Consider the following 482,966-nt stretch of genomic DNA (forward strand, 5'->3'; position numbering starts at 1 on the left):
GTGTGTAATACTGATTGCCCCACCAAAAAAGTTTCTAATGGATTATACAGAGTAAAAGTCGAGCTTTATTTTTGCAGTTGACAACTTTTTTGTACATGCACTCCCTAGGGAGTTACGTTTCGACAACGTTATTTCTCCCTCAAATCCACCGATTTCAGTGTAAAATAGTGCGATTTTTCAGCTGTCGTCTTAAAATGACAATAACTCTCTTGAGAGTGTCCGTACAAAATAGTTTTCAACTGCAAAAATATAGTTCTACTTTTACTCTGTATGATTCATTAAAAATTGTTCTGGTGGGGCAATCTGTATTACCGTGAAACACTCTCAAAGTTGGTCAGTTTCAACTTGGTAAAAAAAAAATTGTAAAAAACTGATAAATTCATTATTGACCACTGGGAATTTCGCTATTTGATCGATTTTCAGACATGTTTTTATACAGAAATGCGAGTAGACTTCCGAAACGACTTGAAATGTACCAAGAAAAGAACGAATTTGTTTATTTATATCGATACGCAGAGCGCCCTGAAGGAAGTTTTTTTATCGGCCATTTATGATCAATAAAATCGCTTTTCATCATTTTAATACTTGAACGAATGAAATCATTATTTGCAAGTTACAGGGAAGGTATCGAAGAAAATGAAAAACACATATGATCATAGTTCTAAAAATAATTTTGAAATATAAATAGTTCGAGTTCGTTTGAAGCAAGAACAAGGTATATCCTAACTGACTTTGAGTTTTAATCTTGTTCTTAAACAAAAATATGAGTTTGTTTAATTACCTTGAAGGTTATTATAATTATGAAAGTTTATTAACGATAAAATAATGATAAACTCAAAATAAAAAGAAATATAAGAATTCTTGACTTTCCGTTGGTCAATAGTTGCGGACAATGCTCTGAAAATTAATGTTTTATCAGTTGGAGAGATAAGAAGTATTCTCACTTCAACAACATATTCCTTATTGTATTGTCTGTTGACATCTTGGAATCTTGTATCACCTGGAAAATAGTAGAGTGTAATTCGAAAAAGGGCAAAAAGCAAAATACCGGTTGGAAGCTTTTCTACAGTTCTGCTCCAATGTCTTCCTTCATTTGGTCCATCACGAAGAAGTGTGTCAAGTTCTCCCTGAAACAATTCAGGATTCACAAGTTTCTTGTTTTCAAGCCAATAGATCTGAAAAAAGAGTTCTCACCTTCCACGTGTTATTGTGTCTCTCATCCAGAAGTCGTCCACTTTCATCTCTCCATTTCCAATTTTCATCTTTTTTCTTCTCGACAACACCTGAAATTTTCCAATTTCATCTCATTCTCACATGTTTTATTCTCACGTCTACACATAGTCATAACTAATCCATCATCATTTTCTTCAACTCCTTTCATACTTTTTCCAACCCAATCATCTCGTGCATTTCCAATTGTTGCAGTCGCATTACTCACTGGTGGCCATTGTCTTGCAATTGATTCAACACCTCCTTCTGCTTCTGTGTTTCTGATAGGTGTCTTACTGCGACGGGCGGTATGAGACGCATATGGAGATGATCTGGAATTTTAGAATTTTTATACTCAAGTGTTTTTTCTTTTTTTTTTAGTTCGAAAGTTTTGGACTGAAATAGGAGGTACATCAAGCAGACACGCTCATCAGATACTTATTCATCTAAACAATACATTTTCAACTGATTGAATGTTTTAGATTATAAAACTTAAATTAAAGTTAAATTATTTTTAACGTAGATCCATAATTTGCCCAAAATTATTCGTTCTCACCTTTTTCATTTCGAACATAAAATAATTTTTTCGCAACATTACAGACAAAATGATGATGAATTTCTGAGGAGATGTTGCATACAAAATCGGTTTACTGTAACTACGAATTTTCAAGTTTGTTCCACTATGATAAGCTGTAGTTCGATGAAACAAATTGATCACTTTAGGATAGTTAGTCATGATTTCGATCCGTCGTTGGGACACAAAAAAAGACTGAATCTGACTCGAATGTCATATCTTCTGAATTCAACCCACTGCTTTCTGAACTGAACTCACTTGTAAGCGGCACTTCCAAACGGATTCTTCTGAGCTTGGTAGTCGTAGACGTGATCGTCTCTGAAAGAATTAAATTACCTTTAGAACGTATCGAAAACACTTTTCTTCCCTCCGTTTTCTCTATTTTCTTTTCGCCAACTCTTTCATAAAATCTCTTCAATTCATTCGTTTACCTAATCCCATTTCTCTATTCTGTATCCATTATTCTTCATCTATACAATATTTTTCTATTTCTATTCCTCTTGGCATTCTTGATTCGACACCTCATAAAACACAATGATAGGGATCTCCTTCTCTTTTATTTTTCTGTTCTCAGTGTATGGTGTGCTCTCGCACGAATGCTCCTCGCCGAGTCAAATTATAATTAGCTTTTTGCTTCGTCTCCTATTTCTTCATGCCCCTATTTTCGATGAAGCTGTCAATTATTCCGCGTTGGAAAAATTGTACTTTTTTTTGAGAAAAATGGGGTCACTTAAAAAGATAATAGAATTGGAAAAATGGAGTCTGCAACTCGCCAAAATCAATTAGGGAAATTGAGTTGTGCTCTGAGAGTTTTATGTTCTCTTTTCTTGTCATTCTCAATGACACATTTTTTTTATTCTTCGTTTTTAGCTATTTTCAGAATGTAAGTGAAATTATTGTTCTTTTTCTTGTAAGTTCTTGAGGTATACGATTTTCACTCTTTTGTCATCTTCTATCAAATTATCAACTACTAACTTTTGAAGCATGGAAAAAATCGTCACCCTTCGATGAAATCGAGATCAATATTTCTTTTGGAACTAAAGATTTCTGCAAAATGAAAACTAGGTTACAAAAGAGCTGTTGCTGAAACTGTAGCTTGTTTCAAAGCCAATAATCTAGCAATTTCAGTTTTTGGTGACAAAAAGTTTGGACGATCAGTTTCTTTCAATATTTGAAAGCTGAGCCTGTACAAGTGTCACCGCCAGATATGAGCGACCCTATCCTCCCACCACCACCAACTTCTCACTTTTGTGTTGTTTTCTCCCACGGATAAGCCAATTGTACGGACATCTGTGTCTAATCTACAATCGATATAACTCAGTTGTCGCCTATTGTGGTGTAAGCATATGTGTGAGTGAGTGTGCAACGAGCTCCGTCGTCTTCGTCTTTTCACCTATATAATTCGGCTCAACTCGACGACGTTAGAGACGGCTGTGAAGGCGAAGAAGAAGAGAGTGAGAGCTCCAGTGTTGTGAGCAGTTATGTCACTTCCTTCCAATTTTTAATTTCTCTTTTTACTCTCTCTCTTGGTTGGAAAGAGACACAAAACCTCCTCTTTTGTGTTGATGGAAGAAGAAGTCATTCAGTCTCATAACCCGTTTTCCGACTCGAATTCCTTCATCTCAAATAACATTTTTCAGCTTTCTTTTTTCTTATTCTTTTCTAATCTACCGTACTGAAAAACGGGAAAAGGGAGAGGTGTCATACTGCTTCTCAAGCACATATTCAGAAGGCCCTCAAGGCAAAATTGAAGGGCGCCGAGTCCTTTTCTCTTCTCGTTTTCCTCATTGCACCCCCATGCATTTCTTTACTTTTCTAATTCAATTTATTCGCTCTCTTCTTTATATGCATGTGTGGCTGGCTGCTCCATCTCATCAAAAAAAGCACTTATAGTCGATATGGAAAAAGATTCATAAAATAGAATGAAGACAAGAAACAGACCATAAAAAACCTAATTTTCTTCTTCTTTTTTTGTTTTTGTTGTTCAGTTTGAAAGAAAGAAAAAGCTGAGAGTTCGAGAGAAAAGGCGAACGAAAACATCAGAATGTTCCGCCTGAGTTTTCTGTTGAAGTGGTTACTGTAATCTCAAAAAGTTCTTCCCTCTCTTGATTTCTACGAGCATCTGGATTCTCTAGAGTTGTCGCGTGTTCGAACGAAATTTTGTGAAATCTGTGAGTTCCTGTCCGTTGTTTTTCAAAAAAGAATATAGAGAGAGCTTCGTATCCAGAAAGAAGACAAAAAATAAGCTTAACCGGTGTATAACTACAGATTTCGTAGTTATACTCAATAGAATCTAGACGTAAATCAAGGAGAGCCACAAGAATCCTAGCGTTTTCATCTCCTTTAGTATGTAATCAAAGAAGTGAGATCACCCTATCATATCTGAAAGAGACATTCCAAAAAAGTCAATCCAAAAAAAACGAGAGATGGAAAATTGTGACAAATTCACAAATTTTACATTTTTTTGATATAGTCAACTCAAGCGAAAGTCCTCATTTTAATTCTTCAACTGACATCACCAATGTCTCCAATTTGACTCAATTCACTCCTTCCATCCCTTCTTTTCTTTCCTTTTTCCAGTTGTCTTCTTTTTTGAACTCGCTCATCTTCTTCTCTTTTTTCTTTTTACTCGTTATTCAGAAATCTGTTTCTCACACATACACACCCCCAATTTTTCTTCATTTTTGGATCTCAGTGCAAAAAAAGAAATTGAATAATATAGACGCCTCATAGCCTTCCTCTTCTTCTTTTTTCTTTTTTCTTTTCCTCATTGTTTGGAGATTCGAAATGAGGAATCCTCGGGAGCCGGAGGCTTCTTCTCCGTAATTTTGTGCTCCTATCGACACGTCCTTCTCGATGAAATAGAGACAGAGCACAAGGACGCGATAATTGCGTTTTGGGGGGAGGGCTTCATGCTTCTGACCGCGTCAAAAGTTCAACAACTTCTGTGTGAAAATGGAGCAGCATGTACACACACACACACAATTTCCCACAAAACAACTTCTTTAACCATGCTTTTTTGTTTTTCAACCCCATCAAAACTCCCTCGCCCCCTGATTTTCTATATTTTCTCACCAACCTGCTATGAATGTTTCTTGATCGTTGTCCCTCCATCCAGTTACCACTTTGATATTGTGGACTACTGTAGCTCTGTTGTTTGCTGCAATATGAAAAATGAGTAGGGTCATTGGTCTAGGAGGAAGAAGATGAGAATTAAGGAAAAAAGGTGTCTGGAGAGCAAAATGAGCATCAAACGGGGATAGCCGCCCCCGGTTGTCACCAAGAACAGACAGCTGTTGCAGGCTTTTTGTCTTTTTGAACCTAATTTCTCTCTAGATGCAAATGATGAAATAATGAGAGATTCCTCTCAAAAACCTCATCATTTTTATTTTTGGAACGAGCGGAACCACTGGAAAGACTCATTAAAAAAAAGAGGAAAAACGGCGAAAAATAGAAACAAAAGGTTACGAGACAAGGATTTCGTGAATAATGAAGAACACACACCTATTGATGTCTTTCCGCATTTGTTCAGCTTCTTCAACTGGAGAGAAAACACTTCTTCCCATTATGAATCCATTGTCAGATGTTTGTTTATTACGATTCTGATATTCTTCGGATGAGTGGACTATCTTTTGTGGTCTGAAAATTCTAATTTTTGATAAAGATCCCTTGATTATTCTAAAAAGTATTTGTGTTCCTCTCTAAGATTATTTTGATGTCATCGTTCTGATGAAATGACGCTTTACTGCATCCTTCCCTTCTACCTTTATCCCTTTATTTTTACTTTTTGTCGTACCTAAAAACAAAGTTAGCTTCTTTTTGATCATCTCCTTCAACACGACTAACAACTTGCTCCAAACGACGCATCGTTGGACCAGCAGAAGCAGCTCTCCAAGGTGTTGAATTAGCAGATCTATCAACTGTTTCATTCGCTTTCCATTGTGCCATATCCGGATGACAACTCTGTGTCATTTCCCGATTAACGGATGTTCTCTCTTGACGAACTCTTTGATGTTCTTCTAATTCATCCATTATATCAGATTTAAATCCTCCGATTCCTCCTTTCACTTCTTTTCTTTCTCTTGCTGGAGTCATTGAACGAGCACGACTTGGTTCACGGGATACTGGCTTCGGGGGAGGTGGAGGCGGAGGTGGAGGAGGAACAGACTTCTCTCTGAAAACAATTGAGAACTCTGGACACGATTTGAGGAACGATCGACTAGGACATTAGGTTCATATTACGGTTTCAACGAAATTTCAATTTTCGAACGAAACCTAACACCAAACCGAACTATCCGAGTTAATTTACCTCGGTGGTTCCGGAACGTGTTTCTCCTGCTTCGGCTCCTCAAAAACTCGTTCATAATAAAAAGATTCTGAGGTATCTGGTACTTTTCTCACTGGTTCATCCTTCTTCGAAACGTCTTCGTAAATCGTCGGCTCATCGGGTTCCTCCTCTTCAATCTCTTGTTTTGTAACTGCTCTCAATTCAGCTTCGTTCAATTTTTCCGGTGGATACTCGAATGATACCTGAAGTTACATGATTCATTTTGTGATTTCAAAACTTTTGAAGCTTTTAATTTCTAATAACTGCAGGTGAAACAAGAAACGAAAACTTCAGAAAAACACGTAAGATCGGATAAAGAACCTAGATTACATCTGCCAGTTTTTTCAAAACTTGTAATTGAATATGAAAAATCTTTAAACTTCGTAGTCTAAAAAATAATACACGCACCCAATTTTACCTTGTTATAATTCGGAGATGACGGAGTCGCCTTGTATGGTTTCGGAGTAGAAGGAAGTGTTTGAGATGGTACATTATTGGAGACAATGAACGCATAAATCATTCCGAATACACATTTTATCACTTTCCACAAAAACTGGACTCCACATTTGACCCAATTCCAAACACTTCTTCCCGCCTTCTTTCCGAATTCCCATACTTTCACGGATCCTTTCTTCACATTGTTCCAAACTGATCGGAAGAATCCACGTATACCCGAATTTTCAGAATAAAATGATTTTGGTGTCGAATTGTGATTATCTTGAACGTGATTACTGTAGTTATTAGTCGTCGTCGATGGAGCATTCTTTCTGAATCTCACGCCATTTGATTGATGATCAGAGCATGGAGTTCCATCGACACAGCAGTATTGTATAACTGGATTACTGTTCTTTTCACATTTCCATTCTTGTTTCCCTCTGAAAAATATATGTTGAGTATCCAAAAGATTCTGAATCTACGCCTTCTTTCTTTCCCATTCTCCCCTATCATTTAATTAATCTAGACACTACATTCAACATACATTCTCCTCCATTCTCTTTCTCTATTTCCTACCCAAAACAATATTTATAAGCCAACCAACATTGCTCAAATCTCTTTTTTCTTTTTGGAAGAAGGTCGACTAAATGAACAACTGACTCTTTTCTTCTTTCTTCTTCTTCTTCTTATTCCCCACAAAATATATCATTACGTAAAAAAGAAAAAGAAAAAAGAAAACCGACGTAGTAATTTTTGTTGGATCCCTTCGTTTCTTGCAATTCTTATTCATCTTATCAAAGTTTATTTTCTCAAACTTTTAATTTCAAAAAGAATAAATGACACGATTCGAAATACCGAAATAGACAACTATCACCTGTTGATTGACATTTTTCATTTCAGTTTCGATGCCATGTCTCACAAATGAAATTGAGAAAAGCGCGTAGTTTGTTCAATTACTTCCAACTATCACACTTTCATTTCAAACTATTTCTGTTTCGAGTGTCAAAAAGGGAACGTAAAACACGTTCAACTCTATTTTTCTAAAAAGTTCCAGATGGGCCAGCTGTCAGGAATCTCTTAAAATAACTTCACCCTCGTTCTCAAAAATTTTCTATTTTTCAAAAACCTAAACTCACTTGAACAGATAGTAAACGAAATAGACAGTTGTCCAGAATACTGTACTGACTGCGTTGATGGCTTCCGACGCAACGGAAGACATCGCTCGAATAGTGCGAAGTGAGCTCCCGTGGCGGCCGTCGCCGTAGGATTCTTGCCCAAGTATTCTCGTTGTAAAAAGGCGGCAGGAACGGAAATAGGTTGAAAATGAATGGAGAATTAGAGATAGGTTTTGGAGAGTGAGATATCTTTCTCTTTCTCGTTTTCTGAATCCCTTTTATCTCTTTCTTCTTCTCGAAACTCGCAATCTCTTTATCTCATTTCTCAACTCAAAACATGTTGCGGGCAGAAAATAATGATGAGTCGTGACGATAAGGAGAGTATAATTTCAGGTGATGAGAATATGTTCCGAGGAGGAAAAGAATCTCAAATGAGTACGGATAACAACAATAAAACCGAGAAGTGTCTACCACATGTTTTGACGATTTTTGTGGTCGGAAATGATGCAGAAGGTGGGCGAAAGAGGATCATGAATCAACCTAAAAACTAATGTTTTAGAGTTTAATATTGAGAGACGAACACTCTGGCAAGATGTATTACCAGATTTTCAAAATCTTGCATTCCAATCGAATTTCGATCTTGAATTCTGCGATGTTCCTCTGGAAAATGGAGAATTAAGCAACAGCACGGCAGAGCATACATTAAAACTGTGGAAGGAGAATCCTCGGAGTTGGATGGTGGTTAGTTCAGTTAGATACATGCATTCAATTCAAATTAGACAGTGTCATGCATTAGTATACTGTACATTTTATTTGCTACAGCTTTTCGTGAAAGCAACATTTGAAATGGGAATTAGTCTTTAAAAGTGTGGAGCTTTTTATTGTTTAGTTTCCAGGGAAGAACGGCTGAATTAGAAAATGTGGAATGGAGTCACGAGCTTCTCTCGACTCATAAATTTTCTTTGCAGATCCTGCTTGGCAACCGTTATGGAAACGTGTCAGTACCAACATCATTACGAAAAGAAGAGTACGAATCCATTCGGTCGTCGATATTTGAAGAGAATGGAAGTGAGTTCAGGGGAGGAAAGGGTCCCCCGTCGCATGCTAATTCGTCCGTATCGAGAAGTCCTATTCCACTTTTCCATCTTTTCTTCTTCTTCGTCATCCTCTGTTAGAGCTCTTTTTCATCATTCTTCTCAACGACTTCAATTTCTTCAATTCTTCTTTCCTTTTCTTCTCAAAAAACCTTTCAAACTATTTCAAGTACATTTGCTCCTAATTTATACTCATTTTCAGTCAAAAGGTCGCACGTGTTTACGTCTTTTCGATCTCTTTTTCCTATTCCACTTCTCAAATTATAAGTTTTCAACTACCGAATTAGTCACATATTTCAACAACTCTTTCCCTTCATTTTTTGTATTTCTTTTTTCTCAACCGACACAAATATTGTCTGGCTGAAAAAGAAGAAGAACTCGAATCTTGCCTTTCTGTTTCGGTCGAAAAATCTTTTTTGTGACATTCGATTTCCGTTTTTCGGCAGTTTTTCTTCGTCTCCTCCAACTACTTTTTAGTTATCAAGGTTGGCCAAAAAGAGAAGAGAAAAATGTAAAAAAGGGAGAGAGAGAGAAAAAACGAAATCCAGTTAAACGGGTCCGCGCAGGCAAAAGAAGGCACTTCACAATTTTTTGAGATGTTTGGTTGACTCTCTCTCTCTCTTTTTCTCTATTTTTGACCATTAAATGAAAATTTGACAGCACTTATTGGATTTTGCATTTTCACCTGTTCTGCTATAATTGTGATGAAATTTCTTGTTAGTTTCACTGTTTTCACTTGACAACCAGAACTATTATTGAGTCTCCTTTATGCTCGAACCAATGGAAATAGGAAATCCAGATAAAAAGACAATCAAACACACAATAGATCATAAAAATAGAGAAAGATCTAATCTTGAATCTGAATTGAAACCTACATTTTAAATTTAAAAAATAAACTCTTTTTTTCAATTGAATTCTTTTCAGATGTTCGTGTCTTTGAAAAGGCTTACACAATAAATCGAAACACTTCCATCGAGGAATATCGTCTTGTTCCATCAGCCATCAAAGATAAGAAACAACTGGCTGAAATCATAAAGGCGTTGCAGGCAGGAGCCAAAGCTGTGAGTTTTTTCTCTTATTTTCTCTCAGGAACACATGGATTATCCCATTGTGTGAAAAGTTTCGATCATTTTTTTGTTTATCATGTGAAATTTATCGTTCTAGTTTGTTTAGTGATACATCTTGTGATGAGAAATGGAACTCACTACTGAATTCCTTGTTTCCAAACCACTTCCATAGTAAAACGGAACATCGAACTTTCTGAATTTTTCCACAAAAAAACTTTTTCTCGTTCTCGTGACAAAATCTTAATTTCAAAAGTTTAGGCTCACGAAGAAGGAGCAATAAATCAAGTCCACGAACAGCGACAGAATCGTTTTTTCTCTTCACCACTCGAATCATTTGTCCGTTCGGTACTACAAGTTCAACCGTGTCGATGCCTTTTTCTGCTTCGAAAATTCGATCAACTCGTTGCGGATCCCAATTCTCCAAACGCTTTTCTTGAGATTGACGAACAAAAGAGCCGGAAAATAGAGGATCTTAAGGTTTGATATGACAGGTGAATTGAAATCGAATCTAAATTCAGAACGAAATCACTTTGAAAATGAATGATAGAGTGATGACGCACGTATTGAGGCCTGAAAGTATTGATATAAATTACTTTTTCAATTCGAGAGATGGCGACAAATATAGAGAGAAAATAGCGAGACAGGTGATCTTAAACTCAGCATTTCTCATTCAATTATGTATAGAAAGTTTCAGTTCAATGAGAAACTCAAGAACCATCTCACTGATCTTGATCCTAAAATAAAACCGGAACCACCGACATCTCCGATTGAATTGGCTGCAAATGACATGAAACCTCATATTGGTTCGTCCTTTCACTTACGTTCTCACGATATTTTCTCGCTTTAGAATACCTGGAACAACAACTCTCAATCGGAAATTTGAAAAGAGACTACGATAAAAGATTGGATGAACTGGCAGGAGTGAAAGTGAATCGTGGAGTTTTTCTGATTCAAGGAACGGATCTCTGTGGGAAAACACAAGCATTATGCAGACTTTATAATAAGATTTCAAGTAAAGATGCATACAAAATAATATTGTGAGTTGATTCTTGTTTTAATCAATTACACATTCACTTCCAGTTTCACAAACTTGACTTATTCATCTAATTTCGCCCATGAAGCATGGAGAACAATATGTTTGAATATCTGTTCGGTAGCCGATATTAATGCAAAAGAAGTATTGGAACATTTCAAATTGGGCGAGATTCTGAAGTGTCTGGAAACAGTTGTTCAAGCAGCCGACAAGCCAGTTTGTATATTTATTGATGATGTTCATTTACTCAAATTCGGACATCTTTTGAGTCAAATTGGGCGAAGAACTGAAACTGTAAGTTCATGGAAACAAATGAAAGGTGATTTTAACTCAATATTTTCAGGCTCCTGACAATCTTTCGCTGTTCATGACGTCATCGAATGTGTCTCCTGTAAATGCAGTTTTTGCAGTAACTCAAACAGTGAATGTGGATGTGATATCTGAAAATGAAGTGGTCGGAATGGTTCAGAAGATGGCTGAAAAAGTGGATAAGAAGTTGACAAGTGAACAAGTATCTGCAATCCGCCCTCTGTTAGCATCAAAAGAAGGAATTCTGATAGCGAAAAGTGTTGCTCATGAGATACTTTTGAATGGAAATAGTTCAATGAAAGGAGGAATTGAAGGAAGATTAGCAAGAATTGAGAAGGAATTTGGAAAGGAAGCTGTTGGAAATGTAGTCAAGTACATTGCTGTATCATCTCATGGGCTTACTCGTTTGGAGGTTCATGATGCAATTTCAGCAGACAGAGAATCATTAGAAGAAATGAATATGCCAATTGTATTCTCTCTTTTAACACTTGACAACATCATTGAAGCTCTCGGACCACTTCTCCGAAAACTTGTCATTGATGACCGAGTGATTATTGCTCCATCACATGCTATCTTGAGTTTATTTTTCAAGAATCGATATCTGATAAACAGCATTGAAGTTCGATCAACACACCTTCACTTATCAGATCTCTTTGCTGATTTACTCGTAGATAATGAACAATCTCCACGTCATGAAATTGCATATCAGGTCAGTTTCAATTGTCTCCTAATTCACTAAATTCTCTTTTTCTCAGACATTCGCTCAGGGTATAAAACGGGATAACGGAACTCCAAACTTCCGAAGATTACGGCTTCTTTGGTATCATTGTCTTCATTCGGGTAATCTCGATCGACTGAAAGAACTCTCTTTGTGTCATTTTGAATATGTCGATTTCGTGACTCGTTATTATGGAATTTCACATTTATTATCTTTGTATGAAGAGTGTGCAACTCAGATTCTCCATCATGATCTACAAGGTTTGTCTACATTATTCTACTAGAAATGCATTAATTTTCAAACCATTTCAGTATTGTCCGAACAAGTACTGGTCCCTGCTCTCGTCACAATGGCAAGAGATAGTGAACAATTGGCAGCAGAAGTAATAGGACGATTGAGGTTCACAAGAACAGATAACAGTCATTTTCTGAATAGTCTCGTGGATCAGGCAATGTCTTGGGTTGATTTATACAATCGACAGCCCCTTTTGGTCCCTCTGACTTGTTGGATTTCTCCTCCTGCAACGAAAGTCTGTCGTAGTTTTACTCTGAAAGATTGGAAACCGGGGAACACTGTTTTGACACTATTTGCAAATCACCAATACATTCTGATATCTGGAAATCAATCTGATCCAGGAGTCATCTATGCGTATCATATAGCATCAGAGCAACTTGTTGGAACATTCAAAGGCCATACTGCAGCAGTTACATGTCTTTGTTCGAGTAACGATAGCTCATTCTTCATTAGTACGTCAGCTGACAAGACTGTCAAAGTATGGGTGTTCTCGCAGGTAGTTTCTATTAATCTAAGATTTCTTCTATAATTTTTGTTTTCAGTATGTTCCTACAATGTCATTAACTCATCATACTGCCAAAGTGACCTGTGCAATTCTCACAAGTGACGATGAATACATGATAACAGCTTCAGCAGATTCATCAGCCAAAATGATAAAAGTAGAAACAGGAGATGTGATCAGATCATTCAATGATCATACTGGATCTGTAGTTTCTCTTCAACTCACTTCGAATAATCAGTTCTTGATTACGGGATCTGGAGATTTCGTAGTTCAAATGTGGGATGTTACGAACGGAAAATGTATATCAAGAATGGGTGGATTGATGGCTCCAGTCAGTACATTGGCTATTACATCGTGAGTTTTCGGAAGAGTTGCTTCTTCCGGGGGCAAAAATAGTTTAAAACTGAACAAATATTTCAGGAACGACGCTTTCGTCGTAGTCGCATGTGAAGATGAAACATTGAAAGTATTCAGTACTGTTGGAGGACAAGAACTGCATGAACTGATGGGACACGAGGGAAAAGTGAATTCATTGGTTTGTGCACAAGATGATTGTCAACTGTTTGCTGCCACAAAGTCGAAAATATTCTGTTATGACATTCACAATGGACAAATGATTGATGTGTTGGATATAGCTCAACCGTATCCGATATGTAGTTTGAAGGTATCAATCAGTTTCGTGGCATGGCTACATTTCCTTTTTCAGATCTCATCAGATAACAACTTCCTTATCTCTCCATGTGGACCGAAAGTAACTATTTGGAACGTAACAAAACGAAACCACGATGCTCATGATGTTCATGCTGATAAAGAAGGATTCCTTACCGCGGTTGCTCTTTCCAATGACGATAAATATGCTGCGTGTGGAACAAATAACGGAATTGTTGCACTTTGGGATCTGGAAGTATGTCAATGTGTGTACACAACAGTTCAAAACAAAGGAGATCCAATCACTTGTATTCGGTATTCAATTGATAGTAATTATTGTATTTCTGGAAATCAAGCTGGATGTATTCTGATTCTAGATGCACAAAATGGAGGAATTGTCCGAGAACTTTTTGTGAGTTTTTTCATCTATTTTAGACTTTCACAAGGAACTCAACTTTTCAGATGCACAGCAGTGAAGTCCTATCGATCATGTCGTTGGTTCAGAATAAGATGATCTCTTGTGACATTCAAGGGAAAATGGTGATTTGGGAGTTATTCGGTGATGATGATACTCCTGAAATGGTTGCCACTGGTGTCAAACCACCCATTTTTGTGCCACCGACTGGAAGAATTATGATTGGGCACTGCTCGCTGAGCAACAAAGAGTTCGTTTTTTTGATAGTTTCCAGATTAACCCAGCCGATTTTCAGAATGAAAATCTGGGCGTTCCCTGACGAAGGACCTCCGGTAACTCGTGCAAAACTATCACATGGTGATGAAATAACTTGTTTTGCCACATCACCAAAAGGAGGAAATTTCATTGCTACTGGATCTCGTGACCAATCATTAAAAATATGGCAAATTGACAGGGGATTCCTAACTCAAGTTCTAGTTGGACATGACAATGTGGTCACTTGTTGTTGTATATCATATGATGAGAAGGTAGTGGTTTCTGGAGCCAGAGATCAGAAGATAATCGTATGGAATGTTCAAAGTGGAGATATGATATGTACAGTCAATACAACTGCTGCAATTACATCTCTTTCAATGACTGGAGACTCAACTGTTGTATTCTCAAGTACGTTTTCATCTCTCTCATTATAATCAGCAATTAAAACATTTCCAGCAACGGAGGATGGTTGGGTTGAGACATGGTCCACAACGGAAGGAAAGCTTCTTTCAACTTTCAATGCACATCGACCAATCAAGAAACTCATAAACTCGTATGAATCTCATCGAATGTTACTTCTACTCGAAAACTGTGCTCAACTTCCGATTCTTTGTCTTCATAACACTCCAGCCGTAGGAGTTGAAGCAACAAGAAGAAGGAGTGCAAGAGCTCAATCAGTCTCAAGTGCATCGAATGAACCAGTCGCTTCATCTGGATCAGGAGAAATCAAAAAGGATCCAACATCTTCATCGAACAACGGAGGGAGTAGTCACCCTGCTCCGAGGGCAAATGCTCCAAAACCCACTTTTGATATGCTTGAAAGAAGCAAAAGTAGGACGTCTTTAATAGAAAAAGTACGTTGGCAAAGATGAGCAGCAATTGCTCTGTCTGACAGAGCTTATCGAAGAAACAGAATTCCCCTTGACTTTTTAGATTCTGAACCTCTGCAGGTGTCCAAAAAACGAAAAAGTACTATTCCAAGAAAATTAAATTCTCAGAAATGACGAAATATAATATTTCAATTTATGATCATTAGTCATAAATTAATAATATTTTCAGGATCGAACAACAACTTTAACTCAATCAAATGCTCCCCCACCACAAAAATCAAATATGTGTATTTTACTTTGATACTCACATTTCTTTTTCACTTCTTCTTTTGTTGGTTTTTTATGTTCTCAAATCTGAAAATGTGTATTATTTCTCTCTCTGAATTAGTGATTTTTGTCTTGAAAAAAGAATAAATATGAGTCTTATTCTGGGAAACTTATTATGCAACAAAATTTAGTGTTAGTGGCAGGTGGATTCGATCTCGAAACTAAATAGAATATCAGTGGGATTCAAAAGAAAAGGTAGATTTCTGACTTCTGATTCATTTTTAGTTCTCAGACAGGATGATATCAACTAATAATTAACAAGAAAATTGTGAGCTGATTCCTGTCCTTTTTCTTCATTTTCGAGCTATAACATATCCTTTTCTATCACCATTTCACTTTACTTTTTGTCATCTTCCGTCACTCAACTCAACTCGATTTAATCAACTTTTCTCCGTCTCTCTCTCGTGAAATCCCATTTATATCAAAAGAATTCATACATTCAGTTATGTGGGCCGACACATTATACTGGATTATTATTGGTATAATTGATGTTTTGGCTATCATTTTCAATGCTCTTCTCATTTATTTGGCTCTTTATCGTACTCCAAAAATGGTCAGAGTATATACGACACTTATAATCAACCTCGCATTTACTGATTGTTGTTCTGCATTTTTGAACTTTTTTGTTCAGCAAAGAATGATTCCATCTGGGTTTACAATAGGATACATTTCAAATGGATGGTGTAAACTTTTTGGATATCGATTCTGTTTTTTGAGGTAGATAAAGAACGACGTTAGTCAGTTTTGAGGCTGGTTTCCAACCGAAAAGAACAAAGTTCTAGATGCTTTAAAAACGTCTCAAAAATTAATTTTAAAAAGAGAATTTGAATGATTTCAACTATTTACGAATTAAAGTTTCCTCTAATTATAACTAACAAAGCTTAATCTGATAGAGTTACAAGAAAAAGTAATAATGCGTTCTTCGGGTTTTCTTTAGAAGTTCACAATTCTAAATTTAATAAACCCGGATGATACACTGAATGCACAGTACCTGTCGTTTAATAAACATCTTTCCAGTCACAATATAATGGCTCACTTCATTGTTCACTCTAATTACTCACTTGTTTTGTCATTTGCATATCGATATTATATTCTTCGAAAACCGGAGCCACGACGAAAAACTGTTCTTATTGTTCTTTTCATCACATATCTTCCATCACTTTTACAATTGGTAAGACTCCAATCAGTTCAGCAGAAACACAAATCAGAACGACTTGGATAACAAGTTTAGTATAGACGAAATAGATGAAAAAACTACGCAAAAACAAATTGAGTAAAGAAGAAAACTGATCAAACATGAATTGGATTCAAACTTTCTGGCATGACCTACTTCGTATAAACCTTGTTGTTTTCAGATTCTCTACCAGTTTGCAGAATCGGATCCTTCTGAAATCATTCAACTTCTCCAACCATATCATCCACAATACAATTTCACTGGACTAACAGTTAGCGGAGTTTCAGATATCCGAAGTGTTTATGCTCTCTATAAAATCCTTCAAATGACTGTTATGACTGTTCCCATATTTTCCACCATTCTATTTTTAAGAAACAAAATAATTAACCGGCTCTTATACCGTGGAATCAACATTTCACTGAATACGAAAAGTCTTCATTCTCAGCTTCTAATGGTAATAACATCTAGAGTATTCTCAAAATCATGATTGTTCTTACAGGCACTAACATATCAGGCACTTCTACCAACTCTATACTCTATCAACGTCATCATGTATGTACTAGAACAATCCGGAATATATGCATCTCCATTCTTCGAGAATTTCATAATGTCTGGATTAGTTTTGATTCCATTTTTCTCTCCATTCACTTCTTTTTTCTTCTTTACTCCGTATAGACGAATCATATTGGGAATGGTTATCAAGAACCTCAACAAGAGACCAGTCGCTACTTCGGAAACTGGTCATGGATCGTTTCCAATCTAGTTTTTTGTATTTCAATCGCTGCATTTCAATGAACAATTTAAAGTTTTGCAGCTTGGTTTCTATTATTTGCGAGACATCCAAAAAGAAATCTGTTCCTGAAATTTGAATGGAAAGTTGAGCCTCTTGAGAGAAAGATTCGCGTTGTCCTTGTTTGTTTTTATCATGATCAGACAACTGAAAAATCCAGATTCCATCCGCAAAACATCTACAGTTGCAGGAGTTCAAGAAAATGCAAAACTTGATTACGAGGTGTTTGAACAATTCACATGCATGTCTTGATAATACAGGACTTTCAATAATCACTGCGATGAAATCAAGCTGAAGCGTGTGGGATATAGAAAGGAGCTAGAGAGAAAATTGAGAAAAGTTCATGTGTGCATCTAAAAACCAGAAGAAGCATTCAAAGTGTAAGAAATTACAGTTCACGGTTGTAAACTTTTAATTAGAAATATTAAATTCAGCTACCATTTGGTTGGTGAATTTCTGTGAAAATATTGAAAGTCTGGAAACAGTACGCAGACACTTTTAGAAAAACTAAACTTTACTACTTTACCTTTATGCTCAATCAGATGATTTGCCATTTCTGTGAGTTGTTTATTTTGAAAACCGAATACTAACTCCCATTCCAGAATCCTTCGTTTACAATGTTTTGTTGATTGGTTTGTTGTAAAAAAGACGAAATGATGTACGGAGTTTCAGAGATTTAGACAAAATGGTTTCCTTTGATAAAGATTAACTTCTCAGCACAATAACTATATATGTTGTTCCAGGCCTCTATCGTAATATTGCTTGTTGTTTTTCAGTTTTCAAAGAATTCTTGTTGATTGTTGTTCCGTTGCAGTATGAGATTAGATATGGCTGTAAGTTTTTTCTTCTTTTCTTCTTTTCCGTTATCATAATAACAATGGGTCGTGTGTTCCGAGAAGTTAAAGAAACATGGTACCAAAAGAAGAACGATTACACTGGGCCGTGGACACTCAAATTAAAAATGTGTCCGAACATGTCAACAGGGATGTTTCATGTCTATGTCTCTGAATATTCACACTAATTTTAGGGTATCGGGTCACGGAAATATGGACTGCTAAACAATGTTCTTCGTTTCCAGTTAGGTGGGGAGATCATATATTTAAACTTTATTCTAGAAACCTGAACCTGGTTACTCAACTATTTCTTTCGATGACCTCTTCAATTGCTCACCACTATGGCCTGACTCATTTTGAACTTTGTTTTGAAAACGTTCAGATTCAGAACATTAACAAAAATGATCCTTGAGGAAATTACCATATATACAACTTTTTTGTGTTATTTTGTTGTCTCTTGATTCCGTTTCTCTCCTCTTGAACACTCAGAATTGCTCTTTCCTCTCTGTCTCTCGTATTCTTTCTCTCGTAGAATATGTTATAACAAAGGGCGTTGTCCGTATTGGTAGCCTCGATACAAACGTATTACTCATTCTTTTCTTTACCTCAACTGTTACTAACTTTGGCAACTTTACATTCCTTCTAACTGAAAAAAAACTCGAGTTATACAGTATCATTCGAAGATTAACGACTGCATACCTACTTTCCAAAGTCCGCGTTCTGATTCTACTCCTACTGATGGTCAGAAACTAACAGATTTATTTGTTCAAGTGTCCTCGAAAACGGTCCACCTCGTTCACCGTCCGCCGCACAAACATAGACGGAGACACAACTACCCGAGTACGGTGAATAGAGAATAGAGCGAGAGATTAGCGATGTTGCCACGTCATTACTGACCCAGGAACACTGCAAAGACATCATCTCGAATGTCACTTAGCTGTGTCTACTCTATTTGAGAGCAATCCATCAGCCCACGTCGTCATCCCTCTAACGACTTCTCTACGGACCTCTCTTCATTGATTTGCCCTCTATTCCTCTCCCCATTTGAGTTTTATGGTCCTCTGCCTCCGTATTTTCTATTTCTCTTCCTCTCTCTCTCTCTTTTCTCTTTTGTATTACATTCTTCTGTTCTCTTATCACGCTTCAACTGACTCACAGAATATCAAATAAGCACAATTTACCAACTCAAACATTGACCAGTGCTTGGCCTTCTTTTATCAATTTTCAACTGTACACTTTGAATTATTTCTCCATATTTTTCTGGAATTTCTGTCTGAGAATTGGAATCCAGCATCCAAATCAACTGTTTATTCCGATAGATTCAATTGTATGTCAGTTGTTCCAACGTATTGTTTTCTCATTGAGGAAAATTACCACTCCGCATTAATTAATGGTTGATGCACATTTTTCAACGTTTGGATTAGAATCATTCGACTATTTCCAATGTAATTATAAGAAAGTGAGGAGGAGAACCAGGGAGGTCCTTTGTTCCGAATAGATAACTTAGATTGAAGAGACACAGATGAGACAGCCAGCTGTCTCCTTCTTCTTTCCTCTCGGTCACTTCTCCGAATATCTTACGTGCGAAGACTCTTCGTACACATTCGGAAACGTCTAGCTTCTCTAAATCTCTCATCTCTTCTATGTTTGAGGTCACTTTGAGAACGCTGCTGTACTATAAGTATCATCCATTCATCCAGATGAATAAATTTTGATATTAGTCTGAAAGGTTATGTCAGAAATTCAAACTGGATCACATCTTCTTTTCAGGTTCTTCGATTCCTTACAATGTTGTAATACAATCAAACATTTTCTGATATCTTATCAACATTTCCGTTTAGAACTTTCTCATTCTCTTTCAATACTTTTTTTTGCTTTCTTCGTTTCTGTCTGAAACATCGAAGCCTTATTCTTCCTTCTTCTCCCTTGCTCCACGTCTTCTCCTCATCGATTTCCTTTCAACTCAATCCACATCATTATGCCAACGCCTTCTCCTCCTTCCTCTTCTTCCCTTTTTAGCATGAATAACTCATTCAGTAATACTCTGGAGTTGGGGTCCTGAAATTCTATTCATTTTCAGTTTCATACTTCCAAATGAACATCTCAATGAACAGTGTGAATTTTAGACTTTCTTCTTTGACCTCATTAGATTCACTAGTTTTCACTTATTTCACTGTTAGAACATCAAATCAAAAGATATCATATGGAAACATTGACATGTCTCAATGTAATAACATCTCAGTGAACAACTTTAATGTTTCCTCCTTCGTCCACCTTCATCTTTCTTGAAATAGTGTAAAATTAGAGTAGAATCAAAGTACACGGATTGACAATTTCTCGTCTGAATAGTACATTCTAGACCTCTAGCTCCAAATATAGAATTGTTTTCTACGTCCCCAAACTAATTCCATTTAGTCAAATTAATTCATTTTCGGTTTCAATTAGGTTGGAGCCGTCGCTCTTCAAGCACTTTTTGTGTCTTCTCCACTTACAATCTGAATTAAAAACTTGTGAATTTAAGTTAAAACTCTTATTCTAACAAACTGATTACGATCAAACATTTTATGAAATGAAAATTTTGCGGAAAGTGTAACAAGCATACCTTGGAGAGATTTCTCCTTTCTACTTTCTCAATCTCAGCTTACGAGATTCTTGACTATTTTTCATCGAAACCTTCTTTAATTTTGACGCCAGATACTTTCGATTATCCAAATTTTGAATCAGCAACATGATATGGCTGAATACTTCGAAGTAATCATCCACAAAATTTATATAATTGAGGTGTTCAGTTCTCGATGCTAGAAAAAGAGCCATATATCATATGAAATATGAGTGATCTAATTTGTGAGAACCTTGTTATAATGAATCACCTTAAAATCATTCAAACTTCCTTCACAATTTGAGTGCAATTTTGGAAAGGAGAAAGTGGCTGGACTTATGCTTACTTACAGTTTTTTTAAATTTGTTTTTAATTATTTGTTTAGAATTGTCATTTTAAGATCATGCCAAGTACAAGTCCTAACTTTCTTCTGTTTTTTCAGCTGTTTTCTAACTTTGATATTTTCCAGAAGCCCTATTGTTTCTTTTCTTTTAAACTTTTCAGACACTCAATCTCTAGATTTCCTTTTATAAAAGATTTTCAGAAATACATCGAAGCTTCTCATTTCCTCTCTTCTCCCTGCAGCCAATTTCAGCCACACCACATTGCTCGAGCACACTAAATCTTACTTTCGTTGTAGTAGTATAGCACTCAGTGAGTTTGATTCTTCTGCTTTAACTACATTTTCCCACTGACTATACGATTCAAGAAGATTTAAAATATAGAAAAAACACGTGAATCTGTTTTCAGAAACTTTAAACACGTTGATATCAACAAAAATATTGATTTTCAGAAGTTAATCTCTGCTCATCTCCAACATCTCGACTCGTCTGCAATTCAGCTTAAACCGAAAATATCGATTTAGTTTTAGCTGTTTGTAGATTTAGAAAGTAGTGAGTTTTTTTTCAACTGCTTTTAAAACTAATTTTTATTTCAGGATTTAGAGAGAAAATGAAAGGAATTGGGTTGGTGAGTCTCAGAAGAAGAAACAGAGGGAAACGATCATGCGTGCATCTATCATCCAATTCAAGTAAGTTTTCTTACGAGTTTTCAAGTTCAAAGTTTACCATTTTGGTGAACTTTTTGCTGGTAACTTGGAATCGAATGTTTTCATTTTCAGGTCGATCGTTAAAGAAACCAAAGAATTTGAAGCCTAGAACAAAAGAGCAGAAGGAAATTGATGTACTATTGAGTAAAGATGTTAAGAATTTGACTTTGCAAGAGACTTATAAACTTGCAAGTCACCTTCGACACACAAGTCAATTTACGATGAGAGTGAAGAATGTAACGATTGGAGGAGTATTGAAAGTTAGGAGAAGGAATGACGAGAACAGAAGAATGTCGGAAGATAGAGATTCGAATAGTACCATTGAGAGTACGTACTCCCAGAAATGGGATGTTAGTTTGAATATTGAAGACGTGAAAGGAGAAACGAAGAAGAAAATTGGAAAAGGATTCCAGAGAAGACTGACTGAAGATAGTGAAATTGGATGTCTTCCGAAAGCAGACTCACTTCGAAAAAGTGTAAAGAAAGTTTTTTGGAATGAAGTGGAAAAACAGATTTATTATGAGCAACAGCTGAGGAATACAATCGAAAATGATCCAGAGTTGTGTGGATACTACCAGAGAAGATTCAAATGCAGAATTGATAAAACGGTGATGAAAACTAATGCGAAGACTCTCTGGAGGCATTTCAATGAAAAAGATGGGAAGCAGGTTGCCAATGGAGACCAAGAAATACAGTTCACTGAGTGAGTCTTAATATTTTGAGAGTTTTATTCAAACTATTCATATTTCAGAAAGCTGATGAAATTTATCAGAAACGGTGCCTACAATCCTCCACGAAATCGTCTTCAGTTCATCGTTGAAAAGTCGAAAAACTGGGATACCAGTGCACTGATATTCTCGGATATCCCGAAAGAGGAACCTGATAATATCAAAATTCCTCACACCCTTCTTTATAAATATACTAATAGAAATGTGGTGAATGAGAAGAAGTGCCCTGAATTGGCTGCAATAAAAAAGGAAGCAGAGAAGAAAATTGTGAGTTTCGATCGGTTTCTAACTTTTTCGATTTAATGTATCTGTTATAGATCAAATGTGATTGCTGCACCGGTGGAGCCATCAAAAGATGCTGGCAAAACCCAAATTGCCCTTGCTACATCACCAACATGAAACTCAGACAATTCCAGCAAGTCGACGATGTCGTCGTTAATGAAAAAACAAACTTCGTGAGTTCTCTATCCTTCTAGAGGCAACTCAATCATAAGCTATAAATTTCAGTCGACATTCAATCCAGTTCTTCTTCGAGGAGGCAATTCATTCTTTGATACAATTGGATTCGCCTGCTCCGATGAGTGTGAATGTGCTGGAAAGTGCACGAACAATGTCACTTTGCTCATAGAAAAAGACGTTCATCCGTTGGAATTGTACCGAAAAGATGAGCAGATGGGATTTGGATTGAGGGCCAATACCTTCATCCCATGTGGAACACCAGTCGTTGAATTCACAGGAGAATTGAATCATGGAGATGTGAAAAAGTCAGAACATGACTACTCATATGCCATCTTCTCTGAAGACGATTCATTCCCAACCATGATTTCAAAAGTATTAGGAAAAAATACCAAATTTGTTGCTGAGATCAAGAAACAATTTGAGAAAGACGAACGTTGGTTCGTCAATCCGAAACACATCGGGAACATTGCCCGGACGTGCTGCCATAGTTGTGAACCCAACATGTCAATGGTTCGAGTTTTCCAAAAAGGATTCTCGCCTGCGCATTGTCGTCTGCTTCTCGTGACTCACGAAGTTATATTCCCTGGAAATGAAGTAAGTTTTGGGTGCAAAAGAAACTAAATCAATCCGTGATTACAGTTGACATTCGACTACGGTCCGGGATACATTCAAGAAACGTTAGGAAACAAATGTTTATGTAATAAAGCTGGATGTCGGTGCTCAAATATTTATGAGACATTTTCGAAGTGTTCGGAGAAATCGGTTAGTTTTTAATCCAATTACCTAACTTCCTATAAACATTTTCCAGTTGGAAAAGTACCAAGCTCTCCGATATCATATTGGGTATGCTGAATTCAAGAGGAATGTTTTGGATGCAATGGAAAAAAAGCTGAGTCAGAAGGTAGTTGCTCAATAATGAGTTACCGTTTTAAACTAGAAGCACTCATTTATTAGAGCCCCCTCCCCCCCTCTATGCTTGAAATTTGTTTTCTGAAAAATTCGGTATCTGGATATATTTACATCATTTCATCCCTAGTCAGGTTTCTCATAACTAAATTGTCTTCCATTGTTATCATGTCATAATATTCACATGTATAATAATATTGCCATCATAGGTCCCAGTATCTCTCCAATGACAATCAATTTCTAAATTCAACAATTTTAAAAATATTCTCATTCTATCCAAATTCTTCATCAAATATTCACTTTTTCATCTCATAGGAAGATTTATGTTTCAGTATTATAATGTACATTTCTGAGCTTTTTATACGTTTTATTTCCCATTGAATGCTTTCTGACTTGATTTCTATTTCTTTTCTTTATTGTCTTTCTTCATTGATTTTTGTCTTTCATTTTCAGTCAACACGTTTGTAATTAAAATAATAAATGTAATTAAAGCTTGTATTTGATTTCCATTCTTTTCTCTTCAATATCCATGATCTCATCTCTTGAAGGAACCAATGGAATGTATGTCAGCCAGCGATATTTCAGGAAAAATCTGAAAAGAAAAAGAAAATATTGAATTGATTTAAATAGTACACTACCTATTCATGAAAGAAGGTAATGCATATCCATTATTCTCTACTAATGTGTCATCGTCTCCACTCTCATCAAATCTTCTGAATCCTCTCTGTTCTCTTGTTGCGCCTACGGAAATATTATACAGATAGGCAGGAAGAGATTAAATTTATACCTGGAGTGATATTATCCAATGTGAATGCAATAATACCTCCGATTAACATTCGGATAGTTAGAAGTGTTCCGAACACATTATCAACTGTTTGATTACCACTCTTTAATGGATTGTTCTCAAAATGGAGGGCGACTGTCAATCCCATTATTATAGATATGCCCATTATTGTCAAGTTTCGGGAAAGACGAAGATCTACTGTCTGGAAATAAACAGTTTATTGATGATCTCCTTGATAAGAACGAACCAAAAGATTTCTGAGCATAACTCCATTAACCATACATATTCCAATTGCCAAAACACCTCCGACAACTGGCTCTGGGATCATGGCCAAAACCGCAGAAAACTTTGAAAATATTCCAGCGACCAAAAGGAAAACACCAGCAACTTGCATTGTTATCCGACTTGCTACTTTTGTTACAGACATTATAGCAATATTTTCAGCATATGTTGTGATTCCAGTCCCGATTCCAAATGAAGAAGAAAGCATACATCCGATTCCTTCGACAACGAATCCTCGGTTTAGATTAGACTCTGGAATCCTCCCTTGTTTTGACAGTTGAGCACAAAGATCTGAAATGGTGAATTGAAATAAAATGTTCAAGATTCAATTAAACTTACTGTAATCTCCAATACTCTCAATCATTGCAACAAAACTGGAAGCAATGAATCCACAAAGAAGCGACACATTTATAGTTGGTGTTCCGTATTGTCCGGGAATTGGAAAATGAAACCACGGAGTACTTCTCAATGTTTCAATACTTGAATTCTGATCAGTTCGTGCTGAACTATTGATTGGTATTGCGTTGGTAACTGTCAGAATGAAACAAATGAACCATCCGATGCCAATTCCGATTATATACTGCAAATTTGTTGTGGAACTAGGAAATATTGCCTCTGATTGTGAATGACTTACAGGAAATTGACTCAAAACTTTTTTCCTTATGACATGGAATCGTTTTTCACTAAATGAAAAAGCTGGAAGAGGCATTTCCCAGTGTTCCAAAAGTACAATGAATACTACGAGTATCAAAAATTCTCTGCAAAATTGGACGATAAACATTAGAAAGAATATAGTTCAAGCTCACACAGATGACATCCAATGCAATGACATTTTCTGTTCAACATCTGGAACTGCACTTATTGTGAGAAGACTAATTATAGGAACAATTGTAATTGGACCAATGAATTTTGAAAGGAAACCAATGATGCCTGTAAATCCAAAAAGAGGCATGACAAGAACAGCGATGAGACAACTTCCTGATATCTGAATGACTAAAAAGTGTGAACAGTTACGAGAATATCAAAGAGACCATTTGTATTTTCTGTTGCCATAAACTTGTATCTGTATGTTCATTACATGGATACATTGTTTGAAATGTGTTTAGAACTGGAAGATAGGCAAATGATGGACCATGAAGAATGGCCAATCTGAGATTAGTATGAGACAACGGTTGGAAGTAAAAACAGACCTCATTCCAAATGTAGTTTGTAGTAGGGTAGCGATTCCAGATGTCACAAAAGAAGCAGATATCAGTTGGACCCTAAATGAGAATTAACAAAATTTGCAGTTTGGATTATCAAGAATGCCGAGAAATCTTACATACCGTATCTCAGTTTCTTTATCTCCCGGACAAACCATATCTGAAACCAAAAAAGGAACTACGAGTAACATTGAAAGACATATCATCATTTGCTGAAAATTTAAAAAAAATTAAAATTAGAAAAAAACAAGAATAACCTGAAATCCGAGAAGAAGTATAGTTGGAATTGGGGGTACATCGTTCACATGATGCATAAGATCGTCTTTTTCCTCCTTCATTTTTCATTTCAACTGTTTCATTTCTTATCAAAAAACTAATAAAAGTATGACGGAAATTGAGTTCATTATTTCACCAGACCAATTTTAAGTTTTATTGGTTAAATGGAATTTCTTTTGGGAGAATTCTGGAATTCAGAACTGGAAGGTTTTCAAAAAATATATTCACATTTTATTCTAATAAATATTATTATTACAAAGATAATAATAATCATAATTATTATTATTACAGATCACAAGTAGAATCGATTTCCCTGGCTGGCCAGTTACAAAAATCCACGACGTCCTTTCAGATAGTTTTCAGAATTCTCGATGCGAGTGTAACCATGAAATAAATTTTTTAAATTAAATCATGCACATATAAAGTACAGTTCAACTTACTAGTTTTGGATATTTCGCTTCTCGAATCGTTGGAATTCCAGAAACTTTACTATCTAAATAATGTACACTTAGATTTGAAATGATGCGTACAACGTACTGTCTGCAATTGCCTTCATTGTAATTTCCACTTGAGTAAGACATTGCTCATCGGATGAAGCAAGAATTGAGGTTGATTCATCCAAACAAGTAATCAAATTATCCACACAGTTTTCATAAGTTTGAGCATTTCGATCAGGAAGTATTCTCATGTAACAGAGCATATGATTGTAAGCACAATTAGAGAAGGTCACTTCAATTAATTATAGTTTTTTTTTAATGCTTGATTCTATTCACCGTTCATAAATTTACAAGTCTCATATAACTTCATGTAATTATCTTCGACAGTCTTATTCAGAGCTGGAACATAAGTCACAAGATTCGTATCAACGTATCCCTCCTCTGAAATATTAACTTTCAAGTCAATTTTCATTCATGTTCAGAAAACTCACTATATGGTTTATAGAAAATCCCTCCTGAAACTTTAACAGTCAAGCATGCGCCCCCAGTCCACTGTTTCTCGAAGCACATACTACCGTATCCTATCCATTTCAATGTTTCCTGCATTCATAATTTTAGTTAGCGTTTGAGTGTTAATTCAATGCTCCTAACTTACATTTAAACAGCTACAGAATTTCAAATCACAAAAATCTTTTCCCAATTGAAGAGCGTAGCAATCATCATGAACAGAACAACACATGTTCACTTCAGCTGAAGATGTTATGGAATTACTAGTCTTCACGAGTTATCATACCAAGTTTATCCCAACATCCAAAAGTAAGTGCAACAAACCTCTCCAAGCCACCTCCTCCACACCGCCACTGACCAGAGTTCAAATAGTCTTTTGCATTCAATTCACTGGAATAGTATTAGACAAAAATATTTTTGAGAGATTCAAAATATGACAAACTGTTCTTCGTTGCTTATTTTTCTCTGGTATCCAACCAAATTGTTTTGTTCAATCGGAATCGAAACCCTACTCTCTGATGGAGTTGAGATGACGATGCTGGCAGCAGCAAACAGCAAATAGACGAATTCTCGTATCATGATTGATTCAACAATGAGTAGTTTCCAACGACACAAGTTATTCTCATCCTACTAACCCGATCCAGCCTCTCGATACCCTATTCACCCCTGGGTTCAGAAGTTGAATACACACCGCTTTTATGTTTTAAAGATGGCCCGAACAGTTTACTTTGAAGACGTTTTCATTCGTTCTAGTCTGATTTACAGCTGATGTTTCATATCTATATATCCATTCCAGCACCCATTTTGTTCTTCGATGGTAACGACACTCCGTTATCCCGGTAAGAATGCAAGTTTATCTCTTTTACAAGAAAATATCTTATCTCAATTTCCTTCTTTTTTCAACATATTTAAATCCAAAAATAGAAGCTGTTTTGTGATATAAAAAATAAAATGTGTGTGTTTCTTCATAATCAGGTACATTGAACTTAAAATTGTAATATTTAACTCGTATATACTGGTATATATATATATATACTGGTATATATACTGGCACATAACAGCATGTTTTTTTTCTAAAAACTCATTTCATTGCTTTCAATTCTTCTTCCTCAATCGAAACAACAATTTTCTTGGAGTCTTTTCTAAACGCACTCTGTCGCTGACCCATTCTTTGTCTTCTTTGCGTGTATTCTGCTCTCACTTCTCCACTTCTTCATTGCAGAAGAAACGACAATCGCACGCACTTGAAAATCAATATGCCGAAAAAGAGGAATGATGCGCAAACAGTCGAAGAACTCAGAAAAAAAACTGCAGAAGATATACAGAAAAAGGTAAAAAGTTTTAATTATTGAATTTTGAAATTTCTGAACCACATTGCTTACAGTTGCCTGGTGTAAAAGAAAGGCAAGATGCTATCAACGAGAATCTTCAACGTCTTCAAGAATTCCGTGACAATGAGCCAAATCCACTTGGAAAAGGAAAAGTGAGTTAAAATAAACAAAATTCAAAAGTTCGTGGACAAAGTTCTTGAACTTGAAATACAAATTTGTATACAAACAAATTCAATTTTTCAGGCAAAACATCTCGCAGCTGTTACAAGTACGCATCAAGCAGTCGAAACACAACAAGCAGCAATGCGGTTAGTTACTTTTATCCAACTAACAGATAGGATTGCATAATTATTCTTATTTGCAGTAAAATACTGGAAGAAGTGAGACGTGCTGCTGAAATGGACTATAGATCACAAATGGATGGAGATATCAGTCGACGAGACTTGATGGAGTTGATAAAAATTCGTGGAGAGCTCCTTCCATTGTGGATCAGTCATGACAGCCCGTTTCCTGGTGAATATGTTGGAGCAATCGCCCCACAAGATGGTTCGAAACTTAACGAGGGAGATTCGGTGGCAGCATTCAACAAAGACGGAAATTGGATTCTTGCTGATATCATATCGTGTCATTCCAACTCTCGGTATGAATGTCGAGATGTTGATGATGACAAAAAGAAATTGACTGTCTTCTCCCGAAGCCATCTTCTTCCTCTTCCCAAGTGGAAAGCAAATCCAGCATCAGAGAAACATGCTCTCTTCGCGAAAAATGCGATTGTTTTAGCTCTTTATCCACAAACGACTTGCTTCTACAAAGGTAATACTGACTATTAAAGATTTCACACAATCAGCTCTTTTCAGGAATAGTGCATTCACCCCCAGCCGATTTCCGAGATCCATACCAAGTAGCGTTTGAAGACGATAGTTATCCTTCCGGTTTTTGCCCTCCGATGCCTGTTGCCCAAAAATACGTTGTCGCCTTTAGAGAAGTTGCAGGCCTCACCGCATCAACAGCTCCGAAAAAAGGAAATAAGAAAAAGTAATTATTCATTTATTCAATCCATAATATGATCAACAGTATTCATGTATTAATTTCCATGTCTATCCTATGCTAAATCTAACAACCCGATTACTTTGTTTCGAACTTGTTGTAAAAATGAAATGTTATGAAAGTACAGGTTTTCCATCTAAGCGAACTCTAATTTGCAGATTTCCTAGAATTGGATTCGTTTTTTGAAGTTGATCAATCCACCGTAATGCAGTCGAGTTGTCATTTTGAAAGATAGCTCCCATCGCGAAAATTGTCTCGTGATCCTGCTGATGAATAGATCTGAAACATCAAAATACCTTCACAAAACTAAAAAAAAAAAGACCTTTTTGCTTCTGTTCTCTGCCTTTTCCAATCTTCGAACCAATTTGTATAATCATCGTCCATTTCTTCTTTCTTAAATTCATCAAGAGGTTTCAATTTGGCACTCCCAGTCAACGAGATGAACGGCACTTTGTTATCATGCACATATACAAGTCCAGAATCCACAAATACTTCTTCACCTCGTGATAGTTCAGATAAGAGTCTTTGCTGTGAAGGACTTTGCGCAGTTGCCAACCATTTATCTTTAGGATCAGAATCGGAAAATTTTAGAAGCGATATTGAAGTAGCAGGATCTCGATTCATCATTTTCAATGCGATTCCAGCCAACTCCGATGGCGTCAGTGACCTTCCTGTCAAAATCAATATTATCGACAGCGAATCAAAAAATCACAAACCTTCAACACTACGTCTATCCAGATATTTATTGGAATGCTTCAGCTTAGGCATCCAATACAGCATTCGTTTTACTTTTTTCGTCGCGAAATTCCATTCTCCAAATGCGTTCACAACAATATCGTGGATTTCTTTATCCGGTTGTACGCCTGAACTTTACTTATTTTTGTTTCTGTGAGTGTTTCCTGTAGTTATACCATGCCATTCCATCTCATCCAGAACCTTTACAGCGCAATTTTGTTGCTGAGGATAGTGTAGAAACACTTTCTGGAAGACTGTTTGCGGAATCATTTTTCCTTTAGGAAACACGTCTAGAAGGCTTTTGTACGTTTCTAGATCCTTATGAACTCCATAGTCTTTGACGTATTTCAATGCTGTGTTGATGAACTCGACGTGTGTTCGGCCTCGTTTTTCTTTGAAAGTAGCTGGAAGACAATGAAAAAATACTCAAATTCCAGTTCACAATCGAACCTATTGCTGCCATAAACGCATCTTTGTCTCTTTTCTTCGGTTCTATTGCTTCAAATTGTTTCTCAACATGGACCAATCCAACCTCCTGATTAACAGTTGACAAACTTCGTGAAGAAATGATGTTAAAATGTTTCGAAAAACGAGCTAGTACCATATATGCCTGAAACAATTTTTCTCACATGAAAACTACTGTGTGTATCACAAAGAAGTCGACAATATTACTGAAATTTCAGCCAGGACCTGAAAAAGCAAGCAAAAATGCCGGCACACAACTTCGCTCTACTGCACCTCGTAAATCGACGACGAGTGTATTGCGGCTACGGTAAAAGAACACGCAACAAAATTAGCACTGCAGCATACACTTCTGTGCGTTTCTTTTATTTTTGGGTATTTTTCGATCCTAATTTTTTCGTTGGTGTTCATATTTCAAAATTTTGTCACTCAAATTTTTTTGTTGTTTGGTTTTTCTCAATAATCACGATGTAGCTTCGAAGATTATTGATTATACGATACTATGTGTAGCTTTCTTTATCTCGGCGCTCTTCGTGCATTTGTTTTACACTGTTTTTAATTTCTGTTTGAACAGTCGTGATTTCAGGGTTAAAACATGCCAACCAAGGCTCTTGGAGAGACTCTTAATGAGTACGTCGTCGTTGGACGCAAAATCCCAACCGAGAAGGAGCCAGTGACTCCAATCTGGAAGATGCAAATTTTCGCTACCAACCACGTTATCGCCAAGTCTCGTTTCTGGTACTTCGTCTCCATGCTCCGTCGTGTGAAGAAGGCCAACGGAGAGATTCTCTCAATCAAGCAGGTTTGCCAATTTTTACAAAAACGAGAGCTAAATTCTTTTTTCAGGTGTTCGAGAAGAACCCAGGAACCGTCAAGAACTACGGAGTCTGGCTTAAGTACGATTCCCGTACTGGACACCACAACATGTACCGTGAGTACCGTGATACCACTGTCGCTGGAGCTGTTACTCAGTGCTACCGTGACATGGGAGCCCGTCATCGTGCTCAGGCTGATCGCATCCACATCCTCAAGGTCCAAACCATCAAGGCCGAAGACACCAAGCGTGCCGGAATCAAGATGTTCCACGATTCCAAGATCCGCTTCCCACTCCCACATCGTGTCACCAAGAGAAAGAACCTCAACGTTTTCACGACTGCTCGTCAAAACACCCACTTCGCATAAATTGTGGAACCTTGTTATTTGTTACAATAAAATGTTACAAACAAATATGTTTTTCTGTTGCAATCGTATGGTCAGCGGTCCAATTTGATCTCTTATTTCGATGTCTGCTATTTGCGTTTGGTTTTACTTCATTTTAATGGGAAACGTTTTGAAAGCGAGTTGATAATTTTCAAGCTATAGTTATGTATTTTCTTGAATACTATTTAAATAGGACTTCGTTTCTTTCGGTGTGTTCGAAGTAGTGAGCAATATTAAAAGGTAACACGGTTAGATTGCTCAAACCTTACAAGATCTTCAATTAAAAGTTTCTAGATAATTAATGACGACTACAAGTAAATGATGATAGGTTAGAAGTTCAAACAACTGTGAATAGGTCCATAACGATGACGTTAATATTTCCAACTGATTTTAAGTAGACTCCCGAAAGAGGCCGCCCGAATGTTCTCTAGCGTGCATGCGCTTCTCTGCGTCTCGTCACCGCCCGCAAGTCGGCACAACCCCCGTTTCTTTTCTCGCTATTGCATCACGGGCGGTTGTCGGACTCGTATTTTTCTCTTGCTAGACTCTTTTTCGTATTGATACGTATTCATTTCTGTCTTTTCAGGGTTCAACATGGCCGATATCCCAGCTGGAGATTACGAAAAGGGAAAGAAGGTGTACAAGCAGAGATGCTTGCAATGCCACGTTGTGGATTCCACTGCCACTAAAACCGGACCAACCCTTTACGGAGTCATCGGGCGTACATCTGGAACCGTTGCTGGATTCGACTATTCTGCTGCTAACAAGAGCAAGGTAATCAGATTAATTTTTATTTCAATTTGACAGTGAGATTTTCAGGGAGTCGTCTGGACCCGCGAGACCCTCTTCGAGTACCTCCTCAACCCAAAGAAGTACATCCCAGGAACCAAAATGGTGTTCGCTGGACTTAAGAAAGCTGATGAGCGTGCTGATCTCATCAAGTACATCGAGGTCGAATGCTCCAAGCCACTCGCCTAAATATTTCCTTTCAATGTTCTCGCCTAGCTTGTCAGTTAGTACGGCACTTTCTTATAGTTAGGCAATTTTCGATTGTTTTACTCTATATATTGCACTAATTTTGTCAATTCTCATCGTTAGTAGCAAGAATATACCACAATTTGGAAAATAAATGATTTTCCCGATGTTCTCTCTTCCTCTCTCTCACACACGTATACTAGCATGTTCCCATGGAAACCATGAAAGAGAGGGGCCCCTCAGCGCGAGCGCACTCTGCGACATGTTCCTATTCAGCCTGGTATTAATATCATCTCTATGTTCTGCTAATATTCAAGATGTTTGCTATCCGTCAGTCGTTCGTCATAGAATTGATTCAGTGTTTCCAACAACTCGACTTTTTGCGTTGCTAAACGAAGTGGTGAGAAAATTTGGAAATTATGAAAGAAATGTACTCCTGGTTAAGATGAGTGGGACTACAGTGACGTCGAAATAGTGAACGATGCTGATCAGTGGAACGAATTTTCCAAGTCTAGACTGAAGTCTGAGAAACCGTATTCAGATGATAGCGTGAGGTTTCCTAATATTCCAACTAATAAACCTATTTTAATTTTAGTTGGAGGGTCTGTATTTTGGAAATCCCACAGAAATCCGATTGTTCAAACTTCCTGCATCAATTATAGAATCGGGTTTCTGTTCTGGAACTCAAAGTGTAGAATTGAGGAGAAACGTTTCATTCACTTGTAAGCCACTGGTTACGTCGGACATGATATCACAGTGTACCGAAAATTCATTTCTAAATGCACTCTCTTTGTTTGGGAATGGCGAATTTATTGAGAGAACAGACAATAAATCAATTCAAATCCCAAGATTGATCCCAGAACAATTGAGATCTCCTGTTTGGAATGGTTCAGCTTGTAATAGTGTTTTACGATCAGTCATCCTACTTTTTCATACAAATGAAACAAACATCAATGGTGTTGAAGTTTATGTGGAATACAGTAATCTACCTGGAAATGTGGATAATAACTGGTTCGAGCAAGAGTTTTCTGTTCGATGGGTTCCAGTGATACGGAATAACGAAGAAACAAATTCTTCGGCTCCAGGAATTGGATACAAAGCAGGAGAGCAGGTTTTCAGAGTACAGAGTCTGTTATTTCCTTATTTAATTATAATTTATTCAAGTCGCTTTGTTCAGGTTCTCTGCCAGTTCCATTCGCAGTTCCAACTCTCGGCAATTGTTATTCAGCAGAGGTTTCGCCATCTTCAGTTCTATTTCTACGTCCAATCATATCCGTGTGCACGATTCCAACAACTGATTGTGAAGATGCTCGAGCAAAAGCAAGATCTTTTTATGAGCAAGTTTATCCATCAGAGTTCGTTTCGTCACTTTCAGAAGATGCGCCGCCAGCTATCGTAGGAAGAGTCAACGTGACTTGGGAAGAAGTGAGTTCATCTTCAGAATACACGAAAATTAGATGTTTGCAGTTATCACCCTCTTCTTCATCTTGTCGTTTACCCGTTTCATCTCTGTTGCAAGTGTACTACTCAAAACAAGGATCAACTAAAAACTATCGCGAAATCATTGTAGCAGGGAATGTTCAGTTGCTTCTAGATGATATTCCGTATAAACCTGGACAATCAATACGAATGCCAATATCAATATCCTTCACTGACGTGACATCTCCTCCGAAAAACGTCTTTGCTGCTTTGCCATATATTGATATTCGTCTACCTCACGATTTCTTCTATCCATTTATCAGCAGCTCAGTTTCCGTCTCTTCCTCACTCTCATGCCTTACTGTATTCCTAATCTGTCTTATTCTTTTAGGTGTTTAATAAATGCTTTAAACGTTTGTAGGTTTTTGGAGGTGTTTTATGTTAACTAACTAATCCGAATTAGTCATAGTTCAATTTAGAACGTTATCTGTTCTCTCAGGTTTCATCAAATCATTTCTGGTCTCATTAACAATTATCAAAAGACTTCGCTGTAAGACCCGATAAACATTCCAGACCTGTACCTTTGATTTTAAAGGATCATGTATCATTCAAGAGGTCTCACCACGCTGACTTATTTTGAAACATTCTCTGAAATTCAAAAACTAAAATTGCTTGGACTGATATTGATGTCTCTCTGTAATGATGAAAAAAGATTTTATTAGTTCTTTTAAAAGAAATCCCTTATCAAAAATCCACAAATTTTCAAAACTTCATAGTCACAATGATCCTATGCACTTGGCCATGAACTTGTTCGCACTACACATCAGAGCTGTGCCGAAGTAAAATTTTCGAAAACGGAAGTCGGAAGAGGGAAGAAGGAAGTAAGAACCAGAGGGCAATGGGAAGAAGAGATCCACCTGAAGGGAGGAGAAAGTAGCATAAACCAGTGAACAAAACAAAAACAAAGGAAGTATTCAGTGGCGTTGTTTCTTTTTATCGTCGCTGTTTTTCGACACTGCATACGCTTCTCTATCAGTCGGCTCAATGTCTCGTTCTTCGGCCGATTTGGCAAGATCACGACGCATTGCATAAACAACTTTAAAGCGGTTCCTAACAGTCAGGGTCTTGTATTCCAAAAGCCACATCAAAGCGATCACAGCGATCTGAAATTTTAAACTCGGAACGTAAAGTGATGTTCACACATACCAAAATACATCTATCCTGTCTCAAAAATGGGACGGCAGGCACCAAAAAAGGGTAGGAAACCCAGAAAATCTCTAGACCCAAAAAATATCCTGCGCGATTTATCATGAGCAAAGGGTTGGGTCGGAAGCAAATATTCAGGATGACGGAAATAAAAGCCTAAATATTGGAAATGTGATCAGGAATAGTCTTCTAAAACTTACGAAACATGCTGAGATGTATACCATGAACTCAGCGGGGATTTTCGATAACACAAGATATAATGTTACCAGAAGCGAAACAGATCCACCAATAACCTTTAGACAGAGCCTGATAAACGAATAATAAATCTCAGCCTATCTGTAGAAAGTAACTTACGCATCATAAAGTAGAAGAATTAGGTGCCACATCATACTTATTCTTTCTCCTGCACTTGGAAATACTTCGGACTGCAAGAAGTTGCGGCCCCAACAGGATAACGGATGTTGCATGTGGATCGGTGTCTCATTCTCTCCTGACAACACCATTCGTCTATATAATAGGCTAAGCACTTGAAAGAAATTTTCTGATGAAGTTCCATGATTTCTAGGTTCAGTGAACATTTTGTCTTCATAGTTATACATGGATTCGATGAACTCCTGTTTGGGATCGTTCTCATCTTGTTTCAGAGGACCGACAGATATAAATATGGGCTTCAATTTGTCTTCGATTTGACATCTGAAATTAATTTTATCAGATTGAATGTTCAGGTTTAACAAAACCAACAGCTGAATAAAGGTGTTGTAAACCGCCATGTGCTTCAACGATGCATTCGATTCGGGAATTCTCACAAGACCATAAGAATCGGAGAATGCGACAGTTTTGTTATAAGAACCATGCTTTTGATTAGATGAGAACATAACTCTGGCTGGTATCTAAATCATAAAAATATCCAATTGATATTCTGTGCGAGGATACCGATGTAGCGTCATTGACAATTACAGAGTCGACGGGTTCCGTAAACCGGACTGTTCCTAGTTTTGGGTAAACTTTCCCATTTTCCTCTCTTTCAGATATGAATCTCAGGGTTCCGTATCGCCTAAAATAGTCGATTCACATGAGTTATAAATTCTGAACTTACTCCAAGTCGGTTTCTTCCATAACAATAGTCATAAGCTTCAGAAGATTAGTCTCGAATCCAATAACTGCACCATTTTTATTGTCCAAAACAATAACACAATACTCTATATCATTTTTCTGAACCTCGTTTACGCCAAACGAACTCGTTGTCTGCCCCTTTTCAGAAGAAATTGTTGGCATCCTGCCGAAAGAACTGCAAATAAAAACAACTATTGTAATGATTCGTTGCTGCAAAAATGAACGGTAGAGTTAATGGTTTTGAGGACAATTTTCTAATTATAAAAACTCACAATGGTTTCGGTTTCGAGTCACGAACATCTTTTCCCAAAGATGAAGCCTCTGTTGCTGGGTAATCCATTGACGAACTGTCACTTTGAACACACGAATCTTCTCGTATTTTGTCTTGAACCATTTCAAACCGATCTTCTTGAAACGGAACTTTCTCAGGCGACGTTTCACCTGATCCATCGCTCTTCTGTGCAGACAAATCAATTGACTGACAATTTAACAGGGACATGCTGCTGGAACTGCTCAATCCAGTTTCTTCAATTGATGAAGATGTTAAATTTTCATTCGAAGCGTCATTATTAGCATCGATTAGAACATTTTCAGTGATTTCCTGTTTCGGTGGTTCTTCAACGGACGAGGATAGTAGAGTCTCGCGATTATAGCTTGTCAGACTCTCGGATCTGGCACTCGATTCTGTGTTTTCATTCATATGAGCATGCGGTAATTCTATTTCCCGTTGATTGTTATCAACAACTTCATCGTCAGTTTCAGCCGGAGTCCTCTCATCAAACTCGTTTAAATCGTTTAAAAACGACTCGCCATCTTCCGATTCAAGAAGTTCGTGAACTTTTGTTACTTTGAAAATGAATGGGTTTTTCATTGAATTTTGTTTCCAATACGTTTCTGTAAAAGAAGATGAACAATAGTACATTTGTGAAAAACAGCTTGCAAGGATAACTCGACTTTATAGACAATGCTCTATCCATCTTTTAGCTTTAATGATCTAGTGTCCGAACTTCGTTCGGAACGGAAACGTCACTTATGTTAGGTAATTTTTGAAAATAGAACTGTTTTTTGAAAATAGAAAGCTAAAATTGTTTGGACTGTTATGTTTCTCTGGTGATGAAAGGAGTTTTTATCCACAAACAAAATACGTTTTGTGCGATCGACGTACTTTGCTGCCTGGGTCACTGCTGACGCGTTTGTGTAGAAAATTGCGTGATGGCGCGTTTTACGTGCAATTTTCAGGTTTGTTGAGCTCTGTTATCTATTTTTCTTTGTTAAACGTTTGAGACACAATGTTATTATAATTCGTAACTTTACAGGGAATAATCAGAAATGGAAGAGTACACCAGAGAGCCATGGTAATATTTTAACATTATTTGGTTATTGCCAATGAAAAATTTTCAGCCCATATCGTATCGGAGATGACATTGGATCTGCTTTCGCCATGGGTCTGGTTGGAGGATCGATTTTCCAAGCTTTCGGTGGATACAAAAATGCTGCAAAAGGAAAGAAAATGGTAAGATTCATATTATAGTTTGATAAATAGATTAGTTCGTTTTTAGGTCGGAATGATGCGTGAAATCAGAATGAGAAGTACATTGACAGGAGTTCAATTCGCTGCTTGGGGAGGCATGTTCAGTACGATTGATTGCTGTCTTGTGGCTATTCGAAAGAAGGTAGTCAATATTGTTACAATATTTCCACAACGCGAAAATTTCAGGAAGATCCAATCAATTCAATCGTCTCCGGAGGATTGACAGGAGCTCTTCTGGCTATTCGTTCTGGACCAAAAGTGAGGAATAAGATTCAAAGATATTCATAGTAAAAATTTGTTTTAGGTTATGGCAGGAAGTGCTATTCTCGGATCAGTTATCTTAGCCATGATCGAGGGTGTTGGTTTAGTCACGACTCGATGGATGGGTGCAATGATGGATCCAACGCAACCACCGGTTAGATTCCACTATAGTTTTATATGCAATCAGTTTCATTCTTTCAGCCGGAAGCTCTCGATGATCCACGCAGTTTGGGACAGAAAAGTCAAGCAGAGCCTGGACTTGATCAATCGAGACCTTTCGGAATTCCTACTGGACTGCCAAATCTTTCGTAGACTATAATCACTTCTGCTGTTCTTTTTTTCTTTTTTCACCTTACGTTCATCTCCTCTTCCCTCTCGGTAATTATCCGTTTTTTTCTGTAGGAAACTATCGACCTCTATTTTTTTCTTAGTCAGATGGTGTTAGTGTTGCTTGTTTTGTTGATGTTCATTGCGTTACGAATCATTGAGATTCTCTTTCAATAACCAAAAAACATTTTTCTGGCTCCATTACAAAGTCCAGTTCATGTCCGTATGGGTGCGAGGCATCTCCAACATTGTTTCTATTGTCCTCTTTTCTATAATAACCTTCGAATTCTCTTCCATTTCTGTCCTTTTATAGCTTGGATGAAGATTTTGTTCAAAGTTGCTTACTCTTTGGTCCAGAAAATCCCATTAGAAAGTAAAAATTAATCTTTAACTATATGATAATCATCGTTATCCATTTAAGAAGGAAATAATTTCTAGTTGAAATCAAAACAATTTGGCAGCTGATGCGACGAGCAGTATCAAGAATCGTAGAAAATCGGACTCTGTAAGGGTTTGTGAGTGATTTTCCGAAAATTAGAATCAATAATAACGAAACTAACATATTGAGTGGAATCCCAAATAGACGTTTATAAACGCTCATTTTTTTCCATAATTTCGCAACTTTTCCCAACATTACTTTTTCAGACTCACCCGTTTTTTCTCTTCGACTAGCCCTTTGTTCAATAACGAAGACTTGATCGAAAGCATCCGAGAACGGATCGCTAGGAATCGACGCATTCTTCAGAAACACTCTTCATCTCATCTGAAGTATTTCTATTATTTTATTTTTCAATATACTACTTTTAATTTAATTGCAGAGCGCGAGAAGTAAACGCCAGCATTTCTAATCTCCGTCAATCGATGGCTTCTGTTCAGAAAAAACAAAAGGCGGCTCATGAACCTCCAGCCAATTCAATTGTCAACATTCCCAGTCAAGTGTCTATCGAAGTTCTCGGAAATGGAACAGGATTGCTTCGAGCTTGTTTCATTCTTCGGACACCTTTAAAAACGTACATGTTCAACTGTCCAGAGAACGCGTGCAGATTTTTATGGCAACTCCGAATTCGTAGTTCCAGTGTCGTCGATCTTTTTATCACGTCTGCGAATTGGGACAACATTGCTGGTATCTCATCGATCCTACTTTCGAAAGAATCAAACGCAATGTCAACTCGACTTCATGGAGCAATGAATATCAAACACTTTCTAGAGTGTATCCGTCCATTTCAAGATTCCGATTATGGTAATTGTAAATATCCTTCCCAGGTGGAAGAGCGGCCGTACACTATGGAAAGTTACGAAGATGCTGGAATGAAAGTCACTTATATCCCACTGAGTCCACCATTGGGATTGAAAAATAAAGAGAAAAATAGTAAAGTCAACAATGTGGATGTTGCATTTTTAATTGAGATGAAAGAAGCTGCACGACGAATTGACGCTGTTAAGCTGATGGAACTTAAAGTACCGAAAGGTCCTCTAATCGGAAAACTGAAATCTGGAGAAGCTGTTACTCTACCAGACGGAAGAACGATTCAACCGGATCAAGTGTTTTCGTCTCATAAAGTCGAAGGAGAGAAACCGATTCTTCTGGTAGCAGAATGTACAACTGAAGAGCATGTAGAATCACTTTTGAATTCTTCGTCTATGCAACCGTTTTTTAACAATGAGAAACGGTTAGACTACGTAAGTTTACGGTTTTTCGAGTATGAACAAAAATTCATAATATATTCCTCATAGATGGTCCATCTCAGCAAAGAAGAATTAATTAATACTCCTTCCTACAAAACTCTGATGAACAAATTGAGTGATGGGGACACAACTCATCTCCTGATCAATGAAGCCAACCCAGTGATTCCTGCTGTTGAAAGTGTATACAAGTAAGAGTGTTGCTGCCTAATTTACACATCTACCAGCTGATATCTTTTTAGGCACACTCGTCTTCTCCGATCGATTTCACCGTCTCTGTTTCCTGCACTTCATCCAATTGATTGGAGCGGAATTATCTCTCAAAATGAAGAGCTGTCCCAGAAAGAAAATGAATTTATCAGGGTTGCTCCACTACAACGGTATTGGATGAGAAAGGGAAATTCATTGAATGAGGAACCAATTATCAATAACTTGTTGGCTTCAGAACCAGAACTGACAGAGAAAGCAAAACAATTAGTCACAGATTTTCAAAAATTAGAAGCGAGCATTGAAAAAAATTGTGAATTTCCAAAAATCACATTTTTTGGTACATCATCTGCTGTTCCATCGAAGTATCGGAATGTGACCGGTTATTTGGTGGAAGCTTCAAACGAAAGTGCATTGCTCCTTGATGTTGGTGAAGGAACATATGGACAAATGAAAGCTGTTTTCGGAGAAGAAGGTTGCAAGAAACTGTTAGTAAATCTTCATTGCGTTCTTGTCACCCATGCTCATCAGGACCACATGAATGGATTGTACACTATTGTTGCTAGAAGAAAGGAGGCATTTGAGTCGCTGAGAATCCCTTATCGGCCACTCGTGCTTGTCTGCAATAGGAACGTACTGAAACCTCTCAAAACATACTCCATTTGTTTCGAAAACATCGAAAATCTTCTAGAAATCGTGGATATATCCAGACATCCTTTAACTCCTCCAGGAAGTCCCAATGGCCCACCTGGAAAAAGGCCAAGACTCCCAAGTCCTCACCTTCCTCCTAGCAGAGATATTTTGGATGATATGCCAAAAAGTTTTGACAAAAATGTTTGGAAGTTGGAGGAATTAAAAGCTGTTCAAGTACATCACACTAGAATGGCAAATGGATTTGTGATGCGTGTTGCTGGAAAAAGAATTGTGTTTTCTGGAGATACTAAACCTTGTGATTTATTGGTCGCAGAAGGACAAGATGCCGATGTGCTTGTTCACGAGTCTACATTCGAAGATGGACATGAAGTAGCATATATTTAATTCCAGTTTTCTCTTCAAATAATTTATTTTAGGAAGATGCCTTGCGGAAACGTCATTCGACGATGGGCCAGGCGGTTGATGTCGGAAAGCGAATGAATGCGAAAAATATTATTTTAACGCATTTTAGTGCAAGATATCCCAAAGTCCCAGTACTCCCACAATATCTTGATACAGAAAACATTGGAGTTGCTATGGATATGCTCAGAGTCCGTTTCGATCATTTGCCACTTGTTTCTAAATTGCTCCCAATCTACAGGTAAATACAGTAATACAGTAACTAATTTTTTATTGCATTAAATCTTACAGAGAAGTGTTTGTTGCCGAGTTGTTCGAGTTGACAATCAAGAAAGAGCAACGTATCCTGAAAGATAAGGAATCTTCTGAGAAGAAACAGCAGAAAAGATCTGTTAAGCAATCCAGTTGAGAAAAAAAAGCATTTTAGTCTAATTTGTTCATCACTGATTTTTCATAATTTACCCACGTTCTTGTTGTTATCTGTTTTCTACTTGTTCTGTTTTCAAAATCACTTTTCAATGAATAAACTCTGTTTTTCGTCGCTCGATCATCTTTTCACTTTGGCACGCATTTTCGTTGCTAGCGGTTCCGTCAATATCGAATTACAACCTGCTTTCTTGGTTTTTTGAGAGTTTCGTGCAATTTTTGTAAAATTTTGAATTGCTGTCAAGTGATTTTTTCGTTCGTCTTTCGGAGAATAAGAATAATTGAACTAATTCGAACAGGTTTCGGCAACTAATTTATTTTCTTCAGTGAGAAAGGTTCTTGGTCTTTTCTGTGACCATATTCTGTCAAGATCGTGGAAGAGTTTTGAACTATTTTTGACGACATTGTATCTACAGACTCTCAGTTTTCTGTTTTGATGAATACAATAACTTCCCCTTCTATTATAAAAATTACCATCCAAAACCAGACGTCTGGCCAGACTTGCAGAATCCTCCAAAAAAAAACGCGGCAAGTCCAATGGAGCGTTGTTTCTCATCCTTTTTCCATTTAATTTTCCGCTCGTTGTGCATCTTTTTATGTTTGCTTCTCGCCGCTGCGCGGACACACTCTGACAGTTAAAATATGCTCACCTCTCAAACTTGAGCTTTCACCTTTTTATTTATCAATTTCCATTATTTAATACTAATTTCGTAATATTCTGAAACATAGGAAGGATGAGCGACGATGAGACGTTAGCGGACGTTCGAATAGTATTGGTTGGAGATGAAGGATGTGGAAAAACGTCGTTGGTGATGAGTCTTCTGGAGGATGAGTGGGTTGATGCAGTACCACGGCGTTTAGACAGGTTTTTCTGAAATATACCATTATTCAATCTGGAACGAACAATGATTATATTTTAAGAGTTCTGATTCCTGCTGATGTAACTCCAGAAAACGTTACCACAAGCATTGTCGATCTATCAGTTCAAGAAGAAGGTTTAGGAAATGATTATTGGCAAAATATAATTGAAAACTTTGCAGATGATAACTGGCTCGCTGCTGAAATTCGGCAGGCAAATGTAATCTGTGTCGTTTATTCTGTCACTGAGGAGAACACTGTTGATCGAATTCAAAAGAAGTGAGTTTTTACCTTTATGATTTTTTTCTTATGTTCTTGGATTTCAGATGGCTCCCATTGATTAGGCTAGCGTTTGGAGATTATCACGAGACGCCAGTTATTCTAGTGGGAAACAAATCGGATGGAACAGCAAACAATACTGACAAGGTTAATTCTGAATATAAATATTGATTTTATTTTGTCATTTTAGATTCTTCCTATAATGGAAGCTAATACAGAAGTTGAGACATGTGTTGAATGTTCGGCTCGTACAATGAAAAACGTCTCGGAAATTTTTTATTATGCTCAGAAAGCTGTAATATACCCAACAAGACCGCTTTACGATGCTGACACCAAACAATTGACAGATCGAGCAAAAAAGGCCCTAATTCGAGTGTTTAAGGTTAGATTTTTTCAAATTATCAAATTCATTGCAATTTTCAGATTTGTGACCGCGATAACGATGGCTATCTGAGTGACACGGAGCTAAACGACTTCCAGAAGCTTTGTTTCGGGATACCGCTCACATCAACTGCTCTTGAAGACGTTAAGCGAGCTGTGGCGGATGGATGCCCTGATGGTGTAGCTTCTGATGCATTGATGCTTGCTGGTTTTCTCTACCTCCACCTCCTTTTCATTGAAAGAGGAAGACACGAAACAACTTGGGCGGTTTTGAGAAAATTTGGTTATGAAACTAGTTTAAAATTAGCTGAAGATTATCTCTATCCAAGAATAACTATTCCTGTTGGTTGCTCAACTGAATTATCTCCGGAAGGAACACAATTTGTATCTGCACTATTCGAGAAGTATGATGAAGATAAAGACGGATGTTTGTCACCCAGTGAGCTTCAAAATCTTTTTTCAGTATGCCCCGCACCAGTTATCACGAAAGATGTAAGAACTAATTTTTTAAACAACTCAAACAATATATATATTTAAGAATATTTTGGCTCTCGAAACCAATCAAAGAGGATGGCTAACATATAATGGATACATGGCATACTGGAACATGACAACTCTAATCAATCTCACCCAAACTTTCGAGCAGCTAGCTTATCTTGGATTTCCGGTTGGAAGAAGTGGTCCAGGTTCGATTAATCATTAGAGGAGCTCTCTATGTGAATTTTCCAGGTCGTGCGGGGAATACTCTTGACTCTATTCGAGTAACCCGTGAACGGAAAAAAGATTTGGAGAATCATGGTACCGATCGAAAAGTCTTTCAATGCCTCGTTGTTGGAGCCAAGGATGCTGGAAAAACAGTTTTCATGCAATCTCTAGCAGGTCGTGGAATGACTGATGTTGCACAAATTGGACGTCGTCATTCTCCTTTTGTCATTAATCGTGTAAAAGTCAAAGAAGAGAGCAAGTATCTTCTTCTCCGTGAAGTTGACGTACTCTCTCCTCAAGACGCGTTGGGATCTGGGGAGACTTCTGCTGACGTCGTTGCGTTTTTATATGATGTTTCCAATCCTGATTCGTTCGCTTTCTGTGCAACAGTTTACCAGAAATACTTCTATAGGTAAACTTGAAATGACAGTTTTTTTTCAGCACTCATTTTCATATTCAGAACAAAAACGCCATGTGTTATGATTGCTACTAAAGTGGAAAGAGAAGAGGTTGATCAACGGTGGGAAATACCTCCTGAAGAGTTCTGCAAACAATTTGAACTTCCCAAGCCAATCAAATTTTCTTCTAGCAACGTAAGTATGAACACATTATATTTAGTTTATGAAAAAGATGTTCAGATCGGTCAATCCTCGTCACCAATTTTCGAGCAGCTTGCTATGATGGCTGTGTATCCACATCTTCGTCGGGTCTTCTACTTGAGTGATTCGAACCTTCTTTCTAAGATAACTTTTGGCGCAGCGATAGTGGCTCTTGCTGGTTTTTTAGTTCTCAAAAACTTATAGATAATTGTTAATTTCTCGTAAATCGTTTTTCTTGAATTTATTTCTGCCTTGGTGCTCTCTGTTTTTATTTATTCTCTCGGGTCATTCGTAATGTCCTGTTTGGATTATCACTATTCAGAGCTCTATTTCCATCCCCTGTGTACACACGAGATATATTCTTTGTGCCCATTTTTTGTACTCATTCTTTTTTCAATTCCAATGAATTTTTTGTTCCAATGTATCGTATCCTTCAGAAAATGGATCGAAAGACAATAGTTTTTGACCTATTCTCGTCGGATTTTCTCCTGCTTATGAGGTAGAAAAAAAGGCAAAAGTTCGAGGGAACCTAAAAAGCAACAAATCCATCTTCGAACTGCTTTTAAATATTTCGTAATGCAGAGGAGAGCGCGATCACAGTCTCCCACACGCGAAATGCGCAAGCAAACTGTATTTTTCTCTAGCACTCTCCACTCTCTCGCCGCCAAGCCAAATTCAACTGTTCTGTAGGAGATCTTTGAGAGACTGTAACTCGCAAGCAAGCATTTGTACAAAAAAGTTGTCAACTGTGAAAATGAAGCCCTATGTTTGATCTACGGCCCTAGTAAAAATTAGCATTTTGGGACAATTATTTTACTCGTTATGAACTCATAAAAACTACCAAGTTTGACAGAGAATCACGACGGCACTAATTGTCAGAAAGAGCCAATTTTTGAGGGATATGTAGATCAGGTGTACAGCTTCACTTTTTTAGTTGACGACTTTTTTCTACAGACGCTTACTAGCGAGTTACCATCTAAAACAGTCGACTTGGTCACAATCTCGTGGAGAGTTAGGTAGATTTGATGGAGGAGTATAACTTTTCAGAGAAGAGAAATACAAGAAAGTTGTCAACTGCAAAAGTGAAGCACTACGTCTAATCTACATACCCTTTAAAAATTGGCTCTTTCTGACCATCAGGGAAGCCGTGATGCACTGTCAAACTCGGAAGTTTTTAGGAGTTTATAACGAATAAAATACCTGTCGCGAGATGTTAATTTTTACTAGGGCCGTAGATCAAGTATAGGGCTTTATTTTCATAGTTGACAACTTTTTTGTACAAACGCATACTAGCGAGTTGTCAACTAAAAAGTGAAGTTTTATGCTTGATCTACGTTTTTGTCAAAGTTATGGGTTTTAGAACAAAAAAGAGTTGGCCCTCTGGCATCACTTTCTCTACATACAGTAATATCAGTGGTGAAAGTTGGCACACTTAAAAGCATCATCAATCAATCTGTAGTGGACGAAATCACAAGCTGTAAAAAGTAATAGATTCCCATTGAAATTTCAAACTTTTCCTTCGTTTTATTTTTTTGAGAAAATTTTTTATTCGGCTGAAAAATAGAAAAAAGTCCGAAAAAATGACGTTTTTTCAACTTTTTCAACTGAAATTTGATATGATCATGACTCAATGAGTACTGAACGGAATCAATCAAACTAAAATGGTAAATATTTCATTCGGGACCCTCTACAATCGCTTCGTTTTATTTTTTCGATTTTTTTTTGTTTCCAGACCAAAACCATCAAAAAGGTGCTAAATACCGTTATTGCCCATTACATGGATTACTAATTGTTTTACTTTTAGGTAATTTTTGACTTTATGAAGTATTTCAGATATCAGAGAATCTATCTAAAGAAAAAAATTTTCATTCCAAATTAGACATGTCCTTCAAACATACTATTCTTTGAACGCCATTTTCAGTTGTCCATAAGTCGTGTTCTGAATATTTTCCGTTTGAGATTTTTATGAAAATTATAGTTCAGATCATCTTCTATCTTATTCTTTTTTTACCGTTTCGAAATTCGTTGTCTATTCGTTGTACGAGACATTTTTCCAAAATTTTTCATTTCAGATTAATTTTAATGCAAACGCGCTCCCTCTGCATGCGTTAGAGATTTGAGGACGCAGATCGTCGCTTTTCTCGTGAAAACGCTTGCGCATTTCGCGTGTGGGAGACTGTGCGCGCGATTTTTTCAATCATGGCCGAGTTTTTAGTGGCCGCGGCCGAGGTTTCACGCTCACCGTTTAGATTTTCGTCAATTGCAACGTGCCTAAAAACTCGAACGCTGTCGTTATCTGCTGATGTATTGATTATTTTTCAGCTATATTTATCTATAAATCATGTACTTCAGTAAACGGATCGGCGATGTTGCTTTGAAAACGGTACGTGAGCGACGGTGAGCTTAAAAATAGCGACATATAATCGAAATATTTTTTCCAGAGCCAATCCTTTTGTCGATTACATCAGAGACCTGAGCAAGAGAAAACCGTTGCAGCATTCTTATCCGGCTGATTTGCTCAATAAATACGAAGCGGAATTGAAGTGAGAATAGTTCGAAATTCATCACGATGTCCACCTTCAAATTCAGGCAATTACCTCCTTACGTCTACGCTGGTTTCGACCCTACTGCAGAAAGCCTTCATGTTGGAAACCTTTTAATTCTCGTAAATTTGATTCGTTGTCAACAGTTTGGTTTGCGTCCGATTGCCTTAATTGGAGAGTTTACTGCCAGCATTGGTGACCCGAGTGGGAAGAAATCAGGTATTGAGCTTTGAAACTGAACAGTCATAATACCAATCTGACGTTACAGAGCGCGATCTTCTCGGTGAAGACGTTGTTATTCATAATTCGAAAAAAGTCTCTGAGCAAATTCGGAATGTTTTTGCTAACACTTGCAGAAGCAGTGAACCCCCAATCGTTGTCAACAATAATGATTGGCTCGGAAAGGTAAATAGTAATATCGTAAACATTTTGTACCTTTTTTCTCATTTTCAGATTTCTCTTCGAGATTTCTTCAGAGAATGTAAAAGTATGCAATTAGGAAAGATGCTGAGAATGAAAACAATCAAAAGCCGCTTGGAAACTGGCTTATCCTACACCGAATTCAGCTACCAAACCATGCAAGCATATGACTGGTATACTCTATCCGAGAAGTTCGGCTGTCGATTTCAGCTAGGAGGATACGATCAGCTCGGACACCTCGACTTTGGAGCACACTATATCAAAAAAAGAGGGAATCTATCTGATAATAGGTTTGCTGCAGGTGTATGCTTTCCTATCCTCACGGATTCTGCTGGAAATAAACTTGGGAAATCCGAAGGTGGCGGTGCACTCTGGCTGGACCCGGTCAAAACATCACCGTTTCATTTCTATCAGTTCTTCGCCCAACTCCACGATGATAAGGCGGAAGAGCTTTTACTTCTTTTCAGTCTTCGGGGAGTAGAGGATCTCGAAGAGTTATTGCAGAACCATAGGAATAATCTCGGAAAATGGATTGCTCAAAAAGAATTGGCGATGGAAGTGACGAAAATGGTTCATGGAGAAGATGGACTGGATTCAGCATTAAGATGTACAAAAGCAATGTTTGGGAGCAAGAAGGCAGATCTGACAGGATTATCCAGAAGTGAGATTCTCAAACTTTTCCGAACAACTATCGATCTTAAAAAGGAAGATGTAAGAGCTTTTTTGAAGTTTCACGATTTATAAGATTGGTTTTCAGATTTCTTCAATGGGAGATCTAGCGAACGTCACAAGACAAGGAAATGGAAAAGGATACCTGTTAATGCAGAAGGGAGCGTTTTCCGTTAATGGTACGAAGAAGGTAAACCCTGCTGAATCGATTGAGGGAGTATCGTCATCTTTGCCTGCACTCACAGACCTCACTCTCGTCTGTTGGGGCAAACGCGATTATCGATTGGTTAGGTGGATCTAAGCAGGTTACGTGAGTTGTTTTCAGGTTAATGTTAATTGTTCTGACTTTGTATGAATAAATTATTGCTACTTTACTCTCTTCTCTATTCGTCTCTTCGACGTTATTCGACGTTTCAATATTTCGTTAATTATTGTTGCTCTATTGATCTTCTCTCCAATTTTTGGATTTTCTAGTTTCCTTGTATGAGCGGAGGAGTCGTGCACAGCAAACTTCAAAAGCTCGTTCTTTCAACATACCGTGATTTCTTGCGCGCTTCCCGTGGACGTGACCCCAGTATCCGCGCGCACATTCAGCAAGAGTTTCGCGCAGCTGCTACACGTTTTCAACCCAGCGAGGTGTTGCTCATTGAGCATCATTTGAGAAGAAGCCAACGACAGTTGGACTCCATCAGAAAAGGACACGTTGAGAAGATAGCAACTGTTGAAAGCGCTAAATAAAGGTGATTGAGTTGAAGTTTGATGTGCATTCCTCCTGTTGCTCTAAACTTTTATATAATTAAAATGCATGTCTAACATTCCAGATGGCTGATACACGCGAACTTCCCGTTTTCGCCTACATCGACGATGTCAAACAGCTCCAGGAGCTTCGTCAATACTTGAACAAGCACGAAAGTGTCAAACTTGATCCCACCGGTAAGGAAGTAGTGTAACAGCTTCCCTAATGAGTGTTAACTTGCAGGACCGGCAGAGACGGCGAAGAACTTGGTGGAAATCTGCTCAACACTTCACGTTCTCCCGTCATGGTCGCAAGACGTAGACCTCGTTCTCAACTCGATCTCCTCTCTGATTGTTGTTGTACCCGGAGAAAAATGCGAGCCAGTCGTTGAGGAATTCATCAAAAATGTCTCCCCAAAGTTCTACAAAGGAACTGGCTGGGGAAGTCACGCCGGAATCGCGGTTAGAGTTTTATCCAACTTGTACAAAGGATATTCGAACTTCCATACTGTGCAAGAGAAGATTTTAATGGCTCTTGTTGATATGTGCGCCGAAGCCAGGCTCATTGGAGAACTTGAATGCAATCTCGAAACTCTCAATGACAGATTCAACACTTGGGAGACTCCAGTTGAAGGCCAGCGAGAAATCTTGAGAGCTGTTCACCGAGCTCTTCTCGCCGATCAAAGAGCCGATCAAGCAGCGAAGGTATTTTTAATTTGTATGAATTGAGATACGAACCACCAGAAGTGTTTCCAGGTTATGACTGCATTGTTGGGAACATACACTGAAAAGGATGCGGCCACAGCACGAGATGATGCTATGGAATGTGTAAGAACTGCTGTTGTCGATCCAAAATCGTTCTCATTCGATCATTTGGAGAGACTCAGCGCCGTCAAGGCGTTGAAGACATCTGATCCACTGATGTTCAATGCCCTCGAGCTTTTCATCTCCGGAACTCTCAAAGATTACCAAGCATTTGTTGCCAAAAATCCAAAGTTTGTCTCGGAATATTTGAAAGTAGACGAAGCGATTCTCCTCAAGAAAATCCGTCTTCTGACCCTCATGTCTCTAGCGGAAGAGAAAAATGTAAGAGATGCTTTTGCAGATTTTTTCTTATTTTCAATACTCGATATTTAGGAAATCAAATTAGACGAGTTGGCGAAACAACTGGATATTCATGGAGATGAGACACTCGAGGAGTTCGTGATCGACGCAATTCAGGTCAATGCCATATCCGGAAAGATTAATGAGATGGCAAACACTCTTGTTGTCAGTTCTTACCAGCACAGAAGATTCGGAACAGAGCAATGGGTTCTTCTTGAGGTAATTAAACAATTTTCAATGTAAAGAATCACATTATGTTTTTAGAAACGTCTCAAAGTCCTTATCGCCAACTTGAAGCAGACACACAACAATGTCCACGACGTCAATCAGAGAATTGAGGCTCTCTAAATATCCGGTTGTTTTCTCTTCTAATATATTTTTGTTTTCTCTCATTTGTCTTTACCGTATTACAAATCCGCAACTTTTCGTTCTGAAAGTATATTCGCTTTTCTCCATAATTATTTTCTTTCCTGACGAAAACTTTTCTCAATAAACCTTTGTTCCAAAAACCGAGTCTAGTGATTCATCAAGTTGGTTTCCGTTATATTCGGAACCGATTACTTCTGCCATTCCTGACTTTTTGTTTTTTGTTTCGAGGAAGCTCAGCTCATGGGCGTCTCACTTTACACTGCCTCCGGCGACAAGAGATTATCTTCCGCTAGTTGGATCAGATGTTTGTCACTTGACGGAGACCAAACTTTGTAACTCGAAAAATGAACCTAAATCACTTCAGATAGATTCAGATAGATTTTGTGGAAAGAGCATTGAATGTGTGATAGTTTTCTCTTGTGATTGAAATGGATAAGCCAAAAAAAGCTAAATACAACCGCTTGTAGGTTCTTTGTTGCTTCACAGTTCGTCGTAAAAGTAGTTTGTGTATCTGCGCGGCCCTATGTTCAACGCAGCAGTCATTCAGTTTCTTTTTCTCCTCCGAAATGCGTCATATTCTCTGGTTTTTCTCTCTCACTTTGGTCTGCCGGGCGCCCCGGGTGCCTCTCGAAAGCGAGCCGCCCGTGTATGTTATGAAATATTGAGAGACGCTGAGATACTAGACAGTAGACATGATGATGGGCAACCCCGAACCGTGAAACGGATTTCCTATCATAGTTTGTGAACGGTAAATCGCCATTTTTAAATCTGATTTTCGCAATAGAAATTACGGGCGGTGTCCTTCTTCTTTTTCTCTGTCTCTCTATTTCTAAACTTGAAACCCAAAACGCCCTCCAAATTTGCATCTGGTCTCACTTACTCGTAGCTTTATTGTGTACTCCTCGTTTCCTTGTTGAGCTTCCTTCATGCTTCAGACAAATCAGTTGCTTATTTCAGTTTGCGTTTTGTTGTTATATCTGTAGATCGTGGTCAAAGAGGTACGAAAACAAAAAACAGGTTCTAGACGGTGAAGGTCTCACAAAATAGTTCATTCTCTCTCCCAGTTAATTTCAAGATACGTGAAGCCCATCATAGTTCACAATATTTAAAGTTCAAACTATATTTTCAGTTGTGCGTGAACATTTCTCGCAGCTAGTTTCATCCTAGAGGTGTCCTCGCAATAATCGGAAGGTAATTGACTCTTTTTTGCTCCAAGGTCATTCGATTTTTTTTTATCATCAGCGTGTCAGTTTTTAGTGCGGAATTGCGATAAGAGGCAATTTCTGTTAGTGGTCTCTGTTCTAAAGCAAAAAAATCTATTTATCCCTTAAATAATTTCTTTCTGATGTCATTCTTGTCTCGTGATTCATAGAGATTGTTGACCATTTGTTTCTATTCAAAACAGTTATTTTTTTTAGTAACCCGGGAAACTTGGCCCATCATGCATCGGGCGAGTCTGATATGTCGTCTTGCGTCCCCAAGTCGCATTAATGCAATCAGAGCTGCATCATCTGGAAAAACTCCAATCGCAACTTCTCCTCTTATCCAGGTTTGTCAATCCAATCTAAACACATAAAAATGATTTTGTTGCAGCAAAGAAACCAATCGGTCGCTGCCTCTGTCAAGCATGAACCGTTCTTGAACGGATCCTCGTCTGTGTACATCGAGCAGATGTACGAGGCGTGGCTTCAAGATCCATCGTCTGTTCACACCTCATGGGACGCTTACTTCCGTAATGTCGAAGCCGGAGCTGGACCCGGACAAGCTTTCCAGGCTCCACCAACAACTGCTTACGCTGGTTCACTCGGAGTTCCAGCCGCACAAGTGACATCGTGCGTTTTAAAACTTTTTAAATCCAGATATTCCTGAATAGAAAAAAAGTAATTTTACAAGTAGAGTTTACTTTCAGTGCTGTTCCTTCCACTCGCCTCGATACCAATGCATCTGTTCAATCAATCTCTGATCACTTGAAAATTCAGTTGTTGATTCGTAGTTACCAAACACGTGGACACAACATCGCTGATCTCGATCCCCTCGGAATAAACAGTGCTGATTTGGACGATACTATCCCACCAGAGCTCGAGCTCTCTTTTTACGGTCTCGGAGAACGCGATTTGGATCGCGAGTTTCTCCTCCCACCAACCACTTTCATCAGTGAGAAGAAGAGCTTGACTCTGAGAGAAATTTTGCAAAGACTCAAGGTTAGTTGAATCCACCTCAAAAAATAAAAACGCCAATGCTCTTTTTTTTAGGAAATCTATTGTACCAGCACTGGTGTTGAGTATATGCATCTGAATAACTTGGAGCAACAAGATTGGATTCGTCGTCGCTTTGAAGCTCCACGAGTCACTGAGTTATCACATGATCAGAAAAAGGTTCTCTTCAAGCGTCTCATCCGATCGACGAAATTCGAAGAGTTCCTTGCCAAAAAGTGGCCAAGTGAGAAACGTTTCGGACTTGAAGGATGTGAGGTTCTCATCCCAGCAATCAAGCAAGTAATCGACTCTTCCTCCACTCTAGGAGTAGATTCATTCGTCATTGGTATGCCACATCGTGGAAGATTGAACGTGCTCGCTAACGTATGCAGACAACCACTTGCCACCATTCTCTCACAATTCTCTACTCTCGAGCCTGCAGATGAAGGATCTGGAGATGTCAAATACCATTTGGGAGTTTGCATCGAAAGATTGAACAGACAATCCCAGAAGAACGTCAAGATCGCTGTCGTCGCCAACCCATCTCACTTGGAAGCTGTCGACCCTGTTGTCATGGGCAAAGTTCGTGCTGAAGCTTTCTATGCTGGAGACGAGAAGTGCGATCGTACGATGGCAATTCTTCTTCACGGAGACGCCGCGTTTGCCGGTCAAGGAGTTGTACTTGAAACTTTTAATTTAGATGATCTTCCAAGCTACACTACTCATGGAGCTATTCATATCGTTGTCAATAATCAAATCGGATTCACCACAGATCCAAGATCTTCCCGTTCTTCCCCGTATTGTACCGATGTTGGACGCGTCGTCGGTTGCCCAATTTTCCACGTCAATGTCGATGATCCAGAAGCCGTTATGCACGTTTGTAATGTAGCTGCTGATTGGAGAAAAACTTTCAAGAAGGATGTGATTGTTGATCTTGTCTGTTATCGACGACATGGACACAACGAATTGGACGAGCCAATGTTCACTCAACCACTTATGTATCAACGTATCAAAGAAACGAAAACTGCTCTCGAAAAGTATCAAGAGAAGATTTTGAACGAAGGAGTTGCCAACGAACAATACGTGAAGGAAGAACTCACCAAGTATGGAGCGATTTTGGAAGATGCCTATGAGAATGCTCAAAAGGTGACGTACGTTAGAAACAGAGATTGGCTTGATTCTCCCTGGGACGACTTCTTCAAGAAGCGTGACCCACTCAAGTTGCCGTCGACTGGAATCGAGCAAGAGAATATCGAACACATCATTGGCAAGTTCGGATCATACCCAGAAGGTTTCAGTCTTCATCGTGGTTTGGAAAGAACTCTGAAAGGAAGACAACAAATGCTGAAAGATAACACGGTAAGACTTTTGAATCTGAAATAATCATTCGTCTGTTTTCTTCTATTTTCCAGTTGGATTGGGCATGCGGAGAAGCTCTCGCTTTCGGATCACTTCTCAAGGAGGGAATCCACGTCAGGTTGAGTGGACAAGACGTCGAAAGAGGAACTTTCTCTCATCGTCATCACGTTCTTCATGACCAGAAAGTTGACCAGAAGGTATTCACTAACTACGAAAGATTTTCTCCATAAATTTTTTACAGGTCTACAATCCACTTAATGATCTTGCGGAAGGACAAGGCGAATACACAGTTTGCAACTCTTCCCTTTCTGAATATGCAGTTCTCGGATTTGAGCTCGGATATTCGATGGTTGACCCAAATTCTTTGGTTATTTGGGAAGCACAGTTCGGAGATTTCTCAAATACTGCTCAATGCATCATCGATCAGTTCATCTCCTCTGGACAATCCAAATGGATCCGTCAATCTGGATTAGTCATGCTTTTACCACACGGATACGAAGGTATGGGACCAGAACATTCATCAGCCAGACCAGAGAGATTCCTACAAATGTGCAACGAAGACGACGAAATCGATCTTGAAGTAAGTTTTGAATTAGCAGAAACATGAACAAAATTTATTCTAGAAAATCGCCTTCGGAGGTACTTTTGAAGCACAACAACTCCATGATACTAACTGGATTGTTGCTAATTGCACAACACCAGCCAACATCTACCATCTCCTCCGTCGTCAAGTAACAATGCCATTCCGTAAGCCAGCCGTCGTGTTTTCTCCAAAATCCCTTCTCCGTCATCCAATGGCACGTTCACCAGTCGAAGACTTCCAATCTGGATCTAACTTCCAAAGAGTTATCCCAGAGACTGGAGCCCCATCTCAAAATCCACCAAATGTGCAAAGGCTTGTTTTCTGCACTGGAAAAGTTTACTACGACATGGTTGCTGCTCGCAAGCACGTTGGAAAAGAAAACGATGTCGCTTTAGTCAGAGTAGAACAACTCTCACCATTCCCATATGACCTGGTGCAACAAGAATGCAGAAAGTATCAAGGAGCTGAAATTCTCTGGGCTCAAGAGGTATCGTATTCAAATATTTTACATATGAAGAGTTTAAATTTTTTAGGAACACAAAAATATGGGAGCATGGTCATTCGTACAGCCAAGAATCAACTCTCTCCTTTCTATCGACGGAAGAGCTACGAAATATGCTGGACGTCTTCCATCCTCTTCACCAGCTACGGGAAATAAGTACACTCACATGCAAGAACAGAAGGAAATGATGAGCAAAGTGTTCGGAGTTCCAAAGTCAAAACTTGAAGGTTTCAAGGCCTAAATTCATGAATAATTGTTTCTGATTTGTTTTATTTTCTTGCTTGTCCTTGTACCTTGATTCACCCTTTTTTCTCGAATTCTCACAGGCTTTATGACTTGATTAGTATAGGGTAGTGTGAAGTTTTAGGTTCAATCTCATCCACCGCCCGTCCTCCCCCTTGTGCCTCCATCCCCGTTTTTTCTTCGGATATCCCCGTTTATCCAGCCCAGCAATTTTAATATAAATTTTCTCATGCTCATTCAGTGAGCTTCAATTCATATGAACGTATTTTTCCTCTTTATTCAACAGTAATCAACTTGAGTTGAGAAAGTTCCAACAAGATTCTCACTTTCAGCATCTTTGTTTTCTTCCACAGCTAATCTCGTATATCGGATGCATGATTCGAAAGGATTTCCTAATTGGACAACAGCCCCATTTTCCGGAACTCCAAGTGTTGGCAGAAACACGTGTCGCCAAACCTGATCATACTTCTTATACAGCTTGTCTTCTTCGTCTTTTTTGTTATAGCATCCAGTTATTTTAGGCTTCTCAAAAATTGCAGATGTTAGTAACGAGCTGAAAATTAAAACTTTGAGAAAGAAAAATGAGGAAGTTAAACCTATGTAAACGTATTCCCTTCACATCGAATGGTTTCCGATCGAAAACAGTTTCTAGGTTTTTAATCCACGAGTATAATTTTTTATGTTCGGATTTCATTGATTCAATATTAATTGAGCCTCCTCCTCTCACTAAATAACAATGTCCTTCCCGTCTTTTTGTGGGTTGATCTCCTTTGCAAGAAGTGAATTCATCCCATCTCAATTCAATATACAAATCAATATTATTATCAGGAGAATACAAACGAGCTCTGAAATGAAAATGTGGACTAAATTATTTAAGAATCAAGTATTTACCTGCATCTATCCATAGAGCAGTCTTCGGCAAAATTCTTCGGCCATTTCTCAGTGTCAAGATACGAATATTTTTGTTTGCAACCTTCGGAATCAGTTTCATCCAATTGACAAGTGGGAGATGGATTGAAGTCTCCCATCGGAAGAAAATGAAATCTCCAATTGTGAGATGGAAATATCAGTTCAGAGTCTTTTCCTAGATTGTTCCCACAATGATCAGCTACAAAAATAGAAATTTAGAGAACTGATTAGAGAGATGAAACTTACTGTAATCAAGTGGATTTTTTGTTGTAAACCTTACAGGCGGTACCATTGCAATCAGAACAAAAAATATGACAGTTTGTTTTCGAGATATCTCATCGTAACAAAAATAGACGCCTTGTGAACGAACATCTGCCTGGAAACTCTCGGAATTCTATAGAAATCATGACTTCAGATACCCCGAATATTGTCAATTTTCCGTCATTCTGCCAGAATCTTGGCGGTTCTTTTGATCTACTTGTGAAATTTGCTTCCTTTTTGGATGAGAAAAAAGATGGATTCTTATCACTTTCATCGGTAACTAATGTGTGTGGATACCAAATGATATTATCCGAATCAACGTCTTCTTTGTTTTCGGTAAAATTCTGAGTATTTTGAACGTCTTTCCAGATCTCATTTACTCTGACAAACTGAGTTGGATTCAGAAGGAATTCATCAATTTGTTCAGAATATCCCCATCTTTTCATTCTTCCATTCATTAAATATGACATTTGACACATTTTACAGGGTAGATCAACCCGTTCTCCCGGCCAGAAATACACTGGAATTATCTGGAATTAGAAGATAAATAAGGAATTGAATAGGGAATGAGACCTTTAGACTGTTGTCTTCACTACACCCTTTCAGATATGAAGATTTCGCCCATCGATTCTCCCAATACACCTTTATATTCTTCGGAATATTACTGTTTTTCCATTCGTGAGCACTCGGAGGAACCCATCTCAAATTATTGGAAGATGAGAATGAAATCTGAAACAGAGAAAAAGAGAAAATTCTCCAGGAAACGGAAACTAGCTCACCACGGCATTGTAACATATAATTGTTGATAGTAAGAGTAACCAAATTCTCATTGTTTTTGTCAATTGGATAATGATAAAATGAATTTTAAATTAAATAAACTCCACGAACTCCACGTAATCGATTTTGTTTGGAAGTTTTCTCAAACATCATACAAGTGTCTGTTTCTAAAACTTTTTTTCAAGTGTTCATTTAAATAAATAAAGAAAAGAAACGGGAGAAGAAATGACTAGAAATGTGAGAACAGGAAGAATGAGAAAAGAGGGGGAAAAACAATAAATAACTGAAAATTCTAGATAGTTGGAGGCGGAAGAGTGTCATCCATTGACGTGGATACTGTAGTTGTTTCATTTCTGACGTCTTCTAAGTCATCTTTTCTCCAAACTCCACGTGCAATTGAGTACAGTAATCCATCGATGAGACGAATTTCATCTGGATACAAGTGATGCATACTTATCAAATTTTCATGATATATTGCAGGTCCCTGGAATGATTTCATATAGATTTACGAATTAATTGAAATAGTTTAATTACCCATATTTGGATAGGATCCATTTGAAATGATCTAGTAAGATCCGCATAGAAATGTTGTTCAGGTCTCCAGGGAAGGAATCTTTGACGTCCTTTCTCATCTCGACTGTCCAATGGAACAATTCCCATTGAGGCGAGACATCTACAAAATCGAAACATTTTCATTTGTTTTTTTCATTTATCTGATCTTACTGAGCGATTGCGTAGTCTTCCCATTCATGGTAAGGGCATTTCTCCTTGTCATTAAATAGTTTTTCTGTGAAAATCCGCATTGCTTCTCGACTCATCACGTATCCACTTCCACCCGCATTGTATCCCGTTTCCTAAATAATTACACTATAAAAAATCAAAGCTTCCGTCATTTATTTCTCATTGAGGTCGTCAAGATTGAAGGCTCAGATTGCTTGTGTACTATTAAAAAGGGGAAATAAAAAGAAGTACATACCGTCCGTCTACTCAACCGATATCCGATAAAATAGGGCTTATTTGGATCCAATGTCGCCAGATATCTCTGAAGATTTTCGACAATCAAATAAGTGTCATCGTCTCCTTTGAAGTACCTTCAAAAGATTTCAATCTTTATTTGTTTTAAGTAAATCAAATGAACTTACCAATCGAATTCCTTTGACACATATTTATAAATATAAAGAAGAGCTAGACGAGTTTTCCAGAATAATTTATAATAACTCTCTGGTAATCCATCGAATACAGTATGATATGGTGTTGACGCATTCAGAAATCGGTCGGAATTAGTGAACAGATGACCAGCATCGCATCGACGAAGCCATGTTTCCGTAATGGCAGGAACCTAGAAAAGGGAAGATAAAGCATTTTGAGAGATGGCCTTGAGTAGGGATTACCCGTGTCTTATGATATACAGATGTTGTCATTGCCCAGCATAGAAGAGATCCACTTTTCGGCTGATTTTTTGCACTTTCTGATACTTTTACTGATCCGAGAAGGTGTTCATTGTACTTTCTGAAAATCCGATATTTCATGAAAAGAATTCAAAAACAAATACGCTTCTTGAAACTTGAAAAATTCGATAACCTATCAACAAGTTGTCGCGGCAGAGAAGCTGCTTGTTTCAATCTGTATTGTCTCTTTTTAAAAGTTGAATTTTCAAACTTTAAATACATGAGACACTTTCTTACAGAGAAAAGTCAAAGCATTCGCCGCAATCCGAAAATATAACTTTTTTTGTTAACAATTTCTTGGTTTAAGCTCTTTACCAAAGATTAACATTGATAAAGATCATTAAAAATTTCAACTTGGAATAACTTCTATGATTGCATAGAAGACATGGAATTTGAATCAGGTGAAACCGGAGTTACAAGTTTTGTAAGGGGCTCACGCGTAGGTCAATTAAACGATTACAATGAAAAAACTTACTCGAAACCGCTGTCATCAATTGGAAACAATGGGATCAAATCGATTCCAGTTTTATATTGAACTTGATAGAGGAAGTAAGCTCCAAAAAAGAAAATAGCGAATACAATAATAAAACTGAAACGGTATTCATCTGCACACAATCGAACGGATCGGAGATTCCGGATATTTTTCTGGAATATGGGAGTGGTTGAATCAGAGATGAGATTTAGTTGATCTTTTTGAATTATGTCCGCTTCAGATGGTTCAAAAAATGAATGATTTCCTATTTTCATTTCAAAATTTGAACTGGGAATTCGATTCGAATGATGTAGAAATGTGAGAAAATCGTATATATTACCGTTCGAAATTCGATTGAATCGGTTGATTTCAATCGGCCTTTCTCTAGATTTCATTTACTTTTGAAACTTTCGATTTTCGGGAAAAAAGAGAAAGTGAGTTACCTTCAAACGCTCTCTCCATTTCTTCTGAGTATGAACACATATCATTGTTTCTATTTATCATAAACTCATTTCTCGATGACAAATGTCAAATGAAATTGTTGAAAAGAAGAAGATGAAGAGGATTCTGAAGAAGAGAAATCATTGAAACAGTTGACAAGATAAAAACAAAAAGAGTTTAAGAGAGATATAATGTAACATTGGCATTAAAGCATGAAACGAAAGAGGAGAACGATCAGAAGAAAAGGGGGGAATGATGAGAGTCCTCCGACTCCTCCCTGACAATTCGATCGGTTTGGCAGATAGGACAACGGACATGAAGAAGGCGCGGAAGCGACGCGGAGAATTGAAAAAGACGACGATGACGATGGAGAAACGACGCAATATTTGGACAACGTTTTTCTCACTCGCCGCGGTTTTTGAGATTCCAAAGATGGTATCTGGGTGAGAAAAAGCAAGAGATGAGAGGTATCAGGCAGAGGGATTAGCACCTAATATCAAGAATAACTGAGATTAGGAAATAAGGAAATCAAGAATGAGGTGTTGGATAGATCTGAACAGTCTTGAGTTGCTCATCCTCTCAAAGATTGCATTTATTTGATGGTCTTTCGAACTGATTATCACGAATGTCATGCAATTATTCAAGTTGATGTTGTTACAGCTTTTGTTAGAATTAGTTGTTATTAAAGAGGAAAATATAATTTGTTTCTAACTAGATGAAGCAATGATGTCATGTGACTAAGTCTAAAGCTTCGGAAAGGTATAAGAAGCGAATATCTTGTTCCGAGCATTTTCGTCGATATATTAGAAGTTTATTTTTTTCCGTTTGACAGTTTTCTGTTCATTCCCTTCCTAAATAGTTATGGCTTTTGAAAGTATGGGACACCTGAAATTGGAAATCTTTATTAGATATGTTGAGATCCTAGAGCTGTACCTTGCAAATACAAACAGTTCGAGAAAAGAACAGTTTGATCTCGCTGAAACCGGAACGAAGTCTTTTTTAATGCAAAGAAACCATTGGAACAGTCAACAATCCCTTCTAGATATGGGTTACTGTACTAGAACAATCTCTATATGAAATGCATTAATTTAACTGTGTTGTCTAACTAAAGTATATACATTTTTGTCCGAAACCAGTAATTGTGACATCGTCTTACATAAGTGTCGCCATCTCGATAAAGAATCCACTTAATTTGTTTTGGAATGATAGATTGAATGAATGAAATTACAAACTTAGAAATATGAAATATGAGAGTGGACAGAATTGAGATTAACGATGTGGAAAGGAAGTTCACAAGACACTTCAGACGAATTGTAACATTCTCATCACTAGAAAAACTGCCACGAAGATTTTTCTAGATATCTTGCGCAATATGCATCGAGGTGCAACAAAAAGTGTTTTGCAAGTTTTCGTTTATCTTGCTTTTCGCATCTGGCATGCCTAGTGAAGAACCGGCAATTCGGCTTCTTTTTACGTGGCACGACGACAGGAATCGGATTGAAACGAAATACCTTACGCAACGAATACAGGCTATTTATTCTCGGGAAAAATCAACAGTCATATAACAAAAAATTAAATTTGAAGATGATTTTTGGATTAGCGAGGATGCAAAAATAAATGAATTCACGGGGAAAACTGATTATTCTTCTTTTTGTTGCTCCAACGGAGTGACGATTGGCAAGTATGGAAAGTCTTCACGGTAACTGAGATTTATTTGAGTCTGAAATTTTGCTGTAATGAATCTCAACTCTTTACTAAATCTCAACTCACCTTCGCATCAGCAGAAATACATTCGAGTCGTTTAATAATCGTTCGAATATCACCTCTGGCCTCTGGAATATGTGAAGTGCACGTGGAAAGTAACTGTGTTACAGCCTCTCCACAATAAGAAATTGGATCCAGTTGAGCTGATCCATCTCTCATTGCATCGATGAATGTTTGTGTCTGTCGAAGTGATGCAAATGGAGTTCCTCCCAATGAGAATATCTCCCAAAGTGTTACTCCAAGTGGCCAAATCATTGTCTGTTCGTTATGAATCATTTTGTGATCTCTCTTGAAATATTCTGGCGGCATCCAACGAAGTTTTGTTGGTGCCTGAAATATGATCTGATCGTGAAGAAAGTTTCTTCTTGAACTTACACTTTCAGTAGTCATATCAAGAGCATGATGTTCTGCAAGACCGAATCCTCCAATCTTGACGATTCCTCTTTCAGCCAAAAGAACATTTGAAGTTGACAGATGAGTTGGGAATACATTCTTCTTGAGTAAATGTTCAACTCCATTACAACATCCAATCGCAATTGCAGCAAGTCGTTCAGATGAAAGGAAACTAGCCATATTAAATGGTTCTGTTCCGAATCTCGCACAACGACTCTCACGAAGAACTCCTCGAAGAACTGATTGATGAAGTGGTTCCCACATTAACATTACATCTGGAATTCGAAAACGCTTTGAAATTTTTATCAGGGAAATTTGTTTCCTTTTGCAGTTTTCTTCTGAATTTGAAAATTTTGTGAGTCTGAAGATCTGGATAACTTTATAAAATTCACGAAAGCATCTATAGTCTTACAACATTTGTATTTCTCATCAATAATTGCAAAAACTAAAGTAACTACCAGTACAAATCTGTTTATTACCTGATCCAGCTGGAGATATTCCACAAAGAGAAACAACATTCGGATGTGCTCCGGCAGAAATATTTGATTTCAAAAGTGAAGTTAACTTGATCAATTCTTCATCTGACAGACGGGATACATCTGAATTCAATTGTTTTCTTTCTTTGCTTCTCAACACTGATTCTCACTTTTCAATAAATAAACATTCACATCATGAACAGATCCATTATAAGAATTGAACATTGCTCTATGAATCGGACCGAATTTTCCCATTCCTACAGTAATTCCGAGTTCAACTTTATTCGGTTGGATTGGTGTTCCACTTTTAACAACATTTCTGAACGCTTCCAATGCTTCTCCTTCGGCTAAAAGGCGTTGTTCATCTTCTGGAGCAGCTCCAGATGGAACACGAGAGACTGTTTTCTGGAAAGGATCAGAAGTTGTATGCAGTTTAAAGTCAGTTGTATGTGTTCAGTTTTTCCGGTGACACGTGCTTATTGTTGACTGTCCAAAGAGAGAAAATTAATTATTTTATTTATTCATCATCATCAAAATATATTGAAAATAAATGAGATATTTATACAGAAAAAAGAACAGACACACACACGGTCACCGAAAAAGTTGGGGGGAAGGGAAATCTGGAAAAGTGGGAAAAATGGGAAGTGAGAAGGGGGGAAATGAATGGGTCATGTCAATAGGATTGGCACTTTTTGGGGTGATTAGATGCAGGAAAACAAGGAAAGAAATAACCGTATTAGAGCATTAAGAGAGAGAGAGAAGAAAAGAAAAGAGCAGGAGCTAGTTGTGGACACGGAACGAATGAAGGTGCTGGACGACGGCTTCCTATTGCCGAAGATGCTCTTTCTCACGACTCACCAGCTCTGTTGGTGGCGGATTTGCAGATGTGTAACGATATCCGTTTGAAGTTTTTGATTCCTTCGTCTGGAAATATCAATTAAATAGAGATATGCAGTTTTCGAATCTCGGTTTCAACCCTCTTACCTTGCAACATCTCTTCGAATAGACACAGCAGAGAGCAACTGCGCAAATGATGATGAAACCAGTGAGGCAAGCGACGAAAATGTTGCGAACTCTGAAAAAGTTCTCTCCGTTGACAAATCGTTGCCAGAAGTTTTGTTGCGATGGATCAGTCTCTCCCTCAATGAGCTCAACAGTAGTAGTCTCTTCAGAATCTTTACTTGATTCTGCTGAATCTTCTCCAGCAGCGGTTGTTCCTTCTTCATCATCATCATCCTTCTTCTCTTCATCATTTTTATCTTCATCTTCTTCTTTTTTCTCTTCTTCTTCATCCTTCTTTTCATCTTCTCCACTCTTCTCTTCATCCTTCTCTGTAGTTGTTTCAACATCCTCTTCTTTCTCTTCTTTCTCCTCCTCATCACCTTCTTCTTCTGCCTTCTTCTTTGCCTCTTCTTGGGATTTCAGTTTTGTTGGTTCAATATCTTCCAAATTAACCTTCAGAACTCCATCTTCTTCTTCACTTTCCTTCTCTTTCTTTGTCTCTTCTTCCTTCTTCTCCTCCTCCTCAAAGAAGTTTGTTCCTCCAGTTTCATCACTAACATCTCCTTCATCCTTATCCTCCTGAACAACAGTTGCAGATTCTTCTTCAGTTGTAGTTACAACTACTGAGTCATCAGATGGCTCATCCACAACTTCTGATTCTCCATTAACATAAAGTTCTGGTTTAAGATCGAATTTCAAATGTTCTGACTCCATAATAGTCTCTCCATCGTAAATTTGTTCATTTTTTGAGGCAGAAGCCTTGATTTGACGAGAGCGACGAATGGTGGCTGTGTAATATGACTCAAGTTCTTTGGCTCCAGAGAAAACATCCCGATCGAATTGAACCTCTGGTGGCAAATCATCATCATATTGATCATAGTTCTGGAATTATGTATTCTCTTCCTTCAATAATCACTGATTCCACTTACATCACTGTGGTCATAATCATCGTCATCTTTTGCTCCTGGTTGATCTTCTTTACTTTCCGACAAATCAACAAGAACTGAAGCAACACAAGTATGAATTCCAGCTGGAGTTGATTCCACCTCTCCTTCACAATGCTCTGGTGCCTGAAAACTAAATTATTGTTGCTCAAATTAAGATAGAAAAGTGCTACCTTCACTTGGAATTTATAGTGAAGAGTGACATTTTCAATCTTAAGATGCCTCCAGTATGGTTCCAACCAGAATGGTTCAATTGTCACGACAACGGATGAATTCTCGTTGACAGCGAGTGGTTGTGGTGGACGTTGAAGAGCTGAAATAAATCAAGTAGGGTTTCAAACTGTTTCTGAATGCATACCATCAGCATAACAAGCGGTGTATGTCTTCATTGTGAGGTTGGCTGGATGTTGGATCTGAGTCAAATCAGTATGACAGTTAGCAGCAAGAGTATGAGCACATGAACATCCTCCAGCAGTACGAGAAGCTCTTGAATCTTTTGGTCGAAGACAGACACTGTATCCGTTCTCTGTGCATTGACTACATGCTGAGCAAGCATCTGTTTTCAATGTATCCTCGTTTACAAGATTTCTAAGTCCATGATGAGATGCAGTATCTGGACAGAGAAGATCTATACATCCACCTCCAATTGCATTGTGTTCGATTGATAGAGCGCTGAAAATATGTTTTATTCAAGAAAGTGAAATAGAGTTGTAATATACCTAACAGTCAGCAGCCAACTGCTGAGAGCGACAAGTTTGAAACCCATTGGCTGGGCTTTTTGAAATGAGCGAACGAGATCTGAAACGAGAAGATAAATACTGAAGAGATATGTGCAGATGAACAAATAATGATTGAAAAGAAGAAAAAGGAACGAAAAAATGGAAAATCAAACTGCAGAAAAAACGATGGAGAAGAAGAAGAGATTCCACGTCACAGGAATGAAATCGAGAAGTAGAAAAAAGAAGAAGAAGAAGGCGTGGTCACAAGTGGTAGAATAAGAAGAAGGAATGAGCACAGAAATCCGATATTATGAAAATATATCTGCATGAGAGTTGGTGGGGTGTGGTGCCAAAAATGAGGAGAAAAAATGGGATTGAGAAGGTTTCAGAAGGTTTCAGATGACGCCGGAAGTTTGGAAATCAGAGAAAATGCATAACTGAAAACCAGAGAGCAAATAAAGTGAAAATGAGAGAATCGTCAGATTTGGAGATGGTTTTGGAACTGTGTTTTGGTCTTTAATTGGATAATATTGTTCAGAAAAGTTAAGATATGAAAGTCATAATTCTGATGGAAAAGTTACTGATAACAAGGCAAAAAAAAACAAAGCGATGATTGGGTCTTTTGTGAAAAAAGTGTGGATGATGAGTGTTGAGATGCCTTTCGTCCATTGAAAAAAGTTTTCGAAGAAGATTTTTCTCCCGCACGGGAAGACAGAGAAGAGGACACAATTTGTCTTGAGGCGCCACCAGAAAACAAATAGAAAAAGGAAGAATCCCCCGCGGGAGCACCAGGAGCAGAAGTCTGCGGGGGCATAACATGGAATGGACGACGGACGGCACGAAGAAGAAATGGATAGGCATGCAAATTTTGTATTAGAAGAAGGAGGGAGAGAGAGAAAATATGCGCATTTCTCGGTTAAATCTGGATCTGAGATGAACAAGAGCACTTGGCGCAATCTGAGAAAAAGAGGAAGCATCAGGAAGGTCAGCCAAGTGGATTTGGGTTGCCATTCGAAATTTTAGTAGGTATAGATGGGCGGTCTCTTCCTCTGGGCGGGAAATGGTAAGAGAAAGAGAGAGCGTATAATCAGCGTTCGAGCTCAATTTCTATTTGTCAAGTGATGATGAGAAAAGGAAGGAAAGCAGCAAAAAATAGGTGTGCAGGGATCACGTGGAATTAGAGAAGGAAACGATCAGTGATCAATGGGGAATTCAAAAACTGTTCAAATTGACAGATGAGAGCAACAGAAAATGAAAGAGAATGAGGTCAAGCGAACCGGGGGAAACCAGAACACATGGGTTTTAGTTGCAAAACTAAATAGAGCATTCAGAAAAGTGATAGTGGAAATCGAACCTTTTATATTAAACTAATTTTATATTACGATCTGAATCTTCAGAACATTATTTACAATGTTGGAGAATGGACCTGACCTATTCAGTTTCCTATTTCACGAAAAACTCTGAAAATTCTGATTTCTAAAGAGATCAATCAACTTCTCTCACTACAACTATGAGCATGGAGGTCCCATGTCTGCGAGGAAAACCTGCTTTTTTTGCAGGAATCAATTTATTTTACTGGGTATGGTCAAGTTCATAGATCTCCTCGAACCAGCATAACACGTGGATTCTAAAAAAAAATCCACGTCATCATTTAGGTGACCATGCAGGCAGACATCTGCAGCTTTTGGAATGCTCAAATCAATTCTTCAACCCTCAAAAAGCGACTGCTAATCTACTAAATTTGTCTAGGAAATAAACGGTAAATGACAGTGAAAACACAAACTTCCTTCCATTCCATTCCATTTTTTCTCTTTATTTCTCATTTACTGCTCCTCTCATTTCTTTTATTTCGAGTGGTTTGTTAGCCCAACTGTAATGAAAAAAAGCGTCGCGAACCCGGGCGATTATTTACCGAAAAAGTTAGTCATTTTTCTCTCTCTTCTTCTAATGTTTCAGAGATTCCCCCGCCAAAACTTTGCAGTTCTCCTGCCAACAGAGAAAACGACGGTCTAATTTGATGAGATGAGCCAAATATTTGCACAAAACTTTCAATTTCTACTTCAATTGCATTGATATTTTAACAGTATGAGAAACGGTATCAGAGAAGAAAAAAAGAAAGTAGGAGATTTGAGGAAAGGGAGAATACAACCAAATGTTGAGTGCTCATTGTAATCATTCTACAGTACGCTATGTATTAACATTACAGCCAAACCATCAAACTGAAAGGGTAAGATTACAGTACTCTCCAAAGTTTAGGTTGTGCCTCAATCAACCCATGGTTATGATAATATCTAATGTTTTAAAATTAACCCTTTCAAAATACCGGTTTTGTTGGAAAAAACTTTTGTTATCAATCTATGTAACATTATGAAATTAACTGAATGGAGCACCGAAGAGGAACCACTCAAAGACAATGCCTCATTTTTTAATTGAAAACAAAAGCACACATTGGTAACGGACACGTCAATTTTTGTAGTTGTAATTATACAAGTGAGGTGCAAAAGACGGTTCTATAGGCATGAAAACTGTAGCTTATCATGTTTATTGAGCTGTTCAAAAGTAAGGAACTTTTCCAAATGTTCAGATATTTTCAGAACTTCCTGTGCAGTACTGGGCAGTAAGCTGTTCGTTTTTGCAGTTTACTGTAGAACTAAATCTACTTTGAGCTTGCGAACTTGTATCACGGAGAACCATGATTCGTTTGAACCAAAAAAAAATTACAATTCATTTCTGAAATACGTCAAATTGAGAGTCGAACACCTCAAGTAATGACTCATAAGAATATGTGGTCTACTACAAAAGTGAAAGAGGTAAATAGCGCACTTCTTGAAACCAGCACAGCCTTCCAAAACATGGAATCTTCCACAGAAAAATGCAGAAAACGAATTAGCCTTTCCCGAATGTGAAGTTCATGTTCTTTTGATTAGAACTCAAACAAACTTGACTATTCAGAAAAAGGTTGATTGGGGAAAGAAAGTGAGGAGAGACGTATGAATATTCAGAATGAGTCACGAAACTAATAACATCTGAATGAGAAAAAGATATGAATGAGTCGCGGGCACTGTCCTCATTCTCTCTCGTTTTCATTTCATGTGTGTACGTTTTTGAGGCGAAAATGGTATGGATAGGGAGCTGGTGTGGTGGTGTAAGTCCTAATGAGAAGTGGTCTGATATGTACATATTAAAGTACAAATAATAGGTGCGGGGAGAGAGAGCTCACCCGAGAGCTGAGCTTCATGTCGCTGTTGACACAGAAATATGATATGTTCGGGGGTTGGTAGGGGAGCTGCCCCTTTCGGAAAAGGTTGCATCAAAACTGCCGTTTTTGGAAGAAGAAGAAGAAGATGTTGCAAGAAAAACGGTAAGTTGGATTGGGGGCGGTTCAAGGAGTCGAGAGAGAAAGAAAAACGGACGGATGCATATGTGAATTTTAGAAGAAAAAGGCAAACAATAACTGGGCACAGGAAGAGGAAAGCTTGAGTGGAATGTGGTCGGAAGGAGATTAGACGGGAAGTTAAGGTACATGTAGAAGAAGATACAAACATTATGAATGAGCAATTATGAAGTTTTTTTTGTTGGACAACAAAAGAAATGAGAATGGAAGTGAATAGGAAGGTTTGGAGAAGAAGTTGGAGGGAACTGTTCAGAATCTGATCAGAAACAGATAGATCTACTAAGTATCCATACTTCAGTTAATTTCGTCCCACAGTATACATAAGGTTTCATTTTGAGTGTCCTTGTGGCTCATCTGTTTTGTGAAAAATTGAAAAATTGTGTGTATAACTTCGATCGTACCAAAATACTTCTCATCCAGTGTAATGTTTTGAAAAACTGTGAACTTTCCATCCTGACAAAACGTCAACATTTCAATATTACTAAACTGTAATGCACTTCTTTCAACTAGTATTTGATTTATCAGGTAATTGATCAAAGAGATTTGAAGTGTCTTTCGAGAGGAACATCATGGGAAAGTGCACAAAAAGTTCAAGTCTGGAGAAGAAAGAATGTGGGAATGTGACAAATTGAGTGAAATTTCAAAATCCAGATTTCATGAGATCATCTTCCTAAGACAGTGGAGCAAATAAAAGTATTCCCACCAAGAGAAAGACACTTAAGAAACATAAAACTTTTGGTTGATGTGTGATCAGAAATGGGAATCCAAGGGAACATTGACTTCTTCTTCTTTTTCTGGATACTCTCACTATTCTGGAGTCTCCGCCGTCCAGTTCTCTGAAACTTGATGCGCCTAATTGCGTGACCACTTGCACAATGTAAACAGTGACGCGCTGGAAATAATGGGGGTTGCCGAAAGAAAAAAGAGAAAGAACAGAAGAAGGGGGGAAAATGAAAAGGGTGAGCATCACCTAAAACCGCCAACTGGGAGGTACTCTTCAAATAAACAGAAATGCGCTAAAAGCAGCACACACACGTATAGATGAAGCTACCGAGAGACAGTTAATCCGTATTTCACCCTTTCCGATTCGGAGCTTCTCTCTCTATCTAAACATAGTCTCTTTCCGATTACACGGTCTCTCAACTACTGTACACTGATGCTCTCCGCTTGGCTATCAATGCATACACATAGCCAGTTGCTATTCCATTTTGATAAGTTTCCACGTCATTCTCTCTCTTTTTTCTCACATTAGAACATCAAAAACCTCTTGAAAAAAAACCAAACGAAGATGGTGGTGCTGAGTAGATCGGATCAGATTTCAATCTTCTTTTTCATTACAGACTTTTGGTGGTGTCGAAGTTCAAACTACAAAACTCAAAATTAGAAAATTTTATAAGTGTCAAAAGAAGGATTCAAAGCGAAAACAGTAACCCGTTTAATTCAAAAAAGGAAAAACAAAAAAGTGTTCAAGTGACCAGAGAAGACGTGGCAGAATACGGAGGCGGTGGAGTGTTGGCAGAAGTCGATTGACTGGCACGTTGATAGGAAGGAAGTAGTCTGAAAATGTTGTTTCTCTTTTACGAAAAAGTCGTGAATCAAATTGAAAAACTAACGGGATATTTGAAGAAACAACAGAGACACTGCTGTCCGGAGTAGCTGGAGTGCGGCACATTGATCGGAGAAGAAGAAGCATTGAAGATCTGAAATCAGAGATTCAGAGTAAGTGAGAAAGTTTGTTTTTGACACTCATATAAGGATATTTTCCAATTTTTGAGAATATATCAACTTTTTGACAATTGATTTTAGATCAAAATAAACAAACCTGTTTGTTGGATTGCTTGAAAGCCACATCAGAATATCGTATGAAGAATTAGAAGTGTTGTAACGACTTATTGAAACTCTGAAAGTAATGAATTCAAATATTAATAAAATCTTCGAAAAAACCCACTTTGGTTTAGTCATTTTGCTCAAACCAATTGAAAATGCCAACGCGATAATCATCAACATAAAAATTCCAACGAAAAAAGTCAAATGATCTTCTGATTCGTCAACTGGCTCCACTAAATAAATCGGAGGTTTCTGAAATAATTTGAACATAATCTGATAGTTCTGAAATAGGAATCTTACATGACTTGTAGTTGATGGAAACATTGAAGTGGAACAAGGCGGCACCTGAAATATAGAGAAAAGCGTCAAAAAGTCATAAATAATGATGGAAGAGCAAGGGAAAGGAATACATCTAGGGGAACGAATATCCCACGGGGATTTCTCTGACAGAAATCTCGCATGATAAATACTCTCCTTATTTGTTGAAATAGTGTTTTCGTTTTGGAGAAGTTAGAATAAAAGAAGAAGAAAGAAGACTTGAAAAACATGGAAAGAAACTTGAGGTCACCGACTGAAGATAGCCTACGGTCATTTATTTCAGACGAAAACATCATAATTACAGTATTCCGATGGGGATATATAGTAGTTGATTCAATGTTTTTTGTTCGTTCGGAACTCTTTTTTTATCGATGAAGATAGTCTAGAATGTTTGAAATGCCTCAGTGAGTAAAAATATGAAGAAGTCACTGAATTCTTCAATTCTTAATCATCTACATAATGAGTTTGTTTGATAATATTTATAGTTTCGACCCACCCGTTCAGTATCATTTAAAAACAAGACAAGTTGACAGCATGCTCGACGTGTAAGATTCATTGGCTGATCACATAAATGAGGCTTCATTCTGTAATAAGAACAAGTGGTCAGAATTGGAAATAAAAATAAGAGAGCAGTTGAAAAACGGGCGGTTAAGAAAGACAGTAATTGAATTATTTCATTATGTTTTTCGAGACGACGCTTCTGTTTCTCTTTTCTTGAAGACAACAATTTGTCTATTCGACGTCTTCCAACATCTTCAGGAGCCGTCAACGACGACGTAACTGAACAACAAAATTGAAAAAAATGACTTATGCAAAAACGTTCCGTTCTTTTTCTTGCATTTGGAGGAAGAGAATGGAAAAAACGACGTTTGTGGTGGTGGTGAAGAGGAAAAAGGAGAAAAAAGGAAAAGAAGGAAGGACCCGACGGCACAATGAAATCAAACTTTTTTGATGGCACCACACCAGTGACAATTAGCGATTCGGATGGCACGAGGGGGGCGGACGTGACACATTTTATTGTGTTAAGGATTCAGATGATTTACGAAGAATTTACAGAGTTCATATCGGATAATTTTGGGATCAGATTAATGAAAGTACATTTTTCATCTGATTAGAAAAAGGTCTTTTTCTATTTTAGATTTTACAATGTGGAAAAGTGCAATCTCCTATTTGCAAAATTCTTGGTAAAATTCAATTTTGAGAGTACGGTATTTCTAAAACGTTTTCATGAAATTTGGAGTTTCTTGACTTTTCAAGAAGTTGAAAACTTCTGAAATTGAGAGAAACTGTACAGTTTCCCTAATTTAATTTTGCTGAAATATATCAAAACTTGCATGATATTCGTTCTCCGTAATCAGAAAACCTATTGATATCCGGAAACACCATTCTCATAAATAAACAATGTTTCCACATATTCTACTCAACTAATAAAATCGAATATGTGCAGGAAACAACGAAAACAAGAAAATATTGATGAATGGATGGATTTAAAAACTGTGAAAAAGGAGAAGAACGAATGAAAAAACAGATTGAAAAGAATGATTAATAAGGGAAAAATATGAATAAGAAGACGTGGAATCTGTGTGCTCCTCGAAGCCGAAAGTGAGCCTCCGGGTCACAAGCACCCTCCCATCTCCTTCCTTCTTCTGGCAAGAAGTCCCTGGAGACGATTGCCTAAGAAGGCGCCGCCTATCAAACTCCCATTTTCTGCGAAAAGTAGTGTCTCGGGCAGGAGCTCTCCCTGCCTCTTCCAATGCAAAATGCTTCGCTGGCAGATCTCGCAGCAACACTCGCGTTAAAATGATGATGCACCTGATTAGAGAGTGAGTGGAAGAGAACAGACAAGGGGGTGAGAGAATGAAGGAACACACTTTTTATAACTGAGAAAGAAGAAACGAGGAGAAGAAAAATAACAACAATAAAAGGAAGGTGTTTATGAAGTCTTCTGGAAGACAGCGCCCGTTGAAGTGACACCTTGTTTTCCACCAAACGAGAAGCTGTGAGTCGCTGGCACTTCACACAAGATCTTTAGACTCGAACGACCAAATTGTTCACTCATCTCCTCACTGAAAATAACAGAATGATGAATGAAATACTTTCGAATTTCTTATGAAAGTCGACTTACAATGTGAAATTACAAGAGAAAATAATGAATAGACCTCCTTCAGTCATCACTTGTTCAAGAAGTTCAAGATAAGCTTTGAGGCGGTTTTCCCGTTCTTCAGAAAGGCTCATCGCATCCCATGTTCCCTTATCAAGTATTACATCGAATTTCGAAGAAAGGAACTCGTTTCGAGGGGCAGTTATATCTAGTTGCTGGAATGAAAAATTGGTTGAATTATTGTTTAAAGTAATAGTGAAACCTCGAATCTGATGTCAACCAGTTGTTCTTCTTCGTTTTCTTCTTGTTCAGCTCTTGAGGTTGCATTAGAAAGATCAACAGCTTTCTGACAATAATCAACTCCTGTTAACTGTGAGAAACCTTTGGATCTCTGAAGATGATAACTTTATCTCACTATACAAAAATTGATTTAAATACCAATTTTCTCAAGACGGACCCATTTCCACATCCTAAGTCTAAAATTGCGGCGTTCTTATTGGTCTTCGAATCAATCAGATACTTGACTATCCTGTTTTCTGCTGAGATCCCAAACCAAACTTCTCCTTCATCTCCGTGTTCTTCAAAATTAGTGAGCTCCATTTCGTACCGTTTATCCCAACTAAAGAATTTTCCTTTATTGATGAAATAATAGCTGGATCTTACAAATCTTTTGTTCCAAGCGCTGATGGGGCGATTTCGATTTTCTCTTCCGCCATCTAAACTCGGGGAAACTTGAGATTGATCCCCACATTAGATTAATATGAATTGTGATACAACACTTTACACAGTTGATAACATAAGTATGATTATATATGTTTATTATGTTTAGATGCCGTAAGCCTATCCCCCGTTCACAATAGACGGAGATCGATAAATTAGTAGAAAACATACAACCTCGTACAGCGTTAATGTTCAAGTGAACTGAACATAGCAAATTGAATAATGAAAGATTTTGGTATGTGTGTAATTGCACAATTATAATTGAGGTAGATGTTTACATTTTGAGCATCTTTTTAAGACGATCTCTTGATGTTGACTCCTTCTTGGCTGAAAGTAATTGAATAAAAGCAATAACGGGACCAAAACAGGTTACCTGGTCTCTCCTTCTTCTCCTTTGGCTCTTTGGGTTTTTTCGGGAGCTTCACTTTCTTGATCTTCTCTCCGGAATACACTGCTTCGCATCTTTCCAACTCGTTATTACATTCCTCGAAAGTCTTCGTCGACTTATTTGGAGTTTCTTCGCCACGGGTATCAAGGTGAGACCCACAATACTCGGCCACGGACTGGTTGAGCTTGACTTTTCTTCCGGAAGATGAATGCTGGTTGTTGAACATGTGGACTACGTTTTTCTGATCTTCTGTTGGTCCTATGATGATTTTCAGCTTCATAGATCCACTCGGAATGCTTGAAGAAGCATTTATGGCGATTTCATCGACAACATCATCAGTTTTTATCTTCTTCACTTTCGGGATGGCTTCGCCACTTCCTTTCTTCGTCTGTTTCGAATATTTCTTCATTTTTGTTGGTGTGTAATCATCATCGTCATCAGGTCCATCGTGACTTTTGCGCTTATGTTTTTTGGGAATCGAGAGTCCAATCTTTCTGTTATGCATTTTTTCTTGATCGAGTATTAGTTTTTGGACAGTCTTGAAAATTCTTTTTTTCTCTTCAAAAGTAAGATCTGCGTCGGATCGGTCATTCCATGCTTCTGCTTCTGCTTCTACCCATCCAACTTCGTTTTTTCTTGCTTCTCTCGTCGCAATGTCCGCTAAGTCTCTGCGCAGCCACTCTTCCAATGTTTCGTAAATGAACTTCGCACCTTTCCACAAATTAGGATCTTCTTCACTCATGTCCGTCCCTTCTTCTGTCATTTCTGGAATTTTTTTAATAGTAAAAGGTGATATGAAAACAATAGGGAATACCTCTGAGTTTCGGAGTAATCACATTTTTCATGTACATCCAATGGAGATAGTCGAAGTTTGGGAAGTAGAACTTTGAAGGAGTGTTCAATGATTTGCGGACGGCGTTCTCGAGACGATAGACTCGCATTTGCATCTCAACATTTCCAAGGTGCAAAAAATTTCCTCCAAAAACAAGAGAATCTTCTGGAGTGTAAACCGCATGGATCCATCCGGCAGGAATCAGAAGTGTTTCTCCTTCATTGATTTCAACTCTCTTGACTTCGTCTTTGATTTTATGACCAAGCCACTCAGAGTTGGAGCGAGAGGTTTCATGTTTTTGGTATGCAGCGAGATTACTTTTCGATGGTCGAGCAATATAGAAAATTTTTTTACCCTGCAATTTTCTGATATGAGTACACTTTTATTTCGAGAAGCTCATACTTTGAAAATGTGATAATACACACTGCTTCCGCCGAAATCGATATGGAAATCTGTGTAGGAACCAGCCATCCCAGAAAGACAGAATTGTTCCACTTTCGGTCTAGAATCTTCTGGCAAATACAATTCTTTATGGAGAAGGTCTGCATATGCTTCAGATGATGGATCAGGCCAAAGCTTGTTGACCAAAGAGATTTCCTGCACGAATTGAGGAGGTTTCGCCAATTCTTTGAATCTGAAAACACTGAGATTGCAAGAGAACGAAAAGACACACTCACGCTTGGTTGTCGGAAAACTCCAACGAGAGAAAATTGTACAAAAGGTTTCTAGGTGAGGGATCACGGTACTTCTTGAGAAAGGTGGATAACTTCATGGAATAAGTGCTCTGATTGTAGACGTCAATTGTATCCACTTCATGTTCTGGAGACATCAAATCAACGACTTCCTCAATATCAAATCCATGCGGTGGCATTGTCATCTTCAATCCATCTGGGTTTTTGACAAGATAGACTTTGTCCCATTTTTGAGGTCCACCATGCTCGTAGAATTTTTTATGAAATTCGAACCCGTTTTCAACAACACAAGCTTCATCTTCGTTTCTGCAAGAACGTAAATGCATAACAAAAACATTTAATAATCTTACGGAAGAGGAAAATTGTGCTCCCAAGTAGTAAAATCCTGAATCCAAGTTCGAGAACCGACTTCTGTTGGTTTGTCAATTTGATGCTTATCAAACCATCGCAAACGATGCGGTGCAACTGCTTCGAACACTGAACAACGTATTCTTACCCAAAAACTCATATTAGTTACAAAATATCAATAACTCACTCTTGCAGGGGCCGACTGCTGGTAAACATTTATTACAGAAAAACGTTTCGTACAAATGATACTCGAATTGTTCCAAGCCAGAACAGCCAAAGTGATACCATCCATCGCAACTATCGCACCTAATCCATTCAGAATCAGGTCCCGGGGCGAGGTGGGACTTCTTTTTACTCATTGGCTTCTCTTTTTTTCTTTCGAGCTTCAAAGCTTCTTCTTTTTCGTTTCCCGATGCACCACAGCCTTGACATCTATCTTTACTGTCATCCGATAGGTCAGCATCAGAAGATCCCTTTAAAAAACCAAATAATTTTATACCTAGTTTTCTTTGTACCTCGCGTTCTTCTTCTTTTATTTCTTGTTTCTCAGCTAATATTTCAGTCTTCACGACATCAGATGCTTTAAGCTGTTCTGGAGTATTGGATGGCTTTTCATTAATCGAACTCGTATTGATGGGATGATCGAATGGTCGAAACTGAAATGTTTTATAGTAAGGTGATGCACAAATATGTAGATAAATTGAACATTTTCTATGATAAAATCAGGAATTGTGTTTTTTAAACGAAAACCTTTATATCGTCCTCGAACACATGTACTTTTCGCTGAGAATTGTACTCTCTAGTCTGAAAAAGATTAATAAATTGATTGACCGAACGGTGAACAAACTAACTTGTTTGAGCACCGACTCGATAGCGAAGTCGACCGAAGTCTGAGAAACTCAACTTTTTTCAATAATAAAAAACACCAGGAACTAACCTTCTCAATTTCGTTAATATCATTGACGTCATCGCTTGAAGGCTGTGTGCCTGTGAAGTTTTCAGCAACCTATAAAACGCAGCACTTTTCACGAGTTTCTGGTGAAATACGTACATTAGATGTTTGCTGAGAAGACTGAGAACTGTCACATTCAAGACTTGTGGAAGCTCGATCCGTTTGATCTTTCTCCGACACTCCGAAATTGGGTGCTGTTAGGTCATTACCATCCATTGTTGACACCCTGAAAGCAGAAACGATAATTTTGGTGCAACTTGGTACGCCCATGAAAAAAGTGAGAATCGAAGTTTCTGATAAGATTAACATCGGAGAGGTTAATACAGAGCTTATAAAAAATGTTCTTATTCCACGACAGAGCTTTTTGTTAATTTATGAAAGTATTTTTCGTCTTTCACTGCGCTAAGTGTTAACTCTCGAGCCAACGAGCCAATTTACAATAAACTCAAATAGTTTAAAAAACTAAAATTGCAGAAAAATATTTAGTTATAATGTTATTAATTAATACAACGGATTATATAAATAAGTGAAATATTAATGTTAAAGTTTTCTACTAAATAACTCGAACATTGATACCACGCAATTGGCGGTGTAAACAGATCCGATAATATTTCGATATTTATTTGCAAGCAGTACTGCCAACAGCGCTGAAATCTCGGAAGGACGATTAACGCGGAGAAGAAACTAAAACAGAAAGTGATTTGAACAAATGTAATTCTAGTATAGATTATTAAATGTTTGTTACTATTAAAAAAGTTTGGTAAAAACCGATACTTCATGTTTGATATTTGAAACCGGCTTCCATGGCGACCCGAAGGAAAAGCTCGATAAACAAATTCATGCTTCCGTATTCTCACATTTGGCACGTAGCCAAGTGCCGGGTCTCGCAGCGATTTCTCTTTTTCTCCTCAGCCTTCTCTGCGCCTTGAATCTCTGCGTCTCTGCGTCTCATTTCATAAAATGCACTTTATCGTTTTCAGAAAAATTAAGCTAACTTGTTATTTCTGCAACGTGTTAAATTTTTAGTAATTTAAATTGTTATTCTATTTATCATATTGCCACCGTCTCATACTCCCATTTTCGTATTTAACAACGTGTGTAAAATAACAGAATTCAGTGAGATCGTATTTTAATTGCAGAGAGATGAACCGTGCTATTCTTTCCTTGGCTAGAAACCAGCAGTTCATTCGTCGCTCGCTCCACAAGGGAGTCGACTCTACTCCACCACTCCGTTTCACCTCTATCAGCGAGAAGGTATGTAGCTTAGTAAAAATCAATATAATCTTCTAGTTGGATTATATAATTATCTGATAGATGTCACGAAATAAGTTGAGCAAGAGACTAATTCAAAGTTGCTTTATATTGCAGGTCGCTCTTTACGGACTCATCTGCGTTGCTTTCATGGCATACCCAACTTCCGTCCTCTTCAGACTTGACGATCTCCGTCCAAGACCAGACAATGCTCTTGCTCCAGAGGTCCAAGAAGAGATCGATGCTCGTGCCGCTGCCCGCAGAAAGTAGATAATTCAATATGTCACGAACCTTTGTGTAGACTTTTGAGAACAATAAATCGATTCTTGTTTTCTTCAATACTTTTTCAAAGTACATGGTTGATCCATTAAGAATAAATGATCTATCAGAATTATTCCACTGACGAAGCTACTATTGAATGTCACTTTTGAAGATGGTTCGTCAATGGTCTTGGAGAGGCACAATTTCTCAGCCGTTCGCCATCAAATTATTCAAAGGAGTTTGGAACGCACACCCAAGATTTGCCACTCGAACTGTGATGGTGCAAAACAATGATGTTGATGGAGCATTTGGACTCCTAAACAGGTTATTATACCGACTTTCTAGAACTGAAATTTCTACGCTGCTTGTTTCAGATTGATGGATTCAGAAGGAATGCTGAAGATTATTCGTCGAACACAGTTTTATCAAAAACCGTATATGCAAAGAAAGTCACTTTCGATGGAAGCTTCCACGGCAATTTTCAATGAAGACATGAACCGAAAAATGCGATTTCTCGTTAGAAAAAATCGTCCGGATAAGCATCCTGGACAAGTAACGTCCTGATTTTGATCTCCCGTATAGTTGTTTCAGTTTTTGTTTGTTTGTTTCTATGTAATAAAACTTTTAAAAATTCAAAACGAAGAAGAAATAGAAAAACCTTTTCACACAATCAGCAAAATTTTTTAAAGGATTTTCATGAAAGATCAACGCCATAAACGATTGTTAATCAAATTATCGAGAAAAGAGACAGTAAAAACATCATTATTTCAAAAAACAGTTGAACTATTTATCATTTTTTGTTCTTCCTCTTTGTTGATTTTTTCGTTTTTTCGGAGTTTTCAAGACATAGGCTTTCCACATGTTCAAGAGTATCATCTTGATCTGACTTATCCTAAAAGTTTATACGAATAACTGTCTTGTTTCTATAGTCTAACCTGATAAAACCCGGCTGCCATCTTCTTTTTCTTAACATCCTCAACTTCTTTCATCTTTTTCATTTTTTCACTTTTGGTTGGCATCTTTAAAAATGAAACAATTGAAAAAGAAACATTTCAGTTAAAGAATCTTACAACGAAAACAGGATATGACTTCTGGGATGATTCTCCTCCTTTTCTCGACTTCTTCCTTTTGAAAATCTGCAGTTAATCTTCAAAAAATGAAGGATACAGTAACCCACTTTTGAAAAACTTGATTTTTTATTTCTGCTTCCACAAATGAGGAGGATTCCCAATTGAAAAATAAAAACAAGTAACTGGAAATTATGTCTTATCTCATGGAATCACTGGTTAGACCCACCTGGAATAGAATAGGAACGTTCATAGAATGCATTTCGTGGTGAAGAAATAACAAAAGAATATACCATTACTCTAGAACATTTATACAGAGTATTTCTGATGTCAACGGGGCATTTTGTAGTGTTTTAGAGCAAAGAGCAGATTGCGGTTACGGTAAGTGTGCTTACCAATTCTTCTCAAACTTCACAGCTTTTCCGTATGAAATATTCACTGAAATTCAACATTCGCAACATAAAACCATCCAATGTTTTCTTGTTCCTTCCCTAGAACTATACAATTTTCTTTTCATTGCGCAACGATTCATTCCTCCGAAAGCCGCCATCGAACATGCCAAAACTGCTTCCACCTCGTTATCCAAAAGCCGTCCCTCAGTTACCAAACCGGTTGTTCCTTTTCTATTTCTTCGTTCTATAAAGACTTCTCCCCGTCACTTTGTCACTTCTTTTCTTATACGAAAATGGTCGTGGATAGTGCGGTTATTGCAACATGGACAAGTGTACTTGTCAGTGTATCATGTATTGCTTTTTGTGCTTTCTTTGCAACATCTGTCTGTGATGACATCAATCAATTTCTTGATGATTCTATAATTAGTTTCAAAGAAGGACAAGGAAAAACTGATGATGCATGGAATGAAGTTGTTTACTTGAATGATAAAAGATTCAAATCGGATCTCGTCAGTAATTCTGCCACTATCCGTCAAAAACGTTCTGATCTTCCAGCTCATTGCAGTAAGCTTATTATTTTTCGTTTATTTTTAACCCTCATGATTTTGCAGATTGTCTCACACAGAATCAATGCCCGCCTGGACCACCTGGACCACCTGGCCCAGCTGGAATGGATGGAAAACCAGGAGAACCTGGAGTAGCAGGACCACATGGAATGTCTGGATCTGAACTTGTGAAGATTATGAGAAATGATGACACTTGTATCAAATGCCCTGCAGGCGGTAAGAAATCTAATAGTTATTTGTATCCATCTTCATTGTTATTTCCAGCCCCCGGACCACGTGGAGAACCAGGAGCAGTTGGAGAACCTGGACCACAAGGAAGAGATGGAATTCCTGGAAGATCTGGAAATGTGGGACGGCCAGGACCACCGGGACCAGCTGGAGACCAGGGAGCCCCTGGACCAAAAGGATCGCCAGGAACTCACGGTAGACAAGGAATGCCAGGAGTTCGTTATTTACTCGGCGAGCCGGGACCAGCTGGATTCCCAGGACCACGCGGAGCACCTGGAAAACAGGGTCCACCTGGAGTTGCTGAAGAAGGACCAGATGGGTTGCCAGGACCAGCAGGACCACCAGGAAAACCAGGAATGCCTGGACCAATGGGAACACCCGGCCAACCAGGAGAAGCTGGAATTCCAGGAGCAGATGCTGCATACTGCCCTTGCCCAAAGAGAGAAGCACTTGTTGAGTCATCTGTCATTTCACAAGAAGTACCAGAAACCGGATATGGTGATGGAGGAGACAAGTCTAAAAGAGAAAAGGTCGAGGAAACACAGCAAGAACAGACATACGATATCTTCAAATTTGGACAAGTCTGATTTTTATTGCCGAATAAAGTTGTTCATTGAACAAAACACAATATTGAAAGTAAAACTAATAACAGTGTAAATAAGATCGAGTGCATAATAATTAAACCATCAAGTTAGGTGAGTAATGCATCTTTTCCGGGCACCCACTAGTGCGCTCATCATTTCGTCTCTTTCGACCGCCAATCCCACAACGTCCACTATCCTCATCATCTGTATCAGAATCAGATGAGTCTGAGGAAGAAGAGGAAGAACTGGAAGAGTCGCTCGACGATTCATTCAAGTTATATAGTGGTGCGGCCGAAGAAGAATTTATAATTTCTAGAACTTCGGGACGTTCTGCGGCGAGTCTGAAACATGAAGATCTCATCAAAAAATTGGCACGCTAGGGATACCTTTTACGCCAGTGTTTGCTCAATTTCGGTCTGCCTTTCACTGTTTTAGGCCAGACGAGATGCAAATTTTCAACAGAGCAGTAATTGTGAGTAACGGCAACAGTGAATCCTTCATTGATGACAACATGCCACCAGCCAGATGGCACGAACATAGTCTCACCCGGACCTTGACGACATTCGATTGGGGCATATTCTTGTGGCCAACTATGACTACGGACTCTGTTATAGACAGTTCGAAACCACGTTATTCCTTCATTGGGGTGTTTTCCTTTTTCATGCGACATTGGTTTGACGTAGTCACGAGGTGTGTTGGGAGGAATCAACACCCATCTTTTATATCCCACGAGCAACGAGTTCCAGGCACTTGTTCCGAGTGGATCGATATGAATAGAAGTTCCAGAACGATCAGGTCCCATCACGAACCATCGATGCGGCGGTCGCTTCTTACTATCGGCGTAATTGAAGAGGTCGTCTTCAAAGAACTTTGGAACCTTGTAGTCTTCTGATAGTTTCTTCGTTTTCCTTCTCTGAAACAAAACAAAAATAATTGTTAGATGATTAATTTAACCTCAGCAAAGCTGCTATCAAATATGTAGAGAGGAGAATCGTCTCTGTTGTTGAGCATATAATCGTGGTAGTACTTCATTTTCATTCTCACCGAGTTTCCGTGATCATCTTCTCCGCACTTGAAATTTTGGTTACGGTATTTCTTTGATAGGCGCTGTAAATTTATAATTAGTTAACGTCAGAAAATCTAGTATCTAACATCAAGAGTCCATTTTTCGTTCGCAGCCCAATCCTCTGTCAATCCTGTCAAAATGACAGGGACTCGCGGTCTTTCGAAGTCTCGCCGGAATTCTTCTACGGAAATTGTCTTTCCATCAATTCTGAAAATAAGAACACAGTTTGTTTAGATATTGTTGAAAGTACCGTTGAATGGTATCTTTTGGAGGTGGAAGTTTGAACGATTCGGCATATCCTAGAGTGTCCCATCCAAATTTTCTCAACTCAGATCTTGCTTTTTCTTGTGCATAAGAAACCCGTTTGTAAGTACGCGGTAATGAGTATCTATCCTTCCCCAGCGACATTAATTGTCTCTAAAATACAGAGTTTAGAGTGTAAAATTCTTGAAACCTGAAACTGTATTTATAAGGACCTTCATATCGTCTAGAAACTCGGAGGCGAAGGCGAACATTATCGAAGAGAACAGAAGAATATTCCCAGATATTAGCTTCTTCCGTTTCCTTTAGCGTGGCAAATACAAAATAGGGCGGGCAAACCATCGGTCGTTGAAATGAATAACATAACTCTACGTGATAGATTTATTAAGTTCCGATAACATATGTTGTTCCTAACGATAAAAGTATGGATTATTTGTTGCATGCTGCTTCCCACGCCGCGAAGAGTCCGAGTGGATCAGCCTTTCCTTTGTCGACAACTTCCGATTTTCCATCGACAACTACCATCTTTCCGGCTGCGTTGATTACTCGAAGCACTGGAATGGTTTTTATTTCGAACTTCGATTGATAGCGTCTGAAAGTTATGACTGCGATTGCATTTCTTATGATGCAACTCACGTTAGAATGTCATCTCCATACTTAACGCACAACCAGTCTCCATGTTTCTCCGTGAAGTTTTCCTCAAGATCGGCCTTTGACCGATCTCTCGAAAAGAACACGACTTCAATAGGCTTTCCAGCCTTCTTCAAATGGTGATAGAAGCGCTAAAAGATGTCAACTGAATGGAAGAACTACAACCATCTTACTCACAACAAGCTTCGGAGTGAACTGCTTACAAGGCGGGCACCAGCCAGCAGAAAAGTACAGGGCAACAACCTAAACATTAATAAACTAGAGTCTTTCTTTCTCTATATAACAACTTTGCCCTTAAGTGCTTCTTCAGCAGGTACTTCGCTTAAATCTTGTTTAAGGAGCATCACTCCTTTCATGAACTCGGACATTGTAGGAGATTCTGACGTAATTCATGGATTGATTTTGTCACAAAACAAAAATAAATTAGAAAAATGTGAATAAGCCCATTTAGAAGGTGAAATACACGGGGTTGTCAACAATTTAATTGTGCTCTCGGAGTATAGCAATAAGGATTGAGGATAAGAGAAAATGTGAATGGTGGGAAACAGGAAGAAATGAAGATCGAAATGAGTTATGAGGAGTAGTCTAAGGAAAATATGAAAAAAACTACTCGACATGCAAACCAGTTATATTTGATAGTGAATGCTGGCATACGAAAAGTCGAAAAGGTTTGACTTTAAAGTTCTAGTTCTCGTATTTCATCAAGCACGAAATGAAAAACGAGGCGTTGCAAAGCTTTTGGTTAGATTGAAATTAAAGATATCAAGAAAATTGCTTTGGTGCTCAAGTTTCGTGTTGTGTCAACAATCGTTGCCGCTTAAAGAAATTGTTAACTAAATGAGATGAGAGGAGGAAAAAAGGAAAGTTGAATGAATGGAGTGATATCACGACGAGAATCTATTCGAGCATTTGCTTCTGAACGACTTCAGCTGCGTATTTCAATGCTTCCTTCTTGACCCTCTTTTCGTACTCGGCTCTGAAAAAAACAACTCTGGAAACTGTATCATAAAAAAAATTTACCTGTTCTGGCAGTAAATTTGGTATGCTTCAGCTTGAGCTGGATCTTCAATGTTTGGATTATTCAACAAATCTTGGATACCAATGAGGAGCTGCTTGATAGAAATTGATGGCTTCCAGTCCTTGTTTTCATCCAGAAGGGACAAGCAAACCGTACCTAAACAAAAATGAATAATCTGTAGGATACTTTCTCTAACAATAAGCTTACCAGATGGATAGACATTTGGATGGAAAAGTGGTGGCTCGAATTTGCACTTTGGTGGTGTTGATGGAAAATCATCTTTGAAGAGCATTCGAATCTGTAAAATTCACGTTTTGCGAACATTGTGAAGCAAATTTTGATTTCTCACTCTGTAAAGTCCGCCCTCCCAAATAGTGTCTTTTCTTCCTGGAATTGCACATTCCCAATTGAACAGGTTTAACGTTCCGTCGGTGTTTTTCACTGGTTTGGCTATGAATCCAAATGGGTGATCCTGAAATGAAAATATGAAAAATGTTATGAACAGAAACCGTTTCAAATAGTATGATAGAACTTTTTCGATATTTTTCACGAATATTATTCAGCTTTTTTTAATTTCAAATCATAAAACATTCCAAGGTCTTTCAGGAATTAAAATAACATCCCGTAAGCGTACTGACTGGATTTTCGTAGAAATTCAGAAACGTTGGTACATCTTTAGAATATTGACGATTAATATGTTATTTGTTATTTGTCTACAAATCTACTGACAGCAAGAAAATATGGTGTGAAAATAGTCAATTTACTCATTTCCATATACTGAAATCCTCGCGAACACTCAATTAGATGAAATATGAAGAATATAAACAAGTGAAATACTCAATTCATCTTTAGCCGAACTTTGAATTGTTGAAATTCGATACCTACTATGTTCTTTCCGGTAAAAATATAATTCCGGTCGTTTAAAACTAGCATAACAGGAATGGATTTATCTAAATTTCTCACTTTGAACTCATGCAATTACTAAATAATTTATTAATAAAAGCGAATTTCGGCAGGTTTCTCAACGTACCTTCCGCCAGTGCTTTCGTTCTTCAGCAAGTCGTCCTGCAGCGATTCCTGACATTTGTTTGGCTTTACACTGAAAAATAAAAGTTTAGAGTTTCAAACAAAATTAAATCGAAAGTTTACGAGTCGAGAGAAAATTGAATATTTTTAGCGAAATTTGGTCAGTCTTTCGTAACAATTGAGAGATGGGAGGCGACAGAACGCGCCAGCTTACGGAAAAATTTGAAAATAGGAACTCGCGCCCAAAAAATAAAAAACTGGCGTGAGTACCGCCCGTGTTTCAATCGATAACGCAACGTGCGGCGCGCGGTTTTCGCAAAAGCAGCGCATGCGGTTTCCGCTGACCACAACAGAGCTGACCAGTACTCAACGGCTTCCGATGAACACAACTTCAGTTGTTTGTGGAAAGAAAACAGATAGAAAAGAACAGAAAAATGTTTATTTCCTTAAACATAGCTCCAGATCAGCTGTCCTTCTTCAGTTTTTCTCCTTCTTCACGAACTTTGGTTGGTGAACGACTTTCTGGGCTAAAAAAAATTTAGGATTAAACTTCAACTTGTTAAAGTTCCCACTCGTCAGGTGTTCTATCCATATCCGGGTTGAGTGAAGGCCCGGAGCAACCATAACAATAAGGTTTGTACTTGCCTCCGAACAGCCAATCCATATCATAGAAAGGAATGAATTCTCTAAAAACAAAAGTTGTGTAATAGTAAGGCCGAAAACAGTACTTGTTATCTTTTAAAATTCTTGAATAGTTGATAGAAGCTTTCAATCTAGGAGTGAGTAGTCCTCCGTATATCCTATTCCACTCTCTGGAATTATAAACTCAATGTTTCACATTATCATACCCAAACCTCAAAACAAGAATTACAGAAAGAGACAGTAATGAACCGAAGAAGGGAAAGAAACGCGTGAGGAATGCAGAGAGGATCCTAAATTTTAAAAGCTCATTTTGAAACATTTTGGTATCATAATTACATGACAACTGCACCAGAGCATACAGATAGTAACGATGTCACAAACAACTGGTTTGGTAGATCATCCGTAATTGTACTTTTCGTTGTGGAATCGGTTCCATCTAGCAGTTCGGTAGCATAATCTGCCAAGTTTGTATGCACAACTTTGCTAAAATCGAAATGATGAATGACCGTAACAGCGTTGTTGAATCTCACTTGTCTTCCGGAAACTCGAAAACATCACTTTTCGAACTCATTGTTAGGAATGAACAAAATTCGATTTATTGAAAGGCACATCTTGAAACGTGTAAAACGTGTAAATCTAATATCACAATTATTGGATCATTAAGTTTTAGGAACAATAGAAAATGGAAATGTGGAGGTGAACGCTCTGATAAGAACTTGGATACGAATAAGATCTGTTATAACTCAGAACTGAAATCCATTACATTTTATAGTCCGGATTATTGGACAGTTCTCATTCATATTTCTTATCAGAGACAACACCGAAGTGAGGAGCACCGGGCGAAGAAAGGCACGGTTTGTATGGCATTTGTAGGTCAGATAGAATCAATAATTACAGAAAATTATACTGAATCACTTTCTAATTTCTTCTGCAGCATGAGCAGAAAAATTTGACGAAACGTCTGCGATAAGGATTGAGAAGGAAAAGAGTCAAAACAAGGAAAACGTATGGTCGAACAATAAAGAATGTCAGGTGAAGTGGAAACATTTCTGAAGCAAAATGCATTGGAAGATACCAGTCGAAACCAAGAAGATGTCCGACATCCGAAGCAATTGTCAAACCAGACCAGACTGTAAATTATTGAAATAAAGGAATCAATAATAGGTGAAACATACTGAGATATGGAGCAGAGAGAGCGTGAATCAGAATACTGAAAACGACGAAAAGGAACAAACGAAGTTTACTGTTTCTGACGTGCTCATATGGAGATGTCTTCGTCACTTCGTCCTTTCGGCGGCAGAATAAAAAGAGCGACTGAAAAGCATGGGAATCATGAACAATGTTTCGTTTTCAAAGAATCTTACGGCGAAAAATTGAGTGACGATGATGAATGTGAGGACGCAAGCAGTGATTCTGAGGACGAAAAGAATGAAAAGATAGGCCCATTGTGGGATTTCGTAGATTGAAATCAGAGTGTCGACAGCAGTGAAAAGGACAGGAATGATTTGGATTTTGAAGAATGAACTGCTGAAAAATATGAATTCTGATGATCGAAAATGAAGAGTTCATACCAAATTGGATCGTAAGTGATCTGTTCTGGACGGACAATTGCTTTGTGTGCATAATGGAATACGGTAGTTGTCGAGAAGAGAAGACTCCAGAAGATGAAATCTCCAGCCACATAGGACACAATTGAGAAGAGTTGGTCCTTTCTGAAAAAATTGAATTCGTTTTGAAAATAGACAAAGAAATCCTACGTGTACAATTGATAAGTTGTGTACTTTTGAAGAATCTGTCCGTAACTCTCAACGGCGTGTCTGAAAAGAAAAAGAATACATAGATAATTGAATAATTATCTCACTTTTGCCAATCAGTCACAGTCTCGTTTGCTATTGGAGAGAGATTGAAGTATTCCCAGTCGAATTGTCTGAAAGTAAACAAATCAAATCCAACAGAATTTCTCGTTTTAAAGCTTACTGAGTTCCAAAAATGGCAATACTGGCTTGAATCTCAGTGAAAACGTCAAATCCTGTTTCGATGAAGAGTGGAATTATGATGAAGAATACGAAGAATTTGAAGAAATCTCGACGAATGGTGCAGGAGATAGTCAGAAGAAGGATGATAAGGAGACATTTGAATGCAAGAAAACCAATTCGAAATGGATTCGGATGGTAGTCAATCAGAATTGGAGCTGGAAAACATGATTAATGAAAAAAGTATGTTGAATTTTTTGTAGAGAAAAATGCTATTTTAATCTTAGTAGGGTGTGCGGGGTCGCAGTGGGTTTTTGATATGTGATCTATATCATACTGAGACCATGCCATGAACGAAAATGAAGTTAAAAAAATGACCAAGAAAGTATCAGAATCTGGGGACATCCGTATATGGGTTTAGATTTTCACGATGAAAAATAAATTATCTTGAAGGAGAGTCGGAAAATCAGTTTGAAAATAATTATAAGCTTTTAAAGTGCTCAAAAATCCAGACTTGTTAAGAGCCGGGCCGCGCCGAAATCAAAATTATTTTCAGCATTTCCTTACTTAATTCGAATTGTTTTTCACACGCAATAAATTCTAGGCTTTCAAGAATCAAAAACCTACGAATAGTGGTAGTACTCAGAATATCTGAGATCATTGTCGTAGTCGTTTCATTTGAAAGAAGTCCCGGATCCACTTCTGAATTTGTCAGAAGTGTCTGAACTTCTTCTGGAACACTCCCACTGAAATCGAATGTCTCCTCCGACATTCTGAAAGTATTATGAATTGAAAATAATAAAAAGAGGTCATATGATAATTTATGAGAGCTACAAATCGGAAAACGACCCGTGTGAAATATGAAACAAACTATCAAGTTTCAATCATCTGATTGATCGAATGAAATTACGTGAGAGATATAAGTTCCGGAACTAGAAAGAAGAGAAAAGAAAGAAGAAGAAAACAGTTACGAAGATAGAACAACGAGTGGCAAATACCGAGAAGGAGATGAACAAAAGGCAAAAAATTGGCCATTGAAGGGAAAAAATGAGAGATAGAATAGACAAATGATTTGATGAAAGTAATTTGTACCGAAAAGAATTGAAGAAGAGAGAGAAAGAGAACGAGAGGAAATGATGAATAGTTACTGTAATCGAGTGTGATATAACATTCAGAAACTTTTGAAAATAAAAAGAAAAAAGAAGAGAGAGATAGAAAGGTCCAGTCTTTTTGATATATGCAAATGTGGGAAAACGGATAGACTTATTCATCTTTTTGGATGCATTTTTGACATTTGAAAAGATGAGAAAAAAATTGTCGAAAATAAGTAAAAGTTATTATTAATCAACTGGTTACAAAATCTACGTCATAATCTTCTGAAGCCACCCAAAATTGAAAATAATTCGAAGATTTCATATAATCCAGAAACCAAGATTTCTTCTAGCCTTTTGTTTTCTATTCCTTTTTATCAAATAAGCGTTCAGACTTGGTGATTTGCGAAATTATTCGTTTTCGCTTCGCATGACAAATGGAATTTTCCATGTGATAATCAGAGAAAAAAAGAACGAAAAAACCGATATTTTCCACTCTCTGATCTTGGTTAAAAAACAAAAAAAGCGGTGAGAATTACTGGTTGGGAAGCCTGAATCTCTCTCTTTCTTTATGTTGTGTACTGCTAAGTGATTGCAAACCAAAAGCACATGTCGTCCGGTCGGATAGATTACACTCAGGTCTTCTGCCGGACAACTGAGAAAAGAGAAAAGGGACCCCTCGTTTTGATTAACGGTTCCATCCTTTGACATTGGACCCTGATTAACTACTTTTTGGCACCGCGCCAACTGATGTCGGAGGCCAGTTTATGTAGTTTGTGATTCGGGTTCAACGAGGTATTGTGACGTGGAAGGGGATTGAATGTGATATGGAAACAGTTGAAAACATTTGAAACATGTAAAAGAAAAGAAGAAAACAAATAACACTTGTCCGACGAACAGAAAAAAATAAGGAGAGGATGGAGAAGAGATTGATGAATGATGAAGATGCAGAAATTTCAAAAAAAATGGAGAAGGAGGAGTTGGAAATAAAAATAAGAATTGTTCACAGGAAAACGTCACCCATTCAAAAATTGAATGACTTATACACTTACTATTTCCAGAATTAGGTTATTTTGATTTTTGAGACTTTAGCGCTCTGTTCTTGACAGTGACTCAGTGAAAAATTCGAAGAATGACGATTAAGATGAAGAAAGAGACCCTAATTCGATAAAATAAATAAATGATATAGATTAGAAGTAAACTGACCAACCATCTACTTTCCGAACAATCACATTTAGAAACAATTAGTTGTACTCAAAAAGAATCTACAGTAATAATAAAATACATGTTTGGATAAATGAAGACTTGAATGTGTTGAAAATAGATCGGATCTATTCCTTCACCTTCCATCATCACGACAGCCAATAAACCTATCTCAGCGCTCACAAAAAAACAAATCGGAGGTCGGTGCCACCTCGCAGAAATGGTCGTCCGATTGCAATCTGCCAATCGGCTTCTCCTCCTCTTCCTGCGCAATGAAGAAGAAGAAAAAAGAGAAGTTACACATCTGGAGAGGATAGAAGAAGGAGAGTTGCTTCTTGTTCGTCTTCTGGTGTTGCTACATATAAACATTTGGGTTCAACAGCCAAGAGCAATGAGTAATCAATCGATTAATTGGATGTTGAATTGAGAGAGAAAAGAAAAAGATGACACACCTCTCGAAATTAAAAAATGAGTGAGGGTGAAATGAGAAACATAAATTTAAAATTGGGTGATTCATGACTTTTGGTATGGGAAAGGGGCGGGACAACAGTTCAAATTGTTTAGATTTTTCCCTTTAAAAAAAGAGTAAGACAGGATTACGGAAGTAAGTTTCTACTGAATTCACTAGTTTGGAAGTTTCAAAACTTCAAAGTTTTGTAACTCAATGCCCTATTCTCACGGCTATCTATACGTTCGACCTCAATTTTTCTTTGAGATTTTGAAATTTTCAGACATGACTGAAGATCTCAGTTTCTAGAATACTCTTGGATATGTTTGCCAGATTTTCAGTTCAGAAAAGCTTGACTTGTTCGATAATCTACGAACCCGGCATACTTTTGAAGAAGATTAGTTTCATTATAAATCTGAATAACATGCATTCTCTGAAAAAGAAATATGAAGGTATCGAAAGAAAACTCAAGAAAAAGAAGTGGCAGAACGATAATATTTGGCAAATGATTAGAAGAAAAGAGAAAGAATAGATGGCTTATCGAAGAACATGTCGACGGCTTCTGGTTTTGATATGATAACATTCGAAGTCCAAACAATGGAAGACATTTGTATTCGGACGGATTGAATTGAAAAAGAGAAAATGAGGGAATGTTTTCATTTTCAAAAATGACAAGAATGCGACAACACAAATGAGTAACATAACGTTTATGCCTGGTGACTAATACTGTTGAACTGAATAATTTCTGTAAAAAACAGTTTTTGTTTGTTTCGACAATAATAACGATTGGATTGTTTTCAGTGAAGAAACAATCTGTTCATAGTTTAAATTCTAAGGATTGCTTTCGGATCGAGTTTATGAAACGTTGAGAGCTTCAATCTCCTTTTTGACAACATATTTTTTTGCCAGACAATAAATTTTTCATCTTGAAAACACCTCAAAAAATATAAAACTTTTGAAATAAAGAAAAGGAACTGAGAATATTGCAAAAACCGAGTTGTAGGTATACGGGATCTCGAGTTAGAAATGACGAGATTGAAAATACAATTTCCATGTTTCGAATCAGAGTTCGATATGTTATGGAAGACTCCGAGCTTTGACCGGTACGGATCGAATAACCGTAGCCTGATGAAACCAGAATGAACCTTTCGGATAGGATTCGTACCGATTAGGTTTCTACCGCTTTCCTAAAATCAAAATGACGTTCGAGATCAAAGAAGCGTAAATTAAGAAAAGAAGAAACAAGATGCGAGACATTCGATTACTTCCTCTTCTTCTTCTTCTTCTAACTATTCTCATAACTCATGTTCTCTTTTCACTTTTTATTCTTTTTTTTTCAATCTCTTCTTCTGTCGTTCGATTCTTTTGTGTACTGTGTGTCGTTGTGTTCAACCTAAAAGTCAAGGTTATTTTGTTGAACGAAACTTGTACGAAAAACCTAAGATTATCTGGAATTTCTTGTTGATCGGACAAGAAGATAATAGAGAAATAGAGATACTTATTTTTTGTTTTGTTGTTAAGAGATGTTAGTGTGTTTGTTTGTGTTTACTGCTGCATTCGTACTAGTATCTGAAAGAGAAAAGAGAAAATATACTGATGTAAAGACGACCTTTCTCGATTATTCGGAACAAAACATAAATCTGTTCAATTGTAAAATGACAACGATATCATCTTTCGTTCCCTGTTCAAAAGGATTCTGATCTCTAATGTTTATCATCATCAGAAAATAAAAGTGCAAGTTAAGGACAGGTGATGAGTTCTGACATTCCGGAAAATCTCTCGAGAGAAGAACATTTGAAAAAAAAAAGAAACAAGATTCTGAGTTGTGAAACGTCAAACTTGACACTGCAAACTTCGGCGAATGGATTCTGTCATCCTGAAAGAGAAAAAAAAGAACGTGGATTGTAAAAATGTTGTGCTTCAGGGGCTATGTCGAACCATCATATATGCTTTTTCGCTTTGGACGATACTGGAAATCGGAAAAATCTGTAAACTGGGAAGTGATATACAAGCAGGTTAGAATTAGTGAGAGGATTTAATGAGAAAATTATAATGAAAGACAACATCTGAAAGCTTTGTGAAACTTGTTTACATGGAGACTGAGTTTTCTGAAAAAAATAATTTCTCAAATTCTTTGTTCATTTTCGACCCTTCCACCATACTTCTTATTCTCTTACCCGACCCTATTCCATGGTCAATTCGTGTGACAAGCAAATGTGTGAAAAGAGAATAAACTGAGCCATTCATCTCCATATCTACAAATCATGTTCCTCAGGAATTCCTATTATTTTCCAGGTGTAAAGTTGTGCAATGCATTAAATTGTGCAATTCAAATGTGCCCTCTTTCCGATAAAAATCTTGGAAATCTTGAGAATAATGAGTTCTTCACTGTCATCTCTTGCGAGCCAACACACACATCGGTCACCTGCTCTTCCGGTCCCTCCGTTCGTCTTCCGTAAGATGATTCCGTTAGAAATTTCAAATTTCATGGCGGGCACAAAACGAAATGTCATGAAGTGAAAAAAGAGCAAGAACATTGTACGAAAATCAAAAGAAAAAGTGCTCAGAAGCAGCAGAAAAAACACAACAGCCGCGTAAATTTCTTGCATTTTTTGCGGTGCTGTTTCTTTGCCGAGTCGACTCACAGCTGATCTGTTTTACACCACGACAGAACATCAAAAAAGTGAGGGTGGATGAAGAGGAGGTGCTTGGAAGAAGAAGAAGAATCAGAAGAAGAGATTTCAGTAGTGAAGAAAAAAGAAGAGAAGACTCATTTCCATTACATCGTTTTTTGTGCTTTTCGTTGTGCTTTTTTGATGAGAAAAGATAATAACTATTAGCGAAGAATGAGTCTATTTTACGAGAGTCTAGACCTGATTTACCGAAGATGTGATCACTAGATTCTGATATGAGACTCGTGCCTTCAACTATACATCTTTGAACAAGAAACCTGGTGATTTAAGTTTGAAACTGATTCCTTAGATACTGAGATTCAGTTGGTAATTTTCCAATTCGGGTTCTGAATCAGGTCAAAGTTCGATGTAATTTGAGCAATCGTGAGAATCATTTGACATCCCTCTTGGTCCATCTTTTTTCTTTCCTAGCCCACTACAAAAAATGAAATAAAAACATCTTAGTCATTTGCTTTCTTACAAAATTTTGTACCTAGTCAATTTGCTTTAGTCTTTCTTCAAAATAAAAATCAGTTATCCAAATATCATCATCCCCGTTTCAAACCACATTTCGTCGCCTTTCTGTCCATCCATCACCGCGTGCTCTCCCTGAGTTTTACTCCAATTTCTTCGTCCAGTCCCCTCTAAAAATCAAACGAAAAGTCCATCAATCTTTGCAGGCAAAATGGAGTTTAAAGTATCTTCATCAAGCACTTCACGGTGTTCATCGCCTCTTTCGTTCCACCACCTGACCGCCCATCGTCCCATCCCATTGCATCACCGATCGCACTCTGCTTCCACCCCCACTACCATTTCATCCATCACTTTGTCTCCATCATTATCTCAACTTCCGCCCCATCAGCCACATCATAATCATCATCACTTCAACCATCATCATTTTCATAAAACAATGACGAGTGCTCTGGAGAAATGCACAACTTCTCTGTCTGAAATACATCGGTTACTACGAGGTGAGTCTTTTTTGAAGTGTTTCTTGTGGAAATGTCTAGTTGTCATGGTTTTATGTTTGTGATTTTATATATTGTGAAATTTATAGCGGAGAGGAGAAAAAAACATTTTATTCTCTCTATTCATTCTCAGTTTTCTAGAATCCACGTGGAGTCAATCATGTTCTGTTTTCCACCAACAAGTAAGTTTTGATAAAAGACAAGCTGGCTCCGTGATACTTCAGAACTATCAGCTAAGACGTTTCTGATCTGAAAACGTTCTGATGTTTTTAATGTGACGACGAAATGATTAGTTGCAAAGTAATTCGGAGCCAAGAATTGTTGTTCATATGTATTGAAATTCAATTGAAATTGAAAATGAATTCAATAAGGAAAGCGTATCAATAAACCAGCTAGTGATGTCTTCTATTTCGATTTCATATGTCATTTGTCAGAAATATCTCAGAACAGCAGGCTGCCGCCAACCCAACTTCTAAATATTTTCTTGACCTCTTCAAGTTCCTTTTCAAAATGACGGAAGTCATTATTTCAGCCGAACCCCTCATACACAAACATATCATTTTTCATTTACACAGCTTTGTTTGTATCCGTATAGTACATTTCTTTCTGCTCCCAGAGAAACAAAAAACCTGCAGCCAGCGGGTCATCCAGGTCATTTGTCGGTCCCTCTTGTGTCCGTTTTTCTTCCCGTCGGACCCTCTGTTCCCTCTCTTTTCTTTCTCACTACCTGGATACTACTAATAAACAACAATTGATTTTTTCTCTCTTTTCATGTCTGAAACGAAGAACAAGTTCAGATCACAAAGATCCTGACCAATTCGACATGCATGAGAATTTCTATCAGGAATTCGTCCCCTTTTCATACTTTTTCCATCTTAGTTTCTCGTGGTCAAAGTTCTATTTCCTTCATCTTTTTCTAACTTCATTTCGAATTTTTGAGCCCCCTTGTTTATGACTTTTTTCTCGTTTTTGGGCTTAATGGAAACATGACAAGCCGTGTGTGTTTGGGTCACCCGGCGTGGCCCTTCGACAATATTTTGAACTTGAAAATTAGAAATTCAAGAAGGAAATTTTCTAGAAAAGAAGGAGAAGGCGGAAACTCACTGATCTACTTTGAATTGAAGTTTATTGTGGAAAGAAATTTGAAAAATAAATAATTTTTGATGTCCTCAAATCCTTGGATAGATCATTCCAACTTGCTTTGCAAACCGGAGTGTTCAATTATCGTTTTATATGTTGGGGGATTCGGTGAAGATTCCGATAGTACTTTTTCCTCATAGCGAAATGAACAGAGTTACGGTATTCTGAATCTCTCTCCTTAACAATGTTTTTCATCTCATGTTTTGAATACTTTATAGTCAAGTAGTAATATAACGTTATTCGATGCATTATTCCAGTCGAATTTATATTTCCAAAACAATTTTAATCAAATGTACACGTAGTTTCAATTCCTACTTCCCTTTCTTCAATTTGTTCCTCCAGACAAAAATTCGATTATCTTCTTTTTGTGAAACTGAAAAATTCAATTAAACACAAATAACTTCATGCGAACTTCGACTAAAAAAGTGAATACTTCTTTGAACATGCCCAGTCATCCTCTATCAATTTTTAATTTGCTTTTCGTGATACATCCTCTTGCATGTTTCCGACTCCTCCCCCTCCTTCTACTGTACATTTTTAATGATTCTCTCACTTTTTCTCTTTCAGTTGCACTCGAGATTTCTCTTAAATCTCAAAATTCAAACATCTTTCAGTCTCTTTCAATAATTATATTTAATTATCCAACATCCTGTTTTCTCATTTCATTCTTTATTTCAAAAACCGAATTCATTTTGTCACGCCGAAAGAATCGCCACGTTTCCAAGTGAGCACTTCAGTTCCGAATATTTGAACAGCTTCTTCTTCTTCTCCGTATTCTTCATTTTTTCTTTTCCGAAACCAATTGTTTCGAATTCTCTCTCCCTACATGAGTATTTCGTATTTTGTAAGATGATACATTTCTATAATTTCTCTTCTAGAAAAAAGAAAGAAGAGGAATTAGAAAAAAGAGAAAGCGAGGGTGGAGGAGTCCGTTTTCTTATTGGGTTTGGTGACATTGTCTATTTCAAAAAATCCCACGATTCGGACATATTGACTATGCACATACGTGTGCCTGTGTTCATCTTTCTACTTCCTTTCACACGTCTTTTTCTTCTTTTTTTCTTATTCTTTTTCTACTACTTTATCCCCTTTTTCTTTGGCTTTTTTTGTCGTTTCTCATTATCTTTTTGACTTCTTTCGGTCACTGAAAAAAGTGAAGAAAGCGAAAGAAAACTTCAAAACTTCCACTTTTTGTCTATTCGTTTGAGTTTTAAATTAGCTCGTTTTACATTGAAAACATAATGGCTTTTCACTTTTTTCACTTTCCTTTGTTCTTTTTTTTTTTTTCATTTTTTGACATTTTCTAGGTGACAAGGAAGCGATGACTAAAAATACAAATTATTGGTTTTCTTCGAGAAAAAAGCATAAGGAAGAAAATAAGGAAGTGATAGGCAAAATGTAGTTTTGGATGGAGATAAGGAACAAAATCAAGGAGAAATGTGTTCAGACTGAATCTTGCTAAAAATGATTTAAGCCTCAGCCTCATTTTCTGATTAGATTGAGAATCCATCAATCTGTGAAAGACTCTGATTTAAAAAAAAGAAATCAGGTTTCCTCTGTGAATTCTGGAAGTTCAAAACTTTAATCTTCAACCAGTTCAGTCACTAATTTTCCCATTCTCACTGTGAGAAAAACTAGTTTATTAGAGTATTTCTAAAAGTACATTTCAAAAAATTATTATCCCCAAATGATATCATTTCTGATTTTCCATTTGACCGAAACCCATTGATTCGTGTAAAAATGAGTGAGAGCATCTGGCAAAGATATTAAAAACTGAGAGTTTCCGTTGACAAATCTCACTCATTTTTCAGCAACATTCGTTCTCTCTCCGTCCAATTTTTCTTGTTTTTAGGTTCATATGTGTAACCAAATCTTCAATGATATATTCTATTCTTCAGACTGGTTTCTAATTTCATAAAGAATTTGGACACCCGATAATAATAGAAATAACAATAAAGTATGTGAACAGAAAACACTCCAGAAGTCTGTTTCTCGGGTTCTTTTACCCTTTTGAAACCGGGAGAATCAGGAACGGAAACCATTTCCCTCTCCTCTATTTTCTCAAACTAATTCCGGTATGATGTTGTTCGTAAAGCTATCAAAAAAGCTGTTGATCACCACTTGTCCACTAAACGTGTTCGTAATTCGCGCATTTCTTTTTTTGATTTGTTTGCTCACGGTTATCCACTGTTCAACACTGGATTTTCGAGAGAGAATTGAACTAATTTCGTGCCAATATCTTTTCCTTTTCCCTCTCAAACATATTCTCCAGTCCTCTTTCTTTTTTTTTCTAAATGATATCATTTTCTTCTATGAATAGGTAATGATTTACTGAAGAACTACTTCTCACTCTTGTCAGTCTATTTCAAGAACTGTTTATACATCAACAATCTCCTTCTTCTTTTTTAAGAATATGTTCTTCCAGAGACTCCACTCAATTAATATCAGTTTTTGTTTATTCCAGATTAGTAGTATCCGTTCAATATGCTCCTTATCCCCTCATTTTTCTTTCCTGTTTTTGTCTCATCTCCTCTAAAAACTCTCCTTTCCGAAATAATATTTCATAAATTCGTCGTCTTGAAGCACTTTCTGAGTTCATATATTTCGAAGGAAAAGTGTGCTGCCCCTGTTTTTAAGAATCCTCGTTCTTCCCTCCTGTGAGATCTTTTTCTTTGTTTCGAAACAGAACTCTTCCTATTTTTTTCTCGTTCCCTCCAGTCAGTTTACAAGTGTCAACTCATTTCGTCTCAAGTGTCCTCGAGTGTCAGTTTGCTTCATCGAAACCAAACTTTGTGTTGCCAGGAAACAACTCTGTTTTTTGATTTCTCATTTCCTGATTTTCAGAATCTTCCACGTCTTCATACGGTACAATGAGCACGACGTCGTCTATCGAATCGTCACCAATCGAACAAGCCACTTCGAGATCGGCAAGACGAAAATGGCATTCAGCAATGAGATTCATTCAAGGAGTTCAGAGATTCAAGACCCCCGTTATGTCACATAAGGTGAGAAGTCAGGTCACTGTAGATGCGCGGGCTGGGAGAGAATTGGAAGTTGGAGAATTATTTTGATATAAGAATGATAACAATGAATTGTGACTTTTCACAAGAGGGTGTCTAGACATTTTTTATTATGGGGATAATCCGGGACAGACATTCATAAGGACGGAAGTTGGATCCCAAGTATGCAAATGATTGTGCCTACAATGGACAAATACTGGGGAGAATCTTCTAGAATTCTTCATAATGTTTGAACAGATGATTGAAATAATTGGAAGGCTGCTGTAGGCCTTTGAGCTATTCTCCTTCAAGAACACCAGGATTGTGAAATGATCGCTTCACAGATTTCTAGGATATATTTGTAGCTAAACTTATAAGGGAAAATGCAAGCGATCCAATTTTTAACCACTTCAAATAGGGAAATTGCGATTTCAGGACTTTTAAGATTTTGTTACAAAATAATCTGAAGTTAAAGCTCTTTAGAGCAAAAGAAAAATCACGACTTTCTATTAGTTGATAATTTATGTATAACTTAGTTCTCTGAAAAGAACTCTAGAACACTCAGAACATAAATCTTCTGTACTTTTTCTGATCCCCAATTCTTCCAGACCACACATACATTTTCTCGGGAGTTTAAGTCATAAACTCAACAAAACTGCCACAAGTAAAACGTCGTATATAAACTTGGCCACTTTTTGCCTCCATTTTCAAAAGCTTCCGTTCTTTTCTGAAATATCTGTTAAAAACAAGAAAGTCATAGGTTCCCTTTTGTTAATCCAAAAGATATTCCTATTTTTTCTGGAAGATTAATTTCTTTTCATTGTTCACACAAGATGACGAAAGAGTATCTTGGTCTTGTTATTCCATTTTCTCTTCGTCAGAAAATACGAGTTGGAATGGGTGGAAAAGTAAATCAAAACTTCATTATTGACTTGTTGCAACCCGAAAACTTTTGATTGGCAGGTACCATGAGAAGTTGTGTTTACATCGGAGAAGGAAACAAGAAGTGTGAATTGAAAATTTGATTGATGAAGAAATAAAAAAAGATGATAGATTGGCTGGGTTGTGACCCATTTGTGTCCTCTTCATTATAACATAAATTGCCCTTTATCGCTAATGAAATTGAAGCTTTTTGTTGACGAAGAAGCTCATCGAAGACACTGAAAAGGAAGTCGTTGACGAATGAAGAATATGAGATAGATTCATTTTCAAATTATATCGTCAATAGTCACCGTGAGAAAAAAACTGAGAAAAGTCTCACTCATTTCACTGTGTTTCATCAGTCGTCCTCTCTTCTCGAAACAAAAACTCGTACACGCAGTCTTCTTCTTCTTCTTCTTAGCCGGCTGGCGGCCACGAAGCCACACCCATTCAACCGGGCCCCGGGAGCACACGCCTCACTCACGATGTGCTCGCGCCGTGGACGTCGTCTCAGTCTTCCACAAACGCCTATGGCTACACCGGCAAATCCGACGACGCCGAGCGTCATGAATGGTTATCCGTTCGCATCTCGTCCACACTATGAAAGAAGGCAACTTCCGATGCAACATACTCTTCGTCATAATCATTCAATGAGTTCTCTCATGGGTACGAATCGAGAGATTCCTCGTGAAGTCTCACAATCATATCATAACCCACATGCTCGTTTGTCTCAACCGGATATTCATTCTGTTATTTATCGTCCACATAATTACTATTCTCCCCCAGTTTCCTATGGAAGTGCCGGTGGCCACTATTCCTATCAATATCAGTATCAATCATCTGGACAACTTCCAACTTCTCAGCATTCCAGTCCTATTTACATGCGTAGAATGTTGCCAACACCTAAAAACAGTGGGGGAATCGCGCGAAAACTATTGAAGAGATGTACAAATCCAGATTTGATGAGATTACAGAGAACAACCGAGATCCGTGAACAATCAGTTGGAAGGACGAGTTGTGGTGAGTCTTTTTGAGAAATTGTTTGCACTGAACCTTTCGTTTTCAAATTGAGAAATAAGTGTTCCTTCTTTTGAAAGGTATTTGAAAGGAGGAACGTTTTGCAAAAAATAGGTATTTAGAAATGTCTAGTCGGGTACAAAGAGCTGGTAAACGAAACTTGTGAGATTCTATGAAAGAAATTTAAGGGGCTAGTAGTCTGAAGTTTAAACTTAGTTACTGAGTCCTTATAACCAAGAATCACCTCCATTTTTAATTTATAACACTTTCTTTTCACATCCTTTCTGATTTCATTCTGAATTCTCACTTATATTCATAAAATAATAGAACTTGAGTCACATCTGTTCGAGTCAAATTTCAATTTTCATTCCAATATTTCAGCCGGAAAAATTCAAGTTGTTTGTATCTGTCCACAACATATAAATTTAGTTTCTTGAAATGTACTGAATGCAGAAAAAAGTGCATTCCATCTATCCGTTTTTCTTGCTTTCTACTCTTTCTCAGAACTCATTGATCTGGAAAATCGAAGAGTGAAAAGAAAATTGAATGTGCACACTCGTTTCTCGACTCCGGACAACTTGATTTGAATATTACAGACAGCATTGAAAATTGGAACATGCTAATAGAAGGGTGTCCGTTCGGTTTCTTTTTGAGTAAAAACAGGAAATAAATGAAAAAAAGAAGAGAAAAACAACATCTTATTTTTTATTCCATATTTGTTTATGTCTTCTCTTCTACTCAAAAGTCCTTTTCCTATCTGATTATGTTCATTTCCCTCGTCCGATCACTGATCCATTCTTCTTCTTTTTCCGATGCCTTCAGGGGGTCTTCAAGAAAAGAAAACCTTCTTGATAAGGTGGTACGAGGGTCCGTGTAACTCGATCTTTCGTCCTTTTTCTTCCTTCCTTTCGCTCAAAAAACCGAGCCAATGTTTGTGTCGGACGAAGGCAAAAATTGTTTCCTTCATGCTCTCTCTCTCAATCGAATAAGAAGAATAATTAACTGGGTCCTCCAGTTCTCATGCAGTGTGTGCATAATCATTAACTGGCATGCAAGAGGACACGTGCGACTGGAAGATGACTAAACACTTCTGGAAGGAAGTACAGTTCGTTTTAGGTTGGGCAGGAAATTGGATGGAATGAGTAAGACGGAAAAAATACTCCAGTTTTTGGGAAAGAGTAAAGAATACAAAAACAAAGGGGAATGCATGTTAAAATCAAATAGAAGTACGATTTTTGAAAGCTTCTGGAATGAATTATTGACATATCAACTTTGGTTTTAATTGACGAAATCAGGATTTCCTCTTTTTCGTCTTTTTCAAATGTCTGAAATTCCGAAAAATTTGAAAACTTGGTTTCAGGGGTGTCGTAACTATTCCTTTCCTAAGTTCTAGTTTTTCATTGTTTTCCTAGATTTAGGATACCCAAAACCCCGAATCTATAGAAAAGTGAAGGAAATCTTTTCAAATAGAAACAAGTAATCTCTCTAGATTATCACATCGCAAATGTCAGTTTATCTCTCATCGAAAATCCAGTTCTTCGCTTCTGTTGAGCTATAAAATATTTCTTGAACTAATGACATTCATCCTTTAACTCTTCCAAAACTGTTTCTATGAAAAATATTTTTTGAATCACAAAACTGATCGTATTTCATTTCGAAATTCTCCTGGAAGTCTTTTTTGTTTTTCAAAAACTTTGAATATAAGCTTTTGTAGTTTTTGACTGAAACCCGATATATCTGATTTTCAAAAAGCTTAGGGTCTATTTATAAATAATGTTTATTTTCAATTATAAAATCCGAAAATAGTTTTCTGAAAGAAAGAGAACCTTCTTATTCCAATTCTGAGTACAATGATTCATTCCGGTGAAGAAATAAAAAATAGATGAGATTGGCACGCAAATTCTCTTTCTTGTTTACTTGAATAGTTCTATGACTTATTTCGAAAAAGTTCAGATGGGTGAAATGAATTCATTTTTCAGGAATGAGGTTCTGAATTTATTCAAATGCTCATAGTTCGGGTAAATGACGATTCGAAAGGTTATGACATCATGATAGAACAAATGAAATGTCACAGTTTCACCTGCAGGGAAAAAGCAAATTGTATTTCCTTATTCAATGCCACTTTTTCACAAAAACCCTTTTTTTTAAAATGATTTTATTAATTTTTTTGTTGTTTTTCTGAGAAACGGCTGGTTTGGAATTCGATGAGAGGTCACCCAAATTAATGAATGAGGGGAAGAGAAAACGAAAAGTGATGAGAACGAAGAAAAATGGAATATTTCTCTGATGATAGATATTTTTAAGGAAGAAGTGAAAGGGATTGAGAGAGAGAGAAATAGGAAGAGATGGTAGTACAAAGATTAGAGAACTTCCGAACAGACAGACGTTTTTCTATGAGATAACTAACGAATACACTCTAAAAATAGCTATCGACTAAACGGTTATCAACAATTCGTTTTCGAAACTTTCGACTACATGTCATTTTAAACATTTCAGTTTATATTATGATTAATCACGTCACTCGGAAAACTTTTCTGGATCTTATCATGTCCCATATTAACGTTTAGTCGGGGTTTATTGCCCATTTCGAGTCAAAATCTATTAAAACCAAATTGAAAGAAATCGTGTAACCCACGTCTTGAGATAATCGTTTCATTTTGGAAATCATGCCGTTTTCTACTTGTTTCTACGAGATTTTCTAAGAATTCTGATTGTTTTGTACTCGGAATTTCTTTGAAAGTTCTCCATTGTCATTTATCAGAAACTACAATTCAAAGAAAATAAATATACCCGAATGTACCTGAAAAAAGTATAGTTTCTTTGCTCCTCTGAAATTTCTTTTGGTTGTTTTCTCCTTGTTATTTTTTCAATTATCAGAGCGAGTACATCCACTTCTTCTTTCATTTTCTAGATATTATTTTCTTATTTCTTTCCATTTTTATTCACAATAACATTCAAGAAAGAAAGAAGAAGAAGAAGAAGCGTCGTCTAATCTGCCCTTTTCTCATTCTCTGATTATACTTAATTTTCTACACAATATCTATTCAAATCTTTTTCTTTTTGAGATTAGTTTGCAATGAGTCAAATTGTGACAATCAGGAATCAAAAGAAACGATTCACGGAAGAAAAAGTGGTTCCAATGGGGAGACCACCGAGAAGATTCAGTAAGATATTGTGGAAATGGATTCTAGAAAATTGATTATTTGTAATTTATGACAGTTCAAAACTGGGTTTCAGAGTTTCTTTGATTAATAGTTGTGTAGAAATTTGAGAAAGTTCACGAGCAACAGAATCTCACAAGTTTCAAAAAAAAAAGAGTTTCCGAAAACCACTCATCTGAAGCCCTCTCTGAATTCCAGAATCCGCAATTGTAGACCCAGTCTATCTCGCATTGAAACAAGCAACCGGAAGATACTCTCGCCGTGGATCAACCAACTTCGAATCGGCATCTCCGAGTCCTCGAAATCTTTCTCAAGTATCACTCCAGGTAAATATTTATGTCTATAGATAGTACCTGTAGGTGTATTCCAATTATATTTAATATCAAGGGAATCGAGTAAATTGTTTTCAGGACTCTGGCTACGTCGATATGGGATCCTCAAAAGCTAACACACTTCTAGGCTCTACTCCACAACTTGACAACGCCGGTTAGTTCTTCTTTTTCTTCACCTGTCTCTCCACACGTTTTATATAATAAATCGAATTTTTGGCGGAGCGGAAAAGGGTCAATTTGAGGCTGGAAAAACGTTCTATTTTTTCTCTAGATTACCCCGATTCTTTCCGTTTTCTTTCAATACTCTTATCCCCCTTTTCTTCTTCTTCTTCTTCTACTTTAGACCAATAAAAAGTGAACACGGAAAAGGAAGCACTTAGACTTAAGAGGGCGTCCTTTTTTCTTCCAATTCCTTCACTGAGTTGTTCTTTTTTCGGTCCAATTTTGCAGAGGACCTAACACAATGAACCTTCTCCACATGATCTGAGATTCTTGTCTTCTTTCAGTAAAATGTTCGAAAATCGGAATCCCATTTGTATTTCACTAACTACCCCCAACGCCTTCTCACTCGACGACTGCCCACGTTGTGACGTGGCACAACCGACTAACGTTCTCATGAGTGTACAAAAATTGTTCAGTTAGGCACTCTCCACTCCATCTTTTCTCATTTCTGTCAATTGGAGTCGTGCTCCGAAAATGTTCTCCGAAGAAGGCGTTTCTCACGTAGCCTCGTTGCAGATTTTAGATGCCCGAAAGATGCTCAATATTTCATTTTTCATGAATCATACGCCTCTTAGAATACACACCAATTAAATCCTACAAAATTCTTATTTTACGAGAGTTTAAGATTTCATAATAGAGCTACAATAACCTATTATTTCTTCCTTTTCCATTCAGATTTCATAAGATAATTGTACTAGAAAAACACACAAATAAGAGAAGATAAACGACTCTGTGGGTGTTCATTCTCATTTTTAGATCAAATCTGAAAAAGAAAACAAGATTTCTCTTCTTTAAGAGTTGTGCTATCAATTCATCAAATACCTAAACGAGATTAACATAGAAATGGTCTTTTTGGAAAACAAAAACTCGGTTCAAAAAGAGGATTAAAAGATATAATGTTCAACTTCCTGGAATCAAGTTTTCCATTCTTTATAATCCGGGTGACCAATTATTTTTTGGAGCGGTTTTTCTTGCATCCGGATAGGCTTTTTTTAGTAAAATAATGTTATCCGAAAACAAACTTGTATCTGAAAGTGCCAACTAGCCATAACTACATAATCGGGATAAATCGCGGTCAGTAATAAACCAATTCAAAGATGCAAAACTGGGAGATTTTACGTAATAGAAAATTGAAGTGTACTATAAGCTTATCCTTGTTTTTTTGTTCGGACAGGCTAAACTGAGGCACTCTACTTTTTGGAAAGCGTTGTACATGAGATAAAATTTTTGTTTCTAAAACTTTGATTTGCATTTATTTCTTCAAAAATGACAACTAAACCAAATTTAAGTTCTCACCCAACTGGTTCAGATCACAAGTATTCCTGAAAATACCACCTACCTAACCTGATTTTCCCAAGCACCTCGATAATTCACCGTCTGGTCAAATTTCTCTGACTCATTGTCCACAATCCACCCTCTTTTTCATGCTCTGCGCGATCTTTTCTCCTGTCAAAAAAGATCAAGTTCAAACAACAAATTTCGAAATGTTTCCTTCCCTCCTACTCCAACTAGGTCCCATATATGTAGGGTCACTGTTGCCAAGGCACCCAAATAACCACACCTTTCTTTGTTCCCACCCTCACTTGTTCTTTGTGATTCTGTCTCTCCAGAATGTGCATCTCTACATATTTTTTGTACAAAGAACTCCAAGGTAAGTGAATGAATTAAGAAATAAAAGCGAGGGCGTGTAGAATAAAAACGAGATGGGACTTCCTTATGTTGTCCATTAATTGCAAAACTTTTCTGTCCTTTCTGTGCAAAACACATTATCCTTCGGTTGCCAATTGAGGGTGAATAAAATGAAAAAGAAGAAAAAAAGTTGTCTCTGACGTTCATTTCATTGCTTTTTGGTTCTTCTTCTTTTCCTTTTATTCTTCTTCTTTTTTCAATTTTTCCTTAAATCTTTCTCCTTTTTCTCTCTCTCAATTTGTACCTAGAATGAAATGACTTTTGGTCGTATAATCAAATCAAACTTAACATGATATCATATTCATGATAAAACCTCATTTTCACACCTGTGGATTCAATATTCACATACTTATATTGGATTTACTGCTCTCTCTTCTTCTGCAACTGAATATCCGGAAGTTTGAATGTTTCTATGCTCTCCGAAACTTCAAAGGTATTAGTTTCAAATCAATTTCAAATGTCATTTTGTCCTCATCACTAATGAGAATTCATCGGCTATAACCGGATTATGAATTAAGATTTCTCGCCCCTATCAGTAGCACAAATGTTTGATATCTCTCTATCTCTGGGCGTGGCCATCTGTTTTTCGTCTCCTCTATTCCCTCACGTCTTCTTCTTTTTCGTTCTAGCACTCGTAATCCGTCCTTCTTCTTCTTCTCTCGTGGGCTCATCTCCTTTCCGGATATCAGCCACCAAAAGAGAAGGAGATGCATAAAACTGCAATCCAAGTACTCGCAGTCCGAAAATTATTAGCTATGCTTTCTGCCAGAAGATCACTTAGAATGTGTAAGTTATTATAAGTTGGCATTTGATAAAATAGTGCTGCAACAGGTGGAATTGAGTTAATTTTCGATTGAGTTAATGAGAAAAACCGAAGAAAAATATTGAGAGACACACTCTGATTCATTGTTGTTATTCAATTTGAATTCTTGATGTCTTTCCAACTTTTTCACTCATTTAATTTCTGAGTTTGCAGGTCGTTCGGTTGGTAGACGACGAGCTCCCAAACTGACCCAACAAATGAAATCATTGTCTTTGGATTGTCAAGACATGCCCCCACGGATCAACCAGAATACAAGAAGTCCATTGAGTAAGCACATTCGATTGTACTTTGTACCCTAGTGAGAAATAGTTTCAGGATCAAAGCTTGCTCCACGTGATTATAGAAAACCAGGAATCAATGGTTCGTCTGATTTCTCTGATGTTGAGAGATCATGTTCTCCAATAGTGAAGAGCAGACGAAGCAGTTCATCAGCTTGTAAGTTCATCTGTTCATTAAGAATCACTTCATTTTGTTTATTTTCAATTTTTCAGTGCATGCCGGTGGTTATATTGTGATCCACGAATACACTCCATCCAATGGATCACCATTGGTTCTTGGTGAGAAAGTTCATGTTGTAGACAATGGAGATCCGGATTGGCTTCATGGTTTCCGTCTCAATGATAGGTATTTCCGGTGCATCGAATTATTCGAAATTGAAAAATTTGTTATTCAGAACTGAACATATGATCACGTTCCCGGCCACATGTGTGGCTCAAATGATGGCTGGTGAGCAAGCGATGAGAATTCAGCAGAACGTGTTTGTAGCTGAGCAGAAATTGCGGATGTACAGGGATCAGGTGAGAGAGAAAAAGGGACGAAGAGATTGGCGTCATTCAAAAAAAGAGATGTGATATCTGCTGATAATCAAGTGTTTATCCTCTTCGCTCTCTTGTCATTTTCGCCCACATTAATCCTCTATACCTTTGGATTATTGGGATTACAGTGGGTCGTCTTTTTGAGGAAAAGAAGAAAACATTTTTATTTGAATTTATATTGAAAGTGGAAAATAAATGAAAGAATTCTGATGCAGATCAGTTCAAAAACAATCCGTTTTGATCTGGAAAATGTGACTCAAAAAAAAGGATTTATGAAAATTAGAAGTAGTCGACGTCAACTATAAAAGAGAAAAACTCGTGTTGACTCAAGATAATTCAAAGAAAAATATACGAGAGTCCGGGGGAATTCTATAACCACCAGGGCAGTATGAAGTAAAATGAAGAGTCAAATTTATTAAAATGTTGAAAAATTATTTTATTTGTAGTAGACTCCTCTTTATTCTTCCGTATGCCCGGTTTCAACATTTTCCTGAAACAATCATTCGGAAATCAAATTTTTTATTCGGAAGAAGCTTTTGCTCTAGAACAAAAAACAAAACACTAAACTCTATTTCATCTGAAACCAAAACGTGCTTTATACCTAACTTCATTATTTTTGCAGATTGTATTCGTCCAACCGGAAAGTCTTGTGGAAGGAAAAGTGACGGTTCGAACGGAGCACAACGCCCTTGCTCCATGCCCACTCAGCTATCTTGCCTTGATCTGAATCCATCTCGAACTCGTCTTGTTTTCCTACGTGTCACTCATCCATCTACCCATATTTGTCGCTTTTTCAGTTGATTTTAGTCCCAACTGCTTCTCCTATTTCCCTTCATGATTCCCAAAAATCTCTAATCAATTTTTCAGTCACCATATGTTGTCATATCGACTTGTTTCTCACCCCAAAATACCGTTCGAACTTCTCGAAATCATCCAATTTTATTTGGACTTCTCTCATTTTTTCCTTCTTCGCACTCCCTACCGAACCCATTCCAAAACGTTATTTTTGAACGTCTTCATCTATTCGTTTGCAATAAAATCGTTAATTTTTTTCTCAAATAAATCCAGCAAATATTATCGGAGACAACCGAAACACGAAACAATAAAAGAAAAGGGTACGATAGATTGAAATCTGCCGGATTTTCGCACTTTTTTTGAGGTGACCGTGTTCGTATAAAATGTCCGTTCGAAGAGAAAAATGGGACAGGACGAAAATGACTTGCAGTGAAGAATATTCCTCTCATCTCCGGATACATCGATTCATTTCTTTTTCTGTTGCCAGCGTGGCTTTTGTTCTAACGATTGGAGCAATGGTTACACTTCCATTAGCATATCATTATGTGCATCAATTGAGATATTCCCTTGAAAGACAATTTGTGGCAAGTTGATACTTGTTTAAAAGTATATTCTCTCTTTTGTTTTCCAGGAATGTAACGATGTAGTGAGAACAATCTACGAAGGAGTCGACGAGCTCTCTACTCTTATTTCCAGCTCAAATCATACCAGATCGATCAGAGGAACCAAACCAAGAAGACGTTTTGATGAAGGTTTGTTATTCTTCAGCTTCAGATATTATTGAACTAGGATTTATCTTCAAAAATGCTGATTTGATTAGCATGTTTTCAGATGAAACGATAGAGGGAACTTGTGATGGATGTTGTCTCCCAGGATCCCCCGGACCCGCTGGCCCACCTGGGCGCCACGGACGTCATGGTTCCCCAGGAGCGCCAGGAAAACCAGGAAATCCCGGAGAGCCACCAAGAGGCCCATGTGATCCAACACTTCCAAATCCTTGCGATTGTCCAGCAGGAGAACCAGGAGAACAAGGACCACGTGGACCACCTGGAAACAATGGATTACCTGGATTGAAGGGAAGACGTGGATTCGATGGATTAGATGGAAGACCTGGAAGACCTGGAAAGACTGGAATTGATGGAGTTCCAGGACCGAAAGGAGAGGATGGAACTGATGGAGAACCAGGAATAATCGATACTTCGGATGTTGGACCAGCTGGAGACGATGGTGATGAAGGACAATCTGGAGAAGCAGGTCAACCAGGAAATGATGGAAGAGACGGTAAACCAGGTCAAGTTGGACCACCAGGACCACCAGGAAAAGACGGAATCGATGGAGAAAATGGGAATGACGGAGAGCTGGGAGAACCAGGAATTCAAGGAAGACCAGGAGAGGAGGGAATATGTCCGAAGTGAGTTATTGAATAGATGTTATCCATGCAAACTCGTTCATATTTCAGATATTGTGCAATCGATGGAGGTGTCTTCTTTGACAATGGTTCTGGTCGTCGAAGAACTTAAGATTCCTGTTGAATTTTAGTTGTTTCATTCTCTTTTCTCTCTCTCTCTCACTTCAAATGGTGCTGCTTTTAAAAATATAAGTGCAATAAATAGTTAATGGTCTTTATCAAAGTGCGTTTTATCAAACAAACAGGGACAGGAGAAAAAAAGAATGAAATCAGAAAAATGAAATCAAAATATTACTCGGAAATCCAAGCGGCTTCTTGAGCGATGACAGCCTTCTCATTAACGATTTCGTAGAATGGAACTGTAAATAATATCGATTTACTCATTGAAGTATTGGAGAGTTTCAAAAGATGTGCTTCTTATCGTCCAGCAATAAAACAAAAATGAAGAAACTTACGAGTTTGGTACTCAGTTTTTCCAGTTTCGGCATTGACTCTGGTAATTGGGTCAACAGTGGCTGGGGCTGAAAGTTTGAATAACTCATTTTTTGAACTTCTCAGCATCTAAAAGCTCACATGCACAAGTGGTTGTATGCTTGCAGTGTTTGAATTGAGCATTCGACCATTCACGAGCTGATTGACATCCGAACCATCCGGCTTGAGCCTGTAATACAAAACTTGATATCGAGCTGTGTCCCATTTGATTCTTACTGGATTAACGGTACGGCATGGTCCCTTTTGGAAGGTTGTTTGCCAGGCGTTCATCAAATTCTGAGCGTACTTGCAGGCGTTGTTTGGATCTTGAGTTGTGGCAGTGGTGTAAGTTTGAAGAGCGGCAGCAGTCTCTTGTTGGTAGTTGACATATGTGCTCTCAATGCATGTTGTCAAAACTTGACGCTCATACATGGCTGAAAGGAATGATGAGAAATGTGTAAGATGGCATAGAGCTTACTCCAGAATCCAACTCCACACTTGAAATCCCAGTCTGCCATGAATCCCTGATAAGCATAGGCATCAGAGAGCGCAAGTCCTGATCCGACAAGTCCGACTGTTCCGAGACAGTTGCGGATTTGGACCTGTCCGAGGCATCCATAGAAGGAAGAGAATCCGCTGAAATCCAAGGAATTCTCATTGGTTCAGAAGAAGAACTGCAAAAAACTCACTTGCAAACATTAATCCAAGAGTCAATTGTGTATGGAGTGAGGAGAAGAGATTGGGTGATTCTGTCCAAGGTGCCCAAATCTTTCCAGGCAGTTGAGGTGCTAAAAATAATTCAAAATTTAATATTCGAGAAGTTGAAACTGACTGAATTTTACAATTTTGAGAATGAGTTCTGGAAACAGACATTCAACAGATACATAAATTACGCCCTCCCTTTTAGCTTCTAGCTCATTTTGATTGTAGAAATTATAAGTTTATAGTAAAATTAGTACAAATTACTGGTTTCATCCCAAATAGAAACCACTAAAAGTGCACATTAAACATTTGAAACTGATGTTTGAAGTTCAAAAACCTATCCGAAACAGTCCGCGTTTATTCAAATTCAGTTCCAATACAAAATTGCATTATTCCATTTCACAATACTCACTCAACCCTCCAGAAATCGGAAAGCCGACTGTTGCATGCCGCGAACTGAGCACTAACACAGTTATCAGTTCCTGGGTTTTGAGCGAGAGCAACGCTGCAGACCGCTGAAAGAATTCAGAAGATTTTCAGATATTTTCTATAATTGAATTATTACGTACCAGCGAGAAGAATGGCAAACTTCATGCCGAAAAGAGGTGACGAGACAACTGAAAAAGTGGGATTGATAAGAATCGGTCGGCGAATATTTACCTGCTCTCTCGCATTGACACGATCTTTTTATCACTATCCAACTCATTTTATTAGGCACCTCCCTCCTTCTCTCCACTTTCATACAATCTTATTAACGATTCAAAACTGGCAAATTTGGGTGTGTTCTTCAAAGTGAAAAGTGCGGAGAAAAAACGTCATTGTGTGAGTAGATGAGTGTGTGCCATTTCAAAAGTAACGGTTTATTTCGAGCAAAAAAAAGAAAAAAGTTATAATCTAAAACAAGATCTTGGCGACGATGAGTAGCGTTACTGTAAAGATGGAGAAGTTGGTGGAACCTGAAAAAGTTAACATTTTGTATAATACATGATACTTCAGTAATTTTTTAGATTACTGAAATATTTTTTAGTGCTTTCTAGAGCAAACTTGAAATGAGATAAAAGCGATTCTAACCAGAATTTCCTTGTCTGATAGCTTGCGCATCTGAAAGCCATCTGGACAAATGATCATGAATCCTTCTTCTTGCATCTTTCAATGATTGTTTATCAGAATCTCTTGCTGGATACATATCTGCACAGTGAGCTGTTCCATCAATCAACCACGAGTCAACGTTGTTATTCGTATTGTTCGCCTTGTGACCCAAATCTTGCCATGGATCGAATGATCCATTCGGGAAACACACATTCGTTCCTCTGTATGCATCAGCTCCTCCGTATTTCGTACGAACTTGATCAATCAGTTTGAATGTGTTGTCAAGAGTGTATTCAGGGCCAAATAGATCAATGCATTGGTCAGCGAAGAAACTGAAAATGTTACAGGAATAAATTTCGTATTCTAGAATAAAACCAACTCAAGTGGTACGGTTGATCCGAAAATGCCTCCGTTTCCTCCATCTGTTGTCTGATAATAACCAAGCTCAGTACAAGTCTGCCAAATCCAACTACGAGTGCTAACTGAAAGAATGAGAGTTATGTGATAGAATCAAGTTTCGAATTTCCTACTTCTGTCATCATCTGGCATTGTTGTATCAGAGTAATATTTGATGAATGATGTGTAACTGTTGGGTCTGCATCCAGGGGAACCCCATGAATCGTACCAGTCCATCTAAATGTTTTATAAAGTTTTTCGCAAGCTGACTTTGATAATATAAACTAACCACAGCGACAACTCTGGTAATTTCATCTCCAAGAGTAGCATTGTTGAGAATATTACATGCTCCTGGAACTCCCAATCCACTTCTTGTCGCGTTATTCTGAAATTATTTCAGTTTAGGCTTAGTTTCCAGAATAGGTTATACTCTATTGTCTCCAGTGTATTGATTGATTCCTTGGAAATATCCATAAACGTTTTGGAAGAAGAATTGGATTGATTTCGAGAGGTTGTTTTCATCGAAGCTATCACACAGACTGAAAATTACATATGTGTTGAAATATTAACTGTCGAATGTTTTTTACTTGAATGTTTTCTTGAGAAGCTCTCTGCTATCTGGTCCATTATATGCTTTCTTTTGCATTTGTTGAAAGGCAGTCTTGATAACATCTCCACATGAATCACTAACAGTACGGTAAGTCTTTTCAGTGTTGATTGCATATCCATAATAATCAACAAACACGTGGACAGCTGACGAAGAAGAAACAGCTCCGGCTGTCATTTCTGGATATGTTTCCCTGAACCAAGCAGACAAAGATCCAGGGTAAGATCCTCCGAAAGTAATCCAAATTGGTTTGTCAAGTGGGAAATACAATGCATTCATTTGATTGATGAATTCTTTGATATCAGCCAGAGCCTGATCAATTGTCAAAAGTTTCAAACTTTCAGTTGTTTGATCTCCAATTGGAGAGAATCCTTTCGATCCGTAGAATCGATGTTCCACTTGGAATGCACCTGCGCCGAATTCAGCAGCCCAAACCATCATAGTTTCTGCTTCGTGACGAACCCATTTGTCTCCATTTGTTCCGTTTATTGATCCTTCTCCTCCTAGCATTAGGAATACATATCCGACTGTTTTGTTGTAGAACTTCGAATTATACTGGTAACGCTAAATGAATTGAGAATTGAAAAAAAGAATGGATGAAGTCATTCGTGTAATTTCGAGATAACCAAAAACCACTTGTTTTATGATACGTTAGCGATTAATTGAAACCAATGACAATGCGTATTCGTAATTGTATTAATATCAGGTATGGATTTACCCCAAAGACTAATTGTATCGGAATCAACATCGGAAAAAGTAAAATAAAAAGTTGATCGGAGTCAGAATTATTGAGACTATCCAGTGTTCTCTTGAAGTCTAGATTATCTGACAATCCGTGACCCCGTGAATCACAGTTAATAGTTTTCAATGGGAAAGCTCAAACATGAATACTTTTTGTTCCGTTTTCGGAAATTTTAGCTTTTAGCAAATCACAAAACACTACGGTTCAGAATTCAACAAAAGTTCAGTTGATAAGTGAAAAATCTAAGTTTGTTACCTGTCTCCACGTGGCAGATGTAGTGTTTGAAAAGTGATCAACAACTTGATCGATTTCCGAATAAACCATATATTTATCTTCTGATACTGGGCCTTCTGGATCAGAAGCACTGGCTACCAATCCCTCTCTCGGTCTTCCATTAACCATTGGAGGTGACACGTGGCAAAGAACGAGCCCCACGACTACCGCTAAAAGGCATAAAACCCGAGACATTCTGAAATACAATAAAAACTTCGATGGAGAGTTTTTATATACTTATATGGGTAACACTTTAAATCCGCAACAAGAAAAATTAGTTTAAAAACCATAGGAATGGCATTTTTTGATAAGAGGATTGTGCAATGTCGGCTGGTTTTGAGTTGCTGATAAGAGAGAAGAATGAATCAGACACTTCATTTTACTACATTTTTTAACCGGTTGAACAATTTAAAAATTGGAAACTAAGAAACGGAGAGAAGAACAATTCAGATCAGACAAAACCCAGAGCAATGTGGTCTACAAAAAGAGAGATCGACGAGAGAGATTATTAGTTATATTGCACTATGCATTATTAGGAAAATGAGATAATATATGAGATTTTCTTCTTTAAGAAGATACTGTTTGTGATTGGAGAGCAGCAATTGTGGCATCTCGTTCAGCTAGTTCTCGTCGAAGTTGTTCATTTTCTCGACGAAGTCTAGTCAGCTCTTCTTCCCATCCACTCACACCCATCTCCTGAAATTATGAATTGATTCATAGAGAAATCATGATCATCTTATGTAATATCTACTAAACAAACATTTTAACAAATCATCATTTCTGATAAGAAGTTACATTAATCATCACATATTATTCGTTTACTTATGGTCAGAAGTTCGCACTTTCATACCGAAGTGACTAACTGTTTATGATTTCAGATTTTGTGGGTACTGAAGTGTAAATATGAAAATGTTGAAATTTTTCAAACAAGACTTTTCTACTTCTTTCAGCAACTAGTTAGAGTAATGATCAGCTGACTATTCTCTTCTTTCCCATAAAAAAGGAAGTGATTACCCCCACCAAGCAACCAAAACCCATACATTCCAGACCAATTCGTCATTTCTAAATTCATTTATGTATGTCAATTCATTCCCGTTAAGAAGAAGAAGTAATTACCTCTCCCCCTCCCTTATATTGAATTCCTTGCCCTACAGTAACCTTGACTCACATTAACTAATCTGTTCAGTTTCTGCAATTGAGATTTTATATCCTGAACTTCAGAACGTCCTGCATCAATTTGTCGATCGAGATTTGACTCAATATATGTGTTCCTGAACAAATAAATGTTGCAAAGTCATGCGCATTTTTCTGCAAAAAGTGACCTACCTGTTCACATTGTTTTGAGCGTTTTGGTTGCTGCTCCTTCTGTAAAAAGAATAAATAAGAACGAAGGTTTCAGAAGGATTTCAGATGTTATTTGCCTTATAAAAGTAGACAGAAATGGAGATAGCAGGCAATCAATCATGAAGGTGTAGGCGCGAGATAGCAAGTTCGTTTTCAATACATGTATGAGGAAAAGTGTGTATGTTCGGGCGGCCCTTCTTCTTCTCTCGTCTCCCGTTTCCTCTGACCGCAATACACTTCGATCGGGTAACAATAGCTGAGGGTTAGGAGGAATCGAGAGGAATCGAGAAAGAGAAACAACCGATACGTGTTTGCGCAGATGATTTTATTGCAATGTCTGAGTTTCTTGAGAAGAGCAAAAGGTAAGAAATGGAACGAACTTTCCGATTCATAAGATGTTCCGAGCCGATTATCAAATGTTTGATGTTCAACTACACAGGTGGCAAAGGGGACTTCTTCTATGTTACTTTTATCGAGAACTGCTAAAATTATAGATCTTCGGAAATATAATCACGTGTAAGTCAGAGTGACCTGACTATTCTATTTACTATGTTTCCTTCATGTTTCCCAAGTAAGATTTTTTGAAAATATATGAAGAAACAAAGTTAATGCTGTCTCTTTGTATCTACATCAACTTCCACAAAACGAGTAAGATAATTTGCAGACTTTCATCAAGTACCATCCACAACTTCCCTTTTCAAATGATTTAGGCTTGTGAGTAGGCTGAACTGAACTGAACATGCTTGGCTTGCTCTTAGTAGAAGTACAATCTTTAAGAACAGAATTGCCCTAACTGAGCGCGTTTCTTAGTTATCTTTTAAAAACTTACGATTCGTTCTGAGCAATTGAGCGATCGATTGAAATGATACTCTCATTCATTCTCAGATGTGCAGAAATACAGTCGATAGATGATGAATGTGAGAATGTATCACCTACGAGCATTGGCTGATCACTGAAAAATGGGAAAGAGTGAACAAAAGGAATACTGAATAGACTCTTTTGGAGGGGCAGAAGGCGTGCTCTCGTCAAGATTGAAATCGAGATAATGAAGAAATTTGAGACTCTTTTGGTTGAGTGGAAGAAAATGGAGGAGAGGGAATAGATTGATGGAATAAGATGAATGCCTAGAGGCATTCTGAATACTTTTATTTTTAAGGAAAGGGGTGGAAAGTGCATTTTGAAAGCTTAATCGAAATTTTCATTTGAAGTTGAAGCGAGTGAACTGAAATGAAGAGCGCTCAGTTCAACATTTCAGACACTGACATTTTCATAGTTGACTAACTTTCAAAAAAAGTGAGAAACTGAAAGAAGAAGCGTCGCATAAACATAAAACTAACATAATGTCATCGTCGATGAGGCCAGTGTTGTCTTGCACAGCGTGGTGAGAAGTAGGAATAACGCGATGCTCCAATTCTGTAAACTTCTCTTTTCTCCGTCAGCTCATCTAACTTCTCACTACGGAGAGACACCCTTCTTTCTTCTTTTTCTGTTATTGTTGTGAGCAGAAAAGTAATTGAATTTGGATGTCTACTCCGTCTTCTCGTCTCCTCTAATCTCTCTCTTTTCAAGGATGCTCTTTGAATCTCCTCTTCAAAACTACAGCTACTTACGTGGCGACATTGAATTTGCATTCGCGTCGAGACCTTCTTCAATAATTGTTTCATTGAAGTGTTTCACACTCAATCGGGGGCTTTTATTGCTCCATTTCTCGAATGTTATTGGAAGATTTTCGACGAGTGGAGAGTTGGCAACAACTGAAGATTCTCCCTCTGCCAACGGTGCTTTTCTGAAAAAATTCGAGAAAGGAATGGACGATTTTTAAATATTTCAAGTACCTCTCCCTCTCCAGTTTCTCAGAAATATGTTGACGACCAGTTGATGTTGTTTTTGCATACAATGACTTTTTGGGACCCTGAAGTCAGAAATAATTGTTTTTAGCTGAGAAAGTTGGAAGTTCTGAAAATCAAATTGGGAGTTTGGGTTCGAGCATCTGTCATTACAGTATTTCTGCGCAACCAAAATTCCAATCTTGTTTTGTGAAATTAAAGAAAAACTGTTAGGGCACGCGGGCAACAGCCGATTAGTTTCTATCATGGAATTTATAGAGATACAGGTGGAGTTTACTGTTTTTCCCAATACTTATTATACTTTTGCCAAAAACTTAAATAGCAAAATGGTCAGAAACTCTTTCTATGCGTCAAAACAGTTTATCATTTCGTTCAACAGACAATACTTACCTTCTTTTCTTTCCGAAGGAACGATGGAGTGAGCATTTTTCCGGCATTTCGAAGAGACCTGAGAATGCTGAATATACAGAATACGGACATTACTACAAGGGAAAGACAGGCGGAAAACAAGGGAGAGGCATATCACAAATAGAATAATAGCAACATGCATTTACTCACTTCGAGGCAAGAGCCTCTTTCTTTGATTTTGGCTCCGGTTTCAGCTCGACAATATGCATTGGATCGACGACTTGAATAGTCTTTTTAATGGGAAGTTGGTTTGGTTTTACTCTTGAAGAACTTGATGATGAAGTCATTGGATGTGCAGAATCAGATGACGATGTAGACGTGGATTTAGGAACAGTCATCACTGGGAATGGTTTATCTTTTGGAGGACTTGGAGGAGTGAATACTGGAGCAGGTCTCTCCGATTCACTGTTTCTTTTCCTTTCAGATAATGATTTGATTGATAAATCACGAATAGAAGAAGTGATTCCTTCTGGTTCTTCCTCGATTGGTGATGTCATCAATCCTTCAATTCTTCTTGAAATAATCACAGCCTCCATCACGTCTTCTGTTGTAGGAGTCAAGTTTGTATCCATTGGAATTTCTTCTTCTGGAGATGTTAGATCTCCGGACATTGTCGATTTTCTTTCTTCTACGAATTCTGCATTATCCGACTGACTTCTATCAGTATCTAATTTCAAATTGCGTGGTGGTTCATGCATCTTTTCGATTTTCCGCTCATCCTGAGGTGTCGTTGAACGTCTTCCGCCCATTACAAAAAGATGACGTGGCTCCGGAGATATTGATTTCTTCGATGGACTTACAATGGCGTCTTCAAGAGATAATTGTTGAACAGAGGATGTAACGTTTTCTGAAAAAACCATAATAATGCTAAGAATTTTTCTAAGAACAAAGTTACCTTCAACAACGACTTTTCGTTTTGCCAATGGAGTAGTTGCAGTGATTGAATAAAAATCAGATGTTCTGACGGGAGAAGTTGTCTTCTCTTCATCAAAAGACATTTCTTTTTGATAAGCAGAAGCTATCGACTGCAAGTTATTCGTTTCTCCGTCTTTCGGTTTTCCGTCGACAATCGCAAACGTCTGGTACTTCCGCATCATTATCGGAGTTGTTGTTGAAAGGATGTACTTTTGTGTTGATTCTGGTTTCCTCTCGTCAAGAGATTTTTGCCTTTTTTCTTGATTTTCTGTCTTGCGTTCCCTGCTTCTTCCTCTGAACAATTCGAACTGAAGTCTCCGCAAATAGCTGTGTTTCTTTGAGTCTGTTGATTCAGATCTCTGTACTTTTCCCTTTTTTGTCATCATTACAGCATCAGCACTCATAGATTGTGGCATTGATTTCTCTTCTTTGGCTTCCACAACAAATGTTTGATATTTTCGAATTGCCAACGGAGTTGTAGTCGTCAGAATATATTTCTCTTTCGGTGGTTTCTCATATTCTTCCCATTCCTTTTTCTTCTTTTCTTTCTCTTCTTCCTTCTTCCTCCGATCAGCTGGTGGTCCGATTGTTGCAATTGGTTCAGTGATTTCCCCCTCTTCAATATACGGATAATCTGGACTCTTGGGACGATCTCCGATTGTAAATGTATGATGTCTTCGAAGACATTCTGGAGTCTTCATAACAATCACAAATTTCGGTTCAGGAACGACGTCCTCTTTCTCTTCGAATATATCCTTTTCAATCGTTTTTCTCTCTGGTTCCGATGTCTGCTTCATCAATTTCTTACTCACATGAACATCTGATTGAGATTTCACAATTTTCATTTCTTCAGGTGACTTGTCTCGAATCGTGAATGTATGATGTCGTCGAATCGCTTCTGGAGTCTTCACTGTCAAAATGAATTTCTCTTTTGGAATCGGTTCTTCGTAATGAACTTTTTCTTTAATCTCTTTAAATTTGACAGTTTCCAATTTCGTGTACTGAATCTTTTCTTCTTGTTCTTCTTCTGTTTTCACTTCATTCGGATCTTTCTCTCCAATCGTCAATGTTCGATGTTTCCGGAGTGCTTCTGGAGTTTTGACGAGGAGAACATATCTTTCAGGAGACGTGAATCTTTCCTTCTTTGGGCTTGGAACTGCTTCCTGAATAGGAACAGGAGAATGAATATTTGCATGAATTGCAGAGATTTCTGGATGAGAATCGACTTCCGGAACGAGAATTTCTTCTTCTTTTTCGAGAACTTCCATTTTTTCTATGATAGGAACTGGACTAATCTCAGAGAACGTCGTTGTAGTGACAGTTGTTGTGGTCTCTTTGATAACTCTTCTAACAGGTCCAGGCGTCTTTTGGTTTGCATTGTTATCCAGTTCTTCTGAGAACGTTTCTGCCACTTGTTCTGATGGAAGTTGATCTACTTCTGACATTGTTTGGCTCTCTTCAACCGGTGGTGGATCGGGACTTGCAGATCTTTTTTGTCTGAAAATTCAAGTTTATTAAAATAAAAAAAGATGTTGAATATCTCACCCCGGATACCTCTCATCGAACTCTTTTGTCACCACAAGCACGTCTTCTTCCAACTTAACACAGACATGTTCCATTGGTTTCGGAGGTGCCATTTCACTTTTCGAAATAAGGCCCGCTTCAGAAATTTCCTCTATTTTATCGTCAATTAGTGGAGTTGGATCTTGGGGAATACACACCTGGAAACAACGTTTTTTAAAATTTTTGTATGGCCTTATACTACAATTACAGATTTGATTAAACTGATTCAGAAACTGTTTTTCAATTTTTAATGTTTAGAAGAAAAACTAAGTGTAACATTATAGGTTCAGTAATTAAAATCAAACGAAATTGCTCACTTTTGAAGTAGAAGGTACTTCCATAGACGATGATTTGATAACCCGATTTGCGTTTTGATCAATCCGTTTTGGAACTTGTTTAGGTTGACGAATCCTGCAAAAAGAGAGAACAAATTCTTTGAAAAGTTCTGCAAACTGCAAAGAGTGTGATATCTTTGACAAAAAGACAACAAGAGAAAGAGGAAACAAAAAGAAGGAAAACACAAAAATCTGACAAAGAAAAGTAGAAAAAGGGCTTATGGATGACACGACTTGCCATAAGCTTCTTCTCTTTTCCTACTCGAATATATCATTGCGGCGAGCTTAGTAGAAGACACTTCTCTTTTTCTCTTTTTGAATGGTGCCGTACTGAAACCGAAAAACAAAAAAGGGAGAAGAAGACGTCGTTCCAGTTGTTCGTCAAAAAACGAATGTTTTTCGTCGTCAAACTTTCGAGGTAATTGCTCTTTTCCGTGAGTTCTTTAGCAAGTTGGCATCGTTATTATTACTATAGAGCTACAATTTAGTAAAGTGAGACGACTTAACTTGGAAGAAAATGGCTGGTCAGTTAGAGAAGAAATGTAGAAGGAATAGGGAAAGAGAATGGAATAAAATGCATGAAGAATAGGGTGAGAGAATTGGAAATGTTGCAGGAAATGAGATGGATGATGTCATTTTCGTTTTGGAGTTATCTTTCAAAGATCAGAGTAATTTTTTGAATTTTGATAGAATATTTATTTGATTGTAATAAGTAAAGTGGAAAAATTGTCAAAACTCAATAAATTCTTGCGGATCCGGAGGTTATCTTTTTTGCAGTTTCACTAGAAACTCATAAATTTAGTCTCAAAAATGAAGGAAAAAAAGAAATCTGGGACATTCTGGAATCAGAGAGATATCGAGAACAGAAAACCCAGTTTTTTTTTTGAAAATCCCGTCTTCAAAAATTTAGCGTTTCAGGTGTCTGATGACCTCAATCTTCCTCGATTGTCAACTGAGTCGAATTCGAATTTTTAGGAGGGAGAGAGTTGAGAATAGGAAGATGGTTCAGGAAGAGAGAAATGAAAGAAACTGTAAGCTGAAAGTTGAACTAACCCAGAAAAACTTTGACTTGTTTTGATATTTGATGATGAACTACTCTCAGAACTCCTTCCCAAATGTGTGATTTTCGTCAGTTTACTCTTCACACTATTCGCCATATTCATCAAAGGACTTCGCGGCGTCGATGACATTTTCGCCTTTTTGTCTTTTGATTTTCTTGTTGGAGCAGTCGCAGAGATCTGAAATACAAAAAAAATGAGTAAGAGTGCAAGAAGACGTGAAATGAAAGAAGGTCTCTTTGGGTGTAAAGTCGGGGAGAATGAAAGTGAAAGGGGGTGGGACAATCAAGGAATGAAGGGGACAAACATGAAATTGAATGATCCCATGGGTCGATTGGTGGGGACTCTAGCGACACGCCTAAACTTATCTTTCTATGTATGCCTGGACACAATACAAGAAGACAAGACTCCTCACAAAAGAATCGAAAACCGGGAAGAAGTCAAAAAGAAAACGAAGGAAATAGGGAGATGATACAAAAAACTCGGATTCCCTCATGTAATGGAATGCAAATTTATGTTCCTAGAGGTATGAATACATTTCAGAATTTCTTCTTGTGTCAATACGAGAAGAAGAAGAAAACGAAGGCTGAATAGAGGAGCGTGTGAGCCAAAAACGTGCATTCAACGAATTAATCATAGTGGTTTTGGATGGTGTCGAATTGATGGGACAGGGATGAAAAAATGGAAAGAAATGGGAAGAGAAAGGGCTTACGTTTGAGTTGGCATCGAGTCGATGGAGAACATCAATGACGTTACGGTTCTCGATAACAAGATCAGTTGTTGTTTCCGTCGATGTTACTGCTTTTTGATGCTGAAAGTTGAATAAAATTAAGGAAATCTTCCCCTTTTTAAACTGAAACTTGATAACTCCCAATGAAGTGGGAATTCAAAAAAACGAAGATGGTTTCTCTAAGAGAAGAAATCCTTGTGAATTACAAAAACTTCAAAAGTTTCAGACGCGGTAGAAATTCCCTTGCCCTCGGGCTCTGATAACCAAAAAACTTCAAATTCTCGATCAAAATGAAAATCAAAAAAAGTATCAATTGAGATTACGATGAGATTTAAATTCGATGGCAATATTAAAATAACTGTAATATATTTTTATATGTTATCAACATTCGACAAAATCACAAACCTCTGAAACTTTAGAAGCATGACTCATAATTGATTCATTACTTTTACTTTCTGGTATCGGCGGACAAGCTCTATTCAACGGAGGACGTCGTCGAACACCCTGAAATAAGATATCAATTGATGAAAGAGAAAAGAAAAAGTAGTAGTACACCTTGAGGAACTCGAACACCATTCTTCAATACAACAGGTGTCTTTTCTTGAGTGACGGATGTGAGAGTGTGTCTAGTCAATATAAAGAAGTCTCTTTTTGGTTGCTTTGGAGACGGAAAATGAAATAGAAAAAGGGAGAGAAAAAGAGGAAAGAAGAAGAAAATAGAGTTTTCTTTTTCGTGTTCCAATTGGGAAAAGGAAAGCAAAACGAGCTACATCGTAAAAAGAGAACTGCTTTATGACTTTCTCTGTCTTCTTCTCTTTTCGTAAAATCCACTCACCGTAAACATTTTGACGGGTTGAGGCGGTGGAGGTGGTCGATTTGATGGGATTACCATAAGTGTTGTATGTGTTCTTGGATACGGATATGATCCGCTCGATGACGAACGGATGATTGATTTGTTTCTGAAAATGGTCTGTTGATTGAAAGAAGGGAATATCGCTCTGTATCTGCCATTTTCTCGTCGAAGTTTCACCCTCTCAAGGAACGGTATCTTGTTAAGGCTGAATCAATTTTCTAATTTTTATCTTCAGAATTGTTCTCTATCGCCTCCAGTTATATAATCCTTTTCCGTAAAAGCACACTAGGCTGCCTCTGATATACATACCAACAAAGCGGCCGACATTTCCCGGGTTCCGCCGTTCACTATGTTTTGCAGGCGACTTGACTCCGCCCACTCCGCCCACTCTCCCTCAACACTCGATTTCCTCAAAGGGAAAACGGGAAATCATTTTTTGGAGCGGAGGACGATTTTAGAGATTTTACCGATTTTTCTCATTCTTTCGACGGAAACTGATAAAATGAAGAAAATGATTAAGTTCGGCACTAATTTCAGCCCGAAATGCTGAATATGACCAGAGTTATGAGGATTGTAAAAAATTTATGAAAAATCAACTTTAAAGAGAGATTGTGATAATTTTTTCCCGAGTTAGAGCTATTAACCATGTTTTCAATAACTACTTTTCTATTTTACAAAACTAGTCCATCGCTTTTCCGTCGGGAATCCATTGAGAAGAGGCTTCAAATACGACTGACATGGATTACAGTAATCTTGGACTCAAAGTCTAAAACCCGAAGAAAAAGAACACAAAAAAAATCTTCTGATTGACAAGTCTACAAAAATGACACTTCCTTGTCATTTAAGTCTTCAGTCTGCAAAAAACTCGATTCCTCAATTTGAGAAGTTCAACTAAATCACTTTGTCTGTGATGTCTTCTTCAGATTTTTAGAACTGAAAACAAGACAAAAAGGGGAAAGAAAAAGAAAAATGAGTCGAGTAACTCACACCCCGACATGGAAAACGAGAACAAATGGACTAGCAATTTGTCAAAATCTTTCTCGCGTCTGCCATGGAAAAATGAGGTTTCCTAGTTGTGATTTTATCAGCGGACCACAAAAAATGAATTGGTTTAGTCTGGTCTATCTTAGAACAAATCTGAGGTTCAGAAGATTTCAAGAAATTGAAAAAAAATGAAATGAGCTATTGCTATACATAAAAACCGACCGTGAAGATGGCGAAGATGACGACGAAGAGCCCGAAGTGCCCGAAGACTCCATTGGCAACGAATAAAAGAAGACGTTCAGAAAGAAATGAAGAAAACGAAAAAGTGAAGTTTCTTCTTTCTTTTCTTTGCCTCGATTTGGAAAATGTGACGAGGGGTGCGTTGGCTTTAAGAGAAAAGTCTTTGTCGCACCCGTGTGTCTCCGATTATTTCCTTTTTTGATGTGTGCGTGAGCAAAAAGTGAAGAGGAGAAAAGAGAATTGACGAGCCGAAACGAGGAGAAAAGTAGAGTAGCGATATTATTATTATAAAAAATATATTTGGTTAGAGTATAGATGAGTGACAGAATATAAATATGTTTCTGCTGCCCTCAATAACGCCTTCATTATTGATACTTACCGCCTCCATGGGAAAATGAGAGTCGATAAGACTTCCATGTTATATGGTGAATGAATGAATAGGAATGATGATGATGATATGTGTCAATACGGCATGTAACTGAAATCTAAAACAACGGAAGTTGTTGAAAAGAAGAAGGAAAAAGAAGAAGAAGAAGAGAATGGTAATATGATATTCACAGGAAGAGATGATCGGAAAAGGGTTTAGGACGACTTGGAGCAAAGGTTCCGAAGGAAATTGAAATTATGAAACAGAGAAAACGTTTTAGGTTACTGTAGGAGAAGAACCTTCTACAGGTAAAAAATTAGATAAATTCAAATTCTATCACTTTTTTTATAAAATACAAAATGAATAAAACTTTTGAATTTTCCCAACTATATTCAAAAACATTTAAACCCGGCCGGAATGTTGCTAAAGTTCCAGTTATATATGTGCTCAATTTGAACTTGAAAAATATTTCAATAAAGATTCCGAGTGCTAAAGACATTAGGTTTAAAGAAATAGCTGTGTTTTCTCAAAAATCTTTGACTTGAATGCAAACTTTTTGTTACAGAAATCTTTAAACTGTAAAAGTGTTGAATATAGCAGAGCGAAACAACTTTTACTTACTCTAATAGACAGAAAACTTCATATTGAATCAAAACTCGGTCTCTATGATTCTATAAAAATTCTCTGCATTTTTATTCTCAAAACTGTGTTTATTTTGAAGAAAATCATCAATAAAACAGAAAATCTATTCTTTTCCGAGTGTATAAATCAGTTTCCCATTGATAATTTCAGTGTTTTTTAATAAAAAATCTTGTTTACTTTCCCTATTGAATCGTAGTTTTTGTTCTTTTCCAGATTATGTACATCAAATTTGTAGTAAATTTATTGCTCGTTGAACCGTATTTCGCTATGAAGCATTCAATTCACCTGGAATTTTCAGTGGCAAATGGAATGGTTTGTTTCATCCTTTTATTGTTTTTTTTTAAACCAAACTGACGTTCTCGTAAATTCGATTAAAAATTTCCGAGATCATCTAATTTCAATTGTCTAGAGCAAAAAAGAGAAAAGCGAGGAAACTGAGAAGAGAAACTAATCGAATAAGATTTTTGACTCCTGTTTCTATGGAGAGAATTGGGAAAAGGATCTCGTAAAATGAGGCGTTTTATGGAAAGAAAAAAAGCTAGGAAATGAATCAATTGGTGTGAAAGCTAAAACGAGACGAGTCCTTCCACACATTTCTGTCTCCAATTTCATATTCTCACACTTTGCGGAGACCATTTTTTCGGCGGGTCCCCCTATCCTCTTTTTTGTGTTTCTCGCCTTCTCAACGCCTTCTTTTTTCTTCTTTTCATAATTCTTCAATTTGTTGGAGAATGGTCAATCCTTCACGGATGACGAAGATGTGAAAAAAGAAGACGTGTCCCTTTTTCTGAGCATGTGCCACATAAATTAGCACTCACATAGCTTCTACTTCGTCGTCTTCGTCTTCTTCTTCAGAGATATTTCTGAAGACGTTGAAGAAGAAGACGAATAGAAAATGTTGTCCGAGTGTGAATATGTGTTGGCAATTAGTCAACCATTCAATGTACTTCTTTTTGAAATGGAATGAGAGTTGGAAGGATGTTGTGGATTAGAACGAATGAAAAAGAAATAGAAGAAGATGATGCATTATCATTATTAGTCGTAGGATTTACGAGATTTCATGTGAGAGAAACGCAGAGTATTTATATATCAAAGTGGAAGAAGTTTATTCGGATTTCCGAGTAAAAATACTTATTTCAGTCAGTTCGGGAGAGCTCAAGATTACAAAAATAACTATTCATTCACTTAAATGGACCGACAGCCCTTCTTTCATATTTGACAGTGCATAATTATATTTCTAAAGTTTCAGAACTTTTCTGTCATAGTTGACAAAATGATTAAATTAAACTCGGTTGAGGTGAGTGTTAAATTCAAAAAATAGGTTTTTAAACTCAGGGTTTCGACTTGACCTCGAATTACATGTTCATTTTTAGATTTCAAATATCTAATCTATGATTAGTATTTATGAGAAGGGAGATGAAAATCCAGCAAAAACTTTTCGAGTTATGAAATACTAGCTTTTCATTCTAATAAACTCTGACCCGAAGTCTCCAGGTCAGCATGATAGTTGTCTATTTTAACGCTAATACTTTGATGTTTCTCGAAAAAATACCGAAATTCGATATAGATATCACTTCACCCACTATCGCGGCTGCACGACTTTGTAAGAATAGGGCTTTGACCCAGCTTTTGGTCAATTTGAAAGCTCCAAAAATATGAGTGCCCTGATTAAGTTCAAAAGATTGAACCCAATTCATAGGAAAACTAATTTGAGTTTCTACAGATTGAAAACCTTATAGATTTTATACTCAAACTTCATTAATCTACACATGTTTGGTTTGAAACTTGGCCAAATCAATAGGGTTGACTGGCACCAAAACTTCAGAGAAAGCAGGTGAAAAAAAACGGAAAAATTCAGAGTAAGTCGGCTATAAACAGGGTTCCTTTGGGAAGAAAAGGTATGTAAATATAGAGTCTGAGCAAAAGAAAAATGGGTTGGTAGGGGTGTGCTCATGGAGCTCGGCACGACGGGGACGGACGGCTCTCAGTTTTTCGTGAATTATGCACAGACTCTGTGTGTGCTTCTAAATGGGTACACAGTTGGGGGGTTTGGGAGCCGCCCCCGGGATGGAAGGGACGTTGATAATCGAAAGAGAAGTTGATGAAAAATCCAGAAGAATAAGAGAAAGAACACACGAAGACTCGTCGACTCAAGTGCCAATTTTTGAATGTCTCATGGGAGAAATGGGAGGCTCTTTCATCACTCCGACACAAAAAGATACCCTTTTTGATGGATGAAACTTTTTCGAGAAGAAAAAAGATAATAAAAAATAAAGACTCACCGACTCATTTCGACCGTTGATTGCCGATTTCCCATGCAAGGGATTCTGCGCTCCGATGGTGATACTAGGTATGCATTCGGCTGAAATATGGAATCTATGGAACAGGTGGGAGAGGTGGAGAATTAGAATAGAAATCAAGGGAAATTATAGGTTTGTTTTTGATTCATCTGAAAATAATAACATGAAAATTCAAGAGACAAAGTGAAAAAGTGAGAATCTTCTCGAAAATTTAAGATCCAAAAAGTCAATGAAATCTTTAATATTTGGTGGCGTTGGTTGTTTCATATACAAGTTTTTGTTTTAGTTTTCCGAACTTCACTGAGTTGAATTTTAAAAAGAAACGAAAATTCAGGTCGGAATCTTGGAATAAGTACGGTAGAGAACCAATATTTTCAACATCCTTCTTTTCATCAGTTAATGAATCAAAAAGTTCTAGCAGGTGAAATTTCAAAACAATGTTCTTTAGTGGGGCAGGTGAAAATCAACAAAAGAAATTTGAAAAAAAGCACGAATTCGAAATTCAGAAGGTTAGAGAGACGGTAAACCAAGAACTTCTTCCCAGATTGCTCACATCCGCAACTACTTTCAGAAAGAGAGAAAACGAATATAAAAAGAAAACATCAAGTGATAAGAACTGCGATCTCTATTTGTAATCGTCTCAAAGTCTAATCCTTCAGAATCTAAAATTCACAGCTCTCTCTTTCCTCCATTTCTTCTTTTTCCTATTTTTCCTCATTGGCTTCTTGCCCTTTTAGATTAACGATGTCTGATGTTGGTTTTTTGTTCAAAGTTTTTAGGATCAGTCCTAAACTTGGACATCTATCCAAAAAAACAGCAGAATAAACATGGAGAGGAAAACGCAACAAACAACAGTGGAAGCACCCAAATAAATATAGATGTATTGGTCGAATAAAAGGCATTCGGTAATCGGATCTCCCTCGGGGGTGCTTTCAGCCGCGAACTTCTAGATCACTTCCGCGGCAACGGAATAAAGAAAAAGAAGAGGAGGAGCGGTGAGAAAAGAGAAAAAAGAAGAAAAAGGGAAGAAGGAGTAGTAGAAGAAGAAGAAGAAGAAGCAACTCTATTGAATTGCGACGAAGACGGGCGGAGACTACGCGCACATAAATCTTTCTTGAGCAGCATGTGCTAAAATGTCGCGAGCCCATAAACACAGGAGATTGGAAATGAGCAGGAGGAGAAGGAAAAAAGATAGAGAAAACATGAAAGAGACAAGTTAGCACAGGAATCTATATTCATGATGAAGAAGAAGAAGAACACTTCTCTTTGTTGTCTCGTATTGACTCCAAAAAACAACTAAAGCTTTTTTGTTTTTGTTGTCGATCGAGGGCATGATAATGAGGAAAAAATGGAAAAAGATGGAGAATTGATTAGAGAGAAAAAGCACTCTCAATTTCCGGTGTTCTTTTCCGGAAATCGAGTTTTTCTATTGGCTGAGAACTTGCAGAATACTGACTTCGAGAAAGAAGAAAAGGGTCAACTCGAAAGAAATTCAGGGATCGAATTTCAGAATCATGACTTCCGAAAATGAAAGAGAGAATAGAAAAAAGGAAACGGCTAATACTAGTTTTATGAGATGGATATGAAGGAATAGAAGAGGAAGGATTACTGTAAGCACAAAGTTCGTATGGTAGTCTGCGGACTGATTCCAATGGAAAATATCATCAGGAGTAAAGAACCTTACATCAAATTTTTACTAGCAACCTTCGAATCCGATTGTCATAGAAAAGTGAATAACTGGAACCCTGAAGATGTGGCAGTTTTAATATTAAACTCAAGTAATGAAATTTCAATTTTTCAACTTTCGCATATCTCCAAAACGAAAGAAATTTTCCAAACCATTGTTTCGTGCTGAATATTCTCTGCACAAAGAAGTTGTAGTGTAGAAATTTTATTCGAAATGGCATTATGAATGAAATTATCCATGTGTACTTGCTTCAACGTTTTGCTTCCAATTCTCAGAAAATGTGGAATTTATAGCCCGAAATTATGAAAACTAACATCAAACTGTTCTGTTGAAAAAACTGTGTAAAATCATAGTGTATAGTTGAAAGAAATGAGACAGTTGTCCAAAACGATGTTATTTATTTATTTTTATTTTTCAAGAATAAGGGACTACTAAAAAAATTTAAAGTGTTAAGAAAACGATTCAAGTTCAAATCTTTAATAGTAAGTATTGGGAAAAATGATAAGAGGCAGATCCTACTTTTCAGAAATCAGTGCTTATTCTTCTACGTTTTTGACTTTCTGTCAACTTCTTTTTTGAAATGCAAAAAGAAAAAAAAAACTAAAAGAAGCGAAGAAATATGGGAAGAAAGTTGTTCAAAAAGGTAAGGAATGTTTGAAGTGAAGGTGTGTAGCGATGCGAAATGAAACTGGCACACAGAGCATTTGCCTCCACTTTCTTCGTCATGTAATGAGCAAAAGGGGGCTCACCTACCTTGAAGTAATTACCAGTGTGTCGAGGAGCACGACGTTCATTCAGAAAACGCATTTTGAATTCAGTTGCTTTCACTCCCTCTCTCTCTTGTTGCTCTTTTCTCTTTATTATGCACTCGAATCTGCAATTGTAAGTGTTGAACAAGAGGAATGAAAAGGTAGAGTAGTTTTGTGTGTGTGTGAACAATTTGAAGAATACAAAGATAAACTTTCACAGGAAAAATGAAAAAGTAGGAGGACCTTGTTGGGTTTGGAGGAGCTCCGGAAGACGGCCCATCGTGTAATTCAATCTAGACGACGTCGTGATGCTTCAATAGAGTCCACTTATGGGCGACGAAAGTTTGAAGAAAAGGAATCGTAAGGAGAAGAAAAATGGAGAGAAAATACTGAGGAATGCGTTATCTCGATGCTCGTGAACGTAGTTTTCGAGACGAAGAACGAGTTTTTTTGACGGCTCGAGAAGAGGAAATTCTATTTGTTGTTCAGATGAGAATCTACAAGAGATGTAAATAAATCGAGGATAAGTGGAGAGTGTAAATTACGTGTGCTAGTTTCAGAGCTGACTAGTAGAATAGCTGTGAGGAAGTATATTGAGACAATAAGGAGCTATAGTTTTTCTAAACTTATCACTTTATAAACTTGAGAAGGAGTTTTTATACGGAAACAAATCGGATCTCAAGCAGTTACAAAATTTTGCTCAAAAATATTGTTTCCCTGTTTCTGAAAAAAAAATTGGATCTCCACACGACCTTCATTAAAAGTTCGGAAAAACTAATCCAAACTGATGCGAGTTAAAAAAAAGAATCACGGAAGCATTGAATCTATATTCCAACCTCGACATCCTCGAGAAGAAGTCAGTTGAAAGAAGAAGAAGAAGGAGACAATTGAATAGAAGATACTGCGAACACTTGTGTCGCAATTAGAGAGTTATCGGCTCATTGAATAAACCAGATTCAATTGGTTCATTAAATGACATTTTATGGAATTGACAGGCGGCGCAAATTCGAAAATTCACATTTTCGTTGAGATGACTGTAGCTGTTGCAAGTTTGCTTCCTTTGATGTCCTTTCCTTTTAAAAACAAAAAAATAAGCAATCATAAAGTTTATTAAAATGGAATCAAACCAACAACACCGGGAGGAATCATGAATTTTATGCACTCTCAAAAGAAAATAAGTTATCCGTTTTTGCCTATTTCGTAGTATTTGCACTGGGTAAATGTTGAGATCATCTGATATTTCTTCTGCTCATTCTGTACACTTCATACACTTCGAATATTGAAATTTAGTTACTTCTCGAGCAGTTTTGAATCTGATGTTCCGTTGAGACGAGCCTGAAAAAAAGACGGATTCATATTTACTTCCCTCAAAAGTTATGAATATAGAAATAGAAGAAAAGAACTGACTCGATTCAATGCTAATCTCATTTTCCTGATACTATTCCTGGCAAATGACGTATTTCCTCCCTCATTTGATTCATCTGAAGTAGTTGTTGTCTCTGTAAAATACGTCATTAATTACTCGTCAATCAATCATTTTTCGTCTCTTCTCACCTTTGTAAATCGCATTTTCCATCTCGCATTCCTCTGTTACTTTCCCGAATTCTCTTCTCAATCTTTTCACTGTTTTCCGTTCTTTGAAGAATAGAAGAGCGAAAAGAATAGCGAGAAGAATGCAGATAATGTTGAGTGATGTAGTTGTTCCACCAACGACTTTCAGTAGTTTAACTGAAATATCTCAAATTTAATGATAAATGGAATTGTCCTTTTTTCATTTAAAAAAGTGAGTTAGTAGACTAGTTTGGAAGAGTTAGAAAAAAGAAAGAAGAGGTTCGAAACGCTCACTATTAAACTCTCTTAACCGCATACCATCATAGGCGGCCATTAGAACTTTGTCACACGTTTCTCCCATATATCCATCGTCACAACTGAAAAGAAAATTGATGAAGTTGTGTGTTCAGAAAACTGGATAAACGAAACTTACTGGCAAATTTTTCTGGATCCATCCATGAGACATATTCCATGCATTCCACAGTAGCCCTCATCTTCAGCACCGCATGGCGGAAGATTTGAGTTGTTCTGAAATATTGGAGAATGGGAATAATTAAAGTTATGTTTATGACAAAGCAGATTTTTATAGAAATCATGTTATCAGAATCACAGAACTCTGAGATAATGCATACTCCAGAATCAATACATTTGAAGAGTTTTGAGATAATAATTTGTGTTGATTCCACAGAAATTCCCATAGAAGGGAGATTTTTCAGATCCATTTGAATAAATTCAAAACTTCAAAAACCCTTCTTGCACTTACATCTCTTTTCTGTTTAACTCTCATCTGTCTTGAATGATATTTTCCATCAGTTTTCCTCGTTGCTCCACATTCGTACATTCCAATGTGTGTGCGGGAAAATGAATCAATTGTCAAAGTTTTGCTGCAAAAATCAAAGTTTTGATACTGATAAGAAAGTGCATTTGTTCAATTACCTCAGTCCATTTCCTTGCCCAACTTCAATATTATTTGCTCTGAAGACGAGATTCTCGAAATGTTCCTGAGCCATTGTGCATTTGAGCATCAATTGAGAACCTTTTTCAATGTTTTCCAAAGTTTTCGTCATTGCTCTCGTTTCTTCTTTTGAGTCAAGAACAAGTTCATAAGTTGGAAGCATTGATTCTTCAATTGCACGACGGAGACGCTTTGCTCTCATTTTGAATTACGAATTGAGACTGAAAAGAAGGATTCAAGAAAAAGTAATTGTTCCAAGACCAAAACGGAAAGAAATAAGAAAAAAACAATTAAGAAGCGGGAAGAAAAAGGAAATTAAATGAAATATTGTTAAGAAATGAAAAAAGATGAAAGCTAGAAAAACCAAAAAATAGAATGAAGAGAAGATGTTAGAGAGTTGAATGACGTCCACTGAACCCATGAATATTCATAGAAAAGAAATTTAAACTGTTGAATAAAACGGAGGAGTACGTGCTTATTTTCAGCCGGAAATAGGATTTAGGAACACTTTGATAACGTCAAAAAGGGTCAGAGAATAATCGGAAGAGGTGCTGGAATAAAACTAGTGTGGAGTTGAAAGGATCGAATGAATTCTAGACTATCAACTACTAGAATTTTTATTTATAACTGGGAATATTCGAAAAATGTTTATAGGAAGTAGGATAAGAACTCTACTAAAAATAACTGGAATCTAAAAGAAGTTGGAATAACCCTCAGACAATTTACCTTTTGTTCTGATTAGCTTTTCTCAAGAAAAGATTAAGAAAATCTGGCCGAGACACAGCTTTTTTCAGTACGTTCATGTTAACTTAGAGAGGAAAAGAAATATACGATTTCCAATTTTGACAGGTTTGACAGTGATGATAAACAAAAAAAGATGAGAATGGCTCTGTCTTGAGTTCAACTGGGAATTCAGGAACTGGGTTTTCATATTTCGAGTTTTTTGGAGTCTTCAGCCTCATTCAAAATGAATAAGTTCTGAGAAGATATCAATAAATGACGAATGAAGAATCAAGAGAAGAGGAAAACAAGTTATTGGGAGAGAGAAAGACGTTCAAATTTTAATAATCCGAGCGACGTCTATAGCTTTCGGAACACTTTTGGATTACTTTGAGAATATTTACTTTCTGAAGAAATGAGACGGATTTAATGAAACCCTTCAGAAGAGAAAAGGATTAAAATGGGAATGATGGAATAGGAGGATATTGAACTTTTTGGGAATGAAAAGAAATGATTAATTAGTGTGAAACGAAACGAGTTATGGGGTGTGGTTGAAGACATCACTTACTGATCGAATGCGTCATTCTTTTTTCTAACACATGCTTATCAGTAAATCAGCGAAAAAATGGTAAATGGGTCGGAAAGATTGTGGATCATACGAGTAAAGAGCACTGCCAAATATAACAGTGCGGAGGTGGCGCGAGCATGGAAAATCTCAAGTGGAGATCATGTGAAGGTGACACGTCACCTCCTTCAATCAGTGATATGATCCACGAGCACACATCAGAAATCGATGAAAATAGTGACAGGAGAAAAAGCATCGAATGGGTTTGGTGGGTGTGCTCAAATATTTGACAATCGACGCGAAAAGAAAACTGTTTTCTGCACTTATTTTCCGATTTTTGTATGTGTGGTGAGAGAGAAACCGAGATAAGAAACTTCGATTAGTTTTAGAGATAAAAAAGACCTAAGATGGGGGTAAATCATGCGGAAAAATAACTGAAAGGACAATACATTCTTGACATTTTGAACATTACCTATAAACAATTGAAGAAACTAGAAAACGGGGGATGTATGCATAGTGATTCCGAAATTTCATATATGGAAATCGGTGATGACTAAGTGAGTGGAGGAATGAAAAGGAGCTCCGTCAGAGGGAACAATTATGGTCAATAAATGGAACAAGAAGTGGGTCAGGGAGCAATGTGTCAAACATCGGAATTTATGCAGGAAGGGGAGAAAAATACCGGTTTGACGATGTGGAGAATACTTAAGATCCATTAGAAGTGGGAGGAGAAAATAATGGAAAACATTCTGATGAGTTGTTGGGCAAAGAATAAAAGAAGAGATAAAAAAAGAATTAGAGTTCAAGAATAGTGTTGACTAGAAATGGAGAGACTATTTGAAGTGAATGGAAGAATGGGTTTTATAGGAAGTGGCTGAAACTTCAATATGTCAAAATGATGAATAGAGGAACGGGAAGAATGAGAAACGGAAGATTGTCTGCAGGAGCACATTTTGGGAAGGAAAAAATAAACAGTTTAGTAATAATTATCAAGTGAATAAGTCAAGTTTTTCAAAAGAGTCGTAAACAAAATGTTTTTCTGATTTGTCAGCTCACAAGTGTTTATGGATAAGGATACGTCTATCTGATATCAGTAACTATTCAAAATTAACAGATCTGCTTCAAGTTTCTAACTCAAGTCTAAAAAAATGTACCTCGACGAGGAAGGAATCCTTACCTGCTTCATAAAACTTATCTTTTTGGAGTCTAGCTCGAATCAAGTAGTAGAAACATTTACATAGTGACTTTCAAAAGTTAAAAAGAGCAGGCGGAACCAGAATATCGGGAATCAAATCTTATGAATCACGACTCTTTCTGCAAACTCATTTTTTTTTATTCGAAATTGTTCGGTCATGAATTGATCACAAAAACGACTTGAGCAGCATCATGTTGTAAGAACAAAAAGAAAAAAAGTCATAGAAAAATCAAGTTGTAAAACAAATCGGAGCTCCATATAAACTTAAGAGCAAACAGAAGTTTTTCTCTCGAAGAGCAACACTTTTCTTCCGAAAGTTACACTCAACCAACTGGCGATCCTATTACAAAAAGAAAATGTGTTCGCAGTTTTCGGATCTCTTTTCGAAATAATACGAAATGACCTGACCATATCTGTCACTATTTGAATGACTTCTTTTGTACATGAATGAGAATGGAATGCGTGCGGAAATCATGATCTTTTAGGTGTCATTTTTCAAACAATGGGCAATGAAGATCTCGAACGAGAGAACGTCCATTAAGGGGAGGGAATTCGGGTGTGAGATGACGTAATCTAATAAATTCAGCTTCTTCTACTTATTCTGATTCGTTTTTTTCTTCTTCTCTTCGACGAAGAATCTAGTTTTCAAAGAAGAAGAAGATGACGCAGCACTGCTGCAAACAATCAGACGGAGGTCGTTTGTGGGTCGATTTATTTGACTTTCGATTCGGTTTTTCTCCTCAACTCAAGTGTGAGAAACTAAGAAAGAAAGGATTAAGAATTGAACGATTTGATTTATGAGAGCATATCAAAAAAACGTCATTTTCAAAAGTGAATCTAGAAGTTTCGTATTGTAAGAAGTGTCATTGTTTGGATGACCTTTGAAGTACGAACTGTATCGAGGATCCAGTTCGATTCGATTGTGCAATAGTTGCGAAATCGAGAAGTGGATCAAAAATAGAATGAAAAAAAACGAAGAATGACGCAAAAACTGAATGAGGTTAAAGGGTTCCAAGAGACATGTAATGTGAGATCTATGAGATTTGAACTTCAAAATTTCAAGCGTGGGAGGAATCAAATAGCCTGATGTGTTCGTCATTTTCCTTCGTATGCTCACGAATTTGGCTTCAGAATACTGCATGTCGAAGAGAACCTTCTGGTACATCTGGTAATATTCACAGGGAATACATCGGTACGTGTGAAGTCAATGAATTGTTACGTTATCTTCACCTGGACTTTTCGTATTCAACGTGTTCGTGTGATCAGTCTGAAAACTTTAATGCTTCAGACACATTTCAGCTGTCGGTTACAACAGCATCATTGATTGATATTTAGTTTTTATAGACGAGGCTTCGAAGACTTCTACTGGAGAGAAGTAACACATTCTTCCATCATTGGTTTCCCATTCGATTTGTTTCCATTCATATTGACATGTATGAAAAAAGTTCTAAATAAAAATGAATACTATTTTTCAGCAATTCAGACAACAAGAAACGATTTACAGATAATTATATATACTTTGCAAGAAGTCATCGAGTAAGAAGAAAAAAGGATATCGTGACACTTATAAGCGAGAAGTAGCGAATAAAACAGAAATGTTAGAAGATGTAATTAATATTTTGCGACCCGTGTTGAGAAAGTTTCTATGTTGGAAAATGTAGAAAGGCAATGGAAAAATATCACAATTTATTCTGGAGTTGTTGTTCTCTGACGCTTTTTCGTTGCTCCCAACCCCAACTCGGACGGAATTTTGTATGTCGTTTTACGTTTTCCAGAGACCGGAGTGACCATATCGTTCGTGAGGGATGAGATCAGTCGTTTTTCTTCTGCGGACATCTTTTGCCCGTCTGGTTTCACACTTTTCGAGTACACGCTGCTGCAAAATGGGCTAACAAAAATTGGACTGCTTTTAAAAATATGGCATTTTTTTTAAATCAATTGATAATCAATTGACCAACGGACAATGGTTTAGAACATTGAACTTACTTCAAATCATCGTGTTTCGCTCTCATTTCGGTAATTTTGTTCACAATCTCTTCATAACTGCATGTCTCTGGCAGTTGCAGTGCTTGCGCCAAAGCTTTATGTTCCTCGGCAGTTCTCGATTTTTTGAAGATGACATCTTCGTCTAAAATGCTGACTCGAGCACAATGATCCTCGAGTACTTTTAGTCTTCTGAAAATTTCGAGTTCAGCATAAAAGTTTTTTTGGTTTACACTTACTTTTCAAATGACTTTTTCACAAGTGAACGCTTGATTCTACGACGAACTTTATCAACTTTATGGAAGGAGAAGATCACAGGATAGCTCTTTTCATCAACCTAAAAACTCAAAGCTTTCCGATATCCAATATTTATCAGGTGTTACCACTATGTTCAGAGCGATTCCGTCTGTAGCAGGTGCAGCCAACTCTTCGAAATACACTTCAAGATGTTTTATCATTAAAAACGGAGCCAACTTTGAATCAGCGGGACAAATGAGCATGTTGTTCGAATTATTGAATTTCCTGAAAATTCATTTATATTGTTTAATACAATTAAAAAGTAAACGTTACTTTTTCACGAGACTGGATTCAGCTTGTCTTTTGACTGCCTTGTCGAACCATCTTTTGACGTCTGATCCGATCGTTTTGAATTCACTGTACCAGAGTTTGTCTTGTGATTTTCCATGGAATTCTACGAGGTGATCGGTCAATTTACGTGTATCTTCGACCCTTCGGTGACATTTCGGGCACTCGAGAGCTTTCCACTGAAAAATAAACTTGATTAACACATGTAACACAATATCTTCGAAGAAACTATAAGAAAACTAAGCTACATGCTCTACACAGTCCTTCAAAGTGATAATCCGCGGCGGAGCGCGATTGCGCCGATCGTTGGCGCGATTCTCGTTTTTAAGCTTAAAACCCAATTATTCACCGATTTCTCGAAATTTCAGCGTTTTCGCTGGTTCAAAAGTAGTAACAAATGTTCAGCGGGCAAAAATACATCGTTTGAGTGTAATCTTCTCTCATATTGTCAAAAAATAAAAAAGTTGAAAGACTTTAAAGAAAATCAACTGAAAAAACCATGTTTTGCCACTTTCAGAAGAAATACGAAAAATTGGAGCGATTTCATTTCTTCTCGTCTAGTAACATTTATGAAGATGACTGTTGCGAACATTTTAAGCGTAAATACGTGTTATAATATCCAGAACTGGAATTATTGAATCAATTTTTAAATTCAACTTTTTTCCAAAAATTTTGTTTTTTGTTAATTTTTTGGTCTAGAAGTACTTGAAAGGCTTCAAAATAGCATAACAGCAACTGGAAAGACTTAATTAGCAGGAGAAATGCACTTTTTATTGAAAATTTGAAAGTTTTTTGTTTCTTCAAAAAAAAATTAAACAGACTTTTTGGCGTTGAAAAGCTGCATATCGAGGTTTGATGGGCACATATTCACTTCTAGACCTTTCTTTTCGACGAATTCACTCGTTTTATCATAGAACTCGGTAATTTTGCTCGCAAGCTCAATTAATTGAATTTCGGGTTACGGTAGAATTTAAAGGGAGGCGACGCAAAACTTTAAAAAACGGGAAGCGCGCCAGCTATGTCTGTTGTGCGCATTATCACTTTGAAGGACTGTGCGCTCTATTCTATTTCCAAAACGACCTTTTGGAAGTGCTCAATTTTTTCAAATTAGATTTCACAATGCTATTGATAAATTTTGAAAAATATGTGAAATCTTAACAGTTTTGAACAAACTATTCTAAAAAAAATTACGGGAAAATCCGTATTTTCGGTATTATTTTAATGGAAATCTTTTCACTGAAATGTTTTAATGGAATCTTTCGACTGAAATTGTTCAATTGTTTTATTTATAAGTTTAATTGACAGTACACTACCGTGAAGCGTTGTTTAAAGGCGCACAAAGTTTTTTTGACAATGGTCTCGGTAACAATATGAAATTATAAATTCACCTCAATTTTAGTGTCAAACTCTTCAATTTCTTCTACGGCTTCGTTAGGGACCGTTTCTAGTGATTCCTCATGCCATTCAATTCCTAATTTTTGATGACAGTCTGCCAGAGTGAAAACAAAGTCTTTGCGGCTGTAGCTATGGTGGTCTGCAAGTGATGCGCCAAATCGTTTCAGATGCGAAGCGTATCCGATTGGACGATCTGTGTCATCTGTCTTCGATGTAGTCTCCATTCCTGAAAATAAAAAAATTTAAACAGTTTTTTTCTAATCTCCAGTAATGTCGGGCTTTCGAAGTTAAACTTGAAAATATAAAACTGAAAACTTGTTAAAATTGATATTATTTGAAAAATAGCGACATATTTTATCGTAATAATTTTCAGAGCTAAATTTTCAAGAACTATAAACAGTTTCAACAAATGAGAAATGTTCGACATAGTATTGCGTTGGAAAAGGAGAAAAGAGTGGGGAAAATAGCGGTGCTGTTTCGATGGAAAAGAGACGCAGGCAAGTGAATAAGAGGCGCTGACTTGGATACATCGCATGTAAGCCAGTGTCTCGTCAGAAAACTAAAAACTTTTTATTTATTTCAAATCAGCAGTTTCCTCAGAACTGATAGAAGAGATTTTATAGAGAAAATCGTCTACTAATAATAACGGCAAGTATACCTATTCCTAGAGGAAAAAGCTATCATATCTTGAGAATCTAAAATTTTAGGAAACTGATATACTTCCTAACGAACACACGATATTTCGTAGGCTTGGATCTATTGTAACGATTACCAACAGAGCACACTTGCACTCTGACCTAAGGAGTACGGTACACTAGGGGTCACCTAGATACAGTGCAAGCAGTTTTTGAGGACATTCAGAAAAAACCACACGAGAAAGTAATATAAATGACTTTGAAGATTGTTTGGACGAGATATAAAATATAATCTCAAGTTACCACAAATTTGAGGATGAACTTCAATAAATGACCTGGAAAAGATCCTGAATGAAACTAGAAACGAGAGTGTTTTCTTCGAAAAACAAAGAGAATACTGTTCTGAACTACTTCGAGGTAACTATAGTTTTCAAAAGACGCTAAAATTTGAGTTACATCATGTGTAAGTTGAAATGGGAATCAATCTAGCCAACGAAATCCTAAAATGATTCAACATGTGACCTAGATCATACAGAACCATCACTGTCCGTATAAGATTCAATCCATTTCAGATAAGTAGTGCGTTTGGAAAGACACGTGAAAGTTAGCGATCATATAACTCTCAACAAAAATTTTGAAGACAGAAAACTGCAAATCATTGAAAAACTTTCAGAATTTATTGGAATAAAAATCTCATTTAAAAAGGATTACTTTCTTATAATAGAATTATCTTCTCTGAGTGACCCGGTATCTACATGCCATCCACTTTGGTTCATTATGACGTGGCACAAGTCATAGACAGGCAACACAATATAAGTCTCTCAAAAACAGGGCTGATAAGGAAACATCTCAGTCAACATACTCCGTCCAGCTATTATTTTTTCTAAGTATCACTATATTTCATTAAAATGAAAGATTCTGAAACTCTTCCACTAATAACTCGAAAGGCTCCAATCAAGTATTATCATAATCAAAATGTTTCAAGATTCGAGAGAAGACGAAGAGAGAAAAATAAGAAACAGGTGAGTCCAATTTACACTTTAGTTGTGAACTGACATCTTGGTAAATCACTGTTCAAATATGATCTAGATTTGATTGTTTGAAACGAAATCATCTGATTCCGAAAAAAGAATCAGACTACCCAGAGCAGGGTTCGAAAAAGTTTAAGGTTCAAAAAATTTAGCTGGAAACGTATCTAGTTGTGAAAAATCGATTGATTTTTTGGAAGATCACTTAAAGTTATAATTTTTAGATCACTATAATTACGCTAGCTTTAGGTTATTTTAAATGTATCTTGACTAATTCTTATCAAATTCGAAGTAGAAAAAGTTAATTACGTTCGCGTATAAAGCTATTGAAATGAATTAAAATGATTAATTCACACTAATAAGCTAGTTTTTACTTGAAATCATAGCTATGATAGAAAAAAAATAATTTTAAGTTATTGCGAAATACTTTAATCACTGTAAAAATCTGAAAATCAACAATAACTCGGAAGCACTTTTTAGAAAAAAAGAAGCGAAGAGACGGCGCGAGAAATGAAATCGGTGCGAGACCGAATGGGCAAATATCCATTTTTCAACGATAAATTTGGAGCCAGAAACCCAGAAAACCAGAAATTAGTTCGAAAGAAACTTTTAAGTTTTAAAATAACCAGTATGCAATTTCGCGAAAGAAATTTAATTGAATTCGTAATTTTTTGTGATTTTGTTGACTCAATACTGCGATGGAAAAAACAGAAGAAAACACGAATTTAAAACGAAAAAGATGCAAAGTGAACGAGAGAAAACCGAAGAGAAAACATACATTTCTATATCGATTGATAATTTAACTGAAATCAATTTTAAAAAGAACAGAAAAAGAAAAGAAAACGGGAGCGTGTGGGGGAAAGGGACGAATGCGGCATATGAGACGGACGGAGCGCATATATTGAGAGAAATACCGCCCGTTTTCCCTCCCAAACCAAAGATTTTGTTTCTATGAGGAGGAGGAGGTCCAATGTTGAGAAGGCTGGAAGAGAAGACTGAAAAGATGGAATGGAAGGAGAATACATGAAGAAATTATCCACATCTCAGATATCAGTGACAGTTTTGTAAACTTTTGATCATTTTATTATCAGTAAAACGTAATGAATTCGATATTTGGAGTATGTGGTGTTCTTGCTTTGGTTTGCTATCATTTCCACTTCGCAGTTAGTTTTCGAAGACAAAATTAACTTTCAGTCGTTTCTTGAATCCACGAATCAATTTTCATGACTGAATTCCAATTCGCTCTCAATCTGAAATTGTACTTGGAAGAACCTTCCATTAACCTTCTTACATGTATGTTGTGGGTAAACTTGCTGACAATTATAGGCATGCACGTAGCGCCAGATTCAGAAAACACGTAGTGGGGTGTCTGTTATCAGTTTACTGTTATCTACTCGTCTATTTCAGTATTACTCTCGACTCGAAGAGCTGAACAAATTGTACGAGGAAGATGAAAAACTTATGGAGGGGATTACAAAACCTGAAGAGGTTCGTAACAAAAACAAAAACAAGGATTGATAGGAAATATAATACTTGGAATTGCAGAATGAACAATCAACGGATAGGTTATTAGCAAATCTTTCAATTGCACTGAACTTGACACTTCTTTTCACAAATCTACTGGCTTCGATTCTTTCTGGAAGTCTCTCAATAGTCAGTACTTTTGTCGATTCATTGATGGATGTAACAAGTAGTTTAATTATTGGAATATGCTTGAAACTCATCAAAAACACAAATATGTTCAACTATCCAAGAGGAAGGAATAGGTAATAAATGGAAAAGAAACACGAGAAGAAGAGGAAATTTCAGATTAGAATTAGTGGGTGTTATAATTTGTTCAATTCTTATGGGAATTGCCAATACTCTTCTTGTTATGGAGTCGATTCGCTCGATTGTGGGAGGAGATGTGAGTTCATGAAGTGTGTATTTCTGAAACTGATCGAACATTTTCAGATAAATCCTGTAATGGATGTTCCAACTCTTTCGATTATGCTTGGTGGATCTGCTGTTAAAGTAATTCTCTGTCTCATCTGTTATCGTCGTGGTTCCAGTTCCACCACAGTTCTTGCAATGGATATGAGAAACGATATTGCCACGTCAATCGTTGCAATTGTGTGCGCAACAATTGGAGATCGTTATTGGCCTTATGCTGATCCAATAGGAGCTATTCTTGTTTGGTGAGTCTATTCGACGGAAATCGAGAGACTAGATAAACGTTTTCAGTGGCGTCATTGCAACTTCATGGTATGGACATGCACTGGGACATGTACCTCATTTGGTTGGGAAACGAGCAGAGGGAGACAATTTGTCAAGGATTCTGAAGATTGTGATAGAGCACGATCCCCGGATAAAGTAAGTTTTTGGTTAGGATGTTTTCTATAGCCAAAGGGGTTGAGAACTCCATTTTGAACTAACAATTTTCATGTTCAAATCGAAACGGATGTTGTTCTTTCTCAGTTTTTCTTATTCGTAAATAATTGTAACCTACCTTTTCAGATATGTTGATCATGTGATGGTTTACCACACGACTCTTGAAGCGTTGGCTGAAGTTCATATTGTGATGGATGAGAATCTTCCATTGAGAACAACACATGACATTGCACAAGGACTGGAACAGAAGTTGATGCTTTTGAGCTTTGTTGAGAGATGTTTTGTACATTGTGATTATGAATGTGATGGAGATAAGTAGACGATCTTTTCGAAAAATGAACTATTTATTACGATGAACCCGTTATTTCAAATTAAAACCATAAATTGATAAAACTAATGTCCAAATTTATGTCCAGTATACTGATCAGCAGATACTGGAAGTCCAAAATATTTCCATTGACTCCAGAAGCAGAGAATAAGAAGAAGAGAACCGATGAGATCTCCAAGTGCAGTTAGGAATGGAATTGCAGAATTGTCCGGATCAATTCTCATTATCCACATTGCACGAACCAATATTTGACAGATGTACAGTAGAACTGTTACCTGAAATGATTTAGCTGGCATTGTTGTTTTTCTAGATATTAACTCACTTGAATTGCACAAACTAGAACAAATGAGAAAGTGAATGGAGTTGTATTGTGGAAACCAACGCCAAATAGAAAAATGATAAATATGAAAATGATATTAGAAGGTATGGAGATTCCCAGAAGAATCTGTGCAGCTGATGCGTCTTCATCTGAAAACGTTACTGTCTTTTAAACCACACAACTGAAACAAATTGATAACTCACTTTTCCCGAAGAAAGCTCTAACTGGATTGATATAATGATGAAGTGGTTTCACTTCGATTTCTCTATTTTTCCTTGCTCTGTGCAACTGAGTGGATATTCGACTGGCTTGAACTGCAACCAAATTTCCACCGAGTCCATTTATAAGTGGTTGAAATGCAGCCAGGGGTGGATAGGTTTGCATCGATTTCTTGAGAACAAGACCACTGAAAGTGGTTATTACCATTGCACATAATATAGGCCACCATCCATTTTTCAGCACCTATATTCATATTTCAGAACTTTCAGTCAGTTAGTGTCAGTACTCCTACCTCCAATGTGAAGCGATCCTCAGATGCCATAACTGCTCCAACAATGGCAATTGCGTAGAAAAAAAGCAAGATGACAATGAGTAATGTGATATGTAAATCCCGCATGTGACATACTAAAGTGCCCACACTCAACTGAAAATTGATTGGTCACTTCCGAAATGTTCGTTCGGATTGAGAAGACAAACCAGAATATAAAGAGTTGAGACGTCACCAAGAGATGCAGCCACTGGAGTTGAGATGTTATCTGGATTCAATTTATAACGACGAGCAGCAATCACAACAGCAACCATTAGAAGAGAAAGAACTAATGAAGCAAGGGATGCGGTTACAACTGCTGATAACAGTAGACACAGAGAGTCACTAAACGAAATCTGAAAATACAAAAGAGCTCAAATAACAGAAGTCTTGATAACTACCGCTTGCTCTCCGATGAACAAAACCGGAATAACTGCTAGCGAAGAGACGGCAATTGCCTGACATTGAATCAGTGCCATATTGGATAATGCCACGTTTATTTTGTCTTTTCTGCTTTCCATAAATCCGAGATTTGCCTAAAATTGGAATCTGACAGAACCTTCTTTTTATAAAATGCACTCACCAACGTAGAAAGTCTCGATGAAAGAGTCATTTCAAGATTTCCTTTCAATCCGACAAGAGTTGGAACCATAATAACTGCATCCGGAAGAGTTTGAAAGAACTCTGATCCCTCGGCAGATTCAAGCATTACTCCTGCCAAAATGAGACCGAGGCCGGCGAAAAGAAACGGAATTAGAGCCTAAAAACAGTTGAATTTCAAAAATAAAATCCCTTTGTCATAATACCCTACCTCAGCCAAAAATTGTTTCTTGCTCTCCTTCTCTGCCACATTGAATACATGAATCGGTTTCGATACATTCATTTTTTGAATCGTTACTGCTATTGGAGCAAATATCCAATTTTCGACTATTACATTTGATAGAGTGTCACCCGTATTATTGTTGTTATTGCCCTCTACGATTCTGAAATAATAAAAAGTTTGTGGATGACTAAAAATCACTGATAATAAGTGTTGTTCATTGCTATTTTTCTAAATTAGGCATCACAAACAATGTTTTTTAATCACGTGGAAGGGTAGGTACGATTTTCAGAAGTTTTTCTCCGAGAAAAGTTTCATTCTATCATGATTCTCTTCACTGTTCCCAATCATTTCGCCAGCAATCAACTGACGTTCCTTCATCATACGGGTATAGTAGCCGACCAAAGTCGGGAGATGTCGGCTGCTTCAATACCGAATAGTTTATAGTTTCTCGCTTTTTAGGCGGATCTCGTGGTCCGGTCGGCTCCGGTTTCCACTCCACTGTACCTCCCGGTGACTTGCGGTCTTACCTCGGTGAAAACTGATCTAAGTGCCTTTCCGCTCGTCCGAGTAACTAGAATTGTATCATTTATGGAGCTAGTTAACCCCGGTTCATCGGTCCCCATTAATACGTGTTAATGGTACAGTGGAGTGGTGCAAAGGGCTTGCCTTGACCACACTTTTGCCTTTTTTCATTTTGAACCAGTCTATTTATCTATTAATAAGTTTAATATTTTTCGATGAATGATAGTTTTCAGATCACTGATTTATGGAAAAACTCACCATGAAAGTAGAAAAACAGTAGGAGACGCAGATAGTTAAGTAAATGTTGGAAAAAGAGGAAAATGTTGGAGAAACAGTCTTTCTGTCTCTACACACCGAAAAACGACAGAACTAATACATTGCGGTTGCTGTTATCGGGCAGTGCGTTTGTCCTCGATTTCATTTGGATTTTCAAACACGATTTCATATTTTTTGAATCGAAAATTGTATTTTTTGACTGAGTCTTTTGGAAAAAAGGTCATTTTATTTTGTCCTTTGGTCAGACCAAATGGTAGACAAGACAAAAGGATTAGTGCTACTAAGCTACGAGAACTTCTCAGATCTCATTGGATGAAGATCATGAAACTTCCGGGTTTAATGGATCCAAGAAATAGAAAAGTAAACAAAGGCATGTCTTGAAAGTTTATTTTCGGATTTATGCTCTCATTAGTTTGTAGTTTCTGTGTCTTTCTAGATAATAAATTCATAGACTGGAGAAGTTTTAATATTTAGTATTCATAAAATCTGAACTGTGAATACGCTTTTCAGCGTTCACCCGAATCCAAGTTTTTCTGATTTTTTAAATACTTACAGATGGTCGATGGTATTCGACTGTGGAATCTGAACATCCACTTCTCCATCAATCGGTTCGAAATCGTCGTGATCATTTGACATCTGAAATAAATATAAATCTATGAAATTAGCGAATGAGAGAAGAGATTTAATCTGATAGAACAGAGGATTAGTGGTGGAATACTAACTCGACGAGGGCTTCTTCTCACAATTTTTGAAAACAAGTTTTTTGGAGAAGTTCAACACAAAAGTACGCTCCATTGCCCACGTAAAAGTGACTGGGAGAAGATGGACGGATGCACGGAATGTATAATTAGACATCCGGGAGAAGAAGAAGCAAAACGAAAAAAAAGCAAGAAGAAGAAGCAAGTAGAAGCAAGAAAATAATAGAGGCATGTATGTATTCGTTTTTTCTTTTTTCAGATATCCTATGGCTATCCGTAAGAAATAAGGAGCCGAAGGAAAGGAAAGAAGCCAAGAAGCCCCATAAATTAGAAAACAAAAAAGTGGAGTCTCTGCCAGATTGGTTTGAGTCAGAAGAAGAAAAAAAAGAGGAGAAAAAGAAGCAAGGTTATCCACGAAGAGCCCCAACGACTGAATTGGTGATCACTTGATGGAGGAAAAAAGAAAGAAGCAAAAAGGATACATTCATTTCAGGGCGGCCGGATTAGATGGGGGTAAGGATGGCTTCTTTTCTCAGTTCTACTTGCAACCAACTTAAGAAGATACGAAAAGAGACACACGCACTTTTATACCTTTTCCTCTTTTTCTCAGTCTGATGGATACCTGTCACTGCTTAAGTATTATATGATTTCCTTTGTTCCATTCAGTCGTTTAGGTGTATTAGAGTTCAATTTTGATTTGGTCAAAGAGCAACACATTTGGAGCAATTTATGCAGATCAAAAACTAAACATTTTGAGGTAATTAGTTGGGTGAGTAGACTCATTGATTAGATTAGCTTCGATTAGTCTTAGTTTCAATTACAAAATGTCCTTCATATTTTCAAACAAAATTCATGAAAGTTTATGAAAAAATCTCGTCAAAGACTCCTAGTTTTAATTTAAGTTTATATTCAGCTTCAATTAAATTATGGAAAAAATTAGTTTTTTTTTTGGACTTGACCTTTTTATAGTGAAACTCTTTCCCCGATCTTTTGACAATAACGCTTCGGCTTCTGATTTTGGGAAAAATCTTTTTTACCAAGAATGCAAATATTCAACCTAGTTCTAAAAGTGACACATGTCGGAATTTAAAGTCATAATTCACACCTTCTAAATTTATTTTTAACCGAAGAAACTGCTGTCGTTAGTCATCTTTCACTCCACGACGGAAGCAATTTTTAACCAGAATATCCGGACATCAAAATTCCAAAAAATGTTGAGTGTCTCGTGAGAGCGTTTGTGAGAATATTCTAGAGTAATGAATTTTATGAATAGAGAAAAATGTGAATTCAAAAGTAAAAGAAGCCACGGAAAACTCTTTGACTAATTAAAGTAATTGCTGAAAATATATTTATTTTTGCAGAGATCATTTTGATTTTATAAAAAGTTTGAGGGAGGAATGAATGAGAGAGAATGTAGTCTATCCGGGAAAAGAGAGCTTTTTGCTTTCCTTTCATTAGAATATCTTCATAAAACTCAACTTCAGTTGACTATAAAAAGAAAGATTTAAGAAAATTCGGAAGGTTTGTAGGAAATGAGAAAAGAAGAGTGGGAGAAAAAAACCATAAAGAATCTGCCAAATCTGAAGAAATTGGAAAGAAATGACTCTACGAAAAAGAAAAAAACGAAAAATTTGGAAGGACTTCATGAGCAGAGAAGGGTCGACAAGTCGACACTAATGGAGCGTGATTCCGAAGGAGGAAAGATGGGAATGACACTTTGTTTTTGTGGTGACAAACCCAATCGAAACGAGCATGAAAGTTCCATTTTTCAAACAATAAATTTTGAGAAATGGGATGATTTGGAGAGAAGAAAAATAAAGTAAGAACTTAAAATTTTCGGACAATGCAAAAGTGTTTGCTTATTTTATAGTTTGCTAGATCTTTATACCTTTCACAGGGAGAATCCGGCCGAATCGGCCTTCTACCAAATCATTCAAAAATATTGTTTATCTAGAGATGTTTCAGATTCCAAACGACTAACAAAGTTCAAGCATTGAAAACAAAATAAACTTCGCTAAACATTTTCAAACTTTCCGGATGAAAAAAGAGTTAATGATCCACCAATTAGTTTTGCATTTGTTCAAAGTTTCATGACTCAAAAAATGATAATACAACTTGAGCTGAGCTTGCCACGACTTATCCGAAAAGCAGGATCATCCTGTATGTTTGAAAATTCAAAATTCAAGAGAGCAGGTGCAAAAACGAGAACGTGCTTTGTCTTTTTCTGATATTGATTAAAAATACTAAAATCTCATTTTATCTTGTTTTGTCGTCGACTTCTGATTGTCTCATATGATATCTCTCCCTCTTCCTTTTCAAAATATAATCCTTCGAATGATGAAGAAAATCTATATTTTGGAGAACAAGAAACCTACAACTATTTCATAAGAAAATGATCAAGTTATCAAAAATATTCGGGAATCCATATCCTAGAAAAGCAAGAAAAAATAAATGAAGAAAATAGCTGACGAATATCAAAACATTCTCTCTTTGGCATTGTACTCCCCGTGTCGTCTTCATGTTTTCTCTTCCTTTCCACCCCAAACGGCGCCTCCGCGGCCTACAATTTCCTGCTCATTCCTCATTTCCTGAACGAGAGAGACAGCAAAAAAGACGGGAAGAATAAGGGAAAAAAGAGGTGGGTGGAGACGAGAATTCCAGGATATTTGTACTGATGGGTAATTGGGATAATTGGAGGATAAGTTTGAGTTGTTTGCAGAAGTTTCTGGGTGAAGTGATGTTCCAATCAGAACGATTTGGTGCATTTCCACCACTGCCATTTTGAAATTTACATTGGATCTGTAAAGAGTACAAGTTGAATCTAACAAAATTGAGCTATGAAAACTGTAAATTGAGTTCATAGTTTCAAACAGACCCGAGCAGGCGGGAGCCATGAAAATAGGGCCACACGACGTTGCAATTTCGGAAATTTATGAAATTTATGAAAGTTCTCGCAGTGGAGTTCGTTTATCAGACTAAATGATTCAAAATTATTTATCAACAGTAAGACCTGTAATTGTTCCCAGTTGTTTCAAACCCTTCGGTTTACAATATCAGATAGAATGTAAAATGCAGATTTCCCTTTCCATATATGTTTTGACACATCTAAAAGTGTTATGTTTAAGTCAACTTGTTCCACTGTCTCTCCATCTGAGTCAATTTGGCAACTGCAGTAATCTTTACGTGTTCTTCATTAATCCAACTAGAACAAGTATATTCCTTACCCGAACTTCTCTCTTCTCCTTCTCTCTCTTTTTCCTCTTTTTCTTCATTGTCGGCATCATTAAGCTTGTCCTACTTTCTTACTACTGTTCAAAGAAGTTTGTTGTCGAATTTCCTTTTTTGTCCTCTCTTTTTAACACATGTTGGTTGAAAAACGTTTTGAAAGTGTTCATAAAAAGAAGTCAGGTTCAATTGTGAGTCTCTTTTCTTCTCTCTTTTCTTGCACCCTTTCAATTGAATTCCTCAGGAATTATTTCAATTGAATACCACTTTGCTGTTCTGGGTTGGATTCGTTCCTCCGTTGTTCGCCGCCGTTTTCGCTATTCTCACTGCGATTACACTTCATCAAGATAAAATTACAAATTATGCGTGGATTTGTGGAGTGAGTGAGAGAATTTACTAGTTGCAAACAAGGTTGAATTTTCAGCGAGCCTTCCTACCATCTCTATCAAGAATCATCAATTTGACACTAGAAGGTCTCGTCTGGCAACTTTGCATATTTTTCCATATTCCATTTCGACTTCTTGAATTGTCCGTTGGCTGTGAGTTACGCTAAACTCTTCTCTGACATCATCATAATCATGAATCCATTCAAGGGGTCCGTTATGGTCGTCTGGAAAGTAAAAATAACAAGCGACGTTTCTGGTATAAAATGCATAGACATCTCTATTTGATCTTCGGTGTCACTGAACTCATTCTTCTCAGTGGATTGTCTGCAATCGGAGAAAAAGAACATGGAAGTGAGAGTTTAAAACTAAAACCCATTTTTTATTTCTTCGAATGGTTCAGTTTGGCACGTCTGTTTCTTCTACAGTTTCGGAGTGGTCGCTCTCCTTTTCTTTATTTCCAATACGGTTTGTCATTCCCAATCACTGTATTTCTTGAATCCATATGTAAGTTTTTGTCTGGAAACCATTCTCACTTCTCTATTCAGGGTCGAATATCATATCACGTGAAAATTGGAATCAGTATCTGTTATTTTCTGTCAGCTCCAGCTATTGCCACGTTCTATGCTCTTTATTGGAAAGCTTGTTTCACATGGGGTATATATGGTTTTCACTGTTTTTTTTTCTATCTCTGAATGTTATTCAGCCTATGAACTATTTGCACTCGTTGAATATCTCGACGTCTTCATGGTTATATTTTATCACGGATGCTGCGTTTATTGGGATATTCAGCATAAGGTTTGTTACAGGATAGCTTTAAATGAGTTTTTGAAATCTTCTTTTATATTTTTCAGGTTGTGTTTACTGTCCGATTGAACAAGCCAGCAGAGAAGAATATTGATGAAGATGTGACTGGGAAAGAGCTGACTACTGAACTGTGATTTCATACCGCCGCTCAAATTGTGATCTACTTAATTTATGAAAACTTCACACCGAAAAATGCAATTATTTAAGCCTTAAATTATATTATCCAAAATAGTTAAATACAGTCAGAATAAAAGAGAAAATAAATCGTTCATGCCGCCCTGTCTTATATCTCTCAATTGATTTGTGAACTTCAGTAAATCTAATCAAACATCAACGAAAATCGATTGGATGTCGAAGAACATTATCATCAATATCATAATTGCATAATACTGTTTTCTGTCTCGTCCTCTCTGACCTTCTCTTATCAATTTTCTTGACCACTCTCATTCTATTCTGCCATGTTCTATAAACTTTCTACTCAGCAATTGAAAGAAGTTCTCCCCTTTTTCAAGTCAAAACCAAAATTTGCATTATTCGCCAACGCTGCCACATTTGAGATAGAAAAAAGGCTACCAAACCATCCATGCGATTTCTACTGCCTGGAAATCAACGATTCGAAGTATTTTTATGTTTTCCGACATGACTTCATTCCAGACACCAGCAGGTAAGAATTATGTGATGATCCTCCCAAAAAAGAAACATTTTATAGACCGATCCTAATGATCGGAAGCGATCAAAGTGTCAATGAGAATGATGTCATTCATGGTCTGGAACAAATTAAGTCAGTGGAACCGGATCTAGGAAATATCGAACTTCTTGTTGCAACTTCTGCGCTCTCAGCGCCGGTAATCATTTTCTGTCAATTTGTTTTTTCGAAATTTATTTTTAAAGGGCAGAAAATTTTTGATTGAACATTTTAAACGCAGTGAGGATTATAATGTTGCATGTAATAACTTCTGTCTGCCTTTGTCTGCTCAAGCAGAAATCCAGAAAAAGATTGGTGGAATGACCCTTCCATCTGATTTTTCGATTGGATCTACCCGGCTTTCTGATTCGGAAATTGTCAATTCCACCTGGAAGTTTGCTACTCCGGAAACAGTTCTACAAATAAAGTGAGAGTAAGAATCCAATCAGATGTCGCAATGTTTACTTTCAGAGAAATCATTCAACGTCTTCCAACAGCTTGTATTCATCATAAGGATAAACCAGTGGCATTTGAAATGATAGGATTGCATGGACAGTTAAATCATCAGTTTACTTTCCCTGAATATAGAAATCGAGGATATGGAGGAATGATTGAAAACACAATTGTTTCGAAATGTTTCAAGTGAGATTTCGATAGAACGATAGCTAAAATCTTTTCCTATTTTCAGAGAAGGAATCCAAGTAGTCAAATCAGTGGAACTCAGCAATAAAGAAGTTCTTAAAAGAAGTATGGATCACAAATTGTGGGAAGTTGTGAGAGAAGATGATGGAGAAATTATAGTTTTCGATTATACTCAATACCATTTGAACTGATTATTTCATTTTTTGGATTATGAACTCATTATTTGTTTAGGCTGTTTAATTTTAACATTTATTTTTGTAATATTTTTCATAAATATTACAATATCTGTTTTAAAATAATCAACGTGTGAAGAAACGTTTCCAAAAGATTCAATGGAAGAGAAACTCGAACAGAATCAATAGAATGACAATTCGAAATATCATCATTATCACTTATCAACCTTTCTCGTCTCTTTCTCTCAAACATTTCCATTTGATTTCAGTGATTTCTTTTTCACTTTCCCATGTTTTCCAAGCTATCATCGGAACAGATTTCTGATTTTCTTCCCTTCTTCAAATCCAAACCGAAATTTGCATTATTTGCCAATGCTGCCAAATTCCAAGTTGAGGAGAGAATACCAAATCATCCATGCGACTTCTACTATCTAGAAACAAGCAATTCAAAGTATTTTTATGTCTTCCGTCACGATAATATTCCGGATATTTGTGGGTAAGATTTATGGTATGATCCTCCCTAAAAAGAAACATTTTATAGACCGATCCTAATGATTGGAAGCGATCAAAGTGTCAATGAGAATGATGTCATTCATGGTATGGAACAAATTAAGTCAGTTGAACCAGATCTAGGAAATATTGATATGCTTATTGCTCCAACGGCTGTTTCCCTTCCTGTAATCTATTTTCTTCATTGAAAAGTATAAAAAGTGTCAATGATATAGGCAAGAAAGTTCTTCGTGCATCACTACAATCGAGAAGACTACAACAATCCATGTTACAACTTCCATATTACATCAACTGCTCGCCAGGAAATTCAAGAAAATGTGGATAAAATCACTCTTCCATCTGATTTTTCGATCGGATCCACTCGTCTTTCTGATTCGGAAGTGGTCAATTCCACCTGGAAGTTTGCTACTCCGGAAACAGTTCTACAAATGAAGTGAGAGTAAGAATCCAATCAGATGTCGCAATGTTTACTTTCAGAGAAATCATTCAACGTCTTCCAACATCTTGTATTCATCATAAGGATAAACCAGTGGCATTTGAAATGATAGGATTGCATGGACAGTTAAATCATCAGTTTACTTTCCCTGAATATAGAAATCGAGGATTTGGAGGAATGATTGAAAACACAATTGTTTCGAAATGTTTCAAGTGAGATAACTGTGAAAGGAAATAATCAGATAACCGAGATTTTCAGAGAAGGAATTCAAGTAGTCAAGTCAATTGAACTAGCAAATGCCGAAGTTCTGAAGAGAAGCCGGAGTCATTCACTGTGGGAAATTATTACGGATGACAATGGAGATGAACTAGTTTTTGATTACACTCATTATCATTAAAAATACATTTGTAGAGTTACATTGGCTGCAAGAAATGAACTTTCCTTCGCTTGTTTCTTGATTTCTTGATAAAATTGCTGTGATTGGAACCGTCGTTCTGGTCATTTGTTGGCTAATAGATGATTCTACTTTACACAAAAAATCCCCTCGATTTTCAGTTTTCTTCCCCCAAAGTCTGTCGTTTGATCTCTTTTTCTCAGTCATTGATATACTTCACTATCCTGTAATAACTGGATCCTCTGCCAACCATCGTAACTTTTGTTCATTTCCATAAATTCCCGAAAAAGAACGGTCCGTTTACTCTTTACAATAGACTGTTCGTTTCTCTAAAAGCGCATATGAATCAAGTTCGAAATGAAGTTTCATATCCGTTTTTGCAACATCTTGATCGTCAATTTCGTCTCGAATCAATCATTCTGTCGACTGGGAATCCCTGGAAGGGCGGTCGACGACGGCGTTAAAAATTGCGTAAGACCGCCAGGAGAAATGAAAAGAGAGAAAGATTGCGTCTGTTCTGTTCCAATTAAAACTTGTTACGGTACGAGACTTTTTGAGTTTGCCATTGGTGGCGTACGACATCCTTCAAAAACTACATATGTACGAGACGCATACGATTATACGATTCGGGTTACGTAATCGTGGATGCAAATGGCAATTGTAGGTAGAGGAGGAGAAAAAAGGAAAAGAAGGAAGAGAAAAGAAGAGAGTTGATATGATAATTCTGACGAATGGCCGAATCGGTGTGCGTGGATGTGAAGGGTGAGGCTGGGATAATGAGGGATAAACATCTGAATAAAGAAAAGTGAATTGTGGTAAAAGGGCATCTGATAAGGATTTGCTTGAATTGTCGGCAGTAGATTGTTTTCGAAAACTTTCTGAAAGATATGGATAGAAATTCATCTGAGTTCTCTGGCAATTAAAAGAATGTCATCTGATAGGTATATTTTTGAAAGTTGAGAAAAGGTATAGTTGGTTTCAGATATTTCATTGACAATATCAATCATTACCATTCATAAGTACATATTCCTTAGAATTTGCAGAAATCATCTTCTGAGTTTTTGAAATACAAACTTGGGAAGCAATAATATCTATCAAACAAAGTTTACATCGATTTGATAAAAGTCTGAAAATTGAGGTATGAATTACACGTTATTTGATGAATTCTGGTGTTATTTAAACTCAATCTGATTCAAAATTCAGTTCAACTGAAAATTTCAGAGAACCTGCAAAGGTCATAACTCAAAGACAGATTCAGAATCATCAACTTTCTAGCTATTGTGAGTTCGTAGTTGCTTCTGAAAACTCAAAATTTTGTGAAGATCATCCTCTTTACAAGGGTTTCCAAATTCTCTATGTCTTGCTCAACGCAAACAAAGCAACTTAATAGAATTTCAAGTTCTCAATTATAAAACTCACTTTATCACCATATATTCATTGAAGTTCTGAAGCAGCCAAAAAATACGAAAGTGAAATGTTTCCTTTTCTCCGCAGATTTTCACAATCTGCTTAATTTTCTTTCTAATTTTTGCGTAAACAGTGTAACCAGGAAGATACGCAAGGAACAAGCCGTTTCTGATTGATATATATCTGTACGGGCACAACACAAAACACCTTTTGGCGGGTTTATGATCATTATGATATAAACAATTCCCCTCATTTCCTCTCACTTCTATCCTTCTCCCATATCAATAGTTGTTGCATTATCATCAATGAAATATCAATGAATCCAATTGGAGACGCAGACTTTTTACCGGCCCATTGAACCCGAAGCCGAACGCGGTTTTTTAGGAAAGGAAAAGCATTGGAGACGTAGAAGGATAAGAGAAGAGAGAGGGTGTCCAGCGCGCGGGCGACAACGAATGGGATTTCGAACCTGAAGGAGGTGTGGCTACGGTACGTGGACATCAGCCCAGAAGCTCCTTACATAAAAGGCTGACTGTGCCGATCGCTGCTGACTTTCTTGTCACCCGTTGCTGCCATGAAACATATATCCAGTCTGCTTTTGGTGAGTTCTTTTTTTGAAACCAAACGGAATACGGAGATCTTCCATTATGATTGTATACTAGGTCATATTAAGAAAAACATCTTAATTACTCATATCTTCGTCTGATATCAAGTACGGATTCTAAGATTCTCGCCTACGTAAAATGACGCTTTTGAATCAAAATATTTTCTTTGTTTTTTGTTGTTTTTTGTTGAGATTCTTCATTGTTTTCGGACTATTTCTTGGAAAGAAACATTTTTCGAGAATTTCTCAAATTCAGTTTCCCTTAGATTCTGAACCCCAAACTTGCATTCTTTGCCGCTTTCAGATTTCAAAAAAAACCATTTCCAAAGACTGAGATCATAGACAAGATCTAGAACATTCAAACCCAACTATCCAGAAACTTTTTCTCTCCAAAGAAATCTATAATGTCTAGACGTTAATCTCCTAAAAACCAATAACAGTTTCCTTATATCCTTCATCGTCATCATCCTCTCACTTGTCTTCTTAATTACAGTTATCCTCTTTATTCGGCACCGCCGTTGGATGTCTCCCAGGTCTCGGACTTGGTGGTGGCGGAGGTGGAGGATGCTGCAGTCCTGCCCAACCTGCATGTGGAAATCCATGTGGAGGGGGAGGTGCTGCACCTGGTCCAGTTTATGCTGCTGCTCCATTGGCTCCAGCTCCATTTGCTGCTTATCCTCAAGCCCCACCTGCACCATATCAACCTCAATTCCAACAACAACAACAATATGGAGGAGCTAACAACTTCCAACAACAACAACCACAACAATTCCAACAAATCCAAGGAGGATACGCTGGAGCTCAACAAGGAGGAAACTACGGATCCATTCAAACAGGAGCAGTATCAGCTGGAGGTGCCTATCAGGCTGAACCAGTTCACCAAGTACAACCATTGCCATTGCTAGGACAACCAGTGGCTTACGAGGTATTGTTCCGCATCGTTAATTTCTTCAAATGGGTGATAACCGGTAATGCCATTACAGAAAACAGTAGTTGTTGCGCCTTCTCAACAACAGGAACAAGTACTCAACACTGCCCAGGTTTTGACCAAGGTTATGCCAGCAAGTGCTGTTTTGGATGAGCATGTCGTGGAGCCAGCTGTCGCTTCTCCAAATAATGTGAGTGGAAATTGGAAATTAAGATGGAAATATTATAGAATTTGGGAGATGAAAAATAAGTTTTTTTTTCAGATTGTCTCCTCATTCAACTCCCAAACTTCGTACGGAGATGAGCATCAAACATCAGTCCAAACTCATCAAACTCAACCACAACAACAAGTTCTCCACCGTCCAGCTGCTTCATCCTCTTCGTCTTCATCATCTTCTGCTTCCTCTTCTGCTGAACACCATGCAACTCATCAAGTTCGTGTTCCATCTGCATCTTCTTCGATTGAATCCAACGAACATCGCGTCGTTCCTGAATCTATCATTGTCAAGGAGATCGTTCAATCGTTCGAAACCACAACTCCATATCCAAAACAAGTTGCTCTTCAAACGATTGCTCCATTCGTTCCACAACCAGTTCAGCCAATTCAGCCATCTCAGCCAGAACACATTGAGACAGTTCAACCACAAATCTCTCAACCACGAGTCTCTCAACCACATCCAATTGAACACGTCAATTATCTTGCTCCACAAGTTCCATCTGCCTCTCAAACCCAAACCGTTGTTGAGACTGTTCAACCAGTCCACACTGTTCAACCAATCCACCCAGCTCCAGTCCAACAACTTCCACTTCAACCAGCTCATGTCGTCCAAGTTTCTGCTCCAGAAGCCACACAAGCACCTACTCATTTCGCCTCAGAAACTGTTAGTTTATCAGAAAATTGATCGATTTCAATGAGATGTTTTTCTTCAGAAAGTTGTCGCCGAGGAGGATAGAATCGAAGCAACTGGAGGATCAGACTACGATCAACCATCTAATATTCCAAGCAGCGAGCAAGCTACTGTCAACGAACTTCTTGCTTCTGTAAGTTTTTTCGTGATGTCGAAAAATCAATTCAACTTAATTTCAGCTTGATAACGAATCTACTACACCACAAAACAACTTGGACTTCAACCAAGTGACAGTCGAACCAACCAACAACAGCGACAACAATCAAAAGACAGAAATCGTCCAAACTGAAGGAGATGATTATGATGCTCCATTGAATGAAGATCGTAAAGATGTTCCAACTGCTGAACCATCTCATAACGTTGCTCCATCTAACCCACAACCAGTTGCAGTTGTTCCAGAAGAAACTGCTCCAATCATTCCTCAACCAATTCAACCAATTCAAGAAGTTCAAACTTATCAACCACCAGCACAGAGCACTGTTGCTCCAGTTGTTGAGACGACAGTTGGATACGTCGAACCACCAAAACCAAAACCAGAAATTCATCTTCAACCAGTTGCACCAGCTGTTCGTGTTGAAGTGACAACTCCTGAACCAACTCCAACAGTTCGTTTCGAATTACCAATTGAAGTTCATGAAGTTGTTACTCCACAAGTTCCACTTCAACCAGAACCAGCAGTTATTCAAACAATTACTGAGGAACCAATTGCTGAAGTGACTGTTCAAGTACTCGAGTCATCTGCTGCTCCAGTTTCTCAATTCTTTGAGAATATCACATCTCGTGAAGAAACAAAAGAAGAACCAGCACCAACACAGGTAATTTCAAGAGTTTCATTTATTTAGTTCGCATGGTTAAGTTACACATTTCACAGCCTGAGCAACCATCGGTGACATCACCAGCAGTCAATGGAAACGATTATGATGAAGAGAAGTCTGTGGAGAACAAGGTAACACTCAACTTTGGTTCATCACTGATCACAAGAATATGATTTCAGGTTTCCACGGAAACCGACGTTGTGCCAAACCTTGGAGAATACGGTAGCAAGTTTGCAAAGGTAAGTATTTCACCGTTCACGGAAACACGTCACCGTCGGACACGTTTGTGACGTAACCACTGTGGTTACACACATTGTAAAACAGCATTCTTGGCATTTCCCTCCTTCCGGGTTGGTCTGAAACTTGACACTTCTCGGTTATGCATGATTATTTTGCAGCCTTTACTTTTCATCAGTGTAATGTATACAGAGAGAATTTATTAGATATACAAGGACAGAACTGTAGAGTTTTTTGAATTGAGGTTTCATGATTGGAGAAGATGAAATCTGAAAGAGTAGAGTTGGTATTTTCAGGTGCAAGGAGCTGAAACGAAACAAGTGAGTGAGCCAATCCAAATAGAGACCATCGAGAATGCCAATCCATACGGAAGAAAGTATTGGATTTTCTAAATACTTCTCTTTTCTTTCTTCTTTTTTTCTCCGCTCGACGTTTCCCTCATCTCATCTCAATGTGCAAATAGGCGCCAATTCATAATGTTTTTTTTATTCCAAAGTGTTAATAATCGAATAAGAATGCGAAGCATTTCAATCAAATTCTCAAACTGAACCGATCCTTTTTCCTCATCCTTTTCTGTATATTTTGTTTCTGTTTTTTCTTCATTTCTCCCTTTTCTTCTTCTTAATAAATAACTTATTTTCCATCCTTCCATCCCTCTTTTTTCCACATGAAATCTCCGAAAGCTTAAGCTGTGAAAAGATAAAAATCATGGAGAAGAAGCTTGATTCTGTCAAGGTCAACCAAGGTATGATAGGCGTCGCCGAACAACAAAAACTCGTCGCAAAATTGCGTAATGAAGGGGGATTTTGGACGGTGAAGCGAAGAAAAAAGAGAGAAAAGAAGGAGAAGAAGCCGTCTGCTGCTACCGATCGGATCCCACTGAGCGATAAAATGAATTTCATTGCGAGGAAAACGAAAAACAGGAGAAGGAAGACGTCGCAAGGAGACCAGGAGGGTTGTGTAATTGGCAGAATTTTTGGGTTGAATGCTACATGCTTAACAACAAATTCTCTGTTTATAGAGTCACTTCGAAGAGACTTCTGGAGATAGAACCGGAAGAGTGGCAGCGATCATGGAGGCACCTGGTGTTTGGTTTGAAATGTATGACGTGGCAGATGCATATTTATTGAGAGACTAGACATTATAGATTGATATGATCAGTCTATTTTCATTGATATAACTGGATTTTTTATGAGAAAGATGTCTATCACAGAACAAACTGTATCTGTTCGTTAATTGATAGCCTACAAACCAAAAATTTCTAAATCATCATCTCATTAAGTTATTTTTTTCTTCGTTGACTTGGAGGTCTCAAAATGTTGAGTAATGCGGAACGGAAGACATTAAAGCCATGAATCATGCATGCCTTCAATTCAACTGATTGTTCTTTTTGGAATTTGAGGAATACTTGGTTACCTGGGTTCTTTATGCTATGATATGAGTAACGAAAAAGTGATGAAAATGTAAGAACAATTCTAGAGAAGTATTGTTTCTGAAATATGACTAGACAAACTTGTTACACATTTCGTGAGATACATTCTAGTTGTCATATCATCAAAATTTCACTTTCTTATTTTTTGTCGGTTTGATTAGATTCAATGTTACAGGTTCCATTGGCAGATAACTTCATTTTGACAAGGATTCCAAGGTAGGTCTGAATGACCACTGATAGAGATAAAAAGGAATCAGCTAGTTTCCAAAGTACATGAATTAGAAGAGCAAATCAGGTTATCATATTTAGTCGGAAGAAAGAGAAAGTGAATTTTGATTGATTAGGTTTTGCAAAAAAGAACAGTTTCCGGTTTTTCTAAAAACTTATCAGCTCATATATCCTTTCCAAAACCCCAATCTATCAGACTGTCATTGAAACCCTTTATACCTTATTCTGTCTCCTCCTTCGACAGTGTCACCTCTCCTCTCCACTCGCTTCGTTACACTCAGATATATTAGAAACGAAAGGGAAAAAGCTTAGGTCCTGATCGGGACGCCTGGCAATTAATCAAGTGAATCGCTTATCAATCGAAATGTTTTCTCCGCGCAACAATCGGTTACGCAATAGATAGATAGAGACATTTGAGAAGCTAATGAAACAAATGGAAACGATTGAATAAAGACGAAATGTGCCGACGAAGACGGCAGAATGGACATTGGATCCGATAAATGAGTCAGAGGAATTGAGGAAATGGGTAATGGGAAAAATTATGGGAGATTGCATAATTGAGAAATGGATTGGAGATGGGCAAGAAAAGACGTTGTTTTGAATAGAGGAAAATGGGAAGGTTTTGGAGCACAGATTTATTCAAAACACTCATGGAAACTGTACAGATGGTGAAAACTGATTCATCAACTGCAAAAACTCACTTCTACCGCAATACCGGGTTATATAGTGGTGCAGAACAATAAAATTTCGGGTTAATACTAGAGAGAACTCGCACCCAAACGTTGTCAGCTTCAAAAATGAAGATCTAGGTTTGGTCTACAATTTCTACTGAAATATGAGAACCTGATACATATTCGAACCACGAGAACTGATAATATTTTACTTCACACTGCAAAAGGGTTGGTACCTTGAAAATGTTTCTATAGATGGACATCTCGAAAAATAAGAATATGTTATTCTATTCTAGTACCTTTCGGTGTATTTAAACGAAAATTCTTTCTTGAGATATGAACAAAAAATTGGATAGAATCAAGTTCTAGAGGGTTGAATGATTGTAATGTACACACTTTTCTTTTCACATTTTGTTTCTCAGTTCACACCTGCTCTTTTTACGCAGACACTTTTTACGGACTATCTGAATTTGAAATCTTTTCAATCTGCCATTCCATATCGTTTTTCTATCCGTCTTCTCAAACTTCGCTCTTCAAAAATATACCGGTCCTTGTCAAGGTGGCACTGGTCACCCGTGCGACAGTGGCCGGGTGTTAGCTTGCTTACCCCCAATAGTACACCACATTCCGAGGCGATGGATTGTGACATCGATGGAGAGACATCTAGGTTCGATTTCAGAAAACTGTTTTACGCAAGCGACTTGCCCCCTCTGCGCATGTTGCGCCAGCGCCTTTCTCTTTCACGCAGCCGGAGGAGGTGAGGGGAGGAGTGACAAGGGCACTACTTAAGCTGACCGAATCTTTCATTTAACGCTACTACACACACTCTAACACACTAAATTGTGTCGTCGTCATGGCTAGTGTGAGTTCATTTTCTTCCTTTTTATTTGATTACCTTTCTCACTTTCTCTTCTTTCAGTTCTTTTTGATTGCTCTTCTCGCTACCCCAGCACTCGGATGCATCGGAGGTCTTGGAGGTGGAGGTGGTGGCTGTTGCCAACCATCTCAACCAGCCTGCTCTAACCCATGTGGAGGAGCTTCTGCTGCCGGGTGAGTCTCATCTTTTCATATTTACTATTTCTATTCTTACTCTTAATTAGATATGCTGCCCCAGCCGCTGGATACCCAAGAGCTCCAGTCGGTTATGCTGCCCCACCACCCCCACCACCACCACCAGCTTTCGGAGGAATCGGAGGAGCTGCTTACCCAGGAGCCGGAGCCGGAGGACAGTATGATACCGGAGTTCACGGAGGAGCTCAAGGAGGATATGCTGGAGCCCAAGGAGCTCAAGGAGGATACGCCGGAGTTCAAGGAGCCCAAGGAGGATACGCTGGAGCTCAAGCCCAAGGAGCTCAAGGAGGATACGCCGGAGCCCAAGGAGCCCAAGGAGGATATGCTGGAGCTCAAGCCGTTCAAGGAGGACAAATCGCTTCCCAAGGATACGCCGGAGCCGGATCCCAAGTCTCTGCCGGAGGAGCTTACAACCAAGGACCATCTGCTGTGAACGGAGGATACACTTCTCAACAACAAGGAGGAGCTGTTGCCCCAGCTGCCGGATACGGACAAGGACCAGCCGCTGTTCATGTTGATACCACTGCTATCACTTCCGAGGGAACCGTCTCTCAACAAGGAGGATCCTCTGCCGCTGGAGGATACGGAGAAGAGACTGGAGCCGCTGCTTCCGTCGGAGAACAAACCAACACCGTTGTCCAAACCGGAGAGACCACCGAGGAAGGATACGGAGCTCAAGGAGGATCTGCCCCAGCTGGAGGATCTGAAGCCGAGGAGACCGAGATCGTCGCTGTTGCTACCTCTGCCCCAGCTCCAGCCCCAACCTACGAGAACGTTCAACCAGCTCCAGTTGCCCCAACCACCACCGTCGAGGAGACTCACGCCGAGACTCACGTCGAAGAGCCACAACCACAAGTTGAGGAGACCCACGTCGAAGTCGAGGAGCCAGCACCAGCCCCAGTTCCAGTCGCCACATCTGCCCCAATTGTTGAGCCAGTCACCGAGGTGAATACTGAAGAATATGAAGAGGAAATCGTTGAACCAGCTGAGCCACAAGTTGTTGAGCCAGTTCCAGAGCCACAAGTTGTTGAGCCAGCCCCACAACCACACGTTGAACCAGTTCAGCCAGCCCCACAAGTCACTGAGCCACAAGTTGTTGAGCCACAAGTTGTTGTTGAGCCAGCACCACAACCACACGTTGAGCCAGCAGCCGCACCAGCACCAGAAACTTTCGAAACCTCTGCCCCAGTTGCACCACAAGTCACTGAGTACCCAATTCAACAGACTGAGGCTCCAGTTGAAGAGGTATACGAAGAGGAAACCGAAGCACCAGTTGCACCAGTTCAACCAACGGAATCTTCTTCTTCTTTTGAAGAGGTTACCGCTGAAGAGACTGCACCATCACAACCAGCACCTTATGTTCCACCAGCACCAACCTTCACTGTATGTTTAGGATTGTCCTCATTTTGTTTCACAAAGATACAACAATTTCCGAAAATTTCTACTACCTATCTTCTAGGAAACTATTCCTGTATAACAACATTATTAATTACAGGAGCAAAAGCCAGGATACGAGCAAACTGCCCCAGCTGTTGAGACCAAGGAAGAATCTTACGATGATGAGCAGCCAGCTGAGGAGACCCATGTTGAGCCAGAACAACCAGCTGCTGGAGGTGGATACTCAGCAACTGAAGCTCCAGCTAAGCCAGATGGTGGATACCGCACCCACTAAGCGATAGATCGAAATAGGTGCTCATTCACTCTGATCTCGTTTTGATTGCTCGTCGACATTCTGCTCAAAACAATCCCCAAACTTTCTCGTCTTTTTTGCCTCAATTTGTCTGTATATACTGTTGAACCCCCCTTTATTTTATTTCTCTTTATCTAATTTTTTGTCTTTCTTTTTGATTAGTAGAACTTGTTTCACTGACTGAAATTAACTAATTTCAAATAAAATGGTGATTTTTAATTTTATTCTCCGAGCATCATAAAGAACACATTTCGAATGGCAGAGGTATTCGTTTGAAATGTTTATCTTTTGATTCGGTTTTTGGGTTAAATAAGATGAATCAATGGAAAACAGAGTCTCAAACTGGATTTTTTTGTTAGGGAAAAATATAAAGATTCTCAACAATTAGTATTTCCCTGGTTTTTATCAACAAAAAATGTTTTCTAATCTTTATTTCCAGTTTGGAGTAGGTTGGGAAAACTGTCAAATAATATTGTAAGTTGATCAAATTGTTTTTGATATGTGACCCCTAAATCTATTTTTGAGAAAAAAATGAGAGAATTTCCCCGTCCTTTCACAGTAATCATTAAATAACTAAAACTGAAACTCAAGCTGCTTTAGACCTGCCTTTAAAGGAAAATTAATTTTTTGAGCCGGCGGTCTCAACACGATCATCAGTTTCATACGATAGCTTTCAAACTTTTTAGTCAATCCGCTACAAAGTTTTACACTTTTTATGTCTTTGTAAATACGTTTTCCAATATTTTTAATGCCCGCGTATATGAGTCGAGGACAATTTTCTAATTGAACTCAAAATTCTTGATGTTTTTGTTGTCTTGTTTTTCCTTGTTTCATCACAGGTGTTTTTGTTTTCAGATTAAGCTTTGATCAACAGATTTTGTCTTCTGAAGATTCTTAGCTCTTCGAAAATAAATATCTACATTTTTGATTGTCGGATCTTGTGACAATGAAACCGTTTTTAACAATGACATTTCAAAATTCCTTCTTCTTCTCTCCAACATCATGTTTCGTTCTTCTTGTACTTTTCCTTCTTCTCTTTTTGCTTCTTCTTCTTTTCGCTCTCGCAAATCGTGCCTAGTGTCCTACTGGCGTACTTTCACCACTTTGACGTCTTTTCCGTGCCATCTGTCACTTTGGACACGTCAGCGCACTCCAGATTTTCATTTTATAGAGCACTGTTCCTACTGAACCGCTACATTTTACATCTATAATTTTTTGATTATTTTTCTGCGTATCTTCTCTTTCAATGGTACACGTGGAAGCGCGTGTCTTTGTCTTTGTGGCGGTAACACAAGATACGCCGCTTGTCGCCGCCTCGTTCTCTCTTCTTGTCGTTTTCACTCAATGTTCTCACTTTATCTGTTTCAGTTGATTTTCTCGATAGTCGTGTGGCTTTAGTTTAAAACCTTTTCTTTGTATATATTTTACTTCATTTCATTACAGGTTCAATATGTCGTTTTTATGGGACTGGTTTAATGGAGTGCTCAACATGCTGGGTTTGTTTTGAAAACTTTATCATTTCTTTATTTCATCGTTTACAGGATTGGCCAACAAGAAGGGAAAATTGGTATTCTTGGGACTCGATAACGCCGGAAAGACAACACTGCTGCACATGCTCAAGGATGACCGAATTGCTCAGCACGTACCCACGCTTCACCCTAGTAAGTTTTTTTTCGAAATCCTATTAACCTACAAAAATATAAATGACTTTGTATCATATAAATACCAATTTATAAGATAAATACATAGAAGTCACAAATATCTTAGCCATTTTCCGCCAGCTGATTGACCGGTTTTGCTTATCAACTTCTTGGATGATGACGCGACTGGCGAAACCAGTTTCTTATGAAACGTAATTTATTTCAGCTTCCGAGCAAATGTCTTTGGGAGGAATCTCATTCACCACATACGATCTCGGTGGTCACGCTCAAGGTTAGATCGGAGTTCTCATTTTCAGTTCGAATGTTCTCAATTTCAGCACGACGAGTCTGGAAAGACTATTTCCCAGCTGTGGACGCTGTCGTTTTCCTTATCGATGTGGCAGATGCAGAGAGAATGCAAGAAAGTCGTGTTGAACTCGAATCCTTGCTCCAGGATGAACAAATCGCTTCGGTTCCAGTTCTTATTCTCGGAAACAAGATTGACAAGCCAGGAGCATTGAGTGAGGATCAACTCAAGTGGCAGCTCAATATTCAGCATATGTGTACTGGAAAGGGCAAGTTATCCTAATCAGGATTCAAAAATCATCAGTAATCTTACAGGAGACGTTTCACGAAATGAAATGGCTTCCCGGCCGATGGAAGTGTTCATGTGTTCTGTCCTCCAACGTCAAGGTTATGGAGAAGGAATTCGTTGGCTCGGACAATACTTGTAAACAGATCAGTTCAAGACACTTCTACTGCTCACAGATTTCTATTCCATTCTCGAAAAACACCTGCACCATTCTCTTACATATTACGCCGTCAACATTTTTTTTGACTTGTTGTACGTACTTGTCATTTTTCTTTATTTACGAGAGCCAAGCTTCATCGGAGAAAATGATAATTTCCTTCTTTCGAGCTTCTCTCTTCATTTTTACACTTCTCATGCCTTCGTCGTTTGTGCAACAAAAGTCGTCTCTAACTATTTATGAACTTTCGACTTATTCGAACTTGTAAAAATCTTCTCCACGGCGTCCTAATTCTTTTCCAAATAATACGACTTTTTTCACATATACTCTTTATTTATAGCAATTGTTGTTTTCCCCCAACATAAACCCCATCATTCAGATTTCCCTTTTCATTTTTTACTTCGGTTAGTTCTATGTGAATGAAACAGCTTCAAATTTATAAGCTTCACTAAGTTTCTTGAAAAGTGCCTGAGTTTACCTTCCAAGTTGTTCGATCGACACAATTCCTGTATCACACTATCACAAAGTACGTCTCTTCAAACGTCACGCCATACTTCACGTATGATCGTTCGTTGCGACTTGAAAATGGGATGCAATCATCTTTCTATCCGATTGAGGGCATCCAAGGGTAAAAGTATTATAGGAGTTCTATCGAAATTTTCCAACTGGCTAAGGAATGTGATGACGCATATCTGTAGTTTTGGGTACATGAGATCACAGGGCTACACTTATCACTTTGTAGTCAAGCGACGTGATCAAACAAATGACCTTCTAATTTGTGTTCCACAGTTTAGCACAAAACTTACTTTCCGTCAGTCGCAAAAAATTTGAATATACAGAGAAAATGTGAAATTAAATATCAAATATCAAATATAGCTATCAAACTAGAAGCTTCGATGGAGAGCTGTTCGAGAATGGATCAACCTTTTCAGTTCGAGAAATTATATATTGCTCTTAATTTTTAATATCAGAAAAAAACTGGTTGAGAGGTTTCACGATAGCTGTTTTCTTATCGCATTTAAACGAGAAAAATGTCTGAACAAAATGCTAAATTATGAATGAATAATGTTCAGTGCACCAAGAAGTTGGGCCCATATAAATTGAATGCATTTGAGTACACAGCTCGAAACCAATTATACCCTCTTTCTCTATTCCTCTTCTGTATGCACTGCTGAAGCGTTCGTCCGAGTGGAGGGGACACTCTCTCTTACGAATATCCAATAACTTGGGAACATTATTTTTCTTTTCAGTTTTATGTTGAATAAACTGATTTGAAGATTTGTGAATTGCTAACTTTTGTTGAGATTATTTCAAACGATCCAGTTCAAAACTGTTAAAAACATATTCTATTTGAAAGAATTTTCCCAACTCGTTATCTTAACCTAGATAGTCGCTATTTTTAGATTCTGAAGCCATGACGTCATTATTTGCATCTCTTGCTCATAATTTACGAGGACAGGTAATTCAAGAGTCTATAAAGACTTTTCAGAATCTTAAGTTTCAGTTAATCGCACGAATCATATCTTTTGGAATCAACATGTATCTTTTGCGACGGATTGACAATGATGTTCTGGGGCTCGTAAATGTTCGGTGAGTTTTGCTTTTTAAAGTTCAGGACTTGAAACAAAATTCTAATATTCATGAGTAATTGATCTATTTTTTCAGATTAACTCTTCTCTACTCGACCATTCTATTCCTGACGCGAGAACCATTAAGGAAAGCTGAAATCATACGTGGATCTCTGCCTAAATTTATCAACCTTCTCTGGCTGAGCCCGCTTATCTCTACAGTATTAAGTGTGATTTGTGTTTATCTGTGGTACACTTTCTCATCAACAACTGTGGATGTTTCCTGGACTGTTGTACTCTCGTTTCCCATCTCTGCAATCATTGAATCGATTGCAGAACCGTTTTCAGTCATTTCACTACGGTAAGTGTCTCTGACAAATATTTTTAACGTAATGCATTTTAGATTGGAATCAACTTCGGGTTCTCTCGGTCAACACTTTGCAATTGGACAAGGAATGTTGATATGTGTCAAAAGAATATTCGTTCTAGCTGGTCTCTTCATCTTCCCTGAAATGTATCATCTCGATCTGTTCGCATACTCTCAATATTTCGGAGCCATCGCATATCTTTTGTTCAATTTCATCGCTTTCTACGTCTATATCAGAAACAAATCTATTCCGGAACTCGAAAGCTTCTCAACTTTCTCTGATTTACTTCCGAAATTCAATGAAGGAATCGATAGGAAATCAGTAAATGCAATGAGCACCATGTTCGCTCATTCAATTTTGAAACAGTTACTGACTGATGGAAGTGCATATGTTATGACATTCACCGAGTTGCTCAGTTTGAAACAGCAAGGTTATTTATTTATTTGAAGTAGTCGAAAATCATATGAATTTTCAGGTGTATACGATGCTGTTGAAAGAGTTGGAAGCATCATTGTACGAACGATTTTGTCGCCGATTGACGAGAACTGCAATGCATATTTTTCGAATACAATTCGCAAAGAAAGCAGTGTATTCAATAAAAATACGGATAATCATGATGATTTAGTCAAGAATTTATCAACAATTCTTCATGTCGTTGGAGTTCTTGGATTCGTTGCATGTATCTTCGGAATACCATATTCTTCAACAGCAATCTCTCTTTATGGAGGAAAACTACTCTCTGATAATGGAGGCGCTCTGTTACTTTCATTATACTCTGCATACATTTTGGTAACTGCAATCAATGGAATAACTGAAGGATTCGCGATGGCAAGTATGGATAATTATCAAATTTATTCACATGGAAAGTTCCTTTTCGTCACTTCTACACTTCATCTGTTCATCAATTATGTTCTCTGCGTGTATTTGAATTCAGCAGGATTCATTGTTGCGAATATTATCAATATGACTATCAGGATTGTATATAAGTGAGTCGTTTTTCAACGAAATTCATTTTTGATTTTACCAAAAATTAGAAAACTATTCATTGTGTAAAACTTACTTTACAGCTGGCGAACAATTCGAGAATATCTTGGAGAAAGCTCACCATCATTCACAACCGTCTTCCCGTCCTTCTCAACATCAATGTTTCTTGGAGCTTCGTTATTTGCTTCCTCCTTCTCCTATTTGGTGAATAACTTCATTACTGTCCGTATTCAAGTAATTTCTTGTTCCAGATTTTTGCCACGACACCAGGACTCTCCCACAATCTCTCCCACATTGCCATTGGAGCCGTCTGCTTGATTCTCATAGCACAACATACCATACAACATGACCCTGTTTTTGCTAGTATCATTGATTCTTTTGCAAAAAAGCATCGACACTGACAGATTTAATAATAATAATAATAATAATAATAATATTTTACAGTTTAAAGAAACTCGCACAAACTGTTCAGTTGTTTCGCATTCTTCGGAGCTCCTCAGCTCTCTTCTTCTCCTCTTCTTCTTTATCAAACTCGAGACCACAGGAAATCAATTCAATTGACATGACAATCAACGCGATCTTCGACAGATTGTCACGATGGATTGCAAGGATCGTTGCAACACATCCACCACACACCATCATCGCAAGATTAATCGTCCCATTGTTGTTTCCGACGAGTTCTTTAATATGGCGTTGGTGGCAATCTAGAAAACGATAAAGTTCAAAGTTCCTAATATTTTACATACACGCTGCAACTCCGAGAAGAAAACCGACGTGAGGCGAAGAAGCATACCCCAGTACGAAAACAAGTGCGGTAGGAGCGATAACGTTCGGGAGACGGAACTAAAGAATATAATGAAGATTGGGCTGTTTTGAAATAATATCACAAACGTGGAATTTGGCGAAAATCTCGTCAAGAACTTCTAGAATAAGCGACGAGAACGTTGGAAATCCATATCCTCTGTAATGTATAAATGTAATCAATTGTCATGACATCAAGTTTCTCACGAGATAATTCCCATGAAGCTAAGATCTCCTCCCCCGAATGTCGAGACGAAGCAGCCCACGAAGAGCAGAAGAAGAGCAACGAAATTGATTCCGTTAATTGTGAAACTTAGGAATTTTAAGTAGCTTCCCATTCTGAATTTATTTAAGAAGGCTTCTTGGAAAAACTTGTAGCATGCTGGTTCTTTCCGATATCTGTTACAATTATATCATGACCCCGTAAATATCTTGCTTTGGAAAGGAGCATATATATGACCAACACAGGAAGAAACATGAAAGTGAGCACTTTGAAGAGTACTCCATTCTGAAAAAAAAGATTTGATCAGATTCAATTTATGTAATTGAACTGTGTCTTTTCTCGATCGAATTATGATCGTTACGATTTCACATCTAAAATGAAATTAGTGTTGAAATTCCTTCGTAAGAAACCGTAACCAGTCGAAATTATGACCAGGAAGTAACTGAAGTGGATGAAACATTATTATGAGACAAACAACCGGATACATTCGATAGATTTCCATTCATATTACGTAAGTGTACATCAAAAACGGAGAGCAGTGTCGATTCTTAGTATCGTTCCATCAACAACTTCTTTTTAGAAGTTTTGATTATCACCCTTATCTCTATGTCTCTGAAATAGAAAAGAAACAAAGTTTATTTCCAAAACATCGATTGAACAAAATTAGGACGAATATGTTTATTGATTCTAATTTTTCACTAGGATTTCAGGAATATTGATATGAAGGTAAAGGAATTGAAAGGTATATAATTAAATAGTGGACTTCCAACTCCAGCGTTGTGAGATGCCACCAGCGTTGTCTTCTGGCTGTAGAAAATTCCTTTGCTTTTTCAAAAGAACAAAACACTTGCGAGATCATAACTTAATCTAACAGAATAGATAGAACTAGCATGCTTTCAGAGGAGACAACACGAAAATACCTCCAAAAGAAGGAAAAAAGAACTGTCGACAAAGATGCGATAACTGGAAAACACTTAAACGTTTTTAAAGACGAAATACAGTAATCAACAAATTCAGACTCTTTTATTTAAAAAAGCGTAGATAAATTTGACCTACCCTACTACATCAAAAGCTTTTTTGGTCTATTGTTTGTGTCTATTGTATCTATTGTTTTTTGTGAAGCTTTCAACTGAATTGATATATGAAACAATTCGAAACGAAGTCCAATCTTTACTATTATTGAACGCAAACTTCTATGTGTGTGTGTCAGCACCACTGCACCGATTCAGTCTAATTTTTAAGACAGAAAAATTCTAGATCTGGTCACTATGATTAAGAAACGTGACTTTCCAGCCATTTAATGGTTTCCATTTCCAAAGCAAAAGAGTTTCACTTGGATATACACTGCTTCCGTTTTATTCAAGTTATTGAACTGATTTCTAAATAATCTTTGTTTAAATTCTATCTCTAGTGTGGCCAGCGGTTTCGTACACCTTCTGATGAAATATCATCCAACATCATGAGTTTCCAGTATGCCCAGTGTAGGCGAGTCCATATTTAGCTTCTCTTTTCTATATATAAAATTTCGCCGATATATATTTTTAAATAATTGATTAATTTTGGTTTCATTGCTATGTACTTGATCTGGTTTATACCGTAGATGTGTTTAATTCATCTGAGGTTTTTCGCCTTCCGGCTCACTTATCTGGTGCTCTACGTATGTCCTTCTTACATCAAAAAACCAACGTTACCATGACTCCAACTTCATCGTACAGAATCGAAGAACTCTCTAACTCCAATGTTCAATTTTTGAGAAACTTTGTTATCTTTCTTTATATTTATTCCTATTCCAAGAATTGAAATCGTATGGGTTCCCCATTTCAATGACCTCCTCAACATATTAGGCGGTTAAGGATAATTCATCCTATTGCTATATTCCTATATTCAAAAAACCTTTCAGAATCTCTGACTGGAGGCACATATGAGCCAAACTGATCCGTTTCGGCTGATTATTAATAATACCCTGGGAATTCTAAGAATTTTATACCATACCCTTTGGCTCCGCCCCTTTGACCTACCGAAACGATCGTTTGAAGTTTCTTTCAACAGATGGTCAAAATCTTTTCAGAAATGAATAGCCAGCCTCATTTTGTACTTTTTCAAAGATAACAATTCTAACTCCCCTGCATCATATTGAAAAAAAAAACAGTTTTTTGAAAAATATCTGTTTTTCATGTTTTTTAGATTTTTCGGTTAGTCGAAGTAGTGCGGTTCGAAGCAAATTTATGATGATAAGATTCATATTTGTGTTGGATAATTGAAAATATAGTTATTAAAAACATTTTTGATTCGAGTTATTCCGAGTTAGAATAGAGTTAGAACAGAGAATAGGTACGCACACATCTTTGCTGACAATTCTAGTCATGTTTCAGTGAGTTACAGACACCTCCTCCATTTTTGAGTCAAAAAGTTTGAGCTCTCGTAACTTTCCAGTTTATGATTTAAACTCTTAGAAACATTGAGAAACTAGTGGAATATACTTCAAAAACACAAATACATTGCGGAAGGTTAGGTTCTATCGTTTTGTTCAACTTTCGTTTCATTTCATCACTGATAGGCTCGATCCAGTTAGAGTTTGTCTCTTTATATTTAGCGATGGAAAATATACAGTAATGGAGTGTGTCTTCTCGAGCGATTTCGGCAAGTTCAATTTTAGGTTTTCACAGTACGTGATGTAAAATTTTATAACTTGTATCGAAAAGGTAAACAGTTATTCCGATATTTTTTTAAAATAATTCCTTTTCATCCCTACCAAAATCACAACTGAAGCCCAGACTTGCACGGGTCGGGCCGGGTCGATTTCAGATTTTTCATCGGCCCGGCCCGGTCGACCTGGGTTTCCGTACAAAAATTTGACTACTTGAATTTTTTGAATTATTTTTTTTTGCAAAATGTCAATTTTCGACAATGTTTCCTTTAATTGTGCACATTTTTTGAATCCGGGCGGCAAATCTGTAATGGACCGGGCCGAGGTTTTGCAAGTCTGCTGTAGCCCGATCTGCTTTGATAAGGGATGTACGTCTTACATAAAAGAAAACAGTCTCCGTGTAGTAATAAATGGCATTTGTCGCTTCTCTGTGTCTCTCGTCGTTCATTCACGAGGAGTAAACGATATATCGACTATAGTCTACCTTGTCCGACTCAGAAAGATATGATCGCGAAGGCAATTTCATCAAGATTTAACTGGTTTCGGTGTGCTCAAAATGCCTGTATTGTCTGTATTATTTCTGTGTTTTCCTCTCTAAATATAATTGACCCAGTTTTATTCAAAGAACATCAAGATCATCATGTTGGATGCTGGATACTCATATGTTTTGGTTTCTTCGTTGGTTTCGCTATCAGAGCATCACTGCTGAAACTGAAATCACTTAAACCAATATGTTTGAAATCTTCAAGAGTTGGTCTGGCCGGAATGAGAATATGCTGTATTATTCAGATTCTTGTATTCTTGTATATGAAATGGGATCCAAAAGTGAGTGAGAAAAGATCGATAAACACTTTCTACTCTTGTTCAGACCGCTTCAACATCTACTCTCGTATTGCTTGTTTTTTATTTGTATTTCTATTCCTATTACATTTTTTGCGATGAAAAAGAAATACCATTTGTGAGATTCGATGAGGAAGATTGGAATTATTTGAGCAACATCTGTCCATTTTTCGTGATTGCTGTCTCTTGGACTTATATGTTCACTGTTCGACAGGTAAGCGTTTTTTTCGAATTCTTACTGTAGTTTCAGAATTTTCTTTTAGTTATTTATTTTCAGCCAGAGTTCGTGCTTCACTGTGCTTACCACGTCATCATATGCATCTTCTCAATGAATTTATACAAAATAAAAAGCGATGATCGAGTATCACTCAATCAAATCGCCATGGCTCAATCCGTCCCACCAGGAGACATCCAAACCCAACCCAACGCCAAGATAGTCTTCAATGCCCCGTACGACGACAAGCACACCTACCACATCAAGGTGATCAACTCGTCTGCTCGCCGCATCGGATATGGTATCAAGCCCACCAACATGAAGCGTCTCGGAGTTGATCCATCATGTGGAGTCCTCGACCCAAAGGAGGCTGTCCTTCTTGCCGTTTCTTGCGATGCTTTCGCTTTCGGACAAGAGGACACAAACAACGACCGTATCACTGTTGAGTGGACCAACACTCCAGATGGAGCTGCCAAGCAATTCCGTCGTGAATGGTTCCAAGGAGACGGTATGGTTCGTCGTAAGAATCTCCCAATTGAGTACAACCCATAAGATTGCTCGATGAATCGCCGTCCCACCCGCGTATTTTCTCTTTGCAATGAAATTGAATTTTTAAAAATGACGATGAGGAAAAGTGAAAACGATTTTTAATCAGGAATATTATTTTTTTTTTGATTTTTCAATATATCATATATTTGGATTATCTACATTGGAGATCCATTTAATGTATTCCTAGCAGATGACATTCAACTTTCTGATTTCATAATGAACAAAAACTTGTACATTTCAAGGCATCATTTCTTCGGAACTTTTACAATCAATGTTTCATAGAATGAAGTAATTCTTTAAATCATGACGTCTCTCCAATCATCAAAGCTTTAACATATCCCTCAATCATTCATTGTCCCTGCCGAAACCACTTGGAAACGTTATGCAATAACTCTAATCAATCCAATGTGGACATGAAAATTGCGAGCTCCCCAAAATGAAAAAAGCAAACAAATCTCAATCTACAACAATGTTGTTTCTCATAAATTGTTAGGCTTTTAAATTGGTTACACTTATAACAAGGTTCTGGAAGATAAATATATTGATCTAACTTTTTCCAGTGGGTTTACCAAAAAACTCTTCATTTTTCAAAAAATAAGAAGATTGGATTTTATTTGAAATAAAAAATAAATCAAAAAGTCGACTCGCCACTCCACAATTTCGATGTGATTGTTTATTCTAAATTGAGCTTCTTCACACAGCTGGCGTCGGTTTCGACACCCACAAAATAACGGAAAGATTGGCAGAATCTTCACTTCTGGATCAACACAAAATGCACCTGTTTCAATATTTCGGCAGGAGAGTCTAAGATGTTTCTTTTTCCTTTTCTTTTTCTTTTCGTTTTCTCTCTTTTTTCTCTTTTTTTGCAGTCTCGTCTTGCCTGCTCCTTCCGCTCAGACTCCGCCCACTTTTTGATAGTATGGAGAGCCCTCGGGCGACGGAGCAAAGGAGCAGCTGACGGAGGACCCGTCGTTTTCTCTCCCAGCAGCCTCCCACCACTTTTAAGATTCCCGTGTTCCGAATCTCCATTTCTTGGTTTTTAGACAGAAACAAAAAGTGATATCGATGAGTTGGATCAACGGAGCATGATAATTCATTGGCTCATTTCACTGCTTTTCGCCGTCGGAGCAGTTGAAAATTATGATGGCGACGAGGAATTGAGTTGCAAAGTCAGTTTATAATAACTATTATTTTTTGTCTTGAAATTAAAAGCAGGGAAGTAAATAATCCTTCTTTTGTTTTAGTTTTGTTGTTGTTGTTCAGTTATTTTTGAATGAAACTGTATCACTTTGAATGCTGGATCTTTTCATTTAGGATCAAGAAAAAGAAAACTGGTCAGACTGAGTTTTTTCATATGTCTAGAAATCTTGGTTGAATTTTTCTTTCAGCCCGATTGAGGTGTGTTTTGTTAGAATGATTCTTCCAGTCCTTCCGCTCTAGATTAGTTTCAATCGACCAAAAACTCAGAAGATCTTTTTCGTTCACTTCAATAGAACATGCATTTCCAATGCATTCATTCCTAAATAAGAATTTGTGTCATTTTCAGCGTCGACACGGTGGCATTCCACTTCCACTCGGAGTGTTCACTGTTCAGAAAGAAGGATTTCCAGATGCTCTGCCAGCAATTCGAACTGCTCTATCTCATGTACATACTCGATCATGTATTCTTCAAGGATATCGTCTCGAAATGATAGTCAAAGACACTCATGTAAGTCGTTTTTCTCCTCATCATCTTCTCCATTTTCTTTTTTTTCTCTCTTCCATTCGATATCGAACAAATTCAATTTGCGACCGGGGCGGACCGCGCATCTTCTCAATTGACTCAATTTTGGCGCTCTCGAGCCATCACACGTTTTTAGTGCTCTCAGAAAAAGAAGAGTTGTTCTTTCCTCTTCACGGTTACCTCATCTTTTGTGTCAGAATTCATGCACAACCGACAGACGACGTCGAAGTAGAAGGAGGACAAAGATAGACTAAAATAATGGAGCAGTGCACCATGTTAAACGCTTGAATGCGTTAACTAAATGGGTTAGGCGAAACGGGACGAAAGAAGGGAGCGAGTTATTGCAACATTCTGAAAATATTGATGGAAGAGGAGAAGAAAAAGAGATATTAGATGGAAAATAAGGATGATTGATTGAATAATTTCAGTGTAAAACATCACAAGGAATGAAGGCATTGTTCGATTTGATTGCTTCGAGACCTCGACCTGTTGCTATTCTTGGAGGACAATGCACTGAAGTGAGTCTAATGAACTTTTATGAAAAAAGACGAAGAGAAAAGTTCATTATTCTTTGAGTCTTTTCAGTAATTATTAGCTTTTATTCAATTATAAATTGCACCTGCAACATTTAAAAGGAAGTGTTCTTGAAAATGAGTTGTGAGGTCTAGAAATGGAAATTCATTCTTGTGAATCCGAGGGTTCTGATTATAAATACGATACAACATTTATATTATATTATATTATCAACAATGATATGTTTTTCTGATGAACATGATACCCTAAGCTATTCTAGATTACCATTTGTTAGTTAGTCAAAATGAAACAGATATACTCGAAAAATCAATGATTAGGTAATTACTTTTAAAGTTATTGGTCCTTTTTTATGCTAACAAGTAATGATTGTCTGAAAAATCAGAATCACGAAATCCTGTCGAAAATCTGTAGAAATGTGTTTGAATTTCAGGTGAATGAACCAATTGCAATGGCCCTCAAATATTGGCAAATCGTTCAACTATCATATGCAGAGACTCATGCCAAATTCGCTTCCTCTGATTCCCATGAAGTTAGTTTTAGAATTGAGGAGAGCCCAATTTAGAAGCAAAATAAATTCATGAAAGTCTTCCGGTGTGGGAAAGAAAAATTGGCCTCGGGCGACATTTCGAGCCCTCCGCTCTTCAGAAGCTCTATTCTTTTCTATTGGGGGGACCGCTCATTTTGAAATGAAAAGACGCTTGAAACGAGTGAAACAATAAATGAAACAATTGCAGTTGTTTCCTACATTCTTTCGTGTTGTACCTGGAAATCGAAATACGAATATGGCAAAATGCAAGTTTGTGAATCATTTCGGATGGAAAAGAGTTGGAACTGTGAAGCAAAACGATCAACCGAGATACGCGTTGGTAAGGAAACAAAATCAGAATTATTCATTTGAAATCTACGGAAAAATGGAAAGAGAAATAGGGGGGATTTGACACGCAAACGGACAGCGGCTCGGGTTTTTGATGGAAATGAGAGTGACATATTGCTCACGGATTCATTCAGAAAAAATACGGAGAGGGAACAAGAAGGATTAATGTGAATGACACCTTCATGTTCCATTCCGAAGAAACAGAAAATGAGATAAATGAGATCTTGTTCTGAGGGAGAAAGGCAATAGAATAATTGAGGATGCGTTTTTAAATAGTTTCTTAACTTTTAATATGCATCGTAGATTGGTGTATTTCGAGTTTTAGTTTCAGGAAAAATAGATCACGGCAAGCTACTGTAGCTACAGTGTTGATATTCTTGACAGGATGTTCCTGAAAATGTTAAGAGATTTCCTATAAGCGTAAATTGACGAAAAACAGTTCTGATATCTATTTCTGAACCTCAACCATTGTTCACACATGTTCATGTTCAGCCTCACGAAGCATTGACGACTCGTCTCGAACATGGTTTCGGTGTGAAGATTGTGCACACAGCCGGTGTCAATTGGGAACAAATCGAGACTGTCGGTGCAGAACTTGACGAGCTAAAGGTTTGTGATCGTTTTTCTTCTTCTCGTTCATCCATCTTTTTTTTGTCGTCCAATTCTTGTTGTGTCGGGAGACGAAGAAGAAGATAAATAATGAGCGAGAAGGCGTGTCGCCCCCGAGAGTCACACAATGTCCTCTCGATTGGCTTTCCAGATAACCAGACAAAATCCCGAGGGATGGCCCGTTCCTCGATGCTTACATGTACAACATCTTATTATTCGAGAGAAATGACTCGGAATTTTTAAAACTAAATTGAGGGAGAGAGAGAGAGGGAAAAATGTGATTTTTAAGGAGAGAGATGTTCGGATTATTCTTGTTGACGTGGATGAAGAGATGGCAGCTACAGTAATCTGCGCAGGATATCATCGAGGGATGTACGGAGATAATTATGTTTGGATTCTTCCTGGATATCACTCTGATAAGTGAGAATGACAGTTTTATGAATGAGTGAAATATGGAGAAATATTTCCAGATGGTTGAACAAGACACATGACAATTGCACGGCTGAAGAAATGAAAGAAGCTGCAAGAAATCATTTTTCAGTGGAATTTGCATTGACGAGAAGAGATGTGGATACGAAAATTGTTGGGAATACGGTAAGAAAGCTTTGGGAATAGTTGGGAACTTTGTAAAATGAATTTCTGCAAAAAGATAAGCCTGAAAGATTAATTTGAACGAGACAAGAAGAAAAGCCTTACTGGCTGTGAATTTCGACTATCCTCATCGACCAGAAAATCTCAAAATTAATAAACTTCAGAGGGCCGGTGACGTTTGGGAGGAAATAAGTAAACTGGATCCAAACAACACATGGAGAGGATATCTCTACGATGGACTGTGGACTCTAGCTATCGCTTTGAGCCATTCGATGGGTGATAATGCAGAATTTTCACATCATAAAATGATCGAGGCTATCGATAATTCATCATTCCAGGGATTAACGGTGAGTATTCTATTTTTCTGATTCCCTTAACTAGTAATTTTGAAAGTTTAGGGTAAAGTGAAATTTGTGAATAATGAGAGACTTGGACTAGTGGATATCAAACAATGGTCAGAAGGACAGTATATTCCATTTGCAATGTACGATGGAGCAGAAGATGAATTCAAAATAATTGAAAGTACATCGAAAGGATGGTCTCCTCCGTTGGATTCAACTATTACCGAACGTCGTCGTGAACACATTTCGTCTCTTTTATTCTTGGCAATGTCACTTTTAGCTCTTATTGGAATTTTCCTGGCTCTCATATTCTTGTTAATCAATTTCAGATACCGTAATCATAGGTAGGTTTCGTTTATTTATGTCTCAAAACAATATATTCGAGATTTTCAGATTTATCAAAATGTCATCACCAAACCTCAACAACATAATTATCGCTGGTTCCATTTGTACCTTTGCATCTGTAATAATGTTGGGTTTAGACACTCGAATAGTGTCTCCAGATGGTTTCGTGTGGTTGTGCTACATGAAAACGTGGACACTTTGCCTTGGATTCACACTTTCATTTGGTGCGATGTTCTCAAAAACATGGAGAGTTCATTCGATATTTACGAATATTCGAATGGATCGGAAAGCCATCAAAGATTCGAAATTGTTCTTGATTCTTGGAGTTCTACTTTTTATCGATTTATGTGTTCTCGTCACTTGGGCTTTCATTTCTCCGTTCTCTTATACGGTTACGGAACTTCCACACATTGTGAGTTTTCTTTAAAATCAAACGCTCGATCATTGAATGTTTTCTGGGAGCTCGGGATCCAAAAATTCTATAAACTATATGAGAAAGTTTTCTTTTGAAAATATAAACTATCTTTTTAAATGATTTCCCTTTTTGTACGACCCCTCTCAACCAAGGCATGAGTTGGAAATTATTTCATCATCAAGTGGACACCAGCTTATCGCTTGTTGTTAGGAAAGATCCGTACAGAAGTCACCCCAATCACCAAATGAATATCTAAGTTTTTACTACAGTTTCTATCAAAATTGACACCATCAGAGAGTAGTTGAGGTACATCTGAAATTTCGGATTTATGCTTGAAAACTTCATTAAAAAACACTTTTATGATTTATCAGTTGCACTTACCCTTTCTTAAAATAACATTTGATCACAGAATGAAATGGTGCCTTTCCATCGAATCATTTTCACTCTTACTAACCCATTCAACTAATTTCAGCCAGAAGACAACATCGTGATAATCCCAGAAGTCGAAAAGTGTTATTCGTCTCATTCTGGTGTCTTCCAAGCCGTTCTCTATGCAGTTAAAGGAGTCCTCATGGTATATTTCCCTTCATTCATTTCCCTACTTCAATCCTTCAATAATTTCAGATTCTCGGATGTTTCCTCGCTTGGGAGACTCGTCATGTGAATGTTCCAGCTCTCAATGACAGTAAATACATTGGAACAAGTGTATATTGTTGTGTTGTCATGAGTGTATTGGGACTATCAACTAGTGTTATTCTACAAGAACGGGTCAATGAAATGTTCAGTCTTGCCTCATTTTTTGTTATTTTCTCGACAACTCTCACACTTTGTCTCGTTTTTGTTCCAAAGGTGAGTCGGTCTCATGCACTTTTTGGGGAGAGAGTAGGGTGTTGAATGAAGAAAATTTAGAAAAGAGAATAACACAAAACGTTTCAAAAAGACCAAACAACTAACTCATGAATTATTATGGTTGAACGGTTTCTGAAAAATGGAAATATTCTGGAGTGAGATCAAGAATCAAAACATTTGTTCAACAGGTTTTGCAAACTGTTTTCCAACAAACGTTCAATCTTTAGTGGATATTAATCGTCTCTGGATCTGAAACCTTTTGGAATTTCGAAAAATTTGTTTTTAGAAGTTGATTTTAATAGTTTCTAAATGTCAGAAAACGTTGAAGTTTTTCAATGAAACATTAAAAAAGTAGGCGATCAAATTGAAGTCTTACTACCCTTGTTTGAAATCAATTAAACGCTGAAAAGGGAATAAAAAGATAATAAAAAAGCCCCCTCTCTTTAGGAAAGAATAAAAACAATATAGTAGATTATCCCTCTTTTTTGCAATAAAACTAGTGATTAGCGATCTTGAAACAAATCTTGCGTTAATCGCTTCGATATTTCCCCCAAAAAAGTACATGATAAGCTATTTTTAGAATCAGATTTTCCAGATTCCAGACAAATCTCTATTTGATTTTCAGGTAATTGAATTGGCTCGGAATCCAGTTGGCAACGAGCCAAGAGCATATCGACGTGGATTAATGAAGAGTGTTGTAGCAAAGACATCTCAACCAATGTCACCTCAGCCTAGATCGTAATATTTAGAAGAAAATTCTGAAGTCCCCCAATGATTTGATTTCAGAGATAGTTCGGGTGATTTGATGAATAAAGCAGAAAGCGAAAATAAACTGCGGAGGCGTTATTTACACCAGGTACGCAATTCCTCAGAAAAAAAAATGAATAATTATTGGGTTGAGTTTCAGAAATCAACTCAATTATGGGATTTAGTAGAGAAGTTGAGAGCACGAGGAGACACTCAATTCCTTCAACAAGGTATGATTTAAAAGAGAGAGGAAGCAAGTTTATTCGCCCGTTTCAAAAATGTCAGGATGAGGAAAAATAAGAAGAAAAAGAATAGAGATAGATATAGATGAGATGAGGAATTAAAAAACGCAGACGAAATACATGATTATGGAAATGAAGAGAAGTGTAAGTGAGACGATGTTCGATCGACTACTTGACGCATCTGTGAACACGTTGTCCGCAAACGTTATTTGAAGTCCGTATTTGTCATAGACCTGAAAAAAATGATGGGTTTTAAAATGAACGAATTTCACTACACTTGTTGAGATTCTTAGATTTTAAAAATCAGAAGTTTTATACTGACTAAACCACAAACTTTCAGAATAGGGAATATTTGTTTTTGTTCCAATTCAGAACCCTTTAAAACAGCCATGAACCGGATAAGTTGAAATTGTGGTCGACATTCTCAGAGTGAAGTTTTTATAGTTCGAAAGCTGAAGTCGTTTAAAACAGAATATTTTGTCGAAGTTTGAATAGCATTAAAGCTAACCGATCCACACAGTTCACAATGAAAATAGGTAGATCACTAAACTTGACGTCGTATATCCATACTGATAAGGAAAAGGTTTAGACTCTCGTTCAGAATTCCTCCGACGTCAGGTTTTCAGTCCTATAGGTCACCTTATAAGTCACTTTGATTTCATTTCTAAGATCATCCCTTAGTCACATTTCTGTTTCAGAAACTACGCAACCATATCTGTTTTTAAGGAGATCAACCAGAACACAAAAATTCGAAAACACTTCTTTCTCTCATTAAACGTCTCTTCCTTTTCCTCCGAAAAAGTTTAATCGAGTGGATGTGACGTAGTCTGTTTGAGCTTTGCCCAAATATCCGATTTCCCCCGGAAATCCGAAATCAAGGTCAGCGATCTATGAAGATTTCTTACCCTTTTGTGGTTGACATCGTTACAAAGATTTGTTGAACAACAACAGAATTCTGAGAATCGAATTGAATTCACTTGACTTTTTGCATGATGTTTTGTGAAGAGACTCTGAAAAAAGAGGAAGGATGAAGTCAACACAGAGAAGCCTAATCGACTTGTTTTCTACCTGCATTTTGTGATCAAGTTGTGCCAGTGTGGGGCAAGATTCATCGATTCCTCGATACAAACAATGGGATTCATGAACACAGAAACGATCATAATACTGTCGAATTGTCCCACTTCGATTGACTGCATAGTACTCAGAGTAGCACATCTGAAATTCATTTTCTGTTTTGTTGTGTATCTTTGATATCAATCAAACGGGATTAGTCGAGTCGCGTAGGGCTTATAATCCTGAAAAGAGGAAACTAACTTTCCAATTCTTTTTTACTTTTTTATTTTCTCTTTTTGATTACGGTGCCTTCCGTTTTCATCCCATTTTCGGATATTAAGTTTCAACAAATGTGCGAATTCAAAACCCGATACTTGACTGAAACTGAAAACTTTTGTCTCGAAAGAAGAGCCATTTATTATATTGGTTGCTATGCTTTGAGTGGGGATGACCCTTCACAGAAGTCCACTTGATTCTTCCCAGTGATCATGTGTATTATTAGGAAAAAGAAAGTTGAATAGATGGAAGAAAAAAGGAAAAAGGAAAGTTTTTGACATGACTACTGACATGTTATGCATTTCTGAGCTTTTGTGTATGGCCTAGTGTGAGTCGGAAAATATTGAAAAAGAAGAAGAACAGAAAATAGAAAAGAAGAAGAAGGGAAAAAGAAGAATTATAAATTTAAATCTCATTCAATTATTGCTTATTTTCCAGTCTCATCTCTGAAAAAAGAAGATAAACTTTTCTATTTTTTCAAATGAAAAACCTAACATAATTTCCGAATGTATCCCCCATCTGAGAACATATCTATCTCTTCCGTTCTCTTTTTTCATTTCCTCTAATTATTCGAAAGAAGTTGAAAATGTCAGAATAAGGTGTGTACACACGAGGAGACTGGCGAGCCGTGTCTAATTTTCGAGTCGGTTGGCCAAACCTAAAATCTCTGACACGAAAAAGTTGTCGAGGCGAATTAGTCCTGATGAGAAGCAAGAAATAGGAGAGAATAAAATGAGGAGACGCAGAGAAATATCTGTTTCCAGTTTTACACTTTTTGTAAGGTTTCTTCCAATGATCTTTAACCATATTTTGTATTATTAGTGAGTCACGACACGGATATTTATTCCTAATTACGTCAAAATCAAGACGAAATTTGTTTACCGACTTCGTCGTGTAGGTCTGTTATTTTCTCAATTTATCTCAATTGACTCCAATTTAAGAAATTATCGATAAATATGTGGTTCAAATAGTCAAACGACAAGGGATTCCGGATTTACTTACAAGGAAAAATAGACCGGAAATTCGATTTAGTCTTCTTGGTTCCGAGACATATCAGTTGATTTCTAAAGACCTGGAACACCGTACTGATGTATTTTGAGCTGGTTTTAATTTTTTCGTATGACGTTTTCGAAATTCCCATATTAATTCTGCTGTAGTTAAATTCAAAAATGAAAAACTCACCATATTGGGTCCACACTCGGTTCTTCGATGTGGTACTGGATATGAAGAATCATAACATTCCAGAGAATTAACTGATAACAATCCAATCCAAATTATCATTAATTGTAGAATGGTGTCTTTCTTCGGCTTCTCCATCGTCGCAAGAACGAGAGACTTCACTTCTTCTGCGTCAGCCGTCGAGTAGCAATAACAGGTAGGACTTGTCGAGTCGTTGTCTGCCGTTGCCTCTTCTTCTTCTTCTTCGGCTTCTGCCTGAAACTCCGCCCCCTTTTGGCGACTTGCCGTTGAAGGGTGGAGGGGAGCAACAGCAGCAGAAGCCGTAATGTGCGGTGCGGCGAGACGCACGAGTTTCCGGTTTTGATGTTGCCAATTTTCAGAGAAGAGACGAGTTTGACTGCTGCTGGTCCAAATGGTAAGTTCAAAGGGCGGATGGAAAATGGGAATAGTTGGAGAGAAGGATTGAAAGAATTGGGTGTGTCGACAGTTTTTTATGGATTGGAAAGAATGAAACTGGTTTTCTTGAAGAACTTCTTTTTCGTAAATGTTCAGAGAGATCAAAAAGAAAATGATGCATTTGAATGGAGTTGGAAACGAATCAATGAACTAAAAAGTTCACAAAATGATTCATTTTCTCTTCTTTTCACTGCCCACTGCATCTTCTTCTTCTTCTTCTCTAATTATCTAGTTTGTCTTTTTTCTTCTTTCTAGTAGTATGTCAACCTGCTAGAGTCAAGAATCTCTCCTTTTTCTCTCCATAAAACACGTGTTTCTTTTTCAGGAGAACGATCCTGTGACTGGCCATGGGTAGATCCGGATGAGCCGAGCACAAAGCTATAAGTCATCCAGATTCAGCGGATTCCGAATTTTGATTTATTATATAATGTAATATTCAAATTGAGTACATAGACAGAATAAATTATGCAAATATTCAAATTAATGAAACAGAAATTTTTGAAAGACAAGAAGAGATTTGATCTTTTAAGCACGGACTTGGACCATTTGTTGACGCCATTTGTTGAAAAGTTCAGTCATTTGGCGCTTCTCGCGATACTTCTGAAAATTAAAAAGAGTTGAAATCTCAAAAATCTGAAGATTATGCTCAGATCTTAGATTCAGATTAGATACATCTATTTCCGAACATTTAAAATCAACATATCTGTTGAAGAAGCCCTCCTACCTCGACATTGTGACGTGCATTTGCATCCAAACAGTTACCGAATTCATCGACAACTCTGCACGATGGCAATGCCTTTACATCATACTTCTCCAAACATTTCTCGATGATTGGATCTCTCAACGGAACAACACCCCATGAACATCCTTGTTTCTCATAATATTCATCCAATTGGAATCTCATGTAGTCTCTCGATAGAAGAATCACCTCGATTGGCTGATTGGTAGCCGAAATTTGCTGATAGAGCTCCTGCAATAATCATAACGGTCAAACTTTGCGGCAAATGGAGATAGTGTTATCTGTGTTCCGTTTTGCAACTAAATAAAACCAAAGATTTCGTGGAGAGTTGGCAACTGATTAGATGGTCAGCTCGGAGAGTCTTACCTTCATTATCGGAGTAAACTGACGACACGGACCGCACCAGCTTGCAGAGAAGTAAAGAACAACAATCTGAAAGAATTAGAGTTACCGGGAAAGGACCGAAAGATCAGAGAATGGATTTTACTCTATCATAAGTATTACTGTACGGATTATGGCATAATCTGTATATTTTTGTTTTTGAATGAACTGAAAGTGAAATTTTGAAGAGCGGTTTATCATGATATTACATAGTTATAAACGTTTCCGGTCAGGGTTTTAGTGATAACCTGAGTGCACATCCGACACAAATTTGATAGATTGAATGTAAATCCTTGTTGGAATCAACTTGAACTTACGAGAAGTATAAGACCGAGATTCAGACTCTAAGTACTTTCAAGATCTTCTCAATATCTCTGAAATCTACTTACCTTTCCCTTCAAATGTTCTCCAGCATCCACCATCGAACCATCATTGAGTCTCAAGCTAGTACCAGAGAAGAAGTTTTGAGCCATTTCGAACGAAACTTGTTCTGAAATTTCAAAGTTGGAAATACAAGAAATGATCGGAGCAAAATGGGCGGTTTCGTCAGACCGCGCCCCGCTTTTAAACGTACGATTTTTTGACTGATAAACTACGACACAATGGGCTAGAGTGAAAAAAGAGTTAACGAGTCGAAAAGTCTTATCTCCGAGAGAAAAGAACAAAGAAGTTTTACGAATGTATTGTTTACGGGGAAAGTAACAAAAACTAGTATACTATTAGGAAGTTTCAATTAGTTGTTGGTCGGCACAGTGATATTTGAATTTGGCATTTCGAGTTATAATTACAGTTAGGAATGTAAATGACATTATATAATCAGACGGAAGTTTTGACTTTTATTGCTTTTCATTAGTTTGATTGATGGGTTCAGAGGCATTTACAAAACTGAAAAGACCAATTGATATCATGCAAAATAAGTCATTTCTAGGAACGGAAGTGGGTCAAGAAGGTTCAGTTTGATACCATATTAGCACACGACATTGATTTAACTAAACTTTGGAAAAAGAAGAAGAAGAGAGTAGAATTAACAAAAAATCTGTCTCATCCTAGTTCATATTTCACTCCGATTTTTCTCTATTTTGTGTCCAGTTGGAACGGATCTTTCAAACTTCCATTCGATCACGTTTTCTTGCAAAATCTAGTCGTGATCTATTGGAATAATCTTATGGTTCCGGAATAGAAAACTGCACCTAAAACCTCCTTTATCAATCAACTACACTAACGACTTAAAACCTAAAGATAGAAAATAGAGAAAAGTGAAAGAAGAAAATGCTCTTGAGTCGATGAGTTGTTCTTTAATAAGGCTCTTTATATATTCATTCAAAAAGTCAACCAGTTTTAATTTTATTACTCATAGACACTGAATGTGGGTGTGAATTAATAACCACCGGAACAAATAGACTTATCATGACAAATGAAAACTAACAGGTGGGAGAGAAAATGCTGTAAATGGAAAAAGTTCGAAATAAAGTTATTTAAAAAAGATTAGAAAAACAAAAACATATGTAAAAGTATTGTTTGTTTTTTGGAAGGAATCTGAAATTGTTTATTTTATAAGGAACGTATAAATATTTTGTTCATCAAAAATATACAAAACACATCTGGAGAAAATAACAAAAATACGGAAGTTCAATGAGCAAGAACAGGAGAAAAATAGTAAGGCTCAGTGATTTTGGGATGACAAACAATTTGGGATGAATCAGGTGGAAAAAGGCTGAAGATTGTTCCATTTCGATGATTTTCAATATGAACTGGATGATTTCTCTTGGACGAGGAGCCAGTTCAGAGCACGTTTAACAACTGGACTGAATAGGAACATCTAGAAGATAATCAGCATTGAGTTCAAAAGTGAAAACGATTACAGAGACAAGTAAAGCGTTGAGCGATCTTCTGACAATATAAAACCTTTTTTTAGACGTCTCGGACGTCCTCGGAGGAACTGAGATTGGTGGAACTCCGTAGTCTTTTGATTCTATTAGTCCGACTAGATTCTGTTTGAAATTTGTCATTTTCAATGTTCTCAAAGTTTTTTCGAAAGTTCAACTCTCGACAGTTACATGTTTCCAATTACAGCTGACGCCCAAAAAATTCTAGGAAGGTAACCACCTTCCTGTTTCATAACTCATTCCATTGGTAATTTCGATGAAAAAAATTCCAGTTTGCCACCAAAAAACCACTTCCGTTTTCAATAGTTCATTTTAAATTTTAATCAGCTGAAGCTTTTAGAAACTGTGACGTTGATAAACACGTTTAATTGTGTTGAGTGATATCACTAAAACTTGGGTCAGCAGGTTGAATTCACATGATTGTTTCAGTTTTGCTTGAATTAGAAACTTGGAAATCAAGTAAACAAATCGAGTTCAAATTTTGATAAACTCATGAAATTAGCGACTATGGGTGGGTCATCTTATCTATTTTTTCGGAATGATCTGAAACGAAATTTAATGAAAATTTTGGTTAAACAACGGAGGTTGAAAGGAATACAGATGATATACTAATTGCTCCACAATAGACATTCCCAAGTTATGTTCGCAAACCAAACGAATAGATGTCTTTTCACCGAATTTCGACAGCTACAATGATATCTCTCACTTACTAACACGATTTTTCATTTACAATTTTTTTCAAATGCACCTCGTTTTCGAACTTTCGTTATCATTGTGTTCAGTGGTTATAACATAAGTTGTTCATCATCGGGTTTGAATTTCTGCGCTTACATTTCCTGTTCTTACGATTAGGTTACTGTAGATACAGTAATCCAAAGTTAAAATGACGGATAATTCCCACGGCGAATCAATACGGGTTTTAGTGAGAACTTGGCGAGCACCCCTATAAGAAGATCGCCATGAGAATTTCATCTCTGATTGGGTCTGTTGCAACCAGACTATTTGGGGTCAGTATGAGATTTGGGTCGATTTTTCTGACCGGTTCTAATTGGCGGCACTAGGAGAAACATTCTTGAGAAGTGCCTTTCTGGAAAGAATAAAATACAATAGACACCGTTCAAAACAGAGGTAACACTTCTATTTATGGGTTTTTTTGTATAATCATGACCAAAATTGATATGTCTTTGTGAAATAGAGACTTTATGACAATGCAATAAGGTTCTTATCAAGAATACACCATCTAATATTTGTTTTTATCCCTCGCACCACTCTGAGTTCAGCCCAGTCCAAATATATATCTTATCTATTGTTCTTCGATCCTTCTCTTTATTTTTCATTCGATTCTTTTCTCTTTTATTTCTCTTTCTCTCAATGAATGTCTTCTGTCAGTTGTACACACAGCAAAGTGTTGAATAAAAAATGGGAAGTCGCCCTAGAAATGAATAAATAACGAAATGAAAAATGAACGTTGGCTCATCACAAATTCATTTCATTCATATATAATTCTTCGGACGGAGCCCCTTCTTCTTCTTCAAACTACACTCCTTTTCTCTCTTTTTCTTCTCAAAAACCAATTTAGTTTATCCTTTTATAGAGTGAAATCTAACAAAAAAAGAGCATATATTTTCAGTTGGTTATCGAAACGGACAGAATCAACCATCCACTATCATTCGATTTTTTATCAGTTTTATGTGTATATTTCTGTTATCAATAAAGAAATGAGCTCACTCTCTTGACTAACTTTTACTTCTTATTTATTATACTCTAATCGATTGATTCTCTAAATTATAAGAATTATGTCTGAAACTGTTTCGTTGAAAAGGCCAAGATCCACTTCTAATAATGTAAGTTGTTACTGAAATATGCATTAAAAATATCTATTTTCCAGGCTGAAGAACCGGATGAAAAGTATGTTGCTCACGCGGCATCTCAACAAATGATGATGAATCCGAACATGGCTAATAGTAAGTTCAACTGAATCTGTTCTTCCTATTTTTGTAATTTCAGTGGCTCGTGGAGTACAACCAGTTGGTTTCCCATTAATGCAATACTGTCATATGATACAACAAATGCAAAATCAGCAAATGGAATATCCAATGGGAATGATAAGGAAAGAGAAAGAAGACGGTAAGGAAGAGGAATTATGAAATATGTAAAGTCATTTATACTCATTATTTCAGCTCAATCAGCATCAACAACTCCAGCTTCATCTCGAAGACAAACAATGAGTAAGCCATCAATGGGTCCGCGTCCGATTCGTGTTCCACATCAATCACTATTTAATCCACTTCAATTCGGACTCATGCCACATGCACAACAATTGGCTCCACCGGTTGAAGAATCAGTCAAAAGTCCATCTCCAGCCGCAGCAGCACCACCAACCACTCGTCCACAATCCCCACATCATATTTATAATATTCCAAGTTTTCAGAGAGCCGATGAAGAGATCTATAGTGTATGTCAATCTGAAAAATGGATGAATATAAACTTTGGTTTTTTTTTTCAGAAATTCGTTGAGTCAGTTCGTGTACTGGCAGCGAAACTGGCAGGAGAAAAGAGCTGATTACAAGTGTGTTTGTGATTTGTTGTGAAATAAACTTTCAATGGAAATGAGTAAATTACTCAATTATTTTCATATTTTTTCTATAGATCTCCTTCTCTCAAATAAATGTTTTCAAAATTATTTCCATCGTGTAACAATACATTTCTAGTTTTAAGAAGTTCAGCCGAAATGGTAGTCAGTTTACAAAAAGTAATCAAAATTCATACTCGTTTTCGCTTATAAAAAAATGATAGGAAAGTCGGAGAAAACGAATCAATGGATACTCGGTTACATATTGTTCAATTTGGTTGCCTTCTCATACATCTACTTGTCAGTTTCAACTTCTAAACTTCAAATCATTGCATATTCCAGGTGCTTCAATGACGGATGGATCAGCACATTCATTTCGGTCGTTGTTCCGCTCTTCGTCTGGGAAATCTTGATATTTGGAGTTTTGGCACCCGATGAAGTTTTCATGGATTTAATGGGGGAATATGCCATTCCGATTTCCAATGCACGGGTACTACATTTCATTTTTTTTTAAAGATTCCTATTTATCTGGTTTGTAGAGCTACCAATCGCCAGTGCAATCTGTTCGTGATGTTATTGTATCATCTGGAGATCACTAAATTTTTGAATGTCACTCATTGGTTTATCATAATTCACAAAATAATTGGCAATACTTGTAACAATAAGAAATATAGAGCAGATTTCGGGGTTGGGGAGACACATTGTTTTAAAAAAACCGAGATCGAAAAACCTGGGAAGTTGTGCCGGAAATTAAAATTATAATAAGTGATGTGAAGGAAAAAATGATTAACATATAATGGTACAGTCAGAATAGTAGTTCCTGCAGTGTTTAATCGAGCCGCTCGAGATACTCAATGACACGTTCGATAGCTCGGAATCCTGAGTTCGATTCGACACGTTTTGACTGAAATCAATGAAATTGGAAAAAACTTGAATTTTGAAAACGATTACCATTGTGGTTTTGGTGAAATCGTACAATCGTTTCAATTGCGATATCATATTTTCGAAAGTATTCCCTGGCAAATGCTTGCGGACATCGTCCAGGTGTTCTTCGTTTTGTTGAAGAACGAAACCGACAAGCAGTGCATGATAAGACGCAATGACACTTCCTTCCATGTGTGCCGACGCTTTATTCATGACTTGCTGTAGAGCATGAACAACATCAACTTGATCCATTTTGTCCATCTTGTTTCGATCAAGTCTACCGTCTTTACGAACACCATCCTCATCTCCGCTTTCAGTTTCTTCATCTTCCTCATCTTCTACACAACCACCTTCCTGGAAAATCAGTTTTGTTTAACTAATAATTAGTTTTTATGGACTAACATCGAATGCTAACTCTTTGTCCAAATCGGCGTCCACAATTTGAGCCTGCGCTTCGTGATGAACAAAAAGTCGAGTTATGGCTTCCAGTGCAGGAACTTCTTCTTCCTCTTTTCCGGGAATAACCATCTGAAATCGAAGTTTATTAAAAAGAAAAAAATGATTTCCCAACCTTAACAGTTTGAGCAATCAGAACCTTCCGATTCGAATTGCATCGTTCCACTAAGTTAGTAAGAAGCGACGTCATCTGAAAGAAACTTTTTGATAATTCACATATAATTTTATTTTGTAAATCTACTCACCATCACATTAATGTCGTACCCGTCTTCTTTCCCGTATTTAGGAGCTAGATAAGTGAAAGTTGTTAAAGCGTTTGGCAAGAAGTTTTCAATTTCTCCAAGTTTCGAACAGCACAATTCATTATCATGAGAAATATTGATTAGAAGTCGGCACATCAATGCCAAACAGGAAATATACTTTTTGACCAAATCTTCCGGCATTGTATGAACTTTGTTGAGAATTATCTGAAGAAATCTGAAAACAAAATCTATTAAAAAGCACATTCAATATACTCACTTGGCTAAGCTTTTGATGAGGGTATTTGACCGATGAGAAATCAAAAAAGCTTGATTCTTTTTGTGGAAAACAGAACTCTGGAATAAAAGCGAAACTGATTTCTGAAGCGATATTGAGACCATACCGATTCAAGAATTCTGAAGCATCGGTTTAAAATCAAAATATTGAAAGGGTCTTCGCTACCATCGGCAATAAGATTTACATCGGCTTCAACTGAAAACAAGATAACTTTAACTGACGCCCCTCTCCTAGATTCATACTTTTCGCAACGACGAATTGAAGGATCCCAAGGTTGAGGAGTTCATTTTTGAAGATTTCGTCATTGACAGCACGACTGCAGATGAATACAAGAGCTTCAATGATTAGAGAAGACGGTGACAAGCATTCTCTTCGCATGTCAAATGAAACTTTCTGACCGCCGACCTCTTGTTTTTCTAGGTAAGCACTGAACACTTCCCAAACCATATTCAACACTTTTTCTCTGTCTTCAGGACGCATTTCTAGTTTTTCGATACGCAGAAGTCGAGAAACTAGGCGGAGAGATGGATAATCAATCTTGATCGAATTAAAATCCCTAGTAAGCAGGTACAAAACTGTTGACGCTGCCAACGCGAACAACTGAAAATTAGTATTTTCATGTTTTTACACAATCTGAATCATACATCATCTTCAGGAGAATCCATTAGTGCTTTAACAATATTTTTTGTTGTGTTTTCACTCTTGATGAACTGACGGAAATCGGGCGAAACGCATTTTTTGGCTAATGAGATCGCACTGGAAAAAGTGAATTTATGATGATAACTCGAGGAATTCAAACCTCAAGCATTTAACCTTCATGGATGAATCGGGTGACTGAAGGCTGCTCAAAATATATACCAAGTCTTGCTTGAAGTCGTCGTATTCGCCTGATTCGCGTAATTCATTTGCTTCTTTAATATGGCGTACTCTTGATCTTTGCATAGATGAAGATGATGAAGAATAAGAACTACTTGTTGAGTAAACTGGTTTGCGCTGAAAATTTAGTAGTAATGAAAACTCAGTTTTTGAATGAAGTTTACCGGTACTGCTGAAACAGCTGGTTGGTTTACTTTACGCGGAGCTCTATATGACGATGACGTTGAAGCTTCTTCTTCTTCTTCATCAAGTTCAGTTGTCCACTTATGAGTGTATACATGTTTTTTTTCTTGCTTTGGAAAGAACATTGCGCCGCCCACTAAAACGAATCATATGATTTTGGTAGATTATAGGATGCAATTACTTACTGTCTATTTCTTCTTTCTTTTTCTTATGAACTGGGGCAGTTGTTGTAGAGGTGGCATCATAATCAAAACCACGACTTGATGATTTTTTAGTTAGACGTGGAGCTTGTTCTATTGCAGATTCTTCCATTTTTCTGCTTAGTGAACCTGTCGACGACTGGCTCATCATTTCCGGCTCACTCTCATCACTGAGATTCTGAATAGAACACTTGAATGTTTCAAGAAAAAAGTTCAGTTCTTACAGTTTCTGGATTGCCTTCTGAAACTGTTTCTGGAAGGCTCAGTGGTGGAGATGAAAGGTGGTTGCCAGGACCGTCGGCAGCTTCATGCGACTCCGGAGTTTCTGCATTAGTCACTGTAACGAAAATATACAAAATATTCGTTGATTTTCTTGTCATGCATACCAGACGGTAGGATATCATCTTCGGTGTTAAATTCTTGTTGAGCCAGTGTAGCTTGGAATCGTTTCCTGACTATTCTGAAAAAAATAATGTACCAACAAGTTGCTATTAAGCTACTTACGGCTTAGAAAATGGATCATCTGGATCCGACTGAGTAGACATCTTAACTTTTTCAAAAATTTTAATTGCAGTAGTTTATTGTCCCACTCTTCTAATTCTCAATGGCAATTTAATAATTCGCGCGCTTAGTATTTTAATCAGCAAGCATCCCCGTAAATATACACCACGCACCGTACCCTCTTCGCTGTGAGACCTCTGCAGATCTAACTAGCTGGCAAGGTGCCAAGTGGGCGGAGACACTATTTGCGCGCGCTTTTGAGAGTGGGTTTCTGCATTCGAACGTTGTATTATTCGTCATTTGCAAGAACAATGCTCGTCTTGATCTCATTTTGCTTTTCATTTTTTCATCATGTTGTAGAGCAATATTACTTTTCGCACACCTATATGTATCTGTGCCTCGCTAATGTTTAGAGAAGAAGTATTGGCTCATTCTTTATGTAATTCATAACGACATCCCATTTTACGTTTCTTGTCTTCGTCATGATCTTCGTCATAATCCAGTTTTTTTTTAGAAACTAGAAGTTAACAATGGCCGGAGGAAAAGGAAAGGCTGGAAAGGACTCCGGAAAGTCCAAGTCTAAGGTCGTCTCGAGGAGCGCTCGAGCTGGACTCCAATTCCCAGTCGGACGTATTCATCGTTTCTTGAAGCAGAGAACCACTTCCAGTGGACGTGTTGGAGCCACAGCCGCAGTTTACAGGTAGTCCACTAACTGTATTTACGAAATCTTCAAGGTCTTCTTTTAGTGCCGCAATCCTCGAGTACCTTACTGCTGAAGTTCTCGAACTCGCAGGAAACGCCTCCAAGGATCTTAAGGTGAAGCGTATCACCCCGAGACATCTCCATCTCGCCATCCGAGGAGACGAAGAGCTCGACACTCTCATCAAGGCAACCATCGCCGGAGGAGGTATGTTCAATTCTAACGATGTGCAATGAATAACTAAATTGAAATTTACAGGAGTCATCCCACACATCCATCGTTACTTGATGAACAAGAAGGGAGCTCCAGTTCCAGGACAAAAGCCAGGAGCACCAGGACAACCACAACAATGAGTGCCTAGTCCACCTCAAACAATCTACAATAATACTTTCTCAATTTCACCAAAAAAATAATATTCATTCGTATAGGCGACGAATTAATTTCATCACTGCCTCATTTTAATTAAATTCACTTCAAACCCAAACCAGATACTCGCCTGCGACTCGTCGCACAAGATTTCTGTTGTATTTTACATGTTGACTCAAAGTTAATTGTGTTTTCCGTCTGTATATCCAGCATTTTAAATGTCCCAATTTTAAACATAAAGATCTCGAATGAAAATCCTTTCCGTTATTATATGAGTCAGGTTCAAAAGGCCGATGAAACGTTTGAAAGCGTTGTATCGATTCGGCAAATGCGAAAGACGCAGAGATGAAGAGACACTAGGCCCTGCATGACGCATAAAGTCAGTTGTTTGCGAACAAACTGCTTTCATTTGTCATTTCAAAACCTTTTTCATTTTAAAATTTTTCATAGAATATTTTTGATGATTTCGAAAGTAATGAATTGGTTCAGAATGCCCCCGAGAGATGCTGTTCCGACGTCAACGCAGCTAAGTGGAAGTGCTTCAGACGGGGTGCAAAATGATACAAAGGTGCTCAAAAATCGACCGAAAGGTAGCATTTAATACATAGTTCACTGACATATACTAATGATAAGTTTTTTTTTAAATTATAAAAATGATTAATTTGCAGCCAGTGCTCTCCGACAACAAAAACTCCCCGCGTGGCAACCAATCTTAACCGCAACAACAGTTATTCCAACTGTTTTCGTCATCGGAGCCATCTTCCTACCCATTGGAGTTTTTCTATTCATTGCTTCCGATTCGGTTTCTGAATATCCCATAGAATATACTAGCTGCTCACCATCGCCATGTCAACTACAAATAAATCTACCAAACTCGTTTGACGGAGATGTCTACTTGTACTATAATCTCGAAAACTACTATCAAAATCATCGTCGTTATGTTAAAAGTAGGAACGATCAACAATATTTGGGAGATTTAACGGTTTCAAATATACGTTTCATCAGCTTTTCGAAACATTCGTATTTTCCAGAATGTGAAAGACTGTGCTCCATTTGATTACGATCCTGAAACGAGGAAACCAATTGCTCCATGCGGGGCCATTGCTAATTCTATTTTCAATGGTAAGTATTATTATATTCTCATAGGTCGTGCATTCTAATCCATAATAACCTTTCAATCTGAGAAACTCCCTAGGCCGCTGCATGTGTGGCGACAAACAGTGTGTGCTCTGTAGCAGATGGCTCTTGCCAGAGTGCGATCGATGAACGTATACGCGTATAATTGTTTCTTATTCAGATACTTTCCAACTCTCTTACCAACCCGTCGGTGGATTCCCTATTCCAGTGCCAGTCACAACACAAGGCGTCATTTGGAATGTGGACAAAGACCGCAAATTCAAGAATCCCGCCTTCCCACAAGGAAGCAATTTGTGTGAAGCATTCAAGGTACGGAATGGGTTACCCGAGCACTGTCTGTTGTGACGTCATCGGGGTCACGGTGCGCAATAGGCAACAGCTGCTGGGACGTATGTCATTGTGTGGTATCCACAGATACAAAAGAAGGCACGCGAATGAGGATAGAAAAAGAGGGATTAGGCAGAAACAAACGAGATGAATATTAGGAAAAATGACCGTTTTACAGGAAACTGCGAAGCCGCCAAACTGGAAGAAAAGTCCGTGTGAAATGGGAGGATTCGAGAACGTCGACTTCATTGTCTGGATGCGTACAGCTGCGCTTCCATACTTTAAAAAGCTTTGGAGAATTGTGGAAAGAAGTTCGAATGCAGCATTTTCAAATGGATTACCAAAAGGAACATATGTCTTGACTGTTGAAAATAGTGAGTGAGCTAGAAAAGTGAAAAAAGCTCTCAAAATCTTCAACTTTGAAAATAAATTTTCCGGATAATACAAATAAGAACGATTTATGAATAGTTGTGCATTTTTTTCCTGAACTGAAGTGATAAGATTAGCTGAATATTCGAAACATCTTATTAAGTTTCAATTTTTCAGACTACCCCGTGCAATCTTTCGGTGGCAAAAAATACTTTGTGATTTCAACAACAAGTTGGGCAGGAGGAAAGAATTCATTCCTTGGAATTGCTTATCTTGTTGTAGGATGTCTCGCAATCGTACTTGGAGTTGTTTTCGTTTTCATTCATCTAAAATTCGGACATTCGTAAGTATCCTATGTTTGAAACGTAATAATCAAGTTTTCAGAATGAACGAATTGAGTAACGTCTCGGAAATACACCACTAAACAATTCGATATATAAATTCAGACAGTGTACAATATGGATATAGTCCTCTTCCTTTGCCATTCACTTTTATCTTTGATTTTACCAACTCTTTTCGACTACCGATTGAAGATATACGTCGGGTACTGACCGTTGTTTCTTTTTTCACTGTGAGAATGATTGCTTTGTGATAGAAATGAACATAATGATGAACTTTGAATAAACCGTATTGCATGTTTATTTCAATTTCCAAAGATCGTACGGCGATGACGTCACGCTGGCTCCCCGAAGAAGGGGGCGAACAATATTAAACTGAAGGAGTCTTGTTTAATTCTCTTTTCTCTAGAAAATTAAACGATAACGGGTCGATTTATCAGGCACAACGTCCTACGACCCGCGGGTTATTAGACTGATAACAACCGCATACCAAATATTTTTTCCCATCGTTTTCGTCGTTTGAAACGAGACTCGTTTTACTTCTGAAATGACATCGCATACTGAAAATGATGTTGTCCCAGAAATGGTTGATCATCGACATCTTCAAATGTGGAGGTTCGTTACTTTTTGGTATCGTTTCCTGGTTAGATTCTCATTGTTTGGAGAAAAGTATTTAAAATGACAACATTATGAATCAGATGGGCGGAATGGAATGTATATGTGAATGATAAGAGTAGGAGACACAGAGAAACACGTGCTAAATTACATCAGAATTCTGAAAATTACCCGGATTTCAGAGATTTCCCAATTATTGAGAAAATAATAAAAAATCTAGTTTTTAATGGGATGACTATCATAAAGAAAAGTATCAAAAACCCTTCAAAACCATTACTTGAGGAAAGAGTAATTTTTGTGAATTCTGATATACTAACAATCAGTTCGGAAACGTTTTATCTGGGGGAAAACAACAAAACGAGTGATATGGTTTAGAACCTAGAATACTGTAACTTTCAATTTCCTTTTCGCCATTGCCGCCCTCCAAAAACTATCAAGTGTTCCTCAAATTCGAAATTTCCATTTTTTATAATAAGATTAAGTTTGTAACATCAATGAAGATAGCAACAGTTGGCACTCTGCCATCATTTTTAGTGCTCACTCATCACTCAATCTAGCATGTTTTGCAACATAAATAAAATGGGAAAAATGATTAAAATGAGAGAGATAGAGATTGGGAGATAGAAACTATTTTTAAATATGGAACATTCAAAAGACTCGAATACATTTTCAGATGGCTTCACAGTCGAAGCGGGGCACGTGGAAACACTTCGGAGACGTCGTTCGAATCGTCAGTTTCCGTTTCAACGAACAGTTTTGACTTCAGGTACGTCCTATTCTTCTTCTTTTTCTTTCTTCCCTCCATCCATTAACCTCTTCGACCAGTCTTTCTCTAATTTCTCTCCGATTTGAATTCTATTTCTCAAAATGGCCTAGATCGTCAAGGAATTGAAAACGATTTGTTCTCTTCTCAGACAGTTTTCCCTTTCTGTTCTTCTCTGAAATATTCCTTTTTTTCAAATGAATCCACTCGCATTTCTTCTAATGTGCCAATACTCTGGTAATCTATTCGTTCAATTAATCTACTATATTTTGGCTGAATACGTGTTGGAACATTTCGATAAACCGCTTCCGGAGCAGGAGTTATTTCTCAATTGACACATTCTTTTAGTTCGCGGACACCTGGTTGTGGACGAAAATAAACGATGTTTGATTTCTTCTTGATGGGAAAATTACACTGATAGACCAGGGGACGCGATAACGGATTTTTTCGAGAGGAAAAATGTTTTATCACTTTGAAAATGTCAGCTAAACAATATGAAATTCTTGTGATTCGCAATCAATTGAAATATGTTTTCCGTTGAAAAAACAGATGAAAAAACATGAAAATAAATAGCGATGATGTGATTATAAAAACATCTGAAATACTTGAAATGTTTCGAGACAACTGATTCAGATGATCTACGCATGAATTCGAGTAAATTTGAAGAATTCAGGAATTCGTGTTCAAGATTTGCGTCAATGGATTGCATTCTGTAGTGGAAACAGGTGTATTTTCAGAAAGGTTGAATGTTTAAATTCAGGTTCTGAAATACCGGAAACGCCTACATTTGGATGATTCTTGAAATTAGATTTTTGTTCAGAGTAAGTTGCTGAACATCTTTTCTAAGTCGTCGCCATCTTTATGAAGACTGTCTGAACTCTCAAATATCCTCTTGAAATCCTGTTGTTGAACTTGTTCTGTTCTCCTCCTGATATTCGTTGTATCTCAATGTAGGCTTTGACCTGGATTTCTGAGCTCTAAAATTCATGTTTTGGAAAATTGAAATGAAATACATTTAAAATCTGTAGCGTGAGATCATCACACAAAGCCGAGAAGTTAGGTTCTCTTGGTCACTCGAATCTAGAATTCGGTTATTCATGGCGGAATATTTTATGTCTCGATCTGAATTGAAAGTCCATCCTTCATCAAGTTTCCTTCACCAGAATACTGCAAGAGTGAGTGCAATCAAATCCAGTTTCAATCGCTTCCTTTCTTGATTAGATCTGAAATTACATGGGATTCCTTCCTCGCACTGCTATACTCATAGTTTGTATTTCCTAACTATAGTTTTGAACAAATTTGTCTCTTTTCTAAACTTTTTTTCCATTATTTTCCAATCTTTAATGTCCATTTGAGTATGCTGTGAAAGTCTGTTTGAATGGTGTCTCATTCTTTTCTTTACCAGAAAACTTTGTATTGTACAAAGCGAGAAAAAGAGGAGTTCCCAATGGAAAACCAACAAAACTAACTGCTTCCGTACTATTTGATTGTGCTCACTACCAAGATTTGTGCTCTCATTTCTCTTCTTTTCGGTTCCAAACCACCCGATCCATTTCTCTCGCTGTCTTTGTCTCACTCTCAAAACGTGCAAATAACATAGCGATCGCGGAGAGCGTCAAGAATGCAAAGAATTTGAAAATCGCCCTCCTCCACTATCCCGGGGTCCGCTTGTCCCCTCCCTCGCTTTTTTTGCCCATCTGATCAGTCATTCACTCAAAAAATGTTCCTGTGCAACGCGACAACTGTGGCTCCATTGGATATATCGTGGAAGAATCCATGTTGGGAGGCGGAAACACCGATGATAAAATGGTACGTGTCCCAAGAAGAACTTTCTTCTTCTTTCTCTCTCTTCTGTTTGTCCATGTTTTGTCTTCCTGCGTCTTGTTTCTCGTTCCCGCGCGGGGCGCAACATATAGAAGAAACAGACAGTCTGTATGGATGGAAAAGGCAGACATATATGAGAAGAAGACTATCATTTTTCGAATTTTCCGAATTTCTGTTTCTCCGCGCCTTCTTCTTCTTTCCCTTTTCCTTCTTTCTTTCTTCTTCATATTCATATTCTTTCTTTTTCTTCTTCGTTTCTAGTTTCAGATCGATTTATTTATCTTTTTCCCCGCCTTTTCCGAGCGGATGCGACTAATTGGTCAACTTGCCTTCGGCCTTCGATGACGACGTCAACGACTTCTTCTTCTGTAGTCGTCGTTCGTATTTTCTCTTTTTTCAACGAGACCTTTTGTTTTGATGTCCCTTCGTTATCAATGGCAGAAAACTGTTTATCGTCACTCATTCCATCTAACTTTTTGAATGAATCGCCTCAAAAAAAGAGATTCGAACCTGATTCTTCTCCTTCTTCGGACTATAAATTCCTTCTTTTCCATCATCACGTGTTCTTTTTCTTATCACTTCTCTTCTTCTTTCTTTTTCGTAGATTCGTATTCTCCTTCATCTTTTATCCAATCATTCTCTATGTTTCACTTTTTGGATGAATTTTTTGGACAACCAAATCTAGATATACATAAACATCTCCTCTACATATACTTTGTCCTTTCTTTTTTCCAGAATCATTCTCCGTTTTCTCTTGGAAATATCTTGGATGATAACCAAGGAATTCCATTCCATTCAATTCTCTATCAGCTCGTTTTTTTCTTTTTTTCTTCAAAGACCGGTTGATTGCGTTGAATTTTTCGAATGATTCCAAACAAATTCTCCAAGAGAAAAAGAATCATCTTCGTCTTCTCCTTTTTCTTCTTTTCTTCATCCCCAACCCATTCGAATAGGTTTTTTTTGTCCCTAAAGATGAAAAGTCGTTAGAGTGATTGATTTATGATAAGTATTCTAGTCCGACATAGAAACCATCATATTCTCTAAATTGATAAGGATTACTGTACATGATCAACACCCAAAAATCGTCAAGGGAAACGGATATGAAGAAGAAAAAAGAAGAGTTGCATTCCAAAATTGGGCAATATAAAAGATGATAGTGATACGTGGGAGACATTCAGTTTCAATCTTGAGTTCTGACGTACCTAGATACCATTCTACCTGTTCGCCAAATCTATTCACTTTTTGAAATTCCTTTTATGATCTTTCTTCTTATTCTGGGAATATGAGGTTTCATCTTCTACCTGAAATATTTATTTTTTCGATTTCACTCTGAGTGCCCATATTCTGGATTCTATAAACTTTATGCTCGTGTGTCTACGAATCTAAGTTTAGCCAGCTTTGATAATATACCGTTCGTTCATGATCTCATTTCTACTGTAGTTTTAGCGTGTCTACCTATAGCTTCCCATTTCTAGATGAATCCTCTCTCTTTTCTCTTTTCTTCACGAATTCTGAATCCACACAAATTTCATGAAACCAGATAACCCATAAAAATTCGAATTATAAACCGAAAAGTGTCACGCACTGAAGTAAAAAAAGGGCTCTATAAAATCGGCGCTTCGTTATTTCGTTGCTCCCATAGAGAGCTCTTGTTCTTTTGTCTAACCCTATAATTTGGATGGCGTGACGACTACTTCTAACCCCCATCTCCGCTTGTTTTCTTTCCTCATTTTACTCCATTTTCAGTGCCGACATGTCACGGTCGATAGACTCGTCAAGTTCCCGAATGCTTCCATCTCCGATTACCAATTTTGTGACGCCGTCTTCTTCCTTCTCCAGTCATCAGATGCATGATATCTATTCTCTGGCAGCGACTTATCTTCAAGCCCCGCCACCTGCATATACTCCAACTACAACATTCCATCCACATAGTGCAGCACAACTTCTCTCACTTCATAATATGACAGCAGCTGTTCAGGTAACACTTGTTCCTTAAAGAATTTTCACCAATAAACAATTTTTATTTCAGACTCCAGAAGACCCAGATATTGACGTCGTTGGTCTCACGGACACTACCAATTTGGTTTCATTAAATGACGAAGAAGAGGAAGAGAAGCTGGATCAAACAACAACATCCGAAGAATCAGATCGTATTAGCATAGCAACAACAGAAGAAAGTGTAAGTATCCATTGATCACTCAGTTGAGATATTCTCTCTTTTTCAGCCTCTTGATCTGACATTCAAACCAGCATCACTGGATTCTCCAACCTCTTCATCATTTGTTCCATTCAGACCATCTGTGATTATTGATCATCACATTCCGAAGTCTCATACATCAGTTCGTCGTTCGATGTCATCTGTCTCTTCATCCGCTTCGTCGACCCAAGAAGAAGTTGCTGCTCATTTCAGAAGATCTTTATCTGGGAAATGGCCGAAAAAGTGTAAAGTGAACTCGGATGAATCTCGAAACTCTCCCCTGCGACGTCGTCCATCATTCAATACTCACACTTCTGTGTCCTCACTTTCCGTTCATTCGGTTTCTCCAACTCCTCCGAACCCACCAGTTCCTCAAACAATAATTGTCAATAATCGTTGTTCTGGTTAGTTTTCGAAAAAAGAGAATGATGAGAAAAGAGAGAATTGATATCTGTCAAAAGATCAGTGAAACAATCGAAAGGGTGCCCTTGACAACCAGTTTATGAAAAAGAGAAACGGTTATCATATGAAAAAAAAAGAATCTGATCAAATGAACATTGATCTCAGTTCTTCTCTTTTTGCAGATACATCCCTCTCCGTGGCTGATCATTTTCGACGTGCTCTCTTCGGAAAAGGAATTTTCGATTTCCAGCGAAAATCGGATAAGTGAAATCTCAATTCATCCTAATTGATCTGTATATTTTGCACACATATTTTTCTACTTTTCGCTCTATTATTTGTACCCCATGACTATTATTTTCTTCATTTATTCCCTTTCTCATTTTTCATGTGATTCATTTGATATAAGCAGTCCCGTCAACATTCCCAACCCGGTTAGTTTCAATATTCTATGTCATTTTTTCTTTGGTTTTTTTTTCAATTTTGTATTTTGTATTTTTTATTTGAAAATGTAGAAATTAATACAATAAGTTATAAAGAGATCTATATTTTGAAAAAGGAATTTCTTGTCGCTGAGTTATCCCAAGAATCGATCTCTTCGATTCATTGAATTCTTCATCAGTTTTCGTGTAGAGACCACTGAAGCCATGAGAGGAGAATCAGAAAAATAGAATTGAGGAATCTTGCAGAATCCACAACTTTTTGCACAGTACAGACGGAGAGCGGATTTACTGAAAATTGGATAATTAATCTATGGAAAAAGATAATTTTTCATTTTTTCAGTCTTCATAATCATCTGCGGCTATGGCGCAGCTTGAGACAATTTCAGAAGCCATTTTTAGCATTTTTATTTTATGAATTACCTGAAATCATGTTGGCAAGCTCCACTTTCAGCCAACTGTTCACACGTATCCAACTCATCTTTACAATCAGACATAGTCTGTGCCAAATCACTCGGAGGATTACAGTATTCACAAGTTCTTGGACAATATTCACTGGCGACTGACAGCTTGCATGCTCCTTGAGCCTTCACTTCTGCACAATCTATCTTAATTGAATCGATACATTGATAACCTGAGAACAAAATAATTGCAATAAATACTGAGATAATCGCTTACCGCTGCAATTTTTGCACGTAACCGGACACAGTTTCAGATAATAACCAGGTCGAGAGAGACATGTATCAGCTGTCACGTGCTTACAAATCATATCATCTTTGTCTTTACAACCAAGAAGATTAATTAAAGAAGACATAGACTTTGGACTGAGATCTGGTTGTCCTGGTGCTAGGAACGGCTCAACTAGTTGCATCGGGTTCTCGAAAGGTGTTGCAGGAGGACTCGATGGAGCAATCGAATTCATTTTCTCATCAGGATATTGAGGGTATTGGGAGTATGATGAGTAGTAGTTCTGAGGGGCTCGACGAGAAGTATCGAGAGAAGAAGTGAGACCGAGAGACTGAGACCACGGTGAACTGGAATTGATATTTTCATATCTGTAAGAGGTAAAGTACTCACTATTGATTTGGAGAGTGTTGCTGTAATGGAACAAATGCGTACGGACTGTAAACATTAATAGGTTGAATCCTAACAGGTTCGGGTTCTGGCCAGATTCTCTGTGGCTCGGGAATCAACTCCTCCATATGAGCAATCGGATAGTCTATGACTGTTGGATGTTCGGGAATTGTGAATGTTGTGTCATCAAGTTTTTCATATTTTGGTAATGGTGGATTGATGAATGTTCCATTTGGCAACATTCTAGGTTGTTTTAATCGGATCTGAAATCTCAGACTGTTTTTTGGAGATATTGTTGAAGCTTTTACCGAAGGACTTCGTGTTGTTGTAGTCGTTGTGCTAGTGGCTGGGTTTTTAAAGAATTGAGTGACTGGAATGGTTTCTGGAAGTTAAAACAGGGCTACTCTGATTACAGCCAGCTCACTAACTTATTCTTTTTGCATCTGGTTTTGATTTGGAATAACATTTTCCACAAAGTTTCGGACAGTAATCTGAGAGCATCTCATCACAATCTTTTTTCCTTTCAGAGCTGCATGTTATGAATTTTGAGTCTTCGCAGAAGTCTGAAAATAGTTTAAATCCAACCAAAATGTCTTTGTTTATTTCAAAAAAAAAACTAACTCACCAACGCAATTCCCACAAGTTTTTCTACAGTACACCATTGCGTATCCAGGCCGAACTTTACAATCATTTGGATTACAATATGGAGATTTATCTTGACAAGATCCAGATGAAACAGATGCTAATATCGACTTTGGAATACATAGAAACATCAGAAAAAGCAGAAGCATTTTGTACATTTTGTAGGAGGTCAATTCGGGGTTAATGAAGAGTGAAAACTGAAGGTGCGTGATCAAATACAAAATTGGATGTTTACTGGTGAAGCAATTAACGAAAGAAAGATGAACAAGAAACTCGATATTGTGTCGAGTAGTACGGTTTTCTGTTTCGGTGACTGCGAAGAGACTCTTTCGGAAAGAAGTCTCTGCTCACTGAGCTTTCGCATATCTTCTTGATCATCGGCTCTTTTCCGTGTAAAACGTGTAAAATTCATCAGGGATGTCCTCCTTCTGGGAAGATTGCTTAATGGTAGTTGAGTGTCCGGAAACAAGAGAAAAGTGATTGTTTGCTAACTGAAGAGAGAATGATGATTTCGGTTGAACAAATAAGAGAACGTCATTTTGGATCTTACTGGGAACTTTATGAGAAAGAAATTAATAGAGAGTAGAATCGAATTAATCGTTAGGAAGTATGGTAGAATATTATTTCAAGTGTAAACTTTTTTTGCTTTCGAAAAATAATACAATTCAAAAGAACATTGTTGCAACACAATAATAATAATAAAATTCAAAACTTCAGATAAAATCTTGAAATTGGTTTCTTTGTGCTTAAATCTCCAAACTAATCTCAAAATGTTACTGTAGAGAGCATTTGGACAGTGATCAGAAAACATAAAAACAACAGGAATGGAATTAGTAAAAGGATGACAGACAAAAAGAAAAAGAACAAAACGTATCATTGAATACAAAAAAGTTTAAGAATGAGCGTTTTCAAACAGCATTTTTCTTTGAAAATCGTTCAAAAAACTTCGAGAGCTCAACTTTTAAAAATAAGCGAATAAGTCCCTCTCCTGATAGTTTCAAGATTTTTCCAGATTTTTCAGCAGAGTAGAAGAGGGATTTGTTCCCGAAATGTGCTCTGACCATTCGCAGATACAAATCACAAATTATGGCCGAGGTTTGTCCATATTGAGCAAGTACCGTGCGGAGCAACGAAACAATTCGGAAACATACTATAGTTTCAATTATATTTCGCTTGAAAATTCCAGAGTTATGCTTCAGTCAAAACATAATTATACATCCTGTCTGGATCTACTCAAATCTGAACTTTCTTCGAAATATCGTTCTCCTGAAATCTTTAGAAACTTACACATATATCGTACTCACTTTTGCAGACACTTACCGCCCCGTCTGATGCTATAACTTCTTAAAAATTCAGACATGTTCATTTCTATCAAAGTGGAAGAACTAGGTTTATTTGTATTGATACAGTTCTGCTCCCTAATCAGTTCCGAACTTCTCACTTCGCATGTTTCCCAAGAAATCCGTTGCAACTTACAAATATTCTCAGAACATGATCTGTAACACTCTTTTTGTTTCTTGAATTAAAAATATTTGCAGTGTGAGAATATATCTTCCAGCAAATCAATTCTCTTTGATCCATGAAAATTTTCTCCCTGTCAATTCAAGTTTTTTTCTTATTTAAATCTGCATGATCAACACGTTTTTATGTCGAGTTTGCCCCACCTGATCGTCCTCTCTCTCTCTTCCGTTTTCATTATGCTTCTTCGAATTTGTTTCGCGGAAGCGCCATGCCTGCTCTTTGTGTGTTTATGTATGTGCTCCTGTTCAGTATCATCACGTTTCGGTTCGGTTTTCCGTGTTTCTGAACGACTCCGCCTCTTCACGTAAACCATTCGAAAAAATAGTGTAGAAAATGAAGAGAATCCAGTGAAAAGAAGACTCAGGAGGACTGAAACCGGTGGAGATGGGTATAAATTGAGTTGGAAATTTACGGAAACGGTATAGTCGGCTCGTTTTCCTTCGAACGGACTCTCTTGATCATTTGGATCACTGTAGATCCCACAGCATACTGTAGTGACCTGACAAAATTATGTCAGATAAGTAATCTCTTCCTTAAAAGAAGTGGCCTTTTCCGAAAAACAAATATTTCCTTTTCCGATCTCTCTCTCTCTGTTGGTCTTATCCGAGGAGCCATGTACGGAAGAGAGCATGTATAGTTTACGGAAAAGAAAAAAGATATAGTTACTGGTAGAAAAAGATTAAAGGAGAAACTAGTTTAGGTTTTGTTTGTTTAAGATTTCATTTATTTGTGTTTGAACTTTAGAAAACTGAGAGAAGAGCATGTTCCAGTTGGTTCTATTTCTGAATTTTTGGTCCATGAAGATTCCCATTTTGAAATTGGGAACTGTGCTGCGTAGGTGTTTCAACTCATGAAAACAAGATTCTGGTTCTGTACTTTTTCCTCGAATTCAATGTTCATTGACAAACTTTTCCGTTGTTTTTATTTGTATATTCTTATCAATACTTCTCGTCTTATATTAGTTAGTGTCAGGTGTTATTTGTACAAGTTTTACACTTGTTGATCATATATTTCTATGAGAAAAAGTATTTTAGAGATCCTTTTGGAGTTTTGACTGATGTTTTATTTAATTGTTAGGGTTTATTAAGGTTTCAGTTCAGTTCCGTTCTACTAAATCTAAGAGTCATTCCATGAGAAAAAGCCAACAAGATCGTTATACCCAATACTGTTAGAAACATTGTTATTCAAAAAATGCTGGGCTTTTCAAGAGTTTCACATGTTATCACGAATTCTCACCAAATCAGGATATTTATTTATCTATATCTCTCTGCACTGATGTTTCAGTTCTAATGATTAGCCATACGAAATCTAGTAGTATGTTCTATATAGTTTTGCTTAGGAATAGTTCTGTTTACCCTTCACTCTTTCAGTCTCTCCAATCATTCCTCCTTGCTCCTGATTGGCAACGGATCTCTCACAAAAAGTATCAGATCATTGCTTTTCTCCGTTTCACGTGATGGTCAATCCGTCTAATCGCCACTAGACCCTTCAACAAAAAACTTGCCGAATAAGGCAAGATGAAGCACTCTCTCCCACCACCACCTGTATTGTCCATTTCCCATATTTGCGTTGGCGCGATGCCCATATTCCGAGTTTTTTCTGTTCTTGACAACAAATCATCAGCTGACTAATTTTCTTCTTTTGCGGGAATAGTTGTTCCTGTGCAAGAAGGGAGAGGTTTCTGAGCATCACATCACTCCGCATCATCATCGAGTTTGCTGTCTCCGAGACTGTGCTCTTCTCCGGAAAAGCGTGGAGCCCCTCTCTCCACAACTTGCGTGCTCTTTCGATCCGTCTCACTTAGTTCAGGTTCAACCGTTCTCTCCTCCTTCTTCATCACAAATCCAGATTCGGCTTCTTCTTCTTCTTCTGCATCTTCACTTGTTTTTTTGTTCACTTTCGTATCAACTGCTCATAGATTGATTTCAGAAAGAAAAATTATGAGACGTCTCCTTATTGTGCTCACCACGTGTGCATTTGCTGATGCCATAGGAACAATGTTGGTTCAAGGACGGGCAGATACTATACGAACTCTCAGAGATATTGTCAGGCACTCCTCAATACCGTAAGCTTTTTTTATTTGAGAGGCGAATGTTGATATTGATAAGCTGCGATAGGAACACTACCGTTGGGTATCTGAAACCTCAATCATTGAACTCATTGAAAAATACGAATTGTGACTCAGGGATCCACTTATAGATTTTAATAATCTGCATCTCTCATTACAAACATTGAAAACATCTCTCCTCAGACATGAATAAAACACGACAAAATGAATCATTAGACACACCGAAAACCATCTAGAGACCATGTTTACAAACCATTCTCATCTGTTTTCCTTTCAGATCCCATCCTTCTTCACACCGAGAAATTAAACATCGAAATCCAGAAATTCCAAAAAATCCAGAAGTTATTATCGAAGAACCAAAGACTTCTTTTCATTCCAAAAAACGAAATGTTCGATTTCTTGGAAAAGCACGAGCACGTCGACATATTGGAAATGTTGTAGTTGAATCAGGTAACTCGTTTTCTATTCTTTCAGTCATCACAGTCTTTTTTGTTTTCAGGTCAATGCGATCATGTAGATTTGATGGATTGTTCTGATTTCGAAACAGATGAAATGACGTGTATGTTAACTGCAACTGGAATGACTTGTTGTGTATGTACAGGACTTCTTCGAGCAGCAAAAAGGAGTCTATTTTGAAATTGAAATAAGAAAATATTAGAACTAGGTGAGTTGTTTCTTTTGTTCCTGAAAGAAGAGCTTCGTACCAACTAGAGAATTTTCTATTAAAATGAAATGGTACTTTGTTATAGAAAACCCCTCACATTTCTTGACTAATCCATTATTGAAAGAAACGTGCGATAAATCAGAAAAATAAGGTTTTCGATCATCTCAAATTAAAAAAGAATTCTGTTTTCATTCGTCGAACAGTCTTTAGTCAGGTCACTTTGGAATTGATCACGTAGCTATCATATTTGGTTTAGGTAGTTCAAAAATACAGTAATTTCTGAAAAAATAAATAGTTACAAAATAAACTATTCCTATAACTATCCGTTCCTCAAACAAAAACCATCAAACTTGAACTTTCGATTGAATTACTGAATATGAAACAGAAGCTACAGTCGCATTACACTGAATTCAAATTCTACTCACTCTTCGCTTCGCGAGTTCTTTTTCTTTTTTTCTTCCCAATTTCGAAAGCCTGAAATTCACAATTCCTAATTCAATCCAAAACAAGCTTCGTAATCTTTGATCAATTTTCCAGAATTGTCTGCTTTCATTCAGAAAAAAAAACGAATGAAAACAAGAAAAAACGAGGTCGAAAACTTTTTGTTTGGTTGTTTTCTTCTTCTTCCTTATCATGATTCTTTCTATTTCCGGTCAGAAAAAACAACAAACAAATTATTGTGTTAATAGAAATTTTCTGCTTCAGAATTCCTCCTTTTCCCATATCATTTTAATATCTTTTTCTTGAAAAACAAGAGTTCCGATTTCCTTTTTAATCAGTGTTTTCTGTTCACTTCTTGTTTTTCGTTTCGTCCGTTTTTCCCGTAGGCGTCGTCTATTTCCAACAACAAATAATTTGTCAAAAATAGGAATTTCTTAAAAATAGATGGCGTATTGTGTTTTGATTATCAAATAATCTGTTTCTATTTTCAGATTTAATGATGTAAATATTGTATACGAGTACGATCTCATCCTTCAACCAGCCGCGACTTCTTGATGAATTCATCCTTCCCGAGCTTTCAATCCTGCCTTTTTGCTTCAAATCGATCGATTTTAATTGCTGATCTCCAAAAATAAAGTGAATTCCCGTTTGTAATTTTATTTTATTTACATGCCATATCATTATACTATAGAACAACAGGAGAGGAAAAGTGGTAGACAGAGGAAGCATGGGTAGCGTTCGTACTACACGGGTTGAAATCGGGATTTGTTTTTAGACGGGAGCAAAAAAAAGAAAACTGTTTTTGAGTGTGGGCAATTATATGTACAATCCATGGTTTTGGGTTAACCAGTATGGGAAAAGCGTGAGCTACTCTAGTTGACAACGATTGCAGATCCAAGAGAACTGCACGACTTGGGCCAAGTAGGCATATTTACAGAGAGAACGAAAAGTTCTAGAGAGGTAACAAAACAAAAAATCAAAGAAAAACTGATAATCAGAGATTCTACAACCGATGAGGATGCAGAAAAAAAATGGTATAGAGGAAAAGAATATGATCAAAATTTAGAATGGAACGAGAAAATCAACATAAATTATTACATCCTGAATTGGACGCTCTCATTTGTTTTGAGGTAACGGCCTGAAGATCGATTGAAGAGAAGATTTAATCCTTCATGTAGTTGCTTCTCTTGAAGCCGGCAGCCGAAATTCCATCGTCACCAATGATCTTGCTCTGATGCTTCATGAAGTCTTTGAAGCGTGGATCCTGTAACAACAATATTTATGATCTTTGTCATTCTATTTTCTCTTATCAGTAATGATCTTCACACTATTATTACAAATATATGGCTGTTATTGCCTCACTAACTATTTTCCATACAGTAACCCTTACATCAGTGATTGACATCTTTCTCTCGCCAATGTCAGCGCCTCCAGCAGTGGTAGTAGTAGTAGTGTTGGTGGCTCCGCTGTTGGACGAGTCCATTCCCCACGAGAAGCTCTTTGGCGACGAACCGAACAACATCTCCGAAATGGACATGCGGCGAGCACGTGGTTGGGCCTCGATTGGTGATGTTGGAGCCGGACTGAAAGAATTATTATCGTGTTAAAAATGGGAGACAAAAAAGCAAATACCCCAACCTCGAGCCTTCCTGTGTAGAGAATTTGCGACCTCCAAGAGCTCCAATTTCTGAGTCAGTTGAATCCATTGAAATGGTTCTCTCTTTCTGGACACGTCCCGAGCGAGTTGGTGGCTTCCAGAGACAGTCAGTGTCGAAATCTGGGCGAATCTGAAAATGGACGATTTAGTGATCAACTGGAATTTTATTCTGCTCTAGTCAGATCGTTCAAACTACTTACAGAGTCATCAGCTCCAGCAATGGGAATGCTGGAACTGGTGGAGTGAGCTGAACCACCAGTCACCGCTTTGAAGGTGACATTTGGTTGAACGACAAGATCACTTACTTGTGGAGCCTTTGACATCCTGAAATATAGATTCGTGTGCTGGTAGTAGTCGGCAGTAAGGAATACTTTGAATTGGGACCCACCCACAGACCTATTTATACCCGGCCCGTTCTCCGTCATCTCTGCGTCTCAGCGCGAAATAGTGCACACTCTGCCTATCGTAACCGACTTGTTTTTAAGGCGAGAGAAAAGAAGCTGAGAGACATAAACATGTGACCACGTGAATTTGCACATGCATCTCCGGCGTCGCGCGCCCCGAGACCCTCCTAGGCGTAAACATGCCAGTGCCCATACTGGCGGTCTTCGGTCCGTTGTGGGAGCGGTGATGAGTTGTCAGGCAGCAGGGGGCAAAGAGATACAGAAAACTAGGGAGAAAGGTCAGGTGTTTCACATGTTTACAGTTACATGGCTCCCAATAAAAGTGGAGAATTTCAAACTGTTTTCGATCATTTTGATCTCTGGTATTTTGCTCAAAGAAAATGATCCGTCAACATAAACAATCAATCCTCCTACTCTCAGCTTCTATACAATCATTCGTATTTGTTTCGCAATTATCAATTTCTGTTAATAAGATCAATTCATTCTAATAGAATAACGTTCAACTATGAAAACGATAATATTAGCTCCACCTTCCAAAAAATTTCAGTTAAAAAGTATCAATGGAGCTCACACTCTAAATCCCCATCTTCATGATACTCACACAAAAAACATGGTTACTTTTTGTAATGCTAGTGAAATTTTTTCTCGCGTTCTAGAAGACTCTCCTGAATATTTTTTCCACCCGTTTCTCTGCACTTTCGGTTCTTTTTCTTTGCAGGAGCTGGTCCTCACTCGGCGTCATGTGTTTCACGCTGTTTACAACTCATGCGCTATTCTCGATCTCTCTCGAGAGGAAAGCTAGTCAATAACCAACATGCCGCTATTTTCAGCATCTTGAGCTAATCTTGTGTTCGTCAATCACTGAACTATAATCGTCGAGATTCAAGAATAACGTTCAAGGGTTATGGTGATGTTTTCGTAGCGTTATCGGGACTTACCACAACGAGTCCATTGGGTCGAGCGGCATTTTTGTGTTTTCCTGGTTGTTGTTATTACTTTCCTTTTCAAATGGTATGACGGACGTCGATACTGGGCTACCAAATAGTCCTGAAAATGAAATTATTTGATATTGTGTTGGATGTTGAAAGGCAAATACAGGTTTTCGAGAAAAATCAGTTTTTTTGCCGTGAAAAAAGACACTTTGATGGTACTTTTGGAAACAACAGAATGCACTTTTGACGATGCATTTAACGAAAAAATCAAACTGTGAATACGACGAACAGTGAGAATGAAAATGGGGAAAAAATGGGAATGAAAAAAACGAGTAGCTGCCAGCGCCAGAAGAAAGAGTGTGTAAGAATGAGAGAGTTGAGGGAAAAGCTTGGCCGTCGGGCGCCGTTGCGGGCTCTCAAGACGGCGCCAATTTTAATTTGAACAGTGTTCATATCTGTATGAATCAGGTTTTGTTGTGTATTGTTGTCATTCGTAAATCAAATTTGCAATCAAATAAAAAGAAAATTGCAGACTGGTTGGTTTTTGTTGTGTTTTGAAAAATGGAAACAAATCGCAAGAAGAAAATGTTCATGTGAAGAGGAGAGCGTAAACAAGTTTCTATCTTCGGAAACTTGGGAGGGGCACAAGAGCCGATGGCTATTTTCAGAGAGGAGAAGACGACGCGGAGAGAGAAATAGGAAAAAGTGGAAAACAAAAGTGCGTAATATGCATATTCAAGGAATATTCAAAAGTGGTGACAAGTCAGAAAAGAAAAACGAAGCAAGAAAAAGAGGGCTATTTAAACCGTCTGACTGTGGACGATAGGAGGTTACCAGCCAGACCAGCAGTGAGAAGGGCAGAATGGGCACGTGCTCGGCCCGCCGACCGATCGGCGTGGCGCCGATGAAAAAGACTGGAGAGGTTAGAGATGCAGAAGGATAAGGGTGGATGAGTGAGAGACGCAGACATTTGAGCACTGTTTGAACCCAAATTGGATGCGAGCGAGAGGCCCCAAATTCGGGAAGAAGATTCTGAAGCGATCTCTGATTTTGCAAAAGGATATATTTACCAGATAAAATCTTTATGATTTATCTTTACGAGGAAAAAGAAATGATAAGAAACTGATATTCAATGACTCTATAAACTGCTGAATAAGAAGATTTCTAGAAATTTCTTTTCAGATTTCAATAAAAAGCATCGTCTATAATGCTGCGTCCAAAGTAACTTTTTCGCGGAAAATCCGCGCGGAAAAAGTGTCCAAAGTAGCCATTTCTTTTCCGCGTTTTCCTCTGCGCCTTTAAGGTAATCGCGGTGAGACCAGCTCACTTTTTTGGAGGGAATTCAAAAAGAATATATAATTTCGAAAATTTAACTTTCCCTCCTAAAAAATGCGCTGGTCTCGCCGCGATTAGCTTAAAGGCGCAGAGGAAAACGCGGAAAAGAAATGGCTACTTTGGACACTTTTTCCGCGCGGATTTTCCGCGAAAAAGTTACTTTGGACGCAGCATAAATATTTTGGTTTTTTATATTCTCAAACTTCCTTATATACTGTAATCTATGCAGAAAAGCCAACTGGCTTGCGACATATGCGAATTATTGTTGCATCAGTTTTCCTACTTATGATTTTTCAGTTTGTCTTTAAAAAAGTTTCAGCCAGCAATTTCGAACTGAATCACATGCTTTTTTGATATTCTTTCGTTGTTTTTAATCGTGACATCACAAAAAAGTCTAGACAATCAAGCTATTTTAGAAGAAGACGAAGGAAAAGAAGAAATGATTTGAGGAAATGTCTTTTCGATTCTTATAAACAAAAAGAGACGAAACAGTGAGGGCCATGAGAGTATTGAACTTTATGTTTTTTTTCTGCAAAGTATTTCGACTCGTTTCGAATCACGAGAGCGCACTTTTTTCTGCTGGATGGGGTCGAATGGCATCAACAACTCGTTTTGCTTATTTTTCAATTGAATAAAATTTCGGGTTACTGTAGGTGAGTGTGTTTGCCTGATTATAAACATGAATTGCAATAAAAGATTACTGTAATTTGATGGATATTGTTCACATGAGAATCACGATGAAATGTGTACCTAGATTATGTTATTTGCGGGGGTCGCAAAGAAGAGTAGGTGGTGGTCTTGAAATGTTATTCTTTTTATCTTTTTGATTCTTTTCGGCACGTGTTTCATCCATCGAAACGCGGACGAACATCAAAGATTAGTACGGTAGAAGAGAAAAAAAGAGAAGGTCGTCTTTCGAATTCAAAAACAAAGTATTTGTGTCCGAATGGTTTTGACGGAGAAAAAATGATCCGATATGGAGAGAAAAAGAGAGAAAAAAGGTAGGGGAAGATCTTTTCGGAAAGATTGCCTCGGTACGATTTGTTCGTTTTTTTGGTATTTCGGAAATAAGGGAAGGCACGTGTTTGGTAAAAAAAAGAACGAGGACATTTCTTTTCAAGGACTCAAATATTGGATAGGAAAATGAGAAAATGAGAAAATGAAGGAGTGAAGAAGGTTGGGATTCAGAATATAAAATGAGGGTACTGACTGGAAAGAAGTTTTGGAAAAACTGAGATAGTGACCTGCTTGAATAGAAGAAGCTTCAGATTACTCAAAAATTTAAATTTCTTCTGAAAAAAAAGGAAAAGCGCCTGATTAATGTAGTTTTATATTTTCTCTTTCTTTTCCAAAAGATAAACAAGATTCCAGAAGCTCCTCGAGATCTTTCTTAAAGACACTCAAAACTCATTGAAAATCTACTGGCACAATTGAAAACTAACTAAATCATAGACCAATTGAAAGCAGCAAAAGATGTGTTTGTGAAGAGGAAAAACGAGTGAATAACAGGGTCAAAGTTTCATTTGATCAAGTTGATCGGGTACCCAGAACGACAACTGTGCACCTCCGGAAGGTTTTTTTCTACGTCATTACGATTTCTTTGCTTTGGGTGTACTCATCGTGACGTCACTTCTTTTTGGGTGAAGGGGGTTGACCCTTTCGTTTTGCCCCCTTCCCGCCACCCAGGTTGATTTCTAAACCTCTCTTCATACCGAATACTATTTCGTTATCGGTGGGAAAAACGGAGAAGAAGTCGACGGGAGAATACGATGTGTCGTTGACAAAATGTCCGATAGCGACGTCGAAAAAGCTCTTCTTGATTCAGAGGATTAATATCTTCTCCTTCTTCTTTTTATTTTATTCTGGTAAATGTGGAAAACACGTGGTGATTATTAGAATACCGTAACATTTTGATAGTCTTATTATCAAAGTTATCATCTTTTTAATCGCCTTTCCGACGACTTTTGACCGATTTTATTTTGTTTGGCAAGGACTTAGAAGAACTGTTTATGCAGCCATCAAATTTTGGTCGTACAGGTCATGAAACTCACTAAGTACTGCAATTTAATCTGCATTTTTGACTTAATGATAAGAATATGATTATTGAAGAGAAAACGAACTATTTTGGTGACATGAGGGACGGAGAAAATGAGAAGAAGGGAATGGTGAGATGAAGCTTTTCGTGGAAAAATATTTTGATTGATACGATGATTTATGGTGAAAGAAGAAGGCTATTTTGAGAAGTTTTCAGTATCATTCGTAAAATGGAACGTCTTATTCGAATTAGTATGTTTTCAGGAAGCATCCATACGATTACTGTAGCTTTAGGATGGATCAGGATAACAAGATTACACTATTCGAAGAGTCAATCGTTGGTTTCTGAGACTTTTTGCAGCACATGATAATTGATGAGACACGTGAAAGTGAACTGGATTCGAGGAGTGAAAAGTGGGATGTTCAATGACTGAGATTCGAAATAAAGAAACTCAGAAAGCTTCGTGGATTTCATTTGTAAATTAATTCAAATGAGCAACTTATCGAGAATTTCCAGATAAAACCTATATTGCCGGAAAGTTGGTATTGTAGGATTCCAAACGATTTTTGATTTCATTTTTAAAGAATAACGGACTGAGTTATTCAAAATAATCAAATTCCTTCAAATGAAAATAAATCTTTTATCAGTGTGAACTTCACAAGGAATTTTCAGGCAAAATACGATATTGCACGGTTTACTTTGAATGTCAGAAAAGTTTTGAAAACAGATCTTTATAATATTACTTGCCATTTTTCCATTTTTCAGAAAAAAGATTACTGTATTCTAGTTAATACTACTGTAAATATCATTTGCTATAGTAAGGTATCTATCTCATTCAAAAACTCAATTTCGGGAAAACTTTTCGACCTTAAAAGGCAACAAAAGTTGAAAGTTCACTTACTGGCAACAAACATCCTTGGTGTCTCCTCAACTGAAGTTTTTGAATCGTCAAAGAATGTGTGTAAAAGCATTTTGATACTTGAGTATGAAACCTGCAACCACAAAAAGTTGGTAGTGGAGAACGAGACTGTGTGAAGCGACAGAATCAAACAGAACGACGACAGGACAGTGCCATTTATATACGGTCAAAAACGCATCGAGTACGACGGAACGTGACATGTAGTCTGGGTGAAAAAGAGAGTACTGAGGACAAGAAGAAGAGAGAAAGAAGAAGAAGAAAGTCGGTCGTTCTTTGACTGGACACAAGAAGAATCACGTGGTTGCCTCCTGTGCAACACTTGAGAGCAATGAATGAGAGGAGAAGCTCTTTGAGTTTTTGATGTGTGGACAATGGATGAGAAAAGTTTATATAGGAAAGAGAGAGAGAGTGGACGGGATAAACGGTTTGATCGTTCTTCGTCTGAATACACAATCGGATTCCCGGAGGACAATGATCGCAGATTCCAAAAAAACTCTATACATGAAGTGGTTTTATCAACAAAACTCCAACAAAGAGGAAGTGGAAACCACAAAAAAGGAATTCTGGATGAAATGAATATCAAGTGTGGGAAAAATAAAAGGAATTTTGATCTTTTCGCACTTTCTGTAACAGTGAACAAATATTTTCTCAAGAGCCACAGATTGTAATTCTACTAAGAACTCCTGTTGAGTTCACTTATGCACTCTGGTCGGTATCAGTTTTCAGGATTGCACGCGAACAACTGATAACAACTGTTTAGTTCAAGTTTTTAAGAGGAGTTATCAGTTGAAATATGAATGAATGGTTGAAGTTAGAGACGAAATTTTGGGGATGAAAGAGGAAAGTACATAATCAAAGTTACTTGGCTTGATTGTGAGTTACAAAAATAAACACATTATTTGGAGAGAAAAGAGAAGCTCAGATTTTGGGGTACTGTGTAATGGGAGAAAGGAAAGGAAGCTACCGGAAACCAAAAAATTGTAGAAAATAATATTTTTGAATCCAAAGTTTCAAAACAATTCAAAAAACTATAAAATTATTTTCTCTCTTTGAATTTTTTGACCCTCGCGAAGGCGGTCGAAAACTGAATCTCTTCATACAAAACATAACTGTACTTTTCTGAATTATCTCGACGTGTTATGAGTATAACTTTTTGTCTGAAAATCTCATCGAAAATTGTTTTTTGTACTTGAGAAGGCTCTGAAACTGTTATAAGTTTTAGAAAAAGAAACACTGGCTGAAATTGCTGAAAATCTCATCGAAAATCGTTTTTCCTATATCAAAAAAGTAAATTTTCTGGCCAAAATTCAAGTTTTCTGTCTCTTCAGACAGATCATCTCATTTTCTACATTTATGATGGATGGGACCTTTTTTCATCCATTGCGACGTCCAAACACCTGAAAATACTAGATTTCAATTGAAAAAAGAATGAATTAAAACGTGAAAAAACCTGGTTCGCGTCTCTTGCAGTTCTTTTTTTACTGTGTTGGAGGCAATGACGTTTCAAACATTTCCAACACGTAGAATATTCATCAAAAACCACAAAACATGCTTCAGTGACTCCCCAACCCCCTCCCCCTTATCTTCTCCATAATGACCGTCAACTACTCTCTGGACGCCGCCACTGCCAGTGGTAAGCAGGACCTTCGATAGTTCCCCTCATATTTTAATATTTCCAGCCTGGGCAGTACTCGTAGTAATATTTCTGTGGAGAGGAAGTTTATGGAAACTGATTTGGAGAGAAATGCTTGGATGGACAATTCTAATGGCTCTGTTGTCTTGCATTTATGTTTATGGATTGAAGGTGAGTACAGTAACCCAGGAGGATAGAATTTGCCAGAAAATGTCACGATCAATTCAATTTTTTCAAGCTTTTTCTCTGAAAATCGTCTACAAATATTCATTACCCGTGATTTTCTGGTTCAGGGCACCGAATCCGAGCGATATTTCCAAGTGTTGTTCAATTTGACGGAGGGAGTACCAACCGATGGAACACTGATGTTTCTAATGTCTTATATGACTCATAATAGTTTGACAAGGTAAGAAAATGTCAAGTTTAAAATTCTTGAAATTCCAGTGCAATATTTGGATTCGGTGTCTCAAGATGGTTCGAATAAGGACAAGAATGACTAGTTTCCGAGTGAATCGGGTCTGAGCACGTAAACTACAGTAAGCCAGACTACCGTAGCTTTCGTAGACCCAATTCGCTTCAAACCTTATCATGCACGTACTCATTCGAACCGTGCTGATAGGCTCAATTAAAGAATAGTAATTTCAAAATGATCATTCTGAGTCTGACCGAGATGGCACAATTTTTTCCGATTTCCATAATTTTTAGATGGTCTGAAACATACAAATGCTTAGGATGGCCCGAGAATGTGGCGCTTCTCTACAAGCAGTATTTCAATAAGAATGCGGTAGGATTATTTTCTTGGAGCAGAGTTATGTGTTACAACTAAATGCAATTTCAGATGTCAAAACACGAGGGACGCCTGATGAATCAAACTATGGCTCGTTATTTGACAGTTTTCTATATTTTATTGTTTCGAGATGTGTGTTCAGATGTCAGAGAGATGTTCCCCGCACTTGACGATATGATTCATCCGGGCATTTTGACGGCGTAAGTGATGGATTTTCGAGAAAAGATTGCAATATCAGCCTGTTGGAATGGTTCTAGAAAGTAAAAGTAAAATGGGGCGATTTCAAATTTAATGTCTTACAACGAAAAATCCAAATACTGTGAAACTTATATCTTCTAAATTAGTGGGAAAATGCGCTTAATACCCCAACTCCCTCCATGATTATATTTTTCTGAACCGTCTCAACACAATGATATCAAATACTCTACTCCCATCTTTTAAAGCCACCATGCTTTAAACTTCAACTAAAAAACAACTTCTATTTCAGAGAAGAAGTGAACATCCTCCAGAGTAGTCGACTCGACAGAGGTTCTCCTCACTATTGGGTTCCAATTGATTGGATTGTGAACTTGGTGAAAAGAAAATATCGATCACCATACATTTATGACAAAAATGGGCGAAGACGGAAGAATCCGAAGGAGAGTATTATGAGTGAAGTGGAGTACGCGAAGTTTATATGTGAAGTAAGTTGATATCATAATCGAACTTCTCAAAGAAAACTTAGTTCTTTTTCAAAACAACTGTTTTCTAGCTCAACAAATTGCGTGGAAAACTCGGTGACGTTTTATCCTACGATTGGGTGCCTCTTCCCATGGCTCTATTACAAAGTCTGACGATATTTGTGTACAGTACCCTGACAGTCAATTGCTTTCAAATGCAGGCAAGAATTATGTGAGTTTGAGGGAAAACAGAAATTAATACTTGATTTTTGAATTTAACCTGGTGAGAGAGTTATTCCCGATTAGTTTTGTTGTGTTAGTTGGGTCTCACTGCAAAAACAAACTTTTTCGGTTACTGTAGTTTTTGCGCCGAGCATACGTGTTTCATTTTTCACAAACCTTCGAGGCCTGACACCCCAAAGCCTTCTTTTTTTCAGCACCAGCGGCAAATCAGGACTATGGGAAATGTTTGTGGAGTGCCTGAGTACACTTCCTTTCAGTATGCTGCATTTGTCATTTCTACGTATTAGTCAAGTGATTATCAACCCGTTTGGAAGAGATGATGATGATTTTGAGGTTTTTTTCATTTGTAGAATTTTCGAAATTAGAGGAAATATTTTCAGACCCAATACCTAATCGACAGACATATCAAAGTTCTCAATGAGATTTTGGTTCCGGAGGAGTCGAGGAAGCAGAAGTAGATTTAATTTATTAATTTCAAAACATTTCATTTATTTATAATCAAAACTAAAATCATATATTTTCTAATGAAGATTTTTCTTGCTTTTTGACGCAGCTTGAGATAAGCTGTCAATGGGAATAGGAACCACTGGCGGAAGTTTGACAGAAAGTTTTTGGGAAAGAGGGTATCTAATCAAAGTTTCTTGATATAAGAAACGGCATTTATTTGGAATAAAAATACAAGAACCTGTTAAAAATTCTACATCTAAGTATGATAGATCATCTGAAAATCAACTATTCATATCTAAATTTGCAATCCAGAAGTTCTCTTTTATATCTCGAAGACAACCATTCTGGAATCTCTTCGCATCGAATCCCTCTTTGATCATATACATATTTCACTTTTCTTCTCACTGCCATTATCAATTTCTTCTCGAATGATGAAGATAATCGAGTTATTCGTAACTTTCCATCATAATTTTCCATCCAATTTCCATTTAATGCTGTCGTGTCAATATTTCGGTAATGTCTGAAAAAATATTTTCGATAGAAAGTGGACTCTTTAATTCTAATGAATTCAACCAACCTGACATGACCAATTCTCTTTGGTGCCGACATCACTTTGACTCCTTCGAATTGGAAAAATGACCAGTGATAAAACAAAAGAGCAACCATTTCGGGACGGATGATTCCTTTCAGATTATACCAACTGATTTCAGTCGTTTTGTTGTATTTCAGGAACATTAAATCAGATAAAAGTTGAGATTCTGATACGTACTTCGAAGGATTCTCTTCTGTTTTCAACACTCGATTCGTTGTAAAACTGACTTCTCCGATATTCGATGGCATTGATCTGAAAATGAGATAACAGGACAATATATTGAAAAACGTTGCCAGGCTTACCGGAGATAATGTCTTAAATTGAATGGTCCCGTGTATATCAATCGTTCATCAATATCCATATTGACAACCCATTTTGAATGAAATTTACTCCGATAATGACATTCCTGAAACGAAAAAATCAAATGTTTTATTCAGAATAAAAAACTCACATGAGTCTGAATGAGATGAGACATCCATCCAAGTCTCAAATATTCTGTCACGTATTTTGTAGATTCAGCTATTCCTAATCTCTCATAGTCATCAATTATTTTCCGATCGTATTCGTTCATATTGAATAAAGTGAAATAGAAAAATGAAGTTCCCTAAAACTTCAAGTTTCGATTGGTTCGCCTGGAGGTTCCCAACCCACCAAAAGACGATAATGTTCCACGTATTCAATGATTTCCAACCATTTACTCTCATTCCCATATAGTGGCCCAACACAAACTGATAGCTCATGAATTGGTTCTGAAAGTATTCAATTTCTGTTTCAACCTCAAAAACTTGATAAATCTCACTTTCATATACCCTGTTTATCAGTGGAATCGGTTCTCTGAACTCCTCAATTTCCTCTTCATTTCCAAAACTAACACTAACAAATTCTGCTCCGAATCTCCGTGGACAACTGATTACAGCCAATGGCCAGACACGAGATTCGAATCTTGCGGAGTGAATTTCAATTCGATTACAGTCATAATATCGACATGTTGCTTGTTTTCTGAGAAATTAACCGTTTTTACTAAAGGAAAATAATGAAAACTTTTACCCGAAAGTGTGCATTGCAGTTGTGATAATTGATATATCTTCTGGATAAACGAACGCGGAGAGGAGACGAGATTCTCCGTCCATTAGATTGTTCTACAAGTTTTAAAAGCATTTCAAAATAAACTATAAATCAGAACCAACATTTCCTCCGAATCCAGTAGCTGCCCACTTCCTGAATTCATCTGAATGAGTGACGTCATCTGTTGTTACCTGATTCCAATAAGGCACAAAACATGAATTGTACAGTTGTGAACTGAAAATGAACTTGATATACTCTTGAAATGAAAAAGAAAAGAAACCTGCCAGTTGGTCCCTCGAGAATAAAAGTTCTTTCTATTATTTTCACTCTTTCTGATTGGAAAAATAACAGTAAAACTAGTAGAAATGAAATAAAAAGAACGATAGTTTTTCGTCGATGCATTTTTTGATGCTTCATTCTTCCAATTGTCTGTTGAAAAATCCATTCAGATCTCATCCAAAGATTTCCTTTTTTCGATTCAACGCAACAAAAAGAAGAGTCGATCGAATACATTTTGTTCTGCCATCGGTTTTTCGGAGATTTGAAACAAAAAAGTGGAGGGAGAAATAAAGAAATCCAAAGCTTTTTAAACAAGGTTTGATTGACATGGGAAGACACGAAAGTTTGAAAAGTGACTCATTAATGAAAACTGTTTGAGAGCTATTTACTGTGAGAGTTCATATCTTTACAAATCTAACAGTTAAGGTTCTTCTCTTCATTTTTAGATTCTACGGTATCTTCAGATAATGCATTCGTCAGTTAAACAATCTGAAAATTCTTATTTTCAGAGCTAAAACAATCAGAATTGAAAAAAAAATCATTTTTGTATGAGTCCACTTTTTGCCTTTCTTCTCGGTTATCTCAATTCAATCTCCGTCGGATGAATTGGGCAACAATAAGGAACTTTTAGAAAACGATTCAATTTCTCTAAAAGTAAACCTCTCCGAAATAAGAAATCTGAAAATTAAAACTTGAACAACTCATAAAATGTTGATGAATACTTCCATTTTTTCTATTAAAAAGGGAAAAACAGATGAAGTATTGAAAGGTGTAATCCACGAAAGTAGCACAACCAAAATCCAATTTTTCGGTGTTTGGAACCTTCAAAGAACCTGAGACCTGGAATTCCAACCAACAAAACGCCTTTATTCTATTACTTTTGTGTTTTTGAATATTTCCGAAAACTTCTTCAAACTTTTTAAAATTTCAGACATCATGGAGATGTGCGTTCACTTCCTGAATCAATCGTATCATTATTCACCCACGTAAACCTTAAATGTCACGGACAGAACCTCATCTATACACACCGTTTTCAATTCATTCGGGATCCGTTTTCCTTTCAAAACTTCCTGTTTTCAGAGAAAACACATACCGTATTCCTTTTAAGACCACCCAAACAGTCTCCCATGAGACTCTTTTTCTTCTGAAAAACATTAATGTCTGGGCACATTCTGAGAACCGTCATCTCTTTTTTCCGCCCATTTTCTCGTTTCTCCGCCTCCTATTGAGAGGTATAAAAGTAGTTTGAATGATAAAAAGAGTATCAACTGAGCCTTCATTTCAATCATGCAGCTCAGTGAATTTTGGAACATCTTCTTGAAGACAGTACAATATCTCTCTGCTTTTATGTCAGTGTCTCTGAACTGTGTTCTCATATTTTTGATCTTGGCTCACTCTCCAAAGAAGCTGGGACTCTATAAATATCTTATGATCTACATCTCAAGTTTCGAAGCTCTTTACTCTATTTGGGATGTCACAACTGAGCCGGTAAGTCTCTTTCAGATATATTATAGACATTCGAGATGATATTCCAGATGGTTCATTCATACAAAGCAGCATTCGTTGTCTTCCGAAACTTTAAGCATTCCGATTTCGATCGGGAACAAAGTTTCATTCTAATCGTCATTTACTGTGGCTGTTTCGGTTTTTCTCTGGCAATTTTCGGTGTTCATTTCGTCTATCGATACGGTGCAGTTGTCAAAGAATTCCGAGATAAATGGTTAGGAGGAAACAAGATTTATATCCTTTTCTTTATGCCAATATTCTATGGAACATGGTGGTCTATTCTCTGTTATTTATACTTTCATTTTGATTCTTCAACTGATGATTATATGAGGTTTGCACTCCAGTTTATTCGGTTACTCTAGGGAAATCTTGAAGTTATCAGTCTTTTCATAGAATGAACTTTTAATTCACAAACAGACCCACAAAGGGACAATTTCCTTTCAGAATCTTGCAAATTTGAATTTCAGAAGAACAATATTCGATGGATATGACATTGCAATTGAAGACACTTCATACATAATTGTCTTGTTTCATCCAATTGATAAGTATGGAAATACATATCCGGACATTGCAGTCTTCGCTTCGATCGCCTGCATGTGGTTCATGATTGTTCGTTTTTTTCTCTAAAAAATCCTCCGGAAGACTTTATTTTCAATTTGCAGCTAAGCTCAGTTTTCTGTGTCTTCTTCTTCGGATTAAAATGTTACATCCGGATCTCTGATGCTCTTTCGAAAACATGTAACGTGTCGAGTGTCACGAAGAGTCTCCAACAACAGTTATTCCAAGCTCTTGTTGTTCAGGTCACATTCATATCGAAAATAAAAAGAGAACCCTATTTTTCAGACTGTAATCCCTCTCATTCTCATGTATATTCCCATTGCAATTCTCTTCACTTTTCCAATGATTGCCGTGGATATCGGGTTCGCAAGCAGCTTCATTGCAATGACTATTGCAGTTTATCCAGCAATTGATCCATTACCCAACATGTTTATCATCAAAAACTATCGGAAAGCAGTCTTTGGTATTTCAGATTTATGAAGTATTATATGAAAACTTATAACCGAATTTCAGCTTTCTTCGCTCTCATATTCCGTAATCCGTGTTCTTCTCTTCGTCGTGCCCAGTGTACTCAAGTCGAATTAGTGTCAAGAAGTGGAACTGAACAGAATATCGGAATTATTTGAATTCATTTCGTTCTCTGATTTCTTAATAAACCTTTGCTCTGAATAGAATATTTTCTTTCGCAGTCTAGAAGACAGTAAAGGAGACATGTGCCAACTGGCTATATTATTTACTTCTCCAGAGATTCCAATTTCCGGTTATTCTCTGTTACGTAATATGTTTATTATATTATTTTTCTGGCCTTCAGTTTTCTCAATTCGGTAGAAAAGTGTTGTTCGTCTTGCTCCAAGGGGAGCCTGTGGAAAAAGAGAAATGAACACAAGTTAGACGCAATTAACATTTATTCCAATTAAAGAGATTATGGTAATGGTGGACAGCAAAAAATGATAAAAAACTACAGAACTATGCCACAAAAGTCAGTCCCCGGCTCAATGGCAACAACCGCGACAAAAAGAAAGAGCAAAAATTATGATTGAAAATAGCTAGACAAAAAGGCATAGTCCATTTAAAGGACTCTACTAAAGAGAAAAAAAAGATTACACATGTAGGGGGGAAAAGGAGCAGGAAATGTAATATGAAAAACAAAACGAATCCGTGAGTTGTATTTTTTATCACCGGCCTTTGACAAGTGTGGGGTTGGTGGGTTTTATTTGATTTTTTCGCTATCCAAAAAGTGGGTATTGTTGTATGGTATGATGGGGGTGTAGGTGTGAGGGGTTGGGGGCAAAAAAACTGCAAGGAATAATCACATCAAAAAACGAGGATTTACCATGGCATCAGAATACAATCACAAAAAGACTATCACGAGCACAACGAAGAAAACTACATAATTACTTGTAACTGCACAAAAACTTGTAAGAAACACGAAATGAACGAGATAAATTGGGAAACAGTGGGGAAAACATATTATAAGAAGAAAAATTACAACGAAGTGGATGGAAGCAAGAAAATTTAAGGAGACGACAAAAACGACGCTCTCTTTGGACTAAATATTTGAAACCACAGATTTTTTTGTTTGAACCAGCAATTGAGAACGGAAAGAAGAGAGGTGGAAATGGAGAGATTGTGAAATGAATTGGTTTGATCGTTACACGGGGGAAGGCGATGTGGAGCAGAGACGAAAAGGCGGGGAAAGCATTTTTAACCGTCATGTTTCAAAGGGTAAAGATGGAAAACAACGAGTATAACACGAGTGGTACCTTTCATATGGATAAACTGCAGGGGGTGAGGGGAATGAACAATGACACTAAAGGAATCTTCTTCAAGCAGTGGTTGATTGCCTTCGGATAGATTCCCAGCTACCGATACGAGTTTTCAGAACATTAAGTTTTGAGCGGAGATCTGTATGACGTTGACGAGCCTGAAACATGAAAATTGGTTAATTTAATTTCAAAAATGACTCACTCTCATAAACTCGGGATCTTTTTCATAGAATGCATATCGATTCTGTATTAATCGTTCAACATTCTTTACTTCTTGATTATGTTGTTCGGTTGGAGAATTCTTTCGTTGATTTACAGCGGTCACAAGCTTCATTTCCAGTTTACGAAACTCGGAAGAAACCTGAAATGCGAATAAACGTTTGAAATAGTTCCTATAAAAATCTTACCTCAGTCAATTTTTTGTGACACTCCATGTACATAGGATATTCTTTATGGAACATATGGAAGTATGACTCAGCTTCAGTGAGCGACTTGATGTCACCGAACGTTTTTTCCCAGTTACATGAAGGCTGACTTGGCGATGACAACGAAGACGCGGGCGACGAGATCCTGCTCGAAGCCGTCGATCCTCCACCGTTAGCAGCAACCGATGCAACTGTGTGATAGTCACGTGGTTGTTCAAACTTTGGCACTGGTTGCATAGCAATCGTGGAAGCCAGTTTAACTGGGTTCAACTGGAGAAGATCATGATTGATGATGTTTTTTTTTTCAAATTTAATAATTTACCTTTGGCTGTTCTGGAGCTTTCTGTGGTGGATCCTCTGGAGGACTTGCCGATTCGTTCCGTTTCGTTCGTTTCAAAGGTATCGGCCCTTCAGTCTGAGAAGACATCGTTTGTGGTGGAATTGATGCTGGAGCCAAGTTATGAGCCCGCCGTTTGTTAGCTGGTTCGGGTGCTGGATAATAATCATCTTCCTCTGGTTCAACACGCTTCAATTCTTTCGGTGGGCTGGGAATCTTTTCTTCGACTTTCTCTTTCACTTTATCCTTTTCAGAAGATGTCTTTGAACTAGCGGTCATTCGTTCCATCCCTTTCTTACGCATTGGAGCAAAGTTATTCTCAGTTTGAACAACACGAGAACTTGATTGACAAAGTCGTCTCACATGAGCTTTCTCATCTTGATTGAAAAACATCCAACGTTGATCAACTTCCGACAGAAAAGATGAACGAAGTGACAATATGGTCATTTCCGGTCGTGTCTCCGAAACTTCTTCTACACAACTTCGAATTTTTTCAATTTCATCTTTTTCTGGAGCTAATCCATCAGCTTTCAATTTTTTGTATACTTCTTCCCAGTTGGAATATTTTTGAGTCACTACAAGATGGATAATACGTTTTTTAATCGACTTTTTCATCAGTTCTGGTTTCATATCAATCTTCTTGCAATCAGATCCGTTCGGTGTTCCTTTCGAGCTCGGAAGATGACTGGTTGAAGCTTTCGATGAAATAAATGAAGGGCTAACACGTGATGAGTTGGAACCGGCATTCAAAGAAGAACCCATATTTCGTGGTGTTGAAGATGAGGAATTGAAATGACGAGAATTGGAAGTCATTCCTCCTTTTCTGTAGAATTTATTTTATTAAAAATTGAATCAAATTTACAAATCAACTTACTTCATCTCTTTCGTTCCTCTGCTTTTTTCCACCTCAGCACGTGCTTCAGCTCGTTTTTTCGTTTCTTCGAAAGATTTGTCTGTCGCTTGAACCTGAGAGTTCAAAATAGATATACGTTGTAAGTCTAGGATTGCTTACTTGATATTTTGTCCTATATGTTCCTACATTTCGAACACCTCCACCCGATTGTATAAGAGTATCCGTTTGGTCCTTAAAATTGAATTTTTGAAAAAAAAAAAGAAGGAAAAATTAGAACTCACCGGCAATGTTTGTTTATGAAAAAGAAAAGTATTGTTGGTTTTCGAAGAAGCGGTTCCATCACCAATTTCGACGCGGCCCTCCCTTTCATCAACGTGTATCCGCAGCTTCTTACCGCTCCGTTGTCCCTCCTCGAGAGCTGCGAACATCTCATCCGTTAGTTTGACCATGACCACCGTCGTTCCTTCGGTACAATCGATTCTATAAAGAATTGGTTTTAACTTTTCTAATCATTACACGAAATCTTACCTTTGCACATCCAGATTGACAGGTGTTGGAGGGGACGTTGTAGCGGCGCCAGCGCCGTTTGAAACAGTCGCTCCAGTGAGCAAATCACGAGGAGAATGACCGTAGCTATTTGAGGAGAAGTGCATGCTGGTTGACGATTTAAGCATTTTTCAGCAAATCGTTTGAGTGTTCGTCCAGCGACAACACCAACAATACTATAGGACCCGTATTAAAAGAAGAAATGTGGAGAAGCACGAAACGAGGCGTGTGGCGTGGCCGTTGTCTCTCGAAACTCGATTTCAGCAATCGATTCGATAGACGTTGTCACACTCTTTCAGTCTGCAAAACGTCCGAAATTGGAATCGGTTATAATTGAAATAACGGTAGACAAAATTGCACGATGAACGTTTGAGAACGACGTAATTGCCAGCGTGGAAAAACTCGTGCGAGTGCTCCACGTTACAAAAATTGTATTAAAAAGATTTAAATCACGATTTTGGAAAAAGAAGAAGAAAAATAAGTGAAACACGACATTGCTTTTAATATTACTACATCATGGCCGGGAATTTTCGGAAAAGAGCAAAAAAACGACTGATAGAATACGAGACGCAGAAGATTATACATTCTGGAAAAAAGAGCAAAACTAAATATTTCAGCCCGGCAGTGAGAGAAAGGCGATTCAAGAATTGGACGAGCTCAGGGAAAAAGGAAGAAGAAAAACAACTTTTCAAACGAAAAGAGTGTGTGGATGTAGTCTGGGAATAACAAAAACATCAATTGCTTGAGTGTGTTCATCTGAGATGGATAGAGTTTCTTTCATTAGGAACGCGTAATGGCTATTGGCATAATTAGAAATTATTTGGGGAACCGTAATTCATCGTTTTTGGTGTCATCTTTAGTTGTTATTTGGACAATCCCATCGTCATCCATTCATAATATTACAATGGTAAAAATCATGGAAAAATGAATCGGCCGCAACAGCAGCTGGATCAACACCCAGCTACCGCGAATCGACGGTACCAAATATGTGCACACACACACAAATCGACAACCAGGCACTATTCACATTCTTCTTTTTCTTCTAAACATTTTTCACCGGCGGCGGCTGCGATGATGGTGGTGCGTTGCGAGAGCGGAGTGCACCACCAGCAAAAAATCCAAAGTCGGAGGGTAAAGAGCACTCAAATCGGAGAGTCGCAGGATAAAAGAGTCAAAAGAGAGCCGGTTGGAAGGAAGAAGAGGAAGGAAAAAGAGAAGGTGCTCGGCGCAGTATGTTTGCCAAACTGTTTACCGTATTGCTTTTTTTCGTCATTCTTTTCTTATCATACACGAGAGACAATCATTTGGTTAGTACGGAGCTGTGCGAGAAAACTGGTAGAATTTCAATGATAACAGCCAGTGAAATTAAAAGTTATTTTGTATGGAACATTCAAGTTATCAACTCAAACTGATAGCCATGAAAATGATAATAACTCTCTATAATGTTCTGTATCATTCGAATCATTCGGAAGGTTCAATATTGTAATTTTCAAAGCTTCAGAAAAAAAAAAACAAACATTCTACCTAGAACTCGGGTGAAAGTGATGTGAACAGATTTTACGACAAGATATGATTTTGAAAGAGACTGTATCTTTTTTCTATTGCATATTTCGTTATTGAAATCAGATGGTGATGTGTCATCTTCCAAACGATTGAAGCAGGTGTAGCTATGAAAACGGGAGAGTAGAACCAGTTTGACACTGCTTTTGATAAAGCTGTCATAAAATTATAAAGCTCTGCTTGTCAACTCTTTTTGATGTGACATTCGTAGTCTCTCCTTCGGATGAGTATTCTTTTTTTGAATTAGAGTTCTAGGAAGCGTAATAACCTGTGATCCAATAGGCAGATAACATCCCAACCGGAAGTCGCCCGGAAAGGAAACGAAGCTCATGGCGCCCTCCAATTATTACGTCATTTGGTCAAATGTTAGTAGGAATGAGAGGGCAGGAGAGGAAAGTGTCCGAGAGGCAAGAAACGTCTCCAAACAGGAACCCATCGCTCTGTCCGACGAATCGTTTCTGATAACATCGACATCGAGGTTGGCTGGTTCGGTTTTACCCGCATGATACGTGCGGAGGGCAGATGACTGACTGACTTACTTCTCCGCAGAGAGACTGTCGAAGATCAAGAAACGCAGAGGCACAAAGTGTCATTAAACAGGCGCCAAACGGCACTAGGTCGCCGAGACGCAGAGGTTTTAAACAACAAAAAGAAGCAATCACAAAAGAAATCGGTAATTTTCAAACAACTGATCGGGAAACCAGAATTTGAATTCAGCGCCGGTAGAAGCCGTGCGATAGAGCGCGTCTGCACACATATGTCCTTATTTGGAAATGGACATGAAAAAGGCGGAGGAGAGACGTTGTGGTGGTGGACGAAGAACGAGAGAAAAAAGAGGAAAGAGAAGAAACAACGTCATCTAACTGGTTATGTCTCTTCTAGACGTTTTTGTCTTCTGTGCAGACATTGCGAGAGGTGTAATGTTACTGCACTTAGAAAAATCCTCTTTTTGCTTTTGAAGCACATAATTAACTAGGCGAGTGAGTGTGACGTCAGAAAAATTGAAAAATCGCTCGACATCATCACAGCATGCTCAGGCCATGCAACTCATCTCGAGTAGATTTGAAAAGTGGCCATGAATATGCAAATACAATTGTTGGAGGGTATAACAATGTCTAGTCGTGTTGTTAGGTTACGAAATTCAACACAAGAAAGAAAAAAGAAGAAGGCAATGTCAGTTAGACGAAAAAGGAAACATGAAAGTGATTACGAAAAAACGAGGAAATTCTAAAAAGAGCGGTAAAGTGATTATCGAAATAAAGAGGTCCTCAACTACGCAGTGAGATGATGTCATATACGTTTGAAATACTAATGGGAAGTGCTTTCCTAGGAGCAAAAATAGAAAGACTGGCGGGAATTCAATGGGAAAGTAGAAATCAATAGAGTGACTGACACGAAAATGTGTTATCTGACATTATATTTACAGCTGACAATCACGTCAGTTCGATAGGTCGACTAATAGTAAAAAAGAAGAAAAAATGGGACAGAAATAACCGAAATAGTTAAAAAAAATATTATGGGTTACTGTATCTAGGATTATTCATACGAGAGATGGATCCTGATTGTTTGAAAGTTATTTTAATGCAACAGTCCCAGGAGAAAAAACAATTTCAGTGAACCTCTAGAGACTTGGAGATATATGGAATGACCTCTCGAAACGGCCATTATCCGTCGCTTGATGATCAAATATAAAATGAATGCGGAAAAAAGAAGGAGAAGATACATGACTTGGTCAGTGCGACAAGCGGCAACCCGTTTCGACTCAACTATCGTCGTCGTCTTCTTCTTCGTCTGCAGAGGAAGGCTTCGTATGGACGGAGAGTGGTGGATGTTCAAACAAACCGCTCCATTCCATTCCACACTCGCCTCCGGCGCTCTGAATCTTCGCTATTTTCTGTTGATCGATATTCAGAAGAATATTGAAAATAGAAGACGGTGTACAGTTTGACGAACAAAAGAAAAAGAAGAAAACAACTGACCAAGCGTAGGAGTTCTATTCATAGGAAAATCAATAGAATTCTAGTGAAACAATACATTTTTCGCATCTGGACAGTGGAAAAATCGAGATGCCTACCGCATTGAATTGATAAATTCTCGAAGCCTGAGCAGCGATAGCGATGCCATAGCTTTTCTTCTCATTTTTAAAACAAGATGAAACAGCAATTGGCGTCTCTTGGATTCTTTTTAAATGTGACATAGTTCTCTTTTAGAGATCCGTCAAAACAAAAAAAAGCATGCTGAGCCATTCAGATTTGTTTTCTGCAGAAGTGATCAGAAGAGATAAGATTTCGAGTTAGAGCATTGCAAAGTGTGATGTTGAATGCTTGTGAAGATTGCCCATCTTTATTAACGAGAAGCCATACACTTCTAAATGAACGTTCCAAACCCGAGACTAATCTGAGTGTGAAGGCCAATCGAAAATAAGTAGCAGACTGGTGAGATGCAGGATTGCGAAAAACACAAAATTCGTATACTTACATTGAGAGAGAACTAGATGAAATTAGTGAGGAACACATTTCTTTGAGGTTTTACATTAGTTAGTCATAGGGGTGAAGTATGCAATCGAAAATACCGCCAATAAATTTTCAGATCTAAAATGGAATTTTTTAATATTAAACTTTAAAAGTATAGTTCGCTTTGAAGATTCCGACACTGAAATCAATTCAGAATCCGGAAGATAACTTAAAATGAAAATTGAGACAGAAATAAGTCGAGTATGAACGGACGTGAAATAAAGAGAGAACATATATGTCTGAATGACTCAATGTTGCAAAATGGGAATGAGCGTAAGTGCAGTCGAGTGCTTAAACTTGTTAATTTGGGGTCCGGCACAACACAACCCAAAATTAGATTTCAATGAGAGAGAAAGAAAAGAAGACTCGCTTCACCCTCACTATCAAGTGGCGTGCGCCAAGTGAGAAACGAAAAAGACAGTTGAAATTAGAGAGAAACAAAGATGAAGACTGCGAACGACAGGACGAATGAAGAAAAAGAGGACCTCGCTAGATAAAAAAAACCATCCCGAAAAATGACCAAAGTGCGTTCACATTCCCAATAGGACACTATTCGGGTTTGCTGGCCGCCAGATGATCACGAGTAAAAAAACGAGGAGGCGAGACAATTGCGAGAATTTCGTCTAACTGTGTGACCTACCGTTGATCAACACTCATACTAGTACAAAAACGCGCAGCACCACACTCTCTCTTTTCTCGTCAACTGAAATTTCGTTTCTCTCTCTCTTTTTCTTTTGTTCTGTTACTTTTCTATCTCTCTCGACTAGTACCAATTAGTCACATCGCGACTGAAATAGGTGACAAGAGAGAGGGAGACGGGGCCTCTATTCAAAAACGATTTTAATAGAATAGAAGATAGATATGTTCACTGCCGCAATATTGTGTATATGTGTGTGTTGTGTTATTTGCTTGAAAAGTCTGCGGAGGCATCGAGATAGAGCGCGAATTTGTTTGGCACACCTATTTTTGATATCAAAATTCCAAGAGTTCGAGACGAAAGCAACACACGAGCTACTAATACGGATCCGAGCAACAATTGTTTACACAACCTTCTAGTCTATCTTCTTTTAGTTCTCATTCGTTTGACATATTACAACGAAAACTAAATTGATTTATACTGTCTTCTGCCTGTGACAGTGTACGACATTTGTTTTCATCACATGATGTCGATAGAAATGATCAGCCAAAAAAGAAGACGACACGGAACGTGCGAAAATAAAAACTCGACGGTGGCGACAGTGGCACGGTTAATAACGCCTACCAAACTTGACAAGTAGTATAGAATATTGTGAAAATCATGAAATATTAATAAGATTATGTTGTTTTTGTTTTCAAATGATAACAAATTCCACGCGAGAGATAAAGAACAGAAAACCGAACATTGTTGAAACGGCCTAGTTGAAAATAGAAAAAGGATTACTGTAGCTTCGAGGGCAATATGATGAAAAAAGGAAACTAGAAAAAGGAATAGGTAAACAAAAGTTTCTAATGAAGAAGGTAACCGGTTTTTCAAAGTTATTTTTACTTTTTTATTTAAAGAAAAATATCTTCATAATGACTAGTTTTATGGCGCTCTAAACTTTAATTCTGATCCCCAATGATTCGTGATGTCACATAACGGCTGAAATATGTCGGAAAATATTAAAAATAGACACAAATTTACTCTCAGATTTCGATAAATTTGAAAAAAGAAGATGAAGAAGAAGAAGAGTGAGAAGATATTTCTACGCATACACACATTTAGAAACCGATCTATCTTTTGAGACGCAAGAAAGTTTTCTCGCCGATATGGAACCAGTTTTTATCTCACTCACTTATTGGTTGATGCAACGAAGACGGCCTAATCAATAGCAACATACCGTGTTTCTTCACGTGGTAACGAAATTAGGCGAACAGTGAAACAAAAAAGGTTACGTGACAATCAGAAATGATGAGAATGGTTCAATGAAAGTGAGAAATCAATAATGGATCTAGACATGTGAATAGATTGTAGGTGACAGATATTGCACAACATTTGCTAGCTGGGAGGAAAACGAAACGCAACATGCGTATATTTTTCAATGTTTTTTTTTTCAAAAAAGAACGAGTTTTAAACAAAATATATTCTTTTTTTAAACTAAAAAGTGCGACTACAGTTTCATCTCTAATTTTCGTGACATTCACAACTTTCTTTTTCGGTCGAGGCAAATGAAAGAAACGATTCGATCGTGCACAGGGGTGACAACAAGCAAAACAATTCCTACTCAATCTATCCAAATTTAGAAAAGGAGAAGTTGGATTTAGAGATATTGATCTTTCTTGTTCAACATTATCCGGGAAGTGAATACACTAATAATTATGAGGTCGTCTTGATGAAAATTTTGATATATTTAGAAAGAAAAAGGCGAAAGAGAAAAGGAAATTTACCTCACTTTCAGATATTTTGGGGGTAAGTGTTGCAGCAGCATCTAACAGTTTCCGACTGTCAGTTGAGAAAAAAAGAGAAAGAAACATGAAGGCCACAGAATTCGGTTTGCGAACTGAACGACGGAAAGTGAAAGAAGGAAGAAAGAGACACGAATAAAGGCGACTTTCAGAAGCGCCGATTGAGAAAAAAAACTGTAGCAATAAAATGGAAAGTAGTTTCTTCACTTTGTTCACTCTATTTGTCGGTAAGAATTTTTCAAATGGAATGGGGAAAAATGAGGAAATTGAGACGACATCCGGACAGACGGTTTGATTCCTTTGCATTGACGCCATATCGAAAATCTTCATTGAGCTGCGTGCCGCGGGCACATTGCGTGAACATTTCCTTGTGCCTGTGTGCGCACTTCTTGACACACAGACACCGCACATAACACAGTACCAAGTTGATTTGCCCCCGTAGTCTCTTTCTGCGCTCATTTCCGAGAGAGAGCCATACAATAAGTCTCACACTCTTTCAAAATTTGTCTATTCTAGCTGCACATTGCAGACTGCGCAAAAAGCGAGCAAGGAGACGCGGGAATTGTACACCCATTGCGTCGTCGTTGTCGAGGAATGCGGTAGAATCCTAGAGACGCAGGTGCCAACATCGGTAGTAGCAACCATGAAGAAGACGACGGAAGGATAGAAAACCAGTCCGCAAAGAAGAGCGCGCCCTGTACGTAAGCGACATGCGCCGCCTTCGCGCACCTTTCTGATTGCGAGAGAGAAGGCAAGAGAGAGTACGTGATTTGAAGATATTTAGATATTCAGAGACAATAAATGCGATCAAGAAGTGGCATCAAGGAGGAAGCAATAAACGATGCTTATCCCTAACTGATCGAAATTCAGCTTCAATCGTTTTTGTATGAATGTCTATGTCTCATCGCTCCCAAATCTATTTGTTGAACTATCACAGTCATTATTTCTAGGAGCAGGAAAATGAATTAAAACTTCCAAATTTTCTTCTTCTGGTTTCTTGCATTACTAACCTTATTACTTCAATCAGTAATTTGTAGTAAGATTGTGTTTTCTTCTTTCATAAGGCTTCTCGCAATTTCAACAATGCATACGCATAAAATACAGTAAGAACTAGGTGAAACATGAACAAAGTGACACCACCCTTCAAATTTTAACAAAATTGATCGGTCAATACTTTGATTGACTCATTGTTCCTGTATACCAAGGGAACGAAAGTAAACATTCCTACACAGTTCTCTACTCATCGAACAACAAATAAATAACCCGAGTTCAATCTTTTTCTTCCGTCGGTATATCAAAACCACTTCCTCTTATCAATTTTACCAACGTTCGAGGTTCCATTTCGTATGTTATTCCATCTTCTTTGTTCATTTTTATTTTCAAATTCCCATACTTGTATTTATGAAAAAGGAATTTTAAAAAAGACACGACTGATGAAGGCGTCGACGAATTTTCGCTAGATTGGAACCAACGATTCAAAAACGGAATAGAAAAAAACTGAAATAGTAAATGATGTAAACATATCAGATTCGCTCCAATAAACTATATTTCGATTTCATTCATATCTGTGCGTTCTAATGAATTCTGGAAGATTGATAATGTTTATCATAATTAGAATATATGAGGAATTTTACATTCTAAGGGAACTTACTACTAACTTATTCAATAGAAATCAAAGAGAAATAGAGCGATTCAGAGAAAATATATCAATTTTTAAAGCGGATTTCAATGGGGATGTCTCATACTACGGTAATCTCAGTTATGGAACCGAGTGGCCAAAAAAGCGAAGCACTAGAAGATAGAAACAGAGTGCAGGGCAGAAAAAAATAACCATTTTCCCACGCATGCAGTTTTTTTCTTAAAAATAATTTCCGAAATTGAACCCTTATATTTTGAGAAGAATACCATTTTTCAGAGAGAAAAAAATTTTCGGTAGGTCATGGAGATTCGAATGCTAATTAATTGAATTTTGAAAAAAAGGCTGAAGACTAGAGAATACCAGCTAAGAACTGAAGTGAAGCGTCATTTTTTCGATTGTTTAAGGTGTCAGGTTACGTGACGGCCACCTCTCAATTGGAATCAATGCTCTTCTGCCGCTCTTATCGGCGCATACACAAAACCCAATTTTTTGAGGGCAGTGCGTCACCGAAACAATTGAAAGTGGCTACGGAAAAGAGAAAAAGCAGAAGAAGTAGTAGTGGAAGAAGGAAAAAGAAGAGTAAGAAGTCGTGTCAGTTGTGATAATCATGATATACATTTCGTTCGTTTGCCCACAAAGCACACATACAACACATACACAGCATTCAATGCTGAAGAAGAAGAAGAAGAAGAGGCTGGGCGCAATCAACACAAAACGATGATGACAACGATTTGTCAAAGACGAAGAAAATAAGGGGAAAGAAGACAGTCCCGTATCGACCGTGTTGCTGCTAATGCCGAGGCGCAGTGTGGTGGCATACATCCACACTAGTGAAACTGGTTTTTTATCGTCGTCACTGATGATGATCGTCGCTTCTTCTTCTTCCCACTCCGACGTCTTCTTTTTCTTTTCGACTGTCTCCAGACCCGTATCAAAACATATACAAAACGTGTGCTTCCACTCTATATCAAAAAAAATAGTCAAACGATTAGTGAGGTAGTTGTGTTATGCCGCATCTTCAACCCACAACTACATCCTGAATTTCATGAGACATCATCAAGAACTTTCTCAATCATTTTTAGTGGAAGACTTAACAATCGGGGAGGAACTGAACAATTGGGTTTATTATAAATATTCAGTCGATGATTTCGTCGATGAAAGTTCCTGAGGGTGAAACGAAATCCATGCTAAATGACTTCAACCACTTTGTTAATAGAAACCTACGAAAATTGAAAAGTTGAATGTGTTTGCTAATTTTAAAATCTGGTGAAATAATTCAACTCTGAACTGAAATAGAGAAAAACCAATGATTCATAGTAACTGAAAAACAATGAGGGTTCGTGGCACAATTCCTCGTACATCGAGAACAACATTGCAATTGTCTGGAGAAAAAATAACATAAAAACCTACTCTAGGAAACGCAGTTTTTGGTCTGATTAAGAAGAAGAAGCAGCAGTCCATTTTGAGTCAACACAATATAAAGATGAGCCGTTTGAGAGAAAGCATGAACAGAGAAAAGAGGGATTAAAAGACAAAACGGGAGAGAAGAAAACGAGGGTCAAAGACGAGATTGAGTGCGAAATCAAGACATCGTCAGTTCGACTCTAACATCACGCATTCATTGGTACTTATTTATGAGAATTTAAGATTTGAATCCAACGGAATGGTGTTTTAGAAGCGGATTGGAAAAGAGCACCGAACATTTTCGAGTTTTCTTTTTGGGAAAAAAACGAGAAAGAATTGAGTGCAACGCTTTTATTTTTGCATAAATACGGAAAACTAAATGGAACTTTCGTGATTTGATACGTATGTCTATAACAGAAACGTAATGAATATTACTGGCACTTAATGGAAAAAAAAACTGATAACTACTAACCTGTCCACCAAAGGCCGCCGGTTATTTGACCGTTTCGTCTCCACGTGGTAGTTCTTGCCCAAGTTCTTCTGAAAAGGTAACAAAATTATTGATAGAAATCGGAGCGTTTCATATTAAAAAATATATGAATTCTATTGAAAAGTGTGAAACGAATAACGATGGAAATAACGAGCGAGGTTTCGGGGTGTGTGGATGGAAGAGACTGGTTGAAAGAAGAAAGAAATATATATGAAGAGAGAACAAGAGACGAAGACGATTGATCGAACTGACATGCAATTGATCATGGCTCTCGACGGAGCTTTTTCCTCTATACCAATTGATTGACATCAATTTAAAAGATTAAAAACTTGAAAAGGAATTTTAAGGTTTGCACCGTGAACTGGATGAACAGAAGAATCAATGAAAAAGAGAGAACTATTGCTGATACGTGTACCGTGTCGAAAAAGAAAATAGGATGATAAAAATACTGATTTGAATAAGCATATGAATCGTGGGAGTATACTTCGTCATATTGGAATACATTTTATGGGTCTCTTATTCTTCCAAATATTTTATTTTACAACTTGGGTTACTGTAGCTTTTGATGTCTATTAAATATGATATGTGAATTGTGTAGCAGTTTTAATAATTTTTGAAGAATTTTCATGTGAATAGGCATTTACTTTTCTGGAACAATAAGAAAACAACAAGTAATAAACGTTAAACGTCAGTCTTAAATCTAATTGGAACTTCTGTAACAAAGTGAAGAGAGATGATAATAAGGAATTCCACTTTTCAATCCTAATTAGGTAAATAATGTTGAAGCAAAACAATGTATTATAGAAAAATGGGGAACAATGGTGTAAAGTTTATTATTTAGCACAGTTTATAATACAAATTTCATCATTAATACAAGTATAAGCATTGAAATTTAAAATTGGGTTAGTTTTCCATTTCTCTTTTTAAAGGTTCGACCACGTTTTTCAAATACTGTCTCCTTTTTTCGTCGTGGATTTCCTTGACACAAACAGCCAGCTGCAAAAGCAATAAATCAAACATTGTTCAACCAAACTTGCCAAATTTCGTCCCGGTCGGCCCAGCTTCAAGAAAAGATACCTATGTTTTGAATTGTTTCAAAAGATTGCATTTAAAAATCCAATTTTCCGATGCAAAACGGGATGCAGTAAAAATGAGTCTGACTCCATTTCCCCTTAATATTTTTTCTGGGCTGGACTGAAATTTTCAAATCGGCCCGGTCCGGCTCGCAATGGCCTCTTAAGACTCACTCACTAGTCACTAGTCACTAGTCAGAGTATCATGGTAATTTTTAATTTTCTGATGCTCGTATCAGAAAATAAGTCTCTGAATATGCATATTTACTTTAGAATACATACACTAAAGCTGTTCAACGTCTCAAAAGGTTCTCCTTTTGGATTGTTTATGCATGCAAACGTGCCGCATTTACAAAAACTGTGCAGTTTATCGGCGAACGCGTATCCATAATCGATTGTTAACTGAAAGCACGTAGATTGGGAGAGAACGAATATCAATAACTTACTGTCGTTCCAGGAAAAATGTCCTCGAGTGTAAACATCATAAGATTGGCATGAGCTGGAGTTAAACTTTTTTGATAAATTTTCATCATATCCATGTTTGAAACACATGAGTGCCCCGCTGTTCTGCCAATATTTCCGTGATGCTTTGGATTGATGTAGTAGTTAAGTGAGCAAAGATGAACGAGTATTTGCACGTACTCTTCGGAAAACTGATTTCTCATACTGAGAACAAATGCGCGCCATTTAGCGTCATTGTCGTAAGTGATTTGATAAGAATAGTCTACATCCTTTTCATTCAAATATTCACGTGAAATGAGTTCGCCTGTGAATAAGGCCACTGGAGTTCCGGCAGGAATGAACACTGGAGAGAATGGTTGGAATCCAACTAGGCTATCAACTCTGTGAATTTGAAGAGGGAAAATTCTCTTGCTTATGAGAAAAAGAGGGTTGTTTGAGCATTTTCCAGAACACTTGCACAATTCGGAACAGGCGAATGAGACATGATTGTAGAATGCGTTTTTTATGTTATTGAAGTTGATAGGCTCGAACGTCTTCTATAAATAAAAAATACTAAACGATTTCGGTTTGAAATTCAAACTTTGAAACTTAAACGAATTTAAAAATGTTGGAATTCTTTGTTGTTCTCCTAACAAGTTGATCAATTTACAAATATTAACAACAATAAAGTTAACTCTTACGCTTAGAAACCATTTTGAGTTATCATGAAAGTCAATTCATCTTACTTCGAAACTTTTAATGAAATATTAATTGGAAAAATGAAAAATAAATTACGAAAACCTATTTTTTTGTCAATGGGTAAAATTGGCTCAAAAGCTGAATCACCTATATTTGAGAAGAAACTCTAAGTATTTTTATTTAAATTTAAAGCTGTTTCGACGACTCGCATTCCATGAAAGTATCTGGTAAGCCTTCATTTTTTAGTCAGAGTTTCAGAAAGTCCGCGGAAAAAGCGACACCTGATATTTGCTGACTTTTCTGAAGTTTACCAGATACTTTCATGGAATGAGAGCGGCCGAAACAGCTTCGCTGAATTAGAGCAAACATCGGTTATCGGTCTTTTTCCTAGTTCTGTGAGCGAGCTTTAATATTCAAACTACTAATTCTAATTCGAATTCCCGAGATAGAATATCTTTTTTCAACAATAGATTAAAGAAAAATGAGTGATAAAACGTTTAAAATAGATTTCCAGGGTCCCAAAGCATAAAATTCGTTTTAGTCGTGAATAAAGAAAATGAAAATACTCACAAATTTGACGGGTTCTTCTCCATTGTCAACTTGAAATTTCATCAGTTTTTTGTTCATTATGTAGCATGGACAGGCATCATTTTCATAGCACGGAATTAATGATTCTTGGTCGGAATGACAATCACACTTTATCTGAAAATTCGAGATTGATCTTGAATCAAATAAGCATTCAAAGTCATACATGATTTTGCTCTTCTTCAGAGAGGGCAATCGCTCTTGCTAGTTGTTTCTCTCGAATAATATTTACGAAGTTCACGTCGATGTAATTATAAGTGAGAACATCCGGTATGTCCAAGTTCTCCAACGTTTCGTTTTCAAGGTCAGAATAAACTGGCAGTACGTCTAAATCGTTAAACGTGATGTTATCTGTTATTTTAATACGGATTTGAGGCGGGATAAAAACTTTGGCGTATTCTTCGAGTCCGCTAAAATAAAAAATCTTTTTAATTTGATTGTATAAAACTAACCTAATTTTTTTCAGTCGTCTTTGTTTGTCTGCTTTCACTTTTTTCATTCCTTCAGTACCGTCTTCGTGTCTTCCTTGAACAATTCGTTGCGCTATGAATCGACAACTTCGAGCAAGATCAGTAGCATTACCAACATCATAACGGAAGAAGCGTTTCAAATCTTCATCTTCTGACATCTTTTTCATAAGTTTGCGTAGTTCCTTTTTGAAATATGCATACTGGTCCCAATTCGGTTGTTCAGTGACCACACTAGAACCCGCTTTAAGTATTTTAATTCGATCAGGAATACTAGCTACTAGATACTCGTGATACTTTGCTGGATTAGATTTATTCTCGAATTGAAAACTCTAAAAGACACAAATGCTTTTTGAGCTATCGGAATAAAGAACAACATACCTTCATAACGCTTTTTGAAAAATTCACAAGACCAGCATCCGGATGATCCACGAGTGCACCCATTTGTTTGACACATTTTATTTGTTCCTTCTGATGTTCTTCTTGTAGTTTTGCACCGATTTCTTTTTTAAGTTTCGCACCGATTCTTTTTCTATCATTCACCTTAAGTACGTGATCCTATTACCTTCGTACATTTTCGTACATACCATTGCTTATATTCGATTTCCTACTTTGTAAATCCTGCCTTTGATTGAATGTAACAGACCGGGAACCTGAAAAAATAGAATGATGAGCATTTAGTAAACACCAAATCCGCGATCCGAGCACGAAAAATAAGTAGAAGATTTTTTGGCAACATCCCTTGAAGGAGTGAACGATTTGACTCTAAAAACTTGAAAGCGGTAAAATTGAAAGAAAATCTAAAAATAAAATCAATTAAAATTGATGTGTCGATCCAAAAGATTATTAATACATTGACCTTTTCTGAATTAGAGATTTTTCCCGCTACTGGTCACAATGCAGAAGAAAAGAGTGATTACCCTAAAAACTGTATTATAGGCGCCTCTAATAAAGGGGCGCTTTTATACAGTGTTAAATACAGTATTTATGTAAAATTATCGAATCTCGAGTAAACATTCGTCTCATTATACCGAATATTGTTAAGCTGTTTAGAACGGACTTGCGAAACCTCTGCCGGTCTGGGTTCAAAAATACGTTCTGAATTTTGAGTAAAAGTTGTTGAAAATTCTGTATATTTCGACTTCTAATCGAAATTTGAAAACATAGCGGGAAACTCGTCTTTAAAATTCAAAAATTTAATTTTTGTACTGCAAACCCGGGTCGATTGACCCGTTTTACTGAATATTTAGTCTGGTTTAGACACCTTATTTTAAAACAGCCGCGTAGAAAAAAAAACCAAGTGGCCGCGGCCGTGGAATTAAACGTAGTGCAACTTCGCTCTGTTATACTAATTTCGCTGCTGCGTATTAAACGTTGAATCCTCAGTCAACACTGCCTTGTGGCCTAAAACTTCACTTTAGGTTCACTTTTGGGCCAATAGTCCGTACAAGATGGTGAGTTTTTCTCCAATTAGCATAAATGCTGTTTAGCTTCTTGCTCAACAGCTTTTTGCGCTGGAAGTCGTTGCTTTTTAAACTCTAAGAATTTTCAGCCAAGCAAGAAGGTCATCAAGAAGAAAGTCGCTGCTGTTCCAGCGCACATTCGCGCTCAAACTCAAGTGCAAAAGGAGGTGAAAAATCCACTTTTCGAAAAGAGACCACGCAACTTCAACATTGGTTAGTTTTTTTTGATATTCCAAATGCGGTCAATACTGACACGTGATTAGCGATCCTCTTCGGGGTTGATTGCTTTTCTTAGTGGAACATCGAGGGCTTTTAGTAAAGTTGACCTCGGTCCACCGTGTCGAAAATCAACAGTCTGTGTGGCCCTCTACCGCTACTTGAGATGCCCGGGCTGAATTGCATATTCCTTATCCTTCCGTAGGCCCTATGGGCCATTGACGGTTAGGAAAAACCATGCAAATTACACCTATTAGAAGAAAACTATTATAGTTTAATTTTTAGGTCAGGATATCCAGCCAAAGAGAGATGTGACTCGTTTCGTCAAGTGGCCAAAGTACATCCGTCTCCAACGGCAATCTGCCATTCTCCAAAAGCGTCTGAAGATTCCACCAACCATCAACCAATTCAGAACCGCCCTTGATAGCCAGTCCGGTTGGTATAGCTAAGTTCTTATCAGAGTAATGTAGTATAAGCAAAACCTAGTGTTTCGCACTGACGCATCCACTCTGACAGGTGAAGTAAGATTTTTCTACTCTCCAGTTTTAAAACATTGATAATTTTATCTTTCCAGCTAGACAAGCTTTCAAGCTTCTGGACAAGTACCGCCCGGAGTCTAGCGAAGCCAAGAAAGAACGTCTTCGCGCTCGTGCTGAGGCTCGCGCTGCTGGAAAGAAGGAGGAGGTCACCAAGCGTCCAAACACTGTTCGCCACGGAGTCAACACCATCACTCGCCTTGTTGAGACCCGCAGAGCTCAATTGGTTCTTATTGCCCACGATGTGAACCCAGTCGAGATTGTTCTCCATCTTCCAGCACTCTGCCGCAAGTACAACGTTCCTTATGCCATCATTAAGGGAAAGGCTTCCCTCGGAACCGTAGTCCGCAGAAAGACCACAGCTGCTCTTGCTCTCGTTGATGTCAACCCGTAAGAATCGCGTTTTTTAAATTGTTATCCTATTAATTTTTTTTAGAGAGGACAAGTCTGCCCTGAACAAGCTCGTCGAGACTGTTAACAACAACTTCAGCGAGCGCCATGAGGAGATCCGCAAGCACTGGGGAGGAGGTGTCATGTCTGCTAAGTCTGACGCTCGCAAGCTCAAGCTCGAACGTGCTCGTGCTCGTGATCTTGGAAAGCTCTAAATTGTTTTTGTTATAAATAAAAACTTGTTATCTATATACTGTATAGCACAAGAAGATACTTTCAGAGGACAGACACATGGCGGTGGGAATAGATGGGTCTGCAAGGGAGTTTGACTATTGTTCCCGATTCAAACTCTAGTACTGCCTACGGAGAATTGAAAATCAAGATTTTTGTTATATGCTCCAGGTGGATCAGAGCTTTTTTTAACAGATCTGAAACTCAATGAAGTGTTTTCAATGCCAATAAAAGAAAATACAAAACTCAAAATTGTGGTATTTTGACGATCTCAACACTAATTTTCCGGCCGATACACAAAGACTAATATTTCCACTTGACAAGCCAAAAATTAGGTGAAAACTTCAAAAACCTTTTATTTGTGCTGAAACTCAGCCTGCACACTGTTTTTGAAAAAGTATCGACTCGATTTTAATTCATGTTTTTAGCCACCTAAGTTTTTCGTACTGTTTCTATATATTGAGTTCCGTCCCTGTTTGATGTGTTCTACATAACTTAGTCCTGCTACTTCAACATCTGAAGATGAAGTGGTCATCCAGAAGACAACATTCATTTTTAAAACGAAATGACATTATATTACTCACAACTCTAATGAACGAAATTAAATAGAAAATCACATAATTAACAGGAGCTTGGAAATGTATTATAGAATAAAGGTGTTCAGATCTTAGCTTCGATCAATTTCTCCAGGGTTCTGGCATCCTTAGCGAAGTTACGAATTCCTTCAGCAAGTTTCTCAGTAGCCATTGCATCTTCATTGAGAGCCCATCGGAAAGTCTTTTCATCGATGCTGACCTTTGGCATATCGAGTTGTTTGGCTAAAAAGTTAATTTAAATCAAGAAGATGATAAGGCATTCTTTACCATGAGAAGTGCTGAGAACTACTGGAGCGGCCTCAGTTTCAGTAGCGAGTTGTTTCAACAACGCTGGAGAGATAGTGAGAAGATCACAACCAACCAATCCTTTGATTTCTTCCGTGTTTCTGAATGAAGCCGCCATGACTTGAGTTTTGTAGTCGTACTTTTTGTAGTAGTTGAAAATACGCGTGACACTGACAACACCCGGATCATCTTTACGAGTGTACGCTTTTTGGTCGGTGTTCTTTACGAACCAATCCATGATACGACCAACAAATGGGGAAATCAAAGTGACACCTGATTCAGCGCATGCGACGGCTTGCTCGAAATTGAAAAGAAGGGTCATGTTGCAATGAATTCCATGTTGAGATTCGAGAAACCTAAAAATTGAAAATCAAAAAAGAAATGAAACAAAAAACTATAAATCTCACTTTGCAGCTTGGATTCCTTCCCATGTCGAAGCAAGTTTAATCAGAATGCGATCTCTAGAAATTCCCTCTTTTTCATATTGAGCAATGAGTCCAAGAGCACGATCAATGGAAGCTTGAGAATCGAAAGAGAGACGAGCATCAACTTCGGTCGAGACTCTTCCCGGAATCGTCTTCAAGATTTCTTTTCCGAAAACTACGAATAGACGATCCATGGCAGCTTCAACAATTTCTTGGTGACCTTTAGCGTGTTCTTTGGCATAAGTCACCGCTTCATCGATGAGTGCAGCGTATTGTTCCATTTTGGATGCAGCCAGAATAAGAGATGGGTTGGTGGTAGCATCAGTAGGTTGAAACTCCTTGATAGCTGAAAATGTCAGAATCATTCACGATTCCAGGTTAAAAGTGCTGAAATGTTCTTACCATTGAAGTCACCGGTATCTGCAACAACTACGGAGGCAGCCTTAAGTTGTTCGAGAACGCTCATCTTGTTATAAGTTCTAAAACAAATTCGGTTGAGAAGGACAAAATTCGAAAAAGAAGATAAAAACATAATTCGGGGTGGTACAGCCCGTCTAATCACAAAGACATTCGATTGGAATTGATTTTTATTATATTAATCAATCGATAAAATAAAATTGAAGGAAAACTGAAACAGTTAATAACAAAAAATAACAAAGAGAGTGGAAAAGTCCACGAAAATTCAACAAAAACGATAACAAAAATATAAAATAACCGAGAATGTATAAATCAACAAGAATGTGATTAAAATTGTAGTTTGTAGTTTCGATTTCTACGTATGTTGCGTTGTCATCTCAAACCATTGGCGAATCGATTCAGCAATGACCGACGGTAACTGTTCAACGGATTTGACGAGTGCGTAGAATGGGAACGGGAACAGCGACAAGTATGGCGTGAGTACCTGAATGACATACGATCAGAAAATTGTCAGCAGTTTCAATAGAACCGAAAAAGAGGGTGAGAAAAGCAAACATTGTACTTTGTGTTTATGGAGAAACTCACCACTTTATTGTCTTTGAATGATGCAACCGTGTGGTCTTCAATAGATTTCTTCCCTGAATCGAGAACGATGAACAAAACTGTGACACCTTGAAGAGCGGAATAGAGTGCTCGTACTTTATCGGCTCCTTGTGATAGAGCTCCTCTTCCATCAGAAATGACAATTAACATTTGTTCAGATGTTGGAGTACGCATTTCATCTAATTGTTGCTTAGCTGTTTTCAGGAGCAACAGAAGATCAGTCTTCTTCTGTGAGAACGTCATTTGTTTGAGCATTTCGATACTACTACTGGCAGAAGCTTCCCCGAATGGAATTATCGTATTGACATCGGCACCAAACGAGCAGACAGAGACTCGACCAGCGTCACATCTGAAATTGTATCCGTTTCAATTTTCATAACATTGATAGAAGAAAAAGCCAATTGAAAACTTAATACGTTCTATCAAGAAAAATTCAATGGAGAAAAAAATAAATACCTTCTCAGAGCATCTTCAACAATGCAAACAGATTCACAAGTGTTTTGATGAATTCCATTCTCATTCATTGATTCAGAATCATCCACGGCAATGAGGATCTGAAAATATTTACTATAGGTAGGAGCCGCGAACATCCGTCTATCTCACCTGATACTCTCTTTGAGCTCTTTTCGTTCTTCGCATCCAAATACGATCTTTTCGATATTCACTCGCAATATAGGGAATTAGTCTCCGCATATTCAATCTTTTTCCGCTTCTGTAGTCTCCTTGCATTTTATTCGCTCTTTGCGGTTCAAGAATTAATCTCAGATTCTCTGCAAGTTCAGCAGCCAACAATCCGACCGTTCGAGACATTGCAGCCCACTGCTCATCAGCTTTGTCATTTATTGGCCTTATGCTAGATTTTTCAGGAGTTCGGCCCTCATGTTCCTCTGTTTTATCGATTATTCCTGTCACCAGATCTTTTGTGGTTTCTTCGATCTGAAATTCAAAAAATAAAAAGTACAATGTGATTTCGAGTAGCTCACCACTGTAAACATGTCGTGAGCAGCCATATGAATATGAGCATCCTTTGTTTCTTCAGCTTCATCATCGTCGACTTCTCCACCTTCATCTCCAGCAATTCCTTCTAAAGCATCCTTCAGCTCTCTCTTCTTCTTCTTCTCTTCTTCACGTTTGCCCTCCCTCTTAGTCTGACGAGCTTCTTCGATCGTTCCTTTACCAACCATTTGACGGTTCGACACTTCTGCATTTTCCATTTGCTGACCCGTTTCATTCTCTTCACCATCTCCCATTTCTGCTTCTTCCATCGGAGCATCATCAGTTGCTAATTCTCTCTTCCTCTCAACATTCTCGTCATCTTCTTCATCATCTTTCTTTTCTTTCTCATCTTTCTCAGTTTGCTCCTTCGGTGCTTCTCCTTTGCTACCATCTCCATTTGGATCAGATTTACTTTTTCCTTCTCCTTTCTCATCTTTATCCTCTTGATCTTCCTTTTCTTCCTCTTCAGCTAAACCTCCATCTGTCACGTCTTTATTCTCTTCTTGATCATTCTTCTCTCCTCCTGTTCCCTGTTCCAGAGCTTCATCTTCATTTTCGTCTCTCTTCTCGTTAGCCTGCTCAGAATCATCGACTTCTTCTAGATCTTGCTGCTCACTTTGATCTTCTTCTCCTTCGCCTTCAATGGCTTCCTCGTCTTCTTTGTCAGTCTCATCTCCATCGTCACCGTCTTCGGTCTCATCGATTTCTCCTTTCTCAGGAATTTCATCGTCTTTATTCGGTTCTGACGTATCCATTTGATCTTCTGCTCGTTCATCATTTTCTCTGTCTCTTTCATCCATGTTCTCTTGATCATCATCTTCACATCCTTCATCTTTTTCTTCTTCCTGACCTTCTTTCTCTTGATTCTCTTCTTTTGTCTGTGCTTCGTCTTCCTTCGCAACCATCTCATCCGTCTGATCTTCTGCAGCTTGCTGTTCCTGATCCATATTCTTCTCCTTGTCTTGCTCTTTTTCGTCTTCATCCCACATCTTTGGATCCAACTGTTTCTCCTCCTCTTCCTCAACGTCACCCATTTGATCTTCAACATCCGGCTCTTCATCGGACTCATCTTCTCCTTCATCTTGATCACCTTTTTCGTTCTTATCAATATCTTGAAGATCTTCAGCAAAGTCATCTTCCATATCGATAGGCTTTTCATTATCATTCTTTGCTTCATGCTCTTCGGAATCGGCTGGCTGCTCATCTTCGAGACCTTCGATCTGACCTGTCTCCTCCATTTCTTCAGTGACATCTTTTGCATCTTTAGCAGTTCCACCTTCTCCGATTCCTCCTCCTTCTCCACTATCGTCAGTCTGACCATCACCGGACTCTTGTTTCTCGGCTTTCGGAATCGTATTAACATATCCTTTCTCGTATAGTTGCATGGTCATCGAGAGCATCGAATGGTAGAATACACAGAAATTTCCAAGACAGTTTGTCAAGTGGACAACACTGTTTTCGATAATTCCTGCAGTAATAATACTCAATTCAGCAATTCCTCTCACATATTTTCTGCTCTTTTCTCCATGTGAATGTTCTTGAACAATAATAGAGATGCTTTCAATAACAGACTGAATATCGGATTGTTTCAGAATATCCACGAGTACATTGATTTGATCAAGAGATTTTTCTTCTTCTCCTTTTGTCACACACTCCAATTTCTTATAGATCTTTTGTACGAGCAATAACAAATTAGTGATATCTGTATCAACTTCTTCGACAGAATCGGATGAATCAACTTCTTTCGTCCATATTGGAATTTGTTCCAAACATTTTGAAATTTGGATTTTTTCCGAATCAAAGTAACCATCAAACAGATTAATATCGTTCGAAAGCTCTAGTGAATCACCAGTCAACTGCGATCTCCAAACAATATAATCATCTGATTTGTAGACAGAGGAGTTTGTAGATACCAGCCTATCATTTGTTCGCTTCATGTTTTCAACAAGAGTCGACAACTTCTCAACCCAACTGATTAGCTTCTGAGCGACTTCATCGGTTTGGGAAAGTTTTGAAAGTGGATGTAGATGTGTCTTCGATCGAATATACTCTGAAAACACCAAAATGAACTTTTAAAATAAGTTTATAATAAAAACCAACGAACCATCTGAAGAAGCTGGAATGGAAGCTAGTCTCCGTTTCATGGAGGTAATGAAGACTTGGATAGTTGAAATCAATTTGGTAACATTTGCAGCTCGTTCTTCAACAATTTCGTGATCGACTATCCATCCTACTATCTGATTTTCACTGATAGCTTGAAGCTGTTCAGACTGAGACTGTAATTTGGAAACTTGAGATTTCAGAGTTGAAATATTTGTTTGCAGAGACAACATGTATGCCATTCCGTATTCTGAAAAAAAAAACACTTGCTTTGAATTCGTTAAAAATCTAGAAGCATTACCAATCATTCCACTGAGGTGTTTCCTAGTAGATACTCCAATTTGTTGATCAATTTTGTTAGCCTTTTGGATGACAACATTTCGTCCAGACGCACAAATCCTCATTTCTTTTTCACACTCTTCTTTAGAAATGACGCCGAGAATAGACCGTTTGTTAATATCTTCTTGAAGTAAGAGAACCGCTTTTCTAGCATTCAGACCGATTGCTTGGGACTCTTTGATCATCATTGCAATTTGTCTTTGTCTAGAATTTCTCGCATATCCCTGTTGTTTCTCTTTCTCCTCATCCTCTCCAATATAATTGATCATCGTACGAATGGCTTCATCGGCAGCTTTAGTTTGATCGTATAATTCCTCTATAGCAGTTGTTTCACAGAGCATCGCAACCTTATCAGTGATTTCTGTAGCGAACTTCTTCACTTGCTTGATTCTTTTCTCAATTTCCTCTCCAACAAGAACTTTGTCAATCACGTTTTCTTCGCGCTCAAAGACTTTCTGTTTCCACTCGTCAATTTTCTGGAGAATCCCGAAATCGTCGTGTAATTCGACATTGATGGCGTCCTTGAATCTCCGAACAATCTTGTATAACTGAGCATGAGCTTTGGTCGAGGAAACTCGAATGTTCCACAGATTCAAATCGTTGTACTTGACAACTTTGAGATAATCTTTCAAACTTCGTTCCGCTGGTTCTCGAGCATCTTTCAATCTCTGGTCAACACGTTCAATGAAAATTCCAAAATGTCTTGAAGCCGCTTCCAATTGTTTTGCCAACACATCTTTTCCAGCTATTCTCGCCCATCGGGAAAGTGATTCGACGGTAAGAACTCTAGTGGAGAAGTCAACAAGAGTGGCATTGTGCATCCATTCGATACTCATTGGAATCAAAGCCGCTTCCATTTCCGGAGTTGAAGCATTAAATAGAGATTCAAAAAGTGGGAAAGCGACAAGCTGGGCACGTTGTTTTGCCTCATTTTCACAGTTAACAAGAAGACTTGACCAACATCTAACTTCCATCTTCTTCCAGTCGACCAATAACTTCCGTAACTCTCCAAGTGGATCTCTCAAAGAATTCGCCCGATCAGCCATCATTTCCCATTGCTCACAAACTTCGATCAAGTTTTCGATTTGAGTGGCGACTTTAATATGGGGTGTCGATACAGACACAGTAAAGAACTCGTCGATTGTGGTGATAATGGTTTTGAGAGCAACAACTTCAGGCCATCGCTCCAATACTTCTCGTGTCCTTGATGCCAGTCTTTCCAGAATTAATGCTACTCGACGACATTCTCGAAGTGACGAATTTCTGTATACATCCACAACTTTGGTGTCTTCTACTTCACCGTCGTCAGATAGACCCTCGTGAGATGCAAGAATTTCGAACAGCTTTTGATCACCATCTGAAAAATAAACGTTCGATTGGATAAGTTATTTTTGCAACTATTTTCTTACCAATACACTGATTCCACGTGGCATCTTCAATAGAGATTGCTCCAACTTCACTCATGACATATCGCATCCAAACCATTGCCATTTCATACCTTTCATCTGACTGTTTACGACTCTTCTCATCAACCAAAGTGAACTTCTTTTGTTCGATTGCTTCCAAAAGCATTGAGACATCAGAGTCTGGTAGAACTTGTGAATCTTGTTCTTGGTTGGTAAAGAACTCTTCAATATCCATTTCATCCTTCTCTTCTTCTGTTTTGGTACGATAGACAAAATCTTTCTGCTCGGCTTTGGCAATGTTCTTCTCATACCATTTCTTCCATTGTGCTCTTGTCCATTGAATTTCAATAATTGAAGAACTATTCTTGTTTTCAATTTCTGCCAATTTTCTGCGAACAACTGCAGATTTAAGATGAAGTGGCATTGGTGAACCATCTCTGATAGCCCAATTTGTAACTTCGTTAGACACAAGACCAGAAGATGTTGGTGTCGTTTGAAGGTATCGTGGGAATGCTGAAGAAGTTGTTGCATGATGTCGTTTGGCTTCTTGTTTCCATTTCAAAGCGATTTCATTAAACGCAATCTCGACTATCAGAAGACCAGACACAAATGGCATTGACACATCGACAAACGATACGAACTTGCGCAATATGCTCTGAAAATCAGAATGTATTATTAATGAGGGGACAGAGAATTCTTACAATTCTAAAGTTTTCAGCACTCATTGCGAACGACTTGATTCTTGCCAATCGAATGATCATAGATTGGTCGTTCGGTTCTCCATTATCACTCTTCGCATCGTCAATCGCAGATTTGGCTACTTCGAGGAATGATCGCATTTCGGCGCAAAGCTGATTATACTGTGTTGCAGATTGGCGGAAAACCACAGATTGTTTATCACCATCTTCGTTTTCCAGTTGAGAGAGTTCTTCTTTGAGTTTATTCAAACCTTGAATGACTACTTGAGACGAGGATACATCACATTCTGACGATTGTCGTCCAATAAGTTCTCTCCATTCAGCAAGATATTTCAGTTGTCTTTCCACAATTCTCCGTTTCGCTTTAATGAAAAGAACACGTTCTTCTTCGAAGATAACAGGATCGAGTGTTTCTTTAGGTGGTAACGACTTCTCCATCATCTCGATTCCGCACTCAATCCCATTGGCCTCTCCATTCGTCCAGCCTTCGATTCCGACTCCCAATTTTTCAAGAGAAAGCTTTAAAGATTTTCGGAAAGCATATGAATTCACTGCAAGTCTCCAAAGTTTTGTTCCAAGTTCCTTGATTGGGAACTTTTGAAGATGAGCCATACTGAGATTTGACATAGCTGGATTATAATGAAGAGATGAGAAGAAGAGACGTGTTGCAATGCAGTGTGCTCCTCCGCCGATTGAAAGAAAATCAGAAACTAGAATATTCTGCTCTTCAGTATCTTCATCGCTCAAATTGCATTCAGCTACGGTTGCACAGAATACAGAAGCTGTGCGGATCCAATTCGAAGATTTCTGATCTTTCCAATCAATTCCCGAGAATACGTTCGTCTTTTTGAACACTTCATTTTCCTGATCGACAACTCCGGTAGATAGAAATTCGAACAACGCATCAACACTTTCCACAAGTTTTGAAGACAGTTCAATCGGAGAAACGGCGATAGGTTCTTTTCTAGTTTCATCATCATCCTCCATGTTGTTATCAATCATCTCAACGTCGTTCTCTTCAGTATCTTCACCCAGAACTTGCTCGATATGTTTAACGAATAATTGTGATTGCTCTTCGCTCGAAAACGGCTTGCAAAATGAAAACTTTCTCCATCTATGAATAAACTCGTTCACGAATTCCTCATATGATTCGGAAGTCCATCCTTCGTTGATTTTATCGCAAACTGTTCTCACACTTTTTGTGCTGAAATGATGTTCACGATGATAATAATAAAACCATTGTTTCCTACCTATCCAATCCGGATGTCTTTGCTGCTTCGTTATTGAGATCGTTCCAAGCTAAATAAATAGCAGCACATCCAGTTCTTGTAGTCATTCTACGTCGAGAAGCAGCAATGAGAAGAAGATATGAAATGGAGACACAAACTTCACGATGGCTTTTGTGGGATATTGACGAAGTTGTTTTGAACATCTCAATGATAGATTTAACCAAATTAGAAATCTGCGACAAATTGTTGAAGGTGACATCACACGTGGCTATTTCATCTGAACAAAGATAGAAGTAGAATAAATTAGACTCTGTGATAATCTTACATTTCGTCAGAGTGCTACTCAAATGTTCTGCTGATCCGTGATCAATTGGGATTTTAGTGATCATCTGAAGAATCCACTCGAAAATAATAGCTCTACTGAACTTTGACGTGGAATCTGTTGGTGATCCAGAAGAGAACTCGGCGTCCACGAGATGACGCTTGTTTGTTTTGAGGACATGTGCTGGGATCCGCTTTAGAACAGCATCTGAAACAAAAATTATTTTTATTCCTGCAAAATTTTTTTTTCAAACTCACCAACTACAGTATCTCCGAAGAAAGTCTTTAGATCTTCAGTAAGATTATGAAGAATCCACGGACTGGTTGCAATGAATGTCATAAGAATAGCTTCAAAATTTGAAGTTTTTGTAATGGATGCTGCTCTTCTCCAACTAGATAACAAATATTTTTCGTAATGTCCAGTTAATCCACCGATTTCAACAATTTTCGGAGCTTGATCAGATTCCACGATGGCGTAATTATTCTCGTCTTCATCATCTTCCTCCATTACATCATCTCGATGCCCACCTACTAGTTTCAGAGCTATTTCTGTTGAGAAGTTTTCACCGTTATCTTCAAGAAGTGCAGCTAAATGCAGTTGTTGTTCTACAGTGAGATCGCGAGAAATTGTTCTGCTGAATTCGGTTGATATTTTTGATCCAATCACTGCTCTGACATCATCTGGCCAAGTGTTCCATTTCGAGTCATCATCAATATAGATTTCGACACTTCTGTTTCTCATCGCTCTCGAAATTTCTCCAACTCGTGCATCCATTGATAAGAAAACTCGGAAATCTGGATGAGGTTCCAGTGGTTCGTATGAGTTCTGTCGTTCGGCTACGACCAGTTTTCCACCGCTCTCTAGACAGGAATTGAGTCGATCCAAAACGGCAGCACTACATAAGTTGACATCTTCAATGAGTAGCCAATCTCCATGCAAATAGGCATCCACAAACACAGAGTCTGTCCATTCGAATCGCATCGAACTTTGATTTGCAATGCTGAGAACATCTCTGATTTCTTCAATGTTTCCAATTTCAGAGAGAACCAGTTCGATAGTTGCTTCCAACTTGTTCAGGTCTTCGGTATTTTGAACTTTCTCTATCAGAACACCTTCGACTTGATTTTTTCGGAGAATTTCAACAATTTTTGTCTTCGCATCTGGAAGGCAGTTCTCGTCAACAACTTGTTCATAACTTCCGATGAGTTCTTGAGCGTCAGTATCAGCATTCAATGCAATCGTTCTCAACGGTCTGTTACAGATATTCGCAACGTTTTCGATCACTGCTCTCTTTCCACAATTTCTCGGACCAACCAATAATGTGAGCCAATTCAGTTCGACGCAAGTGGAAATCCGATGCATCAGTATCAATTGTGATGCCAAAAGTCTGTTTTTGTTAACGATAGGAATAGTTGACTTCCGTTTCAAAACACACTTTCCTATTCTCATTTCTTTCTCGTCGACTGTCAACATCACTGATCTAGTTATCAACTTCTCATTCATCGTCTTTTCATAAATTGATCTCATGAGTTCTTTATCCTCATCTCTGCGAGTTCTTGCCATATAAACCAATTCGAAGGCTTCTCCAAGAGTTCGTTCAACAGCTAACAAATCATACCATCTCAGAAGATCTCTCAGATTGAATGAATATGGTCCACCAATGAAACTGCCTCTTTCCGATTCTTTCTCGCATTGTTCACCGATTTCAACCATTGCTTTTCGTGTTTCATCAGTGAGTACGTTTTTCTCGTCGACACCAGTCAAGACAATCTCGATATCGTTTTTCGTCAAATCGTTCGTGTAGATGTTTGTGAATCGGTTGATGAATGATTTTGGAAGAGCTCGTCGGTTTCCTCCTTGAACACGCGGATTCTGACATGCGAAAAACCTGCAGTTTGATGTGGCAGGAATTTCGAATTCGCGATTCAACTCGGCAATGTATAAGACTCTTCGATGGTCAAAGCATGCATTCAGTCCTTCTAGAACAGATTGTGAAGCAAGATTCATTTCATCCAAAAGAATCCATTCTCCTTTTTTGATCGCCTTCAAAACTGGTCCATCTTCCCAACGGAATGTCATTGTTCCATCTTCCAAAAGTACTGGAACATCACTACCGAACAGATCTGATAAATCGGTTTGATCACTAAGATTGAGACGAGTGATTGGATTTCCAGTAAGTTGAGCAAGAGCCATTACAGTAGACGATTTTCCACATCCAGGTGCTCCTTCGAGAAGAATAGGTTTACTAATTAGCAGACCTCTCGCAATTCTATAGAAGTTCTCAGTGCAGGTTGGTGCTTTCAAAGAGAACGCCTTAGGAATTTTCGGAACAATCGGACCGAATGAAATACGGAGGTGGCCAACATTCAAATGATTAGATGCTTGATCAATCACTGCTTCTTTCTTGGCTTCCTGGATGAATTGATGAACATCGGAGAGTTGACTTAGAAGTTCGGTTTTGACAAGTTCATTGTGGAGCTGAAAATGAAGAACTTCAGCACATGAGTAAATTTAAGATACCTACCATAGTGAGTGCATCATCGAACACTTCAATCGGATCGATATGAAGACGTGTAGTTAAACCGGCAAGAGAATCCAAAAATACAGCACAAAGAGCATCTTTAATAGCAATTGGACTTTCAATCTGTGCGTTGATCGCCGAAGCATAGAGCTCTGCACAAGCAACAACATCACGAACGGATGGAGCGTGTCTGAAAATGTTGATTTTAAATTCGATCAAGAATTAAGAAACCCTTTACCTGAATACATGAGCATACTTTCCAAAAAACTGAGAAATCCATGACACGATTGAAGTTGCTGTTCTAGTTGGAGTGACTCTAGCTTCTTCTTTGGTTGCGTCCACTCTAGCAAGTCTCTGATCGAAAATTGTAATGAGTTCGGAAGTTGTATAGTCACTTGATGTCCATACTTCTGTGAATCTGTTTCGCAAAGCCTTCGAGAGCTCTTTCTTTCCATAATCTCCTCCTGGATTCATAGTGGCAATCATTTGGAAACCAGATTTCGATTCAACAACTTCCGTTTCAGTTCCTGCATCGGAGAGTAATAGAGCTCGATCTTCTTCGAACAAAGGATTGAGCCGTTCTAATACGGAGTCTTCAGCTAGCGAAATTTCGTCAACGAGCAATGGAACTCCGTCTCTCATCGCACTTATCACAACTCCATCTGACCATTCAAATCCTCCATCATGTTTCGGACGAAGTCTTCCAAGAAGATCAGCAGTTTCAGTTCTTTCGTGGCAATTAATGCTCCGGAGTTTTCCTCTTCCAACTAATTCAGAAAGTGTTGTCTTTCCACCTCCAGTTTCTCCAACCATCAAAACTGCTTCATTTCGAATCCATGCTTGTTCCGTTAGAACCAACATTCTTCTCATTCCAAGTGTCATCACCACTTTCTCGGTTATCACATCAGTCGGCATATACGGAGAATTGAGAGAGAACAAAGCTTCTTTGTCAATCTTTCTTTTGATTACTTTTTCAAGTGTTTCCACTACTGTAATCTCATCTTTCTCATTTCTGCATCTTCCTGCCAATAAGAAATATCCGTGATTCACTAGAATTTGCAGCCAATCGTCCGTAGTTTCATCTGTGCTCAATCGTTTAGCCCATCGGAAGACATCTCTCAAAGTCATTAGACCATCTCTAGCAGAGAAAAGACCTGACAGGCTTCTTCGATTTCTCAGTTCATTCAAAACTTCAATCATTTTTAAGGAAGCGTTCGGTGAAATGCCACATCTGGCCCGTACCATTTCGGATAACTCATCAATAGGCAAATGGTGGAATCGAAGAACAATGAAACGTGACATGAGGGCTCTAGACAGTCGTTTTCTACCAGCATAGGATCCAGCAGGATTCTGCGTGGCAAAAAGTCGGAATCTGGGATGAGCTTTGATAGTTTCATTTATTTCCGGAACGAAAAGCTCACGATTGTCGTCGAGCAGCTGAAAACATACATGTCATTAATACTTTAATCAGTTCATTTCTTACTCTATTCAGTGCTTCGATAACATCAGTTGGGGCCAAATTCAGTTCATCAAGGATGACCCATGAACCATCACGTACAGCTTGAACAAGTGCTCCTTCACGGAAAACAAGTCTACCTCCAGAATCGGCTACGTAAGAACCCATATACTCTTGCACATCGGTGTGTTCATGGTTGTTAATCCTGACAATTTTGTTTCCTGTAGCTTTTGCCAAGTGACACACAATCGATGTTTTTCCTGCTGAGGTCTCTCCTTCGAGTAAAATTGGAAATCGTCCACTGCAAACGATACGTGCGATTTCAGCTAAATTTCCTTTGACAGTTTTTGTGATCACATATTTCGGATCGCTTTCTGGTAGGAATGTTCCTTTTTCGACATAGTATCCACCAATTTTCACATAATTATGGAGTTCTTTTGGAGCTGGCATCACTCCCACTTTGCATCTGAAAGCTGCTTGAATTTTGGATTTCATCACTCCTTTTTCTTCATTTTCCAAATTCGTGAGAAAAGCCATAGAGACTGCTTCGTAGACAGATTGATCAACACTTCCGAACATATTATCAGCAGTGAAAAGTAGTGCACGGCAGAGTGTTCGGAGTGAATAACTTGAAGGGTAGAGTTGTTTGGCGGAGAGATAAAAATTCACGAGATTTTCAACGAATGGCTGAGAAACAGTTGGAAGATAAGCCGAAACAATGAGAGCAAGTTGGAATGGATCAGCTGTTTCCGAAACGAAGAACTCTGTGAATCTGAAACAAATGATGTTTTTCAAAAGCAAACAAAAGAAAATGTTTACCTGGTTCTCACACCTGGAGGAAGCCGTCTTTTACCGGCATCTGTAGCTGGATTCATACAAGCAAACAAACGGAAATTCGGATGTGTTCCAGATGCGGATAATGCATGAACAATTGCATCAAGACATTCAGGAGGAGCCAAATTGATCTCGTCCACAAGAAGCCAATGACCTTTTTCAGCAGCTTCCAAAACTGCTCCTTTCTGAAGTGCGAACGGAGCCGCTCCTTTCTCGAGACCATCTTTGATTTGTCTAGCACGAACTAACAATTCTGCCCATCTCTCATCTTTATTCGTTCCTTTTCTTTGAAGAGCTTTGTTTGCGGTTGCTTCCACCAAACTCAAATAATCTTTGAATCTTCCAGAAGACAAGCACTTTTCCAGATTATCAATAAACTTTTGATTGCTTTTGGAATCGAAGTTTTTCGTAAAGACATCCATATAAAATTTTGTAAAAGGCTCCATCAATCGGCCTATTGTCGTTGGCTTATATCTATAAAATTTAGAAGGATTATAAGTTGAAACAAAATCTAAACTGAATACCCTTGAATGAGCTCATCGGAATCTGAAGTCGGACTGACGTTTACCACATCGAGTGTTACACCGATAAGATCAGCCACTGCTTGCACGACTGATGTCTTTCCGACTCCAGTTTCTCCCACCAGAAGCAGAGGTTCGTTATGGGAAACACAGACAACAATCCGTTCCATTAATTGAACAACATCTCTCGTGTGACCTAGTCTGTGTTTTCCAGTTTTAATCATTGACATTTTTCTGGGTAGGCTAGCTCTTCCAACAGCGACAACTTGCTCATCATATTTGACTTCGGGTTGGCGAACAGAAAGATGCGTATGAACACGATCTGGATTTACATTCAACGAAGCAGCGATCTGAAGATTATAGACTATATAAAAGAACCCACTTTAAAACTTACAATATTACAAAGTGGAGAAGATCTTTGTTTCGGATCAGCCAGACACCAGACATCGATAAGTTCTGCAAAGCTTTCTACATTAGCAGAAATATCAGGAAGAAGAGCCAAGCGAGCACATCCACGCAAAAAGTCCCTGTAAAATGAGCCGTAAAATAGAATCCACGAATTCTTGAGGCTTACGTCGAGGTCATTTGTCTCGAATTTCCAGTTCCCGGCACACTTTCGATCTTTCGGAATGTAGAAATGAGTGTTCGAGCGAGGTGTGCAATTCTAGGAAATGCCTTCGATGCTAATCTTTTCAGTTCATCATCCGAAAGCTGTTCAACGCGGATTCGCATTGGAACACCGTCCAAAACTGCTGCTTTCTTTCCTTTACCCCTGAAATCTCGAAACGTAAGATATTTTTCTGTTTAGAAGAAAACTAACGACATAGTGGAAATAATTCGAACATCACTGTGAAAATGAGAATTCTTTTCAGAATTTGATGCATCCGTTTGACGGTGAGTGGCAATATCTACAATCTTTGAGATCACATCTGCGTTTGCAGCATCAATGTCTTCTAATAGAATTATTCCAGGATTTTGAAGCCATTTTGCAAACGTTGATTCTTTCCAAACAAACTGTCCGGCCACTTCTGTGCAATGGTATGATCCAAATAACGTCTGAAATAACTGAGAGTGCAATTGAACGAGACATTTTCATACTTTTGAATCAATCTGATCGCCCATTTGCATGATATGTAGTGGTAAATTAAGCTTGCTGGCAGCATATCGTCCCAAAAAGGTTTTTCCACTTCCAAGTGGGCCGTCAATAATTGCAAAATGATGATTCCTAATAGCAGCAACTAACTGGTTTCCTAGTAATTCGCGAGTCGGTAGAATCTCCAATGGTTTCTCTGAAATGTACAGTTCTAATAATTGTATTTTCGAAATCAATTAACCTTTCTCTCCCGACTCAGCATGACCCGTTTTAACAATGTCAGAACAATCATCTAGAAGACGTTTCTTTTGAAGAGACACTTCAATGACTTCCAGATCTTCGTTGGTTTTCGAGTTGGAGAGCTGACGCTTTCTAGCCTTTCGTTTTTCTTTACTTTTGTTCCCCATAGTAATTTGTACCCTGAAAGTGATTTTTTCAATTGTTTTTGAAAGATTTTTTGAAGGAACTAAGGAAAGATGCGCGAATATTTATTTTTAACACAAAAAAAAATTAAAAAATAGAAACACGCAAAGAGGTTACTGACGCTTTTGGTTGGCGCGTTTCTCGTTATTTTTGGCGGGAGTTCAAATTAGAAACTCTTAATTAATTTTTTCAGTCAAATATTAATGCGTTAATTAACAGCAGGTAATTTTCAAAACCCTATTTTTTCGAAATTTTATTAGTTGAACGGCAAAAGCAGTCTATCCACAATCTCAAAAAACCTACAGTAACATTTGGAATTTCTGGAATATAAAATTCGAATTCGAATTTTTAGTCACTAGTCGACACTTAGAATTTACAGTAAACATCTGGAATAGGCCTAGAATTCAGAAAGTATTCAGTCTCAAAAATCAGAAATTCTTTTGAATAAATATGTGTGTTTGAAATACTTTTATTCAGAATCTAATGAGTAGATTTTTCTGATCGTTCTTGTTCATTTGCTTTCTCAGAAATCGTTTGTAAAGTGACTGGAGTTCTCTGAGGGCGTGCCAGATTTCCACGTTTCGATTGAAGACTCTGAAACCAGATGAAAATTGTTCAATCATTGTTCTATATGTGTACCTGATGTACAGATTCTGGAACATCTCTGTTTGAAGCAGTGTACATGGCTGAAATTGTGGAAGAGAGGTGGTTCAAGTTATGCTTTTCTTTAGAAACCTGTCACAATTCGAAGTGTTTTCTCCTCGTGAGTTTTCTCAATCTGTGTAGATTCTGTTTTTATTTCTGGTTCCAATGGAGTTGACACTTTTTCTGGAGTGTTATGCATTGGTGGAAGCTGAAATTCAGCCAACGAAGCATTCGGATACTCAAGTTGAACTCTTCCATCAATACTTTTCCTCCAGTGTTTTATATCAATTCTGCATGCATAGACAAGAAGAACGCCCACGAATACAGTGAACACTCCGATTCCAATCAGACTTATAGTTGACCTGAATTTTCAATCAATTCAGTAAGAAGATTTTCAACTTCTTACTGAAAGAAAGCGCTGGATCCTTGAGCTGCATCAATGAGGACGATTTGAAGAAGGAACAGTAAACCGATTAATTCGAGTCTTTTCATTCGGACAAATTGACAAATAAAACTTCATTTTCGGGAAATTAAATTGAAAATTAGAAAAAATACGTGAATCGAAAGTTCTCTCACGACAAATATTATTGATTATGATTTCGGCTAGTGATAGACATTGCTCTTTATCTTCTGAATATTTATACCTTTCGAGTTACATATAAACCTCACTTATTTCTCTTCCTAATTTTCCTATTAATTTTCTTCTAACGTCTCTGATTGGGGCGTTATTACAAAATGAACAGATTTATTCTTGGAATTCAAAATCCTACTCATAAATATTATTGATTCTATTGATTCTATTGATTCTATTCAAACGAAATGTTAATTTTACGCCCATCATTGTTCGATCGTCAGGTTTATATTTTACTCCAAATTCTGCTGCTTGAAATTCTCTACAGACGAAATTGTCCGGTTTTCGAATTTTTCAGCAGATCCATCACGTTATTCGCAAATATTTCAAATTGTCTGAGCAGTGATATGTCAGCTGTCAGACCAGATCGATACCCATCTTCAGGGCAATTATCTCCTTATTCCTCTCACTGTCACCTCTATTTATTGTTCTGAACGTCTTCTTTTTTTCGGTTTTCCAAATACTCTATTGATTTATACATTTATCGAATTTGAATTTTTCAGAATGTCTCTTCCATTTCTTAAATTTCCCGGTTTGGTGCAAATCGAAGTGATAAAACAACTCGAATTAAGAGATGTATTCTGGTTGAGTTTATGCTCTAAACATATGAAACATGTCATTCGAAGTGCCGAATTGAGGCCGAAGAGAGTTCATTATTTAGTCGCATACAACAGAATTCAGGTTGCTCTCAGATTCTTGGAACATAATGACAATGTACACCCTTTGGTACTCGTGAGGCGTATTTCGTATGGTGATACAAAAGATTTGAAAAAAATGAAAATGGGAGGAGCAACTATAAAAAGCAGGTGAGACTTTCTTTTTAGTGTCGTTTTTCTTTGAAACCCTTACCCGGGTACTGTAGGATTACTGTAACCGAAGCATTTTTTATTGTAGGAAATGTATCTGACCAAACAAAATTCAATGAAAATTAATTTCAGATTTATCAAATCTACTGAATCTAAAAATTTCAATCACTATCTCGAATACCTCCATTCAGAGCAAAATGTGGTTATCAATTCACTCCAGCTTCACATTAATTATATATTTCGAAATGAACCACGAGTTCAGATCAATGTTTATTGCACGGATTCCTTGAGTTTATCAACTCTTATCAAGAATGCAAAAGACTCTTTTGTCATTCAGAGATTATTCAGTACGGCGACACTAGAATACTTTTTGAAGAGACATCCGACTCTAGAGAGTCTTCATATAAAATCAAACTTTACTGATGAAAAATTGCAAGAGGACGCAAAGTTATGGAAACTTGACAGACTAGCGTTTCGGAATTCTGAAGACATGACACCAATGCTTATGAGAAAATTCAATGGTCGTTATATGATTCTCGACAATTCTAACTACAGTAAAGAATTTTGGCAGGAGTTGATCCGAAAATGGATAAGAAGAGAGTCATATCACAACTTGCAAGCAGTAATCACGCGAACTCATCACAATTTGTTTAGAGTTATCAACTGGAGGGAATTTTGGGCGGAATGCAATGCGATGAAATGGGACGGTTTGAGAAGACCAAAGCATTTCAAATTTGATCCGAAGTGAGTTTTTGTCCAGGAGATCCAGTGAAATACATTCAAGATATTCAGAATAATCGACTTCGGTCTGTATGAACCAGAGGAAATCGACTGCTCCGATTATATTGATATTCAGCAAACTGGCGGGGGTAAATGGGCCTCGATCAGGGATACTGGCTATGCAGTACACTTTTTTGTATGGGATTGAATAATGTTGCTTACTGTATTACTTTTTGTTGTAAACTGTTTCTTTCTTCCGAAGCTTGTTTTTGTTTTTCATAAAAGTCGGTAATATATGTGTCTTTTGATTTCCATTGCGTACAGATTAACCGAAATAGGAACTAAAAAAGTGTATTACCAGAAAACTAATCTAAAAACTCGAAACAAAACACGTAGATTGATCTCTATTTACTGAACACATTATGATTAGACAAGAGACTTTGCAGGCTGAAAACGAAGTGGACCTCCACGTTGTTTTATACGTTTTCGAAGTGGTTCTGGAAGCTCGCCAATTCCTTTTTTGTCCTGAAGTATCAAAATTAAATGAGCATTCCATGAATAATAAAAAACTTACATTTTGGAATGTTTCTAGAATTGAAATGAGTGTTCTTGTTGACGCGAGAGCTGTTCCGTTGCATGTGTGAGCATATTTTGTTGTTCCGTCAGCAGATTTGTATTTGATTCCGAGCCGTCTTGCTTGGAAATCAGTACAATTACTGGCTGATGAGACCTCTCCGTACAGCTTTCTTCCAGGCATCCATGCTTCGATATCAAACTTTCGTGCAGCAGATGCACCGAGTTCTTCAGAAGGCATTTCTAGCTGTCTGCAAAAATGTATCTGGTTAGTGAGGAATGAACAACCAAAAATTCGGATACAATTGAAATGGAAACACATAAATTACCTGCAATGAACTCCAAGTGCCTGGAATGTTCCTTTTTGAACTTCAACCAAATAATCCAACTCTGCATCACTTTGTTCTGGTGTACTCACAACGAACATCTCCACTTTACTGAATTCGTGAACACGATAAAGCTTTGCTTCACTAGCTGATTTACTGATCTCTGTTCGAAAACATCTGCTAAGAGAGACCAATCGAATGGGAAGCTGTTCTTCTTGAAATGTTCGTCCTCTCAAAAATGCAGCAATTCCCATTTCAGCAGTTCCAGATAGTTTAGTGTGTGTTTCATCGCCACCAAGGGTATATTGAATTGGATGATCACTTCTCTGCATTACTCCACATGCTTGTGTTACTTCTCCCGATACAATATCAGGTACAGTAATCGGGCGAAATCCAAGAGCACACACTCTTTCATGAGCATAATCTAGTAGAGCCTTTTCCAAACTTGCTAATGCACCGAGAAAAACATAAGATCTTTGTCCAGAAGCATCAGTTGGATGTAACAATGATCTCCATGTCTGTACAAGTTTCTCAGCTGTCAGACAATCATCCTCTCGTTTTTCTCCCCATTCAGCTACTTTCTTTGCATTCTCCTCTCCCCCACGTGGCACTCCGTCTTTCGTCATATTTGGAATCAGAATCGCTTCATCGTAAAGTTCATTCCATAGTTGGGCATACTTCTGCTCATTGATATCACTTGGTTTCTCACCAGAATTCATCATTTTCTGAATAACTGCCCATTTTTCATGAACTCTGTCAATATCTCCGACTCCTTTTCTGTGACTGAAAAAGTGGAAATCAAAATTCGAATTTTATCTCCGAGCTTACAGAATATTCTCTTTGATTGTTTCTAAATTCTTCTCATCGAGAAGAAATTCAAAGTTCAAATCTGGTCGAAGAGATGGCGGTGTTGCGTCCTCTTCAGAAGTCGAAGCTTCTGTTGATGTGTATCTTCTGGCTAGACCAAATTTCAAATTTCTGCTTCGAATAGCCAGTTGAAACAGTCTTCGCATGTTTAGATTCTGCATCAATAGGAATGTAGCATTTTGAAAGAAAATGTGAAATCAAAGATAATAATTGAACAAACAATTTTATGGGAAATTTTAATTCGATAAAGGATAACTTTTATATTTAAAAGTGGGATATATTCACAACATTAACGAGAAAGACTTTTCAAAAGAGTAATAGATCATAGTCAAGTTAATTAGGTTTCTTCATTTCATACGATTCAAACTTCTGAAGAGCGAGATCAATCATTTGGACGCAATGTTCAAGATTTGTCGGATCGATTTCCTTATTTCTACTCAATTGTTCATCCTTGAATTTACTCAAAGTTGTTGCCATGCGAATTAATTTCTCTTCTGTTTCGGTGCTCACAGGAGGAAAACATTTCCAGAAATGTCTGCAGAGCTCTCGTACCGAACTGTGAATATCTCGCATTTTTGTGAGTTCTGAAGCAGTCTGACACCATATTTCCGGTGGAGGTGCACCATCTTGTTCATCTCTCAAAGCTTCTTCAGTTTCGAAAATTTCCATCCCTTGTTGATCCAACAACATCTCGTTACGATGAAGGATACCCTCCACAGACCAATTGCTGAAATAGTCAGCCACGATGCCTTTGTATTGTTGCATTTCTCTTTTGGAATAAACTGATTGTGTTGCTTTAGCCGATGAATTGATACGAACAAGTTGAACTTCTTCTTGACTTTCTTTCTCAGCAAGATCATCAGATTCCAGTCGACCCTCTGTTTCAACCACAAGTCTCTGAAAACGACCGTTTAAAAAGTATTCTCAATAAAAAATAACTAACGTCCAGAACACCAAATCCTTTCTTTTCTTTTCCAGCAGAGGTGCTTGCTTCTCCGGATTTCCATGAACTCGCAAGAATCTTTTCAGATAAATAGTTGCATCTCTTGATGAGAGTATTCCTTGTTGACTTTGGCAACGATTCAGATTTCTGAAAAAAGACGTGGGGATCTTATTCTAAATGTTAACTTACATGAACGAAATCTCTCAAACCATTGTCGTCAATATGATCCAAATCGAATCGTTTTCTTTGAACTTTCTCAGCAGACATCTTCGTCATTTCTTCATCATCGTCACGAACACATTCTGCGAATGGATCTTTTGGATTCGGAAGAACTTCTCTTTCCCGATGGAAATAATGAGATTGAAAGAATTTCTTCCAGAACGTTTCTTCTGACATTTCATGTGGAACCAATTCGAGGTTTTTCTTTTGCACTGAAAGAACAACTGTCAGAAATATTACTAAATTGTTCCCAACCTGTTGGATATGTTGTATAAATCGCTTGAATGATTTCTTGATTCAAATTCAACCTGACGCCATTTGTTCCTTCCTGTTGAACAATATTTGCAAGAAAGGCCCCATTAATTCCAATTTTGTCTTCCGAAACACCTTCTTGCTGATAGTAATCTGACCAGAAGTCTTGCGGAGTTATCGTTTTCGTGTATACCAAATTTTTATAAAGCTTTTCCAGATTACGATCTTCGCATAAAATTTTCTGCTTCGCTTCGAGTTCCGTGTTCATAGATTTACTTTCCACTGATTTAGCCAGCTAAACAAAATTTTCGATTTGTTTTGTGTTTATTCGTGTTCGAATACCGCCGCATGATGGTCATGCAGAATTTCGTCCACCGCTTGTTTCAACTTCGAATTTTTTTTCGGTATTTATATAACGGATTTTGATGAAAATTAATGTTTTATTTTTAATGAGTTTATAAATACCCAATTCCGTCAATTTTTCGATTTTTGCATTTAAAATATACCTAATTTAGTGAAAAGCGGATGAACCGGAGTTGTTCAAAAGTTTCAAAAAATGAGGCAGAATGATGCGGAGTTGAAGAACATCTCGAAGAACAACCGAAAGAAAACGAAATATTTTTTGATTGTGTGCATCAAAAAATTCACGAAATTGGGTATAAATTTATAAACAGTGTTCGTTTTTTCCAACCTAGACTAAAAAAATAAACGAAACAAAAAAAAACGAGGAAGAATGGTAGATATTAAAGAAAATGGTCGGTGTTCGCTTTTAGAACTGTTACGATGTAGAACTGCTGCGTTATGGAACTCTTGTTCAATAGGGCGCGTTTGGGATAAACGCAGATCGATAATAATACAAACGAGCTTTATTGTACAAGAGCTCCTTATGAATAGTAAAATTTCCAAAAGAAAGTACCGAAGGTAATTTCAAAGTTGAAACGAGCGGTGGACGAGTTTCCACATGCCCATCACGAAGTGATTTCCGCGAACGACACCCCAAACGGATCATACCTCATTAACACGTTTACGATGCTGAGTGAGAGCATTCTGTAGTTTCACTTTAAAAACATCTCGTTCTTTCAGTAAATCCTCCTTTGAAGATCCAGGATTGAGAAATACAAAAGTAGCTTGTTCGTCATTTGCTAGATTCAACTGCAGCTGAACTTTCGATTTGTGAGGTGGAGATACTCTTTGACCTAGAAATATTATAGTTTACAAAACAACTTCCTTTTTATTTCTATTTCACCTTTAATGTGAATAAATTTACAAGTGAAAACTTCTGGACTTGCGTTATCTCTCCATTCGACGTAATCACTGAACAGAGCCAAACGGCCAATTGGTGACCTTCCGTCTCCAGCTTTTCTGTACTTTACGTGGTCAACTCTTATCAATGCTTCAGTTTCATCAGTCATCTGAAATTCAGCAAACTATGGGAGTTAGTAAAATTCAACAAACTATTGAAGTAATTTGCAACAAAAATATAGGATGGTTGTCAAACCAGAAACAGTACGTTATTGCAATTCAAATTAATTAAGGTTTATTCTGCAAGATAGTTTATGAAACGAAACCCGAATGATTCTGACCCGAAATGATATGTTCAGTTATATGGTCTTCGTATTGGTGGAGGAGTACCAGAGCCCCCTCGTTCAAGATTCCGAAGCCGTTCTATTCTTTCAACTCTTTCTGTCCGTTCAATTCTATCTGGACGATCTGTTCGTTCTGTTCTCTCTGATCGGTCTCCTGATGTAGAAGGACTCGCAGGCTTTTCTAATTTCTCCATCAGTTGTAAATATAGAGGGGCTTTGTTTCCGTGTGCTTCTCTTCCAACAAATTCTCTTCTGATCTGAGATTCTTTCTTCTCAAGCATATCGCACATTTTCGCAAAAATGTTAATCTCGATATCTGAAACAAATATTTAATTTGCAAACTCAACAATCTATTAGTTCACCTTTAGCCAATTGAATCGGTTTTTCTTTCACTACTTCCACTTTGGATATTTTTCTTTTTTGAGAGGGCAGTCGATGTCTGTCAAGCGAGTTATTCAAAAACGTTGTCAATGTATTCTCGGAATCTTCACTTTCGTCTGATTCCTCCGCTTCTTCTGAATCTGAATTTTCAGAAAAGTCTGAAGAATCAGAAGAGTCGGAATCCTCGCTCTCTTCTCCGTCGAAAAATGGTGATTTTGGGAACATGCTGTAATTCGAACATTATATCCAACAATTTATTACAAAACTGACTTGTCCACTGCTTCATAATCTTCAGCATCTACCTTCAGCAGTTTATCAGCACCCAGAGTAGTCATGAATGTCTTGTAAATCTGACTGTGACGATCGGAGTAAGTGACATATTTCACCAAATGTTTTGCCAGTTCTACAATTGCTACTCTAATTTGTTCCTCTGGATCCGATAAATCTTCGACTGGGCATAATTCGATATCCTCCTCTTCTGGGACAATGAATTCTTTTAAAGCTCTCATTTGATGAATTTTCATAATTTTCGCTTTGCATTGTTCGACATCAGCAGGCGTCAATTTCTTCTTCGTTATCATTGTAATTAGAGGTTCCAGCTTGTTTGTAACATTTGGTTGAAAAATGAAAGTATCGTCCGCATATGCTGGGATATTTTTCGAGATTCGTGAAAAACGTTTCTCAATATTTGAGTTCTTGAGCGCTTTCCACTTCTTTTCTCGTTTTTCCGTCATGTCTTCGTTCATTCTGTTTTTGGCAACCAGTTTCAGCTCCATCTGTTTGTAAGTGTGTTTCAACTGATTGAGATTAATCGGATCTTTAGGGCCGTACGTGGCTTTTGGAAACTTGACTTGTCGAACCACTCGGCTCTTGTCAAACTCTGAATCAAAACAAAATAAGAAAAATTGGATGAGTACTGAGGGTCTATATCAAAAACACACTCACTCTTCTGCATGAAATCGATTTCCTGAATGAAAATTCGACCACGATTCGCTATCAGAATATGAGAAACTAATTTTTCCGGCATGTTCATTCCGAATTCTGAGGTTTTCTGTAATAAATATTTTATTAGGAAATGTATGAAAAAGGGAAACCTCAGAATCTAGCATGACACATCTTCCATCACGGACAAATTGAGTCAAACAAGCAGAAGGGCGAGAATAAGCAACAGCTGTAGTGCAAGGAACTGCAGCACCATGATATGGAAACTTAAAATGAATAAAATTAAACCTTTTTAATCCGGATAAACATCTTACTAAAGACCACCTTGATTTTGGCGCTGTAGTCCAGGTTAGTCTAATTGAGTCGTATGTCGGTCCTTCATCTGCTCTCCCTTTTTTACTCTCTATCTGTATACAAAAGGTTTGTTGGAATTAAAATATTCTCAATGATAAACCTACAGCAATGAGCTCTTTTTCCTTGAGCAAGGTATGCACTTGGCCAGAATGAAACAGTTCAACATCATAATTAGTGGATCCCCGATTGTCTTCTTTCATTGGTATTTTAGTGACTGTTGTCGAACCAAGATCAAAGGAAGCAACGAGAAGAGAATGGATAGCAACACACATATCTGTTACTTTTCTTGAAATTACCCAAAACTTCAGAAGTGGAAGTTCAGGATGCTCTAGAAGTGGGTGAGTTTTCACAGTGCAATCTTCTCCAACAGCATAATAATTTACGATGAACACCCGAAGTGCAGTGATCGGACAGAATCTGAATTAAAAAACAAAATTACAGATAACAAAGGTAGACACGAACGTTTTGTTCGACGGAGCATTTGCAATTGAATTTCGTGATACAACGAGACTGGCAACTTCCTTTTGTAATGCCTCCATTTCGTCTTCTGTTTTTAACCTTGTAAATAAAATAAGGTTGCCTTTATTTTCTACTGTTGAAAACAACGGAGTGTTCTTCAGTTCATTAGTAACTCGAACAACTTCAGAGTTTTGAGACGTCCTCTTGTCTACAAAATGTTCAAATTCACATATTTAGAAACGAAAGAAATTACTAACTGAGATTATATCGAATATCATAATTGTACTCTTTCTGTTCTGGAGTTTCCACTGCAAGTGCTTCAATTGCCATAGTCAATCCACCAACTGGAGTAATATCTGTGTTTGATTCAGATGGCCGACCAATTTCAACCACTATTTTTCCAAGCTCTTCTCGTGACAATAACTTATTCTTCCATTCAGTCTCCAGCATTTTACCCATATAATCCGCAACAGCAAATCGAATCGGAATATTTCCAAGTGGATAGACATCGGCCAGAACTCTTTGCATTTCAAATAATCCTTCCATGCACCAAGTCCAAATGTCTTTTTTGAACTCTACCTTTTTCTGCTTCGGACCCTCTCTGATTGCTATATCGAAAGTTTCATTGGAATCATCTATAAATTTGGCGCTTCGATCCAACATAATTACGGTTTTCATTTTCAGTTGCTCCATCTTAATGAGTTATATGAAAAACGAAGAAATAATATTTTCTGTGAAATATAGGTACATGGTGTGATGTTCACACACAACAATAAACACATTCAATGAAAAATGGCACGAACATAGCCTTTATCAGATAAATAAGTAGAACATTTCAATATACATTACGGAGATTGTCAACGGGAAGAAGGAGACTATTGTTGTGCTTATTTCGCGGCCACTTTAGTCTGACTTTTGATGAGCATGGTTTGAGCAAGAAGGCTTTGATGTTTGTAATAATTAATGCGAACGGGATCGATTGATTGGAGTGTCTTGTAAAGCTGTAATAATGAAATACAAAAAAAGTAGTTTTTTTGGTAGCTCACTTTCTTAGCTCTCTCCGCACTTTCTTCTGCCGCTGTTTGGTTTTCGATGTTTTCCAGCATCATGTCAGCAATGAACGCAAGAAGAAATGGCGATCTTTTGTCTTCTGGAGTCGTTTCGTACAAGTCTTCTACAAAGCTCACGACGTTACTGTCAGAAGTAATACCATTCGTAATCAGAAGACCGGTCAGATAATTCCAAGCGCTTTCGTTGTTTGGAATATTTTGAATGAACTCTTTCGCCAGACTGTAAATGAAATGGTTAATCTGTAATATATGACGAGTCCCACTTTATCTCAATATTGATACGGTCTTTGTCCTCGGTCTTATCGTGCAATGTGAGCATGAAGTATCTATAGTTGTAGGCCGAATTATTGCGACTGTCGATGAGAAGCATTTTCAGGGCGAAAGTGAGTTCATCGTCAAGGGGAACTTTGAAAGTTCGGACAACCCACTGGCGGTGTTGCCAGGCATGATAGTTTTTTTCTTCTTCTCTGATTACTTCGGAACAGAATCTGAGTTCATCACTGACGGCGCTCTCGCCCATTAACTCTACAATGAAACGTCTGTGATGCCAAACTTGATAATTTTTCGATGACTCTTGAATGATATCGTCCAAATATCGCATCTCCTTCTTGAGATCCCAGCCCAACTCTGTGAGGCAGACGCGCCGATATTGCCAAACGGTGTAATTAGCCGGATTCAATCTGATGCAATCTTCGAGAAGAGCCATCACACGAGGAGACTTCTCATTCTTGATCAGAACAGCTCGGAAGTAGGCGAAAGCGTCAATAACTGAAATAAGATACTTGAAAGACCAAATTTACTACTATTACTAACAGTCTTCAGTAACCGCGATTTTGACAGCAACTTCCTCGTTTTTGCTTGGGTAAATCGGAGTTACATCTTTCCAATCAGCATTGTCCTTGTACAATGGAGAAGATGAAAACTCGTCCATTTTCGGTTATCTGGAAATGTTTATTGCTTGTATATATTACAGGCGTCATACGTTTGCAACTGGGTGGAAAATACAATAGGTTTAATTGCAAACTGTTTGATAAAACGAATGGGTTCTCTTTTTATAGAAAACTTCGGTTTTTCGAAGAAAATTCGCAAGAATTTGGTATAAATACGACAGGAATCGAATTTGTTTTCAAAACCGATGGGAATGCATGTTTGCGTAGTTTCGTATACATTGTGTGAACACTTCGGCTCTCGTGTCGTTTTACGGGCAGCCAACACGATTTCTTATCGCGTTTTGGTAAGTTCTATCCGCTCGAAATCATGGATCCTGATTTCAATTTTCAAGGTGGAGATGACATTAGAAGCATGGGGTTGGAAGAGATGCGTAAGTAACGTTGTTCAAAGAAGAATGTTTTTAAAAACTGTTTCCAGGGCGTCAGAAAGTGTTGCTTGCAAGTGAATTGAAAGCGATTGACGCACAGATCAGTGATCTAGCGTTCAACAACTATGGAACATATGCAGACGCTGGAAGAGCTACACATGATTGCTCAAAAACAGTAAGCGCTCTTATCAGTTAATTGATATTCAGTAGTAGTATAATCTCGAATCTTACAGTTTGGAGAAATGCGGGATAAGACTGTGGATCTTTCGGTTCAAGCCGATGAATTAACCACTGCTTTTCAAGAGTTTCGCGTCAAAGCTAAGCAACTTTCTGATGAACAAGAGTTAGTTAAGAAAGCACTTGATAAGTCAAATCCAATTTGGGAACTTCTGACTCTCCCTTCGGTAAGGAAAAACACACTTCATGCTGTAATTACTCGATGAATTTCAGCGCATGGATATCTGCATTCGAGCTGGTTACTATGATTTGGCATACACGCTGACTAATTATGGAATGCAACTCCAACAACAAACTCAACTTTGCAGAAATCCACTTATTAAAGTAAGCAAAACTAATCGTCTCTAAACTCTGAGTTTTCAATTTCAGAAAGTTGCTGACCATCTTGTTGAAGCTCGATCTTATCTCCTTGAAGAGCTTTTCAATAAATTCGCTGGACCATTAGACCTCGCTGAATCAATCAAAGTTGTGAACAATGTTCGAAAAATGCCATATTTGACTGCAAATCAGTTGAGAATCGCCGTTCTCCAACATCGAGATATTTATTTGGAGAAACAGATTTTGGACATTTCGGTATGATCAACATTATATTTATTCAAAACAACCAGAATGAAAAAAGAAAACGAAATGAAACCATGTTAAAAAGATATCAGTTCTGCAAGTAAGCGTCCCCCACGATCACACGAAGATATCGTTTTCCACTTGGAAGTGGGACAACCTTGCACTTGTTTGGATCACCTCCGCAGAGCTCATTGATAACTCTTTCCTGACTGAGAGATGGTTGTGCGATCACATTGTCTCCTGAGATCCAGTTAACAGGAGTAGCAACTGGAGCTTTGGTACCAAGTTGAACTCCGTCCACCATACGAAGAATCTCACTAAAAGTGATTGATTAAACACATGAGTAGCTAATCTCGACTTACACGAAGTTTCTGCCGAATGTAGCAGGATAGAGAATCTTCGACTTCAGCTTTCTATCTGGTCCGAAGAGCATAACAGCTCTGGCTGAGAGACAAATTCCTTGCGAGTTTTGCTCGTCTGGATCGATCATTCCCAATTCAGTGCAAATTTTTCGATCAGTATCAGCAATGATTTCGAACGGAAGATTGTTTCCTCCATTGAAGCAGCCCGTGACTAATGCATTAATATCCTTTGCCCAGTCACGGTGAGTTTCCGATGAGTCGATGCTGATTGCGAGAATCTCCACATGACGCTTATTGAACTCTGGTGCAAGTCTGACAAGTTCGGCCAGCTCGGTAGTACAGACAGGGGTGAAATCGGCAGGATGACTGAATAGCATCAGCCAACTAAAAAATCGTATTTTTTCAGAAATTCAGTTATGATTTTAAAAACTTACTTGTCTCCGATGTAACTGTGCAAGTTTTGATTCTTTCTGAGATTGGTCTCAAATGTGAAATTTGGTACGGTGTCTCCGAGCTTCATCTTTGAGCTGAAAAAGAAAAATAGAAATGGACGTTGTAACAAAACTTTTGAAAAGTGGGCTTGGGGGGAGGTTTGATTGAAGAAAAAATAAACAAAAAACTATTTGCAGGGAAACGTCGACATGATTGTCCAGGCTATCGAAATCTACCGTACCAGCATGTATGACACTCTCGTTCTCTATCTCGCTGTTTTTCCCGAGAATGAAATTGTCAAGAAAAATGTAAGTTGAAATTTGAGAAAACATTGTAATACAAAGTACTATTGTAGCCAAACACCGACCCGCGATGGGAATCATGGCCAGTGTTGCCTCCGAATTCTATTCTTTCTCAATGGGTTATTTCAAATGTCAGAAAGATGTTAGATCTCATCACGAAAGCAGATGTAAAGTAAGGAATGGTAAATTGAGTTACTTCATCAAAATGATATATTCAGATCAGCTGTTGATCTCTCTGCTGTATGGACCAAGTTAATGGCCATGGCATCGTCGTTCGGAAGGATGGGGATCGATTTCCGTCCACTGATCGCTGGAAGACTCACAAAGCTAGTGGAGCAGAGATTCCGTCAGAATGTACAAGACTCAACGAATCGTTTAACAGGGTCTTCCCGAGATATTGTTATGATTGGCATAGATCCTTCTTCCTTGCCTCAATTTGAGTCTTCTCCTGATTCCCCACCAGTAGCAGCTGCTGAACTTAGTCTATGGGATGATATGACGATTTACGCAAATGGTATTGTCGATGCGCTCAACGGATTACGATTCATCTTGACACCCGTGGTTCTATCAACTGTAGTTGTTGCTCTGCGAGATTCAATCCGATCCATTCTGACGTGGCTTGCAACATCTCACTCCAATTCTGCCAATTTTTCACGAGCCGTGCGTATAGTTTGTACAAGCGTTGCTCCATTCTTCGAGAAATGCATCGCTTTCTTCTTCCCGCCAGCCACGGTCAGCAAAATATTCGGTTCTTCAATATCAAAGCAGCAATACGTAAGATTTTCCAACTAATTATTTTCATTCTAAAATGAAATGTTCCAGCTTCAATTTATCGAACTTGACATGAAACAATTGGCTGCATCATGTGATGGAGCGGACAAAATCGAAGATATTGTCAAGCCACTTTTACAGAAGAGAACGTTGGAAGAAATAGGATTGGATACTGTATTGCAACCAAAACTAGAGCAAGAAAGTGGCCCGGCCAAATTTTTCTTGGAGACAACTCCTGAAGAAGACGCACCAGTCCCAAAAGCGGAAGAAAATGAAAAAGAGGATGAGAGAAGTGTGAAGGAAAACAATCCTACTATTATGAGCGAGTCTGTAACAAAAAATCAGGGAAACCCTGAAGATTTGGAGAAGCATGAAGAAGATCATGACGAGAAGCCCATCTTCGTCATCAAAGATGAACAGTCTGCACCAGTCGCAAAGATTGCAGCAGAGCCTCAATTAGAGTCGATTCCGGAGCATGCTGATTGCATGGCATCAGAAAGCCAGCACCCAATTGAAAACGATTTAAAAATTGACCATGATATCCAAACAGCAACAGTCCACATTGATAGAATGGAGAAGGAAGAAGGTAATTTAGAGGAAGGAGAAGACTGGGGATGGGGAGATGAAGATGCGGAAGAAGCACCAATAGATGAAGTTAAAGAAGAAATCGAGAAGCTGAAATCGAAAAAGAAAAGCGGAAAAGATGAATAAATTTTATGTTTTACCTGTATTTAATTTCGGATCATAACGTTTAAATTACTGTGATGCAATTTAAGAAGTATAAATTATTTGGAACGGTTAACGAATCGAGAAAAAACTTATAAACAAATGTTATAATAGAAAAATTTATTATGACAGGGGTGAGAGTGAGACAGGGAAAATGATTACACAAGTATCACAGTAAAAAGCGAAACATGAGTAGATAGATTACAATGGAAAATTAGATGTTAAAATCTAAATATCAACCAGATTATTTTGATTACAGGGATGAGAGATCCAATAAATACACAGTGAATTAAATTCCTCCCAATTCGTCCACTTCAGCGTCGTCTTCTGTTCCAGAACGATCTCGCCGAAGAACAACGATTTCTTCCGTGTCTGACATGGGACTTGTTGCACCAGCACCATTTCTTTGTAAAAGTTCCTGAAATGTAAATGTTTCCTCCAGTTAACAAAAGAATATGCAGTTAGGTGCGGTTACAGACGGACAACAGAACGCGAAGCACCGATCCGAACTGACAATACTCACTGCCTGCTCCGGCTCGTCTGTCTTCTTTTTCTTTGATGGTGCCGACCATCGTTGAGCGATTCCTTGCCATACGCTACCCGGAAGACGTTGATGCTCTTTGATCATTGCACGAATTTCTCGTTTTACAGTTTTACGAACCTGAAATATAAAAATATTGTCTTCTGAACCTTGTAATTGTTCTTACCTCCTCGGGAGTTACAGTATCAAAGTCGAAGTAGATCGGTTTACCAAGATGTGTCACCATTTTTACAGGGAATCCTCCGTATATTGGACAAAGTGGAATCTTCGTTTTTTCGTAAATCCATCGGAAAAAGCTTCTTCCCCATTCAGGAGTTCGGAAAGATTCTCGGCAGTTTTCAGTGAACATTGGAATCACAGGTGTTCTACTTCCGATAATTACTTTGGCAAATCCGAGGCGTTTTCCCCATAAAATATCATATACATTTGGATCAGAGAATAATGCTTCTCGTACACCTCCAGGTGCAATACATAACAAATTGCCTTCTTTTAGTTCTTCTGTGCATTCTTCGACAGTTCCAGACGTTATTGAGAATAATTTACAGAGTGGACGCCATCCAGGGATTTTGAAAATAAATTTGTCTCCAACACAATGCAATGAACGATTTTTATGGATTACTAGTTTTGAAATGAGATAGTAGACGTCGAGTGGAAGGCAACCATGGTAATATATGAAAAGAGCTGGTCCTTCATCTGGAACATTCTCGATTCCTCGTAATTCATACCCTGAAAATATTAAAGTGGGTGGTAACATAAATGTGAAAAATTAAAAACAAATTTATGTTTAATAACTCACCGTGCCACACATTTCCCACACCATCCCAAAATGAAGCGATTGCTACTCGTGCTCCTTCCCAATAACTGGTATGGTACGCTTCTCGAATTTGATGTCGATGACCGTAGATATGAACAAAAATAACGCATCCATAGATGAAGAGAACCAGAAAAATTGGGAAGATGAAGAGAATGAAGAACGGGAGCAGGAGCCAGAGTAAGTACTGAAAGTTATAATTATAAGCGGGTGCTGACATCGTTTAAACTTGTTTAATGTCATTATACCTCTGGAACAAACTCATATATTGTGTGCGCTCCGTTCAGAATAGCCTCATGAAGCCATTGAAACATTTAGCTAATTTTAGAAGTATTATTTCGAGAAAGCTGCTTCTCGTATACGATTCATTCAGTAAAAAAGAAATGGAGCCATTTCGGGTCGAATTAGATAGTCGGAGAGCGAGAGAGCAAAGAAACGAAACACAGTGTAATGATGAGAGGATCTAGACAGAAAGAGACACCCGCAGCTGATGCAGGATGCACGGAGAGACACTGTTTTCGGGAATAGAACAAGAGAGAAAGGCCACGATGTGATAATAAACACTGATTATAAAGGTGGCGTGATTAGACGGTAGAATGAATGTAGTTATGTGTAGGAAATTTTGCACCTGTTGCATTTTTGTACACCTAATAATTGTTTTTTAAATCATAGTAGTTTCACAAATAAGAGCTTCATTTGGTAACTCAATCTATGATAATTCTGATTATGCCCAGTTTTATTCAAATAAAACTGAGATCTCACTTCGAGGTAATCCAAATCGATGTAGTCAACAGCCCAAGTTATCCATAGAAGTAGAACTTCAACATGGGGTTGGAGGAATCCTGGCCAGGCAACATCTGTAAAAACGGGCTTTGACAAGGAATAGTGATGCACGTAAAGTGCAGTAGGGGATTTTATGATTTGATATGATAAAATTTTCTAAATCTCACCTTGTAAGGCCTGAATCCATTCCGAAATTGCCATGACGAGTCCCGTCACCGGGCTTTTGAAAATAGTGTTTTATTTTGAAGTCGCTCGAGCAAGATAAAATGTAATTATGATTTTAACAATTAGAACAACATTCAAAAGCCCCATAAAACTTAAAACTTTTTATTTTAAATGATGGCAACAAAACAAAACAAAATGAATAACCTACAATATCTAAATAATTATATTCATTTCTGACTTATTCTTCGTTTTTTTCATCATTCCACCGGCCCGTATCGAAAATTGTAAAGACTCCGTCATTAAGGTATAGTCGCACTTTTGCAGTCTCAAATTTTTCTTTTTCATTTTCTCGAACTGCTAACACGTCCATGAATCCACAGTCAACAAGCCCGGTTACAGGGATTCGCAACTGAAAATGTATAACATCGTCACTTTGTATTGAATTCAAGAGTAACAAACTAACTCTGCTTGTCGTTTTATCCACATAATTATGAGCACGATCCGATAGCTCCACGCTACCGACAGAAATAGGTGCTCCAATTGCTTCCTGCAAGAAAAGAATCGATACGTTTCTCAGCTAATTAGAGTGTGTCGAACGAGGCGTGTTTATGCGAAGAAAAAGGAGAAGAAAAAGTTGAAGGGAAACTCACAAGAGCTTTCGGGTGTTCGAACACAATTTTGAGACTTTCGTTGTAATGCGGTAACGCTCGAACTTTCCATTGGACTGACTTTTGGGCAAGGTAGAGACCAGTCGATCCCATCACAAAAACACCTGCCGCCACTTTAACTAAAGTAGATGTTTGAACCTATAATGAAAAGAAATGATATTTGTAAAAGGTTATTGAACTCTCACCATTGAAGAGTATTTGCACTGTCTACCTTCTTCTCATCTGTGTGAAATGGATCTGCAATTATTAACCGTTTTTCTTGTTTAACCTTTCTCAAAAGTTAGATTTTTATCAGTCTGATATGTAAGTTCAAGAATCAAGGGAAAAGAAGCCATGAAAGACTGGGAATTTATTGAAAGCGATGAATATTCACAAAATAACTAAGAAAATAATTCAAAGAGCGTTTTCTTTGTAAAGGGTCCAAGCACACGTTTGCCCGATTCCGGCCATAGCAACCACTTTCCAACCCTCCTTTTCTAATTGGTTCAGAACTTTTCTAGGTGACCATTTGGTTATGTACTCCTGAAACAGAGAAAAACATAATGAACATGATACAGTTTCAGTTCAGACCTGAAACTCATTTCCAAGTTGTTTCATGAGTTTCGCCTCGAGTTTCTCCATCAACGTGGCATCACTTTCCCCGTCACCAACCATTGTTGGACCGCATTCCATGCGGATTTGAGTAGAAATCAAAATATACGGCATGCCAAGATAATAGGTTGAAGACGTTAGGTCAAATCGATTTGAAAAATAGAAGGAACAAAAAACAACAGGTTTCTCGGCCAGAAGAAGGACGACGATGGGTTAAAGAAATAGACAAACAACGATAAAAACGAGAATTATGATAAGGAAGAGAGATGAAGAGAAAAAGGGAAGAAGGATGAAGGCTTTTGTTGTGACTCTTACTCATATTTTTCACTATCTGTTCACTCAATTCAAGATTATAAAAAAAATATTTGTTCGGATTGGAACCATAACATAAATCAGAAAGTTCTTCCGACGTGATGAAATTTAGACAACGATTTCATTCGACAGTGAAAAAAGACTGGAATACAAAATAAATAGAATCCAAATTATTTATATGCAGACGCGAATGAGGGTAAGTGTACCCGAATGAGGGATGCAGACGATGAAAAAGAATTTGATAAAATTTTGTGGAAGTATTATTTTACTCGACTGGTGGCATGCTGAGACCTTCGTCGTCGTTGAACAGAACTGATGGACGTTGACGTCCTGCACCCGATTTCATATCCTTGTTTCTCTCTTGAAGCAATTGATTCAGATAATCCACTCTGGAATTCAAAATTGCAGATAAAATCACCGTTTACGACACAAACTCACGTTCTGATTTTAGTCTCAATATTTTCTTTTGTTGGCACTGGAGTGACTTCAGACCAGAATACCATATCGCCGTCGAAATTAACAGCAATTCTGTTTTCTGTAACCAACATATCGATGAGCTCGATAACTTGAGCGCGATTTTTCAAAAACGCAAGTCCTTGGATTTCTGAGAGTTTGATGGAGGTGAACATTTTAGTCAGCGAAATAATTGTTTTCTTTTTCATCTCAAGAACGACAAGCTTCGCAAGTTCGAGATTTCCATCCTACAAAATATATGTTCGAGATTGCTCCTAATCATATTAAACGTACTTTTCTCAATTTGTCTCTCGCGTTTTGAACAAGTTCATCAACTTTCGTATGAGTATTAGAACTTCTGGAAAATCTCACTTCTGCCAGAGTTTTGTATTCGCTTGTTTTTCCTTTCAAGTTGCGAGTTCCGGAAACTTTATCAGTATTCTCAATAACTTTTCCGTTCAAAAGCAGCGAAAGGAGCACGAATCTAAAAAAAAAAGAAGAAATAAATACGAACATCACTGATATCATTTTAGTTACTTTTTGTACCCGTCGATATGTTGCTCTTGAATCGTGAATGCTGGAATAGCAACGAGAGTTTCGAGAAGGAAAAGGGCATCATCGAATCGCTTCAACTCGATGAGAATGCATGCTCCATTGTACAAGTAGTCAAGAACAAACTTCGGATTCAAGAATGGCTGACTTGGAGCATTATTCGCGGGAGACGTTTGATTTTTCTGTAACTTCTCAAGGCTATTTGTTTTCTGACGAAACACTTACCTTGACTCTGCCAATGTTAAACATAGCAGATTGCTCCTCGTTAGTAGACTCGTGAACACCATTTTCGTTGGCGATTTCGTCGATTTGAACATCGATAAATGGTTCTACAGATGCGTAATCCTTTGTTTTCAATGCACATGTGAAGAGCACGCTGTGTGCAGAAGTGAGAACTTTAGGTCCGCTACCATTGCGTGGGTACATCGACTCCAATGCTTTGGTAATAATTTTCTGTCCAATATCTGGTTTGTTTTTCTTTTCCAAGCAGTACGTTCCGATGTTTCGAAGAAGTGGGAATACTGGAACAAACTTTTTTGTACAACTTTCAGTAAGAACTTGAACTTACTTATTTCTGGTACCAACTTCAGATGCTCCCCAACAAAATTGTTCTCATCAACATAGTGATGGAGAAGTTCAACTGCTCTCTCTTGACCTGTTTCATTATTTTTTGCTGCTGATGCATCGAACATTCCTTTGATTGCAGCAACCATTGCAGCGGATCCCACGAGTGGACTGCAATGCAGTAGGAAGGCTTCAACATCTGTGCATTTTTTCTCGAACAAGTCCTTGTTTTGACGTACAATTTCGGCAGCTCGCTCACCGACAGCTTCTGAAAAATCAAAAAACTATAAATACTGAGAAAAGGCAGAACCCTCACCCTCTTTTCCGGAGCTTAAATGATTTATTGCGGTGCATAACGATTCCATACTACCGAGATCGGCATTTGCCGTTGAGGACGATGCTCCCGTGAAGAATTTGTTGAAAAATGCTGTAACTTTGAAATCTATGATGTAGAACGAACTCAGAGAAAAACTTACTTGACATGCCCTGTCTGTTACGTCTTCGAGAGGTACCTGAAAATTTACATTTATGATTGGATAATTTGACAGCGAAAAAAGATTTAAAGTGAGAAAGTACGAATAAAGATAATACACAGGGATAGTAAGCACAAAGTTAGTGACAGAATTTCAAAAAATTATGAAGAAAAGTACTCCTCGTCATTATCATTTCGATTCTGAGAAGCATCGTAAAATGGTACAGTATCAAGTGCAGAGTGCATGTTGACCATATGGGAATTCATCTTCTCAAACAGCTTTTCAATGACTCTCTCTTCATCAGAATCATCAGAATCGGACTGAAAAATGTAAATTATTACAATATCCTTCCCTCATTTCCTTACGAAAGTAGAGTTTTCTTCAGCTCTTTTCTCGTGTTTTCTCCTTTTCCGTTTTGCAGATTCAATTTCATAAACTTTCAAATGAATATTCGACACATCTTCATGAGCTTCTTTCACCTTCCCCATCGCAGATATCTGTGGTTCATCAAGCCAACGTAACTCGCCATTTCGAAATTCCTCCAGCAGTTTCAACATTCCCTTTTCTTCAAATATCGCATTGCTTGGATCGAGAGGAGGTGGCTCGCGAACTAGTGTTTCCGTCATATTATTCGGATCCCACTCGTACACTTCTGCATTTCCTTCGTGGCCCAGAACTTGTTCATCAAGTGTTCTTGATTCAAACCATTTCTCTTCCGACTCTGGACTTATTAGCTTGCCAGGCCTTTCCACAAGCTCTTCCTCCTCTTCTTCCACGATCTTCTTTTCTTCACGGTCTCCTCGAGTGAATCGATGAAAGAAATTGGTAATCGAATTGGTAGTATCCTTCCTTTTTCGAGTTATATCTTCTGCTACTTTACTTGGCTTCAATTTCTTTTTCTCCTGCAACAAAATAATCAATAATTATTGATTAGCTTTCGACTCTACCTTTGTGACAGTTAAGTCATCGACCGACTCAGACATGTCATCGGGAACAACGAATGACGTCGACAACGTAGTAGAAAATCCAAGTTGATTGGCATTTGAGCTCTGCATCGATTAGAATTAAGAAAACAGGTAAAGAATGTGTAGCAACCTGTTCTTCGTCAACAACCTCGACTTTAATCGGCTCGTTTGCTGTTCCGACGAAACCAAATCGTGTATCGGCAGACTTCGGCGAAAGGCTCGCGTCTCTCGACATTTTATATATTTCTGACTAAATTCTTTAAATTGAATTTTCTTCAGCCTCAAGTCTTACTAGTCTTTAGAAATTCGGGAAAAATATGTTATGGAAACACGATTTTTGGGAATTGAACTTTTCGAACGGGTGGAATCAATAGGTCGCAAAACTATATTTAAACTCGAACAATCAACTGAATCAGCTGAACTATTTAAGAAAACACGGAGGCAGTCTGAATATACTAGACAAAATGACTCTGCTCAAACCAATATATTTGTAAACAACATCTGCAGGCAGTTGTCTGAGAGGACTACACGACGTGCAGACTAGGAAATACTCTCACGACCCCGTCATTTCGGAGTGTCGTTGCCAAGCGAGGGCCAGCTAATAGCTCTCGGGGCTCGATAATGCATTGGAAGAAATTATTATCGAAATAAAAATGTCGGAACTTTTTTGTTGCGACAATACTTCGTTTTGATAAACTTTTTGTTATATAAGTTCATCAACGATGTTGTTTATTAAAAAGGAAGATCAAAACATCGGAAAAGGGATAATTTATTATTCAAAATTAAAAGTATTATGACAAATTTTAGTGATTTTTCTTGCCAGCAGCGATTTTCCGAACCCATTCTTTTGGAAGAAATGCACCTTCTGTGATTTCTTTAGCTTCCTCCTTTGAGATCATTGCAACACCTTGTTTTTTGAACGCTATTTCGGATTCTGTGATTCCCTTTTTCGTCAATCCGGCACTGCAGTCTGGTATGACAGCGGCCAGAAAGTTTTGCTTGACAGCATCCTGAAAATGTTGTACTATTTTTTTGTTTTCAAAAACAAGTATTTTACTCACCAGGCAAGTGAATCGTACACAAATATCATAGGCAAGACCTGCAATGACAACAGCATCGATATTTTCTCGACGAAGCACGTCTTCTAGTTCAGTCCTGAAAATGGGAAATTGGGAGCTAAAGAAAGAAGTGACTAACTTCGAGAGTCCATTGTTGTCGTTGAATGCGCTATATGAGTCAAGATATGGATCAACTCCTTTCATTATGTATTCAGCTTTTGGAACAATGAAGACTTCTGGATGAATATCTGATCCCCAACTTTTTTGGATGCAATGGTCGGGGTATAGAACTTGTTCTGTCTTAATAGGTTTCATGAATTGAACCGAATCAAAAAAGTTGAGCGTTCGATTCTCATCTTTCTTATCCATTTCTCTATCCGAATTGTGTGCTTGACTGAGAAATGAGATGTGGTTATGTGGATGCCAGTCCTTGGTGTACACAACAAGATCCCATGAATTGAGTTGAAGAAGTTCGTTGAGTGGTGGGATGGCCTTGTTTGGATCCTGTCCAGCATCTCCGTCTCCAATTTTGAGGGATCCGTCGACAAAATCATTCTGGAAATCGACGACTAGAAGAGCGACTCGGAGGGAACGAAGACGAGAAAGAACTTCTTGATCGAATTGAACCGATGTGGTTAGATCCCATTGTCGTCCCTGAAAGCAGTTATAAGGCTTGTATTTTCTTCAAACTGTTAAGCTTACTCTAAGCCACGAGTTCATAACTTTCTCTGATTCTTCCACGGAGTTACCAGTGAGTTGACTGAGTTGCTCGGAGATTGACTGTGACTGGTTGCTCAAAACTGTATTATTGTTGTTTGAGACCGAAGTTTCCGTTGAGTTGTCTGAGTGCACCATCTAAAAAGATACTGTTTACGCGTGAACTACTTGTCAAATGGCTGATGTTTGTTGAGAGGAAGTGTGACAAACTCAATGAGAATTCTATTTCAAAACGTGGTAAAAAGTGGAGAAACGAAGGACAATGTTCCTTAATTCCAGGCAAAGTAGTGTGAAGTGCGACTCGCTCCCCTGCAATTCTTCTGCGATAAGTTGCAAAAAGACACAAATGGGCAACTTTTTGAAGCGAGACCTAATCCTATTAAGATAGCGTTCGAAAAGTATTGAATTCGTGTTTGAGCGATAGCAATGAACATTTTATGTTGCGAATTTGGAAATGAAACACCACTCAGTTGGTTTTTGTCAGACAGCATTTAATCTAATGAACTTTTGGTCCGAGTTCAAGATTCGTTTTAAGATCAAAATATCGAATCTGAAGGCGCCTTTAAGCTTCTCCGATTACCAAGAAAAAGAAGAAAAAGAGAAATGAACTTCCGTGTAGGTGCCTATTTCAGGGAATTGACTTTTTTAATCAGCAATTTTGCCGCTATCAATCAAAATTTTAGATTATCAAAAAGGTTAACGAGCCACGAGTACGCCCATGGACTCTATATCACCACTAGAATAACATTGCGAATACTGATTGATGGCTGGCGTTATAACGGCAAGCTTTCTTATCAAATGAAACGTTGCTGATTTACGATCAGAGCAGTCAGGGTCAGAAGAAAAGATGAAATGGTGGACACAAATGTAAAAGAGATTTAGGAGATTGCCCTTTGTGTGAGTTGGATGTGAGTGTTGGATCGAATGATCTCATAGCAGACGTTTTCAATAGTTTATACAGCTTTCAACAACTGAAACGTTCGCTCTTTTTTCATTTTGACTCTCAAATCCAAACAATTCATACTCCCACTGGAGCCTATGCGAACATAGATTCAAACCATCAAAACGTGAAAAAATTGATAATGAATCTTGAATAAGTTGAATGATTTCTACGTAGTTAGTATTCTATGTAATACTTCCAGGTGCAGCTGGTGTCCAAACGAAGGAATAACAAAATCAGAAGTTAATCCAAGACCCCGACGAAATTTGTTTTCGCGTTGTTTCCTCAGAAACGAGACGTCAAAATGTCTCGAATTACATGCACCTGATGAGAGTTTAGAGAGTCCTGAGAAAAGAGAAAACGTGTTTATGCGCATTTTTTGGGTGACAAAACAAAAATAGCAGAGAGCAAACGAGGAATGGAGAGCTAGCTGAAGAAGTGGGAAAAATAACAGAGGAGAAAAGAAAAGAGAAAAAGGAAGACGTGATTTCAGATGACCTTCAGAATCAAATTAAAGTGTTTCGTTTCGATGAGGTCTACAGTTAAACTAACATTCAAAAACCATCAGAATTTAATTGGGGATTAACAGAAACTAGAAATCACATTTATTTACAAGAAGGCATTCTAGAAAAGATAGTTATTCGTAGACTTCTTATTTCTCAACTATAGTTTTTGGAAACCACTGTACTAAAAAAGTGCAAGCGCAGGAATGAGTAACTTCAACTTGAATTCAACGTTTGAACAGAAAGAGAACGAAGAATCGAGGGTGAGCCATTTTGTCATTCGAATGGTCAAGTTTCCCACCCATTAGGCTAGAGACAATACGATAGGAAGAGACGGTTTTAACTAAATTTATGACCGTAGTCAGTCACGTGCAACTCACCCAAATGAATCCTATGAAAGCCATTGCACGACCGAGAAGACGTTGGGAGAGAGGCATATTCAAGACAACTCGAATGGCGAAGTCTCTGATTCCCTGTCTGCTCGATCGAGCACAAAATGGGCGGGTGAGCCCTTAAACTCGAAGAGCAGAAGGTTATGTTTGCCAAAACTTTTTTGGGTAACACAATTAGGTGCTGAACAGTGTATGCTAAAGTGATTTAAGGAAAAAGTGAGAAGTTTCACCGGGAGGTGAAGAGACTGAGATACTCAAGATACTAGTGTAACAACGAAGAATCAAAGACTTTTTTGATGATTCCGAGATTTTATTAGCATATTGAGAAAATAACAACTTGATGTTCAAAATGGTTAAGCGGGGCAGTCGGACACCGGAGGGGGAAAATATAATGGACAATTGTGAGACATAGCCTCGTAGGCAACCCGGAAGATTGTGGCACTTTGGGCACACATTAGGATATAATGAAGCAATAATACTGTAAAGGTGCAGATAAATAAATAAAAAGAAAGCTATAAACGACGAAGAAGAAGGAAGACTAGGTATTTTAAAACGGTTAAAATCGGTGTGACCGATAACGATGATTGAAAAGAGTCACGCGGGCGATCGTTGGGATTCTCCGAGCTGAACCAGCCGTTTCTGAATCAGGATTTGTTGGGCGGTGCGTTTGGAAGAAGTCTTTGGCATCGGTGAAAAGTTCTTGCTGAGCGAGTGTCCGACCAGTAGAGATGACAAGCCAACGACCCGAGTACTGCAAATATTTCATTTTATTTTTTCCAAGAGCTTTTCGCAGGTCTTTGTCAACAATTGTATTTAGTACAAAAAGTGTTAATTCAACGAACTAATTGTTTTAGAGACATGTTTCTTTCTGCAGTGAACTTTTATTTTTGTAGGAAAAATATAATGGGGCTATTCAGGTCCGGAGATAACGATTTTCCCTCGATTTATTTACCGGAAAAAACGACGAAAAGCAAAAAAAAAACATTTTTTTCCGGAGGTGAATAACCCCATTACCTGACATGAACGGGAGTCACTAATTAAGCTATTCAAACATTTGAGAAAAATTACCAGTGGAACTTCTTTTTTCGGTGTTTCAAATGGAGTAATTTTCCAATTCTTCATCTCCTTTTCCTTCGTTTTTTGGATAACAGATTCTTTGGAAGATTTTCTTTTTGGTTTCACTGATTGCTCTTTCATGAATGGTTCTTTCATCTTGTCTGGATTTGATGGGGCTTCAGCAACAACCTTATTGAAAGAGTTGATCTGTTTCGTTGGTTCAACATTGAATGTATCCTTATTAGTTTTCAACAAGTTCCGAGAAGCAGTTCTCACGATTGGGGTACTTTTGACATTTCTCATGTGACTCTCTAGAAGTGGGCCAGACGAATACGTATATCTACTCAGAGCGCTTCCACTTTCTATAATTCCAGCATACTGATGATAATCCATCGAATCATCACCAACTTCGAGTGCTGCATTTATTTTTGATGGTGTTGCTGTTGGAAGATCGCCCAAGCCCTCGAAAACAGTTTCCATTGGGACATCGAGTACCTAGAAACAAAGAATTTATTTATCAACTCAAAAATCAAACAATTTCAACTTACGTCAGAATTCGGGGATCCGAGAAAAGTGAACCCATCGGGTTTGGAAGGTAGTAAGCATCTTTTTGAAGCACTACCGGTAACTTTCTTATTGTAGTATGTTCCAGATCGACCAATGTGAATCCCTGAAAAATTCATTGTAAAATTTTGATTTCGATGAAAATGTTTATTTACCTGTAACATTCTCATTGTTTGACAATTTCAGCGGCGTTTTACTGAATGTCACTTTGAACGGAGACGGGCTCGAAATTCGAATAGATTTTCGTAGAGATTCAGGAGTTTTCATTGTATTTGTAGGAGATGAAAACATTTTCCGCACCTTCTTATTCGATGGAGGAGAAAAAACATTGAAATTTGGAGGTAAATCTTCTTGTTTCGTATTTTGTCGAGCAGTCCGTTTCCGATTAGGAGGTGTCCGAACTCTAGCCCATTTCGTTGGTGGAGAACATTCTAATGGTCCCGATTGAAAACTAGTTGAAGCATCAGAAGCAGTCGCAGCAGTTATATCCATCAACTGGGTTTCATTCAAATCCGTGGAATAAAATGAATCATTTGTGAGCCCAAGACCACTGTCTAACGATAGACGCGGTTGAGGATTCGATGATGTTGTTGGATTCATATTATTATTATATAGCGTATTGTATTGCGTGTAATAGTCTGAAAAAAGCGAAATTAATTGTTTTCGAATACTAGAAAACTTACCATCATAAAATGCATTGTTGTTCGCGGGAAACATCCTAAATAATGCCCGATGCGCGGCGCAAATCCTAAAAAGCGTGTGCTAAGGAGCACAGGTTGTTGTGTAGCCCGATGCCGTTTTCTGGAAAATATCAGTGTAAAATATAATTTATGAAGCCAGCGATGAGGTGAGTAAATCAATCACGGAAACGAGAAATGAGACAACTGACTGACAGAGGCAGAGAAATGGACAATAGGAGCTCGAAATGAAAAGGTTGGGATAATTGACACTGTGATGCGTGCTTGATTGCGTAACGCTACGGGGTGGATCAAGCGGTTGAATCGGACAATTTGGAACAGAGGATTGCAGATGTTGTTGCGAAATGAAAAAGATCGACACTCTACCGACAAACCGGTGAATTGGGGTGATTATTACAAGATTTAAAGAAATTATTACGATAATGAAAGAAGCGGAACTGAAATTAGAAAACAGGTTCCCAGGCGGCATACGGTAAGCGGCACGAGACCTATCCAATAATGAGAATGTTCCTTTGGAGTACTGTAGCGAAATAAGCAGATTCTTGGTTTTATCACACAGAAACATTTCGAAGAAGTAAAGAGCGCAAAACAATAAGCCGAAAAACTATGATATGAAAAGGATTCAAAAACAGCGGGAGGTGCCTTGAACACCCTGGTACGGGAAAAGGCGCGGGATAAGGGATAAGAGAAAATGCTTTTTGTGTTAGCCGCAAAGGTCAAAAATAACTTTTGCAGAATTCTAAAATAGTTTCAAGGTTTCTTCTTTGGTAATTGACAGATGGAGGAAAAGTTAATGACTCTGATATGTAGGTGGTACAGACCATGTGTTAAACATGGGAGATTTCGGAAATCTGAAGCAGATGGTAGATTATTATGGCCTAGGTGGCAGCTGATCCCCCCATAGAACAGAAGGAGATGGTAGCCTAATTTGCCGACGACGTGCTTCGTTGGCCACCTGTCTAGTGTTTCGCCGCAAGATACTCGTTATTCCGCTCGACGAGATTCTGCTCCGAAAGACAGAAGCTCGTAAAGAACAACGGGTCGCGGGACATATAAAAAGACTGGAAAGGACCGCCCGAGACGAACAACCAAGAGAGAAGACGGCAGATCGACACCTACGATTTACTGTCGATTCTGATGTGAATCGGAGATAATGATTCAAGATTAGCAATTTCTAACATCTAGCAAAAGAAACTGTCAGCTAGGTACCAAAGATGGTATTGAAACGATTAAAATGTGAAAAGTGGTATTTGCATAACAAAGTAAACGTTTTATTTAATGAATCAAGTTGATTATGATATGCATAATAAATAAGAAAAGAGCCCGTATTCCGTGAGAAACTATGATATAACAATGGAAAGTAGAAGTGGTTGCTGACCGTCGGCTGCGAATCATTAGGTATCGAATTTCAATAAGACCGCCCCGCTTCGAGTATATTAGAAGACAGAAAGGGGTAACGGCAGAACAAAAAAACTGGGATGACCGGGGGCAACCTATAGAAATAGTGCAGAATAGAAAAGAGGGATAGAGGACAACAGACGTTTGGGTTAGACACAGGAAGATGAGGATACAACGGGAAAGAAACTGAGCAGTAAAGAGGAGCGGACTGTGACCGGACAGAACCTCGAGGGATTCTATAGAGGGGGGATACCATCGGCTAATTACTACTGTTACGTGACACACGCACATCGTTGATGGACAACCCCGGTCAGTCAGTCAGTCAGTCTCTACTACTACTACTGCTGCCACCTAATTACAGTTTCATGAACAAATTATACGTTTTATACGTTTTCACGGACGAAGACCTTCAAGTTGATTTTTCCACTAATTACGGAGGTGAAGACGTTTTCTTTGTTTAGGCTTAGGATCTCTCAGTGAACTTTACTGTAAGTATTACGCTAATTAGTAGGTGTTTGTCAATTGCTAATCTATTTGTTTCAAGTGGCTTTCTAATTAGTCTCTGACTTTTTGGATTAGTCTCTTCCGAAAACTTTGTATGTTCATTTACCTTGGGATTACTGTACGAAAGTGGACATGAACGGTTTATGTGAAGTTTCATATTCAGGTTTGAAAATACGGAACATAATCTGGAATTGACGTCATGGTTAATCAAGAAATGGGAAAAGTTCACAGATAGTTTAAAGTTTTTTCAACACTGTAAAATGTATTCTTTCCCTATGTTAACACAAACATTTGGGGCAATAGAAGGTGTTAGATAATGATCGTTTGCACTAGAACAACACAATATTGTATGTATCTTATCGTTTGTGCACATGGCCATGTCCTTCTAGAGCACTAATTCAGGTCCCATAAACAAATAGAAAGGGCCCGCGACCCATAGAGACATAAGATGAATGTGTCGACCAACATTTACCCTAACCCATTGAATACACACATACTAATAACCAAGTCAGAGCAGTCACCCCAAAATCTGATGGATTACCAAAGAAGGCATCTATGGAAGGAGGGGGAGAAGCATGGCTTGTTTGGAATATGGTTATTAATGAGATTCTGGCACGATATGCTCAATAAAACACTCATTTGAGAAGAAGTAGATCGGGAGGATGAAAAGGAAGATATTGACGATGTTATCTGATGCCTCGAATACTGTATAAATATAACTTTTGTTCTCATTCTCTTTTATCTCTCTACGTCTCTCACTCTCTCGAGAGCGGCATGCACTTTGACGTTTGATTGCGTAGAGAATAGTGTTGATGAGCTACAAAAGTGCACTAGATCTACATGTACTTTCATTTCAAAAAGTATGAAAAATGATCGATGAGGATTACGAAAGAGAGAATATTCCTATCTACACCATGGTGCGAAGGGGTTGTAAACGGAGGACACAGCTGCTTGACCTTGCATTCGACCCGACCATCAATGGCGTTATGAGCCTGTATTAGGAAATAGAAAAGAAGGGGTTTTTTTCGGTGTTCAAGGACCTCTTGCCTCCCTTAGTGTGCTCTCTTTTATGCAATCTTTTGTTGGCTCGAATAATGCATGAAAGGTCGTTGATGATGACTGAGTGGTTTGGAGAAAAGGACTACTGTGCAAATGAGAGAAAGTCTTGTAAACTTTAAAAGAAGATAAATAGTTGTTTAGTCAGAATTGCGAATGTGACAGTCAATGCAAATGAGAATGAATGAAGCTCGAGACGAAGAAGAAGCTGATGAGATGAAATCATGCGTTTCCCGCTGGTTTTGAATAAATTGAAATGAGAAGTCTACTGAATTAAACAAGAGGAGATGAATAAGAAACGAGGAAAAGAGGAAAACGTCAGTCGGGAGAAGAGGCAAACAGTTGACTGTAATCCGAGTCACGAAAGATCGTAAAAGTTACGCAACTTGTTAGCCAACATTTGTTTATAGATCAGAGGAAAATCCCGCCAAAGAGATTATTTATGATACGGTCCAATGTTTGGAGAACTTTATGGAAATTGATTGGTTGGCAAGATCTACCGCAGAAATGAAGAAGGTACAAGTTCAGGGTTACGGTAGGAGTACGGTAATCTCAAGTTGAGACTCTCGATCTTGAGAATGGTGAACTCAAAGTAGAGTTTGACACTGAGAAATAATAACTAAAGCTCTTTTTGACAGAATAAACTGGATTTTTGTAATAAAAAGATTCCTTGAAGATTCTGATAATCCTATTGATTATGGGTTCAGATATGTTCCGATCAGGCTAGGAAAAACAGACAAAGGAATGATTATTCCTTGGAATATACAATGAAATTGAAAGCTGATGAGTTGAAGTACTTTCAGAAAGTTTTCTTCTCAAGCCTCAATTTCTTCAAAACATCGGAAAAAACAATGGAAGTCGAGGACTTTCCAATGACCATTCGATACACAAGGACAACATCTCACAGGGGGTTTTCTTCATCGAAACGCGCGAATCTGGCGTCCATCAAACTCTTCTTTCTCTTTTTTTCCCTCGTTTTTTTGCCTCTTTTCGTCTGGCATACGAAGAAAAACCATTAGTTTTTTCGCGCGCCCCGCACGCGTACAACCAGAAGAACCTTCAACAAGAGGAAAGGATCACCGGCTGTTACCGAAATGTTCTTTGTTTGAGAAAAAGAAGAAAAAAGAAGGGAAAAATGAAAGAGAAAATGAATGAAATTGAACAATTTGAGATGGAGTTCAACTCGATTCGGTACCAATTGAAATCATCAAAAAATTCATTATTCTGTAATAGTGTTGAATGAGACAACGAGACGGTCAATCAACTGCCTGGCACTGCGGGAAGGGGCGAGCAAGTAGAAGAAGAGAAATGACTGATAACAGAAAATAATAGACACAAATATTCAGGTGACCTGTTGCAAAGGTCGTTATGGCAGAGACGAGAGTTTCCCAATATCATATGGGCTAGTTATCTATTAAAAACAGGTAAGGAGTGCATAGGAATCACTCTAAAGAGAATGAATATGGGTAAACACATTGGATAAATTTAGAAACTGATTGGACGATATGTCATTTAAAAGTGCATTGAATTCCTATTGTGAACCAACATCCAATATGAGAAAATTCATGGTTTAAGAGGATTAGAACTGTCTTGTTCCTAAATTGGAGATGAAATCAAAATACGAAAAGTTTCCATCTAGATAATTTCAGGAATGTTTGTCACAGGATTATAAACATACAATAAGGAGTACTGTAGTTTTGAAATGTGGGAATTTTGTGAAAGTTTCCCAGAGTCACGGAGCTGATGATTTATTCTTATAGAGCGTGGATATCAAATTTAGGTCTTCAATTTCGTAATTGGTACATTTTTGTGTGAACTCTGTAAAAAGTTATACTTGCTAGTAGAATTAATGAAAAATATGAAAACTACAAGAACAACCACCTATTTCGTCTGGTACTGTAGTCCTAATTGGGTTACTGATCTTCTTCTAAATCTCCTCAAATCATTTTCAGTCAGTTCCTACTAAAATCTTATCAGAAATTTTCTAATCATTCAAAAGAAAACTACGTTCCGAAAGAAGAAAACGAAAGTGAAATGAGAAATGACGAATTGAATGCGGGAGTCTTGTCGGTGGCACTTTTTGGAAGGTGGGAGAAAAAAGAAATGTACTTTTAAAATGACTATTTGGACAAAGAAAAAGATGATATCATTCGGAACGAGCGGATGAATTCAAATATCGGTTTATGAAAAAGAATTGGAAATGACAAAAAAACAGAGTTCATTGAAAAATAACCCGCAAAAAATACAAAAGAAGAATTGAAAATTCCTAATGTTATCGTTTGTATTGTTCTCTGATATATTGATAAAGATTGGAAACAAGTGATAATGTGACAAGTACCAAAAGAATACAAATAACAAGAATATAGAGATGTTTCTCGTTGTCGCATCCTTCAGTTGATGATGATAGTTGATCTGAAAAAGTTAATGTTACCGTACATTATCATCAGATAACAAGATTCACCTTTCCGAATATTTGTATCTCCATCATCTAATTCAACACTGACACTGTCAAATAATCTCATTTCCGTCATTCCTTCTTCTAGAATTTCACGTCTTCTCCGAAGTTTCGAGCAGATATTCGGTGCTTTTATCATTGGAGTGAACTCGATTGTACACGAGAAATAGACATCATCGGGCCCAGGAAATTTGAATGCTTTGATCATCAGATAATAGAACATTATGTTTTCAGAATCCTTGGCACGATGAAGAGGAGAAGCGAACTCACGACGGATTACACATCTGAGAGTTCACAAGTCATCTGTGATCAAGGAAGTAAAGAAACATACCCGTTCTCATCAATCATTTGCACTTTAGTATCTCCTTTCCCATCTGTCGCAAAACAAGAATGAACAAACATATCGTATTGATCAGAATCTGAAAAAGGAGACTAATAGATTTCAGATGCAGTAAGGCTTCTTACCATTCAAATAACTTTTAGCTCTTACGACCAACGAGATATTGTCTCCAATTTTGATAGGAGTGGTCACTGGAGGAGCGAATGGACCTGAAAAATTGTAAAATTGAAGTTCTGAAATTCATTGTTGAGAAATGTCACCTTCTCCTCTCTGAATTTCCAATGTGACCTCTGGCTCAATTTGTTGTTCTTGAGTAGTCTTGAGTACGGAAGTAATTGCTTGTCGGCCTGCATCATCTGCTTGTTTGTTATGTTTTATTTCTGGTTTTGTATCCGGTTTTGGCTCAGAACTAGTCGATGTTTCATGAATTTCCTTGCTGTTCGAATTGTCTGATGAAAATGGAGCATCCGCAGTTGGTGGTTGCTCTCTATAGGTTTTCGGTGTTGTCACATCCACAACGTTGTTCGAGAGAGTTGGTGGAGTTGCATATGAATTTGGATCATTCCATTGAGATGCATCGACTTTCGTAGAAGGGAATATTCCAGGAGCAAATGGAACCCCAACTCCTTGTTTGAAATGAACATTTGGAATGATTGGGAACGGCAACGGGGGAGTTGTTGTTGTTGGAAAAGTGAACATAATTGGAGGAATAGTTGACGTAGACGTGGTGAAAACACGTGCAACAACTGGAGGAGATCTTTGAGGTATTTGGGGAAGATTTGGGAATAATGGTGGAGGAATAGAAGGTATTCCAATTGTGGAGATTGGACGAGTCACATATCCTTCTGATGTATCTTTTGCAGTTGCGATTGCAGATAAATCAGGAGAAATTGGAGACATTGGATATGTAGAGACTGGTTTCATTGATGGTTCATATGGCTTCGCACCAGGAATCGGCCAGTTACCAAGATGAGAATCTCGGGAGAAAGCAGCTACTTGGCGAACTTCAGACTGAAATTAAAAGTGATGCAGAGATAAAAGAAATAAAAGAGAAACACTTAAATTAGTCCGATCCAGAAGTACTGTAACCTAGAAAAACGATTCGATCTTTCGCGATATATTCACGTGCAAACATATAATTAAGCATTCAATTTCAACGTTTTTCGAATAATTACATGTTTCTTTTTTGTCAACTTAGGTATTTTGAATGTGAATATTCCAATAAAAAAAGAAATATTATTCAAATATTCAAAAACAAGTTCCTGGAACGATTCAATTACCGGTTTAATTGGCATGAGACTTGAATGCATTTTTGTGCTGACACTGCTTGCAACTGGACGAATCGGTTGTTGTTGATAAGAGTCTATTGTTCCAATTCCATCATCTTTTGCAACCCTAAATTCAAATCCTTTCTCAATTTCTATTCTCCATCCCTTACGTCTTCAATGGGTCAGTTAATCTGCAGACAAATGAGAATTGTTTATCCGACGAGGTCTGCGTGTCTTTGTCCATCTGCACATAAACTCTATTTTCCATCTGATCGATCATCTGAAGTCGTCGGGCAAATTATATAAGAAGAAGTTAAAGAAATTGAATGAAAAAGTGAAATCAACTCCTATTATGTCACTGTCCTACTTTCTCTCTCTTTTTCTTAATAATTTGGATGCCAACTCATCTTCCGTAGAATAATTGACAGGTGGTATAAAGTCTTTGTTCAAGAGTCTTGAGGTCACACACACACAACACTTACATTTCTTGTTGTTCTCTGCAATTTCGTTCCGCATTGTTGAGCTGGAATCGAGAAAAGTACAGTATCCCGATCGATATTATTGTAGTAGAGACAATCATTCGAAGCAGCGTAATTCAATGAATAGATCTTCCCAGTAAATGGTTTGTCGAAGTCAATTGAAGCTGTTATTCCATCACTACTGCACATTGCAGATACGGCTGAAATCTTCATTGAATACATTTCCAGTTAGACGAGGATGACATCATTGAGACATTAAGAAGTTCCGTATTTTTGAATAAATCTTCAGTAGAGAATGAGGAACTATAGTACCGTATAGTAAGATATACAATTTGGCCTTTTTCGGTTGAAAATGTCCAAATTTGAGAGGGTGTTACGGTACCACTGATAAATGAAGTTCTATCTTTGTTCTGTATGGTTTATTTATAATTTACTTTGTGAGACAATCAGTAATACCGTAACCCCTTCTCAAAGTTGGCCATTTTCAACTGAAGTCGAACTCTCTAGAATTCGGAATTCTTTGAGTTTAATTTTAGGAAGAAGGAATAATTTAAAAAACAACAGGAAAGGCATCATTAAAGATTGATTTAAAAATAAGTGTTCAAAGAAATATGAACTTTGACAAGTCACATACCTCGAATTTCAGCATACTGTGGTGTAACATATTGGTTCTGACAGAACTTCAAAGATAAAAGAAATAGAAGAAAACTTCGTTTCATTTCGATTTTCGTCTGTTTGGGTGTCTGGCTTCGTTGTAATGGGGATACCTTACTCTTAACCTCTTTCTCTCTATTTCTTTCTCTATTTCTACACCTAGGGTTAATTATATTCGGAGCGAGAGGGAGGGGCGGGAAAACGAAACGAACGAAGCAATGAATTGAGTACCTGTGTAGTACACAAACTGAAAAGAAGTCGTCACTACTTGTGGATAGAAAATAGACGAAGGTCATGTCGCTAATTGACTCGGAAATGGACCAATGCTGTCAACTTTCAGAAAACGATATATATTGGGAAATGGTGTGGAACAACGGAAAAAAATACTTTTAAAAAAGATCTGAATTTAAATGGAAGTTTATGGAAGTGTGTTTAACGACACAGAAATAATCGTAATTTGTTTAGAAAGAAGACATGGATAGGTATAAGTATGAACTCTCAACATAGAGACATTAATATTATGAATATGTTTTCTCGTGTTTTATCAATATTTGAATCTTCATAAGAAACAGACCCATAGCAAGCGAGCCCGACTTCTTCGGAAAATGATTTCCTATTTCTCAGATTTTGTTAGCTTGAAAGTTGTTCTATCGTTTGATACATCTTCATCTTCTAAGTCACATCATCCAAAAGTTGTGTGAAGTTGAAAGATTCAGAGTTGTTGCCAGTAGTTCTGAATAGGGAGCATTTCTTATGTATTCGGACGTTATGTATTACTGTATGTGGTACTGTAGTTCGTGAAGTCTTTCCGAATAGTTGATGAGAACTAAGCATTCTTCACAACTTTTCTGACAGTTTTTGATCTCTTGTTCTCGACGTGCATCCAGAAATTCCCATGTTCACATCCAAAGAATGTCCAAATGTACTATTCAAACATTGGGATACTGTAGATTATGATAGACTACCTTAATTTAATATGTTTCAGCTAACCATAAATTTCTTGATGGTCATGATTGGAAGACGCATTAAGTTATAAAATAGGCTTTTAAAAAAACTTTTAAAAATTAGGACTTTTTTGTTCTTTGATCAAAATATTCCCTTCAATTTGGCCTCCGATATGCTCATCTTTCGAAAATTGTTACCTCTCACGGCATCTTACAGCGGAAAGAAACTTCACGTCAACTCTTTTTCTCTAATTCTCAGAACGAGAGAATTAATTATTAGAATCAAAAAATGTTGCATTGAGAAATCAAATTTTTGTCCAGTTTATGCGGGTGTGAGAAGATTTGTTAATTTTTTGTTATAAAAGTACGACGAGGAAAGTATTTTCTATCAGCCTATATGTTTTTCGTATTCTGAAAACTATTCTGAAGAATAAAAATGGTTTCACGAAACAACTAAAATTCCATTAAACAATGGGATTTAGGGAGATTATAAGACAGCATTATTCGTACGGATTGTATGTTTTTCTTTTCTATTGTTCTAGTGTATTTCCTATTGTAGCTTTTTTTAATTTTCTATTCAAGTTGTATTTTCTCTCTTCATTTTTACATGCAGAGAGGTTTTGGGTCTCGCCACGACAATGGACCACCCAGTCAGAAAACTGCGGACCGCCCAGTCAGAAAAGGTTACATTGGAATTTTGTAACGCTTCACTAGGTGTCCACGTGGCTTATTCGAAAAGTCCTATCATTTCTTGGTTTTTTATTAAAGAAAGTCCTATTCTCTTCAAAAAATTCGGATATTTTCTTACTTTTGTCTGAAAATTTGCTTCATTATATCCTCTAAAGCTCTCCTAGCTACTAAACTTTTTCATTTCGAAAAAATAAATTTAAACCGATCCTTAATGAAGTTTTTGATTGGTTGTTTATTAGGAAAATCGGATTATTTTTCAGAATTTCAACCATTTTCTTTTTTGTTCGAAAATTCTCACTTTTGTAGCTTTGAAACTACGCCATTTTGAAATATAGATTCACTCTCTTTCTTTCATAATATTCTTTCTCTTTATTCCAATTGATTAATTTTTTTCAGAACTTCCCATATAAAACCGCGCTGCCATGTCACACAACTCTCAAAATCCTCACTCCACGGGAAGAGCAGAAGCTGGAAGAATGGAAAACCTGAGCATGAATCGAGCGAGCTCTCCGCAGTCAAGAGTAAGTGTATCAATTTTATCTTTGTTCCAAAGAATTCCACAAAAACATTATGACTTCTTATTCCAGCCAAGAAAAAGAAACTCGGGTTTCAAGATGCCAGACGAACTGACCCCACGATAACTAACCAACTTCCTGGACAAGGTCCCCACGTACGAGTGAGTTTCAATATCTTTTCGCGCATCTTTTTCAATTAATTTCAGGCTCTCAAAACGAGTTACAAATGCGCTGAAACCAAAAAAGACACAACAACTCCCAACAACATCTGGGAATTTCCTGCGATTTTAGAGGTGGAATGGACGATGATGATGACATGTACCCTTCGTAAGCACTAATTCGTGGATATCAAGGACTTGTATTTTGCTTTTAGACCATTCAACAGAGAAAGCCAAAGGACATCAGAATTCGTTTGACACGACTTCCATGATGACTCAATGATGGCTCCGGAAGTCCGGAGGATGTCCACCGACACCTCTGTGGCATCCGGACCTGCACACACTTCTGGAGGCGGGGACCAATACAAAAAAGATGCAGAGGAGGATGGAGAGAGAAATGAAGGACAGCCAACAGGAGAAGGAGATCTAATTGCCAGCTCTAAAGATGAGAAGGTGAGTATGCAAATAAATAAGAAACAAGTGACTTCGAAATTACTACACTACCGATAAAATTTATTTCAGGAACAATCGGCAGTTCTCAATTGTTTTTGGAAAACTGAAAAATCGGGAGACGCCAAATCCAGCTTGTGTGATACGTCAGATGATCAGAATGGGGTTGGTTCACAATAAATAAACAATCACTGGAAACGTTGATTTCAAGTTCTGTAATTTTCACCCGAACGACATCAGCGATATTCGCTGCTATCCCATGAGACTGAAATTCCATGCTGATGTTGTCACTTTCACTGTCCAGAAAGAAGAAAGAGCAACAGAAGTGCAGGAATTCATCACGTCAAGACATTACCCGGAATGGACGCTGCAGAGAAATCACGCCATCAATTTGCAAGATGTACGATATATAAACACTAACACAATAATTTTTAACATGTTTAGGAATTTAACTTCATCTTCCTGACATCATCGATGACTGCCAACCAGGCTCAAATCAGTGGGCTCCTCTATAACTGCTACAAGTTCGCAATTTCACGGGAAATTACTTACTATACAGCAGTTTTTAAGGCTTTACAAATCTACGTATCAACGAAAAACAGTCTACTACTGATGAGATCGAGTTGTTGTTGAAGACGAAGGAGAACGAGTGAACATGTATCTACGAGATTTCATAAGAGACGAGAAGCCGATCGTCAAAGAGGCTAAGAAGGTATCCAAGTTATCGAGATAGTCTTCTTGAAGAATGCATTTACAGTTGATGTCTCGAAAAAACCTCTTCATGCCATCGACCCGAACTTCTCATCAACAACTTCCGTCCGCCGTCTCGCACTGTGATCCATGCATTCCATCTTGTTCGAATACTTTCTTCTCACTCGTTATCAAAGTTCAATTTTATATCTGTTCAATTTTTAAATCAAAAATTTCGTTATTTCATTAATTGTAGTTGCTGTTTTTAAGTTTTTAAATAAATAAATAAATATTTCTTCGAATGTGATTCCAGAAACTTCGGATAGCCTGAAACTTATTAATTTATTTCGTTAAGCGCAAACAAAAATATTAGGTTGTCCCATAAGTTTTCGAACATTATTGAAATCGAATTTATTCAAAGCCAGAGTTTCACAAAAATCAAACATAGTGACCACCTTTATTCACGACTGTTTGCCATTTAGTAGGTATAGATTCAATACCTTTCCGCCAAAACTCAGGCTGCTTCGAGTCAAAATACTTCTTCAACCATTTCTCGACCTCTGACTTTGTTTTAAAGTCCTGGCCTTCGAGGGACCGATGCATGTCGCTGAACATATGGTAATCCGAAGGGGCAAGATCAGGGTTGTACGGAGGGTGGGGAAGGACTGTCCCAGTGGAATGTAGCCAGGAGAGACTTGGTCGTCTTTGCGATGTGTGGTCTTGCGTTGTCATGGAGGTAGTGAACTCTGTGACCGTGTAGAGGGGAGGTTTTCAGTTTGGACTTCATCTTTTGTAATTGAGAAGAATAGTAGTCGGCGGTGATAGTTTTTCCCTCTGGAAGCAGTTCCCAATAAAGCACTCCATGGACAGACCACCAGACGGAGAGCAATATTTTCTTAGGGTGTAACTCCTGTTTGCCGACATCCTCTGGCTATTTATCAGCATCAACCCACTGGTCTCTCCTGTGGTGGTTTTCGTATAAGACCCACTTCTCGTCCGACGTAACCAAATGATCCAGCCAGTTGAAACTAGGACGGAGGGTTAGAAGTTGCAGTGACATGTCCACTCGGCGCTCAAGGTCAAAGTTAGACAATTTGTGTGGTATCTATCTTCCCATTTTTTCTAACTTGCCAAGAGCTCTCAGTCCTCTTTCTACCGCAGAGTGAGTAGAGCCCATTACTGTTGCCAGTTTACGAATGGATTGAAATGGGTCACTTTCCACTACCTCCCGTAACTTGTCAATGTCGAACTCCACTAGTCTTCCAGAACGTGCTTCTTCGGCCAAAGAAAAATCATTATTTTTGAAACGATGGACCCAACGGCTAATTGTCTGCCGTTGAGGGACATTATCCTTATAAACTTCAACCATACGTTCCTCAATCTCAGTGATTTTGGAATTAGATAGAAACAAAAATAGAATCACATCACGAATATGAAGTCGGTCGAGGACAAAGATTGGAGCAGCGTTCATTGAGAGGAGGCAGCCAGAAGAAATGAATGTTATTGTTAATACACTCGACGTCTTATATAATGGAATACATGCACTGTTTGGTTTGATTCTTGCTCTCTGTCCTATAGCAGAGTACCAAAACTATGTTCGAAAACTTTTGGGACAACCTAATAAAAATTGACAGTACTCATGAAATCAGAAAGTGCCCATTTTCGAAAAAAAGGTCTCGGGGGACCATGTCTATTCGATTCCCCGTGTTGAGTGAGGTACACATACATGTACAAATATATGGCTCACCTTTCATTTTAGAGACTTATTTTCAATTTTTCAGGTTTTAAGCCATTTCCACGTACCCCTATACGTTCGGGTTTTCAACTGAAAACGCAAAAACACAGATCATGGCGGAATATTGTTGAAACATGCCAAAACACGGTTATTGAAAACCAATATCATGTTTTGATAACTCTATCATCGCAAATAAAACAAATCCGGTCATTAATTTTTTACGATTTTGGAAATGGCTTTAAAACTTGAAAAATTGGAAATAAGTCTCTAAAATGAAAGGTGAGCCATATACTTGTACATGTCGGTGTACTTCACTCAACACGGGGAATCGAATAGACATGGTCCCCCGAGACCTTTTTTTCGAAAATGGGCACTTTCTGATTTCATGAGTACTGTCAATTTTTATTAGGTTGTCCCAAAAGTTTTCGAACATAGTTTTGGTACTCTGCTATAGGACAGAGAGCAAGAATCAAACCAAACAGTGCATGTATTCCATTATATAAGACGTCGAGTGTATTAACAATAACATTCATTTCTTCTGGCTGCCTCCTCTCAATGAACGCTGCTCCAATCTTTGTCCTCGACCGACTTCATATTCGTGATGTGATTCTATTTTTGTTTCTATCTAATTCCAAAATCACTGAGATTGAAGAACGTATGGTTGAAGTTTATAAGGATAATGTCCCTCAACGGCAGACAATTAGCCGTTGGGTCCATCGTTTCAAAAATAATGATTTTTCTTTGGCCGAAGAAGCACGTTCTGGAAGACTAGTGGAGTTCGACATTGACAAGTTACGGGAGGTAGTGGAAAGTGACCCATTTCAATCCATTCGTAAACTGGCAACAGTAATGGGCTCTACTCACTCTGCGGTAGAAAGAGGACTGAGAGCTCTTGGCAAGTTAGAAAAAATGGGAAGATAGATACCACACAAATTGTCTAACTTTGACCTTGAGCGCCGAGTGGACATGTCACTGCAACTTCTAACCCTCCGTCCTAGTTTCAACTGGCTGGATCATTTGGTTACGTCGGACGAGAAGTGGGTCTTATACGAAAACCACCACAGGAGAGACCAGTGGGTTGATGCTGATAAATAGCCAGAGGATGTCGGCAAACAGGAGTTACACCCTAAGAAAATATTGCTCTCCGTCTGGTGGTCTGTCCATGGAGTGCTTTATTGGGAACTGCTTCCAGAGGGAAAAACTATCACCGCCGACTACTATTCTTCTCAATTACAAAAGATGAAGTCCAAACTGAAAACCTCCCCTCTACACGGTCACAGAGTTCACTACCTCCATGACAACGCAAGACCACACATCGCAAAGACGACCAAGTCTCTCCTGGCTACATTCCACTGGGACAGTCCTTCCCCACCCTCCGTACAACCCTGATCTTGCCCCTTCGGATTACCATATGTTCAGCGACATGCATCGGTCCCTCGAAGGCCAGGACTTTAAAACAAAGTCAGAGGTCGAGAAATGGTTGAAGAAGTATTTTGACTCGAAGCAGCCTGAGTTTTGGCGGAAAGGTATTGAATCTATACCTACTAAATGGCAAACAGTCGTGAATAAAGGTGGTCACTATGTTTGATTTTTGTGAAACTCTGGCTTTGAATAAATTCGATTTCAATAATGTTCGAAAACTTATGGGACAACCTAATACGTTTTGATTTGTATCTTTCCAGGTTCCAGTTTTGGTAAATTAGTCCAATTAGCTTTTATGTAGCCTACATCTTCACCTTTTTATAACACTTTGAATTTCAAGAAATCCTTCAAAATGAACAAAGTTACAGTGTCTCAAAGTGACCCGACCAAAAAATTTTGAAAAAAATGAAAAATGTTTGCCATTCGCTGAAAACGAGTTTGTTGCACCTAAAACATATAGTGTTGTTCTAGTCTCGGTAAGACCTATCTCTGGTGAAAACATCGTTGAGAAACTCGGGGGACACTCAGGGTCATTCCCTTGTAAGTTTTGTTTTTTCAGTTGAAATTGCCCAACTTTGAGAGTGTGTCATAGTAAAACTAAATGTCTCACAAAAACGTTTTTATGGGATCAAACAAACCGAGAGTAGAACTCAATTTTTTGTAGTTGACAACTTTTTTGTTCAAGCACTCCCTAGCAGTTACAAAGTAATTTCTCCCTCAAGTTGTCCCATTTCAGGGCAAAATAAAGTAATTTTTGAACTGTCCACTTAAACTACATATAACTCTCTAGGAAGTGTCCGTACAGTTGTCAACATTAAAAATGGAGTTCTACTCTTGGTCTGTTTGATTCCATAAAAAGTTGTTTTGTAAGACAGTTAGTTTTACACTCTCACACTCTCAAAGTTGGGCATTTTAAACTGAAAAGGTCTTAATACACTTTTTAGTCTACACTTTTACACTTTTCTTAATACACTTTTTACTTAATACACTTTTTAGCGGTACTGTATATGAATTTTGGCATCCTTTTCAAATCAAATTAATTGTCAGATTCAAAGAATGTTAACTAGAGAGTTCATTTAAATTTTAATAGTCCCGCTTCTTTTATCTTTTTCTGTTCAGGCAACCCTTCTAGTCAGGTCAACAACTACCCATAAAATACTTGTCAACCGGGCCGAGCCGGGCCGACGGCTTTTCTTGAATAACTTTTTTCAGAGAAAATCGGACCAAGTTGGTTGATAGCTCAAAAGATCTCCCAAGAAAATCACCCGAGCTACAACTCAAATGAAAAGCGAATCACTTTTCATAGAAATGCATGACCAGTGTAACTGTTTCTTTGGCTCTTGAAATTCCCTTTTTTAAACAGTATTCAACATACGCTGAAAACATTTTTTATTCATATCAAAGTACTGAGGTCTATTGAGCTGGTGGAGCAACACTTGGATCCTGAGCTGGTGGTGGAGCTGGAGCTTCAACTGGAGTAACTGGAGCTGGAGCACCTCCAGATGATCCCTTGCTGACTTCATAAGCCTCGATTCCGAGTTGTCCAATAGAAGCAAGAACATGGATAAGAACGAAAAGTGAGAAGAAGGCGTGGCCAGAGACGCAGAGGAATACAAAAACTCCAGCTACGGCTGGGACGAGCACAAGAGCGGCCGATTTGCCACGAACTTCATTGTCAGTTGAACTGAGCACCTTGTTGATCTCTTCACGTCCATCAATATTAAGGGCAATATTGTGCGCCGAAATGGCAGCAGATCCTCCAAGGAAGATGAAGTAGAGAAGTTTAGCAAGGAAGTTACTATCACCAAGGGATCCGAAGAGCACCATGAGGAGCTGAAAAGTTTATTGTAGGAAACAGTGTTGAGCCAGTCAGTAACATACCTCAAACGAAGAGCAAGTGATGACAGCAGCACGAGCCGCAAACACGTACTTACTGTACTCGTACGGTGGGATTTGATCCATTGCAGGTAGTCGAGTGAGTAGAACCGGAGATCGAGCAAAGACTGATTGGGTTTCGCACTTTCGAACATGCTTTATGCGAAATAAACTAGGCTAGGGGGTCAGATCTTTCAATCGATAAGAGAATTAGATTATTTCACGCTTTTAAAATAGGAAACAACTCTTCGAAAGATGATATCAACATCACTATTATTGTCAGTTCAAAAACGTGAAAACTGTGGAATTTCGTTCTCTTTTCTTCTCATCACAATTCATTACGAGTTCAATTTTTCGTTGATAGTCGTCAGTAATGTTCGGGTGCTGCAAGAAGAAGAAAACGAACAAGTCGCTGGATGAACTCAAGAAAGATATCGTTATCGATGATCATGAGATTCCACTCGACGCCCTTCTCAAAAGATATTCATCGTCTGAAACTGCTGGAATATCGGAAGCTGAAGCAGCGACACGACTCAAAACGGACGGTCCGAATGCTCTGACTCCTCCGAAACAAACGTCCAAATGGGTTAAACTAGCTGGTTCGATATTCGGAGGTTTCAATTTTCTTCTGTGGTGTGCTGCTGTTGCGTCGGCTGTTGGTTATGGTATGGATCTGTCGATGAGTGTAGATGAAGAAGTTCCAAAAGATAATGTTAATTTTTGAAATGTATTCAATGATATTTTCATTCATTCTTCCAGATGTATATGGCAATCATCCTAGCCAGTGTGGTCACTGTAACTGGTTTCTTTGACTTTTATCAAGATCGGAAAAGTGGAAATTTGATGGACTCCTTTGCTAATATGATTCCTCCGAAAACTCTTGTGGTCAGGGATGGAACAACAAAAGAAATTGAAGTGAAAGATTTAGTTGTTGGAGATTTAGTTCGTTTTAGAGGTGGAGATCGTGTTCCAGCTGATCTACGTGTCACTTTGGCAAGAGGATTAAAAGTGGACAACTCGAGTTTAACAGGAGAATCTGAACCACAGACGAGAAATACAAATTTCACGAGCAAAAATCCATTGGAAACAAAGAATTTGTGTTTGTTCAGTACGAGTGTTCTGGAAGGATCTGGTGAAGGGATAATCATAAGAACTGGTGATCGAACTGTTGTTGGAAGAATTGCTGCATTGACAACTCAAGTGGATTCTGGACCAACTCCTCTCGCAAAAGAGATCAATCACTTCATCAAAATCATTTCCGTCGTTGCGTTTACTGTCGGTGTTGCTTTCTTTGTTCTTGCCGTCGTTTATGAGTATCCACTTCTCAAGGCAATCGTTTTCTTCATGGGAATTGTTGTGGCAAATGTTCCAGAAGGAATCGTTCCGACTGTTACTGTAAGTTAACTATTTTATCCACTCATGATCTTCCTATTTTCAGGTCAGTCTCACTCTGACTGCAGTCAAAATGCGGAAGAAATTTTGCTTGGTAAAAAAGCTACAAGCTGTCGAAACACTCGGATCCACATCTACAATTTGTTCTGATAAAACTGGAACACTCACTCAGAATCGAATGACAGTAACACATTTATGGTTTGATGGACACATCAAAGATGCGGAACTTCTTCCACCAAATGAACATTTTCATGGAGAAAAACGTTATTTGGAAATCGATTCATACCAGAAGTTGTTAAGATGTGCCACTTTATGCAGTCGTTCTCATTTCAGAGTCAGTTTCAGGCATCTTTTACCATCTCATTTTTGAATATTCAGGTGCCCGAATACGATGTTCCATTGGCTAAACGAACGGTAAATGGAGATGCTTCGGAAGTTGCAATTATGAGATATTGTGAAATGATTCGTGGCGACGGACAAGTTGATGAATTCAGAAAAACGATGCCAAAAATTGGAGAGATTCCTTTCAACTCAACCAACAAGTACCAATTATCGATCCATCCAATGTCAGCTAAACAAAATATTCTTGTGATGAAAGGAGCTCCAGAGAAGATTCTGAAGTTGTGTTCCTCGTATTATCACGAAGGACAAACGAAAAATGTGTCGAAGAAGTTTGAAAAAGATTTCCAAAAAGCATACGAAACACTTGGATCTTATGGTGAAAGAGTTCTTGGATTCTGTGATCTTGAAATGAGTACAACCAAATATCCACATGGATATCAGTTCAATATGGAGGATCCTAATTTTCCCATCAAAAGTAGATTTACTCTGTGAGAGTGTAGATCAATTATTTTCTCATTCAGATCTTCGTTTCCTTGGTTTAATTGCGATGATTGATCCACCTCGTCCCGGAGTTCCAGAAGCTGTTCGTGTTTGTCAAAATGCTGGAATTCGAGTAGTTATGGTCACTGGAGATCATCCAATCACTGCCAGAGCAATCGCCACTCAAGTACATATTATTGAGGAGAATGAACAAGTCACTGAAATCGTCGCAACTGATCCGAAATGTGATCCAGCTAGTGATGAGATTTATGGAAAAGGAAGATTGAAAGCAACAGGTGCCGTGGTGATTCATGGAGAGCAACTGAGTACAATGTCACAGAAAACATTAAAAACTGTGGTCACTAATTACCATCAGGTATGTAGATAATATCAACATTAGAGCCTCTCAACAATTAAATTTTCAGATTGTATTCGCTCGTACCTCTCCTGCTCAAAAACTTCAAATCGTGGAAGCATTCCAATCTGTTGGAAATGTAGTTGGTGTTACTGGAGACGGAGTGAATGATGCTCCGGCTCTTCGTAAAGCTGATATTGGAATTGCTATGGGAATTGCTGGAACAGATGTTTCAAAACAAGCGGCCGATATGATTCTACTCAATGATAATTTTGCTTCCATCGTGACTGGAGTTGAAGAAGGACGTCTCATTTTTGATAATCTCAAGAAATCAATTGCCTACACTCTGACTAGTAACATTCCAGGTATGCTTCTTGTCATCCATGTCTATTTCTACTTTTAACTTTCCAGAAATTACTCCATTCATGTCATATGTTCTATTTGGTCTTCCCCTTCCAATGTCAATTATTGCTATCCTTATGATTGATCTTGGAACTGATCTTTGGCCAGCCATTTCCTTCGCCTATGAAGTACCTGAAAGTGATATTATGCAGAGAGCTCCAAGAAACCCGATATACGATAAACTAGTGAATAAACGACTTGTCATGTTCTCATACATGCAAATCGGAGCAATTCAAGCATGTGCTGGATTCACGACTTACTTTGTTTTAATGATGTCGAATGGCTGGTTTCCACAGGATTTGATCAATTTGAGTGAGCAATGGGATAACAAATATATTGATGATTTGGAAGATAGTTATGGACAACAATGGAGCTATGAAAGTAGAAAAGCATTGGAATCGTGTTGTTATGGAACATTCTTCTTCACAATTGTTGTCACTCAATGGGCGGATTTATTTGCTTCGAAAACGAGAAAGAATTCATTGGTCATGCAAGGATTAGAGTATGTAATTCAACATTTGTCCCTTTCAAAATCCTTCTCTTTTTCAGAAATCAAGTTCTCAATACTTCTGTAATTTTCACTTGTTTCCTGGCTACTTTCGTCCTCAACACACCGTTTGTCAATGAGGTTTTGGGAGTTCAGGGATTCCGTCTGGAGATCGGATTCCTCGCATTGCCGTTTGCTTTTGCCATTGGATTGTACGATGAATTCAGAAGATTTTTCATTCGAAACTATCCGGGCGGATACATTTATAAAGAGACTTTCTATTGATCTCTGTTTGATATTTGAATGAATTAGAATAAAGAATTATTGAGTACTCTTGCTTGTATACTGAAGAAGTTTTAAGAAAACGAAATTGGTCATAACGCATCCATCCTCAATTTCACCTTGAATAAGTCTCGAAGAGAAACAATTTTGGTTTTTTTTTGTTTACCCCTAAAGAATCAAGAAAATCAGAGTAGTCTCTAGAACTGCAGTTCCCTCTGAAAACGATTTACCATGTTGGTTTTACAGAATTTGAAGGCGATAAATGTGGGTAGAGCCACAGTGAGTAAAACATATTTGCTCCTAAACTATTTTTCAAAGCAACTAGCGGTAACTGTAAATTGATCGTATGATGATCATGATCCTTGAAGAACAAAACTTATGATAACCAGGCGTTAAACGTAGAAGTGAAAATTCGATTTCAAATTTATTTATAATTGAAAAATCGAATTGTGACACGATATTTTCAAAAAAAAAATTAACGAAGAACATGAGATGCAGGACCGCCAGCTTCCCAATCGTACGGTGCCTGTTCACTTGATCCAGTAGAAGAGAACGATTGACGCATTTTCTGAAATTAGAAATTGAGATATTCAACTCTAGGATTCCACTTACCCCATAAATCATTTGATAATCAGGATTGTCATAATATTTCATTCTGCTTACATAATTAAAAATATCATGAAATTCACGTGGACAAGGTGAAGGGAACAACTTATCGACACTCTTTCGAATGGCTTGTTTCTGCTTTCCAACTTGAGCCATATCGTTGATATGAGCCCATGGAAGTCGTCCGTAAGACAATTCCGCTTGCATATACATCCAAGTTTCCAGGTCATCACTTCTGAAAAAGAGGGTTCTTTATGGAATGAGATAACTTTGAGCAACCCACCGACACAAGTCTTTTTGCATGTGACAACTGATTGGAGCATATCTGACAGTTCCACGAAAACCTGCAGCTTGACGTGGCTTTCTGATGGTTCCCTAAAAATTTAATATCCAGAATTCCTTCTTTTTTTCAGTTCCTTACATCTGTTCCTGTGAACTTCCTACACATTCCAAAATCGAGTATATAAACTTTTCGAATTTCATTCAATTCCGGTCGTCCAATTGTGTAATTTCCTGGTTTAACATCTCGATGTAAATAGCCAATTCCATGTAAATCTTCGAGTGCTTCCAATGCTTGAATACCAATTCCAATTGAACAACCCATTGACATATGACCTCCATTCCCAGCCTTTCTCAAATCTTCCAATGATTTTCCAACAAGAGTCATCACAACATAATTGAAATTCTTGAATCTTCCCTTATCTTCAATACGGCAAAAATGACGATTTCCACGTTTTGACAGCTCAGTAAGCACAGAAACTTCCAGTTTCAGTACTTGAATTTCCTCATTGGCTCCTTCAACTTTCATCGCATATTTTCCAGATGAATCGAAGACACGATACACGGCACCGAATCCCCCTTCACCGAGTTTCTTTTCGATTTTCCATCTTTGTACTTGTTGTCCAGCACTCAATTGAATAAGTTCACCCGACATGAAACTTTTAGTTTCAATGAATGATTGATTGTGGTGCAAGTTTGGAGAGAAGGAATTCAAGTAACCGGGTTCTGAGAGTTTACCCTGTCACTGTCATGGGAACGAGTTAATAGAACAAATTATTTCAAATTTTGAAAAGATTGAATCGTTTCCCCAAATTTTCAAGCTACTCGGTCCAAACAAGACTGAGTTAGGCTGAGAGACAAAACTTCCGACTACCAAGAGGCTGGTAAGCTAAAAACCATTCGAATATTTATTATTTTCCCCATTTCAGTCGAAAAGATGTTACAACAGTAACAATGTAACTGCCTCATTGTCTCTTAAACCAAGAACTTCCTTACCAAACAAAGAATCTGAATCCACCTGAACGTCTCCCGTTGTTCTTCAGAATCGTTTCATCCAGTTATCAAGTACCTCCACAAAACAACAATACAGTACATATATATCTGACCAATACTTCCCTATACATCACTTTATTTTTTCCATATTTCCTCTCTTGACTTCCTATAATAATCATCTAGTTTTTTTGTTCAGCATAGATTCTCGCCAATTTCGACACGCTTACTGACTGCGAATCCCAAATAGAATTTACCCTTAAAACCGGCCGAAATCCGGCACAAAACTGTTACGTAACCTCACTCCCGGAATCATTATTTCTCACTACTCTCACCTCTTTCAACTTTTTAACCTCTACCAATTCTCTCATTTTTCTTTTCAATTCTTTCGAAACTATTAACCTAGATTCCTTTTCCCACTTCTTATAACTACCGGAGTATATTACTAGTATTTTCTGGATTCTTTTCATAATAGACTTTCAGAAAAATGTTGCTGAAACAATGCAGTTTTGTGCTTATTGTATTGTTTGCCACGTGGATTCGGGCGGAAGAAGAGATGGCGATTTACGATGAAGTCGAAGATGTTGCAAACAAGACGATTTCTGGAGAAGTAGAAGTTTCTGGTGAGTTTTTCGGTCGTTCGTGATGTTTTTCCAGTTGAAACATGCATTTTTGCTAGGGTTTTTTTCTGGTTTATTTTGGTGATTTTCTGTTTTCAGAAGCTTTCAAACCTAATAATCTTCTCCCAGTTTTGTTGTCGAATGCTGAAAATCATACCTCATAGAAATACCGTAACCCATATTTTCCAAAATGTTCACAGATCAAAACTCATAAATCTTGTATTGTTTTCAATCCATCTCCTCTTTTAAATCAACAATTATACTCTGTGTACCTTTGAACTTTTCCCTTTTAATTGTAATGTCAACCAACTAGTTTTTTTGCCAACGGAACAATCCATATAATTTTTTTTTATTCAGATACGGAAGCAGGTGAAAAAGAGAAATTGGATAAAAAGAGGGAAGTTGATGAGAATGATATTCATGAAGAAGTGAAAGCAGAACTCGATAAAGCAGTCGAGAGTCTGAAGGAAGCAGCAAGAGAAAGAGAAGAAGAAGAGAATGGATTACTGTCAAGAACAAATTTAGAATCTTGTGGAGCTGTTGATTGTAATCACCGTGGAACATGCATTGGAACAAAGAAAACATTCATTTGTGCATGTCAATTGGGATTCTCAGGAAAGACTTGTGAAGAGAGTAAGGCCTTTTTCTAAGATTATCATCAATCTTTTCATTCTATTTCAGCCGTCTGTGACTCTGCTCGTGATTGTAATGGACGTGGATTGTGCTTCGGAACAACTAATCAATTAACATGTCTTTGTAATCTTGGATTCACTGGAAAACGTTGTCAGACACCGATTTAATTGAATGTTCTGTAATTACTCTATAAATAAACTTGAGTCTTTTCAAGCCAGCGGAATATATGTTTACGAATTTCAGGGCTCACTAATCATCAAAAACACAATTCTAATCATCACTAATATATTTTATTTCAACATTGGGTTAGTATAAGTTAGTAGAGTTCCTTCGCCAATTCTCTGCTTCTCCGTTTAGCATCTTCCTTCTTCTGCTCTTCATCCTTCTCCGATACCACTTCCAATGAATTCAGACGTCCGAGAACAACGTATTCCCTTCTTTTCCGTTCATTGTTATATTTTTTCTTTGGTAATTCGTCTTCCGGAACAGCTTTCACATTCTTCGAAGGTACAAGACGATACTTGACTTTCTTCTGAATTTCAGAAAGATCTTGGTACTCGTTACTGTACTTTGATGCCTTCTTTTTACTCATTCTCTTCGTTGAATTTTCCAGAGGAACAGACGACTTTTGAGTGACGTCATCTACCATTGATACATCTCTTTGTGTGGATTCCATCGGCTCGCAGTCATTCTCAGAAGAGAACAAATCTTCTTTTGATGGTCGAGATGTTCGAGAAGATGATCGTCGACTTCTTCTTTTTCGTCGTTGTTCTTGCTTCTTGAGATCTCTCTGAAAATAAGATTAATTGAATTGTAAACTTTCTTTGATGAATAAACATACAATCTGCTGGCCAATCAGATTTGAGATCACTGGAAGCAATTGTTCCGGATTCTGTTCAGGAGCAGCAGGAGCACTTGGTTGAGTCGAGTAGTTGAAGGAGATATTAATTGTGTAGAAGTTTTGTTGAACTCCTCTTGGAGGAGATTCCAATTGACTAGTTGATGAAGTTGAGTTAGTTGAGACGAGATCGTTATTCCTGGACATGATTGAATGTCGATTAAGCAGGATGATGGTCAGTTGATTTGAGTGGATCGAGTTAGTCGGTGCTAGTTGAGGAATGATTGAAATCCATATCCCTTATATACTCAGAATAAAACATGTTTCCATTGACACTGTTTCTGTTTTGTTTTCCTTTTTCGAGGATCTTTCTTTCTGATTCCATTTTTTCTGCTCCAGTTTATCACGCGGCAAAATAAATAAAACAGTTTTGAAATTTTACGTTTCACTGGATTTTATTTCCAAAAATCAAGAAATTCTCAGTTTTCGCAACCGTGATGTTTCGCAAATATTCCGTGATTAGTGGAAGGTTTTGGTTCTGAAGATACGCTCACAAGAAAAACAGGAAAACTGGGTTTTAAAACATTTACCAAACAAATTTCAGATATATTTGAATTTTGCAAAACGTTAAAAAATACGTTCAGCAAAGCGTTACGGAGTCGACTCGGATTCAAACCATCTGCTTCTAAACTCCAAAACTATGAATGCTGTCTCCAGAATTTCTCTTTATTTATTTTCAGTTGTGATTTGTAAAGTATCTCATTTATATTCGATACTGATTTGGAAGTTCTGACTTGGACAACACCGAAATTTCAGAGGAATTTCCACCAAATTCCCATCAATAGAAATTTTCCATAGAATCCATAGTTTGACCAGCATCTAACAACTCAGAGATGCACTAAAACCGAACGTATAGAAATGCGAACTCTTTGGAATTCCTTCACAATTTATTATTCTTTTTCCAAAAGATGCTCATCGGAGGTTTGCTGCGTCGGTCTGAGGTAATTACTCCAAAAGAAGTATACGTTTCGAAAGTGAACAATACATTGATTATACATGTCTGACTGAGTTTTGGTAGTTTCTCGACAACTCAAGAGACACAAGTGCTGACAGAAGAACAATAGAAGAAGTGAGCATATCTTTCATTTACATTTTGAGGTGCTTCTTCTTCCCCTTCCTTTCCTTTTTCTTCTTTCCCATCTTATTTTACTTTTTCACAACTACCTTACCAAATTCCACTTCTTTCCCAATTCATTTTTTCTCAAATTAATCGAATCGCAACATTTCAATTCATTTTCTCTCAGATTAATGAGACAATTGAAAACAAAGAACAAAAAAGAATTGTCCCTTCCCCCTAATACCTCCAAAAAACTTCGGGTCGATCCGTCTTTCCTCATCATTCTTTTTCTCTGAAGTGGTTACCGAAAAGGGAAATAAATGTTGCGCCATTCGTTGTCGGTTATGTAACCGAATGGTACAAGTGGATGAGAGAGAAAAAGAGCAATGGGAATGGAGGATTGCGTGTTGAAAGATGAGGAGGAGGTACATCTAAACATTCCTTTGTAGAAGAACTTTTTTGCAAAAATTGGAAGAGATTGAAAAAAATTGAGGCTTGATTCTATGGAAAGATGAAACATCAATATTGTAGTCTAGTTGTTTTCCAGATGAGAGCTACAGTACCAGACAGTGCTTATGGAGTTACATGATGTCCAAAATATCTAAATGTTTTGTAAAAAGTGTAGTTTCAGATTTCAAAAGTATATTAAGTTTTGCCTTTTTCTGTTGAAAATGCCCAGAGAGTGTGTTTAGTAAAAACTAACTGTCTTACAAAATAACTTTTTATGGGATCAAACAGACCAAGAGTAGAACTCCATTTAACCCATTTCCGTGCGATTTTTGAACTGTCCACTTAAAATTACTATAACTCTCTAGGAAGTGTCCGTACAGAAAAGTTGTCAACTACAAAAATTCTACTTTTGATCTGTACGATCCATTAAAAATCTACTTGATGGGACAGTTAGTTTTACTATGAGATACTCTCAAAGTTGGGTATTTTCAACTGAAAACGGCAAAACTTAATACACTTTTGAGCGGTATTGTATATCTCCCTCAAGGAATCACACAATAAATTTGTCATCTACAAAAATGAAAAACTATGTATGAAGCATAACTTATCGATTAATCCGTAACTCCGTATTTCTCAAAGTTATTTACTTTGAACATATGTAACATCTTCCATTAGACTCCTTCACGTTCATATTTATCTTTTTATAAACACTTGTTTCCTCGAAGAATCATCAGTTCGTACTCTTTATGATTTCTCGCCACTAAAAGATCCTATTAAACATTTCCATCATCCTCTAAACTCCCCGAATGATTTGTATGTTTTGCGAACTCTTTCCCATTTTTCATCAATTAAATCTTCTCATTTTTCACTCAACATAGTTTCCATTCCACTTTGACATCGACCGACAACAGGTGCTTCATCCGAGACTCTTTTATCTCCAGAAAACCACCGAAAAAAAAATGGAATGGAAGATAAATATCCGTTGGTTCCACATGTCATCCTAATGTCACTTTGTTATCTCAATCTATCCAAAATGAGGAAGGACCCTTGAACTTTACATTATGTAACATGCTCTGTCCGTCCATCCAAATATTGTCCTTTCCTCCTCCTTTGAAAGAATGTCTCTACGTGAGATGGACTGTGCACTGAGATGGTTTCCCACATTAGCCAAATTATATCGTACACATAATCCCGTTTTTGCATCACCTCACACACCTCAATTATCTCTTTTCCCCGTTGACATTCCACTGGATGCTCTCATTTGTCATTGTTACCCAAATGAAAGCATTCATTATTATTTACTCTCCGTTTCTGTCAGTTTCTGGATACCAAAGTACCAAAAGTGTGAATGGAAATTCCGATTTCCCGTTTGTTCCATCTGAAAATGGAAGCAGTACAAGTAGAAATGTGCTCGTCTTTTTTCAAATATTTGCTTGGAACTTACGATCTGTTAGACTGCATTTTACGGTTCTAAGATTGTGACATAATCTCAATTTTGAGTAGAGAATTTTAAAAAGAAGAGTTTCATGTTTTGATAAAATCTGAACACTCGGAAACTCGACATTCCGTAACATCATTTGACGTGTTCAAATTTGAAAGTTTTCTATTAAAAACTGTTTAAAAACTATTACCCGCACTGTTATTTTATCTGTCGAAGACTGATAGCTGATCTGATAAACCCATTAATCTTCATAATAGATCTTATCCTTATCATTGAGGTCACCTAGCAATGAATCTTCGAGTAAACGGTCCTTAGTCCATAATTCTTTCCAAATAAATCTCTCTTCCCTTTGATCACAAAAATGTAAAATAAAATAGAATGTGGAAGTAGAATCGTGTGAATTCTCTTCATCTCTCGCATCTTGTTCCCATTTACTCTTCCGGAGATGGACCTCCACAGAGTTATTCTTTTCCTATCGTCCATCACTCTTCTCTTTTCACTTTTTTCGAACGTTTCTCGTCAAGAACATGTGTTTTTGAGCTCATAAAACATCGGTGAGGGACCACTTTGTTACACTTGAAAGAAGAATGGACCTCCCGTTGATATCTGGAAGAAGAAGAAGATGGAGAAGTAGATGGAAAAAGAAATATTGGGGTGACAAAATATTAGATCCAGAGGAGTCACACTGAGAGATATCCGACACAACACGAGGTGTCACAACATATCTCATTTCGACTCATCGGTCAACTTCAATCAACTTCTAACCTCTTCTTAGCACCGACCACTGCTTCTTCTCGCCCTTTTACACTTTTATACTCTTCCAATATTCTGAATTCATGTCTTCTGAAACTTTCAGTTTTTTCGGATTCTCAAAGTTTTGATTTTTTTTTTTGAAAAGATCACCTTCAAGTGCATTGATTTATTACAGCGTTGAGGAAAAGATAAATGAGTTGAGATGATTCATCCGAGTTTACTCAGATAAAATCGTATCAGATTTTTTTTAAATACAAAAGTGCGAGTTCCAGTAAAATACCAACGAAAATTAAGATATGGTGCATTCGCTCCAGATAATTTCAAAAATCAGAAATTTCAAAATTTTTTTGAAAGTTTTGAATCTGACTGACAATTCGAAGTCAGGAATAAAGTATCAATTTGGGAAATTTTCCCAGTGTGCCCATATTCTAAATCTTTGTTTTGGAGTTTTCTGAACCCTAATACAAAATCTCAAAAATTCAATGAGAAGTTTCAAATTAAAGTCGTACTAACATTTTAGTCATCTAGCATTTTTTTTCTGAAATTTGTATTTTTCTTGGCGAAAACTCTTTTTTTGTCGTACTAATAGTAATGTACAAATTTAACTTTTTTATACATCTTTTTACTCGGTTTTGCACTGAACGATGTTATAAAGTGAGTCTGCAAGCTGTCTGATCCTCAACTATATATTATTTTTCACAGTTCTGTTTTTCCAAATCCAAAATTCAGAAACCTACCTCTGTCTAGTTTCGAATCCGCATTTCAACCACTCATTTCAATTCAAAATATTTGAAATCAAGACCTTTCGACCCAATTCTCCAATTGATCCCAGTAAACCATCCATCCCATCATGCTCTTCCCTCCTCAAATCATGTCATTTACCTTCCCCTTCTCCTCTCCCTGTCATATTCCTTTGGTAGACACATCAGCTCGTCTTTCTGTTATTTGTCGAAAAAGTGGGCGGTGCCAAGAGGAGAAGAGGGTGCCGCCTTCTTCTTCTTCTCTTTTCTCCTCTTCTTCAAATGAATGATATCTAACAGAGGAGCCAATTGATGTGAATGAGAGAAAGAGAAACGAAAAGCCGGCTCGTTTTTTGATTCGATATCACTTTGTCCATCTGTTGTCCACTCTAATTGACAACATGTTGAGAGGTGTCTGTAATCCTATTGTTCTCATTTTTCCCTTTTTCTTTCTCCTTCTTATCATCTTACATTCCCTTTTCCTGAATATTCAACGTCATCTTCTGGATACAAGAAGGACAGTGCCCATTGTCATAAACTCTTCCACTCGGATAACATCATTATTGCGCATCGAATGAAGGCTCTCTGAGGACGCTTCCGACCATGTCTTTTTCATCTCAATTAACCATTCTCTCTGACAGATAACCATTACGTAATCAAGATCTTTTCGTCTGATTTACATTTACCATCCCCCTTCTAATCAACTGGTCCATCCGGATTCTCTACTCGTTCCATTTTCCTCATTTTTCCTTTTTATTTATTCTATTTTCCCTCTCTCTATTAACTGCCCGATAATGGCTTCTTCTTCTCCTCTTTATCACCCAAAGAGGTTATCGGTTCGAGGGTAATTGGCTACTAGAGACCTCCGTGGTCGTTTCGCGCATTTATTACGTTTTGGTGTACTTCTTCTATAAACTTTCCACCTCTTCTGATACCACATGGATCCCTCAATTCGACCTCCGTCTTCTCCGTTTTCCTCTTTTTTCTTCTGGTCTTCCCTTCTTGCAACAACAGTATTTTAATTGGACAGTCGTTTTTTCTTCTCTCCTGGCGCCAACCAACCTTTTCATCCTCCCACCAATTTATTATCTTTTTGTGTACTTTTAAAAGGAAATACGCCGTCTTCCTCTCTCTATATTCCTTCTTATAATAGCAGGGAGTCAGTCGTATAAGTCGCGACGCCATTCCGTTTTTTATTCATCTGATCGTCGTCGTTGTGAAGTTGTGAAGCATCCTTTCTTTTCCGGCCGTTCCTTTTTTCCTATTCCTCGATAAATAGCTTCGATCAAGTACACCAAAAAAAGTAGTGAAGACAGTCATAAAATGATGCGCGTGTGCCTATACACTCTCAACTTCTCATCGCTTTGTATACAGAAGTGTGCAACAGATTCTAATGTGTCTGCGTCTCTTATTCGCTCTCACTCTCTATTCTTCTCTGAAATTTTAAATTATTTCAGAAAAGAGAAACTTCGCATGACGACGTAGCTCCAACACATCAATGACGTCCCCTTCACCATCCGGAAATGTGGTGGTCGTTGGTTCAGACGGCAATTCGACCGTTTCGGACCGTTGGCCACCACAAAAACCGTGGATATCACCTCCACGTGTACGGATAGATCGGCAGTTTGTGATAACTGCCGTGCCTCATGTGCTCATGTTTCTTCTCGTTTGTATCGTCTTCACCGCACAACAAACACGAATCTCAACGCTTGAGAGACGCATCGATCAGCTTGCCGTTCAGGTATGAATGATTACTTCTTTTGGTGGCACGCCTTACTCAACATATCGTATTACTGTCGAGAGTGCTCAAGTGTTCCGATAGCACTCTTAATTGAGAAACAATGCAAATAATAGGAGGGTGGTAACTATATGATTTAATGAAAATTGGAAAAAATCATAGATTTCTCCTGAAAACAAATAATTTCTGTCCACTCAAATGGATTAGAAAACTATATTATTGAAATATGTATTGTGAAAAATTATTGAACAGTAGAGCTATTCGAGTGGCTGGAATTCGACTATCGTGCTCCACCGAAATCTTTTCGAAAAATGATTGAAATTCTTTTTTATTCAAAATTTGATTCTAACCAAGTGGTACTTATATTTCTAGTTCTAAAAATATTGTCCAGCCATGAATTTGAACTATCAAAAATGTCCAATAAAACCTTTCCCTCCAACACAATCTGCCACCAATGAATCGTTTTTATAATGAGATCTCGGCTTATAAATTTCGAGGCAATCACCTGCTTCTGTAAACATGATATTCTCCCCTCTTTCGTCCACTCCAAACACTACGAACGGCCACCTGTACCCTTACTACCAGCTGTTTTCGTTTGCATTAGCCATCGCTTTTTCCTTCTTTCTCATCATCATTCACCTAAAATGTCAAGTAGACATATCCACGTGGCAATCTAGGGGGCATCCAAAATCTTCGGAACGTGTCTAAATCGTTTTGTGTGTTGTCACCCATTCCGTTCATATATGTAGACCCTCTATAATTTTCGCACATCTTTCAATTGTAATTGGCAGTTACGATCCGTCCCCTTTCGATCGGTACCATCTTCGGACATATGTTCAGTACCATCCAATTACGGATTTTGTATTGAAAAGAGACTGTCTTAAGCTATCTTTCCAAAGAAAATATTGTTTTAATCGGGGTAGAATAAGACAACCTTGACAGTGACATGGCAAATTGAGTTTATGATGAACGATATGTGTGTGAAACTTTCTTATACGGTAGGGGTAGTTTGACGGGAATTCAGTGTGATGGCTTCCCGCAGATGTGGATGAGAAACAGAAACACATAACTCAAAATGTGTTATCTCTTTGAAAGAAAAGAGAGAAAAGGGACTCCTGACAGGAGGAGCCCATAAATTATGAGAGTTACGGCACACACCAACACACATTCACTTGATATCTTTCAGATGGAAGAACAACTTCATTCCACTCCTTCAGATGACAATTCAGATGACGTGGTGAAGAGTCGAAAAGTGAGGAATTCGTGTATGTGTCCAGCAGGTAAGACTCTTTAACAACCACTTGAAAAGCTGTAAACCATTGGGATTCGGAGGAAGGAGACACACCTTCTGTCGGCTGTAAATTGCGCCAACTTTATTTGGATAGTATAATGTGTTGATGCTATTCATGTGAGAGCTTGAGAGGAAATGGCTAGGGGACATGTAATATATGTTACAACAATGACAACATGATGTCTGTGGTCGGATGAAAAGACGTGACAAATTGATCATCAGAAATTGACATGCAATCAAATCCCGTGAAACATTCGAGTGTTGCAAATCCTAGTCTCTGTGAGACTCTGATACGAAGGAAGGAAGCTAGATTTGAGAAAAATTAGCTTGAATTGAAAAACTAGCACTCTAACCTATAGTTTATAGAACTATACAGCTAGGCACTAGTCATTAGAGATGATCTCGATGTCATACTTTTCGGCGTGGGAACGTATATATATAATCGAGCTCCACCGAAACCATCTTTGGAACATTATTTCAGCCTGTGTTCTTTCTAATTCTATGGAGCAAAGTTGCGAAAACCGTGACGATCCAATACTGATTCCAAGAGGAATTTTTGTTGAAATTCTATTTGTTTTGCAATGCGTTTCCTACTCCCAAAAGACTTCTATATCATCGCATAAACTCTCGACTGACGTAATCTAATTGTAGCCATCAGTTCGGCACATTTCTCCACCTATATCACTAGCACTTTGATTGTTCTAAAAGATTTCGAATCTAATCCAACTCTCGTGATTGATGAAGTGATTTCGGCGAGGCGGAGTAGTGCTCTCGCCAATTTGCCATGATGCTCCCCCCGGTGTAGTTCTTCCGACTTCTCTCGCCTATTCTTACAACACATCAAAAATGCAAAAGATTTCGACCGAGGCAGGACTCGAACCTGCAGTCTTCGGTTTAGGAGACCGACGCCTTATCCATTAGGCCACACGGCCACGAAGGAAGAGGAGAAATGTGTGTCTATACTAGTCAAATGGAGGAAGAGAGAAAAAGAGTGTCTATGTTCAAAGTATATGTGTGGTTTTCTTGAGGGAAAAGGGAGGGTGCAGCGTGTGTGTGGGAAGAAGAGAGCGCATACAGAAAATATTGGTTTCGGACGGGAGGAAAGTGTTATGATAAAAAAGAGGAACACCAAAAAACAGTTTTATTTCAGGACCACCAGGGGAACGAGGACCAGTTGGACCACCAGTGAGTTGACGTTTTGAAAAATATTTGATTTTGTTGCGTGGAAAATTCTTTCGAATAATGTTCAGAAACTTTTTTCGGCCGACAAACAGTCAAAGTTTTTGAAAATAAATTTTGGCGGGCTTGTTGGAAGCAACCACGCTCTATTGATAATCAATGTGAGCAGTGCCGAAAACCAAGTCTTGAAAATTTCGAGAGAGAAAGTATTAGAGAAGAACTATCATTCTTATATATAAAAGACAATTGGGCGTTGTCTGAGGCGATGTCCGCAACGGTTTTGGAAAGAGAAGAGAAACTGAGCCAGCGGGCAAAACCGAACTGGTATAAATATAATAATTATACATATAATTCAATACAAAGAGACCAATTATCAACAAAAAAACACGTCCACGTGAAAACACGTGAAATTCAAGGAAAATACAGTGACATATGAAGAGGCGAAGACAGAATCATTTTCTGAAATTTGTAGAATTAAAAGCATCGTTAAAAACCAATAAATTCAGGGTCTACGGGGATCACCAGGATGGCCTGTGGGTGATATTAAATTGTTGCCTTAAATCACAAATCCACCGAGAGAAATTGTTATTTTTCTTCAATTGTCGTTGTGTTGTACTTCTATTTTTCGATTTTCAGGGTCTTCCAGGTCTACCTGCTCCGTATTACCGTCGTCCAAGAGTACCACTTTCAAATGTTGTTTTATAGCTTTTTGTGAATGTGGTTGTGATTGTTTTATTAATTTCAGAATCTTGATGAATCGATTTCTCGTAAAATGAGAGCATTTGGAATGTTGTATTCTCCTGATGGACAAGCTATTCAATTACGTGGAATGCCTGGACCACCTGGACCCGCGGTACAGTATATTTGTAGTCTTTTGTAGTATAGCTTTTTTAGTTTTCTGAAAATATCAATTCTTCTCGGTAGGACTCTAAACTTCACAATTATTTCAGTTCAAACTTCTTTCTGTTTTCTCATTTCGATCACATTTCAGGGCCCGAAAGGACTTCGTGGCTATCCTGGATTTCCGGTGTGTTTTCTTTTCTTTCACTTACTTTGTTTCACTTTTTGTTCCCTTTGTTTTGCATTCTAATGTAGAGAGAAATTGAGAATCAGAAGCACTCTCTTCCGAAATAATTTCTGAAATTACTCGAATTATCTCTACATCTCTTTATCCCTCACTCTCACCTGCACATCATCAATTTAGCCTTCTTCACACCAGAAACAAATAGCAACTAATTCAGGGTCCGATCGGTTTGGATGGTCCGCGAGGTCTCCCGGTATGCTTTTTATTCCAATTCCTAGCATTTGCATGACATTATTGTGTTGTCTACAAATCACTGAGAAATTATATAATTTGAATCTATTTTGATACTTTTGAACTATTCCTTCAACTTCTAAAATCTAGATTCAGTGTATTATTTTTCAAAAATGTATCCAGCAGATTCGAAACAATCTCAATTTATTTTCAGGGAACACCTGGATCAAAGGGAGAACGTGGAGAACGTGGTCCAGTTGGTCCACCAGGATTCCCAGGTCCAAAAGGTGATCGAGGAGTCATGACTGGTCCATTCGGAGTTCATGGTCAACAACAATCAGCTGCTGGTCAACTCAGCCATCATTCAACGATGAATAGTGGTCAACCAGGTCCACCGGGTCCCCCCGGACCACCTGGTCCAGCTGGAAGAGATGGAAGACATGGTTTGAAAGGAGATAGAGGACTGCCAGGATTCGACGGAGAGTCGAAAATCGGGCCGAAAGGAGAAACTGGAAGTCCTGGAAGAGATGGAATACCAGGAGCAAGAGGACCACCGGGAGAAAGAGGAGAGAAGGTTGGTTGTTTTTTCAGTAAATCTTCAATTTCATCGTTATGAATGTAATACTGTTGTCTTCCCCATCGTAGTGATTGTACTAGTTTCTCGTGACGTTTCAGGGTGACACTGCTTTCCTTTCAACCTATCCAAGAGGTCAATCAGTCTCCACAGTCAGTTCTCCAGGAGCTCAAGGACCGCCAGGACCTCCGGGACCACCAGGAGTGTGCCACGTGTCACAATGTATTGGAGTACAAGGACCTCAAGGTCCACCTGGAGATCCAGGAAGAACTATCATTGGACCACAAGGACCACCGGTATGGATATTGTACTTCTGTCGTATTTTGATACATAACCAATTAGAACAGAATATGATGTAATTTATCTGCTGCATTACTCTAGATTCGATTTTCAGGGCGAGAAAGGTGAACGTGGAGAACGAGGTGAAACAGGAGATAAGGGACCACCGGGAGTTCCTGGAGCTGCAAATCTTTTAAATGGAGGAAAAGCTCTTGTTGGACCACCAGGCCCTCCAGGAAGAGATGGAAGACCAGGAGAGAAGGGAGAAAAGGTGAGTCTTGAATACATAAGAATACATCTATTGCCTGAAAAACTGACCTGAATGACGTGTTGTGTGCTTTTCTAATCCTTCTAGTTGTTCAGGGAGAACAGGGATTACGAGGAGATATGGGATTACCTGGACCAGAAGGAACTCCTGGAAAACGAGGACGGAGAGTGAGTGTGAATTAATAGAATTAGCATGTGCATTTGCATGTTTTTATTCTTCTAACTTGTTCTTTTCTATCTATTCTTTCTCTATCTAATTAGGGTCGACACGGAATTTCACTGGTTGCTCCAAATGGAACAATTAACGAGGATGTTAAGAAGTTATTGAAGACAGAATTGATGCCTTTATTGATTGAAGATATTTCTGAATTACGTGGAAAGAATGTGATCCCAGGGCCACCGGGACCTCCTGGACCAAGAGTGAGTTTGAAAATAAACAAGCAAATCAAATGAGTTTTGATATTTTCAGGGTCATCATGGACCAGTTGGACCACCAGGAGAACGTGGACCGCAAGGTCTTCCAGGTCATTCTGGAGACAGAGGTGATCGGGGAGATATTGGACCACCAGGACTCCCCGGACAGCCTGTAAGTTCATCGTTTTTGATTGATTTAAATAGAAATGATGGTTTTAGGGAGCCGCAGAAAGTACAGGAAGCCAATCAGGCGTTCGTGGACCACCGGGACTTCCAGGACCACCAGGAGAAAAAGGAGATTTGGGACCTCCGGGACTTCCAGGACAACCGGGAGCTCTCGGATTACCTGGACCACCGGGTCCAATGGGACTTCGAGGTTCTCATGGAACAGAAGGAAAACAGGTATGTAGATGTAGTGGCATCCTGGTCTTTTCCATTTTCACTATCATATTGTCATTCGATATTCCATTGTGTTGTGTGTGGTGTTTGGTGAATTCTAAAGAACACACCAATTACAGGGAAAACAAGGGCCCGAAGGACCAAAGGGATATCCGGGGCCTATGGTGGGATTATTTAAAGAATAACTAGGAACTGATTGAACCAAATGAATTATAGGGACCACAAGGGCCACCAGGAAACGATGGGGAACCTGGAATCGATGGAAGGCCCGGACCTGCTGGAGAGAAAGGAGATCAAGGGATTCCCGGATTGGATGCACCATGTCCAACTGGTCCAGATGGTTTACCTCTTCCTTATTGTTCATGGAAGCCAATGGATGTAAGTTCAGGAAGATATTATGAAATTAAGAAGATGGTTTAATATATTTTACAATTTGTTTAACATCTGAAAAAGGATATCGATGCTTTAATCAACGCTATTCCAGAGTAATGTTCGAATAAATTACGGGTAAGAACTTCAGCTGCAGAGGTTACAATAATTTGAATAATTTTCAATTAACTGAGAAAAGAAAACGTTTAAAAGAAGTCAGAGTGTTCACTGACTTGATAAAAACGTTTTAGTGTGTGTGTCTAACTTTCCTTCTTTCCTCGAAAAACGTGTCATTTTCAGGGCAAGAACGACGTCTGGGAGCGCCGAAAACGGGCTACATTACCAAGAAGTGAGCCCATTTCTGAAGAGAGGGCATCTATCAAAAACTGAAGATATTTGAATTCTTTTCGATAGGCACCGATGTTTCGATTCGCTTTATACTTTTCTTTTACACTTTTCTATGCTTCGATCTCTTTTGCACACCCTTATATTTCTTCAATTCCACGTGTGACTCCGCCCATTCTTCTTTCCATTTTTTATAATTTTTTTCAATTTCATTTATTTATGTGCTTTTTGTTTCTGATGATCTCAAATTTCTAAAATTTCGAGTTTCCAGATCATCCGAAATAAAAATCACAAAATCAAACCAAGCTCAAATCCCTGGTGCACTTTCATTATTACTTTTTTTGTATTTTCAATCTTAAATTTTTATTTTGAATTTTTCACAGAGATCGTTTTCTTTGGCCTAAACTGTTACTTTAAATTACAATTGCTGAAAATGAAAATAAAAACAAGAAACAAGAATGAAATGACCAGAACAAACTCAAAACAAACAGGGTAATAAAGCATGAATGAATGCATTATACACCTATCACAAGAATGACGATGATTAGAAAGAACAATGAGGTAATTGAGAAGAATGGAATAATCAAAATGATGAGAGCGTTTGATTTTACAGAACTTTTGAGGTGAGAAATATTGAGATCTGTTGATATGAGAAAGTGAGGAAAATATACATCTGGAAGAATTGAACACCTATATTTGAAATTAATAATCAAAGATTCCTAAGAAGTGGATCTTTTGGATCTTTTGTGTTTTCAATAGTCCTCGTCCCGTTTTTTGTTTCTAATTGTTCTGAAAAATTACATTTATTTATGTATTCTAGAAGGTTTCAAACACTTCACAACAATTCTACAACTATGAATCCGACGCACACCTCAACCCGCCATAAACAACAACTCGTTTACCTTGATCATGGACTTTAGCATTTCCTCGAGAAGCCATACCTGCCAATGGAACCATTTCAATATCTCTCGACTGAGCACCGAATATCCGTTTCTGTAATTGTTTGATACCGGCCATCGAGAACCTTCGGGGCCCAGGCAGGCGTTTATTTGGATCGAATTGAGCGTCCACTTCTGCATCAACTTCTTCATCTTCATCTTCATCTTCATAGTCATCTTGTACTTGTACCAGTTGTTCTTGTTGTTGTAGTTGTTCTTTGTTGTCTTCTTCTTCTTCTTCAGAAATTTTATAATCCAATCGTGTCTTCAACTGAAACGCCGTGTATCGGGCAGTTGGATTTGCACTCCAACAAGATTGAATTATTTCAGTTACGTATTGGATCTTCTGAAAATAAGAAATGAGCAACTCAAAACTTCTCTCCTCATAATTACCTTATTCCCGTCCCATTGCGGATTTTCCGGTGGTCTCAAGTTCCTTGTGCAAACAACATCAGTCATTTGTTCATCAGTTGGATCTCTTACAGTCCATTCAATATATGGTATCACTGTTTCGGCAGATCTTGCCTTCACTTCGCCCTCTTCAACTCTACATAATGTCTCCCACATTACTAATGAAAATGAGTAAACATCAGCCCTCTGATAGCTTTCAAACTCATATGACGACATTGTGCTGTTCAAGATTTCCGGAGCGAGATATCTCTGAAAATTGATGTTTCAGGGATTTTCATGATTTCTTAACTATTGAAATTCGACTCCTACTGTTGAAAATCAACTCACAACAGTTCCACATTTGTATTTCTCTGCAATGTGTTGCGGAATAGTTCCTCCAGGCGGTTTTACAATTGCTAACCCGAGATCTCCAATTGCACATGTTAAATCTTCTTTAACCATAATATTCCGACTTTTCACGTCTCTGTGAACAAATTGTGGTTTGCATGAATCTGAAATTTAAAGTTATCATTAAAAAATGACAGTCAAAACGTACTGGTGGTTCCATCGTAACCGTCATGAAGAAATGCGAGACCCTTAGCAGCAGAAGTGATTAAACTATTAAAAATATCGATAGTTATGACATTCTCCAGTAGAAAATCATGAAGAGATCCAAGTGGATGATACTCTGTCACTATCCATAATTCATGTAACAGTCCTTTGTCAACTCGATCACTTCCAATAAAACGAAGAATTTGTGGGTGTCTTAACATTCTTGTCTCGAATATCTCTCTTTCGTTGTCAAAGGAAAGTAGATCAGCATCTCTGAAGATTTTTACAGCGACAGCTTCTCCTTTGAAAGTTCCACGAGACACAGTTCCGAAACGTCCTGCTCCGATTTTAGATCCCAGTCGAATCTGTTTCGAAATCGTTGCTACGTGAAGTTTTGTCGATCCAAAACCAGATCCACTGTCGGATTCCTCCAGAACCAGTAGCATACTTCTTGTCCCTGGAGGCAGTCCATCTAGACAAGCAGTCTTATCACGGTCCAGAGTCGTGCTCATCGTGTGGTTTTGATCATATGTTTGACTTTCTGATGGTGTTGACATATTGTTAGCATTGCTTTTGTTCCTTTCCAAGTCTCGTGGTGTTTGAAGCGAACTGATTTTGGATCTCAGAAAACATATGCATTGCTCTTCCCAAGGTTTTCGAATTTGATAACACAATCCAAAAATGAAGATAAGAACTCCAAGTGTGATAAGAGTCCATCCCCAATACGGAACAGTTTGTGGAAGAGGTGGCTGAAGTAAATTGAATTCAGATAAAGCAACTTGTTACACGAAATGGTTTTTGCAACTGCGCTCTATGGTGAGACTCAATTAAAAATATGAATATACCAAAGGATTTCGGTGGAGCGCAATTGTGAAAACCGTAAAATCTGTGGAACTAACCAGAGTGATGACTGTTTCATTGGCACAAAAGTTTGCACTGTTGCAGCAAACCCAATAACTTGTGAGACTGCCGTAAGTTGTATTGGAACAAACTTTTGCGGCGGTGTCATGAAAATCGTTGTCGTCCGTCAATGATTTTGAATCCATGCATCCGAAATGAGAAAGTTCTGGGCTTGGTCGTGCATTCTGATAGCAGTGTCCATCCGTGTAACAGGTGTTCTGTAATAATCCTTCGTAACTTCTAATTCAATACTTTTATTTCCCACTTTATAAAATATTTTTTCCGTGACATTGGATGTAAGACTTGGTACCCATCCAGTTGTTCTCGAGTTACATCCATCTTCTGTCGAGCAGTGACATAGACGAAGTCGAGTGAAGTTGACGTGTGTAACTGAAATAAATTCAAAATCCTTGGATGTTTTTGACGATTTCCATGACGACAAAACGTCATCTTCTGTCAATTCGTATCTAGACATGTGAGCACTCTTCTCATTGAGCACCTTTCTACGAATAAGTCCCTCTTGAGACTAAAATAAATTGGAAAAGGCGTGATCAGAAAGCTCTAAAACGTGGTTTTAGTACATTATAACTAGAGTATTAAAATGTATATTTTTAAACTCAATTACAATACTTTTTCTCCAAGAAGTCACGTCGGCAAAGGATTGGATTTTGCAGATTAATTTAATAAACACGGATAAATAGGGGCCAGCACTAAAGATCAAAAGATTTAGATAGAATTCAGATAATGATATAATGATCCGCGGATTAAACATTTTCTTAAGGGATATTCAGAAGTTGGTTTTTTTCTGATTGACACAAAATTCGAAAATCATATTTTATAGATTAGAAACACGGAAGTGCTTAAAACCTTTGACTTTTTGGTGTGATGATTTCAGTTATTTTCTCACAAAAAAGCAATGCTCATTTTGGAGAAATAAGAAATTCTCAATCAAGAAAGAAAGATGACTGATGAAGTCATTTGTTGTGAACTTTATCGTTTCAGGATCAATCTTCTGATTTTATGATTATAACTCGTTTACCAAACTATTATCATTGAAATTCGGCTAGAACGATAACAAAAAACAACTAAATATTCTCTTGGGGATGATTGTTGTTGAGTGGGTTACGGTAGTTTTGGTCATTATCTTCTCAGGTGATACGATACGAATATCATCCCAGAGGATGGGGAAATTTTTATATCATGACTATAAGAATTCAAAGGAAGATGATATTGAATTTCGTTTCCAAATTGTAATATTTGTTGATTTCCAATCAAAAATAAAAGTTTGTATTTATTGATTTTATCCATTTTTTAGAAAAAAAATAAAACGACTCACTGTGAGCTTCTTTCAAGGCTGGAATCAACCGCTGTTGAATGAAAAGATTTGTCCGTGTCTCTATATCTTCATCAAATGAAAATACTCCTGAAACGGGAAGTAAATGAATAAATTATTAAAGTAGGTAGTGACTCACCAACATAGAAGAAGAAGAGAAAGAACACAGAGTGCCCTATTCGCATTGCTTCTGACTTTATTTAATTCATTGAATAATCTGCAGAAAAAAGATTGAAATGAGATAAAAATTGGATAAAGTGCATCGAACGGAGAGGAAGAAGAAAAGAAGGCGGGTGAGAAGAAAAAAGAAAAAGAGAGAGAGAGAGAGAGATGGAGCATGCAACAAAATATAAGGAGATTTGTATACGTATGCGTGTTTGAGTGTGCGAGCAACGGAGTGAGTGCCAGAGAGAAAAGAGAGTGGTGCTCTGACTCGATCAGCACTGAAAACGTGAGAGAGACACTGACGGCGAAAAGACGGGGGTATATTTACTTTTCGTCCCCCCCTATATTGAAGAATGACCCCCCAAAAAGGACCTGGGAAAAGCCCCCCACCTGATTGATTATTGACCCCCCACCCATTGAACATTAGCCCCCCCCCCCCCCCCTCCCTTTTCTCTTTTTTTGCTTATACTCCTGAACCATTTAGTCCAACATAATTCAACTATACCCGAATCTTCAGGCTTAGGAAAAAAGACCCGGAAAGACACTTTCGGCATAATTTATATTTCTGATGTTCAAGCTTATAGTCTGAAAACGTGCTTCCATTTGTTTCATTCATAGTGTGGGGTTCAATAGTGGGGGCCTGATGTTCTATGATGGGGGTCTATTGTTAAACAGTGGGGGTTTTAAAGTCATTAATGGGGGACTGATATTCAATGATGGGGGTCTAATAATCCATAGGTGGGGGACCGATGTTCAATGGTGGGGGGCTATCAATAAATGATTACAGCTAAAGATAAAAAGTAAGAATTACAACTTCACCTTCGGTGGGGGGCTCTAGGGGGGTGGGGGCGATAAGTCATGAATACCAGGTTCTTGAACAATCGTCCCCCACTTTGTACTGGTGGGGGGTCATTGTTTCACACCAAAATAGAAGTAGAGCCCCCCGCCGTGAGGAAAAAGCCCCCACCTGTTTTGTACTGGGTGGGGGGCTCTTCCTAGGTAAATTTCAACGTGGGGGACTCTACTGATGTGGGGGGCGATAAATAAAGAATCCCAAAGACGGAAAAATTGTCAAAAAACTAGTCCGCTTCGGATGGAAGACGACGTCAGAACGGTTATAAAAAGGTTCCTTGTTTATCAGGACGTCTTCTAAAATACGATGAACAAACAACATTTGAAATTGGAAAACAATGACTTAAAATGAGAGAGATAAAGAGAGAGAGAATGAGAAAGAACAACGTGCTTCTGTGAATGTGTAAACAATGAACTTGACATAACTCGCCCATCTGCTGCTCGTTCCATTCTCTTCCTTGCTCGTGCACAAGCATCTGCGTCTCTCAATCTCTAGCATTTCATCAAAATGAAAGTTTTAAGAAGAAAGAAGAAAGAATTTTGAATTGAATGTTCGGGTTGAACAACCATTCAAATAGAATAACTTCATCATTAAATTGTTGGACAAGGTAAACAGAAATAATGGTTGACTTTTCATGAAAAGAAAAATATGTTTTTCTTTTGGATATGGACTAGTTGAGGGAAAATTATGGTAGCCTTATTTTCAGAGAATTAGAGAATACCGTAGCATGTAATTTTCAATAATAAACCTTAAAGAATGAGAATCACAATGGAAAATAGCTGGAGATAGGTACAGTAATAGCCCATGAAGCATGCTCTCAACAAAAGTAAGCAATTGAATTAAATATATAAATATTTTGAGAAAGAGCTAAAAATAGAAAAGAAGAAAAAGAGATGAGGAAGCAGTGCAGTAGAGAAAATATCCCAATTCAACAACTATGATCAAATATTGGAAAAGTTTCCGGTGTTCACTCGAGAGTTTGAAATGGTGATAAGAAAGTATTGTTTCATACTTTCTTCTGATGTCATGTCCCAGCAAATAAGAAGAAATGAATTGAATTGAAAAGGTGTCGAAATGAATAGAGGAAATAGGAGATTGTATGATGGGTTTTCGACCAAGTGGCCTGTTTTCTCAGCAATCAGAGACCGTATTCTTATAGGAAATAAGGTCATGACTGTGTTTTGGTCCCGAAAAACATAATGATCCACTTTTGAGAAGAACTTGTTCAATTAGGTAATTTAACTTTACACAACAGTGATTTGTAGGAAGGCAAAAACGAAACTGGACTCTTTTGTAACAATTTTCAAATATTCTTCTTATTCTTTTCCAAAACACTGATTATTGAATTTATTAATTATAAATCTTTTTCTTTTAATATTTCTTTTTATATACACTCACTTTGTTATTTGATTTGATCTTTTAAGAAAACATTTTTTATGACTCTAAAAAAGAAAAAAGAGTTTTGAAAACGTGCATATTCCAAAGTAAGTACAATTTAGTAGTAAAAAGAAAGAAAAATTCTCAAGCCAAGGCCCTCAGAGAATTCCAAATTTCATAATTATATACTTGGTTCAGGTGGAAATCGGAGAGAAAGAAGTTGGTTTGTTATTGAAGAAGAGCTTTGAATAACTAACGTCTTCTCTGCGCACTCTCGAATATTGATTGAAATAATGACACCACCGTTTACCGGTACTCAACCTAGAGAGAGAGAGAGGGTGAACGTTCCCCGCGGACCTCAATGCGATAGAGGTCATTCAGAGAATTTGATCAATAGTATTTACTTTCAGGGAGAGAAAGAGAAGTTATCATTTTTTCGATGCGTGCACGCTGACAGTTACATATTTTGTTTGATAACTTTTACAGAGCGAAGTGGTCGAAGAGAAACGAAACGGTGAGAGTTTGGAGGTCGCCACCCGCAAAGACGATGATGATTCAAGAGGCAATTAGCAATAGTGAACAGACCGATACAATCTCGAGAAGAGACATTGCAGTAGCTGTTGTAGTATTCTGCAACAAAAATGAATGGATTCGGACGACAGAAATCGGCTTAGAGGCTACTGGGGCGGTCGACACACGAACCAATTAGAGTTGTGCCTCCTCTCGCACGCCCACCTACTAAACGAGCGTGGTTCTTTTGTTCGTGTAGTAGTTGTTACCAAGGGGAAGTTCAGAGAAACACTAACACTTAGAAATGTTATGTTGGTAGAAAACACCTCTTTCTGATTTATGTAATACAATTCTTCAACGGGGGTACGAACATCTTTATTCGATGAAGAAAAAGAAGCTATGAAAGAATATCGCAACATTGAGAGGGAATCCAACTACAATATTACATGAAATAAAGTCGATATCATCTACAAGTCGGCGACAGTCTTGCCCTTCTCCTCGTAGAGCTTGGCCAACTCTTGTGGGCAGGTGTGCATGTATCCCTTGTTGGCGGCACAGATCTCCTTCATTCTGGTGTATGGATCGTAGTTGCTGAAAAATGAAAAAATTTTCATTGCAAATTCAATGACTATTTCTTTAAATACAAAAAACTGATTATCTCTCTATTTTAAACTATAAAAATTTCAAATATCACAAAATTCATCTGCTTTTTTTGTATAAATCTTGGAAATAATTACAAGCATTGCAACCAGCACTTGACTTTTTAATTTATTTTTCGATACTATCATTTTTGATCTATTTTCCAGCTTATTGCAGTTTCCTATCCATTATTTTAAAGAAAACACTTACGCAAAGAAACGTTCGTATGCCTCGTGTCTTGGCTGCACGTATCCGAAGAAGAAGGCGGCAGTTGATCCGACGGCGGCCAACAAGGAAACACCGATGGCACGACGGCCATATTGATGGAGCATGTTACGAGTGGCGGAAGCGGCAACCATCCTGAAAAACTGGATTTTAAAAATTATCGATTCAGCATTTGAGCATTGAAAAAGAAAAATCGGTTATTACGTTGTCACTTTGAATGTTTCTATGAAATAAGATGAATAACATATTTTAAGAAACTATCAGCCAAAACTTTATAGGAATTCACATTGGAACCAAAGAAATATCTTATTTTAAACAGTTGATAGGCTTGAAACGCCCTTTCTCGAGCGATTGTTCGAAATAAAAAGAGTGCAATAGTAATAGCGGAGCGTCGTTTATGAGCGATATTTGTAATTAATCAGGACAGAAACAATTTTGGAGCTTTAAGTAAGAGAAGACGAACAAACGTTTTAAAAGAAAAAACCACATTATAATTAAATCCAACTTCAACTTCGATGAGTTCATCAGAAGATCATTCATTCAATGTGCCGTCCAAAGAAATTTATAATACGGCTACGGTCAATTTTGAAAGTGTGCAAACACTGCGGACGCAACACGCCACGTCTGAATGCAGAAGAAAGGTGGAAAAAAATTGATTGGTTTTGTCGAGAGAACGTAACTCTCCAGAACTACTTAATCTCTTTCAGGTTCTTACATATTTTCAACTCAATAATTATTGAAAATCATAATATTGTGCTGTCTGTTCTATTCCGCTTTTCATTCACTGTTTAGTCCATTTCTAGTACTCCTTCTACTTTTCCAGTTGTCACTGTAATTGTACTGAATTCACTTTCTGTCAGATTACCACTTTTATTCTCAACATTCACAAAATGCAGATTTTCTCTATTTCTATCTGTTCTTCCGACTCTCATCTATATTCCTTCAGCACGAAATGCAAGAAGAACGCGGAAGATCGGCATACAGGCCGAATTGCAACGGACTTTCCAGTTATTATAGGTACATTATTTATTAAGACCTGTTATTTATACTTTATAATCAAAAAATTTTGTACAGAGAGAGATTCGGAAGTCATTCTCCAGAAGTTTATATGAACCTTCGCATTTCTGGATTCGATGATAGAATGGAACGTGACGAGATCAAAAAGTTTTTGACTTCTGAATTGAAGAAATTCGCCCCTTTCGAGGTAATTCTCATACTGACTTTTTCATTTATCTATTTTTAACAAGTTTTTTCCAGATAAAAGTTGTGAAGAATCCGGATGAAGATGAACGGTTAGCATACGTTAATTTTGAACGTAATGACTGCGCACGTAAAGTGAGATATACCATGATGGATCGATTAAAAGCTGTTCTTGGTAAACATGTGCAGTGTGATCCCGCTGGTATACTCAGAGATCAAGAGGGAAAGTATATACCAGACCGATTTAATCGTGCTATTCATGATGTTAAGAAAGACGTCGGTAGTAGTGGAGGGAATAGGAATCGCCCAACAAAAGAACCGTCAACATGGCGACTCAAAAACGATGATGATGAAGCTACAAGAACTCTTTTTGTCGGAAATATGCCCTCTGATGTGAAAGAACGTGAAATACGAAAGATTTTTGAAGATTATGGAAAAGTTGAAGAAGTTGATATCAAGACACCTATAAACACCGACGCTGCGTATGCTTTCGTCATGTTCCAGGTGAATATATTCTTTAGAAAAAATTAATTTCAGTTGTTTTCAGACGGTTGATCAAGCAATCAATGCCAAAGCCGGTGAACAAGAACGATCATTGAGAAATGGTGGTTCTCGAATGAAAATAGGTTATGGGAAAAGTCAGGTGTCTAGGAGACTTTTTGTTGGAGGGCTTGGTGATTGGTGTGATAAAGAAATGTTGCAAAAATCTTTCGGCAAGTACGGAACTGTGGAGAGCATCGAGTACAACAATTACGAACCGTATGCATACGTTGTTTATGAGAACACTAAGGATTCTCAAAAAGCGTGTCAGGGTCTCAAGGGTGCTTCCATTTCAAAAAACAAGGATAACTTGATCATGGTTGATTATGCTAAAGATTTGACCGCGCTGCCCGAGAAACAACAATTCATGCGAAAGCGTAGAGCTTCGAAGTCACCTGTCGGTGCAAATGGACCTCGAACCCCACCAGGTTCACCGAAGGATACCGTTCGTAATTTTGAAGAGCTTGATGCAACCTATGCGGCGACCTGGAGCGGAAAAATGGCTTTGAAGAAAACTGATTATCCTGTGAAATTTTATCGCGTTTATGGAGCGGAAAGATTAGTCGTCAAGCTGCTCCGAGATGAAGATGATGCTCCCCTCAGATTACTCATCACGCAAAGGTTTGGATTCGTCCCAGTTCTACAATTATTTTCACAATTTATTTCAGACTGAGTCTTTCATCACAGAATCTGTTATTCGATAAATTATCCTTATGCAATTCCAAAGATTTGAGTCTCGGAGTTATCACAGGAAAAAAAGCACTCGAAGACCTTCAACCATTAGTGAACTACTTCACAAATAAAGAAGCTGCAGGTTAAAAAGGAAATTTTCAAACATTTCTCCTAACTCATTCCGTTTCAGGTGTCGTAACAGTTCCCGGCGGTATACTATACATCTTTCCATTCTGCGAATTCGCACTCAGATTACTCAAAGAATTCACCCCTCAAATCAATGTATTCAATGAAAATTGCCCATTCTTGCTGGGAGCTCTTGCCGTTCGTGCTGGAGAAACTCCGACAAATTGAAGATATTTTCTCGGTTGTAAATATAAGTAAATAATCTGTGACTCACCATTTTGTAATATAGTTTTTGTCAGTCTTTTTAAATAAAATAGATTTATAATAAATCAGTGGTTTTTTGTTTTGTTCATGTGTTCTGTCTGTGAATATCTCGATTTTTTTCAAAAATTCTAGTAGCTTCACAAAAAGAAACTTCCAGATGGAAAAACGACGTGGGCCACCTCCGTGTCAGTCTAAGAAAGGGTGTTCTAATCCAGCCAAAATTCGGAAAGCAAAAGACGGATCTCAACTTTGTGGTCCTTGTTTTTCGAAAAACTTTGAAGACGATGTGCATGAGACAATAGTAAACAATAATCTGTTTAAGGTTCGTAAGAATTCAATACAGTTTGTAGTCTCATTTAGTCACTGCTCTTTTCTTCAGAGAGGAGAACGTGTTGCAATCGGAGCTTCCGGCGGAAAAGACTCAACCGTGTTGGCATATGTTATGAAAACTTTGAACGATAGACATGATTATGGATTAGATCTTCAACTTTTGTCAATTGATGAGGGAATTAAAGGATATCGAGATGATTCTCTTCTTGCTGTTGAGAAAAATCGTATTGAATATGAACTTCCACTGACAGTTCTGAGTTATAATGATCTTTACGGATGGACTATGGATGATATTGTTGCGAAAATTGGTAAAAAGAATAACTGCACATTTTGTGGAGTATTCAGAAGGCAAGCTCTCGATCGAGGTGCTTTCAAAATTGGAGCGACTAAATTGGTAACTGGACATAATGCTGATGATATGGCGGAGACTGTGTTGATGAATGTTCTACGTGGAGATATTGCACGTTTGGAGAGATGTACGAATATTGTTACTGGTGAAGAAGGTGACTTGCCACGTGCAAAACCTTTGAAATATTGTTTCGAACGAGATATTGTTATGTACGCAAGAACAAATCAATTAGAGTATTTCTATACAGAATGCATTTATGCTCCGAATGCATACAGAGGATACGCGAGGAAGTACGTCAGAGATCTTGAAAAAGTGCACCCACGTGCGATTCTCGATTTGATTCGAAGCGGAGAAAAAGTTTCAGTGAAAAAAGAAGTGGAAATGCCAACGTTGAAAACTTGTGAGAGGTGAGATTTCTTTCAGAAAGAAAGTGAATATTGTCGTGAGCACTGAACAGAAAAAATACAGTCCGCTGATATTTTAAAGACGATCAATTGATTTCAGATGCGGCTATATGACAAGCCAGAAAATGTGCAAAGCATGTTTACTGATCGAAGGGCTCAACACAGGGAACACTGATTTGGGAGTTAGAAAATCGAAGAAATCGAAGAAAGTTATAGTTGAAATAGAAGGAGAAAAGAAAGAAGAAGGTTGCGGAAGTGGTGGAGGAGGATGTGGGTGTGCGGGAGCAGCGGATGAAACAGAAAATGAAGAGACGAGGAAGCGATTGAAAGATTTACAGTTTTGAATATTTCTTCTTGTTTTGTTATCCCTGTGATTATTGTTTCTAATTGTTACTTTCATTGTTGTTGGTGTAGTCTTAACTTTGTTTCTAAAAAGCTTTTATAAAATTTTTTATATTGAAAAAAGGGCTCTTGCCAAGGGCTGACAAAAATATATATTAAAATATATTTGAGAAGCTTCGAAAGCCGAGCTATTCTGTTACACTTCCATTTTTTCACAGTTCTATTTCCGAGTTCAATAGAAAAAACGAACATCTTCAAAAATGAAAGTTGTTGAATTTCATGTAAAATTAAAATTCTCAAGTTTTAAAATAATTTATTTACTTCTCTTGGTAAACAAAACAGAATTAATCATTGCTAGGGATTATATGGTTTATAAAAGAAGATATTTCCACTCCACAATTCAATATCAAGTCCTTCCTCCGACGTATCGATCCCATGGAACAAGAGTTCCTGTTTTTCCGGATCCGGGTTGGGGACCAGATTGAGTCTCTCTTTTATTGCTTGCTCTTTCAAAGTTGTGCCACAAAATTCCACCCAGCCCTCTTTGAAACTCGCAGAATTATGTGAATTCTGAAAATGAAAAGTCTTGAAATGTTTGGTTTCTAAACGCCATGTATTCCATCTAAGTTATCTTACATCTCTCAATTTCATCAAGTCATCCATTGAAGCGAGTGGCAATTCAACATGAAACCAGTCCAAATGGAATAAGTGCTCAATGGGAACGGATACAGTTGACTCATCGAGATAGAAGCGTTTCAATCGCTTCCACTGGTTGGAAGATGTTATTTCTTCTGGAATCCTCCAATGAAGTGGGACAAATCCATGCCACATACAACCGAGCTCCCATTCTTTGAAACTTCCGGGTTGTAATTTCTTGAGAATCGTCATCATATCTATCTCGTGACATTCAGATCGGAAACGTTTCACTTGAAGATTATGTCTCAATGAATTGAATCCATCTCTGATTTGTTTTCCTTGACTCGAACAGTCTTCGCATATACCCAAATCAACATCACACCAGGTCTCGATGGAAAACTCTTGCAAATAGAGCTTTCTATTTTGAAGAATGCTAATGAAACTTTCCAATGTCATACGATGTCTACGGTATCGATGTTCTTTTTTATCCCAAACATCGAGTTTCACGGAAATCCCAGAGGAGCCATACTTGATCCAGATCTTTTCTATCGGTGATTTTCGGCTATCAACGACTTTCCTCAAATCATGTGAAACTTTTCGAAGATTCAGTCTGAAAATTTGAAACAAGATCTTATAACGTCGAGAGAACTTACTGTGATATCAAATCAAGTCTATCCAAAACCTTTTCGAGGAAGATAATCGGCAACTCGCCGAGCTTTGGAATGGGGGAACGGAGACTGACCGGGACCATTGAAGAAGAAGTAACGATTTTTAGAAACTAAATTTTGAAAGCTTTAGGCACGGTCTCCTAGGATGTTTTTAGGGGCAGATTACGTCATCAAACGTGGAATGTCACGAAAAATGAAAAATAATATCAAACGTGGAATGTCACGAAAAATGAAAAAAATAAAAATTCACGTGTAAGTGGTTTTTTGAACGGGAATGAAGTGGTCGAGAACAAGGGCAAATCTCGAAAAACTGTCACACAGTTTTGTTCGAAACCGTGTTATATACACACAAGCATAAGCATAGAGCCGTTTGTATTTGTTAATAGTAACGATCTGTTAAATAGTATTAGTAATGATACCGGGAGGAAGTATTAATCGGGAAGGAGGAAACAGCGAGAGAATTCCAGATTTAACAGACGGAATAAATGTAAGTAGAGAGTTTCCGCAATAGATCTCTGTGCTGAAAAACGACTTATTTATAAATGAACACTTGATACAATTTCTGGAACCCATTCAAACGAACTCTGATAGTGCAGTTATGTTCTTGTTTTTCGAGAGTTTTCCAATATTTGTCCTGTAATTTTTCCAAATGTTAAATCAACAAACAATCTAGAAATCTTGGTTTATTTGTTGTTCTAAACCTCTGGTCGATGTGAAACTGTGTGGGGGAAATAGATAGAAAAGAATAGGAAAGAAGAATGCATTGAGTTGAGAAAAAAGTACAAACAAAGCAGACAGAATTGAACATTTAAAATGAAGGAAACTTTAGAAAATGAGAAAATTCAGGGGAAGAGATGTCGAGTGATATGAAATACAATTAGGGGGGACGGGGAGTGAAATATGGCAAAACGGATTGTTAGTAGACGGGGAGAGGACTGAAGAAACTACGAAATGTTTTATTTTTTCTTAATCAGTGAACAGTTATACACGTGAATTCAAATGGGTGAGAGTTGAAGAACAATAAAATTATGCCAAGAAGAGAGTGGACAAAGTGTTCACAGTAGTGTTGTTTTCTGACGAAATACCAGTTGTCAAATGAAAAAAGGATAAAAGGACTATTCCAGAAGTGACTACAAAATCAAAATGAGATTCGAATGAAACGACTATTTTGAGAAGTGAGGATTCGTATAAGAGAAGTTCAGGAATGCTTCTGGATCGATTGATGCAAGAAGATTCTTGTCATGTACAGGCGTCAATGCAGCCTTCTCATTTGTGAAGTCGTCGTCAAAGTTGGATGCGTCCGAATTTGATTTCTGAAATTTCAATTATCAGATGTAATTGTTAAACGAAAAACTGTGAAACATACAATATTCGGTTTGAATGGAGGCGGCACTTGTCGATTCTCAAATCGCTTCCAGTCAACACCACGGAAGAAACAATGCTGTCTGATTGGACCATCAGGGCATTCTGGCATTCCGAGACGAGTATTTGGATTACGATCGAATAACGCAGATAGACATTTCGCTGCTTCTTTTGAAATTGTCTTTGGGAAATAGGGTCTTTCATTCAGAATTGAATCGAACAGTTCATCTTCTCCTTCTCCGTGGAAAGGTGATTGTCCAACAAGCATTTCATACATTAATACTCCAAATGACCAGAAGTCGACAGCTTCATTATATAGTTGTCCTTTGATGATTTCAGGACTGATGTAGTCTGGAGTTCCACAGAACGTACTGGCCATTCCATTTTCTCTGTTCATTTCTGTCTTTGCCATTCCGAAATCAGCAAGTTTGATGTGACCATCACAATCCAAAAGTACGTTATCCAATTTGAGATCTCTGAAAAGATATAAGTTAGAGAAATTAATAAGATTTAAGAAGATCTTACCGATAAATAATATTGTTGGTATGAAGAAATTGAAGAGCAACTACAATTTCACAAGCATAGAATCTCGTCCTGGCTTCATCGAACTTCTTTACTTGTTGGATGTGATGCATCAAATCTCCACCATTTAAATATTCCATCACAAAGAACAGATATTCCTGAAATACCATATTTAAGAATTAAAATTAGGAGAAGTCTCGAACTCACATTAGTTTGGAATGAGCAATACAATTGACAAAGGAACGGACATTGACTTGCCAAAATGAGAACTCGTCGTTCAATATATGTACATTCTGTGTCATCATCTTCCAATATCACATCTTTTTTCAGACATTTCATTGCATAAAACTCATTTTTTCCTTTTAATTCCACCAGCATAACCTTTCCAAATGATCCTTTTCCGAGAACTTTGAGCAAATTGAAATGTGGAAGAGCGAATTTCTTGACAGGACCATCGCCTCCTCCCCATATATTATCCATATATTCATCCGTGTCTTTCTGCTCTTCTACACTATATTGATGTGATTTGAAGAGATTTTTGAGCTTATTCGGTAAACTTCCATTATTTTTATTGTCTCCGTTAATATGTAGATTAGCAATATTTGGAGGACAACTGGCAGTTGCATGGGTTCCTCTCTTGATTTCATGATACATTTCACTCAATTGTTTTTGATTGACTCCACATAAGTTTGACATGAGTCTCTCACATTTATGATGACACGCCACATTACAAACTGCAAAGATAAAGATAGAAATCATTTGGGATTCTGCCTCAGAATTCATTCGGAAGAGTCTACTCACCTTCACATCGAAGACCTTGCTTGAAAAGTCCATAAAGCATTGAACCACAGTGATCACAGAAAGTAGGACTTTTGAAGTTATAAGTCTTGAATCGATGGGGAATATCCACTTTGAATCTCTCTTTCAGAGCCTGAAATAACCAAGTTTTCACACGACTATATATGAATTTTGAACACTTCAATTTGAAGGGCACGTGTTTGACGACACATGCTATAATTTTATGTCTACGAACACTCTTATTGACTCAGATGTATAAATAGAATAGTGTAAAAATGAAAAAAAAGTACAGGAATCAGAGACTATTATTTATGTAAAAAGTACATGAAGATCTGGTACAGTTGAGCTCAAAACGGGGGATGAAAGATGAGGGACATTTGAGAAATGAAATACTTTTTTCAGTCTTTTGCCTGCCAGGATTTTTAATAGAAAGTCAAAACTGGAATAATATTTTATCCGAATTCAAAAACTGAAATATTTCAAACTGAAAACTCCTGATTCTATCTTCTCAAACACCTCATCTCATATTCATTTCCCTTCATTTCCATACCTCCCTCTACTCATTTTACTCATTTTTCTTCCATTTTGTTCCCCTCTTACCATCGTTTCTTTGGTGTTCTTTGCACTTCCAGGACATTGCATAATCACTTTTTCATGACACTTCTTGTGAACAGCAGCCGAACACAGTTGACATTGATATCCTTGTTTGTTGAGACCCCACATAAAGTCAGAGCACAACGAGCAGAAATGGGGTTGTCGGAAGAAAGTGGCAACGAATTGATGGCCACGAATCTCGTGAACACGCGCATGTTTTATCGCTCCTGAATCGAGGAAACCATAATCATAAAATCTTGTTTTATTCTCCGAATCTCACCTCGACGACGTTGAATTCCAGGTCCAGAGTTGCTTCGGGATGTCATAATGTCCTCTACAGGATGATCGTCATCCGCTGAAAAAGAGAAATGATTGCTTTATTTGATTTAATGACAACAAGTTGCTTCTTTCTTCCCGTGGGTAGGAACCTAGGCCAAAACTCAAACACATTTAAGAGAAGGATTAGAGAGAGAGAAAAGAAAAGTGGGAGGAGTCATTAGTTCTTCTCTAAAATCGGAATGAACAGAAATTGGTTAAGTTGGGGGACGACCCGATGGAAAGAAAACAGAAACAAAGAAGAAGATGTTGTGTCTTTCGGTCTCAGATGTAGTCGTCGACAAAATTAAGAAGCACAAAACATTTAGAGAATCGGTCGACCGAAGGAAACTTCAAATAGTGTACTAATTAGAGAGAACATAGACAATCAAACAGAGGAACCGGTTGACAGTTATACACTCTTTGATATATGTATTCCATTTGATGACGTCATTAACGTGACCCCATACCTATATTTGGTTAGAAAAAACGAAGAGAATGAGACCTGCTTTTGGGCGAATTTCGAACTGTTACTATGGTCTATTTGGTAAGTCTTTTTGTTTTATGTTTGTTGTTTAATCAACGGAATGATGTCAATTTTATTCGAAGTTTCAGAAGAAGACACTTTCAAACTAATTTTCAAACAAAAAATGATTTACCTTTACTTTTATCAGAAGCAGATTTTCCACTCATTTTGGAATGAACTGCTGAAGAGAATCAATTGAAGAAGAAGACGAATGAGAAGAAGAGAATAGACTGTGAAGGAGGTTGGACAATACACTTTCCCCTAGAGGGATAGATGATTTGGAGAGGCAGAGAAAGATATGATCTCTGTCATTGACCCTTAGACTGTCACACTATTCGCAGTTTCAGAACGAAAGTGATTCAAAAAAAAATTGAGAAAAATACCTTATTTTCAATAGCAAAAATGAATTAGAGACTTCACTTTGAAACCGTTTCAAAAATTCAAAAAGCAAAAAAATGAAACGAATAGACAAACACCACACCATAAATACTGTCCAACCTCTATCTACTTTGAAATCAAAGACTCGAGGTCCTTTTTTGTCTCGAAAACTGGAAAAGTTGGGACGATTTGATTATTGATGTTTCTGAACGGTCATGACGCATTTCAAAACAAAACCGACATTTGTTTTTGATCTTTACGGTTTGCCAACACGTGAATCTCGAGAAAAAACGTCACTTTTCAAGTAAATTACCGACAAAATGACCTAATTAGGGGAGAATTCGAAAAGTGACTGGAAAAAGTGTGAAAGGTTGTGTCAGGCGGATGCCAAGTTTGTTGGAATGAAATGCAAATTAGAAACGACAGATTGGCAATGGGACTCTGAGAAGAAGCGAAGAAAGAAGAAAAAAGAAGAATTGAGATTTGCATACTTGTGACCAGCTTACCTCTTTCAGGAAAGGAGAAGCACGTCTTGCAGAGGAAGAAAATCATTCAGAATTCAAAAGAAGAAGACGAAGTCGAGGTCAAAGAGACTAAATAGATTCTTTTCTCGAGAGTTGGCTCTACAGTTTATTGAATTCATCGAATATATGCATGTGTGTGGTGAAATGAGATTTCGATTAATTCCAACGAACCGAAAGGTCGTCTTTCTCGGTTTGTTTGCTCTTCATTTCTTCGTCACAGAAAGAAAGAAGAAACAGATGAAACAGAATCTAGAAGACGTTCTAGTCTTCTTCACAATGAAATGAAATCCAAAAATCTAGAAAAAGTAATTTCGAGATCAAATAAATTCCTATTTCGTAGAAGTTCCCAGCGATAGAATTTGAAGTTTCATAGATTGGGAAAAATATATATACCGAGTTTGAAAACTCAGTTTCTACTGAGCATAGAACAATCGAAGGCCAATGTGAGCGGTAAAATTGGGTCAGTTTTATTATTGAGCGGTCAATTGGCTCTCATTTGGGTGTTAGATGAATGGAATACTGCAGGATACTGTAAGAGTATGTTCACTCCATCAAAACAACTCTAGAGTCTTATTCCTAATTGTTCCGTCGCCAGGAACGTGAGAAAAGAACATTTCCGATTGATAAAAACGGCGCCCACTAATAGACGGAAGTATAATGTCTTTTCAAATTGCCCTAGGAAATGCAACCAGACTGCAAAAAAGTGCTTCTTGGGAATAAAACGATGAAAAAGAAGATAAGATAACTTGGAATTTCTTTGGTATAGTGACTGTTCGCTGAATAGCTCTCATAGTTCAAAGAATGAAGATTCAAAACTGTCGGAGAGATCAGAGAAACTCGATAACTGTTGGTTGAATAGGTCAGAAGTTTTCTGAATGAAAAATCAAGTTGTATGATTGTAAGAAACAATCAAGTGGATGTATCCGCAATTCAGAACTGCCCAAATCGGAAACTGTACAAATCAGAACCGCCAGATGTTCTTCTGATTTGGCACAAAACGTCGCAAAAAATAAACTCTACAATTCAATGAAATGTTCCCTTACATTCCATCGTTTTGTGATTGTATTGTACGTTTCATTCAAAATATGCACGTATCGAAACAAAACAAAACTACGGGAGAATTCTTTGAAGAAACGAAAGTGATTCTGATGCAAATCAAGTCAATACATATTGTTCGAGACACACCATATTCGTGTGAACATTCCCCTCTCGCTGCTTTTCTTTTCAGGTAACTCACGTGCATTCTTCAGATGTCTTGTTTGAGCCAGAATCCGTCCGTTTGGCTTAGTGTTTATCCAGATGTGAGTGATCGCGTCGCTTTTGCATTTCGAGATGATATCCTGGAAACGAAGGAAATATAGGCTGATTGGCTAACGACTAACGAAAGGTTTTTCCCACTGATTTGAGTCAGACGATTCTCCGTCGTCGTCAAAGAAGAAAGAGGGAAAGAAGCGTTGACTGGGAATACATGCATGCGTATGTTTTTCGAACCAAAATTCAATTTCAACCGCTTCGACATCTCTCCGTTAGCCTCTACTCCCTTTCTACCCAAAGTCAGTTTTGAGTTCTTCCGAAGGCGTCTAACATTTGGAAGACGTAAGGGGTGAATGAATTATTTGATGGCAATTTCTAATCAGACATCACTTATCATGAACGAAAACATTGCGTGATAAAAGACAAATTTGGCAAAAAACTTGAGAGATAGGATCAGGTCAAAACAGATCACACCCAACTGCAGTGTTGATCTAAATATATTTTTTGGAGAATTCATTCGGTAAATAGAGAAAAATGATATTGATAACTGATGCAGTTGATCTACTAACTGATTTATATAGGATTTTCTAATAAGGAACAAAGTATCAATTAGAATGATATCAACTTTTATTTTAAATAGATCATAATATTCGTCATTTATCACTATATAACTAGCCTCTACTCCCTGTAACCTAGAATTAATAGTTTCAGGAAAGACCTAAAAAATATATCAGACTAGAATATTTTCAGAGAACATCGACTAGAAAATAAAAACTGAATTCTCGAAGAAAAAGAAACAGAAAAAAGGTGTGAATGTCTCCATGAGAAACCATTGTCTTCCTCTTTCCTTTTATCCTTTCCTGTTTCATGACGTCACACAAACGGATCACAGTAGTCTAGTTTTCAGATGAAAAAATGGAACGTATGGACCTATTTTTACGGAAGAAGAAGGGGAAAAAGAAGCTTCTTTTCCTTTCGTGAGAGACGAGAAATAATATGAAAACGAAGCGAAATTTCGATGGACAAAACATTGCCCTGAGGCGAAAAACTTGAGTTCTATCTTTGAGGAGAAGCCCGTAAACGCGCAGGTTTATGAAAATCGCCGCCCCCGTTTTTTCGTGTTTTCCGAACTTTTTCCTCCTTATTCTCTTCTTTTTCTTCTTGTTCACTACATCTTCTTCTTCTTCTTCTTGTCTGCACAAAAACAGCATATCAAAAACGGGAAGAAGAAAAAAAAGAGTAAGAAGGACTTTGGTGGCACACGGATAAGCGATGGATAAAAATGAGCAAAAAAGGTCCGAAGGAAGATCTCAGGATACAATCAACCGATCGAAGAGGACACAGATATTCTTGCTTTTTGCACTTTTGTTTTGAGAAAATAAAGAAAAAACAAATAGAAAATGATTAGATATTCAGAATTATCAGGAAATGGGAAATTGATTTAATTCTGAAATATTCATGAGAATTGTTCCCAAGAAGAGAATTCTGGAAGCACTGTAAATCCCAATCTACAGCTGAAATCTAAAAAATCTCAAAAGAAGAGAAAGAATCTATTCTGGACACATTGTATACAGAATGATCCTCGAAACGTTTCAAAACTATTTTCATAAATTCAGAAAACAAATGACAATGAAGAAGAAATCCATTTTCCCTTCCATCGTGTGGAATCAGTTTCAGAGTTACGGTTTTTAATAGAACTAGTTCTGAAACACTTAATATAATCTTGTCTTTGTTCTAACAACTGGTTCCCAATAGTGAACATTTCTTTTTCATTTAAAAGCTGTTCTAGATGAATATAATGGATCCGGACAATACAGATAAAAGTATAATATTTTGAAACAATTGAATCCAATTAAACATTCTAAATTCTGAACAACCATTGATTCCTTTCAAGATTACTACACTTCCATCTCATCTTCGCGATAAGAGAAAACAAGAATTATTTGCTCACCTTAATAAGAAGGCTAATCGCTTCATAGATGTCGTTAAGAACTTCGGTCATTCCGAAGTCACTGCCGAAAAAGAAGTTTTGAACAAGAAGAAAATCTAAAAAACGAGAACCAGAAATCGGAAACTTGAGGTCACGCCCACTTGAAACAGAAACCACGGAGGCAAATTTTCAGTCAGAATGAAAGTAGAAAGAGTTCTGTTTGAAGACGAGTGGGGCTCACATGGAGTGGATAATTGTGAACTGGATTTACGACGATGAAATAGAGAGAAAAAGGAAGGAAAGAAGAACAACTGACTGGCTGAAAGAGTGAAAGAGAGAGACAACAATTCAAACTCTCAGTACTTTACAAAATAAGTTATCCCAATATACTTTGGTCTCATTTAAACAATGACGTCTTCAACTTTTTCTATTTTACAAGTTGTTCAAATAGTTTGATACTTAAAAAGAGAGAGACCATCAAGTCCGTCATTTCCGATGCTTCTTAAACTTTCAAACATCAGAAATCCCGAAAAAAGCGGGAGAAGGAGGAGGGTAATAATTCGTGTCGACTTTCTGTCGTTTTCATGCTCATGAAATTTGGTGAAGCTGAACAAATCGTCGGGGTGGACCACCGAAAAAAGGGAGTGAGAGTCGAAGATGTTGCCCTTCTGAATTCCCACTGGGGCCCTTCTTCTTCTTTGCTTTCTCGTTTTTTTCTCACATACTTCAAGTCTCATCGTTGCTTCAACAACCGGTGTCTGATTGAACATAAGCACAATTTGTAGAATTCGTCCGTCTGCAACTGCCGTGTCCCAGCATTTCTCCCATTCAGGATAAAGTGTTTTCTTCTTTTGAACTAGACGAGATTCTCCTGTAATAAATGAATGAGTTACGAAAACAATTAACATTAAAATTGGGGAAAAATTTGAGGATGTTAAATATTTTCTGTGTATAAACCAGATCTAAATTTCAGCTACAACCTCCTAGTTTTTTTTAATTCTAAATGATTTTTTAAATCAATTAGTTGAAAGTTTTGAATAACAAGAAAAAACAATAATCAACTCACCATTAACTTCAATTTTCTCTTTAACATTTACAGCTGGTTGTAGATCAGTTGGAGTGCATCCGGCTGGAAGTAAATCGGCAGGAACATCTGCACGAAGTAACTTCAATCTGCAAGAAATAAAAATGGAATTGTTTGAAAAGAAAAGGAGAAAAAGGGTTTGGTTGTGCACTTTTCGAATGGACAAAGGAGAGAAAAAGGGAGTTTTGGAACTTCTTTTTTGGAGACAAAGGGTACTTACTGCTGCTGAGATCTCGTTGTATTTTCAACACTGCAATGCTTTTTCCGGATGTTTTTTTTTAGAAAAAAGTTATTTAGAAACGGATTTTCGAAGTGTACTTTCTGATAAGTAGACTGAATTGATATCAAATGCGATAGAAAAATTGACCAAGAATTTTTAAAGTTTTCATAACTTGAGAATTCAAATTTTCACAATTTGAAGGCTTCTAATGTACATATTTATGCGCTTTTGTCGTAACTGCATAATACAGTTTTGTACATATTTTTTCACAAAAATCTCATTAAATTTTTTCAGAACATCTTCTTCGAATTTTTGATCCTACAGTATTTCCAGCGTTAGACGAATGCTGTACCTCCTGATCTGATATTTAGAATCTGATTTCAGTTCAGAATACTTTCAAAATTTAAGTCAAACTTCAAAATACTCACCGACATGCATTTTCAGCTTGAGCCATCACGAAATCCGCTTCCAGTGATGTTTCACTCTCCGGCGGCGGATCCAAAGAGAATATATCGATAGCCTGAAACGAAAAGTATAAAATTTTCAAAGTAAAAATCTCGGGGAAATCCTTTTTCATACAAAATGCCTATTTTCTTCTTCGTCTAATTATGTCTCAAAATGCTCAGTGACACCCTCATTTTGCAACTGCAAAAGAGCGAAAAAAGAGCGTGTCAGACCACAAAAACGTCATGTCGAAAAATGAAAAGAGAATGAGAAAAGAAGGGCGAAAAGGCGAGAAAAAACGAGAAGAAAAGTGCCCCCCACGACTCGTTAAATGTATTATCTTCAAATTCGGACGGGTTACTTGGGAGTTGGGTTCATGTCAAAAACGACGGATTGAGGAGGGCGGAGAGGAGAAGAAGCAGAGCACTCTGAGATTTACGAAATGTATGAGATCCCTTTCACGAGAAGACAAACACTTCAATTCAGAATTGATGGAAAAAATAGAAAATTCAATAGGTTGTCTCCAGATTTTGTAGTCAATTGAAGGGTAAGGTAAAGGAGAAATTGAGGGAAAAGGGTAGAAGGAGAAGAGGATAGTCTATAATTAGGTGGAGCTAGTCTCAATTGAATTGAAATAGAAGGAGGCTCTTCTCATCCAATTCAAGATTCGTTCGGTTTCTAAAACATGTGATCATGGAAGAGGGTGTAGACATCGTTATCAACAATTTGCTTACTCATTCTCTCTTCTTGGGAGGTAAAATGAAAAAAGAATAGAAAAATGATAAGGACACGCGGCGGCGGCTCGACGCGGTTTCTCCCTTTTTTGTCTGATTTCAAGTTTCGATGGTCTCATTTCACAATATCATTTCTTCTGTCTTCGACCATTTGAACAAAAGAGTATTTATCAGCGTCGTCGATTATTGATGGGTACGTTTGTTGGGTGATGGGTGGGGAGAAAAGAGAAATAGGAAAAGAGAGTGTGGAAGTATGCAAATAGCAGAAACAGCGGCAATCGAGAGACGAACAGTTGGCAGTGAAGGGTCGATGAACGGCCTGGAGACAAACGAATACAACAAAATAGAATTAGAAGATGAACAAGAAGTTGGAGTGAAGGAAACCAACAAAGAGAATGGGCGAAACAAGGAAAATAATGCTGGAACTAGTTCATCTGACAGGTGAGAACACAACAGAGATACGTCCTTTTTGGTGAGAATGAAGAGGCAAAATTGGTGAGAGAGAAGAGGAATGTTTGTGGTATAACTACATATTCACATCGTGATGCTAATGGAAAACTTTTGCTTCGTTGGCGGGATACTGTAGCTATTCTGCGAGTTGAAAGGGTTTTGGTTGATGTAGTTTTCAGTTGAGATCGACCAACTTTGGTCCACATTGCTTCTTGATTTCAAATTTGATAGTTATCCATTTTCGTTGAGTATACATAGGCTTTCATGTGATAACTACCATAGTGACGTTGATACGGAGGTGAACAAAAAATGCGCGGTATTAAAATTTTTGAAATTTGATGAGCTCGCAGCTTTTTTTCGATCAAGTATCTATAGAAGGCTCGTAAGAAAAATCTGATTACCACAAAGATACGTCTCTAGAATTGATCTACTGATAGGTATTGTCTAACCACAATAAGCATAAATCGTTTTACAGCAAAGCAGGGTATCTGAGCTTCAAAGGAATCTTCATCGCTGCTACAGTCATTATTCTATCCTACAATATTCTCAGTGGTAAGAATTAATTGAGATCGAACACTGAAATCGAACTCCCACCAGTTTCAAAAAGTGAACTTTTTGGGTAATTCACCCCGAAAACCCGTGAAAGTACACACATCATTTGGTCATTGAATACTTCCCTTCTTTCTCAATGTTCGCTGTCATTTTCAGTGACCAACCCCCGCCCGTCTCGCTTCTCAGTCATCACCAAAATGGCTCCTCAACACTGCGGTCTCAATTTGCCAGCGAGAATCCAGAATTTGATACTCGATGTAAGTGCTCTCTCACTCACTCATTCACTCATTCATTCTCTCATCTAACTGACTCATTTATTGTCAGAAACACAATGAAATTCGGTCAAAAGTGGCTCTCGGTCAGTATAGTGTTGATGATGATTACCTTCCGCCGGCGGCTAATATGCCGAAATTGGTAAGAATTTGAAAACTGAAAGTGTTTACGTACAGTTGGAACTCATCAATTTAGATATGGGATTGCCAACTCGAACTGGAAGCTCAAAACAGAGCAAACGAGTGTCTTTTGGGACAGGAGAAAATTAACGAAAAGATGAGCGGATTGGAGGAAGTCCGAGGAGAAAATGCATTCTATTTTCGAACGGATCCTTTTAATTCTTCAGATGGAGTGTTGGTAAGGGACAGAGAAGGATGGATACAGTCTTTTTTCGGTCAAAATAAACACCAAACTACAAGAATCTAGGTCACTGTTACTCGTTTTTTAGACCCACATTCTTCTCTTCTTGTCATCATTTTTCATTCCTTTTCAGTCCTTTCAAATGTTTACTTTTCAGAGAGGAATCGAAAGAATGGGTGATGAAATCGCAATTGCTGGAATCAAAAACTTGAAGTTGGCTCGGTACGACAAACGAATCGGCCACGCGACACAGGTATTCTTTGGTTTTCTTTTCGAACCAAAGGAAAAGAGCTCGACTTTTTATCAGATAATATGGGGAGAGACACGAAAACTGGGATGCTCAATTCAAGAGTGCGCGGCTCGAAAAGATGGATCACTTGACGGACAAAAGTTCAATGTGGCTGTTTGCAAATACTATCCAACGTGAGAAGTTTTGAGTTTCTAAGCGACAAAAAAGTCATGAGATTTCAAGAGAAAAGGTGGAATGGAGTGGGAAAAATTATATTTACACAGCTACATGTTGAAAATAATGTAGGTCGTAAATGTTCTTTGATTTGAACATCTGTCTGGGAAAATTAGAACAAAATATTGAAAAAAATAGGAACCAGATGCACTGGAGAAAAGTTTTTAATAGGGGAACTAATGTCTCAAAGACTTGGAATTCTCAGAAAGACTTGATGTTTCCAGTGGCAACGTGTTCAAATCATCAACGCCTACATCAATTTATTCAGTCGGAGATGTTGGAAGCAGTTGCTCGGAAGGGACATTCATTGACCCAACAAGTGGTTTATGTGTGGAAGCAACGTGGCATGAGAAGACTGAAGAACAGTGAACTTGATAGGCTAGAATTATGTGAAGAATAGAGGAATGAAAACGGGAAAAAAGAAACGCGCGAGAAATTGACAGCAATTTTGTAGGCGTCGACGAGGAGACCGATTGGCGGCATCGGTGCCCGTGTGAGCAAGAAGAAATAGAAAAAACGAAGAAAGCAGTCGTTGACATGGAGCAGGAGAGGAGCTCTAACACGGGAAGAACACAAACAAATAATTCAGATGCATTCTGAGCTGATTGACTGCGATTTCGGCGACAGGGCTCACCGAGCACACAGCTACGACGACGATTCTCTCTTATTCTCATCGTCCCAAATTGCTGCTCGTTTAGATGAGAGCATTCTGGAGGCGGCGACGGGGGGAATCGAGGAGACAGAATGTGATAGGCACATAAATTCTAGTTTTTTGTGCACCATATTCTTTCGGCAGACACGTATATTCACACACACGCGATATTTGTAAAAATCGGATGTAGTTGTCTGGGAGAAAGAGAACGGAAATCAAGTAGGTAGAGAACTGATTGGATGAGATCGAGGGGGTGGAGTAGGTGTCTCGATTAGATTTTCTAGGAAACTTTGGTGGAAAGAAATGGCTTCGAAGAAGTAGTTCTAAGTGTTGGAATAGTGATTTCAGAGTTCAGCAGAAATGGGAATCTGGACTTATAAACATGAAGGTTGGTATTTCTCTAGAATCCGGAAAAGTTAGAAATAGATAATTGAGTCTGACAAAACAGAGTGAACTAATCATTTTCTGAATGTACCGGTACCATTGATCTCGACATCTACAAGCTAGAAGTCTAAACCCACAGAGTTGACAAGAAGAGGAGACTGATGAAACCTACCGTAGACCACCCAGACACTAGAAACCATCACTGAACAAAGTATAACAACGTGGGATGTTTAGATTGATCAGAGTCGATTCAAAACAAAACGTATTTTTAATGAAGAGGATGAAATGAAAAACAGTTGTTGTCTCGGAGAAGCGTATGGAAACAATAAAAGAACATCGTTTCGACGACGATGTATTTGTGGTTTTACAAATGGGATTGGAGAGCAATATGAGTGCTCTCAGAGATCCAAGGAACATGATGAATGTCTTCATGCTTTTAGTCGTTCAATCTAAAGGTGTGAGAAATGAGAAGAAGAGAGAGAGAGATGGAGAAATAGAGAGAGAGAATGATAAATGATTTGTTGGGTTTGGGATGATGAACAGTTGTCTGAAAAAGGGCGATATTATGACAGAAGTAAAAGGGAAAACGATGGAAGAATGAAGAAGAAGAAAGGATGAGAAAAAGAGACAGAGAGGTGAAGAAAAAGGGAATTTCTCGGGGCCAACCACTAAATATACATACCAGCAGCCCTCCCACCTTTACCTTCCCTCTCTCGCAACTGTCGGAATGGCGCTGTGTCGCAAACACAAGTGACAAACAGAGGGAGGCAAAAAACTGGGAGAAACCAAAAGGAAAACGAGATGAACAAAGTTTGCGATGGCAGCAGCAACAGCACACACATCTACTCACACAGTTTCTCTCATTGGGATCTTCCCCAAGTGGTTTTCGATTCACGGATTGGACCACATGTCTAGAGAGACGGGGAAAAAGGGCGTGGGAGACTTCAAAATCATTTTAATTGTCAAAACATGTGTTGTCTCCTGCCGATCGGACGGCAATTTGGAAGAGAGGAGGCGATTGGAATTGAAATCCGATGGCGTTGCTTTCGCGTATCGTATCCCTCCCCGAATAAACCGGATTTTTATATTATAGGGAGAGAGAAACGAGAGGACCTTTTAGGTTTCAAATGGAATTTTAGAGAAAAAGAAGAGGAAATACGCCCACAAATAAATCAATTGTTTGTTTTGTGTCACTAACTACTCGACCTCCCGAGATCGAGATGTGTTGTTGATGATGATGATTTTGAACTTGATATGTTTTGGTTACGTTGAAAAATTGACTGATCGAAGAATTTTGGAGAGGGACTAAACTGTATTTGTGTTGAATCTATAGTTTGGAATGACTAGTTTTAGAGTCTGTGAGAACCAATTATGATAGAACTTTCTTTTGCCTTTTTTAGATTCAGTGGAAACCAGCAGAAAAAAAAACGAATTCCAGAGTAAATAAAAAACTCGAAAATTAGAATAATTTCCACCTGTTGACCCACATAAAACCCTTTTTCCGGCTGCAATTATTTCATGTTATGCTTGAAAATTATACAAAAAATAAGTTGATCCACTTAATAGAAGAAGTTGAAACGAAATAGCTTGAAAAAGTTTGTGAACAAGTTTGTGAACACCTTGTGATTATTTTGAACAACATATATTTTAGAGATTTCAGAATTGAATTTTGAACTTATTTTCTCCTGATTTTAAAAGTGTTATATCTTTTACAATTCTAGTTTTTTGAGTTCACTTCCTTATTAATCAGCGTTCACCTATGAAGTTCCCAAAGATTTCAACAAGGAGGGCATAGAGATAAAAAGGAGTAAAAAAAGCAAAGAGCAAGCATAAACACATTGAGCACGTGCTCTCTTTCTTCTTCAAAGTGTTGGGTTCAAATCGAATTATCAGTGAAGAGAAGAGAAGGAGAAGACACAGGAAATAGGGGGCAAATAAGCAGTAAATGGGATCCGGATGAAGGGTTGAAATGGGTTGTACTTAAACTGAAAACTCGAGACATTACTTTGAACTTTTTGTAGTTTCACTGAGGGGAAACCGGAAAATGGTAATCGAAATGACAAAATTGGATACGGAAGTAAAAATGATGGTCATGTTCGATTGGGTTCAAACAAATGAGAGAACTGAAATTGTAAAAGAAATCAGAATAAAGAGAATTCAGAAAAATTCAGAAATCAGTTTAGATTTTTGTAGCAGGCAGAATTTTTTAAATAAATTTAAATGAACACTGAAGTTTTACAAAACGAACTAAAATTCTGAGAATCACCTGACCATAACTGTACGATTGAACCATTGATAATCGGGAAAGTAAACATATTTTACCGAAGGAATTTTATACATCGGTATAGTCTAAATCTCTTTTTCTCTTCGCAAAACAAAAAGAAATATGAGACGTCAAGTTGAAAAAACACTCGAAAATCAGTTATGTCTGAAGATTGAAATTTTCGAGTTTTCAGAAAAGATAAGTACTTTGAACGGGTCAATTATCGAATAGTGTCGAGATTTCAGGAAAAAATCGGCTTCTTCATATTAATCATGGCATGATATCACGTTTCTGGATATGATGTTTAAAACTGGAGTTCTCGAATCATCAATATTAATAACAAACATTTTCAATCATTTATGTTTACATCTGACTAGTGAACACACATTTATATTGAGTTAAATAATTTTCTCTGATAGGAAAATATAAATTTTGCTGATCTGAACGCTTGACTTCTGATCAAATCTTTGTCGTGAAATACGAATCAAAATGGTATAAAGTTCGAAAAAGGAAAAGGGAAAAGACGGTTCCGATCCATCGCCCACATCAAAACATTTAATGGTATTTATACGACTCTCGTTCCGAATAACCAGAAAAAGAGAGGGAGAAGAGGACGGAGGAGTTTGAATTCTCACAACTTCTTCTTCTTCTATTCTGAAATAAAGAACACATCTTGAAGTTCTATTTGAAGACGTCGCGCCCCGAAACTCGATCAGTTCGGTTGGACCATCCGAAAATGTATGAGGTAGATGAGAGGATGAACAATTTGAAGAGACATTTCTATGTCTGATATGAGATGAAATGCGATCTGTGCTCACTTGAAGAAAAGGATGAGATGGGAAACAACGGAAGAAGAGAAAAAGAAGAAGAAGATGAGGTTTTTTGCAAGTGCAAAATGAATCGTTGTTCGGAGTTTCCGAGAGTAAACATGGTTTAATGAACTAGTGAAAAGAAGAAAAATGTTTGGAATGGAATTGATGGTTATTTGGGTCGAGTTGCCCGGAATTAGAGACTTGAAAAGAAAAGTTCCTGATGAGAGCTGTCTGGTTTCTGTGGAATGGAACAGAAGCAAAAACTAACATTCAATCAATGGAACCACTATACCATGTCTGCAATAACTTTTTCAGATCTGATTCAACTAAATATTGAAACATGTTACGGTAATCTTCAAAAATAATATCCAGCTCCAGAAACAATAATTTTTAACATCAAAATGATATTGAAACTATAAGGATCTCTAACTTAACTGCACAGAAAGGCATAGTCTTGTTATAGCTAATTTCTCTTTTAAATATCACTTTGTTCATTTCAGAGTTTTATTTCAGAGGTAGATCATAGTTTGAGAACAGTCAAAAACATATTCTTCAAGTTCTAGTTTTCAAATTAAAATTTTTTTTACTATTCAGCACTACAAGCACATTATTATCATCTAAAAATTGAAATGAGAAGTTGAATTTTGGTGCAGAAAATAGAATCTCCAATAGTTACTGAACACTTTTGGAATACTTTTTGAAATGAAACATATTTGATGAGATGTGACAAAGTGGTTGGGTCGTCTGAACCGAGTAGAAGTAGAAGGGACGCCCGTTTAATCCTCTACATAGTCTGGTGATGAATGCGACCGAAAAACGGATCCCAATGGAAGAAACTTTTTTTCGGAAAAAACCGAATAGGAAGGTAGCAAATAAAAAATGCAAATGTGTCTATTCATTTGAGCGTAGAGAGAGCAAGACGCCTCACTCAAAGTGCACGAGAAGGAGAGGGTTTGTGTGTCAAATGACGAGAAAAATAAACGAAAATATAAATAAAAAAGGAAGAAAAATTTGAGAGAAAAGGACCCACCTCATTTTGATTCGCTTGCAATAGACGGTTCTTGACTCCAAATACACGAAGCGACAAGGCTAGAGATCGGAATTTCATTCTTCGTTTTCCTGGGGTTGTGGCCGATTTATTTCATCTGAAAATTTGAAAATTTACGGTGTGGAATATAGTTGTAGTTGGTGGAGATATAGAGAGAAGCGGTGGAGTTGAAAAAAGAAAAAGAAAGTAGTAGAATAGATACATCAAAAGCACAGGGCGTTAACAAGAAATTGTTTAATTAAAGATCGAGATTTTCAGAAGATCTCGGAGCTTTGTTCGGAATAATTCATTCTTTATTGAAAGAAATTGACCGTAATTTAACTTGACCAGCACTACCTGGAGAAGAAAAAAGGCTCCGCGACATTTCTCAACTGCGACATTCCGCAACCGCGACATTTCGCAACTCACGTATGTTTCGCAACTACGACACTTCGCAACTGCGACATTTCGCCACTAGGCATTTCGCAACTGCGACGTTTCGCAACTACGACATTTCGCAACCACGACGTTTCGCAACTACACCGCATTTGCATATTTGGGTTAGTTGAAAGTGTTGAATGGACCGAAGGGTCTGCTCAGATCTGGGAACATATTTGAAAACAATTAAATAGAAGAAAAAGTTGTCAGAATCGTTTTCTGACAAAACGAGGTTAAACTATTGCTAGTTCAATGGTTGCGAAATGTTGTAGTTGCGAAATGTCGCAGTTGCGAAACGTCGTAGTTGCGGAATGTCGCAGTTGCGAAATGAACAGTTGCGAAGTGTCGCAGTTGCAAAACCTACGTGAGTTGCGAAATGTCGCAGTTGCGGAATGTCGCAGTTGCGAATTGTCGCGGAGCCAGAAAAAAGCTTAATGTCAACGAATTCCAGTTTTATCGGCTCTCACAAATGTCATTACATTTGCAAGGCATAGTCTCGTGCTGCTCAAAATCAGCAGACTGTAATTTCCCTATGTGAATTTTTAAAGCATAAAGTAAAGTAGTATTCACAGCTTCTTCTCGGAGACATGCGTAGAAAATTTTATTGATATTCCGATTTTCTTGTCAAAAACGAAAGTTAATTGAACGAAAAAACACAAATGACACTACCTACTATAGTTTTCGAAATTGAAGACAGTACTGTCAGTCAACTAGAATTCTAAAGAAAAGACTGGAAGAGAGAATGTAAAATAACAAAACTGTCACAATTCTATAAATATTTATTTAGGCCCGAATTGGCACCAGTTCGTATTTAAACACTGCCAATTTTCGGAATACAACCAATTCTAGAAATGAAACGTAAACAATATTTTGTGACGGTTTTGATGAGATCCTAAGATATAAATTTTCTGGAAAAGAAAACGACGAAACAACTGAATAATTCACGATACGATGGTTCAATCTAAAAATGGAAGGGAACCGGAAAAGAGCAAAAAAAGTGGAAAGAGCATCGATAAGAGTGGAATAAATGAGAATATACTTTGTGCAAATCGTGGGAATTCGAGAAGAGAGTTATGACGTGTCTGGCGGGAATTCGAATGCGTCAAAGTGTGTGAAATTCAAAACTTTTACTCTTAAGAGGTGGTCTGAACCCAACTTTAACCTTTAGGTAAAAGTGAACTCTGGAATTAAAAAAAAGGGTAAAATGAAACAAAAAAGAGTACGGAAAGGAAAAAAGAAAAATACACTGAAGCTGTGAATTTTGGGTTGAATGAATGAGGAAAGGCCGATCAGATAGCAAATACGTAATTAGAAAGAAAAAAGGAAGAGGTACGTTTGGAAGGGAGAGACTCTTCTTCTTTTTGAAAGACGAAAACGGAGCAGTTGGAGCACGAATTTTTGAGGAGAGCGAAATTGCGAGGCAATAAGACGAAATTGGCCAAATTATTGGTCTCGTACACTGCTCTGTTTGTGCTTTTTTTTGTCTTTTCGGGTATTATTGTATTGAGAAAATGAGGATTTTAATGAAGGGAAAAAATGAAAAACGAAAGTAGGTCTGTCACTAAAATAACAAGAATATGAAGAAGGAGTAACAAGAAAAAGAAGAAGATGAAGCCCTTTTTTGACAGATTTATCACCTTGCCAACCAAATGGATTTGTATTCTGATTTCTAACTTGTTTAGAGTCTTTTCATACTAATTCACCCTATTCAAAACATACTTTTTTCTCAGAATCCGAGTTTTTTTCATGAATCAATAGAGTTCATTTTGATAGAATACTGGAATAAATAAGAATAATCATGTGATGGAAAAATAAGTTGCAGCAGAATCTTTGAGAAAGTAGGATACAAGATATAAAAAAGAGCTTAGGATCAAGCAAAAGTATGATCCAACAAAAAGAGGATAAGAGAGAGAGAGAGAGGGTTGGTTGTTGGTCATGTATATTTATTGTGTTTGAATAAATAGATATCTACTTTATTCCAAAATTTTCCTATTTTCAGATTAGGTAGAGCTGATCACAAGTATTCGAAGAGGTCTAGGAAGTGCAGTTTAGGTTTTTGCTGCTTCTTAAGTAGAAAGTTCTGAAAATAAGTATTGAGACAGACACCGTGTAGATTCGAATCCAGGCTCTACAAAACTAATTGTAAGAAGACTTCCGTCAAGTTTTGAGATATTTTGCAGTTAAAGTTGTTAATAATTTGTGGATATTCGAGCTTTGAGAAGATTATAGCGTTGTCGTCAAAAAACAACTTTCACAATTATTATATGGTTCAGAAACTAGGATTTGCAGCTTGGAAAGAAAACAAGAAAAAAGAAAACATCAATTGCCACTTTTCAAAATTTGAAATATGTTCTTCATAATATTCATAATTATTATAATCTAGAACTTCATTTAGAACTGATTCAACTCACTTCCAGAAATGCTTTGATCTGAATAACTCAATGATCTGATCAGAGGAAACTCAATTATTAGTCTAGAATATTCAGTTAACTCGGGGATAAACATGACTGAATAAGTAGAAAAATTGAATGCACAAACTGACTATTTTGCAGAAAAATCACGAGTGAATGGGAAAAAAAGTAAGAAAAGCAGAAAAACACAGAGAGACGACAAACTTTGTGAAAAAGTTTCAACCTAACGAAGAAAAAGAAGAAAAAACGTAGAAATAGGGAGGAGTTGATAGGGGAGAAGAGTGCGAGGCTCCCGGCCCGAAAACGAGCCAAGAGGGCGGGTGAAATAATTAAATTCTGTTCGGTGTGGTGCATTTTTGGCGCGTGCAAATGCACCGCTTTCAGTAAGATCTGGTGGACCGGATGATGGTCTTTGAAGTAACAAAGAAGTCGTTGAAATAAAAAAGATTTTTGAATAGAAGAGAATAGGAAAACGGACCCATTATTTTTGAATCGAAACACATGTGTGAAAAGGTCGAATCAGAAACATACATTCAGAGTGGAAGTCGAGTGAAAAAACAAAAGTTGGGGGAGAGGAATGGACTCTCGAACGAAGAAAAAGTTGGGGTTTTTTGAGAAGAAAAGGCAAAGAAAACACGGACAGGTGTCAGCGGAAACGATGACGAATAATCACTCCCTTGGGGTCCTTTCATCTTTTTTCTCAATTTTTGGACTTTTTGAGAACTTTCTCAATGGGTGATAGTCCTAATTCTAAAATATTGAAATAATAATTTAAAAATTCCAGAGTTGGTAGTCCACATGATATGGATCCAATTGAACTGGAAGGGTCCAATGATCATTTGATGATAAGTTTCCCGTGGGAGTGGTCGGAATCAATCGAGTTTTCGGTGGTTGATGAGGGATCACACTCACTATTTGAGTTGATGGTTTTCAAACTGTTACTGTATTACATTATTACTAATTTAGATAAGTTTTCTGAACGAGTAAACTATTCAAACCGATGTTTATGTTAAAGTTTTATATAGATATATTTTTATTTCAGAGCTAAAACTACGATAGCATGAAAAAATTATACAAATCTGAAATTCTTGAAGTTCACTGACTTCAAAATGAGAAAGTGTAGAAAACCTCACATAAATCGATGCAAAACTATGAATAAAGTGATAATTTCTCTTCTTTTTTCTCCAAATTAATCCCTTCGAGGTGTCAAAAGGAGATCGAAAAAGAACTTCCTCTTTTGTTGTGTTCAAGTCTAGAAGTTCAAAACTTTGTTCTGTGCTCCGTTGAGGTTTTCTGTTGTTGACAAGTTGGAAAAAAGAGAGGGAATAATTTTATGCTAGACTAAGAAACATGGTGAAGAATATATGTTTTCAGTATGGTAACAATAGGAAAAACATAAACATCAAAAGCAAAAAAAATCGTCTGAAATGATACCTAGTCTGAGAAAAATGACAGAAAAATGATTGAAGAGCTGTCAATAATTGTTAGTGAGTTTACACTTTAGCGGCCTGTTGGTCAGAAGATTTTTGACAGATTCAGGCGACAGAAGCGTGGCGTGGTTTTTGGAGAATCAGAAACAATAGATTACGAATCGAAACTATTTTCGGTGCAAATCACTTTAATACCGAGTCAATAATAGAGAATGTACTCGAAAATGCCACCATCGAAGAGTGAAATTGGACACCGATTGGGAGAGACGAATGATGAGATTCAAGGAGTTTTCCTTCTTGGATACTTTCAGAAAAATCCAGATAAAATATAGGATCTCAGGTAAGCTCGCACTCACGTCAATGCAGGATTTGCAGAGATTACAATCAGAAATGACTTGAAGAAAAAAGAAGATGTGCCCTCCGAAAATTGGAGGAAAAGTAGAATGAGAAGGAATACTAGGAGCAGCAAGTGCAGAATCCTCATCGCATTCTTTCAGTGAATAATTGATGATGATGATGGACAAAAGGGAGGAGCTATAAAAGAAAATGGACGAACAAAAAAAGCGGAAGAGCCACCAGAAAAAAGGTGGATGATAATTGTTGGCGGAGTAAAAAAAGGGGAAGACGAAGAGTTTGACGGAAGGAAGGAAAAGGTGACGAGTCAACGGGAAGAGAGAAAATAATCCGGAAGGCGCGAGAATAATACAGAGAATAATAATAATAAATGGGAGAAAAGACGGGCGGCGCGACGCCTCCTTTACCCCCGCCAAGTGCTTGTGTTGCCGTTGAAAGCATTGCCCAAACGTAGAGCACACTCCCGTACTCATTGTTTCGCCTCAGGCTGTTTTGTTCCTTTTCCTAAAACCAAAAACTAATGATAATAAGAGAAAGAGTGAAATAAAAAGATGGTAAGAAGTAGACTTTCGAAATCTGAGAAAACAAGGAACTACGGTAGTTTTCAGTGCTCACACTTGTTGCAAATCTGTGAAGGTGTATATCTATAATTGGAAGAGCTCAGTTGAGAGAGACGAAGTCTCATCATATGGATTAGAGAGTAGGTTTATAGAAGAGACACAGAGCGAATTGGCTCTGATACTTTTGCGGCACCCCGTCTTCCGATATATGTGCGAATATGTAATCGAGAAGAAGTGTTTCGGGATGCGATCTTGTTTATGTCTCATAAAGTTTCCGACATTTTTGTTTGTCTAGCTTGGTTTGAGATGCTCTTCCTTCTATCTTTTTGTCAATTCAGTTTTTATTTTCTCAATGATTTTGAATGAGTTTATGTTGGTGGTGGAAGAGTAAAGAACAACAAAAAAGGATTCTAGCAGCGAGTGGTTTCGATCCACCGACCTCTGGGTTATGGGCCCAGCACGCTTCCACTGCGCCACGCTGCTGCGAGAGAAACATTTCGGGATTGCATCGAAAAAAAAAGTTGAATAGGAAAAAGAAGAAGAAGAAGAATTGAAATGAGAGATAGTTCAGAGATATTTAGGGTCGAGTTGATCGAAAAGCGGATGACCGGCAGTCAACAGGGGCAGTTGGTTGGATCGAAAAACAAACTGAATCATAATTTCAACCCATTTTTTTCATCAACAGAAGACAAAATTGGTTTTTGAAGAGGCGCTCGAGCTGGAAGGAAGAAAACAGAGAAAGAGCAAAAGAGCTCTCGTCTTGGTTTTATTAGAAAACGGGAGAAAACCAGAGAAACGGAATTCGAAAATTTAGAAATTCCCAAGATTTTTATGTAGTCAAACCATGTTTTTACCAAGACAAAGAATACAAAATGTGACGAGAAATCACAAATTCCTGATTCTAAATCTAAATTTGAATTGAATCCCAAAAATCTGTGAGCCGATTTCAGAAAATTGAATTATCGGGTCGAGTTAGTGCTGATTTGAACACGTTTTTTGATGGCGGGGGTGTCTCATGTTCTGGCTTCATTTAATTCGATTACAGTAGAATATATACACATTTTTTCGAATTAGAAACCGAAGGCGTCCGGGAAGAAATCACAAAAGAAAAAAGGGACGATGACGGTGTAAAACGGTGCGGAAAGGCCGCGCGGAAGAGCAACGGAAGAGTGACACCTGCTCACCTGAAAGAGGAAAAAGACAGCTGTCAGGAGGAGGAAAAGAACACCTTGATAAGAAAAGAAATTATTGATTTCTCGACTGTTTCTTCATTGTGCAACATGAGTTTCGTGATGACTCTGAACTGTGAGTCACATATCGGAAAACGATGGTAAATTGTGGGAACTCTAAAAGTGAGGATTTTGTAGAAAGCGAACAAACAGGCTGAAAATATAAAAATAAGACCTGAAAATAAAAAAAATAAAAAAAGTTTCTTTGAATTAGACAACATGTATAGTTGGTTGAGTTTGAATATATGACTCTATGAGTTGTCTGGAAACTTTACAGAAAATAATCTACGTTACCACGCTGTCTGCAAACTGAAGATCTATCCAATTATTCAAACATTTTCAGAATAACTTCTATCAAACGAGGAATATCGATATATTTACGAATGAAACTGCTTTGTTTCAGTTCCTTGACAGTTTTTCCTCCCAAATAACAAACTCAAACTCTATAATATCTCGTACTCCGTTTGTACTTCACTCTTCCGGTTTAAAATATTATTTTTTCGTACCAATTTCCGAGTTCCTTCTCATTAAAACTCCCCATTCTCGTTTCCTCTCTGATTTTTCCTCCTTTCTTGTTGAAACAAAAAGAGAAAATGGATCGTTGTCGTAATTGCCTCCCTCTCCTTCTCTTCTCGATTCTTGAATATTTCAGCGATTTCCTGATTGGTAAATTGATGGGCACGTGGATTCAGAAGCCTCTCTTTTCTTCTTCTTCTCAATCCTACTATTACGACACTTCTTCTTCTTCTTCTTCTTCTTCTTCTTCTTCTTCTTTTGCTTTCTTCCAGTTTCTTACTGTAGAAATGCACTTTGATGCGTTTACCTTGAAACAGATCTATTTGTAATCTCTCAATTATTCATTTGGTTTTTTCATCGTGTGCACACACCTGTGCTCCCTAGGCGCCCCCACTTACTCACTTATTCATTTTCGACACCCCAGATGCCGTTTTTGATTTGTTTCCTTCTTCTTCTTCTCATTCCCTTCAACACATTTTTCCACACTCTTGTGTCGAGTTTTGACGAACGTGTATGGGAAAATCCGAGCCAGATTTTCGCCGCCCGCACAAATCCGCTTTGACTTTGAATTTCAGTCAGGTGTGGACTACTCACCTTGCTGTGTGTGTTGTCTTTTTCCGTTTGTACGATTTCTCTTTTTATCAAAAATCTGGTTATAAGAATTGCATGAATATCTTGATTTAAAGTTTCGTAGAATTTTGATCGTTCTTTTGTGAGCATAGGGCATAATTCAGCGGCAAAACAGATGAATTTTCTGCAAAAACTGAAAATCAGTTTTGTCGGATTGATTTTACAACAGTGATCTACAGAAAACGCCCTGAAAAAAAAGTCTCATTTATACTGTGTCTTCTCATTCCTCATACAATTTGTTTCCATTCCAGCAGAGCGCAGTTGGAAAATTTATATTCATACCGTAACCCTAGTTTCTAATAAAAAGAATTTCGTCTAAGCCTAAGCATATTTATCCTTTTGTAGCCTTTTATCAGAATTTCATTTTCCAGAGTTCCCATGGTTTTATATGCACTTTTCTGAATAAAAGTACACTTTATTTCTTTTTGTATCAGTGTTTCTCCGTGTCATCTTCTTTATATATATATACATTCTTCCATCCGAAATACATTCTCTCTTCTGACTACAGTAGTCTGGCACTTGACTCCGCCCTCTCTCTGCTCTGTCTCTCATTCATTTCCTTCTCCTTTTTTGCCAAAAAACTATCATAAATTTCTCTAGAAAATAGTAAAAAACCAAACTAAAATCCAGGTGTCCATAATTTATAATTCAGAAAAAAGGGAATTCAAGTGCTTTTTCTCTTCTCCATTCACTTATGTTTCTATAGAGATATGACGGGATCTTGTTCTTCTTTTCTCGTCGACACCTGTGCTCACTTCGATCCAAACACGTTTTTGTGCTCTTGGAGCACAAGAAATATTTGCAGTTTTCAAGTCAAAAAACAAGTCAAAAAGAAGCTTAATCTTTCAATAAATCTTATGATCTAGAATTCATATCATCATTCCATTTTTTATTAATCTGGGGACGAGGAGAACAAAAAGAAACTGTTGATTGTTTTTTGAGCTCTTCCTTTAAAATAATTTATTAATTTTAACAAAAAGACATCCATTTCCGTTTCCTGATTGAGAAAAAAGAAGAAGTGCGAATATATCTTCTGAAACAATTTATTGGTTCCGGATGAATTCAGAGCACTTTCCATAATGAAATTCTCTTTTTGAGATTCGAATCTTTTGGATTGAAGATTTCAAATATGAATTGTTTTCATTTATAGATATAAAAGTGCTATAGACTCTGCTACATGGCTGAAAACGATGCTGTGTCTTCACTATCATCGAGAGCTCTTACCGATTATAATAAATTTGGGGTCTAATCTTAAATTCTATGGATCTGCATCAAAGTACTATTCCGTTCCATGTATCGTTTTGTTCCAACCAGAAAAACTGGTGTAGAGGGAAAATAATTTCCTGACTATTCTAATTTCAAGAAACTTCTAAACCTAGATTGTATTCTATCATTTTCCTGTGACAGTTTCCTCATCAACTTTCTAAATCAATGCTATTCCAAACTCCCAGTGTAAACCTTGTTTGTTATCTGAAATTCATATCAACATCTGTCAACATCTGAAATCAAGAGTCACGAGCCATTTCCCCATGTATTGCACCGGAAACAGTTGCTCATCATCGCCTTCTTCGCCCACTTCATCTAACAGATTCTCATATTTGGTTGTTATTTTTTCTAATTTCCGTTGAGTTTTCTCATACTCCGTCTTCTTATAAGCCAAGAAAAGCAATCACATTCACTCTTTTTTCACACTGTCTAGATGCCACGTCGACAAAAAGATGCTGAACGTGAGGCACTTCAAATGGATTATCACTTTGAACATCATCGACAGAATTCGTATACTTATAGGTGAGTTATGATTGCAAAGATAAAAGAACATATGAGTCTGTAATTGATGAATTTCAGTATCTACGCTGGACTACTGTGCACAATTCCATTCTTGATTCTCATTGCTTTATTCTTTTATTTTTTCTGGTTTGGAAGACGATGACTTTTATCAGTTTCAGATGTCTTTTTTGACGAATTACGAAGTGAAAAACGGGTCGAACTGAAGTGAAATCAATTTTAAAATGTTTATATTTTGATTCTCATAATTTATATTCCACTCTTCTCATTGAATTTGTTTATCTTTTGATGTGTTTCCCATTCCTTTCCCTCTCCGATAATAATATAAATACTAACAATAACTTTTGTGACACATTTCCTCGATTCCCAAACTGTTTGATTAATTGTCGAACGGTTTCGAATAAATACTTGCCACATCATCATCATCTACTACCTCAACTACGCAATTTATCGAATGTTCAAAGTAGGTCAATTCGCGAATGATCGCCTCCCAGAAGAAGAAAAAGGAGGGGTGGAAGAAGAAAAAGAAAAAGAAGAAGAAACTTTCTTCGATTGATGACCGTGTTTTTGAGGTGAACGAAAAGGACAAATGAAGACAATTTATAGTCATGTTCTTCTTCGTTTTTATCCCTCATTTCGTTTTTGTTTCACAGAAAAAAAACTGGTTGGCAGTTGTTTCTTCACTCCGCAGATTTATGGCTCTGCAAAAAACTTTTTAAACTTTGGCAGATTTTAATTTTTAATGAATTTCCAAAGTATATTAATTTCACACGCAGTTTTTTATTTCCAACCAAATATTCGAGATTGAGACTGCAAGCAAATCATTTTCAGCGGTTACGGTAGAAGGAAAAGTACGCAGAGTACGCGACGTGTTGAGATGGTTATGCACCAGAAATTATTTACGCACTTTAAAATGTAAATGATTTCTTTACTTTTTTAGAATGTTTTCAACCAATAACATAAACAGTTAAAAGAAAAAAAAGATGTTTAATTTTTTCTGATATAAATAGCTAAATTTAGCAAATAGCTCTGTTGGACCAGTAGTAGGACAGTAAGCTTTATTCGACTATTGACTATTTCAACAATATTCTAAAAGTTAGAAGCACTTGTGTTAATTGTAAGAATCCTCTGTATTTTTGCACTAAAAATGAACGATTCCGAGAAGACACTCTTGAGAGCTTCAGTTTTTCTTCGGATTTGGCGCCAATGCCTATTCATGTATCTGTCTTGTTCCTCTCACCAAAACTCGGAAAACGAAGCAGCTAACATAAAAAAAAGCGAATTTCGAGTTGTTGAAAAGGAGAAAAATCAAGGATCAAGAATGTGCGAGTTGCGGTATGGAGCGGCGCGGCGCGGCGGAGGTCTGTGGCGGCCACATATAAATACAGGAAAAGAAAGATATAAAGGGAAGGAAGACAACGAAATCGGTAAGAGAGAGATCAAAAGGAGGGAGTGGGGGCGACAGCCAAAACGACCTGTCTATGGACAATTTCATGAAAAGAGAGAGAAGTACTGTAGCTAGAGAGACGCAGGCATAAAAGGTAAGAGGCATTTCGAGTGCGCAGAGAGACACGAGGCATTCAGAGGACAGGTGAGACAGAGACACAAGAGGGAGTCACCTTTCGTTCCTCGCTATGGACATTCGCTTGAATCGCCGCACACTCCTTATTCCTCTCCGTCTCCGCATCGGGCTTCCTCTTTTCCGCGTCTACAAATTTCAATCATTACCATGGCGAACTTTTATCTATCCCTTCCTTTTTCCGCTTTCACGTGTTCTGTTATGGGTTATTCCTATGCGGCTTATCTAGTGTTAGAGACCAATTGTTTGCTCTTTAGACAGTCACTCCGACTCTTTTGCCTACGCGAAACGTGAAGTTTTTAGTTGTGTGTGGTCCCCTGTATTTAAAAAGTAGTCTACCAATCAGTAAAAATAAGAAGACTATGTTTCCTGGTCAGTCTTCTTCGAATTTAACTAAGGAACTTCTCAAAATCACTTACCAATTCTGTAAATACTTATAACCTTTCCGTTTGCTCGTTTACCTTTTCTCTTGTTTTTGGTCCTCTCTTTTCGATACTGTACAGAAACGTTGATAAAAAGGAAAAGAATCTAGAATCGTTCTGTTTCACATGCTCTCCCATTTTCCCATTTCTCTTTTTGCATTTTATTATTTCAGTTTCTCCGTCTTTGCCTTTTCTCGCCTCCACCTGTACATTTGTGTCCAGAAGGAATGTAAGATTGTTCTGCAACGAGTGAATCATCGCTGACTCGTTCAGTATTTCCTTAAAAGTATTGAAGTTCACTTTGATCATATCAACTAGGTATTACTTTTTCCTAGTTTTCAGTTCACCTTTTTTCATCGTTTCGGAATTCATTCCCTCTGTTAAATGTGGTGTCGACAGATAAATAGATGTACATACAAATGTAATCGATTCGATGTTATCGCTCCCGCCACTCCCTTTCCATCATCATCGTTTGAAAACAATATTGATACACTTTTCACTCTTTTAAGGTCTCTCGTTTTTCATAATTTTTTCTTGAAGCGTCCCCTCACTATCTTCCTTTTGAATCTGTAGAAATTTCTTCCCGTCTGACCCCCAAACTACTTATTTACCTATCGGTTTTAATCGCAAGTCTTTCCTCTTCGAACTCTTTTTTCTGTGTCTACCTTCCCCATTTCACAATTTTCAGATGTGCTAAAAGCTCAATCATTAAATATAAATGCCCGCCCAAGAAGTTCAAATAAGTATTGCCGAAGTCATTGAGGTATTTTTTATAAACTCAATAACATTCTTCATTGAATGTTATTCCAGGTTCGAGGTTATGGTCTCAATGCACCGGAATTATTGTCAGTGGCTGTATCAGCATCAGATCGACTTCCGCCATGTCCGAAGGGGACAGTTTTCGATACAGAAAATGTGTTTCTAAATAGTAAAGGACAGATAGATGTGAGTATTCTGTATCAATATTCTCGAGGCTATAAATATAGTTTAAAATGCAAAATTTTCAATTTCTAATCTCTGAATTCTGAATTCTTTAAAATCTGCGTTTCAGATCAAAACAGTTCCAACTTCTCGAGTCGATCGATCATTTGTACCTCCAGAATGGGCAAAAGGAGAAGAAGATCCAATGGCAGCTGCTGTTTATTGCTTAGGAGCTGTTCTACGAGCAGCCGGAGCTGAAGAAGCTGCTGATGTTGATCTATTTTCACTTGTCAACATTCTAACCGTTGCAATGACTGGAACGAGACCGACTGCGCATAGAATGGGTCAAATGGCGAGGTTTGTGATGAACTGTTGTACTTTTGTCAATTCAAGAATTGACTTCAGAAATCAGTTACGTGGCAGAGATCCAGCATCCATGCTTATGTGTGTCTATGAAGAATTGATGGGAGATGAAGAAACAAATCAGGTAACATTTTTATCGAAAATATTTTAACGAAAAAACCTTTGAAACGTCAACAGAAATTTTAAAACGCAAAAATCATCACTTCCAGCAATCATTGAAATTATTTAACAGATCGATGTCGGTGACCTTGATGATTTGGATGATGATTTCCTTTCAACAAATGGAATGGAACGACACGATTCTGAGATGACGGGTCAAGTTGTTTTTAGTGGAAATAACAACATGAAAAGAGCTGTTGAATATTTCGAAGATGATAATCGAGATGATGCATTAACATCAACGTCATCTGGAAACAGTACTCAGAAAGAGTCTTCGCCGTTTGCTGATTTCGATGAGAATCCACCAGTTCCGTCTCGAGTAAATCAAGTGAATGAATCCAGAAGAGAAGACACTTCTTCGCCTGTTCAATTCCTTGATTCTTCTCTCGGAGGAATCGGATCCCCGATATCACAAAGTACGAGATTTGATGAGACATTCATCGAAGAATATTCGATTGACTTGGATACTTCTGGAAAGAATACTTCACAACCAGGACCTAAATCTCCGTTTGATGACAACTTCACGGATACTTCAGCTTCTACTGTTCCAACTGTTAAAGTGAAAGAGGAAACTCGACCGCATCCGAATCCATTCGACGAAGAGGAGGAAGAACACTCACAGTTTGGAGGAGGAACTCTTTCCGGAAGAGATCCTTTCGATGAAGATGTGAGTTTCTGGGTGTTTTTCGTGACATAAATTTGATGTTTTTTCAGTCTGGAAATTCGAATCGCGAAAAAGTTGATGTCCGAGAGAAGAAATTCCACAAAAAAGAGCAGCTGGTTCATAGATTGTCATCATCATCTGAAGAAATTGTCGAAGCATCGATTCATGAAGATGAACCGATTGTGATGGCTCAAATTCCAGAAGAAGAAAAACCGAAACCAAAGCCAATTCCTGCTTTCGATAATGCATATGATGCAGATTTCGATAATTCTCCACCTCTTCATCACTATTCGGCAGTTCCAATGGAGACTGGTTTATCGCCATTAGAAGAAGCTCAAAGAGCACTACGAGCGAATAGAGCAAGGCATAAACCATCAAATGTTTCATTGGCAGAGGATGCTAAATTGGCAGCCAGACAGCGATATTCGAATGCGTCCGATTATAATGAGACTAAGAAAATGAAAAAAGATGGAGAGGAAGAACAAGAGGAAATTGATGAGACCGATGAAGTTCCACTTCCAGTTCCTGCTCCGATCATTCCAGTTTTAAGGCGAGAGCAATCTGAAGAAGAACCGAAATCAGTTCGACCACCACGATATCGAAAATCAAGAGAAATCGAAGAGCCAGTTGTTGTAGAGAAACCATCAAGATTTGAAGAAGTTGAAGAAGCAGAAGAAAAAGAAGATATTGATGCTCTTTTTGAGAAATATAGAAAGGTTTGTGATGATTTGAAAATGTGCCGGAAGCGGTGGAAGCATTTCAATAAATCTAGTTTCCATTTATTTAAAAAATGCAATTTTCATTTTAGACTTCCGGAACGATCGATACAAAAGGTCCCACTCCGATTCTCACTGCTGATGAATACAAGGAGCCACAGAAACAAGGTAATGCTGAGATAATAGCGAGAACAATTCAATCGAAAAACAAAACGAGCGTCTCTTCATTTCACCCACTTGAATAAAAAACCGCTGTTGCAACGAGCGAAACGCTTTTATTTTCTTGTCACTTTTCATTTTCACCCGATCTCTACGCCCATGATTCAAATGCATAAATATCGGTGTGTCGTCAATTGATTACGCCACCGAAAAGCTATCGGTCAGGGCGTGTGGGTGTTGGCCATTTCGAATGCATTGCGACTTTTAGCGGATGAGAAATTTGAAACCGGCCTCGGTTTGTTGCAGAATCTGCCGGAATAGTAGAAGAAGGAGAAGAAGAAGCACAGAGCTATTTTAATTCGATTTTGAGCACGCAGTCCGACACCCTCAAACTTGCTCCTTTTTTCCATCTCACGTCCCTTTCCTTCTAACGCCTTCTTTTCTATTTGCGCAGTGTTTCTGAAAGTTTCCTGACAATTACTTTTCTATTTATTCTTCCAGTGCCTGCTCCTGTCGTCGTCGCCCAAGAATCGCCGATTCTGAAAAGAAGAAACTCGTTAGTTCCGTCACGTATCAGTGGAAGACAGTCAACGAGAAGAAGTGTAACGAGTGTTAGAAGTATGCGAGGAAAACGAAAGGTTTGTTTTTTCTTCTTATTTTTTTTCTTTTAAAAATTTCAATTGTTATAGACTCGTGCGATTCCTGAATTCTTCGATTTGACACGTCATCAGAACATTCGACTTCGTGCTCCAAGACCGAAGAAGGTAATAATTGTGTGCTTCCTATGTGTAAAGTAGTATTAAACAATTTTCAGAAGCTCTTGAGCCTTCATAGAGTCGAGGACACTGAAGTGGTTGTAGAGCTCTTGAACGGGCAAAAAGTAGAAGTGATGTGCCGTTCTGACGTCATTTCTCGCGACATATTCTCACTGATTGTTCAGAATATGAACATCAATGAGCACGTTTTCTTCGGTCTTTCATTCCTTCGGGATGGTGAACATTATTTCATCGAAGATCATCAGAGACTTGAAAAGTTCGCACCGTCCGGATGGAAGAGTGTTGCCAGAGTCGGTGTCAAAGTACCCTATGTACTACATCTTCGTTTCAAATTTTATCCACAAATTCTTGATTTCATCAAGTAAGTTAATGGGAGTATCTTTGAATCATAATTAAATTCTTTTTGAGAACTGATGTGACGATGAATGAACTGTATCTACAATGTAGAAGAGATATACTCGAAGAACGAATTCAACCAAAACGAGATGCTGCATTCGAGCTGGCTGCTCTTGCTCTCCAGGCCGAATTTGGAAATCGTCCCCCGCCAGTGATCACAGATTATTTCGATATTCAACACTATCTTCCAAAGAAGTATAGTTCCTTTGAAGATCAAACAAGACTCAAGAACATTCTGGCTGAGTTGCACGGTCATTATGCGGGAACAAGAATATCAGAAGCAAAGCATAAATACATTCAAATCTGTCAAAGACATCCTGATTTCGGAGCACACATTCATCGCGTATTTCGAACGAAACCAACTTCACTACATGGCTCTTCTCCATTTGATCCAGATACTGGATCTTCTTTATGGATTGGAATCATGCCACGTGGAATTTCGATTTATGAACAGCAGGTTTGTGTCTTTTTTATTCTCTTCACTTTTCTCAATTCACTTTTATGTTTTTTAATGATTTATTCACTGGTGGTCTTCTTTTCACACGGGTTTACAGAATCATCATATTCCAAATAAATATATGAGCATTGCGAGACAGGTAACAGAACGAGATTTCCCTTTTGTTGGCGAGGAACCTTTGTTGTGAATGTTATTTTCAAACAAAAATCTAAATTGCTTTTCATTATTTTCCTAATTTCAACTCTAATTTCCCAGTAAAACCAGTATTTTGCAGGGAGGAGCCCGTGAGGTGATCGCAGAGCACATATGGCCACAAACGCAAACTCTTCAATTTGACAAAAAACGATTTGTGATTGTGGCAGTTGGAACACACGATCAACAAATTGAGAGTACATTCTACACAGACCATCATTCAAAGTAATCATTTATCTAGTTTTTTCCGACTATTTTTCCAATATTTATTATTCAGATCCTCCTATTTTGTGCGATTTGCTGCTTCTCAACATCGATGGATGATGAAAATGCGTCAATGGAAAAGCACTCTTCGTCATGAAAACACAATTTCTTCTATGCCTGATGTTATTGTGGAAGGACAAGCTATTCCACCAGCACCTATTCGTCGTGAGTTATTCATATTATTCGTTGTGATAGTTCAATGTTGTAATACTGTCGTTTTTGTGTACAGAATCGTTACAAGAGTCTCCGCCATCAACTCCACTGCTCGACTCTGCTGATAAACTCTTCACCAAATTATCATCAAATCCAGAGAAACCTGCCAGTCGTCCAATTGAAATGCCACCTCCAGCTCCATCGAAGCTTGCTCAGTATGATACTGTAGATGAAGGAATCGTTTGCGGTTCGTGTTCTTGTTACAACAAAACGTTTCATATTTATAAGAATAGAAATCACCATAATATTCTACTAACTAACTTTTTCCCCTTAGATTCACAAGCTGAAAACTTCGAGCGTGTTAGTCCGAGCACTAACGGAAACGTCACTCCGCGTGCCATGCAATTCGATGTTCTTCTAACAAAAGACCCAGCCAATGGACTTGGCCTCACTCTTGTCGACGGAAATCTGAATGGCGTTCCAGGAGTTTATGTGAAACTTGTGGCTGATAATGGTGCTGGAATGAAAGCAGTGAGTTTTTAATGATTTGAAAATTCAAGGTTTATTCAAATGATAGAAAATATAATCCATCATTCGCATTTCATATGGTGAAACATGGTGAAAACTAATCATTCTACTGCTAAAATTCTCGTCCTCTTTCATTGCTGGATAGTATGCTAATCGTCGATTGAAAGTGTCTTTGTAAATACCATACTGCTCGATTGGATGAAAATGTTGAATTCTTTCTGAACCATATTCATCTCGAATATCTTCTGGATACACATCCATATGGGCTAGGCATTTTGCAAGCTGAATAATTAATTGATCAAAAATGGCTTCATGACAAAAGAATCTAACCTCCTGATCTTCTTCTGCTCTATGATGATCTGGACATCTATCCGGATCAAGCATCACTTCATTGAATGCTTCCATAGTAGGCCGAGATAGAATGTATGATGACCCATCATTGAAACCTCGAGGCTGAAATAATCCAGGTCACCTAATTACGAATTCGTGATCATCTTACTGTGAAGAAAGCCCACCGCAGTCCCAAATAATGTTGTTTCGAGGACGTATAATTGGCGAGAAGCGTTCGCATATTATGCATGAGTGCGTACGTGTCATCGTCGGCTCGGTAGTACCAGTCATATTTTTTGCCGATCTTATCATGAACATATCTGAGAAATATTTTATCTAGTCGATTTTTAAAAAGGAGATTGAATTACTCACTTAAAAACTCGCCGTATTTTTTCCCATGAGTGATCTCTTGAATTCAAAAGTGGATAGTAGATGTGAGGTATTGAATCGTTCATTTTGGAATCAGTGAAAAACAAAAAGTCATCACAGTGTTGAGCCCAAGTCTCCAATATTGTTTTAGCCTGAATATTGTTTGAGGATAAGAATAGAATGATTCTCGATAGATCAAAATGTTTGACTTTTGAAGTTTTTCTAATGGAGAAAGTTTTTTCCATCGAAACATATAGCAAACTATCGAGAAAAAACCGGTACACATTATAAATTCGGACTGATGAACTGGCACTTCGGAGTAGAAAGTGAAGTACTTTCACTCATTAATTTCTAATTAACATAAATCTGTGTGACGTCATCTGTCCGTAACTCCCGAAACACGGAACAAACAAGTGGATTTTCGCGGAACGTTTTTTTGAAAGAAAATCAATAAGCTTTATTAAAACTTACTCGTGTTTCATGACTCGGTGTGGCTGTATGAATTAAACAGAATATCGTTTGAGGGGCAGCTAATGCTAATGAGATCTGTGAAAGAAAAAAGAAGAAAACACCGATCATTGTGAAGAATGAGTGTGTCTTTTCTCCATAAAAGAAAGAGATTCTCACTGTGCTGCGCATCGATCTTATCTTGAACTTGCAGGGAGTTTGCGTCGGCGACCGGATTGTCCAGGTGGGAACGGAATCCATGGAAGGACAAGACCGGCTACATGCTGTTGAGCTGGTTAAGCAGTGCGGAAATCATGTTCCAATGACAATTGCTCGGCTTGATGGACTCATCAGACATCAGAAAGATGGTGAACAACAAGAATTACAATTAAAATAGCTAAACTTCTTTTTTCAGTATCTGCAGAAATGCTCGCATCTGCTGCCCGTAAGAAGTCATTCAGCTCCTCCTCAGGAGATCTGCTCAATGCTCCGAAAGGTGGAAGTGGACAATCAAGAACACCACCAGCACCCCGAAGAGCTGCCAACCGAAGACAGAGAGCAGTCAGTGATTTTGGAGCAATCGGAGATGCATTACCAACTCTTGATGGTGATAATCTGATTAACATCAAAGCGATTTCGGGACTTCATCTAGATGAATCAGACGAGGAAAAAGGTGAATATCGCTTACCGACGACTTCAATGTATGCTTTCGATCGAGATGACGATTTGCAACAGTCGATAAAGGTATGTGAAGTCTTTCCAAATTCTTTTTGATCTTTGATTCATTTATTGTTTCTCTACCCGTTTTCAGTATCGGAATTAGTTTTAACATTAGAAACTAATGAGTCATTTCGTATGAAAGATTCAGAAAGCAGATATACTTTATTACTTTCATATGAATAACAACTTTTACTAGAAGTTCAAAACACAAAAGTATTTCAAAACATTTACAGGAAACCAAAAAACCAGCCCCGGAACCAAAAACCGGAGAACTTCGAAAATATCGATATGCCAGACGATCAAATCTCGAAATCGCCGAAGAGATTGAAGAAGAGCCGGCTGATTCATCAGATGACGAAGGGCAGATCGATGATTCAAAACGTGTGATTGATGTAAGAACAAAAAACGATTTGAGTATAGTTCTTTCAAAAGTCCTTTGTTCAGGTTGAATTGGATCGGAATGAGAATGGATCTCTCGGCGTTCAAATCGCATCACTCGGCGGTCGCGTATGCATCAAACAGCTGACATCGGAACCAGCTATTTCTCATCCGGACATTCGTGTTGGTGATGTTCTTCTCTACGTAAACGGAATTGCCGTTGAAGGAAAAGTTCATCAAGAAGTTGTTGCAATGCTGAGAGGAGGAGGAGATCGTGTCGTTCTCGGAGTGCAACGACCACCACCACCATATTCGGATCAAGTTAATCCGTCTTCTGCGTCTGCTCCCCTCATCTCGGTTATGCTTCAAAAGAAACCAATGGGTACTCTAGGTATGTTGAATCAACATTTTAAAATTAAATATCAGGCACGATTTGCTTTTATAGGTCTGTCACTTGCTAAAAGAACAATGAGTGACGGTATCTTCATTCGAAATATTGCTCAAGACTCTGCAGCTGCTTACGAAGGAACTCTACGAGTTGGTGATCGTCTTGTTTCACTGGACGGTGAACCAGTCGATGGATTCACTCCAGCTACAATTCTCGTAAAACTGAAACTGGTGCAAGGACCGGTTCAAATTACAGTAACAAGAGATCAGGCTTCAGATCGTTAATCATGACAATCTTCTTCTTACAACAAACTTCAGAAGTTTGTTATAAAATCTAACTATTTTAAAATATTTGTTTTCTATAAAATGTATGTAACTTAATATCAATTAAACTAACACATTATGAATCTATTCCACTCACTCCTCCCCCCAAAATTGATCGTGTCACTCGTTGCCTTATTCCTCCTTTTTCATGTACCTTTTTTCTTACTGTAGGACACTTACAAAATTACGGAAAACTTTCTGAACCTCCGCTCAAAACTGATTAATTATCACTATCGAATTATTGATGACATTTTTCAAACAAATCATTATCCGTTTCTTTTTACTGTTTTCTTTTCGGTGCTCCTTTTGTTATACAAGATTCTGTGATAGAAATTTTAAAAAATTATGTGTTGTGACAGATTTTTATGGATTTAATAAATTTTATTCATATATCTGATACAGTGGACATTTATAAATCCGTAGTTGGTAGAGGAGTTGGAATGGAACGATCGTCTTCTTCTTCGTCTACATAGGGTAAATTAGCTATAACCTCCATTCTTGACTCGACCATTCTCCGTTCCCTTTCCTTCTTCTTTTCCTCTTCAAAGAATTGAGTTATTTCATTTTGTGCTTCTGTCAAAATCGTCTCATCAATCTCTTTTTTTGCGTAAGATTGAATGATTTCTTTCAGTTTTTCCCAGATTTCGTCTGCCTCCATTTTTGACTCGGCCATTATTCGTTCTATTTCCGTATTCTTTTCCTTTTCAAACAATTGAACTATTTTATGTTGTGCTTCTATCAAAATCGTCTCATCAGCCTCTTTGCTCTCGCAAGATTGAATGATTTCTTTCAGTTTCTCCCAGATTTCGTCTGATGATTTTTTCAGAAATTTAACGACTTCGTCTTTATATTTAATACGATTCACAGTTGCACAGGCAGTTCCCCATGGGGATCCTTCAATTTTCTCGACAGTCATCTTCCAAATTGTATAGACAAACGAAATGTACTGAGAACCGATCGTTTTGACAGAAGAAGAATCAATCGCTTGGACAAAAGGAGAATTGACATCGTCCGGAACCGTTTCGACAGATCGACTGCTTCTGATATCATCTGGAAACATGTGACTACAGTATCGTGCGATATTGTGACACGGTGTCATTCTCACCTGTAGCAGCATTTGGCAACGAACTTGAAGACGTTGGATGAGCTGTCTGAGTTGGTTTGTGACATCCACATAATAGAATACTGATCAAGACACGAAATGCAACATAAATCCATGAAAATGGCGGTGGCAAGTACAACTTGGACTCAATTCTGAAAACTAAAATGTACAAAACAAAAGAATTTTCTAAAATTTACTTCGCAAGCTGTTCATATCGAAGATACCCATCATAATACCGACTGTTCTCCGACTCATTTTCGTATTCTTTTCTGAAAAATGAACCATAATTCAGTTACTGTGATATGGTATTCCTCTCACGTTAATTGAGCTGTGAGCAAGTTAATCAGAAGAATTCCAGTCACAAAAATGTAAGCGAACACTAGAAAAGGTATGATAGAACTACGAAAGAGACAACTTGCTTCCGTGTATTCCATATCGAAAAAGTCCAATACGGTTCTGTTGAAATTGCCACATCCATCTAGTTTTCCAAGTCTATCATTGTCTTGAACTTCTCCAAATATTTCAAATTTTCCGATCGAAGTGACTGTGTGGATTATGGTGTTTTCAGAGTTTGTGAATGTTCCTGCAATAAAAAACATTCGTTTACTCTATACTTCTTACTTTAACTTACTTGAAATACTGACATAAACTACTGCTAACACAATCCAAAACAACAAAAATGTCAGGGTGAATACAAAAACAGTTTTAAGCTGAAACAAAATATATAACTAACTGTAGAAACTACAGTATGCTCACCATCTTTTTGATCATGTGAACGAAGAATCCAACTGAATGAAATGAATATAAGTACCGGATGGATGAGACAGTTGCAATAATAAAAAGTGAACAATAAAGAAGTTCGAGAAGTATTGGAACGAGCACCCAACCACCGTGCCAAATATTCAGATCTGTTGGTTTCTTCTTATGGGCGTTCGAGTAATATCCTAATCGGATGGATTCCAGAATGTATAAGGTAACAACTAATATACTTCTCCAGAATGCGAGTTGGTTGTTCTCAGAATATTTCACAAGAAGTCTAGCCCAACTCTTTCGTTTTATTTTCAGTTTCGATCGATCATCATTATTCTTTTTAACTGTTTCTTTCTCGCTTACACTGGTCTCGTAGTTCTGAAATCTAGATGGTTTTATTCTCAGATTTTATAAATACTCACCATATAATCCGTGAATTTGATGGCAGTCATAGTAATTTGAGCGAAGAGAACAGATAAAACAAAGGTCAATGGAAATATATCCTTCCATGATCGAGTTTCTAATTTTCCGTAGTCAGCGTAAATTGGGAAACGGCAGAGCATGTAAGCGAATAAGATGATGTATGCTGTACGAGAAATCTGCAATTTTGCAATTTCAAACTAAAATGAAAATCTGAACTTGATGTCTAATAATACCACATGCATCCATCGTTTATATTTCATACTGAGTCTCCAATTGAAATATTTTTGATGGGTCTGATCATGAGCCTGATCATGAGTGTTTTCGTTAGAAACTAATGTATTTCCTATATTCTTTCGAGAGTTGTATCGTTCTTCCATTAGAATATGACACGGTTTTTGAGAGAGAAACTTCTGAAACTTGTTTCATTAATTTTCCTTAAGCATGAGAATGCTTACCATTGCTTTTGCTTTGTAAGCAATCGCCATTATCTCTTTACTTTTTTCGAATTTACGATTCAAGTAATCTCGGTAAATGGTTATTCCGTTCTGTTCCGAGGTTCCTTCATTCGAAAAATTGCATTCTTCTTGGAGAGCAGCACGAGCCTTGTCATTTCCATCATTCTCACTTGAGAACAAATGATTAATTATTTTACAAGATACTTCCTCCAAGTGTCTGAAATCCACGATTTATCAATGTTTGATTACGGTCACTAACTCTTTCAATTTGAGATATTTATCTTGTTTCAATCCATGTTTATTCTCGTTTTTCAGTAGCAGTTTATGCATTGAATGAGCAGCAAAACACATAACCAGTACGGTATGCAATGGATATTTACATAATGGCAAGAAATTAGTGTTTTTATAAGATCTGAATAAATGTTTCTGAAATCAAAAAAAAGGCGAGAAACTTACTTCCCCGCGTCATTCGAAACTTCCTCAAGTGCGTATTTCTGACCAAAAAACGCAGCCACAATCATAATGAATGCTTTTTGATCTTTTTTGAATAAAATTTCTAATTTTATGTTGAGTTCCTGCAGAAGAATTTCTCGAATTTTATGATAAATCCCATTTTCCGTTGTCAATGTGAGAAATGTCAGGGTTTTAAACTGAAACAAATGTGAGGATTCACTTACTGAAATGCCGATTTTTCTCACCTTTTCCTGATAAAAATTGATGATTTCCATTATCTCGTTCCGCACTACTTGTGGATCCTCAACACTCATTGCAACGAATTCTGAACAAGAGAAAGAAGAATTCTATGAGATGCTTTCATATAAAACTTTGAAATTTCAGATAAGAAAAACGCAAAGTGTATTGTTGTATTCAAACATGGAGTGTCCACTATCATTCGCAAAATTAATAGTGAGGAATAGGGAGTTTACGTTTCCTTATTTCCTCCCAGCTCTCAATTGTTTTCTCTTTCATCAATTTCAATATTTACATAACGAATGACTCAAAGTTTGAATTCAAATGAGGTTCTTCGAATATAAAACTGAAAAGAATTCATAATTTATCATTGTCAAAAAATGAACAGTTCAAAAAATGTTTTAAGATTCAATCAAACGTAGGAATAGATGCTTCGGCACTTGGATCATCATCGGCCGATTGAATTCGCCGAGCCAGCGAGCTCTGATTTCTAATAGAAGATAGATTTCGATGCATCGAGATTTCTCTTCTATCTCGATCAGTTCCAACTCTTGATTGTGATCTTTCTCGTTCTTCTTCTGTCTCGTTGTCTAAAAATTCATCAATTTTCTTCTTCAACAATTTCAAATTTTCCACATTAAACGTTTCGTACGCATTGACCATTTCTTTCAATTTTTCCCAGAGAGGTTTAGGTGGTTTTTTCAAAAAGTTTTTGATTTCTTCTTCAGTTTGATGCTCATCCTTTGAGTCTCTCACTGCTCCCCATGGATATCCCTCCAGATTTCCAATTATATTTTTCCAGATGAATTTCGATGAGTTCGGGAATAAACATTGACAATTACAGCATGTGATCCAATTAAATATTGAGCATATTCCAGTGAAAAGAGCAAAAAGTATTCGAATTAGAACGTAGATTATAGAGAATGGAGGTGGCAAGTACAGCTTTGATTCTATTCTGAAAAAAATAAATCATTCAAATAGTCAGATTTTAACACAAACTTTGCGAGCTGTTCATATTTGAGAAATCCTTTGTAGTATCGACTATTTTCAGATTCTTTCTCGTATTCTTTGCTGAAAAAAATAACTCTTCAACAAGTTTAGATTCAACCCGTCAACTCACGTTAATTGAGCAGTCAGCAAATTAACCAAAAGAATTCCAGTCACAAAAATATAAGTGAAGACCAGAAAAGGCAACATGGAACTTCGGAACAGACAACTTGCTTCCATGTAATCCATATCTAGGAAATCAAAAATCGTTCTATTGAAATGTCCACAATCCGAAATGTTTCCAACTCGATCTTCATCTTGAACTTCTCCAAATATTTCGAATTTTCCTTGTGATGCAACCGTATACAAAATTGTGTTTCTTGATGACATGAATGTTCCTGGATCAAAGATTTAATAGTTGTGAATGATGGATGATGACTTACTTGAAATACTAACATGAATCACCGCCAAAACAAACCAAAATGTGCAGAAAATGAGAACAAACATTCCAACTGTTTTCCACTGAAATTGATTTATATTCAACACTCTTCAAAACATTCTACAACTTACCATTTTCTTAAAAAGATGAACAAAAAACCCGAGTGATTGAACGAAATGAAAGAAACGAAGAGAAGAGATGGTAGCAATTGCAAAAAGAGCACAGTACAGAAGCTCCAAAACAATCGGAACAAGAACCCAACCGCCAAACCACATCTTCACATCTGGAGCTCTATTCTTATTTCTCTCGATTGTCAAAAGTATGAATCGAATTGCTTCCAAAAGTAAAAGTGGAACGACAAGACATATTCTCCATAGAGCGAGTTTATTCGATTTGAAATATGGATGGAGGAGAGTTACACAGTTCTTTTTTTGATATGATTGGTCTGATTCAAGAGGTAAGACTTTTGACTTGAAACAATGGAAACTCTGCAATGATGTGCATGTTTTTCTGATAACTCTATTCAATAGATAGCTATACCAAATAATCGATTGCCTTGATAAATGTCATTGAAACCTGTGCAATGAGAACAGTCAATACGTAAAAGAATGGAATTAATTGAGTCCATGTTCTATCGAGAGCCTCGAAGTCATCATAGACTGGGAATTTGCACAACATGTATGCGAACATTCCAATATAAATTCCCCGGAATACCTGAGAAAACTGATTTTAAAATTAGTTCCTCTCGATAGACTTACTGCATGAAACCACAATTTCATATTGGTATTCACCAATAATTTCTCTTTTTTATTTATTTGAACTCTAATTTTGTATCTTTTCTCATGTCCATCACAACTCCCTATGTCAATTTTTCGACATTCAGTTCGAATTCGAATCAAGTTAAGACAAGGTTTTTGGGAAAGAAACTTCTGAAATTAATTTCAAATCATTTCGAAATGATTGAAATTGGTATTACCATTGCTTTCGCCTTATACGCAACTGTCATAATTTCTTTACTCTTGTCAAACTTCCGATACAAATACTCTTCATACGGGGTCATTATCCTTTCAAGTGCAGGAAATTCAGACTTAAAATCAGCATGTAGTGCTTCTCGAATCTGAATTGCACCCTCCGGCCCACTTGAATTGAAGTTATTCACTATTTCGCAGGCAAGATCTTCAAGTTGTCTGAAATATAAATTTATTCGACTCGTAAATTTGAGGTAGCTTACTCTTTCAAAAGTTGATATTTCTCCTGTTTCAAAGTCTGTCCAAAATCATCTTTCGATATCATTTTTTGCATTGAATGAGCTGCATAACACATCACCATTACTGTGTGCAATGGGTGTTGACAGAACCCCAAGAAATCTTTTTCTGAAAAACTGCAGAAAATTTTTTATTTTAAGCCTCTACTCCTTCAGAAATTTGAAACAAAAAAATCAGTAAAATGAGCGATTTCTGCGAAGTTTTTCAGAAAAATTAGAATTTTCGACTATGTTTTTGAATATCGATAAAAAACTGAAGCGTATGGTCCGAGATTTCCCAACCCTCTTCTTTATTTTCCGGAATATTCAAAGCATATTTCTGACGATAAAAGGCTGCCAAAATCATACTGAATGAATAATAATCATTTACGAATAAGGATTCTGAAAAGTAGGATTTAGATTCAAAATTGAATAACAGACAAACCAATTTCAATGCTCAAACCAATTGACAAAGTTTCTCGAATCTTATGAAAAATAAGTTTTTCGTCTGACATGCTCATGGAAGAAAACATTTTGTACTGAAAGAAGATATCGAAATTCATTCAATTAATTTTCCTACCTTTTCCTCGTAGATTGAAATAATTTCAATGATTCGAAGCCTTGGATCTGATTTGCCCTGGCTTAAATCATTCATTTCAATGGATTCTGGAGGAATCCTGGGTTCAGGAGTTGCAGAGAAAAATGGGCGAGAACTCATTATTGAAAAGAGATGGTTGACTCACGTTTCCGTACTATTTCATTGTTTATCAACAAGAGAAAAACTATGGAAAAGAGGGTGAGAGAGAAATATTTGATAAGGAAGTGTAGACCAAAATGGCAACATTAGGAGAATGAGAAAAGAGTTTCTTGTGTGAAGAAATGTTCAAATATATTATATTTTAAGATTTTTAAGACGGTGTCAAAGCCGACTTTTAAATATAAAAATAGTTGTGTTGTTCTCATTTGACTCTTCAAGAAATGGCACAGTATTCACTCCAATCTTTTATTAAACTGAAATTTTACATGAAGAAATTATTAGTGAAACTGAGAAGATACTGAAAACTAATTGAATGAACTAATTCAGAAAACAAACGAGAACAAGATAACGACAAAGTAGAGAACAGTGGATAAAGCAAAAATGACGTGGTTGAGAGCATGAGCGAATGCAGCGTATTGAAGACTTGTGTCCTCGTGTTTCGAACTCTTTGGAATTGGGAGAAGTTTATTGACGAGTCCAGCGAACTGAGAAACTCCGTGTGGTGGTGGAATTTCAACTTGAGAAGTTGCCATTCGTTCGAGAACAAGGGAAACGACGAAGAGAATTGCAGTCATTACCATGTTGAAACCAGCGAATTTCACTGAAAAATTGAAGTGTTTTGAGGAAAGATTCATGAGAGAAAACTGACGGATTGTTGGAGTATGTGCAGTGAATGATGGAAGACGCTGTGAGACCAGAATCAAGGAAAGAATCTGAGCAACGACCGAGAATCCGAGAAGAATTGGTTGGGTCTTTGACAGTTGGAAGAATACTGCAGAAAGAGTGAAAAGAGAAGTGATTAGAGCTGGAAGCAACATTTCAGAAGTGAAATAGACTGCATTTCTTCTCAATGAAATACAAATTTCCCCATTATCAGCTTGAACGTCGAATGGATTACGACGAGGATCCGAAAGTTGTTCGACAGTGTATGGAGACTCCTGAAATTATTCTAGGTTATTAGAAAATAGGAACCAATTCAATAAGCAAAAAAGAGGAGAAGCAAATTAATAATTCTACGTTTATTTGCTATGCAAAAAGCAGAAGCGTCACTCATAAAACTTGCCAATCCGTTCGGTCCAACTCCACCATTATCCGGAGAATGGGTGATAGACTAGATGAGAATTCAGATAGAAGAAATAGGGTTAAGAGACTTACAACAACTTCAACATCTTCAATTTTCCACCCAGATACAAATGGATCAGTCGTCGCTTCTCTTTCCTTGTTTTTCACTCCTTCAGCAACTGTGAAGTGAACGGCAAGAAGACGTTTGTCGTCGAATTTGTAGCATACCTGGAATCAAGAATGAATATTGGTTTCTGGGAAACTGGATCTAATAATTTCAGTTTTTCGTCAAAAACACAATTTCCTAATATTAGAAGTCATATAAAAATTATTTTGTCAGTTTTGGAATCTTTCAGTTCCCTATTTTTTGATTCTACTTTTCTAAAAACTCACTCTCTGGAGATCATTTGGATAATCTTCATATTGGAATCTGAATGGAGTTGTGAATGAGAAATCAGACCACAAATAGATCTGTCCTGTATAATTAGCTGCGAGAACTTTCGAAGTAACTTGTCCAGGATTCGAAGTAGATCCTCCATTGATTTGAACAATATTTGGAGTCCAAATTTGAATCCAGTAGAAGTTTAACCAACTGAGACCCCACTGCTCCTTATCCCAAGAGACCATTGTGTCGTTCCAGCTGAGTACAAAACGACCGAATACTTTTACATTTTGTCTTCTCTCGTCTATTTCTACATTATTAATTCGAACACTTTCAACACGAACAACTCTTGTTTTGTTATCTGTCGCATTCTGATACGTCGTCTGAATATGTGTTCGTAGTTTCCATGCACGATCTCCTCCCTGACACGAATGACATGATTTTCTGCAATTGGCCATCATCCAAACGGCATTCGTCGAGCATTCTCCAGTGGCTGCCCACTCTGTACATTTCGGATCAGCGTCTTCACATCCAGCAGCAGCCGCCCAGGCGACTGCCACAAGTGACGTTGAAAGAATGAGAAGCCGAAGCATCTGAAAAGAACTTCTTCTTTTTGAGTGAAAAAAAAATGGAGGAATGAAAAGAAAAGAAAAGGAAATTATGAATAATTGATGAAACACGAACACACAATAAATGGGAGTCAATGGCAACTGAATATGAGTAGGCAGGAAGGTAGAAGACCGACAACGTCTTTTTTCTCAACTTTTTGTTTGTTGCTTGCTGTTGTGTAAAATGAGAATTCGAAAAACTGTTTCATCGTTTTCTATTTTTTAATTTCATTTCTTCTTCTTCTCTCATTTTAAACTTCTCTTTGTGGAACTGACCTTCCTGAATCACCTGATAATGGTTTGTGTAATAATGTGACCTATCATTCCAATATAAATTTGAAATTAAAAAAAGAAGGAAAGGTAATAATAGAAAAATGGAATTGTCCATAGTCAAATCAAAAGTGCGAAGCATGCAAAATGACTAGGCGACTCGCGAAAAAAGAAACAATAAAAGAAAAAAGAGACCCGTCCCTCCTTCTGTCTTCCTCCCCTACCAACCAAGTGCTTCTTATCCGAAACGGGTTCCGGCCCGGTCTGGAGACGAGGCTAGTTAGCCATCGTCCTCCGCCTTCTCATCGAATCTCGTCGTTGACTGACGACGTAACAGGTCTGTTCTTGTGAAGAAAAAAGATAATGATAAGAGACAATAAAGAGGTCCTGTTCCTCCTCATGGATAATGATAATGCGCGGGAAAATACACCTAGCCTCGAAAAACCGACAAAAGGAAGATTTGATTGAGACTCATTGATCAAATCATTACGAGATTCGTCACGAGAAGATTATCATTTAGAGGATTTGGACTATGATAATAAATTATGAAAACTTGATTCTGGGAAATAGAGATCTTTGATGAACTTTGGCCACAGCTGCAATTTCAGTAGGAAAATACCCATATTATGACAGAGTATTCAGGATTAGTTCAATATTGTCACACTGCTTAATAACTTAAGAAGAGATGTCCCTGAAAACTTGCTACTTTGATCCAAAGAGTTAAGGGGGGTTTGTTACCAAAAATTGACGCTCGTCGGTTCAAAAACGCTACCGGTTGAGGGAAAAAGTGGGGCTGCCGGAGCTGGTAATCAAAGTGATTCAATTAGCATTTCAACATCAAATCATGAACTGCCCTATTCCAAAACACTTCAGAATTGTAACAACAAAATGGAAACGAAGAAGCTTAAATCTTTTAGTTACAGTAGTCCCTATATTCATCCAAGATTTGAATTTTTTGTTAAAAAAACCTCATGTTCTCCTTGACGGACAAAAATAGACTATTTTAATAAAACATTAAACATCTTCTCAATCTCAATTCTGTTCTTACCTAGAAAAAAATAATTTCCGTGTCTACTGGTCACCAAAACACTCGTTCAAAACTTCCCTTTTCCAACCAGTTTCTCTGTTTTTCAATCGATTAATTCTTAGGTGAATGGGCTGTCAAGTGTCAACCGATGGCAGCCAATTCGAGAGATCAGACTATGATAAACTATGGAAACGAATGAATTCTCTATCGGAACCGAGTGGAAAAGGAGCACAGAGAAAGAAGAAAAAGCAGAGCAGTGGATGGAAAATTTGGAGAATTCTTGTAGTTTCCACGTATAAGGATTTTAGAAACGAGAGACGGGCGGTGTTGGATTTGGTGAGTTTTTGCAGAGATTTGAGATGTGAAAAGAATAAGAAATTCCAGATTGAGAACAAGTTACAACCAATTGCAAGTGAGAAACAAGTGATACTTCAAGTAGAAGATTTCAGTTGGGTGAGTAGGAATAAAAATCAAATAAACCATAAATAAAACGATTCAGGGATCAAAGGCACATATTGAAGACGCTTCTTGCTTGTATCTAATCGAACAATTATGTCGAGAAGCTTCTTCATCGTCGTCTTCTTTTTCATTCTATTTGCACTTCCTTGGGTAAGATAATGATGGCTGATCAACTGGCTGATTGAGTGCCGTTTCTGACCAAGATGAGGTGGATTCGGCAAGAAAATAGAGAGAAAAGATGGGTACAAAACCAGTTGGACAGCCGTTCGACACGACCAATGGCTGTGCGGAAATGTTTTGTTCGGAGGGGGGAAAAGAATAAAGAAAGAGAAGGGCGATGGCGTTTAGGATGATGATTTGAGGGACACAAAAAATGATTATGATTATCGGATGAATGCTGGTGGTGGAAAACAATGAGAATGAGATGAGAATAACAATTATGTTTTCTGGATCATGATTTTCTACGGAAGATGGAATTAATATTATGAGCGGTATCCGGTTAGGGATGAGAATTTATTTTATAGCATTTGCTCAAAAAAAGAAGGTTCACATTTCAAAGTTCAGAAATCGTAACAGTGAAAATGTGAAACCTTCAGTACCGTACATATCGAGGAGAAATTCAATCATCAATTTTCTAGTTGACACTTTAGGAAAGAGAAAATATGCTATATTCAGCTGAAAAGCGAAAAACTAAAATATATTTTACTGGTATTCAACTAACTGGATTCAGTGCAACAAAATCGAATTTCAGAGAATGCGCTGGATACATAATCGACCACACTTTCACCGATGAATCGTTCCTTCGTCAGCATGGAATCTCGAAAGAACAGTCTTATTCTGAAGTTTTTCTTCAGCTAGCTGGCCTTCAGAATCCAAACGGTCAGTTCTCGTCTTCTCTCACAATATCGAACTCTGTGATTTCAGCACTTTTCCTCTACCGAAACCCAAGTTTCCATCAAGAACTTCCATTCAATGTGACCAATTTCATTGACTCTCCAGTCAACAGAGAACGAGCAAAGTATCTGACAACAATGGTTAAAGGAGAAGTGAATTCATCCAAATTTATCGAGTACTCTGTGAGAACTTCTGGAATTAATAACACCCATTTCAAACATATTTTGTTTGATGATTTGAGTGGAGCGATCAATCCAATTGAGAATTCAATTATGAAATGTTTGGATGATTCACCTGATTCTGAATCCACATCCATTCCAACAGCTGATGATTTTCTGAAAGAATTCTATTCGGAAGTCAAAGTTGACCAGTCAATTTTGGCTAAAGTGAGTCTGGGCCTTTTGAGATTTTAATTGTATTTGATGTTCAGGTTGAAGCAAATCTGAGATCCAAAAAATCCATATTGTTGGTTGGAGAGTATTGCACTGGAAAGACTTCGATTCTCCATCGGATTCAAAAGAAATTCGGAGAATCTGTGTTGGTGCAAGCGACAGAAAAAATGAGTTTAGTGGAGTTGAGAAGGGCGATCGATTCAAAATCAAAAGTAGTAAGATAACTTTTTCAAATGAAATCTCAACTGTATGAATTTCAGATATTACATGATATAGATTATAAACTGGTTAGGTATTTGTTGGTGGATGATGTTCATTTGGTCAGTTTTCTTTTTTTGATTCTAAGAAATCAATTTTCCATTCTTAGGCATCAAAAGAAGCCCAACAGTATCTGGCTGGAAACGAAGAACTGGTTATACTTGCAACAAGTAGAAAAAAGAAAATTGATGTCGAAATGGATCGTTTGATTATTCCACATCCGGACCCTGAAGAAATTCTAGAGAATTTATCGTTTTGGTTGAATGGAGGAGTAAAAGAAAAAAGTGGTGTTCCTTCAGTAAAGGCATCGAATATTCTGAAAATGTCACAACAAAAACGGAGAAGGAGTTTGGGAAATTTAGAAGGTTGGAGTGTATATAGGTTGAACTGTATTCATGATTGATTCAGATGGGCACCAACCAGATGAAAATATCGGTTGGAATGGTTTGAAGTGCCGAGTGATTGGAACACTTGGAAGGATTGGAAGTTCTGATGAAAAGTGTGCACAACTTGCACAATTATCCACGCTGAGGTGAGTACGAGTTAGGACTTAAACTTCAGATATCCTGGTTTTAGATGGTTCCAGCCAGATCAAAACTAGAATTAGTTTACTGCATTTTCCGAGTAAAAAATTGTGTCTTCTTGTAAAAACTATGGCAGTTCCGACTCGTGAAAAATCATAGACCATTGAATTCCTGCTAGTTTTCTCGAACTTGTTGCCTGAACTGTTTCTGAACTTTCATTTTAAAAATTATCTATGAATATTTTTGAGATTTTTATACCTTATTGTGAGGTTCCAAACACATTTGATGTAGTTCATTTATTACATAAATATTTACATAAAGCAAGTTGTCAATTGATCAGTCATAAAAATTTGTGAATTTCTTATCCGAGGATTCCTCCAACAAGTCCTCCGACTCCTGGTTGAACTCCAACTCCAACATTTCCATAAGCTCCACGTCCTCCTCCATATCCTCCTTGATTTCCATATCCTCCCTGGTTCCCGTAATATCCTTGATTACCGTATCCCTGACCTCCATATCCTCCTTGATTACCATAATATCCTTGGTTTCCGTATCCATTATTACCGTAGCCGTTTCCATATCCACGACCTCCATATCCTCCACCGTTCACATCTGGAAATTGTTCACATGTTTCTTGTTTTTTCAAATTACAAGACTAAAATAATGGAGAAAAGAAGAAATCAACTCACTGGCTCCAACTCTCGCAGGTCCCACACCAAGTCCAAGTCCAGAATTAACTCCCCATTGAGCAGCCACAATAGCCACGAGTCCAAGGAAAACGAAGATTTTACGAAGAGAAGAAGAAGACATTTCGAATCAAAAGTAGATCGACTTGTTGTGTTTTCATTATCCACCTCCTTCACTGTTTTTATATTGTTCTTCCTCTTATCATTCTTAGTTTTTGATTCTGACGTCTTCTCTCTCCGTCTCTTCGTCTTCTATTCTATTTTCTGAATGTTCGGGGAATGCCCAATGATCATATCCCGTAAGGGATCGCATGATCTATTTAGTTTGACGACGAGGGCAAAGGTTTTCTGGTTCGTATTGGTGACGTCTTCTGAATCCACTGAAGAAGGAGGAGGCGTCAGACGCCGCCGCTGACGTGTTGTTTGTTTCATTTGATAGTCTGAAGATCAGAATAACCCAATGATCGATATCACTGTGACTTGATAGTAGAAACAAAACAAATTGTACAAATCACACAGAAAACAAATCAGAATGTTTCAGTGTCGTCGAAGCGGATATTTGTTTGATGGAATCAGATGGAAAAGGACATCTTCTCATCGCGACTCTTTGTTTTTTGACGATTGTGGAGTCTGGGTTGAATGAAATGGAATTGAGAAGTTTATTGGTTTTGGAATACAACTTGTTGCCGATTGGAATACGAAGAAACTATCGGAATTTGCCATTTGGTTCGGAGAAAAGAAACGAGAAAACATAGAGTAGAGAACATTATTTTAAATTTTCAGACTACTGTCCAGATGAATTCGGAACAACTTCTTGTATTCAAATGCCTCCATTGAGATGGTATTATGTTCTTCATAGACTCTCTCATATTCTGATGAAAGTTGACTCTGATAGCAATCATTTTATACTTCCATCTGCTTGTCGGAGAGTCGTCACCAAAAAGTGAGTTTTTTGTGAACTGGAAACTCTATAGGTTACTCCTATTCCCTTTGCTCACCGGAGAAAAAAAACTGAGCTAGACTATCGACTTCCCTCATAAGATGTCCCAATCCTCCAAAACTTAATTCAAATTTAATTTCAGATTTCTGAAGCATCCCCATAACGTTGACCATTTCAAGAAACATCTGAAAACCTTTTTGACTGTTTTCTCATCTCGAGAATGGAATCGAAACCGAATAATTGGAAGTTTCATTAGCTAATAATTTGTAAACCTTCTTAATTTTCACCGAATGAAATAAAAAGTATGAGATAAGACATCAATTAAACAAGTATCTGTTTTACAACATTCTTGAATGCATTATTCTGTTTCTGAATCAACGAAACCAGCTCTTCAAACGTATCGAACACACAATCGTTGTATTTCGAGGACACTTCCATGAACGGAACTCCCAAATTTCTCGCCAGTTGTTGACCCTCGAACGAAGTGACAACTCTCTTTCCTCTCATATCTTTCTTCGATCCAACAAGTACGATTGGTTGCTGAAAGTAGATCAGATATTGATTGAATCCTGAGTGGTCATGTCACTTACATTATGCTCTCTACTCTGTTCCAATTTCTTGAAGATCTCAGCGGCATGATAGAAGGATTGTCTGTCAACAACCGAATACATGATAATAATACCATTCGATGCGACACATGCTCTCTCAATTGTCATTCCATCAACAATCTCAACCATATATGCATCGGCATCTTCTGATTCATTGTGCATATCTGGGAACATCACTTCATTCCCATTTTGGACCATTGTGAAGCATGTCTTTCCGACTTTAGCAGACCCGAGTACAGCGATTCGACAGTCTTGGATTGGTCCGTCATCCCACTTCCTGGATCCACGAGTACTCACATCCTTCTCAATTTGATTCCATCGAAAAGTTCTCATATTTCTGAGCAGATGATCGAGGGCAAGGTTCGGAACAGGGCCAGCACGAGATGGCGGTGAACGACAGACAGGGCACTTTGGAGTACGATACATAACGATTCCATTCGATCCGGGGAGGGTTGATGGGGCACGATGACTGATTCCCATTCGAGGACGTTGACGATTCAGATGAGATGTTGTGACTGGAGGAGCAGAGAAGAGTAGTTGATTGCAACATATTAGGCATAATGAGTGTCCACATTGAAGACTGATTGGCTGAAAAAGTTAAGTAATACAGTATGGAAGAGTACTTGAAATGCAATTGCATCGGATTGAGGATGGAAATATGAGAATATGTATAAAAAACAGCTGTCTGGGATGAGGAGATACTTGACTCTCCTCACCTGTTGCCTATCGGCAGTCGTTCAAATTGCCGGAAATATTCCGAGAGAACCCCCAATTATCTTTCATTCCCAAACTCAAATCTAAACTTTTCCGAAGGTTTTTTTTAAAGAATCCAGCTATTCAGAGACAATGCGCCATTATGTTTTTTTACCCCAGCCACCAACCGGTTTCCTCCAATTTTCTATCTTTTCGCTTACAGGTCACGCACGAGTGGTAATGCAACTGAACTCGATTTCTGCCCGTTTGGGAATGTGTGGCTACTGTAATTGCATGTTTGCTCAAAGAATAATATAGACAGAAGGAAAGAAAAAAATAGAACTAACAACTGCTAATCTGAAGTTATGCAATTCATTGCGCCATCGTGTTCTTCCCTTTTTCTATATTGACCAATTTATTTTTCGATTGCGTTTCCATTCTAACAGAATTGTTCTAATTGCAGGTGCTTTTTGTGAGGAAACATATGAATTGGACCCCCTTGGTATCAAATAACTAAAGGATGAGGTTGTAACTCAGCTGGATATCGAGTCGGATAGTCACTTTGATGATGGTTGACACACCTTACTATAGGTCATAAGAGAACCGATTAGACTCTTTTTGAGTGGGTGCCGTAAGACAAACAATCAGGTAATTTATGGGTGATACTGTACTTTTTAATAGTTTGTTCTATCTACAAATGATAACGATTCTTTGTTCTCTTTTGATGATTTAGTGTTTTGTTTACACTTACCTGTTCGAAAATTTGAAGGCAATGAGGGCAAACTCCAACTGGAAGTGAAGAGAGATCTTCTGATTCTGCGGATGCATCGACGAGAGGTTTAAGATCTTGTTCGAAGAATGAAGGAACAGCGGATTCGTCTTCGGAACAAGAGGATGAGCATGATGATGCTACACTGTAGTAATCAGAATGGGATTGACGGCTTGGACATTTTGTGGCGATCATCATTGAGCTGGAATATTTCAGAGGTTTATAATGTTGCAAAGGATAAACTCCGAGAAAAATAGACACAAAAGTTGAGTGAAACAGATTGAAAATTATAAGTAGGCCAAAAAAGCGTCCAAACTAATATATTTTGGTTAGAAACAGAACGGAAGAAATCGGGAGTAGGTTTTATACCGCGAAGCGCAGCCGCTAGCGTTTTTTATCCACGCATAGATAAGATGATCATGGGCTTGAATAAGGAGAAAGCTTCCAATAAATGATTGTGAATGAATGACTACCGTAATTTACGAGAAATTCTAATCGGACAATAAGAGTTTTGAAAACACACTTTTAGGATCTTGAAAAATTGAAAACTGAAGAAGCCTAACTTTTATCAGCCAATGAACTTAACACCGGAGTACCAAATCAATCGAAAACTTAACAAAAGAAAATCAAGAATAATACGTGGTAAAACGAGCTATCAGATGAGTGTGAAGGGCGGGTGTCCGGAGGGGAGGAAGGAGGTACAAAGGGGGCGGAGCCTACCTGGCACCAACCGTTTCTTCTTTCCTCTGGAGGTAGAAAAAGAGAAGTTGAATAGAGTCAATGACCGCAAAAAGTATTACTCTATGTATTATGCCGATTGGCTTCTGACGACTTCTTTTGCTAATTAGGATTTAGAGGTGTGTGCTCAAAAGATTCACTAAAAAGGATGGCAAATAGAGTGGAAGGTGGTAGAAGAGTTCAAAAAAGGACAAAAAGATGACGGAAAGAATATGAATCAGTGATGAGACTCTTGTCGCTTCCGCCTTTTTGTTCCCTTTGTGACTCAAAGGGACCGGAAAAGGGAAAGAAAAGGAGGAGCGACACTGGCTCCCTCACTCATAAAATATATTTGAATTTGATGAAAGCATTGCGTTTATGTAGTGAGAAGAAGAAGAGGAAGAAGAAGACGTATTGACAGGAACATTTGCATATTTTCTCGTTCCCTCTTTGATCTTTATCGGTTTTTCCGAATGTTTTGGGAAGGAGAATCCAGGATGAAAAGAGACACGATCGGTCACCTAATTATAAACAAATCGGTTGAATGCATTCAGAAGTGCCCAAAGGGAAAAATGAGAAGGACCGGTGTGGCGGCGGTAGAATGTTCCCTCAGCTCAAGGTGCTCTCGGACAGATGATTGTGATGTTATCGTAGAGGAAGGCAGATGCAATTGGTCAGATTGTATCAGGCAATTGAACGACAGGATTACGGTTTCGAGATGGTTTAGCGGAAGAGGAAAAAGGCAGGTAACGGAAGGAATACGGTGGGAATTGATTGGCTCGAGGGTATTTATTCAAGATGAGTTGTTGAAAGTTTTGCTTTTTGAAACTGTTGCTCTGTTGAATTTATAGATACTGCAAGTTTGCCCCGCCAGGGCCGCCCCAATGGTTTTATGTTGTCCTCTTGCCACAGAAGTTTTATGTTGCCCTCTTGCTTTTATGAGCATAATTTTCCCAGATTTAATGAAGTTTTTGAGGTACTTGAAATTTATGGAATAGAAGTGTCAAGAATAGTCTCTCAAGAGGAAATACTCCAGAAGCAAGCGTCTCAAGGATGGAAAACGCGGAGAGACTGTCTGCATAGATGTTATACTGAACTACTTCGCAAACTTTTCTGCAGACTTTCTGAAGTACTTTCTGTTTCGTAATATTTTTTGCCGGTGTATATGTTCCGGTAAAAACAAATCAGTGTTCTTCAATTCGGTTTCTGATCTTTTCGTTTGCAAATTTGCAGATATTTCTCGTTTCCCCAATCACATGAACATATGTTATTTGACCGAGTGCAGATAGATGTGTCCGTCGAAACGGCAGGTCACCAATACCAACGCAACACATTGTAATAGCCTATAGCAATTCACAGTATCCATTGAAACACCCTCTTGATTTTAATTATATCTTTTTGGTGCGTGGGTAGTACCCTCTACAAGTTTTCGTATCAATAATATAATACATAATTAGCACATTTCTGTCAACGAGAACGAGATGTTTGAGTGGTTCAAGTGCTCATCTCATTCCTCATTACAAATCGAGTCCAGGTGTTTCTTTTCAAAATTGACCCGTGGAGAATGACGTGGAATATGGAGACACGAGCAGGTGAAAGTCATGGATAAGAATCTCTATATCCGTTCGTTATTTCTAATTAAAAAAAGAACAGGTGTCTGTTCAGGTCACTTGGGTGTTTGAATAATGGATTGTTGGTGGAAAGAGAGAGAGAAAGTTTTCGCAACAATGATTGGTGTATCATTTGGCGGGTGGTAGAAAGGCAAAAGAGATGAACACCTGTGCAAATGCCGCAAAGAGTTTTCGATGAGAGAAGTCAGCTCTTTTTATAAAAGAACGAGAAGGCGTCCCGCGGAGAGCCGAATATTCATTAGATGAGTTGGTGGAGGGGGGATGAATGATCTATTTGACAAGCGATCGACTTACAAGAAATGAGATTGACCCTTTTCGGATATTAATGTCATTTATAAACAAATCTGAAGTAGTCAAGTGGCAACGTGGATGATAGAGGGATTATATCATGGGAAATAGGATTAGGTAACAGGCAATATTGACTCCAAAGGGAATGGTTATGACTGGAAGTGAGAGTGTACGGTAGCGTAGAGTAGTCTAGATTCCAGCTAGCTGTCCAGACTTATTTGAAGTTCGACTCAATTTAGAAATCAAACGATTCATCCTTTATTTTAGTGAAGAACAGTAAAACAAAAGTAAAAAGAAGGTTAGGTACATTTCGAATTCTTTCGGTAAGCTTCCTGACTGGAATTGAAAGACTACAGTATCTGATAAGCTCTATCTGAAACTCAGTTATTGAAACTTCGAGAGGTTCAAAAGACTCTACAAATTCTAACCATAATAATTTCCCTCGTTGTTCATTCATTAATTTCTGTTTAACTTTACCATTACCGAACACTTATTCCTAATTTCTTAATTCAAATCCATTATCTACATGAAAAAGTTATGATTCGATTACGTGGTTAGGTCTGAACGTCATGTTCGTGTCCTCGAACGATTCATCTCTTCCCGTAAAAATGAATGGATTCTGTCAATCAACTCGAATTAACGGAAGTGCGACAATTGTGTCATCCGGGTACGACAGAAGACTCAAACCATCACTCAAAACTTTGTTGCGTTTACTACTGTTACGCAATGTTTGGGTTGTACTATTACGCAATTGTCCTCGAAAAACTTACTGTTAGGAGAGTAAAACTAAAGGATAGGTAATAGGGAAAAGTAGGAAGAGTTGCCAGAGGGATTCAGCTTCTGAAGTAGGTGCAAAAGTCAATGAGTGATGGCTTCTGAAAAGAAAAAACAAAGGGATGGACACCCTCTCCCAGTTCAAGGACGTGACGTATCGATGGCGTATAAACACTATTTCGGGCGGCTTCTTTATCTGTACTCTATGTCTCTTCAATTCGTGTACTGTCTCTTTGGTATCCAATTAGAGCCGTTTTATATATCTTCTCGACCGAGTGTCTTGTTGGCAATTAACGTGTTGCGCTCATTTGTCAGGATGGATCATTGTATTTCGAATTTTTACGAAGAGGAGAAGAAGAAGGTGAAAAGGAGAGAAGGCGCCAGCGGTCCTGCTGACCTGATTTTTTTTGGTGAAGTGCATAAATCAAGTGAGAAGAGCGCATGGAATGGAGAATGGAGAAAAGTTTTGAAGGTAAGAAGACAACGATGAGAATGGATGGAGACCACCTTGAAGGTGTCACTCAAGTCACCAACAGAAGAAGAGAAAAAGAGAGCAATATATGTATTGGGATGTATAATAACAAATTGGAATTGGATGGATGGAAAGGGTGAGAGAAAAACCTTTTGAATTATGGAATTTAGAAGTTTTCTGGATTAGACTTGAATATTCAATGCCCATTGAAAGTCGGATGTAGGGATAGCTTTTTTTCAGATTTGGATTACCTCAAAAACCTCCGCACCTGGTCCTCGTTCGAACCTAGCTGATGACCATTCAATACATTCAAAATAAAAGTTTTCACAACACAAACTGATAGCCCAAAAAACAACATTTGAATTTAACGACTCTGTTATCACCGGGACCGACAAAAAGGAATACGTAATCAGGTACAAGAAAAGGCAACGACAAACAAGAAGTTGGAATGTATAAGTGATGAGACAACGGAAGATGGCAAACATTCGAAGAAAGAAAAAAGAAAGAAGAAGTTTTTTGAATTTGAAAAGAGAAAGACTATAGGTTACGTAACCTTTGTATCGCTGCTTAGCAAGCCTAAAATGTGAAACAAGACTTCCCTTTGAATCATCCTCTGACTACCCCAATTACAAATTTTACACCCACAGTAATTAGTTGACTACCTTCGCACCAATATTCTTATTTACCCACCCGATGTACTTTCCCAGATTCAAAATTGACAGCACATGTTGAGAGAAAGGTGTAAGGATAGTTAGCAGAAATGTGAGATTTTATAAAGACAAAAAGTGAGGAGATTAGGAATCACTTATAGGAAGTGGTGGTGGGATGGGAGGGGAATTGTATACTTTGGGATTACTTATGGAACAGGAAGGCTAATGGAAGAACACCTGTTTCTGGGAAGGTCGGCGAAGATTTTTGTAACGTGACGCCTGAAAATGCAGTCTAGAAATTCAGATAACAGTTCCTCCTGAAATGGGGATAGACCGGGCTGAAATTCGTCTGATGTTCCGATCTTCACCTCTTTCAGAAATTGAAACTTTCAGAAAAACCACTCACTTCAGAAAAAGGAAACTGAGATGCCGGTTCCTAAGATGGTTTCTATGAACACCTATTTGAGAATCTTTCATCTAGAAAAGATTGAGAAGTCGAGATTTTAATGAACATCCTGTTTTCTTTTTTGAACGGGAAAATTCTCTTTCAACTCTCTCTCTCTCATACAGTTTCCCGTTCTTCTGGTAGGTGAATAATTCCTTCCCGGAAGAAATCTTCTCAGTGTTAATTATCAACTCCTCACACCTGATCCCTCCACTCCCTGATGACACACACATATACAACACATTCATTCACAACACACATATTTATTCATCGTCAAATCTCAAAAATATATAATCAAGTAAATGCATCGACCATCCGGATAAATAGGGATAGATATGAGAAATCTAAGCGGATTTGTCTAGATACCGAGTTGAGAGAAATTTTGTTGTTGCATCTGGTTTTCCGTCTGCTTTCCCAGAAGCCAATATGTCGTCACCGGTCCTTTTCCTTTTGCCTCGACGACTCCACGAAGAATAATTTGGAATTCTTGATAGTAGCGAATACAGAAGTCACGAGCCTCTTGACTCATTTGAATCTTCTCTGGTTCACTCGTTGATTCCATTCGAGATGCCACATTTACAGTATCTCCAAAAAGACAATAACGAGGTGCAGTGAGCCCGACAACTCCAGCGGCAACTGTTCCAGTATGAATACCAAGACGGATACGGAGTTTCACGCTTCGACGATGTGGAATTTCATAGGTTTTCAGAAGGAGCATGAGTTCAAGAGCAGTGTTACAAATGTTCCGAATGTGCTCATTTCCGTTTTCTTCAGGGATTCCAGAGACAATCATGTAGGCGTCACCGATGGTTTCGACCTGAAATAAATAAACTAGACGAACAATTGAAATTGGAAAGAGTTGTACCTTATAAGCAGAGTGTTTGTTGATTGCATCATCAAATTTGCTATAGATGTTATTCAGCATACTGACAACTTCTAGAGGAGATGAAGATGAACAGATTGTGGTGAATCCAACGATATCACTGAAATAACTATGTACATCAATATCCATAAGAATAAGTTTACCTGAACATGACAGTAGCCATATTGAATGTCTTCGGAGGTACAGATCGTCCCATTTTCAACTCATTTGCCACGTATTTCGGAAGAAGTTGACTCAAAAGTTTATCAGCTCTCACATTAGCTTCCTCTAACATTCCTGTTCTCTCAGCTACCAACTTCTCAAGATTGTTTGCATACTGTTCCATCATTCTCATCATTTGATCGACGAGAGATCCTTTTCTGAAAGTTTGAGAGAATAGTATTTACCAAGAGGTACAATTTATCAACGAACACTTTCAGATAGTTCTCTGTATTCAATCTGACACGCCGAATCGATGGACGAACTTCTGGATTTTCATTCCAACAATCCAACAGAAGAGCCACAAGATCTGGATGAATCTGTGATCGATCATGAATTGTCGGACGGAATGATTTGGTTCCATCTCGAATGTAATCCATAACTTCCGAAACATTTGTTCCATTTGGGAAGGGAAGAGCACAGAAAAGAATCTCATGCATGACCATTCCGAATGCATAAATATCTGCCATCTGCCTTCTTGCTTGTGATTGTTTTACCCACGATTGATCCATTCTTCTCATCCGATTCGATTCTCGATTCTTTAACATTTCAGGTGGTTGATACAGAATACTTGTTCTCTGTGCTGATCCACTCTTGTCATCTCCTTCTTTCAGTGTCTCAGTCGATATCAATCCCAACTTTTCCCACCGTTCCAATGGATTTGCTATTCCGAAATCGGTCAATTTGATCATCCAATTTCTGTCAATAAGACATGACCATGGAGTGAGCGATCCATGGTATCCGATAATTGAAGAATGCAAATACTCCAATCCCAGAGTGATATCCCGAATAAAGGCTCCATGAAACTTGGAGTCAAGAGTTACTTCCTGATTGTAAATCATATCTTGAACAGTTCCTCTTGAACAGAATTTCCAGAGAACAACCATTTCTTCTTTTTCATTGAACGACATTCCAAGGAACGGGTTCAAATTGTCATGCACCGCCTGTTTCATTTGATTCAAGAGCTGTAAATCCTGTCGATTGAATACAATTGGTCTTCTTTGTGGATATAAATGGAATGATGCGTGAGTATTCGTTCCAACGACTGCATGATGTTTCACAAACATGCTCATATTTGACATTTTAGTTTTGGATGATCCGATTGAGAGCATTGATTTCATTTCATCTTCTTGAATCACCCGGAAATCGTCACGCCAGATACGCCATGGGGTGTTAGCAAGTGCACGATTTTCACATACTCGGGAAACGAAGAATCCAGCAATAATTAGAAGAATAATTACCAAGATGACACTTCCTCCAATAATTAGTGTCGTATAATCACATTTCTCATTCCGATAGCCGCAAACTGGCTCATCTGGAGGAAGGGTTCCATCAACTGATGGCCAAAATCCGGTAGAGAGATCAGTAATTTGCAGTTCATAACATCCGTTTCCAGTTTTTGTTCCATCACAATTTGTAAGGAGAACGGGCTCCAACTCACACACTTTTCTCACGTTATCACTGTTTGGTGGTACATAGAATGCGGCATAAACAGGTGCTCTTTCTGCAATATCATCCATCATAACAGTTCCAGAAGTGACGCCTGCATTTGATACAAGTCCAGGGAAACTGATTCTTCTCATATGATTCCAGACTTCTTTTCCATTCAAATACGAATTTTCATCTCCAGTCTCATTCATTGTTGCACGAACAGCCAGGGCATAAAGTCTCAGAGCGTCATAGAGATGGATATATCCATAGATATTTTTCTGAAAATCGGAACAATAAAGACCCTATTCAAAGAGAATCACTCACCATTTCTAGATCATCAGTTGAATATCCGTTTGATTCCAATCTTTCTTTGAATGGAGTCACCAAGGTATTATCAAATCCATTCACATCATCAATCTAAACAAACACTTTTCAACCTGAAACTAAAATTTTCACTCACCAAGAAAGCATTTGCAAAGTGATCCTTCACATTCTGTTGATATTCTCCATCATCTCCAAGCCATGGTGCATTATCTTTAGTTTCGATCTGAAGCCAAGGAAGGATCCATGCATAATTGGCATTATTCATTCCAGATAAAGTGACTGCTTGCATGAATTCCTTTGTCATATCTCGTGTAGATGAGAAAGCACAAACAACAACTGAAATGAGGATCATAAGGAATAAAATTTCATTGATAACCTACTTCTCGCACTATTTTCGAGCTCCTGAAGCAGTCCACTGTTCATGATAGCCTTTGCATTCGTATACTCGTCCAACATGATTTTCCGAACAACATTGATTCCTCTCTGATGAAAAACTTCTTCGAAAGATTGAACTCTTTCGAATGCAACTGCTCCTGTATTAGTTGCAATTGCTACTTTATTCCATCCGTAATGTTTTATCAATGCAGCCGCTGCTTCCGCCAACGAATTTGTAGTTCTCAGAGAGACTCTTGCCAGCGTTTTGAACACCGATTTATCAGCAAAACTATTCGACGAAGCCATGTATCCAACAATAGGAATGTTCCAGAATGTTGCCATTTTAGCGACAGCATCCAACTCAGCATTACAATACGGTCCAATGAAAGCACGAACACCTTGAACATGATACATATCTGCACCGACAGCAACTCCTTCATACGATTCACCACACCCCATTTGATTCAGAATTCTGAGAACTTCGTAGTTTAAACATGAATAAAACATAAAATGTCTCCTACTCAATCTGAAAATCATCGCCAAGAACACCTTCCTGAATCAGTTGTTCTTTTGAGAGTTGCAATATCTTCTCCGAGTTTTTCATAGCACCGACTGCTCCGATATGAGCCACTTTCACCTGAACATGTTTAATATTCCCTAGTGATTCTTCTAATAACTAACCTTCACTGCCAAACATTGTTTCGAAAGAAGAAGAAAGAATATGAGTAGCACACGCATCCAAAGATTTCAAAATAAGAGAATGATCATCTTATATTTTGGCAATCAGTAGGAGTGACTCCCCTCATGGATTATCCAAAAATTTTGAATCTCACAATATTCACTAAATCCGTACATGAGATCCGAATCCTTCCTAGTGTCTAATCCCATCTGAGTCGTTCCGATTACTCTGACTACTGTATCAAATGCGTGGAAAATAACAAAAAATTAAATGAGATATGAAAAATATTTACTGTCCGGTGGAGGTAGATTTGGAAACTTCAATTTTCAGGCTTCAATGGAAGAATGCTCATGGTTTAAAACAGCTAAAATACGAGTGTTACATTTCAGAATTTAGAATTCATTATCCCAGATTATCATGTGACCACTGCCATTCTTTTTATTGGGAGAACCTGTAAATATTTTTAGTTTTTCTTTCAGGTTCGGTTCTTTGTTTTAAGAAGAACCAAGGTTGCGAAGAAACGAGATTTTCAATCTTTTTGGGTCTTACGACCTCAATTTATTATCTTGATCGAAATGTACATATTCAAATTCTTGATTTTGAAGTAAACAAGCTCTCAGATGAGCCAATGCGATAATTAATTCGGTGCGTGACAAAACCGGTCACATAGTATCTATCTATCTTTCTTTCGACCTTGTCAATTCAGTACCCTTGAGTGTTCTGGTACGGTATAGGGAGAAATAGTGAGAGGAAGACGGTTTGTTGTTCAGAATGCTTTCGACGAAAAGCGAAAGGCGAGGAGTGACTAGATAAGGAAGCGATTTTCTCCGTCAAACCGAGTCACTTCCACGATGAGTGGCCTCCGAAAGGACGGTAAGATTTTGGGAAAATAAATGTATTCTCTTCAGTTTCTTCTTGCAGAACTTGTCGCAGTTATCATTGACATCGATGGTGAAAAAAGAAAAATGGTAGAAGATATTGCGGATACGGTTTTGAGAAGAGTCTTGGAAGAAGAGGAGAACGATTCTACTGTAAGGTTTACAGTTTTTGTAGTTTTTCAATCAATTTGAAACTGAGAGACCAGTTTCTAACATATCATTTTTTTCTCAAAACTATTTTTAAACTTTACTTCATTGCAGCCATCACTTATCGAATCACGTGCTTCCAGTACGTCTTCTGATACATCGTCTCCACTGTCCATCAATCAAATTCTCAGTTCATCGTTCTCTCAACAACCCCCAGCGATTTCTGTTCCAGTTGCTTTGAATCCATTCCAACTGGCACTTTGTCAGTCTCTTGTTGCCAACAACACTCTTCATTTTCCCGTTTTCGGCGGTCCATCTCCGCTTTTTCCATTGTTTGTTCCACCCTCACAGCCGGCTGTTGAGTCTGTTGAATTGTTGAAAATCTTCCAAAACATTCTGGCAAAACAGAAAAAATGATTCATTACCATTTATTCAGCTTCTTTTCCCCCACAATAGTTCTAACACCTTCGTCATAACTTCTGTCATATTTCTGTTCTGTCATATCTTTTTGTTGCCAAGATGTCATGTTGTTTTTTTTAGAGTAAAATCATTTTATTCTGTGAAAGCATATATTTGATATCTTTTTCATATCCGAGTAATGGTGTCATAGTCCTCCATTTAATCTAATCAATTGCAGAAGTTAATCTAAATTTAAATAGAACTAAACGAATTCAGATTTCAGAAGTTCCGATAAGTTATCAGAAATTAAGGCGTATTCCTATAAGCTGAAAAATGTATTCCCAAAATCAACTCCGGATCGTTTTCTATACGCGTTTTCCACACACGCATACACACAGTTTCAAACACATACACTCTTTTCTCTATTCAAACAATCAGCTGACGCGCCGAGGACACTAGCGTGGCCGCCGCTCCCCTCTTTCAAACGCGCTCTGCTGCATGGGTCTCAACACGAAGTAACATAAAACGGCATGCGCCTTTAAGCCAGTTTGAATATTTTAGCAGAATTTTCCCTTTTTCCTACTTCTCTTTTTTAGAAACTGTTAGAAAACTGAAATTATGGTTTAAACCTATTCTATGAATTCGATAAACAGGTTTAAAACTTTTGTTCAAAAACCAAATTTTCTATTTAAATAATAAACAAAAAATTCAATTTTTGGGATTACAACTTTGTTGATATTCATATTTTCAAAGTCTTTCAGCGTTTTGGATTTTTTAAAAACATTTTGTATTCAACTTTTTAGATATTCAAAATTAATTGCAGATACATCAAACAAAATGGTGAGAAAGGATAGCGAAAGCAGCTGCTCTAGCGACGACAGCCACAACCATGAAGACTATTCTTTGTCAAACGACGCCGTCGTCACCAAGTACCAAGTTGCTGCCGAAATCACCAATGCTGTCCTCAAGGTACTGTAGAATTATTTATGGAAAATAATTTATATTGTAGGAGGTGATTGCCAATATCAAGGAAGGAGCCGTCGTCGGAGACCTTTGCGATCTCGGAGATAAGTTGATCCTCGAGAAAACTGGAAAGCTGTACAAGAAGGAAAAGAACTTCACCAAGGTAGAAATTTTTTTGTAAATTTCAATTTTGAAAAAGTATTCTTTCAGGGAATTTCTATGCCAACTTGCATTTCTGTTGACAACTGCATCTGCCACTACACTCCTCTTCGGTCCGAAGCTCCAGTAGTATTGAAGAACGGACAGGTTGTTAAAATCGATCTCGGAACACATATCGACGGTCTCATTGCCACTGCTGCCCACACAGTTGTTGTTGGAGCATCAAAAGACAACAAAGTCACTGGAAAGGTTGCCGATCTCCTTCGTGGAACCTATGATGCTCTTGAAATTGCTATCCGTTCCCTCAGACCAGAAACCGTGAATAGTGACATCACCAAGAACATTGACAAGACCGCTGCCGAATTCGGACTCACTCCAATCGAGAATATGCTCTCACACCAACTCGAGAGAAATGAAATCGATGGAGAGAAGAAGATTATCCAGAACTCTGGAGAGAAGCAGAAGGGAGAAGTTGAGAAGATCAAGATCGATAAGCATGAGGCATACGCCATTGATATTCTCTTCTCTACTGGAAAAGGGCAGCCAAAGGATATGGATACTCGCACTACTGTCTACAAGAAGAACGAGGCAGTTACTTATCAACTCAAGATGAAGGCTTCTCGTGTGTTCTTCTCAGATGTCAACAAGCAGGTTTGTTATTCGAGAAAGTATTCAATAGTATTTAAACGTGAAATTTCAGCACGGACCAATGCCATTCTCCCTCCGCGGTTTTGAGGAAGAAGTGAAGGCCAAGATGGGAGTTGTCGAATGCGAGAAATACGGACTCCTTACCCCATACCCAGTATGTTAACTTGAAATACACGATCAGAAGAGCAGGGTATTTTTTTTTCAGGTGCTGTATGAAAAGGAAGGAGAGCTTGTTGCTCAATTCAAGGCTACAGTGCTTGTCATGCCAAATGGTCTCCTCAAGATTGCCGGACTTCCATTCGACTCCGACACATACCAATCCGAACTTTCTGTTAAGGATGCCGAGCTTCAAACAGTTTTGAAGTCCGCTTTGAAACCAAAAAAGAAGAAGGAAGTCAAGAAAGAGGAGCCAGCCGCTGCCAAAAAAGCATAAACATCTCAATGTTCCCACTTTTAATTATGATTGTCACTTGTTTCAATTCCCTTCTACTATTTGTATTCTGATGTCTCGAGTGCATCAATAAACGGTGTTTTCTGGATGATTGCATTTTTCAAAGTTGTGTTGTTTATTTTGTCTTGTACGAAATCTGAATAAACTTTGTTTTTGAAGTGACGTGGTTTCTACAAAATAAATGTGCAATTTCCTTTCCCCAAAAATCTCCCTCTAAGAAAACTCTTTCTAATTGGTTTTCTCGTATTTCCTGTGTGCACACGTGTGAGAAAAACAAGATGCGTGATGGCGCTGAACTTTGAATGGGGCGTAATGAGAGGAAGATTGCGGGCGGTACACACAATTCCAGCGAAAATACAAACAGGAGAGCGCGACAAGCCGATAAACAAATCAGTGTCTGATTGCAGTTGCTCAATTTTTATTTGTAAAAAGATTCAAGAATTAAAAGTAAATGACTCGTGTTTAATGTGGATGGGTACGGTACTTCCAGTTTCATTGAACGTTGAATAGAGTTTTGAAGATTCCGTTTTTGAAAGGATGTATCTTGGAATGAACGAAACCGTTATCGGTTATTCAAAACTGTTACTTTAAGCCAACACTGTCATTCACCTCCTAAATTAGGAGTCCTAATTATATTTTTCTTTTAATTTCAGACTTTAAAAATTGTTATAAATGCCTTGAGTCATCAGGAACTTCTTTTTTTCATGAAAAATATTTCTCTGAAAGTTATTGTAGAGCAGCAACTAGTTCTTGTCTATATTTCTGCAGAATTCTGTTGATAATCTAAAACTCTGAAACTGTCAAACAATGTGTGACGTGCAATAGAAATTATATGTTGACAGCCGGCACAAAAAGTGCCTACTCAAGTGGCCAATTATCACTACGGAGAACCAAAAGATGAGAGATTTCTTGAGAGGACATCCTGTACGACATGCATGCTCCGCCCGTCCACACTGATAACTTGTTGACACCTCTCTGCGTCTCCTTCCGGAATACACTCTCTCACCAGATAAACAGATAGTATTAAAGGGAAATGCTGGAAAAAACGGAATCATTCATTCACAAGAAACAATGTGGACTTTCACAGTCTTCTCGTCTCTTCTTCTCATTTCTTCTTCCATTGCTCAACCATTTTTCCTTCCACCACCACCATGCTTCGGAATCGGATGTGCTCCACCACCACCATCGGTAATTTTTTTTCCAGAAATAATTCATGAGATTTTATGTTTTCAGTTCGTGATCGCCGGACCACCACCACCACCTCCATGTGTTGGAATCGCCTGTGGTCCACCACCATGTTTTGATTGCCCACCACCAGCACCGGTAAGTGAAGATCTTGAATACATCCAGTTCAAATCTCTATTCATTTGGATATAACTTTTCCAATATTTTCAGATCTTCGTTGCTCCACCACCACCACCATGCCTCAACTTCCCATGCCCACCACCACCATGTGTCGGAGTCGCATGTGCTCCACCACCACCAATCGTGATTGCTGCTCCACCACCACCACCACCATGTCTTTCATTCCCATGCCCACCACCACCATGTGTTGGAATCGCCTGTCCACCACCACCACAAATCATCTTCAATGCTCCATCTCCATGCTTCGGACCAGCTTGCCCACCACCATGCTTCGGACCAGCTTGTGCTCCACCACCAGTCTTCATTCCACCACCACCACCAGCTCCAATCCTCTTCGGATCTGTCTCCTGCTGCGCTCCAAACAGTTAGTTTCCACCTGACATTCCCATCTCAAAAATCTCCAATTTTCAGACTACTCATGCTGTGGATCTCTTTTCCGTAAGCGTCTCTTCAGCAAACGTTCCCAAGAGGAAACCACCACTGCTGCTCCAACTGAGGAACCAAAAGAAAACTAAATGATCTCTCTGAATTAGGAACTTTTTAAAAATTCAATTGTATGTATATATGATACTCGCAGAAATTCTATTATATTTTTTAATAATAACTATTACTACAGATCTTATTTTAATAAAATTGTTACCTTCTCAAATCCACTCATCACTGAAACTATTCTTTTCTAAAGGTAGTTCAAACAAGAAACGGAAAGACCCACGCAATAAAATATGTATCTTCCTTGATCTTTTGAGAGCAATCATTGAGTGGATACGCGGACATAAACACACTTTTTTTTCGATGGGAACACTCAAACATTTGCAATATCAAAAGAACATGAAATATTCTATCGAACTGGTTTCTTGAAATTGAAACTGGAGAAAAAGTTCTGTCAAGAGTACTGTAACTATGGTTTTCTTCCAGCTGTTTGAATTTTCTTGAGAAGAATTATTTTTAAGTAGTAAACTAATAATCAGGAGTCGGCTGTTGATTACATTTATCATCAGATAGCTTGAAATTCAAACGACAGTTGGAAAAATCGATTTTGGCCTAAGTTGAAAAAGAGCTGGTTAAAAAAAATGTTGGCTTCCCCAACTGTCAAAAAAGACTCCTAATTGTGATCTACACGTGAAGGAGGCCTATGAAAACTCGACCATCCTCACCAATTCTCACAAAATTGCTGATTTATAAAGAGCGAATCCGAGTTGTTTTTTTAGTCAGACAAGATGTGATTGTGTGCCAACAACCTTTATCTCCGGTTTTTCTTGTCAAGAGGCGGATGGATATGGTCGTTGATTGCTTACTGCTCTAGACATCAAGACCTTCAGCTTCCCTGAGTTTTTGACTATCTCTCTCTCTCTCTCTCGAGAATTTGTGACTTTGCACAACGGTGTTCGTTTCCGATCGGCGCCAAATGAGTCATCCGAGTTTGCTGAGAACCTTCCGCCTTACCGGATGATTAGTGGGAACAGGATGGGCATAGAACATGAAACAATCGAGAGTATAAAATGGATGAAAGTTCTCAGTTTTCCATCATCCACTCTTCAGTTCATCCACCAATCATGCAATCTACTACTCTTCTTGCTCTTCTTGTCCTCGTCGCTGGAGCTTCTGCTCAATGTTTTGGAGGTGGCTGTGGAGGACCAATCTTCCTTCCACCACCACCATGTTTCGGAGGAAACTGTGGATGTTCTGGAAATAATTGTGGATGTTCTGGAAACAACTGTGGACCACAGGTTACTGTAGTCCAGGTTCCAAATAACAACAATGGATGCTCATGCAACCCATGCTCCGGACCAATTTGTGCTCCAATGTGCAACAGCTGCCCACCACCAGCACCAATCATTATTCAACAGTCTCCATGCTGCAACCAAAACAGTAACTTTTCAAACTAAAAGAAATCACTTCTATCTGATATATTTTTCAGACTTCTCCTGCTGTCCATTCCGTTTCCGTCGTCACAACACAGCTGTGGAGGCCACCGAAGAGACTACTACTGCTGCTCCAACTCAAGAGTGATTTCGCTATTCTATAATTGTTTCTCGGTTTTTGTACATATAGAACATAATTGATTAGCTTAATAAATTTGTCCTAACTTCAATATATTTGTTTGAATTCATTTTGAAAAAAATCTACAAAACGGACTTTCTTCTCACGACGAAGATATATATCACAAAGCTGTCGGTATAAAAGGAGACATACATTTCGATTGTAATTGGAACTCAGATCGCTTGGGAAATATGAAAAGCAATTATACGATGGGCGACGAAGAGACAAGATACATTCTTATCAAAAAGAATCTAAAACGTTTTTCTGTGGTGTGATGGGTTGTTAAGAGTTAGAATATTTTGATTGCAAAAAACACAATTTATTTAGAAGAAACAAGCAAAAACATCTTCCGTTACAGAAATTCTTTTTCTGAACCAATAAGCTACGTTTTAGAAACATGAGTTTTAGTATGCATCTAAATTCTTTTCCTTCTTTCCGAAATGTTTTATCCCATCCTTTTCAGCTGAAAATCATATCAAGACGCTACCTTCAAATACAACGTTCAGGAAAGTGGAAACAGTTCTAGTTTGCTCGAAGTTAAACTTTTTTCAAATTAAAATTTTTTGAAGCTTTCGAAACTCGTTTCGATTTAAAACTAAATGAAATTTCCTTTCTCTCACAAGGGTCTTCACCATAATCAACTCCAATTTTGTCATTCTTCTTCCAACAAATCTTCGAGTGCTTTCCGTCAAGATTCTAACATTTGGAACTGAACTTAAATCAGTGTATATTGTAGCGCGACGCACAAACTTTGAGATTCCGCCGGCAAAGATGCTCGCGGAACTCAAGCGGCATTCCTCTGTCTCCGCCTACTTTTCTGCTGATAAACAGACCTGTCCCCAGGCGGCATGAAGCGGTATAAAAGAGAATACTTTCACGTTTTTACCATCCACACATTGGCTGATTCCACAGTTTAATCATGCAATCTACTACTCTTCTTGCTCTTCTTGTCCTCCTCGCCGGAGCTTCTGCTCAATGCTTCGGAGGTGGGTGTGGAGGACCAATCTTCCTTCCACCACCACCATGTTTCGGAGGAAACTGTGGATGTTCTGGAAATAATTGTGGATGTTCTGGAAACAACTGCGGACCACAGGTTACTGTAGTCCAGGTCCCAAATAACAACAATGGATGCTCATGCAACCCATGCTCCGGACCAATCTGCCCACCAGTTTGCAACAGCTGCCCACCACAACCAATCTTCATCCAACAACCATCATGCTGTAACCAGAACAGTAAGTTTTCTACTCTTCTTCTTGTCCGACCATCCATTTATTTTCCTTAATTTAGATTTCTCCTGCTGTGGATTCCGTTTCCGTCGTCACAACACCGCCGTGGAGACCACCGAAGAGGCTACTACAGCCGCTCCAACCCAAGAGTAAATCTCTCTCGATTGATTAACTTGTTTTTGTATATACGAATCATAGATTATTGCCTAATGAATTATTACAAGTTTACAAATTCTGTAATTCGCGTACAATCTATCAAGGCACAGGGAGATGCCTTGAGGTGGGACGAGTCTCATTTCTTCTATCGCGGCTTTTGAAATATTTCATTTGAACCTATATTATGATGTAAAGCCAATAACTTATGACGAGAATCTGAAGTTATCACTGACACATTCATTCAGAAATAACAGGTTTAGAAAAATCTCGATTCAAAAAAATTCCTAATGCATTTCTAGGTGTGGGATTTTATTGACGGCATTCATGTTCTGATTGGAATATTTCGACAGTTCATTTTCAGAATTCTTATTTGTGTTTTATATAATAAAAATTTCAACACAGAAAATTGAAAAAAAATTTATCCAATAAAAACCGGCATTCGAGTAAGAAAATTATGAATTTCTTCTGACTAGGGAATGTTGTGAGTGGGGTATGGAGTTATAGCAAGTGACCTATATCATTGGAAAGCTGAGAACACGTCATTTATTTATCTGTTTTCCGTTTTTGCTGAGGACCCTCCCAGTTCGAGAAATTTAGGTCTGAAATTTTGAGGATATTTTCCCCGTGAACTCGCGGTCACAGTTGATTTTTGGAGATTTTCGGCAGATTCAGTTCACGTGAAGTTTCAAAATATAATAAAAGTGAAAACCTTAAAAAATCAGCGGTCGAATGGTTCAGTGGTAGAGTTCGGGAATAGTAATCAGAGGGTCTGGGGCTCGATATCCTCTACTCGAATTATTTTTTTATTTTTTGTAAAGCTTATAACTGGCTCCAAGAGCAATCTGGGTCACTTTTTTCGGGGTTCTCTGATCTTTAGCCTCACATAGGCAACTTTCACATTTTTGACCAGAAAAAAATTGTAAAAATTTTTGCCTATAGATGATCATATAAAGTCTTGAAAAATTCAAAAAAAAATTTTTTGAAAAAGGCCTGAATCAGATGCACTAAAGATCAGAGAACCCCGAAAAAAGTGACCCAGATTGCTCTTGGAGCCAGTTATAAGCTTTACAAAAAATAAAAAAATAATTCGAGTAGAGGATATCGAGCCCCAGACCCTCTGATTACTATTCCCGAACTCTACCACTGAACCATTCGACCGCTGATTTTTTAAGGTTTTCACTTTTATTATATTTTGAAACTTCACGTGAACTGAATCTGCCGAAAATCTCCAAAAATCAACTGTGACCGCGAGTTCACGGGGAAAATATCCTCAAAATTTCAGACCTAAATTTCTCGAACTGGGAGGGTCCTCAGCAAAAACGGAAAACAGATAAATAAATGACGTGTTCTCAGCTTTCCAATGATATAGGTCACTTGACATAACTCCATACCCCACTCACAACATTCCCTAGTGAGTTCATTTAAGTACTGATCACCGCGAACAATTGAAGTGACCAGCAAGTTCTTTTGAGGTTTGTGGCACCGACTGGTTGTAGAATGACAGCTGTGAGGAATTAAGAAAGACATCAAAGTGAAGGTTTATATTTACAACTACTGTAAATGAAAAGTACGAAACATGAAGAGAAGGACATTCAAACTTATTATTCTCTGAGTTTCAACAACTGCAGTTGGGGGGAAAAGACGAGTGCATCTAGGAAAATTCACAATCAACAAAGAAGCATGTGAATTGGAGAACCAGTTCCATTGAACCCACCTTATCAAGTAAACTTAAAACACATAACTTAATCCATATACGTGGAATGCCGCTTCAATTCACGTTTCATGAAAACTTGCTTTCTCAAGAACATCCAGTTCCGAGTGTGAGCCGTGTGAATTCATGGTCACAGAAATGAGCACGTCCTGGTCGTATTTTGTGACTTTCAATGGAGTGTGCTCAATGCTCCGCTTGTGTCAAGCTCCGCCCGTTTCCGTTGATTACAGTATCCCTGAGCGAAAACTGGAATTGATAGAGGACTATAAAAGAAGAATTTTTAAAGTTTAGAAAGCATCCATCTGCCTCATTTTCCAATCATGCACTCCATCTCCCTCATTGCTCTTCTTGTCCTCGTCGCTGGAGCATCTGCTCAATGCTTTGGAGGTGGTTGTGGAGGTGGATGTTTTGGAAATAACTGTGGATGCAATGGCAACAATTGTGGACCACAAGTTACTGTTGTCAGTGTTCCAAATAACAACAATGGATGCTCATGTAATCCATGTTACGGTAACAGTTGTGCTCCAAGATGCAGCTACTGTCCAAACAACTTTGGATATTCTTCATGTTGCAACAATAACAGTAAGTGAAATCTACTCTGAGTATTGACAGCTATTTTACTTTTTTAGACTTCTCCTGCTGCGGATACCGTTATCGTCGTCATGCTACCGCTGCTTCTGAAACTGTCGCTGAAGCTACATCCAACTGAAGAACGAATTCAACATTCAACGATTCATTTTTGTATATTTGATAACGTTTCTAATAAAATAGTTTATTTTTCGAATTGAATGACAAATTTACAAATAGTTTTTGTTTGAACATGAAATGTTTACTTCTTTCCGTAGAATGTTCGACAGCAGGAGAAGTCTGAAATTAATTCGATTCGGAATCACAATATTCTGAAATTTGAAAGCTCTCTAACTTACTGGTCAATGTGCAACAAGAACGTTGTACTGGTACTGTTCGGATAATAATCTGAAAATGAGTACAACATTTTAATTTTAAGAAAAAATCTTGAATCTTACTGGTGGCGGTGGTGGAGGGAGAAGGAAATACTGAAATCAGTGAATTTATATTTTTCTAATCTTCCAAAAACTGACCTTTCTGAAACATGTCACAGTGGTACATCTCGGAACACACATCGGTTGAATACATGGTCTTGAATAAATAATTTTGGTACAAGAAGGACCAAAACATCCAAAAACAACAGGAGAAGCCAAGAGCAAAAGAATCAAAAAGAGCCGAGTAGTCATGACAGTATGGAAATCAAAGTATTCTCTTTCATTGAAAGTTCTCTTTTATAATATACTCGCCCTCCCATTATGTCAATGTTTGTGTGAATAGTTGTTTTGGCATTTGGAGGATAAGTGAGTGGACACCCAGAGACTCGTATCTATTTAGTTGATTTTCCAGTTGCGTGTAGTACAATTGTAATGCTTTTTTGAGTGCTCCATGCTCTCATTTATTGTTTACAAGTGGACACGTGAACACCTTGAAAACAAACTAGTGGGGGAAGAGAGAATAGAGCTGCAATGTCTATGACACTAGATATTGGTATAATTGGTGTAATAGTCAACATTGAGCTTTTGACTCAAAAACTTTCAATCTTTCGAAAGTTCGATACGATGAAAAGTGAGAATTTCATTTTTGCAGTTTATTAGAGTTTGGTGTAACCCTGATTTCCCAGGTTAAGGAGCAGTTTTTGAGTGGACCGCAACACTTTTTGGTGAAATCTTTCAGGAAACTGGCTTACTACAAAAACAAGCGATTTCGTAGCTTTCAAAATGCCTCTACAGTAATCCGAAATTTTCAAAAGCCACAATTTTCCGAACACAAACAGAACCGGTCGCTTGATTATTTACCGAAAAAACAATGCACAAATCATGAAACACTCTCTATTCTTCTGATCTTCCTTGACATTTACCCGTACTTTCTGCTCATTTTCCTAACAGATTACCCCTTTCTTCTGTAAACATTTTGTTGACATATTTGCAACTTTTAACAAACAAAATCTCTTTCCGCACCCATTTTTATTTGTGATTCCATCGAAACAACAAGTGCTCTTGCCCTTCGGAGAGACGATCAAGAAACAACTGTTGGACTACAAACTGCGAATGAAGCAGGTTCCTTGAACTTTCAGAGCAAACAGTCTCTTTCCGAAGAGATTCATCGTCATTCTGTGACCAATTTTGTGCTCGCCGTCCGGATACCGCGCGGTAAACTTGCGAATGAATCATCTAAAGGGACTATAAATCACACTTTCATAAAACACAGACATATTTTGTTTTTTGATTCCATTTTAATGGAGGAGGGAGACGAGATAAGATAACTATTTGACACTCGCAATCGAATCTTCAGTCTGTTGTTGATATGATCTTGATCTGGTAAACATCTGCAAAACCGTATAATCATTCAGATATATTGTGAAGTTTTCATAATCTCCAACTTTTAATCGAGAAAAATTCAGCCGAATTCCGTTAGAATACTCTTCTTTTTTGCTCGAAGTCTATCTGATAGCACAACAAATTTCAAAAATCGTAACTAGGCTTGTAAAAAGAGCTACAAAGTACGATTTTCGAGACTCCGCGGAAAGACTCTGCGAAAGTTGCATCTTTAAACAGGACCGGCAGTGTTCCGTGAACTGATAATACATACAAGCTACAGTACTCCCGTACGTTCAAACGGATGGAGCTCTTTCGAAGATCAGATAGAAACCATTCCTGAATGAACAAACTTCACATAAGGCATCGGAATATCTTTGAATTTCTGGGAGAAAAATATGCACGCTATTCGGTTTTGAACTAATATTTCTTGAACTTCGTTTGTCAAACTTTAAAGAGATAATAAAGATATCAATCGAGCTCCACAGACCCACGTTTAGGCCTTCCAGAGGTTACAGTATCTATCATTTCAATTTTTATGTATCATTAATGATTTCCTCTTCCTTTCAACCCCGCATCAAAGTGCATTTTTTGTGTGTTGATCTTTTCGTTTAGGCATTTCATTAATGCCTTAAAATCAAGAAACTCATTTAGGCGTTTCATCAAAGTATTTGATTTAGGCCCTGCAAAAGGCCTCTTCGCTTCTCCCCCGCACTTTTCATTACGTTTTACAATTCGTTTCGATCGTAAACCGTCAAAAAGACAGTTTATCTTCTGTCTGCATCTTCGAAACTTTCCAAGAACAAAGTGCACATTGAGCCGTCTTATCTCATTTTCTGAGTGTTGCATATTCAACGAAACCGACGTGTTTCTCACTTGTATACTGATAAGAAAGACAAGGGAAGTACCGGTGTACGGACGACAAAAAGAAGAAGAAGAAGAATCGAAAAATGATTCGTTCGAAAGAAAAAAGAGAAAAAGGCATGAAAAACGAGAACGCATCGAAGAGAAAGAAGACAGATTTCCTTGAAAGCCTCAATTTTTCAGAAGACGTCGTCGCCTTCTTCATTTATCCATCTTCTTCTTCTCTTCATTTTTATATGTAATACATCGGTTTTCCGTGACGTGGCGTCTATCAATCACCTGCACTTACTCCTCTTCGAATCGGTTTCTCTCCTCAAAAGCTGTCTTTTTTCTCTTCTTTTTTCTTCTTTTTCGATAGAGAAACGAAATCGGACGACACATTGCCTATCTCTGCGTCTCCACCAGCCTAACACTCTCTTCTTGCGCCGCCTCACTGCCTGGTCGACCTATCTCTGCGTCTCCGCGTTACGTGTTCTCTCTCTCTCCTCCATAGGCCCGTCACAATCGATAGGCCCTCGCTGCCCAGGCCTTTCATTCTTTCTCTCACTCTTCTTTTCGCCTTCCGACGCCTATTTTCAGGCATTTTTCGACGAAAATGTGGCCTCCGATTGTTGAAGATCAATGCAATTATAGGTTTGTTTCTTTTTAAATATACTTTTGAACTTCAGAGAAAAAACTGATAGCGTTTAATTTAGGCAAGTGCGAAATTTAATTGCATTAAAGAAAAAATACATATTTTTCAAAATGTTTTTTTTCTGATAGTGAGATAAGAAACCAAGAATTTGACATATTTTGTGAAAATTGTCCTAAAAATCGAAGAGTGGTTCTTCAAGGTCAGCCCATGACCATTTGTGCAGTGTTACAAAAGCGCAAACGGATGCACAGCACCCCCAAACGGGATACAGCGCTGAAAAATTTCAAACGTTCGCCGGGGAGCGCGTTTGCTATTTCAGTGCATTTTCAGAGGCACTTTTTTCAAAGTGCTATAACTTTTTATAGAGCGAATTAAAATAAATTCTGAGACCTAACTATCGTAGACGATAAGCTGTTTTATCGATTTTTTATGATTTTAAATTTTTAAAAATGCTTAATCGCTGAGATCATTCGAGAGTTTTCGAAAAAACACTCAAAATTGCTTGTTTTTGGACGAATTCCCTACGTTTTCAGAACTTTTTTGAATGAAAAAAACAAAAAAGGCATGAATAACTGACATCATACCAAAAATTCGCGTAACATTAACACTAGGGGGATAAAACGCTGAAATTGCACAATTCGAGTATTCATGTCATATTTGCGTATTATAACCGAAATTTCTTAATTTTATTGTTGATCTAGATTTCTCGAAACATATAAACTATTTTCAAAGCAGTTCAACAACTTCCCATTGAAAAAAACCCGTTTTTTTCAAAAATGTCATTTTCCAATTTTTGCATTCACTCTCAAAAAGAAGAAATGAAGGTTCTAGGTGTGATTTTTTGAATCTATATCATCTTCTATTATACTGAATTACTCAATATGTCGAGATCCCTAGTGCTTTTGCCGTGTATCACTTATTTTTCAATCAAAAACTGCTTTGACGGGTTTTAGGGTCTTATCAATGATTTTATGTTTCCTGTAACGATTTCTTTATTTTATAATCACTCAAATAGCCCAGAAACTTTTTTTCATTCAAAAAAGTTCTGAAAACGTAGGGAATTCGTCCAAAAACAAGCAATTTTGAGTGTTTTTTCGAAAACTCTCGAATGATCTCAGCGATTAAGCATTTTTAAAAATTTAAAATCATAAAAAATCGATAAAACAGCTTATCGTCTACGATAGTTAGGTCTCAGAATTTATTTTAATTCGCTCTATAAAAAGTTATAGCACTTTGAAAAAAGTGCCTCTGAAAATGCACTGAAATAGCAAACGCGCTCCCCGGCGAACGTTTGAAATTTTTCAGCGCTGTATCCCGTTTGGGGGTGCTGTGGGATGCTTTAAGCGACAGAAAAGTATTCTTCTAGCGGAGAGAATATCTCTCGTTCACAGCTAATTGGCTATCTCTAGTAGAGGTTTTCGTGGTTTGGATAGGTTTATTAGGGTAAGAATAAGGATGGGAAGAAGAAGTCTCGAATGATAACAAGGACGGTATTTATACTGGATCTTCGATGGGCGGAGTCAGCGGCTTCAGGGCTGGAAGGGCATCGGGCGCTTAAGGAATGTGCTTCATGGGACTGTGGGGTGAGAGAGTATTTGAGGATAGGAGTCAGTTATGGAGAGTGACGTTGATGGGGCAAGAGGCAACGGGCTGGATCGTGTGGGCAGCTGGGTGAGATAGTGTTGGAGATTGGAGACGGTTCCAGAATGTGATGTGGATGGGATATGGTGCGGTGTCTTTGACAGTGTGGGTTGATGGCGAGAGAGTGCTTGGGTCGGTGAGACGTTGACGGGAGATCTGGAAGAATCGTGTTAGGCTTAATAATGGGAATGGGATGTGAGAGTGGGCTTGCCTGTCCTGGACAGAGACCCGGAAGTTATCCGGATGGGATGATGATGATGCGTCACCGGGTGCAAAGTCCGGTGAGATCTTGGAATACCTAAGGGATTACGATATCCCTTACACCTCCCTCCTTAGCGAGGACCGACCCTGGTCCTCTAAAGGAAAACAGGTGTCTTATCGGTTGTTGGTGGTTATTGGAAAGTCTTCGAACTTATTGTTGGATTGTTGTTATTGATTCTTTTTATTCTTTTTGGATTTGGAAGGAATATTGAAAATATTGGTACTTAGTATTGGTTTTGTGGGCTGACTTTTGATTCGTTGAGGTTTGGGCTAGTGTTATGGGTTGCTCGAAAAAATAAGGGAGAGACTGGATACTAATAGGGACGACCTTGTCATATCCAGTCCTAGGAAACACACTGTTGTGTTTCCTTAATTTTGAAAAAATGTTAAGTAACAGAGTTCAATTTGGAGCTACGGTCCTCAAGAAAGCTGATACGTTTTGGCTTTTGGCTATTGGCTATTTGGTGGTGGTTTTTAGAGAAAAGGGAAGGACCTTGGTGAAAAAGTTTGGGAAACTCGTGGAAGGTAGGGATGCACAGCCTACACTTCGTCTGTTTCTTTTAGTTCCAATTTAGATTTGGGAATGCCATTCCCTCGATCGGGAGGTCGTCCCAAATTCTTTCGGCGACGGCCTGGCTTATTTGCCTGGCCATACAGACCTGTGATACCGCGTGGGACCAACTTGCGTTATTATAGTGCGGGTTACAACCGCAGCGGAGGTTCGGGAGTGGCGCGTGCCGTCTGGTCCAGGCGTGTGTCGATGCCGAGAAGATTCGCAAGGTGCCAGGGATGTGGGCATTCGGTCCGAAATCGCTTGCACGAGGCTCGGCTCCACTGGGGCGGAGGTGCCCGTCCAGGACGGTGAAGTGAAGAAGGGGTGCAAGAGCGGGGTCGTCGAACTCATACGGGGTTGAGTCCACAATGACTCTTGCGGTGTATGCTCCGTTAAGAACGCAGACCGTGGCGTTGATCTGGACCATAGGTGCCAATGGCCAACGATTGGCTCGAGGATGACGGTGGTTGGGGCGAGAGCCGGATGGTTGCGAATGCATGAAGGACGTGAGGTGAACAAGTTCGAGAGCTAAAATAAGAGGAGTACTGTTATTTTTCTAAGGTGTGATGGAAGAAGCTAGCCGAGGGTTCTAATAAAGAAAACACATGGGAATAAGCGTAAGGAGGGTAAAGAAACTAAAGAGCACGTCGGGAAATGATAGGGAGGGGGGGACAAGGGTAGGAGAAAGAGCGAAGGAAAATACAAGAATGAAGATATAGGTGCTCGCCGCTTGGCTTTTATACCAATCGGGGCGGGGCTTCAACTCATGGGAGCGAAGAAGATAGATGATGAATCAGCTGGTCGGCGAACCATCAAAAGAGCGCTAAGATGAAAGGGGAAAGCCGAAGGGAAGATGTAACTATGACTCGTACGTTTAGTGGAGGAAGGAGAGGGAAAAAAAAAAAAATACAGTTAAAAAAAAATCGTACAGTCCTGGGTGTGGAGAAAAGTGATTCCACCGTACTGTAACTGCTCGATGGTTATTCTTCGAAACGCTTAGTTGGGATTCGAGTTCTACGTAGGTTATAACGTGGTTCGAAAGCGTGATCTGTGGTTTGGTCTTCTGGAGTTTTTGGGGTGTTGATTTCAGGGGTTTCTAAAGTTTCGAATTCGGTAGGGGGTTCCGCCTGCGTACGCGAAACTTGGCTAACTGATTCCTTAGGGGGTGGTACCTGACATTCTTGATCGATCTCGGACTCCTCCCGAGGTGTTGTTGCTGCTGGACCGGAGATTTCGATGAACTTCTTGATTTGATCCAAGTGTACTCGTTGGGGTGCTTTTGCCGGGTTGCAGATGTCCTGAATTAGTGCTTCGGGTCTTTCGACCTGAACTACTCTATACTGACCTCTCCAAGGGAGAACTAATTTCTTTGAGAGTCCCTTTTTGGATTTGTAGTTTTTGAACAGAACTCTGTCGCCTACCTCAATATCGGAAGGTCTAGCCTTTTGATCATACGCCTTTGTAAATTGTGATCTGGATTTGTCAGCTTGCTCCTTTGCATGGGACCAAGCTTCTCGAATGTTGAGTACCAACTCTTTGCGAAAGTTGTCGATTTCATCGGTGTTAGCCTCCGTGAGGACTCCCGGAGATGGGTCGATGATGTTGTCGATGCTGAAAATCGGGTCGCGCCCGTTGATTAGAAAGAAAGGGGTTTCTCCGGTGGAGTCATGAATGGTGGTGTTATAACAAAAGGTGAGGGCTGGGAGGATAGTATCCCAGTCCGTATGATCCTTGTTAACGTATTTCGATGTCAACTGGTGGAAGGTTCTAAAGGTCCTTTCCGTTGCTCCATTACCTTTTGAATGGTATGGGATGGCTTTGTGATGTTGAATCGACAAAAGGTCGCAAAATTCACCGAAAGCGTGAGACGTAAAGGTGGTAGCATTGTCGGAAACTAGTTCGTTCATGGCTCCATACCTAAGAACGCATTCGTTTAGCAATGCCCGAGCTACCGTATCGGACCTAGCGTCCGGAAGTGGGACTGAAATTACGAATTTTGAAAACCAACAAACGACGTTCAAAATATATTTGTTGTTACGGGGAGTTGTTCTCAGGGGACCTGTAAGGTCGAGACCTACTTTTTGAAAAACTCTTGATGTTGTGACGGGTACAAGTTTTTCTTTTAGAGCAGGAACTGGTGAATTCTTTTCCTGGCACTTAACGCAAGCTTGGCTCTTTTCGAAAATTTCTTTGCCCATATCTGGCCAAAAGTATTTTCTGCCGATCTTGGCTTTTGTTTTCTTCCAGTTGAAATGTCCGCCGGACAGGTAGCTTTCGTGAAATGCTTCGAAAATCAGGTTGGTAAGGTGTTTTGGTACATATAGGACGTACTTTTTACTTGTAGAATGAGGTTTAGTTAAAACTGTGCCGTTCGCTGCAAGGGTTGAAAGTTCAAGCCTGGTAAGCTGGGGCTCCGGAAGAGACGAAATGGGTACTTTGGATTGTAAAACGTTTTTTAGAAGTGAAATTTCCGGATCTTTTTCTTGTTCCTCGGAAATGTCTAGCGGTAGCGACTGGCTGCGCTTGGACCTTCTGGACTTAGGTAGCGCTGGAAGGGCGGGGCAAACTTTCATACAGATGGGAAACTCGACTATATCTTTTAACTCGGAATGATTGGCTGGATTATCGTTTTCCCTAGCACGAGACAGACAGTCGGCGACGGTGTTCTTTTTGCCGTCAATGTGGATGATCGAAATATCATAACATTGTAACTCGATAAGCCAACGAGAAAGATTGTCGTGAGTTTTGGCTTTCTGAAGCAGGAAGGTCAGAGGCTTGTGGTCGGAATGGAGAATGATTTTTGACATACATACGTAGGGGCGAAATTGACGGAGGGCATAAATTATGGCGCCCATTTCAACTTGAATGGCAGGCCAACGTGTCTCGGGATCAGACAGGGTACGGCTGGCATAGGCAATTACACAAAAATCTTTGTCTTTTTCGTCTCGAGATTGCATTAGTGCTGCACCCTGGGCTACTGAACTAGCGTCACAGAAAATGTGAAACGGTTTGTCGTAATCTGGGAAGCCTAGAATTGGTTCGGCTATGAGTGCTGTTCTAAGTTTTTCAAAAGATTCCTGCTGATCTCGATCCCATACAAAATTTTTCTCTTTTCGAGTTAGGCGTGTCAAGGGCTCAGCAATTTCCGAGAAATTTGGGATGAATTTTCTGAAGAAACCGGCCATTCCTACGAAGCGCCTGATTTCGTTAACGTTTGTGGGTTCGGGAAATTCCAGAATTTTAGCGACATTAGCTTTATCTGGGGCGTAGTTATCCTTATTGATCTCATGACCTAGAAAAGTGATTGCTGACTTTGCAAATTCGCATTTCTTTGGGGAAGCTTTCAGATTGAAAGAACGAAAACGGTGGAGGACTTTTCTTAGCGACTCCACGTGTTTTTCGAAAGTTTTGCTAAAAACGAGGATATCGTCTATGTAGACCAAAACTTCCTCTTCGAGACCTCCTAATACGGTTCTAAGTGCTCGCTGAAAATACGAGGCGGCTGATCTCAAACCAAAAGGAAGATGTGTGTACGCATACACTTTTTGATCAGTTATGAACCCGCACTTGTATGATGAAGCTGGGTCTAAGCGGAGTTGGAGATATCCGTTGGCCATATCAAGACTACTAAAGTAGCTGGATCCTCCGACCTTTTCTAAAATTGAGTCTATTCTCGGAAGTGGGAAATTATCGGGGATGGTTGCTTCATTTAGTTTACGAAAATCGAGACAGACTCGAAGAGATCCATTTTTCTTTTTGACTATGACTATTGGGCTAGTCCAAGGGGTATTAGATTCGGTGATGCGCCTAGATTTCAAAAGTGACTCGATGTGCTTTTCAAGTTCAGCTTGATACTTGACCGGTACACGGTAAGGTCTACCTTTGATAGGGACTTCCGTATTAGTGTAAATATGTACTGGGTCCGTTTTAGAGCTACCGAGATCATACTGGTTTTTCGAAAAGACGTCATGATATTCGTCGAGGAGTTCTTTCAAAATTTCTTTTTGTGAATCGGTTATTCTAGCTTGGGAAAGATTGATGGTAAACTCAGGGTCAATTTCTACTTCATCTTCGGTACTAATTGGATTTTGGTTACTGTTAGGAATAATACATTACCGAAGGTACGTCATTTTCCTCATTTAGATCAGTGGCGGTGGCTACTGTGGTGTTTGCATAGAGAGTCTTAGGCTCACTGGTAGGGTTTGTGATTAAAAGAATAGGGTTTTTGTTTGTGAAAATGGCTGGAGCTACTAAGAGATCTACTTTAGTGAGGGTATTTGTTTGGGAAAGGAGGATCAAGTCAGACGGTTTGGCGCATAACGGGGCCGCACATTTGACGAACGATTCAGAATTTGGGGGTATGATGGTGTCCCTACTTACGTGGATAGCGTACCTTGATGGGAAAATCTCGATATCCTTCCTTGCTCCGAGCGGCAGTCTTTCGTCGGCCATTTCGAAGAATCCTTGGGCATAGTCCAGATAGAACTTCGGCAAGCGTTGGAGGATGTCGTTCCCGAAGATGAAGTCGTATCCTCCACTTCCGTCTGGAGTGCACTGTCCGCTGGTGAAGTGTGTGGTGTGGAAAACGGAGAGGGAACCTATACTGAATTTTACTGTGGCGGTACCAGCCATCTCGACTTCGTTGCCACCGAGGCCTAAAGCGTGGTCAACAGAAGGTGCGTCGAGTCTAGAAATCCCAATTAACGCGCAAATTTCCTTGCTAGCTACGGTGAAACCGGCTCCGGTATCCACTAGTGCCCAACACGAAATTCCGTTTGCACGAACTGGAATTTGGGCGGTGAAATATCTCGGTCCTTCTAAACTCAAGACGTTGATTGTGGGGGTTTTTAATCTTCTAATTTCGCGGGCGCAATCGGGGATTGGGTTTGGTGTTAGGTGGCTGGTTTTTGACGGGAGTGGGGTATCGCGATCGGTGCTTCCAAATTCTATTATGGTTGGTGGAGGGGTGAAAACTGAGATGGGGGTGGGTGGGTTGGAAGACTCGGTTCTTGGTTTGAAACGTGTTCCTGGAAGCAAATTCAGCCATGGGCCAGCATAAAAGCGGGCAATTCCACAAATAGCTACTACGGCAATCAAGAAAGTTACGAGGAGATTGACGACTAGTGACCAGATATAGAATACTACTTGCCAAATATTTTTGAGACGAGTCCACCAGTCGACCAGGTTCTCCAGCCCGTTAGGCGCCAACGGGCCTGTGGCTGGATTACTGTGTGCGGAAAGAATGCGCGTAAGCGCTTCAGGTGACCCTTGCATAGCTTCAAAAATTTCGTTGTAGTGCGGAGTTGGGATGTTTTCGGACAGGGATCCAATGATTAAGTTACGGAAAATCAGAGGGTTCTCCTCGAGGGAAGATGTCGAGAAAGGGATCTTTTCGTTGATCACTTGTGGTTGGAAGTTAGAATTGGACTTCAATTCCAAAGAGAAAGGGTTCAGCGAAAAGAGGGTTTCGTTCGCGACGTACTCGAAATTAGTGACTAGTGGACAATCTACTGGGTGGGCTCTATTTGAAATTATTCCGGTTTCCAAGTCAATAAAAGTTACAATAGAGGAGTTGGTGGGAAGCGTGATTTCGACGGATGGCTTGGAATAGCATTTTTCAGAAAAGGGGATAAATTTGAATGATTCGGGCGGGATTACTGTGCAAGGCTTAACCGAAATGTAGCCGTTGCCGATAAACTTAGCCTGAATGTGGGTTTTCCCGGTGATTTTTCTTACTGCTAAAGTGGGGTTGCTAGCGACGGCGGAAAGAATAGCGGCGGAAATTGAGTTGGTGGAGGAGCAGAAACTCATAAAATTGTTCCAGAACCAATTATCAGTTTTGGTCAACACTGCTTCTTCAAGGGCTAAAAGTTGGGAAGCGAGCTGATTTGACGTAACGAAATTTGTCATATTTTGAAGAGTGTTAGAAAGGTCGGAGTCTCTTTTTGAGCGGATGGGTGCACTGATACCGTAACCCTGGTCTGTAACCACTATTTTTCTACCACAGTCAGCTATTCTAGTTGAGTTTTTATCGAAAGAGAGAGCAATTTCTCGAGTCTCGCTAAGCCAGACTCGACCGGACAGCAAGCCTTTTAGGGTGTCATAATAGACATACCTACAAGCTTGTTCGGATTGGGGCTTCCAGATAAAAGCGGCGCCTTCTCGGGTGTTGCACGAACCAACCGAGAAGCGACAACCTGTCATGGAGCCGGCGGCTGAGATCGGTACCTCATTACCGTATCTAGCCGAAATTCGGGTAGACATCATGAAACAATTGGTGGTTTCCAATGTTTGCGTGCCCTTAAATACCGAAAGCGGGGCACTTGGCCAATCAATCACGTGAGGATTATTGGTCTTGTAGACTCCATTTTGAAAGTGGAGTTCTCCGTGTTCGCAATTCTTGAATTGCAACATGCGTAGGCATTCCTCAGCAGATACCATCATTTGCTTGAAGGCGGTTTCTTTGAACTGGGCGCCGAAAGCGTTTACGGAAAATTGCGTGGTTTGCCTAACAATTTTGCAAAGTGTCCCGTTTGCTTCGTAAATCAAGGTGTTGTCTCGGTAAATGGCAAATTCACGAGGTACTACAGGGGAGCTGGAGGACAAATTTCTAGAAGCTTCGCAACTGACTGGGTCCGGGAGCTTGATGTAAGTTTCCGGAGAATGAGGCATACAGACTAGTGGTGTTAAGGCGGTAGAATGAGTGAAAAGGCAAACGAGGGTGAGGATGGTTAAAAGTGGGCCGGTGGGTGGGATGTAACTCATTATGCGGTTCCTATTGACTGGAGTTGGGTTCGTGGCGGTAGAAAGTTCAGAATTACGCTTAATCAGGGCTTCGACCTGATTCTGTGAGACTTTGAGATCGTCTCTAAGTTTCTCAATTAGACTATTCTCGACTGGAGTTACAGCCTGGATGTACCTATTACCTGCTGGGTGGTGCGGAATCTGATGATGTTCTACTGGATCGTTACGGGGAAACTGTGGACGCTGCGATCTATTGCCGTTATTACGGTAATAGTTGTTGTTATTTCGTGGAGCCACAAAACGTTGCTGATTTTGGCGTCGCCTACAATCAGCTGCAAAATGTCCTTCTCTCCCGCATTCGTAACACGCTGTGTTCCGCCGAGGGGAACGTTGTTGAGATCGCTGTTGGGGCTGTGTGAAAGACTGCGGCGCACTTTGACTAGGGTGAGAGGGGACGACTGAGAGACCTTGAGGGACGATTGTGTTAGATTTTGCGGCCTCAGACAACAAAAGTTCAAACTTGATAGCTGAATTCAGCGCGTCCTGGAACGTTTGAGGACTTTCTCCCTTCACGTGGAATTTCAGGTTGAAGAGTAACCCGTCGATGAAAGCTTCCTTAGCTTTCTCTTGGATGTAGTCCCTAGTCTTGTCTACATACGCGCTTTGAGCTAGCCTCCTTACCCTAGTGCAAAAAGTGTCGACGGACTCGTCGGATCTCTGACTACAGGATCGAAGCTGTTGGCGCTCCATCTCAGACCTAGTGGGGTCTTGGAAAGTGGCTTTTAGGTTATCCACTAGGTCCTTAAATGTTGCTGCGTTATTTTTCTCAATAACTTCCTCAGCCTTATCCCTAGCGTAGTCCGTAAGGTAAGTCAGAAATACGGCTCGCTTATCCTCTTCACTTAGCGGTGTTTTGGCGGCATTAGCGTGATCTGTGAAAGATCGGACAAACGTGGCAAAATTTTCATGTGGAGCCCCCGAAAAAGGTGAGATGCTTGATGTGGCCTTATTACCCAGAACGTTAATGAATGGCAACCTAACACGTGGCGGCATTTTTGGGGCTAGAGGAGTTGCGAATTCATCAACTTCCTCGTTTAGGACCGGCGGAGCCGAAGCAGGATCTGCGCGAGGATGCGGGGTTTCAATACGGTTTTGAGTAACTAAGACTAATGGACTGGGAACCTTCAATTGCGCATACGAGCCGGTCGAGTTCCCAGACTTACCTTCGACAGTACGAAGTCGGTTTTCCATTGCTTCAAAGCGGTCCGCTGATAGTGACGTGATTGCGTGCATCCTCTCGTGGATACAGCCAAGATCCGTGACGACTGCGTCCCTCAGACTGAGCAGATTGGTGGTTGTCAGTTTGCTGGCGGCTCGGAGATTTCCGAGGCAGGTTTCGGATTCCAGTGTGATGTTCCCGGATGGGCTTTGTGGTGCTGGTGGGGCGGTAGAGGTTGTTGGGGCGGTGGCTGTGACTTGTTCATGCGATTCAGGCGCCTGCGGGCCGATTATCGAAGAAGTTGCTTGGAGCGGCAAAGCTGGAGGTGGCGGTGGCTGCAGCTGCAGCGGCGGGTCCGTGGGGGACCGCGGAACGACCATTCTATAATACTGATTAATACAACTCTCTCACACCAGTGGAGAGTACGGTAAAACAAAAAGACGACTTCGGACAATATCAATTTTTGCTATCTTAGCCAAAAATATACTTGAATTTTCCCTATGAGGAAAGCGTTATTTCTTTACATCTTGTTGCCACGAGGCAGGAATTCAAAGTGGACGCGAAAAAAACGAGATGTCCATTGTGACTTTTTGTCTCGGCATGTCGCTACGAGGCTACCAAGGCAAAATAGAAAGGGGGCAAAGAACGGTTGCCACCGGACGATCGTACATAAAGAAAATAATAAAACAAAACGGTGGGGGAAACGGAAGACGCGGGGACGAAAAGGGGCGGGCGGGTGGGGGGATTGTGTACACACTGCAGCTTTCTGCACTCTGAGTCATATCTTAAGGTCAACCTTTGTTGCCTATCTCTCAAACTTTTCTTAATACTTTGGACTTTTTTCTCAATTCTCATCGTACGTACGGAATTCTCACTGACTCTTGACTCTTAACTCTTAAATTCTTAATTCTTAATTCTTAATTCTCACTTCTCGAAATTCACATGTGTCTCTAAGACTTTTCTTACGACTAGGCAGGGAGACTTAACAAAAACTATGAGGGGTCTAAGCGTTAAACTAATGGGCCCTAAGCTTAACACCAAAACTATCCTCCTACGGATGCATCCCGGACAACTTAATTTGTCCCTCTTAAACTCAAAAACTCAACTCACTTATCATCAGGGGCGGCAGAGGTCCAATTACCCCCCTGGCACTCAATATACCTGCATTAGTCGTTCCTTCCTATTCCTAAGCCTGGCTATCCAAAACGGGTCGATCAATTGCTCAGCGGGGCCTGGAGGGCTACGACCGCCGAGACTCGCTGCTACCAGTAGAGGTTTTCGTGGTTTGGATAGGTTTATTAGGGTAAGAATAAGGATGGGAAGAAGAAGTCTCGAATGATAACAAGGACGGTATTTATACTGGATCTTCGATGGGCGGAGTCAGCGGCTTCAGGGCTGGAAGGGCATCGGGCGCTTAAGGAATGTGCTTCATGGGACTGTGGGGTGAGAGAGTATTTGAGGATAGGAGTCAGTTATGGAGAGTGACGTTGATGGGGCAAGAGGCAACGGGCTGGATCGTGTGGGCAGCTGGGTGAGATAGTGTTGGAGATTGGAGACGGTTCCAGAATGTGATGTGGATGGGATATGGTGCGGTGTCTTTGACAGTGTGGGTTGATGGCGAGAGAGTGCTTGGGTCGGTGAGACGTTGACGGGAGATCTGGAAGAATCGTGTTAGGCTTAATAATGGGAATGGGATGTGAGAGTGGGCTTGCCTGTCCTGGACAGAGACCCGGAAGTTATCCGGATGGGATGATGATGATGCGTCACCGGGTGCAAAGTCCGGTGAGATCTTGGAATACCTAAGGGATTACGATATCCCTTACACTCTTCAAATTCTATCGTTTTTCAGTTATCAAGAACATGCTGGTCTCAACCCACACGACCACTACCATCATCATCATTACCCACATTCATCAGCTCATCATACCGAATGCTATCAAACTCTTTCGTGTCCATCGGATCTTCCCATCGAAACTTCCTACTACAACAATATGCCACCGACCTATCAAGGTAATACATTTCAGATGAAAAGTTCATTGAGACCTGAAGTCACGCAACCGTTGCAGACGCATCGCATTATGAACTGGTTCTCACGCTTGTCTCCTAAACGAGTTCAACACACAATCTTGATTTTTTGTGTTTCAGATCTCGGACAAACTGATCTCAGCCCTCAATTCTGGTGTGCTGAAGTGGATTGTGCTCACGAGAGATGTGCCACAAGAGAAATTCCTCACGAACAATCTAAGATCTTCGAAGAGATCTCCAAGGAATGTGATCATATTCTGAACAATTCGGACGAATGTGAAAAATGCAAAGTGCAGTAAGTACTCGGGATCAGATCCCTGATTTCTTATAATATCTATTTCAGACATGAAGACGGTGCTCATGAAGCAATTCCAATCAATGATCTCGTCGATATTGTCATGCAAACTGTCGATAATATCAAGAAGAATGACTCTTCTCAAGGTTAGAATCGTCGAATGAATTCAACTGAACCAAATGTTTCGTATTTTCAGAAGAAACCAAGATGCTCTCCCGTAAACGTGAGCAGAATAAAGTGGCTGCTGCCCGTTACCGTGACAAACAGAAGGCAAAATGGCAGGGACTTTTGGATAAAAGAGAGGCTGAAGAGAAACGAAATGTTCGTCTCAAACGACAAGTTACTCAATTGGAAAAAGAAGTTGCCGAAGCGAGACAAGCATTCCTTCTGAAACTTTCCCAAAAGTAGATCTATTTCTATAATTTGCCATTCCCTTCATACTTGTATATCAGTTCAATGCTATTCGAAATTCCATCCCCGTCAATCAGTTATTTTGAGTTATATTGCTTGTTCCTTTCCCTTAAATCGCACCGATGACTATCAGAATTATTAAGACGCACTCTCTGACTCGTTCGATCACCCATGTTCACCCGAAAAAAGTCGACCATCTCCGATTTGCCAATCCTTCTGATCAGAGATAGTACCAAGTGTTCTTAGCAAATTGGGGTACTTTTTGGCCAGGTCCGTCACCTGGGTACCTAGAAAAATCAAAAAATCGATATTTTTCGAAAATTTTTCCTAAGGTAGTTAGGTATGAAATCTCAACGGGAAATTAATGTAGACACTATTTTAAGCATTTTTTGTGTTCAGAACAAAATTCCAGCTCAACACCTTCATAGTGAAAATTTTGAAAATTTATGAAATTTTCGGGTTTTTTCATGAAATCGTTTTTATCTCGGCAGGGACACGAGAAGACGGGTTTTTTTATTTTAAATTCGGAATCTACATAAAATTTTGTATTGGAAACATGCTGTCCCTACTCGTAACTCTAGACCCAAAGAAAGATTTTTTGGGAAGAATGAGAAAAACTGCGATTTCAATTTTCAAGTCCTTCCAGTAAATTATTTTTGATGTTTTAAAATAATGTTTTTTTGAAGTTTTTCATTCAATCATGCCATTTTTATTCAGTTCCGGTACAATTTTCGATCAAACTAACAAAAAAAATTTCGAAAAAATTGAATTTTTTGATTTCTGAAAATTTTCTCCCGAATTGAATCATTCCGACTTAAATGTTAAGGATAGCATTATAAAATCAAGAGAATATAACTGGAATATTCTTAAGATTTATAAAAAACTTGATTCCCACTGTCGGGTCACCTGCTACCTACGCGTTCATGATGAAATTCAGCGAAATTTTCAACTTGGGAAGTTGGTGCAACGGTACTTCATACTTGCAACGTTATTTGACAGGGAATTGCGATGAATATGACAGGAATAGTAAAAAAACTGCAAAAATTGATAGATTCAGCAAGATTTACGAAAAAAACTTGAAACAAATATTCAATGGTCTGACCTTTTTATGGATATCAGGAAAAACTTTTCAAGTTTTTTTCGTAAATCTTGCTGAATCTATCAATTTTTGCAGTTTTCTCACTATTTCTGTCATATTCATCGCAATTCCCTGTCAAATAACGTTGCAAGTATGAAGTACCGTTGCACCAACTTCCCAAGTTGACAATTTCGCTGAATTTCACCATGAACACGTAAGTAGCAGGTGACCCGACAGTGGGAATCAAGTTTTCTAAGAACCTAAAAAATATTCCAGTTATATTCTCTTGATTTTATAATGCTATCCTTAACATTTAAGTCGGAATGATTCAATTCGGGAGAAAATTTTCAGAAATCAAAAAATTCAATTTTTTCGAAAAATTTTTTGTGGTATGATCGAAAATTGTACCGGAACTGAATAAAAATAGCATGATTGAATGAAAAACTTCAAAAAACCATTATTTTAAAACATCAAAAATAATTTACTGGAAGGACTTGAAAATTGAAATCGCAGTTTTTCTCATTCTTCCCAAAAAATCTTTCTTTGGGTCTAGAGTTACGAGTAGGGACAGCATGTTTCCAATACAAAATTTTATGTAGATTCCGAATTTAAAATAAAAAAGCCCGTCTTCTCGTGTCCCTGCCGAGATAAAAACGATTTCATGAAAAAAACCCGAAAATTTCATAAATTTTCAAAATTTTCACTATGCACGGCGAGCGACGCCTCGAATCGCGAGGGAGCGAGATTGCAAAACTCTCTCACCAGAGAGGGCGCAGAGAAAAAAACGAAAACTGAATTTAGTACTGAAAATGAAGATTTTTGCTTTTTTTCATGGTTTTTTTTTCTTAATGCGAATTTAAAGTATGCAATAAATATTCTAGACGTGAAGACGAGTCAATGGAATATGAATACATCAGTTTTAATCAATTATAGAAAAAGTTATCGGCCTGGAAAAAATTAACACTGAAAAATGAAAATTTAGCAACTTTTTTAAAAATATTTCGAGAAAGGGAAGAGAACAGAAAGCGATAGTTGCAAGCTGAAGAGACAAGAATTCAACGAATATTTTGAGACCAGAACAGAGCGAAACAATGCAGTTTAAAAAGAGTTAATACAATTTGAATTTGGCAAATACAGTATCCGCAGATGACGTTTTGCATTAAAACGTGGGTTTCAGGCTAGAATTCTTGAATATTGGGGGGTTTTTGATGTGAAGTATTGTAATTTGATATTTTTATGTTGGTTTTATTCACATTTTTCACTGTTTTGGTTATCCTTCTTCTTCTGAATCTGGTTTTGGTGATCAATTTTTGAATTTTCAGAAGAACAAGGGTAATCAATACGCGTGAGCCATCTTTGATTGTTATTTTTGAAAAACACGGTGAGTAGTTGACCAGATTAAGGTGTATGTTCGAAGTTAGAAAAGAAATATAGAAATTTTAAGAGATGGCCCCACGAACTAAACGCCAAAAGGCAACCATTAACTCTCATGCTCAACGAAAAAGTGCAGAAAAATTCCAAAAACGGAAAGATGACAACACTTTCGAAAGAAGAATCCTGGAATTAGAGACGCAGTTAGCTCTTCAAATCGAACAATGTGATCGCATCAGAATGGAAAATGAAGATCTGGAAAATGATAACGAGCAATTGTTGATGAAATATGCTGATCTCGTAAAAAATGCGGAAATCACGAAGATGTTGTGGGGGGGGATCACGGAACAGAGCATTGAGCATCTTCATGGAATCTTCAACAAGATGGAGAGAAGGTTTATTGCTGTTCGAGATCCAATTCTCCGTGCTAATTTAATTATTAGACAAATGACTTATCTTAACTTGATTCACGATATCGGAGACTCCTGGAGAGCAGCTGACTAAAACTCAGCTTTATTTTTTGTTTTTCACTCTAAAAATATAAATTGTTTTTTTTATAATATCAATTCAACCTATTTTGCAAAAATTTTACATAATTTTCCATTCACCTTCTGCTAATTTCAGATAAGAGGGCACTTTTCATTTTTCAAATTTAATTTACATAACCTTCAAAATTTGAATTTCGCGCCAATATCGAGAATTGCGCAAGCTATCTAGAATTGCGTCTTAAGCGGACAGAACTGTGCACTTTCGTCGCGTCGCTCGCCGTGCTATGAAGGTGTTGAGCTGGAATTTTGTTCTAAACACAAAAAATGCTTAAAATAGTGTCTACATTAATTTCCCGTTGAGATTTCATAGCTAACTACTTCAGGAAAAATTTTCGAAAAATATCGATTTTTTGATTTTTCTAGGTACCCAGGTGACGGACCTGGCCAAAAAGTACCCCAATTTGCTAAGAACACTTGGTACTATCTCTGATCAGAAGGATTGGCAAATCGGAGATGGTCGACTTTTTTCGGGTGAACATGGTCTGTTGATCGATGCTCGAACGAGTCAGAGAGTGCGTCTTAAGTATTTAAAGTATTTTCTCAGTTTCAGTTTACAATAAAATTTAATCTGCTTAAAAAGTGATTTCTACAAAGAGCTGACAGAAAAAGGGTTGGGTTATAACAGATTTCATAATTGTAGATTGTTACAAAAATTGGAATCAGAACTGTTTTCAGAGCTAAAACTTTCAAAAAAATGTTGACTGGTTTCTGAAAATTTCAGTTCTGCCATTTTCGAATGGCTTCGGCTTCCGAAACAGGGCCCGTCTTCCATTTTATACTGTTCCTTTCCGGATACGAACACCGAAAAAGGAAAAATAGAGAAGAGAAATGAGTCAAATGTAGCCTTTCCGTAGTTTGTAATGTTCACCGAATCACTGCTCAGACTCCTCCTATTGCTTGCACTCTACCTCCTCCTCCCCCGGATTACATATTCTTGAAACTGGGACAATCTTCTTGTTTCAAGCTCCGCCCATATCTGTTGATTACAGTGTTTGCATATAACCTAGAACTAGAACTCATTAGAGCTAAGAGGGACTATAAAACCTCTCCGAAGCTCCAGAATTGCATCCACCAGTCTCACTTCCAGTCTTCACAATGCACTCCATCTCTCTTATTGCTCTTCTCGTTCTCATCGCCGGAGCCTCTTCTCAATGTTTCGGAGGAAACTGTGGAGGATGTTTCGGAAATAACTGTGGATCAAGAGTCTCCGTGATTCGTCTTCCAAACAACAACAGATGTTCGTGCAACCCTTGTTTCGGAAATGGATGTGCTCCAAGATGCAGCTACTGTCCAAACAACTTTGGATATTCTTCATGTTGCAACAATAACAGTAAGTCATTTTCGTTTAGTTCTTCAAGAGCATCCTTTTTTTAATAGACTTCTCTTGCTGTGGATATGGATACCGTTATCGTCGTCAAGCTATCTCTGCTGCTGCTTCCGATGTTTCTTCGAATTAAAATCGAGTGATTTATTTCTTTTCCAACACTTTTTTTTATATTTGCGAATCTGATAGAATAAATAGTGTGTTTCTGATATTGTTGTGTTTATCAGTTTGGGAGTTCAGATCCTATGAAGATCTGCCCGAAATTATTATTCGGTATAAAATAGTGTAGACTAACTTGTGCTCCAACAGTGTTTCATTATTAGTAAGAGTTGAAACAACCAATATCTTAAATGTTTGACTACTTTTCCGTACGAGCTCTTTACAGTCTCCGTCCAACTGATTTCCTCTTTAGATTGAAGCTTTTCGGTACAAAATCACTCGGATCCCCAATGTTCTCATTTTCAAACGTAACATCAGATTAATTTTGTTTATAGATCTCTCTTCAAACATTTTTTTGTTATTTATGACAACAAATTAGAACAAAAATCACCAAAAAATGAGTCATTTAACAAATCAACTGTGGACTGCACCGCCCGACACTTCTCTTTCAAAACGGTTACTCTTTTTCTAATTATTTACTCAGCTTGTATCCTCCACCCTCATGAAATTGTCATTATCTACCAGTTCTTGCCCACAATTCCTCTTCATTTTCATACCATGTCCCTTAAACTCGCCGTTTTTCTCGTTTTGGCTGGTGTTGTCACGTGCCAAAACGCAACTAGACCTGCGACTTATTGTAAGAGTCAATCGAGAAGTGGTATGAATTTCTATCAGTTGATGTATATCTATTTGATTATTTTCAGAATGTTTTATGGGTGCATGCCCCAGTGGTTTCGAATGCATCGGTAACCAATGTTGTTCGGAAGCTGATGTTGTTCAACCAGGAGGTGACTGCACTGATTATTTAGCTGATTGCACAAATGTTGATTGTAATTCGATTGGAATGCAAGATTTCGCCAGAGCCAACTGTGCAAGAACTTGTAATATGTGTTACAGTACTGCTTCAGTCAGTCCTCGTAAGAACTCATTTTAGCGTCTGAAATTGAAAACTGAGCAAGAGTTTTCAGAATACGCGTGCTCGGACCTCCTAACAGACTGTGCTAACCGTACTTCTTCCTGCCAAGACATTGATTTCGTTGACATGATGGCCCTATACTGTCCACGTACTTGCAATCTTTGCCTCTGGCAAGCGGCCACAAAGATCCCGAATTGCGGAAACCAACTTCCTGAGTGAGACTCTTTACCTGACTAATCTCTTATTTCTTTCCTTCAATTTTTAGTTGCCCAACACGTGGAAACTTCTGCACAGCCACGAGTATTTCTCTGTATCAGAAACGTGTCGGATGTGGAAACACTTGTGGTTTGTGCTCTTCAGTGAGCACACCAGCCCCTGTTCAACTCTCAACAAATAGCAATGGATTCCTCTTTTTTGGACGCAAGTGATTTTCTGAATTCTTTGAAATAAATGAATAAAATTGTTGAAGCAAAGCATTTTTATAATTGTTATTTCGAAATTATCATCGACTCATACAGATCTGAACATATAACCCGAGATGGAAAATAAGATAATTGGCAACTGGGAACAAGAGAAGAAAAGATAAGAAAAGTTGCAATATTTGTGATGAATATACAGAAAGAAAGATAGAAAAAATGGGAAAGAGATCAAACCATCTCTGGGTAGATATTTTTAGAATTCAACGGTGTCTTCTCAGCTGATAACGGATGTGGTAGACCAATTTTCGGGGGACTTGACGACTTTTTCATTGAGGCGTTTAGAGAGTTTCCATGGACAGAGAGCGTCGCTTTGGCATTTCTTTTCTCTTCTTTCTTCATTAGTCGCAGACGGAGACGTTTCTCGATCCATCTGGAATTCCGAAACGTAATCGAATGAAGAATAAAATGTGGATTGCTTACTGTTTCTTTCCGAAATAGGCCAGTGAGTTTGTGGCAGTGTTAAGAACGATTCCGAAGTCGGACACTCTCACCATTATACTCATTACAGTACCCCATCCGTCAATTCCATAGAGATTCTCGTAAACGTCAAAGAAAATTGGCATTGTCCTGAAAATAATTTATGATCAAACTGAAAATTATTAGGTCACAGCTAACCTGAAGATAAGAAATTTGACGGCGATGAAAACTGCAACAGTCCTCGAAACTCGTTCTTTCAATTCCTCACTCAAAACGACGGATCGACTTCTCTGTTGACTTTCGAATAACCTGAAATTTCTCCAAATGAATTCAGAATCTGAGATGAACCAACTCACTTTCTCCTCGCTTTCAAACTAACATGAATTTTATATTCAGTTAGACATGAAAGTACCAAAATAATGGAAACGGGCCCGATCGTTTGTGTCAATGTCATCAACACTGCCTTGTATTTTGCAAACTGAAAATCATTTGAAACTTATAATTTTCTTCTTTCCAAGTCTATTTACCGATGATCGAAAAACAGTTGGCTCTGGATTCGTTGCCTCCACATTATGCTCGACATCAAAACATTTTGTGGTTGTGAATTCGAAGAAAATTGGAATGTTGACAGAGAAACTGAGAAGAATCAAAAGGACTGAAAATGGTATAATTATTGAAAAGTGACGTTGAAAGGTGTCGCTCACAAGGTGTATAGAAAGGGCGAATTACTTCTCGTATATTGAAGTGTCTTTTGATCGATGAACTATTATAAGTACCACGAGAAAATGTGGTGTTCGTGACGGAGTCATCTAGTTGTGCTGATCCTTTTCGCACTGCTTTACTTCCAGTTCTTCTGTGATTTGATGCCATACTCGTGGCAAATCGAAGAGGTCGAACAACAACCATAAAGCGTAGGAAGGTGATATAGATCACTAGTGTTGTCTGAAATATAATTGATATGAAAGGGAAGAAAATCACAAGATATTTGTACCGAGGCGGTGGTCAAAGAGCTCGCAATTCCATGTAAATTATAGGTGAAATCTTGTTTATCGTACATGATATTTGTTCGAAAGAACAACAAAGACATTGCTTCGATTCCATAGAAGAAGAAAACAGTGAGAAGAAGAAATGAATCGATTGCACAGAGGGCGAAGAGAGCTGAAAATATTTATGAATTAAGGAACAGCTGATTGGAATCAGAATCAGTTCCCCGAAGGAACGTCTAGACAGAAATGAATTTGTACCTGCTGTGAGTTCTTTGTTGAGACCTGCTCGACACAGAAATTTGATGGCATATCTCGCTCCGATTAGTGAGAGTAATGCGGCTAGACATGTACATGGTCCCTGAAAATTATGAGAACTAGATAATCTCTAAAACGGAATTTTGGAAATGTTCTGGAAAGACTTGAACAAAAAAGTGATTTTTAAACTCACATCAATCAACAGAGCATACGCTGAAATCGTATCCTCTTCCGGTGGAAACGGATATCGATAAGTACAATTTGGCATTCCTCCTTCGTAATCTGCATCCATGACTGCCCTGAAAATAAGAGTTTCGGTATCAAGAGAAAAGGAAAACGAGTATTTGTTTAGAAGTGAATTCTGAGAGTTGGAGGGAATGAAGGTATGTCGAGAGCTCACTCTCTCTCCTTCTTCTTCTAACATTAATCATAGGGTCGAAGGCCGGTAATTTGGGGCGCACTCATATCGGTACTGCACGTATCCGAGGCTTGGCGCGTGATGCAGAAGAAAAGGTGTTTTTGTCGATATGAAAGAAAGACGGAGAAATGACAGGTGATTATTTATAATTCGTGAAATAATGAATTCGTGCTTGCTTGAAGAAATTAGGGAGGAAAAATTAACAGACGCCAGAAAAAGAAACCCTTGTAGCGTTAGGCTGACGTTGAACTTTTAAAAATACACGGCGGAAGCAAAGAACTCTTTGAAGGAAAAAGGAACTAAGTTCCGAAATGAATGACATTGAAATTTGAACGAGACATTCTATCTCAGAAAAGAATGCTCTGACCTAAAGAATAATGAATTGTTTGCAGGTACTAAACTACATTCTCTCGACCTTTTCTCATTCCAAAAAAGGGGGTCAACTAGGTATCAAAGGACCACAAAGCTTTATTCTGGGTGTGTTTTACCGCCCTCTCTCTCGTTTTTGCAAGAACCTCATAGATTGAGTTTTGCGCACGATTTCAATGAATTTCATAAACTGACAAATCACATGAATTTGGGGTCGAAAAAACGGACTGCGGGTATGAAAAGGCGAGCAATTTCTGAAAATGGCAGTCGTTTTGTTGTGTACAAAACACAAAAATATAGAAGCAAAAAATAGAAGGGATTTTGGTAGGTTTTCTGTGTTTTGGAAACAAGTTTATATGGCCTGAAGAACACAAGTCAGGGATAAAAGGCCGTTGTGCAAAAGGTGAAACGCCAGATGGTATAGATATTGAGATGATATTGAAGAGAATTTGAATGGGGAAGACGGCTTTAAAAAATGGAACACTTCTAATAAATCCAATGTCCTTGAAGTAGTTCAAGATTATGCTTTTGTTTCAATTTTCAGCCAATTTTCAGTCTAGAAGATTAGTTGAATAAGGAAATAAAATGGTTGTAAGATCAAACTTAAGGAATCACTTTTTCTTTTTGATGTTCTATTTTATCTATTCGAACTTTCAAGAACTCCGAAATATCAAAAACCAAATAGTACTAAAAATCTTTAATCTTTCTCTTTTCTCCACTCTTTTTCTAACAAACTCTTTAAAAATTCCCGCAAAATAGTTCAGATAGCGTCAGAACGAATACTGAAGCAGTTCTTTCTGAATTTGAAACCCAGAAAAATTTATGCAAAATGAAAATGTCGCAGATGTTTTATTGTGTTTCGGAAGTTTTTGATAACTTGAATTGAACACTGAAATCAGAATCCAAAGGAACTGTCAACAAAGACCAGTTCAAATTTTGAAAGGGAAGAGAAAGAGAGATTATAGTGAGAAACATGAAAAAAACAGATTTAAGAAACTAATCTGCTTTATTTATTAGCAAAGGCGGTGGAGACTGAACCCAGATGTTTTCAATCATTCCAACATCTGAGGGAGTCCTTTGGAACTAAAAAAAACAAGAAGAAGCGAAAATTAACTTGATGAAAAGGAACAGAAATTCTGAAATTTTAAATGAGAAACGTCGAGAAACGAATCACACAGTTTCAACTGGAGTTTATCCGAGTGGAGCAAATTAGTGATGCACCAATGAAGAAATTTCAGAGAACAACTTGAAATCTTTCATATATCGGAAGGAAGTATGAGCAATGGGAAAGGGAAAAAAGAAGATTTTTCAAGCGGAAATGTTGACCTAGACACATTCAACGAATCGCTTATCATAGGATATAGCTAATGAATTATGAATTTGACTTACTACCGACTGGTAGTAACCACCTTCTCTCTTGCTTTTTCCAAGAAAATCTGAGAATTTGGTAGTCGAGGCAACTAGAAAACTTTGATGACGTTGAGTTTCTAATTGAGGGTTTTTAGAAGTTGTTGATGGGAAATTTCGAGAGCTCTTGACAACCGAATGCCAGAAATTGATCAATATTCATTGGAAAAAAGAAGAAAAAAGAAATATGAGACGTCTTCCGAAAAGAACAAAAGATGGATTTGAAAAGATGAAATAAGGTAAAGAAGAAAGAGAAAAAAGAACGTCTTCTAGTTAGACTTAATCTGAGTTCTTTTACTTTTCGTGACGATATCTAAGGGTTTTTTGGTTGATTTTGAAACTCGATGCATGTCTGAAATGGGAGGTTGAAAACTGGATACTTGAATTATTCAAAATTGTGTTGACATATACTACCTAAGCAGAAGAGGGTGGAGATAAGACTACGAGGAAGAGGAATTTGAAAGTATTTGACCCAAATCCGATGAGATTTTAGAGTCAGTGAGAACTGATTATCAGAAGTTTCATTAAAGAATTCAATTGGAATAAGAAACTGAAAAGTGTGTCACGGTAGTTTTGACTCAGTTTGCAACACGATACATTTGCAAAGTTCAAGAACATAGTGCTTCTTGATTCTTCTAGAAATTATGGAAGTAATGCTAACTTGTTTCCTTATTTTCCTCAAAACATCACTACCGGAAATGTCAATTGCAGAAAGAGAAAATGTGCAAGGAAAACAGATATCTGAGAATCATCATCATCTTGATTTCGGTTCAATGCCTTATGTATACATTAACACATCAAAAAGTGGAATAAAAGAAGAAAAAAAGGCGTGAATAATTGAAAAGAATCAGACTAGAATCTGTTTTCACCGCCTCCTTCATATGTCCTTTTTCTTCTTTTTGAGTACCAGATTTCAAATGAAAAAAAGAGGAAAAGGAAGAAGGAGAAGATGTCAGAATTGAGAAGAGGAACGAGTAAAAAAGAAGAAGAAACAGGTCAGATTTCGATAGAAGAAGGAACTCGATGTATACTGAAAATGATGATGAGAGGCCGCTTCTGCTCCCAAAGAATCGTAAACATCCTTGAATTACTGAAAACTTTCCCCCAACCCGTTCTTCTTCTTTTTTGAAGAACTCAATCCAATTTTGGGAGAGAAAAAAGAGAATAGAAAACGACTGGAATGATCAAACAAAAAAGGGAAATTGAGAAGTTTTCCGTTTAAAGGACAAGGTCCATGAGCTAAGAAAACGAGAAAGTTGAAACTAAAAACACTCGGAGAATGGGACTAGACGGGAGGGGATCTTAATCAAATCCATTTCTAAAATCAGACATCAAAATGTTTCTTCTTCTTCATCAACGTAATGTACATCATATACATATGTACTTCCTTCCGGTAGAAACCAGAAGTCACTTGGGACCAAAAGTTTTCAAATATTTCGTCTGTCGGGAAACAAAAAAAGATGAAAAAGAGAAGGGCTTAGGACAGAGAGAAGAGGTGCAAGACGGGTCTAATAAGGTTCTTTTTGCCGAAAATGGAGTCATTAGTTTTGTGACGAAAGTTGATGAACCCATTGGTTAAAGATCTGAAGGATAAATGTTCTTCTTCTGAGAAAAAATGATGAAGTAGATCATCATCAGCTTAGGATTAACAAAAATAGCTATATGTTTGGCTAAATTTGGGACAAGATAATTTAATGCAGAGTTTGTCAGTTCTTTATGAGAGCTTGGAATTGCAGAAAAATCTAGATAAAATCACTGTTCAAGCCGACCACTTCCTTGTGCAAGATCTTTGAAAAGGATATAATCAACAGAGAAGCGCAAACGCTCTAAAACGACAACTCATCGTGCAAAGTAGGAATATTTCCGAGAGAACTATTGTATAACTTTTTTGAAACTTGAAAATAACGATCCCTCAGGGAAGTGAGTTTTAGTTTTTACTTAAAAACTAGACAAGCTGAAAAATAAAATTGAATGTCAGAAGTTGTGAAAAAATCCTAAAACTGAAAAAGAAGTCCCGGTTTTTTAGAGAATAAAATCTCTCAAGTAGAAACATGTAGGTATCTAAAAATTGGAAAAATGGATCAGAAGAGCAGGAGCAACTCGTTGTTTTTTCGAAGAAGAAATCAATTCAAGCAGAACGCTCTACGCTCACAAACACCGCCTTCTTCTATCTCCTTCTTTACCACATCTAAATGGATGATTTCAGTATCTAGATTGAGGTTTGATGTTGAAAGAGAAAACTCAAGATAGTAACATATATTTAACTTTTAAAAGCAATTTTCTCCGCCCCGAAAACAAGAAATCTTTATATTTAGAGCCTTACGTCAGTTAGAAGATTCGCGACGAATTAAAAATTGAAGAATGCGGAGAAAAGTGGAAAAGTCAAGTGTTTTGAAAAGGGAAGAACATATTGTTGAACGTCAAAAAGAAGTCTGATTTGATGCATGATTTCAAGAAACAATATGTCTGCAAAGTCACCAAAATGAAGCCATTTTTCGTAGGAATATTCGTCAATTTAAAAAAACTTTCAGTTTAAGAATCGAACGTTTTTTCGTAAAATTGAAGAATGCTTCCTCTTTTGCAGACTCCAAGTTTAGGAGAAATTATTTCTGAGATTATGGAGAAAATGATCTCATATTAGGGATTGATTAGGAACTTTTAGAAGTAAAAACTTAATCATTTTAAGGAGAGAAAATTGATTAAATTGGATTAAAATAGATCATAGTTTATTAGGATGGGTAAAATAAATAAAACAAGGCAGCGGTCTCATTTTTGGGTTTCTCATTTACTGTTTTTAGAACAGCTGTGAGCAAAAAAATCAAAGTAAAAATTCGTAAATTTCTCCCGACTTCCAAAAAACGTTTACGTCATCAGAGTAACTCGTGAATGAGAGAGAATTGACGTTCGATTTTCCAGAAAAAAAGGACCGAAAACTAGGAAAACAATGTTTTATGAATATCTGTCCCCTGGGTGATATTCAGCTGGTTTCCAGTTTTACAACACTTTTCAATGTATTGCTTTGTTTATTTTTCCGTTTTTCTTTCTTTTTCGAACATTTGAACTCTTTTTCTGAAAGAGACTACAGTAACCGGAGAAGTAATTGGAGACTTGTGAGAAGTAGTTGAATGACTTTTCCGTATTCTTGGAAGAAAAGTCGATTTTATTTTCTGAAAAGAAGCGAAAAAAGGAAATTTGAATCGGTTAGATTTCAGGAAAAGGGGGTTAGAAGGACGTCTTCTCGTGATTTTCTGATTCCACTTTTTGTCTAATTCGATATTCTGAAAATGAGTAACAAGTGCATATTACTCGAGAGTGAAAATTGAGAGAAAAATGAAAGTATTCATCTGAAAAAATACTTCCAAAAAACATGAAAACTGACTCATTTGGACGTTGAAGTATTCAATTAAAATTTCTGGTGGTCCTCTTCATTTCCAAAAGACAGACACACAACAAGAAAAAGAAGAAGAAAAAAGTTAGATGAGGGGGTGATGACGACAAAAAACATGGACCTTTCTCACGTCTTGATAAAGCTCATTTCGGTCTCGAAACGCTATTAATTAGGCAAATTTCAGAGAGGAAGAGATTTCTGCAAGAGAGAAAATGGATTCAGAAGACATGAACTATGTACTGAGGACTATTGTATACTCTAACGTACGCAACATGTTTTGTTATGTAGTTTACTGCTATAATCGTATTTTCAAGTGTTGAAAAGAAATTGTGTTTTGACCAAAAGTTCAGGAGAAGATACTGGGAGTTCTGGACAAAATGATACGTTTGGAGTGGGAATTCAGATAAAGAAACGGTGTAGAACGTGGAAAAAACTTTCAGAGCGTTACAGTATTCATAAAGACTTTCTACCAAAACTGATGTGAGAATAACTGAATAAAAATGAAGTGAAGTAGAGAAAAATATACAATTGTCAAAAACATTTGAGCGGGACCAAGAGTCTTACCGTGCTAATTCAATAACTTCTAAAAGTCAAAACAATTTTAACGGCACTCCAAAAACGTAAAACTTCTGAGAAATTCAAGACTGCCTAAACAGGTGTTTTGTTCAAAGAGAAATGTTGATCCCTTCGAACTCAGAAAGGTTTGATTCCAAACACTCAAAACATGATATGTCTGGCTATAATTACCGACTTTTCCGTATTTTCACTGAATCGTCATCAGTTGTTTCAATGTAATTTTCATCTTTTGAGCCATGTAATTCAAGAAATTGACGCTTTTCTACATCATATTTCATAAAAATACCTTCAAGTAACTTGAGTCTTTTATTTATTTTTTGACCCAAAAAAGATCAAAACAGACTCGTGTCTACTTTGTGGAACTCTTTTTTTTCTGTTTTTTGACCTGACTTATGTAAATTCGAAATGAATGTTTCAACAAAACAGATAACGGGAAACTCACCTATAAACACATTCCACTGTTTTACAACGATTGAAGATATTCTCGACCTGAAAAAGAAGTTTATAAAAAATGATTGGATAATAAAAAAGTAAATGGTTGGTGAAAAAGAGGTGAAAAGACATGTGTTGTTTGTTTTCAGATATCCTTTAGACATCGAAAGAAATCACCTGTCGGTACAAAGTCTCTTATCTCGAATGTTTACTTTTTAGATGAAACAGTATTTTCAGAGAGAAACATTTCAGATTAAGACAAAAGGAAGTGGCTTTTCTCTCCTTCTTCTTCTTTTTTACTTTTTTCTTCTTTTCTTTTAATCGAGAGGTACGATGAGCCACTCAACATCAAATTCGAATGTTTTGACACTCGGGTGGGAAGAAAAAAAAAGAGAAAGGGAGAGATAAAAAACAGAAAAAAGCGTGAAAAAGAAGAAGATCGACAATGATAGATAGGGGGAACTCCCCTTACTCTGAATCACTATTTTTTCTGAAAATTAAGGAATGGAACGTATTGAAAATTAGTAGGATTGTATTTTTTGGAGAGACGTCTTTTTTCTCCTTTTATGCTTTTTTTCTTGACATTCCATAAGTGATTTATGGTTATCAAATCTCAAGAGAATATACGAAAGAAACGTCATAAAACTTTTAAAAGAATGATGTGAATATGATAAATTATATGTACTAAAATAAGGGAAAGAGATAATTATAAAGAACACTTTTAGAACTAGAAAATGGGAGAAAAGTACATATTTTGGAATAGAAACGGATAGAGAAATTGGGGACAAACGAGATCTGAAAAAGTGGGATTTGTTCACTGGAGATATGGAAAGTTTCGAATTCTGAAACTTTAGGAGAAGCGATTTTTGCAATGCCTCGAATTATTGCTTTCCTATCAAAACGCGAAAATTAAGTCAAATGAAACAGCTGGGAACAGTTTGACAATGGACTGGAAACTAATATACCAAGAAAGTACAAGCACTAAAAGTGTTCTGATCTCTATTCTGACTTCATAAATTTCCGTTTTCTTTCCTCAGAACAACAGACAAGTGCGATCTGACATTGAGCTAATTATAATTTTTTCAGACAGAACATGTGACGAAAAGAAACAAGAAAAAACACAGAAATAGTAGTATTCAATGGAACAAGTTCTCAGTTACATTCGTGGGAACATTACGCAAAAAAGAGAAAAAATGACAATGATGGGAACAAAAATCTATCCAGGAAATATTTTCTGCAGTTGACTCAGTCATAACTGACAAAAACAGAGAAAAGGAAAAAGGAGAAGAGATATTCAAAGGATTGTCAATCATTCGAAAAGAGAATAGAACACATTAACTCTGAGGACAGAATGTGGGAAAAAGGAAGTTTTATTTTAAGAGTTTTGATGGGCGATTGTGTCATCTGTCACCTCAATGATCTTCAGACTCAAAGGGAAAAGAAGAGAGAAACTACGTCCAGACAGACTAGCAACTTGATGTATTTAGAAATGTGTTCGTACTTTCTGCAACTTTTCAAGTTGATCGAATTTTGACGTCAATAGCAAAAAAGTTTAGTTTTGAAACAGAGATTGAGTAGAGATAAGAGAGAAATCAGAACTAAAAGTAAATTAATAATAAAAGTCAGGTCAGACATTTGAAGGATTGGTTTTCTTTTTTTTTGTTCAGTAACCAGGTTAGGTCACTTTAAATTTTCTGTTTCAGAACAAACTGGTTACTGGAGAATTCACAAACAAACGGGGTTTGCTGTTTCTTTTCAGTTATACTTGAAAACTGTTTTTAAACAAATCTGCAAATACCATCTTTTAGGTTAAACTGAATATTTTAAATTCACTGTCAATCCCTTTTAAAATACCGAGTTCTTTTAGACAGGTTTTTTTGGAGCAACTCTTAAAAACAACGTTTTCTGACTTTTCCATCTCATGAATTTCCTTAATTCCGAAATAAATTGACACTTTCGTAACTTACGCTACGGGAAAAAATAATCTTATTTTTAAAAATGTAGAAAAGAGATTGTAGAAACTGAAAATTTAGGAAGAACTCGCTCAGAAATAGAGATAATTTCTACACTTTTCAAAAAATAAAATTTATGGAACAAATCAACTTCTAACCTCTAAATACAACGTCAAAATACTCACGAGTAGCTTGTTTTGATAGACATTTAAACCGTGAAACTTGATGGTTTAAAACTCTAATTCATCAGTTTAAGAGTGTGTTTTACAACCTTCAGATTGATAACAATCTCTGTTTGTTTTCTGATTTCCTTGTCTCCAAAAAACAGTTTTACTCACCTCAACGGTAGGCATTTGTCGTTTGGCAATTGCAGCCGCAATGGCTTTTCCTATTGAGAAACGGTCCCTCATATCTGAAATTTGGATGAGTTCAGATGTCTATTTAGGAAGAGCTGGGTGACCAGAAGACGGGAATATACGGAGTAAACAGAAAGTATTAAAATGGAGATAATTCAATTTGTTCTAGTGGAGCAGATCTAGATGCAGAAAATAGAAAAAATGAAAAGGGAAGAGAGGAATCTGTGGAAACAATGCAAAAGGATGACGGACGGAAACAAAGTTGTTCGTGCTTGAAAAATCAAGAAAAAAAATAACGAAGAAGAAAAGGGGATGAGGACGGGAAGAAAAGGAAAATAGATCAAACACGTGCAAAAGGGAATGAAAGACAAGAGAAATGACGATAGAATCTGGATGAATAACTAGATTTTAAAAAGTGAGAATTGTAGAAAATGAACATGGAGAGAGAAAAGTTCGAACGGAAATTGGGAACGGCGGTTCGTTCAGAGACTTCTGCAGATATTATCAATAGGGATGAGTGAGCTTATGGTCTGAAAACGCAAAAATAGAGAAAAGGAGATCCAGGATTAGAAGAGTAAAGAAGGAGGGTATCCTAAAGAAATTTGATGAAGCATGAAGTTCATCAACTCTGCATAATGAGAGAAAGATGGATAGACGATTTTTTTATTTCTTTTAGAAAATAAGAGTTAGGAGTGTAATCAGCTTACAAATTCATGCAAACACTGACGGAGATTTCAATGCTGTAAAATCTGAAAACAGTTTATTTGTTCAGGACATCTGGAACTTTGCCGTTTCATGGAATTCAAATCAGACTGATTGAATGGATTTCTTATCAATTGCGAAAAGAATTTTCAAGAAAAACAGACAAGATCTTTATCCAGGAATCATTTCACCTCGATTAAACTTTTCAATTGAATTTCAGAACGAATAGTCCAAGATTCCATGCAATGAACTTATTTTTGTGAAGTGTCTCAGCAGTTGACGTAGAAAAATTTCTTGTCAAAAACAGAAAACGAACACTTTTTTCTAAACAAATTTGCTAATGAATGAGAACCAGATAAAAAGGAAAGAAAAAAGAAGAAAATAAACGAATAGACAGCAGAAAAGGTCCGTCGGGTTGACTGAAAGGCAGCGAAAGAGGAAGTGGAAAATGCTGCAAACCATTTGAAATGGTTCAGTCTCAGAGGGTGGAATTTTTTTTTTGAAGCAAATAGCAACGAAAAATGACTTAAAAATGACCGGAAAGACAATCAACTCTTTACTTCTCTCTCTCAGTCAGGAAGACGTGTTTCCTAGATTTTTTGGTGAAAGATGCCTTTTTGAAAAGGACGAACAAGCAGCTAGTAAACAGACTCTACGAATATTTAGGTTGGAAAAGGAAGGAATGTTTGAAAACTTTTAGTTTTCCTGAAATTTTGACCTGTTTTCAGACTCTGATAGGAAAATGTACCCGGAAATGTGTTAGCAGCATATACGTAGACGAATCGACCTGAATCTTTTGAAAAAAAAGTTCTGAATTCTCTTAGATGAATACTGTGAAGCAGGTGATAAGTCTGAACTTCGAAAAGTTCACTCTAGATGATCAAGAATTGAAAATCAGAAAAAAACTGAATTTTGAATTTTCAAATACTCGTGTCTTCTCTTTTTCCAGCCCACGATCCCTGAAAATTTTCCAAGTTTGCCGGAAAAAATATGTCACAAAAGAAGGGTTGGCTAGTTCTAGAACATGTTTTTTTTTATCTTCTCTGCCAGCATTTTCTATATGAATTCTAGATTCAAAAGCGACTTAACTTATGTTGAAACTATCCAAAAAGAACTGAAAAAGGCACGTATTTAAAACTTCACTTGACAACTTAAGTTGAGTGTTCTGAGCAATGTTCTTCTTTTTTCTTCTTCTTCTTTTTTCTACACGAAAATTGGAGTTTAAACTCCAGAAAATGTTGCGAAAAGTGTCAGTTCTTTTTTCTTTTTTCCAAAATAGATTCACTCCCATTTTCGAGTTTTTCAATAACTTTTCTCCCCGAGGGAACACTTTTTCTTCCAGTTTTCGTGGGAAAGGTCATTACTCTCTTTTTCAGCTCGTCTAAGAGTTTGTTTTAAAAAAAAGGGAAGTGTTATAGACTGGATATGTGTTATTGAGTATTAAGGCGGAATGAAAATAGAAATGGAAAGAAAAGGAATGAATTGAATGAAAAGAAGAAAAAATTAAATAGAAAATGAAAATAAACGGCAACAAAATAAACTGACAAATGATGTGACATGAACAGGTGCTCTTACTCCCACAAACACTTCTATCTTTATCACAAACAGGTGGGATCACGTACAAAGTTGAAGATTTGGTACTTTATGAGCAAATTTAGGAAATGAGAATAGTCAGAAAAGTTCAATATCAGACATGATTGGGAGCAGATTCAGTAAACACTTATGAAGAAAGTTTCAGATTTTCAAAACTAACAACACGAAATGATAAATTTTGGGACGTGCAGGCAGTTGGTCAGATGGGTGAAGAATTCAGAACAAGTATAGAGCAACGTCAAAGAGCTCCTTTAACTGCTCAGGAACAGCGCGTACACAGAAGTTACCAACTACAAAACTGGATACCTAGACTTGTTCTGCAAACTAATAGAATCTATCGAAAAATCCGTGAAAGTTTGGCACACTCTTCAAGTTTTTCGAAATAGAAATCAGAAGAAACCTACTTTCTGAAATTGCTCTGTAAAGACTGATGACTTCATAACACTTCCTTAAAAGCTGAGAGAGTAAATGAAGACTTTCAAAAAACCAAAGTCTCAGAGAGAATGGAATAGTGAATACTGATAATAGAACCTACCAACACCGTCATACCTATCGCACTTCACAGATTCAGTCGTCTAGCAAGAAAACGAATACAAAGAAAAACGATGTGTCATAAGTTTAGTTTCCAGAATTTGAAATTTCATTCATGAAAAGAAAAAAGAAAACTACCACATGATGTGTTGATAATAATCGACGATCGGTCGACACCTTCAGTTTTCTTTTGTTCCGGAAAAATAGAATTTAAAATCTTTTCAGAAAAAAGATATGAGTGACAGACTTATCAGAAAGACCGCCTGGATTGTGTGGTGAGGTGTCAAAAAATGACATCCGGATAAGCAACTGCTTGAAGTGGAATAGAAGAAACAAAAAAAGAACCAATCTCTTGTTTCAATCCCTCAACTCGATTTCCTTTCATCCGTCTTCTTTCTTTTTTCGTATCTTTTTGGATCTGCCCTAGGGCGTTCTTTTAGAAAAGAACTCTTTTGAAAAGGAAAAATGAACTTACTTAAAGAGAATCCGAAAATTTAATAGGACTCTCTCTTTTGTGTGCAGAAGAGGAAGTGGAGTGTTTTCGGATTTGGGGAAAGAAAAACAAGAATTATGAAATAAAAGACTGTTTTGAGGGTAGGAGAAAGAAGAGCTTTGTGATTGAGGGACCGAAAAGAAATTAGATTGATTCGTCATTTTGACCTTATTTTGTTTGAAAAATGGGTCTGGATCTCCATAAAGTTTCGGTAGAATTCACTGGGAATTTTCAGAAAATATCAACCACTATTAAACGTCTTGACCTCAAATAAATAGGAACTCTCGTCTCTCATTTTAAGGTCAACCAGGATTTGAATGTAATTTTCAGAACTCAGATTTCCAGACATATTCTTCTTCTGAAAATCAAAACTTACAGACGACTAGCCACTGTTCTACGATTTCAAATCAAACGTGGCTCTTCGAGTAAAAAAATAATTTACTATTTTCAGTTTTTCTCATAGTACAAATCGGAAAGCAATTTTCTCGTCACACAGATCTGAAATTCAGGATTCTTCTGAGATCAAAATGAGCAAAATACATAAGGGAAGAGGTTGATTCATTTGATTCACTAATGTAAAAGGAAATGATGAAAATTTGTCTTTTTTGGTTACATCCTCATCTGAAATAGGATCAGAGATGGTGACATTCTTCTCATTTTAAATTCGAAAAGACAACTGGATCATCCCGTCATACTGTACATCAAAATAGGATTTGTGGGTTGAATACCTGATTAGCATTCGGAAATGAGCAGAGAGAATCACGCTAGAAGAATACAAAATTGGGAAAGTGCAATGAAAAAAAGAGAAAAAATAAAAGTACGAAAATTGAAGAAATCGAAAGAAAAACAATCAGAAATGGAACAAAAAGAGGGTAAAAAGCAGTGTTCGAAGAGCAGAAAATAGGAAATCTTGGAGATGTTTTAATGAGATAAAATTGGAAAATAAAGGAGAAGAAGGACAGGAAAATGAGAAAAAGAACAAGGTTGAGGATGAGCAAGTTGAAGAAAAATAGATTAAAGTACTCTTCAAAGAACAATGTTCTGGATTTCGAAGCAAATGGGGAGATTTACAGTTAAAAGTGAAAGAAATTTTGGATTCTTTATATTTTTAGTTTTACTTTCAAACGCATTGCTATTCAAACTGGTCCAAAACAAAAACAAAATATGCTGTGGTTTATTCAATTTTTGAAAAAGAATAACAAAGTTTCTTTGCTATTTTGGATTATGATTCATAGTATTTGTGGAAGTTTTCCAAGTTTTTTTAAACAAAATGAGCTCAGAAAGCTGGAAATTGTAGAAGAAATGTCGATTGTACCTTTTCGAAATGCTTGGTTTCGAGATGTTTGCAATTTCAGAATGTTTCAGAATCTCATTGATCCTGAAAAAAGGGCGGAGTGAAGATAATGGAAAGGGTGTGATAGGTATCTCAAAGAGACCGCCTTGACTTTTGACTTTTGAAATTCAGATTTATGGGGTTCCGATGGCAACCAATATAAGGAAACAACCTACGTAGGTAAAAATAAGGAAGAAGAAGAACAAGATCAGAAAAAAACTTCCGATTGTGTACAGACGCGGGATGACTTTTGTAAGTCTGCTCCAACAAAATGATTTTAAAATTTGAAGTTGTCAGTTCGAGCTTCGCTCAGAACGTGATCATTGAAAAATAGTCCATTGAAAAATTCTCTGTCATGCTGTGAGAAAAAATATGACAGAATCAGTAATTTCAATAATTCTATCAGTAATCGAATCCCGTTTTATGGGATAACCGAATTCATACCAATTTGAAAATCCCCGAGTATTCAAACCCTTTGTTCTTGGCTCAAAAAAAAGAAGACGAAAAATGTGACTGAACCCACGACTACTATTTTTAGGTCATCCTGCATAGATCATCAAAATGCAAATTTTCCGACTTTTGACCGGTTGGCAATACATTTTCTCTGTTGGAATTGTTCAACAAATGAATCAAAAATCAGAGACACCAGTGTTTTTCATGAATTCTTTAAAAACAAAAGTTACAAGAGAAATAATAAAAAATGTTCAACGTGCAACTAACTAATTCTATCATCAAATCTATCTCAATGATTCAGAAGAAGCCACGTCAGTGAGAAATCATTGAAGCGAAAAAAGAATATGCCGCCGAAAGAACATCTGTAGACCACACGACTCTCCGTTTCGTCAGAACTTCTTTTTTTCATTCGAGAATAAAAAAACGAAAGAGAGGAGGCACCAATAATTAATCTCGAAATCTTTCTGATCCTTTTAATTTAAAAACACTGAAGATTTATTTATATTTTTGCAAATTCTGGAAAACAAAAAAACAAAAATAACTGAAGTGGTCTGGAAGATTCTAAAATAGCCTGTCGAGAAATTAGTTCCTTTTTGAATATCTGTGCGTCAAAAGCAAAAAGAAACAATTTTGGACAAAGTACTGAACTGAAGACACGAAAAAACGAGGGTGAGAATCGAATTTCCATAAATTATTCTTTGATTCACACATTCTTTAAGACGTGTTGGGTTGGCAGAGGAAGTTTTAGAGACAAGAAAAAATGAAGTGACCGTGGAAAAATTAATTGAAAATGGAATAGTAAGTAGGTGGAGATTGGATTTGTTAATTATAATTAAAGAATGAAAAAATCATCGAAACGAATCAGAATGGTACTTACTGAACTTTTGAAATTTCTGAATTCGAGATCACCCAGTGAAGACACTTGAAGAAAGTAATGTCAAAGAACAGAGGTAGAAAAATTGAAAAATGGAAAAGAGTGAACCTATGGGTATCACAAAGAAACCGACTTGATTTTTGACTACCAAAATTCAGATTTATGGGTTTCAGAAAACAACCAGTGTAAGGGAGAAACGTAGGTAAAAATAAGTAAGAAAGAAATAAGATAATCACTTCCTCCTGTATCATGTTTTGTGTAGAAAATATTCTGTATTACAGTATTCCAAAACTAACTGAATAGAAAAAAGCACAGTCTGTTATTTAGAAAACTGAGAAAAACGTTTTAAAATAAAATGAGAGAGAAGAATTATGATGTTCTAAGAAAGTTTTCATGACAAAAACCACACTTAAAACCTTCTCTTCTCTCTTCTAATTCATATTTCAAACATGTGTTCGTCTTGCTGTAATATGCAATTTTGATTGCCTCTTCTCCACTCGTTTTCCCTTCTGTATTTATACAAATCCGCTTTGTTTGGGGGAGTGGAAAAAAACGGGGAAAATTCTTTCGTAACGGAGCAAAAATAGAATAAGAAGATGTGGGAGAAGACAAAGATTCAAGACAACGTGATCCCGTGACTGAACTCATTAATTTGATTGCTCACTTCACCATCTGAGGAAGTGAATAATTGCAGGTTCCACTGAAAATTGGTGAAAAAGAAAGAAAAAAGAAATGTATAGTAAAGGGAAAAAATTCTGAAATTCATGGATTACTTCCAGACAAATAATTGCCGGAAATCAGATTGACGCATTCAAGAATTGGAAGAATGAATGGAAAATAAAAAGAACAGAGAAAAATATTAAAACCGACGAATTAGAGATCGAATTTAAAACGATTCTTGGAAAATGAAATTTGAAACGATTATGTTCAGAAAAAAGGCAGCCAATTTTAAATTGGAATGAAAAATGGGTCCATCTGATTTCAGGAACCTCGTCTACCGAAATCATACGAAAAATTCTTCAAACGACGATGGTGGAGAAAATAAAAACAGTGTCGTCTTCTGAATTTATTTTCGACAGGATTATCCGAGTGCAACTGACGAATTTTTGTCTGCAAAATACCCAAAAACAAATGAAAGGAAGAAAAAGTACGGGAGTCCTAAACTCAATCGAATCTGGAATTTCTTGTACTTCATTTCAAAAAACAAAACGTCATTGAGAACCTCGTGGAACATATTCTAGGCATGTTCCGTTCTCAAATTGCTCTTGTAACTTGATCTTTGTCTTTTTTTTAGAAAACTTTTCTGGAAACTGAACGAAGTTTAAACAAAGAGAATTTTCAGAAAAAGAATGAGCTAAATTGAGTAAGAAAAACTCTTTTTTTCTGAGTCCGAAAGAAAAGAATTATTATTCTAGAAATTACTCACTTGTCTGGAACAAAAATCTTCCAAGATAGATTTTACTTGAAAAATATATATGGAAGTGGCAAAGGGTTTTCGTGAAATTTCTATGGAGCGAAATTGTGAAAGCCGTGTCAAAGTTCAGATGGAACACATCAATTAGTTCAAATTTCCAGCAAAAAAATGTCAGAGTGAATGGACCTAATTTCTTGTTTCTTCTATCCACTAAAAATCAGTATGAACTCTGAAGTTTTGACTAATAAAATAATGTTTTAGAGACGTCAGCTAACATAAAATCGACTTTTGAAACTAAAATTTAGTTTTTTTTCCTTTTTCTAATTCTCAAATTACAGACGAAAGGGAGAATCTCATTTCCCTCTGAAAACTTTTATTTTATTTGTTTAAACTCTTCCACAGGAAACCGGAAATGGAAATATTCTAAACGTTCTCCCGATAATCTGATAAATGATTTCCGGTTCTATTTCCGCTCCGAAAACTGAACCCAGACTCAAATTGACGTGGGATCCAGAATGTATTTGTCTTCTGGAGACAGACGTCTTTTTACTAATAGTAAATACAATATCAGCTGAGTAGTCAAGAAACGTGACAAAACATGAGGAAAAAATGAAGATAAAAATATGCATAATTATGTGAAAAAAGGAACTTCCGATGTTTCTTTCAGAGTGAAGAGAAGTGGTCAAAAGAAGAAAGAAGAAGGAGGGCGATGAATTGGATTACTCTCGTTCAGATTCCTCGCGTGGGATTTATCATTCCGAGAAGTTGGAAGTCAAAGGAAAAGGAGACTATCATAAAAGGAAGAAATAAGAAGAGGTGAAGAATCCAAGACCATTCTACTCTGTTTTTTTGGGTAATTTCATTTATGAAAGGAACATCTCTTATTAAATGGATCCTGGGAAAATAGGATGTTATGTATCTGGAAAAAAAGAATATGGAGCACTTTTTGGCATCGGAAAGTACAGTAGAACTGTGTTAAAGCTAAAGTTTTTGACACTGATGATCCACAGGCACAGATCTGACCTATGTTTTGATAACTTTCCTGACTTCGTGGAACACTCTCAAAGTACGCATTGTCATTAAAAAACAGCTGAAATTTTAAGACCGCCTGCAGTAGGTAAAGTTGCCGTAAACAAGCTTTTTAGAAAACGAAAATTACTCTTTTTTTAAGAATTTTCCCCACAACAAGTTCATAGTTTAAAGCAAGTCATTTTCGAGGAAGAAAAAAGTGAAAAATTGGCAACATAAAGGAGAGAGATGAGTTAACGGAAAAGCATGTACCCATTCAGTTTATGCGTATTTTTGTGGTCACTCGACTCGTCTTTTCTTTCCAAAATTAGCATCATCGGCTATTCTTCTCATCGTTTCGCACCTGCGTACTAAACTTTTCGGCCAATTTTTCAGTCTGGAAGTGATAGAAATGAACGGAAAAAGAGAGAAAAAACGAGTGGGAGGATGGAGAAATAGACTGATTAATTAAATTAATATATCGACCTTTTTTTCGACATTTTTTCTCATTTCTCATTCCTGCTCAAGCGGTGTTTTCAGTCAAATTTCAGGAGGAGACAATATTTTTTTTTGGGTTTTGGGGGACGAACTGCCGGTAATTTTAAACAGAATTCAGAACAATAAAGATATTTAAAGAAGAAGATAGAAGAAAATTAATTGTAGTCGTTGGGGTTTCAGATGAAAATAGAGCATTTGAAAATAATTCATATTTCTGAAAGTGTTTTCTGAACAAATTGTTATATGAATTTCCAGAATAAGAGAACAGTGCGGGAGGGTATTACTCAGAAAATCTTCGGATGTCTGAAACAAAGACTGCTTGATGAAATGAAGAGTTCTTTGATTGTTTTCAGCAGCTGAATCATTAATGAGCTCTGAAAAGTTAGTGGCACTGTAATATTTAAGCATGTCTGAAGCGAGAACAGATTACTGGGATTATATTTATATTTTGATTCTTCCAGTTTGAGAATATCTGTCGTTGAACCAGCTCCAGGTTTTAAAATTAGTTTTTTTTTCAGTGATAACGGCTTCCAGATTTTTTGAGAACCCACTGCCTTGGCGATATCTCTTGTAAGTACATAAAATTCTCACAAACTTCTATTTGAAAACAAACAAGGAAATATAGTGGGAGACGAGTTGTTGTTGTTGTAACGAATTCAGATAATTATCATATCTAAAAGGGTTTCAAAGAAAAGAAATGAATGAGAGTGGGAAAGACTAAATTTATTCATATTTGACTGCTCCTCCTCATATCCTTTTTCTTCTTCATCTATTCCACTTCATCTTCCTGAAACTTGACGTCACAAAAGACTGAAAATGGAGGAGAGACACAGAGAAATCTGATTTATTTTCTTCCTCAAAACTGATTTGAGAGCTCTTTGTTCTTTTACAAGCCAACGAGGAAATGAAACTATCCAGGATTCCTCTTCTTCTTGTGTACTTTATAGGGAGTAAGAGGAAACAAAAGAAGAAAATAAAAATCTTTATTGAAAGAAAATTAAAGAGAAAGATAACATGGAAAATAAATATGGATTTAATAAAAAATCAACATCAAATGTATCAAGATTCGTAAATACAGTGTTCAAATACAAAAAAAAGTTTTCATTGTGACTGCTTCGTTGGAAAATCGTAATTAAGAATTTTGAGAAATTTAATTTTAACTTCTGTCGTCCAATGGCTATATGAAAAATGTAAAACAAATTTTTGGGAGATATTTTCGACAGTGAAACGGAAAGAAAACAACAAAAAATTACGGTTTTAATTGAAACTCTCTGAATAATTTAGGAGAACAAATAGTAGAGGTTTTCGTGGTTTGGATAGGTTTATTAGGGTAAGAATAAGGATGGGAAGAAGAAGTCTCGAATGATAACAAGGACGGTATTTATACTGGATCTTCGGTGGGCGGAGACAGCGGCTTCAGGGCTGGAAGGGCATCGGGCGCTTAAGGAATGTGCATCATGGGACTGTGGGGTGAGAGAGCATTTGAGGATAGGAGTCAGTTATGGAGAGTGACGTTGATGGGGCAAGAGGCAACGGGCTGGATCGTGTGGGCAGCTGGGTGAGATAGTGTTGGAGATTGGAGACGGTTCCAGAATGTGATGTGGATGGGATATGGAGCGGTGTCTTTGACTGTGTGGGTTGATGGCGAGAGAGTGCTTGGGTCGGTGAGACGTTGACGGGAGATCTGGAAGAATCGTGTTAGGCTTAATAATGGAAATGGGATGTGAGAGTGGGCTTGCCTGTCCTGGACAGAGACCCGGAAGTTATCCGGATGGGATGATGATGATGCGTCACCGGGTACAAAGTCCGGTGGGATCTTGGAATACCTAAGGGACTACGATATCCCTTACACCTCCCTCCTTAACGAGGACCGACCCTGGTCCTCTAAAGGAAAACAGGTGTCTTATCGGTTGTTGGTGGTTATTGGGAAGTCTTCGAAATTATTGGATTGTTGTTATTGACTCTTTTTTTTCTTTTTGAATATTAAAGGAATGTTGGATTATTGGTACTTAACGTTGGTTTTGTGGGCTGACTTTTTGATTTGTTGAGGTTTGGGCTGGTGTTATGGGTTGCTCGAAAGATAAGGAAGAGACTGGATACTAATAGGGACGACCTTGTCATTTCCAGTCCTCGGAAACAAACTACTGTTCCCATAATTTTAAAAATGTTAGGTAGCAGAGCTCAATTCGGAGCTACGGTCCTCAAGAAAGCTTACACGTTTTGGCTTTCGCTATTGGTTATTTGGTAGTGGTTTTTAGGGAAAGGGAAGAACCTTGGTGGAAAAATTTGGAAAACTCGTGGAAGGTAGGGATGCACAGCCTACGCTTCGTCTGTTACCTTAGTTCCAATTTAAATTTGGGAATGCCATTCCCTCGATCGGGAGGTCATCCCAAATTCTATCGGCGACGGCCTGGCTTATTTGCCTGGCCATACAGACCTGTGATACCGCGTGGGACCAACTTGAGTTATTATAGTGCGGGTTACAACCGCAGCGGAGGTTCGGGAGTGGCGCATGCCGTCTGGTCCAGGCGTGCGTCGATGCCGAGAAGATTCGCAAGGTGCCAGGGATGTGGGCATTCGGTCCGAAATCGCTTGCACGAGGCTCGGCTCCACTGGGACGGAGGTGCCCGTCCAGGACGGTGAAGTGAAGAAGGGGTGCAAGAGCGGGGTCGTCGAACTCATACGGGGTTGAGTCCACAATGACTCTTGCGGTGTATGCTCCGTTAAGAACGCAGACCGTGGCGTTGATCTGGACCATAGGTGCCAATGGCCAACGATTGGCTCGAGGATGACGGTGGTTGGGGCGAGAGCCGGATGGTTGCGAATGCATGAAGGACGTGAGGTGAACAAGTTCGAGAGCTAAAATAAGAGAAGTACTGTTATTTTTCTAAGGTGTGATGGAAGAAGCTAGCCGAGGGTTCTAATAAAGAAAACACATGGGAATAAGCGTAAGGAGGGTAAAGAAACTAAAGAGCACGTCGGGAAATGGTAGCGAGTGGGAGACAAGGGTAGGAGGAAGAGCGAAGGAGAATACAAGAATGAAAAATATAGTTGCTCGCCCCTTGGCTTTTATACCAAGCGGGGCGGGGCTTCAAATCATGGGAGCAAAGAAGATAGATGATGAATCAGCTGGTCGGCGAACCATCAAAAGAGCGCTAAGATGAAAGGGGAAAGCCGAAGGGAAGGTGTAACTATGACTCGTACGTTTGAGAAAATCACCGTTAAAAAAAATCGTACAGTCCTGGGTGGAAAGAAAAATGATTCCACCGTACTGTAACTGCTCGATGGTTATTCTTCGAAACGCTTAGTTGGGATTCGCGTTCTACGTAAGTTATAGCGTGGTTCGGAAATGTGATCTGTGGTTTGGTCTTCTGGAGTTTCTGGGGTGTTGATTTCAGGGGTTTCTAAGGTTTCGAATTCTGCAGGGGGTTCCGCCTGCGTACGCGAAACTTGGCTAACTGATTCCTTAGGGGGTGGTACCTGACATTCTTGATCGATCTCGGGCTCCTCCCGAGGTGTTGTTGCTGCTGGACCGGAGATTTCGATGAACTTCTTGATTTGATCCAAGTGTACTCGTTGGGGTGCTTTTGCCGGGTTGCAGATGTCCTGAATTAGTGCTTCGGGTCTTTCGACCTGAACTACTCTATACTGACCTCTCCAAGGGAGAACTAATTTCTTTGAGAGTCCCTTTTTGGATTTGTAGTTTTTGAACAGAACTCTGTCGCCTACCTCAATATCGGAAGGTCTAGCCTTTTGATCATACGCCTTTGTAAATTGTGATCTGGATTTGTCAGCTTGTTCCTTTGCATGGGACCAAGCTTCTCGAATGTTGAGTACCAATTCTTTGCGGAAGTTGTCGATTTCATCGGTGTTAGCCTCCGTGAGGACTCCCGGAGATGGGTCGATGATGTTGTCGATGCTGAAAATCGGGTCGCGCCCGTTGATTAGAAAGAAAGGGGTTTCTCCGGTGGAGTCATGAATGGTGGTGTTATAACAAAAGGTGAGGGCTGGGAGGATAGTATCCCAGTCCGTATGATCCTTGTTAACGTATTTCGATGTCAACTGGTGGAAGGTTCTAAAGGTTCTTTCCGTTGCTCCATTACCTTTTGAATGGTATGGGATGGCTTTGTGATGTTGAATCGACAACAGGTCGCAAAATTCACCGAAAGCGTGAGACGTAAAGGTGGTAGCATTGTCGGAAACTAGTTCGTTCATGGCTCCATACCTAAGAACGCATTCGTTTAGCAATGCCCGAGCTACCGTATCGGACCTAGCGTCCGGAAGTGGGACTGAAATTACGAATTTTGAAAACCAACAAACGACGTTCAAAATATATTTGTTGTTACGGGGAGTTGTTCTCAGGGGACCTGTAAGGTCGAGACCTACTTTTTGAAAAACTCTTGATGTTGTGACGGGTACAAGTTTTTCTTTTAGAGCAGGAACTGGTGAATTCTTTTCCTGGCACTTAACGCAAGCTTGGCTCTTTTCGAAAATTTCTTTGCCCATATCTGGCCAAAAGTATTTTCTGCCGATCTTGGCTTTTGTTTTCTTCCAGTTGAAATGTCCGCCGGACAGGTAGCTTTCGTGAAATGCTTCGAAAATCAGGTTGGTAAGGTGTTTTGGTACATATAGGACGTACTTTTTACTTGTAGAATGAGGTTTAGTTAAAACTGTGCCGTTCGCTGCAAGGGTTGACAGTTCAAGCCTGGTGAGCTGGGGTTCTGGAAGAGACGAAATGGGTACTTTGGATTGTAAAACGTTTTTTAGAAGTGAAATTTCCGGATCTTTTTCTTGTTCCTCGGAAATGTCTAGCGGTAGCGACTGGCTGCGCTTGGACCTTCTGGACTTAGGTAGCGCTGGAAGGGCGGGGCAAACTTTCATACAGATGGGAAACTCGACTATATCTTTTAACTCGGAATGATTGGCTGGATTATCGTTTTCCCTAGCACGAGACAGACAGTCGGCGACGGTGTTCTTTTTGCCGTCAATGTGGATGATCGAAATATCATAACATTGTAACTCGATAAGCCAACGAGAAAGATTGTCGTGAGTTTTGGCTTTCTGAAGCAGGAAGGTCAGAGGCTTGTGGTCGGAATGGAGAATGATTTTTGACATACATACGTAGGGGCGAAATTGACGGAGGGCATAAATTATGGCGCCCATTTCAACTTGAATGGCAGGCCAACGTGTCTCGGGATCAGACAGGGTACGGCTGGCATAGGCAATTACACAAAAATCTTTGTCTTTTTCGTCTCGAGATTGCATTAGTGCTGCACCCTGGGCTACTGAACTAGCGTCACAGAAAATGTGAAACGGTTTGTCGTAATCTGGGAAGCCTAGAATTGGTTCGGCTATGAGTGCTGTTCTAAGTTTTTCAAAAGATTCCTGCTGATCTCGATCCCATACAAAATTTTTCTCTTTTCGAGTTAGGCGTGTCAAGGGCTCAGCAATTTCCGAGAAATTTGGGATGAATTTTCTGAAGAAACCGGCCATTCCTACGAAGCGTCTGATTTCGTTAACGTTTGTGGGTTCGGGAAATTCCAGAATTTTAGCGACATTAGCTTTATCTGGGGCGTAGTTATCCTTATTGATCTCATGACCTAGAAAAGTGATTGCTGACTTTGCAAATTCGCATTTCTTTGGGGAAGCTTTCAGATTGAAAGAACGAAAACGGTGGAGGACTTTTCTTAGCGACTCCACGTGTTTTTCGAAAGTTTTGCTAAAAACGAGGATATCGTCTATGTAGACCAAAACTTCCTCTTCGAGACCTCCTAATACGGTTCTAAGTGCTCGCTGAAAATACGAGGCGGCTGATCTCAAACCAAAAGGAAGATGTGTGTACGCATACACTTTTTGATCAGTTATGAACCCGCACTTGTATGATGAAGCTGGGTCTAAGCGGAGTTGGAGATATCCGTTGGCCATATCGAGACTACTAAAGTAGCTGGATCCTCCGACCTTTTCTAAAATTGAGTCTATTCTCGGAAGTGGGAAATTATCGGGGATGGTTGCTTCATTTAGTTTACGAAAATCGAGACAGACTCGAAGAGATCCATTTTTCTTTTTGACTATGACTATTGGGCTAGTCCAAGGGGTATTAGATTCGGTGATGCGCCTAGATTTCAAAAGTGACTCGATGTGCTTTTCAAGTTCAGCTTGATACTTGACCGGTACACGGTAAGGTCTACCTTTGATAGGGACTTCCGTATTAGTGTAAATATGTACTGGGTCCGTTTTAGAGCTACCGAGATCATACTGGTTTTTCGAAAAGACGTCATGATATTCGTCGAGGAGTTCTTTCAGAATTTCTTTTTGTGAATCGGTTATTCTAGCTTGGGAAAGATTGATGGTAAACTCAGGGTCAATTTCTACTTCATCTTCGGTACTAATTGGATTTTGGTTACTGTTAGGAATAATACATTACCGAAGGTACGTCATTTTCCTCATTTAGATCAGTGGCGGTGGCTACTGTGGTGTTTGCATAGAGAGTCTTAGGCTCACTGGTAGGGTTTGTGATTAAAAGAATAGGGTTTTTGTTTGTGAAAATGGCTGGAGCTACTAAGAGATCTACTTTAGTGAGGGTATTTGTTTGGGAAAGGAGGATCAAGTCAGACGGTTTGGCGCATAACGGGGCCGCACATTTGACGAACGATTCAGAATTTGGGGGTATGATGGTGTCCCTACTTACGTGGATAGCGTACCTTGATGGGAAAATCTCGATATCCTTCCTTGCTCCGAGCGGCAGTCTTTCGTCGGCCATTTCGAAGAATCCTTGGGCATAGTCCAGATAGAACTTCGGCAAGCGTTGGAGGATGTCGTTCCCGAAGATGAAGTCGTATCCTCCACTTCCGTCTGGAGTGCACTGTCCGCTGGTGAAGTGTGTGGTGTGGAAAACGGAGAGGGAACCTATACTGAATTTTACTGTGGCGGTACCAGCCATCTCGACTTCGTTGCCACCGAGGCCTAAAGCGTGGTCAACAGAAGGTGCGTCGAGTCTAGAAATCCCAATTAACGCGCAAATTTCCTTGCTAGCTACGGTGAAACCCGCTCCGGTATCCACTAGTGCCCAACACGAAATTCCGTTTGCACGAACTGGAATTTGGGCGGTGAAATATCTCGGTCCTTCTAAACTCAAGACGTTGATTGTGGGGGTTTTTAATCTTCTAATTTCGCGGGCGCAATCGGGGATTGGGTTTGGTGTTAGGTGGCTGGTTTTTGACGGGAGTGGGGTATCGCGATCGGTGCTTCCAAATTCTATTATGGTTGGTGGAGGGGTGAAAACTGAGATGGGGGTGGGTGGGTTGGAAGACTCGGTTCTTGGTTTGGAACGTGTGCCTGGGAGCAAATTCAGCCATGGGCCAGCATAAAAGCGGGCAATTCCGCAAATAGCTACTACGGCAATCAAGAAAGTTACGAGGAGATTGACGACTAGTGACCAGATATAGAATACTACTTGCCAAATATTTTTGAGACGAGTCCACCAGTCGACCAGGTTCTCCAGCCCGTTAGGCGCCAACGGGCCTGTGGCTGGATTACTGTGTGCGGAAAGGATGCGCGTAAGCGCTTCAGGTGACCCTTGCATAGCTTCAAAAATTTCGTTGTAGTGCGGAGTTGGGATGTTTTCGGACAGGGATCCAATGATTAAGTTACGGAAAATCAGAGGGTTCTCCTCAAGGGAAGATGTCGAGAAAGGGATCTTTTCGTTGATCACTTGTGGTTGGAAGTTAGAATTGGACTTCAATTCCAAGGAGAAAGGGTTCAGCGAAAAGAGGGTTTCGTTCGTGACGTACTCGAAATTAGTGACTAGTGGACAATCTACTGGGTGGGCTCTATTTGAAATTATTCCGGTTTCCAAGTCAATAAAAGTTACAATAGAGGAGTTGGTGGGAAGCGTGATTTCGACGGATGGCTTGGAATAGCATTTTTCAGAAAAGGGGATAAATTTGAATGATTCGGGCGGGATTACTGTGCAAGGCTTAACCGAAATGTAGCCGTTGCCGATAAACTTAGTCTGAATGTGGGTTTTCCCGGTGATTTTTCTTACTGCTAAAGTGGGGTTGCTAGCGACGGCGGAAAGAATAGCGGCGGAAATTGAGTTAGTTGAGGAACAGAAACTCATAAAATTGTTCCAGAACCAATTATCGGTTTTGGTCAACACTGCTTCTTCAAGGGCTAAAAGTTGGGAAGCGAGCTGATTTGACGTAACGAAATTTGTCATATTTTGAAGAGTGTTAGAAAGGTCGGAGTCTCTTTTTGAGCGGATGGGTGCACTGATACCGTAACCCTGGTCTGTAACCACTATTTTTCTACCACAGTCAGCTATTCTAGTTGAGTTTTTATCGAAAGAGAGAGCAATTTCTCGAGTCTCGCTAAGCCAGACTCGACCGGACAGCAAGCCTTTTAGGGTGTCATAATAGACATACCTACAAACTTGTTCGGATTGAGGCTTCCAGATGAAAGCGGCGCCTTCTCGGGTGTTGCACGAACCAACCGAGAAGCGACAACCTGTCATGGAGCCGGCGGCTGAGGTCGGTACCTCATTACCGTATCTAGCCGAAATTCGGGTAGACATCATGAAACAATTGGTGGTTTCCAATGTTTGCGTGCCCTTAAATACCGAAAGCGGGGCGCTTGGCCAATCAATCACGTGAGGATTATTGGTCTTGTAGACTCCATTTTGAAAGTGGAGTTCTCCGTGTTCGCAATTCTTGAATTGCAACATGCGTAGGCATTCCTCAGCAGATACCATCATTTGCTTGAAGGCGGTTTCTTTGAACTGGGCGCCGAAAGCGTTTACGGAAAATTGCGTGGTTTGCCTAACAATTTTGCAAAGTGTCCCGTTTGCTTCGTAAATCAAGGTGTTGTCTCGGTAAATGGCAAATTCACGAGGTACTACAGGGGAGCTGGAGGACAAATTTCTAGAAGCTTCGCAACTGACTGGGTCCGGGAGCTTGATATAAGTTTCCGGAGAATGAGGCATACAGACTAGTGGTGTTAAAGCGGTGGAATGAGTGAAAAGGCAAACGAGGGTGAGGATGGTCAAAAGTGGGCCGGTGGGTGGGATGAAACTCATTATGCGGTTTCTATTGACTGGAGTTGGGTTGGCGGCGGTAGAAAGTTCAGAATTACGCTTAATCAGGGCTTCGACCTGATTCTGTGAAACTTTGAGATCGTCTCTAAGTTTCTCAATTAGACTGTTCTCGACTGGAGTTACAGCCTGGATGTACCTATTACCTGCTGGGTGGTGCGGAATCTGATGATGCTCTACTGGATCGTTACGGGGAAACTGTGGACGCTGCGATCTATTGCCGTTATTACGGTAATAGTTGTTGTTATTTCGTGGAGCCGCAAAACGTTGCTGATTTTGGCGTCGCCTACAATCAGCTGCAAAATGTCCTTCTCTCCCGCATTCGTAACACGCTGTGTTCCGCCGAGGGGAACGTTGTTGAGATCGCTGTTGGGGCTGTGTGAAAGACTGCGGCGCACTTTGACTAAGGCGAGAGGGGACGACTGAGAGACCTTGAGGGACGATTGTGTTAGATTTTGCGGCCTCAGACAACAACAGTTCAAACTTGATAGCTGAATTCAGCGCGTCCTGGAACGTTTGAGGGCTTTCTCCCTTCACGTGGAATTTCAGGTTGAAGAGTAACCCGTCGATGAAAGCTTCCTTAGCTTTCTCTTGGATGTAGTCCCTAGTCTTGTCTACATACGCGCTTTGAGCTAGCCTCCTTACCCTAGTGCAAAAAGTGTCGACGGACTCGTCGGATCTCTGACTACAGGATCGAAGCTGTTGGCGCTCCATCTCAGATCTAGTGGGGTCTTGGAAAGTGGCTTTTAGGTTATCCACTAGGTCCTTAAATGTTGCTGCGTTATTTTTCTCAATAACTTCCTCAGCCTTATCCCTAGCGTAGTCCGTAAGGTAAGTCAGAAATACGGCCCGCTTATCCCCTTCACTTAGCGGTGTTTTGGCAGCATTAGCATGATCTGTGAAAGATCGGACAAACGTGGAAAAATTTTCATGAGGAGCCCCCGAAAAAGGTGAGATGCTTGATGTGACCTTATTACCCAGAACGTTAATGAATGGAAACCTAACACGTGGCGGCATTTTTGGAGCTAGAGGAGTTGCGAATTCATCAACTTCCTCGTTTAGGACCGGCGGAGCCGAAGCAGGATCTGCGCGAGGATGCGGGGTTTCAATACGGTTTTGAGTAACTAAGACTAATGGACTGGGAACCTTCAATTGCGCATACGAGCCGGTCGAGTTCCCAGACTTACCTTCGACAGTACGAAGTCGGTTTTCCATTGCTTCAAAGCGGTCCGCTGACAGTGACGTGATTGCGTGCATCCTCTCGTGGATACTGCCAAGATCCACGACGACTGCGTCCCTCAGACTGATCAAGTTGGTGGTTGTCAGTTTGCTGGCGGCTCGGAGATTTCCCAGGCAGGTTTCGGATTCGAGTGTGATGTTCCCGGATGGGCTTTGTGGTGCTGGTGGGGCGGTAGAGGTTGTTGGGGCGGTGGTGATGACTTGTTCGTGCGATTCAGGCGCCTGCGGGCCGATTATCGAAGAAGGTGCTTGGAGCGGCAAAGCTGGAGGTGGCGGCGGCTGCAGCTGCAGCGGCGGGTCCGTGGGGGACCGCGGAACGACCATTCTATAATACTGATTAATACAACTCTCTCACACCAGTGGAGAGTACGGTAACACAAAAGACGACTTCGGACAATATCAATTTTGTAATCTTAGCCAAAAATATACTTGAATTTTCCCTATGAGGAAAGCGTTATTTCTTTACATCTTGTTGCCACGAGGCAGGGATTCAAAGTGGACGCGAAAAACGAGATGTCCGTTGTGACTTTTTGTCCTGGCATGTCGCTACGAGGCTACCAAGGCAAAAATAGAAAGGGGGCAAAGAACGGTTGCCACCGGACGATCGTATATAAAGAAAATAATAAAATAAAACGGTGGGGGAAACGGAAGACGCGGGGACGAAAAGGGGCGGGCGGGTGGGGGGATTGTGTACACACTGCAGTTTTCTGCACTCTGAGTCATATCTTAAAGGCCAACCTTTGTTGCCTATCTCACAAACTTTTCTTAATACTTTGGACTTTTTTTTTCAACTCTCATCGTACGTACGGAATTCTCACTGACTCTTGAGTCTTAACTCTTAAATTCTTAATTCTTAATTCTTAATTCTCACTTCTCGAAATTCACATGTGTCTCTAAGACTTTTCTTACGACTAGGCAGGGAGACTTAACAAAAACTATGAGGGGTCTAAGTGTTAAACTAATGGGCCCTAAGCTTAACACCAAAACTATCCTCCTACGGATGCATCCCGGACAACTTAATTTGTCCCTCTTAAACTCAAAAACTCAACTCACTTATCATCAGGGGCGGCAGAGGTCCAATTACCCCCCTGGCACTCAATATACCTGCATTAGTCGTTCCTTCCTATTCCTAAGCCTGGCTATCCAAAACGGGTCGATCAATTGCTCAGCGGGGCCTGGAGGGCTACGACCGCCGAGACTCGCTGCTACCAGTAGAGGTTTTCGTGGTTTGGATAGGTTTATTAGGGTAAGAATAAGGATGGGAAGAAGAAGTCTCGAATGATAACAAGGACGGTATTTATACTGGATCTTCGGTGGGCGGAGACAGCGGCTTCAGGGCTGGAAGGGCATCGGGCGCTTAAGGAATGTGCATCATGGGACTGTGGGGTGAGAGAGCATTTGAGGATAGGAGTCAGTTATGGAGAGTGACGTTGATGGGGCAAGAGGCAACGGGCTGGATCGTGTGGGCAGCTGGGTGAGATAGTGTTGGAGATTGGAGACGGTTCCAGAATGTGATGTGGATGGGATATGGAGCGGTGTCTTTGACTGTGTGGGTTGATGGCGAGAGAGTGCTTGGGTCGGTGAGACGTTGACGGGAGATCTGGAAGAATCGTGTTAGGCTTAATAATGGAAATGGGATGTGAGAGTGGGCTTGCCTGTCCTGGACAGAGACCCGGAAGTTATCCGGATGGGATGATGATGATGCGTCACCGGGTACAAAGTCCGGTGGGATCTTGGAATACCTAAGGGACTACGATATCCCTTACAAAATCGATTTTATCCATTGAAAAAATCAAGGGAAACATAAAATAAAGACGAGATACATAGAGTAGCCATTAAATATTTTATTCAGAGATATAAAATTTTATGAAATTTGAGATTTGAAACTCTATTTGAGAACTTGAAAATTTGTATTTTGATCAAGGAATGGTCCTGTTTGAGACTGTTCAAGTATTCAATTTCCCTAGTTTATGATATTTTTGAAAATCTCTAAAACGAAGAAAAGTCCGAGAAAAGAACAATACTTGATAAAAACACTATGGTTTCATAGACACTACAGAAAAATATTCAACTACAAAAATTAGGATCAGTTATCACCATTATTTCCGCACAATATGGATAGCTCTGAAATTTGACACAGTCCCAACCGTTGACAACTTTCAGCTGTAGTATATTAAAAAAAAGGATTTGCCTAAAACTTTCTATTTGAAAGTTAAAGTTTTCTGAAATTGTAATCAACACTTTTTAATTATAATCAAAAAGAAGAGGGGAAATCAGGAAACCAAAAGAGTTCAAGAATTCAACCGCACTTGTTCAATGAACGAGATGGGAAACGATGATATGTTTCCCGATTGCCGGAGACTAGACTCTCTTCCGCATGTTTTCCAAGTGTTCGATAGACAGGACCGCCCATCAGAAAGTGTGCTGGATGTTTTGAACACAAGAAGAAATGGACGTGATCTTACCAATTTTGGTGTGGATCATTTGGTTGATCAAGTAGAAAACAGTCTTGCATGATCAGTTTCAGAAATGATACACATCAATTCCAAGATGACATTAAGAATAAAACAGAAGGTGAGAAAAGGAAAGAGAACATTTTGTGATTGAGAGTGTGGAGATAAAGGAGACGCAGACAGTTTCGGCTAAAAGTCTAAGAGATCTAGATCATTTCTGAGAATGAACTGAACGATCTCAAGGTGATTCTTGAATTGAAATCTACAAGATGGGTTGGAATAGATCTCAAGTTGGAAGTGATCTATTCTAAATATGAATACGATGTTAGAAGCTTCAATATTCAATGATCTGATACAGTCAGAGACAAAGTTCAAGTCTAATACGATGAGAAATGTTTCAGAACTTCTTTGATTGAAAAACAGTCTTTTGATATCAATGAGAACCTGTTCAAAAGGAGTTTGAATAGGTTGGAACAGGAGTTTTGCAGGTTTCCGAATGGGATTAATTCTCATTGGGATTTTACACTCGCTGATATTTGCTCAACTGCGATAATGACTCTGACACATTCCTGAACTTTTGAATTCAAAATTTAGAAGGAAGGAACGGTCAGAGATAATCTCAAATTTTATTAAACGTTTCTAATGTAAGCATTTTATCGTGGTGGTGATGCGAATCGGATTTTCGACCTTTGTTTTCACTAGTATTCACACAAATTAAAGTTGAATCAACTCTAAAATCTCGTACAACTTGAATTTCAGATATTGCCTTCTACCTCCGTTTTCCATCACTTCTCTTTCTTGAAATCTTCTTTCCCGTCGCCCTTTTTTCCAAGTTCTTTAATCTAACCCATTATTCCAACTGCTTGTGACCAGATCTAAATATATCTTTCAAGCACATGCTCCTTTTTCAGTCATAAACTCCATTCTATTCTCTCCATTCTGCACAATGTCATACTACACACTTCACTCTCCTTCTCCGTCTCTTTTCTCTCTCCACATGTGTTCGCCGATCAACAGAAAGTGGTCGAGATGTCTTGGTCTCCTACTTCGTGGTCGCGATCTTTTGGCCTGACTCTTTCAATTGGAACTGATCATTTTAACTTTTTCAGATGAAGCATAACACATTAGAATCCGCCCACTTTTCAGAGAACAATGATCATATGCATTGAAATTGTTTATGTCTGGTACCTGAAAGTCTGGTAGAAAGAGGAAAAACAAGAACAGTCTGCATACGTTTTCGTCGTTGAGCACAGACTACGATTTTCATCTGAATACGAGAAATAGTACTCTAACTGGAATGGGAAACCCCTGTGTTTATTCAGTTGCACTCGTTCGAATCAAAGTTCTTCTTCCACTTATTTCGAGGAGTATCGAGAACAAATAGAACAAAAAAGACTGGTTGTTTGTTATTTACACTTTATTTTTCAACACAAATAAATATACATTATGCACAGAGTAAGTAGAAGAAACAGACATTTATGGGGAGAACGAACGGTGTCCGTGATGATGATGGTGGCAATGTCCACGACGGTGTGGAGGCCAGAACGGTGGTGGATGTGGACATGGTGGCCAGAATGGAGGTGGTGGTGGAAAATGATGATGATGATGTCCGTGATGATGTGGGAATGGACGGCATCCGTGATGGTGATGATGATGTCCTGGCGATGGAGAACGGGAATGATGTCCTCTTCCACCATGGTGATGTCCTTGGTGATGATGGGGATGTGGTGGTCCGTGACGTCCTCGTGATCCAGATCTTCCACGTCCTTCATGTCCATGACGTCCTCCGTGATGATGTCCGTGTCTTCCTGGGCACGGTGGTCCATGATGGTGTCCATGTCCTCCATGTCCACCACGTCCTCCTGGAGAATGAGAGCGTGAACCGTGTCTTCCGTGTCCTCTTCTTCCTAGACATGGTGGTCCGTGATGGTGTTCATGACCACCGTGTTCACGACGACCTCCTGGAGATCCAGAACGGGATCCATGTCTTCCTGGAGGCCCATGATGATGACCGTGCCCACGACGTCCTGGTGGACCTGGTGGTCCATGAGATGGGGAACGAGATCCTTGACCTCTACGACCATGTCCTCCTGGTGGTCCATGGTGATGTCTTCCATGCCCACGATGATCTTCTGGTGATCCAGAACGCGATCCATGTCTTCCATGTTTGCCTGGTGGCCCATGATGATGACGTCCACCACGAGATGGGGAACGAGACCCATGTCTTCCTGGAGAAGATGGACGACGTCCACGACCTTCTTCTGAAAAATTAATTTCAAAACTAGTCAATTCAAATTTAAATGTATTACCTTCAGCTCCCTTTAACGTTTTCAAAGCATCCTTTTTCTCAGTTCCCTGTCTTCCAGGTGAACGGGATCCAGATGGAGAACGACGTCCACGTCCACCATGACCAGGAGATCTAGATCCAGATGGAGAACGAGAAGATTCAGAAGAAGAACCAGATGAAGAGCTTCCAGAAGAAGTAGAAACAGAACGTCCACGTGGCTTCTTATCTTTTCCTCCTTCATCATCATCATCACTGCTCTCTGATCCAGAAGAAGAAGATTCAGATTCCGAAGATTTCTCACCACGACGAGAAACCTTTGAGAATGAAGAGCTGCTACTCTTACCACCGTCACTTTCTTCTCCTTCCTCTTTCTTCAACGTCTTCAGCTGTTTCTCTCCAGTTCCTTCAGCATACAACTTGACGACGAATCGAGAGAACTTGATTGCTTCTCTCAAATCTTCAGCAGTTTGCAAGAATATTTGATCCTTATCGTGATCAATCCAGAAGACGTTGGCGAAATCAACCTTGTATTCGGCCAACTTCCCCTTCAATTTCTCGAGTAAACCACTGGTTTTCTCGTATTTAATAGAGAATAGATGAGCTTGTTTCGAATCTTTAGCAGACAATTTGAAGTAAACTTCGCGCCCCGGGCGCCCGCGACGATGATGTCCGTGAGCCATATTGAGAGAGAATGACTCGATGAAAATTGAGTGTCCAACGGCTGCCTTTTATACTTGGCCACTTGTTTTTCACAAGATCAACGGCAAAAAGTGGGCGGAGTTTCGAGTGCCAGAAGGGAGAGTAAGACGGCTAGAGCAAATACGAGTTAGTTTTTTTTTTTGGCGCTGAACACTTTCGCAATCCGCTGCACGTGTTTTGTCAGAAGGATTTGTGGTTGGTTGGTGATTATGAACAACAAGATGTGAAATAGATCTTGACCATCTATAAGCTTTATTCTCTGAATGACGAGAACACAAAAATAGGGAAATCGGGATTAGTAGAAAAAATTAGGCAATTTTAGATTTGCATTGATAATAAGTACTAACAATTCCCAACAAAACGGAAATGAAGATATCGGGATTGGTATTCTACAAACACAGGAAAGAAAATAGTTTCAAAACATAATAAGACACGGCAAAATACTGAAGAAAAAAGGTTAGAACACCGATATATGAAATCTTAAAGATTAGTAAGCTTTAATCGATCTTCGCCATATTGAGAATATGCTCACAGACCTTCTTGTACATGAATGCATCTCCCTTCAGTCGCTTACGACGAATTCCGATCTGTAATTTGAACCGGTGATTGGATCAACGGGCTTTGTTTGTGCTCATCCTAGTTTAAACAAATCAAAAAAATGACCAAAGACCAGAGCAAAAACTCACTTTATCGAACATCTGCAAGCGTACGATTTCCAATTCGACTGTCATCCACCCATGGCACGTTTCTTTCGTTGCGAGGAACTTCCATCCATTCAATTCGTATCGCATCTTCTCTGAATCGAATACTCCCTTCAACATATTTCTGACTTCTTCTGGATCCTGCCACGCTGTCATTGACACGTTCACCATATTTTTGACATCTTTCAACACTTGCGGAGAATCTCGTTGCATTTTTCGTGGCGTCAAGAGAGTAATCAGTTTCTCCTTTTTTCTTTCCAACGAGGTGAACACACGCTGTGGAAGTCGATTCGTTTTCGTACGACTTCTCGGAGTTCGACCATCAGCTAAAGGTTCTGACATCAGAGGTAGACAATTTATTCTTCTATTTCACTTACCATTACCACTATTAGCGCTTCCAATAGAAATCGGGGATCCTGCAGAAGCTCCGATGCTAGCTCGATCCGATGATCGTGCTCTTTGCCGATTTTTATGAGATGAATCAGAGTTTCCAGGGCTGAAAAGTCCACGTAATGTTGGTCTGTTTGGAGTCGTGTAGACACTTCGGAGCGTTCCATCTTCTGAAACAACTTATTGCACTCAAAGCTTACAGTTCATTCAGTCCAAAGCTACAACATTGCGAAATAGTTCTGCGGCACAACACGGGACTCTAACAAACAACCCGTGTGTTTATGCTTTCTGCAATGCGTTTACAAACCTAATCCTGTTATTTTGAGCGGTCCACGGCCCTTGCATGTGGATGCTCCCATACGATAGTTTTTGCTTGCAGTGTTCTCTTTGTCGACATCCTGAAAAAAATTATACAGAGTGAACGGGAATTAGATGAAAACAGAAACGTGACACAATTACAACGTGTTGTTGAACTTAGAACATAGAAGACGTTTCGGGTGATTGACGAAAATTGATGAGTTATCAAAAGAACAACTACACAATTTGATAAAATATATGATATAATTGAACCTACTCTGTTCGTTCCACGGCATGGCGTCGCCGATCCAAGACTGGCGGAATCACTACTCCTGACGGAAACTGGAGATTCTGGAATACGAATAGGAACAGGCGATCTTCCGGTGAATTGAGAAGGCATTGTGAGCATTGCATTCACATAAGACATCTTCTTTTCTCTTTCGGGAGATAAAGGTTTTGCGAATTTGGAAGAGTTTTCGGTGATATTACAACTCTTTTTCATTTTTGCTGAAATGTCAGATGAGGAAATGCTTGATGGATCAGAACCAGAGTCTTCATCTTCCAGGCCAGATTTGTCGAGATTGTTATCGAGAGAAGCATGAATTGTCGGTGAGCAAAGAATGTTTTGAACATTCTGAAAATGAACTTTTAGGAGGAAGACAACAAATAAAAACGTACCACTGGTGCCGTATTATTTGGATTTCTTGTCATTGGTAGTACAATTTCTTGATAATTCCTTTTGCGATGAAGCAGCGCATAATATGTCGATGTCATGTAGTCAAAGTTCCATTCTTTAATCTTCTCTATCATTTGATCTGTTGTTTCGAGTCCGTAGTACTTTGACATGACTCGAGCCACGTCGCGATCGATGAAATTTTTCTGAAAATAGAATATTATTCGTTTACTTGTTTTCGGAGAACTACATCATATATTGTGTTCCATTTCACGGGCTGCGTGTACTTGAGATTAAGCCAATCATGTTCCAGCAGCTTTTTGATTGATATTCTTCGTTCTGGAACCACTTGCAGCATGGAACGGAGAAGTTGTCGGCTCAATGGAGACAGGAAATCAGGCTCGTAAAAACACCCGGACTGAAAATTTTTGTTTTTATCATGATGACCCATGTAGGATAGTTCTGCGAACCTGAATCTTTTTGTACATAATTTGCATATTATCATCTTCGAAAGGCAGTGCTCCGACAAGGAGTGTGTACAACAGGATTCCCATAGACCATACATCTGCTTCGTTTCCTTTATAAGGTAGTCCTTGTATTAATTCGGGAGCGGCATATGCAGGGGACCCACAACACGTATCAAGATGATGTTTGTCAATTCGACCCTTTTCTGTTTTTGCACATAACCCGAAATCAATTAATTTCAAATGAAGATCTTCTGTGAGTAGGAGATTTTCTGGTTTCAAATCACGATGAGCATAGCCTTGTGAATGAACAAATGCGATGGCACTGACGAGTTGACGGAAGAAATGACGAGCTTCCGACTCTTCAAGACGCTCTTTCCGCACAATATAATCGAACATTTCACCACCACTGCAGTACTGAAACACAATAAACTTTATGATATTCATAATCATTTAGTTTACCTCCATAATAATGAAGAACTTGTCCTCTGTCTCTATATAGTGGTAAAGACGACAAATGTTCTGATGGGAGAGGTTCCGAAGAGCATCCATTTCAGTTTGAACTCGAGGCAAATCATGCTGAAAGTGAGCTTGTTATACTTTGCATTGGCTATCGAAAACTCACTCCCAACTGCTTCTTGTCTATTATTTTGATGGCAACTTTTTGGTTCGTCAGTAGATGTGTTGCTAATCGCACTTTTCCGAATCCTGAATAAATACAATGAATGAGAATCACACCTTGCAGTTAATCCGATTACCTCCCGATCCTAATTCGTCATGAACGGCGTAAAACCCTTGGAGCACTTCATACTTGCTCATGCTGAAAAATGTTTAGATCTAAAAGTTCCAACATCGTCCCATCCGTTTATTGTCGTAAAAACGATATATTTGAAGATAATGATATTCAATAATATAAACATTCTGGCTACAGTAAAAATGTATTATCGAAAATGAGTGGCTGATAAGGAAAAGGTGATAAAAACTTTGTTTTAAAAACGGAAACGTTCAGAATTTAAATCGAGGGAGTTTCGCGCAATTTTAATTAGAGCGCACTTGCGACAGTCTGCGTCTCTTCAACAAAACTATTCTCTCGCTGACAACTTCAACGCGCGCGTATTCTTCTTTGTTTGAAGACACTGTCACAAGGTGTCGAAGTGACCGATTTCATTGTCCATTTTCTACCGACACTTGTCGAAAACAATTGAACGAAAATTTATGGAATAAAGAGAAAACAGTGTAATCATTTTGTCCTGGGACTTCTTTCTCTTCTGTGTCGTCCTTGGCCTCGAAACAGACTCAACGTTATTTATTTAAAAGCAGTTGAATAAAAGGCATGAAATGTATAAATCATTTATTGACCCGGATAATTAGTAGGATTTTGAAACAAGAAAATTTCAAATCTTGCACTCTTCCTTTCCTCGCTTCTTTGATTTCTCTGTCACAAATCTAGCCGAATATTTCTTTTTCGTTTCTTTTGGCTTTGAAATCTGTCCTTCCAAATCAGTACACAATTTGTTTGTTTGATGGAATTGGCGAGCTTCACAAAGATATCCATTCCGACATTCTTGAGTTGTGCAGGGTTGGAGACCATCGTAAACGGATCGACGGTAGTGGTTTCTGAAAAAAAATTTACTTGAAGAAGTTCATAATGCAGTCGTACTCGAAATATTTGTTGAAAAGAGTTGTATCTGTCTTCATTCTCTCAATCATTTGGTTATATTCATCTGGAGTTTGTCCCTTCAACCCATATTCAGCATTTGCACTCATATACAATTGCTCCCATTTCACGTTATTTGGGTTGGCATTGTTAGATGTGAGATTGAAGTACCATTCTTCGTAATCAATGACTTGCTGCAATGCAAAATTTAAGTATATTGAAGAAACCTGAAAGCGATTTCTTACGAATGTAGAGCCACTATGAACACCATCAATCGTGTAAATTCTGTATGCTGGGAAGAAGTCAGAATAAGGAGTTACAGATGGTGCAGAATATACGACACTGTAAAAATTGAAATTTTAAAACCCCCGTTTAAAACTGATGAAACTAACTTGTTAGGTGTCGACTTGAAATCATCTGGATCCGAGTACATCATATAGAACTTTTCAGAATGAGTGTGTCCGAAGAACTGGCCAACCACAGTGTTTGTGAATCTGAAATGAACTAGTTCATATAAAATAAGAAAAACCAACAATAACTCACCGATTAATAATTTTGTAATAATTGAGTGCATATCCTTCCAACGCTTCTCCATCAGAACCTGGAATATGGGCAACAATATGAACCTTATCTCCAACATTTTCAGCGTCTTGAAGTTGAGTGATAAGCCACTGGAGTGTGCCATCTGGGTCAGTTTGGTTGATGTATAACCAGCTGGAAAAATGATGATTTAATTATTGAGAACCACAAATTCGAATAGATTCTTACAAGTTAATTCTGTCTCCATAAACATTATTGAGAGAGATGAGACGCAGACCATCGTAGATCTTTTTCATATAACATCCATTGCTGAAATTAAACTTCTGATTACTGTAGCTTCCCACATTAACCAACTATTCCAATGTCTTTTCTTGATCTTCTGGAATCCACCCCTTCCATGAATCAGACATCGTCTTGTACAACCAATCCATATGATATTTTTTCGGTGTGAAATGTGGAGCGATGCTAGAAAAAACCATGTTTTCATTGATAAAAACTGGAGTCTTTTCTCACTTATCAACAGGTACTCCTTCATGATTTCCAACTGCAAAATAGACTGGAGTTGTTGGGAAAAACGAACGAATTGTATCAGAAAGGTTGCGGACCATGAATGAATGAGTTTCAGGAGTGTATGCCCAGACTGTATGCGACACAAGGTCTCCAGAAACCATCACGTAGTCAAGTTGTCCTGCAGTACTGGCAATATGTTGGAGCATGTTTGTGAGCAACCAATATGGAGTATCACATGAACCAACGGTTCCCCATGGTCCTGCTGCTTGTTTGACTGCTCCATTTTCAACGATTTCCTGGAATTAACCCAAAGTGAACTGAGCTTTTCAGTTACATAACATTTTTTATTGTTATAGAGCAACCTTTCACTTTTATCGGGTAATCAAGTTATCGAATATTCCGGTTTCATAAAAATTTTAACGACTTGGTTCTTTAATTTTCAACACTTCTCTCTAATTGTCATTCAGAAGGAAAAACGCTGACACTGAAATTCGACCTTTAATCTATAAAACATACAATATTCATATCTTGTGGACGACAGCATTGTGGAGTATCACACTGCGCCTCGAGTCCTGGAGTATAGAACATGTCAACATGAAGATCAGTCAGATGAAGTGCACGGAGAGTTGGGTTTCCAGTCTGGAAGTGGAGGAACGTGGTTTGCACAAAATTCAGATTTTATACTCACTGGAACAACTTGCTTCGGAACGTATTTTGGTTGATTACCGGGAATTGTCATATTCCAGACTTCAGCCAATGGATCGATGAAGTCTCCACAATCTGAAAAAACACAGATTTCTAGTTGTCGTATTCCAGCACTACCTACCATTCTTCATGAGTAATCCACAAAGTTGATGTGGAGTTACCAGAATCTTTGAGATGACGTACATGAACTCGTCCTGAAGTGGCTAAAATCTAAGAACAATCAATTAATTAACAAACCAACCGAAAAATCAGAAATAATAAAGTTGCAAACATCATTATCCTCAATATGGAATGTTTCACAAATGAAAACTGCAATTTCCATGACACATTCCTCTGTTTTCTTCTCTCCCCATTCGAATTGAAGCAAGTCAACAATGGATTTACATTCCTCACATTCTGTGACAGCTACCACTGTCCCTGAAATTTATTTCAGATTTGAAAGAGAATCAAAAAATTCAATGTTACCTTGGAATGCGAGGGAAAGGACGAGAAGACCGAGCAGCATTTGTTAACAAGAATGCAGTCGTTTCTGATGTTGGGAGAGAAGAAAAAAGAAGACAGTTTCCAGTAATAAATGAGTGATAAGAAATGGAGAAGCACATGGCGTTGACACGTTAAATGTTCCCTGATTTTTGATCGAATTATGATAAGAGAAGACGGAAACTACAAGTTATAAATATTCCTGAAAGTTTGGAAATTTAGGAAGTTTGCAACTGGAAATTCCAGATTTTTGAACAGAGAAAACATGTAAGAAAATTCTCAGGAAGTGCAGAGCCACCTTAGAACGGCAATAAATTGAAAGCAGTTAACTCTTGAAATTGTTTTTCAAACGCATAAAATTTCAGTTTTTCCCAATAATCCGAAAACTTATGCAAATGGTTTCATCGCTCCTCGTGACACAACAATCGACAATTCTGTGTGTTCTCTTCTTGATTTCTGGTAAAACTTTTATTATTTTTCTGTTCTTTCTTCACTTAGAGTTTTTACTTTTTTAAACTAAATTTACAGAATGAAGGAGAACCAACTATTAGTTTTCACATTATCCGCAGTTGGAACTGGATTCTGTGTTGGTATTTTTCTCAGACAATTTGATTTATCAGATGGAGTTAGAAATCTCGTAGGGTTCCCAGGAGAAATATTTATGCAAGTCCTGAAATTAATGGTTCTACCACTAATCTTCTCATCATTGATTTCATGTGAGTACTTCCATTCAATCAGATTTTGCCTCCAACCCTCCAGATTCCAGCTCTCGGCCAAATGGATGCTTCGAAATCGGGTAAAATGAGTCTGATTGCGGTCTCATACTATCTGACTACTGTAATTATCGCCTGCTTCATTGCCATGATCATCGCTTTTCTATTCCATCCGGGAAATCCTGAATTGAAAAAACAAAACGACACAATAGTACGAGACGAGAGTCATCTTTCTGCATTGGATTCTCTTCTGGACTTAGTCAGAAACATGTTTCCACAGAATATTGTAGAAGCAACTATGTATAGATCTCAGACTGCATTTGTCGTTGTTCGAAAGAAAATTATTAAAAATGGTACTATTGCTGAACCAGTTTTATTGAGGAAAACCATCAAACTGACTCAAGGAACCAATATTCTCGGTGAGACTTCTCTCATAAAACAATCTCTAATCGGTTCTTCAGGACTAATTGTATTTTGCACTGGCTTTGGAATAATCATTTCCAAACTAGGTGGGAAAGTGAAAGTGATCGTTGAATTCTTTATCGTTCTCGATAAAGTTGTCATGAAGTTCATTTCGGTTCTTATGTGGTTTTCTCCATTCGGAATTATCAGTCTGATTGCTGCGAGTATTCTGGATATTGATGATGTCTATGTCATGATTACTACTATGTTGTTGTAAGTATTCGGTAAAACTTTTATGTGAAGATACTATTGATTCCAGATATTTATTCACTGTCATGACTTGCCTGTTCTTACATTGTGTAGTGGCTATCCCTGTTCTCTACTTTTTCATCACCAAGAAAAATCCGATATATGTTGCTAAAGGAATGATTCAACCATTTGTTACAGCAATTGGTACTGCATCAAGGTAAGCATAGTCATAAAGAAACTGCCCACTTCCGAATAAAAGTTTCAGTGGAGCCTCGTTACCGCAAGCGATCAGCAGTGTAGAAGAAAATTTGCACATTGACTCCAGAATTGCTGGATTCATAATGCCACTTGGAAATACTATCAATATGGTCTGTTTGAGAGAACTCAAATCCGAAACAAGTTCATATTTTTAGGATGGAAATGCTCTTTATGAAGCAGTTGCTGTCATTTTTATTGCTCAAATCAACAATATTCATCTATCATTTGCACAAGTTATCACTATTTGGTAGTTTCAAGAAGACATTTGAATCGTCCAATCAATAAGATTTCAGCGTCACAGCAACATTTGCCTCAATTGGTCTAAATGCAGTTCCCGCTGGGCTCGTATCAATGTTTGTCATTTTGTCGACTGTCAATCTTCCAGTTTCCGATATTTCTCTTCTATTTACAGTTGATTGGTTTATGTAAGTGCTTATCTCCATCCAGCTAGATCTATCTATAATAATTCAGTGACCGAGTCCGAACAGCACTCAATGTTCTGGGAGATGCCTACTGTGCTTGTGTAGTCCAACACTTCATGGCGGTGACTCATGGATAGAGGAGCATCTTTAATAGAATTAATTTTCAGAGTGACCTTGCTCGTGAGAAAAACGAAAAACTTTTGGATGATCTCAAGCTAGAGGAAGGAATATCAGAAGACGCCAATCGACCTGATCAATTGGAAGGAAAACGAATGGTGAAAAGGGTATGAATCAATTCGAAATTCGAAATTAATTTTTTTAATTCAGGTCTCATTCGTTGACTACCATCATATTCCATCTCCATCAGTCCCACAAGTATTCAATTCTACGAAAACTTACTCTTTGAAATCAGCAATTATTGGTCCCTTGAGAGCTCATGTTGCTCTTCAGACACGTTTATCTCATTTATCGGAAGAATAAATATGTATTTTATTTAACAAAAGAGGACGGTAGAAAAATTCCGAAATTGTGTAATTGAAAAAAAACTTGAAGGCTCATTCTGTGTCGTTTCTAATCAGGTAGTTCAAAAGTTTAGGCGTGTGTTCCAATGGAAATAATCTATCAGGATGATCTCTTTCCCATGAAAAACATCATATTCTGAAAGATATGCGGAATACAGCTTAGAGGAATCGAATCGGACGGATAGAAATGGAGAGGAGGTTCGCTTGGATTCGACTAAATCCCGAAGTTTAAAATGATTGTTTTTGAATTTCGAATGAGTTTCTATTCATAAAAACCCTCGCATTCCACCTTTACAAACATCATCATGTCCTTACAGAACTCTATCTCTCTGTTTTCTCTATTTTTCGAACCAACTTCTTTATCATTTCTTAAGAAAAAGGAAGAAAAAGGAAGAAGGCACAAAGATCTATTTCAGTTTTGTTGACTTCTTTGAAGCTAATCTTGAAATAACAGTTCGGCAGAAGAAAATAAGAATATATGTATTTTGTATTGATGATCTAGTGCAAAAAGGGGAATCATTGGATTAGGAAATCCGGAAAACTCTTTTTAGAAACATCGTCGTCCCTTCATTTCCTTAGTATGAACTCACTGGACGTTTTCACATACTTTAACCTTGAAATGATATCATTTTGAACTAACTGATCACTTGTTTTCTTTTAGAGTTTTGTAAGTTATAAGCGACCGGATTACGGTGCGTTTAGGGAATCTCCATTCTGAATAATATCTATTTTGAATGGTTCATTTCATAGAATGCTTTTGATTTTTGAACAACAATTTCTGGAATTCTTTCCTTTTGGTAAACGATATATTTTGTTTATTCATAAGTGTCAAATTACGTGTGTTGATATATTTGTTGATAAATTCACATTCCGTAGCTTTAGGTGCTGAAATTGTGCAGTATAAAAAATATTTTGTTATTTTATTTCAAGTTTTGAATCTTTTTCTCATCCAAAAAATACCCTGGAAGGAAAACTGGAAAATGAAGAAATACATAGGAATCCATGTCCTAATAATTCGAGACATATTTCCGAGTCAACATGAATCTTCTTCCGTTTTATTGTAACTTTTGATCTTTCTGACCTCTTCATTTTCACCACCCTCGTGGCTTTTTGGCACTTTTTGAAATCTGAGATTGTTTAATTTTTTTATTGAAAAAAGGAACCAACACATGCAATACATTTCTCAGAAAACGAATGAGAAAAAATACTTTTTGTGAAAAAAAATAAAGGTTTTTGGGATGTCTTCTGTTCTGTTTCAAAAAAAAACAATTATGTTAAATTAGTGAGTCTTTTCGAACTTCGAAGGAACTCAAAACTCATTCAGAACTTTGACTTTTGAAAGTTGTTATCATTCGGAATGATGAATCTTTTTCTCCTTTTTTCTTTTTTGGCTCTTGTGTTCGAATAAATAACCATTGATTACATGTCTCTGAAGAAAATATATATTCTGTTCGTTTTTGATGTTGTCGTGACAATAATAGCCCTAGCTATATTATCACAACTGGTACAATCTAAATCGTAGATTATTCTCCTATTCTTAATTAGAAAACGGTGAACTTCATATAGACGTGAGGAAGATATGATACCCTTAATTATTCCCTTGACCGACGTGCTCCACAACTCCTTATCTTGATGACCCTACTACGTGGCACTGTCGATGTAGGAGGAAGAAACGTAATGAATCAGTATCTACGAAAGAGTACGAACAGCAGCAGCCGAACATCCAACTTCTCCAATGCCGTCCTCTACCCCGACTGTTCCTTCCTCTCCAATCGAAGCCGTTGGATCGCCGTCGAGTACCAAGCTCACTGGATCTGTCGAAGGTATCGTATTTAACTCGCGTCTATTATCGAATAAACCGTTGTCATTTAAAACTTGTGTTGGCTCGTCTTTCTAAGTTCAATTCCTCTCATTCCTCGCGGCCGGTTCGGGCTCACCACCCCATAAACCGTCGCGACATGGTGCATCGACCGGAGTTACTCGAACTTTGGTGGGATGAGAGGTCTCAGGGCTCGAAAGATTAGTCATCACAAAACGCAAAATTCGAGCGCTAGTAGGCTAGGATAGGCGACCGCTGTAGACGTCCTAATCGTAGGACACCTCTTATCGTAGAGACACCAACTTCTATTCGAGAGGTGAACACTTCCATTCGGGAAGTGAAACAAAGTCGTTGTTTATAAGGTGTCTGTGTGGGTTCGGGTGGGATCCGAACGAGTGGCAACATACAGTACACCAGGTAGGACATCATATCGTTGATGTATGTCCCAGCGAGACGAGAGATGTTTTTTAGTCGAAAAAACTGATCAGCACATTGAACCACCATACACATAACTTGATCACTCTCTCAAAATAGCGTCAAATCTCGTACCTACCCCCTAAAACCGAATTCTCGTATTCATAACCACAATGATCGCATTGAAGGTGAAAAAACGGAACCATCGTCTTCATCCGTCCCAACGGCTCAGTACAAACAACAACAGCAGCAGCAGAGCCAAGCAGCATCGCCAATGCCATCCACTGCATCAACACAGTAATAGGAATCTCAACTACGTTTTTGATGGCTATGAAACGTCAATGATTCACACAGAACCCTAATACGGTGACCGATAAAGTGACACGTCGAGTCATTAGGATGTATTAAAAATGAAAAATGAAATCTCGTGAAATCAATAATCTCACGGAAACACGCAAGTCTTATCTCTCTATTTATCAAGGTTAGCAAACCAGAGCAAGGTCAAGCAAGGTCAAGAAAAAGGAGGGCATGGACATTGGGTATATAAGGATGAAAAATCAACGAAACATTATCAGTCTAAATCGACTTGTCGATAACATCGACCGCGCCCAACCAACCAACCAACCAACCAACCAACCAAGCAACCATGGCTA

General features: G+C 38.0%; 124 protein-coding genes across 124 annotated transcripts; 59 read left to right on the forward strand and 65 right to left on the reverse strand.

Annotated features, from left to right (window-relative positions):
* Positions 1–876: 876 nt before the first annotated feature.
* On the reverse strand, positions 877–7,764 carry GCK72_014568 (uncharacterized protein; the record flags this gene model as incomplete). The annotated part of the gene is made up of 12 exons (XM_003108109.2): positions 877–897; positions 945–1,000; positions 1,049–1,127; positions 1,195–1,283; positions 1,330–1,541; positions 2,042–2,101; positions 4,863–4,943; positions 5,288–5,422; positions 5,580–5,957; positions 6,093–6,313; positions 6,529–6,985; positions 7,682–7,764. 12 exons carry the CDS (start codon positions 7,762–7,764, stop codon positions 877–879), a joined length of 1,872 nt encoding a protein of 623 aa, XP_003108157.2.
* Positions 7,765–8,016: 252 nt separating this feature from the next.
* On the forward strand, positions 8,017–17,089 carry GCK72_014569 (uncharacterized protein; the record flags this gene model as incomplete). The annotated part of the gene is made up of 20 exons (XM_053730351.1): positions 8,017–8,173; positions 8,220–8,401; positions 8,629–8,728; positions 9,679–9,815; positions 10,080–10,298; positions 10,516–10,624; positions 10,669–10,858; positions 10,902–11,148; positions 11,198–11,872; positions 11,919–12,141; positions 12,193–12,671; positions 12,718–13,031; positions 13,098–13,341; positions 13,384–13,737; positions 13,788–13,990; positions 14,036–14,403; positions 14,452–14,826; positions 15,596–15,711; positions 16,508–16,780; positions 16,826–17,089. 20 exons carry the CDS (start codon positions 8,017–8,019, stop codon positions 17,087–17,089), a joined length of 5,229 nt encoding a protein of 1,742 aa, XP_053585123.1.
* Positions 17,090–21,499: 4,410 nt separating this feature from the next.
* Positions 21,500–23,699, forward strand: GCK72_014570 (uncharacterized protein; the record flags this gene model as incomplete). The annotated part of the gene is made up of 7 exons (XM_003108355.2): positions 21,500–21,578; positions 21,669–22,299; positions 22,348–22,591; positions 22,642–22,779; positions 22,832–23,377; positions 23,423–23,545; positions 23,592–23,699. 7 exons carry the CDS (start codon positions 21,500–21,502, stop codon positions 23,697–23,699), a joined length of 1,869 nt encoding a protein of 622 aa, XP_003108403.2.
* A 476-nt stretch (positions 23,700–24,175) lies between these two features.
* Positions 24,176–27,756, reverse strand: GCK72_014571 (uncharacterized protein; the record flags this gene model as incomplete). Its single annotated transcript, XM_053730352.1, has 16 exons — positions 24,176–24,281; positions 24,328–24,430; positions 24,477–24,675; positions 24,721–25,046; positions 25,095–25,335; positions 25,390–25,513; positions 25,562–25,740; positions 25,787–26,017; positions 26,077–26,169; positions 26,674–26,726; positions 26,771–26,962; positions 27,007–27,111; positions 27,162–27,270; positions 27,326–27,420; positions 27,464–27,567; positions 27,620–27,756. 16 exons carry the CDS (start codon positions 27,754–27,756, stop codon positions 24,176–24,178), a joined length of 2,397 nt encoding a protein of 798 aa, XP_053585124.1.
* Positions 27,757–28,433: 677 nt separating this feature from the next.
* On the forward strand, positions 28,434–29,547 carry GCK72_014572 (uncharacterized protein; the record flags this gene model as incomplete). The annotated part of the gene is made up of 5 exons (XM_003108141.2): positions 28,434–28,508; positions 28,562–28,660; positions 28,752–28,816; positions 28,873–29,321; positions 29,366–29,547. 5 exons carry the CDS (start codon positions 28,434–28,436, stop codon positions 29,545–29,547), a joined length of 870 nt encoding a protein of 289 aa, XP_003108189.1.
* Positions 29,548–29,668: 121 nt separating this feature from the next.
* On the reverse strand, positions 29,669–30,894 carry GCK72_014573 (uncharacterized protein; the record flags this gene model as incomplete). Its single annotated transcript, XM_053730353.1, has 5 exons — positions 29,669–29,834; positions 29,878–30,226; positions 30,272–30,418; positions 30,467–30,694; positions 30,741–30,894. The coding sequence occupies 5 exons, from the start codon at positions 30,892–30,894 to the stop codon at positions 29,669–29,671; spliced, it is 1,044 nt and encodes a 347-aa protein (XP_053585125.1).
* Positions 30,895–31,340: 446 nt separating this feature from the next.
* On the reverse strand, positions 31,341–31,868 carry GCK72_014574 (uncharacterized protein; the record flags this gene model as incomplete). Its single annotated transcript, XM_053730354.1, has 1 exon — positions 31,341–31,868. The coding sequence occupies one exon, from the start codon at positions 31,866–31,868 to the stop codon at positions 31,341–31,343; it is 528 nt and encodes a 175-aa protein (XP_053585126.1).
* Positions 31,348–31,934, forward strand: GCK72_014575 (uncharacterized protein; the record flags this gene model as incomplete). The annotated part of the gene is made up of 2 exons (XM_003108191.1): positions 31,348–31,554; positions 31,599–31,934. 2 exons carry the CDS (start codon positions 31,348–31,350, stop codon positions 31,932–31,934), a joined length of 543 nt encoding a protein of 180 aa, XP_003108239.1.
* Positions 31,935–32,546: 612 nt separating this feature from the next.
* GCK72_014576 (uncharacterized protein) lies at positions 32,547–32,930 on the forward strand (the record flags this gene model as incomplete). The annotated part of the gene is made up of 2 exons (XM_003108252.1): positions 32,547–32,726; positions 32,772–32,930. 2 exons carry the CDS (start codon positions 32,547–32,549, stop codon positions 32,928–32,930), a joined length of 339 nt encoding a protein of 112 aa, XP_003108300.1.
* A 259-nt stretch (positions 32,931–33,189) lies between these two features.
* GCK72_014577 (uncharacterized protein) lies at positions 33,190–34,745 on the forward strand (the record flags this gene model as incomplete). Its single annotated transcript, XM_053730355.1, has 4 exons — positions 33,190–33,327; positions 33,523–34,054; positions 34,105–34,352; positions 34,395–34,745. The coding sequence occupies 4 exons, from the start codon at positions 33,190–33,192 to the stop codon at positions 34,743–34,745; spliced, it is 1,269 nt and encodes a 422-aa protein (XP_053585127.1).
* A 575-nt stretch (positions 34,746–35,320) lies between these two features.
* GCK72_014578 (uncharacterized protein) lies at positions 35,321–37,536 on the reverse strand (the record flags this gene model as incomplete). The annotated part of the gene is made up of 8 exons (XM_053730356.1): positions 35,321–35,509; positions 35,553–35,708; positions 35,753–35,858; positions 35,907–36,245; positions 36,294–36,442; positions 36,486–36,606; positions 36,649–36,840; positions 36,938–37,536. 8 exons carry the CDS (start codon positions 37,534–37,536, stop codon positions 35,321–35,323), a joined length of 1,851 nt encoding a protein of 616 aa, XP_053585128.1.
* A 458-nt stretch (positions 37,537–37,994) lies between these two features.
* Positions 37,995–38,769, forward strand: GCK72_014579 (uncharacterized protein; the record flags this gene model as incomplete). The annotated part of the gene is made up of 6 exons (XM_003108111.1): positions 37,995–38,020; positions 38,067–38,178; positions 38,225–38,338; positions 38,383–38,454; positions 38,501–38,611; positions 38,659–38,769. The coding sequence occupies 6 exons, from the start codon at positions 37,995–37,997 to the stop codon at positions 38,767–38,769; spliced, it is 546 nt and encodes a 181-aa protein (XP_003108159.1).
* Positions 38,770–39,248: 479 nt separating this feature from the next.
* Positions 39,249–42,136, forward strand: GCK72_014580 (uncharacterized protein; the record flags this gene model as incomplete). Its single annotated transcript, XM_003108267.2, has 7 exons — positions 39,249–39,289; positions 39,430–39,552; positions 39,603–40,464; positions 40,519–40,658; positions 40,710–41,697; positions 41,745–41,968; positions 42,019–42,136. The coding sequence occupies 7 exons, from the start codon at positions 39,249–39,251 to the stop codon at positions 42,134–42,136; spliced, it is 2,496 nt and encodes an 831-aa protein (XP_003108315.1).
* A 751-nt stretch (positions 42,137–42,887) lies between these two features.
* On the forward strand, positions 42,888–45,179 carry GCK72_014581 (uncharacterized protein; the record flags this gene model as incomplete). Its single annotated transcript, XM_053730357.1, has 10 exons — positions 42,888–43,018; positions 43,075–43,148; positions 43,194–43,290; positions 43,338–43,437; positions 43,481–43,663; positions 43,714–44,163; positions 44,210–44,357; positions 44,401–44,788; positions 44,837–44,969; positions 45,015–45,179. The coding sequence occupies 10 exons, from the start codon at positions 42,888–42,890 to the stop codon at positions 45,177–45,179; spliced, it is 1,869 nt and encodes a 622-aa protein (XP_053585129.1).
* Positions 45,180–47,316: 2,137 nt separating this feature from the next.
* Positions 47,317–50,794, forward strand: GCK72_014582 (uncharacterized protein; the record flags this gene model as incomplete). The annotated part of the gene is made up of 11 exons (XM_053730358.1): positions 47,317–47,372; positions 47,417–47,518; positions 47,565–47,737; positions 47,787–47,923; positions 47,972–48,649; positions 48,696–48,893; positions 49,429–49,540; positions 49,587–50,047; positions 50,099–50,428; positions 50,480–50,665; positions 50,711–50,794. 11 exons carry the CDS (start codon positions 47,317–47,319, stop codon positions 50,792–50,794), a joined length of 2,517 nt encoding a protein of 838 aa, XP_053585130.1.
* A 1,462-nt stretch (positions 50,795–52,256) lies between these two features.
* GCK72_014583 (uncharacterized protein) lies at positions 52,257–55,695 on the forward strand (the record flags this gene model as incomplete). Its single annotated transcript, XM_053730359.1, has 8 exons — positions 52,257–52,364; positions 52,409–52,647; positions 52,725–53,016; positions 53,068–54,369; positions 54,423–54,566; positions 54,611–54,949; positions 54,993–55,439; positions 55,486–55,695. The coding sequence occupies 8 exons, from the start codon at positions 52,257–52,259 to the stop codon at positions 55,693–55,695; spliced, it is 3,081 nt and encodes a 1,026-aa protein (XP_053585131.1).
* Positions 55,696–55,976: 281 nt separating this feature from the next.
* Positions 55,977–57,697, reverse strand: GCK72_014584 (uncharacterized protein; the record flags this gene model as incomplete). The annotated part of the gene is made up of 7 exons (XM_053730360.1): positions 55,977–56,250; positions 56,294–56,542; positions 56,589–56,805; positions 56,853–56,982; positions 57,026–57,397; positions 57,441–57,596; positions 57,647–57,697. 7 exons carry the CDS (start codon positions 57,695–57,697, stop codon positions 55,977–55,979), a joined length of 1,449 nt encoding a protein of 482 aa, XP_053585132.1.
* Positions 57,698–57,936: 239 nt separating this feature from the next.
* GCK72_014585 (uncharacterized protein) lies at positions 57,937–59,173 on the reverse strand (the record flags this gene model as incomplete). Its single annotated transcript, XM_003108122.2, has 6 exons — positions 57,937–58,128; positions 58,179–58,317; positions 58,368–58,498; positions 58,621–58,735; positions 58,787–58,983; positions 59,036–59,173. The coding sequence occupies 6 exons, from the start codon at positions 59,171–59,173 to the stop codon at positions 57,937–57,939; spliced, it is 912 nt and encodes a 303-aa protein (XP_003108170.2).
* Positions 59,174–70,163: 10,990 nt separating this feature from the next.
* Positions 70,164–70,848, reverse strand: GCK72_014586 (uncharacterized protein; the record flags this gene model as incomplete). Its single annotated transcript, XM_053730361.1, has 5 exons — positions 70,164–70,254; positions 70,311–70,397; positions 70,520–70,597; positions 70,646–70,776; positions 70,825–70,848. 5 exons carry the CDS (start codon positions 70,846–70,848, stop codon positions 70,164–70,166), a joined length of 411 nt encoding a protein of 136 aa, XP_053585133.1.
* A 3,089-nt stretch (positions 70,849–73,937) lies between these two features.
* On the reverse strand, positions 73,938–77,091 carry GCK72_014587 (uncharacterized protein; the record flags this gene model as incomplete). Its single annotated transcript, XM_053730362.1, has 12 exons — positions 73,938–73,990; positions 74,037–74,816; positions 74,866–75,238; positions 75,286–75,517; positions 75,561–75,881; positions 75,926–76,052; positions 76,111–76,396; positions 76,439–76,579; positions 76,674–76,727; positions 76,775–76,813; positions 76,861–76,929; positions 76,975–77,091. 12 exons carry the CDS (start codon positions 77,089–77,091, stop codon positions 73,938–73,940), a joined length of 2,592 nt encoding a protein of 863 aa, XP_053585134.1.
* Positions 77,092–78,018: 927 nt separating this feature from the next.
* On the forward strand, positions 78,019–78,396 carry GCK72_014588 (uncharacterized protein; the record flags this gene model as incomplete). The annotated part of the gene is made up of 2 exons (XM_003108165.1): positions 78,019–78,129; positions 78,244–78,396. The coding sequence occupies 2 exons, from the start codon at positions 78,019–78,021 to the stop codon at positions 78,394–78,396; spliced, it is 264 nt and encodes an 87-aa protein (XP_003108213.1).
* Positions 78,397–78,544: 148 nt separating this feature from the next.
* On the forward strand, positions 78,545–78,951 carry GCK72_014589 (uncharacterized protein; the record flags this gene model as incomplete). The annotated part of the gene is made up of 2 exons (XM_003108166.1): positions 78,545–78,711; positions 78,762–78,951. 2 exons carry the CDS (start codon positions 78,545–78,547, stop codon positions 78,949–78,951), a joined length of 357 nt encoding a protein of 118 aa, XP_003108214.1.
* Positions 78,952–80,139: 1,188 nt separating this feature from the next.
* On the forward strand, positions 80,140–81,227 carry GCK72_014590 (uncharacterized protein; the record flags this gene model as incomplete). The annotated part of the gene is made up of 3 exons (XM_003086966.2): positions 80,140–80,410; positions 80,458–80,628; positions 80,677–81,227. The coding sequence occupies 3 exons, from the start codon at positions 80,140–80,142 to the stop codon at positions 81,225–81,227; spliced, it is 993 nt and encodes a 330-aa protein (XP_003087014.2).
* GCK72_014591 (uncharacterized protein) lies at positions 80,645–82,805 on the reverse strand (the record flags this gene model as incomplete). Its single annotated transcript, XM_053730363.1, has 8 exons — positions 80,645–80,805; positions 80,869–81,156; positions 81,366–81,565; positions 81,611–82,137; positions 82,269–82,331; positions 82,377–82,497; positions 82,541–82,707; positions 82,767–82,805. 8 exons carry the CDS (start codon positions 82,803–82,805, stop codon positions 80,645–80,647), a joined length of 1,566 nt encoding a protein of 521 aa, XP_053585135.1.
* Positions 82,806–82,980: 175 nt separating this feature from the next.
* Positions 82,981–83,570, reverse strand: GCK72_014592 (uncharacterized protein; the record flags this gene model as incomplete). The annotated part of the gene is made up of 4 exons (XM_053730364.1): positions 82,981–83,143; positions 83,188–83,333; positions 83,380–83,445; positions 83,490–83,570. The coding sequence occupies 4 exons, from the start codon at positions 83,568–83,570 to the stop codon at positions 82,981–82,983; spliced, it is 456 nt and encodes a 151-aa protein (XP_053585136.1).
* A 529-nt stretch (positions 83,571–84,099) lies between these two features.
* GCK72_014593 (uncharacterized protein) lies at positions 84,100–85,304 on the reverse strand (the record flags this gene model as incomplete). Its single annotated transcript, XM_003108149.1, has 5 exons — positions 84,100–84,178; positions 84,223–84,376; positions 84,428–84,518; positions 84,570–84,692; positions 85,251–85,304. 5 exons carry the CDS (start codon positions 85,302–85,304, stop codon positions 84,100–84,102), a joined length of 501 nt encoding a protein of 166 aa, XP_003108197.1.
* A 405-nt stretch (positions 85,305–85,709) lies between these two features.
* GCK72_014594 (uncharacterized protein) lies at positions 85,710–88,633 on the reverse strand (the record flags this gene model as incomplete). The annotated part of the gene is made up of 12 exons (XM_003108315.2): positions 85,710–85,773; positions 85,819–85,932; positions 85,975–86,058; positions 86,225–86,371; positions 86,964–87,018; positions 87,064–87,202; positions 87,253–87,415; positions 87,460–87,600; positions 87,646–87,705; positions 87,750–87,815; positions 87,866–88,079; positions 88,489–88,633. The coding sequence occupies 12 exons, from the start codon at positions 88,631–88,633 to the stop codon at positions 85,710–85,712; spliced, it is 1,392 nt and encodes a 463-aa protein (XP_003108363.2).
* Positions 88,634–99,788: 11,155 nt separating this feature from the next.
* Positions 99,789–108,089, forward strand: GCK72_014595 (uncharacterized protein; the record flags this gene model as incomplete). The annotated part of the gene is made up of 8 exons (XM_053730365.1): positions 99,789–100,323; positions 103,680–103,807; positions 103,892–103,967; positions 106,701–106,814; positions 106,863–106,982; positions 107,039–107,171; positions 107,221–107,344; positions 107,985–108,089. 8 exons carry the CDS (start codon positions 99,789–99,791, stop codon positions 108,087–108,089), a joined length of 1,335 nt encoding a protein of 444 aa, XP_053585137.1.
* Positions 108,090–108,672: 583 nt separating this feature from the next.
* Positions 108,673–109,677, forward strand: GCK72_014596 (uncharacterized protein; the record flags this gene model as incomplete). The annotated part of the gene is made up of 4 exons (XM_003108131.2): positions 108,673–108,738; positions 108,789–108,909; positions 108,989–109,568; positions 109,617–109,677. 4 exons carry the CDS (start codon positions 108,673–108,675, stop codon positions 109,675–109,677), a joined length of 828 nt encoding a protein of 275 aa, XP_003108179.2.
* On the reverse strand, positions 109,071–111,332 carry GCK72_014597 (uncharacterized protein; the record flags this gene model as incomplete). Its single annotated transcript, XM_053730366.1, has 8 exons — positions 109,071–109,399; positions 110,021–110,086; positions 110,139–110,226; positions 110,274–110,470; positions 110,515–110,672; positions 110,726–110,824; positions 111,151–111,253; positions 111,308–111,332. 8 exons carry the CDS (start codon positions 111,330–111,332, stop codon positions 109,071–109,073), a joined length of 1,065 nt encoding a protein of 354 aa, XP_053585138.1.
* A 300-nt stretch (positions 111,333–111,632) lies between these two features.
* Positions 111,633–114,040, reverse strand: GCK72_014598 (uncharacterized protein; the record flags this gene model as incomplete). Its single annotated transcript, XM_053730367.1, has 8 exons — positions 111,633–111,694; positions 111,810–112,159; positions 112,207–112,309; positions 112,358–112,460; positions 112,513–112,608; positions 112,654–112,762; positions 112,811–113,394; positions 113,828–114,040. 8 exons carry the CDS (start codon positions 114,038–114,040, stop codon positions 111,633–111,635), a joined length of 1,620 nt encoding a protein of 539 aa, XP_053585139.1.
* A 372-nt stretch (positions 114,041–114,412) lies between these two features.
* On the reverse strand, positions 114,413–122,937 carry GCK72_014599 (uncharacterized protein; the record flags this gene model as incomplete). Its single annotated transcript, XM_053730368.1, has 16 exons — positions 114,413–114,541; positions 115,014–115,116; positions 115,172–115,210; positions 116,019–116,141; positions 116,527–116,602; positions 116,800–116,975; positions 117,025–117,101; positions 117,427–117,484; positions 117,595–118,291; positions 118,340–119,856; positions 119,905–120,080; positions 120,240–120,333; positions 121,311–121,495; positions 122,028–122,126; positions 122,451–122,549; positions 122,881–122,937. The coding sequence occupies 16 exons, from the start codon at positions 122,935–122,937 to the stop codon at positions 114,413–114,415; spliced, it is 3,705 nt and encodes a 1,234-aa protein (XP_053585140.1).
* An 8,220-nt stretch (positions 122,938–131,157) lies between these two features.
* GCK72_014600 (uncharacterized protein) lies at positions 131,158–132,575 on the reverse strand (the record flags this gene model as incomplete). Its single annotated transcript, XM_003108097.2, has 7 exons — positions 131,158–131,202; positions 131,275–131,366; positions 131,422–131,595; positions 131,713–131,795; positions 131,852–131,946; positions 132,182–132,302; positions 132,355–132,575. The coding sequence occupies 7 exons, from the start codon at positions 132,573–132,575 to the stop codon at positions 131,158–131,160; spliced, it is 831 nt and encodes a 276-aa protein (XP_003108145.2).
* A 3,964-nt stretch (positions 132,576–136,539) lies between these two features.
* On the reverse strand, positions 136,540–139,040 carry GCK72_014601 (uncharacterized protein; the record flags this gene model as incomplete). Its single annotated transcript, XM_003108178.2, has 6 exons — positions 136,540–136,729; positions 136,840–137,028; positions 137,076–137,173; positions 137,220–137,358; positions 137,407–137,600; positions 138,810–139,040. The coding sequence occupies 6 exons, from the start codon at positions 139,038–139,040 to the stop codon at positions 136,540–136,542; spliced, it is 1,041 nt and encodes a 346-aa protein (XP_003108226.2).
* Positions 139,041–142,325: 3,285 nt separating this feature from the next.
* On the forward strand, positions 142,326–143,168 carry GCK72_014602 (uncharacterized protein; the record flags this gene model as incomplete). The annotated part of the gene is made up of 4 exons (XM_053730369.1): positions 142,326–142,385; positions 142,433–142,656; positions 142,703–142,831; positions 142,976–143,168. The coding sequence occupies 4 exons, from the start codon at positions 142,326–142,328 to the stop codon at positions 143,166–143,168; spliced, it is 606 nt and encodes a 201-aa protein (XP_053585141.1).
* A 74-nt stretch (positions 143,169–143,242) lies between these two features.
* On the reverse strand, positions 143,243–146,279 carry GCK72_014603 (uncharacterized protein; the record flags this gene model as incomplete). The annotated part of the gene is made up of 9 exons (XM_003108209.2): positions 143,243–143,452; positions 143,500–143,645; positions 143,700–143,958; positions 144,008–144,139; positions 144,193–144,378; positions 144,424–144,558; positions 144,606–144,782; positions 144,834–145,005; positions 146,197–146,279. The coding sequence occupies 9 exons, from the start codon at positions 146,277–146,279 to the stop codon at positions 143,243–143,245; spliced, it is 1,500 nt and encodes a 499-aa protein (XP_003108257.1).
* A 3,424-nt stretch (positions 146,280–149,703) lies between these two features.
* GCK72_014604 (uncharacterized protein) lies at positions 149,704–150,890 on the forward strand (the record flags this gene model as incomplete). The annotated part of the gene is made up of 6 exons (XM_053730370.1): positions 149,704–149,757; positions 149,811–149,945; positions 149,991–150,105; positions 150,160–150,303; positions 150,656–150,747; positions 150,804–150,890. The coding sequence occupies 6 exons, from the start codon at positions 149,704–149,706 to the stop codon at positions 150,888–150,890; spliced, it is 627 nt and encodes a 208-aa protein (XP_053585142.1).
* Positions 150,891–151,214: 324 nt separating this feature from the next.
* Positions 151,215–152,274, forward strand: GCK72_014605 (uncharacterized protein; the record flags this gene model as incomplete). The annotated part of the gene is made up of 5 exons (XM_003108046.2): positions 151,215–151,420; positions 151,466–151,601; positions 151,648–151,868; positions 151,913–152,083; positions 152,130–152,274. The coding sequence occupies 5 exons, from the start codon at positions 151,215–151,217 to the stop codon at positions 152,272–152,274; spliced, it is 879 nt and encodes a 292-aa protein (XP_003108094.2).
* Positions 152,275–152,546: 272 nt separating this feature from the next.
* GCK72_014606 (uncharacterized protein) lies at positions 152,547–153,599 on the forward strand (the record flags this gene model as incomplete). Its single annotated transcript, XM_003108105.2, has 5 exons — positions 152,547–152,752; positions 152,798–152,933; positions 152,982–153,199; positions 153,244–153,414; positions 153,461–153,599. The coding sequence occupies 5 exons, from the start codon at positions 152,547–152,549 to the stop codon at positions 153,597–153,599; spliced, it is 870 nt and encodes a 289-aa protein (XP_003108153.2).
* An 8,079-nt stretch (positions 153,600–161,678) lies between these two features.
* On the forward strand, positions 161,679–163,568 carry GCK72_014607 (uncharacterized protein; the record flags this gene model as incomplete). The annotated part of the gene is made up of 4 exons (XM_003108349.2): positions 161,679–161,687; positions 161,745–161,875; positions 161,926–163,279; positions 163,392–163,568. 4 exons carry the CDS (start codon positions 161,679–161,681, stop codon positions 163,566–163,568), a joined length of 1,671 nt encoding a protein of 556 aa, XP_003108397.2.
* Positions 163,569–165,036: 1,468 nt separating this feature from the next.
* GCK72_014608 (uncharacterized protein) lies at positions 165,037–165,960 on the forward strand (the record flags this gene model as incomplete). Its single annotated transcript, XM_053730371.1, has 5 exons — positions 165,037–165,082; positions 165,128–165,247; positions 165,453–165,518; positions 165,565–165,801; positions 165,848–165,960. 5 exons carry the CDS (start codon positions 165,037–165,039, stop codon positions 165,958–165,960), a joined length of 582 nt encoding a protein of 193 aa, XP_053585143.1.
* A 1,429-nt stretch (positions 165,961–167,389) lies between these two features.
* GCK72_014609 (uncharacterized protein) lies at positions 167,390–169,296 on the forward strand (the record flags this gene model as incomplete). The annotated part of the gene is made up of 7 exons (XM_053730372.1): positions 167,390–167,434; positions 167,480–167,565; positions 167,641–167,904; positions 167,947–168,341; positions 168,387–168,897; positions 168,979–169,099; positions 169,147–169,296. 7 exons carry the CDS (start codon positions 167,390–167,392, stop codon positions 169,294–169,296), a joined length of 1,572 nt encoding a protein of 523 aa, XP_053585144.1.
* Positions 169,297–169,363: 67 nt separating this feature from the next.
* GCK72_014610 (uncharacterized protein) lies at positions 169,364–170,034 on the reverse strand (the record flags this gene model as incomplete). The annotated part of the gene is made up of 4 exons (XM_003108380.2): positions 169,364–169,599; positions 169,642–169,738; positions 169,787–169,856; positions 169,904–170,034. The coding sequence occupies 4 exons, from the start codon at positions 170,032–170,034 to the stop codon at positions 169,364–169,366; spliced, it is 534 nt and encodes a 177-aa protein (XP_003108428.1).
* Positions 170,035–173,331: 3,297 nt separating this feature from the next.
* GCK72_014611 (uncharacterized protein) lies at positions 173,332–181,438 on the forward strand (the record flags this gene model as incomplete). The annotated part of the gene is made up of 19 exons (XM_053730373.1): positions 173,332–173,391; positions 173,435–173,620; positions 173,684–174,133; positions 175,213–175,338; positions 175,716–175,877; positions 176,321–176,410; positions 176,857–176,955; positions 177,161–177,292; positions 177,793–177,909; positions 178,199–178,329; positions 178,380–178,503; positions 178,665–178,847; positions 178,899–179,185; positions 179,235–179,598; positions 180,074–180,175; positions 180,226–180,450; positions 181,076–181,188; positions 181,237–181,306; positions 181,358–181,438. The coding sequence occupies 19 exons, from the start codon at positions 173,332–173,334 to the stop codon at positions 181,436–181,438; spliced, it is 3,102 nt and encodes a 1,033-aa protein (XP_053585145.1).
* Positions 181,439–181,537: 99 nt separating this feature from the next.
* GCK72_014612 (uncharacterized protein) lies at positions 181,538–184,085 on the reverse strand (the record flags this gene model as incomplete). Its single annotated transcript, XM_003108115.2, has 4 exons — positions 181,538–181,672; positions 182,345–182,449; positions 182,508–182,654; positions 183,951–184,085. 4 exons carry the CDS (start codon positions 184,083–184,085, stop codon positions 181,538–181,540), a joined length of 522 nt encoding a protein of 173 aa, XP_003108163.2.
* An 843-nt stretch (positions 184,086–184,928) lies between these two features.
* Positions 184,929–185,996, reverse strand: GCK72_014613 (uncharacterized protein; the record flags this gene model as incomplete). The annotated part of the gene is made up of 4 exons (XM_003108021.2): positions 184,929–185,003; positions 185,128–185,373; positions 185,509–185,574; positions 185,913–185,996. The coding sequence occupies 4 exons, from the start codon at positions 185,994–185,996 to the stop codon at positions 184,929–184,931; spliced, it is 471 nt and encodes a 156-aa protein (XP_003108069.1).
* Positions 185,997–189,205: 3,209 nt separating this feature from the next.
* GCK72_014614 (uncharacterized protein) lies at positions 189,206–189,972 on the forward strand (the record flags this gene model as incomplete). Its single annotated transcript, XM_003108365.2, has 5 exons — positions 189,206–189,253; positions 189,298–189,373; positions 189,417–189,536; positions 189,590–189,864; positions 189,916–189,972. 5 exons carry the CDS (start codon positions 189,206–189,208, stop codon positions 189,970–189,972), a joined length of 576 nt encoding a protein of 191 aa, XP_003108413.2.
* Positions 189,973–190,198: 226 nt separating this feature from the next.
* Positions 190,199–190,580, forward strand: GCK72_014615 (uncharacterized protein; the record flags this gene model as incomplete). The annotated part of the gene is made up of 3 exons (XM_053730374.1): positions 190,199–190,281; positions 190,324–190,471; positions 190,521–190,580. The coding sequence occupies 3 exons, from the start codon at positions 190,199–190,201 to the stop codon at positions 190,578–190,580; spliced, it is 291 nt and encodes a 96-aa protein (XP_053585146.1).
* Positions 190,581–190,810: 230 nt separating this feature from the next.
* GCK72_014616 (uncharacterized protein) lies at positions 190,811–193,702 on the reverse strand (the record flags this gene model as incomplete). The annotated part of the gene is made up of 15 exons (XM_003108287.2): positions 190,811–190,885; positions 190,933–191,259; positions 191,308–191,433; positions 191,477–191,551; positions 191,607–191,838; positions 191,881–191,957; positions 192,005–192,093; positions 192,141–192,498; positions 192,543–192,654; positions 192,698–192,891; positions 192,939–193,093; positions 193,143–193,335; positions 193,382–193,494; positions 193,544–193,617; positions 193,662–193,702. 15 exons carry the CDS (start codon positions 193,700–193,702, stop codon positions 190,811–190,813), a joined length of 2,241 nt encoding a protein of 746 aa, XP_003108335.2.
* A 480-nt stretch (positions 193,703–194,182) lies between these two features.
* On the reverse strand, positions 194,183–194,554 carry GCK72_014617 (uncharacterized protein; the record flags this gene model as incomplete). Its single annotated transcript, XM_053730375.1, has 1 exon — positions 194,183–194,554. The coding sequence occupies one exon, from the start codon at positions 194,552–194,554 to the stop codon at positions 194,183–194,185; it is 372 nt and encodes a 123-aa protein (XP_053585147.1).
* GCK72_014618 (uncharacterized protein) lies at positions 194,189–194,711 on the forward strand (the record flags this gene model as incomplete). Its single annotated transcript, XM_003108063.2, has 3 exons — positions 194,189–194,358; positions 194,405–194,565; positions 194,617–194,711. The coding sequence occupies 3 exons, from the start codon at positions 194,189–194,191 to the stop codon at positions 194,709–194,711; spliced, it is 426 nt and encodes a 141-aa protein (XP_003108111.1).
* Positions 194,712–195,214: 503 nt separating this feature from the next.
* GCK72_014619 (uncharacterized protein) lies at positions 195,215–196,904 on the forward strand (the record flags this gene model as incomplete). Its single annotated transcript, XM_003108157.2, has 6 exons — positions 195,215–195,314; positions 195,393–195,706; positions 195,756–195,846; positions 196,022–196,170; positions 196,367–196,562; positions 196,735–196,904. 6 exons carry the CDS (start codon positions 195,215–195,217, stop codon positions 196,902–196,904), a joined length of 1,020 nt encoding a protein of 339 aa, XP_003108205.2.
* A 3,089-nt stretch (positions 196,905–199,993) lies between these two features.
* Positions 199,994–202,964, forward strand: GCK72_014620 (uncharacterized protein; the record flags this gene model as incomplete). Its single annotated transcript, XM_003108258.2, has 5 exons — positions 199,994–200,082; positions 201,844–202,075; positions 202,127–202,276; positions 202,323–202,698; positions 202,879–202,964. The coding sequence occupies 5 exons, from the start codon at positions 199,994–199,996 to the stop codon at positions 202,962–202,964; spliced, it is 933 nt and encodes a 310-aa protein (XP_003108306.2).
* A 306-nt stretch (positions 202,965–203,270) lies between these two features.
* GCK72_014621 (uncharacterized protein) lies at positions 203,271–204,898 on the reverse strand (the record flags this gene model as incomplete). The annotated part of the gene is made up of 7 exons (XM_053730376.1): positions 203,271–203,424; positions 203,557–203,767; positions 203,812–204,167; positions 204,211–204,470; positions 204,516–204,589; positions 204,636–204,770; positions 204,829–204,898. 7 exons carry the CDS (start codon positions 204,896–204,898, stop codon positions 203,271–203,273), a joined length of 1,260 nt encoding a protein of 419 aa, XP_053585148.1.
* A 3,165-nt stretch (positions 204,899–208,063) lies between these two features.
* GCK72_014622 (uncharacterized protein) lies at positions 208,064–208,722 on the reverse strand (the record flags this gene model as incomplete). Its single annotated transcript, XM_053730377.1, has 2 exons — positions 208,064–208,239; positions 208,692–208,722. The coding sequence occupies 2 exons, from the start codon at positions 208,720–208,722 to the stop codon at positions 208,064–208,066; spliced, it is 207 nt and encodes a 68-aa protein (XP_053585149.1).
* On the forward strand, positions 208,311–209,074 carry GCK72_014623 (uncharacterized protein; the record flags this gene model as incomplete). Its single annotated transcript, XM_003108326.2, has 3 exons — positions 208,311–208,435; positions 208,716–208,888; positions 208,938–209,074. The coding sequence occupies 3 exons, from the start codon at positions 208,311–208,313 to the stop codon at positions 209,072–209,074; spliced, it is 435 nt and encodes a 144-aa protein (XP_003108374.2).
* A 1,631-nt stretch (positions 209,075–210,705) lies between these two features.
* GCK72_014624 (uncharacterized protein) lies at positions 210,706–216,877 on the reverse strand (the record flags this gene model as incomplete). Its single annotated transcript, XM_003108048.2, has 6 exons — positions 210,706–210,807; positions 210,934–211,126; positions 211,182–211,330; positions 211,401–211,524; positions 212,543–212,651; positions 216,808–216,877. 6 exons carry the CDS (start codon positions 216,875–216,877, stop codon positions 210,706–210,708), a joined length of 747 nt encoding a protein of 248 aa, XP_003108096.1.
* Positions 216,878–218,418: 1,541 nt separating this feature from the next.
* On the forward strand, positions 218,419–220,605 carry GCK72_014625 (uncharacterized protein; the record flags this gene model as incomplete). The annotated part of the gene is made up of 9 exons (XM_003108096.2): positions 218,419–218,458; positions 218,505–218,629; positions 218,752–218,864; positions 219,164–219,242; positions 219,297–219,445; positions 219,733–219,928; positions 219,997–220,136; positions 220,342–220,480; positions 220,528–220,605. 9 exons carry the CDS (start codon positions 218,419–218,421, stop codon positions 220,603–220,605), a joined length of 1,059 nt encoding a protein of 352 aa, XP_003108144.1.
* A 274-nt stretch (positions 220,606–220,879) lies between these two features.
* GCK72_014626 (uncharacterized protein) lies at positions 220,880–222,316 on the reverse strand (the record flags this gene model as incomplete). The annotated part of the gene is made up of 7 exons (XM_003089532.2): positions 220,880–221,114; positions 221,172–221,438; positions 221,489–221,592; positions 221,638–221,790; positions 221,838–221,935; positions 221,986–222,185; positions 222,234–222,316. 7 exons carry the CDS (start codon positions 222,314–222,316, stop codon positions 220,880–220,882), a joined length of 1,140 nt encoding a protein of 379 aa, XP_003089580.2.
* Positions 222,317–223,817: 1,501 nt separating this feature from the next.
* Positions 223,818–225,220, forward strand: GCK72_014627 (uncharacterized protein; the record flags this gene model as incomplete). Its single annotated transcript, XM_003108170.2, has 6 exons — positions 223,818–224,018; positions 224,066–224,367; positions 224,504–224,645; positions 224,699–224,836; positions 224,880–225,057; positions 225,108–225,220. The coding sequence occupies 6 exons, from the start codon at positions 223,818–223,820 to the stop codon at positions 225,218–225,220; spliced, it is 1,074 nt and encodes a 357-aa protein (XP_003108218.1).
* A 1,199-nt stretch (positions 225,221–226,419) lies between these two features.
* Positions 226,420–228,649, reverse strand: GCK72_014628 (uncharacterized protein; the record flags this gene model as incomplete). Its single annotated transcript, XM_003108289.2, has 8 exons — positions 226,420–226,518; positions 226,563–226,721; positions 226,768–227,055; positions 227,108–227,945; positions 227,997–228,088; positions 228,135–228,206; positions 228,257–228,455; positions 228,504–228,649. The coding sequence occupies 8 exons, from the start codon at positions 228,647–228,649 to the stop codon at positions 226,420–226,422; spliced, it is 1,893 nt and encodes a 630-aa protein (XP_003108337.2).
* Positions 228,650–231,843: 3,194 nt separating this feature from the next.
* On the reverse strand, positions 231,844–232,278 carry GCK72_014629 (uncharacterized protein; the record flags this gene model as incomplete). The annotated part of the gene is made up of 2 exons (XM_053730378.1): positions 231,844–231,957; positions 232,156–232,278. The coding sequence occupies 2 exons, from the start codon at positions 232,276–232,278 to the stop codon at positions 231,844–231,846; spliced, it is 237 nt and encodes a 78-aa protein (XP_053585150.1).
* A 7,176-nt stretch (positions 232,279–239,454) lies between these two features.
* GCK72_014630 (uncharacterized protein) lies at positions 239,455–242,493 on the reverse strand (the record flags this gene model as incomplete). Its single annotated transcript, XM_053730379.1, has 8 exons — positions 239,455–239,547; positions 239,907–240,026; positions 240,071–240,622; positions 241,335–241,466; positions 241,516–241,759; positions 241,802–242,148; positions 242,198–242,359; positions 242,428–242,493. The coding sequence occupies 8 exons, from the start codon at positions 242,491–242,493 to the stop codon at positions 239,455–239,457; spliced, it is 1,716 nt and encodes a 571-aa protein (XP_053585151.1).
* Positions 240,245–244,636, forward strand: GCK72_014631 (uncharacterized protein; the record flags this gene model as incomplete). Its single annotated transcript, XM_053730380.1, has 5 exons — positions 240,245–240,325; positions 243,369–243,492; positions 243,781–243,930; positions 244,070–244,421; positions 244,468–244,636. The coding sequence occupies 5 exons, from the start codon at positions 240,245–240,247 to the stop codon at positions 244,634–244,636; spliced, it is 876 nt and encodes a 291-aa protein (XP_053585152.1).
* A 676-nt stretch (positions 244,637–245,312) lies between these two features.
* On the reverse strand, positions 245,313–246,424 carry GCK72_014632 (uncharacterized protein; the record flags this gene model as incomplete). Its single annotated transcript, XM_053730381.1, has 4 exons — positions 245,313–245,470; positions 245,516–245,889; positions 245,941–246,304; positions 246,361–246,424. 4 exons carry the CDS (start codon positions 246,422–246,424, stop codon positions 245,313–245,315), a joined length of 960 nt encoding a protein of 319 aa, XP_053585153.1.
* A 306-nt stretch (positions 246,425–246,730) lies between these two features.
* Positions 246,731–260,900, reverse strand: GCK72_014633 (uncharacterized protein; the record flags this gene model as incomplete). The annotated part of the gene is made up of 22 exons (XM_053730382.1): positions 246,731–246,859; positions 246,961–247,327; positions 247,435–247,532; positions 247,582–247,914; positions 247,962–250,024; positions 250,079–250,324; positions 250,376–251,770; positions 251,823–252,474; positions 252,521–253,721; positions 253,768–254,023; positions 254,072–254,275; positions 254,326–256,546; positions 256,593–256,779; positions 256,828–258,026; positions 258,073–258,817; positions 258,865–259,353; positions 259,404–259,750; positions 259,795–259,927; positions 259,975–260,172; positions 260,221–260,456; positions 260,499–260,689; positions 260,735–260,900. 22 exons carry the CDS (start codon positions 260,898–260,900, stop codon positions 246,731–246,733), a joined length of 13,056 nt encoding a protein of 4,351 aa, XP_053585154.1.
* Positions 260,901–261,396: 496 nt separating this feature from the next.
* On the reverse strand, positions 261,397–262,053 carry GCK72_014634 (uncharacterized protein; the record flags this gene model as incomplete). The annotated part of the gene is made up of 4 exons (XM_003108203.2): positions 261,397–261,510; positions 261,556–261,602; positions 261,652–261,923; positions 261,968–262,053. 4 exons carry the CDS (start codon positions 262,051–262,053, stop codon positions 261,397–261,399), a joined length of 519 nt encoding a protein of 172 aa, XP_003108251.2.
* On the forward strand, positions 261,727–263,926 carry GCK72_014635 (uncharacterized protein; the record flags this gene model as incomplete). Its single annotated transcript, XM_003108217.2, has 5 exons — positions 261,727–261,887; positions 261,945–262,025; positions 262,696–262,998; positions 263,131–263,742; positions 263,791–263,926. The coding sequence occupies 5 exons, from the start codon at positions 261,727–261,729 to the stop codon at positions 263,924–263,926; spliced, it is 1,293 nt and encodes a 430-aa protein (XP_003108265.2).
* Positions 263,927–264,144: 218 nt separating this feature from the next.
* GCK72_014636 (uncharacterized protein) lies at positions 264,145–265,630 on the reverse strand (the record flags this gene model as incomplete). The annotated part of the gene is made up of 4 exons (XM_003087015.2): positions 264,145–264,243; positions 264,293–264,542; positions 264,621–265,400; positions 265,446–265,630. The coding sequence occupies 4 exons, from the start codon at positions 265,628–265,630 to the stop codon at positions 264,145–264,147; spliced, it is 1,314 nt and encodes a 437-aa protein (XP_003087063.2).
* A 187-nt stretch (positions 265,631–265,817) lies between these two features.
* On the reverse strand, positions 265,818–268,310 carry GCK72_014637 (uncharacterized protein; the record flags this gene model as incomplete). The annotated part of the gene is made up of 6 exons (XM_003108219.2): positions 265,818–266,381; positions 266,428–266,574; positions 266,617–266,858; positions 266,902–267,193; positions 267,910–268,094; positions 268,145–268,310. The coding sequence occupies 6 exons, from the start codon at positions 268,308–268,310 to the stop codon at positions 265,818–265,820; spliced, it is 1,596 nt and encodes a 531-aa protein (XP_003108267.2).
* A 185-nt stretch (positions 268,311–268,495) lies between these two features.
* GCK72_014638 (uncharacterized protein) lies at positions 268,496–271,313 on the reverse strand (the record flags this gene model as incomplete). Its single annotated transcript, XM_053730383.1, has 9 exons — positions 268,496–268,800; positions 268,847–269,091; positions 269,136–269,745; positions 269,811–269,916; positions 269,960–270,073; positions 270,122–270,214; positions 270,266–270,578; positions 270,624–270,828; positions 270,878–271,313. The coding sequence occupies 9 exons, from the start codon at positions 271,311–271,313 to the stop codon at positions 268,496–268,498; spliced, it is 2,427 nt and encodes an 808-aa protein (XP_053585155.1).
* A 194-nt stretch (positions 271,314–271,507) lies between these two features.
* On the reverse strand, positions 271,508–272,621 carry GCK72_014639 (uncharacterized protein; the record flags this gene model as incomplete). Its single annotated transcript, XM_003108039.2, has 4 exons — positions 271,508–271,621; positions 271,667–271,910; positions 271,954–272,458; positions 272,504–272,621. 4 exons carry the CDS (start codon positions 272,619–272,621, stop codon positions 271,508–271,510), a joined length of 981 nt encoding a protein of 326 aa, XP_003108087.2.
* A 326-nt stretch (positions 272,622–272,947) lies between these two features.
* GCK72_014640 (uncharacterized protein) lies at positions 272,948–273,824 on the forward strand (the record flags this gene model as incomplete). Its single annotated transcript, XM_003108123.1, has 5 exons — positions 272,948–273,011; positions 273,059–273,183; positions 273,242–273,412; positions 273,459–273,569; positions 273,615–273,824. 5 exons carry the CDS (start codon positions 272,948–272,950, stop codon positions 273,822–273,824), a joined length of 681 nt encoding a protein of 226 aa, XP_003108171.1.
* Positions 273,825–273,894: 70 nt separating this feature from the next.
* Positions 273,895–274,688, reverse strand: GCK72_014641 (uncharacterized protein; the record flags this gene model as incomplete). The annotated part of the gene is made up of 3 exons (XM_003108138.1): positions 273,895–274,123; positions 274,169–274,552; positions 274,603–274,688. 3 exons carry the CDS (start codon positions 274,686–274,688, stop codon positions 273,895–273,897), a joined length of 699 nt encoding a protein of 232 aa, XP_003108186.1.
* A 121-nt stretch (positions 274,689–274,809) lies between these two features.
* Positions 274,810–276,384, forward strand: GCK72_014642 (uncharacterized protein; the record flags this gene model as incomplete). Its single annotated transcript, XM_053730384.1, has 4 exons — positions 274,810–274,908; positions 274,956–275,074; positions 275,121–275,676; positions 275,725–276,384. 4 exons carry the CDS (start codon positions 274,810–274,812, stop codon positions 276,382–276,384), a joined length of 1,434 nt encoding a protein of 477 aa, XP_053585156.1.
* A 304-nt stretch (positions 276,385–276,688) lies between these two features.
* GCK72_014643 (uncharacterized protein) lies at positions 276,689–278,735 on the reverse strand (the record flags this gene model as incomplete). Its single annotated transcript, XM_003108012.2, has 6 exons — positions 276,689–276,817; positions 276,923–277,060; positions 277,107–277,666; positions 277,737–277,938; positions 278,514–278,608; positions 278,702–278,735. 6 exons carry the CDS (start codon positions 278,733–278,735, stop codon positions 276,689–276,691), a joined length of 1,158 nt encoding a protein of 385 aa, XP_003108060.1.
* A 202-nt stretch (positions 278,736–278,937) lies between these two features.
* GCK72_014644 (uncharacterized protein) lies at positions 278,938–280,072 on the reverse strand (the record flags this gene model as incomplete). Its single annotated transcript, XM_053730385.1, has 4 exons — positions 278,938–279,108; positions 279,163–279,246; positions 279,350–279,505; positions 279,938–280,072. 4 exons carry the CDS (start codon positions 280,070–280,072, stop codon positions 278,938–278,940), a joined length of 546 nt encoding a protein of 181 aa, XP_053585157.1.
* A 463-nt stretch (positions 280,073–280,535) lies between these two features.
* On the reverse strand, positions 280,536–282,322 carry GCK72_014645 (uncharacterized protein; the record flags this gene model as incomplete). The annotated part of the gene is made up of 8 exons (XM_053730386.1): positions 280,536–280,659; positions 280,709–280,971; positions 281,018–281,207; positions 281,261–281,457; positions 281,501–281,796; positions 281,844–282,107; positions 282,156–282,266; positions 282,316–282,322. 8 exons carry the CDS (start codon positions 282,320–282,322, stop codon positions 280,536–280,538), a joined length of 1,452 nt encoding a protein of 483 aa, XP_053585158.1.
* A 151-nt stretch (positions 282,323–282,473) lies between these two features.
* Positions 282,474–283,512, reverse strand: GCK72_014646 (uncharacterized protein; the record flags this gene model as incomplete). The annotated part of the gene is made up of 4 exons (XM_003108232.2): positions 282,474–282,632; positions 282,678–283,214; positions 283,260–283,361; positions 283,408–283,512. 4 exons carry the CDS (start codon positions 283,510–283,512, stop codon positions 282,474–282,476), a joined length of 903 nt encoding a protein of 300 aa, XP_003108280.2.
* A 568-nt stretch (positions 283,513–284,080) lies between these two features.
* GCK72_014647 (uncharacterized protein) lies at positions 284,081–286,932 on the reverse strand (the record flags this gene model as incomplete). Its single annotated transcript, XM_053730387.1, has 5 exons — positions 284,081–284,287; positions 284,339–284,432; positions 284,475–284,989; positions 285,038–285,190; positions 286,876–286,932. The coding sequence occupies 5 exons, from the start codon at positions 286,930–286,932 to the stop codon at positions 284,081–284,083; spliced, it is 1,026 nt and encodes a 341-aa protein (XP_053585159.1).
* Positions 286,933–287,443: 511 nt separating this feature from the next.
* GCK72_014648 (uncharacterized protein) lies at positions 287,444–289,224 on the reverse strand (the record flags this gene model as incomplete). Its single annotated transcript, XM_053730388.1, has 5 exons — positions 287,444–287,638; positions 287,956–288,438; positions 288,492–288,613; positions 288,663–289,145; positions 289,191–289,224. 5 exons carry the CDS (start codon positions 289,222–289,224, stop codon positions 287,444–287,446), a joined length of 1,317 nt encoding a protein of 438 aa, XP_053585160.1.
* Positions 289,225–294,435: 5,211 nt separating this feature from the next.
* GCK72_014649 (uncharacterized protein) lies at positions 294,436–297,424 on the reverse strand (the record flags this gene model as incomplete). Its single annotated transcript, XM_003108341.2, has 9 exons — positions 294,436–294,575; positions 294,625–294,902; positions 294,950–295,037; positions 295,084–295,167; positions 295,219–295,969; positions 296,239–296,353; positions 296,397–296,506; positions 296,709–296,905; positions 297,340–297,424. 9 exons carry the CDS (start codon positions 297,422–297,424, stop codon positions 294,436–294,438), a joined length of 1,848 nt encoding a protein of 615 aa, XP_003108389.2.
* Positions 297,425–298,774: 1,350 nt separating this feature from the next.
* GCK72_014650 (uncharacterized protein) lies at positions 298,775–299,846 on the forward strand (the record flags this gene model as incomplete). The annotated part of the gene is made up of 4 exons (XM_003108348.2): positions 298,775–298,818; positions 299,390–299,514; positions 299,581–299,669; positions 299,715–299,846. The coding sequence occupies 4 exons, from the start codon at positions 298,775–298,777 to the stop codon at positions 299,844–299,846; spliced, it is 390 nt and encodes a 129-aa protein (XP_003108396.2).
* Positions 299,847–299,945: 99 nt separating this feature from the next.
* GCK72_014651 (uncharacterized protein) lies at positions 299,946–300,749 on the forward strand (the record flags this gene model as incomplete). Its single annotated transcript, XM_053730389.1, has 4 exons — positions 299,946–300,119; positions 300,189–300,281; positions 300,328–300,516; positions 300,561–300,749. 4 exons carry the CDS (start codon positions 299,946–299,948, stop codon positions 300,747–300,749), a joined length of 645 nt encoding a protein of 214 aa, XP_053585161.1.
* A 4,627-nt stretch (positions 300,750–305,376) lies between these two features.
* Positions 305,377–305,925, reverse strand: GCK72_014652 (uncharacterized protein; the record flags this gene model as incomplete). Its single annotated transcript, XM_003108173.2, has 2 exons — positions 305,377–305,796; positions 305,845–305,925. 2 exons carry the CDS (start codon positions 305,923–305,925, stop codon positions 305,377–305,379), a joined length of 501 nt encoding a protein of 166 aa, XP_003108221.1.
* Positions 305,926–306,211: 286 nt separating this feature from the next.
* GCK72_014653 (uncharacterized protein) lies at positions 306,212–309,581 on the forward strand (the record flags this gene model as incomplete). The annotated part of the gene is made up of 8 exons (XM_003108247.2): positions 306,212–306,550; positions 306,598–307,233; positions 307,277–307,564; positions 307,609–308,047; positions 308,094–308,428; positions 308,478–308,772; positions 308,819–309,311; positions 309,359–309,581. 8 exons carry the CDS (start codon positions 306,212–306,214, stop codon positions 309,579–309,581), a joined length of 3,048 nt encoding a protein of 1,015 aa, XP_003108295.2.
* Positions 309,582–310,053: 472 nt separating this feature from the next.
* On the reverse strand, positions 310,054–311,118 carry GCK72_014654 (uncharacterized protein; the record flags this gene model as incomplete). The annotated part of the gene is made up of 4 exons (XM_003108051.2): positions 310,054–310,146; positions 310,191–310,419; positions 310,468–310,559; positions 310,606–311,118. 4 exons carry the CDS (start codon positions 311,116–311,118, stop codon positions 310,054–310,056), a joined length of 927 nt encoding a protein of 308 aa, XP_003108099.2.
* An 822-nt stretch (positions 311,119–311,940) lies between these two features.
* On the forward strand, positions 311,941–312,873 carry GCK72_014655 (uncharacterized protein; the record flags this gene model as incomplete). The annotated part of the gene is made up of 3 exons (XM_003108188.2): positions 311,941–312,076; positions 312,431–312,706; positions 312,755–312,873. 3 exons carry the CDS (start codon positions 311,941–311,943, stop codon positions 312,871–312,873), a joined length of 531 nt encoding a protein of 176 aa, XP_003108236.2.
* Positions 312,874–313,022: 149 nt separating this feature from the next.
* Positions 313,023–313,751, reverse strand: GCK72_014656 (uncharacterized protein; the record flags this gene model as incomplete). The annotated part of the gene is made up of 2 exons (XM_003108378.2): positions 313,023–313,496; positions 313,548–313,751. The coding sequence occupies 2 exons, from the start codon at positions 313,749–313,751 to the stop codon at positions 313,023–313,025; spliced, it is 678 nt and encodes a 225-aa protein (XP_003108426.2).
* A 5,792-nt stretch (positions 313,752–319,543) lies between these two features.
* Positions 319,544–326,200, forward strand: GCK72_014657 (uncharacterized protein; the record flags this gene model as incomplete). Its single annotated transcript, XM_053730390.1, has 17 exons — positions 319,544–319,786; positions 320,970–321,063; positions 322,225–322,259; positions 322,890–322,946; positions 322,999–323,106; positions 323,245–323,280; positions 323,495–323,530; positions 323,723–324,082; positions 324,184–324,378; positions 324,477–324,632; positions 324,725–324,796; positions 324,890–325,048; positions 325,098–325,214; positions 325,262–325,444; positions 325,561–325,605; positions 325,658–325,819; positions 326,111–326,200. 17 exons carry the CDS (start codon positions 319,544–319,546, stop codon positions 326,198–326,200), a joined length of 2,148 nt encoding a protein of 715 aa, XP_053585162.1.
* Positions 326,201–326,864: 664 nt separating this feature from the next.
* GCK72_014658 (uncharacterized protein) lies at positions 326,865–330,453 on the reverse strand (the record flags this gene model as incomplete). The annotated part of the gene is made up of 9 exons (XM_003108250.2): positions 326,865–326,944; positions 327,058–327,439; positions 327,487–327,753; positions 327,832–327,995; positions 328,040–328,784; positions 328,935–329,153; positions 329,201–329,325; positions 330,272–330,358; positions 330,408–330,453. The coding sequence occupies 9 exons, from the start codon at positions 330,451–330,453 to the stop codon at positions 326,865–326,867; spliced, it is 2,115 nt and encodes a 704-aa protein (XP_003108298.2).
* A 3,187-nt stretch (positions 330,454–333,640) lies between these two features.
* Positions 333,641–334,171, reverse strand: GCK72_014659 (uncharacterized protein; the record flags this gene model as incomplete). Its single annotated transcript, XM_003108192.1, has 2 exons — positions 333,641–333,764; positions 334,023–334,171. The coding sequence occupies 2 exons, from the start codon at positions 334,169–334,171 to the stop codon at positions 333,641–333,643; spliced, it is 273 nt and encodes a 90-aa protein (XP_003108240.1).
* Positions 334,172–334,989: 818 nt separating this feature from the next.
* GCK72_014660 (uncharacterized protein) lies at positions 334,990–336,803 on the forward strand (the record flags this gene model as incomplete). The annotated part of the gene is made up of 6 exons (XM_003108090.2): positions 334,990–335,054; positions 335,112–335,241; positions 335,295–335,741; positions 335,785–336,398; positions 336,446–336,591; positions 336,640–336,803. 6 exons carry the CDS (start codon positions 334,990–334,992, stop codon positions 336,801–336,803), a joined length of 1,566 nt encoding a protein of 521 aa, XP_003108138.1.
* Positions 336,804–336,996: 193 nt separating this feature from the next.
* Positions 336,997–338,266, forward strand: GCK72_014661 (uncharacterized protein; the record flags this gene model as incomplete). The annotated part of the gene is made up of 3 exons (XM_053730391.1): positions 336,997–337,161; positions 337,219–337,925; positions 338,023–338,266. The coding sequence occupies 3 exons, from the start codon at positions 336,997–336,999 to the stop codon at positions 338,264–338,266; spliced, it is 1,116 nt and encodes a 371-aa protein (XP_053585163.1).
* Positions 338,267–338,618: 352 nt separating this feature from the next.
* Positions 338,619–339,651, reverse strand: GCK72_014662 (uncharacterized protein; the record flags this gene model as incomplete). The annotated part of the gene is made up of 3 exons (XM_003108269.2): positions 338,619–338,834; positions 338,901–339,510; positions 339,554–339,651. The coding sequence occupies 3 exons, from the start codon at positions 339,649–339,651 to the stop codon at positions 338,619–338,621; spliced, it is 924 nt and encodes a 307-aa protein (XP_003108317.1).
* Positions 339,652–340,731: 1,080 nt separating this feature from the next.
* GCK72_014663 (uncharacterized protein) lies at positions 340,732–349,529 on the reverse strand (the record flags this gene model as incomplete). The annotated part of the gene is made up of 11 exons (XM_003108024.2): positions 340,732–340,881; positions 340,935–341,406; positions 341,456–341,610; positions 341,660–342,186; positions 342,254–342,383; positions 342,851–343,071; positions 343,125–343,199; positions 345,825–345,927; positions 348,497–348,642; positions 348,838–348,944; positions 349,504–349,529. 11 exons carry the CDS (start codon positions 349,527–349,529, stop codon positions 340,732–340,734), a joined length of 2,112 nt encoding a protein of 703 aa, XP_003108072.2.
* Positions 349,530–350,506: 977 nt separating this feature from the next.
* GCK72_014664 (uncharacterized protein) lies at positions 350,507–352,720 on the forward strand (the record flags this gene model as incomplete). Its single annotated transcript, XM_003108213.2, has 8 exons — positions 350,507–350,694; positions 351,179–351,255; positions 351,412–351,512; positions 351,580–351,669; positions 351,724–351,885; positions 352,046–352,141; positions 352,196–352,311; positions 352,576–352,720. The coding sequence occupies 8 exons, from the start codon at positions 350,507–350,509 to the stop codon at positions 352,718–352,720; spliced, it is 975 nt and encodes a 324-aa protein (XP_003108261.2).
* A 16,841-nt stretch (positions 352,721–369,561) lies between these two features.
* On the forward strand, positions 369,562–374,606 carry GCK72_014665 (uncharacterized protein; the record flags this gene model as incomplete). The annotated part of the gene is made up of 15 exons (XM_053730392.1): positions 369,562–369,606; positions 369,654–369,788; positions 369,895–370,121; positions 370,170–370,251; positions 370,360–370,953; positions 371,001–371,666; positions 371,759–371,834; positions 372,327–372,463; positions 372,515–372,589; positions 372,640–372,962; positions 373,010–373,454; positions 373,729–373,871; positions 373,924–374,075; positions 374,140–374,310; positions 374,398–374,606. 15 exons carry the CDS (start codon positions 369,562–369,564, stop codon positions 374,604–374,606), a joined length of 3,480 nt encoding a protein of 1,159 aa, XP_053585164.1.
* A 12-nt stretch (positions 374,607–374,618) lies between these two features.
* On the reverse strand, positions 374,619–375,376 carry GCK72_014666 (uncharacterized protein; the record flags this gene model as incomplete). Its single annotated transcript, XM_053730393.1, has 4 exons — positions 374,619–374,873; positions 374,922–375,044; positions 375,091–375,241; positions 375,294–375,376. 4 exons carry the CDS (start codon positions 375,374–375,376, stop codon positions 374,619–374,621), a joined length of 612 nt encoding a protein of 203 aa, XP_053585165.1.
* A 620-nt stretch (positions 375,377–375,996) lies between these two features.
* GCK72_014667 (uncharacterized protein) lies at positions 375,997–377,507 on the forward strand (the record flags this gene model as incomplete). The annotated part of the gene is made up of 5 exons (XM_003108293.2): positions 375,997–376,105; positions 376,153–376,481; positions 376,691–376,849; positions 376,902–377,226; positions 377,281–377,507. The coding sequence occupies 5 exons, from the start codon at positions 375,997–375,999 to the stop codon at positions 377,505–377,507; spliced, it is 1,149 nt and encodes a 382-aa protein (XP_003108341.2).
* Positions 377,508–377,955: 448 nt separating this feature from the next.
* GCK72_014668 (uncharacterized protein) lies at positions 377,956–381,043 on the reverse strand (the record flags this gene model as incomplete). Its single annotated transcript, XM_053730394.1, has 12 exons — positions 377,956–378,596; positions 378,652–378,800; positions 378,846–378,917; positions 378,967–379,231; positions 379,280–379,358; positions 379,405–379,776; positions 379,821–379,997; positions 380,055–380,231; positions 380,277–380,493; positions 380,536–380,688; positions 380,733–380,926; positions 380,975–381,043. 12 exons carry the CDS (start codon positions 381,041–381,043, stop codon positions 377,956–377,958), a joined length of 2,565 nt encoding a protein of 854 aa, XP_053585166.1.
* Positions 381,044–381,374: 331 nt separating this feature from the next.
* GCK72_014669 (uncharacterized protein) lies at positions 381,375–383,721 on the reverse strand (the record flags this gene model as incomplete). The annotated part of the gene is made up of 9 exons (XM_053730395.1): positions 381,375–381,921; positions 381,966–382,037; positions 382,087–382,351; positions 382,397–382,475; positions 382,524–382,880; positions 382,933–383,106; positions 383,151–383,321; positions 383,369–383,579; positions 383,624–383,721. 9 exons carry the CDS (start codon positions 383,719–383,721, stop codon positions 381,375–381,377), a joined length of 1,974 nt encoding a protein of 657 aa, XP_053585167.1.
* A 994-nt stretch (positions 383,722–384,715) lies between these two features.
* GCK72_014670 (uncharacterized protein) lies at positions 384,716–386,429 on the reverse strand (the record flags this gene model as incomplete). Its single annotated transcript, XM_053730396.1, has 4 exons — positions 384,716–384,993; positions 385,042–385,330; positions 385,548–385,682; positions 385,848–386,429. 4 exons carry the CDS (start codon positions 386,427–386,429, stop codon positions 384,716–384,718), a joined length of 1,284 nt encoding a protein of 427 aa, XP_053585168.1.
* Positions 386,430–387,867: 1,438 nt separating this feature from the next.
* Positions 387,868–390,345, forward strand: GCK72_014671 (uncharacterized protein; the record flags this gene model as incomplete). The annotated part of the gene is made up of 10 exons (XM_053730397.1): positions 387,868–388,077; positions 388,126–388,194; positions 388,241–388,350; positions 388,952–389,079; positions 389,125–389,480; positions 389,525–389,701; positions 389,747–389,806; positions 389,854–390,109; positions 390,153–390,276; positions 390,321–390,345. The coding sequence occupies 10 exons, from the start codon at positions 387,868–387,870 to the stop codon at positions 390,343–390,345; spliced, it is 1,515 nt and encodes a 504-aa protein (XP_053585169.1).
* A 284-nt stretch (positions 390,346–390,629) lies between these two features.
* On the reverse strand, positions 390,630–391,078 carry GCK72_014672 (uncharacterized protein; the record flags this gene model as incomplete). Its single annotated transcript, XM_003108366.1, has 2 exons — positions 390,630–390,880; positions 390,958–391,078. 2 exons carry the CDS (start codon positions 391,076–391,078, stop codon positions 390,630–390,632), a joined length of 372 nt encoding a protein of 123 aa, XP_003108414.1.
* A 144-nt stretch (positions 391,079–391,222) lies between these two features.
* On the forward strand, positions 391,223–392,154 carry GCK72_014673 (uncharacterized protein; the record flags this gene model as incomplete). The annotated part of the gene is made up of 4 exons (XM_053730398.1): positions 391,223–391,305; positions 391,496–391,680; positions 391,738–391,897; positions 392,037–392,154. 4 exons carry the CDS (start codon positions 391,223–391,225, stop codon positions 392,152–392,154), a joined length of 546 nt encoding a protein of 181 aa, XP_053585170.1.
* A 61-nt stretch (positions 392,155–392,215) lies between these two features.
* Positions 392,216–394,162, reverse strand: GCK72_014674 (uncharacterized protein; the record flags this gene model as incomplete). The annotated part of the gene is made up of 3 exons (XM_003108265.1): positions 392,216–392,434; positions 392,485–393,090; positions 393,947–394,162. The coding sequence occupies 3 exons, from the start codon at positions 394,160–394,162 to the stop codon at positions 392,216–392,218; spliced, it is 1,041 nt and encodes a 346-aa protein (XP_003108313.1).
* Positions 394,163–399,299: 5,137 nt separating this feature from the next.
* Positions 399,300–402,890, reverse strand: GCK72_014675 (uncharacterized protein; the record flags this gene model as incomplete). Its single annotated transcript, XM_053730399.1, has 9 exons — positions 399,300–399,758; positions 399,807–399,924; positions 399,968–400,183; positions 400,236–401,731; positions 401,778–401,870; positions 401,914–402,113; positions 402,158–402,624; positions 402,674–402,789; positions 402,834–402,890. 9 exons carry the CDS (start codon positions 402,888–402,890, stop codon positions 399,300–399,302), a joined length of 3,222 nt encoding a protein of 1,073 aa, XP_053585171.1.
* Positions 402,891–403,682: 792 nt separating this feature from the next.
* Positions 403,683–404,273, forward strand: GCK72_014676 (uncharacterized protein; the record flags this gene model as incomplete). The annotated part of the gene is made up of 3 exons (XM_003108310.2): positions 403,683–403,704; positions 403,753–403,862; positions 403,971–404,273. The coding sequence occupies 3 exons, from the start codon at positions 403,683–403,685 to the stop codon at positions 404,271–404,273; spliced, it is 435 nt and encodes a 144-aa protein (XP_003108358.2).
* An 819-nt stretch (positions 404,274–405,092) lies between these two features.
* Positions 405,093–406,458, forward strand: GCK72_014677 (uncharacterized protein; the record flags this gene model as incomplete). Its single annotated transcript, XM_053730400.1, has 5 exons — positions 405,093–405,224; positions 405,268–405,381; positions 405,429–406,028; positions 406,078–406,179; positions 406,231–406,458. 5 exons carry the CDS (start codon positions 405,093–405,095, stop codon positions 406,456–406,458), a joined length of 1,176 nt encoding a protein of 391 aa, XP_053585172.1.
* A 1,089-nt stretch (positions 406,459–407,547) lies between these two features.
* On the forward strand, positions 407,548–408,356 carry GCK72_014678 (uncharacterized protein; the record flags this gene model as incomplete). The annotated part of the gene is made up of 4 exons (XM_053730401.1): positions 407,548–407,664; positions 407,710–407,799; positions 407,872–408,205; positions 408,253–408,356. 4 exons carry the CDS (start codon positions 407,548–407,550, stop codon positions 408,354–408,356), a joined length of 645 nt encoding a protein of 214 aa, XP_053585173.1.
* A 1,038-nt stretch (positions 408,357–409,394) lies between these two features.
* Positions 409,395–409,851, forward strand: GCK72_014679 (uncharacterized protein; the record flags this gene model as incomplete). Its single annotated transcript, XM_003108100.2, has 2 exons — positions 409,395–409,710; positions 409,760–409,851. 2 exons carry the CDS (start codon positions 409,395–409,397, stop codon positions 409,849–409,851), a joined length of 408 nt encoding a protein of 135 aa, XP_003108148.2.
* Positions 409,852–410,800: 949 nt separating this feature from the next.
* GCK72_014680 (uncharacterized protein) lies at positions 410,801–411,260 on the forward strand (the record flags this gene model as incomplete). The annotated part of the gene is made up of 2 exons (XM_003108069.2): positions 410,801–411,113; positions 411,169–411,260. The coding sequence occupies 2 exons, from the start codon at positions 410,801–410,803 to the stop codon at positions 411,258–411,260; spliced, it is 405 nt and encodes a 134-aa protein (XP_003108117.2).
* Positions 411,261–413,294: 2,034 nt separating this feature from the next.
* GCK72_014681 (uncharacterized protein) lies at positions 413,295–413,683 on the forward strand (the record flags this gene model as incomplete). The annotated part of the gene is made up of 2 exons (XM_003108236.2): positions 413,295–413,556; positions 413,604–413,683. 2 exons carry the CDS (start codon positions 413,295–413,297, stop codon positions 413,681–413,683), a joined length of 342 nt encoding a protein of 113 aa, XP_003108284.2.
* Positions 413,684–413,803: 120 nt separating this feature from the next.
* Positions 413,804–414,227, reverse strand: GCK72_014682 (uncharacterized protein; the record flags this gene model as incomplete). The annotated part of the gene is made up of 4 exons (XM_053730402.1): positions 413,804–413,841; positions 413,901–413,949; positions 414,000–414,029; positions 414,075–414,227. 4 exons carry the CDS (start codon positions 414,225–414,227, stop codon positions 413,804–413,806), a joined length of 270 nt encoding a protein of 89 aa, XP_053585174.1.
* A 14,474-nt stretch (positions 414,228–428,701) lies between these two features.
* Positions 428,702–429,999, forward strand: GCK72_014683 (uncharacterized protein; the record flags this gene model as incomplete). Its single annotated transcript, XM_053730403.1, has 5 exons — positions 428,702–428,802; positions 429,121–429,281; positions 429,417–429,591; positions 429,640–429,737; positions 429,788–429,999. 5 exons carry the CDS (start codon positions 428,702–428,704, stop codon positions 429,997–429,999), a joined length of 747 nt encoding a protein of 248 aa, XP_053585175.1.
* On the reverse strand, positions 428,740–429,227 carry GCK72_014684 (uncharacterized protein; the record flags this gene model as incomplete). Its single annotated transcript, XM_053730404.1, has 2 exons — positions 428,740–428,928; positions 429,150–429,227. 2 exons carry the CDS (start codon positions 429,225–429,227, stop codon positions 428,740–428,742), a joined length of 267 nt encoding a protein of 88 aa, XP_053585176.1.
* A 2,527-nt stretch (positions 430,000–432,526) lies between the features above and the next one.
* GCK72_014685 (uncharacterized protein) lies at positions 432,527–432,955 on the forward strand (the record flags this gene model as incomplete). The annotated part of the gene is made up of 1 exon (XM_053730405.1): positions 432,527–432,955. The coding sequence occupies one exon, from the start codon at positions 432,527–432,529 to the stop codon at positions 432,953–432,955; it is 429 nt and encodes a 142-aa protein (XP_053585177.1).
* A 1,139-nt stretch (positions 432,956–434,094) lies between these two features.
* GCK72_014686 (uncharacterized protein) lies at positions 434,095–434,456 on the forward strand (the record flags this gene model as incomplete). The annotated part of the gene is made up of 2 exons (XM_003108344.2): positions 434,095–434,329; positions 434,377–434,456. The coding sequence occupies 2 exons, from the start codon at positions 434,095–434,097 to the stop codon at positions 434,454–434,456; spliced, it is 315 nt and encodes a 104-aa protein (XP_003108392.2).
* A 584-nt stretch (positions 434,457–435,040) lies between these two features.
* On the forward strand, positions 435,041–435,826 carry GCK72_014687 (uncharacterized protein; the record flags this gene model as incomplete). Its single annotated transcript, XM_003108160.2, has 4 exons — positions 435,041–435,140; positions 435,187–435,399; positions 435,451–435,613; positions 435,664–435,826. 4 exons carry the CDS (start codon positions 435,041–435,043, stop codon positions 435,824–435,826), a joined length of 639 nt encoding a protein of 212 aa, XP_003108208.2.
* A 219-nt stretch (positions 435,827–436,045) lies between these two features.
* GCK72_014688 (uncharacterized protein) lies at positions 436,046–437,827 on the reverse strand (the record flags this gene model as incomplete). Its single annotated transcript, XM_003108022.2, has 9 exons — positions 436,046–436,247; positions 436,298–436,444; positions 436,493–436,603; positions 436,651–436,772; positions 436,822–436,949; positions 436,999–437,236; positions 437,286–437,452; positions 437,539–437,638; positions 437,729–437,827. 9 exons carry the CDS (start codon positions 437,825–437,827, stop codon positions 436,046–436,048), a joined length of 1,314 nt encoding a protein of 437 aa, XP_003108070.2.
* Positions 437,828–471,595: 33,768 nt separating this feature from the next.
* On the reverse strand, positions 471,596–474,442 carry GCK72_014689 (uncharacterized protein; the record flags this gene model as incomplete). The annotated part of the gene is made up of 11 exons (XM_053730406.1): positions 471,596–471,685; positions 471,785–472,125; positions 472,177–472,359; positions 472,497–472,587; positions 472,764–473,120; positions 473,165–473,365; positions 473,410–473,577; positions 473,630–474,040; positions 474,086–474,202; positions 474,249–474,331; positions 474,382–474,442. 11 exons carry the CDS (start codon positions 474,440–474,442, stop codon positions 471,596–471,598), a joined length of 2,103 nt encoding a protein of 700 aa, XP_053585178.1.
* Positions 474,443–475,017: 575 nt separating this feature from the next.
* Positions 475,018–477,540, reverse strand: GCK72_014690 (uncharacterized protein; the record flags this gene model as incomplete). Its single annotated transcript, XM_053730407.1, has 13 exons — positions 475,018–475,240; positions 475,284–475,474; positions 475,526–475,622; positions 475,673–475,774; positions 475,824–475,994; positions 476,049–476,129; positions 476,175–476,285; positions 476,334–476,626; positions 476,847–476,969; positions 477,019–477,110; positions 477,157–477,229; positions 477,277–477,452; positions 477,501–477,540. 13 exons carry the CDS (start codon positions 477,538–477,540, stop codon positions 475,018–475,020), a joined length of 1,773 nt encoding a protein of 590 aa, XP_053585179.1.
* Positions 477,541–478,044: 504 nt separating this feature from the next.
* On the forward strand, positions 478,045–480,039 carry GCK72_014691 (uncharacterized protein; the record flags this gene model as incomplete). Its single annotated transcript, XM_053730408.1, has 10 exons — positions 478,045–478,231; positions 478,282–478,647; positions 478,690–478,903; positions 478,950–479,096; positions 479,145–479,247; positions 479,293–479,384; positions 479,431–479,562; positions 479,609–479,681; positions 479,727–479,843; positions 479,887–480,039. 10 exons carry the CDS (start codon positions 478,045–478,047, stop codon positions 480,037–480,039), a joined length of 1,584 nt encoding a protein of 527 aa, XP_053585180.1.
* Between the last annotated feature and the right edge of the window lie 2,927 nt (positions 480,040–482,966).

This window comes from Caenorhabditis remanei, chromosome IV (genome assembly GCF_010183535.1).
Source record: "Caenorhabditis remanei strain PX506 chromosome IV, whole genome shotgun sequence".
Lineage (NCBI taxonomy): Eukaryota > Metazoa > Nematoda > Chromadorea > Rhabditida > Rhabditidae > Caenorhabditis > Caenorhabditis remanei.